The sequence below is a fragment of the Tiliqua scincoides genome, chromosome 1 (assembly GCF_035046505.1).
Source record: "Tiliqua scincoides isolate rTilSci1 chromosome 1, rTilSci1.hap2, whole genome shotgun sequence".
In the NCBI taxonomy this organism is placed as follows: Eukaryota; Metazoa; Chordata; class Lepidosauria; order Squamata; family Scincidae; genus Tiliqua; species Tiliqua scincoides.
The window spans coordinates 298,341,911-298,859,649 of record NC_089821.1 but is presented as its reverse complement, the minus strand read 5'-3'; the positions used below and the strand labels follow the sequence as shown (position 1 = coordinate 298,859,649).

The window sequence follows — 517,739 nt, the reverse complement described above, 5'->3', positions numbered from 1 at the left end:
CAAAGAAAAGCATTAAAGAGAACATGCGGACGGTGCAGTTTACCTACTTTGCAACTATCTCTGGGTGACGACTCAGTTCCATTATGGTGAAAGACAACTGATTGGCAGTGGTTTCGCGACCTGCAGGATACAGAATCCAATTAGGCGGAGGTGGGGGTGGAAAATGATAGAAATATACTGTAATTAGATAATGGATTGAACCAATTTGTAATAGGAAAAAGTCCAGATGAAACTACAGTATTTCCAACATTGTGGCAGAAGCCCTTTGGGGGTAGGGAACCATTTATTTAGCTTACGACCGATGCCTGTTACTGTAATACCTTCAAGAAAACAAATGCTATAATCTAGTGCTAGGTGATACAACTACAATCATTGTAGAAGTGCAGTTCTGATGCCTAGTCTAACCTTAAGACACTGTCTTGTAATTTGAACTCGATATCCCATTTACTTGCTAGTCATTATAGACATTGGGCTCAACCAGTGCCAGGCAATCTGTTACACCAACCAAGGCAGTCATCTCAGGCAGCAGCTTGGCAGTGGGGTGCCCATTTTCATCCATTCATTCACTTTCACTGCTCTTCCTCCCCCTACTCCCTGGACTGGAAAAGGAAGAGGGGAATGGGGTGGAAGAGAAAATGTGGAGGAGATGAGAGTGGTGAGCTAGAGCATCTGTGATCAGGAAGCACAGAGACTGACAGGTCACCAGGTAAGGGACGGTGGGATCTGACACAGTGCCTCAGCTGCTAGGTATTAGGCCATCCCTGGGTTCAGTCCCTGGAGTCAAGGAATAACTTTAGCATTCTTCATACACTACTGCTCTTCATACACTACTGCTAGTAACTGTGGTTGGAGATGGGCATTCTCATCCATGTCAAAATACAAATCTCAACAGTTCAGCTGAATATCTGTATCAGCACTTTTTATTGACTGTGCATACAGAAGCCTGTTTCAGATTTCAGATCTTCCTTAGTGGATCAGAGTGATTATATATGGAAAGGACAACAGATCTACTCACCCGCAACAAAGAAATTGACAAAGTTGTCCAGCATAGTTTCCTGATCAGCATCCCCTTCCTGCCCTGTAAAGAGTGTATTCTCATTAGTACAACTGCTAAAGAGACAAAACCAAGACCTTCAGAAAATAACCAATTTTAATTGCAACCAACTTGTTTCATAGGTTTTGTTCCAACCTACTTTTGGCCCAATCCTAACCCATTTTCCAGTGCTGGTGTAGCCATGCCAATAGGGCGGGAGCTGCATCCTGGGGTGGGAGGCAGTCACAGAGGCCTCCTCAAGGTAGGGGAACATGTGTTCCCTTACCATGGGGCTGTATTGCAGCTGCACCGGTGCTAGAAAGTTAGATAGGGTTGGGGCCTTTGTCCAATTTGTTAAAGCTGGATATAGAGTGATACATACAAACAATCAAATTCCTTCCACAAGGAATCTCCTTACCTGCACTCTGCAATATGTGCGTGAGAATATCCTGTGGGATATCCTCTCCATCCTGGATGGCTTTACGCCTCCGTTCAATGCACTCCTTGCCAATACGACGCACCAACCTCACACTTTCCTGAATTTCTTTCACTACTTTTCTATTCCATGGCAGGTACTAAACAGATAAGAAGAAGGTGGAATAAGACCAAAACACAACAATGGACAGTGTGGCTTAATTACAGCTGTCAAGATGCTCCCTGAGAGTCAGAATCAGAGTCAGAGGTCCATCTGGCTCACTGACTAGCAGTGTGTCTCCAGAGTTCAGCCAGGAGTCCTACTGAGCCTTACCTGGAGATGCTGCCAGAGACTGAACCTGGAATGTTCTCCATGCAGTGGAAAGGCATCACTGAGCCCTATCTCCTAAGAATAACATACTTCTTATCCTAAGAATTTCATGTAGCAGTGGAGGCATCCATGGAAAGGGGCACCTTTCCCAGGGAAGGAATGCAGGCCTCCACCCTCACCTATGTTTAGAAAGTTAGTGGATATTTTTTTGATAAATTCTGTAACGTTATGCAGCTGGGTGGTTATGTGCTTTTGAATCATGACTTACATGTGCTATTTTAATCATAGTGTGAGACGGGGGGAGCAGTGTCATTGCTAATAATAATAATACTGGTATTTATAGACCGACTTTCTGGTCATCCTCTGACTTTATTCAAGGTGGTTCACATAGGCAGTCTATCTCTAAACCTCGAGGGGATTTTTACAGTAAGAGAAAGGTTCTATCTTTCAAAAACTGCACAACATTTCAGATGAATCTTTCACGGTCTGGTATCACTTCTGGCCCCCAGTTGCCTCCCACGCTGGCTGACAAGCAGCTCCATCTCTTACTTGAAGGGCAGCCAAGACGCTTCTTTGCTCACACCAAAGAACAAGTGGAATAACTCAGCTCAACTTGTCAGCTGGTTCAAGGTCTCGCCATTCACAGAGCTGCCAGTGGCCTCCAACTGGTGACCTTCAGGTGTTATCTTTGGGCTAATGGAGGCTATACCAGACCTCCTCCCCCCCCCCATTGCTAGGGGGTGCAGGCTGCACCAAGTGACATGCACAGGAGGGTGACACCTCTTCTGGCCAAAATTTTTAACACCTTGGTATTTTCAAATAATACCATCATGTTATATATTATTCAATGTGTAGTTTTATGCAGAATGCAATGAAACAAACTGTGTTGAAATATCTCTATTCTAGCAAAAGTTATAGTCAAAAAACCAGCAGCAGTGCATCACTGTGCCCACTGCCTGGGGTGATTCCTAATATTCTCAGACAGCTGCATGGGAGATCCACTGCATGGGAGGAGGTCTATCATGAGAATGATGCACTGGCCTACCGCACCAGGTGACGCAATCCCTAGTGATGCCACTGAGGGGGAGGGCTGTTCTTTTTAACTGTACAGGTATAACCTAATTATCCACAGATTTTTCACCTGCAGTTTTATCTCAACTTGATGAGAAGGGCCCTTTCAATTAAAGGAAAAAAGTTGTTTAACAATAGCCTCGTTAATGTGAGAGAGGGCAGCCAGCTGGCAATCAATCATTCTCTCTCCAGGCACTTAGAACAGCTTCACTCCCAGGCAAGTGACCCCTCCCTTCCCCCTGAGCACATGAAAGAATGTAAGTCATTATCACCTCCTCCATTCTTTCCCTGTGCTGGGCTCCTGGGAAAGGGAGGGATCGATACCTCGGAGTGAAGCCTTTCTAAGTGCCTGGAGAGAGACTGATTGCCTCTGTGTGAATTACAAAAGGTCAGCAAGGCTGCCTAGCAAAGGGACATAGATTTTTAAGTGGATTTGCTTTAGTTCGATTTTTGCCATCCACATGAGTTCTGGGAACGAAATTGGAGTTGAGCAATTTAGGTGAAATGTAGACCAGAAATTATTAAATGAACCCAACTGACCTCACACTGGGCTGGGAAATGGCCAGCCTGAGCCTAGAAATTCTTCCTGTAAGGACCATCTCTGTGCACCACAGGACTCTCCAGAGTGACAGTGGGAAAATGGCTGTGCAGAAAGCATGCTGGTGCTGTAATTGTGCCTGTTCGGCCTGGGGACAGACATCTGTTAGTGCAAACCCTCCCCCCAATGAAAACAACAGAGGTAAACCTCTGAAGTTGCTGAAGAAAATATTACAGTCCATTTACAAAAGCACTCTGATTTTCTATTGTTATGACTAACACATTTCAAGTATAACTTGTATGTGCAAGCTCTTGGTTTTAGAGGCAGGCTGCCTCTGATTGCCAGATGCAGGGAAGGGCACCAGGACGAAGGTTGTGTCTGTTGTCTTGTGTGCTCCCTGGGGTATTTGGTGGGCCACTGTGAGATACAGGAAGCTGGACTAGATGGGCCTTTGGCCTGATCCAGTGGGGCTCTTCTTATGTTCTAACTATTCTACACCAGAAGGAAGAGTCTCTTGTCTCATCAATAAGGATTTTCTACATTTTGGGAGAAAATAGTACCTTAATAGACTTGCCTCTTTGGCCTTTTTTTGTTTGTTTTGTCTGGCACTAATATTGCCCTTTGTTTTTCATAGGGACTAACCAATGCAAAACCAAGGCCGGGTCCAAAAATCCATGTCTGCAGCTGGGCTTGCTACTCAAGTAAGAAGAGAAACCTATGCTAACCCTGCTATTGGGCGTACGATATAAAGGCAATTGAGTACATGGGGATGGAAAGTCCATGGCCAGTCCAGTTTGTGCCTTAGCAATGAGCTGTTGAAATGGAGGAGCCCAGCTAGACATAGCAGTTCTATATGACCCTATTGGCCGTTTCTGCCACCTGATCCTTGCTGGGTTGGCAACTGCATTACTGTCCACTGGCAGTCTGCCATGGTGTCTGGGCAGCATAGCAGAAAACAGTTTTGGCAAACAGCCATTGTGCTGCTTTTGCCCAACATGTCTTGGTTCCAATACTAGTCCCTTGTCTGAGACCGTTGTTGCTTACAGTCAGTCCTGCAAGAAAGGCCCATGCCCAAGATTTTACAGATCACTTGAACAAGCTCAACATTCAGATTGGAAAGGAAGGGCATTCACCTGCAAAAAAAATCTCTCACCTCAAAAAAAGGTATGCGCATATTGCTCATTCCTGTCATGATCATGTTCACAGCACGTGGAAAAGGTGTCTGGTCATCCTGTAAGGTCTCCAATTCTAAGCCAAAAGCTGTCTGAGAATATTAGGAAGAAGTGAGAAGATGGGTTAAAGATTTGAGTGTTTAGGGCAAGGACAAACTTTATGGGCCTCTACAGCAATGGTTTCCAACCTTTAGGAGCTTGCGGACCACTGAGGCAAAAATTGGAATTATCGTGGACCACACTACCTCCCTGCACACAAAAAATGCAATTAAATTTGTAATAATTAGAGAATATTTATTAGGGATTTATTAGGTTTATTACCTTTCAGAGCGCGATACCATAGTCTTTCGAGACTGAAGGTTGCCAATACAATATTTATAGAGAAGATTTATGGGTTGCTGCTTTCGTAGCCAGCTGTGGTTGCAGGTGGTTTGTTCTCTGCTCTCTCTGGAGGTCCATGGGGAAGCATCTCCCAAGCAAGTGCCCCCCCCCCCGGACTACCAGAGATAGTGGAGAATGGACTACCCACAGTCGCAGCTGACACCTCACTGACAGGTACAGAAAGTCTGTTCTCCCACCTCTCTGGTAGTCTGTGGGGGAGCGCTCGCTCAGTGAGATGCTTGAAGTGACCAAAGGTGATCTTTTCTTCTGCGATCTCGCGGACCACTTCTCATGATCTCACGGACCACCTGTGGTCCCCACAGGTTGAGAACCAGTCTACAGTCTATTCTACCTGTCTGCAAACTGTTCTGCCAGTGCTAAGTCCAATAGGACTGGGCCATTAGTTATTCATTCATTTGTTCATTCTTTAACCTTATTTTCTTGCCTTATTTACGTTCTTATTCTTGGAATATTCTTTTAAAAAATTATTGTTACTTGTTGATTTGATGTAAGCTGCCTTGAGCTTAAATTGTAATTTAAGAAAAGTGGGACAGAAATTTTGTAAATGACACTTAAAGAGTGGAAGTAAGACATCAATTCAATTAGTACCTTTGCAATGACGTCCAGTGTCAACCGTCCAAACAGGTCCATCAGATCCACTTCAGATTTTCCATTTGCTTTGTCCATTATCATCCTCATAAGCACTTCTGCCTTGTCATTAAAGATTTCCAGCATGCCCATCAAGTAACTGAACAATGAATAGAGGACACTGAGGAAAGGGGCTTTGTGGATGAACAATGAGCTGCCCTTTGTGTGAAGACAGGGCTTTGCTTTATAAATTATGCAGTCATAAGCAGCAAGTGCAATACTACCATCATCTGTGATGGAGCACCTGCACAGTCTCTGTTTCTCACACACAAGTCTGCGCATTCTCTCACAGATACACTAACACACTTCCAACTGAAGTTAACGCTTTGGGTGAGCACAAACAAATTTGCAAGTATGGGATGCCTGACATTTGATGCACATTTTTTAAACTGCTACAACTAAGACATTCTTCACAATAACTTTTTGCAATTTGGTCTGATTACTACAGGCCAACACACATTTTGATACGGCATAGACTTGTTAGTAAATGGTTCCAGCAGCCTACTCCATGGCCTCCTCATGAGGAAGCTGCTCTAATCATTCACTAAAGAGGCTATGCCATATCTCTGAAACTAAGGCCCAAATCCTAACCGACTTTCCCACACTGACACAGCTGTGCCAATGGGGCATGTGCTGTAGCCTGCAGTTGGGTTGCAATCACGGAGGCCTCCTCAAGGTAAGGAAATGTTTGTTCCCTTACTTCAGAACTGCATTGCCCTAACCTCAGTACTGGAAAGTTGGTTAGGATTAAGCCCTAAAAATGGTATGGCAAAACTGATGCCATTTTTTGGCATTGGTGCCCCAAATTCATATAAAACCACCATAAATTTTGAACTAAGTTTTTCATAGCCTAAAATTCTCAGGCCAGCGTTCTAGTCCTCATGATGTAAACTCTCTATACACCATGCAGATGTTATCTAGACATGAAGAGCCTCAACTGATTGACAGCACCTGCAAGTGCGCTGGCCAGCCCCATCTCCACCATAACTCTACCCCCTGCTTTCCCCATAGACAGCATGTATCTGCATAGGCAAACACCATCCCTGGGGAGAGTTTCTCCCCATGACTATAAGCACTGGTGGTTGAGCATGTGCATTCATGGGAGCAGACTCTCTGCGGGAAGGCAGTGGCCGGTGCAGACAAATGCTGCTCATGGGAAGAGTGGGAGGCAGAGAGTGTACTGCAGCAGTGGGTCTTCTTGGCATGCTCACATCTGCTCTCACATGGAAACGTCCCACTGAATGACTTTTCTAAACACTGGAAAGAACAGAGGCTCTACCAGAGCAGGCCCAAGATCTCTCGGCACCTAAGGCAGTAAGCCTTCTCAACGCCTCTGTGTGCACATGCATGTGTTTGCGCACCTCCATGCATGTGGGGGAGAGCATATGCACATGTGCACCCACCCATTCTTTTACATACCAGGAACCTTCTTCAGCCTTCTTGTTCACACTGCTTCTGTTTGAAAGGAGAGTGCTGCAGGCTGGGTTCCCAGCTTGCATCAAACTGCTCACATCAAAAAGAATCTGCATGGACTACGCAGGCTGCAGGCTGCATTTCTGGTAAGTAAATTAAAAGGATGGGGGTGGGTGGCCTCCAAATCACCTGTCCCTGCCTACTTGGTGGGGAGAGGTGATCTGGAGTGCGGCAGTCTTCTCCCCCCTCCACCTTCTTCCAGCAGTGCTGGAAGGAGAATGTAAATAAGACCACCTTCTTCCATATAATTCGGCTTGTCATCTACAGAAATTGGAGAAGGCCCTTTTATGAGTGCCGCTACCTATGGAGCTGGGTAGGGTGACAGCAAGGAGTAGGGTCTTCTCCATAGTGGCACCAGCTCTATGGAATTCCCTCCCTCTTAGTCTATGCACTGCTCCCTCCTTTGAAGCTTTCTGGGGCTTAAACACATTTCTTTTTACTTTTGCCTTCTGAGGTTCTGGCTTTTTAATAGGGATATTTAAAGTTTTAAGCATTTGTTTTATGGTTGGTTGGCAACCTTCAGTCTCGAAAGACTATGGTATAAGCCTACAGCACCCGGTATTCCCAGGCGGTCTCCCATCCAAGTACTAACCAGGCCTGACCGTGCTTAGCTTCTGAGATCAGAGGAGATCAGGCATGTGCAGGTTGTTTTATGGGCTCATGTTCTATTTCGTGCTCGTTGGCTCTGCTGCTCCTTGCTCTTGGCTTTTAATTCTCTTGGCATCCTTCAGTCTCGGAAGACTATGGTGTCACGCTCTGAATGGTGGTTCTGGAACAGAGTGTCCTCTCCAGTGCGCGAAGCCTGGGTAAAGTAGGTACGGAGGATAGGCTGTTACCCATGCAGCAAATCCCCCCTCTCTACGTCGCTGAAATGGTCCAATGGAAAGGCAGAAGCCAATACGGTTGGTTCCAGCGGCGTCGCAGGAGTTGCCAGAACGCGACTGTGTTCAGCCATGAACTGCCTCAGGGACCCCGGCTCCGGATTTTGCCTCGAGGTTGACTCCTGAAGCCTTTTCCATAACTGGATGTAGCCACAAGGCAGTGGAGGTTTGGGATCAGAGTCTTCCTTCTCTCAGATGAGCTGCCTTCCCAGGCTGACGAGTCCCATCTACCCGGTGGCTGTTTAGTCGCCTCTTACGACAAGTACAGCCAAACTGAGGGCCTATTCTTATCCCCAGCCCCCAGGGGAGGCTTTTAATTAGATTTTTGGATTATATACTTTTTAAGAAACTGTTAATATTTATATTTTTATGCTGTATTTTATATTTTTATTGACTTTTTGTAAGCTGCTTTGAATGCCCGCTCGGGAGATAAAGCAAGATATAAATAAATAATATGTACGTGCGTACGTACATGTTCCTTATTTTCTCACTGCACTCTGTCCCTTCCATGGGGTGGCATTCCCTTTAAATTTTCAACCCCCTGTGAGAAGAGAGTGTGGGCAGGGAAGTGGATGATCTGATTCTTGCTCACATTTAATGAGTGGGAAACGCATCAATGTGGCTTGCGTTGGACTGCGGAGTGGAAGGAGGTGGCGGCAGGCATGGGGCGAAGAGCACCCAAATTTGCCACTCCGCCCACGATCCACCCTGATGCAAACCACATCACCTGGCTTCAGGTTTGGGGTAGCCATCCTGGGTTGCATGGGCTGTGTTCTTCAGGTTTCTGGCCTGTTGTCCAGATAGCCTTGTTCTGCTTTGGTGGCACAACAGGAAGCCCTTTGTGCTACAATTACCTGCTGCTATCTTCCAGGGGAAGATTCAAACCTGCACCATAATTGGATCCTGGGCACCAGGGCCTAGGAGAGAGGGGTAAAGGGGGTAATTTGTACCCGGGCCCAGGGTCAGAAAAGAGGGGGCCCAGAAAGCTCCTGGGATCTGACATTTTTCTGTCTCACCTGAACTCACTGCCTGCTCATGATGCTTGGGCATAACCATGTGTATGCAGTGTTAACTGCTGCTGCAAGCCATACACACTGGGCTCAGGAACGCATCCATGGCCCTCCTGAACACAGTGTCAAACCTAGGAGGAAACTGGCTTGCTACAGTAGCTCTGTGGCTTGTGGATCCCATAACCATGAAGGAGTGTATAGAAGCTCAGTGACCAGATGCGGGGCTACTGCTGCTGCAGAAGTTCATTTGGTCCATTCCAGCGTGAGCCTAAACACGATGAGGCTCATTTTCTGCAATCAATTTTCTATATTTCAAAGATTTTAGACAGGAGTTTGTTTGGTTTTTCCATATTACTTTATGTAGCTGCCAATGCCACATGATCAGGTGGACCTGGGCTCTGCATCAGGAAGCCTAGTAGACCTGGGCTCCAAAGACTATTGTGGCTGACAGTACCCTCCCCCTGCCTTAGTTTGCCCCCCCTCCCGTTCTGCCTGCCCCATTGCCCCCTTCCCTCTTTGGGAAGGGACCCAGAAGAAACTTTGTACCACCTGACAAAATTCTTCTCATAGGCCCTGCTGGGCATATATAATTTCAGATGTAATACTGAATGAAGTAAGATTTAATTCAAGTAAACACATTTAGAACATTTACCACTATGGACTGAAACCAACAGAATCACTTAAGCAAAACAGTCTTTTTGAAACATTGTTTTTTGTCTCACGTTCTACTGAAAGCTGGATCCAAAATTCTCCGCTGTTTGTGCCAAGGGTTGTAGTCAAGAGTGGCTGTCAGGCCATTTCCCAAAAATCTGAAAGGCATAGAACAAATTGTTTTATTTTTTGAATGATTCCTCCTTCACCTCAAGCTCCGGTTCTCCATTTCCTTGATTTTTCTAACCAATAGTCCCCCCCCCTATTTTTCCTTATTTGTGGACACTTCTAATTACCCAGAAAATTCAGTTCTGGTTCAGCAGCTGAAACATAGTCGTCTAATCTCCTGCAGTAGCCTATGTTCCTTCTTTCAAAATACCATTCCCAGTCAGCCAATGTGTAATAATAATAATAATACAGGTATTTCTATACCGCCTTTCTTGGTCGTCAGATTTCTCCTCAGACTTTATTCAAGGTGGTTTACAAAGGCAGGCTGTTCTAAATCCCCGTAGGGATTTTTACAATTGAAGAAAGGTTCTATCTTTCAAGAACCACAACATTTCAGATGGATCTTTCTGATCTGGTATCACATTCTGGCCTCCAGTTTTCTCCCACACAAGCTGACAAGCAGCTCCTTCATCTCTCACATGGACGGCAGCCAAGATGCTTCTTCGCTCACACCAAAGAGCAGGTGGAATAACTCGGCTCGGCTTGTCAGCTGCTTCAAGGTCTCACCATTCACGGTGCCGGTGGCCTCGAACTGGCGACCTGCGGATGTTATCTTCAGGCAAATGGAGGCTCTACCCTCTAGACCAGACCTCCTGCCCCTCCTGACCTTCAGTGTATTGAATTCTTTGTCATGCTTCATCATCTCTGGCACAACTAAGCCTCCTACTAAGACTGACATGCATCAATCGATTGGACAGCCAAACCTATCTATCTTCATAAAGGGGGTCGGATGGAGTGTCCAGGTGGGTTCCACTACTCTAGGCAGGTAACTATATCCCCCAGCCCCTGCTGGTGTAACTAGCATTGAGCTGGCAGAGGTTGCTTTCTGTCAGACACACGCTGCCTGCGTCTGTCAGCATTTTGTCAGGCGCATGCTGCAGGCCTGCTGGGCAGAGGCTAGCCTCCTGTACGCTGGTGGATCCACAAAGACCTGCAGGAGCAGGTTAGACCACACAGAGGTTTAGAGGGAGGTGAGGAGTTGAATGGGGCAGGGGGTGGGTAGAATAGGGTGATGATGGGGTAGGAAAGAGGCTGTTATCAGGCCTTGGAGGGGACAGGATTGGCAGTAGCTGAATCCTGATGCCCCCTTCCCAGGCCTGGTGTATCTAAATGGATCGACTCAGACCTGTACCCGCAATTGAGTTGGTGCAGGTCTGAGTTGACCCATAGTGGCTGCCGGGGCATGCCATGAAGAAACTTGTATGCTTACTACACATGACCGCTCTCTCCCAAGACAACTGTCTTCTTGCCCTTGGCCTGCCACAGTTCAAAGGGTATTGCTTGGAAGCTCATGTTCATGTAAGTGGCAAAAAAGGACATGAAGTCTAGAGACTGACAAGCCTAACAGTACTTTGCTGGTGCCTCCCTGCTGGCTGTGCCACAGCAGCTTGTTCAAGGGGCATCCTCATGTTGTGTGTGTGTGTAGTATCATTGGAGCATCTTCTCATGACTGACTGCTTTTGCTCTGTTACTCATTCCTGGGAGCCACTGAGGGAGTGTCATCCCAGTGGTGGCTGCTCATTGGACTGTACCTCCCATGCTCCCTGCTAGGTTCTCCCTGGTGGCACTTCTCTGCCTGCTAGCATTGGGACCGGGTAGTGATTGTCTCCTGGCTCATCAGACCAATGGAAGGGCCGATGTTGAGTTGATATCAAGCTAACGTCATGTTGATAGCAGGTTGCCAACCATGATGTGGGCTGTGTTGGGGTTTTCAAGGGTGCTTGGTAGTGTTGCTGGGAGAGCTGCCCCTGTGTGGAGTTGCCCGGGCTCTTGTTCCTTGTGTTGGATGGGTTTAGGATACAGTGAATGTTGCACCAATGTAGTAGCAATGTTAGCACAACCTTGGCATGAGATTCATTGTTCAGGGTGCAATCCTAACTTGCACTGGAACAGGCAGGCTGTATCCAGCGTGAGGCCGTATCCTGCGCTGTAACCAGCGCAAGGTAGGTTGGGGCTGGGGCGCAGCTTGGAGTAAGGGAATTTTATTCCACTGACCCCGAGAAATGCCCCGGCAGGCCTAGAGGGCTACTCAGACCTGGACCCGCGATTTCACAGCCACGGCCAGTTCCAACTCCTCTCCCGGGCCCTATCTGCTTCTCATGTTGCTCTCTCAACACCTAAAAAAGCTCCCTCCACTCCCGTTCCATCCTCCTGCCACCCTCTCCCACCCCCTGTGACACATACTCACCCTGTCCAGATGCCATTCTGGCTCTGTGGGACCAGCATACGTGGCCCCAGGAGAGTAGCCATAAGCTACTCCTCCTGAGTAGCCACAAACATGTTTTACAGCATGTTTATGACACTTGGGAGCCAGTATAAGGGACTTGTGCTGGCTCAGGGGAAGGGGGGAATAGGACTGTGGTTTTAATCAACTTTAATTGATATTTTTTTTCCCATATGTCATACATAACTTAGGTTTACATTAACCTACCTTTCACCAAATATGTTATAAAGACTGCCATACACAATTGGGTCCTTTGGGTATTCTGGTGACATCAGATATTCCTAAAATGAAATCTTGTGGTCAGCTCATGTTCAAATACAGTAAATGGTATACGAAGAATATGAAGCACGGACAAGCTGCACCTTCTGACATCAGCCAACAAGCTGCACCTGCTGAAATTCCCTTCTCTACACAATTGTTAAAGGTCCAGGAGACCTAAAGTTGAAAGGCTGGCCAGCCAGCCAGATCTAGACTAACATTTTGGAGAGAGTATAGACTCTTAAGGGAAGCAACTCTTCCTGCTGCCTCCCTAGAGCTTGCTGATGCAGGTGTCCTACTATTTTTTGATTGGCTAGCCCTACTGTTTTGTTTTTTTCTTCAAGCTAGCTATGAATATAGATTAGCCTGTTGGAGGCAAGTGTTCCAGCTGCCTCCCCAGATACAGATGACACAAGCGCTGTCTTTTTTATAATTGGGCAGATGGAAGTGGCTCTCCCTGGTTGCACAGGCATCCGTGCCTGTTTTGTTCCTTGCAAGCCACCATAGCAATTGAGCTGATTGGCAGCTCTCCTTGTTCCCAACATGTTTGTGTGCATGCTGCTTTAAAAACAGGCTATGTTCTGCAGCAGAGGGAAGCAACTTGGGAAAGAGAAAGGTACAGTTTGTTTTTTAACTTGTTGGGTCATTTACTTTTTTTCTTGCTGGGTCAGGTGAGGCTCTGCCTACCCAGATTGCACATCACTGCTATGGGTCTACTCAGATCTGCTCCAGCTATTTAGCTGGTGCATGTCTGAGCAGCCCATGTAAGGCTGTTTGGGCCAGGGACAGAATGCAACCTGCACCGCTGCAGCCAATCCTGCTCTCCTCCTGGGCCTGATCTGACTCCCTGCAGCACTTTTAGGATACTCAGGAGTCAGTACAGGGGGCCTGCGCTGGCTCAACTCATCTTCAGGATTCCACCCTAAAAGTAAGGTCACCCTTCGCTTTCTCTCTTCAGTCTCAAAGAGAAGTTTCATAAAATACCTTTACTCCTTCAGGACTCACTACCAATAATGCAATTTTGTGAAAGGCATTTATTCGCACAACTGGCCCATATTCCTCAGCCCTGTGAAGAAAAAAGTGACCATCAGAGAATGAAAACACACACACACACACACACACACACACACACACACACAGAGTAGCATAGCTACAGGAGATAGCATGGTAAGTACTGCAGGCACTGCAATGCACCGTGTAAGTGGTCCCTCTCTCTCACTGTCAGAGCCATTTTGGGCCACAAAATGCAACATGCAGGAGAAGCCATTTGGTTCAGATCAAGGGAGAGTAGAAAGAAACTGTGATGGGGCAAGGGAGGACAGAATAGGGCAGCGACAGGGGGATGGGTGGTTTGAGTCTGGAAAGAAGTCGAGTTCAGCTGCAGCAGGGGTGGCTGAATCCTATCCCTGGACCAAACGTTGTGGCTCAGGTCCGTGAAGACCTGTGCAGGTTACTTAGCTAGTGTCGGTCCAAATAGTGTGTGCCCAAAGGAGACCTCTACAACTCCCCCCCCCCCCAGAAAGATGCAGTTGTAGCCATTATGGCACTGCTGCATTGACAGGGTGGTGGTGGAGAAAAGGGTATTGGCCTCTAAGAATGACTTACCATTGCACAAAGACATCAAAATACAATTCTTTCTTCTTAAGCATTCTCCACATGATTGGCAAGTGACCAAGGAAAAAGCTGCAAAGTTTTAAAAGAAAAACAAACAAACAAGTTACAAAATGCTTTGGATTATGTAATACCCTGTGTAGGGGGTCAAATGACATTGTAGTAGGGAAAAACAGGAATTCATCTCTGATTGTGCACCCAGTTTCACAATAAAATGCGTTACTCATGTCAAGATGCAGAGGACAGGATCAAGTTTCAGGGTACACAGAGAAAGTTCCTCCCTCACAAAGAAAGGCTACAGTGTTTGGGGCTCTTCAGTCTAGAAAAAAGGCGCCTGAGGGGGGACATGATTGAGACATACAAAATGATGTGGGAGATGGACAGAGCAGATAGAGGGATGTTCTTTTTCCTTTCACACAACACCAGAACCAGGGGACAGCCACTCAAATGGAGTGTTGGGAGAGTTAGGACAGATAAAAGAAAATATTTCTTTACCCAGTGTGTAATTAGTCTGTGGAACTCCTTGTCACAGGATGTGGTGATGGCATCTGGCCTAGATCCAAGGACTGGACCAAATTTCTGGAGGAAATGTTTATCACAGGCAATGGGTATGTGATTTTAGAAGTAGGCTATCTCAGAATGCCTGATGCAAGGGAGGGCACCAGGATGCAGGTCTCTTGTTGTCTTGTGTGCTCCCTGAGGCATCTGGTGGGCCACTGTGAGATGCAGAAAGCTGGACTGGATGGTCCTTTGGCCTGATCCAGCAGGGCTCTTCTTGTGTTCTTGTGTTGTATTCATACAGTGCTATCTGGGAGGGAACCTCAGGAAAGAGGATCTTTTCCCAGGAGAAGAAGGCAAATGACAAGATCTAACAAGGATCATGCTCTGGCTGTAGGGCACAAAAACATGGGCCTTCCTTTTATTCATTACCCCACTGGAACTGCATTTGTCATCTCCATTCCAGGCTTTACCCAAGGAGACAGTACCAGCAGGCTGTCAGGATCAGGAGCATCCCACAACCCCTTTCTTTCCGGCCTTCTTATCTCCCTGCTGCTGATGTGTTGATCAGCTCACCTTCTGGTCAGCTCACCTTTATTTAAATGTCCTTTCCTTCCCCTCAAGAAAGGCAGTTTGGCTCCCAGGGCATTAACCCCGTTTTACCTGTAGAATTGGGTACTTGGGAGTTTCTTGAGCCACTAGAATTTTCCCCTCTTGGGAATCAGGTGAACTTTGCAGCCTAATGAGCTCAAAGTCTGGTTGTTTTCTTATTTTCTTATTTGTCCCCTCATTTGGGGACAAAGGAGAAGGGGCAGACAAGAGAACAACCATGAAGCAAAAATGGTTACTGCATGTGGATGACTCAGCATCCCCCATCAGGGTGCTGATTCCATACATGGGAATTCCATAGGAGATGTCCAAAATAGGTGGGAAGTAAGCAGAAAAGGGGGATAAAATCAAGGATTTTCACCACACTTCCCCCAAGATCTATAAATAACCTGTGGGTGCTAGTTCTTTACAACTATATTTCTATACCGCCTTTCTTGGTCCTTAGATTTCTCCTTAGACTTTATTCAAGGCGGTTTACATAGGCAGGCAATTTAAATCCCCGTAGGGATTTTTACAATTTGAAAGAAGGTTTCTATCTTTCAAGAAACCACAACATTCAGATGTTTCTTTCTTGATCTGGTCGCACATTCTGGCCTCCATCCTCCCACGCTCAGAGCAGATGGAATAGCTCGGCTCGCCAGCTGCTTCAGGGTTGCACGGTGCCGGTGGCCTAGAACTGGCGACCTTCGGATGTTATCTTCAGGCAAATGGAGGCTCTACCCTCTAGACCAGACCTCCTGCCATTATGTTACGTAATGGTTGATAAAGCAACAGTGAAAGCACACTGAGAGCAGCATGGAGGTTAAAAGGCAAACGGTGAATAGAACAAACACTAATTTGCACAGAATTATATACTTCTGAAATGATTTGCAGGAGTTCACCCAGATCCCTCTAGTCCAGCATTCTTTGCAAACATTCTAAGAACCACAAGATGATATGAGGTCAATGAAAATTGATCAGTCGATCTTTAGTGGCCAGTGGTGTTGGTCACTACACTCCTTAATTCAGTGATTTTCAACCTTTTTCATCTCATGTCACACTAGCAAGGTACTAAAATTGTCAAGGCACACCATCAGTTCACTTTTGACAATTGACAAGGCACACTGTGCTGGCAATGAGGGCGCACATCCCCAGTAGTTCCTACTAATAAATGACCCTCTCCCAAATTCCTGTGGCACACCTGAGGACCATTCACTGCACACCAATGTGCCATGGCACAGTGGTTGAAAATGGCTGCCTTAGTTTCTGCACATCTCTAGTTTCGATTGTCAGACTGGGCCACTTCAATGTCTTACACCAGTGGTTCCCAAACTTCTCAGTACTGGAACCCACTTTTTAAAATGACACTCTTTTGGAACCCACTTAGCTTTATGAGATTAAAAAAAAAGTTTCACTTTACCAGCCGTTCAAGCCTCTGTTTTTATCATAGTTTTTACTATGGTGGGGAGGGCCATCTTGTGGAGTGTTTGTTGAGTTCCATGTTCATTGGATCATGACCATTCTGCTGGCCTTGCGTTCCCCTTCAATAAGAGCCAAAGGCACAGTCGCCTACTCATGGCGAAACATACATACATGCACTGCTCCGTTTCAGTTTCCATAGAGCTCAGTACATTTTCCTTGCCAGTTTCATGACCCACCCAGAGTTTGGGAACCATTGTCTTATCCAAAGAGTGCATCTTTGCATAAATAATAGCATGTGATAATTGTGCACCAGGGAGCGGTGCCCAATCGCAGCTTCTCAGCATGTGCAATTATGTGCCATATAGATTGCCATGCATGATTATCCTCATGCAGATCTGATCCTATTTCCTGTAAAGAAATAAGTTCAGTATAGGGCATGCGTAACGTGAATTAAATGAGCCTGAATACTAAGGACCCACTGCCATTAGCAGAGAGCCAACATGAGCAGGAAAAAAGATAGAGAAGGTGATACAATGAACTGGTCTTATCTTCCTTAGCCCTTTTAGCCACAGAACAACTTTGCAGTTGTTAAGCAGAGCTGTGTAAGGTGAACACTCTGCTCAAGTCTGCGATCGCCCTCCTACTTGAAACCTATAATTTGAGGCAATATAGATGGAGACTTGAGACTGTTTGGTTGCATGTGCTTTTATCATCAACCTTCAGATCAGCTATTTTCAACCAGTGTACTGTGACATAGAGCTCAATACATTTTTCTTGTCAGTTTCATGACCCACCCATTGGTGTGTCCTAACCCACAGTTTGGGAACCATTGTCTTATCCAAAGAGTGCATCTTTGCATAAATAATAGCATGTGATAATTGCGCACCAGGGAGCGGTGCCCAATTGCAGCTTCTCAGCATGTACAATTATGTGCCCCTATAGATTGCCATGCACGACTATCCTCATGAAGATCTGGTCCGCAGGTGTGGTCTGCAGGAATTAGCAGGTGTGCTGCGCGAGTTTGGGGGTGGGTCATTTGTTAGCAGGGCCTATTGGGGGATGTGAGTCCCCCACCAACTAAGTGGTGTGCCTTGTCAATTGTCAAAAAAAAAAAAACAAAAACTGATGGTGTGCTTTAACAATTTTAGCACCTTGTCAGTGTGCCATGAGATAAAAAAAATTGAAAATCACTGCTCCAGATCCTCCTCCCCATGCTCAGTTAACTTGTTAAATATCTCTTCAATAAGTCCAATCCCTAAAACTCAGCAACTGTTCATTGGCTCCCAAGCAGCAGATCCTGCCCTGCCAGTTCCAAGCATGAAATTCTGCTGTGCCCTCTCCTCCCTTTGACCATCACAGCCCCCTTCTTACCTCGGCCTTGGGGCGCCAGGGATGTGATCGTATTTCAGATGGACACATTTTATGTAGCAGCTGAAAAAGACCACAACGGCGAGGAGTGTAACCAGCAAGAGGCGCAGCAAGACCCAGATCACCCCCAGAACTTCCATTAATGCACAGCCTCACTGCCTCTGAATGCTAGACTGGCCCTGCAGCTTTCCTGGAGAAGGATCCAAACAGTGATGGAGCTGTGGGTACTGTGGCAAGAAAAAGTCCTTTTAGGCTAGGGAGGAGCTAGTCCAGGGTGTGGGAGGGGGCAGGAACCTTTACTCGGAGCCAGTTTATGCAGTCCAAAATAGCACAGAAAATCCAGATTAGGCAGAGGGACAAATTCCTCACCCAGCACCCCCTAGTAGTCCCCACCCAGGGGACTTCACAACTGTTTTCCCTTTCCAAAAAATGGCAATATGGGGTCATCATCTGATGCTCACAACACACTAAAGTGCAACTGATAACTGGGGGGTGGGGTATGAATAAGTGAGGATGCTGCCAGTGGCGTAGCTGGAGGGAGTAGCGCACTAAGTTTTGCAGGGAGCCTTTCCCCATCCTCTGCATCACCTGGCAGGACAAAGTTCCTAACAACACAGTCCTGGAACGAGCTGGAATCCCTAGCATGTATGCACTGCTGAAACAGAGACACCTGCATTGGCTCGGTCATGTCGTGAGAATGGATGATGGCCGGATCCCAAAGGATCTCCTCTATGGAGAACTCGTGCAAGGAAAGCACCCTACAGGTAGACCACAGCTGCGATACAAGGACATCTGCAAGAGGGATCTGAAGGCCTTAGGAGTGGACCTCAACAGGTGGGAAACCCTGGCCTCTGAGCAGCCCGCTTGGAGGCAGGCTGTGCAGCATGGCCTTTCCCAGTTTGAAGAGACACTTGGCCAACAGTCTGAGGCTAAGAGGCAAAGAAGGAAGGCCCATAGCCAGGGAGACAGACCAGGGACAGACTGCACTTGCTCCCGGTGTGGAAGGGATTGTCACTCCCGGATTGGCCTTTTCAGCCACACTAGACGCTGTTCCAGAACCACCTTTCAGAGCGCGGTACCATAGTCTTTCGAGACTGAAGGTTGCCAATACAATATACAATTCCGCAGCGTGTAAGCAGACCCTCCCCTTTGGAGCCATTCCGGAAGCAATGCCTGTTTTGCTCCCCCCCCCAAGATGGCTCTGAATGGGTGGGGAAGGGGCTGCTTACAAGCCATGGGGAGGCTCCCTGCAAAACTTAGTGCTTGGCCCCCCTCTAGCTACACCACCGGCAAGCATCCCCCAATGCATCTGCTGGGTGCGGTTGCCCTGGCTGAGAGAGTGAGGTGAGGCTCCCTGCAAAACTCCGTGCTTGGCCCCCCTCTAGCTACACCACTGGCAGCATCCCCGATGCACCTGCTGGGTGCTGAGCATGGCCTTGATGCCCGGGGGGGGGGGGGAGAGGCTGCGCGCCGCACTGTGCCTTTAAGCGAAGGGTTCTCCACCTCCGCGCCTGCCAGTCAGCCAGGCAGCTTGCTGGCTCCTCCCGGGCTAAAGGGCGCATTGGCCGCCCGAGGGCGGAATCAGGGCTCAGCAGCTCCATCTCTGCCGATCTCCAGCGAGGGCAGGAGTGGGAAGGGTCTTTCTGCAGGAGGGAGGCAGGGGCCGTGCCTGGGCATCACCAGTGCCAGACCGCCCCATCATGGAGGCTCTGGAGGGGGCGATCTGGGGCCCCCTGCCCCTCCTGGCCGCCCTGCCCCTCCTGGCTTTGGGGCTGTACTGCTGCTACATCCAGTACGTGCACACGAAGTACGAGCACATCCCCGGCCCCCCGAGGGACAGGTGAGGTGCTGGCGGGGCTGCAGCAGTGGGGAGGACGGAGGAGAGTGGCCAGGAACTGCCAGGGAGGAGCTGGCGGGTGGCGATCCAGGCACAGCCCAGGGGTGGGCAGGCAGGAGAGTTGGCACCCTGCAGGCGAACTTTGCTCTTGGCAAGTGTAGGGGACAGCCCCGCCCAGGGTTACCATGTAAACCATCCAAGGAAGGAGGCTGAATATGCAGTCCTGTGCCTGAACTCAGTAGGGCTGACTTCTGAGTAGACATGCGTAGGATTGCAGTAGTCCAGTGGTTCCCAAACTTTTTAGCACCGGGACCCACTTTTTCAAGTGACACTCTATCGGGACCCACCTCGGTTTACTAAACTCTTAAAAAAGAGATCTGGAAGTAAATATGTTATTTATTTATAAGTAACAATAACCAGGAAAAAGACCCTCAAACATTGATCTCCCTATATTTACGCATGCCTGTGCAGGAGCTGAGCTCTTTGCAGGGTAATAACAGCGACAGTGTCTGATTTTTGAATAGCCTCAGGGCTTGAGGCAGTCAGTTGTTTGATCTTTCCATCACTCTTTGTGGACTCACCAAGAATCAGGTCACAACCGACCAGTGGGTCCTGACCCACAGTTTGGGAACCGCTGCACTAGTCTGAGATAACTGCTGTGCACCTCCTTTTCTTGCATTTTCTAACCAGATTTTCTGTGTATTCTCTGACTCCCTTCCAATGGCGATTGGGTCCCCGAATGAATCCTCTTTTTGTGTTGCTATTTCATATGTTTCTGTGTAGCAAATCTATTTCATTTTTATGCTGCCCTGACCAGCTGCTCCCCTCCATTTGCCCTCACAACAACCCTGTAAGGTAGGTGAGGCTGAGAGAAATTGACTGGCCCAAGGTCACCCAGGAAGCTTCTTGGTGGGGGGGGAGGGGGTTGAAACTAGATCTTCCAGGTCTAAGTCCACCTCCCAAACCACTACACCACCCTGGTGTCAGATCAGTGTGAGGAGATAATCTCACATGACAATTTGTAACAAATGCACATTCTGGAAGTGTGACTTTTTTGTGCATTCTTGAACACACAGTGAAATGTATGTAAATACAGTGATCCTGTGCTATTATCTACACCAGGACTGTCCAAAGTTTTTGGCAAGAGGGCCACATCATCTCTCCGACATTGTGGGGGGGGGGCGGGGGGAAGAATTAATTTACATTTCAAATTTTAAATAAATTTACATACTTTTACATAAACATATATAATAAAGATGAACTTATATGAATGAATGAAGGTCTTGCAATAGCTCAAGGCCTATAAAAGGCCTTACACAAAGCAAGGTTGGCCTTTGCTGCCGCTACTGCATCACAGATGTGAAATAGCAAGCAGTGGAGGGAGCCCTCATCCCACAGAGGTCAAACAGTCGCCCTCACGCTGAGAGCAGTTGCATCGGGCCAGTGTGGACTCCAGCAAATCTCTGGAGGGCCAGAGGCTCTTTGAAGACTGGGGACTCCCTGAGGGCCGCATTGGGAGTCCTCAGGGGCCGCAAGTGGCCCCAGGGCTGGGGTTTGGGCACCCCTGAGCTACACCAGTGATTTTCAATCTTTTTTTATCTCATGGCACTCTGACAAGGCACTAAAATGGTCAAAGCACACCACTAGGTTTTTGACAATTGACAAGGCATACCATGCTGCCAGTGGGGGCTCACATCTCCCATTGGCGCTATTAATAAATTACCTTCCCCAAATTCCTGTGGCACACCTGTGGACCACTTGCGCCACACCAGTGTGCCACGGCACAGTGGTTGAAAATGGCTGATCTACACACACATATTGCACTGTATTCTGCCATTAGGTGTTTGTTGTGTAGTGAGTACCTAGTGTGAAGGGGCCCCAACTGACCATCAAAATCAGGGGTGGTTACTTGCCAATTTCTGGTGGACCACCAAGCACTAGCTGGTTGCTCCAGTCTTTGCAAGAAATACTGAACTAAGGAGAATCTTCATCTGGAACTGCAAGAGCACTTTATTTGCTGCATTTCTATCCAACCTTTCTCCCCAAAGGGACCCAGAGTGGTTTACAACATGTCTAGAATACATAAACATAAAATCACAATTAAAAACACAATTTAAGGGCCCAATTCTAACCAGTTTTCTAGTGCTGGTGCAGCTGTACCAATGGAGCATGTACTGCATCCTGGTGTAGGTGGCAATCACAGAGGCCTCCTCAAGGGAGGAGGGAACATTTGTTCCTTTACCTTGGGACTGCATTGCGGCTGCACTGATGCTGGAAAGTTGGATAGGATTGGGCTCTTAATCATTAAAACCATCACAATTAAGAGCTTCTTAAAAACAGCAATCAGACATTAGTACAGTAAAAAGAGCATCAGCAGCAATTTTATAAAACCCCAAGCCTGTAAAAAACCCAAAGTTGAAAAGGCCGAGCACTCAGAAGGTTTGTCTAAAAAGAAATAAGTTCATCACTTGGAGGGTATAATGAGGATCATCTAATACCTAAGTTATGCCATGAGTTATGCCTTTTTTCTTAAGAAATGTATCGCAACACATTGGTGGACCACTGGGATTCTAATGGGAAAAAAACAGACCATCCAAGACCAAAGTTATACCATTCCTGGTTTAGCTTGTTGTTGGCTGCCTCCTCCTGGGAAAGCTCTTTCCTGAAGTTCACTGCCAAACAGTTCCACATGCCTACAAGTCAGGTGCCTTTATGTTCTGTTTAGCTAGTTAGACATGTATTAATCACTCTGAAACTCCCCAAGCACCATATGATAAAAACTATATACATGGCATCACCTTTATAAGCCTGGGTTCAAGAACTAAAAATGTGAATGAAGTATAGTGAAATAAATTATACAGTGGAATTTTTCACTTTATAAGAAACAAGGGGTTGTAAATATGGGTTACGAGGGATTAACAGCCAAGAAAGCATCTGTGAAGCAAATCCAAGGAGCTTAAGCTAAAAAGACTGCAAACAGTACATTTTTATCTGGGAGTAAGTTCTTTTGAACTCAGTGGGGAGTACTTCTGAGAAGACTTGCCTACGATTGCACTAAAAGTCACTGTCTCTGTTATTCCAATTAATTGTAGCCCACAATGCCAACAGCAGGCTGGACTAGATGGGCTTTTGGCCTGATCCAGCAGGGCTTTTCTTATGCAGTGGTTCTCACTGCACCAGAACCCACTTTTTAGAATGAGAATCTGTCAGGACCCACCAGAAGTGATGTCATGACCAGAAGTGACATCACCAAGCAGGACAATTCTTAGTAATCCTAGGCTGCAATCCTACCCACACTTACCCAGGAGTAAGTCCCATTTATTATCACTGTTAAAAGAATATACATAGCAGCTTGTTAAAAGTACAGGTCTGTAACATTTCCCCAAATGCAGTCATATACCATGGTAGCCTCAAGTCTAATATATGAAAAATAAAATATTGAAATGAATGGAGAGCCAACTGAAAATGGCTGGCGACCCACCATTTGAGAAACACGGTTCTAATGTAATTGGCAACACTTACTGCAACACAGCAGTAATATTGTAAATAATTATTTAAGCTGAGAAGGTGGGATCAGGTGAAAGAAATGTACCTCTGGCAGAGGAGAGGTGGGGTATAAACCTTTTAAATAAAAATAATAAATAAAATGTAAATATCTAGCACTGTTCCTTTTTAAAAGCTTGGAGGTGAAAACAGCCTGCAGGCACAATATCCAGGGCTGTCCCTTTAAAAGCTAGGAGAAGAAGGAAGAACATGCATGTGGTGAGGAACTTGGCTGTTAATTTCCAAATCCTCAAAAAGTGGAAGACTTAAATGTGGAAAAATGTGTAATGGGAAGCCTTTTAACAGGTCCCCTGTAGTAAAATACATCAAATAGAAAATGCACAGTAGGAAAGTGCATGAAACAAGAGCAAAAAACCAGGTGTAAAAGGCCTGGTTTAGTGAAACCACTTTCCTCAGCTTCAAAAATAATGCAGAGGTGTCATGACGGAAGTCTCTTTAGTGAGGGTGTTCCAAAGTCTGGGTGCCACAATGGAGAATGTGCCATTGATCCTGCTAATTGTAATGCATTTTAGTGTGGAATAGGTATGTGAGATCACTAGAATTTCTATTTTCTTTAGTCTTCCCATTCACTCATACAAGCCTGCCAAGCTCTGAATTAGGTACAGTGGTCCTGGTCTCTGGCTGGTTTTGATTGGCAGATGTTTGATTGGCAGGGAGGGAACACAGCCTTTTGGGTGTTAGCACTAAAATTGTGGGATTTGGTTCAAGAGAGGCCAAACAGGCTTCCTCTCCCTCTGAAGAAATATGCTGGGCGACTTCTTTATAATTATTATTTCTGATGGCATTTAACTACTGGGCTGTACTGTTTTAGATAACTGTGGTTATTTTATGTACAGTATTGAGCTGTGATTTTTTCCCCCACTCTAAGCCACTTTGGGAATGTATATTTATAAACAAGATTACATATATGTACTGTATAAAAATTCATTGTTTAACTCCTGCAGAGTTTAATAAAATCTTTCTTTCGATTGATTTTGCAGCTTTCTCTTAGGTCACCTACCAAGCATTTGGAAAATGCTTATGAAGGACAATTCAATTTTAGATCTTTTTTGGCAGTGGTAAGTAATTTTTAAATCTTCAGACCTTGAAATGAGAGGCTATGAACTGCAGTATCAATGTAGACCTTCAGGGCCCAATCCTATCCAACTCTTCAGCACTGGTGCAGCCGCAGTGCAGCCCTGAGGTAAGGGAACAAGTGTTCCCACACCTTGAGGAGGGTTCTGTGACTGTCTTCCCACCACAGGCTGCAGTGCATGTCCCATTGGCACCACTGCATTGGCACTGGAAAATTGGATAGGATTGGGCTTCTTTTCTCTTGGAATAATAGAACAGCTCTTATAGTTTAGTCTTGCAAAATACTTCATAAGAAGTATATCAGAAATGTCAAATTTCAGCCTTTGCTGACACCTGCATCTCCTGCCCTCCATTGTGAGATTAAACATTCTATTACATACACATTTTTTTTAAAGGAAATTGTCATGTTCACTCTATATAGAAAGGAAAGGAGCCTTGAGCAGTGATTTTTGATACAAGAATGGGACTTATTTTCCTCTCTGAAGTATTAAAGGGCATAATTTTCCTCAAAGCTGGCATGAGACATTTTAGCACCAGAGGCAGAAACTCTAAATGGCACTTTCTCCTTTAAATTTATATGGGTCCAAATCCACTAGCATCCTCTTCTGAGCAAGACTCACTGAAGGAAGGCAGTGAACAAGCCCCACTGAACAAACTTCACTTGCAGGAGAACAGTAAGATCACTTTCCAACCTTTGTACCGCATTTCTGTCTATGATGCCCAAAATTGGCAGCCTGAGACCAGTGGCATCACTAGAATTTGCATCACCCGGTACGGGAGGCCTGCACATCACCCCATGCAGTGGGTGGGGCAACACCCCAGGTGGTGGGCGTGGTGATGTACCATTGCCCTGCCCCCACTGCTTTTTGGCTGTACCTTATGATATAACACAGATATTTCAATGTGGTTTGTTTCATTGCATTCTGCATGAAATTACGCATCGACTGATATATAACATGATGGTATTATTCTTATAAACTGTGATTTTAGTGATTTTGAAAACTTGTAGCGTCTCACACATACAGCGTGTCTCAACTTGCTAACACCTTATTGCAGCAGTTCTCAATCTTTTAGCACCGGGACCGACTTTTTAGAATGACAATCTTGTCCAGGACCCATTTGAAGTGATGTCATGGCCAGAAGTGACATCATCAAGCAAATTAAAATAATTATAAATAATTAAATTAAAACAAAAGAAATAATTAAGGAGGAGCCAGTCCTGTTCCACCAAGTAAATTTTCTCTGTTGTCTGCCTGCAATAACACTCCTCAAAAAGAATCAGTGAGATTTTCAGCCCTCCCTAGTGCCCAGTTTAAAATTCTTCTGTTTCAAGCATATCAAGATAAAGACCACCTGGCTTTACAAGTACAAAATAGAAAACATTCCCCTTACGAGTTCAAGCCACTTTTTTTTGTCCTTTTCAGTAGGGGAGGGGAGGCTGCCTTCTGAAGCATTTGTTGCACTCCAGTTCCTTCAGATCGGGACCATTCTGGTGTCCTCACATTTCCCTTTGCCGGGCCTGATCACAAGCCAAGGCACGTCTGCCTACTCACAAGTAAACGCAACCATGTGGCTGAGTTTGCTTTCCATAGGGCTCAATACACTTGCAGCTGGGAAGGAGGGACCTCCTTCTTTGATGTTTTTTGGGGGCTTTATTCATTGGATAGGGACCATTCTGTGTTGTTGGATTCCTCTCAGCCTGCCCTGATGGACTATGGCAAGTACGCCTACTCGCAAATGAACGCGATATACGGCTCGGTTTCACTTTCCATAGGGCTCCATGCATTTTTTGGTTTCTGGTTTTTTGGCCATAACTTTTGAAGGAAAGGGGCTGTTTCACTCTGGTTTTTTGCATTGCATTCCGCTGGAAATTCTGCATCCAACAGTATATGGCATGATGGAGTTGCGCCTAAAACCATGATTTTAACGCATCACCCCCCTTGCGAGTTCACCCGGTGCGGCCTGCACCCCCCTAGCGACGCCACTCCCTTTTCCTTGCCTTGTGATAGGTTACTTCTGATTTTCCTAGTGTGATGATGCTGTTGGCATATTTTGCCCAGAAGAAGCAGATTGCCTACTTGCTGCTCTTCACAGACATGACCTCTGGTCCACAGCAACAAAACTGTGCTTATTCCAATCTTAGCTATGTGTAGCTGCAGTGTTTCTTTTACTCTATTCCTTCTTGGTCTCTTGTCAGGTATTGTGGTTCATTTACAGCTATTTGTCATTTCACAGGTCTGAGGAATATGGACCCATCATCCGTGTAAATGCCTTTCACAGAGTCTCTGTGCTGATGTTCAGTCCTGAAGGAGTCAAGGTAATGTATGTGACAAAAAGTGATCTCTCTGTGACCAAAGATGGATGTGAAAAGAGAGACTGCAGATGTACACTGCATCCTTTAGCAGCAGAGTGAGTCCTGCTGTGCAACTGAAATTATATATGTGCACAACAGCTTTTTGCAGGCTGACTCAGCCCTCTGGCCTGTCCCTTCGTTGAAGCTTGGAGCATATTATCTGCTTTAAAAAAATTTTTTAGGTGCTACGTGAACATTCACATTTCAATTTGTTTATTTGTTCCTTATTTTTTTCGCAAGAATTTTAAATAAATTAAAACCGCAGTGTGTATAGAAGAATCTTTGGCGATATCTGCTTTAACATTTTTGAGAAAACTCTATCTGTATATTTTAAAAAAGAATTACAGAAATGATAAAAAAGAATGACAGCCCAATCCTGAGTTACCCAGGGTGCACGGCTTCGCGGCACTGAAAACGGCTGCCACCGCATCCTGCATACCTTGGGCTGCCGCAGGTGGCGCCTCGAGAGAAGGGGACTTCCATCCCCTTCTCCCAGGTAAGGGAAGTAGCCCTACAATTGGGCTACTCACTTTACTGTTGACCAAAAGGTTGGCGGTAAGGTGTTCGTGTAGGACTTTGAACCCTACACGAACCGACAGGATCTGGTGGAGTGGAACTCTAACGGACCCGCCTCTCTGCCTCCCCGCTCCCTCCTCCAAGCATGCCTCCCACCCGCCCTCTCCCCCCAGTCATGCCTCATCCTTGCCCTCTCTCCGCCTGCCTCACCCCTGCTTCCCTCCCCGACCCCGCTTACTGTGCCACAACTTGGCAGTCCGTGAGACCGCCAATCAGTGGAGGCCAGGCACCTCCCCAGTGCTAGCCCGACACTAGCCCAATGCTGGCCAGCACTGGGCTACCTTGGTCGGGACAGTGTGCACCAGCGGGAAACTGAATTGGGTTCTGTATCAGCTATGTGCACATATCATTTACAGTTATTTGTGAGCTTACATTTTCTTGAGGCCTATTCCTCTTAGGAACATTAAAACATAATAAGAGCCTTGCTGGATCAGGCCATAGGCCCATCTAGTCCAGCTTCCTGTATTTCACAGTGTCCTACCAGATGCGTCAGGGAGCACACAAGACAACAAGAGACCTGCATCCTGGTACCCTCCCTTGCACATGACATTCTGAGGTAGCCTTCTTCTAAAATCAGAAGGTTGCCCATGTGCAACATGACTTGTAACCTATGATGGACTTTTCCTCCAGAAATTTGTTCAATCCCCTTTTAAAGGCACCCAGGCCAGATGCCCTCACCACATCCTGTGGCAAGGAGTTCCACAGACTAATTACAGGCTGTGTAAAGGACTATTTTCTATTGTTAGTTCTAACTCTCCCAACACTCTTCCAAAATATGATTTTTTTAACATTCATCAAGAAAATAAGGCGTATCTTTGCCATTATCCCTTCATGTTTTTATAATAGCTGTTGATTTGCATGTTATCATAATATTCTATCTTTTCTTGCGTTAATCTTCCACTCTTGGCTTTTTGTCACGGTTCCAGTTGTTTTTGCAGAAAGCATTTTAGCTCCTTCTGATCCATTTCTGACCATTGCTCTTCACATTTTCTTTATACGGTTTCTTAATAAGCAATGCAGCCTGTATGATAAATTCAAAAAGTACATGCGACGACGTGTTACCAGCCATGATATGACTTAATTTCCCTTTGTAATCAGTAGGCACATTGTGGGCCTTCATGAATAGGGGCCACAACTGGACTGCTGTGAGGAGGGCTTTAATCTTATCCCCATTGCAGTTTCAATTTGATTTTCCCATGTGTATTATTTGCCAAGGAAAAAGAAGCTTCCATTACCTCCAATGGGATATTTTTTTTTTATCCTTGACAAATAGTACGTTCAGTTGAAAAGCGGTATATAAATACTGTTAATTAATTAAATTAAATAGTACACACTGGGAGTTGTCATCAGTTTTGGATTGGGTCTATACAAGGAAGTTAAAACCCTTTTACCTCTCTGTTGTGATTCTGATTTATGGTGACTGCAATCCAGCTCTGTTTGCCACAGGAGAGTTAAGGCACACAGGGTTCATGGTGCATTTAACATCATGCATAGAGTAGCCTTAAGATATCTCTGGTAACTTCTTACATAATGTCTAAGTATCAAGCTTGCTTAAAAGTTCATTACGGGTTACAAGTTATAGTAGGTATGTGCAAGCTCTTGGTTTTAGAGGCAGGCTGCCTCTGATTGCCAAATGCATGGGATGCAGGTTGTGTCTGTTGTCTCATGTGCTCCCTGGGGCATTTGGCGGGCCACTGTGAGATACAGGAAGCTGGACTAGATGGGCCTTTGGCCTGCTCCAGTGGGGCTCTTCTTTTGTTCTTATGCTGCCAGCTTGACGTATCTGAGGCTTCCCTGATTCAGGGTTTTGCTGCTCTACCTGTATGGACTTTTAACCCTCTTTCCCAGCATTGAAATGTGATATGCACATGACTTTAAAAAGGGTGGTATCCTGTGTGGATGTACTGCTTGGTGGTAGGGAACTTGAAAGTGCCTGGTATAGCTGTAGTCTTTAGCCTTTAAACTAGTGCTTTCTGTAGGGTTCACTGCTAGGCTCCATGTCTTCACTCCTGGACTTATCCAGTTGTTGTCTTTGAAGGTGGGTCTCATTCTGCAGGCTGAGGTTTGCAATAGATCCTGACTTCTGTGAAATTGAAGACCATGGGTCTCTAGGTGATAGTACTTGATAATCGTTGATGATATTGCCAGTATCTGAACATGGACTGACCAGAAAATTTAATTCTAGGAATATCTGATGTTACCAGAATACCCAAAGGACCCACTGTCATATGGCCGTCTTTTTAATTTGTTTGGTGTACGGTAGGTTGATATAATACTAAGCTATACATGATGTGTGGGATAAAAATATCAATTCATGACTGAATAGGAGCCCAATCCTGAGCTCCACGCTCTGGCTGACTGCCAGCATGCACCCTAACACCGGACAAGCACCAGTGCTGGCCCGGCACTGGCTGGCGCTGGGCAGGCACCCAGCCTCTGCCACTCAATGGTTGCACAGGCCACTGAGCAGTGGAGAGGTAAGCAGGGGGCATGGGGGAAGGAAGCGTTCTGGGGAGGTGTGCAGAGGGCGGGGAGGAGGTGTGGCGGGAGGTGGGGAGATGGTGAGGGCAAGGTGTGCCGGGGGGAAGGGAGTGGGGAGTCAGGACCAGTGTAGCTTCGCTTCATAAGAACATAAGAAGAGCACCACTGGATCAGGCCCTAGGCCCATCTAGTCCAGCTTCCTGTATCTCACAGCGGCCCACCAAATGCCCCAGGGAACACACAAGACAAAAAGAGACCTGCATCCTGGTGCCCTCCCTTGCATGTGACTTAGCCCATTTCTAAAATCAGGAGGTTGCACACACACATCGTGGCTCGTAACCCGCGATGGATTTTTCCTCTATAAATTTGTCCTATCCCCTTTTAAAGGCATCTAAGCCAAATGCCATCACCACATCCTGTGGCAAGGAGTTCCATAGACCAACTACATGCTGAGTAAAGAAATATTCTCTTTTGTCTGTCCTAACTCTCCCAACACTCAATTTTAGTGGATGTCCCCTGGTTCTGGTGTTGTGTGAGAGTGTAAAGAGCATCTCTCTATCCACTTTATCCTTCCCATGCATAATTTTGTCTCAGTCATGTCCTCCCTCAGGCGTCTCTTTTCTAGGCTGAAGAGGCCCAAACGCCGTAGCCTTTCCTCATAAGGAAGGTGCCTCAGCCCAGCAATCATCTTAGTCGCTCTCTTTTGCACCTTTTCCATTTCCACTATGTCTTTTTTGAGATGTGTCGACCAGAACTGGACACAAGCCTCCAGGTGTGGCCTTACCATCAATTTGTACAGCGGCATTATAATATTAGCTGTTTTGTTCTCAATACCTTTTCTAATGATCCCAAGCGTAGAATTGGCCTTCTTCACTGCCGCCGCACATTGGGTCAACACTTTCATCGACCTGTCCACCACCACCCCAAGATCCCTCTCCTGATCTATCACAGGCAGCTCAGAACCCATTAGCCTATACGTGCCTTAGAGCAGCTAGTCATGCAGCACTACTAGACCCCACTATCAGGGTAGCTTGCTGTTCAACCTGCAGAGGTCCTCCTTCCTCCCCTCTCCTGCCAGCAGCTCCTCCCTACAGCAGCACCTTGGTCCTCAGTAGATCTTGGGCATAACAGCCACACACCAGTCTCCAGCAGTCCATTCACCCATCCATCCTTTAGTTTATCAGTATTTCCAGTACTCCATCAGCAATTAATCCATTCTCCTTTCCTCATTCTACTAACCACACCTCTTCCTGCATCATGTGCTCCTTATATCCCTGAGGAACCTATTGCCTTCAAGTGGCTGCAGCTGTGCAGCACATCCTCTGTTGAAATCCCAGGCTTTAATCTTTAAAGGGGCCACTGCTGACACCACATCCTAGCTCCTCGAGGGATCTTGTGCATTACCATTACATGGAACCCACCAGAGGACAAGTAACTCTGGATTTAAGGGCAGGAGGTCTGGTCTAGAGAGTAGAGCCTCCATTTGCCTGAAGAGTAACATCCACAAGGTCGCCAGTTCGAGGCCACCGGCACCGTGCGACCTTGAAGCAGCTGGTAAGCTGCAGCTGAGCTGTTCCATCTGCTCGGAGCGTGGGAGGATGGAGGCCAGAATGTGAAGCCAGATCGGAGTGTAACACCTTGAATGTGGTGGTTCTTGAAAGAGAGAACCTTCTTTCAATTTGTAAAAATCCCTGCGTGGATTTAATAAGCCTGCCTGTGTAAACCGCCTTGAATAAAGTCTTGAATAAAGACCAAGAAAGGCGGTATATAAATACTGTATATTATATATTATTATATTATATTTGATATTATGCAGTACTCAGGACTTGGTCAGATGTAAATGCTGCACTGAATCTAAAGTCTCCAAAAGGTAGGGGGTGAATTGAGTAGCCCCATTGCGGGGCTACTCCCTTTACCAAGGGGAAGGGGACGAAAGTCACTTTCTCCCAAGGTGCTGCCCGTGGCTGCCTTGGGTGCGCAGGATGTGGCCATTTTCAGTGCCACCGCACTGTGTGCCCCGGGCAACTCGGGATTGGGCTCTAAGGCTTTCTGTATTCAGAAAGAGTTTATGTTTCTCAAAGCTCCTACACAGCTGTATGCCAACAGTGTTCTATGAAACAAAGGGTGCAATCCTAACCCCTTATGTCAGTGCTTTCCACCATTGACATCAGGGCAATTCAGCTCTGAGGTAAGGGAACAAACTTTCTCTTACTTTGAGGAGGCTTCCGTGAGTGCCCCCCAACTGCAGGATGCAGCATAAGTCCCATTGGCACCGCTATGCCAGTGCTGGAAAGCACTAACATAAGGGTTTGGGATTGCACCCAAAGCCAGTATGAAAATGCAAACAAAACATAAGAACAAAAAGGTAAAGCATTATTCAATTTATAAGTTAAGAAGAGAAAGAAAGGAAGTGGGAACGGAGAGCAAATATCCCCCCAAGAGACCAAATCATCTATTAAAATCAGGCCGGTTTTCAAATTTGTTTAAGAGTTGAAAGAGCACCGAGGTTGTGCAAGTGGAAGAAAAAGGAACCAGTGACTGCAAGTCAGCCTGGCAGAGAAATGAGCCTTGGCAAACAGATAAACAGAGGATAAATTGTGCAAATGGAATTGAATGACAACCGTGATTGTGCAAGTGGATTGAAAAAGAAATAGGCCAATTGAAAGATATTGAATTTTGTTAGGATTGGGCTGTAAGAAAACCAACCTGATCTGAGTTCAAATTAACCTCTTCATTGAGGAATGTTTGGTTCGAGAGAAGCCTCTTCTGGAAATGTCCTGTACAGGAAGCTTGAGTGATCTCTTATCCCTTTTCAGATGTCCAGCAGAGACTGTTAGCCAGACAACTGCAGACTATCCGTGGCACACCAGTGTGCCACAGCACAGTGGTTGAAAATGGCTGGGTTAGAGGAAATAAGGAATGGAGAAAATAACCAGAGCCTGTTAGTGGAGGAGGCAGAGAGCATACTGTTATGTATGCAAGTTATGCAGGATCAAAATCCTACATATCTGATTGGCCCAGTCTTATGGCTGGCCAATCGGGTGGTGGATTGAAATCCTACCATCCAATTGGCCCTCTAGTTTAGTGTTTCAACAGCACCAATCATGGGCAGAGCTAAGGGGTATAAAGCCAGGGGTGTTTGCCTTGTGTTTTCATTGTCAGGTTCTGTTCTAAAGATGAAATAAATGTGTTGGAATGTCATCTCTATGCCTCTCTTTATTTGCACGGACCCACTATTTAACAATATCCATGGTCTATTTTCCAGTTCACCAAAACTTGATTAGGGGGGTCAAAACATAACATTTGAGTTTTTTTTCTCTGCCTTTTTCAGATTTTTAGGGAATGGCTTGGTTACTGCTCAAAACTATGACCACTGGCACAAGCAACGGAAAATCATGGATCCAGCTTTCAGTCGAACGTGAGACAAAAATGGATATTTGGGAAAGGCTGTTTTTCTTAAGCGTTTATGTGATTTTCAGTGCACATTAGTAAACGTATCACCTAGTTCTAAATGTATCTACTTAGAATTCAGACCCACTCAGCTCATTTGCTTGTTGATATTTTCTGTTCTATTGTTTTTTGCAACTATATTACTAACAGGAACAAATGTCCCTGTGGTACTAAATGTCCCTACTATAGTTCTCTAGTTGAAACAACAAGCTGCAAAAACTTTTGCCAAGCATCATGTTTCATACTTAGGAGTCATTATTTCCTCCCATCATGGGTTGAGATCTGGGGCAGGTCGTGAGTTCGCACATTTCCTCTCTTTTTACATTGTAGACTACAGGAGCACTGAAATGATTGAGGGCCCAATCCTATCCAACTTTCCAGCACCGGTGCAACCACAATGTAGCCTGAGATAACGAAACAAACTTTCCCTTACCTTGAGAAGGCCTCCGTGGCTGCCTCCCCACCACTGGAAGCAGTGCATGCCCCAGTGGTACTACTCTACCAGCACTGGAAAATTGGATAAGATTGGGTCCTGAGTGGCCCCATGCTATTTCATTTCTCTGGAATCATCACCCTTTGATGCAGAACATCTACATGACATCACAGAGCAATGCGGAGCATCTATATGACATTGGGCGCAATCCAGCCCTTGACTTGGGCCAGCGCAAGGGGCTTGCGCCGGCCCAGGAAGGTCACATCAAAATATGAAGGCCTCCTCAGGAGTCAGCTAGGCTGGAGGCTGGAAGAAGCCTCCATGCCGACAGAGGCACCAACGGAGGCAAGCTTGTGATGTAGGCTGGGAGGGGGCGGGGAGGACATGGGAGGGCTGTGTTCCTGGGTGGAGGGGGAGGGCGGACGGGCAGGGAGTCAGAGCGGCTTCAAGTCACTCCGATCTCCTCAGACTTGTGCCAACATAAGTGGTGGCACAAGTCCGAGGAGACCCATGGGGAAAGGGCACCTTTCCCAGAGGTACAGGGAAAAGTTTTCCCTTGTCTCTGGCTGAGCCGCTTTTGGCCCCTATCCTGTGCTGGATACAGCACAAGCCTTTTGGTTTGCCTGTTCCTGTGCAGGGTAGGATTGCACTCATTATTAGTTAACTTCTAGAGTTCTCCGCATTCCTTTCCTGTATTCCTTTGAGCCCTGATTTGCAACAATATTTTAACAGTAAAATACTCAGTGTGGATGAAGCGCGATTTAAAGGCTTTTGATGACTCTTGTGCTCTGAACTGAATGTTTATGTGTAAGTGTTTGCATGTACATAAATGTTTGGAGAGAGAAGGGAAAGGGACCCCTTTTTGCCTTGTCCCCTTCACCAAATGTAGGAGTGCATATAATGTATGAAGTGGGTGCATTCGATTGGTGGCGGATAGTAGTAGTGTTCACTTGTGATTGCATGATTTACACGTAGAGGTGGGAGAAAATGGTTTTATTTTTTCACAGATTTCAAAGTTTTACAAAGTTAGAAGTACAGAAAGTGGTGTTATGTGTTTTTATTCAAAATTTATATTATAAATATAAATTATAATCACTTTAAATGTGTGCTAGGTAGGAGATATAGGTGGTATAGTGTCAGCACATGCAGCCGCAGTTATTACCCATGCACCTCCCATTAAATAATAAATAAAACTTTTAATTTTTTTGCACAGGTGTGTGCCCCTTAGCAATGTTCCGGCCAAGGCCAGATCACGTATGCGACAAGCACTGCTGGTCACATGGTCGTCGCGGGGTGCATGCCCCAAGTCTCTGAAGACAAGGGGAGCTCTGCTCCCCTTACCTCTGGAGGCCCATCTGAGCTTCCCAGAGGCAGTGCACGTCTGCTTGCTGCCTCTGCGAGGCTCTGACTGCCCCAATCACATGAGAGTTGTGATTTCCAGTTTCCTCCGTGAAACCAGAAGTTGTGTTTCTCGCATGATTCTGGCAGTCTGAGCTTTGCAGAGGCAGCAAGCGGGCATGCACTACCTCTGGGAAGCTCAGACGGGCCTCCAGAGGCAAGAACAGTGGAGCTCCCCTTGTCTTCAGAGACTTGGGGAATGCTCCCTGCAATGACCATGTGACCAGCAGTGGTCATTGCATATGCGATCTGGTGTTGGCCGGAATGTCGCTAAGGGGCACACACCTGTAAAAAGACATAACACCGCTTCTTGCATCCCTTTGCCTGTGGAGGCTTCGCATTGCAACAAGCCTCACTTGATGACATGGGAGCTAGTCCCTATCCCTGTCGTTAAACGATGCATGACTATTTTGTTATCACCATTTTCTTCCACCTCCTGTTTATAACCCTGTCTTCTCATGTAAGACAATGTCTTATTAACCACAGTGTTCCATCCTCAGTGACTTTTACTTATTGTTCAGTTTCTTGATTGGCTTGATGGAAAACTTTAATGACAAAGCGGAAGAGCTTATGGAGATCTTGGAGGAAAAAGCAGATGGAGAAACTGAAGTGGACCTGATGGACCTCCTGTATCGAGTGACCCTGGACATCATCTCAAAGGTACTCTTGCTTGTTGCAATAATAATAATACAGGTATTTATATACCGCCTTTCTTGGTTGTCAGATTTCTCCTCAGACGTTATTCAAGGCGGTTTACATAGGCAGGCTATTTAAATCCCTGTAGGGATTTTTACAATTGAAAGAAGGTTCTATCTTCCAAGAACCACAACATTTCAGATGTTTCTTTCTGATCTGGTTTCACATTCTGGCCTCCATCCTCCCACGCTCAGAGCAGATGGAATAACTTGGCTCAGCTTGTCAGCTGCTTCAAGGTCGCATGGTGCCGGTGGCCTCGAACTGGCAACCTGCGGATGTTATCTTCAGGCAAACAGAGGCTCTACCCTCTAGACCAGACCTCCTGCCCTGGTTGCAAGTGGGACTGTCGGTCTATTCTGCATGATCAGAGAACAGCCATCCTAGGTACAATAATAATAATAATAATAATAATAATAATAATAATAATAATAATAATAATAACTTTATTTTTATCCCGCCTTTCTCCCCAAAGGGACTCAAGGCGGCTTACAACATATAAAAACAGAATTTAAAAACAAATAAAAACATATTAACACATCATAAAAAAACAGCAGTCAGAGTAAAAAAATAGGTAAAAAGAGCATAGAGCAGCAGCAAGTCATAAAAGAAACAGGCCTGTAAAAATATTAAAAGATGTTAAAAAGATGTTAAAAGGCCGAGAACTCAGAAGGCCTGTTTAAACAGAAGGGTCTTCAGGCCTCGCCGAAAGGTCTCAAGAGAGGGAGCCATTCTTAAGTCAGGGGGAAGGGAGTTCCATAGCGTTGGTGCCACTACTGAGAAGGCCCTATTTCTTGCAGCCGCCCCACGTACCTCCCTAGGCGGCGGCACTTGTAAAAAGGCCTTCTCTGATGACCTAAGAGGACGAGCCGGATTGTACGGGAGCAGGCGATCTCTAAGATACCCTGGTCCAGAGCAGTATAGGGCTTTAAAGGTCAATACCAGCACCTTGAATTGGGCCCGGAAATGAATGGGCAGCCAATGCAGCTGCTGGAGAAGCGGACTGACAGAGTCGAACCGCCTACCTCCAGTAACCACACGGGCCGCCGCATTCTGCACTAGTTGCAGTTTCCAAACCGTCTTCAAGGGCAGCCCCACATAGAGCGCGTTACAGTAATCTAATCTCGATGTCACAGAGGCATGGATCACCGTGGCTAGGTCTGCACGATCCAAGTACGGCCGCAGCTGGCGCACCAGCCGAAGCTGAGCGAAGGCCCCCCTAGCCACAGCCGCCACCTGGGAATCCAGGAGCAGCTGCGAGTCCAGGTGGACCCCCAAGCTGCGGACCTGCTCCTTCAGAGGGAGTGCAACCCCATTCAGCGCAAGCCGATAGTCCAGCACCTGCATCGAGGATTTCCGAACCAGGAGAGCCTCTGTCTTATCCGGATTTAATTTCAGCTTGTTAGCCCCCATCCAGATCCTCACTGCCTCCAGACAGCGCTCCAGGCCCTCAACCGCCACCCTGGAGTCTGGAGGAAAGGAGAGATAGAGCTAGGTGTCATCGGCATATTGATGGCACCCCACTCCAAACCCCCGGATGACCTCTCCCAGCGGTTTCATGTAGATGTTAAATAGCATGGGGGACAGAATTGAGCCCTGTGGCACCCTGCACCTCAAGGGCCAGGGTGTCAAACAGGCATCCCCCAGCACCACCATCTGGGACCGACCCTCCAAGTAGGAGCGGAATCACCGCAAAACAGTGCCTCCAGCTCCCAACTCGGCCAATCGGCCCAGAAGGATACCATGGTCGATGGTATCGAAAGCCGCTGAGAGGTCCAGCAGGACCAACAGGGACGCACTCCCCCTGTCCAGTCCCCGGCGTAGGTCATCCACCAAGGCGACCAAGGCGGTTTCCGTCCCAAAGCCCAGCCTGAAGCCAGATTGAAAAGGATCCAGATAATCCGCTTCATCCAAGACCCTCTGGAGTTGGGACGCCACCACCCGCTCAACTACCTTGCCCAGAAACGGGATGTTGGAGACTGGCCGGTAGTTATCCAACACAGTGGAATCCAGGGAGGGCTTCTTCAGGAGGGGGCGAACCACTGCCCGTTTCAAAGCAAGTGGTAACGTCCCCTCCATCAAGGAAAAGTTGATCACCCTCCCTGTCCACTCAGCCAGCCCACCCCGGGCAGCTCTTATCAACCAAGCTGGGCAAGGGTCGAGAAGGCAGGCAGATGGCCTCACACTCCAAAGGAGTCTGTCCACATCCTCAGGCTGTACAAGCTGAAAAGAATCCCACAACACAGGACAAGCAGTTGCCAAGGGGACATCGTCAGACACTGTCAATGTGGCATCCAAGTTGTGACGAATACGATCGATTTTATCTGCAAAATGTTGCGCAAACACGTCACAGCGGCTGACCGTGTATTCCTCCTGGTCTACTGGGGGGGCCTGATGGAGGAGGCCCCACACCACACGGAACAGCTCTGCTGGACGGTTGTCAGCAGACGCAATGGTAGCAGAGAAGAACGATCTCTTCGCTGCTACCATCGCCACGGAATAGGCTCTGTAATGGGTTCTACTCCGTGTCCGATCGGATTCATCCCGAGTTTTCTGCCACCGTCGCTCTAGACGCCTGCCCTGCCGCTTCATCATTCGCAGCTCCTCAGTGAACCAAGGAGCCGCTCCGAGTCTGCGACATGGCAGAGGTCGCTCCGGAGCAATCTCATCCACTGCCCTGGTCATTTCCCCATTCCAGAGGTCAACCAGGGCCTCAGATGAGACACCAGTCTTGGCAGTGGGGAAATCCCCCAGAGCCCTCAGGAAACCTTCAGGATCCATTAGTCTCTGGGGGCGGACCATAGAAAACGGTCCCCTGCCTCTGCGGAGGTAGGAGGTCGCAACCAGCCTAAACCTTACCAGGAAGTGATCTGTCCATGACAACGGAGTGATCTTGATCTCCTCTACGTCCAGATCACTGCCCCCGTGCCCAGCTGTAAACACCAGGTCCAGCACGTGTCCTGCAGTATGTGTTGGGGCCAAGATCTTCTGGGACAGGCCCATGGTTGTCATGGCGGCCATGAAATCCTGAGCTGCACCTGACGCAGGGACCTCGGCATGAACATTGAAGTCCCCCAGCACTAATAGGCGGGGGCCCTCCAATGCCATCCCCGAGATCACCCCAGTCAGCTCAGGCAGGGAGACTGTTGGGCAGCAGGGCGGGCGGTACACCAACAGAATCCCAATCCTGTCCGGCCCTCTCAACACAACATGCAGGCATTCGAACCCAGCAGACTGCTGGACAGGGCACCTGGTAAGGGAGATGGACTCACGATAGACCATTGCAACTCCCCCTCCCCGTCCCTGCAATCTTGGCTGCTGCAACACCTGGAAACCTGGAGGACAAAGTTCAGAGAGACTAACTCCTCCTGCCATGTCCAACCAGGTCTCCGTAATACATACCAGGTCGGCTTTCTCATCCAGGATTAAATCCCGGATGATGCAGGTTTTGTTATTCACCGACCTGGCATTCAAAAGCAGCAGCTTCAGATCCAGGGACTCACCGCCAAGACCACCAGGCATCCGAGAATTGGGGGAAGGACCAGAAGGAGAGATGATCTGCCTATGATGAGCAGAGAGAAATCATAGAGAGAAATGCTTAGAGAGAAAGAGACAAGAGAGAAATGCTTGTCATGAATAAGACTAGTTGCCACAGCTCACAGTTTGGGAACCACTGGGCTGTGGAGAGAGTGACTGTGAGGGCCATGAGTGAAAGTATAGAAAGCTGCACTTGGAACATTCAACGTTCATGAGACCAGAAGTTCTTTTGTAAGCCCTCTTCCAGCAAACTTTGTTTGCAAACTTTTCTAGAATAATGATGGCAAGAAACTTCCTGTCTTTCTATGCAATGCCCAGATTGCATTTTAATTACAATGTATTTAGAAAGCCCCCTTTCTCCTAGACACTCAGCTATTTTACCAGTCTTCTTTTTCTCAATATTGTAAGGTGGCTTTTGGCATAGAAACGAACAGTCTGCATGATGACCAAGTACCTTTTCCACATGCAGTGTCCATGATCATGAAAGGACTGTCAAAGACACGCAAACCTTTCTTCAAGGTAAGTGAAGGCTTTTCTAATGCTAACTCTCCCTCTCCAAAGCTGTTTTCCAGGGAATTGAACCTCCAGTAATTGAACCTCTTTTGAGGACCTAATTGTAAGCACCAAGGAGCTTTAACTGGGGACTCTAGAAGTGGGATCTGGGACTGTTGTTCTCTTCAACACCATGGCATCTTCCTAGAGACAGAACTAAAGAGGCAAAAGTACTAAACAATGGTGTCACTTTCTTTAGATCAGGGGTCTCCAAACTTTTTGGCCAAAGGCCCACATCAAATATCTGGTGTGGTGTGGAGGGCAGGAAAAAAATTTAAATATAAAATTTAAATAAATAAACTAAAGATGGAACTTAGATGAGTGAATAAATGAATGAATGGGCTCATTCATTCAACCCCTCTGGCCCTCAGAATACGCTCCAGACACAATCAGATCACAGTTCTGGTCATGTTCAGTTGAGTGGGCCAGAGGCTTTCAGGGGACAAGAGGTTGGCTGCGGGCTGGAAAGAGGCTTGCTGTGGGCCGCTTCTGGCCCCCAGGCCGGGGTTTGGAGACCCCTGCTTTAGATAGAAAAATAGCATAAATAATGCATTAAATGAGAACCATAACAAACACACACCGGGGTAATTTCATATGAAGTGCGTTGCAGAGTGAGACCGATGTCAGCATCGCAGCAGGTACCTTAAGTGGTCTACTTGAAATGAGCGATAGGTCCACAGGTGGACCACAGTTTATCTTTTTACTCTGTCATAGGACGAAGACAATACCTGACAGCCACACTATCCATTGGTGTGTTTTGGTCTTATGCCACCTTCCTCATGATGAACCCTCTTATCTGTTTAGTACCTACCATGGAACAGAAAAGTGGTGAAAGAGGTTCAAGAAAGTCTGAGGATTCTGCGTTGTACTGGCAAGGAGTGCATTGAACGGAGGCGTAAAGCTATCCAGGATGGAGAGGAGATCCCCCAGGATATTCTCACTCAGATACTGAAGAACGCAGGTAGGAGACTCCTTATGGAAGAAGGGTGAAATTGTCTGTCTTCTTTATGTACAACATTAACAGCACAAGGCTTACAGCCCTTATTTGATCCCAAGTAATACTGCTGGAACAAGCTAATCATGATTACGTCTCCTTGCTTTCTATGGGACTTACAACCCAATCTTCAGCAAGTTTACTTGGAAGTAAGTCCCGCAGTGTTCAGTGGAGCTTATTCCCAGGAAAGTGTGTATAGCAGTGGTCCTCACACATTTAGCACCAAGGCTCACTTTTTAGAATGAGAATCTTTCAGGACCCACTGGAAATGATGTCATGACATAATCAAGCAGGAAAATTTTTAACGATTCTAGGCTGCAATCCTAGGAGTAAGTCCCATTTACAATCATTGTTAAAAGAATATAAATAGTAGCTTTTTGAAAGTACAGGTCTGTAACATTTCCCCAAATGTAGTCACATACCATGGGAGCATCAAATCTAATATATTAAAAACAAAATATTGACATGAATGGGGACCCACCTGAAATTGGCTGATGACCCACCTAGTGGGTCCAAACCCACAGTTTGAGAAGCACTGGTGTATAGGGTTGAAGCATTCTTGATGTTAGAAGCTGTGGCTATGAGAATAGGCTCTTATTTGTAATTTCCAAGTGTTCTTGATGATGAATATATTAACAAGAAAAATCTTACTAGTTCAGGCCAGCACATATTACAAATCAGATATAAATAAATTATTTTGAAAGTATTGATGTCTTGTGAATTTCCCTTTACCCTGAGTCTCTTCTCTGTCCTTTTTGTCTCTTTTGTCTCAGGGCATTTGTTTGCTTTTGTTTACTTTTATTCCTGCCCTCTTCCAACCAGGTAATTTCCTGACCACTGCTTTCTGTCCTTTCTTCTTGCCATCTCGGAAGGAGTTACCAGCCCATACGGCAGGGGTGCCAAACTTGCTTAATGTAAGACCCACATGCAATAAACTTCAGGCGTCTGAGAGCTGCAAGAGAGATGTTTGAGAACCGCAGTATTTAAGAAGCTTTTCAGTTCTTAAATATATTTACATGTATTTTGTTGCCTTCATTTTTGTCCTGCCTTTCTTCCTCTGAGGGGACCCACAAACATTACCATGAACATTAAACTTACGGTATGTTTTGATCCAGTGGACTCTTGGGTTATACCCAATAAACAATTATAAAGCTTGATCATTTCTTATTTAGCTTTATATTAGTTGTGATGCAAAAAGGAGCTCAGCCAACCCATTTCCAAGAGCCTCCTGTAGCTCATGAGCTGCAGTTTGGCTACTCTAGCCATATGGCTTGAAAACGAATGTCCTCCAAAGAGCACAAAGAATAGTCTAGTTCAGCAATTCCCTGTATTCTCAGCACTGTGACCCACCTCATCCTCCGTGATAGGTTGCAACACGAGAATTACTCACCAGGACGGTGGGATGGGGGCTCTTCTGGGTCTCACTTGGCTGGCGACCCACTCTACCGGCCTCTGCGGGCCTCAGTGTGGCCTGCAGAAGTTTTGGAAAGCCCGTTTTCGGAAGCAAACCAGAAGTGGCTTTCTGAAAATCAGAAGAGGCTTTCTGAGTCCTCTGTGGGCCATTCTGAGGCCCACAGATGCCTGTAGAGTGGGTCGCTGGCCCAGCACAGCCCAGAAGAGCCCCCACCCTCCTGGTGAGTAATTCGGCCTCCAGAACAACTGCAATTTGGAGTCAAACCGAAGCAAAGGCAAGTGGGAGGTCCCAGGTTGCAACCCACCATATGTTGGCTCACATCCCACCAGTGGTTCACAACCCACAGTTTGAGAAACCTTGGTCTAGTTTTATTAAACCAAGCAATGCATTGGTCCAAGACCAAGACCTTTATCAGGAGCAAACATCTCTGACAGAAAAGAAAATCCTAAAAGAAGATGTACACACTCTCCAAGCTAATAGAGTACAGGCTGTTCTTGATACATGTGGGTTTGGGCCCATCTAGACTCTCTGAACCCAACTGGAACTGCACAGCTCAGGTTGGGTTTGGAGGGCTTGGGGGCCCAAAATCTGCAGATTCAATCATCCACAGATTTCAGAATCTGCGGGGGTTTGGGGAATGGATACCAAGAACTGCCCTGTATAAGGATGTCTGAATCAGTTTCTTTTAGGATTTATATTCTCTCTCTCTCTCTCTCTCTCTCTCTCTCTCTGTGTGTGTGTGTGTGTGTGTGTGTGTGTGTGTGTGTGTGTGTGTTAGCATATAGGAACCTTAATAAATGGGGACTGTTTTTTGTGCACTTCTGGGGTTTCTCTCTTTTGTTTCTCTGGCATTTGCTTGACCAAAAAGGTCCCATGTTTATAATCCTATTGCGTGTTCAGATTGCCTCAGAATTTGTGCTCTTGTCCCTTCTGAGAGGTGTGCCAATCGTGCTGTTTGTTTTCTGTTTCAACAGAAAAGGACCACGATGATGAAAATATGCTAGACAATTTTGTCACATTCTTCTTTGCAGGTTTGTAGATTTGTTACTCTTTAAGTATGCATTGCTCTGATCCACAGGCAAAAACAAGCTTCCAGATTGAACTGGGAGTGGCATTTGCATTCACCCCAAGATGGGTCCAGTTGGCTAGGGTACGATTTTGACATGGTTAAAATTGCCTCTCTATTTGAAGGATCGCAAGCTGCTGCAAATGGCTAGAATTGGATCGAGGCCGATGTCTGAAGTTGGCATTGGCAAGTTTATAAGAAATTAAGTTTAAATTGCAGGAAGGTGAACTGAGACAGTGGCATCACTAGGATTCACGTCACCCAGTGCGGGAGGCCTGCGCGTCACCCCATGCAGTGGGCGGGGCAATGCCCCAGGTGGTGGGCATAGTGATGTACCATTGCCCTGCCCCCACTGGTTTTTTGGCTGTACCTTTTGTTAGAACACAGGTATTTCAATGTGGTTTGTTTCATTGCATTCTGCATGAAATTACGCATTGATTGATATATAACATGATGGCATTATTACTCCAAACTCTGATTTTAGTGATTTTGAAAACTTGTAGAGTCTCACACACACACACACACACACACACACACACACACACACACACAACCCTGTCAACTTACTGACACCTTATTGCAGCAGTTCTCAACTTTTAGCACTGGGACCCACTTTTTAGAATGGCAATCTGTCCAGGACCCATTGGAAGTGATGTCATGGCCAGAAGTGACATCATCAAGCAAATTAAAATAAATAATTATAAATAATGAAATTAGAATAAAAGAAATAATTAAATAAGGGGGAGCCAGTCCTGTTCTACCAAGTGAATCTACTCTGAAGTAAGTCCTAGTGTGGTCAGTGGGCTTACTCTCAGGAAAGTGTGGGTGGAATTGCAGCCTGTGAGCCCAATCCTATGCATGTCTACTTGAAGTAAGTCCCATAATGGTCAATGGGGCTTACTCTCATGAAAGTGCGGGTAGAATTGCTGCCTGTGAGCTCAAGACTATGCATGTCTACTCAGAAGTAAGTCCTATAGTGGTCAATGGGGATTACTCTCAGGAAAGTGTGGGTAGAATTGCTGCCTGTGAGCTCAAGCCTATGCATGTCTACTCAGAAGTAAGTCCTATAGTGGTCAATGGGGCTTACTCTCAGAAAAGTGTGGGTAGAATTGCCGCCTGTGAGCCCAATCCTATACATGTCTACTCTGAAGTAAGTCCCACAGTGGTCAATGGGGCTTACTCTCAAGAAAGTGTGGGTAGGAGTGCAGCCTGTGAGCCCAATCCTATGCATGTCTACTCTGAAGTAAGTTCCATAGTGGTCAATGGAGCTTACTCTGTAGTCTGCCTGCAATAACAACCCCCCAAAAAGAATCAGTAAGCTCTTTAGCCCTCCCAGTGCCCAGTTTAAAGTTCTTCTATTTCAGGCACATCAGAATAAAGACCCACCTGGCTTTGCAAGTGCAAAATAAAAAACTTTCCCCTTACCAGTTCAACCCTCTTTTTTTGTCCCTTTTAGTAGGGGGGGGGGGGGGGGGAGGCTGCCTTCTGGAGCATTTGTTGCACTCCAGCTCCATCGGATCAGGACCATTCTGGTGTTCTCACATTCCCCTTTGCCTGGCCTGACCACCAGCCAAGGCATGCCTGCCTACTCATGAGTAAACACAACCATGAGGTTGCTTAGCTTTCCATAGGGCTCAATAGACTCGCAGCCAGGAGAGAGGGACCTCCTTCTCAGGTGTTTTTGGGGGCTGCATTCATTCGAACAGGACCATTCTGGAGTCGTTGGATTCCTCTCAGTCTGCCCTTTCTGAGGGACTATGGCAAGTATGCCTACTCACGAGTAAATGCGTGATATGGCTCACTTTCACTTTCCATAGGGATCCATTCATTTTTTCTTTCTGGTTTTTTGGCCATAACTTTTGAAGGAAAGGAGCTATTTCAATTCTGTTTTTTGCATTGCATTCCACTGGACTTTCAGCATCCAACAGTGTATGACATGATGGGGTAGCTCCTAAAGCTGCGATTTTAGCGCATCACCCCCAGAGCACATCACCCCCCCCCCGGTGCATCACCCAGTGCGGCCCGCACCCCCCTAGCGACACCACTGAACTGAGGTTAAATTAGGTTTTGGAAAGGGAACTCAGGAATGATTAATTTTATAACCTTGCTCTGGGTTTTGGAATGTTTTTCCTTGAAGCTAATATAATGCTAGCATTTAACACTCACACTTTCAGGAGGAAAGTTCAGAGAGATTGAAAATCAGTTATTGTCCCTTAAGTAATATGTTTGATGCCAGTGTTTTTATGTACCTCATTCAGAACTTATAATAATGTGATCAGCTTCATCCACATAATCCTCAAGAATGCAGAGACAAATCCCTGCTAATTGAGCTAAGAGCACATTTTAAAGTGGGGTCTTCCTGTATTTAGCAGAGGGCATGCAACTGGCTTTCTTCACCCCAGCATGATGTCTTTTCCTTGGGCCCTTTTTTCTGTGAGCCCTTTGGGGATGGGTAGCCATTTATTGATTTATTATTTATTATTATTATTATTATTTTATTAATTTATACCCCGCCTTTTTGCCCAACGGGCACACAAGGCGGCTTACAATTTAAAAGTGCAACATTAAAACAATTAAAAACAATTTACAATAATTAAAAAATCTAAAAACAAACAAACCTCGTGGATTTTCATATAAAAAGCAAGAAGCAAGAACGCCAGCCAGCCTGTCAATAATTAAAAGCTTTTTGAAATAAAAAGGTCTTCAGTCCACGCCGAAACGTTAGCAACGAGGGAGCAGTTCTCAGTTCTAAGGGGAGGGTATTCCACAGTTCGGGGGCCACCACCGAGAAGGCCCTCTTCCTGGCCGCCACCTCCTCACATCACTTAGTGGTGGCACAGTCAAAAGGCCCCCCCCCCAGATGATCTAAGAGCACGGGCAGGATTGTAGGGAAGAAGGCGGTCCGTCAAATACCCCGGACCTGGGTATTTGAATATCAGGAATATTGCGTTTCCTGAATACACTTTCGCCGTCTCCAAAGGGAACTGCAAGTTCTGCAGCAACTCTGAAAGTATTTTAAACTGAACTTTTTACAATATGGCAAGCAGCCCAAAACTGAGCTGCCCGGTCCTAAGGATTCCTATGAATCCCATGGATGCCAAGTGGCTCCTGACGCCTCCTTGGGAGAAGGGAACATTAATCCCCTTCCCCCGGGTAAGGTAAAAAGCCCCACAATGGGGCTACCCCTCTCTACGCTCGCTATTAAACTGGCACGGTAAAGCAGCCCCATGTCAGGCCAGAAGGCTATGGATTTGGTGGAGCTCCCACCCTGCTCCCTGCCCCACCTTCTCCTTGCCCCAGAATGCCTCCCCTCATGCCCCCACTCAGTTCTCCGCTGCCTGGCGCTCTCCTGGAGCTCTGGGCAGTGGCAACCCATCCTCCGTCAGGTCCTGGCTCAGTGCAGGCTCACGCAGAGCCAGCACTTGTGCTGGCCTGGCAGTATTATTATTAACATTATTATTGACAGTATTTATACACCGCTTTTCAACTAGAAGTTCACAAAGCGGTTTACAGAGAAAAATCAAATAACTAAATGGCTCCCTGTCCCAAAAGGGCTCACAATCTAAAAAGATGCCAAGGAATACCAGCAGACAGCCATTAGAACAGACAGTGCTGGGGTGAGGTGGGCCAGTTACTCTCCCCCTGCTAAAAAAAGGAGCACCCACTTGAAAAAGTGCCTCTTACCCAATTAGCAGGGGTTAATATTGCAGGCATGCCTTAAGGCTCAGCAGTAAATATGGCTCAGCAGTAAATATTGCAGGCATGCCTTATGGCACGTTTTGACACTGCATGCCGGTGCTGAGCCAGCATGAACCAGTCTGGATCAGGCCCTCAATCTACCCTCTAGTTTTATTCCTATTTCTTTTCCTCACCTAACTAAACTCTCTCTTGCAGGTCATGAAACCACCGCCAATCAGTTATCATTCACCATCATGGAACTGGGGCGACAACCAGAGGTCCTGATGAGGTAGGGAAACTGTGCCGTTGACCATTTATTCTTTTCTCATGTTATTCATGGTTCCTTCTTTAGGGATTCTTTAGAGAGCCAGGGTGGTGTAGTGGTTTGGGAGGTGGACTTAGACGTGGAAGATCCAGGTTCGAGTCCCCCCCTCAGCCACAAAGCTTCCTGGGTGACCTTGGGCCAGTCACATTCTCTCAGCCTCACCTACCTCACAGGGTTGTTGTGAGGACAAAAGGAGGGGAGCAGCTGTGTGCACCGCCCTGAGCTCTTTGGAGAAAGGGTGGTATAAAAATGTGAAAAATAAATAAATAATTATGGCTTATGACACCAATACACCGAAGCAGTTTTGCCTACCTCTGAGTACTTATTAATGTGGACAAGCATAACACATATCAATTGGGTGATCATGGCTATAGCCAAGTACTATAATCTACTGGTATGTTTTAACTGTTACAATCACAGGAACCAGTACTGATTATCTGGGATTGCTTGGTTCACACGTCCTGCCACCCATGTGAACAAGCACCTCAGGACAGTTAGGACTGTGTGAGCTGGCCCTAATGCCTTGCACGGACTGACCTAAGACAGAGAGGAAACTCTCTAAATTTAGAGCCCAATCCTGAACATGGCCAGTGCTGAGCCCTAACACCAGCGCTGGGTTTTGTAAACGTGCTGTAAACCACATTTATGGCACGTGGCAAGTTAGGTGCACCGGCACTGGTCCCATGCCAGACAAGCACCCGACCCAGTGCTGACAGGAAGAGGATGCGCTGCCGATGGGGGTAAGTTCAACTGCTGAGCGGTGGTGCTGCCTCTGGGGGTCAGGAGGAGGGAGGAAGAAGGGCAGGGGAGGGCAGGGAGGGGGGAGGAACCATGGCAGGTGGGACTGGCGGAGCCCTGTTCCACTGGATCCTGAACTCTGTGTTGGGCCTTCCAGCCCAATTTGGAATCTCTCAAGTCCTTACCAGCAAAATAGCTGGCTCAGACTTGAGAAGCCCCATGGTGGGGCTAGGAGCTTCCCCCAGGGAGACCTCCGACTGCTTCCCCGTGCCTACTGGACACAGTGGTAGCCGCTTTGGTGCCGCTGCTCCAGTGGGTGCTGGGAATCTCAGGATTGGACTGTTACTGGGCTTAAGGGTGACTGCGCGCATAAGAAAGGTATTTGTCCTATGCATATCTCCTTAGCCTCATTGGGCATTTTGCCTGTGTAAGAATTACGGTAAGTTTAGTCCTAGGAAACTTTTCAAGTTCAGATGTTGATCTTTCACCACAAATTGTCAGTGGGCATCAGACTAACAGCTCAGTCCTATGGCCTCTGTTCCACTGGAATGCACATCCAGGCAGTGCAGTGTGCTTTATGGTATTTGATAAGTGCAACCCATCATTACGCCCAGTTGGGCTGCCACTGGAGAAGCCCTTGCACTGGTGCAAGAAGCCAGTGCAGGGATGGGAGTGGGTGAGGCGTTAGCGGAACATGGTGGGAGGCAGGAATGGGAAGGAGACTAGGGTGGGAATGTGTGAAAGTCAGGAAAAGAGTGGTATTGGCGACAGTGATTTCTCCAGTATTCTCTCCCCCTTTCCCAGCCTCAGTCCACCTACCCAGTCACTTAGACTTGCAACAGCAAAGTAGCTGGCATAGCTCTAGTCTGAGTTAACCTATCGAGGCAGAGGAGGCAAGGGCAGTTGTATCTTACCTTGAGGAGGTCTGTGGGACCTGAAACTCCCCAGTGGGGTGATGCAGCGTGTGCCCCATTGGTGCAGTTGCATTAGTGGGGGAAGACTTAGATGGGATCAGGTTGTAAAGCTTCTCCTGACTTTGCTTTGTAGACTGCAGGCTGAACTAGATGAGGTTATCGGTGTGAAGAGAGATATAACTTATGAAGATCTTGGGAAATTCCAGTACTTATCACAGGTATGCTTGAAGAAGGACATCACAGGTAATCCAGAGCTGCTGTGAATCCTCCTTGCTGTGCTGTAGCATGACTTTTAAGAGTAAGAAATTTGGTCTCCAAGTGAAATGTGAAGCTTGGAATAATTTTAAGCCAAGAGTACAGGGGCTCTCTGAGTTGCACACAGGCAACGTATGGACGTTCACATATGAACAAATCTTCAGTAATATCTGGCAAACAAATGCCATCTTGCAGGTGTGTGCAAGGGGGTGCACATGCTCCACTGAGATCCACAGCAACATGTGCTGATGTCATGAGACACTTTCAGCTCTGAGAAAGCTGCAGACCCAGTCTGGCCAGGGAGTGGAGTGAAAGGACAAGGTGGAGAGAGGAGTGCAGGGACAAGGTGCAGTGACAAGGTGGAGGCAAGAGGGGAAGAAAAGAGAGAGGGAGGAGGAGGAGGAGAAAAAACTGAGTTAAATGGGCTTTTGTGAGCTAGCATAGGAACCTAACAACATTTATAATATTGGAAATGCATTCGGACAGCCCAGTCCTATCTAAATCCCCATGTGTTGTTGCAGCAGCTCCAGCATGGGCTACCACTGTATCCCATGGGGGATTTTCAGATGCTGGAGATCTCCTCAGGATAAAGGGACATTTGTTCCCTTGCCCTCAGGTACGTCCCAGCAGCCACTATGGGTCAGCTCAGACCTGCGCCAGCTCAATTGCTGGCATAAGTCTGTGTTGACCTGGGAAGGCAAATCAGGCCCAGGAGCAGAGTCGAGATTTGGTGTGCGCCGCCAATCCCACCTCCACCTGGGCCTGATCTGCCCTCCTCATTGCCCATCACTACCCCATTCAACCCCCTCCGTGCCTTCCTCCAATCCCCTGTGTGGGCTTTCCTGAACCTGTGGGTTTCAGTGGGTCCAGCGGAACACAGGAGACCACTCTGGCTTCCGCCAATGGAACTGCCGTATGTGTTGGCAGAGGCTGCTTTGTGACTCCCATAAAGCAGTCTCCACCAGCGGGGTGCAAGGGGAGATTGGGTCATAAGTTCCAAGCAATTAATTCTTCTCACAGATCATTGCCTTTCCTACACTAGTTTCATTTGGTGGTTGCTGAAGAGAGATAGTTTCGCTGTAAAGAAACCAAGACCGAGGGGAGTCATTTGCTGGAAGCCATCCAGTTAATTCATGTCTGAGCTGACATTTCTAAGATGGTATTACAGATGAATGTCCATCCCTTCTATCTGCCTATGTTGTGTTAAACTCGCCTTCACTCTCTCAGGTGCTCAAAGAAGTCCTGCGATTGTATCCGCCTGCCCCAGGCACAATGCGCTGGACAGGAAAAGAGAAGATCATTGAAGGAGTCAAAATCCCAGCCAGAACCACCCTAATGGTGAGTATTGGACAGGCTACCCTGTATGGGTACCCTGTATCTCAAACATATTTGTCAAGCGAGTAATTCAATTTGTGACCAGCTCATTCTAGGTTTCAGTACCATGAATCCGTACAACCACAGAATCTGGTAATAGTAGCAGAATTCAGCTTTTCACAATACATTCTGGGGTGAGGCTGGGAGGAGCACGGAGCCTCCGTGCAACATGGAAGTGGGTCTTTTAGTCCTAAAAACAGCTCTAGAGACTTGAAAATGGTCTGGTTTGGCCATGAAATGGCAGGAACCTTGATTCTGGCACTTTTTTCTTTTTAAAGGCATTTAAATTTGGACCCCAGTAACAAAAGAACATAAGAAAACCCTGGCTAGATCAGGCCAAAAGCCCATCTAATCCATCCTCCTGTATCTCACTGGCCCACCACATGCCTCAGAGACTGCACAAGACAACAAGAGACCTGCTTCCTGGTGTCCTCCTTCGCATGTGGCATTCTGAAGTATCAATGAATTCTGTATCCATGGGGGGGAGGGGGGTTCCAGAATGGAATTATACTGTATATATAGTATATACAACTATACTGTAAATATAATAGGGCTTGTGTAAATATTCATTAGCCTTTTACTGTGGAATGACCAATGTTTTTCAGCTTAGTTCCCAGTCACAAAATAAGGTATTCTTTTTCCTTGGCAGTTCAGCTCATATGGGGTACAAGCCATGATGTGTATGCGCAACCTCCTGATTTTAGGAATGGGTTAAGTCAGAATGCCAGATGTAGGGGAGAGCACCAGGACGAGGTCTCTTGTTATCTGGTGTGCTCCCTGGGGCATTTGGTGGGCCGCTGTGAGATACAGGAAGCTGGACTAGATGGGCCTATGGCCTGATCCAGTGGGGCTGTTCTTATGTTCTTATGTTCTTATGTTCTTATATATCATGGGACGCACAGAAAAGTATTTCAAGGATGCACTGACCTTTAATCCTGACCGATTTAGCAAAGAGCAACAAAAGTGAGTCTCTCATACTGTGTGTTAAAACAACTGTTATAGAATTTCTTCTGATAAAATGCATCTTTTACATCAAATGTCTGAAAGTTGACCTTTTAGATCAGGGGTGCTCAAACTTTCAACTTTAGGGATGTTGGACCTTTAACAAGTGTATAGAAGAGAGAATTTCAGCAGGTGCAACTTGTCATCCCACAGATGACAAGCTGCACCTGCTGAAATTCCCTCTTCTATACACTTGTTAAAGGTCCAACATCCCTAAAGTTGAAAGTTTGAGCACCCCTGTTTTAGATGGTCCAGTGGAAACGTCAGAAAGGTTTTTGGGTCATAAGCAGACATCCCCAGTTTTTGGTTGTTTTTAGTCAACACATTTTTTGTGGTCCCCACTGGCCAATCCCATGTCCAAGTCGTATGGCATGTGCAGAAACCTGGGAAAGGAAGTGGTGCTTGTTCCATGGAGAACAACGTTGCATAGTATTGGTTATACTCAATTCTTGAAGAAATGGAAAGGTAAATATTATCATTCCCATGTGTAAAGAAAATGAAAGTAAGGCACAACTTTTGGAAAAAGGTGTGTTTTTTATAAAGCAAAACTCCTAGGTTACTGAAGTACATGTCATCGTTGCAATGAAAGAATTGCTTAGGAAGGAATATGTCATATTTGGACAAAGCTATCAAGTGACTGTTGTCTTTTAAAAAATTTTTTAGGCCATACTATTCCTATTTTCCTTTTTCCCTGGGACCTCGTTCCTGTATCGGGCAGATATTTGCACAGGTAAGTTAATTGCCCTTTGGTTACCAGATCTCCCCAGGAGATACTACCTTTAAAAAAAACCAGAAACACCAAGGAAGGATGTAGCCCACAGGTCATCAACCTTCTTCTACAGAGGGGCCAGCCATTCGGTCCATCAATAGTAAGGACATGAACCTCCCAATTAGGCCAAACAAACAAAAAAAAGGATGGAGAGATGTGTGCCCTGGCTCCTGGCAGAGAATGATGCTTAAAGGAAGCTTCTGCCTAGGTCTGCTTACACTGCAAACCTTACAGAAATAGAATTACAAACTTGAATTCTTTTTTAGGATCACCCTTGGCTGGGTAGATATATCTTTTTGGGACTACAGGCTGGGTGATTTCAGGTGGCAAGCAAACCAACAAATGCATCACTACAGCTATTCATAATAGCTTTATAATTTGTTTATAAATGTGTGTCTTTTTCTTGGATTTTGACACTAGATGCCTTTCATTCCTTAATGTTATACCAGAAAATAAAGCAGCTGCCATGTTCATAAACAAGGGTGCAGGGGCAGATCCAGTATTGGGGGGGGGGGGTTGTGAGCACTACCTTAACTCCAGAGCCCAGGTCAACCAGATAGGTAGACTGGGGCTCCGGTTGAACTTAGGCCTCTGTGACTGAGGTTTACTGGACAGGTAGACCTGGGCTCCTGCCTGGACATGGAGCCCAGATTTACCTGCTGGGTAGACCTGGGCTCCCATTCCAACTGCCCTCTGGAGCCACATCTTCTAGGAGGGTAGACCTGGGCTCCCAGCTGTGTGGGATCTCAGCACCAATGCCCCACCTTGTGGGCGATCCCCTGGTGCCCAACTTTGCTTCCCATCCCAGAGGGTGCCCTTCCCTGCTGGCGCAACAGGTTTGGGGGGCCATGTACCCATGCCCCCTGGATCTGCCCCTGCAAGGGTGTGTCTGCTGGCAGGCCCTTTGAGAGCTGTTCTTTATGTTCTGCTAAGTGTTTTGATATCCTCATGCAGCTGTTTTCATATACATGTCTTCTCATCTTCCTGGAGGTCTGCTTCCTGGAGGTCTGCTTAAAGGTCAGTTCAGGTTAAAAAAAAAATTAATACAGAAGGCTGCACAGACCTCTAACTTAGTGGATGTAAGAGGAGAGAGCTTGCTTTCAGGCTTGTCTGTGGGACACTGCAAGAAAAGTAGGGAATGACAATGTGATTTCTATCTGGTTCTGTTGTTGAATAGGTGGACAGTCAGATTAAAAAGCAAATTAAAATTAACAGTTGTGACACTCTGTGCAAGTGCTGGTAACCTGTGCATGCTCTGGGGCTTCCCAAGTCTCTGCGCTTATGCAGTGGCACTCTCCAAGACTCTGTTGAGGAGTGTAAAGGGCTCCAGAGATTGAAATGTTTGAGAACCGCTACTATGAGTCAAGGATTTTTTGTGGTAAACATTTTTCAGAGGGAAGCAAAAGCAAAATTATGTTTTTTCCAGCTCTCATGGTTTCCTATATTAAGCATGTTTCTACAAAGCTGTTTTCTATCAGTTTTATACCATGTTCTATGACACTATGACAAAGAGTATCTGCACTTTACAAAAAGCTGGAGTTCTATGTCCTCCTGCATCCAGCTCACCATTTCATTTTTGTTTTTTATAACAGATGGAAGCGAAAATCGTGATGGCCAAATTTCTGCAGAGGTTTGAGTTTGAGCTGGCTCAACCACAGAGCTTTCAGATCTTGGACACAGGAACGCTGAGGCCATTAGATGGTGTCATCTGCAAACTGAAACTGCGCCACCAGTCTGGTTGTGAAGATTAAATGAAACCTTGACTGCGAATATTATTCATTGCATTTTAGAATTCCTAGTGGAACACCATAAAAGGTCTTTTATAGATCACACAGCACAGAAAAGACTGATTGCAGAGTCTAGACCAGGATAATCTTAGAATATAATTTCATTATAATATAATTAAATATTCTTTTGGTTCCAGCTGCTTGCAAGAGCTTAGAAATTGCAAGGGCCAGCAGCCAAAATGATGACTGCAATATGAAGGGAAGCACCTGGAGAAATGGAGTTTCTAGGAGATTGTCTCATGGAATACTTGTAAACATCTAATTGAAAAATTGATTTATGTTCAGCCTGCCTATCAAAACTTGAGTCAATTGAGAAAGGTGATATAGAGTCATAATAAATAAATACTAGGGCAGGGTAACTGGAAAAACTCAGCAAAGCAGACGTAAATAAATCAGGAATATTGCCTTTTACTGAGTTATTTTTCAGCCATGAAACTTTTCTTTTATGTATGATGGTAAAAACACAAATTCTCCCATTAATCATCAGTTGTGCACACAGCTCTGTATAACATGTTGACAGATTAGAAGAAACAAAATCTGTAGAAGTAGACTGCAAAGAACATCATAAAATGGAACAGATTCATTTGAAAAGGAGATTGTGCAAGTGGAAAAAAAAGGAAATGGAGACTGCAAGTCAGCCAGACAGAGCACTGTGACTTGGCAAACAGAATAAACAGTGAGTAGAAATTGTGCAAATAGATTTGTAAGAGAACCATGATTGTGCAAGTGGATTGGAAAAGAACAGAGACTATGCAAAGCCAACTGAAAGATATAAGAGCAACTGGATCAAGATGTCAGGATGGGATCTTAAAGAACAGCATGAATTTGAAAGGGCAAAGATTCTGAAAAGAGAACTGTTACAGAGTGGGGGTTAACGAAAAGAGCTGACTGTGACATCATGACTAAATAGACTAAAACAATACTAACCTTACTGTTAAATACCTTTGATTTTTCAGGTGCAATTGCTATTTCCAGCTGTTGAGTTAATTAATACAAATGTCATCAAGCGTTCCTTGAATTGATCTTTCTGGCTAAAGTTCTTTTCTGTTGTAAGTTAGACAGCCAGAAAGCAATTGCTCAAATTGCTTGAAGAAAATGGAAATTAGAGGAACAGAAGCATTAAAGTGAATGGAATGAAACCTGGAGTCATTTAATCAGTTCTTAGAGAAGGCTTTGCATTTAAAAAATTAAAGGTCTGAAAACCTTGGGAAAAGGTTGCAAAAAAGTTGCCTTGCTGTTCCTTGTCTCTTGGCTCATGTGTGCCATTATGTTTCTGCCTGTGACCTTTGCTCCCCCAGCTCCACCACCTCTTCTCTTCAAAGATCTCCTGCTCCCTCAAAGGTCTGTGCTCCTGTTCTCCTCTTGCCCCTGATTTTCAGATGTAACTGCCATTCAGAACATCTGCCATTTTTCATTCCCATCAAACCCTTTCTTAAGCCCTCCATTTCCATGGAGCCTTCTGTATAATCCTTCCTCACTGTATCGAAACAAGCGATTTTCAGCCACTGTGCCACACACCTGGTGTGCTGCGAATTGTCCACAGGTGTGTCGTGGAAGTTTCAAGAGGGTCATTTATTATTAGGGCCATTGGGTAACGTGCACCTCCCACTGGCAGTGTGGTGTGTCTTGTCCACTGTCAAAAAACTGATGACGTGGCTTGACAATTTTAGTGCTTGTCAGTGTGCTGTTAGATGAAAAGGGTTGAAATTTGCCAACCTATAGTGTAATAAACGTAACTCAAACGATGACACATTCTTCTCATTTACCCTCCCTTTCCTCCACATGAATGCTGTATCTATACTGTAATCTCCTCAGGGCAGCGACCCATCTCCTTATTCTTTGTGAAGCACAGTGTACATTGTTGACACTTTATAAAGAAGACATGGCCTTTTGACAAAGAGTTAAGAGAACGTTCCCCAGAATTATCTGCAACACAGAGGCATCTGGTGACAAGGGTCCTTGGAAGAAAGGTCAGTTCGAGCATGTTCTCTGATGGTCAAGTGTTTGTAAATCAATGCCCTGGAGTATATCTCAGGCAAAGAAACACTTCAAGAGCACCGAACAATCTGGCTGTCTTACAGCCCAGTCCTGAGCTTCCCGGGGCCTGCTGGAGCACTGGAACAAAACAGCTACTGCTGTATCCAGTAGGCACTAGGAAGCAGCTGGAGGTCTCTTCAGGGGAAGGGGACTTCTATCACCTTCCCTTGGGGAAAGCCCTAAGCCCCACAATGGGGCTTCTCAAGTCTGTGCCGGCTATTTTGCCAGCGCAGATTTGAGAGACTCCATGTTGGGCCTTCTGGTCAACATGGAGTTCAGGATCCAGCAGAGCAAGGCTTCACTGGTCCCACTCCCTTTCTACAGTGGTTCTTTCCCCCACTCTGCCCTCCCTCACGTTTCTTCCGCCCTCCTCCCACCCCCTCAGAGGCCACACTGCCACCTGGAGTTTGCATTTACCCCAGCAGAGGCACATCCTCTTCCTGCTGGCGCAGGGCCTAGCACCTGAATAGCCAGCACTGGGTGCCGTATGCATGCCGTGAAGCATGTTTATAGCACCCAGTGAGTAAGGAGCACTGGCATTGTTCCCGTGCAAATCAGGCACTGGTGCTACTTACACGCTGGGTGCTGTAAACGTGTTTTGTGGCACATTTATAGTATCCACTGACGGCTTTAGGGCTCAGCGCTGGCTTTTAGGGTTTGGCCCTCAGTCCACTCTCTATCTCACTTCCCCAGTGTGAAGTACATGTACATGCTGTAACATCACTTCAGAGTATACAAGGGGATTCTTAGAGCAATTCTGAAGGTGGGCGTGCAGAAAGACCATTGTGGGTTGTCACTTTATATAACAACAACAACAACAACAACAACAACAACAATAATAAATAAATAAATAGGTATTTATATACCGCCTTTCTAGTCATCGGATTACTCCTCTGACTTTATTCAAGGCAGTTTACATAGGCAGACGTTTCGAAATCCCTCAAGGGGATTTTAACAATCATAGAAGGTTCTCTCTTTCAAGAACCACACAACACTTCAGATGGCTCTTCCTGGTCTGATCTCACTTCTGGCCTCCAGTTGCCTCCCATGCAGCTTCATCTCTCACATGGAGGGCAGCCAAGACGCTTCTTCGCTCACACCAATGAGCAGATGAAATAACTCAGCTTGGCTTGTCAGCTGCTTCAGGGTCTCCCCGTTCAGGGAGCTGCTGATGGCCTCAAACTGGCGACCTTCCGATGTTATCTTCAGGCTAAGGGAGGCTCTGCCCTCTTGACCAGACCTCCTGTTGCTACCTGTGATCAATGAAAGAAATAGGCACAAACATTTGATTTATTAAGGGCGCAATCCTAACCCCTTATGTCAGTGCTTTCCAGCACTGACATAAGGGCAATGCAGCTCTGAGATAAGGGAACAAACATTCCCTTACTTTGAGAAGGCCTCGTTGAGTGACACCCAACTGCAGGATGCAGCACACATCCCATTGGCACCGCTATGCCAGTGCTGAAAAGCACTGACATAAGGGGTCAGGATTGCACCCTAAGGAAGTCAGCCCATTTAGAGCTGAAATGAACCTTTTGTTGGGGGCTATTTGGCTCCATTTGGCTATTTGACTGCTGAAACAGAGACGCCTGCGTTGGCTCGGTCATGTCGTGAGAATGGATGATGGCCGGATCCCAAACGATCTCCTCTATGGAGAACTCGTGCAAGGAAAGCGCCCTACAGGTAGACCACAGCTGCGATACAAGGACATCTGCAAGAGGGATCTGAAGGCCTTAGGGATGGACCTCAACAAGTGGGAAACCCTGGCCTCTGAGCGGCCCGCTTGGAGGCAGGCTGTGCAGCATGGCCTTTCCCAGTTTGAAGAGACACTTTGCCAACAGTCTGAGGCAAAGAGGCAAAGAAGGAAGGCCCATAGCCAGGGAGACAGACCAGCGACAGACTGCACTTGCTCCCGGTGTGGAAGGGATTGTCACTCCCGGATTGGCCTTTTCAGCCACACTAGACGCTGTGCCAGAACCACCTTTCAGAGCGCGATACCATAGTCTTTCGAGACTGAAGGTTGCCAATACAATAATTTGGCTCCAGAGAAGCCTCTTCTGTAAAATGTTGCTGCATGGCCTATGCAGGAAGTAAGATGGCAATGACTTTAACTTTAACTTCAGTTTAAAAAGTATTGAATGGTATGAGCAATTCCACTTTTGCTTCGCCTTCCCTGTATTTGCTCCTTACTCTTCTGAGTTCATATGTGCGTGCAGCTAGCCTCTCATAGTAACAGGTGAAGTGTTGGAGCAGCCTGAGTGGTCACATTGCCTGCCTTTCCTCTAGGATGCACACTGCACTCTGTGGAAACTGTGGTGCCCTTTGATACATGGGTTTTGCCTGTAATCCACATAGAGGGGAGCTTTCACTTCCATATCCAGAGAACAAATGCATATGTAATGAATTAATACCCTTGCATGCCTGTGTTTCCATTGTGTGATGCAAGTCCCCTCCTGCCAGAAAAATAGCTTAACCACAATAAACCACAATAAACTACAATAAAGCAACTAATAAAGCAACTAAGAATCTTGCAGCATTTTAAAGATTACCAAGGGTGCAATCCTAATCCCTTATGTCAGTGCTTTCCAGCACTGACATAAGGGCAATGCAGTTAGGGACCAAACATTCCCTTACTTTGAGGAGGCCTCCGTGAGTGACACCCAACTGCAGGATGCAGCACATGTCCTATTGGCACCACTAAGCCAGTGCTGGAAAGCACTGACATAAGGGGTTAGGATTGCACCCCAAGTGTATTGTGGCACAAGGTGCTGCACGATTTCTTGATGGCTTTTTCTGTTGTGGTTCAACTCTGCTACCCCTCTGGAACTAAGCACCATAGTACCAGCTCGCCCTCTAGTGGTTCTTGGGCCAATTTTCTTTAAAGCAAGCATCTCAAAGCAGTGACAAAACATCTCCGATTTGCTGTGAAAAAACACAAGTGAACATAGGGGCAATTATTCAAATCGGTGTGCTTGAAAATAGGAACACCCCTGCTTAAATTAGAGTGGCTCCCAATTTGCAGTTCAAATGCCCCTTTCCCACCTTTAAACTTCTTCAAGATCTTCAAGCAGAGGCCCAATGCTGGAGATGCTCTAGGAGGATTTTTCTGCTATAGGCAGGGAGTTGGACTAGATGACCTATTAGATACCTTCCAACTCTGATTTATTTAGCTTGAATTTGAGCTTTCCTCCTTTCTCTCTGGCACCTACCTCCCCCGTCAATCTTGGACCATCTTGGAAAGCACTGGGGGGGGGGGGGGAAGAGAAACAGGAGTCAGAAGCAGATTTAAGCACTTGAATTATTGCTCATATGGCAACCGTAATCCTTTTAGACACTTCAGAGACAAGAGGGGTGGATTCTGAAGGTCTCTTGAGTTTAAGAAAGCACTTCCAAGAAAAGACAACAGTTTGATCCTCCCATAAAACATTTCTGCTTCACCAAACATTCAATAGAGCAGAAAATGCCACAAGGATCATTAACTGAAATCACGTTACTTCTGGGCCTAACGAGCCAGGAAATGGAAAGCTTTAAGGTTGACATGCCCTTGACTCATGTTTTGATGTCCTTGTTTCCTTCCTCTGTGTGATGTATTAAAAGCATATTGGCCTTGACAGTCCTTATTCTGGATTTCGTCTTTTTCTCAGGCTGAGTCATGGCCTAAACGTTCTTTACATATGTTTCTGCAGTCTCGTGCGTTCACTTTGTGTGATCACTTTCCTTGACCAGTTCATATTCAGCTTTTAATAGTTTTTAGATCAGCATGTCTATTACTTGACCCAACAGATTTCTTTACCCAATGTGTAATTAGTCTGTGGAACTCTTTGCCATAGGAAGTAGCGATGGCATCTTGCCTAGATGCCTTTAACAGGGGATTAGACAAATTTCTGGAGGAAAAGTTCATTACAGGTTACAAATCATAGTAGGTTTGTGCAAGCTCTTGGTTTTAGAGGCAGGCTGCCTCTGATTGCCAGATGCAGGGGAGGGCACCAGGACGCAGGTTGTCTGTTGTCTTGTGTGTTCCCTGGGGCATTTGGTGGGCCACTGTGAGATATAGGAAGCTGGACTAGATGGGCCTTTGGCCTGATCCAGTGGGGCTCTTCTTATGTTCTTACTGATTAGGAGACTAGATGATTTCTATTAGGTTTCACTAGTTCAGCACTTGGCTAGTTAATCGTTAATGCCTTTCACTGTAGACTTTATACCTTTGGGTGTCTTCATGGCAGCACTTATTTCATTCTACTTTTAAAAGTTTTGCTCAAATGGAATCATTATTTCAATTTTTCCCCCAACAATAGCATGTGAGGTGTCTAGCTAAGTGCAAAAGAAAAATCAAAAATTTGCAGATCTCTTAGCTTAGGGGAGATCTGCAGGATATATGTTCAAGATTTAATGGTTCAGGTAAGGGTGGCATCAAAGGTCAGCCAAATTGGGCACTGGCCACACCTATTGGACAGTCGTATACAAAATGCCATCAGGGGGCAGTTGCTATGGGCGACCCAGCGCAGGCCCTTTATCCGAAGGCTTCTGGTACTGACACTATTAAATTTTACAAGGGAAAAAGTCTTACTGTCCCAGTTCTGATTCCCCTAATCAAGAATCCTGTTGCCCTTTGCTACATGGTTGGCAACCTTCAGTCTTGAAAGACTATGCTATAAGCCTACAGCACCTGGTATTCCCAGGCAGTCTCTCATCCAAATAGTAACCAGGCCTGACCCTGCTTAGCTTCCAAAATCAGACAAGGTCAGGCACGTGCAGGGTAATAGTTGCTGCCATTTGCCAGAGGACCTGCTGAATCTCACTGACTGCCCCACTGCACTGCTGCTACCATCTTATGCTGAGTCAGAGTAATAATGTGTATTTTCTAACCCATACACCTTTAAAGTAAGGATTACCACGCAGCTGGAATTTTATTGGATAAACCAGAATTCTGTCATCCTATCTGGTTACAGCGTATTCAACAACAGGGAACAGGGGATGACTAAAACTCTAGCCAAATTCTTCTTACACTAAGTGTTGATGTGTGTGTGCTGTGATGATGAACACTTGTGCACGAAAGTGTCACAGGATAAGTGTGGCTAAGAAATCAGGCATCAGGTCTGAAGGGACTTGAGCCACACACTGGCCAAGCACAAACAGCAGGAACAATTTCTACATTCCCAGAAGATGCAGGCATTTCCTCCTCTGCTACGCAACACAGTTGCATGACATGCCCCACACATATCAAACAGGAATATTGCTCTGTTTCAGTGTGTCCACAAAAGAGAACTGCTGGCATAGTTTAGTACCTCTGTGCCCCAAACAAGGCTGCCATTCTACCTCTCTACAAACAGAAAGTGCTCATGAGCCAGACAATCAACCAGTACTACTATGTACAGAGATATGACTTTTCACTTTACAGATGTCCATGCTAGAGAGTAAACTGCTTGAATTTTCACCTGTCAGCAATGGCACAGAATCTTTGTCAGGGCCAAAAGGTGGCACCATGTCTGAAGACAGAAAAGAAAATTGTGAAAATGACTACAGTTTCCTAAAATACAGTACTTACTGGAACTGTGTGAGCTCAGTAGGTAGCACATTTAAAACAAGCAGAAGGAATTTGTAGAAAGTGATGACAGGAAGGCCATTTTTAGCCTCCCCTTCAACACTTACAACTCCCAGTTTTCATTTATAACATAAGTTTTTTTTCCCCCCCCTCTAAAACAGGGGTGTCCAAACATTTTGGCAGGAGGGCCACATCATCTCTCTGACACTGTGTGGGGGGCTGGGGAAAAAAAAAGAATTAATTTACATTTCAAATTTGAATAAATTTACATAAATGAATTTATTAGAGATGGAACTTTTATGAATGAATGAAGGTTTTGCAGTAGCTCAAGGCCTTTAAAAGTCCTTGCACAAAGCAAGGCCAGCCTTTCCTTTGTTGCCACTGCTGCATCACAGACGTGAAACACCAAGTAGTGGAGGGAGCCCTCGTCCCACAGCTCAGGTGACAGGTTGAACAGTTGTCTTCATGCTGGAAGCAGTTGTGTCGGGCCAGCATGGGCTCCAGCAAGTCTCATTGGATACTGGGGGCTCCTTGCGGGCCTGATTGGGAGCCCCCAAGGGCCGCATGTGGCCTCCGGGCCAGGGTTTGGGCACCCCTGCTCTAAAATGATCTTGAAATCAAGCAGTGACTGAAATAGGGCCGGCCCATTCATGAGACCCACTGAAGTGATTGCCTCAGGCAACAGACTGGTGGAGGCCACCCATTTTTGTCTGCTTCCACTGCTCCTTCTCCTTTCATACCCTGGACTGGAAAAGAAAGAGGGGGACAGGGAGGAAGAGGAAATGTGGAGAAGAGGAGAATGATGAGCTAAAAAACTGGAGAAAGGAACAGAGGCTGGCACAGCATTGGGTAAGTATTTGGCATGCTGCCTCACATCGGGGGTCTTGGGCTGATCCTCGTTTGAAAAGTCAAATAAGAAACAGCAAATCACAAGTTGCTACCATTTTTGCTATTTGTAAATCTCAATTTTTTTTTCCAAAGTTCATCTCATGACTTTATAATTATGAATAATGAGTTTTGAACAAAATCACCACATGCAATATCCAAAGTCTTGCCTATAACAGCTATTGGAAACCACAGCTGGCAAAATGCAAAACGTTCATGACTAAATGCCATAGTTTCTAACACAATAATTCATACAGAACATGCAAATTTGGTGGAACGCTTCTCTTCGTGACATTCCTTCATCACTCTAAGAAAGTTATCCTGAGTTATTGGAGTTCGTGAAAAATAGCTGGACTCAAAGGGGGCCACAAATTAAAGGCCAATACTAGAGTATGTATCTTCCAAGTACTTAGAATCCCTGCTATGTGTAGTGATGGAAAAGAATGACAAGGGTTGCAAGAGTAGGTGTCTGCCTCTTCATAAGTGTTGCTACATTAGTGTAAAATCAACATGACATCTCCACCCAATGTTTTAAGCCATTTTTATTCAACATGATCATTTTCTTATTTACAATGGAAACCAATACAAAAGAGATGCTGGCTAATTACGTGGTCTTCCACTTTGTCAAAGTTGCAAGCAATCCAGTGATCACTGATATGGTTATTTTACATATAGTATATTCCTTCTGTACGATTACGATTCCAAAATCAAGATGAGATCATCTGATAAACCATCCACGTAGCAGAGGCTTTTATTTTTCTCTAATTAAAAGGAGAGGAGGCTGTAGCCCATCTCCCATTTCATCTCCCATTCCTCCTATTGTTCAGTCTCTGTAACATCTCTGTGACTACATATCACTCCTGCATCCTCTTTGTGGGAACAATTGTGCTTTCCAATGTCTGAATGAGAGCATTCCAGAAGAGTTTTCTCCTTGCCTGTGCACTGAACATCATCAAGTAGAATAGGAAGTGACCTTCCCTCCCCAAACTCTGCTCTCTTGGTTGCCCTGATCACAAAAGCGTAGCCCAGCTGGCGGCAAACTACTGTGGCTGCCTTTGAGGTCCACAAGTCATCACAGACTGTACCCCACTCTCCATTGATGAAAATTTCAACCCTTCCCCGGTCTGTCCCTTGTGCACTGCCATTCATGATTCGGACTGCGCCATTCTGGCGCTGGGGGGGAGCACTTGTAGGTCTATTTCTCCTTCTCTGCCCTCTTCTTCCTCCACTCTTCCCTCCTTTCCTGGACTTGGGTGCTTTGGTTTTTGGGGCCGCAGTGGTCATCTGTGCCCTGTTTTGATTTCTTAAAATGATCAAAATTTGTTCCAGCCAGTCTGCAGTGGTGACTTGGGGAGGCTCTGCAGTTGCTCTAGTCCTTGTTGGGGTTCTTGTTGTGGTTTTTAATTCAGAACGACGTGTTGGTGTTTTCACTATAAGTTCTGAGGTGGAAAAAAAGAAAGAAACAGATATAAAATGACCATTAATTCCCTGAAAGTTCCAAGCCTGGAGTGGAAAGGAAAACAGATAGCCCAGAAGAGTTGCTTCAAAGGTCACAGCATGCATTTGCATTTTAATACCCTGTGGTGAATGAGGCCCCTTTTCTCCAGAGTAAAGCCCAGATATATGTATACTAAGGAGCTAGATTGCCTTAGCTAGTACAGCCTACTAGTATGACCTCAGTAACCTGCATATTCACAAGAACAGTTTAACCTGGAACATGGATCGACAATTCCAGTTTGAATGGCATATGGCTTTGTTAGAACAAAGGGGTAGGTGAATGGTTCCCAATCTTTCCAGCACCATGACTCACTGCGTCCTTCAGGGTGAGCTGCAATTCTGCTGGCCAGAATGACTTACTGGGTGCCTACAGAGGCTTCTTCCATGTTGTGCTGGGCTGGTTACCTACTCTAGAATGGCACATAGAAGCATCCATGACAGAGGAAAGGTGCATGCACTAAGAGCCCAATCATATCCATCTTTCCAGCATTGATGCAGCTTCTTCCATGTTGTGCTGGGCTGGTTACCTACTCTAGAATGGCCCATAGAAGCATCCATGGCAGAGGAAAGGTGCATGCACTAAGAGCCCAATCATATCCATCTTTCCAGCATTGATGCAGCTGCGATGCAGCCCCATAGTAAGGGAACAAATGTTCCCTTATCTTAAGGAAGACTCCATGACTGACCCCCCCCCTCACCATAGGATGCCACGCATTCCCATTGGCACAGCTGCATTGGCACTTCAGAGATGAATAGGACTGGGCCCTAAGTTTCCCCCACCTTCGGGGAAGTCAATCAGAACAAAAGAATCTTGACCTCCCAAAACCCTTAAATGGAGCTGGCTAGTCTGCAGCATAATTTTGTTTCAGCATGTAGAGATTTAACCTGTCTCATGGTGACCTGCGCCACGTGGATCAGAGGCTAGGGAATTGCAACTAAGTAAGTGCTTTCTATAGACAGAGCTTATGTCAAATTATAGTAACTGCACAGTAGACAGGATCTATTATTTACAGCTTGCCTGTAATTCTAAGATCTGTTTTTTTTCTAAAGTTTAAGGTCTTGTTTTCATCTATTTTACTTTACCTCATTCCCCTTTTTTGTTTTTGTCTTGCTTAATAAGCTCTTGCTGTTTTTACAAGTCACCTGCCCATTTCTTTCTGACCAGACCTAAGAACTATTCTCCTTTGTTCCCTGACAGATCACTACAGGCTACAAAGGACAAGTATCCGTGCAGAGGAGTGTGGTCAGTCAAGTTATTTGGTTTCCCAGATCTCTCTTCTAACAGCCAGGTTCCATGCTGACGGAACCCTAGTAATTGGGTTATCTTCAGGTGGCAACAAGAGTGAGGATGGGCATACCCTTTCAGAGTCTTTTCCCTTCCAGGGGAAGTATAAGGCAGCTTCATATGGCTTTGGGGTTTGAGGGTCAGGGTGGTGGTGTAGCTGGAGGGGGGGAGCACCCAATCTGGCAGAGAGCCTCAGCGCAGTCTGCAAGCAGCCTCTCCCTTTGGAGCCATTCCCGGCGGGGTGAGCAAAATGCAGCCATATGGGAATGGCTCAGAAAGGAGGGGCCGCTTATACGCTGCGCTGAGGCTCCCTGCCAGACTGGGTGCTCTGCCCCCCTCAAGCTACGCCACCAGGTCAGGGTGAATCACATAAAAACGGTCCAGTTGGGAACAGCCTGGAACAGAGCCAGCACAACCTCATGCCCTTGGTGTTTGAACCCATTTTCTTCCCCAGCTAAAGCAGAACTGCAACAAAACTACTGTTCAGATATGATACTGAAATGTGTCATAATAGCATACCAATAATCAGGCTAGGGGATGCAACCATGCCATGCTACTATGCCAACATCATAAGCAGAAATACTGGTGCCTATTTTTGTGATCTGAGACTCCCAAGATGCATTTGTCAACCAATTTGTTACATTGTTATTTTGCCAGCATCTGGTTCTGAAAAAAGCATATTTAAAGTGTTTTTTGTTTGCTTTGCTTTTTTTGCTGTGGCTTTCACATCTACAGATTAATTTCCTACAGCCTATGAGAGCTCCATTGCACCAGATGCTTGCTCATTCATTGGTAGATGGAAGCATGAGCATTCAGTGTCTGTCCTTTCTCGTAACTGGAATGTGCGTGCAAAGAGGAGAGTTGCTAAGGAAACACACAAAACATTCTGTATGGCTGGGAGAGAACTTTTCCTTTTGGGTGTTTAATGAGATGGGCAACTGGAAAGGGACAGATGTTCCTTTACAGATTCAAAAGCTACCAGACTCCCCCCACCCCCACAAATTTAAAGTGGTGTTCTCATCAGAGCTTGCATTCTTGCGAGGATGGTTAGTCTAACTTGCAAACAGTCTATGGGGCCCTTTCAACCCAAGCAACACATTTTAAATGAATGTCTAAAACTATACAAACTGTGAGTATGCACCAGAGGCACTTAATATTTTTCTATTAAGGACATAGCTACTGCATTTGCTATTATGATTTTGGAAACCCTTTGGGCCCTTGGCCAGATCGAGCAGGGCTCCTCTTTTGTTCTTGAACAATAAATTGAAATTTTATTTCCCCAGCACTCATCCAATACCTAAGATTCCAGAAAATCTTTGATACAGTATTGCTACTTTTTAAATCTCATTTGCTTATTCTGCATTTGTGATACATTCGTACAAACAAGAGCAACAAAACAAAAAATGGGACGAAAATCCAAACAGGTTGCTTGTGTGAAACTGCTTCAACTTGCCACTTGACTAAGTTGCTTGGATGTAGGCATACCTCTTGAAGTCGCAAGCTTGAAGAGAATAAAATTTATTTCAGTCTATGTCCTGACCATTCAATCTATCTCCCTGGCTTGTTGTGCCAATAGCCCTATTACTTGAAACCAGAAACGTATATTAACGGCGCAATCCTAACCTCTTATGTCAGTGCTTTCCAGCACTGACAGAAGGGCAATGCAGCTCTGAGGTAAGGAAACTGTCCCCCCTCAAACATCTCTTTTCTAGGTTGAAGAGGCCCAAACGCTGTAGCCTTTCCTCATAAGGAAGGTGCCCCAGCCCAGTAATCATCTTATGGCACAATCCTTACCCCTGATGTCAGTGCTTTCCAGCACTGACATAAGGGCAATGCAGCTCCAAGGTAAGGGAACAAACATTTCCTTACTTTGAGGAGGCCTCCATGAGTGACACCCAACTGCAGGATGCAGCACATGTCCCATTGGCACCGCTATGCCAGTGCTGGAAAGCACTGATTGTGCCCTAAATCTGTGTTAGGATTGCGCCCTAAAATTTCTGTCTGAACTGCAATGTTAGTCTACAAAAATCATTAGTATTCAGGAATATAACATCTCCAGTACTCACTTTCCTTTGGAGCAAATTTCACAAGACTGCTTTTCACTTTTACTGGCAGTGGCTCAACACGACATTTCTTGGGTGGAGCTCTCCTGATAAAACCAGAAACAAAGCAAGAGAGTATAATAATGAAACACAGCTCCCCTTTTCTCATTAACATGTTAAGAATTGTGACAAAGAAGACCAGAACCCACAGAATAACTACAACCAAAAGGCTGGGTTCCCCCCCCCCAACCCACCAATCAAAGAAACCCAACGTTTACAAGTAAAAGTGTCCCAGGTCTTACCGTGAAGGATCAACCATCTTGTAAACTACTCCATTCGGAGCAGTGGCACTTGGTACTCCAGTTGACATGAAATAGAGTTCCCCTTTAATAAACAAAAAAGCAGGTATGAACAGTTTGCTCTGTGCAGCAGCTGGGAGACATGCGAGGAACTGGCAACCCAAACCTATGTATGTCTACTCAGAAGTAAGTCCCACTGAGTTCAATGGGGCTGACTCCCAGGAAAGCATGCACAGGACTGCAGCCTGACTTAGTGTTACAAAGCAGCATGTAACGACCACCAGTAGCAAACTCCAAAGAGATGTACAAATATTTCTTATACATGAACAACTTGCGTTGGCATCCTTCAGTCTCGCAAGACTATGGTATCGCGCTCTGAATAGTGGTTCTGGAACAGTGTCCTCTCCAGTGCGTGAAGCCTGGGTAAAGTAGATATGGAGGATAGACTGTTAGCCATGCAGCAAATCCCCCCCTCTCCATGTCGCTGAAATGGTCCAATGGAAAGGCAGAAGCCAATACAGTTGGTTCCAGCGGCATCATAGGAGTTGCAAGAACGTGACTGTGTTCACATGAACAACAACATCTGTTTGTACAATCCAGATGTATATCATGATCCCAAACACAGTACCAAATCCTATCTAACTTTTCAGTGCTGATGAAGCTGCAGTGCTGCTCTGAGATCAGGGAACAAATGTTCCCTTACCTTGAGGAGACGTTCCCTTACCTTTGGTGACTGCCCCCACCACTACAGGAAAGTTGTATAGGATTTGACCTGCACTTGGAAGTTCCTGTTGGAGTTGATGCTGTCCAGAAGGGGTCAAGCTATGGCCCAGTGAATCTGACCTTTCTACCTGTTCTCTGTGATCCTTGTGGGGTGTGGCCCTAACCCTTTATCCTTCCCTTCTCCTCTGAGCACTTCCGCTTGTCCTCTGACCACCGACCTGTTAAGATGGTGCACACCAGGGCTCTGATGCCCAGGCCATCTTGAGCACAAGGCATGCAGGGTGAGGCAGCTCCAGGGCCTTGCTATCTCTAAGTGTTAGCTGAACCTCTTATCCTAATCAGATGCTGTAAATATACACTCAATGGAACTGTAAGTAAATAACTTCTTTTTGCAACTTTAACAAGCCATTGCCTCTTTGTCTTTTTTATTGATTAGCAGTCAGCCGGGTGAGGGAGGTTCCCTGGGGTTATACCCAAAGGGGGGGGGGGGTCTGCTGCTTAAGCTACTCTGCTTCCCCCAAAAAAGGAAACTATTTTTTAATTTCCTCCAACTGTTCCACTATAGTATTTATTAGTGGGACATTTCTAACACCTTTAGAATTTTTCTACAGGACTATTTCCACCACCCCAAAGCTTTATATAAATAGGATCATATCAGAACAACAACCTTATTTCTTCATCTTAACAAGATAAAATCATAACATCCACCTCTCTTAGTATTATTCTTAACAGATCTGCTTTTATTTTCTTAGACTTTTATTATGTTGTTGGCAACCTTCAGTCTCGAAAGACTATGGTATCGCGCTCTGAATGGTGGTTCTGGAACAGCATCTAGTGTGGCTGAAAAGGCCGATTCGAGAGTGACAATCCCTTCCACACCGGGAGCAAGTGCAGTCTGTCCCTGGTCTGTCTCCCTGGCTATGGGCCTTCCTTCTTTGCCTCTTTGCCTCAGACTGTTGGCCAAGTGTCTCTTCAAACTGGGAAAGGCCATGCTGCACAGCCTGCCTCCAAGCGGGCTGCTCAGAGGCCAGGGTTTCCCACCTGTTGAGGTCCACTCCTAAGGCCTTCAGATCCCTCTTGCAGATGTCCTTGTATCGCAGCTGTGGTCTACCTGTAGGGCGCTTTCCTTGCATGAGTACTCCATAGAGGAGATCCTTTGGGATCCGGCCATCATCCATTCTCACAACATGACCAAGCCAACGCAGGCATCTCTGTTTCAGCAGTGCATACATGCTAGGGATTCCAGCTCGTTCCAGGACTGTGTTGTTTGGAACTTTGTCCTGCCAGGTGATGCCGAGGATGTGTCGGAGGCAGCACATGTGGAAAGCGTTCAGTTTCCTCTCCTGTTGTGAGTGAAGAGTCCATGACTTGCTGCAGTACAGAAGTGTACTCAGGACGCAAGCTCTGTAGACCTGGGTCTTGGTATGTTCCGTCAGCTTCTTGTTGGACCAGACTCTCTTTGTGAATCTGGAAAACGTGGTAGCTGCTTTACCGATGCATTTGTTTAGCTAGGTATCGAGAGAATGAGTGTAGGAGATCGTTGAGCCAAGGTAAACAAAGTCATGGACAACCTCCAGTTCATGCGCAGAGATTGTAATGCAGGGAGGTGAGTCCACATCCTGAACCATGACCTGTGTTTTCTTCAGGCTGATTGTCAGTCCAAAATCTTGGCAGGCCTTGCTAAAAAGATTCATGAGCTGCTGGAGATCTTTGGCAGAGTGGGTGGTGACAGCTGCATTGTCGGCAAAGAGGAAGTCACGCAGACATTTCAGCTGGACTTTGCTCTCAGTCTTTTATATGTGACTTTTATATAGACTTTTATATGTGGCTGTCATTTCAATAAGGCTTCTGAGCAGATGTTGGTGAAATTAGCAAATGGTGTACAGTTATAACCTTCTCTAAAATATACATAGCCAAACTCCCCTGGGAGCTGGGGATAAGAATAGGCCCTCAGTTTGGCTGTACTTGTCGTAAGAGGCGACTAAACAGCCACCGGGTTGGTGGGACTTGTCAGCCTGGGAAGGCAGCTCATCTGAGAGAAGGAAAACTCTGATCCCAAACCTCCACTGCCTTGTGGCTACATCCAGTTATGGAAAAGGCTTCAGGAGTCAACCTCGAGGCAAAATCCGGAGCCGGAGTCCCTGAGGCAGTTCGTGGCTGAACACAGTCATGTTCTGGCAACTCCTGCGACGCCGCTGGAACCAACCGTATTGGCTTCTGCCTTTCCATTGGACCATTTCGGCGACGTGGAGAGGGGGGATTTGCTGCATGGGTAACAGCCTATCCTCTGTACCTACTTTACCCAGGCTTCGCGCACTGAAGAGGACACTCTGTTCCAGAATCACCATTCAGAGCGTGACACCATAGTCTTCCGAGACTGAAGGATGCCAACAACATAGCCAAAATCATACTTCTGTTATTACAAAGAATTAAACTGAATACAGTAAAACTCCAATTGGCTGGCACTCCTGATAGTCTGGCATCCAAACTGTCTGGGAGTGCCTCTGGTTCAGGAGCAGACTCCCAACCTTGACAGCCATTATCCAGGCACACCTGGCTCAATGTTAGCATTCCTGACACAGACTATGGATGCCAGTGGGGAACAATTTGAATGACTTGGCAGTAAAGGCAAGTAATGATCCCATCACGTGTATATCATGCCCTTTCTTCAGAGAGCTCAGTGCAGCATATATGGGATTATGTCTTTATAGCCTCATAACAACCCTGCAAAGTAGGCTAATCTGAAAATGCACAATTGGCTAAAAGTCTTTCAGAAAGTTCATGGCTCAGAAGGAGTTGGTCTGGTTTTCTTTAGCCTACATCCACTACACCACAAGAGCTTTCAATTATTTCCGTGTAATTCTGAATTAATATACAGTACTTTATACCTGCTCTCTACACTGACACTCTCACCTCAAAAAAGAACAGCTGATCATGTATTTCCTATTCCAAGAATGCTCCCTTTTAAACAAGGTAACTGCCCATCCCATTCTTCTCCAACTATTTGAACTGGGTTCACCATAAACATTGTCTATTTGATCACCCACAAAACTAGGTTTTGTTGGTTTTTTTTAAAACCGTCCCTCAGGGATTTTGGCAGAGTCACTCTTTGGAGGTTGCAAAGAGACTTGGGTTACGATAGCCGGGAGCACAAACTTGTAAACTGCAAAGTTGTGACACTGCTACTTAGCAACAACGTCTAAACATCTGTAGAGTGATGCTTTCCTGCCTGAGGCTACAAACCACAAAATGCATTTGGTCTTGCACGCCCTTCTCGGGCAAGTCACACTGTATTCAACAAAGCTGACAAAGGAGGATTAAAATCCTAAGCATCCTTCCTCTCCTTCTTGAAGGCTCCAAATAACTCCAGTGTAATGGAGTGCCACCAACTGCATTTGGTCATACACATGTTCTGACTATGGTTATTATCATGACTTACCAAGAACAACAACGACAAGCAAGTTTGAAAAAAATTAACTACCCCGCTTGTAGTTAACTATATCACTCTAATCAAGTTTAGAGGCATTAACAACATGACTTGCTGGTGTTTTAAAAGCATAGCTTGATTTTACATGTTATATTTATGATCTGCCTCATGAATTCCTGTAGATAAGAGATTAGATATTTTAATACTTTTCTAGGGATTTATTCAGGACCGTGCCTCTTCATGAAATGCATAAGAACAGCCCTGTTGGATCAGATCAAACCACAATCCATCTGCACCACAATCTTGTGCATGTCTGCTCAGAAGTAAATCTCACTGTATTCATTAGGGCTCACTCCCAGGTAAGTGCATATAGGATTGCAACCCTAGAGCCCAATCCTGGGCTTGGCGCGCTGGCTCACTGCCGGCGCGCACTGTCGCAAACGTGCTGTAAGGCACGTTTGCGAGGCTTACTGCCAGGTGAGCACTGGTGGTAGCCCAGCAGCAGGAGGCACCAGGAGGCGCTAGTGCTGGGTGAGCGCCCGAGCTCCACCGCTCAGGGGTCGCGTGGACTGCCGAGCCGCAGTAAGGTACGTGGAGGCGTGGGGGGAGGCGGGGAGGAGGCATTCCGGGGATGGGGGAGGCAGGTGGAGGGTGGGGAAAGGGCAGGGAGGAGGCGTGATGGGGAGGCGGAGAAAGGGCGGGGGAGGTGTGCCGGGGGAGGGAGTGGGGGAAGGGAGGGAGGCCGGACCGGTGGAGGTCGGCGGTGAACTGAGTAGCCCCATTGTGGGGCTACTTCCATTACCCAGGACAAGGGAACGAAAGTCTCCTTCTCCCAAGGTGCTGCCCGTGGCTGCCCGAGGCATGCAGGATGTGGCGGCAGCCATTTTCAGTGCCGCAGCAGTCAGGTGCCACGGAAGCTCAGGATTGAGCTCCTAGTCCAGTATCTGAATTCCCAAAAGAAGCTGATCACGTACCCCCTGGGAGCCTAGAAAGAGGCCCTAAAGACGATTTTATTTTTATTTTATTTACAGAATTTATACCCCGCCTTTCCACCCAACTTAAGGGCCCTCAAGGCTTACAAAACAAGGCGGCTTACAATACCCCCTCCTTACTGTTATCTCCAGCAACAGAACTCACAGCCCAATCAAAACTCGCGTTTTGACAGTGAGGAGTGCTTTATGGATATTGCAAATAGCCTACTAGAAGTGTTCAGAGAAGTGCACTACTGACATGCCAGTGGTAAGGCTGGAGTAGCCCTGTGTGGACCCAGCCAGAAGGGCCACCAATTCTCGTACTGAACATTTCAGTCAAACATTTCATTAAACCACTCAATGATTACCTGCCTCATCTTCAGCAAAAGAGATGATATATTGATAGTAGTTATTGATGAGCCCAGGAAATACGCATGTTTGTCCGGTTCCCATGCATATTTCATTGTACTGCCATTTCCCAGTCATACGGTTCTCCTTTAAGGACATCAGGCGTCTACAAGATAAAAAGCAAAGGAAACAAAAATGTGTATCAAGTAACTAAAGTGAACAACTGTGAACTTGCCCTATCTGATCAAGACTATTAAACATGTTCTCCTTCCTTCCTGCAGAACACTACATGCTTTCGTGATTCAATGGGAATTGAGGGCGTATATGAGGAACAGCAGCTTATTGGGGGATCTGCTAAAATGCACTCATGAATCAGATCAATATCATTTTGCATACTTGCGATCTCAAGCTACAGTAAGATGCAAGTCCTTGTTCTACGTGGTTAAGAACACATTTACCTTTTAAATGTTCTTCTTAAGCACTATTGCCATCTTATCCATGAGGACTAGAGAATTAATTTTTTTCTTTAAATAAAACTGAGATACCCAGGATACAAATAAGAGTACATAAGCCACACTCCAATGCTTTTGGGAACTTAAAACAAAACCCTTGTTACTCTTGTTGCACACGACTGTTTAAGAAGCTCTTTAAAAATCAAGGCACATGTAAGATGCAGATCAGTGAGGCGAGTTCCTACAGAAAAGATAATTTGTAATTAGAAGCAAAACATTAAAGAAAGGCTGCAAATGTACCAAGGTATAGAATACTCTGCCTACTAAAGATCAGGTCTAGCAATAATTAACGCCAGAACAAACCCACCACGTGCTACCTTCTCTTTGTCATTTCTTCATAGCAAACTATAAATGCAACCACATAGGACCAAATTTTTAGTAACCATGTCTCCTAGGTTACCCTACAGATAGTTAAATATAAATCTAACCATATAGAATCATACATTTACACAGAAGCTTCACCAAGTCACAATACCAAAGAAAATTCACTGAGTGGTGAATTCACCTATGATAAGCTACAGTATTAAACTCTTACTGAGATCAAGGATGGATCCAATGTTTGTGTTGGGGGGGGGGGATCATGAACACTACCAACTCCAGAGCCCAAGTCAACCAGGCAGGTAGATCTGGGCTACAGGTTTAACTTGATGACCTCTGTGGCCAAGGTTTGCTGGGTAGGTAGACCTGGGCTCCCACCTGGCCTTGGAGCCCAAATCTACTGACTGGATAGACCTGGGCTCCTATTCCAGTCAATCTTGCCAGCGCCCACCCAATGGGCATTCCCCTCGTGCCCAATTTTACCCCCCAGCCCAGCAGCTGCCCTTGCCTGCTGGCAGACGGTTTGGAGGAAAGGGCCATGCACCCATGGCCTCTCCTTGGATCCATCCCTGACTAAGGTAAGTAGCCAATTTCAGAGCACAGCCATGTTTATTACAGTAGAAGCATTAACAGCTCATCCTATTGTTACAGCCATGTACATGGACATTCATGTGAAAAAATATAACACGATGGGACTCACGAGTCAGCTGCACTACAGCAGTATCGACTAGTACAAAGCACAGCAACAGATCAGTAGTGGTTAGACTGCCAAAGCACTTCCACCTCAAACTGAGAGCAGACTAAGGATGCCAGATGGAGTTTATTGTTCATTAACGGCCAGTGTGCAGTCACTTACCCACTCATAAAATCACCAAATATGTACAGCCCATTCAAGTTTGGAGACTCACAACCCCGATAGACATAGCCTCCTGTAACTGATTTCCCCATTTTGTGTGGGTAAGCATATATTGGAAGCACATCATCTGTAGAGGGGGGAAAAAATAATATTACACCTGTTTGATGCAAAGTAGCCATTTTTGTCACATATATAGGTTTGTGTTATAAAAGGCTGGCAGGTATACAACGGAATAAGCCTTTCATTCCACTGGCCCACTGTGTTTCAAAGTTATATCTCCCCGGAGAAACAAAAATAGTTACAGAAGAAATGCTTGATAGGACCTGCTTGCAAAGCCAGCAGACTTTACAAGGTTTCATAAGAACATGAGAACAGCCCCACTGGATCAGGCCATAGGCCCATCTAGTCCAGCTTCCTGTATCTCACAGCGGCCCACCAAATGCTCCAGGGAGCACACCAAATAACAAGAGACCTGCATCCTCGTGCCCTCCCTTGCATCTGGCATTCTGACATAGCTGAAGTATTAATTAGTTACCTCTTGAAGGATAGCACTGTTTACCTTATAATCCCAATCCCAGTGCACCCCTCCGCTGGTGCAGCCTTGCCAAAAGGCCCGTGTTGTATCCAACAGGGGGAGTGGATCAGGAGGCTTGTGAGGGGAAAGGGGAATGATTTTCCCTTACCACTCCATAAGCCCCTCAACTGCCAATGGATCTTCTCAGACCTGCACCAGCTCATTAGCTGGTACAAGTTCAAGAAGACAGAGAAAGGCAACCTCAAAAAGGAGGGATTGAAGATCTGGAGTGTGCCACTGCTGCTGGATCCACCTCTTCCATTGCCTCCTGGCCCCTTCCCTTCCCTACCCCCACTGCTTATATACCACGGCCGGCCACTCTGGATCCTGTGGCTGCCCGTGATACCTTTGCAGCCTCTCCAGCAGTGGGACAGAAGCATGCAGCTCTGGGTACTTCTATAAAGCTGTTTACAATGGCCATAAAAAAAATTCTGCTACCAGAACACTAGTTCCAGTGGTGGAGATTGGGCCATCTATTATGTTGCCATATCTTTTTTTTCGGCACTGACTTTGACTGTTAACATAGTATGAGGAGAACAGAAAGCACACACCACCTGCACTTCTCTGCAGTTCTTAGGGGAGAGGTTGTAGCTCAGCGGTAAAGCACCTGCTTTGCATGCAGGGCTCCCAGGTTCAGTCTTTGACATCTCCAGGTAAGACTGAGAAAGTTCTCGTGTCTGAAACCTCGGAAAGCCAATATCAATCGCTAGATAATGCTGAGCTAGATGGACCAATATGCTGAGTCAGTATGAGGCAGCTTCAGCTGTTATTTGCAAAGTACAAGACGGAACCTCTGCTGCAAGACCAGCCTATGAACCGGAGCACTGAAGGCATTATGAAGATAGCATGTGTGCTTCTTGTCCCATCCCGTCCCCATGTTACATAACATCTGAGGTCTTTCTGGGACGACTACTTAAAATAAAATTGTTTATGTGGCATTTTGTAGGATTGTGGATACCATACTAAGGGGAAGTATGGCTAGATCAGTCAAACTGAGGCTATTTAGTAACTTTGAACTTTCTTTGCTGAAAAGTGACACACAGATACCCTTAAAAAGAACAACAATCATTTGCACAAATACATTTTATGAAAGACGTCTAGTTTTGCTAGTCATAAGGGAAGGGGAAGCAAAAGGCCCGAGGCAGGCCACTGAAACCCAAGCACCCCCAAATCTGCCACTGCTATTAATTATTTCATATAACAATTTTAACTTACAAATGGCAGCTTCCTATCTCATCATTGGATCATGCTGGTTTTCAAAAGGTTAGTTTACTTGCCTCCCAGGCATCTTTCAAAACTACATACACAGTTGAAACCACAGCCCTATAGGCTAAGAAAAGTTTGCTTTGCTTTTTCTCCGATGGCTTCTGCTTTTATATGAATATACATACAAGACAGTTTCTTGTGTTTTTATGTGAAATCTGGGATGCTCACCAAATTCCACCAACGGCCTGACTTTTTATCCTAAGCTACTATAACTGTTAATGCCTTCCTACATAAATACCCCCGCTTGCAAAAGAAATATTCCATAAAACACAACGTAGTTCACAAAGTGTTCTACGTAACAAAATAAATAAATATATGGTTTCCTGAACCCAAAGGGCTCACAATCTTTAAAGAAAAAAAAAAGTCACCAAAGAGACAACAGCAATAGACACTGGAGAGGGGTGGAGAGAGACAGTTGCTCACCACTTGCTAAATAAAAGAGGACACCACTTTAAAAGTTGCCTCTTTGCCTAGCTGGCACTATAGAAAACAGTATGAAAAATACATAGCTTAGAGCCTAATCCTATGAAATTCAGTCTGGCAGTATGGTTGGCAACCTTCAGTCTCGAAGACTATGGTATAAGCCTACAGCACCCGGTATTCCCAGGCGGTCTCCCATCCAAGTACTAACCAGGCCTGACCCTGCTTAGCTTCCAAGATCAGACAAGATCGGGCATGTGCAGGGTAACAGTTGCTGCCAGTGTGAGCATACCACCAAAGCACATTTGCAGCACTGGGAGAGGAAAGAGTAGTGGCACTGGACTAGTACCAGTCAGCGCTGAGCCTCCGCATTAGAAGGACACCATGGAGAGCACCAGAGGGCAAGTTACACCACTGGGCAGTGGTGTGGCATTTTGGGGCAGGGGGTTTGCAGGATGGGGGAATGACCAGCCCAGGAGAGGGGTGGACCTGGCAGAGGCCTCCTCTGCTAGATGCTATCCTCTGTGTTGGGCTGCAAAGCCTGACATGGAGCTTCTCAAGTCTGTGCGGCAAAACAGATGGCACAGACTTGAGAAGCCCACTTGTGGGGCCTGGGGCTTTCCCCAAGGAGCCCTCTAGTGGCTTCCCCACATCCACAGAATTGCAGCCATTTTGGCACCACTGTTCCTTTGGGCACTGAGAAACATCAGAGTGGGCTGCCAGATCCTGTGAAATCACAGCACTAAAATGAAAACACTTAAATGTTGCAGGTGATGAGAGAAGGAGGTTTGTCAGAGAGGTCACTCTCATGGGTCAATTATTATTATTATTAATTAGATTTCTATACTGCTTCTCTAAAAACCCAAAGTGGTGTACAAACATAAGGATAAAATGTTAGAATCCAATATTAAGAATGTAAGAATAGCCCCACTGGATCAGGACATGGGCCCATCTAGTCCAGCTTCCTGTATCCCACAGCGGCCCACCAAATGCCCCAGGGAGCACACCAGAGAACAAGAGACCTGCATCCTGGTGCCCTCCCTTGCATTTGGCATTAATATTAAAATAAAAAGCATTACAGTAATTTAAAAATAACAGTAAGAATAGCCCCACTGGATCAGGCTGTAGGCCCATCTAGTCTAGCTTACTGTATCCCACAGCAGCCCACCAAATGCCCCAGGGAGCACATCAGATAACAAGAGACCTGCATCCTAGTGTCCTCCCTTGCATTTGGCATTAATATTAAAATAAAAAGCACTACAGTAATTTAAAAGTAACAGTAGACGAGCAGATTAAAATGTCAAATAGTGTACAGCAGCATAAAAGTTGAGAATTTAAGAAGAGGTCCCTAAGGACTTGATCCAGAGGAAAAACATATCCTTCTGAAAGTCACAGAATACTTTGAGTTTTTGGTGGCATATAAAACTGCCAGCTTTTGCTTGTGGCAAACAAATCAGAGGTCTCAAATTTCCATGAGCAATAAACTGCCACAGTGAAAACACACACACAGAGCTGGCTATTAGCAGCAAGAAAGGGTATGCATCAGCCATTAGTAAGACTTGGACTTCAAAACTTGAGGAATGTAATAACTTCTTTAAGCCTCTAGGCCACAGGTGAAAAAGAACCACATTTCAACATACCTACACAAGCTGTGAACAGTTTTCTTCATTATTTTAGCTTTTAGTCTTGGGGATTACACTGGGGATTTTAATTAAATATATTTATTGCTTTGATTTGATTCCAATTATAAGAAATGAAGCAAATTTCAATTTTGGTTAAGAGTTTTTAGGCAGACATAGGCTGACACACATCCACACTTCTTTGTCAATTTAGGGCCCAATCCAATCCAATTTTCCAGCACTGGTGCAGCTGCAGTGCAGCCCCAAGGCAAGTGAACAAATGTTCCCATACCTTGAGGAGGTCTATGGGACTGCCACCCCCACCACAGGATGCAGTGCACACCCCATTGGCACAGCTGCACCGGCAATGTAAAACTGGATAGGATTGGGCCCTTAGTCGAGAAGGCAACTTCCTGACTTCCATGCTGGCAGACAGATCTGCACATCTGTCTGCACATCCTGCTATACTGATCTGGTCCTAACCGGTTTAACCTAGCAGGATGTGCAGTTTATAGTCTGCACATCCTGCTATACTGATCTGGTCCTAACTTTAACCAACTGGCTTGCATGCTGAGCATAAGCAAATTTTACAGGGAAGAAAAATGAAAACATACAGGACTGTGAGATGTATGCCTCTGTGGATTTTCATTAAATATTAAGTTTGTATAGCAGAGCTGAGTTTGCTCTGTCTGTGTATTTGTCTAAACCATAAAACAAACACTATGAAAATCTGGCAGACTGGGGTGTCATTAGTAACATAGTTGGCTAAATTGTGGAAGAGTAGCAATGCAAGAACTCAGTTTCATTTTCCACTTTTTACTCTCTGTATAATTCAACGAGCAATCACCCTGTTAAAGGGCAAAATTTTTGCAAATCATTCCTGGCCTGAAATTATGCCTAAAAAGACTAAGCCAAATCTGCAACTGGTAACCCTCTAAACTGAATGCAGGTCCCCAGCAATGTATAGTGTTTAATAACACCAGCGGCTTATATACTATTTTCTAAGCAGACAAGAAAAAAAAAAACAGGAAGTGTCTACCACTCGGTGAGCCCTTGGCTGGTGGTAGGACTTCAGCTTGGCAAGTCACTAGTTGAGACGGTTCTAAGCTCAAAATATAAGTTTACAAATAAACAATCAACTGCCAAGAGCACAAGCTAGTAATGGAAGTGATGGCACCAAAACAATCCATTATCCAATCCCATTACTCAGAACACATAATTACCTAATGAGGAATTGGTGCAAAGCTTTTTGTCGTAACAACTGAACCCTTCTCTCGCTCTCCAGCCGTAATTTTTCCCCTTCTCCACAATGTCAATTTCTTCAAATTTATTTTGCCCCACGTCACCACAGAAGAGCCGCCCTTTCCCTTCCTTTGTGTAGGGGTCACCCCTGTCAAAAGAGCAGCGCCACATGTTCCTCGCTCCGTATGCATAGACTTCAGGACGAGCTTCTGGTTCATCAACAAAAGGATTGTCAGGAGGGATTCGATAGAGAGGCCCACGGTCATTGTTATCCACATTGATCCGGAGGACTTTGCCTAGGAGTGTTGATCTACAGAGGTGCAAAACACAAAAAAAAAAGAAAATTCTATTAACATCATTTTGTTCTATTAACATGATCTATTAACATAATATTCAAAGATGAATATTCAAGAACATCACAGAGTTCCTCCTTAAGACTTCTCAAGAAATATATGATAGTGGGAAGAAGAGAAAGCTCTTACTGTAAGAACTACCCAAGGTGTAATCAGTGGGGCTGTTCTATCTCACCTTCATAAAGCATCCATTGGTGTACCCACTGTGGCAAGGTATGGTGTGGTGAAATGACATGTGATACTCCAATGAAAACAGCCTCAGGTACACATTTATTGCCTGCACTCCACCCAACTTTTGAGGGGTTGCATAATCAGACAGGAGCACCTCTCCTCTCTCCTTATATAGTAACAGGCACCACATGCCCGATCTCCTCTGATCTCGGAAGCTAAGCAGGGTCAGGCCTGGTTAGTACTTGGATGGGAGACCGCTTGGGAATACCGGGTGCTGTAGGCTTATACCACAGTCTTTCGAGACTGAAGATTGACAACCATGGAGGAGAGGAGACCAGAGGTGCGGCAGCAACTAGCTCAGTTTCCCCTTTGATTGCAGCCAGGTAGTGGCCCAGAATGCGTTGCGGCTTCTAGGTAGCACGCCAGAATGCCTTGCAGTGCCACAGCAAGTGCCTCCCCAGCCACTGATGTCACTGCATGTCACTGGTGTGGCACGGCCAGGCCAGGCAGTCCAAGATACAAGACCCCTGAAATTCCCAAGGGAACAATTTAATCCAACAGAGACTCAGCTCCAACAGAGCTCTTTTATATCTTCTGGCCAGAACTGCCCCTCCCAGGTTCCACCCTGGCAGCTTCAAAATGAGTGGCTGGTCCCCGGACCAGCTGCCAAGCACTCCACCACCTCTCAATCACCTCTCATTTGACACATTCCTTCCATGGGCAGGCAATGAAGAACAGGTTTCTAGTAAGTACAATGGGCCCTCCCTATCCATGTACATGACATCGGTGGAATGTGGAGGCTGCATCTCAGAGGGACTTCAGCATCTGTGGATTCCGGTATCCACGGGGGTTCATGGAACCAATCTCCCGCAGATACCGAGGGCCCACTGTGGTCTGACCCTATGGGGGATTCTGGTTCAGCCAGGGCCATCTACAGGGAATTAGGTTTTGGGATTGGATCACTGTAAGGGATTGGATGCCACACCTCCCCTTCCTAGTCACTCAGAGTCTTGGACATAACAATGGCAGATTCACATTGCAGGGAGGTAGGGGGAGGGGCAGAATAGAAATGTCAATAACTAACAAAATAAAATATACTTTTCTTTCTCACAGATGAAAATAGATGTAGCCTGAACCTTCTGATTATGTAAAGAACAGGTAGCACAAATAGCTCACAAAAGAGACCCACCAGGTAGAGTTAATGAACAGGATCACATTGGAGAAAAGCGTTATTCATATTTTTTTTTTCCCAGTCTACTGGCTCATGTTGTCACTGGACTTTCTAATGAGACAACCGAGTGGAGGTTTGTTTATTCTGAACATTCATACACTAGAACTTGGAACAAGAACGTCACATTTCAAAGGGACTATTGAGCAGCTTTCCCAAGGATACAGCTTTTCTGTGGTCACTCATTTGACAGATTTAAACTGGTGGCTTAGTGTAAAAAGCTTCATTGGCCATGGACTGAAGTGCATATCAAGCTACCAGCAAAGCAACCTCAGGCCAGGACGTCAGTGGTTCAACCATTGGATCTCGGATGCTTAAACCTTCTAGTACAGTGGTTCTCACACAATTAGCACCGGGACCCACTTTTTAGAATGAAAATCTGTCAGGACCCACCAGAAGTGATGTCATGATCAGAAGTGATATCATCAAGCAGGAAAATTTTTTAACAATCCTAGGCTGCAATCCTACCCACACTTACCCAGGAGCAAGGCCCATTTACTATCATTGTTAAAAGAATATGCATAGTAGCTTGTTAAAAGTACAGGTCTGTAACATTTCCTCAAATGCAGTCACATACCATGGTAGATTAGAGTCTAAGATATTAAAAATAAAATACTGAAATGAATGGGGACCCACTAGACCCACAGTTTGTCCCAACTCACAGCCTGAGAAACACTGTTCTAGTACCATCCATTAGAAACTTCTAGCAAACAACTCTGGGATACTGAGCAGTCCCCATTCATTTCATGCAAAACACATTTCCAGCAGGTGGTGCCAAACAAAATCAAAGCCAAAGACAAATTCTGTCATTTTGGTCTTTACCTACTTTAGGGACAGGCTTGAAATTCGCTGTAGCTTTCATGTGTTGCGTGGTGTGTATCCGTATTGTTCTGTGCTCTCCAATTCCCTGACAGTGAGAAATTCCAGGGGCAGAGACTCAGAGTGTCCCTGTGATATTTGCTTTATTTATAAATATAAAAGTAGAGCAGAAACAGAGGCAAAATGCCCACACCTCTGAAAGGCTTTCTCACATTTAATTTCCAGAGAAAGGCCCTACAAAGTGCTTTCAGCCAGCTCACAGCTCTCCCTTTCTGTCCTCATATCTTCCAAACTGCAAACTTCTATTTCTACACCTACACACATACCTGCTCCCTGCCCTGAGCTGGGATGGCAACAATTACATTCAAGGTCTGATGCAGATATTAATTCAAACATAGAAAGAATCCATAATATCTCTTATGGATATTCTCTTATGGATATTTCTCTTAATAAGAAAATACAAATAATTTTCTTCAGGGACAACATCAACACTCTGGATGGTCTCTCAGCTCCCACCAGTTGTCATTATTTTGTTACCAGGATGCCCCTTGGATGCTGCGTCATGACAAAGAGTTGTTCCAGTGCATTGCAGGGAAACCAAAATGGTGGTTATTAGGCAGGAGACAGCTAGTGAATTTCACACCCAATTCTATACTTGTTGGTGTTGTTGGAAAGGATCATCTGATCGGGACAGGTTTGGTGATATTGGCCAAATCCTAACCCCTTTCCCAGACCCAGTCCCATGGCATGGGTCCTGAGCAGCTGTCTAGCTAGTGCAGACCCAAGTAGATCACCCCACAGAGGCTTACTGCCAAGTAAGGGAACAACTGTTACCCAGAGAAGACGTTCACCACTGCCCATCCACCAAAGGATGCAGCAGTAGTCATTTTGGCTCCTTGTCCTTGCATGCCTGGCTGACATCATATTGCCACTTCTTCACTAATGGGCTCTATCAGATTCTTACTTGTTTTGAGAATTTCCAAATGTCCCAAAGGGATCGCCAGCCATCCCCCCATCTCCAGTGAAGATATACAGGTAACCATCATCTCCAAACAGAAGCTCTCCTCCATTGTGATTAGAAGCTGGTTCATCTATCTCCAGAATTACTCTGGAAAACAAAGAGAAGAAAAAGAATCCTAGTAACAAAGTATTAGCAACACAGGAAAAACAACCATTACAAGAAGTCTTAAATGATTTCCTGCGATGTGAATTAAAGGATGAAGGTCACTGTCATAAGAGTAATTTTTGGGGCTTGGTGCTAAAGAATATTGTACTGTATAACAGATGGCTGACAATGAAAATTTTGATATGAAACTTACAGATTCCAGATAAAATACTGGCCTCCTCCAGGTTTGATGGGAATGACACTGGCTCTCTTGAATCCAGCAGGAGAGCAATCCTGGAGGTTTCCTCTGAGTAAGGGAAAATTTGTTCCCTTACCTGGGGGTAAGCCTCCATGGTGCACCCCTTCCCAAACCCCTTCAGCACTCTTCCCCGCATTGTTCTGCCCCATCCCATTCCACTCTCCCCCAGCCCTGCTCAGCCTACCATGCCACTTTATCCTTTATTCGCAAGCCTTTAGTGGTCTGTCACCATGCATGGAACCGCTCTAGCCTTGCCATAAGCAGGCTGGCAGCACACTGCCCCAGTGGCAGGACGGGGGATTAGGATTGGGCTGTCAATATGATTTTAAAAACCCTATTTTTCTCTCTTCCTCTCACCATTTTTCGGGGGGGTGCTCAAGATCCAGCCTGAAGAACAGTCATGGGGAACTTGAAAGCTTGCTCACTACTTTGTGACATTTCATTTGCTCCTAATAAAGGTATTACCATGCTGTTATGTTTGGAGAAAACATAACAAGTCACTCAATGGGGCTTTTCTCCTCATATTAGAATTGGAAAACCAGATGTTGCTGTCTCAGTTGTAGGAAAGTTTCATTTTGCAATTTTGCTATTTTTACAAGTATGACAAACTGAGACTGTGTGAAAGGGATACTACATAAACTTATCCTACACCCATGCCTCTACACATGCAACTTTCCAAAGCATTTTGCTGGCCGAAGTACGGCCCACTTAAAAATCCATCACTCTTTGTAGGGATAAAAAGTTTATTTATGTTGCTGCTCACTCTTCCTCAATGCTGTGGTCACAATGACCTCCCCAAGTCAAGAGCCAAATGTCTGAAGCCTTCCAAAATTGTATTAAAAAGCCCCCAAAAGACAACTTAATTGGCAGAGCTTCTCTATGTTCCATGCAGGAGGCCAGGCAGAGCATAATGGAAAAGAAAATCAAGGTCACTTTTTACATTTTATTTATTCATTCATTCATATTAAACAGTAGAGCTGCTATTTAGCTGACAAGCAGTGCATAATCACAAATAGCATAACTTTAAAAAAAAAGTAGTGCAAAAACATTATTCGAGTACAATTGAAAAGAAGCTCCAGGGAAGCAGAAAATTAACCCAAACTGAAGCCCCATCAAGCCCCTTATTTCATTTCTGCAAGGCTAGGAAGGAAGAGCCTAGATGAGCCAAGGTGACCCTTGGAAAAGCTTTCCCAGAGTGGGTACCACAGTGCTAGCTTGCATTCTGGCAGCAAGATGGAGTGGAGGAAGTGGATATTAGCTTTTGAGTTCCCCTGTATCACATCATTTCCACTTCTTGAATGACAACTTCACTCCTCACCAATTCAAGGGGAAGCACAGAATGCTTCTGTGTATATGCACAGTGAGGAGGAGAATTAAGGAGCATGGGGTAAGTGTGCCAAAGCTGAGAGGAACATTTTGCAAATAAGGCTGAAACAGAAAGCTTTTTAGCTTATTAACTACCAAATCTAAAGATGTCTTGAATCTCTTGAAAATGTCTGTAGCTATCATGACTTGCACGATCACTTTCTTTTCATACAATTAGGAGGCTGGATGGAAAATGGGGCTCAGCTAGACCAGTGTTTCTTAACCAGTGGTATGGATACCACCAGTGATACTTGGGATGGTGTCTGGTGGAATCCATAGGACCCCTGCCACCCGGAAGCGAGACCCGGAACACAACACAATAAACAATGGTAAGAGAGTCCAAAGCATTCTTTTCCATACATGAAAAAGCCCCCTGTCCACCCTGAGCCTCTTATTGGTGTTTGTCACATCACATCTGGCCTCCAAACCCAGAAGTAACTGGTGATGATGTCATCGCCTGTGGTACTTTGGACCATGTGAAGTGGTACGATGGAGGACAAACATTGAGAAACACTGGTCTAGACCAATGCTCTGGAGACTCCAGATGTTAACGTTTTTAAACATCAGTTTGCATTATCCAAATCATCATGAGTCAAAAGCAGAAAGTGCTGCAGTGAGCAAAAGGCATCATCATGCTAAAAGTGTCTGTAGACAGTGAACAGTCTAGTAAACACACCCATATGTCTGCAGCCCAGCCAGCCAAACCACACAAAAATCATCAGGATTACTAACAAATGTCATCCGGGGGAAACTTATTTGAAATTTCCATTCTGGAAGTCAATCATCTTGGTCCTCAACTCAGATTTGTCCTGTTAAATATCTTGTCTAATGGCAACATCCAACAAAGAGGTCTTTGGCAAGCCACTATTGATTCTTTTCTAATATTATTGAAATGGAAGTTAAAGAAAAATCAAGTGTCTTTCAGCACTTGGATGCGTGCTTTGAAACTGGTAACAGTAGTGGTTTCTGCAACTGTTCTATGTTCTGTTTAGGCATGCATTCTTGAAAGCAAGCCCAACTGCCAAAAGGAACTTACTTCTGGGAAAGCCTTCAGGATTCAGCTAATAGACCAGCTATTTTCAACCACTATGCGGTGGCACACTGGTGTTCTGCAAAAGATCTGCAGGTGTGCTGCTGTGGGAGTTTGTGGGAGGATCATATATTAGTAGGGTCATTGGTTGGTAGGAGCCCCTGGCCGGCAGTGCCTTGTCCATTGTCAAAAACTGATAGTGTGCCTTGACAATTCTAACACCTTCTCAGGGTACTATTCGATGAAAAAGGATGGAAATTGCTTTAGTAGACTATAAAAGAATGTTACATTTGTCATAAGTTTAAAACTTTTTATCATGAATTCTAGGTAAAATTGTTGTATGCACCAGTCAAATTAGTCCTGATGAGAGATGGTCAAAGGTGACCTGCCACCCAACCCCACTACACTGAAGGCAAAAAGTTGGCCTTCTACCTTCTTGTTTCTCTTTGCACAGTCCCTTCAAACAAAACAGGAAGCACTGAAAAGGCTGAGATTCAAAAAGCCAATGGTGTGCAAATAATGCTTCCATACACTCATGAAGGAAGCGGCTGGTTCCATTTCACAGGGTCCCCTGTACAGGGGAGTGAGCTTTTCAGGGTATAAGGAGAGTCTATTAGGGAGGAGAAGATTGAACAGAGTGAGTAGTAGATTGAGTGCAGCCCTTTTAATCACAACCTAAGCCTGCAATCCTCTGCACAAGCTGAATAAGTTCAATGAAAACAGTGGGAATTACATCCAAGTATACAAGGAAACTTCCTTATCCTGAGTCAGACCATTGGTCCCTCTAGCTCAGTACTCTAGTAGTAGAGTAGCTCTAGTAGTAGAGTAACTCAGTAGCTCTAGTACCGTGATTGGCAGAACATTTCCAGTGTTTCAGGTGAAGCATTTCCTATCTCCACCTGGAGATGCCTGAGCCCAGCAGCTTTTAAATGATTTAAAAAGCAGCTTTTTAAATGCCACAGGATGTGTTGACGGCATCTGGCCTAGATGCCTTTAAAAGGGGACTGGACAAGTTTCTGGAGGAAAAATCCATTACTGGTTACAAGCCATGATGTGTATGTGCAACCTCCTGATTTTAGAAATGGGCTATGTCAGAACGCCAGTGCAAGGGAGGGTACCAGGATGTAGGTGTCTTGTTATCTGGTGTGCTCCCTGGGGCATCTGGTAGGCTGCTGTGAGATACAGGAAGCTGGACTAGATGGACCTATGGCCTGATCCAGTGGGACTGTTCTTATGAAAAACACACTCTCCACCATGTCTCTTCTCCAAATGGGTACACACGGATTACATTCCTAATAAACCTCTTCGGTTCCTATTTAAAATCCTTAGAATATGGATTTGCCCTCCAACATCTTAAATAAATGTGACAGATAAATTTGCATACAATACCTTTCAGAACCATGGTCCACAGAATTCATGTCATCAGGAGAAATTCTGAACTCACTGATTCGGATTCTCTCTTCATAATCCTGAACTTCAACTGAATAGTAGACATACACTTTACCATTAAATTTGAATTTAGGATGGAAAACAATACCTAGAAAACCTCTCTCATCTCCTTCCCAGGGTGAGGTAAGTACTGCTTCACTGATGTTCAGAAATGGTTTTTCAAGCCGTGACCGATCTGGGAGGTAGGTCCAGACTAAGCCAACTTGTTCAGCAACGAAGAATCTGTGAGTTCCATCATTTGCATGCACCATAGCTACTGGGTTCCTAAGCCCATTGGCAACCTCCACTAAGCAGAGCTGCAGACATCCCTCTGAATCAGAAGTCACTAACCCAAGATTTTGATTAAGCTGCTGACTGGCTAGAAGGTGAGGGTAACAGTAGTCCACATCATCCAAGGACAAATACCGGCAGAACTTTGCCATGTTGTTTTCCAGAGCCAATAACTCTTCATCAGAAGTGAGGTAATGGAACATGGACCTGCACTTTTGCCACACCTGCGCACAGTAATCTTGGCATAGTCCTGGCAATGTTCTCTCAGGAGTAGAAGGATCTTCAGCATCGTATGAGTGAGCAGCATAGGGAGAGCACTCCTATGAAGAAAAAAGAAGACTGTATCAATGGTTTCTCTTCATGGTGCCATTAGTCAAATTCTGCTTTGGTCCTCTAAAACTTGTTACAAATATTTTAATTCCACTTTTACACAAAATGACACCATGCACCTGCCAAGATGACTACAATTAAATAACAATACATAACAAAATATCATATGGCTAAAATTTAATCAGGATAACAACAAGCACATATAAAGTAGCATATCAAGACAGAAAGAAAGAAAAAAACAGATCACCAGACAGAGAGGAGATAGCTCTCTTAGTTCACGTGCTGAGACACGGTGAAACAAGATGATTTTTATCTACCATCTAAATACCAGTAGAAACAGGGCCCAAATAAGCCTCCTGAGATAGAGAGTGCAACTGTCTGGGCACCACAACAGAGAACGCCCTGCTGCATGTACTCATCAGTACTGTCACAAGAAAGACCAAGAACAGGGCATCCATTGAAGACTACTAAGTAGAGATGAGTTTTTTTCAGTGATAACAAAATAAAGGTACATAACACCATTTTCTGCACTTCTCATTTTTGTAAAAAAAACATAAAACAAAAACCTGAAATCTGCAAAAAAACAACAACCAAAAAACACAAAACTGTTCCCTAATAACTCTACATATTCTCTAACACAGTGATTTTCCACCTTTTTCATCTCACAGCACACTGACAAGGTACTAAAATTGTCAAGGCACACCATCAGAGTTTTGACAATTGACAAGGAACACCTTGCAGTTGGTGGAGAGTTCACATCCCCATTGGCCTGATTAATAAATGTTCCTCCCGAAACTCTCGAAGCACACCTGCAGACCATTCACGGCACACCAGTGTGTCACGGCACAGTGGTTGAAAATGGCTGCTCTAACACATCTACATGCAAGTGGCTGCATCTGCATGGGAAGGATAAAGTGGATAGAGAGATGCTCTTTACACTCTAACACCAGAACCAGGGGACATCCACTAAAATTGAGTGTTGGGAGGGTTAGGACAGACAAAAGAAAATATTTCTTTACTCAGCATGTGGTCGGTCTGTGGAACTCCTTGCCACAGGATGTGGTGACAGCGTCTGGCCTGGACGCCTTTAAAAGGGGATTGGACAAGTTTCTGGAGGAAAAATCCATTATGGGTTACAAGCCATGATGTGTATGTGCAATCTCCTGATTTTAGAAATGGGCTATGTCAGAATGCCAATGCAAGGGAGGGCACCAGGATGTAGGTCTCTTGTTATCTGGTGTGCTCCCTGGGGCATTTGGTGGGCCTGTGAGATACAGGAAGCTTCCTGTGACATACAGGAAGCTGGACTAGATGGGCCTATGGCCTGATCCAGAGGGGCTGTTCTTATGTTCTTACACTTTTAAAGCGATTAAAATTGATAATTATAATTTATAAAACTATGCCCTTGTAATGAAAATGTGTAACACCACTTTCTGCACATCTCATTTTTGCCAAAAAACAAAATCTAGGAAAAAATAAAACTGAAAAAGCACTCCTCTACCAAGAAGGCAGGCAGATTCATGCAGATGAACCAGTCTCTTAAATATTCCAACCTCAAAACATTTACCCCCAAAACCCGACTTTTAAATCAACACATACCATCCCGTCTCCCAGCCCTTTCCATCCTTTACCAGAGTAGACAATGCTGGCTAGATAATCCAATTTGTTGACTTGGTAGTAGGCCATTTCACATGGACAGAGAGTGGGACTACATTTCTAGAATGAAGGTTATGCAGCAGCAGAGCTACATCTCTGTGTTTACCATTAGATCTTTGGAGAGATCGATTTAGTTACGTGATTTTTCACTGTAAACCGCTTTGTGAACTTTTAGTTGAAAAGCGGTATATAAATACTGTTGATTGATTGAGAGCAATTTCTTAACTGTAAACAATGACATGATCTTACTTTTACAAGATTAAAATGTTAAAGATGCTCCAAACATTGTTCTGTACAGCCAACATTTGATTTTATAAAACTTTAATATGTTTTGCAATAAAGAACCAAACAAGGTCTTACAAGGATAGGGAGAGGTGTAGCTCTAAGGTTAAAGAGGGTACAGAATACAAGAAACTAGAAAACATATGCAAACCAGGCTCCTCAGAATCATCTTGGGTGGAAATACCAGGCTCAAATAGTAATTTCATATTGCACACATACTCCAACCTTCCTGATAAAAATACAGAAGGAAATCTTGGCAGGGTCAGAAACTGAGGAGCCATCCAAATAAGAAATTGTTGTGATAATGGATTATAGGTGCCCCCCCCCCATATCCATGTGGGGTTCCATTCCATAACCCACCGTGGTTACCTGAAACCACAGATACAAGCAAACGCCTCCGCCCACTCTCCGGAGCCGAGGGTAGAGCTCCCCTCGCCTCCAGAGAGTCATCTGAGCCACGGACATTCCTCTAGAGGTGAGGGAGTGGAGCAGAGCTCCCCTTGCCTATGGAAAGGTGCGCACAGAAGGCCCTGTGGACCTGATCCACAGATAAATGAATCCACAGATACAGAATCTGTGGATACGGAGGCCCGCCTGTACTTCAGTTGCCCTAACAGACACTGGGAGCCCCAGCTTCACCTCACCAGTTTAGCAATGTTGGTGATGGGATGATGGGGGGGGAAGGGTAAGATTGGGCTCTGAGTAAATTAATGTTCAGGATATGACCAAGAGAGAAAATGTCTAGAGGCACATTAAATGACTGTGCCCTGGAACATTTGTTTTTGGAACTGGCCAGAGAGGGATCAGCCTATATTCCGTGGTGCACATCCTTTGGCTTTGCAAGGTAAGTCCTTCCTCACTAACCTTCTAGAGTTCTTTGAAAGGTCAACATTGATGCTGATAAAAGTGATCCAGCAGACAGCATTTACTTGGACTTGGGACAGACAAAAGGAGGTACTTCACATAATCAGTCTGCAGAATTCATTGCCACAAGATGTAACAATGGCCACTAGCTTGGATGGCTTTAAAAAGGGACTGGACAAATTCATGGAGGGCAGCTCTATCAATGGTTACTACTCAAGGTTAGTACTACTTACTATGGACCACATTCAGGTTCAGCAACAGAATGACAATGGACATCAGCTTTAGGAGAGTAAGGAAGGGGTAGAAGTATGCCTCTCTCACCTGATTGTGAGTTTTCCAGAGGCAGTTGGTGTGCCACTGTAGGAAACAGGATTCTGATCTAGATGGATCTTTGGCTAGCTTCACTAGGGCTTCTCTTATGTTCTTGTTTGCCACACTAGCATGACTCAGCTTCTACTTCTACTATTCTTCTATTACTACTATTCTGAAAAGATTACATTCAGACCAATGTAACCGCATACCCAGAATGGCAGATTCTCATCAAATAATATTTTTGCATGATGCAAAAGCAAAGTAGTATGGAATTGGTTTTAATTACTTTACTTTTCTACTGTACGCTTTTGAAACTACAGCTGAAAGTTGGTGTGAAGTGCGTAGTGGAGTGAGAGAACATTAGCCATCTGTCCTGTCAAAAAGACATAAACAGAAGTGGCAAAAACATATGGTGAGGAATTGACTTAGTAAGTGATTTGCCATGTATGAAACTTTGATAGGATGTTTTCACACAATGTAGTAATCTGGTACTTTGCTAAGATTTGTTTAAGCATAGTACTGATTTGAACTTTAAGACAATAAAATAGAATTTTAAGACAACTCCTCACATCAGAATAGTCTAACAGAGTGTCCTTACTCTATCATAGTCCCTCTGACTACTCCGTCTGCAGTAAATGGTTGGATAATTGCTAATTCCCATAAAGTCTCCTTACAGTTATGGCACAACTCCAATCTCCAACACCGCAACATGTACATAATCTCCCAGAATCAGTTCACAATTCAAAAGACACAAGATCCAATTCATATGGTGAGATTCTCAAACATTTATCTCCCTGTATTTACACATGCTTGCAAACGTCAGGAGCTCAGCTCCTTGCAGGACAATTAGCAGCTATAGCATCTGATTTCTGAACAGCCTCATGGCTTGAGGCAATTAGTTATCCAACCCACCAAAAATCAGGTTGTGACCCACCAGTGGGTCCTGACCCACAGTTTGGGAACCACTATACTGAAGTGTTCTGAACTTCAACTTCAGCAGCATCAACATCAACAACCTTTAAAACTTGATATTTAAAAGCTAATGCTTATTGTGGAACATCTTTGCTTATAATCAACCAATTAAAGAATCACATTTAGCACTGCATATTAAAAATTCTAATGCATAAAATGGAACATCTGGTACAACAGAATATCAGCACTAATGCATACTCTGGAATACCTTTGCTTATAATCAACCAATTATAGAACCACATCTGTTTTACTGACTATAATTTGATGCTCTTTGTTGGTTGAATTTAACACACAGCTGGGCCAGCTGAGGACAAGATGTAAAACTCTTTTCCCAAGAATCCTTTAAAGAAAATCAAAAAGTGCTAGCAGAGATTCGCCTGAATCATTGGAAAGTGTCCTACTGCCTGCATGGGCACTAGTTCAAGACCACACTGTGATTAGAATCAGCAAAAGAAAGAACCTTCTCTGCAATGAAAATGGCTGATGAGATTAGTTACTATACACTAGAAAACAGATGGGATCCTATTCCAGATTTTTCCCCTAAGAAATGAACTGCAACAGCTGGACTCAGGATGAGTTTGCTCTTGTTAAAATGTGACATGTTTATCTATGACATCAGTTTGGCAATCCTGGAAAAACTTCTTAGAAAACTGTTGTAATTTCCCCTTAATTCCACTATTATTGTTGCTATCTCTTCCTATCTTGAAAATGTAGTACTGTAAGCAAACACCCAACAATAATCTCCACCAACTTTGTGAGTATTTTAAACATGTAGTACCTGCACATAGTACATGCAAGGAAAGTGATGTTTAGCTGAGCATACTGGGTGGTTTCCTATATAAACATAAAAACTGCTGCTGCCTCTGAGCTAAGGTCCATCTTCTGCATTCAGAAGGTCCATCTTCTGCATTCTTCTGAGGTCCATCTTCTGCATTCTTCTGAGCTAAGGTCCATCTTCTGCATTTTCAGCAGCAGATAGCCAGATAATGTGGGATATCCAGAGGCAGGGTGTGAAGAGAATGGCCTTTCCCCATTATTTGACTCCAGCATCTGGGTGCTCAGATTGTACCCAGATAATGGCATTCCAATTAATTATTCTGGCTAGTAATAATAGACAGAACCTTCATAAATTGCTCTAATCCCTTTTTGAAACCATCCAATTTAGCAGCCATCATCAACACATTGCATGGGAGTGAACTGCATAATTTGGGAGCACACAGAAGGAACTGACTGAACAGCAGAAGGTTCAGGACTGATAGAGGAAAGCACTTCTTCACACAATTCACAATTAGCTCACAGAATTTTTTTTGCGATGGAATGTGGTGATGACCACAAACTTAAACAACTTTAAAAAGTGACTAGCTAAAAAACCATGGAGGTCAGGTTTAAAAATGGCTATGTACCATGAAGGCTTGGGTGAGTGGGGGGAGAAATGGAGAAACCATGGGAGGGGCTGGATATGAAAGCAATGGTGCATGCTGGATCCTATCCCCCTTTTCTGCTGTATCCCCTCCACCTTTCTCTCCTTGGACTTGTGCTAGCAAATTACCTAGCACAGAGCCAAAGAACCCATTGCAGGTCAGGAGGCTTATACAGGTCCAAGGAGACACATTGTAGAGTGGAAGGGCAGGCAGGTAAGGAGATCTAAATCCCCTTTCCTTGCTGAAGCCTCCCAATCCACCCCTCCCCCCACTGGATACATGACGTTTTCTCATGGTTGTACCAGTGGGGGGAGGGGGGAGAAGGACATGATCGAGCCATTAGATCAGAGGTATTCAAACTGGGGCGTCGCGACGCCCCAGCCTGAGGGTTCTGGTCCCTTTCCCCTTAAGGGGCGGGGGCAGCCAGGAGGCAGCGGCACAATCCCCAGGATTGCGCTGCTCAGGGGGGCTGCAGGGGCTTGGTACACTTGCCAAAGCCCCCTGCAGCCCCCCAGGAGTGCGGGGAGCCCTGCACGACCTTCAACAGGGCTCCCTGGGTCAGGGAAGGTGACAGTGGAGCGATCGCGCCCTACTCTGCTAAACTGGAAGCGGCGCACAGTCGCTCCGTGTTCCCTTTTGACCGGGCTGCAGGGACTGGGGTGCAACCTCCAGTCCCTGCAGCAGCCGTCCCTGGCTGTGGGGAGCTGGGCGCGAGAGCCTGCAGGGCTCCTTGGGTCAGGGAATGTGAAAGTGGGGCAATCGCACTCCGCTTCCCATTTTGTGTCAAACTTTAAAAGGGAACGTGGAGCGATCACACACCGCTTCCGGTTTAGCAGAGTGGGGCACAATCGTTCCGCTGTCACCTTCCCTGACCCAGGGAGCCCTGCCGAAGGCCGCGCAGGGCTCCCCGCACCCCTGGGGGCCTGCAGGGGGCTTGGGCAAGTGCACCAAGCCCCTGCAGCCCCCCTGAGTGGCGCAATCCTGGGGATCACGCCGCTGCCTCCCCCCCCGCCTCTGCAAAGACTTACTGCGGAATTCAAACTCCCTTCGAGTTTGAAAACCACAGCATTAGATGTTAAATGAACACATAGTTCTACACTTAACTATCCCCACATTATCCCAGCTTTGCAGAAGAATGAACCATGCTAGTGCGCTTATTTTAAAAAAGGCAACCCAATCCCACGTTCACTCTTATGTACTGATGAGAACTTACTGCTCAGAATTTAAGTACAAGACAGGCTAAACAGTTGTCATGCCACTTTGACTTGCTAGTTAAATACAGGTAATTATTCTAAGTTATCTGTTTAAATCTTCTCTGAGCCCTTGGGATGCAGTTAGAAAATATTAAGGATGCAATCCTAACCTATTTTCCAGCACCCAGGTAATGCAGCTCTGAGGCAAGGAAACAAATATTCCCTTACCTTGAGGCTGCCTCTGTGACTGCCACTCAACTGCAGGATGCAGCACATGACCCTTTGGCACAGCTGTGTCAGTGCTGGAAAGTTGGTTAGGATTTGGGCCTAAATCAATAAGTAGTAATAACACTTTCCCCGAGAGTTACTAACTTTTATGAAACATGCTTGTTTTCTTCAACAAAGAGCTGGTCTATACATGCGTGTACATTACTTGATTATTCAACACATCAGGACTCATAGCTGAATGGATCAGCTGTCTCACTGAAGAGTATCGTGCTAAATACAAAGTAAAGAAAATTATCTGTAGTAGCATTCGATCTGTAACAGCTCATACACACAAGCAAATCCTTGCTTGACCTGCAGTTGTTTACTACACTTACAGAACAATCCTATGCATCTTTACTCTGAAGTAACTTGCATTAAATCAGTCAATCCTACAGGAAGTCAACCTGACTGTTCATTGGAAGGTGAAGTTAAATCTTTTGGTCATCTCATGAGAAAGGAGGACTGTTTAGAAAAGACCCTGATGCTGAGAAAAACTGAAGGCAAAAGGAGAAGGGGACAGCAGAGGATGAGATGGTTAGATAGTGTCACCGAGGCTATGAACATGAATTTGCACAAACTCCGGAAGTTAGTGGTAGATAGGGGGGCCTGGCATGCTGTGGTCCACGGGGTCATGAAGAGTCAGACACAACTGACTGAACAACAACTTGAAATGTATTCAGTGGGGCTTTTGCCAAGGTCAATGCATAGGACTGAAGTTTAAAGGTCAAACTAGACATGAACCAGAATACATAACATGCCCTTTTGTCATTTGTTCCTGTTGGTAAACAGTACACTGGGGGGTGGTGTTAAAATGGGGCAAATTGTGATTGAGTGAGAGACTTTAGGACAAAATGCTTCTGATCCTGATTGCCTTCCTGCATGATATTATAGTTGGGGGAAAAACCCTTCACTGGGCTTTCAAAGAAAGAAATTTTTCTAATTCAGGTTGCATGGGGGGGAGGGTTAGTGGGAGCAAACACCTAAAGTCCTTCCTACCCCACCCTATTTCACCTCCCAACAGTACTATATACTGTAACCAAAGTGGCACATTGCACATTCCATGTACTGTCTAGTTTGACCCTAAAATGCTCAGAGATGACTTACGGTAAGTTGTTGAAGGTCCCCAGAAAGGTTTGTCTCACCTGCCCCACAGAGGGCACACACATTGACAGTGATCTTTGGTTACTGCCAGCCATGTCGAGGGATACAGATGTATGACTGGTGTTTTTAATCCATTCCAGGAACAGAAAAAAATATCTCATAATAAATCACAACTAAATATAGGAAGAGTTGAAGATTTGGAAAATTCTCAATTGTACAGAGACACTTGTCAAAATAATGTGGCTAATGAATACATTCTGTGAAAAATTACCATCTGCAAGTCTGAGAAGCAGGACTGAAATCAATCTAATGAATTCCTGTAAATTATACATCTGCTGTAACACAAAAGCATAATGAATAAGCTGAAGGATGAGGGCATAGATGTGTTAAATGTGAACCCAGAGCAGAGAGAAACTGTAGCTTTATGAAGGTGAGCCTGGTTTCCTCTCATTGCTATGCTAAAGGTATTGCCATGAGGATGGATTCAATGAAGTGTGAGAAAGCAGAGGTCATACAACACTGCTGCAATGTATTTAATGTGCTATGAGATTCCCAAAGAGGGAAGTGGTATTTAGTAGCTTCTGTGCTACTGCCCATGAGGTAAATGTCCAGGGAGATGGAAGGATGGCAAGGGCGGTTTGGGAGTGGAACAGATTGGTGAAGAAGGTGATGGACTCTCCATCACTAGAGATCTTCAAGCAGAAGCTTGATAGGAACCTGCTGGAGACGTTCTGGATTTCTTGCTACAGACAGGGGGTTGGACTAGATAACCTTGTGGGCAGTACGATTCTGTGAGTCTGCCTGAGATGTTCTTAGGGGAGCCAGAGTCCCTGAGGCAGTTCATGGTTGAACACAGTCACGTTCTGGCAACTCCTGCGACGCCGCTGGAACCAACTGTATTGGCTTCTGCCTTTCCATTGGACCATTTCAGCGACGTGGAGAGAGGGCATTTGCTGCATGGGTAATAGTCTATCCTCCATTATCTACTTTACCCAGACTTCGCGCACTGGAGAGGACACTCTGTTCCAGAACACTATTCAGAGCGCGATACCATAGTCTTCCGAGACTGAAGGATGCCAACAAAAAAAAAGACTAATTTCTACATTTCTTGGCTCTGTTATATTTACATGGACCTCTTGCCAAATCACTTCCCCACTGATGGTGTCAAGCTGTTTTTCCTCAGTAGCTTACTGAAGAGGTCTCCTGCCACACAGACCATTCCATATTATCCTATGACCTAGTCCTCTCCTGAACAGCTATGATGAAATGTAACTGAATGATGCAACTGAAATGTACCTTGGAAGATTCACTGAAGGCCAAACAAGTCACAACATCTAATACTTAAGACAAGGGACGAACACGGCCCTGGAGGAGACCAGATCCTTTTCTCTCAGCCCAATCCTATGCATGTCTATGCAGGAGTAATAGTTAATGGGGCTTACTCTCATTATAGTTAATGGGGCTTACTCTCAGATAAATTTGGATAGGAATGCAGCCCCTGTGGGTACAAGATTTGACCTTCTATTGTTTCCCAGATAATTTCATGGCCAAGTCTTCCCCCACTTTCTTTTACATAGTATTTCTGCCTCTTTTAAACATTTGACAACTTTACTTTTCTCCTTTTCTCTATTAAAATCAGTTAAAGTTTTCCGAAGAGTCACCATTCTGTTCAATTGCATAATACAATTCCTTATCTCGAGATATTGAAAGAATAATGGCCAATCTCCCCAAGTCAAATCTGCAAATGTCAAAATCCACTTCATCCTCTCTATAAATCTTATTATATTTTTTTTCTTTCCCAACAAGCAAAGGATCTTAATCTCACTGCATTCAACTGCAGATGTAGTTGGCAACCTTCAGTCTCGAAAGACTATGGTATCGCACTCTGAAAGGTGGTTCTGGAACAGCGTCTAGTGTGGCTGAAAAGGCCGATTCGGGAGTGACAATCCCTTCCACACTGGGAGCAAGTGCAGTCTGTCCCTGGCCTGTCTCCCTGGCTATGGGCCTTCCTTCTTTGCCTCTTTGCCTCAGACTGTTGGCCAACTGTCTCTTCAAACTGGGAAAGGCCATGCTGCACAGCCTGCCTCCAAGCGGGCCGCTCGGAGGCCAGGGTTTCCCACCTGTTGAGGTCCACTCCTAAGGCCTTCAGATCCCTCTTACAGATGTCCTTGTATCGCAGCTGTGGTCTACCTGTAGGGCGCTTTCCTTGCACGAGTTCTCCATAGAGGAGATCCTTTGGGATCCGGCCATCATCCATTCTCACAACATGACCGAGCCAACGCAGGCGTCTCTGTTTCAGTAGTGCATACATGCTAGGGATTCCAGCACGTTCCAGGACTGTGTTGTTTGGAACTTTGTCCTGCCAGGTGATGCCGAGAATACGTCGGAGGCAGCGCATGTGGAAAGCATTCAGTTTCCTCTCCTGTTGTGAGTGAAGAGTCCATGACTCGCTGCAGTACAGAAGTGTACTCAGGACGCAAGCTCTGTAGACCTGGATCTTGGTATGTTCCGTCAGCTTCTTGTTGGACCAGACTCTCTTTGTGAGTCTGGAAAACGTGGTAGCTGCTTTACCGATGTGTTTGTTTAGCTCGGTATCGAGAGAAAGAGTGTCAGAGATCGTTGAGCCAAGATACACAAAGTCATGGACAACCTCCAGTTCATGTGCAGAGATTGTAATGCAGGGAGGTGAGTCCACATCCTGAACCATGACCTGTGTTTTCTTCAGGCTGATTGTCAGTCCAGAATCTTGGCAGGCCTTGCTAAAACGATCTATGAGCTGCTGGAGATCTTTGGCAGAGTGGGTAGTGATAGCTGCATCGTCGGCAAAGAGGAAGTCACGCAGACATTTCAGCTGGACTTTGGACTTTGCTCTCAGTCTGGAGAGGTTGAAGAGCTTTCCATCTGATCTGGTCCGGAGATAGATGCCTTCTGTCGTAGTTCCAAAGGCCTGCTTCAGCAGGACAGCGAAGAAGATCCCAAACAAGGTTGGTGCAAGAACACAGCCCTGCTTCACGCCACTTCGGATGTCAAAGGGGTCTGATGTGGAGCCATCAAAGACAACAGTGCCCTTCATGTCCTTGTGGAAGGATCTGATGATGCAACTGCAGATATATAAAGCCAAAGGAAATTTTCTGGAGCTACTGGTAATTTGGTTTATTTCCAACCAGGAGTTACAGCTTTACTCATTTTCTTCTTGTATACAAAACTTTGCTGATCTTCCTTTAACCACATCAACACACTTAATGGACTTTGCACAGCCATCAGCTCCATTTCACAAGATGAGATATGCCCAGCACTTGCTGGTATATGAATGCCACGAATGTAGTAGCGCAATAATGTTTAGCTATATTCCTCTAGCCCAGGGGTGTCAAACATAAGGCCCGGGGGCCGGATGCAGCCCGCAGAAACTTTTAATCTGGCCCTCGGGCTCTCAGCTGCTGAGCAATGCTGAGGTGACACTGCTGTAAGGGCGGCCCACATGATAATTGGGCTCTCCCATATCTCGCAATATGATCAAGATTTGTGTAATTTCTCTCTCATCATTAGCAGCTAATGAGTTCCCACGCAAGAACAGAGTGTTTATTTCTGTTTTTGACCTGTTTAATGACATCACTTCCTGTGTAATGACATCACCTCCGGCCCTCAGCAGGCATCATGAATGCTTTTCTGCCCTCTGTAGGCCATGAGTTTGACACCCCTGCTCTAGCCCTTCTTTTTCCTTCACTATTTGCATAAACTTTGCCTTCACCCTTGCCTTTTAAAAGTTCCATTTACATTTCAGAATGTTCTTTGAATTCTGTCCTGTTTTCTGTGATGTATACACAACAATGTTAAAAAGAAAAATGTAGGTAATATTTTCATTGTACCTACTCTTTCCTTCCTGTAGATGTTATTTTACCTGCCCACTTTTTATGCTAAATTTTGTTCTATTAATCAGAGATTCCATGTTATTTTTCATTGCATCCTGAACAGAATAAGAAATTATAATTCCTAGGTATTTTATTCCATAACCCTTCCATTCTGAACCTGTTGCTCCCAACCAGTAATTTTCTGGTTACAAATTGTGTTTATACCCATGATCTCTACTTCTGCCTAGTGATAGCTTACGGAGGGGGTTATGGAGTGATAAGATACATGTTTACACTTCTGGAAAGTCCCATCAGGGTCAGACTGACAATGGAGCCCTGCCAATTCATCTCCACCTGATGTGGTGTGACTACTTGCCACCCTCCCTGCTTGGGTAGGGTTCTTGGTCAAAGACCCCAAACGTATCTTGATGATCTGTTCAAACAATGCTGTTCAAATATTGCTTTTCAGGTCACGTCAGCTATGGTACAAGTTCAGTGCAAATTCTTCTGGAAAACTTTGGTTCCTCTATGATTACCATCTCCCATGTAGCTCTCTTTTCTGCCTTAGCCTACTGAGCTAAATATGATCTTAAGCAAAAAAAAAAAAAATCACTCTTCACTCAGCCACATAGCACAATGACTATAACATGGCACACATAATATAAATGCATTTGATAGGTGAGAATGTTTTTCCAGTCATGACAGCAGCTGCTCCCCAGGGTTCAACACTAGTTTTTCCCAGACCAGGTAACATATAACATATGCTCTGTAACTGAATGATTGCCCGTAACCCTGTTATACTGCCTGTTATACTGCCTTTTCTGTGTGGAATTTCTAACATCTAAGTATGACCCTTTAAGCAGAGTCTTGTTTTGATTTAAAAGTGTTGATACTGTTCGCCTGACTTCATCACAACGTTCACTTAGTATATCTCGCACTGTAACATTTAACAAGAGAAAAAAGAAGCTCAGAGCATTTTTTTAAATAAGTGAACATATTTTTTAGTTGGCAATCTTCAGTCTTGAAAGACTATGATATTGCGCTCTGAATGGTGGTTCTGGAACAGCGTCTAGTGTGGCTGAAAAGGCCGATTCGGGAGTGACAATCCCTTCCACACTGGGAGCAAGTGCAGTCTGTCCCTGGTCTGTCTCCCTGGCTATGGGCCTTGCTTCTTTGCCTCTTTGCATCAGACTGTTGGCCAAGTCTCTCTTCAAACTGGGAAAGGCCATGCTGCACAGCCTGCCTCCAAGCGGGCCGCTCAGAGGCCAGGGTTTCCCACCTGTTGAGGTCCACTCCTAAGGCCTTCAGATCCCTCTTGCAGATGTCCTTGTATCGCAGCTGTGGTCTACCTGTAGGGCACTTTCCTTGCACAAGTTCCCCATAGAGGAGATCCTCTGGGATCCGGCCATTCTCACAACATGACCGAGCCAACACAGGCGTCTCTGTTTCAGCATATAGCGAACATATAGCCTGTTTATTAATTACATTTTCAAATATGATAAGGAATTCCACAATTATGGAATTCCCTACCAGGGGAATTTCAATTTCCCCATCTCTCATAGCCTTTCAGCCAGGGCTCAAAACATCTTTATTCCATCTTGCATTTAGATGATAGATTGATGCCTGCCCCCTGTGCCTCTGTAGCAATGCTTTGGTTATAAATTGTTGTCCTCCTACAGTGTTTTTATTGCTATTATGATTTGATTTATTGTTTTATATATTGCATATTTTAGCCTGGAATTGTTAGCTGCTTTGGTCACTTGCTCCAATATAGGAAAGGTGCAAAATAAATCTTTTAAATAAACAAACAAACAAATCTGCAGGTGTCTGCTTGTAGGGATAGCTCAAGACAGTGGCCTAGATCCAGCAGCTACATGCAGCCCAACATTCATCTGACTCAAAAGGACAATTCAACAGGGTGCAGGTAGTACCTACCTGCCTCTAGTGCAGAGACTTGCAAATTTACTTAATGTAAGAGCCACATATAATAAACTTCAGATATTTGAGAGTCACAATATTTAAGAAGCATTTAAATTCTTAAATATATTTACTCACCGTGAACTTACGTTTTAATGCAGTGCACTCTCAGTTTATAACCAGTAAATAATTATAAAGCTTGAAAATGTTTTGTTTATCTTTTATAGTAATTATGATGCAAAAAGGAGCTCAGCCAACATACTTCTGCCAGCTACACATTTTGTGTCAAAGAGCCACATGTGGTTTGCAAGCTGTTGTTTGGCCACCTCTGCTATAGTGCAATCCAAAACATGTATCTTGGGAAATTCAATTGAGCCAGTGTGTTTGTGATTATAGGTGGACAGCCCAATCCTATCCAGCACTGGCACAGCCAGGCCACATGGCCTGTGCCGTATACAAAGTAGGTTAGGACATGGCTGGAAGTCACCTCAGGGTAAAAGGATTTACTTCCCCTCACCCTGAGTAAAGCCCCAGTCACCCTTATGGAGCTTCTTGGATCTGCGCCATGTAGCTGGCACAAATCCGGGAGGCCTGGTGTAACTCTGGGGTGACAAGGAGGGGAGTTAGGACTCAGTATGCGTTGCTGCCGCTGATCCTACCCCCCTCCCAGGCCTGATCCTCCTCCCATTCCCTCTTCACTAAACCGGCCTCCCGCCAACCTCCCCATGCCTCCACGCCAGCTGGTGCAATCTTACCTCATCCGACCAGCACTGGGCTGGGATGTGGTGCCAGCAGGTTGGTGCACGCCTTTGGGCCAGCACTGCCAGCTCTTGAGTAGCTGCAAATGTGCTTTCTAGCACATTTGCAACACTCAGAGCCGGCACAGGGAGGGTTGCACCTGCTCAAATGTCCTTTAGGATTGCACTGTTAGTCTCAAATCCTGTGAGAAGAATTATGGGTGAGCAAAATGTGTATGCGCAACCTCCTGATTTTAGAAATGGGTTATGTCAGAATGCCAGATGCAAGGGAGGGCACCAGGATGCAGGTCTCTTGTTATCTGGTGTGCTCCTTGGGGCATTTGGTGGGCCGCTGTGAGATACAGGAAGTTGGACTAGATGGGCCTATGGCCTGATCCAGTGGAGCTGTTCTTATGTTCTTAAAATGATGCGAATACTGACATTCTCCTTGGGGATGGAAGCAAGGTACTGGCTCACACCTCACTGGGCACAGTTAAGATGTGGCTGTGTACAAATATATGGACTAAAAGACAATCCAGTGCACTACTTAACCTGGCAGGCTCTTCAAGGAAAAATAGGATTTTAGTTTATTATTTTTTTTAAAGAAAGTTCCAAAGATTAATACATATTACGGAAAGTGTACAGAAAAAGTACAGCAAGAACACAGAGGGCCCAAGCAGGAAGGCCCTGCAAGCCATGCACCCAGCCAAGCAAGTTTGCAAAAAAAAAAGTGCATTGTAAGCAAAGATAATCCCTACTGTTCTATATCAGCAATTTTCAACTTTTTTCATCTCATGACCCACTGAGAAGGCACTAAAATTGTCAAGGTACACCATTAGTTTTTTTTTTTTTAAACTCATCGTACTGCCACCCAAGCCTACCATTCCCAATGGCCCTACTAATTTAGGAACTTCCCCACAAACTCCTGCAACACACCTGAGGAACATTCGTGACACACCAATGTGCCATGGCACAGTGGTTGAAAATTGCTACTCTATATGATGGAGGAGTGCAGAGAATTGGCACATTTTCACTTCACTTATGGGGCAAGGCTATTCACCCCATACCCTGATCTAGTACATTTTGAATTAAGAATTAAAGAACAGGAAGAGTACAATTGGCATTTCCCAAACGAACTCATGGGGCATACGTGCTGCATACTGAGCAAAACGGAGGCACTCGCCCTGAGCTCCATCTTGCATTCACCTCCATTTTGCTCCCACCGCCTGGAACGGCTCCAAGGGCGAGGGAGCGGGATCGCCTGCATGGCGCATTCAGATACCTGCAAAACGTAGTGCTTTGCACTCCCTCTAGCTATGCCACTGGATGTCATACTCACTCCCTTTAGCTCTGACCCCTCATTCCCCTTCTCTGGGTCTTCTCTGCAATTCAGTATTTGAAATGAAGGCCAGTAGCATGACTAGAGGGAAACAAAGCACTAAGTTTTGCAGGCACCTGCAAAGTTTTGCAAGTCCCTCTGCTTGCACCTAACGTTCAGGGACCTGCCAAGCTTAGTGCTTTGCCCCTTCTAGCTACGCCACTGCTGCCATCCCGCTGTGACGCCATGATGCGTGCAGGTGATGCTTGGCTTGAGGAGGGAGGCGCCAGCCAAGCTGAGTGCTTTGCCCCCCTCTAGCTATGGCACTGCATGTCAGGCTCACCCCCTTTAGCTCTGACCCCTCATTCCCCTGCTCTGGGTCTTCTCTGGCATCCAGCATTTGAGTTGAAGGCCAGTGGCATAACTAGAGGGGGCAAAGCACTAAGTCTTGCAGGCACCTGCAAAGTTCTGCCAGTCCCTCCGCTTGCAGGGCGCGTTCAGGCGCCTGCCAAGCAGAGTGCTTCGCCCCCCCTCTCGCTACGCCGCTGCTGCCAGAGAGGCGCGCAGGCGCCGCCCGGCTCGGGGAGGGGCTGCCCGGACGGCTCCCCAGCCCGCCTGCGCTCACCTGGCACAGCAGGTCCTGCAGGTGTCCGGCGCAGGCGGCGTAGGCGGCCTGGTCGAGGTGCCCGCTGACGCGGTAGTAGCGCTGCAGCAGGGCGGAGTCGCGCTCCGCGTCGCAGCAGCCGAAGTCCGAGTACTGGACGCAGAAGACGAGCGGCCGCGGGGGCCTGAAGGGCGGCTTGAAGTCCAGGCACTGCGGGTGACCCGACGCCGGCCCCAGAGGCGGCAGCAGCAGCAGCAGCAGCCAGGCCCAGGAGCCGGGAGGAGCGCGCGCCGCCCTGGCCATGCTCGCCTGTGCCGTGCGCTCAGAGGCGGCGCTCGCGGAGCGCCCTGCCGGGCATGCTGGCCCTCTGCAGCCGGCTGCGCGCGGGCAGCGCTCTCCCTCGGCTGCCTCTTCGCCGCAGGGCAGGGCTGCTCCGCTGGGCGCCTTCCCCTGGAGAGGCTTTGGAGCCCGCACCTCAGGCTCCGACGAGCCCCCCTTTCGCTTCCCTCCCCCCTCCCTCCCAGGAGGAGAGGAGGAAAGCGCAGGCACCGCCTCTGCCTGTGTGGAGGGCCAGCTGGAGCAGCGCCCGCCGGGGAAGGAGGAGGCGCCCCTGGAAGAAGAGGCGCTCTGGCGATGGGCGCCTCTTGACGCACGGGCTGGCCTCCCAGGCGGGAGAGCGCAGAGCCCCAGCCGCTGCAGGTCTACTCGGAAGTAAGTCCCATTACAGTCAAAGGGCTTACTCGCAGGAAAGTCTGGATAGGACTGCAGCCTCAGAGCCCCAGGCTATGCCTGTCTACTCAGAAGTAAGTCCCATTACAGTCAATGGGGCTTACTTCCAGGAAAGTGTGGCTAGGACTGCAGCCTCAGAGCCCCAGCCTATGCCTGTCTACTCAGAAGAATGTCCCATTACAGTCAATGGAGCTTACTCCCAGGAAAGTGTGGCTAGGACTGCAGCCTCAGAGCCCCAGCCTATGCCTGTCTACTCGGAAGTAAGTCCCAATAGAGTCAAAGGGCTTACTCCCAGGAAAGTGTGGATAGGATTGCAGCCTTAATGACAGGGAAACGAGTTGTGCAGAGGAAATGAGGAGGAGAAAATGAAAGTGAAGCCTGTTTTAGTTGGGGATTGTTTGTCCTTCAGTGTTAGTGGGGCCTGGCTAGGGCTACAGTGCTATCCACACTTTCCTGGAAGTAAGCCCCATTGACTATCATGGAACTTCCTTCTGAGTAGACATGCATAGGCTCTCAGGCTGCAATGCTAGAGTCAGCCTAGTGGAAGACTATGGGACTTCTGAATAGACAAGGTGCAGAAGGGAGCCACCAAAATGCTGACTGGGCACCTCCCTTAAAAGAATAGGCTACAGCATTTGGGGCTCTTCAGTCTAGAAAAAAGGCCATGGCACACTGGTGTGCTGCAAATGGTCCCCAAGTGTGCCGTGGGAGTTTGGGGGAGGGTCATTTATTAAAAGGACTATTAAGAGGCACTTTTTCAAGTGGGTGCTCCTTTTTCAGCAGGGGGAGAGTAACTGGCCCACCTCACCCCAGCAGTGTCTGTTCTAGTGGCTGTCTGCTGGTGTTCTTTTGCATCTTTTTATATTGTGAGCCCTTTTGGGACAGGGAGCCATTAGTTATTTGATTTTTCTCTGTAAACTGCTTTGTAAACTTTTAGCTGAAAAATGGCCGCTCTAGAGGGCCAGAGGGTCATTGGGGGCTCCCTGCGGGCCAGATTGGGGGTTCCTGAGAGCAGCAAATGGCCCCTGGGCCACAGTTTGGGCACCCCTGATTTAGACGTACAAAATTATGCAGGGGGTTGATAGGGGAATGTTCTTTTCCATCTCACACAACACCAGAACATCCACTAAGATTGAGTGTCAGGACAGACCAAAGTAAATGTTTCTTTACTCAGCATGTAATTAATCTATGGAACTCCCTGCCACAGGATATGGTCATGGCATCTGGCCTAGATCACTTTGAAAGGGGATTGGACAAATTTCTGGAGGAAAAGTTCATCTCAGGTTACAAGCCATGATGGGTATGTGCAACCTCCTGATTTCAGAAGTAGAACTCAGTTCTAACTCAGAATGCCAGATGCAAGGGAGGGCACCAGAAAGCAGGTCTCTTATGTGCTCCCTGAGGCATCAGGTGGGCTAGTGTAAGATGCAGGAAGCTAGACTAGATGGGTCTTTTTGGCCTGATCCAGCAGGGCTCTTCTTGTGTTCTGATGACAAACGTAAGATAGCAGAGGCATCTCTTCCACTTTGCTCTGGTTGCTAGGAATGGCTGTGACAGCAAGGGGGAGGGGCAGCTTTCAAAGTGTGTCAAGGCACCCTGTAAAACTTAGGGCTGTGCTCCCCCTTGTAGCTACACTACTGCTTCACCAGCTCTGAAAAGGCACAGCAAGTCAGTCCTTATGCTTCTGGAAATGCCAAGCAAGAGCATCCACAAAAGTTCTCTCTCTCTCTCTCTCTCTCTCTCTCCTCTTTTTCCCCATTTAGCTGTTGAAGCTAAGAAAGTTCAAGGGGAAGCCAAGAGTGGCATCTGAGCTGAAGATTGCCCAAAAAATGCTAATCAGGAGCAGTCCTGGTGGAAAATTAGATGAAAGAGTAGAAGACCAAAAAAATGTTATTTTGTTCTGACAGGTAGCCCTATGAACTGAAATTTCTCTCAATCTTTGTAATTCTGCTCTCCCTACCATCATCAAAAACTTCAGGAAGAGATTTGTTTTAGTTAATAATTATAAGATATGTCAACCAGCAAGACAATCATATATGCTTTGAAACACAAGAATCCCACTGAGATTTGGGAAGTCTGCAATACCTGTGAAGACCACCTAGAATAAAGCATGTAGTGCTTCCATTACTGCCCCTCTGTGTATGAACAAAGAGCCTTGGGTAAAGCTTAGATGCCTTTAAGAGGGGATTGGACAAATTTCTGGAGGAAAAGTCCATCACGGGTCACAAGTCACGATAGGTATGTGCAAACTTCTGCTTTTAGAAGTAGGCTATCTCAGAATACCAGATGCAGGAGAGGGCACCAGGACATAGGTTGTGTTTTATTTGGTGGGCCACTGTGAGATACAGGATGGGCCTTTGGCCTGATTCAGCGGGGCTCTTCATATATTCTTATGTGACATTCTTAGCTATTTTTCAATAGCTTACAAATTGAAGACATAGCTAATAAAAGCAAGCCAATCGGGTACAAAACCCTCTTTAAAGTATCTAACAACAGATGGAGAGTTTTGCTGCAATTGTACATGTGGCCCAATTAAAACAAGGAGAGGTCCTTTTCAAAACTTGGATTCCCTGTGCACTGTGCAGCTTGAAAAGGTGCAGTACTCTGTGAAAAGGATAACACTGTCACAAGGAACAAGGACTCCAATCCATAATCCGTATCAGCCAAGTACCTGGAATTCAGTTAACTGATTTTTGCCCTGTTCACAGGTATACACATTTGGTCCCTGTTGAATATAAACAACATTGGGCAGAAATGGTTTAATTTAGTCCTCTTGGAAGAAGGCAAGACACTATTTACTTAAAGCAATTTAACTTGTTTGTGGTTTTAGAACAGTTGTTTAGCATGTGGGAAAACTCAAAAGCATAAGTGGAATGTAAATAACGGGGGGAGGAGGTTCAAAAGGGATGAAACCATGGTGGAGAGTCATGGGACTTTAGCATTTTTCTCCCTGCTGCAGTGGCATAGCTAGAGGGGGTGCAAAGCACTGTTTTGCAGGGAGCATTACTGTGGCATGGAAGTGGCCCCTCCCCATCTGAGCCATTCTGGATGTTGCCTCCATTTTGCTCTCATGGCCTGGAATGGCTCCAAAGGGGAGGGGCTGCTTGCAAGCTGTGGTGAGGCTCCCTGCAAAACTTAGTGCTTTGCACCCCGTCTAGCTACACCATTGTGCTGCTGCTGTTCCAGTTCTTGCATTTCCCCTCACACATGCTATTTTCATTGGGGGAAAATTCCATTGGCTTTCAAAAGGTCCCCCCATTCCCAACCATAGTTTTACCCTGTTTTAAGGGGGGCCCCATGTACTACTACAAAATACAAGCAAAGACAATCAGATCACTTTGTATATTTAATGTAACTTGTAGTTTGGCCTTCACTTTAGACCAGGGGTCTCCAAATTACGGCCCATGGGCTGAATCTGGCATTACAAAAAAGCAGACATGGTGCTTTCCGTTCTGTGCTGAAGCTACCTTTATTTGCACCCAGTTGTCCCACAGCCTCACACTGGACAACTGCTTCCAACACCTATTACCCTAGTTGCCTCTGTGCCCTGATTTCCCAGGGGCAGTGGCTGCCCATTGTGAGTCTGTGGGAGGATCAGGCACAAAGAAAGGCAGTTGCTGTGTGGCATGGAATGCACCATGCACAGACTGCTTTTTTTTTTTTTTTTTATAAAAGTGGGCCATGGTTAGCAAGTCAGGCCAGTACCATGTTTGGACCAAACATGCATCCTAGGACATAACCCAAAATCTTATGCAGCATACTAGGGTTTTATGGTGGATGCTCAGGGTTTTCTCAGCCAACCTCACTGTGGAAAAGGTTCTTTGGAGACAGTATGAGAAAGCTAAGCAAAAAATAAATAAAAAATTTCTCCATTAGTCAATTTGATCTGGTGTAAAACCCTTCCTAGCCCCAATTTTGGCAGTCAAATTGTGAATAAAACTCAGCTGTTGACAGTGCCAGCCTATGCATGCCTTCTCAGAAGTTAGTGACATTGATTTTAGTGGAACTTACTCCCAGGTAAGTGTGTATAGGATTGCAGCCTAGCAGCACAATCCTAACAAACTTTCTAGGGCCAATGCAGCCCCAAGGTAAGGTAACAAACATTCCATTACCTTAAGGAGGCCTCCATGACTGCTCCCCCTGCAGGATGCAGCAGCCACTGCACCAGTGCTGGAAAGTGCTGAGTCTTCCTAGAGGATCTTGAGTGTTACCAGCAATATGGTTTTTCTTCCTCTGCATCCAAACATGGAATAATGCCAATATCTGCAAGAGAAGCACCATAGGAATGAACTGACATTAAACAGATTGCATTTTTGTCACAGTTATCTCTGAGCGCACAGAAGCAGAGCCAAATGGAGCCCTTCACAGTTTTTTGGAATACTTTCTCTCGTAGCTTAGCTGTTCTGAGTAGCTACAAAGAATCTTACTATGAATCATTCATTAGAGTGGATTGAGACTTATTTTTTAAAGCCTTCTTGGGCATCAAGAACTGTTTTTCAAAGTAGTGTGCACACACACTGTGCCAAGAATTTTGCTTTCCTTGAAACTGGCTTAAGCTTTCAGATGCAGGAACTGCTAAACTAAGCATCCAATTGCCGATTTATCCATACGTTTTTGTTATCACAAAGCTGTAAGGCTGAGGTTGTTCAATCTGTGCTGGGGTGTATAAGACTGAGGTGTTCAATCCCTGGGGCTCCCTAGGGAGGCGTGGCTAGCCCCCAGGGGCATGGTCAGGCATCTTAGGGAGAGAGGTGGCTATAGCTGCTCCACTCAGCTGCATGGGCTGCCTTCCTACTTGCTGCTTTTTTTCCTGGCTGTGAACAAGGTGGGTGGGGCAATGTGAGGTGGAGAGGGGTGTGAAACATGGTGGGGGGAGGTGGGAGAGAAGGCTGGCTGGGCAGCTGCATCTCTGCATGAGAGGTGCTGCATCTCATCAGCACAGGGTATGCTCCTGGCAGGCTTCAAACTGGCAGGAAAGCCTGACCTAGAGAGAGCTCCACCAGTCTCCGCTTGGGAAGGAGGGAGTTCAGCCTGCTCTTAGGGGCTGGGTGTCCAAATGCCACAGCCTGCATTCCTCCGTCTTGCCTGGGGGGAATAGGGGTGGCATCTGCATGTTGGGGTGTATGTGCTTAAGCATGACCCCATCTTCTTTGGGGGTGAGTTGTCATCTTGCTAGGTTTGGCTGCAATCCTATCCACACTTTCCTGGGAGTAAGCCCCATTGACTCAAATGGGACTTACTGACTAGACCTACATAGGCTTGGGGTCTGTGTCAGCTTAACCAAGGATCTTCACCTTTCTCTTTTTCCTCCCCCTTCGAAAAAGATTTTAAAAAAAGCCACTCTTGATCAGTCAAGTTTATCTCCAAAAATTGATTAAAAAAATAAAAATACCCATTCTTTTCCAGACACCCCCCCTTTTTCCTCCTGCCTCCTTTTGGGGAGGGAGGGTACTTTCCATGTTGGCTTCTATTATAAGACAAGAGGCACAATCCTAGCTAGGTCTACTCAGAAGTAAGTCCTATTGTGTTCAATGAGACTTACTCCCAGGAAAGTGAGGTTAGGATTGCAGCCAAATAGTCTCTGGGTCTGTTTCACATCAGTTTGCAATTAGCAGATACACACAAAAAAGTCTTCTCCTCCCCCAGCAAATTCATCACTTCTCCCCCCCTTTCCAAAACTCTCCAGGTGTGCTGCTAACAAACTCAGGGCACAATCCTAACCAGGTCTACTCAGAAGTAAGTCCTATTTTGTTCAGTGGGGCTTACTCTCAGGTAAGTGTGGTTAGGAGTGCAGCCTCAGAGTGCTGGCAGCTGTTTTTTTGTTTCTAGTGTATAATTATAACACCTTCACCCCATTTTGGGGGTATCTGAGGTGAAGTGTTGTAATGGGGAGCTGTGGCCAATGGCCACAAGGATCAGGGGAGCCGCAGACTGGAAAAGTTTGAGAGCCACTGCTATAAGGAATTACGGTGTTGGTTTTTGAACGCTGTTCAGGAAGATGTTGGCTAAGCAGCTTGGCTCTGAATTTTCATTAGTACGTTTCTCCTGGCAGCTGAAGAGCACAGAACTATCTAGAAATTTCACTGTTGGTTTTGAATCTACTGTATTTGAAATTTTTCTCCATTATCATTGTTATAAACCAGTTAGACAGCCGTTTGCATTATATGGGAGAAAAATATAGGAATTCTATTATAATAGACAAACTTTTTGATATATGTAGTGGGCGGGACTACCTTCTTCCCAGCATAGCACTGGATCTACTGCTTTCATAAACAGCAAAAGGAAAGTACATCAGTAGAGATTATTGATTCCAGGAAGGTAATACAGCCAGGCAAGCCCAATCCTGAGCTGCCCAGTGTGTGGGACTTCCGTGGCACCAAAAATGGCTGCTGTGGTATCCAGCGCATGCTAGGCAGCCCATAATGGCTCCTTGAGGGAGGGGATTTTCGTCCCTTTTCCCCAGATAAGGGAAGAAGCCCTGCAATGAGGCTACTCAATTCTGCGGCAGCTCTTGAGCCTGACATGGGGCTGTGGATCCGGTGGAGCTGAGGTCCCACCCCCCTCCCTCCCCCAGCTATGCCTCCTCCCTGCCCTCCTCCCACCTCCCCCCACCCCAGACTGCCTCCTCCCTGTCCCCACTCACCTCTCTGCCCCCTGGTGGTCCAGGTGAGCCTCCAGGTGGTGGACCACAGGCCCAGCACCGGAGCTGGCCCAGCACAGGCTCTTCACGCTGGTCTAACTTCGGTGCTGAGCGTGTGGTATGAGTCACAGTCATGCATTACGCATGTTTGTGACACTGTGCCAGCAGTAAGCTGGTGCACCGGGCTCAGGACTGGGCCCTCAGTCTTACTGAATGCAATGGGCTTACTTCTAAATAAAATAAATAACATTTTCAAACCCCTCTAGTCTTCAGAAGTTTCATCAATAGCGTTATATACCCATTTCAAATCAAGTGAGTCTGAAATAGCAGGACCACTTCATGAGCCCAACTGGCAGAAGAAGGAGATAACCAGGGACGTAAACCAGTGTGAAAGTCTCTTCTACAAGCAGCCCCTTTGGGTTCCAGAGCACAGTCACCTGGCTAATGGTGACTTAGTTCTCACGCTTGACATTGTATCGTTGGTAGGATTCTCCAAGAATGTAGTGCTTGGTAATACATACATACATAAGATCTTTATTGGCATGGATAAAGGACATGGATAAAGAACAACAAACAAACATCCAGAACACACACACACACACACACACACGAAACAACAAAAACAATAAAATAAAACCATCATAATCATCCAATACTCCCCCCCATTCACCATAATATAGTAGAAGACCCAGAATTCCGTCCTGCCAGTATCCCAGAAACAAAGTTCGCAACCTTGTCAAGAAAGTCAGTTTCCTCTATAGAAAGAAGGGTTTGTAATTTAAATGAATCCTCCCAACCCTGCAGTTTGTTCAGCAGTGGAGAAGGATAGTTCTTACGAAGGGTGTCATGCAGTGGGCAATAAAAAAATATATGATATAATGTCTCCACGCAGTTCCTGTCACAGGTACATCTTCTTTCTGAGTAGGGAATGCCACTAAACCTGCCCGCTAGCAGAGCTGATGAAAATGCATTGCATCTCGCAAGGGAGAATGCTTTGCAAGCCTGCAGGCACTGCAGATGATGAAAGAAAGAAGCCGGCTTCCCAAAACTGACTGGGATATGCAGATGGAGAGAGGAGCAAATGGTGTTAGCTGCACAGAATAGCTCTTGACACTCAATATCAAGCAATCTTTCCTTGATAGTCCTGTAGGCTTCGCTTAAACCAATCGTACCCAGGCTTGCTGTGTCTAGTCCTATCGATTTAAGCTTGGTGAGTGTATCTGCAACCTCCACAGGCAGTACTGGATCAGCCAGAAGCTGGCACATTAGGCCATACGGGGCAGCACTGAAGAGGATTGCAAGCCAAAATTTTACTGATCTCAAGCTTGGTAATCAAGTTATTCAGTCACTGCCATTATCTTCTGAGAGTGCAAAATGAATGGACAACATGGGGACCTATCTTTCTGGAATATCTGCATCCTGGGAGTCCTTTCTTAGAAAAGTATGGCCCGAAGGTACATGACATATTCATCCTGTTGAAGCTAAGTAGATCAGTCCATGGATGGGAGCCTGCTCAGAAATACCATGTGTGCCACCACACATTCCAACACAGAGCAAAGGCAGGACATAAACATCATCCCTCTCTTCTATCTCATATGAAAAGGCAAGTTATTGTATAATAAATGGGTAATGTTATTGCAATGCATTTCCTCTGGTAAAAAGAGCTTGTGCAGGAGAACTTCCCCTTGGATTGTTCCCAATGTAGGAAGCAGGTTTGTTCCCAGTGTCTTCAGGAACAGCAAGCCTCTACCTCCACCTGACTATTATGTTTGCGATTTAGCCTGGGTCCTCTTTCAGACATTTGGCCTGTATGTCAGCTCCCCTTTTTACCCTTTGGCTAACCTGTTGACTTGATCCCTTCACCCTAGTTTATGGTGAGTTTACATTTCATCCTCCTCTTTGGGGACAAAGATCATAATGTTAGTCACACACCAAAGGGGATGAAAGTGAGGCTCTGAATTAATGGCTAGTGTATCTCCATTGCTCTTTGATCTTTCCATGGAAAGGCCTGGCTGTCTCCCCTTATTTTTTAGCACTGGGTGATTTAAGAGTTGCCTTAGAGCTCTTTGACATTATTCTTGTGACAAACAGGAGATATCCCTTCCACAGCTGTGTGTTTGTGTCTGTGTGAGATCTGATGTCAACCCTTATATCATGAGTTGCTTTCATCCAGCACAGGGCAGCCAGCCCTTAAATATCATCCATCAAGCCTGGTATGCTCCCTCAGAGACATTGTTTTCAGCAATTATTCAGAGGTATGTGGCAGGGGAGGTGGGAGAGGAGAAAACACGGTTATCTACTTGTGAAAAGAAGAAGACAGATTTAAAAGCCAGCTATGTCAATAAATTACCAAACAAGCAGCAGCTAAAGGCTAGGGGAAATTAATATGTTTATTAGCTGTCCAAATATTGTCTGTATAAATTGCTTGGGACATGCTCTGCCCTGAAAAGAATACTCCTGACCTACTTTTCACCACTGCTGTCTGCGCTGGAAAGAAAGAAAGGTGAAGGAAGAAAGGGGGGAAGACTGGGTGGGAGGAGAGAATTTGCTTGGGAGCCACCTAGTGGCTTTTGTTTCAACCATGATTGAGTTTGTCTTTCCAGGTGGGAAGACTGGAAGAGACTCATTTGATATTGGGCACATTTGATAAGGAAAAAAGCTCCCATTGGCGCTGGTGAGATTCTTCTTAGAGCAAAAGCAACCACAAGAGGGGCAATCTGGATTGGGAAAGGAAAACTCCTTCATCCCCAACCCAGTCCAGATCAGCCGTCCAGTTCCATCCCAGTGTATGCTATTTATTTTGGAGAAATCAAATGTGTGCAGTGGGCCTGAAGATCAATGGCCTTTGCCTATCCAGCTATCATACACAGTGTGTTGTCAGCCTCAGAGCTCTCTTTGAGGCACATAAGGGAACATAGATGGGGAACACCAGGCTGTGATATTGACAGGCCATATGAAACACCTGAACTGGCAGGCCGGGTATACATTTGAAGAGTCTGATCTTTTTTTCTTTGCCTAGTAAAGGAAAAAGGCACCTTCTATATCAGTGATTTTCCACCACTGTGCTATGGTGAATGGTCTGTGGGTGTGCTGTGGGAGTTTGGGAGAGGGTCATATATTAGTAGGGCCATTGGGGGATGTGAACTGTCAGCCAGCAGTATGGTGTGCCTTGTCAATTGTCAGAAAACTGATAGTATGCCTTGACAATTTTAGTGCCTTCTCAGTGTGCCCTTAGATGAAAAAGGAAAACGTGTGTACATTTATGAAGAATACATTTGGTTTGCAATGAGCTATTTATTCCCAATGTAATCCACTTTTTGTTACATAAGGCAGTTGTGTTTTCCTATTCTGATTTTTTTTTTTTTTGGCTATAACTTTTTATAGAATAGAGATATTTCAGTGTGGTTTCTTTCATTGCATTATGCATGAAAATACGCATCAAATGATATATAACAATGGTATTATTCGAAAATACCAAGATTTTAAAAATTGGGAGGTGGCCTCTGTCACCCCCCCTGCAGTTTGCCAATAGGGCCCCCCGGCCCCCCATTTGTACACCACTGCTACCACCAGTTGTGTTTGTGGCATATTTTATTACATTTCCAGTGATCTATAATGAAACAGTATAGCAGCTCTCCTTTGATACTTACCTGGGATTGTTCAGTTCCATTGGGTACAACTCTTCTAGTTCTGAACTAGAAGGCAAGAGAACATCAGAAGAGCCCCGCTGGATCACGCCAAAGGCATCCTGTATCTCACATTGGCCCACCAGACCTTCATCCTGGTACCCTTGCATCTGGCATTCTGAGGTAGCCTACTTCTAGAATCAGGAGGTTGCACATACCCATCATAGCTTGTAACCTGTGATAAGCCTTTCCTCCAGAAATCTGTCCAATCCCCTTTTAAGGCATCCAGACCAGATGCTATGACCACATCCTCTGGCAGGGGGCTCCACAGACTGATTACATGCTGAGTAAAGAAATATTGTCTTTTTTCTGTCCTAACTTTCCCAACACTCAATTTTAGTGGATGTCCCCTGGTTGTGGTGTTGTGTGAGAGGGAAAGGAACATCCCTCCCTAACAAGGCATGTTGTCAGTTGATTGTTTTCTTTTAAAAGTTCTCAATAAATAGAAGTTCTTTGCAAGCTTAGTCTCTGCTGAATGATGATCTGAGGGCAAGTCCATTTCATCTTCAATTTATATTACCCAGGTATCTTTAGCAACCGTTGGGAACAAAGTGCCAGAGAAATAGCGTTGCAGCCCTAGAAAGGCTGACCTTGAGCATGACTCAGCCACTGTGATATGAAGTAGGTAGCTGGTTTTAAGGAGCAGGCTTCAGGTAGCAGTGTCAGAATTGGAACCTGCAGAACCTGGAAGAGCTATAAGGGAAGGTCAACATTGGTTCAAAAATGACCTGAGCTTGACTGAGCTCTTTCAAGACAGGCCTGCCAAAGGTCTAGGCTTTTAGCTCTTTGCCGTTGAACAGACAAGAATGTAGAGAACAGAGGCACAACTTGGGTGGAGCCTGAGGGCAGTGGCATATCCAGGGCTTCCAGCACCCAGGTCAACACTTGACGTCATGAGTCCACGCAGAGTCATGACGTCATCAGTGCGCTCCAGCTGCTTCCTGATGGGTGCCGACAGGTGCTTGCACTCCAACTGTTTCCTGGCTGCAGACAGGACGCATGTGCTCCAACAGCTCTTGCTCTGGGTGCACCTTGGACAGGATTGGAGAGGGCAACATCCTGAAGGCAGACTCTGGACTCAAATCAATAGAGGCTGTTTCTGTTTCAGAGCCACAATTTGAAGTGCCTGAGGCTCCATTTAAGTCAGAGCAACACTCTCAATACTAAATTTCTTTAAGACATCATAAATCCAACAAATGTGTATTTAGACATTTGCTCATATCCTTTCTCTACTAACACACCAGACACCTGCTGCCAGGGAGCTTGGGAGGGGGGAACCACACATCTTAAGGGACCCTTGTAATGATGACACATGAGTCTTTCATTATAACGCTCGGCTGGTTCAAATCCAGGCAAACCTGGCAGTGATTGAATGCTGTTGCCATCCAACAGCTGTTAACTAGCCAATATGAAATGAGTTGGTGTTTTCAGTCCATGGGGAACAGATGTCGGCAGAAGAATAACTGCTACCGCCACTGAGAAATTCACTTAGCAAGCTTATCCAGAAAGCTAGAACAGACCTAATGATGGAGGCCTGCCAGGGTCTCCACTAGATCTGCAGGAGGGCTCTTGAGTGGAACTGCACTATTACATGACGTTTATTATTAATTACTCATATTTCAGGAGGTCTGATCCACAACTGCGTGAAGTTGTCTTTTTGGAGTGTGAAGGCAGAACTGTGTCTCTGATCATTACTATCATTATTACCTTATTATCAAGCATCCCCTTTCAGAGTTATGTGCATGTTTGAGAAAAGGGGGCTTTCCCACTATTTACTGGAATCATCATCCGTGGCTATGCTTCAGAAAGAAAATAATGAGGGCTCCCACCCAGTGAAAAATATCTTAGGGCACAATCCTAAGGGGGCATTATGTTGGCTGTGGAGATGGAAAAGCAGAATAAACATCCTCAGATCAATAAAATAAAATAAAAAGTGGGTGTGGAGAAAAACAGATACAGTGCCAATCTTGTAAGGGTAGGCATGTGGGAGATTTAACAAGTTGCCTCACGAGGAGTCAGCCAGAGTTATAGTGGCACCAATCCTATTGGACCTTGAACAAATAATTACTTTATATGATTCTAAGGGCCACTCTGTTGGGTCAAAAAAGAGAGAGGAACTCATCTTACAGTGGTATTCAACTGACATCACATTTTCCAAGTATTGAGTTCCTCAATGCTGTCAATGCATTCCTGAAATTTAACATCTTTTGAGGACAAGAATTGATTGATATGGCTAAGAGTCACATATCTTATATGACTCTTATGCCAACAATACTCTTGTGCCAACAACACTGGTGACAGGCCCCTGTGACAGACCAGCCAGTTTTCCAATGTTGCATCAAACACAGATTGGATGAGCGTGTGCTCCCAAAGACAAGCTACAGCGTCCTCCGCAAATGATGCATTCAGACAAGGCCCAGCCTGTTTGAAAAGTGGACAAGCGTTCATGGTGCAAGGACGGCGCCAGGATGCAAGCAGACATCCGGCAGCGGTACGGCGTTGCTCCAATCGCTGACAAGTTGAGAGAAACCTGGCTTCAATGGTACGGCCACGTTCTGCGCGCCAACAAGGATACGATGGCGCAGAAGGGCCTTCAGTTGGAGGTCAATGGCAAATGACCGAAGGGCTGGCCGAAGCAGCGCTGGTTTGACACACTGCATGGTGACATGAAAATCACCTGCCTACACCCAGACCAAGCCCACAATTGAGAGAAATTGACTCCGATCCAAAATAGCGGACCCCACCACCACACAGGACAAACGCTAAAGGAGAAGAAGAAGAGTCACATATCTGTTTTGGCAGATTTCAGTCAATCACAGCACAATACTAGGCAGATCTACTCAGAAGTAAGTCCCATTGAGCAAAGTAAGTGCATATACTATGATTGCAGCACTTGTGAATAATGAGATTCCACTGTATTCACGTTTGTTTCGGATGATGATGATATACCACTTTTCAATAATTTATTGGACTTTCAGTCATATACTTTTCAATAAAAGTTCACAAAGTGGTTTGCTTAGTAAAATGAAGGAAAAGATGGTTCCTTGTCCCATAAGGGCTCTAAAATAAAAGAGATGACTGCAAAACAGCTGGTGGAGAAGCCACTGTGCTGCAGTGAATCGGGACAGTTGCTCTCCCACTGCTAAATTTAATAGCAACAAAATTTTCTCAACTAGTACGACATTTTGTTATTTTGAAAAAGCAAGTACTTGGTCTTTAAAGCCCATTATTTTCAATGGACAATTGTTTTGGCATTTGTTGTAACACCTACCCAGGGTGGGGGGGAGTTACAGTTTTTAAAATCTTTTGTTTGCCCTCCACAATCCTGGCTGCCACTTGTCAAGTGGAGAGGGCAGTCTGAGTTTAAAATCCTCGGGTTCTAGTAGTTGGCAACTTTCATTCTCGAAAGACTATGGTATCGCGCTCTGAAAGGTGGTTCTGGAACAGCGTCTAGTGTGGCTGAAAAGGCCGATTCGGGAGTGACAATCCCTTCCACACTGGGAGCAAGTGCAGTCTGTCCCTGGTCTGTCTCCCTGGCTATGGGCCTTCCTTCTTTGCCTCTTAGCCTCAGACTGTTGGCCAAGTGTCTCTTCAAACTGCGAAAGGCCATGTTGCACAGCCTGCCTCCAAGCGGGCCGCTCAGAGGCCAGGGTTTCCCACTTGTTGAGGTCCACTCCTAAGGCCTTCAGATCCCTCTTGCAGATGTCCTTGTATCGCAGCTGTGGTCTACCTGTAGGGCACTTTCCTTGCATGAGTTCTCCATAGAGGAGATCCTTTGGGATCCGGCCATCATCCATTCTCACGACATGACCGAGCCAACGCAGGCGTCTCTGTTTCAGTAGAGCATACATGCTAGGGATTCCAGCACATTCCAGGACTGTGTTGTTTGGAACTTTGTCCTGCCAGGTGATGCCGAGAATACGTCGGAGGCAGCGCATGTGGAAAGCATTCAGTTACCTCTCCTGTTGTGAGTGAAGAGTCCATGACTCGCTGCAGTACAGATAAAATCAAGATCATTTGTCATGTCTTCCTGAAATTTGATGGAGATCACAATCCACCATCTTCCCAACCTTGTTCTGTAGATCAAGACACAACTCTTTCAAACCTGACCACACTTTTGTGCACCATAATAGAACAATGTGCAAATCTGTTTCGGAATAAGCAGAGGTCAATTTCCCTACCCTCCTTAAGTTTGATGCAGATCTGTGCTAAAATGACCAAGTCCCATCGCTTTGAATATGTATGTCACACTGAACTCTTTAGAGCCAGAGTCCTCAATTTTGTGGATTCTGCAAGTCTGAGGACCAGAAATGATGGCCCATGGGCTGTATCTAGCCCACCAACACATTTTGACAGATCCATGGGAGTCCAGTGGCATTATATGTGCCCCACTCCTGAAGTAGCAAATGTTCAGTTAGAAAAGAACCACTTTGGCCAGAGCAAATTCTTGACTTTTTGTTTTAGTTACAGCCCAATTCTATCCAAGCCTTATGGTGGCAGATCTGTACCACTGTAAATCCTGGGCTGATGGCCCAAAACCTGCTCCATCTATTCTGCGGACCAGGCATGCCAGCACAAACAGCCTCTGGCTGTTTGCAAGTGGCACTGGTCTACAAAATCTTTGCTGTCCTCCATGGTCACAGATAGTCAGTGGTGGGGCAGGATTCTGGGTGGGTTCGGTTGGGGAGTGGTCTTGCCCAGAAAGGGGTGGGAAGAAAGCAGGAAGGAGGTAGATCTCAGTAGCGCTAGCTGCATTTCCTAGCCGATCTCCATCCCCCCAGGACTCTCCTCGAAATTAAGCCAGCTAAAGAGCTGGTGTAAGCCTGAAAAGACACACTGGGGACCAGGCAACCTATGGAGAGGTAATTAAAAGTTTTTGACTTATCTGCACTGGGCTGTCTGGTCATCCCTCTCAGATCTTAGCATGCAGTGCACTATAATTGACCTACTCTGACCCACCCTATGAGTGAGATTGAATGATGTCCTCCTGTGATTGCTTATTCCAGGGACAATGGATAGAGGTAGGAAAACTTGTCTGCCATTTCTTAAGAACTGTGGGTAAACGTCTAAGGAACCCCAGGGTTCCCTTGAACGCAGTTTGAAAGTCAATGCTTTGCTTAATTAAACTGCTGATAAACGCCGATGTCCTAGTTTTAAATCGGTAACTAATATGTGTGATCTGTTTTTGAGCATGCACCCAACGGTTCACCCTGTTCCAAAGAGTTTTAATTAACAAACACACACAAATAACACATAGGTGGCCAAGCACACTTAACCTAAGAGCCACATTTGATAAACGTCAGATGCTTGAGAGCCACAAGAGAGATGATTGAGAGCCACAATATTTAAGAAGCATTTAAATTCTTAACTATATTTACTCATCATGAACATTAAATTTAAATTCTAAACCAGTGGACTCTCAGTTTGTACCTGGCCATTTTAAGTTCTTATTTAACCTTTTATATTAATTGTGATGCAAAAAGGAGCTCAGCCAACAGCCAATTTTAGCCAATTTCTCAGTGCAATTAGCCAATATAATTAACCAATTATATGTTAAAGAGCCACAGGTGGCTAGAGATCCACAGTTTGGCCACCCCTGTTATAACAGCAGTAGCAGTTGGAAATGGGCTAGGACTCTCTTCCTTGTTTCAGATTAACTCAGAAATTATTCAGATTCCTGCTCCCCAAATTGAGACAAACTCAGATCATTTTCCAAGCCAATCTAAGACTAGGTCTAGGAAAATGACCAAGCCAGCTCCTTGCGACCAAAATGGCTTCCCTATCAGTTCAGCCCACACACACACACACACACACAAACTTTTTCTGTCTAGCAGTGGGAGTCCAGCAGTTATACATGGAAAGCAAGTGGAACTCCCCCCCCCCCCCGCTGTCACTCTGGCACTCTGTTGTAGGCCAGGAGGAAAGATGTGGTGACCCTTGGGACTTGTAGAGAGTGTAGTAATTCTTTGGAAGACTACTGGCTTTGCAGCATAGCAGCTTCCTTCCCAGTGTTCCTCCCTTCTTTTTCTTTAACACCACTAATTAAGAACATAAGAACATAAGAACAGCCCCACTGGATCAGGCCATAGGCCCATCTAGTCCAGCTTCCTGTATCTCACAGCAGCCTACCAAATGCCCCAGGGAGCACACCAGATAACAAGAGACCTCATCCTGGTGCTCTCCCCTACATCTGGCATTCTGACTTAACCCATTCCTAAAATCAGGAGGTTGCGCATACACATCATGGCTTGTACCCCATAATGGATTTTTCCTCCAGAAACTCATCCAATCCCCTTTTAAAGGCGTCTAGGCTAGACGCCAGCACCACATCCTGTGGCAAGGAATTCCACAGACCGACCACGCGCTGAGTAAAGAAATATTTTCTTTTGTCTGTCCTAACCCGCCCAACACTCAATTTTAGTGGATGTCCCCTGGTTCTGGTATTATGTGAGAGTGTAAAGAGCATCTCCCTATCCACTCTGTCCATCCCCTGCATAATTTTGTATGTCTCAATCATGTCCCCCCTCAAGCGTCTCTTTTCTAGGCTGAAGAGGCCCAAACGCCGTAGCCTTTCCTCATAAGGAAGGTGCCCCAGCCCCGTAATCATCTTAGTCGCTCTCTTTTGCACCTTTTCCATTTCCACTATGTCTTTTTTGAGATGCGGCGACCAGAACTGGACCCAATACTCCAGGTGTGGCCTTACCATAGATTTGTACAACGGCATTATAATACTAACCGTTTTGTTCTCAATACCCTTCCTAATGATCCCAAGCATAGAATTGGCCTTCTTCACTGCCGCCGCACATTGGGTCGACACTTTCATCGACCTGTCCACCACCACCCCAAGATCTCTCTCCTGATCTGTCACAGACAGTTCAGAACCCATCAGCCTATATCTAAAGTTTTGATTTTTTGCCCCAATGTGCATGACTTTACACTTACTGACATTGAAGCGCATCTGCCATTTTGCTGCCCATTCTGCCAGTCTGGAGAGATCCTTCTGGAGCTCCTCACAATCACTTCTGGTCTTTACCACTCGGAAAAGTTTGGTGTCGTCTGCAAACTTAGCCACTTCACTGCTCAACCCTGTCTCCAGGTCATTTATGAAGAGGTTGAAAAGCACCGGTCCCAGGACAGATCCTTGGGGCACACCGCTTTTCACCTCTCTCCATTGTGAAAATTGCCCATTGACACCCACTCTCTGCTTCCTGGCCTCCAACCAGTTCTCAATCCACGAGAGGACCTGTCCTCTAATTCCCTGACTGTGGAGTTTTTTCAGTAGCCTTTGGTGAGGGACCGTGTCAAACGCCTTCTGAAAGTCCAGATATATAATGTCCACGGGTTCTCCCAAATCCACATGCCTGTTGACCTTTTCAAAGAATTCTATAAGGTTGGTGAGGCAAGACTTACCATTACAGAAGCCATGCTGACTCTCCCTCAGCAAGGCCTGTTCGTCTATGTGTTTTGAGATCCTATCTTTGATGAGGCATTCCACCATCTTACCCGGTATAGATGTTAGGCTGACCGGCCTATAGTTTCCCGGGTCCCCCCTCTTTCCCTTTTTAAAAATAGGCGTGACATTTGCTATCCTCCAATCTTCTGGCACCGTGGCCGTTTTGAGGGACAAGTTGCATACCTTAGTCAAGAGATCTGCAACTTCATTCTTCAATTCCTTAATAACCCTTGGGTGTATGCCATCAGGGCCCGGTGACTTATTGATCTTTAATTTATCAATGAGGTCTGAAACATCTTCTCTTTTAACCTCTATCTGACTTAACTCCTCGGTCAGGAGGGGCCGTTCGGGCAGCGGTATCTGCCCGAGGTCTTCTGCCGTGAAGACAGATGCAAAGAACTCATTTAATTTCTCTGCCATCTCTAAGTCTCCTTTTATCTCCCCTTTCCCTCCCTCACCATCCAGAGGGCCAACCGCTTCTCTGGCGGGTTTCCTGCTTCTAACATATTTGAAGAAGCTTTTATTATTCCCCTTAATGTTGCTGGCCATGCGTTCCTCATAGTCTCGCTTGGCCTCCCCTATCACCTTCTTACATTTCTTTTGCCACAGTTTATGTTCCTTTTTATTCTCTTCATTAGGGCAAGACTTCCATTTATGGAAGGAAGCTTCCTTGCCCTTCACAGCCTCTCTAACTTGGCTGGTTAGCCATGCGGGCACTCTCCTGGATTTAGTGGAACCCTTCTTTCTTTGCGGTATACACCTCTGCTGGGCCTCTATTACTGTTGTTTTAAGCAGCCTCCATGCACTCTGGAGAGACTGGACTCTTTTTACCCTCCCTTTCAACCTCCTTCTAACCAGCCTCCTCATTTGAGGGAAGTCCGCCCGTCGGAAGTCAAGGGTTTTTGTTAGAGATTTGCCTGGTATTCTTCCCCCAACGTGCACGTCAAAACGGATCGCAGCATGATCACTGTTCCCCAATGGCTCAGTAACGTTTACATCTCTAACCAGGTCCTGCGTACCGCACAAAATTAAATCCAGAGTCACCTGTCCTCTGGTGGGCTCCGTGACTAGCTGATCTAAGCCACAGTCATTTAGCACGTCAAGAAATCCGGTTTCCTTATCGTGACCAGAACACAAATTGACCCAGTCAATATGAGGATAATTGAAGTCCCCCATGATTACAACCCTGTCCTTCCTTGTCACCTCCCTGATCTGTTTCCTCATTTCTCCTATAAGGCCAGCAAAAAAACAGAAGAGTGTATTTTGAGATGGGGGGCTGTCTGGGAGTGTGTTTCTACATGGGGACAGCTGGTGGACACAGAGGAAGGGCAGCCAGGAGTCCTTCAGAGTTTATAAGCCCACCAAGTTTTTCTCCAAGACTGAGCTTGGAGAACCTCTCCAGAATCTCTAGCATTACAAAAAACCCTTCCACCTGCATGAGTTCTGAATTGTCCATTGAATTAGTTTTGCCACACCTGAAGGAAAACTCCCAGTCACACAGGCTACTTTTCTGCACTGCTCACATTCTGCTTGCCCCCTCCCCCCACACACATTTCCCATGCAAGGTCATTCATTACAAAGAAGGACCGCCAACCAAATGCGCTAGCCACCAGAGTTCCTCTCTTGCAGCCGTGAACACGGGTTAATGTTGCAATAGACTGAAACATTGCAGCAAGGAGAGGTAATGGGGTCTGGAAGCACAGTCTTTGTGCACAGCAGGCTTGCCAGTAAATGCAACATGGTTTGGAGAGCTGGATCTGAACCTCAGTGTGGCTGCCTTTTCTGCTCTAAGCTGAAAGAAAAACTGAATGAGAAAATATTTGATAGCACTGACCTGAACTTTGCTTGCTTGCAATACTGTTTTTGCTCTGTAGGGGGAGTATTTTGGTAAGAATTCAGCAATGCTAAGAGCTCAGCTTAGGATTTCAGGTTTTAACTGAGATGAAACCTGATTTAAAAAAAAAAGCATCACAATAACACAGAAATATAAAAACCAATTTTTGATCACAAAACTTATTAAAAATAACTACTCTGAACTCCTCCCTTGCAGAAAGGGAAAGGCCATCACAGAATAGACCTATTTTAAATAAACAATAAACCATGAATAAATAACTACCTGGAGTGATAACTACCGTGTGAAAGTGATGTTCTCACCAAATACACTCCTGCTTGGGACTGCCTTAGAAGGCTGTCTTGAAACTTCACCAGGTGCAAAAAGGTGCTGTAGAAGTTCTGACTCGCACCCCATGTTTGGAGCATGTTACCTTTTTCTACTACTATATTTCAGGTGTGGTGGTTAAAGCTCCATTTGAAGGCACAATCCAACCTAGATTATCACCTGGAATATCGTAAATGGTCACTCAGCAGAAGAGCATAGCCTTTGCATGCAGAAGATTCCAGGTTCAATTTCTCCATTTCCAGTAGAGCATGGTTGGTGGGAATACAATTTTCCCCTTGTGGCTCCAGCATGTAGAGCTCTGGCTAGTTCATTCATCTCCAACACAACCAGTGTTCCTCCTGCTGAACATTATTTCTCAGCAAGCATTTATCTTATCTGCCACATAGGTTCATTTCTTGCCTCTTTTTGATTTTAATTGTTGCTTCTGGTATTTATATAGATTTGTTTGTATTTTTGATGAATGTAGATTTATTATTGTTTTTCTTGGTTCTGTGATGCAATATGCTATTGCAGAATGCAAGTCCTCCAATAAATTAATAGATACATATTTCAAGCCTAGGCATATTTTCTTGGAGTTGTTCCACAGATGACAATGAGGCTTAATTCCAAGTGACTGTTTTTAAGACTGGGTCTTAGCAACGGCATGCAAAATATAATCTGACTTCCGTATCCTATAAGAGAAATAAAGGAGATCCTGTTTAGTGATCCTGTTGGTCAAAAGTATCAGCTGACTGATTCTCTGGCCTTTAAGTAGTTGATCAAAATGTCTGTGACAGTCCTACAAATCCTGAACTATTTGAGGATATTTCACACAATGCTGTGTTTGGGATGATGCTTTAAGACAATGGAGATGATGAACTATTATTTGAAAACAAAACAAAGCACAATGCCTGCATCAAGAGAAACATGCTGATGGTTTGCACACATTGTCTCCCAGAAAATGTACTACAGCAAGAGTAATGCCAGCTTGGGCTCAAATGCTAGTCAGGGAGGGAGCACCTGGAATAAGCCTTTGGTTCCCCTTTGCTGTCAGAAAAATAAACTGTATTCTGTTCTGCTCCTTCTGTCAGTTGCCCAGGAAACAACTTCTGGTTTCTACCATTGCCCAAAGTTGTGCATGTAAGTGTGGACATTTTGGTGTTAAAATTATTGTTGGGCATTGGGCAGCAATCCTATCTGTCTAGGTCAGGGGTCTTCAAACCCTGGCCTGGAGGCCAGATGTGGCCCATCACAAACCTCTATCCACCCTTTGGCCAGCCTCTGGTCCTCTGAGAGCCTCTGGCCCACTTGGCCGAATATGACCAGAGCTGTGCTCTGGTTGCACCTGGAGGGTGTTCTGAGGGCCAGGGAGGCTGTGTGCAGCCGCCCTGATTCTCAGAACACCTTTCAAAGGTCTAAAAACATCACTTCCTGATTGTTATGAAAAACCAGAAGTAACTTTTTGTGCCCTCTAAAGGTCTTAGAAGGCTTTCTGAGAGTCGAGGAGGCATTCCCAGCCCTCAGAACACGCTCCAGGTGTTTCCTATGATGTATTGACTGGTTCTATGATGCTGGTTCTGATGTATTTACTCCTGATCTCATCTGATCTCGGAAGCGAAGCAGAGTCAGGCCTGGTTAGTACTTGGATGGGAGACCACCTGGGAATACTGGGTGCTGTAGACTTATACCATAGTCTTTTGAGACTGAAGGTTGCCAACCAACTCCTGTTTATTTAAGTAAGCAGCTTGGGAGGTAGGGGAATGGGGTCCATTTGAGTGTGAGTTTTATTTCTGTGGTGTGTGGTGGTGCTTTGAGAAATCCTGGAAATTTGAGCCCAATCATTCATTTATTCATTCACCTAAGTTTCATCTCTAATGTATTTATTTAAATTTTATATTAAAAAAAATATTTTCCAGCCCTCAACACCATGCCAGATATCTGATGCAACCCTCTGGCCAAAAGTTTGGAGACCCCTGGTCTTGGTAAAGGGGGAGGGATGGAGAAACTAGGTTCCATTCTTCCAAAACAGGTAACTTAATGACATCATTAAACCAAAGTTATTTAACCCATTTTTGCCCAGCCCACAGCTGTACACATTTGGTCCCTGTTGCACATATGCAACGTTGGGCAGAAATGGCTTAAGCCCAAGTGTGCAGGAAGCTTGGTGTGTTCTTCCAGGTTCTTCCATGGAAATCTAATGCTGGTATATAGAAGTGCATCTACTTACTCTCAGTAAGTGCTGGGGACCAGGATTTCATGAACAAACGAAACACTGTATCTTCTAGGACGGTGTTTCTCAAACTGTGTGTTGGGACCCACTAGGTGGGTCACAAGGCAAATTCAGGTGGGTGCCCATTCATTTCAATCTTTTATTTTTAATATATCATACTTGATGCTACCATGGTATGTGACTGCATGTGGAAAATGTTGCAGATCTGTACTTTTAACAGACTACCATGTATATGCTTTTAATAATGATAGTAAATGGGACTTACTCCTGCATAAGTGTGGGTAGAATTGCAGCCTAGGATTGTCAAAACTTTTCCTGCTTGATGATGTCACTTCTGGTCATGGCATAACTCCCAGTGGGTCCTGACAGATTCTCATTCTAAAAAGTGGGTCTTGGTGCTCAAAGTTTGAGAACCACTGTTCTAGCAGGCTGTATTAAGGGACTTTATTTTGTTTCATCTGCTTGTTACTCCAAACCTGCCAGCCAGCTTTTCTAGAGTTTAGGGTTAAAATAGGTATGTATAAGGCATGGGTTTGCCAGTTGTGTTTTTGAGTAGCATCCCAGCGCCCTCTGCTGGGTGTTAACTGTTACAGCATCTATTTGATCAAACCTTTTTTTTTGTGCTCTTCCAGTCACATTCAGGCATTTTCCATCAACCTGCTTGTACTTTTTCTGCTCACTCTTCCCTCCCCTTTTGCTTAATTCTTGTTCTTCTTGACTTTAATAAACTATTTATATTCTGACCTTTTGTTTGCCTAGTCCGTGTTCATGTGTAACTCAGTGGGTTGTCATGTCTCCTTGTCCCGTAGATGTTACCATGGCTTTGATTTTTAATAAAAATTTATGGAATCCTGGGAGAGTTCTTTTCCTAGATGGCCCCCCTCTGACTGGTCTCTGTAGCCTGGGATGGTGGCAGCAGATAAAAACTACCAAGGTTGTTTTTTTCCCCTTTAAATAAACTTTACTGCTGGTCCAGTAAAGGGAAAGTGGGACGCAGCAAGGGGTGCGTGCTGACCACTAGGTTCAACTCCCCTCAGGCAACTTGCCTTTTCCTGGAAGTGGCTTCCTTGGCAGCCACCTTGAAAGATGGAATCTTCAAGTAAATAATGAATAAGCACCATTCAAATGCAGTTGAAGCCTTATGTACTATTACTTAAACACAGTAGTTAATTGTGGGTCTCATGAAAAATTATTTGATTTTTCTCTGTAAACCGCTTTGTGAACTTTTCGTTGAAAAGCGGTATATAAATACTGTTAATAATAATAATAATAAATAATAATAAATAATAATAAATAATAAATTATGACTACTGCTACTGAGCTGAGCCCCTTGTAAAGGGGGGTTCAATATTTATGGTGTTGCTGTCACAACAGCCCTTCAAGGCAAGTCATAACCATTATGGGCGGGGGAGGCTGAAATTGACAGTGGGAGGCAGGCTTCCCCACACAATGAGTTCATGATAGAAGTGAGATTTTACTCTAAATCTCCATAACCCAAACATGCAAAAGAGAGCTGCAAAAGAGAGCAACTAAGACAATTACAGGGCTGGGGCACTTTCCTTATGAGGAAAGGCTTCGGCGTTTTAGGCCTCTTCAGCCTAAAAAAGAGACACCTGAGGGGGGACATGATTGAGACATACAAAATTATGCAGGGGATGGACAGAGTGGATAGGCAGATGCTCTTTACACTCTCACATAATACCAGAACCAGGGGACATCCACTAAAATTGAGTATTGGGCGGGTTAGGACGGACAAAAGGAAATATTTCTTTACTCAGCGTGTGGTCGGTCTGTGGAACTCCTTGCCACAGGATGTGGTGCTGGCGTCTAGCCTAGACGCCTTTAAAAGGGGATTGGACAAGTTTCTGGAGGAAAAATCCATTACGGGGTACAAGCCATGATGTGTATGCGCAACCTCCTGATTTTAGAAATGGGTTATGTCAGAATGCCAGATGCAAGGGAGGGCACCAGGATGAGGTCCCTTGTTATCTGGTGCGCTCCCTGGGGCATTTGGTGGGCCGCTGTGAGATACAGGAAGCTGGACTAGATGGGCCTATGGCCTGATCCAGTGGGGCTGTTCTTATGTTCTTATGCAGAAACCCATGCATGTCTACTCAGAAATGAGTCCCATTGATGTCAGTGGGGCTTATTCTCTGGCAAGTGCATTTTGAATTGCAGCCTTAGGGCCCAATCCTATTCAGCTTTCCAGCACCGATGCAGCCACAATGCAGCCCCGACATAAGGGAACAAATGTTTCCTTACCTTGAGAAGTCCTCTGTGACTGCCTCTCCACTGCAGGATGCAGCACACGCCTCAATGCTTGAAAGTTGGATAGGATTTGGTCCTTAGCTGCTTATTTCTCAGACTGTACTTGTTATCAAAGCATTAGATTATTCTACTTCCTACTGGCATTAGGCTCAAGGCTTTTGGCATCAGTGCAACAGGATTCCTATTCCCATACTGGGAGCCTGCACCAAAGGAGCAGTAGTCATCTGGTTCTCATGTTACAGTTGCATGACAATGGTGCCTTTATTTCGAAAATGACAAGGCAAACAGAACACCAGCCCATTAATTCTCAAGTCCCCGATTTGTTTTTATAGGGCACTTAAATATTGCTTAAAAAAAATTAGCACTAAGGAATAGAATGTTGAAATATAGAACCTCTAGATACAGCTACTTACAAAACAAAGACGAACCCTGTGGCTGAATTCACTACCCAAAATCAAAGAATCATGTTACAGGGGAAATCTGGCCTGGTGAGCTTTCTAAAACGATTGTCATATTAAGGGTTTGTTGGATAAACCCATCCCAGAGAGAGGGGGGGAGGGGAGAGAGAATGTCTTCTTAAATCCAGTGAATGTGATAGGCTTTGATGATGTATTACATGGGCATAAAAAGCTTAATGTGGCATGCACATTAAAAATCCCTTTCATTCACAGCTTGATAAAGGTTCCCTGGCCAAATGTGAATGTTTGGTCTATTGTTTATTAACAGCCCTTATTTCCCTGCCACAAATTAGCACAGAAAAAAAAAAAGCAATTTCCTTTGAGACAGAGACAGGAACTGGCTTTGTTAGCTTGCTGTCTACAATAGATAAACCCAGATTTAGAAAGGTGGAAACAGGATGTGTGTGTTTCTCATAAGCATGTATCATGCCCATGATGACTCTGTCGGTCTCCAGCATGACATAAATGTCCTGGCTGCTGTTCAGTGATGTGCTGCTCAAATTTACTCTGACATCAAAGATGGAGGCAGAGCCTTTAGAAGCTTGAAGTGGGTATGATGAAGGCACAGCTGTCCACCATTGTCTCTGTTCATATGATTTGCAGATTATTTGTACATACTGCTTCTAAAACAGATTTGATCAGTGGTAGCACCATGACAAATGATGGGTGCTTCCACAGTGCCACTTCTGAAACTATGAAAAAAAAAAAATCTCCAGCCTAACCGTGGTCTTTATATTCTGATCTAGGGTGACTGCATAAGCCTTCAGAGAAGACAGTGGTGAAAGGAGATAAAATATTGGATCAGAAGTTTTCAAGGTTGATTACTGCATGCCTTGGACAGGTATAATGAGTTGGTACCGAGACTTTTTCAGTTCCTGTCCAGTAAACATTTCTCTGTATATCCATGATCAAAGCTGGTGAGGCAGTTACTAGCCAAAATTGCTGGTGACTACTTCCCATCCCTACCTTTAAGCATCAGGGGACAGAGAGCACCTGTGGAAATTCCTGGTTTCTGACCAGTCACCTCCACAAATGGCAACAGCCAGTGAAAGGAGTCAGCAATCATGAGCTTGCTGGAAGGGACCCCATGCCTCTACCATTGCTTAAAAGCACGGGCTGGAATTCCCCACCTTCTTTAATTCTGGCAACCAGCCTTGATGTTAAATTGGTACTTTCCAAGGCACCTTGTCTCCAGCACAAGGAACTGCCAGCACTGAGTCTCCTCTGCAGTAAGGCCTGCTGCCAGTCCGTCTACCAGTCTGTTTTTGTCATTCTGCCCATCTGTCAATGCCTACCTGTCTGTATCTGTTTGTCCGTCTGCCAATCTTGTCTGACAGCATGTCTCTCTCTGTAAACCAATCTCTGCCAGTCTGTCCGTTAGTCAGTCTGTTCTTCTGCTTCTATTGGTCTGTCCTAAGAGCAGCTCAAGGGGCTCTGTCTGAGGAACAAGGTCAAACTCAGCAGTCCTATAAATCTGGATGGGACTCTTTTCAGCCCACTGGGTGAAAAGGGAAACACTGAAGTACAACCCCTGGTCACCTGCTTGGGATCCTGCCAGCAGTTATCTCTGTTTTCTGGGTGGCTGTCCTAGTGGTGTGGAAAGCAGCTTCACAGAAGGCATCACTGCACCTGCCCAGGCTGCTGTTGTTCAGGGACTTCCTTCAACCTCCCCCACCCCTTTTGGGCAGTAGCTCACAGGGTGAATTTTGCCTGATACCTCCAAGGTCAGGAACTGCTATGGGCATGAGACCTGATAAAATTATTCACTGCTTGAGGCTGTTTTTCTACCAAATATTATAAATATTGGCAGATATGATTTTGCCAGGCTGTGAGACCAGGAACATGATCCAACAAACAGCAGTCTTGGCTCAGTGGGCAAAACTCCAAAGCATGCTTTTCCACACTCAAAAAAGCTCTCCTGTCCACCCTGAGTCTCTTACTGGTGTTTGTTGCATTGCATCTCGCCTCCCAACTCAGAATAACTGGTGATGATGTCATTGCCAATTACTTCTGGTGGTACTTTGAATAGGTGGACCATGTGAAGTGATATGGTGGAGGGTAAACTTTGAGGAGCACTACCCTAGACCGGTGATTTTCATCCAGTGCACTACAGAACGCTGGAGTGCTGTGAGAGTTTCACGAGTGTGCCAGGAGAGTTTGGAGTAGAGAGTCTGGACTTTGGAAAAATTATTCCACACTCAAAAAAGCTCTCCCGTCCACCCTGAGTCTCTTACTGGTGTTTGTTGCATTGCATCTCGCCTCCCAACTCAAAATAACTGGTGATGATGTCATTGCCAATTACTTCTGGTGGTACTTTGAATAGGTGGACCATGTGAAGTGATACGGTGGAGGGTAAACTTTGAGGAGCACTACCCTAGACCGGTGATTTTCATCCAGTGCGCTACAGAACGCTGGAGTGCTGTGAGAGTTTCACGAGTGTGCCAGGAGAGTTTGAAGTAGAGAGTCTGGACTTTGGAAAAATTATTCGGGATTCTGCAGCTCTGTTTCCAGGGCAACTGTCTGGAGTAACAAATTATCTGTCCCTCTTTCTCTGCTAGAGGAGGAAGTGTCTCCCAGAAGCCAGAAGTGACATCACAAGAAGCCAAGACCATAGAGATTGGTGTTCCACAAGAAGAAAAACATTGAAAATTACTACCCTAGACCAGTGGTTCCCAACCTAGGGGTCACAATCCCCCAGGGCAACAGAACCACTGCATTCCCCCTTAAGGGAGTGGCCACCGGCTGGAGATGCAGCAAAACCTGGGTTCTCACTGCTGCTGCTGCTGATTAAGTCAGAGCCCCCCCCCCCTTTTAAATGTGAAAGCTGTATGAAACTGGAAGCACCATCGTCACCGAGCCTCCACCCTCCCGGCTTGTCCCTGCACACACTTGGTTCTCTTACCTTCAGAAAAAGGTCTAGATTCTAGAACTACTGCCCTAGGCTACATGAAGTTTGAGAGTGCCCTTGAACAGGTGCAAAATGTATTTCCTTCATCACAGATGAGCAAAGCAAACTTGGAGTCACTTACATACACTTACCTGGGTGCAAGTCCCATTGAATTCAGTGGGGCTTATTTGTGAGTAGAGATGCATAGGATTGTGTTGCAAGACTGAATGGCCATGAGTCATCTTAAGGCTACCAAATAAGTATGTGGTTGAAGTAATATTTGAACCACAGGCAGAAACATCCTGGCTCACAGTTCAACACCCTTAGTCATAAGGCTATTCCAGCTTCAAGAAATCAGAAGTTATGATCTTGGGATCATGCTATGCAAATAGGTGTGACCAAGATCCAGTGATTTAGGGATGGTGCATAGATGGCTATCTTCTTCCTGCCCAAAAGCTTGTGATGATCAAAGCCATACAACTCATAAGAAGTCCCTTTATAGTCCATGGGGCTCACTCCCAGGTAAGTGTGGATAGGATTGCAGCCTTAATGATGTTCTGGCAAAAAATTGAATCGGCGCTTCCCAGTTCTCACACTCTTAGCTGTCACACCACACCAGCTCCCAGCCTGGGGATGCTCAAGATCTTTTACCTAGATGTGCTACAGTCAAGAGCTTGAACTGGAGACCTCCTCCTACAAATGAAATTTGGGTTCTGCCGCTGAGCTATGACCATTTCCTCTTCTGGACTGTACTGGTTGATTTGTGGGGGAGTGTGTGGTTAGCTCTGCATGGCAAACTTCCCACTCCCTGTGTCGTTCCCTTTGCTTCTCTATCCCTGCTGGGTCAAATAATTTTCCTCTTCACTGAGATGGATCCAGGAAAAAAATGTAGGACAGCAGCAGCTTCTAATTAATTCGCTAGCCTCAAAATGGAGCCCCATGCAGCAGGCACAAAAGGAGAAAAGCAAGGGCAAGCTGCAATGGCTCTCTGGCTAGAGATCAGGCAAAAGAGGAGACTCTGATTTCCCTGGTGCTCCCCCAGAAATGTGCTCCTTTCCAGTGGCGTAGCTAGAGGGGGGTCAAAGAACTGAGGCTGCAATCCTATCTACACTTTCCTCTCTGCAGAAGTGTGCATGGCTTCTGGGAACCCAGTGCCTTGTGAACAAAGTGCCAGGTAAGGCACTGCGAGTTTAGCCTTGGTGCGAGTTCAGCAGCAGGGCGAGGAGGCCGGGGCCCCAGACACTGCCCTTCTCTTCCCTTGAGAAGAGGGCAGCAAACCAGTGAAGGGTTTTTAAGTACCCCTAAACAAACAAACAAAAATTATGCAGTCAGACAGCCAGCAGCAGGGTGGGGGCTATCCAGTGTTGAGTGCAACATGTATGACTATATGCCTATGGGGCATGTCATGGGTATGTCCTCGGTGCAAGGAGCTCCAGGGACTCAGGGAATGCGTCCGCTCCTTTGAAGTCTTGGTGGCTGACCTGGAGAAGCAGAGGCAGGCAGAGAAGGACCTTAGGGAGACTTCCGGGGACAATCAGGCTTCGTCCCAACCTCAGGCGTGCAGCTCCTCAGCTGCCCGGGTGGGAAGTCTTGGGGCTGGAGGACATCATCCTGGAGAGGAGAGAAACAATCCCCTAGGCGGGATCCCTTCTCCAGGGGACAGGCCTGTATCCAAATGCACTCAGGATACTCCTAGGCGGGAGGGGGGGTCAGGGGCTTCTTGTAGTGGGGGATTCGATTATTAGAAACATAAGAGATGGGGGTTTGCGACGGATGTGAGGACTGCATGGCGACTTGCCTGCCTGGTGCGAAGGTTGCGGACATCACTTCTCGTCTAGACAGGCTGGTAGATAGTGCTGGGGAGGAGGTAGCGGTTGTGGTGCATGTTGGCACCAACGATGTGGGCAAGTGCAGCCGGGAGGTCCTGCAGGCCAAATTTAGGCTATTAGGTAGGAAGCTGAAAGCCAGAACCTCAAAGGTAGCGTTCTCGGAAGTGCTACCTGTTCCACGCGCAGGGCCAGCTAGGCAGGCAGAGAACAGGAGTCTCAATGCGTGGATGAGACGGTGGTGTAGGGAGGAGGGGTTTAGATTTGTTAGGCACTGGGGAACGTTTTGGGACAAGTGGGGCCTGTGCAAGAGGGATGGGCTTCACTTGAACCAGAATGGAACCAGACTGCAGGTGCCTAACATTAAAAAGGTGGCAGAGCAGCTTTTAAACGGATCCCTGGGGGAAAGCCGACAGGAGCTGAGGGGCATCCGGTTTGGAACTCCTCATCCCTATGGGATGAGGATGGGGAGGTTAGAGAACAACAAGACAAAGGCAGAATAGGAGAAGAAATTGGGAATGGTAGCATGATGGGATGTGATAGAAGGTTTGGCACAGTGAGAGGATGTGGGGACAAAGGAGCTAATAAGCAGCCCATCCTGGGGCATTCCATGTATAAATGCTTTTATGCAAATGTGCAAAGTCTCCGAGCAAAGATGGGAGAACTGGAATGTCTGGTGACTAGGGAAAACATTGACATAGTGGGCATAACGGAAATCTGGTGGAATGCAGAGAATCAGTGGGATACCGCAATCCCGGGCTATAAACCCTACATGAGGGAGGACAGTGATGGAGGTGTGGTGGCCATTTACGTTAAGGAAGGGATAGAATCTAGCAAAGTAGAGATTGAAGGTGGGTCCAACTCCACCACCAAAGCCTCACCAAAGGCTACTGAAAAAACTCCACAGTCAGGGAATTAGAGGACAGGTCCTCTCGTGGATTGAGAACTGGTTGGAGGCCAGGAAGCAGAGAGTGGGTGTCAATGGGCAATTTTCACAATAGAGAGAGGTGAAAAGTGGTGTGCCCCAAGGATCTGTCCTGGGACCGGTGCTTTTCAACCTCTTCATAAATGACCTGGAGACAGGGTTGAGCAGTGAAGTGGCTAAGTTTGCAGATGACACCAAACTTTTCCGAGTGGTGAAGACCAGAAGTGATTGTGAGGAGCTCCAGAAGGATCTCTCCAGACTGGCAGAATGGGCAGCAAAATGGCAGATGCGCTTCAATGTCAGTAAGTGTTAAGTCATGCACATTGGGGCAAAAAATCAAAACTTTAGATATAGGCTGATGGGTTCTGAGCTGTCTGTGACATATCAGGAGAGAGATCTTGGGGTGGTGGTGGACAGGTCGATGAAAGTGTCAACCCAATGTGCGGTGGCAGTGAAGAAGGCCAATTCTATGCTTGGGATCATTAGGAAGGGTATTGAGAACAAAACGGCTAGTATTATAATGCCGTTGTACAAATCTATGGTAAGGCCACACCTGGAGTATTGTGTCCAGTTCTGGTCGCTGCATCTCAAAAAAGACATAGTGGAAATGGAAAAGGTGCAAAAGAGAGCGACTAAGATGATTACGGGGCTGGGGCACCTTCCTTATGAGGAAAGGCTACGGCGTTTGGGCCTCTTCAGCCTAGAAAAGAGATGCTTGAGGGGGGACATGATTGAGACATACAAAATTATGCAGGGAATGGACAGAGTGGATAGGGAGATGCTCTTTACACTCTCACATAATACCAGAACCAGGGGACATCCACTAAAATTGAGTGTTGGGCGGGTTAGGACAGACAAAAGAAAATATTTCTTTACTCAGCGTGTGGTCGGTCTGTGGAACTCCTTGCCACAGGATGTGGTGCTGGCGTCTAGCCTAGACGCCTTTAAAAGGGGATTGGACAAGTTTCTGCAGGAAAAATCCATTATGGGGTACAAGCCATGATGTGTATGCACAACCTCCTGATTTTAGAAATGGGTTATGTCAGAATGCCAGATGCAGGGGAGGGCACCAGGATGAGGTCTCTTGTTATCTGGTGTGCTCCCTGGGGCATTTGGTGGGCCGCTGTGAGATACAGGAAGCTGGACTAGATGGGCCTATGGTCTGATCCAGTGGGGCTGTTCTTATGTTCTTATGCACCATCATTAACATTATTAAAAGTATTTATATACCGCTTTTCAACTAAAGTTCACAAAGCGATTTACAGAGAAAAATCAAATAACCATAGAATCTCTGTGGGTTAAATTACTTTCCTGGAAGTAAGCCCCATTGACTCAAATGGGACTTACTTTTGAGTAGACCTGCATAGGATTGGGTGCTCAGGCTACCCGCTTATCCACACTTTATAGGAACAGCCCCACTGGATCAGGCCATAGGCCCATCTAGTCCAGCTTCCTGTATCTCACAGTGGCCCCACCAAATGCCCAGGGAGCATACCTGATAACAAGAGACCTGCATTCTGACATAGCCCACTTTCCTGGGAGTAAGCCCCATTGACTCAAATGGAACTTACTTCTGAGTAGACCTGCCTAGGATTAGGCTACTCGCCTATCCACACTTTCCTGGGAGTAAGCCCCATTGACTCAAATGGGACTTACATCTGAGTAGACCTGCCTAGGATTGGGCTCTCAGGCTACAAGCCTATCCACACTTTCCTGGGGGTAAGCCCCATTGACTACAATGGGCCTTACTTCTAGGATTGGGCTCTCAGTCTTGCAGGGACTCGCCAGCGTGTATAGGGGGCCCTCCCCGTCCATTCCAGGCGGAGGGGTTACAACGGAGGCGTATACAATGAAGGCTTGGCGCTTTGCCCCCCTCTAGCTACGCCACTGCTCCTTCCAGTCCCCTGCACCCGCATCCAGCGCCTGCTGCCCTCCTCCTCCTACCCGATCTGGCTGCGGAGGAGCGGCGGCTTGCCTTTTCCCAAGGCAGAGCCCGGCTGGGGGGGGGGGGGCGCCCAAGAGCTCGCTTCCCCTTTAAGAGAGGCTCAGCCTTCTACCTTTGCCTTTTGTACCTGTTCGCAGCCGCCTCATTGGCTGATAGAGAGCCAGTAACCGGACCCAGGGAGGAAAGTGGCTGCAACCTGAGCAGGCTGGGGGCTCGGAGAGGGACCCAACCTTGGGTGGTGTGGGGGCCAATCAGGAGGCGCGAGGGCGGGGTCTGACTCCCTAATCTGCCTCCCCCCCTATGCAAAGCTGGGTGGTGGGGGGGCGAAGGGGATCCAGCAGGCTCTCGGTGGAGAGAGGCTCCTGCGCGCTCGCCCTTGCCTGGCGCATTCCAGGTCCTCCCCCCAGCGCCTGCCCTGGTGTAGGCGGCTCCTCTCGCCGGCTCTTCCCCTGGCTCGCTCTCTGCGATCCATTCGAAGGGGCGATCTCCGTGCGCAGGGCTGGCTGACATCCCCCGGAGAGCTGGAAGGGAAGAGAAGGAGGAGGGAGCCAGCCAGCCGGCAGCCTTTGGCAAGGGGCATTTGCTGAACAGGGAGCCCTGATCGCAGCCGCCTTGAGCGGGAGGCTGGACCACAGCGAAGCCACTGGAATCCCTTCGCAGCGTTGGGAACCGATGGGCCATGGATGCTGGAGAGAATGAGATCCAAGCAGGTTGATCGCTGAGCTCACCATTTCCCCCTCTCTGGCTGGGGGTTTGGGCGACCTGGGGGTAAGTCGATCGCTTCCCCGTTGGCTGGGAGACCTCGTTTGAATGAGTATCCAGCTTGGGAACTGGTGATCCCTTTTTCATGCGTTTTTGTCTCTGGCTTTCAGGGCTGAGGTATGGGATGTTGCTGGGAGCAGAAGACTTCCTCCAGGAAAGAGCAGATTTCCTGGCCTCCCTTGTCTGGCCCTTCCTGAAGAAATATAGTGTGTGATTCTATCTTTAAAAATAAATGGAAGCCTCCAGAATGTGGCAATAGATCTTAAAAACATTAAAAAATATATTTTTGAAAGAGCAGATCTACAACACACACATACACACACTGCTCTCTCCCCCCCACACACACACCGCAGTTCATAGTATAGACATGGCCAAAAACCCTGTGGAAGGGTCAAAGGAGGATCTGAGCAAAATGACAGAAGAGGACATGTTGAGGTGGAGCAAGGAGGAGCTGGTGAAAAGGCTGAAGAAAGTAGAGAATGAGAAGATGAACTTGATGGTGGAGCATGGCAACCTGATGAAGGATGTGAACCGGAGGTTGCAGGTCCACCTGCATGAGATCCGGGGCCTGAAGGAGGTGAACCAGAAACTGCAGGACGATAACCATGAACTGAGGGAGCTTTGCTGCTTCTTAGACGACGACAGGCAGAAGGGCAAAAAACTGTCCAGGGAATGGCAGAGGTTCGGAAGGCACACGGCTGGAGTGATGTGGAAGGAGGTGGGGATGTACCAGCAGAAGCTGAAGGAGCTGGAGGCCAAGCAGGAGTCCCTCATGCGGGAGAATGTGGAGCTGAAGGAGATTGTCCTGATGTTGGATGAAGAGAGGAATGGAGCCGGCTCCAGAAGTTCCATAGACAGCCAAGCCAGTCTCACCAACCTCAATGGGGGCTCTGGAACCAGGGATGTCGGAGATGGGAGTAGTACCTCCAGTACTGGTAGTGCAGGAAGTCCAGACCACCACCACCACCACCTTCACCATCAGAAACCTGTTGAGAACAAGGCTGGAGCTATCAGAAGGTCTATGGATGACTTATCTGCCCCTCTTCACCACAGGAGCATCCCCAATGGTCTCAATGGTAAGCCTGATTTTTTTGGGTTTTGTTTTTAATTCTTCTGTCTTTTTGCAAGACTCACTTTGAAACTTCTTGCTAAGGGCTTCTGGGTTGTTGATTCTGTTTTGCAACCTAGAAATCATTTTTCTTAGGTGGCTCAGTCAATATGGATTATAAGTATAATTTCAAATATTTATATACTGCTTTTCAACAAAAAGGCAGTTCACAAAGTGGTTTTCATTGCAAAAATGAAGGGTATCCTGGCCTAACCTGAAACAGCCTGCAATCTAAAAAGCTCCAGAAGAAATGCCAGCAACAGCCGCTGGGAGAGAGATAGTGCTGGGGTGAATAGGGACAGTTATTCTCCTTCCCCCCCCCGCACTAAAAGAGATACACCACTATACAGCAGTGATTCTCAAACTGTGGGTCGGGACTCACCAGGTGGGTCACGAACCAATTTCAGCTGGGTTCTAGTTCGTTCCAAAATTTTATTTTTCATATATTAGTCCCTTGCTAATTGGGTAAGAGGCACTCTTTCAAGTGGGTGCTCCTCTTTTATTTAGCAGGGGGAGAGTAACTGGCCCACCTCACCCCAGCAGTGTCTTTTCGAGTGGCTGTCTGCTGGTGTTCTTTTTGCATCTTTTTAGTTTGTGAGCCCTTTTGGGACAGGGAGCCATTAGTTGTTTGATTTTTCTCTGTAAACCGCTTTGTGAACTTTTAGTTGAAAAGCGGTATATAAATACTGTTAATAATATATTAGACTTTATGGGATTGCATTTGGGGAAATGTGACAGATCTGTTACTTTGAACAGGCTACTATGTGTATGCTTTTAACAATGATAGTAAATGGGGCTTACTCCTGGGTAAGTGTGGGGAAGGATTACAGACTAGGATAGTTAAAAATTTTCCTGCTTGATGATGTCACTTCTGGTCATGACATCACTTCTGGTGGGTCCTGACAGATTCTCATTCTAAAAAGTGGGTCCCCGTGCTAAAAGTGTGAGAACCACTGCTATACAGTATTATGCTTAGTGGCTTTAAGTTAGCCAGTAATATTATTTAGCCAACCTGGGGCCCAATCCTATCCAACTTGCCAGCGCCAGTGCAGTCGCAATGCAGCCCTGAAGTAAGGGAACAAATGTTCCCATATCTTAAGGAGGCCTCTGTGACTGCTGCCCCACCACAGGATGCAGTGCATGCCCCATTGGCACAGTTGCACTGGCACTGCAAAATTGGATAGGATTGGGCCCCTGGTTGCTGGCATGGCAGAATCTTTAAAGAGTTTACTGCATGCAAACGCTCTCCTTCAACGTATGCCGGTGAGGAATCTAACCCAGTATTTGTCAAACTGGGTTGGGACCCACTAGGTGGGTTGCAAGCCAATTTCAGGTGGGTCCCCATTCATTTCAAAATTGTATTTTTAATATATTAGACTTGATGCTCCCATGGTATGTGACTGCATTTGGGGAAACAGACCTGCCCTTTTAACAAGCTTCTATGTGTATTCTTTTAACAATGATAGCAAATGGGACGTACTCCTGGCTAAGTGTGGGTGGGATTGCAGCCTAGAATTGTGAACAGTTTTCCTGCTTTATGATGTCACTTCCTGTAATGACATCACTTCCAGTGGGTCCTGACAGATTCTCATTATAAAAAGTGAGTCCTGATACTAAGTTTGAGAATCCCTGATCTAACTCATACCTACTTTTTGTGAATATGGAACTGGGTCACTGTAACTATTTATTTAAGACAGAATATATGACTTCTGTGTAGTATGTTTGTCTCTTGTGACATATTGCATTTGGTATCAAGTGGTAGCAGCTGCTGGGGTGTCCAGTAAGAATTCCTGCTTTGTAACTACTACAGTAATGGGAGATATGGTGTGATGTGTTCTTATCTCTGCCATAGACCCTTCTATGCAACCTTGGGAAAGTAGCCTTCATTTACATAGGTTTTGCTGACTGCAAAAACCAGTTATTTTGTCTCCAGGGGTCTTGCCAGTCTCAATTCATTAGCATGTGTTAGGGGACAGAAGAAGCCATTGGGATGCATACCTGATCTGGATGAGAGTAGGCTAAGCAATGAGAGCTGACCTGCTGAGGCCCAGAGGGTAACACTGGATTTTGTCAAAATGGTTTCTCTGATAACTGACTGCAGAAGATTATTGGTGCTGATCCTGATTTGCTTTATTTCTGAATTGTTTGTTGGTTATGATATTTATATCCAGCGGTGTGCAGTGGAGGTTGTAGGCCAAACAAATTGATTGTGTGAGGTTTTTCAACTAGATAGCCATTGATTAAAAAAAAAAAAGTTTTCAGTTTTTATTAATGTCTTGTTTTCTCCCTCACCTCCCTACTTGAACTTGATAAAAAACATAGTGGAGACAGCAGTGTGTGGAGTTTTCTCTGGGAAAATAAATATCTAACTAGACAATGCTGGTGTCGAAACATTTTGATCAGGGAGTACTGTCTGTATTTTTGGCTAATAATGGATCTATGCAAGTGTTTTGAGCAGTTACGAAGTGAGTTATTAAACCACAATAAGTGATATCTTGTGTGCTACAGCTTTGATCCCTGGGAAGTACTTACTGTATGTATCTGTTTACATTGTGAGCTCATCCCATCTTGAGGACTTAGTAACAAAATGGGGCTTAGTTAGCAGGCTGACAAATTGAATAAAGTGTGTTTAATAGTATACACATGAAATAACCAACTAAAGCTCTGTGACGCTGACTTTTTACTGCCCCAACTCCCAAATCCCATTCAAATGAAACTTTGTTCTCAGAAGATGATCCAACTACTAGGTATCTACAAAAAGAGAGTCCCATGGAATTGAGGCAGCCGCTGATGATGCCTGTTTAAACATCTTGCTTTCTGAGCTTTGCAGACAGATAGTAAACTCAAATGGGCGATCGCCTTTGATCTTGGATAGCTTAGGATACAAATTGGTCTTTCCTGGCCCTTACCAGTACTTTAAACACTAAACTTTAAACTCTTCAGTATTTATTGTAAGAATTGCAACAAGATCTAGGAGATCAGCATTATTCTTCCCATACCACAGCTGAGGAGAGGGAGTTGAAACAGAAATGGAATCTGTCTTGCCTAAGGCCACTTGGTGAAGTTCATGGCAAAGGTGAGATCTGAGTTGAGGGTTTCCTGATTTTTAGCTCAGTCTTTTATTCACTGTGCTAGTGAATTAGAAGGGATGTTCTTCTACTCTTCATAAGTTCTAGTGGTCTTTGGGAAAGCTTCTAGCACACAGGCTCTCTAAATTTCTGAAGCAGAGGTGGTGAGTGGAGATGCACAGGGTTGCTGTGCATCTCCTGGATTGGAGATGGAAGAGGGGAATGGAGCAAAAGAGAAAGTGTGGAGAAGAAGAGAGTGGTGAGCTAGAGCGTCTGTGTACTAGACCTACTTCTCTCCTTTGTACTCTCCTTTCTGCTCCATTCCCCTCTTTCTTCTACAATTTTGCCCCTTAGTGCTATCTCTAACCAATGATCAACTGTTTTTAAATCATGTTGGTCACTCTAGACTTGTTGGGTGGGACTGGGAGGTGAGGGACTGGGGTGAGGGGAGATGGGAGCAGAGACTTCAATGAGAGAGAGAGTGTATTTTGGGTAGATGCTCTTCTTCAGGGCCACCGGAAGGCAAAGCAACCTTTTGTACCACCTTAGAGCAGAATTAAGAAGCCTGCTTTGCTTTTGACCAGTGCCCTTGAAGAACCGCTTCTACCAGAAACCAGCTGGGATTAATAATGCTAGAAAGCAATAATGCCAAAACCACTTCTAGTGTACCTTTGAAGTTTCTCTCCTTTTTTGCATTGGCACTCTCTCTCTTTTCCTCTTGGTAGGCAGTGGGGTAGTTTGAGGTAATGGGAAGTAAAGATTTTTCTGCCTGAGAACAAGTCTTGGAGAGTCAAGTTCTTGCACTCTGTCCTTCATATGGAGGAGAAGATTTAAGGTTTCAGTTTGACTGAAACCACAGTTCTGTTCAAGTACAACTGTGATAAAACACAGTTAGGTCACTAACCAGGGTCTGAAGCTGCAGACTTGGTTATTGAGAGGGGCTGCTGTTGTGTTGTCTTGTGAACCCAACAAACTACTGGGTGCAAACTGGTTCCAGCCATCGTAAGGGGACTGCAGTAAGTTGCTTTGTACAGTGCTACAAATCCACTCTAATGTGGTTGGTGGAAGTGCTAGCAGTTTCCTGTTAGGTTCCAGGGAAACACTGAAGCATGTGTGGTAACTTGCCTGGGCTTCTCCTCTAGGCTATTGAACCACCCCACCCTATCTTATGTTGGAGGGTTTTGGTGGTTGGGAAATAACTTGGCAATTTAACTCTTCTTGAATTCCTTTCTGTCTTAAGATGTAAAGAGATAGAACAACTGGTGGAGAAAAGGCAAAGGGGCTGCACTGCTGTTGCCATATTCTCAACCGCCACTTCAAGTGTGGCTTTTGGAGAAGTGCAAGATGTGATTCTCTATAGTTTGTCTTAGGGGCTGCCACCAATAACATCTCTGTGCTGAATCATGTCACCATAGAGCCATGTAGCTATCTCTGTACTGAATCATGTAGCAAACATTCTTGCTATTGTAGCTTGAGACCGTTGCCCTGCAAGCTTCTATGTGCCTCTGGAAGGGTTGTGGAGACTCCATGATCCAGGCCTTGATCTGGGTGGTATGCACTACAGCCAGGAGCTGGTGATTCACCATGGGGAAGTTGTTTTGGCAGCGTCCCCAAGGCAGCATGTGCACTAGCTTTTCCATGACCTGTGTGTAACCTGGTGCCTGAAGATTAGAACGACAACAAAAACACAAGGAAACCAGGGATTTGTTAACACAACTGTTCTCAGCTTTAGGGGAGCGGTGGGTTTCATTCACACCTTGTTGTTGTTCAGTCACTTTATTGTATGAGCTGTGAAATTGCAGTTCACCATCCAGCAGGTGAAGGAGCCTGATCCTCCAGGTCAATCTCTGGCATTCCTCAGTAGTCCTCCTGCTGAAATCCTGCTGACCTACTGCCTGTCACTGTAGGCAAGGTGGGCTAGTGATATGGCCCTCATAGAAAGCAGCCTGATATGTATTTCTGTGTTCCCACTGATCTAGTTTAAACAGTTTTACAGTGGGATGCTAGCACATGCACATAGTTCTATGTATTTAATAGATACATGGGTGTCCTGAACTTGGTCACAATACACATGCTTATTACATTACTATGCTTGTCAGGTATGTCCTGTTTTATGTGAGGGCTCAGTCCTGTGGCTGTGTTGCTAGATGCTGACATTCTAGGAAATTTTAAAAAGTATTCATTTTTGGATTGGCGTTCAGCGTGACAAAAACATATGTTTGATACCGAACATAAAAGATGTATTGTTTGACATGCTCTGGCCGACCAATGTTAAGTGGCTTCCTTGCTCATGTGGTTAGTCTCCCCACCTACACACTTGGCATAAGAGCTTTCATGACTTGCTGTGGACTCTAGTCAGGACACCTCCCCACAGAAGTGTGTCATGCATTTTGGCTAATTGCCAGGAACTGGTTGACACGTGGCCATGGAATACAGACAGTGAAATGCAGGAACCACCCTTGGGCTCTTTTTATGAGAACCCACTCCCAGCCTTGCCAAACTAAATCCAAAAATAAATCAATTCTAATTTGTATTACAAGCATACATACTTATGCCCTGCCCAAACAGTCTGCCTGTTCCCAAAACTAGAAGGATGGAGGATTGTAACCTTCTGAACATTAAATGTGCTATGTATTGAGGGAGAATAGGGTGACAAGTAAAAGCTTTTTTCCAGACTTGTTGCATGCAGAATTCTTAAGTACACCTATTTTTGTCTCTCAAGTGTTAGGGTATGTGTAGTGGGGTAGCAGGACAAGGCGGTCTTGCAAACATTCTACTGATTGACTGAAATGCAAATTGGATCAGCCCCCATTTTGCTCTCCTGAAAAAGGGTTTTGTGAATCAGCCCTTGGTCTTCTCTCTCTCTGAGCTTGTCATTAGAATAACTTTCACTGCAAACAATGGATTCTCTTGGCTTTGTTGTAATCTGTTCATGTGTGTGAGCTCAGTTCCTCCCATTTCTTGGTTGTCAGCTCCTTTCCACACAATCTGGGTGCAAGCCAACCCTTTTTTCGGGGGGGGGGGATCACTAGGGGGGCCTTTGCTTTCTGGACATCCACCTTCAGTATCCTAAAGTGGCTGAAATTGGTGTGCAACTTTGTGATAAATCCAGTATGGGTTTTATGCTTGAACAGAATGGAGACAGAGCTCTATATTATCTTCTCACTTGAGTGCTATTCATGGGTTCTTCTGTGTGTGTGTTAAAGACTTCACTGCTGTTCTCAGATAAGCATCCATATTCAGCACAGTCCTTTATAAGCGCCTTTTGAAAAAGCCTTTGAATACATATGCAAACATGGCCTTTTATCTGGACTGTTTTGACTGACATTGTAAAGTTTGGTGTGTCCAGAGCTACATGTTGCAATTCCGTTAGGATTGTCACAGTGGTGGTGAGCGCGTAAACTCTGGGGTTTGGGGCTAAGCAATCTCATTCATTATCCAGCAACTCTTTTCTTTGCTCCAGTATGTGATATGATCCTGTGATTCTTAAGACATCCCTCTCCTTTTCAAATGCCTGGAACACTGATATTCTAATGCTGGGATGTGCCATTTTTCTCTTTCTTCCTAAGGAAGGAAATTAGAGCGCTGAGAAATATTTTGTTTTGGTGACTTGTTTTTTTTTTTGGGGGGGGGGTGCTATTTTTACATCCCCTTCAATGCCAAAGATAGGAAGACGGTAAAGAAAATACAGATGTCCACTGAAAGGAAATGCACAGTGAGACAGGAGAAGGTGGGTTAGTTAAAAAACAAAAATTGGCATGCTGGGATACACTTCATTTACTTCTTGGATCATTTTGTAGCTGGCATCACAAGCTACCTGATGGGGTGAGTGTGTGAGTGTGCTATACTTGGCAAACTAGGAGAGTGCCCAGATTGTGCAAACCACCTACAGATAGCATATGCATTTTGAGAGATGACTTTCTAGCAGAACCCAAGGTCAAGTTCTGTGAGGTGTCTCCCCCAAACAGCCCTTGGGATGAGCAGATATTCCCTTTTATTCTCCTTCCAGTTCCCTAAGAAATTAAGGAATCTTCTATTGTCTGCCACTTGTTATCTGAGGTTTTATTCATTTCTTAACTTAATGGCTAAGAGTTTGAGTCGTGGACCAGGTCACTCCCAGCTTAAACCACCTACTCTCCTACCACCACATCACCGGTGTAGGACCAGCAGCCATGTGTGAGAGGGCTGGGGTGGGGGGGAGGAAGACAGGTGAAGAGCTGATATCATTTAGTTGCAGGGCTGCAATTCAGTATCCACTTTCCTGGGAGTGAGCCTCATTCACAACAATAGAAATTACTTTGTGTGCAGACATGCCTAGGATTGCACTGCAAGAGACCAAGTTGCAAATAAAGCCTGGCCCCTTTTGTTTCTCACCTCTGCCCTGAACGTACTAGGTGGCCGCAGACAGGCCACTCGATTTTGGCCTTGGATCTTTGGCAATATGGAAAAGCTAGTGCTTACCTTATAGCAGTAGTTTCCAAACTTACCACTGCTGCAGTGATCTTGGTCCGATGAGCTGGGAAGAAGGGCCTGTGCAGCTCCCCTGTGAGTGTGCCAAAGTACACAATTTGGGAACCACTGCCTTTCAGGGTTGCGGTAAGGACTGCAGTAAGACGGCACAGTACAGGTTTTAGTATTTTTAAGAGTATGCTCTCTCTTTCATTGTACCAAATTCTGCCTTTTCTCTTGATCCATTTATTTTATGATTCTAATTTTTTTTTAATCTAAGGTTTCATTGTGAGACTTTTTTAAATTAATATACTATTGTGAACTGTTTTGGGCACTGTAGTCAAAAAAACAAGACACACATTTTAAATAAAATTAGGCTGCTCACCTGTGCTCCTGTATGTAGGAATAAGTCTGAATAAAGTAAATGTTTTCTTTTTATCTGGAGATCAGTGACTAATTATCTGCTAACAGGTTGGGTAATTAATATATCTGTGACCCTGAATGTCCTGTGATATAGGAATGCACATTTATCCAGTCTGAGAAAGTTAAGTTAAACATTAACTTGGCCCTTTTTAAAAAGTCCCTCTTTCTCATACTGTTTACTCCTTGGATGTGTTTCCATGACTCCAAGGTATCATGGCTGGAGCTGCTTGTCAGCCTGTGTGGGAGAACTGGAGGCAAGAAGTGAGATCAAACCAGGAAGATCCATTCTGAAATGTTGTTGGTTCTTGAAAGAGAGGACCTCTATGATTGTAAAAATCCTCTTGAGGGGTTTAGAAATGCCTGCCTATGTAAACCGCCTTGAATAAAGTCAGAGGAGTAATCCAATGACCAGAAAGGCGGTATATAAATACCAAATTATTATCATTATTATTGAGATTCCTGGGATCTGGTCAGGAGGTCACCAGTTACCCTTGGTAGGTTCAAGGTCAAACCCTTGTTACTCTTAAAGTCACAGCATAGCAAGACTGTATATGAGCAGCCAAATGCCTTATTATTTCCATTGCACTTCAACTTTATTACTGTAATGTTTGCTCAGAATCTCCCATCCAAGAACTGCTGGAGCTAAAACCTGCTTAGCTTCATAGAATGATGACTTCTGCACTCTTCACAACAGGAACCCCAGCCTGAAACGAAGGGCCCACTTTGCATTTGTCTGTTGGTATTTTTTTTTTAAATCTTTTTTTTTAAAATAAAATAACAGCAGTGCATTTGTGTGATCCACCTTAAGTCAGCTTAAGTCAGAGCCCTTGAGTACAATGTGCACCACTGAGGCAGGATCCCTTAAGAGCAGAATGTTTGTAACATACTCTCCAGTGTAATTACCACCTGGAATTGTCTGATGTGCAACAGTCAGAAAGGAAATGTGAGTATGATGTGTTGCACCAGATGTAGTGTGGAAGATGTTTTGCAATACAAACCAGAATGACTGGGAAAGATAATGTGAAAGGAAGATCAAAATCTCCTTGCTTCTTCCCACTCCCTCCTGGTCAGGAAGGAGGTCAGATGCAAAGGAGGACAGGATTCCTTTACCTTTTTAAGAATACTTAATACTTCAAGAATACTGTTGTCTTGTGGACAGTTGACTTGCACAAATTCAGCTTCACATGGTCAGCAAACTCCCAAATCAGTTTAAGAACATAAGAAGAGCCCTGCTGGATCAGGCCATAGGCCCATCTAGTCCAGCTTCCTGTATCTCACAGTGGCCCACCAAATGCCAGAGGGAGCGCACAAGACAACAAGAGATCTGCATCCTGGTGCCCTCCCTTGCATCTGGCATTCTGACGTAGCCTGTTTCTAAAATCAGGAGGTTGCACATACCCATTATGGCTAGTAACCCATAATGGATTTTTCCTGCAGAAACTTGTCCAATCCCCTTTTAAAGGTGTCTAGGACAGGTGCCATCACCACATGCTGTGGCAAGGAGTTCCACAGACCGACCACACGCTGAGTAAAGAAATATTTTCTTTTGTCTGTTCTAACTCTCCCAATGCTCAATTTTAGTGGATGTCCCCTGGTTCTGTGAGAATCTAAAGAGCATCTCTCTATCCACTCTGTCCATCCCCTGCATAATTTTGTATGACTCATTTAAATACAGGCGTTTAAATACAGTTTAAATAAATACAGTTAAATAAAGTTTAAATGCAGGCATCCCCCAGTATCTGTGGGGGATATGTTCCTGGCTCCCCCTTGGATATTGGAAACCACGAATGGGGGTGGGGTGCTATCTCTGTGGCTGCCCATGCCTCAGTACTTTTGTTATGTGGACTTGCAACGAGATTAGTATCTTGCATGTGTGCTCCATGAGGCATCTGGTGGGTCTTTATGAGATACAGGAAGCTGGACTAGGTGGGTCTTTGGTCTGATCCAGCAGGGCTCCTCTTATGTTCTTACTACATTCCCCTAGAGCAGCGATTTTCAACCTTTTTCATCTCATGGCACACTGACAAGGCACGAAAGTTGTCAAGGCACACTATCAGGTTTTTGGCAACTGACAAGGCACACCATGTTGCCAGTGGGGGGCTCACATCCCCCATTGACCCTACTAATAAATAACCTTCTCCCAAATTCCTGTGGCACACCTGTGAACCACTAGTGTGCCACGGCAGAGTAGTTGAAAATGGTTGCCCTAGAGTGACAAGGTGCCTTGCTTGAACCAAACGCTATAAACAAAAAGGTAATAGCCAAACGAGCAGGCAAGCATCCTAGAAGGGAGACTAAAAGTGAAGCGTTGCTTCCTGTTTGCTTTTTGTCTCCCATCTAGGCTGCAAGCTGCTTGCCTGCTCATCTTGGCTATAAGCTTTTTGCTTATTGTGTTTGTTCAAGCAAGTTACCTTATCACTTTGGGGGAATGTGATCCACTTAAATAAAGTAATGGGCCACAGGGAACCAAGGAACCAAGATCTTCAGATATTGGGGGCCGCCTCCGAGAATGAAGCTGCTGTTTGCTCTGTTGGTTTAGGTTCCTACTTGTCTCTTGTCATTTTTAAACAGACAGTATGTATTTTCCAAATATAAGAGATTTTCAAAGCAATTTTGAGTATGCACAGTTTTAACTTTATGCATTGATTTTGGAACATTACCCTCTTATAGGACAAGAGGCAACTGTACCCCTTATGCATCTCTTTTATGTGCTGATTATGGAACAATACCCCCTCCTAAGACGTGGCCCAACTGTATCCCATCCATTCTCAAACCTGCTAATTTGCTATAGGAAAAAAAATGTTGAAAAATGGGTGCAATTCTAAACTTTAGCAGTTGTCAAGGTGGGGCAGCCTTTGTGCTGTCTCTGTTGGGTCTGAGGTGTATGTCTCCAGTAAAGTCTTAGGGTGGATCCAAAGAATGGCTGCAGCTACATAAGATGATGTTTGGTAATGGTGATCATTCACTTGACTGGCTAGGTGTGACAGGCAATGGGTGAGGCTGCAGCTGGTCATTTCCTGGAATTCCAATTTAAATGTGGCAAGAGGCAGGATGTCCCCAGCTATAATCTGGCTGCTTGCCTGCACCAGATTAGCAGCAGTATGGCCAACTGGCTGCTTGCAGGCCAGATCTAGCTTTCAGAGCATCTTTATCCAGTCTCCAGTGATTACACAGGCCAACAAAAAAACTATGGATACCATGGATATTTTAACAAATTTAGGATATTTCTGGGGTGCTGAATCCAAAAATGGCATTGGCTTTGCCCAGTTGGCTCTAGTTTTGGTGGTACGGCTTAGTCACTCTATATGCCGATTCAAGCAGCTTCCTTGTGGGGAAGCCAACACCATGGCTTCTCACAAGGAATCTGCTTGAATCGGCATATAAGTTGACTATGCCATACACCCCAAGTTAGAGCCAATTGGGCAAAGCCAATGCCATTTTTGGATTCAGCACCCCAAACAAACCAAAGAAAATGTCTAACTTTTAAGGCAGCAAAATGTCTGTAGGCCTGTGTATAATCACAGTTTGCTGTAGCAGTAAACTTGGGAGGAAAAAGAAGCAACATATCACCATGTATATTGCATGCTTTCTCATTGGCATTCTGGAATAGGAAAGGACAGTTACCAGCCTGCCTTTTCAAGGGGATTTTTCAGGAAATACATTCAGGCTTAACCTCTCGAACAATAACCTTGCATCATCAGAATGTCTACACTCCACACCCAGGGCTCCTTATGCCTGAGGAGGCATGCCATACGCTGGGTACCCCTTACCCATTGATATGCCAACCTTTGTTTGTTCCAGTGTCCACTGTCTGGCTCAGCACTCGCCTCCCTTCCATATTTCCTCTTTCTCTCTGTCCCCCTCTTCGTTTTCCGATCCAGGGAGTGGAAGGAGAAGCAGTGGAGGCAAGTAGGTGGACAGAGATGGGGCTTCCCAACAAACTGATGTCTGAGACAGTGCTAAAGTTGACCTCATGGATGAACTGGTCCTGTCCGTAACTGTGAACCGCCCCCCCCAGCACCTTTTAATGTAGAGCCTGGCCATTTACCAAGTGTCAAATTGTTCTAGCTTGGGAGTAGACTGTGGAAAATGTAGTGACTCACAGGTGTACTGAATTTTCCCATTCTCTGTTGGACCAAGCACACAGAAGGTAACAAGTGCCAAGGGAAAAAAGTATCCTATTAGAACTTTGGTTTCTCGGGTTAGTCTGTGGAACTCCTTGCCACAGGATATGATGATGGCATCTGACCTAGATGCCTTTAAAAGGGGACAAGACAGATTTCTAGAAGAAAAGCCCATTATAGATTACAAACAGTGGTGAGTATGCACAACCGCCTGGTTTTAGAAGTAGACTACCTCAGAATGCCAGGTGCAAGGGAGGGCACCAGGATGTGTGCTCCCTGATGCCTCTGGTGGGCCACTGTGAGAAACAGGAAGCTGGGCTGCATAGGCCTTTGACCTGATTCAGCGAGGCTCTTCTTATGTTCTTGTATGTCCCCTTGGCTTTTAGGCCAAATCTTTCTGCTCCGTAGGAAACCTGTTGTGATTTGTATATTTGCCAATTACTCTATTGACTGATGTGTCTGTTGTAATAACCCATCCTGGCAATCCAGTTCAACTGAAGAAAAATTGCTGTCTCGGGGGCTGAGAGGATGGAAAGAATGCCACTAGTAATATTGATCCCCACTTGTAAATTCACTTATATACCTAGAGGGCACAATATATTACTATAAAATAGAAGTAAAGAAATATTATTTAAAAGGAAATAGCTGTTGCCTTATGTTGGTTCTTTGTTTTCATGTGACTAGTACTAAAGTGTACTCTTTTCTCTCTTCCTACTTGCATCCTTCTCCCTTTAGGCCAGTGGTATTCAAACTGGGGTGTCACGACGCTCCAGCCTGTGGGTCCTGGCCTCTGCCCCCTTAAGGGGCGGGGGCAACCAGAAGACGGGGAAGGCAGCGGAGGGGGGCTGCAGGGGCTTGGGAGCACTTGCTCAAGCCTCCTGCAGCCTCCCAGGGCGCGGGGAGCCCTGCCCAACCTTTGGCAGGGCTCCCCAAGTCGGGAAAAGTGAGAGCGGAGCGATCGTGTCCCGCTCCGCAAAACCAGAAGCAGAGCACGATCGTTCCGCTTTCCCTTCTGACGGGGCTGCAGGGACTGGGGTGCACCCTCTAGTCCCTGCAGCAGCCGTCCCTGTGTGCAGGGAGCCCTGCGCAGGTCAGGGAAAGGTCAGGGAAAGGTCAGGGAAAGGAAGAGTGGGGCGATCGCGCTCTGCTTCCGCTTTTGCAGAGGCAGAGCAGATCGCTCCATTCTCCCTTTCCCTGATCTGGGGCACCCTGCAGGTGCTCGCGCAGGGCTCCCTACACACAGGGACGGCTGCTGCAGGGACTGGAGGGTGCACCCCAGTCCCTGCAGCCCCCTGAGCGACGTGATCCTGGGGATCGCGTTGCTGCCTTCAATCTGCCCCTGCCGCCTCCCTCCCACCCCCGCAAAGACTTACTGCGGGTTTCAAACTCCCGGAGAGTTTGAAAACCGCAGCTTTAGGCTAATGATCCTTCTGTCTTCATTAGGGCATTGGCAATCAATGTGTATGCTTGCTGGGATAAATTAATGAGTCCTGAAAGATCATCAGGGCAGGAGATTGGTGTGGCCTGTTGGATTTGTCTAATCCAAATTCTCAAAGACCACTGCAGATGTAGAAATTGTTTTTTCAAAGGTTGCATTGTAAATAAACATGCACATTCTTTCTCTATTTTAATCCACCCATCTTCAGGCAGGTAAAAAGCACACAACTCAAATAGTGAAATGTATAAAATAGTTTACAATCTAGAATTACCCACACAGCCAGTTCAAATGTAAAATATCTTGCAGTAGTTCTTAAAGATGAAGAAGCTTCATCCAGTCTCTGAAGATGGGAGTTCCAGAGTTTTGAGGTCACAGCCAAGAACACCACCCTAAGTCAGTGACTGTCAACCTTTCCCATCTCACGGCACACTGACAAGGCACTAAAATGGTCAAGGCACACCACCAGGTTTTTGACAATTGACAAGGCACACCATGCTGCCAGTGGGGGCTCACATCTCCCATTGGCCCTATTAACAAAAGACTTTCCCCCAAATTCCTGTGGCACACCTGTGGACCACTCACGGCACACCAGTGTGCCACGGCACAGTGGTTGAAAATGGCTGCCCTAAGTGCGTGTGATATTCCATGTAAGAGCTAGAGGCAAGCATCTTACAGGTTTCCTCCCCCCCACCCCCACTGAGGCTTTTCCCTGGCCTGTGCAGCCACATCATCCCACCAAGAAGGGAAAGAAGTGAAACTCCTCAGAGTTTGCTGAACTAGTTGTGATTTGACAAGCTTGACGTAGAGATTGCCTTGACTCCTCTTGTTGATGCTTGCTATAAGTTTGTCCCCTTCCTCAGGTCTCTGCATATGTCTAATCCAGTATTTCTCAAACTGTGGGTCGGGATCCACTAGGTGGGTCGCGAGCTAATTTCAGGTGGGTCCCCATTCATTTCAATATTTTATTTTTATTACGTTAGACTTGATGCTACCATGGTATGTGACTGCATTTGGGGGATGTTACAGACCTATATTTTTAACAGGCTAATATGTTTATTCTTTTAACAATGATAGTAAATGGGACTTACTCCTAGGTAAGTGTGGGCAGGATTGCAGTCTGGAATTGTTAAACATTTTCCTGCTTGATGATGTCATTTCCAACCATGACATCACTTCCAGTGGGTCCTGACAGATTTTCATTCTAAAAAGGGGGTCCTGGTGCTAAAAGTTTGAGAATCACTGGACTCATCCAAATGCAACCAGATTTATATTGTATAGTATTTATTTTATTTTTGTAAAATGTATCTCTCTCTGGTTAACTCTGGAAGTCTTTGCCATTATTCCAGGTACCCAGAATTGATGATAATATTATGAAAGAGGCATAATTTTAGTATTTGTCCTTTTTGTCTTGAATATAATAATAATAACTCTGTATTTATATACCACCTTTTTGGTCATTGGATTACTCCTCTGACTTTATTCAAGGCGGTTTACATAGGCAGTCATTTCTAAATCCCTCAAGGGGATTTTTACAATCATAAAGGTTCTGTCTTTCAAGAACCAACAACATTTCAGAATGGATCTTCCTGGTTTGGTCTCACTTCTTGCCTCCAGTTCTCCCACGCAGGCTGACAAGCAGCTCCATCTCTCACACGGAGGGCAGCCAAGATGCTTCTTGCTCACACCAAGAGCAGGTGGAATCACTCAGCTGGGCTTGTCAGCTGCTTCAAGGTCTCGCCATTCTCAGCCGTTCAGGGAGCTGCTGGTGTCCTCGAACTGGTGACCTTCTGATGTTATCTTCCGGCTAACGGAGGCTCTACCCTCTAGACCAGCCCTCCTGCCCTTGAATGCCTTCTTTTTTATATATTCCCCTACCACCTTTCCCGTTTCCTTGTCTTTTCTAAAAGTATTTTTGCACATCCCAACTTCCCACTCTAAGAAAGAGTGGGACATTCCTTATTAACTGGAAAAAAAAAATCACTCTGGGACCTCTGGGCATTGATACCATTATAGTTTCCTACCTATTTGGAGCAATTTAAAGAATGAAATAGAAACTAAGTAAGGTCAAGATCTTTCTAGAGGTACAAAGGACACAAAACGTTTTGATCAAAGTCGAGGAAGAGAAAGCCCATCCTGCTGCATTCCACTAGGATTGTAGCTCAACCCCCTCCCATCCCATCTTCTACCGCAGAAGATGACAATGTTGCCAAGGGAAGCAGGATAATGTCAGAGTCCCTGCAGGATCCTTCTTAGGACTGACAGTTGTTTTTTTTTCTGGCAGACCATTGATTGCTTGACATGAAAGTGATGAAAACAAGCATTCAGTGGGTGAAGCTTTTATCACTGCCTTGCTGGGAAAAGGTTCAAGTATTAAATTTCATTTGTAGAATTGTTAGTGGTAGAAATGTTTGGTCACAAAGGGATGTGGGTTGGGGAGGGAGATGGACAAGAGAGCCCGTGGTGGTAGAGCACATCCTCTGCCTGCAGAAAGTTCCTGTTCAATATTTGTCATTCCCAGAAGAGATGGGGTGGGGAAAACGGCCTAGTTGGAAACCTTGGAGAGCGGCTGTCAGTCATTGTAAAACAAAAAAACCTAACCTGATCCAATTACCGATTCAGTATATGGTAGCATTATCTGTTCGTAGTAGCTCTAATCTTATACTCTGACTTCTGCTATTTACTCCAAACAGGTAGGTTTTAGCACACACTTGTACCCATTGAAACATCATAAGTAGAAGGCCAAATGGAGCTGTAAAATTTCAGGGAGCCATAAACAGGTTGTTGCTATGAATTATGGGAAACTCTGCAGGATGCTCTGATAACCCGAGCAATGACATTTTTTCCCTATGGCTCTTTATAGAGCTTTCAGAAAGCACTGCCCACACTTCCCAAACACTTTTTTTTTTTTTAACAACCACAGGAACTACCAGTACATTTCAGTAAAATGAAAATTAAAGGCCAAAGTACATGGTATATGGTAGACATTGAAAATGGTCCTGTTTTAATAAAAAGCAGTTCTGGAGGTGGCATGTTTGACTAGAGGAGAGTTGAAGGGGTGTTAACCCTTTGCTCACAGACAGTTTTCTGTTTCAAAATTGTTCTTTCAAGCTGCTTTTCCACCCTGTTGGGGTGGCATCAGGGTGGTGGAGAAATGTCAGTGTTGGAAAAATAGATCAAGGGGAAAAGGTTAAATATCATTTCTTGTTCCTTGGCTGCTTTTCATTAAAGCAGAAAGAAAATGTCAGGAGATAGTTTCATGCTTGTATAGTGCAGTGGGTAAACTGCAAATTGGGAAGCCCTGGGTTAAAATCTCTGCCATGAGTTTACTAGGCGACCTTAGTCAAACTGCTCTCTAAGCCTTGACCATCTTTTGCCCCCCACCCACTACAATATGGGGATGGTGAAACCAACCTAACTTATAGGACTGTGTAAAATGCTTCATGCTCCCAAAAGCACTATATAAAAGCTAAGCATTTTGCATCTGTCTGCATAACCTCTAGTTTGACCGTGAGATGCTTAGGGAGCCAAATTCTGCAAGCAGCCTTATGCCTGCTTTTTTGTGTGTAGCTCATGCATCTCATTCATAAATAAAATTGCTCATTAGGGAAGAAAAAACCAGTCTGAACCGCCGCTGTTCTAAGCCTTCACTTTGACCAAAGAATGGCTTTGCACCAACAGTGATGCTTCTGTTTCTTTGAAGAGAAATGTGTTCACGCTGCTGTTAATTTGGGAGACTGAGCTAACCTTCTCTTTGCTTCACAACTCAGTAAGCAGCGTGAAGACAGATTCTCGGAGACAATGTTACTTTTTCTGCCAGCAGATATCTATTTGTGGAAATGGGTCAGCTTCCTCTTGGTGGACATGTTAGCGCATCAGTGCCTGGGAGCGCTTGCTTTACGATGTTTCTGTCCGTTACACATGCAGCAGAGCTCCTCTGCATTAACTGCTCATGGCAGCCCAGCCTTTCATGAAGGAAGTGAGTTAACCGCAGGGAGAGGTTGACATTTTGAGACAGGGCAGGATGAATTCCCAAGTCCTGGGCGCGAGTCTGATTGTGCCCAAGTCTGATTTGGACACAATAAAAATGTAAGCAAAAGGAAACACAGCGGCCACATAAAAAGGCAATGCTTGAAATGTCTGTTCTAGTGTATTTATGTACATCTGCACACTCACACTCCTATAAAACCATATATGTTTCGGTAGTAATGACATTCCATAAGTGCCCATCCTGGCCTCGTGGTATGGTTGGATGCTTATCTGCCTCTCTCCATCTTATGTTCTGAAACTCAGGCAGAGACAACACAATCAGCTACTGCTTGTGTGTCTATAACCAGCTTTCTCCTAGACTGGTGTTTCTGAACCAGTGGTACTCGTACCATTGGTGGTACTTGGGAGACCCCCAGACCCCTGCCACTTAGCAGCGAGACCAGCAATGCAATGTGACAAGCAGTCACAGGAGGCTCGGCTCTGCAGGCAGAGCTCCAGCCTGCTTGAAAAAGCCCTCCCATCTGCCCTGAGCCTCTTACCAGCATTTGTTGCATTGCATCTGGCCTCCCAGTCTGGAAATAACTGGTAATGACATCATTACCAGATACTTCCAGTGGTACTTCCAATAGGAGGACAACGCGAAGTGGTACAGCAGGGGACAAACACTGAGAAATGCTGTCGTAGACAGCTTTAGATCTCCGAGGCCCTTACGTTTGTGTACTAGCTATTGTCTATAGTGCTTTATTTCACCCATGTTCCCTGTTATACCTGGGGGCAAACAAAGCTCTGAGGCAAGAGAAGGGATCTAGAAGTGTCTATGTTCATTGCCCTAACCATCACCATATAGAGGTCAACCAGGATTTCATCAGGACTGCCAACCATCCGGACTTACCTTAAAAACTAAGAACAGGCCCACTGGATCAGGCTGTAGGCTCACCTAGTCCAGCTTCCTGTATCTCTCAGTGTTCCACCAAATGCACCAGGGAGCACCTAAGACAACAAGAGAGCTGCATCCTGGTGCCTTCCCTTGCATCTGGCATTCTGACATAGCCCATTTCTAAAATCAGGAGCTTGTTGCACACACACACATCATGGTTTGTAACCCATGATGGACTTTTCCTCCAGAAATTTGTCCAATTCCCCAAACCCCTTGGAATTGACTGAAATGGTTGCAGTCTGAGAACCAAGTTTCAGCAGTTGGTTACTGCTGCAGGAAGGTGTTTGCTTCCATTAAGGATACATGAATTGAGCATAAACCAGAGCACAAAGACACCCAAGTCTGTACTCGGATAAGTGAAAAGTATGCACAGACCAAGTCAAAATGGCACTGTGATGGGCATGAACCTTTCAATATGACAATTCTGAGGAGGAATAAGACTGTTAAGCATATCCCATTTGATGAATACTGGAGATTAAGTGTTCAAAATAGTTATTCCAAAGAGCAAAGTCCCAAACTTTCTGAATGCTTTCTTGTGGTATCATAAACCATGGTTAAATTCTTCCATCTGCCGTACCTTGTTTGCATATATCTTTTAAATATTCAATCACTGATTGTTGTTGGCAACCTTCAGTCTCAAAAGACTATGGTATTGCGCACTGAAAGGTGGTTCTGGAACAGCGTCTAGTGTGGCTGAAAAGGCCAATTTGGGAGTGACAATCCCTTCCACACTGGGAGCAAGTGCAGTCTGTCCCTGGTCTGTCTCCCTGGCTATGGGCCTTCCTTCTTTGCCTCTTTGCCTCAGACTGTTGGCCAAGTGTCTCTTCAAACTGGGAAAGGCCATGCTGCACAGCCTGCCTCCAAGCAGGCCGCTCAGAGGCCAGGGTTTCCCACTTGTTGAGGTCCACTTCTAAGGCCTTCAGATCCCTCTTGCAGATGTCCTTGTATTGCAGCTGCGGTCTACCTGTAGGGCGCTTTCCTTGCACGAGTTCTCCATAGAGGAGATCCTTTGGGATCCGGCCATCATCCATTCTCACGACATGACTGGGCCAACGCAGGCGCCTCTGTTTCAGCAGTGCATACATGCTAGGGATTCCAGCACGTTCCAGGACTGTGTTGTTTGGAACTTTGTCCTTCCAGGTGATGCTGAGGATGCATCGGAGGCAGCGCATGTGGAAAGCGTTCAGTTTCCTCTCCTGTTGTGAGCGAAGAGTCCATGACTCGCTGTAGTACAGAAGTGTACTCAGGACACAAGCTCTGTAGACCTGGATCTTGGTATGTTCCGTCAGCTTCTTGTTGGACCAGACTCCCTTTGTGAGTCTGGAAAACGTGGTAGCTGCTTTACCGATGCATTTGTTTAGCTCGGTATCACTGATTACTGAGCCTGAATTAAAGCAAAACACAGGGGCTGGTACGGAATCCAAACCGAAGAATAACCTTTGCAGAATTGTCCAAGTGTCCAGAATGGCCTTAATTCATGTGCAATGGTTGAAGCCTTGTTTGACCATTCATGTCCTTCCTTGTTCAAACCAAAGTTTCAGACATAATGGCAGACTATGATAGGATCAAAGCAGGAAGTGAACCTGAGCCTAAGGCTTGGACACAAATGAACCAGCCATGGTTTCCGTGTTTCCTCTAATCATTGCATGTTGTAACATCCAAAAACCAGTTGGTGTTGACCAGTAATTTCCTCCAAATCATGACTTGAAAGCTTGGGTTGAAGGCAATTCTAGTTAATACTGATTATAGTTTCACAATGGTTTGCTACGACACTCTCATTGGCTTGAAGAAACCAGGAAGGGGAAGAAAGAATCCGTGCCTCAGAAAAGAGGAGACAGCAAGGGAACATATAGGTCCTTCCGGGTCTTCAAACCATGGATTAGAGATTGGAGAAAGAACATGCTGTCTGAATTGAGCATAAGAAGGTACAACTCAGAAATAGTTCACCCCAAGGGAAGGAAAAAAGAACCAGTAGTATGGGGAGGCAGATTGTTAGATGAAGGATGCTAGACAGTGCATCCCTTCCCCCTGCAGCCATTCTGAGTATGCTTGCTTCTTGGTGAATTCTGCCAAGTTCTCAGTTTTATGCTAGCTACTTGCTGGCCTAATTTTGTTGATGGGCTGTTGTGACAGCTCCAAACGACAGAGCAGGCTTTTCCTTTGCCAGGGGCTTCTAATTTTAAGCTGGCAGAAACTGTTGGACACTTTGAAGTTTTTTTTTTTTTGTGGGTGTGTGTGTATCCTCTTGCTTCCAGTTAGGCTCCCAAATGTTTGCTGGCTCAAGAGGATGTTGATCTATTTTATTTCTTGGGACTGACATGGCAACAATGGAGGACAGCTGTGTGCTTTTAGGTACATTGGTGTCAACACATCTTAACTAAAAAGGCATTGTGACCATTGGCTGTTCTGTCTCTGACAGATGGTATGTCATGATTGTCTTTGTTCCTAAGGACCCTTGTATTTTCATTGCAATTAACTAGTGAGACACAGGTCTTTGTATGGTTATCTTGCCTTTGAGGACCATGATTTTGATAAGGGAACCACTTGTAGCGCAGAATGCAACTTTCCACTTCCTCTCCCAAGTCCAGAGTGAATTGTGGAGTTAGACATGGATTCCACAGTCTACTCTGAACATGTTCAAAGAGGCAAAGCGCAGCATCTGGGTGTGCTCATGCCATCCTTAGCCCTACCTTGCATGCTTTTATGGTCCCCGTTATGGTGAGAAGATGGTGTCTGGTTGATGGCTGCTGGAACTATTGCACTAAGACATTTGGTCTGAAGAGTGATGGCGTTGTTCAGTGGCTTTCACTGAATCAATGCAGACTGTCCTCTTGTGAAAATGGTAGCTGCCTGTGTCCTGATACTTGGGTCATTTCCCTCTATAATATTTTCAAACATGTCTGCAGCATTAAGTAAGGGCTGTGTGTTAATCAAAGTTACATCCCAATCTAAACTAGTTTCTGTGTTAGAGGGCCACAACTTGTATTGATAATGCAAATTAAATTGTTTATTTTGTGTATTTTTCCTGCCAATCATGGGGGTTGGGTATAGACACCACGGAAGCCCCAGTCTCCCTGACCTCTCAGAATCCTGCCGGGCTTCAAAGATTGCATTATTCACACGCTTTCAAGCTTCTCTTGGCAACCCTTAGTGCTGGAAATGTAAAGGCTTAAGCACTTCCAGATTCTATTGGCTTTCAGTGGGGAGACTGAAACGTGCTTATTTCTGTCATTGAAATAAAGGGGATGCAAAAATGCACGATCCTCGGAATACTGAATTCAGCACCCAGAACCAAATTCTGTTTGTTCTGTGCCAAAATGTGAGGTGTACACTGCCCTTTTCCAGCTTGGTGTGAGTGAGAGGTGACTAAGGGCACAAGCCTAACCAGGTCTACTCAGAAGTAAGTCCTGTTTTGTTCAATGGGGCTTACTTTCAGGAAAGTGTGGTTAGGATTGCAGCCTTAATCCTTTGCCAAGAAACTCCTAGTTTAAGTCTTAACTTTTTCCGTTAAAACTCTAGTCTAGGTGGTCTCTCAGAAAACCACTGGCCTCCTTGCCCATCTCTTGGAGTATTTGGGGTTGATATTGCTGTTTTATGTTTTTACAGAAATTGTTGGCCACTCCAAGCTGAAGTGCTTCAAATATTCTATAAATGGAGGTGTGATTTTTTTTTTCCAGTGATAACAAAATAAAATTTTTTTAAAGGCTGCTTTCTGCATCATTCTTGTGTATTAAAAAAAAATTTCTAACATCTCTCCATATTAGTTACTGTAGACTGGTTGGGGTAATGACTGTAGCTGCATCTGCTGACAGTATTCCTCCACTTAGTCACCTACCTAGTACACTTTTAAAGTGACTGTGGGCACAGTCCTAACCAGGTCTACTCAGAAGTAAGTGCCATTTTGTTCAATGGGGCTTAAAAGTGTGGTTAGGATTGTAACCTGTAATGTATAAAAATGCACCCTTAGATCAAAAACGCATAACACTGCTTCTTGCACTTTTCCTCCTTGGGGGAGGGGGAGCAAAATCTGCAAAAAAAAAAAATAAAAAAAATAAAAATTAAGAACACCTCTATCAATGCAGCTGCTCTTGTTAACTCTTCCTTGTCCTCCTCCTTTACTCTGCTGTTCCCTGAACATTAATACACAGACCATATGCTCAGTGCTGTAGGGGCACTTCAATTACCTGAACTTTCAGCCCAGGTAGCTGAGGTTTGGCACTTGTGTATTGTTATCTTCGGGTAGCACACGGGTTGAATAATCTCCTGAATCTGTTGGGGGGGGGGAATGATATTCTAGCATACTACTATTTTAAGAAGCATTTTATGCTTGGTTCCTAGAGTTCTTTAGATGCCATGCAGGGGGTCTAGGCTGTGAGTTTCCTACCCCTGCCCTGTATTTTTCAATACAAGAAAGAAAGAAGCAGGATAAAAAAAAGGACAAGTCAGAGGTTGTGAATCACTAAAAATAAACATCTGTGTTTAAAAAAACTAGGTAATTCTTATGGCATTTCAAATCCCTGAAGCACACTATTTCTATGGAAACCACTTGTATGAAAAAAAAATTGCTGTCAGTGTTGTTCTTATCTAATTGAGTCCTAGCTGGGTTTAAAGATGCTTGCACTCATCTACCCCTCACTTATTTGTTGGCATCTCTGTAGAAATCACACATTACAAATGTATAAGGCTTGTCACTGTTGTGAATTTATTATTGATCATTAAACATTCATCAGAAGGGATCCTGCATTTGCATTTCTGGTTCAGTGTGCTTTGATTGCCCGCAGTACTCCTAATAGCCATTCCTGAGAGCCAGTCCCATCCAGTCTGTATGAAAGGCAGTTCTGTTTGGATCTGGCAAAAGCAAACAACCAAAAAAGCAAAATGCATGGAGAGGAAGTAAGCCTTGTATTGCTGGTAGTTTTTAAGGGCACAATCCTAACCCCTTGTCTCAGTGCTCTCCAGCACTGACATAAGGGCAATGCAGCTCCGAGATAAGGGAACAAACATTCCCTTACTTTGAGGAGGCCTCCGTGAGTGACACCCAACTGCAGGATGCAGCACACGTCCCATTGGCACCACTATGCCAGTGCTGAAAAAGCACTGACATAAGGTGTTAGGATTGAGCCCTAACAGTGTTAAGCCATTTCTGCACAATGTTACATATAAGCAACAGGGATCAAATGTGTATACCTGTGGGCTGGGCAGAAATAGGTTAACTGTAAGGGAAGCCTTGATTGAAAGAGAACTGGCGATTAAGTTGTTTCTTAGCACCCATTGGGGACATCACCTTTTCCCTAGTCTTAGATCTGGACAACTGAAATTCAGCTCCTACCTCTGCTGGACATAATGCAGAACTTTGGCATGTCATAATTGCTCGACTTCATCCCTAAAATGAGGCCAATAGTGACCTATCTCTCTCTGGGCCGCTGCAAATGCAAGCACAATAAAGAGTATGCAGCACCCTATACACCGGGGTGCCAAAAGCCCAGTCCAGGGGCCACTTGCGGCCCTCTGGGACTCCTAGTCCAGCCCGCGGGGAGCCCCCAGTCTCCAATGAGCCTCTGGCCCTTCGGAGACTTGCTGGAGCCTGTGCTGGCTTGATGCAGCAGTTCTCAGCATGAGGGTGACTGTTCAACCTCTCGCCTGAGCTGTGGGATGAGGGCTGCTTGCTGTTTGACATCTGTGATGCAGCAGTGGCAGTGAAGGAAAGGCTGGCCTTGCTTTGTGCAAGGCCTTTTATAGCCTTGAGCTATTGCAAGACCTTCATTCATTCATATAAGTTCCATCTCTAATATAGTCATTTATGTAGATTTATTCAAATTTAATTCCCGGCCCCCCGACACAGTGTCAGAGAGATGATGTGGCCCTCCTGCCAAAAAATTTGAGCATCTTTGCTATCAACTAAGGGCCCAATCCTATCCAGCTTTCCAGTGATGATGCAGCTGTACCAGTGTGGCATGCACTACACTCTGTGGTGCGGTTGCAGTCCCTGAGACCTCCGTAAGTTGAGGAAAGGTTTATTCCCTTTTCTTGGGGCTGCATGGTGGCTACATCGGTGATAGAAAGTTGGATAGGATTTTGCTTTTAGAAATCTGTATGAGTAAATGGCAGGGGTATTTGTTGGATGATAAAGAGGTGGTCATGGTTGCATCGGCAGGGTGAAGTGTACCCTGTATCTGCCTCTGATCTACTTGCTTCAACTTGCCCTGTGACTGGACTGGCAGCACCCTGCAGGTAGAATGCTGGCACACCAGGGTCCAGGCTGGTCCAGGGTACATTTTTCCCTGCTGTGCTATGTTTTCTTTTCGTTACTATTTGCATGGCATATTTTTACACAGGAGAATATTTTAAAAAGCAACCCACCCACTGTTCATGTTGTTGCATGTGTAGACTACTGTACTTTGCAGAAAGATATGACAGGTCAGGCTTTAAGGTATGAGATGGAAGTAGAATATGGGGTTCCAACTGTAATGTCCCATAATCTATTCAAGATAGCTAGCAAGGGAGAAGAAATAGTGGGCCCTCCGGTTTAGGACCCCCATGGATCTCAAATTCTGTGGATGATGAAATCTGTGGGAGGGGGGCACCCTAGCAAAGTGGAAGTGCCTTCTATTTGTGTCTAGGAGGTGTGCTGTGGCATGGGGGAGGATATATGCAGCCTTCTCCACACCTTAGAGCAGGGGTCTCCAAACTTTTTGGCCAGAGGGCTGCATCAAATATCTGGCGTGGTGTTGAGGGCCAGGAAAAAATTTAAATATAAAATTTAAATAAATTAATTAAATATGGAACTTAGATGAGTGAATAAATGAATGAATGGGCTCATTTATTCAACCTCTCTGGCCCTCAGAAACCCTCCAGACACAATCAGAGCATAGTACTGGTCATGTTCAGTTGAGTGGGCCAGGGGCTTTCAGGGGACAAGGGGTTGGCCGTGGGCCACATCTGGCCCCCGGGCCTGGGTTTGAAGACCCCGCCTTAGAGAACCTCCTAGTCATGACCAGAAGCCACTTCCATTCAAAACTAGAAGGTCTTCTGAGGCCCTCTGGCCATGGGCTAGGCATCTGTGGATACTCGAATCTGTGGGTGCCAAGCTAGCGCATAAGGAGGGGTCACACTGTACCCACCACAAAACCTCTGGCTCACAATTGACAAGATAACATTGGAATCTGGGCATTATGTGGGCTCTGTTGCATGTGTGTGGAAGCTCAAGCTTTCCATCTGGATTAAAGTAGAGATGCCACATCTCTAGATGTGTTCAAGAGTCTGCCCTGCTTACACATAAAGTGAGAAGTGGGGGGTAGGTCTAATTGTTACCATAAAAGGCGTATACAGGTGAGGAGAGCTGAAGTCTTTCCATCTTCAAACAAACTGGTGAACCTTGGTTTTCACCTAGTGGTGAGCCTGTCTCCATGAACTTGCTGACTGTTTGTGTTCCATGACCCAGATTGTACCAAGTGAAGAGGCAATTCAAAAAGATAGAGTAATACCATATGGTGAAAACCATTGATCTTGAGGATGTCTTGTTCCATAATTAAAGAAGAAAGAAAAGGAAAATATAAGTTATTGAAGCAAACATCAATCAAGTACCATCACATTACTATTAGGTGTTGGCTACTAAAGTGCAAAAGAGAGAGGTTGAAAGAATTACTTTTACATGTACCGTATAGGAGATCAAACATCCATATCTACAAATGTTATAAAATATTTAACATTTCTAACATTCTGCAGAGGATTGCGTCTGTTCTAAAATTCCCCATTCCGTATAATATTTGTTATAGTCTCATCCCCAAATCTTGTAATGAGTGACTTTTGTGCATATTTATTTTATGCTAAATCTCTCTCCTCCGTCCCTGTGCTCTTGGTACAGTCTGTTATTTCCTGATCAGCCTGATTAGAACCCTTGTAGTAATGAGCATGTACTGCGTTCATATTATAATTTGTCCTTGTTAAAAGTCCTTAAGTTCTCCCAGTAACTGAAGCAATGGAACAAATAGCAATTCCGCATTCTTTTTTTTATATAAACCACAATCTGTTTCTAGTACTGTATTTTACTACTTCTCTGCAAAGACTTCCCCCCATTTATCTTTCATTTGTATAGCGCCTCCTTGTTCTGATGTAAGCGCTGTATCTTGTATATTTTTGACAAAAGACACATTTGCAGGTCTGGTTCGGCGAAATTTTTTCAAAGGGCATTCAAGCCTAATAGATATAGATATAGATATAGATATCAATCAAGCTCTTTTTCACCCATGAGTTAAAGTTGCCTTCCAATTTCTTGGTGATCTAACCCCTCGTCCTCTGTCTTTATAAGAACCGTGATTTTACTGCTGTCTTTTACCGACCATTGACTCCTAACCACTAAAATGGAAGCTTAGTGGTAGAAAACATTTGGGATTGCCAATGTTCACTTTCTGTATTACACTGCATGACAGATTAGTGATATCTTGTTCTTCATGCTGTTGTCATTGCTCTTAGAACCAAGCTTTCTAAACTGCTGTTCCGAGCGATCCTATAAATATCCAGTATTGTTTTTCCCCTGTGTTGAATGCTTGTCACTTTCATTGAATATGCAATATCAATGCTATATCATACCAACAGCATATCCAATGACTGTTGTTAAAAGTTCTGTTAAAGTAAAGCTCCCACTCTTAACAAATGCAATAAAAAGAGAAGGGATAGCCTTGTAAACTTCCCTGAAGGAAGGGTGTGATAGAAATATAACCAGTAACCATTTCTTCCTTTTCACATTGACTGTTGCTTTCCAAAGAAAGCTGTGGTACAATGGAAGGTGTTTTCTAAGGAGCACTCCCTGTTGTAGGTCTTGTCAAGCCTAATCTAGCTTTTGTCCCATGTGAACTGAGAGTGTACCTTTTCATGTGCCCCAACACTCTCTTGTCCCTGTCTGTTGCTGGGCAATAGCAAGAATAGTGAACAGGTTGACTCTTGGACAGTTGGTCCATTATGATTTATCTTCTCATGGAGTAACTTCTGAGTAAAACTAGGGTTCCTGCCAACATGTTTTGAAAACTATTGTCTAGAAAATACACAGCAAGACTTTAAATTTATTCTATAATGGGGAGGGGGAGAGATAAGTAACTGGATTTTTCCAAGCAGAATTTCAGGTTTTCCATAATAAGCAATTTTTTCCAGCCTGCATCAGTTGCAACTGTAGTAATGTTGATCGTGTCATATTTTGCCCAGCACTTTTCTAAACTACCTGTTCCACCTCTTTAAAACTTGGGGAAACTCTGAAGCTTTCAGTTCCTCTTTGATGTCTTGAAACATGACAATGCATGCCTTGTTTGTTGGGATGTTCCCTTCTGGAATCCATGGGCATTCCACTGGGAACTGTAATCCTACAGTTTGCAATCCTTCAGGCAATCTTGGTGGGGATGCTTATGAATGGGATCCTGCCTAGTTCAGTGTATTTTCCTTGAAACATTTTTGTATGCGGAGGATCTGCTTTTACAAGAATCTTGCAAATATTGGCTAGCAGCCTGGCTTCTTGAGAACGTGTTTTCCTTTTATACACTGTTGTATCAAAATGTGTGTGTGTGTGTGGGGGGGGGGTTTTCTGTAGCTGGTTGAAAAACAGAAATGTATTATTTTTATTCACTGCATTGCAATTAGTAGTTATAAGTAGGCAGCAGACACAAAACAATTATGGTGCAATTCCAAAGGAAAATTGGTTCATTGTGTTTTATTGGTGCATTATGACTGCTATTTGTTTTGTTAGCGGTTTTAGAATAATGGTGAGTGTGGGATATAAATTCAGTTAATGATACTTCGTCTATCTGCACAGACTCGGAACACAGGATTGTAACAGGTCTTTATGCTTATGCAGGGCTTTCTCTTGTCTTCTCACCCCCTGACTGTGACTTCAATCCTATATATGCTTACCTGAGAGTAAGCCCCATTGAACACAAGTGGAACTTGCTTCTCAGTAAGCACATGCAGGCTTGCTGTACATGTCCCAGCATCCTCATTTAATGTTTTATTTATATCCTACTTTTCTTCTGTGGTGGAACTCAAGGCAGCATATGTGGGATTTCCAAGCAGTCTCCCACCCACCCAGGCACTGACCAGATCGCAACTTGCTTACTTTAAGCAAGAAGGCTACATCGTGTGCCTTTAAACCTGTCACCAGTTGGTGGCAAGCAGTGCACTAGGTGCTGTACAAAACAATACTCCTGTTTGCAGAGTTCAAAATCAGCATTACTTGGACCAGAAATTGTGAAGCAGGTAAAGCAAAACAGGCATTAGCTTGGTGTCTTGAGTGTGCCTTCAGATTGCAGCTGCCTTATGGAAGTTCCCTGGAACGCAACAAATGGTTCGTTCTTACACCAGTCTGAATATGGTGGAGAAATAGTTAGGTGAGATGAAGGTGGTGCCCTAAATGCTTTCATAAAGATGTGGGTCAATGAGATTTCAAGGATGTGAGTGATGCCAGTTAAAGCCTGCCATGAGAGAAAGTTGTTTCAGACAGTAGTTTTTTGTGCCTGGCAGGAGAAGCAGAAGGAGACAAGGGGAACTACTGTTTCTGCAAACAGTCCCATTTTTACCCAGGAGACCAACAATTCCCTGGTTACTCTTGTGGGTAAAAGACAGCCTCCTGAATGTCTCAAGAGTGTTGTCTTCTTGGTAAGAGCTGTAGGAGTTTGCTCCAATTCACCCTACTGCTGCTCAGGATGGGGGTGGGTGAGTGTCACAGTGGTGGTGGCATTTGAAAATCAAAGAGGCTGTGTAGTTATCTGCCTCCCCCAACAGGATCCTTGAAGAGTCAGTCAAGTTGCAATCCTAAACGCACTTACATGGGAGTAAGTCACATTGAGCTCAGTGGGGCTTATGCCTGAGTTAACATCTTGTGCTCAAAGAGAGACACTGCAATCAGCAGCTTCATCTGATTAATACTGTTAATACTGTATTAATACTAACTATTAATAGTATAATAATAGTACTATTAATTAATAGTAACATTAATACTGTTAATAATAATAATTAATAATCTCATCCACTCATGCCCAGGCTAGACCCCTTTGCTAGCTGGACCACAGTCCCAAAGGGTCACCCACTCTAGTTGTGGCACACAGAGCCAGCCATCAGTTAAATACTCTTTTCTCCCTCTCTCTCTTCCCTTTTAATTTTGTGCTGGTTGTTGCTTGCTCATCTTTTTCTTCCTCTGTCCTGTGCCTCCTTCTGCCCTCCTTTCACTTCATTAAAGACTGGCATTCCGATTGCTGTTGCTAACTCAGGATACCATTTCTCTTCTGCAGTGAATAGTTATAGCCAGCCCCCCACCCGCTCCTCCAGTTGTGTTTTTTTTTACCACTGTCCTCTGTACAATTTATTCTTGTAGCAACCTGGGAAAAAGAAACGACAGTATGTTCCTGGCCCTGACCTTCTTCCAAGAGTTGCCTAAAAATGTAATAAATAAACGTCAATACACGAAAACTGTTGCAAAAAGGACACTCTGTACGTTGCTGTCAAATTGCATTCCCCTTAGTTTGCATCATTGCGGATTTGCTACTCAAAAGGAGGGTCAAGGTGCTTGCCAGGCAGTGAAGTTCCATTCCCAGCTTCTGGAAATCTGGGGCTCCAACTAGATGATGCTTCTGTTGTGTGATTGGGGCCTGCCTCCTTGATTTTTGTAATGTAAATGCAACATGCGGAAGGAGCTTCCCATCCCCATCCAGATCAGAACTGCTGTGGGAGAAAAGGGGCAAGACATGGCAGGATCCTAATCAAAAGTTCCCCCTGCACGTGCTTTAGAAATGAAACTTGCAGGTCCTGGACACACAGTAGGTCTGTTGTTTGTGGGCCCTTCTGCAGTTACTCCCCTGGCTTCTGAGATTTCAATAGGCATTGCCCATTCCTTCCAACATATCTTTGCAGCCATAATTACATTACAAAAATGTAATTTAAAAAAAAAATAAAAACTGTAGTTCTCAAGAAGCCGAGTTCTTCTCTGAGTAAAATAGTTTGGTGTGTTATGATTTTTTTGGACACTTGCAGAATAGCACCATACACAACTTTGTAACTAGTATCTAAGTTGGAAACAGATACTGGGAACTTCCTCTTGCAAACTAAACTGCTACCTTTGTAGTTCTGGGTGTCGCCCCCCCTTCCTGATTCTGCAAAGTTGTTAACCTCCTTTGTTAGCAGTAAACTAAGTCAAACCTTTCTCTCTTTGAAAACTCAGCCACCTGAGCCATCACTGCTTTCCAAAGGTGTTTGCAAGCCTTAGGGGGAGGATCGATTTGTCAGGGCTCTGACAAGTTATTAAAAAGGTGATGATGAGACCACAGTCACTCTTCTTAAGCAATTATTGTGAAAGGTTGTCCATGTGAGTAAAGTGAGGTGTTAATAGCATTAATTCTCATTTAGAAGAGAAACAGTAACAACTTTTTCCTGCTCCTAAGTTCCTAAGAAGACTATTACTACTTTTTAAAAAAAAGCTTGATGAACTTTTCTAAGGTGTGTTTTTCATTTTAAAAGTAACTCTAAATAGGTATGCAAATCATTGTTCTTTAGTATAAAATATAATAATTGGTGTATCAACCTCTGAAAAGAGATGGTTGTCTCTGTTTCACCATCCATTCATTGAAAGCATGTGTTGCTATTCCCTTCTTGGCTAGATAAGTTGGAGAACCTATGGATGCATAATTAGCCCTTTCTCTTGTACATTTGACATTTTCTGTATCTAAAACCAAGCACTCTTAAGGCAAAAGAACCTCCCCATCCATGCGTGTAGGTTGTTTGTTTGTTTAACTATACAGACTACCCTTTGATGTAAAGCAGGATTATGCATTCAGTAGCCTTCCTTTTTTAGGGTTCAGCAGTTCAGTCTCAAAGTGCCACCTTTCCAATTAAAAGCTGTGTTGAACTGTGACCATTGTACCTAGAGGACATTTCTAACCAACACCATGGCATGCAAACAGGTTTGAGCCTCTGAACCATTTAAGCAGTAGTTCTCAAATTTTTAGCACCAGGACCCACTTCTTAGAATTAGAATCTGTCAGGACCCACCGGAAGTGATGTCATGACCATAAGTGATGACATCAAGCAGAAAAAAATTTTTCACAATCCCAGGCTGCAATCCTACCCACACTTACCCAGGAGTAAGTTCCATTTACTATGATTGTTCAAAGCATATATAAAGTAGACTGTTAAAAGCTCAGATCTGTATCATTTCCCCAATGCAGTCACATTTGATGGTAGCATCAAAATAAAATATTGAAATGAATGGGCAGGAGGTCTGGTCTAGAGGGTAGAGCCTCCGTCTGCCTGAAGATAACATCCACAAGGTTGCCAGTTCGAGGCCACCGGCACTGTGCGACCTTGAAGCAGCTGACAAGCTGAAGCCAAGCTATTTCCATCTGCTCCGAGCATGGGAGGATGGAGGCCAGAATGTGAAGCCAGATCAGAATGTAACACCTTGAATGTAGTGGTTCTTGAAAGAAAGAACCTTCTTTCAATTGTAAAAATCCCTATTTAATAAGGGATTTAAATAAAAGCCTGCCTATGTAAACCGCCTTGAATAAAGTCTTGAATAAAGACCAAGAAAGGCGGTATATAAATACCTGTTATTATTATGGAGACCCACCTGAAATTGGCTCGTGATCTACCTAGTGGGTCCTGACCTGCAGTTTGAGAAACATTGATTTATAGTATAAATAAAGCATCTTGTGTTCATAGAAGAGCATTGTCCTGGAGGGAGTCCCATCTCAGGAGTTGCAGTCATTTGTAACCCTGAATGAAATCTATCCACAGTGTTTAGATTTCCCCTCCCCCTTTGAGGACTACTGTCAGGAATGTGTGCACAGCCATATTGTAGCACACATGGAAAGGACACATTCACAATCTGCAATCCTCACAATATTGCCAGTTGCAAGAGCATAGCATAGTATACACAATCAGTTACCATGTCCTGTGGTACCAAATGTGTAAGAGGCTAGGCTGCAATCCTAACCACACTTTCCTGAGAGTAAGTTCCAATGAACAAAATAGGACTTATTTCTGAGTAGACCTGGTTAGGATTGTGCCCTATACCCAGAATTGGTTATCTCCAGCTGTCATTCAGTTATGAGACCCACAGAAATCACATGCAGGGCCAGTGAAAGAGAAGTGCAACAGGTTCTGGCACTTGCTGGTGGCCAAAGGTTACTTACACACTGAACTGCATTAATCTGTAGCAATGAAAACAGTAGGCCATACTGACTAACTGTAATTGTTGTATCGTGAATTAATTGCAAATGTCTACCAGGGAGACTTTAACCTTTGTTCCAGTTTTAGAAATAATTGTATCTAATGTTTATTCTATGACAGTGTAGCATGTAGCTATTTGTGAATGTCCATTTTCTCGACCGAGTGTCTGTTGGGGTCTTCATCTCAGTCAGTTGATGGTCTGTTGTGTTAAAATGAGATCTTCATTCTTTACCCTTTAGGGTGGGTAAAGAATACAGTTGGGTAAGGATACAGGATCATCCCAGGGTGGTATTGGAGGAAATCTCTTAAGTTAAAAAGGGACAATGCTTTGAAAAGTACAAATGGGAGAACTCAAATCTGGGAAACATCATGCCCTGTTTGATGTAAATGGGGAAAGCAAAAGCTTCTTACAGCACAATCCTATGCATGTCTACTCTGAAGTAAGTCCCATTATAGTCAGTGGGGCTTACTCCCATGTAAGTGCCAATAAGATTGCAGCCTTCGTTTGTTAGGTTTCGTACTTTGTGTGTGCTTCTGTTAGATCTAACATCTAGATCTAACATGTTAACATCTAACATCTAAGATCTGAGTAAACATGTTTTGTGTCAGGACCATGTTTTGCTCTCAGCCATAGTGTAGTGGGCTCTTATTTGTTCAATCCTTTCTAAAGCATTTCCAAACATATGTTCTCTATTCTTTTTTTTACATTTTGTTTGAAATAAAGAAAACAAAGTGGCATAGAATTCAGTGTCTAGCAGCAGTGCAATATGGTTTCTCATCCCCCCACTGTTTTTGGAACAGCACGTACTGTTCACTTATCAACCTGAAACGTCACTTTTCTGAAACGCTATTGGCTCGTGACTTCAAAGAATACACTTTGCTACAACCGTGGGAGCAGATTTGGCAAGCTAAATGTATTCCACACAGTGACATGGAGTGTTTTTCTGTTTTCCACATTTGTGTCACTTCTTGGTGGATCTAGAATCCAGCCTGCTCTGATCTTGCTGTAGACTACAGAGAGCCTACAATGTGTAATGAAAGACTGAGATAATGCAAGAAAACAGTTATTTATCTGGGATTAACCTACATAAAACAGTTACTTCAAGTAAGAAGTAGGGCAGAATTGCAACTGCTTCAAAATGAAGTTGAACTGTAGTCTGATTTAGAGCAATTTCAAATCAGTGAGGATCATTTAAGTGGGTTAGGGATTAGGTACAAGGCATATTGTCTTTCTGTGTTGAGGTAGATGCTTCTTCTGGATGGGGAATGAACCCTAGTCGTCTGCATATGTTTCTTTATAGACTTTTAAAATTGAGATTCTGTGGCGTTAATGGTTAGATGGCTGGTCTTACAGTCTCTGTTCAGCCACAAAGCCTACTAAGTAACTTGGACAAGTCTTAGCTTTACCTGCTTACAGGGTAAAAAGAGGTAGAAGGAGACATGTATGGCATCCCAGGCTCTTTGAAGGAAGGGCAAGGTAAACATGCAATAGTCTTAGAAGTAATGGTAGGCAGTATTAAAAAGAACACAAAGCCTCCAAAAAGATGCTAGAACAGTGGTTCTCAAATTTTTTGGTACCAGGACCCACTTTATAAAATGGTAACCTGTTGGGATTCACTGGAAGTGATGATATTAACCTGGAAGTGAGATCAGGGCCAGACGTTATATCAAAAAGCAGGAAAATGTTTAACACTCCCTATAAAAAAAAAATCAATTAAATAAACTAAAAGTTTACAATAAACATAGGCTTAAAAATTTATTTAAAATAAAAAGCCTCCTAACCATCCCAAGCAGTTGCTGATATGTTTTTTTTTAAAAATCCTCAAACATCCCAAAGGCTACAATCCTATCGACACTTACCTGGGAGTAGGCCTCACTGACTTTCTTTGTTGAAAGCATATACACAGTAGCCTATTCAAAGTACAGCTCTATAACATTTCCCCAAATGCAGCCACGTACCATAGTTTTATCAAGTATAATAATTTTTTTAAAAAAATACACATTGAAATGAATGGGGACACACCTGAAATTGGCTCGTGACTCACCTAGTGGGTCCTGACCCACAGCCTGAGAAACACTATGCTAAAAGTAAGGAAGTTCATTGCAAAATGAAGCTGCCCAACCCAATCAAGGTCAAAAAATTTTGAAGGTGGAAGGTGTTTTTGCTGAAGCTTTCCCAAACTGCAAAATGTGTGCTCCATTTTTGGTAATCATGTGGGGGGCGGGGGCTCAGAAGGGATGTGTGTAAAAGTCGTTTTTGTGCAGCTCTGCCTCCTTTCAGAGCACGTTCAGACATACGTTGTCGTTTATTTCTCTGGTTCTGCAAAACAGCAATTCCTTGCTTTGCTGAGTGTGAGATCTTCCTCTCTCTCTTGAAATCTCTGCTTGCTGGTGAGACAAAAGCAGTATTTCCAGTGGTTTCTTGCGCTAGCATTACAAAGTAATCCTTGGTAAATAAGATTTGATGCATGTGGCTCTCCAATGAATAGGAAATTTATCCTTGGCCTGCTCCATCACTGCATATATATGATGGTTCATTGAGTGAAATTTTGTGACTGCTGTGACCTAATTTTAAAGACCTAGATAAAAATCCCCATCTTCATCTTCCTTCAGCATCACAGTGAAGCAACTCAGGAACAAGAGGCCTGTGTTTTGGACTCTCTCATCCCCACCTATTCTTAGCCCTCCCCTTCCAGTTGCTGTGCCATCCTACAGCATTTATTTAACCTGTTGCTTAATCAGAATTGTTCATACTTTAGCTGTCCCATTTCTAGACCTCCTGCTTGTGGCCATAATGTAGCTAAATTCCATTTTGCAAACGAGCATGTTTAGTGTGGAGCTTGCAATGAACAATGGATAAAATTAGCTTCCCTTCCACAATTCTCCATCATCTGTTCTCTTCATTCTTTCTCCCTAACCTTTGGCACTATGTAGTATGTGAAAGAGAAAGCAAAAAGGTGGGATGAGACAGTGCTGGCCCACCAGTTGGACCCACCAGGTGGTGTCCAACTTGATGGAAGCAGCCACCACCTCTGTCAGCAGCCCTGCTGAAGCCATCCTCCTCCTTCTCCTGGCTCCCTACCTTTGGAAAATGACAAGTGGGGAAGGGAAAGGGGAATTTTGGAGAGATTGCCTGTTTTAGTCCTGTAGACTTGTCTCTTCACCCCTAATTTTTTTGCCTCCACCTCCCCTTTGCCTTTTTAAATGGCAGAGAGTGGGAAGGGAAAGGAGGAGGATGGTGCTGGATACCTTGGGGGGCGGAAGGTGGGGATAAAAATGTGCATGTTGTGCTGGTACACCACAGGGAGCAGCAGATGGTCTTGGGCCAGGCCTGGGAGGAGAGGAGAGAAAAACTTTATTAGTCTTTTCATGCTCCAGAGTCACTGTGGGCTAATGTTTGGATTTGGATCAGATCGGTCTGGGTTCAAATCCCCACTCAACCAAGGTGCTTGCTCACTTAAAACTGCTCAACTTCCTTCCATGGTTACTTAAGGATAACTCCATATATGCTGCCCATATATGCTGAACTCTTTGGAGAAATCATGATATAAAAATGTGCTAGCTCTTACATGCCCCAACATTTGCAAAGGAAAACAGGTGAATTTTGTTGTGTGAAGTGAAGGAGTTCATTGCGTGGCACTGAGCACCGCACTTTAGCTCGGTCCCTAGGCACAAGTTCTTGAAAGGTGTGCATGTTTCCTTGCTGCCTTCGCTCCAGCTGGTAGACTTTCTTACCATGCAGTATTTCACCAAATGCTAATATGTTTAGGATTGATTTTGTTGGGACTTAAAACAGTCACAAAATTCCCAGTTGGCACAAGTGTAAAAACGTCTTTGTGTCTTCCTGCTATGGAAAGCCAATGATTGCTGACTGCTGATGGGAATTCTTTTGCCGCTATTGCTAATATGATTGTGATTTGAATACAGGGCCCTGGATGTTGGCCAGTGCATGTTAATGTCCAGAAAGTGTTTCTAGCCCCAAGAAGTGTGAGAAGATCTTTATTGTGAGAGTCTGAGGAGCCCTGTGACTACAAGCTTTAAAAAAAGACAGGATAAACGTCAGTGATGGATGATTTGAGTGTAATTGATCCGGCTTAAGGACGGAATATATTTGTGTATTGAATGACTATACAATTCCTTTGCCACAACATCTCAATTTATTTGTGGGTTTTGTGTGCAGCATGTATAAGGCACACACAAGCCAAAATTATTGCGCTTCCAGGTGTCTGTTTTGCCAATTCTGGGTCTAGTACTCGGTGCCTGCAAATGCTATAGGAACAGTGCCACTCCCTATGTTCATTTTCACTAGTCCAAATATTACTGGTAGTGGGTTGAAGATTAGCAAGGTCCATCTGGCAGACTGTGGAGGTACTGTTGCAAACTATTTCACAACCATATACTGCGTCTCTGCCCATTTTAGAAAATGATATCACAAAACACAGTGTGGGAAGCTGCTGTCTGGGTGCAGGTTTCCTGTAGTAATGCAAAATCAGTACGGCTTCCACTGAAGGTTTATGTATGAGAATTTTCCCTACCTACGTTAAATATTTCTATGGGCAAAAAGCTACTCTTTCTTTCTCATGCTAATTGAGTCAGTGTTGTTTAATTGCTGTTATTTCTCTCCCTTGGGAAGGAACTCTTCTTCAAAATGGATCTTCTAATAGCATTAAGGTTTTCCTTGCACACACAAGAAATTGTCTTCAACTTTTTTTTTCTGCGACAAAACGAGTCATTTTTACTCTCTTTTTTTTAATTAGGATATTTGTATTGGCAACCTTCAGTCTCAAAAGACTATGGTATCGCGCTCTGAAAGGTGGTTCTGGCACAGCGTCTAGTGTGGCTGAAAAGGCCAATCCGGGAGTGACAATCCCTTCCACACTGGGAGCAAGTGCAGTCTGTCCCTGGTCTGTCTCCCTGGCTATGGGCCTTCCTTCTTTGCCTCTTAGCCTCAGACTGTTGGCAAAGTGTCTCTTCAAACTGGGAAAGGCCATGCTGCACAGCCTGCCTCCAAGCGGGCCGCTCAGAGGCCAGGGTTTCCCACTTGTTGAGGTCCATCCCTAAGGCCTTCAGATCCCTCTTGCAGATGTCCTTGTATCGCAGCTGTGGTCTACCTGTAGGGCGCTTTCCTTGCACGAGTTCTCCATAGAGGAGATCCTTTGGGATCCGGCCATCATCCATTCTCACGACATGACCAAGCCAACGCAGGCGTCTCTGTTTCAGCAGTGAATACATGCTAGGGATTCCAGCACGTTCCAGGACTGTGTTGTTTGGAACTTTGTCCTGCCAGGTGATGCCAAGGATGCGTCGGAGGCAGTGCATGTGGAAAGCGCTCAGTTTCCTCTCCTGTTGTGAGCGAAGAGTCCATGACTCGCTGCAGTACAGAAGTGTACTCAGGACGCAAGCTCTGTAGACCTGGATCTTGGTATGTTCCGTCAGCTTCTTGTTGGACCAGACTCTCTTTGTGAGTCTGGAAAACGTGGTAGCTGCTTTACCGATGCGCTTGTTTAGCTCGGTATCGAGAGAATGAGTGTCGGAGATCATTGAGCCAAGGTACACAAAGTCATGGACAACCTCCAGTTCATGCTCAGAGATTGTAATGCAGGGAGGTGAGTCCACATCCTGAACCATGACCTGTGTTTTCTTCAGGCTGATTGTCAGTCCAAAATCTTGGCAGGCCTTGCTAAAACGATCCATGAGCTGCTGGAGATCTTTGGCAGAGTGGGTAGTGACAGCTGCATCGTCGGCAAAGAGGAAGTCACGCAGACATTTCAGCTGGACTTTGGATTTTGCTCTCAGTCTGGAGAGGTTGAAGAGCTTTCCGTCTGATCTGGTCCAGAGATAGATGCCTTCTGTTGCAGTTCCAAAGGCCTGCTTCAGCAGGACAGCGAAGAAAATCCCAAACAAGGTTGGTGCAAGAACACAGCCCTGCTTCACTCCGCTTCGGATGTCAAAAGGGTCTGATGTGGAGCCATCAAAGACAACAGTGCCCTTCATGTCCTTGTGGAAAGATCTGATGATGCTGAGGAGCCTGGGTGGACATCCAATCTAATTAGGATAGCTCAGTAGCAAATGCTATGCATGCATATGGTTTCAGACTCAATCCCCACCAGGTAGGGCTGGGGAAGACCCCTAAGAGAGCTGTCACCAAGCAGTGTTGATGATACTAAGTGAACAGCTACACCACACACACACACACACACAGCTTGCAACCAGTGACTTGGTTTGATTACATGAACCATCATAAGTTTTTACTAGGAAACCACGTGTGTACCCTTCTTAATCTATTTTTGCTCATCTCACAGGTGTGCATATATGCAACGTTGGGCAGAAATGGCTTAAATGCCCCAGTGAGCGTGAGATAGTATTACTGTTGATCCTCTGGCCTTTTGTGCTTGTTCTTCCCACAACTTTTGTAGCAAGGTGGATTGTTGATCTTGCCAAAAAAGCAGGGTGAGTGAAGGAATGAATGACAGGAAGAAGTATGGCAGCCTTTCTCATTGTCTTGTAACAACTTGGATGCACACAAACTCCATGGCATTCACCCAAGAGTTATTAAGGAATTAAAGAATGAAGTTGCTGATCTCTTGACTAAAATATGCAACTTGTCCCTCACAACGGCCACAGTGCCAGAGGATTGGAGGAAAGCAAATGTCATACCAATCGTTAAAAAGGGAAAGAGGGGGAACCCGGGAAACTATAGGCTGGTCAGCCTAACATCTATACCGGGTAAGATGGTGGAATGCCTCATCAAAAATAGAATCTCAAAACACATAGACGAACAGGCCTTGCTGAGGGAGAATCAGCATGGCTTCTGTAAGGGTTAGTCTTGCCTCACAAACCTTTCAGAATTCTTTGAAAAGGTCAACAGGCATGTGGATGCGGGAAAACCCGTGGACATTATATATCTGGACTTTCAGAAGGCGTTCGACACGGTCCCTCACCAAAGGCTACTGAAAAAATTCCACAGTCAGGGAATTAGAGGGCAGGTCCTCTCCTGGATTGAGACCTGATTGAAGACCAAGAAACAGAGAGTGGGTATCAGTGGGCAGTTTTCACAATGGAGAGAGGTGAAAAACTGTGTGCCCCAAGGATCTGTCCTAGGACTGGTGCTTTTCAACCTCTTCATAAATGACCTGGAGACAGGGTTGAGCAGTGAGGTGGCAAAGTTTGCAGAGGACACCAAACTTTTCTGAGTGGTGAAGACCAGAAGTGATTGTGAGGAGCTCCAGAAGGATCTCTCCAAACTGGCAGAATGGGCAACAAAATAGCAGATGTGTTTCAATGTAAGTAAGTGTAAAGTCATGCACATTGGGGCAAAAAAATCAAAACTTTAGATATAGGCTGATGGATTCTGAGCTGTCTGTGACAGATCAGGAGAGAGATCTTGGGGTGGTGGTGGACAGGTCAATGAAAGTGTTGTCCCAATGTGCAGCTACTGTAAAGAAGGCCAATTCTGTGCTTGGGATCATTACGAAGGGTATTGAGAACAAAACTGCTAATATTATAATGCTGTTGTGCAAATCTATGGTAAGGCCACACCTGGAGTATTGTGTCCAATTCTGGTTGCCACATCTCAAAAAGGACATAGTGGAAAGGGGAAAGGTGCAAAAGACAGCGACTAAGATGATTACTGGGCTGGGGCACCTTCCTTATGAGGAAAGGCTTCGGCGTTTGGGCCTCTTCAGCCTAGAAAAGAGACGCCTGAGGGGGGACATGATTGAGACATACAAAATTATGCATGGGAAATAAAGTGGATAGAGAGATGCTCTTTACACTCTCACATAACACCAGAACCAGGGGACATCTGCTAAAATTGAGTGTTGGGAGGGTTAGGACAGACAAAAGAAAATATTTCTTTACTCAGCGTGTGGTTGGTCTGTGGAACTCCTTGCCGCAGGATATGGTGATGGCATCTGGCCTAGATGCCTTTAAAAGGGGATTGGACAAGTTTCTGGAGGAAAAATCCATTATGGGCTACAAGCCATGATGTGCATGTGCAACCTCCTGATTTTAGAAATTGGCTAAGTCAGAATGCCAGGTGCAAGGGAGGGCACCAGGATGAGGTCTCTTGTTATCTGGTGTGCTCCCTGGGGCATTTGGTGGGCCGCTGTGAGATACAGGAAGCTGGACTAGATGGGCCTATGCCTGATCCAGTGGGGCTGTTCTTATGTTTCTTACTGTCCAATCCTTTCTGGAGCTGTTGCTTTACTAATGAGTATGACCTGTTGCAGTAGTGGTGTCCTGCTTGTAGCACAATGTGATCTGCATAATTGATTCTCTGGATGGGGGCTTAACAGGTGGCTGTTTTTGCTTTGGGCTTGTGCAGAGGTCCAGCATAGCCTTTTGATCCACTCAGCTCCATGGTTCTGTGCTTTCCTGTGGCTTCCTGGAACAGCCACTGAATCAGTGCTCTGTATAGAAAGGTGTGGGTGATGGGGAGGGCAAGGTGCTTGTTGCTATCCAACACTGTAAAAACAGATTCTTTTAATCTGCCTTTCCTGGGCAGGCTGCATGTTGCATCTCTAATCATTTAATCACTGTGTGGCTTTTGTGAGCAGGCAATCCTTTTGTGCAGGGTCAAGCCCCAGATCCCTGCGGCATGACCGAAGCCCCATTCATCAACAAGTCCCTGAACATCTCCCTTTTATCCTGTGCTCACAGAGGCAAGAGAATTGCAAACAATGGGGAAGCTTGAAACAAAAGTGGCCATTGTTTAGGGACCGACAAGGCTGGAGGTCAGCCAGGCCAGCTTGGCTTGTTGTGGGCTGGGACCCATTGTCTCAATAATTGGATTTGTGCTGATGGTGTCCAGCCAGAGGGGGCTGTGAGTAAGAAAGCTGACCTGGTTTTTGGGGGAAGGGGGGAGAAGGAAGCTTGCCAAGTGTGATAAACAAAGCTGTGTTTGGTCCAGCAAGCTGACTTTGGAGTTGGTGGCATTTGCTGAGGGCAGCACGTTGAATGCTGGGCATGGGGAGGTAAAAGGCTGCAGCTTTATCAATGCTTCAGTCCAAAGCAAAGCAGCAGCAGACGTTTTGCTGTTCTCCAGGGGATCCCAACTGCCCTGGTGGATTTTGGAGCAGCATCTCAGAAGCTGGGGGTGGGAAGAGATGTGGACATATACCTTGGCACCACCGGTTCCCACTGACAACACCCAGTTCTCATAGATGGACTGCAAGTCCTGCAAACCCTGCGTGTGCATGGGTTAGCTAAGTTAATTGATGAAGTTTGTAAAATTTTTGCCTTGTCTCTCAAACAGTTGGCCTGCTATCTGGTTCCGCTGTTCTTCTCCATTGTCCCAGCTTAAAGATTTGAAGACACTCAGGGTGCCTGTCTCTGTACGATCGTGAATCTACACAAGTCATGCCTGCGTCAGTACAGTGCATTTACATGCGGTTACTTGCTCACATTGTGCCGGTGTTGAAAGTATATCTTGCACACCTGTGACCTTGGTTGTGTTGGGGCAATAGTCGTATTGTGTGCCCAGGGATGTGTGAAAGTGATTTTTTGTTTTGTTTCAACTTCTAGGTTCTCCTTGTCACTTTACTCTATGTTATGGCTCCACAATTCTGAAAATAACCCCTTTTAGGCTGAAAAGCAGAAATGGTCTTCCAAGCAGAATCTTATATGCCATTTCATACCTGCAGAAATGGCACCTTCAAAAAAGGACTGCACCAAGAGCTGTTTCAGACCACAAATGGGAGGATTCCGTGTTTGAATGCTTCTTTTTCAATGTCCCTTGCTGCCTGTTGTGCTAACTTTCTAGATACAGGGCAGCTTTCCTGGTGGACGGGAGCATTCAAGTGTTCAGTCTCTCCCTGTTATCTGAAATGGTACAGTCTACAGAGAGCAATGTGTTACTTCTGGATCTGTGAATTATCCCTAAGAAGGGACTAGGGCAGAAGTCTGGCTATCATTGTGCATAAATGTTGGCTGCCACGGGTTGGGTCAGAGTTCAGTTATGCTTTCTTATTGCTGGTATTCTCCTTGATGCTTTGGTGAATTCTGGTTTGTCATGCTCTCTGGAGCCAGTGTTCCTTGTGAGTTCTCACAACTTCAGAATTGGTTCCAGCCAAAATGTGCCATGAACCAAGATATATTACTGCTGCCTTGCCAAACTTGCCATCACCTGGCAGGACAAAGTTCCAAACAACACAGTCCTGGAATGTGCTGGAATCCCTAGCATGTATGCACTGCTGAAACAGAGACGCCTGCGTTGGCTCGGTCATGTCCTGAGAATGGATGATGGCTGGATCCCAAAGGATCTCCTCTATGGAGAACTCGTGCAAGGAAAGCGCCCTACAGGTAGACCACAGCTGCGATACAAGGACATCTGCAAGAGGTCTCTGAAGGCCTTAGGAGTGGACCTCAACAAGTGGGAAACCCTGGCCTCTGAGCAGCCCGCTTGGAGGCAGGCTGTGTAGCATGGCCTCTTCCAGTTTGAAGAGACACTTTGCCAACAGTCTGAGGCTAAGAGGCAAAGAAGGAAGGCCCATAGCCAGGGAGACAGACCAGGGACTGCACTTGCTCCCAGTGTGGAAGGGATTGTCACTCCCAAATCGGCCTTTTCAGCCACACTAGACGCTGTTCCAGAACCACCATTCAGAGCGCGATACCATAGTCTTTCGAGACTGAAGGTTGCCAACATCTCTCTTGCCAAACCCAAGCATATATTACATGATTCTACAAAATGTGTGAGAGAAGTTCTGAAAGGTTTACTGCTTTTGACTGATCAGATCATATTCATGTTTTGCTTTCAGTCTGGGAACTGGGCTTTCCAGGCATAATAGTGAGGGCTTCCTTGACTTGCTGGCCTTGTGTGGACCAGCGGTCTCCAAACTATGGCTCAAGCTGTGCCAGAATAATCATTCTGGGCATTCCATGGTGATGGCAGAACCTCTGTATTCCTCCCCATAGCCACCGGTTTTCATGCCTGAATGCTACCGAACCTTGCTCCAGGAAGCTGTTTCCCTGGGAAATTGCCCTAGAAAGCTCTGCACCCCAGGAAAATGACTCCCCAGTGCAAGGCTCTGCAGTGTTCATACACAAAAACTGGTGGCTGCCATGTGGTGTCCAGAATTATTTTTCTGGCATGCCAGATCCAGCCTGTGGGCCAGAGTTTGGAAACCTATGGTGTAGACCAGGGGTGCTCACACTTTTTTGGCTTGAGAGCTACTTTGAAACCCAGCAAGGCCCGGAGATCTACCAGAGTTTTTTTTACAATGTTCGTGCCATCATAACATATAACATTTATGTGTACAATGTATGTTGGTGTACCTTGAGCCCCACTGAGTATAACAGGACTTACTCCTGAGTAGACATGCCTAGGATTAGGCTGTGAGACTGCAATCCTAGCCACACTTACCTGGGAGTGAGCCCCATTGAGTACAATGGGCCTTACTCCTGGCGTTTCCTCCCAGAGGCACCTGAAGGGGGGGTCGGCACTCCGCGATCTACTCATTTTGCCTCGCGATCTACCGGTAGATCGCGATCCACCTATTGAGCACCCCTGGTGTAGACTGAAGTGGCTAAGAGGATGGGTTTTGCAACTGGACTTCCCCAACTCAAATCATGCCTCTCCCACAAAGGGCACAATCCTAACCCACTTTCCAGCACTGACATAAGGGCAATGCAGCCCCTAGGTAAGGAAACAAGCATGCCCTTACTTTGAGGAGGCCTCTGTTAGTGCCCCCCTCAACTGTAGGACACAGCACATGTCCTATTGGCACAGCTGTGCCAGTGCTGGAAAGTGGGTTAGGATTTGGGCCAAACTCTCTAGCTACTCAAGTAGCTAATGACCTTACTCAAGTCATTCTGTCTCAGCCTCAGCTTCCCGATAGCACTTTGGGGATAATATAAGTATGGTTTATTTACCTAACAGAGCTGTTGTAAGGACATCATCTTCTAGGTCAGGGTTGCCCAAACCCCGGCCCTGGGGCCACTTGCGGCCTTCGAGGCCTCTCAATGCGGCCCTCAGGGAGCTGCCAGTCTCCCCGGTGATTTGTTGGAGCCTGCAGTGGCCTGATGCAACTCCTCTCAGCGTGAGGGCAACTGTTTGATGATGAGGGCTCCCTCCATTGCTTGCTGTTTCACATCTGTGATGCAGTAGCAGCAGAAAAGGAAAGACCAGCCTTGCTTTGTGCAAGACCTTTTATAGGCCTTGAGCTATTGTAAGACCTTCCTTCATTCATATAAGTTCATCTTTAATATATTCATTTATGTAAACGTATGTAAATTTATTCAAATTTGAAATGTAAATGAATTCTTCCCCCCCCCAGCCCCCGACACAGTGTCAAAGAGACGATGTGGCCCTCCTGCCAAAAACTTTGGACACCCCTGCTCTAGATACTACATGTAAAACTGTTCACTTGCTCAGGAAACATTTAACAAATGCAAAGGTCTATTAACTACTGATATAGTACCTTTCTAGACTCTGGGCACCCCCCTGTCCCTGAATCTGCATGATCTTGGGAAAGGCACTTCTGATGGTCACCTAGCCTTTCTTAAGATCCGATGCCCCAGCGTGCCTTCACAGGTACTAAATTGTTTCCTGCCACGTGAATCCACCTTGGTGACAGCTTGACCCGTTTTTGCTTCCTGCAAGAGAACATTGGCAATGCAATTGCATCTTATCCCCTTCGTGCTGTGCCAGCGGTGCCTGCAACAAAAGCCATTTGTGCTTTTTTGAGCACTCTCTTCCATGGCCCAATTAATTCCATCTCTTCCATGGCCCAGCAGCTGCAGATTATATTTACCTGTACAGGGGTAGGCAGATACCCAATTCCTAGCATTTAGGCTTGCTTCCCTCTTTGACCAAGGGATAGACTGATGTTCTGCCCATACCTTCAGCATAATGGTCATCTTTTGAGCTCCCAGTATATCCACCTAAGATCAGCTTTGGGGGTCATCATCAACCCCTAGTGGGGGGTTCCTGCTGCCCCCCCGGTAGGCTCCTCAGCCCCACTTCTGCTCCTCCTCCTTGCGGTTGTCCCCTGTTCATCTTTCAGACTGATTTTAGAAGTGGGCTGTCTCTGAATGCCAGATGCAAGGGAGTGGCACCAGGATGTAAGTGTCTTGTCTTCTGTGCTCCCAGAGGCATTTGGTGGGCCAGTGTGAGATACGGGAAGTTGGACTAGATGGGCCTTTGGCCTGATCCAGCAGGTCTCCTCTTAAGACTGAGCAGCAAGGAGACAGCCACTTTTGCCTTGTGCACTAGATGGGAGTGTGTGGATCAGGCTCACGGGGAATGTGTAGACAAACGGGCAATGGCAATAGCAGCAGTTAGGATGTGGGCACACTCAATTGCTTGAACTTGAGCAAGGTCTGCTTTTGCCGTGGAATCCAGAATGCGGAACTCCTTGCCCTGGTAAATGTGATAGTCTCATGCACTGCCATTGTTCCACCATGTCAGAAAAGAATAGTCTTCAGACAAGCTTTTAATTTATTTGGTGCTTAGCAGTGTGCTGTTTGATCATGTTCTGTTTGATTTGGCTCTTTTTTTGCTTTTAATTTGTTTGCTGCTTTTTGTGTATTTTATGCATTTTTTTGGTGTTGGTCAATTGCTCTTTTCAAATCTCAGTCGTATAAACAGCCTTGAGTTCTTCTATTTGGAAAGCTGAAAGGTGGAATCTATAGATTTTTCTAACAATTTGCACGGAGATGCCTTATATCTTCTAGATTTAGACCCAGACTGGCCTGCCGGTTCATAAAATAAGATGATGGAAGTAATCTGTGCTGCCAGGAAGATGGGATGCCTCTTCTCCCCCCCCCCCAATCTCCTGTTTATCCTTTTGCTTTATCTGAGGCTTAGTCTTTATACCACCAGAGCTGAAATGGTGGCTTTTAATTACTTTTTTCTCTTAGCCGCAGATCTGTTGTTTAACTGTCAATATGCTCCTTTGAAAAGAAACAGCCTGCTGTCAGAAAGCCGTTACATGTTGATCTGTTTGTCTCTGCTGTAGAATCTCTGTTCTTCCATTTGGCTGAATAGGAGCTATCTTAGCCCCCCTGGTGAGAGACTAGTTTTCTTAGGCCGAACAAGGATTGGTGGGTCAGAGCTCAAGCCCTTTCTCCTAAAAAGGGGTCTGCCAGCACATTTGATTGCAACACAGTTTTTCCTTGCCTCTTCTGTCTCTGGTTTTGCCACCAGTGGCTCAAGAGGATCTGCTTTTGGGGCTGATTCAAGAGTCTCCAGTTGCAAACACTTATTGTTGGCTTGTTTCTTGGTGTCTGTTCATTGGCCCCAAGATGGAAGGGTTGTGTGTAAGCCCACATTCACAGACACCATTTAACTGTTTCTTACCATTTCCCATCTCCGAAACCAAAAAGGGAGCATGTGCTTGCGAGCCGGGACTTGAGGTCTTTGAACTGTGTGCCTTTGTTCGGAAAGGTGACTGATTGGATAGCCTATGCATTTTAAAGCAAGCGGGAGGTGTGTGACCAAAGCTGTTGCTAGGCAGACAAAAGGGACAGAACTGTTCAGAGATACTGCCAGCAAGAAAAGCCTGCAGCCTAGAGCATCTCTTGCCTTGTTGATCTAAGCTGGCATCTCTGCAAAGGAAAAGCACTGAAATGAGCCCGCTTTCTTAGTTCAAAGACTGTATGCAACTAACTAACTAACTTTAAGCCGTGGCTTCAGATTGTAGTTAAGTCCTGACTTGTTTGCCCAAAATAAACTAGAGTTAAAGGATCTGGTTCAGACCATCAGACAAAACCAGTTACATAAAATAAAAGCATGACTCTGTGACATTAAAAGAAGGCCATGATGTGGGCACTGTAAACTCCTCTATCTCATCCCTTGGGGGAAGCTATGTCTCTAGGCATTGGAATATCTGTATGACATCTGGATAGATGGAGGAAATGCTGGTATGATCTTAGCAGCTGCTTCAAGGGGTTTTATTGGGGAAGGAATAGAAAAGGGAGCAGAATAACTAGGATAAAATAAGCAAGTTTGCTTCACCAAAGTGTTCTGATGGAGGTTTGTGTAACTTCCAGTTGGACCGTCCAAGGCGGTCCAATTTTGGACAGCCGGGAGGACCACATAACCGTTGCATGATTCCTGGTTGGGCTGATGCAGGCTGACCTGGAAATGCATTCTGAGCCTGCTGAAGTCATTCGGCAGGCTCAGAGTGGATGTGGATGTGGCAGGGCTTTTCGGTCTCCCTGCTGCATTGTTCCAGCTTCTTCTCCAAAGGAGAAGCTGGAAGGCGCAGGGTGTCTTCATACTAGTCAGCTGGAGTGGAGTGGGGCATGTTGAGGAAGGCCAGCTGGTTTCACAAGATCTCCCTTCTCCAGCATGGCCCTGCCTCACTCAACTGATGAGCATGAAGGCACTGTGGAGTGCCTTCCAAGTGGGGCATCCATGCAACATCTGACTGGGTCGGAAGCCACCCAAGGGCTGCCATAAACAGTTGAGGCCTATGTGTTGGATCTCATTGCTCTAGTTCAGGGGTGCCCAAACCCCGGCCCTGGGGCCACTTGCGGCCCTCGAGGACTCCCAATTCGGCCCTCTGAGAGTCCCCAGTCTCCAATGACCTCTGGCCCTCTGGAGACCTGCTGGAGCCCACACCGACCCAATGCAACTGCTCTCAGTGTGACGGCCAACTGTTCAGCCTCTCATGTGAGCTGTGGGATGAGAGCTCCCTCCATTGCTTGCCGTTACAGTCTGTGATGCAGCAGTGGCAGCAAAGGAAAGGCCATTCCTGCTTTGTGCAAGGCATTTTATAGGCCATGAGCTATTGCAAGATCTTCATTCATTCATATAAGTTCCATCCGTAATGTATTCATTTATGTAAATTTATTCAAATTTGAAATGTAAATTAACTTTTTTTTTCCCTGGCCCCCGACACAGTGTCAGATAGATGATGTGGCCCTCCTGCCAAAAAGTTAGGACACCCCTGCTCTAGTTAAATGAAGGGTGCTTGCCCTTAGTAGATACCTGATGTCCTCAGCTTCTCTTCATCAGCTGGGGATGTCTTCAAGCCCAGCTAACTAGCTGAGTTGACCTCAGCCTGGGGTCTGTGTCAGTGGAAGCTCCCCAGCCTTTAGGTGGGTAGTGGAGGAAAGTGTGTCCTTCGCCTCACTCCTGAATTTGCCAGTGTCTTGTCTAGTCCTTAAGGTTGCCACTGTGCCACAACTGGGGTGAGGTATCAAAGACTGACCAAGCACAAAGTGTGGCTGGTAGGCTATTCTTGGCTTGCATGCCTATAAGTTATACACAAGGTCTGACATAGCCTTTCTTTCTTTAATTGTGCCCATGAGAAGCCAGGAGTCTGCCGAGAAGCAAGTGTAATTTTGACCTGTTAAAAGTTTACATTTAGGAAAAGCATTGATCCCCTTCTTAAGCAAAGACAATACAGTGTCTAGAATACCAGGCATTCTTTAGTAGAAAAGATGGACCACCTGCACTATTAAGGTACCTGAGCTCTTTAAGTTGGCAGTACATTTAGGTGAGGTGGATTACTTCAGAGACAGGGCTTTGATTTACATTCCCATGCCAGGTGGACCTGTCAATGCTGTGAACTGGGCTCTTGTATGCACTATAGAACTGCTGTAATTATAGTGGTATCCAAAGTGCTCACAAACTCCTCTCCTCTGAAGCAGAGAAATTGCAATCTTAAACCATGGGAAAGTAATCTTCTCCCCCCTCCTTTTACTGAGACTAGTTCTGTTGGAATTTATTCTTGCTCTTCCTCTCCTTCAAGGACAGCCTATACTCTCTCAAATTGCAGAGCACTGGTGATTTTGGAGGTGCTCTGCGGGAGGCAGGGGATGGGAAAACTTGTTCTCTTTGATGGAAATAGCAGGTGGTATGAGGCTGAATGCTACGGGGTTGAATGTCCACCCACTCTATACACATATATTGTGCTTCATTTGCTTGCATGCTGTCCTGCCCTAAAATTCACTGGTGTTCCATGTGAGATAGGAAGGGGGATTTAGTACTTTTTTTTGGTGTGGGGACCTAGGCGTTGCCATATCAATCCAAGCCTGGTCACAACATCTTAATTTGTGGCAGTGTAAAATAAGAAATTCTATCAGATCCCTAAATTATATTGTACGTCACTTTTCCAACAACCACTTGCTATATTAAAATTGAGAGCTAGATGATATAGGGCCACAGTTCTCAAACTCCTTGTGAGTCTGAGAACCGAGGTAAGTGTGTGCGGGGAGGGGCTAAGGCAGCAATGTGATCCCCAGGACTGTGCTGCTACCAGGGACAAGAGGGCTTCCCCCCCCTTATTGGGAGCCAGTGCCATCATCCTTTGTAGGGCTTCCTAGACCCCCAGATGTTTAAACATTTAAAGAGCACTTCAGGTTTCACAACAAAAACCGGAATTGCCCTTTTTTTTTTCTATTTTGAAACATTTGGAGGTGCGGGGAGCCCTGTAGAGGGCTCCCTGGATCCCCCAGGATGATGGCACTGGCTCCTAGTAAGTAAAATTTAACCCTCCCATCCCCAGCAGCAGTGCGATCCTGGGGATCGCATTGCTGCCTTTCCCTTTCCCTCACCCAAAGGGATGGGGACAGGGCTTCCCTGGCTGGGGCGTCATAATGCCCCAGTTTGGAAAGCCCTTGTGTAGTGGGTTTGGGAGTTCGCCACAGTTCTTCCCCCTTTTTTTAATTAAAGAGTATTGGTCCTTCTTTACAAACAGACTTACAAAGTCTTTTCCTGTTGTGTTTTTGGTAACTGGAAAGACTTGCAGGAATCAGCATTGACATTAAAATGAGTTCTTATCTTGGGAGAAAAGTTACCATGAAGGAACACGTTTCATTCCTATGTATCAAAAAGGTAGCACATTCTTACTGCCCCATACAGACCGCTGCAAGCTAAGCGACTGCATTTGTCTGTTGAAGACAGTATTATGACTTTTTCTTCCTTTGGGGAGAAAAGTCTTTACATACTCCTGTAATCAGTATGAATGAAATTCCATTTATCAAAAAGGATACTTGAGTGCCTTTCTGAATTTAAATGAAACTGTTGTTATGTAAAGGCTTATGAAGGAACTCATGTTCCATGCAGTGGTGATGGGTCGCAGAGTGATGGATGCTCACTATTGGGTCTTTAACCACGCTATTTGCTTAATCGCAAAATGAAAATTATTCTTTTTCTTTTATATTTCTTGAAATATTACGTGACTCCTCTTTGGATTCATTCTTGGATTTGAGTGTCAATGAGTATTTATTTCAGTCCTGGAGTGACTGGGCGGGGAATGAAGACCTTGGTACCGTGAGACCACCGCTTGCTGGAAAATGGATTAATAAATTCTGGCTGTGCATCAAACGGTGCAGACAGCACCAGGCTGTCCTCGAATGTCAGAGTGATGTTTTTGATATGGATGACAAGCGTGGACGGGCAAATTAACAGCATCCGGAGGACCACTATCACAGACCCACAATTTATATGTTCTTATGTGCAACATCATGACTTCTGTATTTGGAGATTTGTGACAACCTCTGCAGGATCTGCCGTTTTTAGAATTCCATATTGAATACAGGCATCTTGTTTCATTTGGCTGTCTTGCCAAGGGATATCATTAGTTTGAAAATGACTCAAAGGCTGGTTCACACACCTTTGTCTACTGCAACATCAAATGACGACTGGCATGTGTGAATGAAGCATTGCAGATCTAACCCCAGAGTCTGAATATAGCACTGTTGGCCCACAGCAGATTGCATGATGCATGAGCACCCCCGTAGCCTCCGCAGATCTGTTTTCCCAACAGAACGGGGAGCTCAATAAAAATAAAAGGAAACCAAGTGTGTGGTAGTAGATTTGCTGCTTACAGCCCTAATTGAAGGACAATTTAAACACAAGCCAGACCTGCTCTGAAGGGTATGCAGAGAATCTGACCTGAAGAGTCAGAAGCCAAAAGGTCATGCATGATGGTGAAGTGTCTTTGTAGTCCTGCTTTGGAGTGGGATTGCAGCCTTGTTTTGTCGCAACTGTTTATACAGTTGTTGCTTAAGTAAAAGGACTTAAAAGTAAAGCCAGTTAGAAAACAGTTGTTTTTATTATTGTTCAGTTGGATGCTTCATTTATGATGAGTGGAGCTCTTTTTGTTTAAAAAAAGGGGGAGTGGTTGTGCAGGAATCTATTAAATTTATAGTTTTGCATTAATAATCCTCGAATCTCAAATGTGTGCTGTAGGCAATGTGCGAAGGGCAGAGAGGTGCTTCTACCACCTGCACATTAGACAGATATCTTTAAAATGTTTGTAGTAGTATTAACTGCACAAATGCTTTAAAACTAATTTGAGCAGTGGTACTTTTTAGAATGCGAATCTGTCGGGACCCTCTGGAAGTGATGTCATGACCGGAAATGACATCAAGCAGGAAAATTTTTAACAATCCTAAGCTGCAATCCTACCCGCACTTACTCAGGACTACGTCCCATTTACCAGGGCCTAGGAGAGGGGGTAAAGGGGGTAATTTGTACCTAGGCCCAAGGTCAAAAGGGGGACCCAGGAGCCAAAGGAGGGGGCCCAGAAATTTCCTGGGATCTGACATTTTCCTGTCTACTCGGTCTTGTTGCCCATACGGGATGCTGGGGACACTACTGATGCCAGATGGGTGGGCAGACCTGGGCTCCAAAGACTTTTGCAGCTGTCTCTACACTCCACTTACCCTGCTTTGCTCCTCCCTACCCCTATTCTGCTAACCCATCACTACCCTCCCCTGCTCTGTTTCACCCCCTCCCCCTTTGCAAAGGGACCCAAAAGAAACTTTGCCATTTACTATCTGTGTGTTGGCATCCTTCAGTCTCGGAAGACTATGGTGTCACGCTCTGAATGGTGGTTCTGGAACAGTGTCCTCTCCAGTGCGCGAAGCCTGGGTAAAGTAGGTATGGAGGATAGGCTGTTACCCATGCAGCAAATCCCCCCTCTCCACGTCGCTGAAATGGTCCAATGGAAGGCAGAGGCCAATACGGTTGGTTCCAGCGGCGTCGCAGGAGTTGCCAGAACGTGACTGTGTTCAGCCATGAACTGCCTCAGGGACTCCGGCTCCGGATTTTGCCTCGAGGTTGACTCCTGAAGCCTTTTCCATAACTGGATGTAGCCACAAGGCAGTGGAGGTTTGGGATCAGAGTTTTCCTTCTCTCAGATGAGCTGCCTTCCCAGGCTGACGAGTCCCATCTACCCGGTGGCTGTTTAGTCGCCTCTTACGACAAGTACAGCCAAACTGAGGGCCTATTCTTATCCCCAGCCCCCAGGGGAACATTTACTATCATTGTTAAAAGAATATACATAGTAGTTTGTTAAAAGTACAGGTCAGTGACATTTGTCCAAATGCAGTCACGTACCATAGTAGCATCAAGTATAATATATTAAAAATAAAAGATTAAAATGAATGGGGACCCACCTGAAATTGGCTTGTGACCCACCTAGTAGGTCCTAGCCCACACTGACTCTGAGGAATCAAGTGCAGGAGTGGATAAATCCTGATGCTGTACTGGCCTTTCTAAGTTATCAGGCAAGTGAAAGTGAATTCTTGGGTCCTAAGCATGGAGATTCACCGTAGATCCGGATAACCAGGATATACAAAGAAAAAAATGAGCAATTTAGAACTCAAATAGAACTCATCTATTTTATGCAAATGCTAGGAGAATTACAGTAAAAATGGGAACGTGACTGTGTTTGTGGTATAAAGAGTATTTGGACAGTCTTTGGTATAAAGAGTCTTTGGAAAGCAACTCATTCAGAGCCAAAGGCTTCATTAGATGAGGGCTGTCAACTGTGGCTAAATTTGCATATCTGTTGGTTAATTTGCATAAATGTGCAAACGTGAACACTGGACCCTGGTTGGCAGGTGGAAATAATATATATAATAATGTTACTTATGCAGTTTCCTTTTACAAGGCTCCAGAAAGTACTGGTCTCCTTTTTGCTTTGCTTTCTGCAGAACTGCTCTATTTCTAGCAGAGGGTATAAAGTATATGAGAAATAAGGAAACCGGGAACTGGTGCTTCTGTACAAAATAGGGCAAACCCCAAAGTGCTGAGTGGATTTTAAAATTATCTCTGTGCGCCAATAAAATTGTATGTCTCAACAATGCCTGCATCTTCCTAATTCAGCAGTGCTGAATAATAATGGCTATTTTGTAATGCATTCTGTGTGCCACAGGTTTTGTGGCCCTCTTGAGAGGGGACACAGCTCAGCAATGTAGCAAAAGCTTTGCATGTATTAAGGCCTTGTTTTTGTCCCTGGCACCTTCAGACAGAGCTGGGAAAGACCCTTGGAAAGCCTCTACCAGCCATTTTCTAGTACTGTGCTAAATGGACTAATAACTTGGTCCAAGGCTGATGTTTAACCTTCCCATGCTACCAGTTTCCATCTTAATACTAAATGCCAAGCGCAAGTAGCAGTCTCTCAAAAGGCAATTGAAGCTCCTGTGTATGCACTTCTCCCCCCCCCCCCAAATGCAGTTGCTGCCTGACTAGCAAGACACTGGATTTGAAGCAACATCCCTGAACCTCAACAAAACCCTGTGCAGAGTAGCTTTTAAAGTGCCATAGTGGATCTGGTGGCAGGAGTAAGCCTTAAATAAGGCTCTCTTTATTGTAGAGTCAATTTATTGATGCAAATGTTACTGAAAGAGTAACACACCTGTAATGTGTACGTGGTGGATTGAGTGTCTGCCTTGCCCAAGATGCTCTGTCAGAAAGCAGGCAGGCATGTTTGTAGAATAGTATGAAATAATCCTTAGGGCACAATCCTAACCCCTTATGTCAGTGCTTTCCAGTACTGGCATAGCGGTGCCAAAGAGACCTGTGCTGCATCCTGCAGTTGGGTGTCACTCACAGAGGCCTCCTCAAAGTAAGGAAATGCTTGTTCCCTTACCTCAGAGCTGGATTGCCCTGAAGTCAGTGCTGGAAAGCACCGACATAAAGGGTTAGGATTGCGCCCTTACAATCTTAATTGAAATGAAATAGCTTTGTTGCTGAAACAATATATTTCAACGTTAGTTTCCGTACCAGAATGTAATTTTAAAATGAGATGACTACAGCGCAATTGAAACTAGTTTCAAGGTGCCACTGGAACCACCAGGACAGCATTGTTGGTCTTAATTTGTATTGTTATATGATCAGAATAGGTGCCAGAGACCCAACTCCATGCATGTGGTTCCTGTTGTTCTTGACTTTTAACTTATTTATCATTGTCAGGTTTCTGAGACTAAGGGCACAATCCTATCCTGCGCTGGAACAGGCAAGCCAAGAGGCTTGCTCTGTATCCAGCGCAGGATTGTGACCATAAGCAGCTCAGCCAGAGGCAAGGGGAAACTTTTCCCCTTACCCCTGGGTAAGGGCCGCTGGCCCCTATGGGTCTCCTTGGACTTGTGCCACCTCTTGAAGTGGCACAAGTCCAAAGAAAGCAGAGCAGCTTGAAGCCACTCCGTTCTTCCTGGGAACAGGGGTTGGGATCCAGCATGACTGCGGGATCCCAACCCTGCCTCCCACTCTCCACCCACCTGCCCCCAGGGCTGCTCACCACCCGCCCACCCTCCCCCAGCCCAGGAACGCCTCCCACACCTGCCAGCTGGGCCAATGCAAGTGTCAAGGAGGAAGCTGGCATGGAGGCTATGTCAGCCTCCGCAGGCCAGTGCTTCTCGGAGCGCTAGCCCAGCTTCCTCTCGAGGAGGGGCACGTTTGTGACCCTCCTGGGCCGGCGCAAGGGGCTTGCATTGGCCCAAGGGCGTGTTTGGATTGCCCCCTAAATTGGCGGTTAGCCTGGACTTTATTCTTTCTTTTCACAAAGGGGGAAAAATGCCTAGCAGGTCGCTTTGAATGCAGTTGGAAGTACACTATGATCACACCCTGATTAAAAGAACAGATGTAGCTGCACCTAGGAAGGTTGGCGCTTGGAATTCAGGGGTGGGATTAGGGTGTTGAGAAGGAAATGCCTGTTAACTCCTTTTGTGTTAAATAGTTTTCACCTGACACTGTTCTGAGATCATTCCTAAGATATGTCCAGAATCATTGTAATTTCAGGGGTTGGGTACATTCTTATCCCGCCTTTCCAAGTCTCTGGAGCTGATGTGGGTAGGGTAATTTGGCCAGCATTGGTGCTGAACACAAAGCTATAAATGCTCTTTTTTTCTAGTCTAAAACAAATTCAAAACCCAGTTCTGCGGTCTTTTTCATCAGTAATTTGTGGTTGAACAAGTACTTCCTGTCAGCCTTTGAGCATGGCCACTGTCCAGTAGTGTATCTAAGGTATGGCAGCTAGGACACATGCCATGAGCATCATTTGAAAGGAGATGCCACTGAGCAACAGTAAGGACATAAGAACATAAGAAAAGCCCTGCTGGATCAGGCCAAAGGCCCATCTCGCCCAGCTTCCTGTATCTCACAGTGGCCCACCAAATGCCCCAGGGAGTACACAAGACAACAGACACAATCTGCGTCCCAGTGCCCTCCCCTGCATCTGGCAATTGGAGGCAGCCTGCCTCTAAAACCAAGAGCTTGCACATACCTACCGTGACTTGTAACCTGTAATGAACTTTTCCTTTTAATATGTAGTGACTGACACGAGCTTGTTAGTGTATCGCGTGGATGTGCTGGGAGAGACAGTTTTGCAAGCTGAGATTGAATTCCAGTCTGTCTTGTCTCCCCAAAATCCTAATTTGTTGTTCCGAAGAGATAAATGATCATTGCATTCCTTCATCAAAACTATGATGCAGTTCTTTGCCTGTGCCATAAATGAGGTGGGGCAATGTGGGATATGATTCCTTCTCCCAGCACAAATAAATGTGCCTGTGCACATGCAGTCATCAACCCAGATGTAGTCCAGTGTGTGATGGAGCAGCTAACACCAGGTGCTTTGTGTGGGGAGGGGAAAGACAGAAGAAAGAGCAGACATAAAACCCTAGTATCTGGAAGCAGTTTTCTCTTTTTGACAAGCCTTTTAACACCCCTTTGTAATTATAATGTTGGTAGCTAAAATATTATCAAACATTAAATGTGACAATATAGTACTTGTTTTATCTGGGGCTGGGAATATTCAGAAAGAGGTGCCTGATCCCTCTTGTATATCATTTCGTTGCAATGAAATAGGCAAAGAATGAGCTAGCTGGCTCTGTCTGCATTTGAGAGAGAGAAAAGGTAGGCTCTCTCTTTTGTTGGTGGGTTTCTTTTTTTAAATTTCTCTATTCCTTTTTTCAGTGTGCCAGCACACATACAACCATCTTAACACTGTCACATATCACCAAACAAACTCAGGGTAACTGTTGTAGCAGAAACAAGCTAGTATGCTCAGTAAAACCCTTTGCAAACCAAACCATGTCCACAGACCAGATGCTGTGCAAAGAGGAGGCAAGTCCTCCTCTCTGAAGAGTGGGCACCCCAACAGAGAGAGTCCTGCTCTGCAACTTTGCATATTAAGCTAAGAATGCCAAGCCAGGCTTCCCCAGGCATGTAGGGGAGAAGTTCTGCAGTCTTGGAAACAATCAGTAATCCCATTTCTTGTGAGGCAGGCAATATTTAAAGAATGAAAAAGTGCTTATATCAGAGAATACAAAATGATTTGTTATTTTGCAATGCCGTTGCTTCTGTGGTATGAGACAGCAGTTTCAACCTCTCTCCTTAGGGATGAAGCATGCTTTAGTTTTATCTTAGGGACTAACATAAAAACCTGCACATGCCTTGAAAAGTTTTATCCCTTTTCAGGTAGGGAATGACTATCTTACACTTCAGTGTAGCAAAGAATTCCATTACAGTTGATAGAAGCTTCAGATTTGTGTATATTTATTTGGGATTACACACCACTGACTGCAGTGGTATTATATCCTCTTTCCAAAATTCTTCTCTTTTAATGAACTCCTAACAGGAAGAAAGAAAAAAAGCATTGCACTCAGTGGGATTTACTTCCAAAAAACATGCATTGATTCACTTGTTGGTTGTAGGGGACAAATTTTAATTGATGGGGCGGAGACTTGTTGATTCTTTGAAGCTGTTTTGGTTCCTGAAAGACTTTTCTTCTAACCCTGGGTAGTAATTGGCAATTTCATAAACAAAAGCTATCTTGCACTTCCTTCAATATTCTCACAAAGGCACCTATAATTAAAGTTTGGGTGTGTGTAAATGTATTTAAATTTAATCACTTAAAAGGCTGGCAATGAATCTGCTAAAAAGCTTTTAATTGGGGCAGTCCTCCTATTTCATGTTATTTTATTACTCTTTTTCCCTTTTTCTCAGACGCCCAGTCTGCTGGTAATTTCTGTGCAACGCCAACACGTAAGCTTAGTTGCGTTTACTTATTTTAATAAATATTGTGTTTGTGTCCTGCCTTTCCCCAAGCCATCAGGAAGTGCCCATGGTGGCTTATAGTAGCAAACTATAACAAATTAAAAAAAAAATTGTAGCTCAGCGAGGTAGAGCCCAATGAAAACGCATTAAGCACCAATAATGATGATGATGATGATGATGATGATGATAGTATTGAATGGAGTAAAACAAACAGCAGAGTTCAAAGAAACAAAAACCCAGAAACGCTCTAACTTCTCTCCCCAAAAGCGAAGGAAAATATGGTATGTTTTTAGCTGTATTTGGAAAGTGGGCAGACACGGAGCCCAGCCTGACTTTCTATGGCAGGGCCTTCCATCTACAGCATTTAAAAAAGCTTGTTGATCCATGTTACAAGTTGTCTCCCTTGCTCTGTGCTTAAATATGGTTTGGCACCAGGAAGGCATGAACCCTTGCTTCCCATGTTCATTCTACCAATAAAATCAGAGTGAAAGTGTTAGTGCAAACACACTAGCAGGGCTCTTCTGACTTGTGCCTGTTGGTACCCCATAGTTCTCCCATGTGGGAACTTTCCTCCTGTGCTCTTGTTGTTTCTGGGGAAATATACAGCCCTTATTTATTCTTAATTAGACCTAATGTATGTGAGAAGTGCTCAGATAAATGGCAGCTTGAGGCTTTCTCTGCATGCATAATGTGGCAGCCAATAAGGCGGGGGAAGCGCCATTGTCTTGGTGAATGCCCCCCTGGTCTCTTTCCTTGTGAACTGCAGAGGGAATATAGGCATCTGCCTTCTCTTCCCATTCATTACTTTCAGCCATCAGTAAAGCCACTTTACACTTCCATGGCAATGTAATTGGGCCTATGTGTGGGTGATAATCTGCCATGGATCTTCTTCTTTGTCTTTCCTGGTCTGCACCCATCTTGCTGACAGCATTTATTAACAGGGAGCAAAAGAGGTGGCAAAAGTTATCTGACTGGAGTGAGAAAAAGTCTTCCTGGAAAGCCAAATGAAATTGGCACATTGCACAGATGTCCATTTCACTTTAAATGAGATAAGGGTGTTGGGAATGGAGCCTCAAACCAGCAGTCAGGCCCTGGTGCCATATTTCCTGCCTTTCCTGCTGCAAGCTGAGCAGGCTAAATCTGTGCTTTCCTAGATTCCCTAGATTTCCACCATTCAGTACTGTCTTCCCTAGATTTCCTAGATTCAGTACTGTCCTAGCCTGCCTGGGCACTCGGTCAGTTGATCCCCCACAACCAATCCCTGTCCCCTCTATTCTGAATCCCTAGCCTCAGTACTTACTGTTCAGAACAAATTCTGTTGTAACTGACTTGTAACCAGAGATTTATGCTATACACGGTTCTGTCTGTGCTTCCTTGAGATGTCCTTCCCAGCACATCGAAAGCTACAGCTTACAGTAGATAATTTGATGTGCAGGCTGGAGTTGCTCCTTCCTACTCCCTGCTCCTGGTGCTGCACTGAAGAAAGTAAATATAACTTCACACAAAGCATAATTCCCATGTGGAACTCACAGCTGTTATCTTCATGTTCTGTTTTTGAAATCACAGAAGCATTGAGCTGTGCACTGCTGGGAACAGAAGGTTAGGCTAACTTGGTCTGATTCAGCAAAGCAATTGTTGTGTTCTTATGATGTCTGGAAGAGTTGGCAACCTTCAGTCTCGAAAGACTGGTATTGCGCTCTGAATGGTGGTTCTGGAACAGCGTCTAGTGTGGCTCAAAAGGCCAATTCAGGAGTGACAATCCCTTCCACACTGGGAGCAAGTACAGTCTGTCCCTGGTCTGTCTCCCTGGCTATGGGCCTTCCTTCTTTGCCTCTTTGCCTCAGCCTGTTGGCCAAGTGTCTCTTCAAACTGGGAAAGGCCATGCTGCACAGCCTGCCTCCAAGCGGGCCGCTCAGAGGCCAGGGTTTCCCACTTGTTGAGGTCCACTCCTAAGGCCCTCAGATCCCTCTTGCAGATGTCCTTGTATCGCAGCTGTGGTCTACCTGTAGGGCGCTTTCCTTGCACGAGTTCTCCATAGAGGAGATACTTTGGGATCCGGCCATCATCCATTCTCACAACATGACCGAGCCAACGCAGGTGTCTCTGTTTCAGCAGTGCATACATGCTAGGGATTGCAGCACGTTCCAGGACTGTGTCCAGAAGAAGATCCCTCATTTTGGAGAGCAGTTTGTTGCATGATGATGGAAACAGCTCTGTGGGGCCCACACCGGTGTGCAGACCCCTTCTTCGTGTGCACAGCATCATGATGCCATCTCTGTACATTGTGCATCCTTGCCCAACTTCTGGGTTGCCGTACTCTGTTCTTCATGGAGCTCAGGTTGGAGGTAACAGGAAGCGCTGCTTGCTTGTCTGGCTGTCTGCAACAGCAGAACCACAAGACAAAAAGGAGCAGTTTTATTCAAGGCGTCACCTGTGTCCTGACAAACTCCTTGTTTGTCAATAAATGGTTGAATGGTTCAATAAAATGGGCTCCTTGAATGGTTCAATAAAAATATATAATGTAACTCTGACATGAACAAAGGCAGGGACTCCTCTGTTAACATTAAGCACCAATTGCTTTTGTTAGTGGCTGTTCATCAGTTTTCAGCTTCTTTTCATTCAACCCCTCTGAGATGAGTGGATAGATGGCTCTGGGCCCTGCAATAAACCAATTGTCTTGGCTTCCAAAGGTTAACATTCAGCTTTTCGCTTATCATTATCCCTGTCTTTTCTTCTGGGTATCACTGGGAGATTCAGGATCACTGACTTGGAAGTCTGTGATGATGCCTTTTTTTTTTCCTTTCTAAACTGTAAAATGCAGGTGCTTAAGCCTGACTGTTTTTGTGCAGGCATTTTATTCATTGCTGACCAGCTTGGGTGGGAATGAAAAGGAGGCCATCTGCTCCTGTTTAGACTTAGAAACTTGTGGCAGGATTGGGAAACATGATTGAAAGGTACCAGGACACTTCTAATCTCTCTCCAGTCTGCAGGAATTTGCATGCATCCAGATGCAAGTATTTACTTCCAAGCCATTCTCTACCAAGCAAACTCTGGTGTTAGATGCAAAAGCCACTGTGAACATAAGACAAGTTCTACTGGATCTGACCAACATTCCATCCTGTTTCCCACAGTGGCCAATCAGTTGCCTTGAAATCAGTGGCTTCTCCCCACTTTTTTGCAACTAGTGTTCAGTGACATCTTGTCTCAAAACATGGGTGTCCTTTTCAGCTATCACAGGCAGTATCATGGCACACACTTTTGGAACCCCTGCCCTAAGCCATAAAGGGGCACAAGCAGACTGTGTGAATGAGGAATCCAGCTGAACCTCTGAAAGAACCCAGGCTTAGCTTTGCTTACCAAACTTAATGGGAGTTCTGTGCAGGGCCGGCCCAATATCCCTTGGCATCTGAGGCAGCATGACAATTGGTGTTGTGCCAGCCTTGGAAGAAGAAAGAAGTGTGAGGAGAGGAGACCTTCATGCTTCCTCTTCCTTTTCCCATCCAGGGAGTGGAAGAGAAGGAGGAGCAGTGGAGGCCACACAGAGGTCTGTGCCCCTTGCTAATCTGCTGCCGAAAGAAAATACCTCAACTGGCCTCATGAATGGGCTGACTCCTGTTCGGTTTTGGGCAGCTGGCAAGTTTAACGTAAGCTGGCACCACTGGCAAAGTGCACATGCTGCACGCACAAACTTCAATTCCTAACCAGTGTTAGCATCGCGCCAGGACTGAGGTTTGGACTATACTTGCAACAGAATGAGGTGGTAAGAAGAAGAGTCCTGAAGGTGAGGGATGATAGACGGGAGGGTTTGGGACAACACATTTCTGAATTTTCCCTTACACAAAATAATCTGCAGGCAGAAATCTAGCACAGCAGAGAGTGAGCTGGGATAGAAACTCTCTCTCTCTCTCTCTCTCTCTCTCTCTCTCTCTCTCTCTCTCTCTCTTGTCTCTCATCAGAGAGACTCTGATTCTGTATGAAATATGGTATTCCCAACAGATGTGCATCATAAAGCCTGCCATAAGGTTCTACCCTCTCCTTCTGCAGTGTATACTGTACAGTATAGACCAGACCTGAGAGACTGAGCTGTAAACCAGGAAAGTCCCTGGTTCAAATCTTGCAGATTCTCAGGTTATCCGTTGGAAACTGCTGAGTCTCCATGCAACACTCTGCTGGCCTTCCATACAGGGTTGTTGTGAAAATTTCTGAGTGAATTCACTGGAGAAGCTTCAAACATTCGACAGTGCTATATAAATGCTGTATTGTTCTTTGCAACACTTGCAAGTTCCTTGTGACCCCCCCACCCCCCCGTCCTTTTTTTGAACCTTGGAGTAGGACTCATTTTGCTATCTTCTTTCTGTAATGAGTTTTCTGTGCCCCATCATGGTTCAGACTCCCTGTGGTCATTCGAAGCTGAACAAACACTTTAGGAAGCTTGTTAGTAAAACTGGTTCATACTTGATGTTGCTAAATTGACTTTTAATCTTCTCCAATCCAACAACTTGCAATTATAATGAGCCTCTGCTAAATGTTGTAGAAAATATTCCTGCATTATAGTCTTGTTTTGTAAGCACCTGATCACATTGCTGAAATTGATTTAATTTAAGTGACACAACTGACCTACTTTGTTCTCTAGCTTGCTTGCTTTCCTTTCTCCCCCATGCATATTTTGTTGTAAATAAGAAGACTAAAAAGAAATATGCTGGATATTACTTCAGAGAACACATGGGGTCCTAAGTACTGTTTGTCTTTTCCCCTTGCACAAGGTTCAAAGTATCAGATCAAAAGAACTAAAATTAAAATAAGGGCCCTACATCATTGTTCTAATGCCTGACATTTGTGGAACTGTGAAGAATGAGAACTAGCTTTGCACACCTGAATAAGGCCTTTGCGCAATTACTTGGGAGAAAATCCTACTGAATTCTGTAGGGCTTACTAGACCAGCCATTTTCAACCTTTTTCAGCTCACAGCACACTGACAAGGCACTAAAATGGTCAAGGCACACTGCCAGTTTTTTACTTACATTACATTACTACATTACAATTCATTTTTAATTAATACAATTAAATCATTACATGACAAAGGGCGCAATCCTAACCAGGTCTACTCAGAAGTAAGTCCTATTATGTTCAGTGGGGCTTACTCTCAGGAATGAGAGGCGACTAAACAGCCACCGGGTAGATGGGACTCGTCAGCCTAGGAAGGCAGCTCATCTAAGAGAAGGAAACTCTGACCTCAAACCTCCACTGCCTTGTGGCTACATCCAGTTCTGGAAAAGGCTTCAGGAGTCAACCTCGAGGCAAAATCAGGAGCCGGAGTCCCTTAGGCAGTTCATGGCTGAACACAGTCACGTTCTGGCAACTCCTGCGACGCCGCTGGAACCAACCGTATTGGCTTCTGCCTTTCCATTGGACCATTCCAGCAACGTGGAGAGGGGGGATTTGCTGCATGGGTAACAGCCTATCCTCCATACCTTCTTTACCCAGGCTTCGCGCACTGGAGAGGACACTCCAACTTCGCCATACGGCGTCGGCACAACACGGGAAGCAGCAGTTTACCGGTTATAAGTCTTTGCTCGATTGGCGTAGAGCATGACGCCAGGGGCTGCTTCCGACGGTGGGAGAGATCATTGCATCTCATTGGGCAGCTACCGCCCGCCTTAAGCTGGGCAGTCCCCAGCCAGTAAGGTGTTGCCTCGCCACGGTCCGTTAACCTCATGGGGTGCGTGGGGTTTAGGGTGAAAACCGACAAGCGGATCGACAACTCTGCACCATGCAACAGAAAACAGAAAACTACTGCCCTAAAGCTGGGCACCTGGAACGTTAGGACAATGACACCTGGCTTCTCTGATGACCTGCAAGAAATAGACGACGCACGCAAAACAGCTGTCATCGACATGGAGCTGAGCAGACTGCAGATGGACATCGTCGCCCTTCAAGAGACGAGGCTGCCAGATTCCGGATCTGTCAAGGAGAGAAATTTCTCATTTTTCTGGCAGGGAAAACCACCAAACGAAACCAGGGAACATGGCGTTGGCTTTGCGGTCAGAAATACCCTGCTGAAATCCATCATCCCACCTACTGTGGGAAGTGAAAGAATTTTGTCCCTGCAGCTCCAGTCATCAGCAGGACCTATCACTCTCATCAGTGCTTATGCACCGACTCTGTCGTCTCCAGCAGAAGCCAAAGACAAATTCTATGATGACCTGGCCACCACTGTCAAGAAAATCCCTGTAAAAGAGCCATTGTTCATCCTCGGCGATTTCAATGCTAGAGTTGGTGCTGATAACAGTTCATGGCCCACTTGCTTAGGTCAGTTTGGCACTGGGAGGATGAATGAAAATGGTCAACGCCTGCTAGAGTTTTGCTGTCATCACGGTCTCTGTGTCAGCAACACGTTCTTCAACACAAAGCCCCAACATAGAGTCTCTTGGAGACATCCAAGATCAAAGCACTGGCACCAGCTCGACCTGATCCTCACCAGACGCTCCAGCCTTCCCAGCATCAAGATCACACGTAGTTATCATGGTGCTGCCTGCGACACTGACCACTCCCTGGTGTGCAGCAGAGTGAAACTGCAAACAAAGCGACTGTATCACACGAAAAAGGAAGGAAGACCTCGCATTGATACCAGCAAGACCCGGGATCAGAGAAAAGTGGAGGAATTTGCACAAGCGCTTGAGGAATCTCTTCCAGGCCCGGCCGACGCAAACGCATCCAACAGATGGGAACATTTCAAGAATACTGTTTACAACACCGCCTTGTCCATATTCGGCAAGAAGACCAACAAGGCGGCAGACTGGTTTGAAGCCCACTCTGAGGAGTTGACACCAGTCATTGAGGAAAAGAGGAGAGCTCAAGCAGCATACAAGGTCTGTCCCAGTGAGCGCAACCTGCAGGTCCTCCGAACTGCTCGCAGCAAAGTCCAACAGACTGCCAGGAGATGTGCTAACGACTACTGGCTCCAGCTCTGTTCCGAGATACAGATAGCAGCTGACACGGGCAACATCAAGGGGATGTATGATGGTATCAAGCAGGCCCTAGGTCCAACACAGAAGAAAATTGCCCCTCTGAAGTCTGCCACAGGCGAGGTCATCCAGGATCGGGCGCAGCAGATGGAACGCTGGGTGCAGCACTACTCTGAGCTATATTCCAGAGAAAATGTAGTCTCCGAAGAAGCACTGAACAACATTGAGTGCCTGCCTGTGCTGGAAGAGCTTGACAGTGAACCAACCCTAGAAGAACTTCACGTGGCCCTGGACTCCCTTGCCTTTGGCAAGGCACCTGGAAAAGACAGCATCCCTGCTGAAGTCCTAAAATGCTGCAAAGAGATCATCGTCACTGAGCTGCATGAAATCCTCTGTCTCTGCTGGAGAGAAGGTGGAGTACCTCAAGACATGAGGGATGCAAACATCATCACGCTGTACAAGAACAAAGGTGACAGGGGTGACTGCAACAACTACCGCGGCATCTCTCTCCTTAGCGTTGTAGGAAAGCTGTTTGCCCGAGTTGTACTAAAGAGGCTCCAGGTACTTGCAGAGAGCGTCTATCCAGAATCGCAGTGTGGATTCCGAGCCAACAGGTCCACCACTGATATGGTATTCTCCCTTAGACAACTGCAGGAGAAATGCAGGGAACAACGACAGCCACTCTTTATAGCCTTCATAGATCTCACAAAGGCTTTCGACCTGGTCAGCAGAGACGGCCTCTTCAAGATTCTCCCCAAGATTGGATGTCCACCCAGGCTCCTCAGCATCATCAGATCCTTCCACAAGGACATGAAGGGCACTGTTGTCTTCGATGGCTCCACATCAGACCCTTTTGACATCCGAAGCGGAGTGAAGCAGGGCTGTGTTCTTGCACCAACCCTGTTTGGGATTTTCTTCGCTGTCCTGCTGAAGCAGGCCTTTGGAACTGCAACAGAAGGCATCTATCTCCGGACCAGATCAGACGGAAAGCTCTTCAACCTCTCCAGACTGAGAGCAAAATCCAAAGTCCAGCTGAAATGTCTGCGTGACTTCCTCTTTGCCGACGATGCAGCTGTCACTACCCACTCTGCCAAAGATCTCCAGCAGCTCATGGATCGTTTTAGCAAGGCCTGCCAAGATTTTGGACTGACAATCAGCCTGAAGAAAACACAGGTCATGGTTCAGGATGTGGACTCACCTCCCTGCATTACAATCTCTGAGCATGAACTGGAGGTTGTCCATGACTTTGTGTACCTTGGCTCAACGATCTCCGACACTCATTCTCTCGATGCCGAGCTAAACAGGCGCATCGGTAAAGCAGCTACCACGTTTTCCAGACTCACAAAGAGAGTCTGGTCCAACAAGAAGCTGACGGAACATACCAAGATCCAGGTCTACAGAGCTTGCGTCCTGAGTACACTTCTGTACTGCAGCGAGTCATGGACTCTTCGCCCACAACAGGAGAGGAAACTGAGCGCTTTCCACATGCGCTGCCTCCGACGCATCCTCGGCATCACCTGGCAGGACAAAGTTCCAAACAACACAGTCCTGGAACGTGCTGGAATCCCTAGCATGTATTCACTGCTGAAACAGAGACGCCTGCGTTGGCTTGGTCATGTCGTGAGAATGGATGATGGCCGGATCCCAAAGGATCTCCTCTATGGAGAACTCGTGCAAGGAAAGCGCCCTACAGGTAGACCACAGCTGCGATACAAGGACATCTGCAAGAGGGATCTGAAGGCCTTAGGGATGGACCTCAACAAGTGGGAAACCCTGGCCTCTGAGCGGCCCGCTTGGAGGCAGGCTGTGCAGCATGGCCTTTCCCAGTTTGAAGAGACACTTTGCCAACAGTCTGAGGCTAAGAGGCAAAGAAGGAAGGCCCATAGCCAGGGAGACAGACCAGGGACAGACTGCACTTGCTCCCGGTGTGGAAGGGATTGTCACTCCCGGATTGGCCTTTTCAGCCACACTAGACGCTGTGCCAGAGCCACCTTTCAGAGCGCGATACCATAGTCTTTCGAGACTGAAGGTTGCCAATACAAAAAAATACAAACTCTCAGGAAAGTGTGGTTAGGATTTCAGCCAAAGACTCACAAGAAGTTTGGAGAGTATGAAGTTTGGAGTATATGTGATTCTGGAAAGGAGGAAAAATGTTATTAAAGTGTAATGCCATAAAGTGCTAGCAAAGAGAGGTCAGACTGAGCACATAGTGGGGTGGGAGGCAGTGAAAACACATGATTGAAAGAAGTGCAGGACTCAGCTGGAGTGGGGGGGGGAAGAATGTGAGGAAAGTGATTGTGGACCTTTGAAAGGTGCAGAGGAGTGAAGGGAGGTGCAGTAAGAGACCTGCTAACTGCAATTTGGGATGTGCCTGTGGGAGGGAGTGGGGTGGGGAGAAGTGCCAATTGCCTGCTCCTATATTTAAGAAAAAAGAGTGGACCAAAAGCCCAATCCTAGGCAATAGGTCTACTTAGAAGTAAGCCCCATTATAGTCAATGGGGCTTACTCCCAGGTAAGTGGATAGGATTGGGACCCAAAGCCCTTCCTCTGAAAGGTGAAAAGCAAGGCAGGGAGGGTTGCTTTGGGCAGTTGCAGGCAAACTGGGGCACCAGGACTATTTTAGCCAGCCAGTTGTTGGACTGGTGGCCTCAGCAGACTCGCTCACTTCCGACCTGCTTGCCTGCTCCTGCCTCCCTCCTTCTCACTCACTCCGCGGGCTTCCCTAGCTGCCCAATCAGCACGCGGGGTGGACTTGATACCCAATCCTAGACGTGTCTACTCAGAAGTAAGCCCCATAATAGTCAATGGGGCTTACTCCCAGGTAAGAACATAAGAACAGCTCCACTGGATCAGGCCATAGGCCCATCTAGTCCAGCTTCCTGTATCTCACAGTGGCCCACCAAACGCCCCAGGGAGCACACCAGATAACAAGAGACCTCTTCCTGGTGCCCTCCCTTGCACCTGGCATTCTGACATAACCCTTTTCAAAAATCAGGAGGTTGCGCATACACATCATGGCTTGTACCCCGTAATGGATTTTTCCTCCAGAAACTTGTCCAATCCCCTTTTAAAGGCGTCCAGGCCCGACGCCATCACCACATCCTGTGGCAAGGAGTTCCACAGACCAACCACACTCTGAGTAAAGAAATATTTAAATGAGGATCCTCTCATTTGCAGCCTTCCTCTCAATCAGCAGCAGGAGATGCAAAGCAGCCGTGGCTGCTCCTTTTTCATCGGCTGCAGCGTGAGGGTCAAAGCAGCCGCTTCTCCCCCCTGCGCGTGTGCGGCTGCTGCCTGCCTCCTCTGGCCCCGCAGCACACTTGAGGCTGCCTCGGGGCACACCAGTGTGCCGCGGCACAGCGCTTGAAAACCGCTGTACTAGACTAATAGAAAGGATTAATAAATAATAGGCTGGTTGGCAACCTTCAGTCTCGAAAGACTATGGTATAAGCCTACAGCACATGGTATTCCCAGGTGGTCTCCCATCCAAGTGCTAACCAGGCCTGACCCTGCTTAGCTTCCAAGATCAGATGAGATCGGGCATGTGCAGGGTAGCAGTTGCTGCCACAGGCCGATCTGGGACTAATAAACCTAGGAGTGGACAGCATAGGAGAGACTTTATAAATATAAAACAGGGGTGCCACACTCATTTCATACAGAGGGCCATATAGCATTCATGATGCCTGCTGAGGGCTGGAAGTGATGTCATTAAGCAGGTCATGACTCAAAAAAGCACTTTTTTCCTCACCTAGAAACTCATTAGCTGCATATAGAAGAGGCAATATGCAAATCTTGATCATACTTTCAAGATATGAGTGAGCCCAATTATCATGTTCGCTGCATGTTTCAGCAGTGACACCTCAGCACAGCTTAGCAGTTGGGAGCTTCTGATGGTATTGCTGGGAGAGTCTGAGGGCCAGTTAAACATAAGAACATAAGAGCAGCCCCCCTGGATCAGGCCATAGGCCCATCTAGTCCAGCTTCCTGTATCTCACAGCAGCCCACCAAGTGCCCCAGGGAGCACACCAGATAACAAGAGACCTGCATCCTGGTGCCCTCCCTTGTACCTGACATAGCCCATTTCTAAAAGTGTTTCCATGGCCCCCCAGATCTTATGTTTGACACCCCTGTCATAAAAAAGAGATGTTTGGCAGCCCTCTTTTTAATAAAGTTGCAAATTATGAATCAATGGTGTCAGAAAGTTGAAATAGAAGGGATGTGAGGAGGTACTGCAACTTTCTTCTGTTTTTGAGTGATTTTTACTTTTGAGTATTTAAAGTGAGAGGATTCTAAATCTGTCCCCAGCTTTCGGTACCTGTGTCAGCTGAGATTGGTGGCAGAATTTGGGACATCAGAACTGAGTTGCACTGTCAGCAGGAGGAGAATGATCATCATTTGTATTGTGGCTTCTGAGTCTGCGAAGTGCTTTATATGTGCTATCTTGATGTAATCCTACATCGACCCTGTAAGATCAGTAGTATTATCCCTAAATTGCAGGGGATGAGCTGAGGCTGAGAGGGAATCCTGTGCCTAAGGCCACTTAGTTAAATTCATGGCAAATGTGAGATTTGAATCAGGGGCGTTCCACAGCTCACACCCCAATCCAAACCGGACATTAAGCTACCTCAGCCGTTTCTGTGCTTTCCAAGGGTGTCACAAACGTGTGCTATAAAGCATGTTTGCTGCACCCAGAGAGCAAGCAGTGCTGGTGGGGAGGTCTTTGCTGCCTTGCCAACACTACATCCAGTTGATCAGCCAGTGGCAGAGGTGAGTGAAGCGCTGGGCAGCAAAGGACAGCAATGCTGCAAAGGATGTGGGGAAGGGGTATTTCTGGGCAGGGGAGGGTGGAACGGGGAGTTCAGGCTTGGGAGAGTGCAGGATTGGTGGAGCAGGCCTACAAGTAGTCCCATTGGGCAGACTGGGGGTTACTCAGGGTAAGGGGACAAATTGAAACCTCCAGCCTGCTCCCAATGGATATTGGATCCAGTGGAGGCCATGCAGCCCTGCTGCACCAGTACTAGTTAGGACTGGGCTATTAGTCTCTAACACATTTTGTGGTGTGCACAGGACTTTGGTAAACTATATCACTTCTGACTGCATACGGGGGATCATATGTTTGAATGCTTTACCATGTTGTTTCCTGCATATAGAAAATAAGCATGCTGAGGTGAAGACAGGTCTAGAATTCTGTTCTGCAATGTGCCAGTTCACCCACATGTACTCTGGACAAAACTGTTGACCACATAAGGCTACTGCAGCTTCCTAGGGGCAGGGGGACATAAGTTGGAGAGCTGATACAGGTGGCTGGGGGCATAGTGAGTGCCCGGGGGCATAGTGAAGGGCACATGATGCCTCTATCTTATTGAAGCTAAGTGGATCTGAGTCTAGTCAGTGCCTGAATCAGAGACCCTTGGGAATCCCATGTACAGTGCCTTAAAACCGAACTGTGGAAGAAAGCCAGAATATAAATGTGATGCATCAATAAACTCCCAGGTAATGTCTGGTTTTGTTCATTGCTACTACTTTTCACTAGCTGCCAAGCCTCTGAGTAAGTCATTCCAGTTCCACCTTCTCTCCTCATGGGCTGTTTGAACACCTTGTTAATGATTCCATGCTGCTAAATTCTCTTGTCAGGCAATAACCATTAAAATGAGGTGCTCCTCTATTGGGCCAATTCTGAGTCATTTAGTGGTCCTTGTTCAAATGTCTATGGAGCTGAAAAGATGGGGAATAAGACCAAGATTTTGTGTGACAGGTGTCCCTTGAAAATGCAAAACACCTGACTACCCTAAGAGAGGCTGTATAGATGGTCAATGATCAACTGGCAAGGAAGGGGGTCTATTTTATGTTGCTGCAGAGGTCTGCAATGCAAGCCCCCTCAGCCTGGATCTCTACACTACATCTTTTCCACACTAAAGAAGCTGTAATTATAGCAGTATTCCTGGCAAGGTTGTGCATTTGTCGTTTTTATAAAGCAATTTTGTCTCTAGCAATTAGAGGCAAAGATTTTCATCTCCATTGTATGTCAGTGTGATCGTTTAAGCTGTGTAATTGCCTGTGTATCCTCTTTACCCACACAGCTTCTTTATCTTTGGCATGTTTAATGACACTTGTGGGTGTAGAATAAATATGATACCTTTTCTGCTCTTGCAATGTGCTTTGCACCTTCATTGTATTGAGGTTGCCGCAGGAATGAAGGGTTCATAACGCTGCACAGGGCTCAGCTTCTCTCCCCCCCCCTCCGAAGCAGCACTTTTAGATGATGCTTTTAAAAAAAAAAATGAAACCCTTGTTTAAAGCAAGTGGTTCTCAAGGGTATGGGGTGGAACAAGAAGTTATCAGAGGAAACAAGAAGAAGGTAGGATCATGTCACAAATTAGAGGCAAAAATACTCCCTGTCTTGTGACTGAGTTTATAGAACCTCTGCGTTGGCCAGAAATTATAGGTGCTTTTGAGGGAGTGGGAAATTAGATACTGTGTCCAGCAATGGGGCAAATTGCCTAGCAGGGCTGTGGCACTTCCATTCTTGAACTTTCTGGAGAGAAATGGAGCAACTGTATGAATGAATGAATGAAACTGCCTTAAGCCATTTCTGCCCAACGTTGCATATACGCAACAGGGAACAGGGATGTGTGCACCTGTGGGCGTCTCTGTTTCAGCAGTGCATACATGCTAGGGATTCTACCTCGTTCCAGGACTGTGTTGTTTGGAACTTTGTCCTGCCAGGTGATGCCGAGGATGCGTTGGAGGCAGCGCATGTGGTATGCATTCAGTTTCCTCTCCTGTTGTGAGCGAAGAGTCCATGACTCGCTGCAGTACAGAAGTGTACTCAGGACTCAAGCTCTGTAGACCTGGATCTTGGTATGTTCTGTCAGCTTCTTGTTGGACCAGACTCTCTTTGTGAGTCTGGAAAACGTGGTAGCTGCTTTACCGATGCGCTTGTTTAGCTCGGTATCGAGAGAAAGAGTGTTGGAGATCGTTGAGCCAAGGTACACAAAGTCATGGACAACCTCCAGCATGTATGCACTGCTGAAACAGAGACGCCTGCGTTGGCTCGGTCATGTCGTGAAAATGCATGATGGCCGGATCCCAAAGGATCTCTTCTATGGAGAACTCGTGCAAGGAAAGCGCCCTACAGGTAGACCACAGCTGTGATACAAGGACATCTGCAAGAGGGATCTGAAGGCCTTAGGAGTGGACCTCAACAGGTGGGAAACCTTGGCCTCTGAGCGGCCCGCTTGGAGGCAGGCTGTGCAGCATGGCCTTTCCCAGTTTGAAGAGACACTTGGCCAACAGGCTGAGACAAAGAGGCAAAGAAGGAAGGCCCACAGCCAGGGAGACAGACCAGGGACAGACTGCACTTGCTCCCGGTGTGGAAGGGATTGTCACTCCCGAATCAGCCTTTTCAGCCACACTAGACGCTGTGCCAGAACCACCATCCAGAGCGCGATACCATAGTCTACCGAGACTGAAGGTTGCCAACAACACCTGTGGGCTAGGTAGAAATGGGTCAATACTGGGCTAGGTGGTCCAATCCTATGGGCTTCAGTGCTGGTGGTACGAGTGTACAAGTTAAGACGGTACAAGTTAATTACTTTCTGTCTCACCCTTTCTAAGGAATTAAGACGTGCATGGCTCTTTTTTCACCTGTTTTATACTTACACTAAATATGTGAGGGGGGGGAGAGAGAGAGAGAGAGAGCCAACTTCACCCAATGAGTATCATGGCTGAGTGGGTATTGGATCTGGGGTCTTTGCACTTCTAGTCTGGTCCTACCAATCCTAACAACCACACCATTCTGGCTATCTTTCAACTCACTGCAGCCTCTGGCTTCCTCCTTTAATGGGAAACTGATTAAATATTGAAAGGTATTGCAAAATTATTACTCTAATCCTGTAAGTCCTGCCCTTGGTTCACTCCCCATTTTTCTGCTTGTGGAAAGCTGTAGTTTGGGAAATGATATCATTTCAGCTAGGTAAGAGGTGGACTCAGTGGCTTCCAAGTGTTTTCCAGCCACATGATTCATTCTGTTTGAGCCATTTAAATCAATGAGCACAGGATGCTGGCATCGATTGGGAGACTTCCACTTGGATTCAGAAGGAGTTGAGTTAAGCCCAGTGGGATTTCTGGGAACAATTACATGCCCAAGTTTTAAAAGGCTCAGCAACATTTAGAAATTGTTCTGGGAAAGCCATGTTGACCTTCTTGCTCTAATTCACTAATGAAGGTTCTTTTGTTTCTCTTTTGAAGGAGAAATGAGCACAAGTGTGTGGTGCTATCTTAAATATAGATCATAGAAAGCTTGGAGTAGTTGATTCAGGTAGATGTGCAAAAGGGTGGCATCTTTTAGTCCAGCATCTTATACTCTGATCCTGTGATTTGCTGAAAAATTAAATTGGTGCATAGGAACAGGTGCAAGAACTGCTGAACCTGGGCTGTTCTGGATTATTTTATTGATTGCAATTATGTCCCACATTTCTTCCAAAGATCTCGGGATTGTATGCATTTTAGCAAACTGGAGCTCATTCAGTTGGCATGTACAGGAAGCAATTGCCAAATTTTGTGGAAGAATCAGTCCTAGATTGCACCACAGAAACACTAGCACCCAGGAACTGGGGTATTTTTCAATTGAATTTGTTTGGTTTTATCTGTCTGCAATCAAATTTGGAGGAATCAAAAATCCCAAGGACCTGGGGAAGACCAGAAGTTGCTGCAGCTCAGCCGGAGCCCCTCAGAGTCCTAAGTTACTGCAGTGTCTCTTGATGCCAGCTTTGGTCCCATCCACCTTATGCAGTCTGTTGAACATGGACTTTTATTCAATTCGTTCAGTTTTTCCAGAAGCAAGAGTACAGCTGAAGAGGAAATGTATAATTAAACAAATGTCATTTTTCTATGTTTAGAGGTACAACAATTAATGACTGCACATTTGTATCTAGGAGGTGCACACTTGCTTGTGGGGCATAAGCTCTTAAATATATAACATATGAAAAACAGATTGGCAACATCTTTTCCTTTAGGTGCCTCATTAATTTATCTAACACATCAGCATTGCTGACACTCATCATTGTGTGTAATCAAGTAGATATAAGCCTTAGAGATTTGGAGTAAATCTCTTGCATCAAAGGATTTGATATTGAAGTTGTAGCTAAGGTTTAAAAGTCCTAGAAGAGCCCTGTGTTTCAGAGCAACCCATTGTATATATTCGCTCACTATAGGTGTTGCAGCTATTGCTTGATGGGCAGTAATTACTGACAGCAGTGAATGAGTGTACATCTGCAGTTTTGATCCCTGCACACTCTTTGCATGTGCTGATATACAGATATCCCCCCCCCCTTTTACTAAACAGGTGTAGGAAAAGCATCATGTGTGCTGCAATCTGAAGCTCATTTATCAGGGTTTTCAGAGAAGCAGTTCTTTTCTCTATGTAGATGATCATTACATGTTTAGGAACACAACTTAAAAAAAAATGCCACAAATAAACAGAGGAAAACAGCTATTAATTATGAACTCTGCATATGCAACAAATGCCCTGAACTCCAGAAAGTGTTTTTCACTGCTCCTCTGAATATTCAAGGGTTGCCAAAACAGCTTTGCTCATTCCTATTTCTCTTCTCCACTCCCTCTCCTTCTAGTTTTACTGTGGACATTGTAATTTTATGTGTAAAAAAGAAGGGAGTAAAGCTTTTGCGAGGGCTGCAGAAATCATTTGCATTGCTGAATCACTTGTAAAACCTTTGTCAGTAACTGTTTCATTTACAACAGCTACACAGCTACAAAGGTAATTCCTTAGAAAGATGGGAAATTCTTTGGAAATGTGGTATTATTAGTTCTGTTCTATAGTAATTTGGGTCTGCTTCTCACAAATGATAGATGTGATAGTCAGTTGCAGACCTGACCCCTGTACCGTCCTGGACATAGGACCACAACAGGCCTCACCCCCCCCCCCCGCAACACACTGCCCCTCCCCAGAAGATACTTACCCAGCCTATGGAGCCTCGCATGACGTTTCTGGGCGTCCCAAAAGTCTTCTGTGCCCTCCAGAGCGGTGTTAAGCAGTACTTTAAAAAAACAAAAACTGGAAGCACTGTTTGAAGGTCTCAAAAGGCTTTCAGAGCACCCAGGGATACAGCGCAGGGCTTCACTGGCCCAAGGAACAACTCTGGAGGGCAGGCTGAAGTGGCAGTGGCAGTACAGGGCCCAAAGGTGTGGCACCTCAGGTTTTTGCCCCTCCAACCACCCCAGACCGCCGCTGGTAGTAAATCTGTGACTGGACTGTACCACTTTAGTTTACAGATTGGAATTTACATGACTTTTTTTCCTTTGTGCACATAGAAAGCTAGATGTTATACAGAAGTGTACTGGCCTAGCTTTCTCCCTGACATGCTAGTCTTCTACGTATATGCAAGAATCTCTTCTTGTGGGGAGAACATTCCATGATGCAAGCCCTTACCTGTAGTCTGAAGTGATGCTGTCCAGACCCAGGAATATCGCCTTTCTTGCTGTTTACAAGAATTAGGTCTCAGTAGTGTAATATTATGGATTCCAGAGATGTAGGCATGTTGTTTTGTGACTGGAGCTTTGCAAAACAATTCTATGGCCCCTGAAAGACAGACAAGTTAATTCAATCACAAAATTTTATGAAGGCTTGTAATAGATTTGTTAGTCTTTAAAGGTGCTGCGGGACATCAGTTTTTACTGTTAAGTGTGTTTGACAGGTTTTATCATTGTATCAAAACATTATCAAACAACCCCATGATATGGTACACTATAGCTTAAGGTCAATTTGACATCCCTGCTGAACAGGGATCTAGGACATCCAACAACTTCCCTCAAGTCCGTTCGGGGAGAAAGGTGGGATATAAATACTGTAAATAAACTTCCACTGGTCTGCACCCCTGAAATGTGTTGTTTTTAGCTCCTTACCTATTATGATTTTATTAGATTTTATTTTTATTTTTAAATTTTATTATTTTTATTTTTTATTTTATGCCCATTGCACTTCATTATAGGATGTTTAAAATTGTTTTTAATATATTATGTTACTTGTTGGCATCCTTCAGTCTCGGAAGACTATGGTATTGTGCTCTGAATAGTGTTCTGGAACAGAGTGTCCTCTCCAGAGTGCAAAGCCTGGGTAAAGTAGATATGGAGGATAGACTGTTAGCCATGCAGCAAATCCCCCCTCTCCACGTCGCTGAAATGGTCCAATAGAAAGGCAGAAGCCAATACGGTTGGTTCCAGCGGCATCGCTGGAGTTGCCTGAACGTGACTGTGTTCAGCCATGAACTGCCTCAGGGACTCCGGCTCCGGATTTTGCCTCGAGGTTGTCTCCTGAAGCCTTTTCCATAACTGGATGTAGCCACAAGGCAGTGGAGGTTTGGGATCAGATGAGCTGCCTTCCCAGGCTGACGAGTCCCATCTACCCGGTGGCTGTTTAGTCGCCTCTTACGACAAGTACAGCCAAACCGAGGGCCTATTCTTATCCCCAGCCCCCAGGGGAATATATTATGGGGATGATAAATTATATATTTCTTGATAGTCACCTTGGGCACTCCTCTGGGGTAAGGTCAGAATATAAATTTATTAAATAAATACTTGTAATGACTGTATGCCATGGCACCTAAGAGTGCCATGGCAAACTTGCAGAGGCGTGATGGGATGTCCCTAGCGGCCTCTTCTTCTGGTTCTTCTGGGCACTACTATCTTGGGTTGCGAGATCCAGGCAGTTCAAGATGGTGGTTCCTGGGAGAGCCAGGAAGTTGTGCCCCACTATCTTCGATCGCGCGAAATCTTGCACGATGCTCAGGTGATTTTGCAAAAAATTGTGCAAGACCTCATGAGATGAAAGATGGCTGTGCCTGGGAGAACTGGGAAGAAGAGGTCACCACAAACAAGGGCACTGTGGCTCTGGTAAGTTTGGGAACTGCTGGAGTATAGATATGTATCTACCATACACATAGTTCAAAGATTACACTGCAGTCATACTGTTGTACCCCTGCCCTGAAGGGCAGAGTCAGTTGGTAGACAGGTGTAGATTCTGTCCAGTGCCGCTGAGACCGAATGAGCAAGACACTGAAAGGTGGAAGGCTATGAAGGTTTTTTTTTTATTGTTCAACAAGACATGTCCATGACCTCTGGGAGATATTCTCAAATCCAGAAGCATTTCCTTGGACTTTTGAGGCCCTTTTATACATTTCAGTTGTCATTCAAAACATAGTCTTTCAAAAGGGGAAGTTCCCCGTTAACCTTCCCTGGTAACTTTCCACTGACCTCTTCATGCACTTGCCTCCTGCCCTTCTCCGTTGCCCTCCTCATGCACTTGCCCCCACTTTCTTAAAGAGAAGTAGTCCGGTTTCGGGTTAACTGTTTGAACATGTTTTGCTATTTCTATTTCTAGCTATGATGATGCATATTGTCTGGCTTGCGGTTTTGTTAGCTTGTCAGCAAAGGGTCTTTAGTGACATTAGACACTTTTGTTAACTTGTCAGCAAAAGGGGTCTATTAATTATAAGGTTTGCAAGGCAGCAAGTCTGGAGCAAAACTAGCAAGGCAGTAAGTCTGGAGCTTTTCCCCCTAAGTTCATGCTTTGCCTGTCTCATTCTGCACCCCCTCCCTCTGTCCTGTATTGATGGTTGTTACAGGTTACCTTGGGAGGAAAGAAGGGGGCCAAGACAGGTAAGTAAGTAACAGTACTATCTGTGAAAATCGAATGCACTCATTTCCCCTGTCCCCAGGGAATATAAAATCAGAATATAGTAATGCCTCTTGTAGTATTGTGGATATATTATTGGAAAACAGTGCTGGGTGAAACAGCACAATAAGATGTAATTATGACACTGTTCTGATGTTGATATGTTCACAATACTGTGCTCACAGTGCTGTACTAGCATTGTGTCAGAGCTTGCTACTTAACTGACCATCACTGCTGTCACTTCTCCTGTGTCCCAGTGGTGGAAGAGGGTGGGACGAGTTACTTCCAGGAGGATAAGCCAGATTATGACTCATCTTTGGGAACTGCAGGCTTCTGGTGAATTACTCTGGTGAATTACAATGTGAATTACTCCTGTTTAAGTGTATATATGATTACAGCCTAGACTGCCTTTCCTGCCATTTCCTTCCTGAAGCATTTCATGGCTTTGGGCCCTGTGCTAGTTGGAATATGGTGCCCTCATTGACCCAGCTGTATCCAATACACAGATTCTGTTGGTTGAAAGCACAGTGCAAAAAGCTGGGACATTTTCTGCACTGAACTTCTGACATCATCATCCCTATCCTATCCATGTTTACTCAGGAGTAAGTCCCATTGTGTTGAATGAGGCCTACTTCCAGGAAAGTATGTATAGGATGCAGCCTGAATCTTGTAATAAATTTTTCTTTTTTTTCTTTTTAAAAAAATAATACTATAAAAGTTACACCCAGGACAAAGAGTGCTATAGCAAAATGGTGTTACAGGACACCACGTTTCAGGAGGTGTTATTGTATTGTGTTTAGATATGTGAACACATACATTGTATATGTACTCTGTGTGTGTGTGTGTGTGTGTGTGTGTGTGTGTGTGTGTGTGTGTGTGAATTTTGTGTTTGAAATGTAATTAAAACAGTGTGAAAAAATGTTAAAAGGAGGATGAAGGCCTATGAGGTTAAGCAGGATTTCTGAACAAAAGATGTCAATGTTCAGACGACTACCAGTATCACATACAGTGTTGCCATGCGTGAAGAAACTGAATGACTCCAGGTTCTTTGATGGGGAAATCTTGTAGTCCATAATTCACAGCATTCCTCTTCTTTAACATCCTGCAAGAGAGGCAGTTGTCTTCTCAATTTCCACAGGTGATTGCAGAATCTGAACTTCTCTGAGCAGCACCTGCAAAGACCTTCCCTGGTTGTGGGCCAAGGTTGAAATTGCTCAAGGAAGTGTTGTTTAAGAAAACACTAGATGATGAGCCTGTGTCATTGTTTAAGGGAATGCATTCCGCCTCTTTAGACTGGTTCAGAGGAATTGCGTGTGTTCAGTTATATGTGTTTGGAACTAAAATTATACCTTAAAATTACACCCTTAATTACAGTGAAATGGAGAACGATTGCAGGCTGCTAAGTGTATTTGGCCATTCCTGCCTGAGTCCCAAGCATGAAGAAGATGGTTGCTGCTGATTACACAGGCCAACACACATTTTGCTTCCTTAAACGTTACACCAATTCCTGGGCATATTTGGAGTGCCGATTCCAAAATGGGCATCCGTTTTGCCCTATCACATCTAGTTTTGGAGACACGGCATAGCCTCTTTAGTGAATGGTTCAAGCTGCTTCCTCATGAGGAAGCCTACACCATGGCTTCCTCATGAGGCAGCTGCTTGAACCATTCACTAATGAGGCTATACTATATCTCCAAAAACTAGATGTGATAGGGCAAAACGGATGCCATTTTTGGAATCGGCACCCCAAATTCATATCAAACCACCATAAAGTTTGGGATAATCTTTTCTGACCCTCAATTTTGTAGGCCTGTGTTATTATTTAGCATATATAGAGTGCTTTGGAATGTTCCAAGAACCTCTTCTACATTAACTCCGTCATCCTTACAACAGCCCTGAAGGCCAGTATTATTATCCTCATTTTGCACAAGGGTGGGGGGGTGGGCTGGGAGTTGCTTGAAGTACCTGGTTATGTTCACGGATTAGGTCTAGTTTCCAAGCAGGGGTTTCTTAGCTGATGTTTGTAACTATTATTATTCCACTTATTGCAGTTTATGGCTGAACTGGGATTCAAACCCTGCATCTTCCTACTCTGAGTCCAGCACTCCTAACTTACAATACACTATATCGGACTGTATGTTCAATATAACACATCAGTAGATCAGGCCTCATTTGCTGCTTCACACCAGCACTGAGTCCAGCACTCCTAACTTACAATACACTATATCGGACTGTATGTTCAATATAACACATCAGTAGATCAGGCCTCATTTGCTGCTTCACACCAGCACTCTACCAGTTGGGACGCTAACTGCTGTTTTGAGTTCCTGCCTGTCTGTAGGAATTGATTTCCTTTAATTGAATTTTCGTAGTGCTGTCTGTGGATTTAGAACTGCCTTAGGGTTAGGGCTGAATGGCCAAAAGATGGCACCCATCTGAAATAAATTAAAATAAAATGTAGTGATTCATTTGAAATGATGGTGTTGCCGCTCTTGGAGCAGAATTCAGGCTCTGTGACACAAAACTAACTTTAAAATCGAGCACTGAGGATCTTTTACAAGTCAAACAATTCTACCTGCAGAAACTTTCAGGAATGGTACCTGAACTATGACACAGCCCAATCCTGAGCTGCCCGGAACTGCGGGATCTGGTGGCTCCACGGAGGGCTCCCGCCAGATCCAGCGCCTCCAGCACTACCGTGGGAGGCTCCTCAGGAGAATTGTCCCCTTTCCCTGAGTAAGGGAAGCAGTCCCACAATGGGACTACTCACTTTAGCGGCGACTGGTCGCCGCTAAAGTGAAGGCACTCATGCAGGGCGAGCAGCCGTTCCCGAGTGCCCTGGATGCTGCGGAGCTCTGCGGACCCGCCTCTCCCCCGCCCCAACACACCTCCCCCACGCCCCTGGCCATGCCTCCCCCCTCCCCGGAACACCTCCCCTACACCCCCAACCACGCCGTCATCTCCGGTTCCGCAGCCCGGCAGTCACAGAGACCGCCAGGCTGCGGAACCCGGGTGCTTAGCGCCGGCCGGAGCTGAGCCAGCGGTAAGCCCCGCAAAAGTGCCTTATGGCACGTTTGCGACTGTGGTCTGCACCGCGGAGGTGCGGCACAGACCACAGGATCAGGCTCACAGGCTCTTTCAAAAAAGAGCCCTTACCCCATGACAGCCCTTTCTTACCTTTAGTGGTATTTAATCATGCATATAGGCCCTTAGAAAAGTTTGTAGCTCATTGACCAAATAGTTTGCCTAGCATAGTTGACTTGCCAGAACACTGGCAAGAGTGTGTATCTGTTTGTATAACCTTGCCAATAAATTATATAGATATCATAAAATTACAGTATCCTGATTCTCACCTGAAAGTTTGCAGGAGACAAGTGTTGGATATATTTGGAGGAAGTTGGCCTTTAATTTTGTATTGTCTCTACGCTTCCCTCTCCCCCAAACTACTGTGGCTTGATTGGACCAATTTCTGGAGGAAAAATCCATTATGAGTTGCAAGCCATAATGTGTATGTGCAACCTCCTGATTTTAGAAGTGGGCTATGTTAGAAATGCCAGGTGCAGGGAAGGACACCAGGATGCAGGTCTCTTGTTATCTGGTGTGCTCCTTGGGACATTTGGTGGGCCGCTGTGAGATACAGGAAGCTGAACTAGATGGGCCTATGTCCTGATCCAGCGGGGCTCTTCTTATGTTCTTATGCCTACCTTCAGGTAAGAGCAGTGAAAGTAAACACTGCAAAGCAGTTTTGTAAAGAATCTGTTCCAACAGACTGGTTTTAGAAGGACAAACCATTATAAAAGATTTGTTTCAATGAAACTTCTCAGGGCATTGTTTTCTTTAAAGGAAATAGACTGATTTGAACAAGTTGTACCAAAGCCAATCAGGGCAGCAAACAGCAGCTAAATGGTGCCAAAATGATGAGCATTTGGGGGGACTTGGGGAAGGGCAAAGCTTCTGGCCTCAAAAGTCCTTCAAATGTAGAAAAGTGCATCATTTTTTCATATGGTTGTTTGTCCTTGTCAACCAAGAATATGGGATGGTTTTATTTTTATTTTATTTTATTGGTTGGACTGCAACCTGAAGATTGCACCTTAACCTGTTGATTGCATATGCATTGTTAGAAATAATTGCTGGTGCAGCTCTGCCTCATTCATTATAGATTGCTATCTTTCATCCCCTTCTCCCATCAGCTGAAGCAGACAGGGCTGCACTTTTGCCTTGCAGCGGATGGAGGGGGAGTGGCAGGATATAGGAAGAATGGGATGAGTACTGAAGATGGAACTTGCTACTCGCTGAGCCTGGTTGAAATCCAGAGAACACAATTCCACTTTAAACAACAGGAAGGGTTACAGCTCATCCTGTTTATGTAACCCTTCCTGTTGTTTAAAGTGGAATTGTGTTCTCTGGACTTCATACTGGCTCAGTGAGTAGCAAGTTCCATCTTCAGTGCTGTCTAAGGGCCCAATCCTATCCAATTTTCCAGTGCTGGTGCAGCCATGCCAGTGGGGCATGCATGGCATCCTGTGGTGGGCAGGCATTCACAGACGCCTCTTCAAGGTAGGGGAACATTTGTTCCCCTACCTTTGGGTTGGGTTGCATTGCAGTTGCACCTGCGTTGAAAAGTGGCATAGGACTGGGCCCTAAATTGGGCCCGCCTTGAAGATTTGCAGGCTAGAAGTCATGCTTTCGGGCAAAGTAATCTGTAGAAATAGTCTGGCCCTTGACAACTCTGAATGGGTAGCTATCTCTTCCTGTCCTATATTTGCACGCTCATTCTTATACAAGGTTGTTTTTTCTTGACGTAGAAGATTGGGTGGTAACTTGGCTGCTAGGAAGCCGTAAGTGATGGCCTTGACATAGAAGTGGCTGGTGCTATAAATTGTGATTACTCAGCAACTATGCCATTGCTTTAGTCCTACCATAGAAATAAGGCCCTGCAGGCTGCCAGAGGCATCAGGAAATAGTGGCGTGAGCTGGACATAGAGTTGCAACCAAACAAGTATATTTTCCTGGCCAAACAAGTAAAGCCATAGTCTCTCAAGTATCCATTGTTGGATATTATGAAAAGTCATTAAACTTTGGATTCTGCCAAGCTTCATCCTTGTTCTGCCAGGCTACTTCCTAGCTGTCCAGGAAGCCCATGGAATGCAGAGAAGGAACACACCGGAACAGGTCCAGTTACCCATTTTCATTAATTAGACCAAGCCCAGGAATTACCCTGCATGTACTTGTCTTCTATCACTATCTCATGAATCAATCAGTTACGTACACGAAGATGAAACCAGTACAATTCTCTGTGGTTTGCCTGATGTTTTATGTGACTTGTTTGTTCTTTATCCTATTATCTTAAATTGTGTCTATATTAAATAGTTGGCAGATCTGCCCATCTCTTCTTTACTCCTTACCCTGTGATTGTCTCTGTACTCTTGCAAGAGTACTCTGTACTCTTGAGAACTGACCTGGTTCTCAAGAGCTGTAAATCAAATTCCACATGATGTGGGGTTCTTTTGTACATATTTTCATTGGCGGGACCTTGAAATAACTCAGAAATACCCATGCCATTGACTGAGCATATCACTGTTATCATTGGTCAGGTAAAATAATCCACAGTCATGATCAGAATCTGGATTATAAAGCATGAAGGCTCTGAATTGGTTCAGACGCTTGTAGATCTGGGCCTCTGCACCTTAGAAAATGTTTCCTTCTTCCAGGTTTCTGGTTTCCTTTGAATTTCCACCCTCCGTGACTCAAGCTACTGGGATATTGTTGGTCATTTTAAAAGGTGCTGTTGCTACACCAGTCTTGTGCAGAACTTAAGTGGCGAAGGCCAATATACTAACTCACGTGGGAAAAAATGCAGTTTTACTACTGCTAGCACTTCACAAACAGGGTGTGGTTTCTTTTAAGTACACATGTCATCAGCACTTCAGCCATAAATGGTTCTAGAGAAGTAGGTTTGTTAGTTGGTTGCAGCAAAAACAGAAAAGCATATTATGGCATCCTAAAAGCTAACAATGTACTTTCTTGGGCATTAGTTTGATTTCAAATCAATGGTCTATTTGTTTTGATTTTAATGTGCCAAAATTTATGTGTACAATTAAAATATTCCAGGCTTAGATGTCTCATAAAAGCATCTTACGATGTGTTTGAGAGATTGGCTAGCTCCTAGGCTTCTAAGACAAACTTTACCATCTTTACAAGCGTAGTTCCATGAGCGAGACTTGTGGAACCCTCAGTTTCTCCAGATGTTTCTCTTCATAGTACACCTAGCTTGCCCTTGCACCTCCCAGCTTTTGCAGGAAATAAGCAATTATAAGCAGTTACTGTGTTCACCACAGACATTTTTGTAGTTGCATCTGGGTGAGGTGCTTGTCTGATGACAGAAGGGAGTGGAGAAAATTCCTGGAAGAACCTGGGGTGTGCACACTCCGTGCTTATAAAAAACTTTGCTTATTCTGCAGAGGTCAAGGTAAGTTTGGTCCTCAGAAGCAGATGCAAATTGTTGCCTTGTTACCTGCTGTAATGTCAGTCACATCAACCCATGACTTCACATTTCTCTCAGGTAGCTCTCAGGAGCCTGAGGCTATGAAGCAACTTTATAGTTTTTGCACGGTTTTTGGAAGCACAGCTCCTTGTTGTGTATTCACTGAGCTGTATCACTTCGGCAGCATTTCCATGGAAGTTTCTATGGGCAACAGGTAAAGTGGCTCACTTCTTACAGAGTAATTCTCATTCACAGAGTAAGGCTTGCACAACCAATGAGGCAAACTACTATAGGTTATTTGAGTGGGCATCCTAGACTTCTGTACTTTTCATGTGCTCCCTATTTCTAGTCTTCAGATGGTTTTAATTTTTCAAACATTTTTGGATATTAGAAAAATTACGTTGGAGATGTGCAGTTTTGGTGGGCACATTAGTTAGTGAATGGGCAAATATCAAACACAATTGACAATTAATAGTATACATGTAGTATTCTAATTAAGTTAATAAAGTGCTTCACTAGCATTATATTACTTTACAATCCTGTAAAGCAGTGATTCTCAAACTTTTAGCACCGGGACCCACTTTTTAGAATGTGAATCTGTCAGGACCCACTGCAAGTTATATCATGGCCAGAAGTGACATCATCAAGCAGGAAATTTTTTAGAAATCCTAGGCTACAATCCTACCGACACTTACCCAGGAGCAAATCCCATTTACTATCATTGTTAAAAGCATATATATAGCAGTCTGTTAAAAGTACAGATCTGAAACATTTCCCCAAAGGCAGTCACATACCATGTTAGCATCAAGTCTAACATATTAAAAATAAAATATTGAAATGAATGGGGACCAACCTGAAATTGGCTTGTGACCCACCTAGTGGGTCCTGACCCACAGTTTGAGAAACACTGCTGTAAAGTACAACAATCCTTTAAAGTAAGCCTGTTTTATTCTGACAAATGATAGGGTAGAGAAAGGGTAACAATACTTAGCACAACTATTGCACTTTATTATTATTATTATTATTATTATTATTATTATTATTATTATTAACAGTATTTATATACCGCTTTTCAACAGAAAGTTCACAATGGACAGTGGCATACCAAGGGCTCCCTTAAACTTTGAGCTGGCCCTCCTGCACAGAATTAACCCAAATAATTAATATAGAAGTATTCCTCAGGCAGGGGCTAGGAAAGAATTCAGTACTTCAGTATATCAAAGCAAAGTTTCCATTGTTATGCATTTGTCGACCTTTAAATTTCAATAAATCACTATGTGAAGAAAGAGTACCTGGTGATTTTGAGCACTCTGTGCTCACCACAGCACCTCATAATTGAAAAGTTACAATGACAGCACATAGAGTGAGGCATTTATGGTGTTCTCATTTTTATGGAAGGGAAGCATGATAAAATGTGCAATGTTTTTAGCAGAGTTATAATTAACCCCACTGAGACGGTAAATTTCTTACCTTACAGTGTAAGTCACTCGTTTCTTTGAGATGGACAATAACAGTGGGCTGAATGATGGTTACTCACCTGTACAAAGGTGTTTTGTTTTTGTTTTTTAAAAATTCAACCACTTTGTAGACTGGGAATTGGTCATGGTAGACTCCAGGCCAGATTCTATCCCCTGAGTATGCTACCTGCCCCCTCAGCTCCTTCTTCCAGACACTTGAGAAGAAGATGGTGACAGGCACGCCTTGTAGGTATGAGGGGCCAAGGAAGCAAATCTCTTGTTCTGTCACCTGGGGGTGCTCCCTGTTTCAGGTAGCCAGGAAAATAATGGCTATCTCTCTTCCCCATTAAATTTCCTAAGGGAAGGAGGCTGGCTTCTGAGGTGTTCAAGTGAATGATAGGTTTTGTTGTTGTTGGCAACCTTCAGTCTCGAAAGACTATGGTATCGCGCTCTGAGTGGTGGTTCTGGAACAGCGTCTAGTGTGGCTGAAAAGGCCGATTCGGGAGTGACAATCCCTTCCACACCGGGAGCAAGTGCAGTCTGTCCCTGGTCTGTCTCCCTGGCTATGGGCCTTCCTTCTTTGCCTCTTAGCCTCAGACTGTTGGCCAAGTGCCTCTTCAAACTGGGAGAGGCCATGCTGCACAGCCTGCCTCCAAGCGGGCCACTCAGAGGCCAGGGTCCTAATGATAGGACTTGTAAACTAAACACGCATGTTTGGATTGATTAGCTGCATCATTGCATGAACTATATGGATGGTTTCTAGCAAAGAGTGCAGGCTGGACTGCATTAAGAAGCACCTGGATCAGAGGTATATGTTTGGTAAGAAGGATTTGCTGATTTTCAAGTAACAAGAATGGTGAAGTGACCCAAGCTTCTTGTAACTGAGCAAATTGTCCAGTGTACTGGAATGTCAGCAGTGTCAACAGACTGTATGTTTACTGTCATCTGTTGCATATGCATCACTTGATGACTGCAAGATGACTATATAATGATTTGCTTATGTGAAGAGAATACCATGGGGGGGATTTGCTCATCAAATCTGTAATACTCTTCCATGGAATCAGTTCACCTGACACTCGTCAAAAGCTCACGCTTTCATTTTAATCACTTGATGACATAGGCAAGCTGTCAGAGATCAAATTTCACTGAGGTGGAATGTTCAATGCTTTTTTAAATGTGCAACTTTAGATTGATTAACATTTACAGGCTACTTCCACTCCCCTCTGCCCAAAAGTGGCAATCTTAGTTGACAGTCAAATAGCTCCTGCTATGTTTTGATATGTAGGCTGAGTTATAAGTGTATTAGGGAGATATTAACTTCTTTGACAGATCTTTTATGTCTTCCACAACTCCCTGAAGCAGAAGTATTCACCATCTCTGTGACTCTGTGTTGGAAAAGGCTTTACCTCTTGTGTTTCTGCATGACGCACTTGAAGCTTCTGCTAGAAGCATAGAAGCCTTAATAGAAAAAAAAATGGCAGTCATAGTTTTTACATTTCAAAGTTAAAATATACAAAAGAACTTTTTATTCTTTTTGTCCAAGTACTTTTCCCCATAGGACAGTGGTTCTCGCACATTTAGCACCAGGACCCACTTTTTAGAATGAGAATCTGTCAGTACCCACCGGAAGTGATGTCATGACCAGAAGTGACATCATCAGGCAGGAAATTGGCTCATGACCCACCTAGTGGGTCCTGACCCACAGTTTGAGAAACACTGCCATAGGATATAAAGCAATGGAATCAGAAAAGGTGGATTTTGCCACTTTTATTTCTAGGTATAGGTTAGTTATATCATCAGGACACAGAATTATCTTGTTTTTTCTTGTCAGAATATCTGTGCTAACATTTACACATCTTGTAGAAAGTCAATTGGTTCAGCCTTTTCCAACATAACAAAGCGGAGATTGGGAGGGAGTGTTATATCTAGGGAACTTTTGACTTTCCCTATATCTAGGGAACATTTAAATTACGCCAGTATTTGTCAAGGGAAAAAAAAGTGGCAATTCTAGTCAGGGGTTAATTATTCAGGAAGACTCGCCATTTTCCGTTCCCCAATCATGGGGATTATCATGGGGATTATCATTTCCCACCTTATGACGCTAACAGTGACCTTCCAAAATAAACATAAAATCCACGTGAAGGATTAATAAATTCTGTCACAATTTGCAGCTATTCATGTTAAACCCCCAAGGAAAGAAAACACATTTCTAGAACACATGAACCATCCGGGTTTAGACATATCAGTTTTGTATTCCTCTTTTGGGGTTTGGGACTAAAGTCATCAACTTGACATTCTGGTTCAAATGGTTGTTCGGTTGTAACAGAAAAATGAATGTGAGCAAGTTAATATGTAATATTTATCACCCAATTTTAAGAAGATTAGCATGTAATGAGACCAGCATGGTGATTATTACCTCTGTAAATCATTATGTTTAGCTTGTGAGGATGCCTCAGGAGTACAGAACAGCCCAAGAAAAGAATGAGTGCTTAATTGCTATGTGTGAAGGGAAGAATCCCAGGGTGTGTGCCTCCCCATGACCCTCTAGAATGAGGGTGTTGAAGAAATTAGTGAAGAGAAGAAAAGACCTTCTAGAACTATCTAGGCCTTTTCCCCCTGCCCTGTGCGGTGCACAAGTGTGAAGTATTCATGTGGCAGAAAGGTTTTGAAGTTGTAATGATGTTCTTTTATCACTTTTATAGCACTTTTCAGTTTGTGTCTTTTGATTATGGTACTTCTTTGTTTACCCTGTCACAGACTTTGTGAGGCAGTTGTCTGGGTGAATGAGCTTTATGGCCACACAGGGGTTTGAGGCCTGTGTCCCTTGCAACCAAGCAGAAATGCAACCCCGCTTTTCATGACACCACAGTCATTCTTATTTTTCTTCTTCCTTTTAACGCCAGGATTTTATGTTTTGTTTATTTAAAATATTTACGACCTCAATTTGTATTTTTGGGATTGCTTGAACCTTAATGATGATTCTGACAAAAAATGTTAACATAAGAACATAAGAAGAACCCTACTGGATCAGGCCATAGAGCTATCTAGTCCAGCTTCTTGTATCTCACAGTGGCCCACCAAATGCTTCAGGGGGCACGCAAGGCAACAGACACTGGTGTCCTCCCCTGCATCTGGCAATCAGAGGCAGCCTGCCTTTAAAACCAAGAGCTTACACATACATACTATGACTTGTAACCCAGAATGACATTTTCCTCCAGAAATTTGGCCAATCCCCTCTTAAAGGCATCTAGGCAAGATGCCATCATTACCCCCTGTGGCGAAGAGTTCCACAGACTAATTACACGCTGGGTAAAGAAATATTTTCTTCTGTCTGTCCTAACTCTCCCAACACTCAACTTTTGTAGATGTCCCCTGGTTCTGGTGTTATGTGAGAATGTAAAGAGCATCTCTCTATCCACTCTATCCTTCCCATGCATTAAAAAGATTAAAAAGGCACAAAGACAGCAAAAGCAAAATAAATAAATAAATAAATAAATAAATAAATAAATAATCAGTAATTTGCATTACTTGCAGTAAACTTGCAGTAAATGCATTAAGGAGGGCCCTGAGTGGATGGACAAGAGGGAATTCTATAATAAAGGCATCACAACTGAAAAGTCCCTATCACTGTACTCATGTTATTTATGTTGCAACTGGTACCATTTCAGAAGAGGCATCTGCTCTTGTGTGAGAGTGATGAGGGAATTCCACTTCAAAGATGGTGCCTGCATGTTTCACTTTAAACAATTACCAATTATAAAATGTGCCGGCTGATTTGAATTGATTTAAAAGGCGTATAACCTATTAATTCAGTGGATTAATTGGTTTAAAGATTGCAGCCCTAATTGTAATTAACAAGTGTGGGAGCTATGTGTGAATGCAATTGGGCTGCCTTATTGCCTCCCGGGGCCCACCCCTCTTTGCAGTTGTCTCTTTTATCTGCTTCTGCTATTCAGGTGAGGATGGACTCTGCTTTCTTTGCTTCCTTAGTTTTGTGAATACTGTTCTGTGTATTCTGAATGGGAACTACTTTTGTTTGTAGAGGAAAGTGGGGGAGGGAAAGGGAAGAGTATGGAGTTTGGAGCCTTTGAATCAAAGTGGCACCATTGAAAGCTCTGCATGATAGCATGACTGGCCAGTTTTTTTTTTTTTTCCAGGCAGACATATCAAAGACTTCTGAAGGAAAAAAAAAGTAGTTCCGTTCTCAATGTCTTCTTTCAGGTTAGTTGAACGATAATTAGGCCACTCTCGTCCTTCTACAAGTCTGTTTGCAAATGGAAATTCAGCACATTTCAGCGTTTAGTTCTTTGCTGCAAGGCTTCATCTTTCTGCTCAAGTGAGCAAACGCCATCCTTCCTCCTCGTTCTTGTAATGTCGTGAGAGATTTTTTTCCCCCTCCTAAACTTCTGGAAAGACCACATCAGTGAGACAAGCACATGGTCTTTCCATAGACTTTTGGAAGTGTTCTGCTACTATCCTCAGCTCTAATAGCGTGTTGTTGTTGGCAACCTTCAGTCTCGAAAGACTATGGTATCGCGCTCTGAATGGTGGTTCTGGAACAGCGTCTAGTGTGGCTGAAAAGGCCAATTCGGGAGTGACAATCCCTTCCGCACCGAGAGCAAGTGCAGTTTGTCTTCCTGGCTATGGGCCTTCCTTCTTTGCCTCTTAGCTTCAGACTGTTGGCCAAGTGTCTCTTCAAACTGGGAAAGGCCATGCTGCACAACCTGCCTCCAAGCGGGCCGCTCAGAGGCCAGGGTTTCCCACCTGTTGAGGTCCACTCCTAAGGCCTTCAGATCCCTCTTGCAGATGTCCTTGTATCGCAGCTGTGGTCTACCTGTAGGGCACTTTCCTTGCACGAGTTCTCCATAGAGGAGATCCTTTGGGATCCGGTCATCATTCATTCTCACGACATGACCGAGCCAACGCAGGCGTTTCTGTTTCAGCAGTGCATACATGCTAGGGATTCCAGCTCGTTCCAGGACTGTGTTGTTTGGAACTTTGTCCTGCCAGGTGAGGCCGAGGAGGCATCGGAGGCAGCGCATGTGGAAAGCGTTCAGTTTCCTCTCCTGAGCGTGTATGAAGATATTTAGATACAGTAGACCTCTGATAATCCAACCAATTGTTTGGCACACCATTTATTCCAGTATCAAAATGGCTCCTGGCCACCTTAAGACTGCAGAGAACATAAGAACATAAGAAGAGCCCCGCTGGATCAGGCCAAAGGCCCAGCTTCCTGTATCTCACAGTGGCCCACCAAACGCCCCAGGGAGCACACAAGACAACAAGATACAACTTGCATCCTGGTGCCCTTTCATGCATCTGGCATCCTGAGGTAGCCCACTTCAGAAATCAGAAGCTTGCACTGACTTGTAATGGACCGTGATGGACTTTCCCTCTAGAAATTTGTCCAGTTCCCTCTTAAAGGCATTTAGGTGAGATGCCATCACTACTTCCTGTGGCAAGGAGTTCCACAGACTAATTACATGCTGGATAAAGAAATATTTTCTTTTCTCTTTCCTAACTCTCCCAGCACTCAGATTTAGTGGATGTCTCCTGGTTCTGGTGTTATGTGAGAGGGAAAAGAGCATCTCGCCATCCACTATCTATCCCCTGCATAAGTCCCTCTTAACCATTCCCTGCAGTGGCCCTCTGGGTCAGTGATAGCTCAGCTGGTTTTGCTCTGGGTTTACATCCTGGAGGGGGAGCTGCTGCAAGCAGTGAATACTCATGATCATACTGGACTGCAGCAAGCTATACTCATATAGCACTAGATGTAGGTCAAAGTATGGCAAGCTCGCAGCCAGGGCTTGGTGATTGCTCCAAAGCGCTGTGGCCTGATGTGCTGTTGGTAATGCCTCATTCCCTCACATGCCTTCTGAGAGTCCGTTTATATCTGATAATCTTGGATCACCTGCTAGACTGTAGAGGTGCCAAATTACACAGGCCTACAAAATTGAGTGTCAGAAAATTTTTTCCCAAACTTTATGGTGGTTTGATATGAATTTGGGCTGCCGATTCCAAAAATGGCATCCCGTTTTGCCCAATCATATCTAGTTTTGGAGATGTAGTATAGCCTCATTAGTGAATGGTTCAAGCAGCTTCCTCATGAGGAAGCCATGGTGTAGTCTTCCTCATGAGGAAGCTGCTTGAACTATTCACTAAAGAGGCTATGCTGTGTCTCCAAAACTAGACATGATAGGGCAAAACGGATGCCATTTTTGGAATCTGCACCCCAAATATACCCAGGAATTGGTGTAACATTTAAGGAAGCAAAATGTGTGTTGGCCTGTGTTATCAGAAGTCTATTTTATTTATTTAAAACATATCCCCTGCCTTTTAGCCATGGGTTCCCTAGGCAATTCATAGATAGCACATGAGCAAAAAGAAAACCAATTCTATTAAAAAGAACAAAGGCTGAATAAGAGAGCAACATGAATGACAAACGTCTCAGCGGCAGCACCAATTAATCCAATTAGGGGAGCAATACTTTTTCCTTAGAAATTAATTAGATTCATCAGTACATTCATTGCAAGCTTTTAAAAAAACTGGTAGGAAAGGGGCTAATTGGGAATAAAGCTGTCATTCTGATTTTTCAGAGGGAATTCACCTTTTCTTCTTCTTCTGTCCTTAGCTGGTGCTAAGAGCAGGTTGTCCACTCAGCCAATATGCTGCTGTAGATGCTGCTGGGATCCATCAGTCATTCATGACACGCTTCCACTCTTTGCAATTGTTGGTGCTATTTCTTGCCTTGTGGATGGTCAATTGATGGTTCCTTAGGTCTTCCTTAGTGTGTTTGAGCCATGCTTTCTTAGGTGCTGTTGAATCCTCCAGTAGGGAGGTCACTCTCACCAAAGCAGCTTGTGTGGCAGCTGATTAGTTTTCATTCTGTAGATGTGGCCAAACCAGTGCAGTCTGTGTATTTGAATTTGTTCTTCAACTGATGGTTGATGATCATACCTCATCCGAATTGTCTCATTACAATGGTGATCAGAGAGAGAGAGAGAGAGAGAGAGAGAGAGAGAGACTTGGGATCTGTCTCATGCATCACATTTGGAAGACCTTGAGCTTGTTCATGTCTGATTTGAGCAGAGTCCATGTTTCCGATCTATACAGGAGAATATATAGGGTCCATATAGGAGATCCATATACCGCAATAGGCTGAATGCCCGCTTCTGGATCAGCTTTCCTGCTGACCAAAAGTACCACTATCTTCTTTGAATTAACTCTCAGTTTGATTAAGTTTCAGTGACGTAGCAAATGGTTATCTTGGGAATTGCAGCAGCCCAGATCTACCTTCCGTTGAAACAAAATAGGCAGAGGAAGCACAGTGGGGGAAGCGAACAAGTGAAGCATATCCTCCAGTGATCAAGCCACTGCGTGAAGGATTGTTCCCTTTGTGTGCCAGCCTTGCTCCTGCCTAGACTGATACTGTGCAGAGGTATTGGGCAGGTGAAACGTTTTCTGAAAAAAGTGAACATAAGAAGAGCCCTGCCAGATCAGGCCAAGGGCCCGTCTAGTCCAGTTTCTGTATCTCACAGTGGCCCACCAGATGCCTCAGGTTGCACACAAGGCATCAAGAGATCTGCTTCCTGGTGCCCTCCCTTGCATCTGGCAAGATATGGTTGAGGGGCTGTCGAGGAGGTTCCTTGCTGTGTGTTGTGGCTCCACTCTCCTCCCAGATTGGCATGAGAGCTTCTAGTTCAATCTGTTCAGATGCCCTTTTAAAGGCATATCACCACATCCTGTGGCAAGGAGTTCCACAGACTAAAGACTGGGTAAAGAAATATTTTCTTTATTTTCTTTAAGTTGATAGCAAAAGTTTCACCTTCTACCATTTTTGTTTGTCAGACATTATAAGGGTGTGTATGTGTGTGAGTGAGTGAGAGAGAGAGAGAAATTAATTAATTTATTTACACAGCACCATCTATTTGTGGTGTGCATAGTAACAACAAGAGAACACGTTCCTGCCTTCAGCGGCTTACGGTAGAAAAATTGACACAGGGAGACTATAGAGAGAAAGGAGGCAGATGGAAAGGTTTGTAAATGATGAAAAAGCTTGCAGTGTGTGTGTGTAAATGGTGGACAAGTTCAACTACATGAACTTGGACTTAGTTTCAGGGGAGGATGAAAAGCACTAAAGGGTTGTGCCTGTTTTGGGAGGCACTTCCAAGCATGGGAGGGGGTCAGCCATCAGAGAATTGGAGGGTGTCAGGAGGCTGTCTGACTGCAGAGAGTTGTAGAGCTGGAAGTGTAAAGGTTAATGTTAACAGCAGAGAAGCAGGGCCAATTGTGTAGCAGAGAAGCAGTGAGATTGAGCTATTTTCATGTCATCTCTTGTTCCACAGTTTAGTCTGTCACTGTGGGAAAGCTGCCAGGGCTTTAAAATTTAAATCCCTGTGTTGGAAATCCCTTCATCCGACTGATGGGAGCTGCAATGGAATATTACCCAGTTTATTATTGTTGGTTGATTAGATTTCTGTTGGTCAACACAAATGGCATTGTTTTCAGCTTCACTATTGACTGGTTGGAAAAGGCAGGGCGAGGCCTTCCGCAGAGAAAGGGAAGGAAAAGCTGTCATTTAAAATTCTTTGCAGAATGGGGCTGTAAATCCCTCTGATAGTGCTTTAGATCCCTTTTCACTTGTCTGAGCCTTTTGCAGTGCCTACTGCAGAATGCAAGTCTGCAAAGGGACCAGCCTTTTGTTCTTCAGACAAATGCCTGCATACAGGGCTCTGAGGACAATGATTGGGTGTTAGAGGGGGTAAGGAGTGGGGAATTTTTTTTTTTTTACTTTTTTGGAAATCGGAATCAAAGTATTACTACTAAAATAAAATTGGGAAAGGACATACGGATACAAACATATATGGATTTTTGCATACTGTAAATAATGTATTTTTGTTAGCTCTGATCATGGGCATCTGGACATATGAAGCTGCCTTATATAGGGTCAGACCACTGGCCAACGCTGTTGTATTTTGTACTATGCCTCTGTTTGGCAACGGTGTCTGCAACCGGAGATTCTTTATTATTATTTTTCATTTTTTTTATGCCACCCTTCCTTCAATGAGCTCAGGGTGGTGTACATGGTTCCTTCCCTCCTCACAGCAACCCTGTGAGATAGATGAGGCTGTGAGATAGATAGTGACTGGCCCAGGGTCATCCAGGAAGCTTTGTGGCTAAGTGGGGATTTGAACCTGGATCTTCCAAAGCTAAATCCAACTCCCAAACCACTATACCATCCTGGCTGTTTTTACCTGGGACCTTCTGCATGGAAAGATTGTGCTCTTCCATTAAGCCATGGCCCACCCTCTTCGTTTAGCCAATCCAGCTTTGCCCACCAAACATCTATGCCAAGAAGTTTCGCTTTCTCATTTTTTTGTATTGGCCCTCCGTTTGAAGGCACTGAACAGGACAATTAAAGCAGTGGCACACTTAATGCATTCTCTAGCAATCAACCTTGTAAGGTATCTGGTGTGCTCCCTGGGGCATTTGGTGGGCCGCTGTGAGATACAGGAAGCTGGACTAGATGGGCCTATGGCCTGATCCAGTGGGGCTGTTCTTATGTTCTTATGTTGGTACTTAAATTTTGTGACTCTCTACTCTGTAGGCAGGGAACAGAAGCTGATAGTGTCTTAGCCAGAGGCTATCTAGTGAACTACCGGTAGTCATGCAGCAGGGATAATTTTGGCCTGCCCTATAATTCCTTTGTGAGGATAACTTATTGAAGAGTTTTGAATACATGGAACACAGCATTCAAATACAGAGTATTTTTTGGATGATTTGAACCTGGCTGTCTTAGTTCCCACCCTACTTATGCTCTTGGCTCTCTCTCCACTGACTCTTAGTTCTCAACCCCACCTTGCACACTCCAAGGACTGAAATGCTACTCATGGATGTCATGCAGATGTTCAAGATAAACAGTAACTGTACATCTGGATGTGGGCAGCAGCAGAAGTTTTTTTTCCAGTCACAGGCATGTGAATGAAGCCCTACCCCCCCACCCCCCCCCCCCAATTCAGAATTGGGCATTTTACAAACATCTTTTTCAGCTTGTGGGATTTATAGATGATCTCTTCAACCCCTTAGCCCCAGTATATATTTTTCTGCACCTAACTGGATTTATCTGGACTTGAGGGATTTTCATGTAAATTTGCTCAAGATCACAGCCTTGCAGTCCAATCTTTCATGTGTTTACTTGGAAGTAATAGCCAATCTACAGACTTACACTCTTCCATTTCAGAATGTAGGTGAGGTGGGGGGATCATTTTCTTGAATGTTCCCATATGTAAAAAAGCGCCCCCATTCCACATGTAGCAAACTAACAATCAGAGAGAGAGAGAGAGAGAGAGAGAGAGAGAGAGAGAGAGAGAGAGGTTTAGCACAGTCTTCTTGCTGATGTGCTGGTTTACTACATGGAAGAAAGACTTTAAAAAATGTAAATATTTTAATTAAATTTTTAAGGTTTAATTCACTACTTAATGTGTTGGTTAAGGCTAAGCAACTTCACTGCAAATCAGGACTTCTGCAGTTCAGAGATTGCCTCTGACATCTCTCAAGTTGGCCTTAGGGAAGCCACTCACTCTCAGTTTCTGCTCCCATTTGCAATATGGGGATAATATACTACTTAATTTGCTGGCTGTTGTAAGTTCAGCAACAAGATAACACATGTGAAGCAATTTGCACATGCAGTGCTATATACATTTTTTAAAAAATTATTATTATTCTATGCTGTCAGAGTTGTCTGATGAAGTAGATTTTACCCCATGAAGCTTCTGCTGAAATAAATGTGTTGGTCTTTAAGATATTGCAGGATTCTTTGTTTTACAGCTCTATGCCCACTAAGGGCCCAATCCTATCCAATTTTCCAGCACCAGTGCAGCTTTGCCAATGGGACCATACACTGCATCTTATGGTGGGGCAGCAGTCACAGAGTCCCCCTTAAGGTATGGGAACATTTGTTTCCTTACCTTGAGACTGCACTGCGGCTGCACCAGAGCTGGAAAATTGGATAGGATTGGGTCCTTATATGGGAGTAGGCCCCATTGAACTTAGAGGGATTTACTGGGTAACAAACTCTTGGTACAAATTAAATGTCAAATTGCAGCAGTAGTAATGATTTATTTTGTCTCTCATTTTCCGCATAATTTGCTGTCATGTTTCTTTTTAAATGCTAAGTTCTTGGAAGAGTATTTTCCTTTAAAAAACAAACCTCTAAATAGGAAATTCCCATCAGTCCAAAGAACTTGGGTAACAACGCTGTTAATAAATAACTTGAGTGGTTTGGCTACATTATCGGGTTTTGCTATGATTGTGATACAGTGTTCTGCTTTCATTACCTTCCTTCAGGGACATACAGTAAGCTTTTTACAACATGAAACATGGTCTATTACAGAGCTTGGCTGAGGGCGAATTCAGGCTGCTTCCAAATTTTCTGTTTGTTAAATGATTCCGGACGGTGATTGGGATCTTCCAAATTCTTACTGTGGGGTGGCAGATTGAAAACTTCCCATGCAGTGGGAAGATTCTAATCCTAAAATGCCAACCAGCCGGAAAATAACAGTCTGGTCTGCTCCTGTGCATTTCACAAGACTGGATATTCAGAAATCATTGCATGGAATGATGCATCACTGGCCAGTAGCATGGCAAGTGGGAGGCAGGGGGCAGTCAGCCTGGGGTGACGTGCCCGGGGGGGGGTGACCGGCTTGCCACCTGAGCCCCTGCCAAGTGGAGATCCAAGCTGTGTTTGGCAGTAGATGAACCCTCCTGCCCTCAGGCTCCAAACAGCCAGAAACTGCTACCTTGGAAGCAATTTGGTGGTGCACATGATTGTGTCATTGCATCACTGCCAAACCACTTTCAGGGGTTGCATGTTGCTCTAGGTGAGTATGGAGGTGTTGTGTACCATGGAGGGTGACACCTGCCCCAGGCAGCACCCATGCTAGTGATGCCACCGTCCCTGGCATTGGTTGATTGTTAAAAGGACAGGTTACAAGAGCCAGTCTTAAAGTTTGCATTGCTTGTAGAGTTCATTGGATGCACCTTCTGGCTGTGTGCAAAGTTACAGCAGTCTATTAAGTACATGAAAATCCCAGGAAGAGGGAATTGCACAAAAACTTTATTTGTTGGCATCTTATTTTACCGGCCCTCCTGTTGCTCTGGCTTTCAGCAGTAGGCTGATAGCAGGTGAAGCTTTTTCTGGCGTGAAGGTTAAGGTCCAGTTAAAGTGTTTATGGAACCTCTTGCAGTCACCGATAGGATCATGCAGGCTGTTGGCAGACGTGCACCCTGTTCAGGCTTGGATGGTGGTGCCAGTTGTATGAACTGGTACTCCCTGAAGGTGCTGGTGGGGGGAGACCATTGGTGGACTGCTGCATGTTCATGCATTGCAGCAGCTGTGTGTACACTCACACCACATGGTAGCTGTTGTTGGCAACCTTCAGTCTCGAAAGACTATGGTATCGTGCTCTGAAAGGTGGTTCTGGAACAGCGTCTAGTGTGGCTGAAAAGGCCAATTCGGGAGTGACAATCCCTTCCACACTGGGAGCAAGTGCAGTCTGTCCCTGGTCTGTCTCCCTGGCTTCTTTGCCTTTTTGCCTCAGTCTGTTGGCCAAGTGTCTCTTCAAACTGGGAAAGACCATGCTGCGCAGCCTGCCTCCAAGTGGGCCGCTCAGAGGCCAGGGTTTCCTACTTGTTGAGGTCCACTCCTAAGGCCTTCAGATCCCTCTTGCAGATGTCCTTGTATCGCAGCTGTGGTCTACCTGTAGGGCACTTTCCTTGCACGAGTTCTCCATAGAGGAGATCCTTTGGGATCCGGCCATCATCCATTCTCAGGACATGACCGAGCCAACGCAGGCGTCTCTGTTTCAGCAGTGCATACATGCTAGGGATTCCAGCACGTTCCAGGACTGTGTTGTTTGGAACTTTGTCCTGCCAGGCGATGCCGAGAATGCGCCGGAGGCAGCGCATGTGGAAAGCGTTCAGTTTCCTCTCCTGTTGTGAAGTACTGGTAAGGTATTGTATCTCTGTGCTGCTAAATCCTTAACCTATTGGATTACTTTTTCTGGTATTAAAATTATGAGGGGAGGTGAGAGTCTGTACCACCCTATTTGCATCTATTTTCACATCTGTGTTTGCCTTCATCCAAGACAAGAAGGTGTAAGTTAAGAACATAAGAAGAGCCCCGCTGGATCAGGCCAAGGCCCATCTAGTTCAGCTTCCTATATCTCACAGTGGCCCTCCAAATGCTTCAGGGAGCTCACAAGACAACAGAAGCAACCTGCATCCTGGTGCCCTCCCCTGCATCTGGTAATCAGAGGCAGCCTGCTTCTAAAACCAAGAGCTTGCACATATCCACTATGACTTGTAACCCGTAATGAACTTTTCCTCCAAAAATTTGTCCAATCCCCTCTTAAAGGTATCTAGGCAATATACCATCACTACTTCCTGTGGCAAAGAGTTCCACAGACTAATTACACGCTGGGTAAAGAAATATTTTCTTTCTGCCTGTCCTAACTCTCCCAACACTCAACATCTGTGGATGTCCCCTGGTTCTGGTGTTATGTCAGGGGGAAAAGAGCGTCTCCCTATCCACTCTGTCCATCCCCTGCATGAAGTTATCCTACAGAAATGGTATCAGAACAGAAATGATGTTCTGAGTGGAATGTGCTTGGAAGAGGATGGGCTGTGCGAAACTGTATCATCTTTAGCATTTATGCTAGCAAGCTGCAGGCTCAGCCTTTTTGGGAGGGGAAGGACAGGAGGGAGTTGAAATATTTGTGCTCTTGCACCTTCAGCCCAGGATTGGCAGCCCAGCCTCTCCCTTACTCTACATTCCGCTGGTCTCTCCCCAGCCCTGTATGTAATGAACTTGGGCTAGCAGCCAAATCAAATGTGCAGGTTTTTTTTCCAGTTCAGTTACCTGCCATACAGTATGTTCTCCCTTGAAGTTAATGCTCCATTACCATAGCAGTAAGATCATGAGGAAAAGTTGATCAAAAACAATGTTTTTCCTTCAAATATTGAAGTAAAACCAGGGGTGACTTTTATTTAGGATCAAAGTATCTCTCTTTCCAACCCTCGCCTGCTTTTGGACCATGTGTGGTCAAGCTTGACCACACATTTATATAGGGTTGCCTATAACCGATGGACCACATACAGGCTTTCCACAGCAAGTACTTGAATGTATCCTTTCCTCCTGAAAGGATGGTGGAGGGCATTCCAGGGGGCGGGCAGGCGGGGAGCTGGAGGTGGGGCTGGGACCCGGCAGTTATGCTGGATCCCAACCCCGTTCTCTGAGCGGCACGCAGTGGCTCCAAGCTGCTCCATTCTCCTCAGATTTGTGTCACCTCCTGAGGTGGCGCAAGTCCAAGGAGATCCATTGGGGCTGTGGTGGCTTACTTGGGGGTAAGGGGAAGAGTTTCCCCTTGCTTTTGGTGGAGCCGATTCTAGCCCCAAGCTCGCGCTAGATACAGTGCAGGCCTCCTGGCCTGTCTGTTCCAGCGCAAGGTAGGATTGTGTTGAAATAGTACTAATAATAATAGTTCAGAGATACCAATATAATGGTATGTGTGTGGGCAGGAAAAGACAATTGCTATATTCTGAGTGTCTGGAAAAGAGCTGTCCGACCCTCGTGGGCAACATCCTGACCCTTTCTGAATTCGCTTCATTTGACTGCCAGTTCCTTCCGAACCAATCAAATGAACAGGAAGTCCTTTGCACAGATGTATTTGGTAGGTCTGTGCGATACAGAATCCAGTAAATAATGGATATTGGAGCAGGTTGCCTCACTCATTGAGAAGGACGCGGACTCTCCTAACAGAGGGTCACCGATGTCACTCTAGCCTTTTTCAACTGAGGCGCCTGAAACAAATGAAAATGAGGACAAGTGAATGAAAAGCAGGGAGATTGTTTTCTCTAATCTGGAATGGTTGAGTAGCCTGAATCAATATAGACTTTCCATAACCCAGTAATTAGTTTTGCTTGCTACCATTACCTTCTTCCTGCTTCTTGTGAAAAGCACATCATTTGCATGTTTCTCTCTCTCTCTCTCTCTCTCTCTCTCTCTCTCTCTCTCTCTGTTAAATAGAGAGCTCAGTGGGAATCAAGGGGTGGTTTACATAATGCATGCTTTCCAAAAATTCCTTCTATTGAGTCGTTGGTGGAAGGGTTTGGTGTACTAATTATGAATCAACTCAGATTTGTGATGACTGAAGAACCCGTAAAGTAAAATGAGTTTCCATTGTGATCCCGTATTATTTATGCAGCCTCCATCCAGACCTGTGGATGGTATTGTCTGGAAAGAATCTCCTTGAACAAAAGGGCAAAAGGGCTGCTCTCATGAATAAATTGGTGTTGCCCGGCAAAGTATTAAGTTAGGCGGCAATCTTGCACCTCGTCAGTTCAGTTCAGTAGACCTTTATTGGCATAAACTTGCACCTCGTCGTTCATGCCTGGATTCTTTTGAGGTCACTGGAAAGAATCTGAGGACTGGATTGAGCCCTTGCATTTCTAAAGTAAGTAAAGTAAAGAAAGCCAAACAGCAGGTTTTCACCAGGAACACTTTAAAAAAAGAAATGATATATTTGTGTAGTGATATCATATCGGCCTGTATGATAACTCCATGGGGGGGGGGAAATGTCCTTTTCGTAGGGGATGTATCTCTGATTACCAGATGCTGCATATGAACAACAGGGCCCAGCTACTTTTGTCATGCCTTTGAGAAGCATCTGGTTAGCCACCTTTGAAGACAGAATTATAGGTTGAACTTTGATCTTCTCTAGCAAGTCAACAGTTGTAACACTTTTTTTTGCATGTCCAATATTAACATTCTCACACTCTTAGAGTGCCATATCCATCTATTTGCCAGAACAGACTGTTTTATCTGTTTTTCAGCTTTCTGAAGAGAGAGGCTGCTGAGATACTTAACAGAGGAGATCCAGGGCATTTGGGAATCTGTTAGATACCAGAAAATAAGCTTCTAGAGGCTTCTAGAGGCTGATTGAACTTCGAGAGCACCAGTTAGCCAGTCTTTTATAATAAAAATAGGTTAGGGTTTACTCTGGGTGAAAATGAAAGCGAGCTATGTTTTTGTTTTTGTTTTTATTTTTATTTTCCAAAATAAAAACAAACAAATATAAACAAACACATAACAAACACAAACTCAACACACACACACACCGTTGGAGGGTGCAGGCAATCATATATCAATATATCTAATCCATCAATACATATTTTCTAATCTTGTTCTTCTACATAGCTTAGCCTCTTAATATCATTTATCTATCATATCATATCTTGTATAATATATCATGTATACAATATATTCATCTGAATGCCCTATCTTATACATCTACAACTTCATTTTCAACCAAGCATAAAATTATCTCCATTGCTCTCTCTGTGTTGGTTTACGCTGTTGATCCAAAGTCTCTAAGCCTATCCATTTCCACCACATTCATTTTCTCTATTAATTCATCTTTCGTTGGAATTTTAATATCTTTCCAGTATCTAGCATATAAAATCCTTACAGCAGTTAATATCATAATAACTAAATACACTTCATTTTCTTTATCTATAATATCTAAAATAATATTAAGCAAATAACTTTTGCAATTGAAGGAAGACTTTCGTTTCTGAGGTGAATTTAAGCCATTTATGTTGACAGAGTAAATACTCCATCCTTAACCATCATGTTTCTTTTTACTATTCACCTTCTCTTTTTATCTTCTTCTTGTTGCTTTCGGTGAGTACCTCCTTGCCCCTCTAGTTTCTTCTTTCTCTGGTTCTTCAATTTTCTCTGAATCATCTGATTTCTTTTCTTCCAGCTCCATTTCTATACTTTCTAGTTCTTTTCTTCTCAGTTCCTCTTCCTCATTTTCTTCATTTCTCGTCTCACCTTTCATCACTGTACTCAAAAAATTTTCTGCTTTCATTGTTGAATTTATATTATATGTCTGTAACTGGAATTGAAAAAACATACCTTCCGGGAGAAGCCATCTATATGGTATTTGCTTTCCTTTTAAAAATTTTACTAGCTCTTCATATTCTTTTCTCTTCTTTCTCACTCTCCATAGGACATGTCTCAGAATTTTCACTTTGCTACCCTCCACCATCCATTCCTTTTCCTGTGAGACCTTCAATATTTTATCTCTGTAAAAAGTTCTGATGAATTTCACATGGATTTCTCTTGGTAGTTCATGTTTTCTTAGATAGAAAGTGCTCACTCTTCTCGCTGAATCCAGATTCATGAGTATCTCCTCTATTGGCATGTTGGTCCACTCTGATATTAAATCACCAATCAGACGTTGTGTATCTTCCCCTTTCTGTTCTGGTACATTTTGTATTCTCACCACTTGAGCTGCACTCTGCATCTGAATTTCCATTAAAGTTGCCTCTCCATCTTATAGGTTTTGTTCTATCTCCAGTCTTCTAGATTGATCTTTTGTTGTCTTTTTTCCCCCCTAATTTTCTAATCTTTTGTGTATTCTCATCTGCTTTATCTTTAACGGCTTTCAGTTGCACACTAAGATCATTTAGTTGTGTAGTTAAAACATCCAGACTAGCTTGAACCTGCAGAAATTGATTTGTGTGCTGCTGTCCCATCATCACTAGTTTTTCTATATTGTCTTATAATGTCTGCTTCCAGTCTTTCCTTTTCAGTTCCTCTTGTGTTAGTTTTCCCGAGCTTGACTCCAGGGTGGGAGAGCCCCTAACTTTCACTCCTTTTCCTGTCATCCTTTTTCTTCCTTCTTATATCTTCTTTCCTGTAAAACTCAAGTATCACATATATCACTACCTATACATCACATCACATCGTCATCAAAAATCAACTGTTCACCGATAAAAACCAACACAGGGAAATTTTAAGTCAAATAAACCTTTGCCTTGCAATGTTTTTTAACGCCGCTAGATGTTCTCAGCATATCGTCGTCTTTCACTTGTCAAGTCCTGTTCTTATCCTTGCAATGTCTTTTTAAGTCCACTAGATGTCCCCGATGTTCTATTCTTCTTATTCTGTTATCTTGGTTTTATTGCTTACATTTGTTGCTGTATCAACCACATTCTGTTCCAAGAGATAGTCTGAGGAATTCAAAACAATGAAACCACCTTTGCAAAACAAAGAAATGCAGTTCTCCATCCCTCTCCACAGGCACTCCAAGATCTCCACAGGAAAATGAAACTGAACATTTCAAAGCAACGTTTGTATTCCAAAACTATTAATTTGTAATCCAACGAGTTTTAGATTTGTAAAGTTAGAGTTATGCTCTCATATTTCCATAACAAGCTCAGCAGGTCTCCTCCAAAGCTTCTTCTCACAAAAGCCAACAAATGAGCTGAGAAAGCCTCCCCCCTCTTCCTCTTCCTAGAGGGCAAAAACCTGCCCCTCCTTCTTCCTTCCAGGCAAAAGCTTAATCAGGCAGTCAATTAATCAATCAGTGCCAGACACACACAACAAAACAACACTCACTTAGTTCTTCCAACGTCCTTCCCTGCTTGGGGCCTTCCTTCCCTGCTTGGGGCCTTCGGCTTAGTTTCAACATGAATCGTCACCAACACTGACATTGATGGCTGGGTTCGCTTGGAGATAAAACAGTCCCTGGCTGGACCCTTCCTCTCCGTACACCATCTGTAGGATCGAATCTCTCCTGATCACAGATCCTCGGATCTCATCAGACCCAGGGTTTTTTTGGCAGGAAATAGCATGCTTTCCTCAAGAGCTTTCAAGAGCTCAGAAAAGCACGGCCATTCAGTTGCCTCTGGCCCTGCCTGCTGCCAAGAGCCTTGTGTGACTCTAAGGCTGCAGTCTTATAAGTCAGTTCTCTTTATATGTGAATTCGCTATCTGTGAAATTTGTTTATCTGCGAGGGACAGAATTGTTACCTTCTCTCATTATCTGCTATGCAGAGACCTTCCAGATACTGCAGGAACCTTCAGAATGGTGCCTGTAACCAGTGCAGACCCCTTTAAAATGGCCCACGGAAGCTTCTACCAGTAATTTTAAAGGGGTCTGCGCTGCTTGTGGGTGCCATTCTGAAGATCCCTGCAGCCTCTGGAAGGTATCCGCAGCATTCAGATATATTTTAGCACTTCCTGCTGCACTCTGCTGGCTTCCTGAGGGTCTCTGCTGGATTCTTCTGATGGAGGGAGGGTATCCCTTCCCCCCCATGGTACCCCTTGTACCTAACCCCATTGATCCTTTAGGATCAATGGTTTGTTATCGGCAAATCTGCTGTTAGCCAGGGTTTCTAGGAACCTAACCCCAGCAGATGAGAACTGACTGCATATACTTACTTGGGAATAATTCCCATTGAATTAAATAAGACTCACTTTTGAGTCGTTATGCATAGGATTGTGTTGTAAGAGTTTCTCTTTTGAATTATTTGTGCCGGATTACAAATATTGAGCTCAACAAGTATTGTTGTCAATACTTGTACCCAGACCCTTTTTATTCGGCAAGCGAGTATGAAGCAAGCAGTATTGCCATCTTTCGTGCAAAACACTGGTATGATAGCAAATGCTTCGACATCTTTGTAACTCATGGAAAAGCCACTAATCGGCTTCATTATTTTTTTTCTCTACTGGGTCATGTGACCAGTGTTACCAAGATTAACGCTGCACGAGGAAAGAAAAGAAGCTTAAACGACTTGAGGGTGCCTGGCAGGTCATTTTAACCTTTTCCTAATCATTAAAGCTGTGGAATCTCATTAGTCTGTAAGTGACTTGCAGTTCTGCCTCCTGAAAGGAAACTGCAGGTAAAACTTTCTGTTCATTTGCCTCTATCATAATGGTACAAAATTATGGAGAGCAAAAGTCTGGGAACACCTGGAATGTTGGCTTAGATTAGAATGGTGACCTATAGAATTAGAGCAGAATAAGAAGAAGGGGATCTTCTTGGCTCTGTTTCACATCCTAGTCATGTCAGCCACGCTGAGGACAAATTGTGCAACAGATGGAGTTATGGACAGCAAAGATTTTAGTATCATGCACCTAAAATTAGACATCTGAGGATGGTATCTCTGAGGCCGTACTACAGAAGATCAGTGGTTTTCCATCTGTACTGGAATCAAGGAGATATCACAAGGATAGTTCCGCGTGGCCTTTTAAATTCCTACTTCTACGTTGGTCTGTGAACCAGTGAAATAGGAATATGAATATAGAAAATTGATAGCGCAGTTTGAGGGCACGTGCTGGCCCAGTGATGGCATTAGTCCTGGGCAAATAGATAAATTTTAGACCAGACCTGGACATTTAGAATGAACATGCTAAAACTGCAGAGTGTGCTCATTTGTTAGCTGTGTTAAACATCTCAGAAACAAACATCCCCCCCCCCCCAAATCCACCTAAGGGTAAGCTACCATTTTGTAAAATGGCAGATCCTCTCTGTTTAGTTTATAATTCCTCTGTATCTGAAACCAATCAACTAAATTGCATGTAGTTGCACTCATAATGATCCGAAGCTCTTAGAGAACAGTTATGGGTGGAATTTTATACTCTAGAATTTTTTGTTTGTACTTTTTGTATCTTGGCTATCAGGTGCCTATACCCTGAAATGTCCAACTAACTTCTAGATGTCCAGGTCATGTGTTTTTTTTCCCTGGATTGTATAGCTGCCTTTATTTTGAGAAAAAAAGGTCATTAACGTATTGTGTTTTTTGCTTCAAGTATCTACAACCGTGGTTCCCAAACTGTGTTCCCAAACAGTAATAATAATGATGATGATAAATTCTCAGTCTGCATTTGCATGGAAGTCTGCTGTGAGTGTATTGTCTATTGTGAGTCTATTGTGAGAATGTATTATAATAATAAATCTCACATATCATTTGGCACTTGTTTGAGGTTGCCTCCTCTTTTATTTTTGCAGCTGTTTGGGTGCTGACCACTTTCCTCTTCCAGAATGTATTGTACTCTAGCTTGCAAATTCCAAAAACTCCAGAAATGTCTTTCCAGATTTGCAAGTATGTAGATCAGCCAGATGTATGTTAAGGCAATAACAGTATATTTTCTGCAGAGCTTCATTTTGTTTTGGGGGCCCTCTCTTCAGAGTGAGGTTGCAGCTATGAAGCAGATGATGCAACAATACAGACAGATCTTCTCCTCTAAGCATATACAGCATGTCGTTAGTTTTCCAGAGCCAAATTCTTGCAACTTCAGTGCATAGTTTGTGAACAAAAATGTCCAGTCACTGTTCCCACCATGGATAAAAGAAGCATTAGGTTTATGGAAGTGATGAACAAGTATACTGGCATGAGAGCCAAAGGTAAACTAGAGAGAAATTTGTTATAAGTCAGCCATCTGGGGCATTGGCCAAGGGTCTACTCCCAGAGGGCCCACCTGCCCAGGGCTAACCTCTGAACCATTATTAATACTAATGGCAGGTGTAGTGCTTATTCCACTACCAGAGTATGGACAGGTGCCTACTGGAGAGCTTTTTTCCATTTATTCATCACCCTGCTGTTTGAACTGACTATAGCCAATCGTGATCGCGAGATGGAGCAACAGGCTTCAAGTAAAGTGTCAAGTCAACTCAACATGGCTAATTGCCAAATTCTTTATATATAATTTTCCCTTCCCCTGGGCTAATAGAAACATTAGGTAGGTATGAGGTGTCACAACTGATTTGTGTTTTCCTTTGTGCTTGTGCTCCTAAGCAAGAAATATGCATAGTGTTGATCAAACAATTCAATTAAATTGTAGTGCTGAAGGACTGATTAATCTTATCAATAGCAACTTAGAATGTCTAGAACAGTCTTTGTTCAGCAGGAAGTAAAATGTTGTCTGTAGAATGCAGCATTCAGTTTTGATTAATACAATAGACTGTGTGTTTTTGCCAGAAAATTTTAGCAGCCTATAAGCTGTCCAGCAAGCTAGAAACTTCTGGCTTGGTGCAGTCATGTCACAGGACTTTGTATCAAATAGAATAAATAGCAAAAGTCATGGCCCGTACTTCTGGGTTTTTCCTTTTTGTTCTCTCCCCCAATGCAGCTCTTAACAGCAAGACATCCACAGATAGGTTAGGCATATCCTTGACTCTTACTACGGTGATCATACATGTTAAGGTGATACCATAGCAACTCCCATATATGTCGTTCATGCCAAGTATAAAGAGGACTTGTACAGGTTGGTTGATGGTATAGTCTTTTTTTTTACATACCATATTTTAGATCGCAGTTTCCTATATACGTTACTCTGTTACATTTCCCAGCAAGGTCTAACACAGTGATTTTCAGCCTTTTTCATTTCACGGCATACTGATAAGGCACACCATTGGTTTCTTTTTTTACATCCCCCCCAATGGCCCTACTAATAAATGACCCTGTCCTAAATTCCCACGGCACACTTAGGAACCATTTGTGGCACACCAGTATGCCACAGCACAGTGGTAGAAAATGGCTGGTCTAACAAGATGCACCTTCTCCTTGGCACTGAGTAAGGAGTCTCTTTACCCAGACCAACCTCCTAGACCAGCCATTTTCAACCACTGTGCCGTGGCACACTAGTGTGCCGCGAGTGGTCCACAGATGTGCCACAGGAATTTGGGGGAAGGTCATTTATTAATTGGGCCAAATGGGAGACGTGAGCCCCCACTGGCAGCATGGTGTGCCTTGTCAGTTGTCAAAAACCCGGTGGTGTGCCTTGACAATTTTAGTGCCTTGTCAGTGTGCCGTGAGATGAAAAAGGTTGAAAATCACTGTCCTAGACAGTGTCTGGTTCATTTTATTTTCCAAAAATAGAACATGCATGGGAGCCCAGTATGGATCAACCTCACAGAGGTGGGGAGTGTTTAAACATTTACCTTCATGTGTGGGGAGTGCTCTCTGAAAAAATTGCTCTATGACACCTTGGAGGTATCATGGTAGCTTCAGTGGGTAGTAGGAAAATGGTGCAGCGCAAAAGGGCTAAACACCTCTAGTTCCTTCAGTGTAGACCCAAACTCTATCCACATTATGTACTTAAAGTTGTATCTAGTTTAACACTCAGGCAGTCTTATCTGGATTTGGGATAAAGGCTTCCATGAGAGGGGCATGTCTTACTGCAAGACATGTTGTCTCAGAAATGGACACCTAATTCTGGTGTACACTTGGAGTAACTATTTCCATATCTCTGAAACTTAAGAAAATATGGTGAGAGGTTGCAAAGAAATCTTTGGACTATGTAGGAAGTTTGCTGCTATCCTTTTAAACCCCTGAGAACAGCTTTGGATATAACAATGTCTTGAGCAGAGCAGGAAGCAGAATTGTCTTGTGCTTCCAATATCTGGGCTTTTTCTACCTTGCCAGAAATAAAACTTTTCTCTGGGGATAAGATGAAATGGAGACTTACAGAGGCAGAAAATAAAAGACTTTGGGGGCTTCCTGATTCCCTTGCATCTATCATATTATTTGAAACCTTTCTTGCATAGAATCCAAGACTGTCTCTTCTTTCCTCCCCTTTATTAACTCAGAATCCTTACTGCGGCATAAACGTATTTTACTTCTACCAGTTGTGACCTCTTTTTTTTCTTTTTTTAAAAACCTGATTTGTTTTAAAACAGTGAGCAAGAGTTGATGGCGCAGGGAAAATGTTAGCAACACTTTGGAGAGAGAGGTCTGTGCTCTACATCTTTTTGCCTTATTGGATCATCGTGCTATTACTGATGAGGATAATCATCTCTCTCCCCATAAATCTGGGTAATGTGGCAATAAAGCAATCCCGAAATGGCTTCAGAGGCCTGTGTAACAGTGGATTTGAAAGAACAGAAGAAAAGACTGGAATAGGTCTCACTTTCTCTAGTCCCCTTAGAAAAGGTTTCATTCAGCCTCAAGAAAGTTATTGTAGCTGCTACAAGCATTAAGGCATCATCATCATCATCATCACTGTACACATATGCATTTATTTTGCCAAATGGAATACTCCACACCAGGGGTGCTCAATAGGTGGATCGCGATCTACTGGTAGATCGCGAGGCAAAATGAGTAGATCGCGGAGCCCTGCATCTCCAAACTGTTAATATGTCAGTTTCGTCTAGTGACTAGACGAAACTGACATATTTAGCTGACACTAAACTGACACTGAAACTGACACTTTAGCTGCTCTTCAGGCATGCAGCAACAAAACTGACGAAACTGACTAGACTCCAGCAGGGGCTCCATACATTAAAGGGGGTGTCTGTCAGACGCTTCCTTCCCCCCTGGTAGATCTCCGGGCCTTGCTAGGTTTCAAAGTAGCTCTCGAGCCAAAAAAGTGTGAGCACCCCTGTTCCACACTTTCATAAGCACTGTGGGCTTGCCTGACTATAGAACAGATAGTACAGTCATTCAGCTTCACCACCTGTCCCATGATTCCTACATCAAAGCTTCATGGTTGCAGTCCAAGTTCAACAGAAAGCTGGCTTCTGCTTCTGTTCCTCTTCACCCTGGATGACTCTTCTTTTGCAATTACCAGCCCTTTCCACTGCCAGCACCTCCCTGAACACCTGCCAAAGGACCTGTTTATGAAAATGGTGAGAACTGCTGAGAGCTCTTCCTTGTTTTCGTATTTTCCCCCCTCTTATCTGCAGACTACCAGCTTAGGAGAAAAATATACATGGAATTCGAAATGCGTCATCTTGCCACATCTCAGGATTACTGAGACAATCTTGAGATTTCTGCAAGAGGTAGAGCTGAAAATTCACATGGAAAAGTTCAGTTTCTGAATCTAATTCCTGAAATAAAATGTAAGCTCTGCAGAAACATAATGGGTGGTTTGCATTACTGCAAATATGGCTGATCCATAGATGTGTGAATCTGGACATCCAGGCCCAATTTCTTTATAGTGCAGTGAGTCAAGTCTGTTCCCCGCAGAGTTCCGGCACAATATTCATTAATACTGAATATTGTGGAGCCATGGCTGGTGAACGTATAGCAAAGGGCTGAGGATACAGTCCTGTGCATGCAGGGATCAAGGCTATCTTGCGCTCAAATGACCCCTCAGCCATGGAGGTTGATGAGGGATCTTGGGCTAGTCACCAGCCTTCCTTGTAAACTGGGTTGCAGGCTGTTGGTAAAAGGGAGATTTGCCAAAGGCAGAGGAGTGAACATGTTTTGATCTTGTTCCTTGCATGCTGGTTTGGGTATAAAAAGAAATAGAGTCCTTCCCACCTTCACTTCATATGGGAATGGGACTGTGGTATGTTTAACAAACTCACATTTTCCCTTAATGTTTGGGTCTTAATTTGTGCTCAGTCCAACTCTCAGTCCAACTGTTCAGCTGCTACTAAATTGTATAGGATTTCGTTGCTGCAGCCAGCAGCACTGCTTTCCAGTATTATTATTATTATTATTATTATTATTATTATTATTATTATTATTATTATTAACAACAGTATTTATATACCGCTTTTCAATGGAAAGTTCACAAAGCGGTTTACAGAGAAAATCAAATGAACAACTAATGGCTCCCTGTCCCAAAAGGGCTCACAATCTAAAAGGATGCAAAAGAGCGCCAGCAGACAGTCACTAGAAAAGACAGTGCTGGTGTGAGGAGGGCCAGTTACTCTCCCCCTGCTAAATAAAAGAAGAGCACCCACTTAAAAAGTGCCTCTTATCCAGTTAGCAGGGGTTCTTACCCAGTACTATGGGATCTTTCCAACCTTTTTAGTCCTCTTTTTCTTCAACTGTCCCTTCATTTTCCTTGCTTTACCTTTATCCACTGAGTAGGTTCCATGGCGAGACTCACTTATTGCCCCTTTAAGCACAGGCTCTTTGACTTCACGTGTTTGATCTTTCTGCCTGCTGTGCCCGATTCTGGCAAAGAGGGCACCCCTTGAAGAGGAAGGGAACGTAAGAGATTTTTCTGGAAGACAGCACATGAGGAATTTGCTTTACTTGAAGGCATGGTAGTGGTATGAACTGTATGTCATGAGGATATATTTTTACCCTGTCAGCGTCTGCCTAAATTGAATCTTGATAGTACTGTATATCAGCAGCTCTTGAATTCCTGGTGATAGTCACAGTGAGGAGATAAGTCTTGCCGTGCTTATGAAGATTTCAGTGCCAGAAGCTTTGAGGAACGGAAGGTAGACAAGAGAGGCCTTATCGTATTCTTACAGATTGACTGGAGGCTGTGAAGCTTTCAAATTGGTCTAATGAACTGACTTATGAGTGTGTGCCGTCTTGTTGTCCAACTTCAGAAGCCGCTATTGAGAGCCGCAGTTAATTAAGCACCTTGGGCAGAACACAACTCCCATTTAGCGCAGGCAACACATTACACAGCTCTGGAAACAAAACTCTGCTGCTTCCAAATCATGTGGCAGGACATTACAGGGTGCATTCAAAGCCTATGTGCATGAGATTGTGTGGATTTTGAATTAAAGCCATATAAGCCTGCATGGGCATGTGTAGGTGCCTGGAAGATATGTGTGCATGAAAGTGGGTCTTGAAAAATTAAAGGTTCAGCCACAGCACTATTAATTATTAATTATTATTAACAGTATTTATATACCGCTTTTCAACTAAAAGTTCACAAAGCGGTTTACAGAGAAAAATCAAATAACTAAATGGCTCCCTGTCCCAAAAGGGCTCACAATCTAAAAAGATGCAAATGAATACCAGCAGACAGCCACTAGAACAGACAGTGCTGGGGTGAGGTGGGCCAGTTACTCTCCCCCTGCTAAAAAAAGGAGCACCCACTTGAAAAAGTGTCTCTTACCGAATTAGCAGGGGTAATTGGTAACTAGATGCCCATCAGAGGATGGAGGCCACAATCAGCATTTATTCCATCCCCCCTATCTAGTCTCTAACATCATTCTGAAAAAGAAAGGTGAGAATGCACCATAATTTGCAGATTCTCATGCCACTTTACTCTTGAGAGGCATTGAAGAAACTCAGAAACATTGTCATGGCCCCCAAAGTGCAATCCTGAGCCCTGACAGATGGGGCAAATGAGAAGACATAATGCCAGAGGCGATGTTAATTGGATTTACCCATTGTTCTTAACGCAGATCAAGAACATAAACAGTATCTTTTAGAATGTAAGAGGAAAGTGTGCTTCTATAAGGGAGAAAAAAACTGTACTCAAACTCGTCTGAACTTGGAAGCTAAGCAGGGTCAGGCCTGGTTAGTACTTGGATGGGAAACCGCCTGGGAATACCAGGTGCTGTAGGCTTATATCATAGTCTTTCGAGACTGAAGGTTATCAACCAGCAAACGTGAAGTAATTTGAGTGTACCTTGGAGGTTTCTTGTTTCTCCTAGGCTGTGGGATATATGATTTTGAGGCACCCTGACAAACACCTTTCCCACCTGAAATCTGATCCATTGAACTCGCCTTTGTTTGCACAGATAACACAGGCCAACACACATTTTGCATCCTTAAACGTTACACCAATTCCTGTGTATATTTGGGGTGCCGATTCAAAAAATGGGATCCATTTATTTTGCCCTATCACTCTAGTTTTGGAGACACAGCATAGCCACTTTAGTGAATGGTTCAAGCAGCTTCCTCATGAGGACGCCTACACCATGGCTTCCTCATGAGGAAGCTGCTTGAACAATTCACTAATGAGGCTATACTAGATCTCCAAAACCAGACATGATAGGGCAAAACGGATGCCATTTTTGGAACCGGCACGCCAAATTCATATCAAACCACCATAAAGTTTGGGAAAAACTTTTCTGACCCTCAGTTTTGTAGGCCTGTGCAATTATGGCTAAACTCCCAGATCCAAGATTGTAAAATGCTTTGCATGAGAATGAAGTGACAAATCAGGAGGAGAATGGAATTTTGCAGTTTTTGTTTTCGTGGCTGCTGTAGTATTCTGGTTCCCTGTTTTTATTGTTTTAGACAGCACTTCTATGCACACTTATCTGGAAGTAAATCCAGTTAAGCACAATGGGCTTGCTTCTGAGTAGATGTGCAAAACATTGTGCTGTTAGTGTACTTGTGTTTTAATTAATTGTTCTAAGCCACTTTGAGGGAAAAGCGGGATATAACTTTTGAAAGTAATTCTGGCCGACCAATTTGAAACTGAAGCTTAGCTGAGGCAGATTTGTGTAGTTTGTTCATCCGCTATTGTTTGTTGCTAGATTTCTGTGATAACTGTCTTTCCTTCAAGTGCCTTTCCTTCAAGCTGCGGTGTACCTGGGAGGGCAAAGGGGACAAATGCCCTGGGCACCAGGCATGGGGAGGTGGCATTGCACCACCATCCACCCCTGTGGCATCCCCCGGAGTACTCAGTTGGACGGCATGCTGATCTGAGAGCCGCCGCTTGAAGGTCTTTCCCCCCAGAGGTGTTCTGAGGGCTGGGGAAGCATTGTACTGCCTCCCCAACCCTCTGAAGGTCTTGCAAAGCCCTTGCAAGGCCAAAAAACATCACTTCTGGTTTCATGGAGGAAACCAGATGTGATGTTTTAAAGCCCTTAAAAGGCCTTCTGAAGGTTGGAGATGCTTCCCTGGTTCTCAGAATGTCTTCTAAGAGCCTTAAAAGTCTGTAAAATCTGTCTGTAAAGCAGCAGTTCCTCATAGGCTCCCTTTTTTAATTTATGCTTAGGGTGGGAAATGCATATGAAAGACATTGTTAGATACCCTCTCTCTCACCTTTTGAGAAATGCATTTTGCTCCTTCTTTCTTCTCCAATGCTGAAATTCTGTATAGCATGGGCCTCCAAACTTTTCAGTAAATGGGCCACATCGTATATTTTACACATTTTCATGGGCCAAAAAAAATCATTTTATGAATGAATGAATGAATGAAATTTAAATGAATGAAGAAGTTTTACTTGGATCTTTTTTTTGTAATCAGCATGATACAATTCAGAACAAAAGAGACATGTGACAATTACAAAGAAACAATGCTGTGCTTAAACTGAGAAATGTTATACAATGAGTAGAAATGCCAAACATTGGCAAATTGATGCAGGCCAGATAAAATCTTTTGGCGGGCCGGATGTGGCCCCTGGGCCGAAGTTTGGAGACCTCTGCTAAGTAGACTTTCCTGGGAGTAAGTGGTATTGAATATAGTAGGACTTATTTATGACTAGACATGCCTTGAATTGCACTGCAAACATATATTTAATAATAATGATCACTTACTTTGGGCAAAGTATCAAGATTTTTTTGGGAGGGATACATTGTGACATGATTATAATTTTTCACTGATGTATTAAATCAAGAAAACAATAAGAGAAACTGTCAAAACTTGCGAGGAATACTTCTGATATCTTTAAATGTCAAAAACTATTCAAAGTGTAACAATTTGATCTAAAATGTTCATTTTATTTTTGACCACCCTCGCTGCATTGTGACCTAAAAAACCAAGAGAAAACATTTGAATAAGAGACATTTTTAATTTTTTTATTTTAAAGTGTAGTGTTGATGGTTATTTTTAACACTGCAGGCTGACATTCGTAGATAAAATGCTTTGCAAAATGAAAGAAAAGACGTTACGCCCATTCTTTGGTCTTGGTGTGAAAGAGCCGACCTTGCTAATAAATCAACATATTTTACGAGACAACACAAGGCCTGTATTTCAACCTAAGTGGTGTTCTCAGGAGGGCTGTCAAGAAACAAACCCAGCGAATCTGAAATATTGTGCTGAGGAGCAGAGGTAAGATAACAAACCCACTGACAGCCACTGGGAGCATAACAGTATACTTAGTTGTGTGTCGAGGTCCTCACATGACACAAAGTTTGATGGAAAGGTCATTGCACAGTGCAGTGGAAATAAAAAGCGTCAGCATCATTCACAGTGGGGGAAAAAATTAGGGCAGCAGACGGCGATATGAAGGAGAAATAGGCCAATCGACTTCAGCCTGCATCTGTATGATAGCAGAGTTTATTTGTGCTCTTGGTAGCAAGCAGCTCCCACATTCACCATACCTGGTGTAGCAGTATTATGAGAAGAAACCATATTGCAGTAACATGACATATATGCAGTGCAGTGGCATTGTTAAGGGGGGCAGGGAGCAGTTCCTCTCGGCTCCACGCTGCCAGGGGGAGAATCACTGACTCATAATGCCCCCCCCTGAGCCTTCAAATGCAATTCGAGTTTGTGCAAATCTGAAAGTCCCTGTTTAAAGGTTCGGGGGGGGAATTCTGAGTTATGGGGTGTGACAGCACACCTGGAACTGACGTTGCTTATGGTGTGACATGGGGGCATAATTTTGTTTGCCCCTCAGTGCCACAGTGGCTGGCTACACCACTGGTGCAGTGCAATATACAAAGGACCGGGGCTGGAGCCTACTTCTCTGTGTGCCCTGAGTTCCCTTCCAAGCTTTGGAAAGGTGCTTAGGAACCCACATGATGATAAAAATCATGTTTCTTAGCAGAAGTTGGCTCCTCTGCCAAACTCGTTAAAACCAAATGCCAAATGCACAAGCCAAATGCACAAAATTGTTATGATTATAGGGAGGAAGAATAAGGGGTGAAATAAGGGGAAAGGAAAGTAAAGGTGGCTGGGATTGAACTAGTGAGGAGTGTTCATGTATCGCAGATCCTGTTTGGATGTTTGAACAAAACCTTTTAAGCTATGCAAATATGCCCAACCTGTAGAATAAGTCATCTGATTGCAGAAACATGCTCCACGGTCTCTTTTTTGCAGCAACTGTTACTCTGCAGATGCCTGATCTTGTCTGATCTCAGAAGCTAAGCAGGATCAGGCCTGGTTAGTACTTGGATGGGAGACCGCATGGGAATGCCGGGTGCTGTAGGCTTGTACCATAGTCTTTCGAGACTGAAGGTTGCCAACCACTTTTCTTATTTTAGAGTTTTTGAAGGGGAGAGAGTTGTATGTATCCTACCCTTGGATTTTAAAGTTGAAAGCACAGTGTTACCTGAATTGAAATCAAGGCTCTGACTGCTATAAGCCTACTCACAGTACTTTATTAAGGTGTTGAAGATTAATCTTGCAGAGAGCAGTGGAGGGGGCAACAGGTCTAATTCCTTCTCAGGCTGAACATGTAGTGTGGGTGGCAATATAGTTCATCCATTTTTGTTCTCCTACATGGAGACACACACACACATATACACACACACAAAGAGAGAGAGAGAGAGAGTCTACATTAAATTGAATTGTATGGTGATTGCTTAGTGTTGCTTTATAGAGGCCAGACTGTAAAGACCCAAATGGTTGTTTCATTAAACAGAACATAAGAACAGCCCCACTGGATCAGGCCATAGGCCCATCTAGTCCAGCTTCCTGTATCTCACAGCGGCCCACCAAATGCCCCAGGAAGCACACCTGATAACTAGAGACCTGCATCCTGGTGCCCTCCCTTGCATCTGGCACTCTGACATAGCCCATTTCTAAAATCAGGAGGTTGCACATACACATCATGGCTTGTAACCCATAATGGATTTTTCCTCCAGAAACTTGTCCAATCCCCTTTTAAAGGCATCCAGGCCAGATGCCGTCGCCACATCCTACGGCAAGGATTAAGAGATTAAGAGTCGCAGGGCAATGGCTTGACAAAGCACAACTTTAATATTTTTCATTACTGGGACAATTGGAGAAGATAAGCTGCTGCAGTTCACTTCTTTTTGAAACCAGGAATGTTTTGCCATGTCTGAAAATACTATTACCTGTACTGCATTAACGCAGAATCCTCAAACTTTCATCTGCCACATCCACATCACTCAGTCTTGCTGTTTATAGTGGGCTGGAGCGCGTCAATGTATAATATGTATTTGGAAAATAATCCAGTGGGCCCTTGGTGTCTGTGGTAGATCCATTCCAGGACCCCTTGTTGATATGGAATGCTGATAATGAAATCTTTGGGGTGGGGGACTTTGCAGCATCACAATAACTTACCTGGAGTGCGTAGCCTCCTGGCTTCCTCAGAAGCTTCCAGGATGTGACTGGAAGTGACTTCCAATTGCATCAAGGAGGTCCTCTGAGGCCCTCCAGTCACAGGCTCGACATCCACAGATACTCAAATCGACCAATGTTGAGCCTGCAGGTAAGGAAGGTCTACTGTACATATATTTTGTATGCAGCTCTAAGAATGTCGACAATAGGAGAGAAATGTTTGAAGCGTTGAGACTGCTTGCTCTTTCTCTGTTTCTGCTTGCGTGCACCTCTCGCTCAGTTGGGCCAAAATGGGAAACTAGAGCTCTTTCCAAAAATTTAGCATCACAGTGACAAATTCCGGTACACGTCGTGTCTCGTTACCCGTTGGGGTTCCGTTCCAGAATCTCTAGTGGATAAAAAAAATCCATGAACTAAATAACAGTGGAAAAATAGATTTAAAGACACACTTCCAGGTTTCTTGCCCCTCCATTGCTCCTAATAAGGTCGACATTTGCAGGGGTTTGATTCTGGGACTCCCTGCTGATACCATATAATGTGTTAAATAAAAGCAATTTTTAAAAAATTAAAAAAGTGCATCCCTTTACAATTGTGGTTTAAAAAAACTTTTCTTACTGTTGTAGAGAGGCAGTCAGCAATCAGATAATGCAAAGGACCCTCTGCCTTTGCCTGGCTCAGCGGACCAATGGAGTGATCACTTGTATGACTGTCTCTCTACACCAGTAAGCAAACCGGTTTTTTAAACTGTGATTTTAAAGGGATGCATTTTTCCCCTTTTCCAGGGATCAGCACTTTCCTTCTCATTTGCAGGGGCCATTCGTGTTGAGTCAAATCTGTGTATAAAAATCTGTGTATAACAAGGTTGGTCCTGTATTCATTTTTTCCCCGCGTGTGAAATTTAAACTTCTTCAAACTCCTGAGCAGGTGCATTTGGATAGCAATGGCCTGTCTTACCAACACAGCTCTCCAGAAAGAGGTGGCCTACACAAGGTCATTCCCAGCCTCCTCTTGTTCTTCATTTTTGCTGAAATGGCTTCACAGCTGCTATTTTCAACAGAGACTGAACTGAACTTCTTTATTTCTACCCAGTTTCTTGCAATGCTGCTATCGCTAGCAGGTGCCTGAGGGGCTGTGAAAATCCTTTTCAGGTTGTGGAGTTTCTTGTGTTGTTCTTTTTGGTCTTTTTTGTGTTTAATGGATTCAGACTGTGAAATGCCCTCTCTGCTCCCCAAGGCATTGTTCTGGAGGTCTTCTCTTGACCTTTTTGCTTCTGCTGAGAGGAAACATTAGTCTTAATTGTGAAGCTCTCTGGCTTGACTTTAAAGCACCATCTCTTGGGAAGATTAATCTTTTTCCTTTTTTTTCTTTAAAGATTCATCTTCCAACTACATCAGACAACTTGAAACAAAAGTCAAACTGCTAGAGGACGATAATAAACTTCTTTCTCAGGTAGGTGGCTTGTCGGCATGTCGTATCATATCCTTCGACTGTATGTAACAGTATCTTTGTCCTCACAGTGGTGGGCTTCCTGCTGGTATGGATCAAATTGGTATTTAAGAGTAAGTGGAACATTCCTTCATCTAAAATAAACTGGTGGGTAGAAGCCCAGCTTTTTAGCTTTGCTAAGCATCAATGGCGATTTGACCAGGGCAAGACCATCCATGTGGCTGACTGAGGCAATCACCGCAGGGAGCAGAGAGCACCCACTTCCATTCGTCCATGTTGCTGCTGTTGCTGGTCCTCCTCCCATACCTTGAATTGAAAAAGGGGTCAGAAAAGAAAAGGAAGGGTGCTGGAGAGGAGACGAGTGGGTTAGAGTGTCTGTCACACCCTGGCCTGCCACTTTCCTCCTCCCCACCTCTGCTCCGTCTCCTCTTCTTCCAATCCAGGGAACAAGAGGAGTAGAAGTTGGCACGCTGTCAGGTACAGGGACAGGTACAGAGGGGCATTATTTGGCAGGCCAGCCCTGGATTCACCAAATATATAGAGACCAAGGGTGCAATCCTAACCCCTTATATGTCAGTGCTTTCCAGCACTGACATAAGGGCAATGCAGCTCTGAGGTAAGGGAACAAACATTCCCTTACTTTGAGGAGGTCTCCGTGAGTGACACCCAACTGCAGGATGCAGCACACGTCCCATTGGCACTGCTGTGTCAGTGCTGGAAAGCACTGACATGAGGGGTTAGGATTGTGTCCCAAGTGTATCAATGGCTTCTAGTCATAATAGCTATGCATTGAATGCCTCCAGGTTCAGCAACAATATGCCTCTGACTGCCAATTGCAAAAGAGCAGTGGAAGGAGAGAAGAATACGTTTCTCTCCTGCTCATGGACTTCCCAGAGGCATTGCTATAAAATGCATTTTTGAAATTATGAAAATTAATAGTATTTGGAATCTTATCTGTCTGACTGTACATCTGTTTCCCAGTACTATTCCCCATCACTACTTTATGGACACAATGAGATGGTTCAGACATCACCCAAACAATGGTTTGCAAAACAGACACTGTCTAACAAACTACGATTTGTTAATGTTTACTATTCAGTATCTGAAACTATGATTGGAAGCTAAGCGAACCATTGTAAATGTATGAGACCTATTTTGAAACAAGTTATTTGATTGCATGTTAGCTTCTGGGCTTTTTTCAAGATACTGACTGTGACCTTTAAAGCCTTAAACAGTCTGGGATCTGCATATCTCAGGAGCACCTTTTGTAAAATTCTTCTTATCTTTTAAGGTTCTCCAGGTAGGCCCAGCTTTGCATAATATTAGAGCTGATGTTACCAAACTGAGTTATCTGCTGAGAAATTCTTATTTGTTTGTTATGATGTCCTTGCCTTTAAAATTAGTTTTAATGTTTCGTTGTTGTTAATTCTCTGCTATAATTGTGTAATTATGCTGGATTTAATGTAGATTTATTTTATATTAAGCTGCTTTTTTCATAATTTCATCTAAATGGAAGATATAAATGTTTTGAATAAGTACACTAGCTCCAGGAGTTATGGACATCTGTGTTACAGACATATGAATTATGGATGGCTGTGGCAACATTTTTGTGCAGATGCAGTATGTCCTTTGGTGGTGCTTTTGTGTAGGCACAGTAGCAGTGGGTCAAACAGAACCAGCTGTTTCAGCCTACAGATACCTCAGTATATGTGCAGACCTCCAGAACCTAGCCTGTACATATGTATGGGACTAACAGCCCAATCCTATAGACTTGTAGCACTAGTGGAACTACTGTTCCAACAGTGCTACATCCTTTACGGTTACTGCAAAAGGCACTCTAGTAGCACACAAAGTAGCATGTTGCTAGAGCACCAGCAGGAAGGATAGAGCCTTCCCACACATGCCAGATGAGTGCGCAGGACCCTCTGAGGCAGACAGTACATCGGGGCAGGTGGCAGGGAGGGTGGGGACAAAACTAGGTAGGGAGGGGGAAGAATAGGGTCAGGGAGGCTGTGGAAGGGGTGGATTTGGTGGCAATGTTACAAGCTGGATCCTATCCCCTTGTGGACAATCCTTCTGCCCCAGACAATCTTTCTGCCCCAGATACAGAGCTGGTGCAGATCCAAGGATCGCCATTGTGAAGTGGAAGGCTTATGGAGGACTAAGGGGATACACTCCATTTTGAAGCCTTCCAATCAGGGCCTATGAGAGGAATTTTAGCAGGGGGTACAAAGTTTCTTCTGGGCCCCTTCCCAAAGGGGGGAAGGGGAGCAATGGGGAGAGGCAGAATGGGGGGCAAAATAGGGCGGGGGAGGGTGCTGACAGCCACAATACTCTTTGGAGCTCAAGTCTTCTAGCCCAGGTCTACCCATCCAGGTGTCATTGGCAGCTAGATAAAGTATTATGGAAAACCAAACACACTCCCGAGTCTCTCTAAATTTTTTGAAATATAGAAAATGGATTGCTAAAAATTAGCATCATCGAATTTAGGCTCACACTGGAATGGATCAAAATGAACTTCTGCAGCAGACGTAGCCCTACAGCTGGGTCCCTTAGCTTCTATACACTCCTTCATGGTAATGGGATCCACAAGCCAAAGAGCTACTGTAGCAGGCCAGGTTCCTCCCAGATTTGACACTGTGTTAAAGAGGGTTATGGATGCTTTCCTGGGTCTGGTGTGTATGGCTTGCAGCAGCGAACACTGCATGTACGTGATTCTCCCCCAACATTATGGACTGGTAGCGAGTTCATCTAAGATAGAAAAATGTCAAGTCCCAGGAACTTTCTGGGCCCCCTGCTTTGGATCCTGGGCCCCCTTTCTGACCCTGGGCCAGGGTACAAATCACCCCCTTTACCCCCCTCTCCTAGACCCTGCTCCCAGTCGTCCGTCCCCCCGCTAGATACACTGTGTGCCTCTTTGGTGTGGCTATACCAGTGGAGGGGGGAGGATAGGTTGAACTGTGAGCGTAAATTCAAATTCCTGGCATGTTTCTGGGGCATGTTTTTCCAGGATGCTGGAGCATGCTCCAGAGTAATGGATTGTTTTCCTAGTATATCTACTAACCTGAGGAGTTCACAAATATCTGGAGCTGCCTTCCACCGACTATTGGATCATCTTGACCAGTACTGTCTTTTTTGACAGCGTCTCGCCAAGGTCAAAGGCAGGTGTCCCATTTCCCAGCCCTGCTATCTTTCAAGAGGAGATCAGGGCTCAGTTTATTGACAGGCGAGCCCAGCAGCTGTCTAGTACACTGAGCCCACATGATACTGAGCACTTCAGTTATTGTTTAATATTATAGAAGGATTTTAAATTTAAAGGAAATTTGTTTTTATTTGCTTATATATGGCATGAGTAAGTACATATTTACAGATTCATTTGTGCAAATTTATCACCATATGTCAGATCATCAAAATTGTGACAGAGACTGCAGAGGCAGCAGAAAATGGAAGTATTCAAAATTGAACAAATGAAGGAGCACCAAAGATACTCTTGCCTGAGTGCAGCGTTGCCCGAGGCAACATCTGGCCCAGAGCCAACCCTGGTGGAAATACTCCGGGGTTAAACCTGGGGCGTCTTGCATACAGTGGATGTGTGCAACCCCTGAGCAAACAAATATACACCATTTGCTTTTAAATTAGCGCAGGACAGGCTGTTGTAGACTAAATGAATACAGCAGGTGGGAAGAGCCTTCAATAATATGTAATGAACCCCCAGGCCATAGTAAGGGTGGGAACTGGGGTGTAAAAGGGCGTTCACATTTTGTGAAACATTGACAGGAGTGTAAGCTTTCCGCTATTTTTGTTGAAATTGATAGTGTAGTTCCAGACAGCAATTTAAATTCTCTCTCTCTCTCTTGTGTTATAATAGTAATTACTGGAGGACAGTCTGATTTTATTCAAGACTGGCACCAGTAGTAGCTAATTTTAAAAAATAAATAACGTAGATGGGGTTAGTTGAACAATATGGCTTGTTGCTAGGCGACAAGCCATGGGTTGGATTTTGGTAACTGGCTCCTTGTTCAATACACCCTTGACTTGGCTTCTTCCTGCCTTGTGTGAGTCACAAGACACAGAGTACTTTATCTGTTTACCCCTTTTATACGAGGTCAGCAGCAGGATCAGTAATTAATAGGTGAAAAGTACATAGGCAATCAAAAAAAAGGAGCAGCCCTCTTATTAGCACATAATGTTCCTGCCAAAGCCTTATTGTTTTGCCGTTGGATCTCACAATAGGCAACAGCCGAAGAAATGTTCCAGTTGAAACTTCACAGATTTCTTATATAGAATCTGGTCTTTCTTGGTAAAACTCCCATTTTTTAACAGAAAGAATCTAGACTTAAAAAAAATAATGCCAATTAACAAAACAATCCCAGACCCAAGGCAAAGCCAGACAGAGTGGATTGGTTGTTTCAGCCAATGAAGAGGTAACGGATAATAAGGCAAGCTCAGCCCTAATAGTGAAAGGCTGGAGAATGGTCTGAAAGTTCCTGCTGTAGTATATCTGGAAAGCAATATCATGTGAAGTGGTTTGGCCCCTCTTTCCCACCTGCTGAGAAGACAGGGGAGGAGTGCCAACTCTCCTTCCAACTGGGTCCTTGGCCATATCCTAGCACCGGCAGTCATTGCGGCACACGTCTCTGCACATCTGTGAAGCTGCTTTATTGGACTATTGGTCCCTTTAACCCAATATTGTCTTCTGTGGCAGCCACTGGCTCTCCAAGCTCATTAGCAGAGGTTCTTCCCAGTCCCGTTACCAAGTTCCTCCGATTGAAGACGCTGGCCATTGAACTTGCAGCTTCTGCATGAAAAGCATGTGCTCTGCCATTGAGCTCTAATGCCAAATACGCAGGCAATTCCTGGAATGTAATTGTCTAATTAGATTTCCAAAGAGTATTTTAATAGCATTGTAGAGGTCATTGCTGCACAACAGGCATCATGTTTAAAACTGTCATGACCTACATTTAGACAAATAAAAAACATGTACAACAACAGAGAATCGCATGAAACTACCTTTTATTAAATCAGACCAGTTTCGTATTATCTATAGTGACTGGAAGTTGTTCTCCAGGATTTCAAGCTGGCATCTTTCCTAACCCTACCTGGGGTTGGCAGGGACTGAACTTGGGACCTTCTGTATGAAAAGCAGATGTTCTATTAGTATGCTATGGTCTCTCCCTAGCAAGAAGTTACTGTTGAGTTGCTGAGACCCAGGATGCTGTAGTGGTTTGGGAGTTGGGCTTAGACCTAGAAGATCCAGGTTCAAATCCCTGCTTTATCCATGAAGCTTACTCGGTGACCTGAACCAGTCACTATCTCTTAGCCTCCACTACATCACAGGGTTGTCGTGAGAACAAAAGGAGGGGGGAGAACAAAAGAAGGGAGGAACGATGTACAGCACCCTGAGCTCGCTGGAGGAAGGGTGGTACAAAAATGGGAAAAATAGAGTAGGCTCATTCTCTCAGATTAACTAGAAGCCTGTTCGTTTATGTATTATTAACAAATACTGTATTGAACAGCATCCAGATATAAAATGCATAGCTTCACAAAGTTACATCAGCAGTATCACTACCAACCAGAATGGCAGGTTCGAAGGGGGCTCTGAAATGTATCCTTTCTTTGTTCACAGTAGACCAATGTTCTGTCTTCTCATGCGTTGAAAGATTGCAGGAATGTCAGAAAGTGTGGAATGATGTGGGCATTTAGAAGTCTTCTGATAACTTCATTTTTTTTAAGAGACATAAAGAGGAATGTTGACATTGCACAAAAGCGTTCCTGAGCAGGTAAAATAGCTTGTTTCCTGGGAGGGGCACCCCCTAGCAAAGGGTCTCTCAGTGTCTCGGTCTCTTTTGTAACAGGAATGATTTGTACAAAGCTTGCAGTGCAGTTTGCAGCCGGAGGATCAAATTACCTTAGATGAAGCAGTATTTTGCATTTCCGTTTAGCTCTTGGAAAGATGCCAGGTAGACTTCCATAATCACTAGTGAGTTGCTAATCTCTTAATGCATGGGCATTGTTGGATACTTAGGACCTCAGATTTCATCACTCCAGGGTCTTGTCGACACAACTTCCTACCAGTGTGCAAGCAGCTTTCCAAGAACCATTGAATATCAACACACAAGAAAGATAAAAGCACACTGGGATCAGACTCTTGTTCAGCTGGTTTCTCTCGGTTAGTATCCCAGCTACTCCAGGGAACATTTGACAGTCACAGAAGGAAAACTAACAGAGGTCAGTGCTCTCCTTTCTAATAGGTTCCTACCTAGCTGGAGCCAAAACCAAACACAAACCCTGGAGGTGGTTTGAATGAAAAGACTGGGAGTAGGATTAGCTGCCATTTGAAAAACAAGTTTGCTCACAATATACATTACAGGGACCTTCAGAGTCAAAGCTTTTACAAGAAAAACTGCCTTTACTATGTATTGGAAAGGAAAACAAATTCTAGCCTAAATTCTGTGAACCCGAATTCTGCTTCTGAAACCAAAGATGCAAATCCTGACAAAGGTGCTGCTTTTTCACAAACATGCCTGGCTGCTGCAAACCCTCCATTTACCCCCATCAAAGACTGCAGGAAGCTCTTCAGATTAGGCAGCATCACAGCAGCAGAGCAAGGTGGATTGTGCCCTTTTATCTGTGCATTTCAGTCCTGCGCAGGACTCTAAAAATAGGCTTGTGCTAATGTGTTTACCTCAGTGGTTTGTCATGTTCAATTCTCGGAGAAAGCACAGATGAGTCAGAGCAAATTTCAGCCTTTTGCCCTATAAAACATGTGTTGTCGTATGTGATTCCTTCCCTCCCTGCAGCCTCTCACCTTTCACTCTGACAAGCAGGTCTGGACTTATCAAGTGGTGCTCTGTGGCATCAACATGAAACACATTGCTGTGTGGCAAACAACAGATTTGGGGTGTCAGTAACGGCCAGTTTTTTGTTATACTGAGGGTGGAGAGATTTTTACTATCTGGATTTTCTGTGCTAGAAAATCCAACTCTTTCTCACTCTAGTAACCCGCAATGAATGCTGAGATGATTGAAAATTAATAGCAGAGGAATGAACCTTCACTGAATTAAACATGCAGTGCTTTTGGCCAGCCTTGCTGACAGGCCATCTTCTTTTCCAGTCTTGGTTTGTTGTTCAGGATCAATGACCTGTCCATGGTACTTACATTATAAATCCTTCGGAAATATCAGTCTGTGTTCTGTGGTGCACCTAATCCATTTGTGTTGGCAACCTTCAGTCTCGAAAGACTATGGTATCGTGCTCTGAATGGTGGTTCTGGAACAGCGTCTAGTGTGGCTGAAAAGGCCAATTCGGGAGTGACAATCCCTTCCACACTGGGAGCAAGTGCAGTCTGTCCCTGGTCTGTCTCCCTGGCTATGGGCCTTCCTTCTTTGCCTCTTTTCCTCAGTCTGTTGGCCAAGTGTCTCTTCAAACTGGGAAAGGCCATGCTGCACAGCCTGCCTCCAAGCGGGCCGCTCAGAGGCCAGGGTTTCCCACTTGTTGAGGTCCACTCCTAAGGCCTTCAGATCCCTCTTGCAGATGTCCTTGTATCGCAGCTGTGGTCTACCTGTAGGGCACTTTCCTTGCACAAGTTCTCCACAGAGAAGATCCTTTGGGATCCGGCCATCATCCATTCTCACGACATGACCGAGCCAACGCAGGCGTCTCAGTTTCAGACCTAATCCAATACTGGCACTAAAGAAATATTAGATAATACTACAGATAATTTAGCTTATTCAGGAGTTGTAGCAGGCTTGAGCAATGTAATCTGAAAAGGGGGGTATGTTTAATCTTTTTGTTACCTTTTCACTTGATAATTTCAGGAGGGCAGTTAACCATATGGGCTTAACTGGAATGTTAAGCAAAAACAAAAAACAAACAAACAAACGACATAAATGCTAAAACTTTTGAAAGTATTTCTTCACTGTAAGATAGCGATATGTTATATCTCAGTCTTTAAAATGGATTAAAGACTTCCTTGTCACTTTAACAAACATCAGGCTTGTGTATAGCTTGTTGTCTAATGCTAAAGTTGCAGTGACTTCATAACAACCTAGATAGCAGAGTGGGGAAAACTACTTAGCAAAATAAAATAGGATATGTACTGCTCTCGAGAAGAGCTTGGAGTAATTGCACCATTGGAAAAGCACTCAAAAACCTGTGTATGATGACCTGTGAGGTCTCTCTGCCAACACATGCAAAGTGTCCTTGTATGTTGGAAAGTGCTTGCAATACAGTGCTTTCCTTGGCATGCTGAAAGCCAACTCCTGATCACGGCAGTGGATGCATATGACTGATTTGCAATGGTTTGGGAGTCACATGATCACCATGTTCTTGTGAAAATTTATTAGAAGTGTTTTTCAGCCGAGGGCCCTGAAATTGGTATACAAATTAAAACACAATTGTAAAACAACAACCTAATAACAAAGAAAGAAGCCAAGAGAGAACATAAAATACCACTAGAATAAAATCCAAAACAGTTAGAACATATTTTACCAGTCTCTAGAATGCCTTGAAAGGCTAGATGGGCCTTTCAGGAGAGGGATTCCAGAATTTGAGCACCACAGACAAGAAGGTCCTGTCCTATGTGTCCACTTATCCTCCTTCAGTCATGGAGCTGATCCTTTCCAGCTGTTCTTAAAGGGTGAACTGGAGCATGTGGCAAGAGGCCACTAATCAAATACCCAAGACCCAAACTGTCAGCCCAGTCCAATCTCAATTCCCCCACACCATTGCAGTGGTGTCAGCGTGGGCTACCCTGTATCCAACAGGGAATTTTGGCTGCTTCAGACACTCCTTGAGGTTAAAGGGGCTTTTGTCACCTTTCCCCAGGGTATGCCCCAGCACCACAAATGGGACAACTCAGACCCACACCAGTGATATTATTGGCACAAGTCTCACTTGATCCATGTCAGAAGATCAGGCCTGGGAGGGGGAATAAGGTATAGCGTGCACTGGCACTGCCACTCTTTATAGCCACTCTTTATAGCCTTCATAGATCTCACGAAGGCCTTCGACCTGGTCAGCAGGGATGGCCTCTTCAAGATTCTCCCCAAGATTGGATGTCCACCCAGGCTCCTCAGCATCATCAGATCCTTCCACAAGGACATGAAGGGCACTGTTGTCTTCGATGGCTCCACATCAGACCCCTTTGACATCCGAAGCGGCATGAAGCAGGGCTGTGTTCTTGCACCAACCTTGTTTGGGATTTTCTTCACTGTCCTGCTGAAGCATGCCTTTGGAACCACAACAGAAGGCATCTATCTCCGGACCAGATCAGACGGAATGCTCTTCAACCTCTCCAGACTGAGAGCAAAGTCCAAAGTCCAGCTGAAATGTCTGCGTGACTTCCTCTTTGCCGACGATGCAGCTGTCACTACCCACTCTGCCAAAGATCTCCAGCAGCTCATGGATCATTTTAGCAAGGCCTGCCAAGATTTTGGACTGACGATCAGCCTGAAGAAAACACAGGTCATGGTTCAGGATGTGGACTCACCTCCATAAGAACATAAGAACAGCCCCACTGGATCAGGCCATAGGTCCATCTAGTCCAGCTTCCTGTATCTCACAGCGGCCCACCAAATGCCCCAGGAAGCACACCAGATAACAAGAGACCTCATCCTGGTGCCCTCCCTCGCATCTGGCATTCTGACATAACCCATTTCTAAAATCAGGAGGTTGCGCATACAAATCATGGCTTGTACCCCGTAATGGATTTTTCCTCCAGAAACTTGTCCAATCCCCTTTTAAAGGCATTTAGGGTAGACGCCAGCACCACATCCTGTGGCAAGGAGTTCCACAGACCGACCACACGCTGAGTAAAGAAATATTTTCTTTTGTCTGTCCTAACCCGCCCAACACTCAATTTTAGTGGATGTCCCCTGGTTCTGGTATTATGTGAGAGTGTAAAGAGCATCTCCCTATCCACTCTGTCCATCCCCTGCATGATTTTTTATGTCTCAATCATGTCCCCCCTCAGGCGTCTCTTTTCTAGGCTGAAGAGGCCCAAACGCCGTAGCCTTTCCTCATAAGGAAGGTGCCCCAGCCCCGTAATCATCTTAGTTGCTCTCTTTTGCACCTTTTCCATTTTCACTATGTCTTTTTTGAGATGCGGCGACCAGAACTGGACACAATACTCCAGGTGTGGCCTTACCATAGATTTGTACAACGGCATTATAATACTAGCCGTTTTGTTCTCAATACCCTTCCTAATGATCCCAAGCATAGAATTGGCCTTCTTCACTGCCGCCGCACATTGGGTCAACACTTTCATCGACCTGTCCACCACCCCCCCAAGATCTCTCTCCTGATCTGTCACGGACAGCTCAGAACCCATCAGCCTATATCTAAAGTTTTGATTTTTTGCCCCAATGTGCATGACTTTACACTTACTGACATTGAAGCGCATCTGCCATTTTGCTGCCCATTCTGCCAGTCTGGAGAGATCCTTCTGGAGCTCCTCACAATCACTTCTGGTCTTCACCACTCGGAAAAGTTTGGTGTCGTCTGCAAACTTAGCCACTTCACTGCTCAACCCTGTCTCTAGGTCATTTATGAAGAGGTTGAAAAGCACCGGTCCCAGGACAGATCCTTGGGGCACACCACTTTTCACCTCTCTCCATTGTGAAAATTGCCCATTGACACCCACTCTCTGCTTCCTGGCCTCCAACCAGTTTTCAATCCATGAGAGGACCTGTCCTCTAATTCCCTGACTGTGGAGTTTTTTCAGTAGCCTTTGGTGAGGGACCGTGTCAAACGCCTTCTGAAAGTCCAGATAGATAATGTCCACGGGTTCTCCCAAATCCACATGCCTGTTGACCTTTTCAAAGAATTCTATAAGGTTCGTGAGGCAAGGCTTACCCTTACAGAAGCCATGCTGACTCTCCCTCAGCAAGGCCTGTTCGTCTATGTGTTTTGAGATCCTATCTTTGATGAGGCATTCCACCATCTTACCCGGTATGGATGTTAGGCTGACCGACCTATAGTTTCCCGGGTCCCCCCTCTTTCCCTTTTTAAAAATAGGCGTGACATTTGCTATCCTCCAATCTTCTGGCACCGTGGCCGTTTTGAGGGACAAGTTGCATACCTTAGTCAAGAGATCTGCAACTTCATTCTTCAATTCCTTAATAACTCTTGGGTGGATGCCATCAGGGCCCGGTGACTTATTGATCTTTAATTTATCAATGAGGTCTGAAACATCTTCTCTTTTAACCTCTATCTGACTTAACTTCTCGGTCAGGAGGGGCCGTTTGGGCAGCGGTATCTGCCCGAGGTCTTCTGCCATGAAGACAGATGCAAAGAACTCATTTAATTTCTCTGCCATCTCTAAGTCTCCTTTTATCTCCCCTTTCTCTCCCCCACCATCCAGAGGGCCAACCGCTTCTCTGGCGGGTTTCCTGCTTCTAACATATTTGAAGAAGCTTTTATTATTCCCCTTAATGTTGCTGGCCATGCGTTCCTCATAGTCTCGCTTGGCCTCCCGTATCACCTTCTTACATTTCTTTTGCCACAGTTTATGTTCCTTTTTATTCTCTTCATTAGGGCAAGACTTCCATTTACGGAAGGAAGCTTCCTTGCCCTTCACAGCCTCTCTAACTTGGCTGGTTAGCCATGCGGGCACTCTCCTGGATTTAGTGGAACCCTTCTTTCTTTGCAGTATACACCTCTGCTGGGCCTCTATTACTGTTGTTTTAAGCAGCCTCCATGCACTCTGGAGAGATTGGACTCTTTTTACCCTCCCTTTCAACCTCCTTCTAACCAGCCTCCTCATTTGGGGGAAGTCTGCTCGTCGGAAGTCAAGGGTTTTTGTTAGAGATTTGCCTGTTATTCTTCCCCCAACGTGCACGTCAAAACGGATCGCAGCATGATCACTGTTCCCCAATGGCTCAGTAACGTTTACATCTCTAACCAGATCCTGCATACCGCACAATATTAAATCCCTGCATTACAATCTCTGCGCATGAACTGGAGGTTGTCCATGACTTTGTGTACCTTGGCTCAACGATCTCTGACACTCTTTCTCTCGATACCAAACTAAACAAACGCATCGGTAAAGCAGCTACCATGTTTTCCAGACTCACAAAGAGAGTCTGGTCCAACAAGAAGCTGACGGAACATACCAAGATCCAGGTCTACAGAGCTTGCGTCCTGAGTACACTTCTGTACTGCAGCGAGTCATGGACTCTTCGCTCACAACAGGAGAGGAAACTGAACGCTTTCCACATGCGCTGCCTCCGACGCATCCTCGGCATCACCTGGCAGGACAAAGTTCCAAACAACACAGTCCTGGAACGTGCTGGAATCCCTAGCATGTATTCACTGCTGAAACAGAGACGCCTGCGTTGGCTTGGTCATGTCGTGAGAATGGATGATGGCCGGATCCCAAAGGATCTCCTCTATGGAGAACTTGTGCAAGGAAAGCGCCCTACAGGTAGACCACAGCTGCGATACAAGGACATCTGCAAGAGGGATCTGAAGGCCTTAGGAGTGGACCTCAACAAGTGGGAAACCCTGGCCTCTGAGCGGCCCACTTGGAGGCAGGCTGTGCAGCATGGCCTTTCCCAGTTTGAAGAGACACTTGGCCAACAGTCTGAGGCTAAGAGGCAAAGAAGGAAGGCCCATAGCCAGGGAGACAGACCAGGGACAGACTGCACTTGCTCCCGTTGTGGAAGGGATTGTCACTCCCGAATTGGCCTTTTCAGCCACACTAGACGATGTTCCAAAACCACCTTTCAGAGCGCGATACCATAGTCTTTCGAGACTGAAGGTTGCCAACAACAACAACAAGCACTGGCACTGCCAATTCTGCCCATTTCCAAGCCTGATCCACCCATCTCCAGTCCTCACTGCTGCCCTCTCCCACCTTGTTCTATCCCTCCCTACATTCCCCCTACATTCTGTGCCCTGAAGTACCTCTTCTGGTGGGCATCTGGTGGGAAGGAAGACTGGCCTTCCCGCTGGCTTGCCTATCCTACCCTTTTGCAACTGTGTGCAGGCCTGATGTGCCAACAGTGTGTGCACTCCACTGACATGCCACTTGGATATGATTGGGGCCTGTGTCAGACTATAAAGAGAATAACCAGAGAATAACCTTCAATTGAGCTCATAAACACACGAAGAGCCAGTGGACATCTAAGAACAGGGGGAGTCATTTGCTTCAAATAATATGCCCCTTTTGGAAACCTGATAGTAGCATTTTGTACTAGCTGTAGTTTCTGAACTAAACTATTCAAAAGCTGTAGACTGAGGATGTTGCAGTCATCCAATCAGGGTGTGACCAAGTCATATGTGACTTTGGACAGATATGCCTTCTTCAGAAAGAGGCTGCAACTAAGTAGTCCAAAGGTTCATTTGCCATAGTCATCACATGCCATCCAGGAACAAGGCCAAAACTAGACACATTCCTAAGATACAAAGCTAATTTTTCAGAGGGAGTGTTGCCGTATCCAGAATAGACTACCGCCAATCTTGGATCAGTTTCCATACTAATCAGAAGCACTTTGGTTTTGCCTGGTTTGGGTCTGAGTTTATTTGTCTGCATCCAGCTCATACAGTCCCAACATCAGTTCAGGATGGGCTCATATGATAGATTATTATATGAATTGGTTCCCAGTCCATTTGCAGAGGATAACAGCAGTATTTGTTTACTCTGTTAAAACTGCATAGTTGTACTGGATATATTGTACGCTGAAATCTGTCTTAAAGTTTCAAACTTTAGAACTTTGAGGGAGCAGTATAATTTTTGTCTGCCTTTTTAATGTATATTTGCAAGTCCCTTTGTTCAGATTTCATGGCTTGACTTTGCTCTCATTCTCGCCTGGGATCAGCTGTCAAAATATCAGCAGGTTTGTAGCCTCTATTCACAACCAGCATGCCCAGAGGATTTTCCAGGTCAGAGAGTGCCTCCAAATTGCTTGGTAGCTTCTGACCCGGAAAATAGCACAGATTTCAGTTGGGCACACATTTCAATTGTGAGGCAGCAAGATGGAAAACTGGAAGGAAGTTTGTCACTGAGATCATGGCATGGTCTCCATCAAAACTTCAGGCTACTTGGTCCCATATTCCACAATGCTTTTAACACATATATGCACTAGAATTAGGATTCAAGTTTGTGTTTAGTGAAATTGGGTTGTATGCTCTTTGCTTCTGGTTAAATAGCACTTGTCTAGCTAGGGCTTTGGAGTGCTTTATGTGCATTATTTATTGTAATCCTTAAAAACAATCCTGTAAAGTGAATATTTTTACCCCATAATGCAGAGGAGAGGGTTAATGCTGAGAGGGAATGGCTTGGCTAAGGCCACGTAGTGAGCTCATTGCAAAGGTGAGATTTGAACTCAGAAAGTTGAGATCTGCAGCTCAAGCTTTTAACCGCGATGTCAGTGGTCTTCATCCTTTTTCATGCTACAACCCCAAGTAAATAAAGTATGAGACTGGGGACCCACTGTCAATCTCGCCCTCCCTTCCGGGACTTTATATACCGCCTTTCTTGGTTGTCAGATTTCTCCTCAGACTTTAATTCAAGGCGGTTTACATAGGCAGGCTGTTCTAAATCCCCGTAGGGATTTTTACAATTGAAGAAAGGTTCTATCTTTCAAGAACTGCACAGCATTTCAGATGGACCTTTTATGGTCTGTTATCACTTTCTGGCCTCCAGATTCCTCCAAGGCAGGCTGACAAGCAGCTCCTTCATCTCTCCAAGAGCAAGTGGAAGAGCAGCCATTTCTCAGCTGGGCTTGTCAGCTGCTTCAAGGTCTCGCCATTCACAGTGCCGGTGGCCTCGAACTGACGACCTTCGGATGTTATCTTCAGGCAAAGGGAGGCTCAACCCTCTAGACCAGACCTCCTGCTCTTCCTCCTGTATTAGAAGAGGAAATTTCAGCAGCTGCAGCTTGTCATCTCATAGATGACAAGCTGCACCTGCTGAAATTCTGTCTCCTACACAACTGTCAAACGTCCAGGATCCCTAAAGTTGAAAGTTTGCCCACCCCTGCTCTAGTCCAGTGGTTGTCAACCTTTTCATTCCTGTAAGTTGCCGCAACCCCACAACTGAGGCTCTGCCCACTGGGGCCTTTACCCTAGGGTTGAAGATCACTGCACTATGCTACACTAGCTTGCAATAGTGCAGGGCCCTCTAGTGTATTTACGGGGCCTGAGGCAGGTACAGGGCCTGTGCACCCCCTACAAGGACCCTGCTTTTGTGTACAAAGTTGGGGAATCACATGCAAGAATGTAAAAACATAAGAAGAGCCCTGCTTGATCAGGTCAAAGGTCCATCTAGTCCAGCTTCCTGTTGCTCACAGCGACCCACCAGATGCCTCAGGGAGCATAGAAAGACGACAAGAGACCTGCATCCTGGTGCCCTCCCTTGCACTTGGCATTCTATTTACCCTCACACTCCCCAGTAAAGACGAGTGCACTTGGGTTTAACTTGGATCACTTTATTAAAGTGGCCAGTTCTTAAAACAGGAAACCTACTGACCACACCGTCCCTCCCTTGCCAGTCTGGGATCATGGCATGGCAATAATTCTTGCTCACATACAGCACCACATGTGAGAATTTCCACATACAGTTCCTACATGCCTTGAGAACTAATCATCTCCACTGCTCGCTCTGGAAGGGTCCCTCCCTTGAGCCCTGGCTCCACATCACTCCTATCTACATGGTATTGACCATATAAAATTGTTCTACTACGGTGTCATTTTGCCTGGAAACCTTAGTTGGTGCTTGCAGCATGTCAGATGGCAGGAGCACCCGGAGCAGGGCCCTCAGTGATGACCTGAGCAAGTGGGTGGTTTCACGTGAGAGAAGAAGGCATCAGCAAAAGGCAAGGTGACTGCAATCAGTAGCTGGTAAGGATTTGCATGTGAAAATCTGCTCTTTCAGGCAGAAGTAGCTGTGGTAGTGTCCCCCCCGCAATGACTACATTATTTCTTCTGCTACTGCACTGTTAGCCATGAGTGGTTCCCACTCGTATATTTGTGTCGTTAGCACGGAGCTCTCATTAAAGATTAGCACCGTTCCTCCTCAAAGGACCCCTTTCCAGTCTCTGCTTGTTAGCTTTGTAATGTGGCAATTATTTCCTTAAGGAGTGGTGCACGTATCACCCCCCCAAGTAACATAAAATTGCAAATCTCCTTTTATTTCCCCTATGTCCCCTCCTGTTTGTGGGGGTGGAAATTGTTATTATTTTAATGCATGCCATCACAAGGCCAATTTAGCTGGAGAGTGACTCATAACATGAAAAACATATCCTACACTCAGCCTTTACTTAGAATCCGCTTCGGTAAAACCGTAGCTAGGCTGCAGCTTGAACTTCAGAGCAGTGCTTACTCCATATTAGAAAAGAAAAGAAAATTTAAATTAAATTAAAACTCTATGCCCAGTCAGTCTAAATTCTGAGAAGAAATTTGCATAATTTATCTTATTTTTCCATGTTTTTCCTGAAGGGGTTTTCACTATTTTGTCTTCACACATATCTTGATTCACGTGAATTATTGTAAGGTTAAAAAGTATTATTAATCCCATATTGCACTGGGGAGCTGAACTTGAGGCAAGCCTAGGGGCAACTAAGGAGTTTGTGGCAGAGGCAAGATTTGAGCCAGAGAAGCCCTGATTCATAGCTCACAGTGCAATCCTAACCTGCTCTGGAACAGGCAGGCCATAGTGGCCTGTGCTGTATCCAGTCCAGGTTAGGTGCAGGCCGGAGATCACCTTGGGTAAGGGGATATATTTTCCCCCTACCCTGTGTCAAGTCTCATCTTACCCTATGGGGCTACTTGGATCTGCGTTCAGCTATTTAGCTGGCGCAGATCTGAGCAGCCTCTGTAAGGCGTCGAGAGTGGGATTTAGGATCTGGCTTGTCACATAAGACCATAAGAACAGCCGCATTGGATCAGGCCATAGGCGCATCAAGTACAGCTTCCTGTATCTCACAGCGGCCCACCAAATGCCCCAGGGAGCACACCAGATAACAAGAGACCTGCAAGGCATTCTGGGAATTGTAGTTAAGGTTTTTTTGCTTATTTGCAAACCTGCTTAGGACCTTTCTCTTTACCTCAAAGGTTTTATAAAACCTCAGCATTAAAACATAAGAACATAAGAACAGCCCCACTGGATCAGGCCATAGGCCCATCTAGTCCAGCTTCCTGTATCTCACAGCGGCCCACCAAATGCCTCAGGGAGCACACCTGATAACAAGAGACCTCATCCTGGTGCCCTCCCTTGCATCTGGCATTCACCCCCCTCCTGGGACCATTCTGCTTCTCATCCCCACCCTTTTGCCTTTGCTGAGGAAAGAGGTGGTGGCAAGTGGCCATTTTGGAAGTGGTGTAGCTTATTTCTTAGCATCTGCAGAGCACAAAGGGCAGGATGCCATGCTTAGCTTTTGCTGCTTGTGCCCCACAGAGATGCTAGTGATAAATATTTTTACAATTGCTAATTTTACATGCTGAAGTCGTCAAGCAGAAACCCTTATTAACAGTCCCCTGCTATTCATCAGACGTCCCCCTCAGCACTATCTCTCCGCTGTCAATTATGAATTCCAATTTGCACCACTTCCTCCAAGCAGCATCTGTTGTGGCACCTCTTCCGATCTAACTCATAAACTCTTTTCTCTTCACAGAGTTAAAAGCTGCATTGCTGAACACTGATATACGTGGGCTATGATTTATTTTCTCTGCCGGTTTTATGCAAATTGGTGTCTGGGTCTCTCCTATTCTACTCCTCTGCAAAAAGCGATGCCAGCCTGCCATTTGTCCCATTTTTTTTAAACGAGTCCTGTGAGAAATGTTGAGCTCTTTTATTTCTGCTCTCACATGTCATCTTGAGGTGTTTGTTCTCTTGCTGCATCTCCACCCACAGTCAGAAATTATTTTGATACAGAAAAGATGAACACAAGTATGTGAGGGGGAGGGGGAGTTTTTTGTAAAGTTGGTGTCTGGTGTCTGTATTTTTTTTTTTTTTTATGTTGTGCCTTTTAATTAAAATGTGAGATGTATAATATTCTCCTGTTTCCTCCTAGCTGGCTGGTCACAAAAGCTCGCCAAGAAATTTCCTTAAGGTAGAGATATATCTAAGACATTTAAGCTTCTAGCATTGTGGCTGTGGGGAAGCTTTGGCTTCATATACTGGTGATGGGTATTTGCTGCTCTTATGGGTCCAGCTTGCATATGCAAAATTGCATATGCAATTTCCATTTTTTTTAAACCCAAAGTCTTTAAAGCCCATGCCCCAAGTATTTGACTGTGGATCAGTATGCCAAGTCTGAGACCATACTATCAAAATCTCAGTTTCAAATCCAGTCCAATTCAAATGCGTTTGCATGGAATTCAAATGCAGACCAATCTGTGCATCTTCAGCAGAGTGAATCTTCCATTTAATTAACCCTGATGCAAATAACTGGTTGAGTTTCAAAAACTGAAGCCATTTCAGCAAGGAGCAGAACACTTTATGGGATGGTTGCCATCAAGTAGGGAATTTATTATACCAGTGACAGGCTTGTGGCCTCCTCTTCATAATTGGATCTTAGACATTACAATTGGCATTGATATTTAATTGTTCAAAGAAAATGGAGCTTCTGGTGCATGTCCTCTTAGATGTGATTCCCTTGCTCATCTGAGCTTCATACCTAAATTACAAGGATATTTTAATGGCATATTTTATCTCTTCTGTGCTGAATGTGAATAGACCTTTGGAGAATACTGTTGACTATATTTCTTTAGAATTTGTACATGCCTTGGTTTTACATGATGTTTCCTTGCATATTTTCAACTCACTGTTTTCCTTTCCAAAGTCATTCTTTCCAAAACCTTCCATTGTTTTGTTTTTTTTTAAAAAAATATTGTTTCTCTAACTCATTTTCTTTTCGGTCATCCTCCCCCATCCTGTGACTTCCCAGGTGTGTGTTCCACATTCTTGGCTGGTGTGAATTATGCTTCTTGGTCCAAACTGGCATTTTCTTTGAACAATTAAATATTAGTATACAGGCATGCCCCCATATCCACAGGAGTTCTGTTCCAGAATGAATGAATGGTTAAATGAAACCATGGATATGGGTGAAGATCTCCCCCTACCCTCCGGAGCCAAGGTGAGCTCCACTCTACTCGTCTCCAGAGAATCCTGAGCCCAGCAGAGACCATGGACGCCTGTCTATGACCTCTGCCGGGCTCAGTCTGAGACTTTCAGTTAAAAAAGCATGACTTCTGGTTTCTTTGTGGAACCGGAAGTGATGTTTTTAATGCCTTATAAGGCATTAGGAAACCTGGAGGGCTATCACTTTCAGTTTCACTGAGAAACCAGAAGCCACTTTTTTTTTTTTTTAAACAGAAAGGCTCAATCTGAACCCGGCAGAGACCACTGATGGATGTCTGCGGCTTCTGTTGGACTCAGAGGACCCCCCGGAGGTGAGGGGAGTGGAGCTCCCCTCGTCTCCAGAGGGGCTGTGCACGGGGGGCATGTGCTGGGGCCCCCGCGGATCCAATCTGCGGTAAGAGAATCCATAGATATGGGATTCATGGATACAGGGGCCCTCCTGTACAATGCCATTAAGAATGCCTCAACACGCGCTTGCCTTGGCCCCTCTCTTTCATGCTGAATCAGTACCATGCTATTAACTAAGGGTCTCTTGTATTCATGGTATACAAATGTCCTGGTCCCTTCCCTTATACAGGTGAGATTGGGTAATCACATGATGATTTGTCTAAATCGCTCCTTACTCCATGCGTTGTAAAAGTAGTATTCCCAGCACCTAAAGAGAGTGGTTCAATTATCCTCACCCCTCATCATGATTAAGCAAACACAGCTGGAGATAGGGGAATGGGCCAGAATGTTTGAGCTCTAAGAGACGATATGGTGTCGAATCAGAATGAAAGTATTGTCTGAATTGGCCCCAAGTTCATTGCTTAACATGTTCCTACTTTAGACTTTGTGGCCAATTTGCAGTGACATTTGAATTGGAAAAGCTAGGGTTAGCGCAAACCACCACCCAAATAATAACTGGAACCACATTTCAAGTCATGTTTTCATGTTGCAACTTGGATGAAAACTGTTAACTATGGCCTTGTCTAATTCAGACATCATGGCACAAAGCACAACCCTGAAAACTAAACCATAATTTGGCCACGATTTCTGAACCAAAACAGTCACTCCTGCTTCTGGAAGTATATCCTACATTTATTTTTCTTTTCTCTAGGCTTGTAACTCCTCTTTTTCCCACATGCCTTGTCTGTGACACCTTCTTTATCCTAACTCAGAGTTTCTCAATCTGAGCGTTCCATGACGCTGCTGTGTGCTGCAAATGTGTGTCTTGGACATGATTGGTGATGACATCATCGCTAGTCACTTCTGGGTCCATCATCAGTCACTTCTGGGTTCAGAGACTGCATGGGATGCTGTAAAGGATGGTAAGAGGCTCAGGGCATGCAGGAGGGCCTTTTACAGTGCATGAAAATTGTGCTCAGGAGCGTGGCCAGCCAAGCAGCACCTCTTACCAGTCTTTGCGGCATCCTGTACAGACTTGCTGCTGGCTGGTGACCGGCAGCTCCCATGAAGTGCCTTGTGATGCTCCAGGGCATTGTGGTACAGAGTTTGGGAACCACAGTTGTATCTTAATATCTTTTCAGTTGTTATGATTATTTACAATGTTATATTCCCTTATCTCACATTGTAATTAACTTGTATGCATAAAGTTGCAAGACAGAAATGCACAGCATAAAAATTCACAGGATAAAACTTTGCATATCCTTGAGCTGTGGTGCCAAAAACTGACCACAGTACCCAGTTATGCAGTGGTTTGCAGCAGGAACATTGTTTCCTGCAGTGAACTAATGAAATGGAAAAAAACCAGATGCACATCCCTAAACATGTGTGCCTATTAGCCCTGGTTCAAGGGCTTTAGACATGACTAGGGCACATAAACGAATCAACAAAGGAAGCTGCTCCTTTTTTGGCCCTAAGATACCATAATCTAGATACAGTTTTCCATGTTCTGCTGTGTTAGAACTAAGCTAGAATCTTATTTATTTCAATAGGGCTTGCAGCTGTGACTGTAGCAACTGTGACTATGCTAGTTGTGACATAGCATAGTCAGGACTTTGCCCTATCAGACCCAACACTGGCTACTCTGCAGATGTGGCACTGACTTTCTGTAGCACAGAATCACACTGTGAAACTGACTTGTATCTTCAGTTTCTCTTTCATGAACCAAAGGTACTTCTGGTTACCTGGTAAGACAGGGCTGTGTGAACCCAGACCCCGGGGCTGGATCAGTCGTTTGTGTGGATCCATCCGCCCGCTGAGTGGACCTTTTGGTCCCGCTCAGGCGCTGTGTGACGTCCTCCTCTTTCGAAGGACAGGGATACTCTGGACAGTTGTGTCTGCCCAGGCGTCCTGTCACATGGCCTTCTGGGATGCCAGGCAGATGGCAAGACTGCCCAGAGCATCCTTGTCCTCCAAAAGAGGAGGACATCGTGCGGCACCTGAACGGAACACTAGGATGCAGTCCAAACGGGAACTGCATTTCGAGCACACAACAGGCGCAAGTTTGAGCGCCACTAATGTAAGAGGTGGTGACGTTTTGTCAATCACTCCTTAATTCTGCAGCCCCCCTGTATTCTATGCACTCCTGATACCCCTGGTGCTTCTTTCCATGCATGCCCCTTAGGATACAAATCAGGATACTTATTTGTCATATACCTCCAGATCCTTCTCAGAAGTGCTGCTGTCTAGAGGGGCATATCTATGAAAGAATATGTCCTTATGTTTTGTTGAATAAATTTGTTTGGGTGGCTTTTGGGGAGAAAGATGGAATACCTGTATTAAAATACCTGTATTTTTATTAAAATACAAATCGAATTGATGATGATGATGGATGATGATGATGATAATAATACAATACAATACAATACAATACAATACAATACAATACAATACAAGTCAGTCCTTGTATACAAACCGGCAAAGTATGATTTGCACCTATCCCAAAAATCAGGTTTAGAGTGGTTTGGAGGCAGATGCAAACCATGATTTGATAGTTCAGCTGCAGTGAGGAGTCTGCAAACCTGGAAATAATTAAGTGAGGTGCATGAGGGAGAAGGGAGTGCACAGCACAAGACTGAGGGCACAATCCTAACCAGGTCTACTCAGAAGTAAGTCCTATTTTGTTCAATGGGGCTTACTCTCAGGAAAGTGTGATTAGGATTGCAGCCTTATTCTTATAGCGATAAACCATCCTGAGCTCTTTAGAGGAAGGGTGGTATAAAAATATGATAAATAAATAAACAAACAAATAAATAAATAAATAGTTGAAGGAATACATAACTGACCTGAAGGAATACATAAGTGTTCTGCTACTCTGGTCTAACCTGTTCCTGGGTTTCATTCCATTTAGTTTTATGGTGTACTAAGAATTTTGCTGTTCTGTTCAAGACTTATTAAGAACAGATAGAATTAAATTGTATTTGTTGGTAATGGAAAATAAAAATCCAGTTTTAGAGATCTTAAAATTCCTTTGGGGATGTGAAAGTTGGGAATGAAAAAAGCAAACGGTTTGCAGAAGTTGATTTTGACAGTGTTTCATTTTGCATCTTCTGTGCTAGCTTTTAAATGATAAAACTTTGGTAACCTTTAAAAAAAAATAGTGATGCCCTCTGCTTGTGCATTTCACTTTTCCAGGTAATTATGCTTACCAGGTTCTTATTGTACCTTTTCATTGTTCTAAATTGCACAGGCCTAACTTTTACTATTGTCAGCCCCTTTGGCTTAATGGCATTATTTATGATGAAGTAAAAGAACATTCATTACTTGTCGCATTGCCATGGAAACTATTATCACAAAAAGAGTGGAAAGCATGTGAATGTATGAAATAGGCTTTATACCGAGCCAGACCCACAATTGCCTACTCCAGGGGTGTCCAAAGTTTTTGGCAGGAGGGCCACATCGTCTCTCTGACACTGTGTCAGGGGCTAGGGGAAAAAAAGAATTAATTTACATTTAAAATTTGAATAAATTTACATAAGTTTACATAAATCAATATATTAAAGATGAACTTATATGAATGAATGAAGGTCTAGCAATAGCTCAAGGTCTATAAAAGGCCTTGTACAAAGCAAGGCTGGCCTTTCCTTTGCTGCCGCTACTGCATCACAGATGTGAAACAACAAGCAGTGGAGGGAGCCCTCATCCCACAGCTCATGCGAGAGGTCAAACAGTTGCCCTGACGTAGAGAGCAGCTGCGTTGGGCCAGTGCGGGCTCCAACAAATGTCTGGAGGGCCAGAGGCTCACTGGAGACTGGGGGTTCCCTGAGGGCCACATTGAGAGGCCTCAAGGGCCACAAGTGGCCCCAGGGCCGAGGTTTGGGCACCCCTGGCCTACGCCAACTGCAATGAGTCTTTGCAGTCTCAAGGAGATGTTTTCTGTTTGTTATCCTTTAACTACACTTGCTGGATGTTGAACCTGGGACATGCGCTTGACCGTTGAGCTCTGATGCGTCAGCAGAATCTACTTCTGCTGCAGTGGTTGTGATGCTCCCTCACACTGAAAATAAATAGATGGTAAAATACAATCTGCTGCCTCTTTCAGTCAGCCCGAGGAAGGTGAAACCAGACAAAACAACGAGGCGTTCACTTTGGTGCCTGGAAATTATGACCCACTGGGAAGTCCACAATCTGTGATCTTGTGTGTAACGGCCCATTCTTTTATTGTATACTTCCCGCTATCTCTGCCTGAACAACAGATTTGACTGACAATAGCTAAAAACTCCAGATTGTCAGTCAGTAACGAAAGACTCCAGACGTACCTTGTTATCACAAAGAGGAAGCTTTCTAACCGCATGGAGCCTGACAAGATTGATGCTCATTCTGTTTTCTTTGCAAGTCAAGACCAGCAAATGGCAGCTTTGCAGACCAAAGTGGAGTGGGGAGATTAAAAAAAAATTACCCAGGAAGAAAAAAATAACCAGTATCAAAGAGAGAAAGCAATCTTGTTCAGAACTGTTGGTCACTGAATTTTGCTCTGCTCCTTCTCCACCCTGAGCCAAGGTCTTGGGCTTTGTTATGTGGATCTCTAAGACAAAATGATGATGCATAGACAGGTATTTATATACCACCTTTCTCTGTGTTTTAACCTCATTCAAGGTCGTTTACATAGGTAGACTAATCCAAACCATCATTTGTCATCAGGTTTTTACAGTATGTTCTGTGAAAAAGACTCCCAGAACCCTCCATTCGCCAGATGCCCTTCCCAGTGTGGTTATCTCTTCTGGCTGTATGCCATCAAGCTTCTGTAGGCAACTGTATATCAAGACCAGGCGGGTCCTCAAGTCTTTCTCCATTCTTTGCTGGCTGAACTTCTCACACATTCGCCTGCTATGGTGGCTCATCAACACAGCAGCAACTCCAATGTGCCACAATGGGTGAAAGCAACTTATCAGCCTGGCATTCTGTCTCCCATTCAGAGCAAGACCACAGCTGTTCCTCCTTAGCATTTCAGGCAGTACGGCAGCTCAACCATCAGACCCTGCCCCTGATAACATGTTTTGATCTGGCAGCCCTGGCCATATGGGTTCCTGGCCTTCTACACCTCTAACTTAGAAAGAGTTGTTTGAAAATGTATAAACGGCACCAGAGCCTGCTGCTCAGCAAGTTCCCAGTGTCATCTGTTAGCAAATGTTAGATTTAGGCTAAAGACAGCTGTGAAAGAAAAATCCAGTTGCTGCAAGTTTCAGGCTTGCATGCTTCTCCCTCCCTGCTCTCTTCCATCACTTCAAGGGAGGAGGTACAAAGCTTCCACTTCTGATTATGAGTAAGCTGCAGTTTCCCATTACATCAGAACTCAGATTAGTCATAATGTAAGTGCCATTAATTTTAACAGAATATAAGCATTACTAAGGCTACAACCCTATACACCAGTGGTTCTCAAACTCTCTGGGAGAGTTTGAGAGCCACCAAGTTCTTGCGTGGGGGGGGGGGGAGGCAGCAGGGGTGGGGGCCTTAAGGGGGCAGGGGCTAGGGCCCGCAGGCAGGGGTGTCGCGACGCCCCAGTTTGAAAAGCCCTGCTATGCACACTTACAAGGGCATAAATCCCACTGAATTGCATAGGTCTTACTTCCAAGAAAACATTTATAGGATTGTTCTGTATGCAACTCATGATCATGTTGGACTGGTTCCCAAATCACAGTTCTAGCTGACTCCAACTAACCCTGCTTTTTAAATGAACTAACCACAGTTTGAACAAACTACTGTTTCCCAAGTTGAGATAGGGTTTATTCAAAATCAAAAGTAGATACTTCCCATCTCTTCTTCTCATGCACCAAGCATAAGGATTCAAAGCTTGCCATGACTAGCTTATGATAAGCTAGACCAGGGGTGTCAAACATAAGGTCCATGGGTCAGGGACAGCACTCAAAAGCTTTTTATCTGGTGATAATTGGGCTCTCCCAGCACCACCATCAGCTCCTCTCAGCTGCACGAGCTGCAAAGTCACACCTTGGCAGGAGCGGCACTTATGAATGTGTGGCTTGTCTGGGAATTGGGCATTCCCATACCTTGAAAATATGATCAAGGTTTGCATTTTTCTCTTTTGTCCTTTGTAGCTAATGAGTTCCTAACTATCTGCTTCATGGTGTTACTTCCTGCTTAATGACATCACTTCCAGCCCTCAGCAGGTACCATAGATGCTATTTGACCCAGTGAATGAAACAACATAAGAAAGGCTCCACTAGATCAGGCCATAGGCCCATCTACTCCTGTATCCTGTATCTCACAGCAGCCCACCAAATGCCCCAGGGAGCATAGCAGATAAGATCCTAGTGCCCTGCCTTGCATCTGACGTAGCCCATTTCTAAAATCAGCAGGCTGCACATACACACCATGGCTTGTAACTCATAATGGATCTTTCCTCCAGAAACTTGTCCAATCCCCTTTTAAAGGCATCTAGGCCAGATGCCATCACCACATCCTGTGGCAAGGTGTTCCACAGACAAATCACATGCTGAGTAAAGAAATAGTTTCTTTTGTCTGTCCTAACTCTCCCAACACTCAATTTTAGTGGACGTCCCCTGGTTCTGGTGTTATGTGAGAGTGTAAAGAGCATCTCCCTATCCACTTTATCCTTCCCATGCATAATTTTGTATGTCTCAATCATGTCCCCCCTCAGGCGTCTCTTTTCTAGACTGAAGAGGCCCAAACGCCGTAGCCTTTCCTCATAAGGAAGGTGCCCCAGCCCAGTAATCATCCTAGTTGCTCTCTTTTGCACCTTTTCCATTTCCACCATGTCCTTTTTGAGATGTGGCAACCAGAACTGGATGCAATATTCCAGGTGTGGCCGTACCATCAATTTGTACAACGGCATTATAATATTAGCTGTTTTGTTCTCAATACCTTTTCTAATGATCCCAAACATAGAATTGGCCTTCTTCACTGCCACTGCACATTAGGTCAACACTTTCATTGACTTGTCCACCACCACCCCAAGATCTCTCTCCTGATCTGTCACAGATAGCTCAAAACCCATTAGCCTATATGTGAAGTTCTGATTTTTTGCCCCAATGTGCATGACTTTACACTTACTTACACTGAAATGCATCTGCCATTTTGCTGCCCATTCTGCCAGTTTGGAGAGATCCTTCTGGAGCTCCTCACAATCGCTTCTGGTCTTCACCATTCGATAGTTTGGTGTTGTCTGCAAACTTGGCCACCTCGCTGCTCAATTCTTTCTCTAGGTCATTTATGAAGAGGTTGAAAAGCACCAGTCCTAGGACAGATCCTTGAGGCACACCACTTATCACCTCTCTCCATTGTGAAAATTGTCCACTGACACCCACTCTCTGTCTCCTGGTCTTCAACCAATTCCCAATCCAGGAGAGGACCTGCCCTCTAATTCCCTGACTGTGGAGTTTTTTCAGTAGCCTTTGGTGAGGGACCATGTCGAACGCCTTCTGAAAGTCCAGATATATAATGTCCATGGGTTCTCCCCCATCCACATGCCTGTTGACCTTTTCAAAGAATGTTCTGTTGACCTTTTCAAAGAATTCTAAAAGGTTTGTGAGGCAAGACTTAACCCTTACAGAAGCCATGTTGATTCTCCCTCAGCAAGGCTTGTTCATCTATTTGTTTTGAGATTCTTTGTGTTTGAGATTGAGAACAAGTTTGAAACCCCTAAGCTTGACCATGGTTTAGCCTTGAAGAGAACTTTGGAGTGTGTTCTTCTGTTGTGATTGGAGAGCTCCTTCAAACCTGAAAGAGGAGACATACCAGTGACTTGAGCAATGTCTGATATGCCTTAGATTTACCAGCTTCTCTTGACATCTTCATTTTATAGCCAAGTACCTGAGCTCCCCAGTTTGGAGGTGTACAAGAAGGCAGCAACAGTAGTTAATGACGGAGGCCACTGGTTGAGCCTTGACTGAAGGGCTTAGATTTGCTGATAACTCTGTTAGTTTAACGTTTGTGGGTGAACTTAGAGTGCTGTGAACGTGCTAGGAATTCTTTTCTTTAAAAAATGGTGTCAGTCTTAAATCCTGTTAAAAGGGAATGCATTACTGTGAAATGCTAAGTGGTGATGAGTATTCCACCAAGAGTTGACAGCTTGGCTAAAAATGGAGTGGAACAGGGTCCCCATTAATAAAAGCAGCTATAAGGATTTGTACTCCTTCACAGGCTTTTACTACCCTACAGCATGGACCTAATCATCCATTTGTTTTATGTTTAGTGTGGTACACTTGTGGAAATGGCAGCTGCCTGCTGTGAGCTGAAGCTGTGTATAATCTGGTTTACACAGGCATTTCTCCACATGATTCAGTAGTATGTATGTCCCTGGCCTCCGCTCAGCTCAGACTGAGCTGTATAGCTCAAAACACATCTCTGTGAAACCGGAAGTCACGTGTTTTGAGCTATACAGCTCAGTCTGAGCTGGGCAGAGGCCAAGGAAAGACATCCTTGGCCTCTACTGAGCTCAACTCCCCTCCGGTGGTGAGCACAGCCCCTGGACCATGGGAACGGGCGTTTGCCTGTATCCATAGTTTCGGGTACCCGTGGGGGGGGGTTTGGATCAGAACCGGGGGGTAAGGGGGCATGCCTGTACTAACCAGGCATCAGGGCTTAACTTTATTTATTTATTACAGTATTAATCTATTGGCTTTCTTGTAGATTTGTAGACTTGAGTCTTGCAGACTCAAGATGGGTTAAATAGGCAGGCTGCCCATAAACTCCATTTCTTACAAATTGGGTTTTTACCACTAATACTCTATGAGAGAAATTCATAGAAGCCTCCATTTCATAAGAGCATAACAGTAGCCCTGTTGGATCAGGCCAAAGGCCCAAATAGTCCAGCCTCCTGTATCTCACAGTGGCCCACCAGATGACTCGGGCACCACACAAGTCAACAAGATATCTGCATCCTGTTTCCACTCCCTTGCATCTGGCAATCAGAGAGTGCCTATATCTAGAACAAGGAAGTTGCATATACACATCATGGCTTGTAGCCTGTGATGGATTTTTCCTCCAGAAATCTGTCCAGCCCTCCTTTAAAATCTTCTAAGCCAGACAACATCACCCACATCCTGTGGCAAGGAGTTCCACAGATTAACTACATGCTCTTGATATTTCCCTTCATGGCGCAGTTGTCACCTTGTCTGCATAGCCCTTGCGCTTTCCAAGCTTCCACAGGCAGCTGTAAAACATGCCTCAAGCTGGTTGTTCTTCATTTCTTGGCAGTTGACAACCACACTCCACACTCCTCTATCTCTAGCCAGTGGCTTTTGGTCACCCACCCAAGGCAAGAACCAAGCTGATCCTGCTTAGCTTTTTTTCAGGAAAGTCAGCCCTCTCATTTATTTTCAGCCCTAGGACTCAGCTTAGCACATATGAAGTAAAAATAGTTCTAAGTTACACTGAGTTGGAGCAGAGTACCTTTCTGTCACCATTGATAGCTTCAGAAGGCTTTCTGAGATCAGAAGTGGCTCTCCCAGAGGAATTTGAGATCTTGCATGTTTTTTTTCCTCCTGGAAATTTAGTTCCAAGGAACAAAAGAAGAGCTCTGCTGGATCAGGCCAAAGGCCCATCTAGTCTAGCTTCCTGTATCTCACAGTGGTCCACCAAATGCCCCAGGGAGCACACAACAGACACAATCTGACTGACACAATTTCTAGACTGAAGAGGCCCAAACACTGTAGCCTTTCCTCATAAGAGAGGTGCCCCAGCCCAGTAATCATTTTGGTTGCTCTCTTCTGTACCTTTTCCATCTCCACTATATCCTTTTTGAGATGTGGCAACCAGAACTGGATGCAATACTCTAGGTATGGCCTTACCATCGATTTGTACAGTGGCATTACAATATTAGCTGTCTTATTCTCAATGCCTTTCCTAATGATCCCAAGCATGGAAAAATTAGCTATTTGAGTAGCTGAGTGTAATGTTATGGTTGGGGATGGAAACATAGCACCCTACTGGATTGGGTTCATCAAGCATAACACCCTGTGTCTCATGGTGACCAACCTGATGCCTCTGGGAAGCCCAAAAGCAGGAAGTGAAAGCATACCTTCTCCCACCATTGCTTCCCAGTATGTGGTATTCAGAGACACACTGCCTAACTTGGAGATAGCATATAGACATCACTGGTACACCTGTCCTCCATGAAACTTTTTGCAAGAGATTGATTTTATAGGAACTGGTTCAGAAGCAGGGAAAAGCAAACACATTTCACACCATTTACAAATCCCAATTCTGCATGCAAGTAGCACACAGTAACTCAAGATAATTTTAAAAAATTAATTAAATCATGAAGTATACCCATCAATAAATTCAACAGTGGAATTGTTGTGACACAATAGCTTAACAATAGAAGTTAACCACCAAAAGCCTGTCTAAATAAAAACTATCTTAACAAGCTTCTTAAAGACAGGCAGAGCCTGATCTCACCACCAGGGGAAAAGAATTCCATAGTTTTGGAGCCAACACTGAAAAGGCCCTGCCCTGGTTGCTCACCTAGTCGTACAACTACGTAATGGTAGCAGGCCAGATAGCAGGGTCTCCAAAGCTGATGGTTGTGCTTCAGCAATGAAGGCAGTTCTTCATGCCACCTTCTCCCAGACCTTTAAGGGTCTGTGGTCAGAACCAATTGTTTAAAGTCAGCTCAGGCATGATATGGCTGCCACTGCAATTGATATAGAATTGCCTAAAGTGCTTTGCTTGTTCTGCCAGAGAGAGATCCTGTTCTTTCAGGTATGTTCTGGTCTCATCCCTTCTTACCTCCTTCTTACAGGCAGGGAGATAGCCAGGGAGACAGACCAGGGACACACTACACTTGCTCCCAGTGTGGAAAGTATTGTCACTCCCGAATTGGCCTTTTCAGCCACACTAGACACTGTGCCAGAACCACCATCCAGAGCGCAATACCATAGTCTTCCGAGACTGAAGGTTGCCAACAATCTTGCAGGCAATGCTTAATTGAGAGACATCCAAGATCAAACCTACTTGGAACTCATAGCTTCTGATTTGGGAAGTCTCTGTCTCCAAGTGTGACTACTATGTAGAAATGAAGAGGGTGAAGGCATGTAGGTCCTACATACAGCAGAAAAGATAGGAGTTGAAACCTGCTTCCAACCTACCTAAGCAAGTCCAGATTTTTAGGCCCCAGTAAGGCCTGTGTGCCTGAACTTTTACATCTGTACCAGGAGATGGTACTAACATTGGCAAGGACTGGCAGCAGCAGAAAATAACATCCCCCATCAATAATTACTTGCAAGACTAGATTTAGAAGTAATCTCCACTAATGAAAAGTAAGAAAGATAACAACATCCTTTTATTTTTTTTGGTGGGCAAACTGACAAAGCAGAGAGGAGGATTTTTTTTTTTTTAATCTAGGTTTAAGAGAAATTACAACATCTCATTGATGCATTATTAGTCCTAGTCTCTTAATGAGCAATTTGAGTTTTCTCTTCCTTAATACTCTTTTAAAACTTGGTCACGAAGCCTGCCTTAATGTGTAAAGTGTTTATAAGCATCTGAGGAGCACACAAGGAGGATTTTACAGGGGTAATTAAAGCACTTTGTTTTATGCTTTTATGGCTGTTGTAGTCTTGGAAATGGCTGAAAGCTGGAACATGTTGTTCATGAAAATGTGCACAGTGGTGGGATTAACAACATGACCCATGAGCTGCAAAGGCCTGAGTTTGCAGGTCTCCAAAATTGCAGTTGCAGCTTCTGAAATTAACCAAACCGGCTGAGCTGTTTTATAATGATAGTTAATGGGACTCTGTTGCAGTGCAGAAAGAAAATTTGCTTGGAGCACATTTGCAAAATGTTTTATTGCCGGTGCATGGGGAAAATCTGCCCCCTTGGCACTCCTGTACTAGTGACACTTCCCCCCCCTTCTGCTTGCCTTTGACACAGCTGTGTCTGTCCTGGACAGTTGTTTTGCTCTAGTGCTATTCTCCTTGCATGGTATCCACTGAGCCATTTTAGCCCCTGGGTGTTATACTGGCCATAACTTGGAAGGGAGTCCTGGTTTCCTGGCAAGCAAAGCTGAGCTCAGCTGACCAGCTGTGCCCCGCTTGGCAGTCACAGGAGCACTCAACCTGTTAATGGTTTAATCAGCCATGGTACTTTGAATTAAAAAAAGAAAAGAAAACAACAGAACCCTCTCTGCTTTTGTCAATCCATATGGTGCGCTTCAGGTTTAACTACTTTTCTGCAGGGAAAAATAGGAAATCCCTTTTGACTGCATTCCTTTATTGTAACATGTTGCCGAGATGAATGTGTCACTATTAAAAATGGCTGTTGGCTGTATGCTGACAGTTGACAAATATATTCCTGCTAAAGATTAACAGCCAGAATATATTTTAAACATTGTGGGTGCAGATGGCCACTTTGCGGCATGTTCTACCTCACATCTGCACTGAATGTATGGTAAAATGCTCTTTAACACTAGGCAAGATGTACAATGAAACCTCTCTAGGTGAGAAAGCTCAACCTGGGGTCCTTCAGGTATCCATATGGAGTCTTTGATATTTATTGACTAATATTTGTATCCTCTTCCAAGAAGCTCAGGCAGTGTAAATGGTGGTATTCCATTTTTATCCTTACAACACCCCTGCAAGGTGGGCTTGGATGAAAGATAGTTACAGGTGCATCCTATTTATCCATGGATTTTTTATCTGCTGATATGTCTCAAGGTGAATGGGGTGGGGGTACTGAAAGTCACACACAACTTTGCCTCCTTTGCCCTGCGCTGACCCCTCGCTTCCAGGCACCCAAAACACTGCAAAGAGGCTCTGCCTCTCCCAGGCAGGGAATAGCCCCGGAGCCATGGAAGAGGTTTCCCTTGTGAAGGAACAGTAACATTCCAGGAGTTACCCTGTGTAGCTCGCGTGTTCTCTCTCTCTCTCTCTCTCTCTCTCACACACACACACACACTCTCTCTCTCTCACACACACACACAGGGGCAGGTGTGGTAGCAACAGAGGGGATTGCTTTAAAAAAAAACCAGGGAGTGTTTGCCAAATTCCCTCCCCCATGGTGCAGGCAATCACGACACAAGCAACCCCCCCCAATGGTGCAAGCAATCACGACACAAGCAAGTCTTCCATCGAGCAAAGCATGAGATTTATCCTACAGTCCTCTCCACACTTTCCTGGGCGTAACCCCCATTGACTGGAATGGGGCTTGTTTCTTGAGTAGAAATACATAGGGCTGGACTCTTAAAAGCTCAGCATTCCAACTGTGAAAGAAGCTGGGCAGCTGGCAATGGGGAGGGCTCAGAAGGGGGAGGAGAGGGAATTGCTTTAAAAAACCCAGGGAGTGTTTGCCAAATTCCCCCCTCCCCCAGAGGATGCAAGCTTTCCTGCTCCAGCAAGCCTTCCCAAGCAAGCCTTGGGAAGCCTTGGAGAGACAGGTGAGGGTGAGCTGAGAGCCGGACTACAAGTCCCAGAATGCTCCGGAGCAGAGGAGCTTCCATGATGGTGGCCAGGGAGGGCTGCAGGAGCAGCAGCAGCAGCGAAGAGAAGGAGAACCTGCAGCGCTGTTGGGAGGCTGCCTGGAACATAGAGGACAAGGCTTCCCAAGCTGTGAAAGAAGCCTGGCAGCTGGCAACGGGGAGGGCTGAGGGGAGGGGAGGGGATTGAGAACAGCTGCTTTAGTTTCCTTCCATCCAGAAGTGTCAGGCTGCAGTGTCACGGAACTAACGCGGATAAATAGGCTCCACCTGTATTTGGTCATTAAGTATCAGGGCTAAGTAGAGCTTTGAACCCACCTTAGTTCTACACTTGATCTTACTTTATGCTACGCTGACTCTCAAACACTCTCTCAAGCTAGTGATGTTTTAACTCATAAGAATTCTCTTGAGAAAAGCCTGTGTGCTTGAAGGCACCAGCTGAAATGATTTGGGTTGATCAGAATGTCTTTTTAGTCTTTTCTTACTGCAACTTTCCAAGTTGAAGGTGCCCTTTTTTCTTTTTTTCTTCCTTTGCCTGATGGGTGCTTCCCCCTCCTTTTTTCTCTTGCTGGACAGCAAAACCAGCCACCGCTGTAATAAAAAACATCTAAAAGAGATTTTATTTTGAAGATAGGTTCTGGTCTGATAAACCTACCTGGTTTTATAACTGAGCGAAGAAAATTATCTCTAGTTCACAAACCATGGCCAGAGAACAGAACTCTGGTGAACGTAACTTACTTTTTAAAACTTTTTTTTATTTTAAAGTACACAAATACAGAAAAGTGAAATAAAAAAAAAACAACCAAAACAAAAAAATTAATAAATGTAAGTACATCACATGGCACTGTACATCACCAAAAAGGAGCTGAAGATAATTTGGGAAGAAACAGAAGAAATCAACAATAATAATACCAATTAATTAAGTCTCCTAATAAAAATGATGCAAATGTGAAAAGAAACATCAAATCTTGGTTTAGCATTAACAGCAGGTATTCTAATCTTCTCGTATTTGAGGTAAGAGCCCAGTGTTGAAAGGAAACATCCAAAGATTGCATCTTTTACCAGAGTTGCTTATATACTGTAATAGTGAATCCAAAGCTGGCTTTTCTTCCTGAATCACCAGCACATGTGTGCGAATGGGTGTGCAGTCTGAATCAGGACCACACACACCGCTCTGTTTGCCAGAGTAAGCAAGTGTGCTAGAGCTAATGGCATGATTAACGCTGCATTGTAGTTTGACTCCACCATTAAAAAGAACGGTCTGTGGATGCAAAGGGATGGTGCATCCAATCATAAGAGTTGGGGTGTGATATGACATTGATCATTTGTGATCACTCCAGAAAATAGGAAACAATTTTAAACCACCTGCTGCTCTGTTTAGCTTTGTTATCCCTGTGTCTGACATCTCATAAGAAACTGCTTATGTCGTCTCTTTCACACACACAGTTCAAATATAGCTCAAATGATTATGTACCATTTTCTTGACACTTCAAAATTATTTAGGGTCTGCTGCCTTGATGGCTGGCCTCTTAAGTGCATGCATGGCAGGAAGAAGGCTGGTAGGAGTTGGAGCGGAAAAAGAGCAGCCTGCCAGTCTCTCGTGGTCTTGTAACATGGTGGATTTGTGCAGCCAGTTCATGAGGGGTGGTCCTTGCATGAAAAGGTTGACACATGTGATTTTCCCCATCACATGTAGTGCACCCTCATGTATCAGTGAAAATGCAGCCACCCCAGAACTCAGCACCAAAGATCTGGGTTGCGGTCAAACCCTTCAGGCTTCTGGACTTCTATTTAAACACAGCTGAGCTGATTTCTGTGGCATTCCATCAGATTTGATTGCACCAATGGGTATTTTCCCTCCTCCAGTTCTTTTGAAGTGGAAAATATCATGGCAGCAGCAGATGCAACTCAAAAGTCTTAATAGAGCATAAAAAGCTGAAAGGTCATGTTTGTGTGGCTTCAGTCAAAAGGATGGCACACAGTTTGATAGTCTTCACAAACAGTAAAGTTAATGAGCTCGTTTATTGCTAATAAAATGGTATCGTTTTTCATCCTGGGTTCTGCATTTCTAGTATACAAAATGTTTATAAATGTTCTTGCAAAATACACTTCTGACTCGTTACATTTTTGATTCCAAGAGTTGTGGGCGAAGGTGGCTTATAACCTTAGACATAAGCTTCATTTAGGAGAAGAAAGGCTATAGAATGCATTGATTAATATGATTGTTATTACAATATTCCACACTCCAACACTTCACAGGTGAAAGTAGGGACACTGCTGGGGGCTTGAACCTCCCCATTCATGCACTAAGGAAGATGGCCCAAGCCACTGTAAACTGCCACATTTCTAAATGTGGAACGGGGAGGTCCGGGTTTGAGGTGGCCCTTGGCAAACCATTTTCCATAGGCCCCTTCAAACCTGAGTGCCTGCTCAGATTCATGGTAGGATTGACCTTCCTTGGTGGTGGTGAATATATGCGTGGGCTTGTGGCTTCTGTGGGGTGGAATGGAGCAGGAAGAAGTCACATTGTGTTGCCATGGCATCTGTTCCCTACAGCCCCCATCCACAAATGGGAGCCTTTCCAAGAAACCTTCTGCGTCATTGTAGTGATCATTGGGTAAAAGTTCCAGTTTGCTGGCAGGGTGGAGAGGGCAGGGACTCTGAGATAAATTTTTATCAGGGGTACAGTTTCTTTTGGGGTCCTTCACAAAGGGGGAGGGAAGAGTGAAACAGATCAGGGGGAGGGTGGTGATAAGGTGAGCTGAATGGGGTGAGGAGGGGCAAAATATCATGGGGGGAGGGTGGAGATAGCTGGAAAAATCTTTGGAGCCCAGGTCTACCCTCCCACATGGCATTGGGAGCTAGATACAGTAGTGGAAAACCAAACTCATTTCTAAATCTCTCTAAAATCTTTTGCATATTGAAAACCATGCAGAAAATTAGCATCATTATATTTAGGCTCACACTAGAATGGAAAGTGTCCTGTGTGTATCAAGACTTACTTCTGCAGCAGCTGTAGCCCTACAGCTTTGTCCCTGAGCTCCTGTACACCCCCTCATGGTAAGTGAATCCACAAGCCAAAGAGCTACTGTAGCAGGCCAGTTTCTTCCCAGGTTTGATTTGACACTGTGTTAAGCAGTGTCATGTATGCATTCCTTGGCCCTGTGCATATAACTTGGGGCAGTAGCTACAGCCGCATACCCGGGGGGGGGGTAGTGCCCCCACCATCCTGTGTGGGGAAACAAATCTGAATGAGATAGGAAAATATAAGATCCCAGGAAATTTCTGGGCCCCTTCTTTGGCTTCTGGGTCCCCTTTTTGACCCTGAACCCGGATACAAATTACCTCCTTTACCCCTGTCTTATGGTCTCTGGAACAAGGGGATGGGGGCAGAGTGACCGTCTTGGCTGGGAGAGTTGCCCTGTCACTGCTGTGTGAAGGGCACCGACGTAGTTGCAGTGATAAGCACAGGGCATTTGACCACTGCACCAGTAATGCTGACCCCAGCACAGTTCCTGCATCTTGTCTACCTGCTGTGGCAAGGAGAATCTCTGTTGAAGGTGGAAGATGGGGAAGAGGGCACATTTCAGAGACTGGCTCCTGATTTGTAAAGCACAGCTTGAGGGAGCCAGTATACGTAGAATATGTAGAATGTTTGTTTAAAGAGAGAGAGAGAGAGCAAAATGCCCTTTTGCAAACAAGAATCCCTGTTGCCAGTGAAATTGCATGAGATTCAGTCAGTAAGTCAATATTTAAAAAGCACTTACTGCTGCTCACTGAGTGATTGTAAGAGGAACAGGAAAGGCCAGTTCAAGTTCTCAGGAACAGAGTCCTTGCGACTGAATCCCTCAACTGTTTTTAATTTTGATTTACTAAATGAAGAAGATATGAGCATTATTTTATCTTTTTAATAGCATCTTGGTCTTTGTCAAGCACTATATCCAAGCATGTCTAGTCTATTTATCTTTAATTGTCTTGTAACAGCTATCTAAACTTTTGGACGACTTTAAATAAGAATGTGTCTTCCTAATAAAAAAGAATCTTTTAGCGTGAACAAGGTGAAGTATTTAATTACATAAACATCTCTCCCTATATGTGAAGGGAAAAGCAAATACTGTAGTTTAATTATGGTTGGGATTTTTAAAATATAAGACTATATTAAAAAGACTATGGATATAAACTAGAGCAGTGGTTCCCAAACTGTGAGTCGTTACCTACTGGTAGGTCAAGACCTGAATTTTGGTGATGGAAGGATCAGATGATGATCTGAAAGGATGATGGAAAGATCAGATAGCTAATTGCCTCAAGCCTTGGAACTGTTCAAAAATCAGATACTGTAGCTGCTAATTTGCAAAGAGCTCAGCTCCTGTAGTTTCCAAGCACGTGTACATATAGGGAGAGAAATGTTTGAGGGTCTTTTTCTGGTTATTATTACTTACAAATAAATAAAACATTATTTCTTTCTAGATCTCCTTTTTCAAAAGTGTGGGTGACCCTAGGTGGGTCCTGATAGAATGTCATTAATAAAAGTGGGCCCCAGCACTAAAAAGTTTGGGAACCCCTGAATTGGAATTTTCAGAATGCTATTCTGTGTTACAGTCTGTTGAACCAGATGAATTGGAGGGGGGGAATCAATATGAATTAAAAGTCAAAGACGCATAATTTTCCTTCTTTGCCTAAACAGGTCCTCTTTTTCTCCTTTGCAGCAATCAAGCTCTGGGGATCTGAGGACTCTCAGGAAAGGGTTGTCCCCATACCGCTCTGAGTCACAGCTGTCGTCTCTGCCGCTGTATCAGGATGCCATGCAAAATGTAAGATGCTTGTAAAACTGTTTGCATTGGCTTGGGTGTGTGGAGAGAGGGAGCCAGAGCTCACCCCAGAATGTAAATATCTGGCAGACTGACTGACAGACGACTTGCTCCAGTTCCGTGTTCAAACCAACTGTTCCTTTTCTAGTTTCCACAGGCAACTTCGGTCCTTGTATTCAGGCTGCAATCCTAACCACACTTTCCTGAGAGTACGTCCCATTGAACAAAAGAGGACTTACTCCTGAGTAGACCTGGTTAGGATTGTGCCTTCAGTTCACTTTCCAGTGTCGAAGTGCTGAAATTCACCTTTGTTAGGGCATTAAGGGCGCAATCCTAACTCCTTATGTCAGTGCTTTCCAGCACTGCCATAGCGGTGCCAATGGGACATGTGCAGCTTCCTGCACTTGGGTGTTACTCACAGAGGCCTCTTCAAAATAAAGGAATGTTTGTTCCCTTACCTCGGAGCTGCATTGCCCTTATGTCAGTACTGGAAAGCACTGACATAAGGGGTTAGGATTGCACCCTTAGATGGTGTAATTGTAATTTATTCCTTGAACCAAATTAGTAATGCCACGGTAGTTTGCATTGGTATCAAAGATTTCGGTTAAAAAAAACAAACAGAAATGGGAAGCATAGTAGTAATTGCAACCTCCGTGCATGAGAAAAGCTAGATCTGCTAAATGTCTGTCTTTCCTACTGCTGCTCAGGAGTGTTCCCAGAAGCACTGAAAAAATAAAAGTGGCAATCTTAACCTCTATTGCTTTGCAGGCTTCATCTGATGAAGCTTTTGTTGTTGTTGTTGGGACATGATAGTGCTAGGGCTCATGGAAGACAGTTATCTAAACCAGCTGTTCTCAAAATTGGTCGCGAGCCAATTTTTGGTGGGTCACAAACAGGACCATTGAGCAAGAAGAAGGCTGCAGCAGCTGGCCTTTGGTGGACCTTCCGTGCAAGGCCTGCTGGGGTGCTACCCAGAAACTGTGGCCAATGAAGTGCTAGAATATAGTTTTATTGGTCCAGCTGTGGACCAAATCCTATCCAACTTTCCAGTCCTGGTGTAGCCGTGCCAATGGGGCGTGCACTGCATCCTGTGGTGGGAGGGTAGTTCTAGAGGCCTCCACAAGGTCAGGGAACTTTTGTTCCCTCACCAAGGGGCTGCATTGCAGCTGCAATGGGGCTGGAAAGATGGATAGGATTGCGTCCTGTGTTAAAAAAAAAAATTGCAGTCTGGCACTGGCTGTGGCACTGCAAGGCATTCTGGGGCACTAACCAGTTGCTGCCATCAATGAAGTGGGCTGCAGTGCTAAAAGGATTGGGAACCACTGATCTAAACAATGGTGTGCTCCACCTCCTCTGTGCACTTGTTATCCTGATTTATTAAATAACTTCCATTTGAACAGACCACATTTCCCCCCAATTTGGACTTGATAATTTATGTAAAAGCAAAAATGGAAGCTTTCAATCTCCTTCCCTTGCACGCAATGAGGAGGAGACAGGAGAAGAAGCTCACGACAGCTTGTTCACAATCTAAGCCATCGTTTAGATTATCATCTGAGCCAGGCATTTATAGGAAACCAGATGGGCTCTTGGTAATTCATAGGATATGTGGACATCACTATGGAAAGCACATTCATGCATGGTTCCACTCTGATATTCCAGATGAGAGTAATTTATTTAGATTTTCATCCATCCTGTCCCCGAATGATGGGCAGGTAACAATACACTGAAACATGCATGAAACAGATAAGAAGCAGAACATGCCAACCCTGTTTGATCAACTTAAACTTGCTCCCAAGTAAGACTATCTTGTAATGCAGTGTTTCTCAAACTGTGGGTCTCACTAGGTGGGTTGCGAACCAATTTCAGGTGGGTCCCCATTCATTTCAATATTTTATTTTTAATATATTACACTTGATGCTACCATGGTATATGACTGCATTTGGGGAAGTGTTACAGATCTTCTAACAGGCTATTGGGGAAGCTTCTAACAGGCTATTTGGGGAAGTGTTACAGATCTTCTAACAGGCTATTGTGTATAGTAAATGGGACTTACTCCTGGGTAGGATTGCAGCCTAGGATTGTTAAAACTCTTCTTTCTTAATGATGTCACTTCCAGTATGACATCCCTTCTGGTGGGTCCTGACAGATTCTCATTCTAAAAAGTGGGTCCTGGTGCTAAAAGTATGAGTACCACTGTTGTAATGCATCTGATATATACTGAGCTTTGGATGCAGTAAATCTCTAACAGAAACTGCTTCAAGCCAGACATAATATGTCTAACAGAAACTGCTTCAAGCCAGACATAATATGAAATGGTGCACACAGATAACTTGCTGTGCAATAATATCTTCTGTGTCCTGCAATTCTTGCAGACTGTTGAGAAATCAGTGCTGGCTATGAGCTGATGCTATGCACTGTACCTAGTAAAGATAAGTTGAGCTCGAGTAGAGACTTCCCAAAAAGGGTCATGAGGATGTTCTTAAATTAAAACTTAGCCACAAATTGCCTACAGGAGAACAAGGTGGCGGAATGGACTGCATAAATTTGGGTTGCAGGTAATGGGCTATGAAATGGGCTATGACAGATGCAAGGGAGGGCACCAGGATGCAGGTCTCTTGTTATCTGATGTGCTCCCTGGGGCATTTGGTGGGCCACTGTGAGATACAGGAAGCTGGACTAGATGGGCCTATGGCCTGATCCAGTGGGGTTGTTCTTATGTAATGGATTCCAGTTTTGAAAGCTCCTCTAGGACAAAACATAACAAAACATCTCCCTGCAAGTGGAAAACTAGTGCCACAGAGAGAAAGGTTCAACACTTGTTCTTGGTCTGCTGTGCTAGTTTTCTATTGGTAGAGTTTTTTCATGTTTAAATATGGGATTACCCATCTGCAGTTAGAAGTGGTACAGAGCACATTTTAAAATATAGAGATATTTTAAAATGTGAGATATATAAAATTATACATAGGATTGATAGAGTGGATAGAAGGATGTTCTTTTCTCTCTCACCCAACACCAGAGTGAGGGGACATCCACTGAAATTGAGTGTTGGAAGAATAACATTGTATTGGCGACCTTCAGTCTCAAAAGACTATGGTATCGCGCTCTGGAAGAATAACAACAGACAATATATTTACCCAATGTGTAATTAATCTGGGCTGCTGTGAGATACAGGAAGCTGGACTATATGGGCCCTGGCTGATCCAGCAGGGCTTTTTTTGTATTCTTAGAGCACTCGATCACCATATTCTACTTCATTTGTAAGCTCAGGGCTTATGTGACAACCAGTGATGTCTATTGCTGCTTATCTTCTCTAAAACTCTCATGCCTAACTTGAAAAGGTTGACAATGTATATGCAAAGAATCCTTTTCCATAGTTGACATAACTAGTGCGTATAGCCTTGACATTCTCTTATGTAAGTCAAGATTTGTTTAATACCTTCTAGAAAATCTTTGTTGAAGTAAAATGTTTTTTTTTTAGATTCCAGACACATCCTTTTTGTTTCAATGTCCTCCAATAAATACTGTGCACTCTGTTACTGAGGACACTCTAAAAACTCTTCTGATGTTCCTTTCCCCAAATATGTATTTAGGACTTTGGGATGTTCTACTGTGGGAACAGAGTTGCTGGCAACTGTATATGTGTCCAACACTAACTGTAACTCTTCCCAAGGCCATACTATCATAGTGTGGATTTGTATGGATTAGAAATGATGAAAAGCATGCGTGGTGTGCCCATGCTTTATCTACCACCACTAGAACATTGTGAAACAGAACTGAAAAATAATTGTTTTCAATAGGGAAACAATGGCTATGATCAGATAGCCAAGCTGGGGGTTAGTAGTTAGTACAAAGAACACAAACCCAGGTCACGTGCACAAGATCAAGGTAAGGAGAATTGTTTTGCTCTGGATCTTGAAACCTAAATTTGCAGAGTGCCCTGATCCAGGAACTGTCAAGCCAATCAGAAAACTAGGCTGAAGGAGATACGTGGAGATGTTCATGGCAGACCTGAATCCAGGCAGTTAATAATGGACTCCAGGTTCCAATCTTTTCCCTCTTTAACATCTGAGGATGCTTTGATAGGGAGGAATGTTTGCATATTTCATCCTTTGGATTTTTCATATGGGTTTCAAGTGAGCGCTCTTATCTGTAAGTCCAAAGGACCCCAGTCTCTAGCCCCCTGATTTCTAATACCTGACATTGTGTAGGTTTGTTGCTCAGGGTGAATGAAATCCTGTTGCTTGTTCATTTGAGTCAGCAAGCTTGTTCACTTGCTCCGAAACCAAAGATAAGTGCTGTAAAGATTTTGAAAAATGCCAGCTGATTTCTTGTAAAGGTTCAAGTCATGCACGCAAAGAAATCTTGGGTCCTGGTAGGAGTCTATGGAATGCAAGAAGTGTGTGGAATGCTAGGCTGGAGTGGAAAAAAAAATAGCCCGAAATACATCTGTCAAGAATTCTAGTATTCTTAGGGTTCCTATTTATGGTACTTAACGGTACTTTAGGAATAGAGGAGTGGAAGCTTTTTTTTTTTTTTTTAAACAAGTGCATCCAATTTGCATACCATAATAAATGATATGTTCCTGGCTTCTGCAGCAAATACCCCTTCCTCCAATCCAAAGAATTCTCTACATATAGAAATCTAGCATGTCAGGCAGAAGACTAGACTGAACTCTTCTGCCTTATATGCTAGTTCTCTTTATGCAGGGATGTTTATGGTTTCAGTGTATGTGTATGATGTAGAACAGTGTATGATCTTTCAGCTAGCCCCATCGCCTTCTACAGCCTGAGGTGCTACATTGATAGACTCCAGGAAAAACTTCATCATGTGATCTTGGTGATTAGCCACTACTAACTGGACAGAGGCATCTTCTACTCTTAAGTGATGGTTTTCTTATATTTAGTGAGGGGAGAACATCTGTCACAGTCCATCCCAGCATAGCATATTTTCTGTGGCTGTTTCATAGTGTCTCCTTTATGTTGCTTTTTAGATTGTGAGCCCCTTTGGAACCATTTCATTAGGTGTGTAAACTGCTTTAGAGTGAAAAGTGATATACAGGTCCAGACTATTTATACACGGATTTGACTCAACACGAATGGCCCCTTGCAAATGAGAAAAAATGTGCTGATCCCTGGAGAAGGGGAAAATGCACCCCTTTAAAATCAGTTTAAAAAACTGAATAGTCCTTTAACAATAGCCTCCTTAATGAGAGAGAGAGAGAGAGAGAGAGGGCAGCTGGCTGATAATTAATCCTTCTCTCCCCAGTGGACTCCTCCCTTCCCCCTGAAAGAAAGGTGATCCCTTTGCATTGGTGAAGGGAGGGGCTGAGTGTAAGCTCTCAGCTCTTTGTAAGCTTGCAGGAGGACTGATTGATGGATTGTCTTGTTAATGACTCGTATCTTACATAGCAAAGGAGCAAGGCTGTTTTTAAATCAACAGAGCAAAGAAACTTTGTTTTTTAAATTGATTTGCTATAGTGCTATAGTTTTTTTGCCATCCAGGTGAGTGCTTGGAATGGAACCCAGGAGAATAATTAGTCTCAACCTGTATAATATCTTAAAATTAAAAATAATGATTGTAAATTGGCCTTCAGTGTGGTCAAAGTATCTGTATGTATATGGTGGCCTGGCAGAATTCTGTACCTGTTTTTGTACTTCATTGAAAATTCTAAGCTAGCAGCCAATGGACTGCTGTTTCTTTAGTCTACCTAGGAAAATAATCTATCTTCTTTTGAAGTGCTTTGCTTGGTATCTGCCTATAGATCCTGCCTTGTCCTTTGGCAAGGAAACAAAAAACTCTAACTGTAATTCTAACTGTACATCACTCATCACTCAAGTCTCTTTCAGATTGCCTTTCAGTGACTGGTTGGACACATAAGATCAAGTAATGTAATAAAATAATTGCAGTGAGGCTGGGTTCACAGTCATACAAAAGCTCATCTTGATGATTTCAAGGAAACCATTCTAACTATTGTAATAAACATCTGAGGACTGGAAAGAGGTTTAAAAATATCATTGCCCCCTGCCCCCCATCTGTACTTTTGCATCTGCCATCAGGAGCCATAAGATGTAAGAGACAGCAGCTACAGCAGTCCAAGTGAGGAAGTCCTAGTCTGTGAAGGGATGCTAACATCTGTCTGCTTCAGCAATCCTGTGTAACATGGGTTTATTTCCTAAGACTTCTGTTGTGAGCCAGAGATACAGGAACAGAGTGGCGGTTGGATGTCTGAGGGCTGGAGGAAGGCTTGTAAAAGGTCTACCTTGCATCTGCCACACTCACAAAGCATCATTGGCAACCTGGGAAAGAAGTTCCACCCTCCACCCAATGAGGGACTCTTTAAGATCCAGATTGATTTTTTTAATGTAAGATTTTTAGACTGGTTTTCCTCTATTGTATGTTGCTTCAAGAACTTCAGTTAGTAGGTATATGCTTAAAAGTCTTTCTATATTGTTTGTCAACAACAAGTCTATCATCATTTATGAAGCTAAAGAAATGATTCCCTGCTCCCAAAAGGCTCACAATCTTCTTTTTTTTTTTTAAAGACTTCAGAGAGACTTTGATACAAAACTCTGCTCAGTCATGCAGTTCACTGGGTAGTCTCAGGCCTGTCAGCGTCTAAGCCTAACCCGCCTCACAGGGTTGTTGTAAAGTAGAGAGTTGGGTGGAAGAAGCTCATATGTTTCCCCTGACCTTATTGACAAACATGTGAGATTAAAATGCAACAAATATTTAAAACTAACATAAATTAGAGTAGGCTTGGCTGAGGAGGAGCTGCTGCTCGGTGCCTACAGGAAGTCTCAGCTTCAACTCCCGTCATCTCTTCAGTAGGACTAAAACCTTTCTCTGAAACCCTGGCGAACTGTTGCCAGTCAGTACTTAGCTGGATAGACAAATATTCTGACTTTATGTAAAGTGGCTTTATGCACTGGTGTACCTGGAGGGGTCAGCAAGGGCAAATGCCCCAGGGTGCCACTCAGCTAGCAAATGCTGCTGCGACCCCCTCCCCTGCCTCCCCCCTTTTTTTTTGCTTTAAGGCCCCCTTACAGGTCCTTGGAAAGCCTTCTGAGTGCCACAGGAAGCCTCTGGAACGCCTAAAAAGATTATTTCTGGTTTTCTCTGAAAACCTGGGTGGCACAGGGACCAGGATCGTAATTGCCTTTATGTGTTCAAAAGAGTGCACCTGACTTTGTGCACTCACAGTTTGGAAGCCACTGCCTTTGGGAATCCCATTCGGAAAGCAATGAAAAGATCTGTCTGTGCATGTGTGTTCTTTTCTTAAAGGAGGGTTTTGCCATTATTAAACTGGAGAAGCCCTTTTGTAGCTTAAGTAGGTTTCACTGAACTTGGTCAAGGTCCTGAAGATACGTTGTGGGAGCAATCCTAACTCCTTATGTCAGTACTTTCCAGCACTGACAGAAGGGCAATGCAGCTCTGAGGTAAGGGAACAAACATTCCCTTACTTTGAGGAGGCCTCCATGAGTGACATCCAACTGCAGGATACAGCACACATCCCATTGACTGGAAAGCACTGACATATAAGGGGTTAGGATTGTGCCCTAAATCTGACAAGTTGGTGTCTGAGGTTCACAGGCAAGGCTTGGTTTCTGGACAAGGCCAGTGGTTAATTCATGGATTTGAATGTTCACATGGCCAGCCGCTCAATACAAGAAGCAAATTAAATAGCCGATCGAAGAGATTAGCATCTAGAATAAAGTCCTCCTCAAATTGGAGGAGGAATTGAGTTTCTTTTTCTTTTTTTTTTAATTTTCTTTGCTAATACCAAGAATTGAAAGCCTCAATATAAGGACTGTGCGGTTTGGAAAAAAAATCCATAAGACTCCTGCTCTGACCGTCGCTCTTGTCGTGGCGAGAATTTGTGTTCCCCAGCCTGTGCCCTGTGGCAGGGCATTTTGCTTTTTCACAGTTGTAAATTCATCCCAGCATGATCTAGGGCAGCACAGCTATTTAACGGAGAGAAAACGAGGGGCTGGGATAGGGTTATTTGTTTGTTTTAAATTGGGTGCCGGCAGTCTGTCTGAATAGTGGGTGCCCACTAATGAAATGTCACAGTCACTTTGGATCAACTGCTCTGCCGGTAAATGCCGTGCCTGAGCAGAAAGCTGACTAATAATTTGGCTTGTTCTTGGGTACATTTTCTTTTTTCTTGTTGTTGGCATCCTTCAGTCTCGGAAGACTATGGTGTCACGCTCTGAATGGTGGTTCTGGAACAGAGTGTCCTCTCCAGTGCGCGAAGCCTGGGTAAAGTAAGTATGGAGGATAGGCTGTTACCCATGCAGCAAATCCCCCCTCTCCACGTCACTGAAATGGTCCAATGGAAAGGCAGAGGCCAATACGGTTGGTTCCAGCGGCGTCGCAGGAGTTGCCAGAACGTGATTGTGTTCAGTCACGAACTGCCTCAGGGACTCCTGCTCCAGATTTTGCCTCGAGGTTGACTCCTGAAGCCTTTTCCATAACTGGATGTAGCCACAAGGCAGTGGAGGTTTGGGATCAGAGTTTTCCTTCTCTCAGATGAGCTGCCTTCCCAGGCTGACGAGTCCCATCTACCCGGTGGCTGTTTAGTCGCCTCTTACGACAAGCACAGCCAAACTGAGGGCCTATTCTAATCCCCAGCCCCCAGGGGATATACATTTTATAGGATTATAAAACTGGGTCTGGCTAAAAAATTCGCAAAGGATGGCATTTGTTATCATTATGGTGCTCTCAGTTTAGAGCAGGGGTGTCCAAAGTGTTTGGCAGGAGGGCCACATCCTCTCTGACACTGTGTCAGGCGCCAGGGGGGAAAAAAATTAATTTACATTTAAAATTTGAATAAATTTACATAAGTTTACATAAATCAGTATATTAAAGATGAACTTATATGAATGAATTAAGGTCTAGCAATAGCTCAAGGTCTATAAAAGGCCTTGTACAAAGCAAGGCTGGCCTTTCCTTTGCTGCCGCTACTGCATCACAGATGTGAAACAACAAGCAGTGGAGGGAGCCCTCATCCCACAGCTCATGCGAGAGGTCAAACAGTTGCCCTCACGCTGAGAGCAGCTGTGTTGGGCCAGTGCAGGCTCCAACAAATCTCTGGAGGGCCAGAGGCTCATTGGAGACTGGGGGTTCCCTGAGGGCCACATTGAGAGGCCTCAAGGGCCACAAGTGGCCCCAGGGCTGGGGTTTGGGCACCCCTGGTTTAGAAGAAAATACCATTGTATGAAGAGTGTCTCATTCAGGGCCAGCTCAAGATTTCCTGGTGTCAGAAGCTGTGGTCCAAATGCTGCCCCTCCTTACCTCTCAATATGCCAGCTCTGCTCCCCTGAACTGGAAATGGAAGAGGGGGAGGAAGTGAAAGAGGAAGCATGAAGGAGAGGAGAGTGGGGAACTAGAATGTCAGAGGTCATCTCTAGCCCACCACTCTCATCTCCTCCCCACTGTCTCTTCCACTCTGTCCCTCCTTCCTTTTTCACTCCAGATAGTGGAAGCAAGAGCAGTGAGCAACCCCCAACAATTTGCTGGTAGAGATAGCCACCGCATTAATGGATAGGCTGGCCTCCTATCATCAGAAGTGAAAGATATACATGCTATCCCCATGGAAATCCATGGCTGTCTTAAGTACAGCAATCAGTCCTCGATAAGTTCTTGGAAATGGCAACATTAAGCAAAACAGCTTATAAAGAAACCAATTTTACCATAGGCTAATTGATATCTATAAACAAAAGTTGACATTCCTACAGTATATTTCTGGTCACAAAAAACATCACCCCCAACTTCTAAATAAATACCAAAAGCACTTCTAATATTAAACACTCAAGTCCACGTGAGCTTTCGGGGTTAGAAAAAACTCATATGGTCGTGGAGAGAATGTACAAACTCCACACAGATGCAGGAATCTATTCTCCCCCCCCCCCCCGTCAACAACTTTATAACAAAATGACCTTAAATGAAATGACTTTAAGTCAGGACTTGCTGTTATGTATATGAATGTTGTATACCCATTGCACAGGATGGTGTCTGTGGGCTTGGGTCAAAAAATAATGGTGTCGTCTTGAGAATTGTATTTTGATTCCCAAAATATAACAAGTTTCTGGACCTTATGACTACACAGGAAAACATGGTATCACTCTGCCCAGATGGAACCTTTTCAGGACTCGGAAATGGGCCTGAATAACTCAAAGCACAGTACATCAGGCTTTGTACTAAGTGGCTTCTATTTTTCTTGCTGTATATGGGCTCCTAAGTTCCTCAATTAAATTCATTGTGGTGTATTCCTTTTTCATCACTCCCCGGGGGCATAGCAAGCAGGGGGCGGGATTGGCCCCCCCAGTTCCACCCCAGAGCGTCATGTAAGGGTGGTTCCGAGGAGTACAGCCAAGATGGTGGCCTCTTTCTTCAAACTCTTATAGGTGGCAGGTGTGACTTTGCGAAGTTACTGCTGTCCCCCCATTCTTTCTCCTTTGTAGGCTCAAGCAAATTAAATAACTGGTCAAACAGATTCACATCTGCAATAAAGTCCCTTTCAATTGGAGGAGAAAAGGTTGTATTGGATCATAAGACTAAGAGGTGTGACTTAACCATCCAGTGAACTTCATAGTTGAGCAAGGACTTGAGCCCAGATTTCTCACATCCGGAGCCAACAATATACTTCATCTAAACTCTCTCTCTCTCTCTCTCTCTCTCTCTCTCTCTCTCTCTCTCTCTCTCTCTCTCTCTCTCTCTCATACACACACCCTGCCCTTATGCACCCTTGGGCATAGAGGCAATGCAAGGCATTTTGGTGCCTGAGGCAGAGAATCTAAATAGAACTAAATTAATTCAACTAAGTAATTGACAATATACTGCCCTTTAATGTACTCCCAAATCATCTTGTCTGATAGAAGAGTCAGAAATGTTTGAGGAAGATTAAGTTTATTGTCTTGAGCTTTGTCTTGAACATGCATGCCTCTCCCTTTCCTTCCCCCCCCCCGCCTTTCTCGGCAGGAAACAGAACTTTGGACTTGTTTCCATGCAGAAGCTTTACAACCTCAGCATTTCTCGCCTTACCTCACGCATACATCTCTGAGTGTCTTCCTCTGCTTTCCTTAGAGGAAGGAAGACAGCTGGACTGGGAGGAAGGGCTCCATTTTGCCCCCCCCCCCCAGGAATGGCTCCGAAGGGAGGGGCCGCTCGCCCACCTCCCTGCCAGGCTGAGTGCGACGCTCCCCCTCCAGCTACGCCACCACCACTGCCTGCTGGGACAATGGAGCACCAACCATATGAGCCACTACATTAATCTTCCCCTGCCCCAGCCACCCGAGTAAAGATGGCCAGTGAAGATGGTGTGCCCTAATCTTGCCAGAGAGATGGTTTTTTATTATAGGCACACTGGTTTTCACGCAATTATTTGGGCAGCCTTGCCATAAGTCCCGTTTCCGCCACTAGTCCATCCTTCGTATTTCCAAATCTTGAGAAATAGCTGGAGTGCAAATAGCTAAGGTAGCCCAGGAAGGAAGTGAAGTCGACACAGCAAACTTTTTTCACCTTCCCTCTTTTTCATGGCTTACGTGCTGGTGGAGAATTTCTGAGGCGAAAGGGTTGCTCACTTCTTGTTGTGGCTTTTGTGCATCTGCTGTCATTCACAGTTCAGTACCTTCCCCAGATGGGCAATATTTTCTTCCCAAAAGACAGTGAGTCCCCAGCTCATCCTAAACAGGGAGGGAAAATGTATTTTTTAGCATGTTCTCACAGAAATGCTTCTCACCAAGTGGTGATGACAGTGTGTTAAAACTGAATGGTGTGATTTCCCCCCCCCCCTCACGTTTCTGAATGAATCATGCTGCAATTTCAGCTAAAGAGATGCTTGTGTTCTTCCCGTCCTCCTCTACCGATGTGATGTATGAGTCAGACATTAATGTGAAAAGTTAGCATTATCACTATACATTTTTTTTCTTGGCCTAATCTAGTTTCTGACATTTTTTTTTTTTTGAGGTGAATTCATTTTTGTGGAGCAAGAACATTTTATTTATTAATTTTACATTTTTATCAGCTCTCAAAGGGCCCTCTAAACAGCTTGAAATTTATTTTAATTGTAAATTACATTAATTTAAGCACAACATCGAAACAATATAACAGCATAAAATCTGAATTAAAAGCTCCACATAGACACAGCAGAAACAAAACAGTTGTTGCTTGGCCAGCTTAGCTCAAAGGTCCTGTTCTTAATTTGACAAGGAGAAAGCTCCATTTATGTACCGCCTTTCTCATAGACTCAAGGCGGTTTACATAGGCAAACCATTTTTTTTTCAAATGGAGTTTTTACAAGTATTAGGGCACAATTGTAACCAAGTCTGTTCAATGGGACTTGCTCTCAGGAAAGTGTGGTTAGGATTGCAGCATTATTCTATGCGAGAACTCATAGAACCCTCCAGTGGCATCACTAGGGTTTTCATCATCCAGTGCAGGAGGCCAGCATGTCACCCCCATGATGGACCTCTTCCCATGCAGTGAGTGTGGCAATGACCCGGGTGGTGGGCATGGTGATGTACCGTAGTCCAACCCCGCTGGTGTTTTAGCTATACCTTTTGATAGAATACAGATATTTCAATGGTCTTTTCCACTGCATTCCTCTGTAAATTATGCATCAAATGATATGTAACATGATGGTTTTATTCCTACAAACCACAATTTTGGTCATTAGTAGTGTCACACACACACATACACACACACACACACCCACCCCGAGGGTCACCTTACTAACGCTTTATTGGTTCCATGCTGTGTCCTAATAACATCTCATTGGCTCTTCAAACACTCAGTCTCATTGATCCGTTTTGGATTAAGGAAATGTACTTTTTTGTTACATAAGACAGTCACATTTTTGTTTTTTTTGTTTTTTGACCATAACTTTTGACAGAATGGAGATATTTCACTCCAGTTTTTTTTTATTGCATTCTGCTGCAAATTACACATTGAATGACATATTACATGATGGTATTACTCCTACAAACTGCAGTTTTAGCAAATTTGGTCACCCCTTCCTGTGTGCATCACCCAGTGCAACCTGAAACCCCTGCAGCCCCCTTAGTGATGTCACTGGAACCCTCAGTTTATCCAAGTGTTTCTCCTTCATAGTGTAGTTGTCATTCTGGCTGCACAGCACTTGCACTGTTCAAGCTTCCACAGATAGTTGCAAATCTCTCCTCGGGCCTGGTTCTCATGATGTTATCTATTTCTTGCTAGCTGACTACTCCACACTCCTCCACGAAGATCTGTCAGTGGCTTCCTGTCGCCCATCCAAGGCAAGACCAGCTGATCCTGCTTAGCTTTTACAGGCAGGGTGGCTGCTCAGCCCCCAGACCACATTTCCTGTCCCTTAAGTCATGCTCTCTTAAGCCATGAAGGGCTTTAAATCGTTCCCAGAAACAAATTGGCAGCCAGCGCAGTCAAAAGAGCGGTGGCTATCTACACTGTGCAGGTGCTTATTGTAGAGTAACAGGTGAATGAACCATTGTCCTTTTTATACAATATTCCTGTGACACACAGCTGGTCAGATTGCCATCACGCTCATCGACATTGCCCATGCCATTATTTAAACTGACTTGTTTTATGGCACCAGGGGATGCAGCTGAGCACTGCTTACACAAATGTTTCTTTCCATAGTAACTATTGCACTTCAGAGAAGGAGAGAGAGGGTAGTGAGGAAGGGCAAGGGGGAAAGATCAAAATGCAGAGGCACAGTGAGAATGCTTAGGTTCTTTCAGAAGATTTTGTTTCACATTGCTTCCTAAACTTCAACACTTTTCCTGTTTTTACTTGGGCAAAAAAAAAAAAAAAAAGGGAGAGAGAATTCCTTATTAACAATTTCCTCCCCAGATAGGTTGTCCAGAGGGCAGAATTTTGAATGGTTCAGCTCTGCAAATATCTAAATCAAATCAATGCCTTAAACTTATGCCTTTTCAGGACAGAAAGGATCATGCAAAATTTTCCCTTGGCACATGAAGGATGAAAAGTGGGGAGGCAGAGCAAAAGATGTTGCAACTTTCCAGAGCTCATTCAGTTTTAATCAGCTGTAGTTCTTTTAATTTACTTTGCTGCTGCAAGGCCACCGCTGTCAGTATTTTTCGTATGCAGAATTATTTAAAATATTTGCAAGATCAGTAAAGGTACAATAGGATAGAAACTGGGTCTCTCTTTCACACTTTGGGCTACTTAAAGAATAAGAAAACTCTGAATGATATTTCCCTAATTTCTCATGGGATTTGAAGCAGCTCTTCATCCTGAATATTATTTTAAATACACTTTTTCCCCTCAGTTCCTTACTCCAAAATATCTACTTCCTTTCCTGCTTCATACTCACTATCTGTAAAACCACCATCCATCGTGTTAATAGTACTCAAAGTATATTAATTAGTTTCAAAACAAGAACAAAAGAGTTCCTAATGGTTTTGCTTAAGATGTAATTGCTGTCTCAGGAGAGTTCAGGATTCAACAGGCATAGCCCACTAAGTGCTGCAATACAACATCTGATCATTTGATAGGAGCTCTCACAGAGTATGAATATTGTTTACATGCAGTATATTGTTTACATGTGTTTTTTAATGCATGCAAAAAGCAAGCACAGTTGCAGGGGTGATGCTGATTTGGTGAAAGCCATAATGCTGAAATAATTCCGGCACATAAAAGAAGGCACGACTATATTTATACTGGACTTGAGAAGAAACAAGTATTACTATGAAGACTCTTGCATTTCGATAAGATTATTTTTTGTTTTTGATTTTGCAGATGTTGATCTTACAACTTTGAGGTTAAATTTCTGTAACATTTCTTATTTTAGGGGTGGAATGGTAAAAATATTTCTCTCCTGGGAACATGCGTGAAACTGTCAGGCTGAGATCAGAAAATGTGAGGAACAGTAGTTAATGTAAGCTATGACGTTCTCACAAACCAGCATCTATAACCACAGTCTGATGGTTTGTTTGAATTATTATTATTATTTATTATTATTAACAGTATTTATATACCGCTTTTCAACAAAAGTTAACAAAGCGGTTTACAGAGAAAAATCAAATAAGTAATGGCTCCCTATCCCAAAAGGGCTCACAATCTAAAAGATGCAAAACACCAGCAGACAGCCACTAGAAAAGACATTGCTGGGGTGAGGAAGGCCAGTTACTCTCCCCCTGCTAAAAAAAAAGAAGAGCACCCACTTGAAAAATTGCCTGTTACCCAATTAGCAAGGGTGAATGAATCACTGTTAATACTACCCACAATTCTCCAAATTCAAACAATACACAGAGTTGTTCAAAGTTGAAAGTGAAAACTTTCAATCTCCTTTGACATGCAAAGGGATGGGGATGAGTATGCAAGTTTACGTTCTCCAGTGTTTATTCAAGTAGCAGGTAGTGTACCCCTGGGCACTAAAACTCCTTGTATGTTGAGGAAGGCACTGCGAAGTGTAGGACAGTGATCCTTAATTTTCCTCTTACTTACTGTTGCAGTTACATCACATGTGAATGAATGTTGAAAAACATGTGCTGGAAAACTGGGAAAGTTGAAAAGCAGTAGGGATAAATCAGGACAAATGTTTCAGAATTACTTGTCCCATCTGTAGCTCTGAAATCCTAAGCCAAGGGATATTTTTTTTCAATATTAGAAAATGAACACTATGAGCGCTCCTGAGTATTGCATGATTGTAACAATCCATTCTGTCATCCCAGTTTATCCCAACAAAACAGTTCTCCTTGGTTTTGTCCAAAGAATGTGAAAGAAATCCTTAGCCGTCCTCTTGTATATCTGCTTTGTTTCTGGGTTGCCTTCAAAATCTTAATTGAAGGGTTCTTGGTGTCCTTTGAAAAATGTTGCCATGCAGCTAATAAAATGGGTGCCAACTATTTTTCCTTCTCCCCCATCTCAAAGAGTATATAGTTTCCTAATAAAGTTACAGTGCCATAAATCATTTCAAAGGTTAAATTGGTTTCCAGGGTTGAAAACTCTTTGGGTATGTCTAAACAAATGTTTCACCACATCCAGGGCCAAGTTACATAAATACCCATACTAATAATCCAACATATTCTAAACTAGGATGACTATTTCAGGAGACAGTTGTTAACAGAGGAGCGGCAGCGAATCCTTTCGAGGGGAAAAACCACTTGGTGGAGTATTTGGTGTTTATTTATTTATTTATTTATTTACAAATTTATACTCTGCTTTATCTCCCTGACAGGCATTCAAAGTGGCTTACAAGTATCATAAAAATATAAACATCAAAATCTCCTAAAAACAATAAAACCACCTTAAAAATATCCCATTAAAAGTCAAGGGGGGGAAAAACCCAAAAAGAAGCAACAATAAAAAATGCAGGCCCATAGAACTAATCAGCACGAAACCCCCAATATCCATTTTAAGCCATTTCTGCCCAATATGTTTATACGCAACAGGGTCCCAGTGCTAAAATCACTTAAATCATAATTTACCCCTGCTAATTGGGTAAGAGGCACTTTTTCAAGTGGGTGCTCCTTTTTTAGCAGGGGGAGAGTAACTGGCCTATCTCATCCCAGCACTGTCTGTTCTAGTGACTGTTTGCTGGTATTCATTTGCATTTTTTTTAGATTGTGAGCCCTTTTGGGACAGGGAGCCATTTAGTTTTTGATTTTTCTCTGTAAACTGCTTTGTGAACTTTTAGTTGAAAAGCGGTATATAAATACTGTTAATAATAATAATAATAATAATAATAATAATAATAATAATACACCTACGGGCCAGGCAAAAATGGGTTAAAAAGTCCTAGATTAGGTGGGCTAATCTAAAAAGAAATGTCTTTAGCTTAAGAAGCAACAAGCAGGGAAAGGGTTAAGCAGTTTGTCTCCCCAGTCCCAGCTTCTGCCTTCCTTTCCAAGTGAATTTTCCCATTTTAAAGGGGCTGCTGGTCTCCCACATTTGAACATTTGCATACAAGTGTAATTATGCCCTTAACACAGTGGTTCCATAACCAGTATCAGAGCTGGGAAATGAATGTGCGAAAATCTGACATTTCTGTATGTCTTCTGGCTGGGGAGGTCCGTAAATAGGTTTGCCAACTTGACCAAAATTTTATTAGTCGAAAGAAAATGTCATCCTCTTGGTCAGTTATGAATGGAAAAAAAGAACGTAAAGGTCAATACAAGTTGCGTGTTCCAGGTGTATGTTGTTATTTCCTTGATTTTTTTATTAAGATGGATTTTTGAAAATAGGGCTGACTCTACTAACTAGAAATCAATGAAATATTATGTATATGTATCCTTATGAGTGTTTGCTTTCTCTGTTGTTGCTTTTTTTTACAGGGCCCAGCCCGCATGGCTCCTGATCTTGCTTCCTCTCCTGGAGTAGGATATGTTCCCATAAGTCAGAAACCGGAAGCAGTGGTGCATGCTATGAAGGTAGGACGGGGGTGTATACTTGGGTGCACTCTACCATGTGACAAACCACAGACCTAAATGCAAGTTATGAAGTGGCAGAAGAGTGATAGTAACACTGGAAAGAGCCAGGGTTCCCAGGTGTGATTGACTTCCACATATCTGAACATATAAAAATGTGCAAGCACTATATATAGTAATCAAGTGAAGTTGAAAATTCACTCTGCATGACCTTAGATGCACTCTCTTGAACATACAGTGGCCTTCTACTGAGTCAGATCTGAGTCAGATCAGACCGAGGTCTCTCAGAGCCTTAAGCAAATGCAAAAAAAAACTTCTAGTCAGATTGGACAGGAAGTGGCTTCATTATCAATGCATTTCTACTGAAGCCAGTCTCAAGAGAATTAATTCACTTCAGTGTGAACTTGATAAAAAGAGTTCAAAAGAATTTCACCAGGCAAAACCTAAAGCAACTTTTTTTTTAAAAGTTTGGTGTGGTTCTTTTGAACTCTCTTTATGAAGTTCATATTAAAATGTATAAAGTTTCTTGAGAAAAACTGGTTTCAGCCAAAATGCATCCTGAATAATATTCTTCCTAATTCTGCCAGCTGCATTTTTCACCCCTATTTGTTTTGGCAGTATAGTAAGTTGAACTTCAATATCATTCCCAGATCCCCCTGCAGATACAGGATCTGCAGATACTGAGATCCATGGAAGGGCCCACAGAGGACTTCCAGTCACGTCCGTAGGTGTTCTGAGGTACAGGGAGGCTACACGCAGCTTCCCGGCACCTCAGAAGGCCTCTGAGAGGCACTTCCAGATTGCCAAGAAACCTTATCCAGAGATCTTCTGTGGGCCCTCCAGCCACAGGTTCAGAACCTGCAGTGGGTTAAATCCATGGATGAGGAGGAACCACTGTACAACTGTTATCTCTCCTATCTCAGCCTTTCCTAGCTCTACCTGGCAGATACTCTGTCCTTGAGTTGTGGCCCATCCCTTCACCTGAAGCATTTTCTATGGGAAACAAGGGCATTATCCCATATTGGTCAAGGATTCTTAATTAACACTGGTGTTCCCTGCAGCAATTGAAATGTCTTTGCTGTCCTAAGAAATTCTAGATAATCAAATGTATCTTTATTGTAGAGCAAAAATACTGCATTGCCATATATTGTAGTAGACAACTAAACAAGTCCACAAGGACAAAATACAATGCATCAGTATTGCACATAAAACTCATGTCCATAATATTCACCCCCTCACCAATTCATTTTCAGACAAGTAATTCTGGATAAGAGGAGAGACAAAAATCTCTTCCCTACCACCTTTATTGAGAAGGAAATAAAAATGATACTGAAACAAATCCTCCACATTGTCATCTCCATGTATACAGAGCCTAAATGTATCTCAACATATCTGTACCAGTCCTCTGGGGCCATCGTTTTCATTATCTGCAATCTCAGAGCTGTGAAAACCCTTCTTAATGCATCAGACCCGAGGGCACTGAGCTAATCTTCTAAGTTATGTTTGTGTGCATAGATATCCAGAAAGGGAGAAAGCTTACTCAGCTGCCAGATCAACTTGTATTTCTAAGCCCAGAATTCTGTTTTCAAGGGGAAGGCTGCTAACACTGCACCCCATCAAAATGCATGGATAGCTGCACCATAGAACATCTTCCTGTAAAAGGAATAGGAATTGGGAATAACAAAGCTATCATAGATGGGCATTTCTCTTCTAGGGTTGCCATACTCCTGGCCGTCCTCTTACACTTTTAACAGGATTTAGCAAACAAAGGGTTCTCCACCACTTTATTTATATGCCAGGAAAAGCTTTGTCTCCTCAAATGTCTTAATTTCTACATTAAGTCAGGCTGCTGTTAAAAACACAAGAGTAGAGCCAGAAAAAAGAAGACAATACTAGGGGAAGAATGTACAACCATGGTTGCCACCTTTATCTTTCTCAGCTATGAGATAGGCCGGATCCCAAAGGATCTCCTCTATGGAGAACTCGTGCAAGGAAAGCGCCCTACAGGTAGACCACAGCTGCGATACAAGGACATCTGCAAGAGGGATCTGAAGGCCTTAGGAGTGGACCTCAACAAGTGGGAAACCCTGGCCTCTGAGCGGCCCGCTTGGAGGCAGGCTGTGCAACATGGCCTTTCCCAGTTTTAAGAGACACTTTGCCAACAGTCTGAGGCTAAGAGGCAAAGAAGGAAGGCCCATAGCCAGGGAGACAGGCCAGGGACAGACTGCACTTGCTCCCAGTGTGGAAGGGATTGTCACTCCCGAATCAGCCTTTTCAGCCACACTAGACGCTGTTCCAGAACCACCTTTCAGAGCGCGATACCATAGTCTTTCGAGACTGAAGGTTGCCAACTATGAGATAGGCAGATGTTCAACTGGTATAGTTTGCACCATTAGTGCCTCTTGATGTGGTGAAACGACTGTAGTTTTCGTGTTAGAAACAGCATTCTCTTCCACACCCCACTCTGCTAAAACATATTGCTTGAATTGCACTTATGTTCTGCATGGGAGGGAGAGAGATTGATGAGGATAATGTGATTAGCTAATTTGCTGGAGAATTTTATGCTGCCATTAAGGAATGATGAAGAGTCTCAGCCTGGTTTAGAGGCAACCATTAATTAAGCCATTTCAACAACTTGTCTTGTGCAGTTTACCCTATAAGGGTAGCCAGTATTTGGCTCCCAGTGTGACATTTCTGGGGCTGTGCACTGGGATTTGATTGCTCTGGATGGGCAGTGAGTATTACAGACATATGAAGGCCAAAAGAGTTAGTTCCACAGCCTGAGCCCAGCTGGATCAATAATTAATTCTAGCCTTATCATCAGGGATCTAGTTTTATTTGTCAGCTTGTAAAGGTTTTTAAAAACAGAAGCAATGGACTGAGTTATTTAAACAATGCTATATGATCATGCAAACTTGCTGTTAGTTTGAAATGTGTTTGTTGAGTCAGTGGGTAATGCAGATTTCAAAGTAGGTTAAGGGCCCTAAGCAAATGACCTATTTTAAAACTGAGATGTTCAACACACGGCGGGAAGCAGATACTTCAGACCACTTTTGTGTCCTGTTTCTAATTGGTCAATCTGCAGCTCGGTGAAAAAAATGAAATGTAACCCTGTGAAGCTTCTGGTCCAAATTAGGCCTGTGTATGAATTCTCACAGATTAGTTTGTGTCTGCCTCAAAAGAATAAAAGTGCAGTACAGAATAAACCCATGTGTGGCATGAACAAAAAATCTTATACATTATAACTTTTGGGCCAAGGAGTTGTGCAGGATATGGAAAACTCACCTGCTTGCCACTGAACTTACTGCTTTCTGCCCCATGTAGCTTCTGAGCTTTTGGTCGTCATTGCCTCCACTCCCCTCCCGCCCATCCACCCTATTTTCAAGCTTATAGCCGTAGATTTAAGGGCTATATACTTCTTCAGAAATGAAATCTCAGATCTGATGGACATGTATTTTCTGATTCTGTGCAAGGTCACAGATGACCATGCATTATCAAATGCTGATGTTCATATTTGTCATAAAGAAAAATGGCATCTAGGCGCTTTCCCTGAGACTGCGCCCTTTCGTTTAGCAGAAAATAATCTTGCTGGCTTGGACCCAGTACAGCTCCCCCCCCCCATATCAGTGGATCCAGAATCCATAAAATCAGTTATCCATGGATGAGGGGCTCTCCACACCCATTACAGTATCTTTGTTTTTCTTGAAGCCTGGGTGTTTCTTGCTTAACAAAAGAACATTCTAGTTTAACTGAAGAACGTGACATGCGGGCACCCAGCCTGCACACTAAGCAGTGGTTTCCAGACTTTTTAGCACCAGGACCCACTTTTTAAAACAACACTATCAGAACCCACCTAGGCTTATGAGACTTTAAAAAAGATCTAGAAAGAAGTACTGTCTTTATTTATTTATAAATAATATTTTTATTTATGTATTTGCAAAAAAAACCTTGATCCATTTCTTGTAATTAGACACATAATGAACTTTAATGAATACAATTTGATCACAACCCACTAGTGGGTCCCGACTCACAGTTTGGGAACCACTATGGTAGAGGGAGACTAACCGAACGTTAACAAGAAGCAGGAACTGTCCTGCTTCTTGTTAAGGTTTGGTTAGTCTCCTCCCTCCCTACAGAGTGTAGTTCTTCCGTTAAGCAAGAATGTTCCTTTGTTAAGCAAGAAACACCATGCTTCAAGCACTACTAAAGGAAAAAGAAGTAATGGGTGCAGGGGCTACTATTTAAATAGGGTTCCCCTTTAACAGCAGTTTCTGTATCTGAATGCAACCCCTGCGGATGTGGAAGGGGAGATGTCTGTACATCTAGTTTAGCATTTGGTTTCTAATTAACAGTTGCTAATCAGATGTCAAGGGGAGTGGACCAACAGAGGTCTCATTGGATGCATGTTGTGTTAGGAGCACTACAACTTTATGGCTACTTTCAGGATCTAAAGAAGATGTGCCTGGCACTTGTATGTATGTGCAGTGTTGAAAGTAGATGACAGTGTTGTTAATAATGCTAGCTTCTAGTTTCAACGCTCAGCTTGTGTTAATGAAATGTTTACTTGGAACGCCATAATCTTTTAGCGGTACATTGTACCTTTCCATTCTTGCTCACCTTTTCCCTCTTTGTGTGTATGTGTTGAGATTTTGCTCTCTTTGCCCACTCAGTGTGCTGGACAGGCCTTAGTGATATCACTCACTGTGTGACATCATTTTATAATTTCATGTCCATTGTGTTTGTCTGTAGGTCCTTGAAGTCCATGAGAATTTGGACAGGCAAATACAAGAAAACTATGAAGAAGACCTGAGTGAAAAGGAGAAAGCAATTGTTCGTGAAATGTGCAATGTAATGGTCCCATTTTCACAGTCTTTCACATGGTTCACTTTCCAAGTGTGGCATTAATGCTGTCCAATATCTTGTAGGGTCTGGTCTGTACATGTGTGAGCTTATTTGCTTGTTCTTTTGCCACCTGCCAAGAAATTGGTTCACTGCAGCTAAATTGCTGTCGGTAGTTCAAAGCAGCCATGTTACCATCAAGTAGAAATAACTATTGGATCTCTCGTTACATACATAGATATTGCATTGATATACACAGAATGCTTGTCCATTGGAAACTTTAGAGACTTTAGAGCTGTATATGCCTCTTCACACCCTCTTCATTTTCTGCACTAATACTGGCACTAATAATATTGCATAGAATTATTGTGTTGGAGGGGAACTACAAGATCATCAAATCCAACCCCCTGCAAATGACAGCTGTCTACAACTACAACATTCCCACTAGTCAGCTATCCAGCCTCTGCTTAAAGACCCTAAACAATGGAAAATCTACCACCTTCCAAGACACAGCAGAACCATTATTGTTGTCAGGAAGTTCTTCCTAATGCTTAATCAAAAACGTCCTTGAATTTTAAACTCATTTTCCTTAGTCCTGCCCTCCATAGTAATTGAGAACAAATTTGCTTTGTCTTGCATGTTTAAATCCTATATAGAGGGATGGTTCAGATACCACTACCCTATGCACTTAGGTGGTAGCAGGACAACACACCTGAGGTCTGAATCAGCACTGTGTTATAAATGTTTAACTGTCCCCAGAGACTCCTGACATTTTTCTTTTGGTGAGTCCCTGTTAGAAATCCTTACCCAACAGAACTACAGTTCTCAGAATTTCCTGGCAAGAGGGAATTATTGTAAAACCATAAAAACATACAAAAAGCCATGCTGGATCACACCAAATAATCCAGCATCCTGTTTCCCCACAGTGGCCAACCAGATTTCTTGTGGGGAAGCCCACAAGCAGGGCTCCAGGGCAATAGCCTACTTCCATTGTTGCTCTCTAGTGACTGATTTTCAGTGGCAAAATTTCACAGAGCCATCATGACTAAGAGCCATTAGTAGATCTGTCATCTGTCAATGTATCAAATTGATACATTGCCCTTTTTAAATTAAGGAATCTAAGGGCCCAGTTTTATCCAACTTTCCAGCACTGATGCAGCTGTGACAATGGGGCATATGCTGATCCTATGGTGGGGGAGCAGTCGTGGAGACCTCATCAAGGTAAAACAATGTTTGTACCCATACTTTGCGGCTGACGTGCAGCTGCATCGCTGCTGGAAAGTTGGATAGGATTGGGGCCTAAGAGCCCAATCCTATGCATTAGAGTCAATGGGGCTTACTCTCAGGAAGGTGTGGATAGGATTGGGCTGTAAGTCTGTGATGGAGAATCTGCTTAAGTATAATGAGGTATCTGCCTTAAATTCCACCTCCTGGAAAGGAAATTGCTAAAACTAGGATTTAGCCCTTCTTAGTGGCTTGCAAAACCTCTGCCCCTACTTTGTTTCTTTGCCATTATCCCCCTACCTCTCCCTCCATGCCTGCTTACCAGCCATCACTTTGTGTTTCCCCTTAGACCAGGAGTCTCCAAACCTTTTGGCCAGAGGGCCGCATCAAATATTTGGCACAGTGTTGAGGGCCAGAAAAAAAAAAATTCAAATATAAAATTTAAATAATTTAGAGATGGAACTTAGATGAGTGAATAATTGAATGAATGGGCTCATTCATTCAACCTCTCTGGCCCTCAGAATGCCCTTCAGACACAACCGAAGCGCAGTTCCGATCATGTTTGGTCGAGTGGGCCAGTGGCTTTCAGGGGACAAGAGGTTGGCCACGGGCAGGACAGAGGCTGGCCAACGGGTCACATCTGGCCCCCAGGCAGGGGTTTGGAAACCCCTGCCTTAGATCACTGGCTGGCTTCCTTCAGGGTGAAAGGAAGCTCTATTTGTAAAACCTACTAGAAAGAAAGAAAAGGAGACACAGAACAGCAGCTCTAGATTTCTGTCTCTTGGACCATCTAGCTAGAGAAAGGAGTGCATGTGAGGAGCCAGGATTTGTCCCCTTTTCAGTTCAGTGGAGGGAACAAATTCTGTTATGAAAAGAAATGCGCACATGGATTGACTCCCTTCAACCAAAAATAAATTGGTGGGTAAAACTTCCTGCCTGCATCAGAGTTTTCCTGCCAGAATAAACTGGAGCAAGCAGGCTTTATGCTTATTAAATCCAGAGAGATCCTTGGTGCTCCAGAGCCTTGAAATTCAAGAATACTATAGGAGTCTGTTTTTTAGAAAGTCAGAAACCTGATGGGCAAAGTTGCAGGCCGCTCCTCTTTATCCATGATTACTTGGAAGTCTGACCATGTTCAATGGGGCTTCCCCTTGGATAAATGTGCATAGAACTGCAGTTATTCAGCCCAATCTTATGCATGCTTATTTGGAAGTAAGTACCCCAATGTCCAATCTACATGTCTAAGTTTAGATGAAATTTAGCAGTAGCCCTGCAGTTTTCTGGTTTGTGCCCAGAAAACTGCAATACTTATATTTAAGTATTGTGGTCATGTTCCCATGAAAGATGGTCCTTATAATGGTCTTCAGAGAATTCCTGTAGCATAATCACATGACATCTTGGTTGGTCATAAAAACACTTATGCCCCAATCCAAACAGCCCATGCGATGCAGCTTCTCCAGCAGAGGGCATGTTGCATCCTATGGTGGGGGGGGTACCACACAACCTGGGAAAGGTCGGCCACTGTGGAGTCTCCTCAGACCTACACCAGCTATTAAGCTGTCATAAATCCGAGGAGCTTCAGGGGATGTGTTGGACTAGCAGTATGCAACTGCTGATGAGATCAACCTCGCCTTGCCCACCCTGATCCTCCCCTGAAACGCTCATGAACCACTCCTGCCACCACCTTTCCTTTCCTGCTCCAGTGTGGCCTGGGTGTGCTGCTGGCATGGATGTGGGGCTTCCAAATGTTTGCAGCGGCAATCCCACAGCACATGGCATCAGTGCGCCCTTTGCATTGACCCCAGTTCAGGACTTACAGCTATGGATAGTGAGGTCCACCCCCGTAAGCCCCAGATTGGATTGGGCTGCCCATAATACAAAGTCCTGTGGCAGTTACTCAAGTATAAAAGCATGTGGTTGATGGAAACAAACCACTAATCCTGGTCACATGTGAACGCTGTGGGTTTGCGGGATGCCACATGGCATCTAGCCAGAAACGAAAGCTCAGCTTGCAAAGCAGCCTATTTCTTCAAGCACACTCTCTGTTGAGTGGGGAAGGTATCATGTTTTTCTTCTCACAAAGAATGAAAAATGTTTTAAAGGCATGAACTTGAAAACCACTGTGAAATGCTTCCCCTTCAACCTAGGTGGTTTTCATAAGCCTGCGGTATGTCTTTGTGTCACAAGTGCTATATTTAATCCCCTTCAGGATGAAAGGCATCACAGAATGCTCTCAGCTGTGCAACAGGGACATCTTGCTCTCTTTTGAAATGGGTAGCTCTCAGGTGGAATGCAAAGACCACATCTCAAGTGCCCCCTTTTGCCCAGCTGCGTTAAAATTTAAAAAGCTGTTTGCGCAACCTGGAAGGAGCTGAGATTTTTTCCAGAAGACTTTTTCAGGAGTTCTGCTGACACACTTATCTTTGAAACAGACCCATGGAACAGACCATTCCACAGCTGGTGCACACACCTGGCATGGCAGAGCAGGTTCCTGGAGCCCAAGGATGTTTGTTTATTACTTACTTGTTTAAGGCTGCAATCCTAACTATACTTTCCTGAGAATAAGCCCCATTAAACAAAATAGGACTTCCTTCTGAGTAGACCTGGTTGGGATTGTGCCCTAAAAGATTTATAACCCACCTTTCCTGTGCCAGAGTAAGTGCTCAGGGTGGCTTACAATTCAAGAACTAAAAATATACAATATATAGAATAATAAGGGCAACAACAAATTGGAGGGGGGCAACGATTTGTAATCAAGGCACTGCTATAGAGACACAGATAATGACACATCACCCAAATGCAAGATAGGACAAAAAGGTTTTGAGCCCTTGCCAAAAGGGTATGAGGGAGGAGGTTGTTCTTAGGTTCCCCAGTAGGGAATTCCATAGAGAATTCCCTACAAAGAAGGATCGTTCCCATGCCACCTTCTAACTTGATAAGGCAGTGGTTCTCACATATTTAGCACTGCGACCCACTTCTTAGAATGCGAATTTGTCAGGACCCACCGGAAGTGATGTCATGACCAGAAGTGACATGATCAAGCAGGAAAATTTTTAACAATCCTAGGCTGCAATCCTACTCACACTGTTGTTAAAAGAATATACCTAGTAGCTTGTTAAAAGTACAGGTCTGTAACGTTTCTCCAAATGCATCCACATACCATGATAGCATCAAGTCTTAATATCTTAAAAATAAAATATTGAAATGAATGGGGACCCACCTGAAATTGGCTAACGACCGACTTAGTGGGTCCCAACCCACAGTTTGAGAAACACTGTGATAAGGGATCACCCTGGCCTGGCACCGTCCCTAAACAACTTTCCTAGTTCCCAGTACTTGGGAGACTAGCTACGAGAGAGAAAGGAAGTCCTTTAGAAAGCTACCTTGTACTGAGTCCAACTACTTAGTCCAACTAAGTCCAACCAGCCCAGTATTTTATATTCTTTACTGGCAGTGGCTCTCCAGGATCTCAGGCAGAGGTCCTTTTCCGCACATCCTACCTGAGATCATTTAACTGGCATTGCCCCGGACCTTTTTTATGCTCTTCTGTATGCAAAGTATTTGCAGCAAATGAGCCTATAGTCTTATGTCTCTTGCCTGGAGGTGGCAACTGCCATCTTCTGGCCCACAAAATCTGAACATAGAAAGCTGCCTTCTCCAAAATCAGACCACGTCCATCTTCATCAGTATCTCTGGCAAAGATTGAACTTGGGACCTTCTGCATGCAAAACATGTGCTCCATGACTGAGCAACAGTATCTATACCCCATGCAGAGGCAGCCCTAGACCTTGCTTCTGTCCTATATCTGTCCTTGTGGTTTTAAATACTCTCTGTGCCCTCGAGTTGTTTGTCCCTCTGGACTTTCCTTTCAGTTTCTTTTTTACAGTCCTCCTCACTTTGGAGATGCCTCTCCCCTTTGACGTCAAATATATCTGTATTGGACTTCCCTGGAAACTTTCCAATGTGTATGTGTTGAATTGGGTAGTGCAAGGGTCACAATTCCCTATCGGTTCCTACAAAATTTACACCTTACACCAAGCCCTGGGCTCGTCGGATTGCCTTCCCTCTGATTGGCTTCAAGACCAACTGTTCTAGAGCACGGGCATTTTGCGCAGCCTTTATCATGGCCTGAACACAAATTCATCCATTCCTGCATTTCCTCTGTACTATTTCCTCTTTGACACACATAGCAACATCTCCACCAAGAGACTCCTCTCTGTCCTTTCTATAGAGTTTGTATCCTGGACTAACCATATCCTGTTGGTTCCTTCCATTCCACCAGGTTTCCATTATGTCTATTATATCTATGTTCTGCTTTTGTAACCAAGTATTCCAGCTTCCCCATCTTGGCTTGGAGGTTTCTGGCATTTGTATTTACGTTGTGTCCTCTTCCAAAGGTTGTTGGTGTGTCCCTTTTCTCTATGACCTTTTGCTCTTTTTGACCAGCATCCGTGTCCTACTGTTTTCCCATTACCAAACTGTACCTTTTCTCTTTCTGAGTGATCTAGAACATTTACAGCCTTGTCCTATAGCAGGGGAGCCCAAACCTTGGCCCAGGGGCCACTTGCAGCCCTTGTAGACTCCCAATCCGGCCTGCGGGGGGCTCCCAGTATCAAATAAGACTTTGGCTCTCCGGAGACTTGCTGGAGCCTGTGCTGGCCCGACACAACTGCTCTCAGCATGAGGATAGCTGTTTGACCTCTTGCATGAGCTGTGGGACGAGGGCTCCCTCCACTGCTTGCTGTGTCACATCTGTGATGCAGCAGTGGCAGCAAAGGAAAGGCTGGCCTTGCTTTGTGCAAGGCCTTTTATAGCCCTTGTGCTATTGCAAGACCTTCTTTCATTTGTATAAGCTCCATGTCTAATATATTCATTTATGTAAATGTATTCAAATTTAAAATGTAAATTAATTCTTTTTTTCCCCAGCCCCCAAAACATCATCAGAGAGATGATGTGGCCCTCCTGCCAAAAAGTTTGGACACCCCTGTCCTATAGGGTTGTTTTGACTTCAACCAAATGCTGCCCAGTTCCCATTGCCTTTCCCCCAGGGATTGGTTTAACAGCTGCTTTAAGCACCAGCAGTCTGATTCCATTTTGGTTCAAGTGAAGTTATGTCCCTTTTGGGGTTCAGCTTGCTCCAAAACATTCTGTAGTGCCCCACAAATTCCAACCCAGACTCTTGCAGGCCTGCCAGCAGATGAACGAGCATTGAACCCGACTTCTGAGCCCAATTTACTGGTTTGATACCATTACCTAAGGCATGTCTGCAGTTCTAATTTCAGCAGACCTTAATAAGATCAGTGTTTTAAATCCGTAGATGAAGTTATCTTGGGCCTTGGGTGCCACCTAGTGCAAGAAAGAGGAATTTAAATTCAACTGCTTTGGGCTTTCCTAGAAACAGTATGTGAAAAGTGCTTGCAGGACTGATTCCACCTTACCTTTCTCTTTTGGTCTTAGGTTGTCTGGCGAAAACTAGGTGACGCAGCAAGCACCAAACCATCTATCAGGCAACATCTTTCAGGAAACCAGTTCAAGGCTCCTTTGTAAGAACCTTATGCTGCAGTACTGGAAGTGAAAAGGACAAGAAAAACAGAGACTTCTCTACTTCTACCTGCCTGGGTTTATTTTATTATTAATTTTTTTCCCCCTGTAATTGTTTATAGTGTAAATAAGGCAGCTGAAGGCCTAGCCTGTAGGCTGTGCTGATCCAGAACAATGTTAAATGAGTTAATAACTACCCGCTAATGGCCAATTTGTGTCATTTGTATTGTAGTGAAAAAACCTGCTTTGTTGAATGGTCATATGTAGAAATACTAGAACCCAAGTGAATCTCAAGGAGGAGGAGGAGGAAGGAACAAAGAACCCTGACCTGTGGAGCTGCTTTTTTCACTCTGGCCACTTAATGCAATTGCAGTCTTCGGCCCCACAGCTCTAACAAAACAACGTACTACCTAAACATATTGATTTTAGTGCTGTTTCTCTACTGAGCTGCTAAAAATCCTCAAATTATTTGGCTGGTTGTAAAAGTACATCCTGCAGACCAAAGCTAAGCCTGTGTGGTTTGTGACCCACCAAGCCGAGAGCCACCCTCCAGCCTTGTTTTTTGGCCTGCCAAGGGGCTCAGTAAACCTTCTGATTTGCTTCCTTCCTGAAGCTGCAGAAACAGGGAGGCCACAACCTGCAGTAAAGACTAGTGGGCTGCCCTTTGGCTCGGTGGGTCACAGGTTACGCAGATCTGGTTGATGCCTGTGAATTTGAGGTATAAGTGGCTGTATATTGTGGCGAGCTGCTTGTGTGAAGAACGCCACATGCATGATCAGACTGTTTTCATGCTGCCATTTCCAGGTGTGTGCAACTGCGGGAAGTGTAGACGTACACAACTTCCACATGTGATGGATGGTGGACTATGGTGAATAGGGGCAAAGGAGGATTTGTCCTTTGTGTCCAGCCTTTGTGTAGAAGACAGTATTTCTGCAGTGGCAGCTTTTCTGATGCCTTCCATGACAAGCCGCCCATGCCTGCATTCCCTCTTCTATACCACTTTTAAAGGTCCAGGCCTTTGTATTTCCCTCCACTGTAAATACAGGAGTGTACTTGCTTGTTTTCTCCTTTATTCAGAGGTTAGCTTCATGTTAGAAAAATACTGTGTGTGAAGTGGCACCTCCCTGATATTACCTTTATAATATTAAAAAAAAACCATCCTTTCAGTCTTTTATATTTCAGCCATGACATGACTTTTAAAGAGCCTGCTTTTTAATATTCTCATTGAAATCATGCTCAAAATGAGTTCATTGAAAGTGTGAGCAGAGAATCAGCATTTCAAGCTGCACAATGAAAAGGCCGTCTGCATAAACGCTGCTGCCATTCAACCACTTGACCAAACCAAGTGTTTCTCCTGTGAATTGCTGTACTGTATATACTACGAATGGGCTCATCTTTTGTTACCGTGTTAGTATGAGACAGCTTTTTCTGTAACCTGCCTCGCTCGAAAAAGACTTTGATCCACTTTTCCAGTCTCCTGTCATCACTGGGTATTTGTAAGATTTCCTTAAACTTGTCTAGAGAGAGAGACACACACACAGAACTGGCCGTCAGATCCCACTTGTGGAGAATTTGTTTTACATGGGGACCCTATAAACTTAATGCTTCCTTTTCCAGAAATTTTCATTAGTTGATGAAACTTATTGGAAGGTGTCACAACTTCAGCTGCTGTTGCCTGCTCTTTGTAGAACTTTGACCAGGGCTGCTTCTAGGTGATGCAATTACTTGGATGTTTCTACTGGACACCCTTGTTTTGATGTTTGTTCATATTAAGTACCTACACGTAGCTCTTCACCCAATAGATAACTAGAGAAGTCCAATCAAAAGCTCTTCAACAGAAGCCTCAAGTGATCCTCCTTGGTAAAGGTCACCCTTCATTTACCTTTCCTTCTTAATGTGATTCTGCCTGACATTTCAGGTTTAACTCCTGTTCAAATATGAAGCCCTTTTTGATGTTATTATTACTGAAATTCAATTGGGTGTGATTCCTCTGGCATGTTCCAACTAGATGTTTATAGACATGTCTTCCTTGCATGTTTTATGCTGATCATTGCAGCAGCCACCAGTAAAGAGACAGCAAACAAGACTACTATGTAAAATGTGGACGAACCTGAAATCTCTTCTGCCCCAGTATCAGCCTCTGTCTTGCAAATAAAGCAACAGATACAAGATTCTCAGCCCTTAATGTATTAGAGAGTGATGGGCATGCATAAATGTCCTTTTTAGTTGTCCTACATTAGGGGACTCGTCAATACCCACTGTGACCTAGTTTGAGACTTTATCTTTAAACCTAATCTTGTAACACAGCCTATGCTGTGGTTCACTTGGATTGGAGAGAGATATTAGTAAAAGAAACACTGCTTCTTGTGGTGTATGCACTCTCCCTTTTTAAACATTTTCTAAACAATAATGCTATTTTAATTCCAAAACTGAGAAAATACAAAATAAAAAATTACATTGCATTCATATACAAATGCAATACAAAACCATTGCTGAAAGAAGCAATGCAGACGCATTGGGCTGACTCTTGAATTGTGTTACTAATTCACATTATTGACAGAATTTCTGAGTTTACATATTCATTGTGTTATCCATTGAGATGTCTAATATCTAACACCTTTTCCATTGTCCCACTTTCAGTGCTGGTCAAATAAGGATGTGGATTTTCTGAAGCACTAAAAAAAGTGAAAGGCCCATTTGATAGAGGAGATGGTGATTAAGGGGTGATGGACAATGATCTAGTCACTTTCTACTCTGAAACTGCTCATCTCCAATCTCGGTTACTTTTCATACTATTCTAGTTTACATCTTCATACAGTACTGGGTTCTCAGATTGCCCTGTCTTTATTCAGTGTGCATTCTTTCCCACCAGTTTGTCTCTCTTCTTCAGCCCCTTTCACTCTTCTGTTTTCTAAGCAAGAGATAAAGGTTGTTATGTGCTCTGCAAGGCAGAAGGAAAGCTCAACTTTCCTTCTGATTTTTAAGGTTCACACACCCCTGTTTTGATCCACCTATTTGTCATGAAGGCTATAAGCAGCCTCTGGCAAGAGATGAAGCATTTCTAAGAAACATTTATAGACTGTAATATTTATTCTACTACAGTACCATTTTGTACTGCGGAACCAAAATGGGACAGTATCTGTATTCAGAAGTGTGTGGTACTAACCAGCAAACGTTTAATGATCACTCACAGTAGAGGGATTAAGTCATCACTTCAAGCAGGCTTAAAAGAGATAAAGTGGGAATGGGGATGATGTGGGGCCCAAAAAGCCTAGGTAACAAGATGCAATAATAGTAGCAGACTTGCTAATGCTAATCAGGTCTGGGTCTGGTCAGTGCCTGGATGGGAGACCACCTGGGAACCTCATGCTTGGTGCCTTGAGCTCCATGGAGAAAAAGGCAGGCAATAAATAAGCTACAGTAGAATTTCCTCCCTTGAAAGCTACCCTGGTCATCAGAATCTCCAGTGCAACACAGGACTAGTAACAGCTGATCTGGAGAGCATTGAAGCATGTTTAGAAGTGCTTGAACATGTGCATAGGTCTCTTTGGATTTCACCCCAGATATTTTAGCGCACTAGATTTTTTTGTCTTAGTCTGTTGTTCAGTTGGGGAACCAATAGCTCAAAGGAAAATATTCATCTGCATGTTGATTTTGTGTAGAGCAGTGATGCTTTAAACACAAGGGGAACCAAACACTATACACAAAACCAATTTGTGGAATGGAAATGTGTTGAGAGGAGACAGAGAGCGTGAACTACGTAAAAAAATAAAAAACCTGAGAGATTGAAGACAGGCGGGCAGAGGTTTAGTGAAACCCACTAAAGTAGAAATGCATAGACTATGTTCATGGAAGTAGCCCTATCCAAATATATGGCAAAAGACTCCTAAACAAATGGTTTGATGTGACGTCATGGTCACCACTGGAATTAAGAATTAGTTTGTGTTTTCATATATGAAAACATAAGGTACACCCAAATACAAGACACACACTGCAGAGTTTACAAGTGCAGTGGTATCTATAAGGGTTTTTGTTTGTTTTTAAATGCTACTGTATATTAAGCTCAATCGGGGCTGAAACCAGTATCTTCCTTGGAAAAATGATGACACTCAATGACTTTACAGTATGACTTGGGTGCTAAAGTTTCAGTTGTCTCAAAAATATTTAGGGTAGCCTCCAGGGTAATGATTCCATGAAAGAAAGCACACTCTTTGAACACAAACTCCTCTACAAATGGACCATTCCAAGTGTGTGCTACTTCTCAGAGGGAGCTTGTGTTTACGAGGCACCTTTCCATTCATGAAAACATGACTCTGGGTTCCACCCTAAATGTTTTATGTACATTGAAAGCCACGCTTAACCGTGCTCTAAAGTGGGGGGGGGGCACATCTGAAAGCCTGCATGTTAGTCTGGAGGAAACCCCCTTCCTAAACATTGGTCATTAAAAAAAAACCCAATCTGCTTCTAATATTAAGACTAAATTTTTACATCTCTAAAATACACAGACATTCCATCTGAACTGAACTCATTCTAAAATTTCAAAATGAGATTCTTGGTATTTTTATTTTTCATTTGTAATACTTTCCCCCTTTATTTTTCACACATTGGATATTTCCATTTTTTTTTTCCTTTCTTCCAAAACCAAACTGTGGTGTAAGAAACCTCAGGTGGGTTCCTGGCATATTTGTAAGAAAGAGCACAAGCCTGTTTTAGAGTGGCACATTTTTAGCCAAATGATAGCTATAAGAATCAGTATTTTAAAGTGACCTTTTATCTTTATAGAAATGGGGGAAAGTACTACTGATCTTTTTCAAACAAAGTGCATGACTGTAAAGTGATAAAATTGTATATTTTTCATACCGTGGGGGGAAGAGTCTATTTGTGCTGCTTTCGGAAATCAGTATGAAATTATGATTTCTGTTGAACCTGTGATCTTACAACCCCGCTATATTTTCTGTATATGACTGATGACTAGAACTGGAATAAATTAGCACCTGTGCTGATGTATATAAGCAATGTCTTTAGATCTTACCACACATTTATACCTTTTATTGAATCACTTTGCTGGGGGGGGGGGGTTGTTGGAAAAAAATGTCAGCAGATTTTTGATAAGTGTGTAAACCTTCATTTGAAATATTTTAGTAAAGATTCAGTAAGAGATTGTGATAGTGTATACATTCGGTTGAAGAAAATAAACTACATTCTTTGTAAGTGAGCTGTGACATTTCTGAATTTTTGATAACCGAAGAATATTCAAATGCTTGAAATTACAAAAACATCTGAGGAAGAAAGATGACCACCACCTTAAGTTTACCTGTCACTCTCTTGCAGAGAATCTTTCATCTGAATGTCTCTTCCAGTCCAATATTATACTTACCAGTCTTTGCCGGCTCCTCCTTTGCAATGGCGCTGACTGCCATAAAGCAAAACGCATTCTGACAGCACACGACTGCACTGCTGGGAATACCATTGGGAAGGCCTGCATCATCATTTCACCTGCCAATCGCTGATGGTGGCAAGTCAGCAGGAGATGCCAGGGTGGTGGGAGGATGGAAAAGGGTGGGGAGACAGTGAAATAGGACTGGGAAGGTGGGGGTGCCAGGGGATGGGCGAGGCAGGATCTGTGGTGCCAGTGCAGCTGATATCCTAATCTTCCCAGGTCTGATCCTGCAGCACAAGTCAACATGGACTTGAGACAGCAAAATAGCTGTCACAGGTCTGAGTAGACCCATCCATTCTGTGGAGTCTGATCTCTAAACAGGGGAGCACTTGGTACCTAGAGGTGATCTCTGCTACTGCTTCCTCCCCCAATTTTGGAGCTGCTGTATCAACAGTGGGTGGAACACATAAGATTGAGCTTTTTGTTTGTCAAATCACTATACCCACAGTTAGTTATTCCTACCAGCTCTTCGCTCTGTCTTATTAAACAGTTTTAAACTATATGAGAACTTGTCTCCTCTCATTGCTACATTTCCCAGGTGTCTTTTGTGGCAGTATGGCAATGGTTTTATGAAAACCCAAGTATAAAATATTGTATGCTAAAGTTTTATTCCTCCAGAGAAAGAAAATCTTATGATATAATACACAGATTCTATTAGATTATTGCTCTCTACCTGCTTTTTCACCTCTTCATAGAACTCAGGCAGCCCAATTGTATGCTCCAGTGTAACTGTGAGGGTACAGCAGTGCCAAAATGGCCACTACTGTGTTCTTCAGGGCTGGGGCAGCTGCTGGAATATCCTCAGGGCAAGGGAACAAATGCTGAGCCCTGGCAGCCCCAATGGGTCTCCCACCAAGTTGGTATTTCCTTATAGAGATTCATACAGCCATGATTTTTAAAACACCTTAATGGAAATATATACACATTTGCTCCCCACCTATTATGTGTGGAGTTAAAACATGGCACACACATCTATAATGTACTATAGCCAACAAGTGGGCAGGAATGTATTTTTCCTTCTAGAATGGCAGTTGCCAAACTCAACCGCTCTACATGGAAAAAGCTATCTGTTTTGACCAGAGCTTACTGTTCTTGGAACAACACAAAAAGCTCACACGATTGCAAAACAAGGTCTAGGCAGCCATGTCTGTAGCCCACTTTGCACCCACACTTCTGGACAGACACGACTGCCTAGAGTATTGCACTGTAGCAATAAGGTGGGCTTCTTGTGACTGTTTTGCTGGAATGGTAAGTGCTGCTCAGAGTGGGTGTGCTTCAGCATTACCCTGGATGTGACCCATGGGCCATAGCTTGAATGCTATTCTGGAAGCATTAATTCATTAGAACTATGTATCATCCAGCATCCTCCCTATAGCATTAATGCTTTCCACCTACTTAACTGAGATAGGATTTATGCTGATGGTGTTGTCATTTTCTGGGACATTCACAGTATTAAAAAAATTACACTGGATACCTTTCAAGAGCCCTTGCATTCCGACCACTGTCATGGAAGGTATGCCATGGCTGCCTGAGAGATGATCAAGTTCTAGTTCAGCCTCATCCAGGGATTTTATGGTAGGGGGCTGAGTCACTGCTTGAGAATGAGTCTTGAGGCACAAATGCTGAGCTTAACCAAGCTTTATTTCTCACTTCAAAAGTATGAGATATACACTCATTTGCTAATTTGCCCCTATGTTAGTGGTTTTCAAACTGGGGCATTGCAATGCCCCAGCCTGAGAGCCCTGGGCAATTCTCCCTTAAGGGGCAGGGAGGAGGGGAAGGTGGAGATGCGATGCCTAGCATCACATCTCTGATCTGGGCAGTGGGGCGCTCTGCCACTCACTGCTGCCTGCAGGAGCCTGCTGGGGGTTGGGGGAGCCCAGAGCCAGCCTCAGCAGAGCTCCCCACGCAGTGCAGACCCTCCAGAAGGCAATTGCAACCACTTCCAGTTTTGCGATCGAGGAAGGAAGTGTTCGCGGTGGCCTTCTGGAAGGCTCTGCCTAATTTGCCAACTTAACAATTCTACTGCCGGTTTTGTTCCTTATGTATTTGAGCTTTTGCTTTTTGTAATGTGCTCTCCAGACTCTTGTGAGTTGCCTTGTTCTCAATTTGGTCTCATGGTCATTTTTTCATCTGGCCAAGACTTCTACCTTTTTTTTTTTTTTTTTTAAAAGGAAAACTCTTATGTCCCCTTATGTTCAGTGGAGCTTACTCCAAACAAAGTGTGTATAGGGATTGCATCAAGATAATACATGTCAGTTAAGTCATATTATCAGTTAAAATTTTAAAAATTAAAAAAAATTACAGGTGACTGAAAGGTAAATTGGATATATGAAAGATTGTTACAAAGTCTCCGCAAGATGACTGCCAATCTAGAAAAATTAAGTAGCTGCTTTCCCACTCTAAGGATTTCAGAACCAGCTTTATTTGGGTCAACATATCAACAACGTCAACTTTTTTTTTTAAACCAAGATGTAAATGACAGTATGCTGTTACATTCAGACTTTCACACTTAGAAAATAGATATTTATGTACAGAAATTTGCACATAGGTTTAAACATACACTATAGCTCAAGTTCCCAGGACATTCCAACACAAAAATGGCAGAAAAGCAAACATCACTGGATGCTTGTCAGCTACTGGCTGTAAATGTGATATATTTTAAATAAAATTGGCTCTGATACTTAGGAACTAATTGTTGCTGCAACATTACAGAATGAAAACCAGAAAGATTTCTCCCCCCTCTCCCGCTTGGATGGAATGATAATCTTAATCTTGATACTCAAAAAGTAGGCACTGATTTCTAGAAGGAAATTTTCTTCTTATCAATGTAACTGAGCCAATATGGCTTTAAAACTTTTACTAGTGCAAAGTAATCCAGTGCTAGAATTAACTTGGAACTTGGATTTTAATTAGTTTTGCAATATTGAAACAAAAGCCTGTATTGCTCTCTACTGACTAAATTGTAAGCAGACCAGAAAAGGACAGTGTCACTGCCTTCTAGATGTTCATAGCATATCCATCTCTACATTATACAATCTATTCCCACATTCAGCTTTAAAACCTCCCTGCTGCTCAGCCATCTGCTGTTAAACCCAACCCACAAAGTTAGAGAATTTCCTATGTACAATTGCTATCTCATCCAAGTAGCACGTCCAAGTCCTGCAACAGGAGGCATGCCGGGTGGAGGTATAGGAGGGGGGACTGGTGGCTGTCCGCCAGGGGGCACTGTGGGAGGGGGATAGCTTGCTGGTGGCATTCCCAGTCCTGGAGGTGGATGCGGTGGAACAGCATGGGTAGGGGGCAACCGAGGAGGTGGAAAATTAGGATTGTACGTAGGTGGTGGAGGGTAACCTGGGGTAGGAGGAGGAATAGTGGGGGGAGGGAATGATGTAGGTGGTGGAGGAGGAACAGGTGGAGGAGGATTGGGAGGATACACATGAGGGTGATATGGGAGATGAGTTGGAGGTCCATAGTTTGGTGGTAGAGCTCCATAGGTCGGTGCTTCTGTTTTCATCATTGATTGAAGACTCTGATATCCCTCCCCTGACATGTAAGAATTAGTAGTAGACATGCCAGTTATGTAACTAGATGGTGGGGGTGGAGGTGGCGGACGGTGAGGCAGAGGTGGTGGCTGATGGACAGGAGCTGGATGAGATGGAGGCGCAATCTGGACTTTTCCCATGTCTACAGAATCTACTGTAGTAGTCTGATCACCTCCCATGGAAACCGCAGTTGTCAGAGGTGGCTTATGCTCTGAAAGAGGGGGAAAAAACCACAAATAAACTCTTTACTCAACTGCACATGCTAATGAGAGTGTATGACAAACTGTACTTTCTCCATCTGTTTCCCCACAAAACATTTGCAAACACACCCACCTTTTTAACTACCAAAGAATAAACTACATAAACTGCTGAGAAATGTCAACATACATAAAAGAAGCTTCCAACGTGAAGGGATTCAAAAGCACAAACTAACTCTGAATCCATTTTTAGTCTCCACTGAGGACACAAAAGACTAACGAGATTAAGGGGAAAACCGAAGCACCAAAACAAGATAGGGATCATTTAAGAAGTCCCCTGAAATCCAACTCTCTTTAGAAAAGGAGATAACAAGTTGCCTTCTGCATAGGGAGCAGTATTGTGCCAAAGAAAATGCTACTGCAATGGATTTTTTAGGCTAATTAAAGGACACAGAGCTCTGCCCAAGTCACCTGACAAAGGATACTGGTGTAAGATAACAGGAACAAATCTATTTGGGCTGAACAAGCCGACACAAAATATAAGACCACGATTTTTCTGCACCAGATGAACACAATGCCTGAATGTCAGGGGAAGCATTCCTCAAGAGTATGAATAAGGAGTTTGGCTGAAGAAGAGTGCAAACATAAGACTATGCATTTCTACAATCACATTATTGGCATAAAATGGCTCAAGAATGATTCTTTGGAAAACTTGGTAGAAAACAGGAAAAACCTCCCTGTTGCAATAGTGCAGCAATGGATGCCCATGTCAAGGTCATAGCGGACATAGCTGGAAAGATACTAGTGTCTCAGTCTGATGCCAGTGCCTAAGAATGGCACATTGTTCTAGCGCCCATTTATAGTTCAAATGCAGGACAAAGAATTGGGAGAATGCTCACAGAACAGGAACTGTGTGGCTCATTGTAAACACACACAAGTGACCCATGCCTTTGCAGTCCCTACTATTTATTTCAAGAGACATCAACAAATGTATTTGGAGGGAGTAACTGTGGAGGTAGGTATTCTCAACAAACTGTATTTTATCTACTTGGCAGAGTCCTTTCACACTGAGACGGCAGGATGGGCAGAGATTATGCTTATAAACACCATTCTAAAGTAGCAATGTCTACTATGCTTTCCCTTATGTTTTTGCACCTAAACAGGAAATGTATTGAAAACACAGAACTTTCCATTAAACTCTTGCAGCTGCAGTTCAGATTCATTCATATTATACAGCCATACTATACATTTAAAGTTCTCTCCCTGGGTCAGGTAAAGGATGTGTCTCAAAGGAACTGAAGCATATTTTATGCAATACTACAGGTTGAGTCTCATTATTCCCGAGGGTTCCATTCCAAGAACTCACATGGATGGCAAAAAAATACACTACAGCAAATCAATTTAATAAACAAAGTCCCTTTCCTGCAGTGATTTAAAAACAGCCTTGTTGACCTTTGTAATGCACACAGAGACAGTCAGTCTCTCTCCAGGAGCTTAGGCTTCACTAGGAGGCAGCAAACCCTCCCTTCACCAGGAGCCCCAGCAAGGGGGAAAGAATGCTCTCTCTGGCATTATTAAATGACTGTTTTCCTTTAATTTAAAGGGCTCTTCTCATCAGCTTTGAGATGGAAAAATCTGTGGATACTTAGGTTATACCTGTAATCACTTGTATGACTGTCTCTCTGCAACAGTAAAAGTAGTTTTTAAAACTGTGATTTTAAAGGGGTGCATTTTTCCCCTTCTCCAGGGAGCAGCACATTCCTTCTCATTTGCAGTGGTCATTCGTGTTGAGTCAAATCCATGCAGAAAAAATCCATGTATAACAAGGCTGGACCTAAATATACGATCAGGAGCTCTTATGCTGTCTTCAGAACAGTTCAAGGGAAATATACCTTCTACTGTTGCCACTGCACAGGAGCCCTGAACTAATGATAAGACACAGCTACTGCACAAATTTTCACTTAGTCTTTAAAACCCCATTCATCCTCAACTGTCCAGACTGCAGAAGAAAGCATATTGGTACACAAGATCTAACGCTGATACTTTTTAAGGCCAGTTCCCTCTTAAGCTACCATGCTAAACCAAAGTTGGGGATTATAAAACAGATTTGCAGTACAATCCTATGCATGTCTACTCAGAAGTAAGTCCCACTGTGGGACAGTGGGGCTTACTTTCAGGAACATGTGTTTAGGATTGCAGCTTTAATTAAAAGTTTTTTTTAAAAAAACTACATTAATGTATATTTTTGAACATTATACGTAAGTATTATAAAACCTACCAGGTGGTGGATGTGCAGGGGGTACTGGTGGATGAGATGGCTCAATCTTAGCAATCTTAGATGGAGGTGCTTCTGAAACAAAGCAAAATTTAGAAGCTATACTGCAGTTAACACACAAATGAAAGCAACAAGCAAATACGGTTACTGCAAACTAAAGAGACTAACAAAGCAAGAACTGTAGAATTTGGAACAACTTTAATTATTATTTAGTTTACAAAACAAATTATTTATAAAAAATTAAAAGTATTTACCAGCACTTTTGGTTTCCTCCTTTGGAGATACAGCCTGTTATTGAGAAAACAATGTGCAAATCAAGAACTCAAATTATACACCAGTATTAATTTAAAAAAGAAGTAGCCATAAAGTCTAAACCAGGCTTTGATTCCAATGTTGGAAGCCGCGTTATCATGCTTTGTTTCACCTGAAAACTGCATGAATGAAAACGCTATCAGCAGCACCACACTGTTCAATTCATGAATGTTATTAGCAAAACAGTTTTAGCCCTTCAGCTTCTGCTGGCGCCAGCTTCGTGCTGCACAAACTACCCTCCTCTTTCCCAACCGCCAGATGGATTTCTTGAATGGCTTGATGGTGCGGTTGCTTTAAATACTTTAGGTGTCAGCTTGGGAACAGAAATGCTGTAGCACCACAAGTCCCATAACAATATCTTTAAAAAAAAGAAAAGGACCAGAACCACAAAGACAGAGACCTGTTTACTTTCATCAGAATGCAGCACTTAGTACAGTAAGAACTTTGACGACAATGCTCCCATCAAACCTGCCATACTTCAAGGAATGGAGGAAACCTCCCCCCCCTGCTTTGCAATCTAAGATGTTAATTCTGTTCATCTTACAGCTGGTCTTTTGGGCTGCCTGGGAGGACTCGACTGGGGAGACGGCTTTTTGGGTTGTTGAGTCTGTGGTGGGGGCGGCTGCTGCTGCTGTGGTGGCTGCTGCGGTGGCTGCTGCTGCTGCCCGGCTTGCTGAGATTCTTTTTGCTGCTGTGGTTGGGACTGCTCTGAACTCTGGGACTGCTGAGGCGGTAGCACTGGAGGTGTTGACTGAAGGGAAGGAGGCTGCTGTAGTTGATGAGGAGAGGGATGAGGCATTTGCTGCTTCCCCTGTGAGTACAGATCCAGGATCTGATGACAGATGTCTTAATAGAAACAAAAAGCAGGAGTCAAGCATTCTAGTAAACCAACGAAGACAGCAAATGACATTTGAAAGTTGAGGCCAAAAATATATACCAGATGAATTTGATCTCAGTCATCCACAGAAATCTATTTGCCAGCTCATCTGGGCAAAGCACATATTTCTCCCTGACAAGCGAGCCTCCCCCTTGCAGACACAGGGAAGAATCTACCTCTCTTCGGCTCTCAGTGCTTACTACAGGGCTACACGGTGAGATAGGGTCTTCTCTCAGTTGCAGGAAATGGTGGAGACATCACAGCAAATGCCTTACCTCCTTTCTGCAGCAATTTGCAGACTAGAAAAGATATTTGCCTCTTCTTCCAATTCTGAAGTTTGATATACTGCTGAAGGAGAAGCAAATACCTTCTCTCCAACTCCCTGCAAGCAGAAGAAGACACAAGCAGGTATTCCTCCCATTTTTGCTGCTTGCTGCAAATGAGGAAAGAGTCTACCTCTGATTCTAATCATCTGCACTTGCTAGAGCTGAAAGGGAAGTAAAGTCACGGAAAGAGCTGCCAATGCAGCAAGAGAAGTGGCCACTTTTTCAATGCTTTGAAAAAAAACTTCTCTAAACCTTCTTGTAAATGGTTGCCTCTTTTGCCAGTTCTCCATACGTGCTGCTCATATAGGAAAAGAAACAGTATCTTCTTTCACTTGCATGCAGTTTTGGACTCCACAAAAACATGGTCTAGGATGGGTGGGGTGGGAGTCTCTTTATTTCTTATCTTCTCTAGCCCTGTAGTGAGCACAAAGAATGGAGGACAGGGTAAAGTCTTCTCTTTACTTCTCATGGAGATGCATAGAAGGCAAAAAATTAGAGTCTCTTCCCTCAGTGTTTCTGTCATTCTTCAAGGTTGCTTGAGAGCAAGAGAAGATCCTGTCCCTCCCTTCAGCCCTGTAACAAGGATGGAGGACTTGCAAGGCAAAGAGATGGGACTTCTCACATGAGCTGAGCTTTTGTCAGAAAAAAAAAATGACACAGCATTTATCCTACTATTCCCTTTGCACTTGCTGGAGGGATTGGAAGAAGGGAGTCATCTTGTGACTTACACAGCAGTTCAGGGAAGATTAAGAAAGCAGACAAAATTTCTATTTTTGCTGCTCCATACTGCAGCACCAATTGGATAAATGCTTTTCTCTTATGTCATAGGAGTGGAGATGGAATAGGAGGTGAGGGCAGAGAGATAAGTAAGCCAAGTTTCTGTATCCTCATTTGATCTAATGCTTTTACAAGAAGCTGAGAATATTGATACCACTGCATTAATGTCTCAGTTTCACTTCAATTTTCTGTGAGCAGCCAAGTTCACAATTTGTCCTTTGACAGTTTCTCTTACATATAGATCTCTGCTACCAAGGAGCTCTTAACAATTACTCTGCTCCACTTTATTGCAATCAGAACTCCTAAGGACACTAATTACAACTATTACGCCAGAAGGCAGATTGCATATGTAAAATGATTGCCAAGAAATGTTACAGTTTAGGACAAACAGCAGAGCACATAGTTAGGATGCCTATAAAGCATGTTGTAAAGAGAACAATCCAAATAAAAGGGGCTCAGGCAGTAAATGTTTCTGGTACCTTCCAGGACATCAACAGGTACATCTTGTACAAACTGCTCCCACCACCTTCTGTACATTGGCTTTGACGTCCATTCTTGAATCTCAAACTTGCACAAGCGGCCAGCCAGGTACATAACCGCAACTGCTATAATCTCGGGTTCCCATTGCAGTGATAAAGTAGTGCAAAGACTAGAAAAACAAACGAGAATTCCATTATCAAATGATAATTCCATTATCAATAGGAGCAATATTTGTCTTTGTTTTTACCATGTAAAAGATGTACAGATTTTAATAATCTGTTTCCAGAAGTTTACTACCCAACCAGAAGTGACATTCATTACATTTTTTTTCTGGAGCATTAAAAAAATCAAAACAGCAAACAATCAAGATTGTGACATAGGGGCTTTCTTTCCCTTGCTGTAGCCCACATCTGAATCTCCCTTCCTCTGTAGTTGCTGGTTATTTAAAAACAAACAAAGAAGCATGAGAGCACAGACACATAGCCAAAAAATGTGATAAACAACATCCTTTTGACACTACAATTGGTTCAGAACACCAATTTAAGGGGTGCCCAAGCACTGGGTGCAAGACCCAAGATGTTTCTTAACACTGCCCTGAAATGCAGTTCAGCTGCAGCTATACAAAACAGTTACCAATTTAAGTATCTCTTCAGGCACACTAAAGTCACAAAACTGACTCAAATTTAGTAAACACCAGATCTATAGGATTCTATAACAGTGGTTATCAAACTTCCAGGGAGCTTCAGAACCGCTGTAAGTCCTTATGGGAGAGTGGAGAAGGCAGCAACACGATCCCCAGGATCACATTGTTTAGGGGGGCGCAGGGATTGACAATGCACTTACCAGTCCCTGCAGCAGCCTCCTGGGCGTGCGGAGAGCCCTGTGTGACCCTCCGCAGGGCTCCCTGAGCTTTAGAAAACGAAAGTGAAGCGATTGCACCCCACCTCCAGTTTGCGATTGCAAACCAGAAGTGGGGCATGATCACTCCACTTTCAATTTTTGATGCTTGGGGAACCCTGTGGAGGGTCGCGTAGGGCTTCCCGCACCCCTGGGAGGCTGCTGCAGGGACTGGTAAGTACATGCCAGTCCCTGTGCCCCCCTTAGTGACGTGATCTTGGGGACCAGTCACTGCCTTCCTCCCACTCCCACCCCTTAAGGGGGCAGAGTCCAAGGCCCTCAGGCTGGGGCGCTGCGATGCTCCCGTCTGAGAACCACTAGTTATACAAGATTGAATGACAGAACAATAAGTTATCCAAGCAGGTTTTAAGAAAAAACCTGATGGGTATCAGCATAGAAAATTTTAAGTATAAGATGTTTTGCTGCCAATCAGGAGGCTTAAAAAAACCACATCTCAGCACATGCTTACTATTTGCAATGTACAGGTGCAACCTATTTATCCACGGATTTTTTATCTGTGGATTTGTCTCAATGCGGATGGGGTGGGGGAACTGAAAGTCACACATACCTTTGCCTCCTTTGCCCTGTGCTAGCCTCTGCTCCATTTCCAGGCAGCCCAAAAGACTGCAAAAAGGCTCCGCCTGGCACAGGCAGGGAAATAGCCTGGTGCCCTGGAAGAGGTTCCTCTTTCGAAGGAACAGTAACACTCTTGGAGCCCCTAAGCCAGCAAAGAGGCTGAAGAGGGGAGGGGGGTGGAAAACCTCTGTAACCAGAGCACGTGCAGCAAGGTGGAGCGTGTGCACTCTCTCTCTCACACTCACACAGGGCCACACAACCAGGGGCAGGTGCGGTAGCAACAGAGGGGATTGCTTTAAAAAACCCAGGGAGTGTTTGCCAAATTCCCCCCCCCCCAAGATGGTGCAGGCTCTCAGTGCTCCAGCCTATGGAAACAAAACAGCCCAACAAGCAAGTCTTCCCAGCAAGCAAAGCATGAGATTTAGGCTACAATCCTCTCCACACTTTCCTGGGAGTAAGCCCCATTGACTAGAATGGGATTTACTTCTGAGTAGAAATGCACGGGACTGGACTCTTAAAAGCTCAGCATCCCACCTGTGAAAGAATCTGGCAACGGGGAGGGCTGAATAGGCGGAGGGGAGGGGATTGATAACAGCTGCCTTAGTTTCCTTCCATCCCCAAGTGTCAGGCTGCAGCGTATTTGCTTAACTCTATGGAATTTAGCACAACGCATTTTTTCGTAATCTCAACAGGTCATGGAACGGAACTAACACAGATAAATAGGCTCCACCTGTACTACTAAAGCTCATAACAATAACTAAGATTCAGTTTGATAATTTTCAATTGTTACAATAGTCAGAAAGGTTCATGCTTCACGTTCCTTCTCTACCCACCGCATACTTTGCTACATACTGCAATCACATTCCAGAGAACTGAAATAGTTTGTGGCTAAGTAGGAGAATGCTGTACACTACGAAACTGAATAATTAAATTTTAAGAAATACTTTTGAAACCATCCAGTCAGAAAAGCAAATAAATGATTATTGAAATTTTAGGGAAAATTAGCACACAATTCTAAAGTTTTCTTTTACCTATCGTTTACAAAGGTCCATGCCATTTGCACAAGTTTTTGAATTTTGTTTTTATCACCTATGGAGGAAAGAGAAAAAAGAATTGCTGGACAATGAACAGCATTATGAAAAACAAATGAGCAAGATAATCTCATGTATATTTATTCACAAGCCTCAACAGGACTTACACAGAACTCAGCACTATGCACAGTTCAAACATACATACTTTTAGGCTACATATATGGTAGGTTTCTAAATAGTGGGAGAACAGCAGCTTTAAATATGGACCCTAACCAAAGCAAGGGTGCCACGTGTACTCTGTGCATAAAGAAGACACTGAATATAAGTTTAGCTCTTACATTATTGGGGGGGGGGCATACCCAAAGTTGCTAAAGAAAGCAACACAATTCACATTTCTACATTCACATCATATTAGCTATATGTTAGCAAATGTCTATAAAACTTTTCCATTTATAAAAGTGGAAACTAATTGACCTTGGTAAATTCCAGACAGCTGGGAAAATTCAGTAGAATGTTACCTATACAATGACAACTCCAGCAGCATGAAGGATACATTTCCCCAAAAGTCAAAATTCATTAAAGGCAACAAGCTTTAATAAGTAGGAATTTAATTGGCAGGAAATGGGCACTGATTGGCCCAAAGTGCACTGCTCTCATTGGGTACTGTAACCAATCAGCACTAAAGGAAGTTGCAAGATGCGAGGTATGCCTGCAAGTTAACATTCAGCAATACGAAGTTATTTCCATACCTTTGAGCTGCTTGGCATATTTAAGCAGAAATTGGTAAGGGTGCTCCACTTGCAAGTCAAATTTTATAGTCTGTAGTAAGATCCTCTCCAAAACCATAACTTCTTCCTACACATCATAAAGGAGCAAAGACCATATTACTCCAAATCTGCCAACTTGTTATTTTTACATTTTACAAGAAGGCTTCAGAAGGCATTACACTATAATGCCAAAGGAAGTCATATCTAGAGTTGTCTACTTTTACGCTACTGGGTTACCTAATAAGTTGATCTATTTTTTAAAGACAGAAAGTTCGTTCTTTAACTGCACACAAGCAGTTTTGTTCCTGTGGCTGTGCAACAGTGCCCAGCAACAGGCAACACTCTTGCAGTACACCACCCCTTCAATTTTTGCTCCATATCCTATGCCTGGTATCGCTGTGGCAAAAAAACTTATAGAATTGAAGTAGGACAGAGAACAAGGAACTATCTGTTTCTGTTACAGTCAGAAAGAAAAGGTTTTCAATTACTCCTTCAGGGGAGAAAAATGTTTCTTAGCCAGATGAAGAAGTGTCAGCAACGGCAAAATAGGGGGAGAACAAGAGCTGGATGAGATGCAAGTCCCAAATTCTGGTGGCAGTGAGGAAACAGTTTTTGGCACCCTAACTCATTGTCCCACACCACCTGCACCATAAGATCCAAGGACACATCTAACTGATGATCCACATTTTGGGGGAAAATGTATAATATTGCTGCACAGATCTGGGGAAAGAGTGAAACCACACACATGTGCAGTCAAATGCTAACAACTAGGAAAAGTTCTTGTTTTCAGTTTTAATTGTTGAAACCAATTTCAACAGCTGAAGAAAAGCCTCAAGCACGGAAGCATACTTGGAATATTAAGTAGACCTAATTAAGGCTATCTTAATTTTCTGCAAACTTATAGAAAATACTTCTTTTATTTTTCCATTTTTTAGTGGCACCAGTTTCCAAAGCACAAGATTAAGCCGATATGTGTGACTATGACAGGTTAGAAGGGGTACGGCTGCACACTTGTCCCTTGAATAGCCCTTGTTCTTTCAACAGTCCAGCCAACAAATAATAGCAGAACCATCTTAGCTTAAAAGAGATTCTGGATAACCTGGCACACCATCAGAGTCACTGTTTCAGTACCACAAAGTGAATCATGGCAATATCCAACACTTCTCATGCTGGTTGCTAAAGCACGTTGAGCTAGCAGAAGCCTGGGGTCCGCAGCACTTTACACAAGGAAAGCCATAACATACTCTAGGCAAGGCTGCTAGCAAAAAGTGTTTGGATGCTTCCAAACATCCAAAACTGCTCACAAACAATGTGGCAACACAGTGGACAATCCAGTCACACACATACCTTGTTCAACAAAAATATTATGTTCAAGGTTAACTTGCAAGACTTTCTAATATATGTTAATTTTGTAAAAAATTACCTTTGAGACTCAGTTGCCTGAAGATTCTGTGGCTAACAAAATGCCTATAATTACTATAACAAAGAAATAAGTGACAAAAGTTTATTTTTTCTAGTTTGCTTACTGTATGCATATGGCTGCACTCTGTGTGGCCAGTTTCACTGCTTCCCCTGTGCAGTGGGTTATTTCTTTGCTGAAAAGACAGGCAAATGCAACAGGAAAACAACACACAAGTACTGCAATACACATTGCCTTTGAAAAATATAACATGTGCTGATCACTCTATCTAAATGAACCCAACCACTATAACTTTTCAGTTGCAAAATATTGAATAATGAGTTGTGAATAACCCATACAAAAGAATTTAATTTTCCTCTAGCTTGGGCTTTACACTACTTCAATCTATTTAACTCAAGTACCACTATTTGGTTAAAAAAAATAAAACCATGTCTAAACATGCACAGAAATTAGTGTTATGATTAAACCACTACAATTTATGCAAAAATCTTTAGCACATGTTAGTTTACCTTTGGATCATCTCCAAATTGTCCAAATTGCACATCATTTAATAAACTACGAGCTGTTTTGATGATATCTTTACATTTTTTGGGCGTTTCTTCAACTTTGCCTGCTAGGAAAAGACAGCAAGCTCCAGTCACCTATTGAAAAAAAGTTCTTCATAAGTTGTCTATGAATATAATTTCAAGACATTGTACTTATGCTGTAAAGAGAAAAACAAAACATTCAGCCTAAGCAAATGGAAATTTACACATTTCACTTCCATACGTACACACATGCATGCCCCCACCTAAGCATACTAGCTTAAATTGTTGATTATTACTTGTCAAGTTTTATTGCCAAACTTCAGTTAGGTCAATACAGATCTGTAGGAAGAAAAAATTTGACTCCAAAGCTTAAACCCTGCTAACTTAACCAAGAACATCTTTTAAAGGCAGGAGGTCTGGTCTAGAGGGCAGGAGGTCTGGTCTAGAGGGTAGAGCCTCCGTCTGCCTGAAGATAACATCCACAAGGTCGCCAGTTCAAGGCCACCGGCACCCTGCGACCTTGGAGCAGCTGACAAGCTGAAGCCGAGCAATTCCATCTGCTTTGAGCGGGGGAGGATGGAGGCCAGAATGTGAAGCCAGATCGGAATGAAACACCTTGATTGTAGTAGTTCTTGAAAGAAAGAACCTTCTTTGAAATTGTAAAAATCCCTATTTAAATAGGGATTTAGATAAAAGCCTGCCTATGTAAACCGCCTTGAATAAAGTCTTGAATAAAGACCAAGAAAGGCGGTATATAAATACCTGTTATTATTATTATTATTATTATTATTATTAAAGAGGTGTCCTCTTATATTTAGCTAGAGGAGAACAACTGTCCCTCTTCTCCCCAGTATGGCATCTTTTTTAGTGGCTGTAGCTGGTGCCTCTTCTGCACCTTTTAGATTGCGAGTCTGTTATGTACATAAGAGTAATACACATCTTTCTTTGATCTCCATCATGGAGCAATTTAATTGATGCTACGACTAACATGCAGTAAAAATTCATAATTGTTAACACCATAACAAAAGCTGTGCTGTTTTAGAAAACATTATGAATGTTTTATGAACATTATTTATTTATGAACATTATTTATGAACATTATTATGAACATTATTTTAGAAAAAATTACAAATTTTGTGTACTTATGTATACTACCATGGAAGCTGCTGATATAGTACCACAAAGGACTCCCTATATCATTTGACAGTTCAGTCTTAGCAAAGCACAATAGGAGTCTTTAAGCATGTTATAAGCACACATCTTGTTGGATCAGACCAAGTTCATTTAGTGCAACTCTGTCTTCAAGATGAATATCTTGCTGAGAATCTTCCCCCTCACGCTCCGTAAAAACTTTGTCCTATCTACCTGACATGCCATCCAAGTGCAAGGACTGTATTTGCATGCAATCAGTGGCTTATCACATCAAGCTTTCCCCAGGGGCAGATATTAATCTGCAAAATAAGGTGACCTCAAGGCACGTTATGTTCTAGTGATTGCAGCAGTAATACATTATCTAAACCTGCCCTACAAAAAAAAACTTTAGATAGCAATCTTAAATACTTTTATTATTATTATTATTATTATTATTATTATTAACAGTATTTATATAACGCTTTTCAACTAAAAGTTCACAAAGCGGTTTACAGAGAAAAATCAAATAACTAAATGGCTCCCTGTCCCAAAAGGGCTCCCAATCTAAAAAGATGCAAATGAATACCAGCAGACAGCCACTAGAACAGACAGTGCTGGGGTGAGGTGGGCCAGTTACTCTCCCCCTGCTCAAAAAAGGAGCACCCACTTGAAAAAGTGCCTCTTACCCAGTTAGCAGGGGTTAAATACTTTTCACACAAAAACCAACAGCTTTATACTTACATATCGTGGAAACTGTTTGAAAGAATGGAACATATAAAATCGATGAAAATATATTATTCCAGTTGCCAGAGTATCATAATGTCTGGATTTTACAATAAGGATTTCAACAGAAAACAACTCAAACTATTTTAAAAATCGCATGAGGCTGAATGATACATCAAAAAGTCTATAGTGCCACATTAATTTCTAAAACAAGGTACTTGTGCAGACAGTTATGCACCAAGGATAAAATTCGATGCACACTGGATGAGAAGTGGCTTTCAGTATACTACAGAGTTCACTTTTACACATATAAGGCTGGTACTAGATTAATGAATTTTCAAGACCAGCAAATCCAGGCTTGTCACTCAACATGCTATTCTACAACAATGCAAGGTAAGTTTCTGATTTGATTTAAACACTGCGTTCACATAAATGCAAGGCCAGCTCCAATTCAAAGCACACATTCTGGCTCTGTGTAAAATTGAGTGTTGCACACTGACTGCACTTTTAATGAGACTTTACACAACTTATCATGGTTATTTCTTCAATGATGCCAATGAGACAAGGCAGGTACTGACAAGCCTCTCTTCAGTTCTGATGTGCCATCCCTGAAAGTCAACTATATCATCTCTGATCACTGTACCAGAATTATGTGGAAGGAGAGAGAAGTCACTAAATGATAGATATAGACATACATTCAATAAGAAAGTCTGTGAAATAAAAGATGCCATGATTACTATCACAGCCAATTTTTAGGGATGTTAATGTGAATGCATTTTGAAGGTTCTCTTTTGGGGGGGGTCAGAAAGGTGTACCTAAGTATTGAAATGAAATGAATGTAAAGACTAGTAATGAGGAACATAGAACCTCGGGGGGGGGGGAATAGAAACAGGCTGAAATCAGTTCTGATAGCTCCAAAGTGAACGATGATTTATTTAACTAATATCTAGCATATCTAACATATCTATTTTGATTCATAGTGCAAAAACATACTGTTACCAGTAAGAAGCATACCTGAAGTATGCTTCCAACTGGTCAAAAAGAGCGGAATATTCTATAATAGCAGCCGAAAGCAAGCCAGAAAATTGGGACCATCAGTAAAACCAAAGTGAAAACAAAAAATTATATGGAAACACTGCAACCATTTGGGTGCTAAGAAGGAACAATGTTAATTTTTCAGTGCAAGAACAGAAGCTGCATATCACAGACCAGTCATTTTCAACCACTGTGCCATGGCACACTGGTGTGCCGTGACTGGTCCCCAGGTTTGCTGTGGGAATTATTATTATTATTATTATTATTAACTTTATTTTTACCCCGCCTTTCTCCCCAGAGGGACTGAAGGCGGAATTTGGGAGAGGATCATTTATTAGTAGGGTCATAGGGCGATGCGCACCCTCCATTGATAGCACAGTGTGCCTTGTCAATTGTCAAAAAACTGATGCTGTGCCTTGATCATTTTAGTGCCTTGCCAGTGTGCCATGAAATGAAAAAGGTTGAAAATCACTGTCATAGACACTTAGAAGGATACAGTCCTAAGCGGGTCCCCACATCAAATATGAACCTGGCACCTTCTCTGCGATATCTTGCCTCAGTAGCTGGATCAAGTCCCTCTAACTGTGACGGTGTATGAGCCAAGTCTTTCTTATCCCAGTACCAGCATGGTTTTGTGTGGTCCAGGTTTGACAAAGCTACAGAAGGGCTGGAGTTTTCTTTATTCTCCTTCATTTATTGATGTAGAATGGTTCTCGCCTGACAGGTTTGCAAGGAGTTGGTTTTCATACAGTGACTTCAGTCCTTTCAAGAAGACAACATCATAAAGGATAACATCAACAATGAGGCAACAGAAGTTTTCCACCAAACATACAATGCAATGCAATACAATAAGAAAAAAATATTGAAAAATAAAGCATGCTGTCAGTTATTTCCTCAATTCTAACTTGTCACAAGCAAAATGAGAGAGAAGAGAAGCTGTATAAATACATAAAATGAATTTGCACTCAGCATGGCAGCCTATTTTCATTGCCATGCACCAGCATCTCACTGATAATTGAAGTACTTGCAATTTTCCAGCCCTTGTTCTATCCCATTTGTATTACCTCTTAGGAAATCTGCTTGAAAACAAACATTCAAATAAATGACTCCTCCTAGAGTAGTGAAAACTGTGAGGGTATAGACAGTGAGCCATGATTACCCAGGGGCATTTACTGATCACTGCTTGAGTTACCAACTGGCAAGAAGAAAAGAGCTTGGCCTGCTTTCCTGCCTTTAACAAAAAGTATGATATGCAGAAACCAGCAGAAGTTATCAGCATAACATAGTATCAGCAGAAAGCTAAGTAAGATTGCTGCATCAAGCCACAGTTAAAAGGCAGGCTTTCAAAGGGCAATCTGAACCAACATCAGAGCTGATGTAAAGCCAACACTGAACCTGTTAAATGTTATTTGCACAACCACTTCAAGCACTGTATTTCTGTTTTCACGTAACTAAATTCTCTCTATTCAATCAAAAAGAACACCTTTCCCCATGCTGCTATCATTTACAATCATATTTACAATTTTTTAAAAAGGGAAAGAGGGGGGACCCGGGAAACTATAGGCCGGTCAGCCTAACATCCATACCGGGTAAGATGGTGGAATGCCTCATCAAAGATAGGATCTCAAAACACATAGACGAACAGGCCTTGCTGAGGGAGAGTCAGCATGGCTTCTGTAAGGGTAAGTCTTGCCTCACGAACCTTATAGAATTCTTTGAAAAGGTCAACAGGCATGTGGATGCGGGAGAACCCGTGGACATTATATATCTGGACTTTCAGAAGGCGTTTGACACGGTCCCTCACCAAAGGCTACTGAAAAAACTCCACAATCAGGGAATTAGAGGACAGGTCCTCTCGTGGATTGAGAACTGGTTGGAGGCCAGGAAGCAGAGAGTGGGTGTCAATGGGCAATTTTCACAATGGAGAGAGGTGAAAAGCGGTGTGCCCCAAGGATCTGTCCTGGGACCGGTGCTTTTCAACCTCTTCATAAATGACCTGGAGACAGGGTTGAGCAGTGAAGTGGCTAAGTTTGCAGACGACACCAAACTTTTCCGAGTGGTGAAGACCAGAAGTGATTGTGAGGAGCTCCAGAAGGATCTCTCCAGACTGGCAGAATGGGCAGCAAAACGGCAGATGCGCTTCAATGTCAGTAAGTGTAAAGTCATGCACATTGGGGCAAAAAATCAAAACTTTAGATATAGGCTGATGGGTTCTGAGCTGTCCGTGACAGATCAGGAGAGAGATCTTGGGGTGGTGGTGGACAGGTCGATGAAAGTGTCGACCCAATGTGCGGCGGCAGTGAAGAAGGCCAATTCTATGCTTGGGATCATTAGAAAAGATATTGAGAACAAAACAGCTAATATTATAATGCCGTTGTACAAATCTATGGTAAGGCCACACCTGGAGTATTGTGTCCAGTTCTGGTCGCCGCATCTCAAAAAGGACATAGTGGAAATGGAAAAGGTGCAAAAGAGAGCGACTAAGATGATTACGGGGCTGGGGCACCTTCCTTATGAGGAAAGGCTACGGCGTTTGGGCCTCTTCAGCCTAGAAAAGAGACGCTTGAGGGGGGACATGATTGAGACATACAAAATTATGCAGGGAATGGACAGAGTGGATAGGGAGATGCTCTTTACACTCTCACATAATACCAGAACCAGGGGACATCCACTAAAATTGAGTGTTGGGCGGGTTAGGACAGACAAAAGAAAATATTTCTTTACTCAGCGTGTGGTCGGTCTGTGGAACTCCTTGCCACAGGATGTGGTGCTGGCGTCTAGCCTAGACGCCTTTAAAAGGGGATTGGACGAGTTTCTGGAGGAAAAATCCATTATGGGGTACAAGCCATGATGTGTATGCGCAACCTCCTGATTTTAGAAATGGGTTAAGTCAGAATGCCAGATGTAGGGGAGGGCACCAGGATGAGGTCTCTTGTTATCTGGTGTGCTCCCTGGGGCATTTGGTGGGCCGCTGTGAGATACAGGAAGCTGGACTAGATGGGCCTATGGCCTGATCCAGTGGGGCTGTTCTTATGTTCTTATGTAATCAACTTTTTTCACAAACTAAAACCTTTCAAATTTAAGATAGCCAAATTTACAAATTTAGGGCTCCCAGACCTTTAACAATTGTGCAGAGGGAGGAGTTTCAGGATGTGCAGCTTGTTATCTCACATAATTTGACATCTACATATCCACACAATTTGTGAATTTTTTATCTGTAGCTTGTCATCTATACTCACAGGAAAGGAACAGAGATACAGAAATGCTTCAACAAAATAAACAAGAAAGAAGAGACTTTGAAAATCAGCAATGCTTGGCAAGCAGCCCTTAGAAATGCTAGGATCCAGGAATCTGGAACAGGAAAAGAACTGAGCAGGGAAAAGAAAGCATATAGACCTTTAAGGAAAACACAGTGAACAAGATCAGTGGACAGTTAATATGAGTAGATCTGGGGTGAGAAGAGCACCCTGTGGTTCTCACCTCTAATTCTTTGAAAATGCCCACCATACTCATGGGCAAAACTCAAGACAATAAAAATCTTCATAGACCATAGTTAATAAGCCTGAACAGTTCTTACTGCAACCGGCCCATAAACGCCTTACAATATGAGTCACAATAGTGTTCATTCTCGGGGGGACTCAGGGACTATTTTGAGAAATTGGCCCCTCATCTTGGTTTTTGGAAGTGCACTGCAAAAGGTGGTCAAGTAGGATTGCTTCAGTTTTGGAACTGCTATCATGTTTAAAATAGAAATAATATGCGGTGAAATGTCTGATTTACAGATGGAAGGGGGACCATTTACGTTCAGTGTTCTCTTGAAGGAGAACCCAGACTTTCTTGAATAGCTTTCCTTTGATCAGAGGGCTGGAGAACAAGTCTTACAAGGAAAGGCTGAGGGAACTTTAGCCTGGAGAAGGCTGAAAGGGGCAATGATTGGCCTCAGAATGTCAAATGTGGGGAAAGGTACAAGGGTCTAGGTTGTGTCTTGCTGTCTTGTATGCTCCCTGAAGCATTTGGTGGGCCACTGGAGATACAGGAAGCTGGACTAGATGGGCCTTTGGCCTGATCCAGCAAGGCTCTTCTTATGATAATAGAGCTCTTCAAATACCTAAAGCATAATCATATGGAATCTTAAACAAGTGTTTCCTTAAAATAATGAGTGATTTTGTATAAGTTTTTCTTCAAGAAGTGACTCGAGACATATTTTTTTACTACAAGACCTTTGCTAACCTGAAATAATATTAGTTTAACACTATGTTCCTGTGTGTGGTCCTAGCAGCCTTGGGACTCCCTGAGACCCCTTCAGGGGCTCCACAAGCACACCAGAAGTGGCCACCATCTACCTGGCATTACACCACACTGTGCATGTGCTGGAGCTCTGGGGTTCCCTTTGACTCTGTGCACATGGCAGTGTGGGATCCCTGATATTCCACACACACCCATGCCCTTCTGTCTGTTTAGATTGTAGGTCTATGATCAGAGCAACAAGGACGATCACAGTTCTGAAGAACAACCCCTACAAGGAGAGACTGAGGGAACTTTGACCTGGAGAAAAGAAGACTACCTCAGAGTGCCAGATGCAGGGGAGGGCACCAGAATGCAGGTTGTGTCTGTTGCCTTGTATGACATTTGGTGGGCCACTGTGAGATACAGGAAGATGGACTAGGTGGGCCTTTGGACTGATCCAGCAGGGCTACCTCAGAATGTCAGATGCAAGGACATAAGGATGCAGGTCTCTTGTTGTCTTGTGTTGACCCTGACACATCTGGGGCGCCACTGTGAGATACAGAAAGCTGGACTAGAAGGGATTAAGGCCTGATCCAGCAAGGCTCTTATGTTCTTATGACATGCCAGGTACCAGTGGCGAAAGTGAAAACAGAAAAAAGAAAATATTTATTTACTCAGCATGTGATTGGTCTGTGGAACTCCTTGCCACAGGAAGCAGTGATGGCATCTTGCCCGCATGCCTTTAAAAGAGGATTGGACAAATTTGTGGAGGAAAAGTCCATAACGTTACAGACCATGACAGGTATGTGAAAGCGCCTGACTTTAAAAGTAGGCAGCCTCAGAATGCCAAATGTGAGAGAAGGCACCAGGATGCAGGCCTCTTGTGTGCTCCCTGAAACATCTGGTGGACTACTACGACATATGGGGAAACTGGACTGGATGGCAATCCAGCCGGGCTCTTCCTATGGAAGTACGCGGAACTCCTTGCTACAGGGCGAGCCACAGTGAGATGCAGGACGCGCCTTTGACCCAATCCAGCCTCTCTCTTCCTATGGAATTAGTCTGTGGAACTCCTTGCAACAGCACGGGCCGCTGTGAGATGCAGGATGGGCCTTTGGCCTGATCAAGCCGGGCTCTTCCTATGGAATATGGTGGGCCAGTTACTCTCCCCCTGCTAATTGGTTATAAGGCACTTTTTCAAGTGGTTGCTCCTTTTTTTTAGCAGGGGGAGAGTAACTGGCCCACCTCATCCCAGCACTGTCTGTTCTAGTGGCTGTCTGCTGGTATTCATTTGCATCTTTTTAGATTGTGAGCCCTTTTGGGACAGGGAGCCATTTAGTTATTTGATTTTTCTCTGTAAACCGCTTTGTGAACTTTTAGTTGAAAAGCGGTATATAAATACTGTTAATAATAATTAATAATTAGTCTGTGGAACTCCTTGCCACAGGGCGAGCTGCAGTGAGATGCACGACGGGCCTTTGGCCTGATCCAGCCGGGCTCTTGCTATTTAAATCAGTCTGTGCAACTCCTTGCCACAAGGCAGGCCGCTGTGAGACGCAGGACGGGCCTTTGGCCAGATCCAGCCAGGCTCTTCCATGGAATTAGTCCGTGGAACTCCTTGCCACAGGGCAGGAGAGGGGAGAAAAGAGGAGACTCCAGTTGGACCTCAGCAAGTCCTGGAGGGTCAGGGCGGCCTGGCAGAGGAGCGGATTGCGGAGGAAGGAGGCGAGTCTTCCTCAGTGGAGACCTCCAAACAGAGGCTCCACAGGCACCTGCAGGAGCTGCTCTGGGAGAACTTCCTGCTCCAGGCAGGGGATCGGACTAGATGACCTTGTAGGACCCCTCCTATGAGGACCTGTCACCTTCGTCCATCAAGGGTTTCCATAGCAACCAGACTAAGGGTGCTGGTAAGGCTCAAAACAAGCCATGACAAAAAACGACTTCCCATCTCCTGCCGCCGCCCCCTCCACCCCCCTCCATCTTCCCTGCCGCAAGGGCCCGGCTTCCCCCGCCCACCCCTGGAGAGAGCCTTCCCGGCCGCAGCGACCGAGCCCAGCCTGAGGTACTTACCCTCAGCACGCCCGACCGTTAACAGCTCCCCCTGCGCGCCGCCATCTTGGAGGAGCCTCCACAGAGCCGTTGACGACGTCGTCGAAGTGGTGGGACGGGCGGGAGCGCGCACGCAGCGGCATGGGTGACGTCTCCGCGAATCGCTGGCCTCGCCTCTGGCTCCTCCTCCCCCCTGCGCCAATCACAAGCCCCGACCTCGCCTTCGGCCCCTCTCCCTTCACGCGCCCGCGCGAGGCGAAAGCCGGACACCTCGTACGCACTTCGCCTGCTAACGTCACCGCCGGCAGCCAATGGGAGGAGCGGAACGACCCCCGCCTCCTCCCTCTCGCACAATCTCGCGCTCACGCCGTGCCCTGCCATAGGTGAGGGAGACGGTGGCGGGTGGACGCAAGGGGTTGGCTGTTCGCTTCGACGGAGTGCGGCGGGGACCAATGGCGAGTGGGGGAGGGCGGGGCTTCGCCCAAAGGGGGCGCGGCGACGGGCCAGCACTTGTGTGCGTGTGGCTCGGCTGTGAGGGGTGCGTGCAGCGCGCGACGGGGGCCGTGCTTGGCACCGCCGCCTCTCCCGCCCCTCCCCCCCAGCGCCGGCCCTGACAGGACTGGAGGGTCTGGTCGTCGTCGCTCTCAGGTAACGGCCAGGCCTGCCCGGCCCCCACTCGCCTCAGGGACCGGCCTGTCCCGGCCCCCCGACTCTCGTGCCTCCGCCGCCAAGCAGCGAGAGGGGGGTCGAAGCCGCGCGCGCCTTGACCGGCCGCCGCCCCTCCCCGTCCTCGTGGCCAGCGGTACTCCCTCCCCCTTCCTCCACACGGCCCCCTTCGCTCGACCTGCCCCAGGTAGCCCGCGCAGCCCCGCCCCTTCACACCACTGAGACTCCAGAACGACCCCCCCTTCACACCGCCCCGCCCCTCGCGAATCGGGACTGACAGTTGCCCCTTCACACGTGCTCCTGCAAACCCTGTTGCAGGCGGACTCACAGGCGTCCCTTCACACAGCCCTGCCTCTGGTAACCTTGTGTATCTGGAGCGACAACTGGCCCTTCACACAACCAAGCCCTGTGTGCATCTGGAGCAACAACTGCCCTCCGTACAAGCCTGCCTGCAGCGACAACCACACCCCAGGTAACCTGTGTGTATCTGGAGTGACAACTGCCCTCGACACAAGCCTGCCTGGAGCAACAACCAAGCCCCAGGTAACCTGTGTGTATCCTGCACTCCACACAAGCTTGCCTGGAGCAACAATGATGCCCCAGGTAACCTGTGTGTATCTGAAACAGCAACTGCCTCTTCACACAACCAGGCCCCAGGTAACCTTGTGAATCTGGAGCAACAGCTGCCCTCCACACAAGCCTGGCTGGAGTGACAACAATGCCCCAGGTAACCTGTGTGTATCTGGAGCAACAACTGCCCTCCACATAAGCTTGCCTGGAGCGACAACGATGCCCCAGGTAACCTGTGTGTATCTGGAGCGACAACCGGCCCTTCGCACAAGCGTGCCTAGAGCGACAACCGCCCTTTCACACAACCAAGCCCCAGGTAACCTGTGTGTATCTGGAGTAACAACCGGCCCTTCGCACAACCGTACCCCATGTAATTTGTGTGTTTCTGGACAACAACTGCCTCTTCACACAACCACACCCAGGTAACCTGTGTGAATCCAGATTGGCAACCATCCCCTTCACACAGCTATGCCCTGTGTTAATCCAGAATGAGAACTCAACTGCCCCTTTCACATAACCCTGTCCCATGTAATCTGTGGTAATCTGGATTGACAGTTGCTTGTTCACATACCCGGGCCCCATGTAACTCATGTTAATCCGCCCCCTTCATACAACCCTTGTCCATGTAACCTTTGTTAATCCAGATTGACAGTTGCCTCTTCACACAACCGGCCTGTGTAACCTATGTTAATCTTCCCCTTCACATGTCCGTGCCCCATGTTAATTCAGAATGACAGCTGCCTCCTGCACATGACCCTGCCCCATGTAATCCATATGAATCTGGAATGATAACTGTTCCTTCACACGATTGTGCCCCTTGTAACTTGTGTGGATCCGGAATGACAACCATCCCCTTCACATGACCGTATTAATCCGGATTGACAATCATCCCTTTGCACAACTGTGCTGTGTGTGATCCATATTAATCAGGATTGACAATTGGTTCCTTCACACATTTGTACTCCAGGTAACCCATGTTAATTTTCCTCCCTGCCAATTGCTTCTTTCACACAACCATACCCCATATAACCAATGTTTACATGAATGTTTACTGCCCCTTCACCATGCCCTGTGTTAATCAGATTGACAACGCCCCGTCGCACAAATGAACCGCATGTAATTTATATCAATCCAGATTGATAATCACCTCCTTCATGCAACTATGCCCCACATAACCCATGTTTATCTGGATTGACAACCACCCCTTCACGTGACTGTGCCTTGTGTAACCCGTATTAATCCGGTTTGACAACTGTCCTTTCACATGACCATATCCCCTGTTAATCCAGAATGGCAACCACTCCCTTCACACAACCCTGTTGTGTGTAACCTGCGTTAATCCAGATTGACAGCTGACTGCTTCACACGACCATTCCGCATGTAACCCGTGTCAGTCCGAGTGACAATCCGTCTCCTTCAATGGCTGTTGCTCGTGATTGCCAATGGCGCTTTATGAAACTTTTGAAAGAATGGGGAGGATGAAAGGAAAGAGTAGGGATCCTGCCTTCTTTCCACACCTGCAGTTCCATTCTAAATATTGTTTTTGCTGCTCAGAAGCAAGCCCTATGGGCGGCCTATGGCAATGGGGATTTAATTCCAGTGCAAGTGTGTGTAGGATGCCTTAAAGGTAGGTGAGATGATCGGCTTCAGTTGGTGTCAAGTGTGTGTCTTGTAGTTTTCTGCATCCTGTCAACCCTTTATTTCTAGGTTAGTCCAGTTCAGTAAGACTTCCCTGTGCAGCCTCAAGTGCCTTATCCTTTGGGCATTCATTTCTAGCAGCTTGTCTCTTCACACATTCCTCATCTTCTGTGCCCGTCTTTCATCTTTGGTGGCCGTTTTCATCTTCGGTGGACCTTTCTCCTGTAATAAGCTGGAGTTTTTGCTTCTTTGTTTTGCTGGCTATCACATCTATTTCACATTTTCATGTTACTGTTGCCATTATCAAAGAGTTTCAAATCACATGCCACCCACGTTTTCTGGCTCTCTTTATTTCTGTTCATGATTTCATTGCTCATCATTTCCCTGGTTTTTTCTCTAATTGGGTCCAGATGCTTAGCACAACACGGTCTACATGACAGCACATCACTGTGCTGTAAAACATCCCGTCTACCTACCCTGACTTGAAAATCATACTATCTTTGTTCCAGCAGTGATCCTGACCTCTTACCATACAGTTCCCTGATTCCCATTGCTCTTTATGGTCTCAGTCTTTTTGGTTCAGTCCTATATCCTCTAAATGACTCTTTTGATTGCACTCCAGTATTTTCTATCCCTGTCTTAAACTTATGTATTTACCAACTAAATTCACTTAATTCAGTTTTGCTTATAATCAACGTTTTTACTAAATTCAGTTTTCTGTACTTGCTGTGGTTTGGTGCTTACTTTGAATCACATGGGTACATTTGTTATTTGTAAAGTGCTTGTTGCCAATTGCATTATCTCCCAAATATATTGATAGTTTCTTGATTTTTTTATAGTGCTATATTAACTTCATCTCAATTCATTCAGTTTCTGCCCCTGCCCTATCCATCTACCTTGTTTGTGCCAGTGGTTCTTCCATTTTTCCCCAATTCTTATAGTAGGAATACAGCGACACTAAAGGCCCAGTCCTATCCAACTTTCCAGTGCCATTGCAGCCACAATGCAGCCCTGAGGTAAGGGAATATGTTCTCTTATCCTGAAGAGGCCTCCGTGACTGCTCGCCGCCTACTGCAGGATACAGCACATGGCCATCTGGCTCAACTGCATCAGCACTGGAAAGTTGGGTAGGATTGGGACCTAAATCCTCTATGTATGGAGAAGTTAGGTTTTGGAGGTCCGTACATGAAACCTATGTAGGCTGGAACAGCTAGTTCTTGCTTTCCCAGTTCTATTGCACCTGTGCAGAAGAACCAGCAAAGGACATACTTCACCTGCATGAAAGCACCAATGCAGCTGTCTGTGACTTGGATGTCTTCAACTCAGAGAGCATGTGTATAACTTCCTAACTTTTTTCTTCTCTTCCTTAATTCTGGTTTCTGCTTCATCTTTTTCTGTACTGGACTTCCGCTTGCCATAGAGCTATTTTTTTACATTGTCTGTTAGACTAACTCATGGTTCCCTTTTTCAGCTTCAATTTGCTCTCAACTGTATGTTTCTTATGCAGTTGCACCTGCTTCCCTTCTTGGATCCCTGCATTCTCGTTTATCACTTTATCACCTTTGGAGTAGTTCCTCACATTCCCCTTTTGTAGTAGGTTCTTTAACTTGCTACATTTTTCTCCCCATCAGTTTTTTATAAAGGCATAGAAAGTTGCCTTTTACTGAGTCAGACCATTAGTTTAGCTAACTCAGGGTTGTTGACATGGATAGGCATAAACTGTCCAAGGTTTCAGAGAAGCATGATCCTTTGCCCTACTTGGAGATGTTGAGGATTGAAGCAAAAACTTTTTGTATGCAAAACATGAGTAGCATTACTGAGCAACCACCCCTTTCTAAATATTGTACATAGTAATTGTGTGGTCTAGTTGCTTATCAGGGCACTTTGTCTATCTGTGTTTTTGTGTTCCGGCCTTCCTGTGAAGAAGGAAGATCAATGCATATATATTTTGCTCAGATAACACAGGCCAACACACATTTTGCCTCCTTAAACATTACACCAATTCCTGGGTATATTTGGGGTGCCGATTCCAAAAATGGCATCCGTTTTGCCCTATCATGTCTAGTTTTGGAGATATAGTATAGCGAATGGTTCAAGCAGCTTTCTCATGAGGAAGCCTACACCATGGCTTCCTCATGAGGAAGCTGCTTGAACCATTCAATAAGAGGCTATACTATATTTCCAAAACTAGAAGGGGCAAAATGGATGCCATTTTTGGAATTGGCACCCCAAATTCATATCAAACCACCATAAAGTTTGGGAAAAACTTTTCTGACCTTCAATTTTGTAGGTCTGTGTAATGGTTTAGCATCTTAACTCTTTGATTGTCAGTTTTAGTCCGTGAAATTTCAGTTCCTGGTTTGATGATCCCATCACTGTCTAAGAAGTATATTGAGAACGGGAGAAAACTAGGAGGAGCTTCTTATGCTTTACTGCTTCTTTTGAGAGGTTTTTTTCTCCTTTAATAGCTTTTGTAAGCTTTCCGTTCTTGATTTTCTAAACTTATTCCTTGTTCTGCAGGTATCCATGGTATGATATATCCTGCCACTACTTTATGGCACTCCACTATGTTAGGGATCTGATTTTGCTGAAGGCTTTTGGATTAGATTACTGCTAGAGATTCTTCAAATAAGTAAGGTTTCAACTTTTGAAAACTTATCACTGCATTTTATTCCATGTTCTGGTGTGTAGGGACCTTTTGTTTGACAGGGGAGGAGAAGTCTTGTATCTGTTGAGCATGCTAATATTGATAGATATTAGCATGCTATTCTATTCTATTCAGCTATTCTAAAGCGCTTTAAGAAATCTTTGTGGATTGCATACTATTTTTCTTAACAATGATAAAGCAGAAATCAGGTTTATCCTGTAGTTAACAAAGTATACTATTCCAGTAAATTTACCCTTGCTACCTGGCAAAGAGGTCCTTTTTCAAGTGGTGTTCATCTAATATTCAGAGTGTAACTGTCTCTCTTTATCCTCACACAGTGTCTTTTCTTGTGGATGTTTGCTGGTGTTTCTTTTGAATCTTTTTAGGTTGTGAGTCCTTCTGAGATGGAACCATTTAGTTCCTGTAAACCACTGGGCAGGGGAAGGGCAGAATGAGGGGCAGATCAGGCCTGGGAGCTGGTGGGATCGGTGGAGGCCTCCTCTGCTGTATCCTAACCCTTCCCAGGCCAGGCAGATATTTGCAGGGCTTCCTGGATTTGTGTCGGCTAAATAGGGGTGCTACTCAGGGTAAGGAAAGATATAGGAGGAGAGGATCTCCAGCTGCCTCCTAACCTGTGCTGGATACAGCTCAGGGCATGCAGCCTGGCTGTGTCAGCACAGGTTAGGATTGGGCTTCCTGTTATTCGGACTAACTACTAGTTTAGGGGCATCACAAATCATGCAGACTGGTGGTGATGGCCTGCTTTCTTTGCTGTAGAAGCACCCAAAGCAGCATCCAAAATTTACAAATGATACAAGACAACTAAATACAGTGGACCCTTGGTATCTTCAGGAGATCTGTTCCTGGTCCTCCTGCAGATACCAGTTTCTGCAGATAAATGAATCTGCAAGGCCAGAAAAACCAAAGTTCTTCATAGGAGACTCCAGCAGGTATTCTGAGGCACAGGGAGGCTGTATGTAACCTCCCCACACCTCAAAAAATCTGCTGGAGCCTTTTAAAAGGCACTTTCGGTTTGGTGAAAAACTGGAAACCTGAGGAGGCCGCGTTCCTCACAACACCTCCTGGAAGCAACTGGAAGGGACTTCCAGTCGCATCCAGAAGGTCATGTTAGTCCCTCCATCGTGGGTCAGCACCTGCTTTGGGTCAAATCCACAGTTCCGAATCCACAGTTAAGGAAGACCCACTATATATATGGAGACTTACGGGCTTTTAGCCACAAGAAGTAAAAATGAAATTTTACTGGTCCAGGGAAGGACATGTCTGATGATCAGATGTTAGGAGTAAACGGGGGATGGCTTTCTTCATCATGCCCTGCCTCTTGTCACGAGCATGTAACTGGCTTCTTTTGGGATAGTGCTGAACTAGATGGGCTTCTGGTCCACTGAAATATGATTGTTCTGTTTCCAGAAGATGAAGGATGTTGGATGCTAGATTTTCTGGTAGAAGGGACCCTTGGTTGCTCAGCTTCCTTAGTGTTTGAAAGTTTGTAAGATTCTTCTGCGTGCTTCCAAACTCTGCTTCATAAACACAAAATAATTAGAATTCCAAACAAAGCTTATTTTAGATATTGTTTTCTTTTCTCACCACTCAAAGCAAACTTTACAATACACATCCTTTCTGCAGATGAACGTCAGTGCCATTGTGAGTTTTTAAAGATTGTTTGTAAGTTTGTATGTAGCAACCTTACGTAATTCCTACAAATGATCTCAGGATGTTAAAAGCCATTGGGTTTTTATTTATTTCTTTTTTTTCCTCTAAAATCATAATCTTGTTTGGATCTTGCACTAAATAAATAATTAACTTTTTATTAGTTTGAACTTTGAATGAAATTAGTTGGAAAACGTTAGGGGTTTAGTTGGTTATACCTCAAGGACTTAGAACAGTTGCAAATATTTGTTCTTAGGTGTCTGTTCAGAAAGATTTCATCTAGCTTCTCCTTTTCTAGTGGTAGAATTTGACCTTCTAAATAAATTTTTAAAGATAATCTGTCTATGGGTTGTTATCCCAACTAGCAGGTGTGCGTGTTGTGTATGTATATGTTTGTAAAAAATAAAGTGCTTAGGGGAAACTTAGCAAAAAGAGAATACACAAACAAGTACCACCAATGTTCCACTCTTGAATGGTTGGTTTTTTTACTTTATTTAGGGCTGTATTGGCTTAAAAAGAAGAAATTCTGCTATATTTAATTTCTTTGCTGGGACCTGATAATTAATAGTTGCCGAGGCATAGGCAATTCCATTTATGCCTTCATAACTGTGGCACATGGTTTCCTAAGTTTGATGTTGGAGAACTTTGTGTCCTTTGATTTGCTTCCTCAACAAGTTACTAGTATTAATAACCTTCCAAATAATAATATGCTCGCTGTTCAACTAAGAAATCAAGTCTTGTTTTGTTTTCCTGTTGGTATATTTCTCTTGTTGATGTGGGAAAATTGTGTGTTTTTTTTTTCTAACACGCTCTTTGATGCTCTAAAGCAGGGGTGTTGAACAGAAGGCCTTTGGGCCAAATGTGGCCCCTGGAAGCAATTTGTAATAATTGGGCTCTCTCAGCTTGATGATTTGCTCCCTCACATCTTGAAAATATTATTCTGGGCTGGTCTGTGGCTGAAATAAAGTTTCTACCTACCTACTTACCTACCTACAAGATTTGACATTTTTATCTTCTGTCATTTGCAGCTAATGAATTTCAATATGAGAACAAAGTGTTCACGTCTCGCCATAGTCTGCTTTATGATGTCATTTTGTGCTTAATTATGTCATTTTAGCCATCACCATGAATGCTAATTTCAGCCCTCTGTATGAAACAAGTTTGACATCCCTGTTATAATCTGAGGAGTTTGGTGTCACCAGATAAATTTCAAGTGGTATTGTACTGTATACTTAGTGCTGATTTGTTTTTTCCACACCTCCTATTTGGAAATAGTCTAATTAGTTACTCTAGCATAGTGATTTAAAGAGCACATCGTTAATTATACTGAAGTCAAATCACAGGTTCACAGGTTCTGTTGGTAGAGATTATAACTGTAGCACGGTCAACCAACCTGTCACGAGATTCAGATTAAATGATTATTTCTGCGTGCAGTAACAGTTTTGGGAATACAAATTTTGTATTTGGGAGTAAATTTTAGATGCCTGAAGCTACACTCACAAAAGTCACCTCCGCTAGCTCCTCCTCTCTCTTGAAGACTCCAAGTCCCCTTAAAAACCAGGGGTTAAAAACCAGGGGTTTTTAAGGGCCTGATGGTCATGAGGAAATGCAAGCAGAGAGTGCCTTCTCTCACAATTCCCTTCTGGATACCCTCAGCAGTGGCTTTTTTTGGACAGCTTGTTGTTTCATTAGAGAGAAGGGGGTAGAGAAGGTGTCTTCAGTGGCGTCGCTAGGGGATGCAGGGGTGTGGGCCACACCGGGTGACACGCACTGGTGGGCTGGCGCACACTGGGGGGTGACGTGCACTGGGGGGTGACATGCTAAAATCACGGTGGTTAGGAGTAACCCCATCATATTATATACTGTTGGATGTGGAATTTCGAGCGGAATGCAATGCAAAAAGCCAGAGTGAAATCTTTCCTTTCTGTCAAAAGTTATGGCCAAAAAACTGGAGAACAAAAAATGCATGGATCCCAATGGAAAGTGAAAGTAAGCTGTATTGAGTGTTTACTCGTGAGTAGGCAAACGTGTCTTATTCTATCGGAAAGGGCAGGCTGAGAGGAATCCAACGCACCTAAATGGTCCTGATCCAATGAATGCAGCCCCCAAAAACACCTGAGAAGGAAGTCCCTCCCTCCAAGCAGATGAATGTATTGAGCCCTATGGAAAGCAAAACTAAGCCTCACAGTCCTGTTTACTCGTGAGTAAGCAAAAGTGCCTTGGCTGGTGTGGAAGATCAGGTGAAGGAGAGTGCAAGGCTACCAGAATGGTCCTGATCCTATGCACCTGCAGCTAAACAAGTACTCCAGAAGGCAGCACCCCCCCCCCCAAAGGATCTGAACAGAGGCTTCAGCTGATAAGGTGAACTTTTTTGAGACTTGCGAAGCCAGGTGGATCCTGACAGTGATCTGGTTTAAACAGAAGTTCTTAAATTGAACTGGTCACTGGGTAGGGCTGAATCTTACTGGTTTTGGAGGGGGGTGTTATTGCAGGCAGGCTGCAGAGGAAATTCACTTGTTGGAACAGGACTGGCTTCTGCTAGTTGAATTATTTGTTTTACTTTAATTATTTATACTTATTTATTTTAATTTGCCTAATGATGTCACTTCTACCATGACATCACTTCTGGTGGGTCTTGGACAGATTATCATTCTAAAAAGTGGGTCCCAGTGCTAAAATCACTTAAATCATAATTTACCCCTGCTAATTGGGTAAGAGGCACTTTTTCAAGTGGGTGCTCCTTTTTTTAGCAGGGGGAGAGTAACTGGCCCATCTCATCCCAGCACTGTTTGTTCTAGTGACTGTTTGCTGGTATTCATTTGCATTTTTTTTAGATTGTGAGCCCTTTTGGGACAGGGAGCCATTTAGTTATTTGATTTTTCTCTGTAAACCGCTTTGTGAACTTTTAGTTGAAAAGCGGTATATAAATACTGTTAATAATAATAATAATTTGGAAGACTAATATCATCATGTTATATATCAATCAATGCGTAATTTCATCCAGAGTGTGTTCTATCTTTGTTCTATCAAAAGGTACAGCCAAAAAACCAGTGGGGGTGGAGTGATGGTTCATCACCACGCCCACCACCTGGGGTATTGCCCCGCCCGCTGTATGGGGGGGTGATGAGCTGGCATCCTGCACCGGGTGACGCGAACCCTGAGTGTGGTATGCATGGGCGCTATGAACTGGATGGTATACTGCATGGCTAGTGTTATAAAGTTTATGGGTATGTCTCAAAGTAAGAAATATGATAAAAGTAGTTTGTGAATTCTTCTCAGGTTTGGCAATGTTATGATCAGCCTTTCCTTGGCCTTTCTGATAAGGTTTTTGGAATATTTACCTTTTCTTTTGCAATTGGTTTTCAGAAGCACTTTATGGAAGGCATATGGTTTTAGAGTTTGCCTCATCCTACCATCTTATTGTAAGGATCACATGGTAATAAATAAGGTTGCAAAACCATATAATAATGAATTTGTAGATGTGTATCTGTCTTTGGGGGAAAGTATTCCTCTAAATGACTTTATGACAGGGTGAGAGATAATACTGAGTGCTATTTTTTCTCTGCTTCCTAAAATTGGTGTATGGGAAGGAAGAGAATGTATCTGATCAAAGCGTGAGGTGATCTTTCTTTCTTTCTTTCTTTCTTTCTTTCTTTCTTTCTTTCTTTCTTTCTTTCTTTCTTTCTTTCTTTCAGGGGTAAACAAAGGTTCAAAGCTGAACACAAAATAAGATCTTTGCTAGCAAGAGTTTGAGTGGGAGACTGATTCAGTTCTTGCTGTCAATGATTATACATGTTGCATCACCACACTAAATTTGTTGAATCTTCTTTTTGATTACACAACTTGGTTGCATGTAGCCAAGCATATTCATCACCATTGACAGTTCTCTGCCCATCCTTTGGAGAAGATCTTTGTTGTTTTCCAGAGGTATATGGTTTGGATACATTACACTAACAAGTAGAATAAAATGCATTAAGTGCTGTTAAATCCTAGTTCATCATCCCAGTTCTAAACACATTAAGGCAAGTCCTATTGAAATTTGTATAAGTCTGCCACTTTTTGCTGACATGTTAGAAGTCAAACATTTTATTGCTGTTTCTTATTCTTATGCTGCTCATTCCTATGCTGCTAATGAGTATCTGCCTTAGTAAGAATCATACCCAATTAATTCAGTATATGTGTGTGTGCTTATCTCTTTTCTCTCTTGTTTAATAAACTTATAGAAGTAGAATTTGTATGGTAGACTAACGTGTTAAGCTACCAAAACCTTTTCTTTACCACAATAATATATATTATTTCTATATTATATCACTGTTTCTCAAACTGGGTCGCGACCCACCAAGTGATAGGCTGGCTGCCGCCATCTTAGAAGCTGGTAAACCTGGGTGCTGCCGTTTTGAAAGTTTCCTGTCAAGCCCTAAGCTTTGGGACTGAAGAGTTGTTGGGGTGAGTGAGTGTGGGAGTATGTGAAATGGGGTGGGGGAAGTGGGGGAGTGAATTAAACAAGTTGGTGATCTTCAGGAGTGTGTGAAATGGGGTGAGAGAATTGAGGTGAGTGAATTAAGCATTCTGGAGTTCTGCAAGGGTATGTGAAATGACCTGAAAAAATTGCAGTGATAGCAGTGGTGGTGGTTGTCCTGGCAGCTGCCCTTTTTTAAAAAAAAAACAACAACCAGATTGTTTATTGGGACAGTAAGGATGTTACACTATTATCAGATAGCATTTTGAGGAAAACTTCTTTGCCTTCTTTCGCCAGTTCTTCTCCTCTAACTCTCCCTTTCTGCTATTGCCAGATCTCCAGTTTTCCAATCTCAAATTCTCCTGGATATCCTTATGATTTCCTAGCCTGCTCCTCTCCTTGCTTACACCATTACACCCCTCCTTTCCCTTGAAAAGTCGAGGAGGAAAGCCTTACTTCTAGAAACCACTTGCAATTCTTTAGAGCTGGAGATGGGAAGGTGCATTTGGAAGGTCTTGTTTAAGGAATAGTCACTGAAATGCAAGGCAGAAATCTGTCCTTGGGTTCTCTTTTACAACCTTGCTGGTGTGTGCGCAAGTTTTGTAAGCCTGATTTGGGATTGGTCCAGTAAGTAGTCCTTCCTTGCTAGCATGGCTCTGATAAGCTAGTTGCAATTACTTTCATTTTTTTGAGTTTCTATCTCATGAAATTGACACCACAGGGTTGCTCTGGCACCCTTTTAGTCCAGGATATTATTTGTGTCAAGGTTGTAAATAGTCTTGTTTTCCTTACACTTTGCTGTTGGAAAAAGGCAGAGAAATAACCCTAAAATCTAATTTAAAAAACCATGAGATACCCTCCCTTTAATACAGTTTAATACACATGGTGTTGACTGTAATAAAGGGAGAAGTTACTTCCTGCTGTGGCATCACAATGAGGGTACTTCCTGTTTGATGTCACTTCTGGCCATGACTTCTAGGTTGATGACATCACTTCTGGTGGGTTCTGGACAGATTGTCATTCTCAAAAGTGACAACAAGTTTGTGCTAACAAGTTTGAGAATCATTTTATAATAATTATAAAATATATAAATATTACTAGTGAGATCTTTTGTACCTTACAGATTCAGTTTGTTTCTTTGATGCATTCAGAATATTTGCTTATTTCCACCTTCCTTCTCCTTCCCTTGAGATATTCAGTATGTTGACATCTATGGTAAGAAATAACTTGATATGCAGTGCTCTAAAAAGAAAGCATGTGTAGTAACAGAAAACGTTTGCTTATTTATTTACTGTTCTTTTAAAGTTTGAAGATGGGGAAGAAAAGCAGAGTGAAAACTCAGAAGTCAGGTACTGGAGCTACAGCAGCAGTCTCTCCGAAAGAAATGTTGAATCTAATTAGTGAATTATTACAGAGTAAGTTTGATATCCTTAACTTCTGGGGGGAGGAGATTAGAATGTGAATTAAGTTCATATGAGAAGAAAACGTTGAATTGGTTTCTGTCTTAAACTTGAAAATGAAAATTCCATCCGACCATAGTCTGTCAGTCTGCATCCTGAAATAGGTTCAGGTTTTTTGCAAATTCACGTTTTGTATTGGGCCCAACTAAAAGTTCTGATATTAAAGCTGCAGAGCCATACATGACACACCTTTGATGCTGAAAAGAGCAAAACATTTGACCTATATTTGTCAAAATAATATTTTTGTTTTTATGCCTTCAGAGTGCAGCAGTCCAACTCCGAGCCCTGGAAAGGAGTGGGAAGAATATCAGCAAATTCGAGCTCTTGTTGAGAGAATCCGTAAAAAACAGAAAGGTATAAGAGAAAAGGGGGCTTTCAATTTGCTTGCAATTGGAAGCAATTTTTAACTGTGTTCAGCTGCCTCCTGTTGCTTAAAAAAAAGAAATTCAAATGTAGACACTCAGATTTTATGATTGTACAAAAGTGTTTAAAAAGACCAGTCTGTATTGTAGAATGGATTAGAATAGTTCAGTGTTGAACTTTGGAAGCATGTGCCTTTAGTTTGTATGGTAACAAAACCATCTTATATTAAAATGGTCACAGAAGAACACATATTCACTTTTGAAATATCAAAAAAGATATTTTCAAAAAAGACATAGTGGAAATAGCATCTCAAAAAAGACATAGTGGAAATGGAAAAGGTGCAAAAGAGAACGACTAAGATGATTACGGGGCTGGGGCACCTTCCTTATGAGGAAAGGCTACGGCGTTTGGGCCTCTTCAGCCTAGAAAAGAGATGCTTGAGGGGGGACATGATTGAGACATACAAAATTATGCAGGGGATGGACAGAGTGGATAGGGAGATGCTCTTTACACTCTCACATAATACCAGAACCAGGGGACATCCACTAAAATTGAGTGTTGGGCGGGTTAGGACAGACAAAAGAAAATATTTCTTTACTCAGCGTGTGGTCGGTCTGTGGAACTCCTTGCCACAGGATGTGGTGCTGGCGTCTAGCCTAGACACCTTTAAAAGGGGATTGGACAAGTTTCTGGAGGAAAAATCCATTATGGGGTACAAGCCATGATGTGTATGCGCAACCTCCTGATTTTAGAAATGGGTTATGTCAGAATGCCAGATGCAGGGGAGGGCACCAGGATGAGGTCTCTTGTTATCTGGTGTGCTCCCTGGGGCATTTGGTGGGCCGCTGTGAGATACAGGAAGCTGGACTAGATGGGCCTATGGCCTGATCCAGTGGGGCTGTTCTTATGTTCTTATGAAAAGCAGTGAGTGAACAGCCTAGAAGTAGAACTGTGGAGACTTCATTTCTGTTACCTGTGCATTCCTTACCAGCAGTTAACATAGATTTTTTTTTTAAAAGTAATGTAAGATAAGTACACAAATGTACAGTAAAAGTGTTTCTCAGTAAAAAGGTAAATTGCAAATTAAAACAAAGAAAGTAAAGTAAAGGGATTAATGTTGTTGTGTTCCAATAACAGCTAAGTTGCAAACTTGTCTGTCAGCGGACAGCATTCTTTTATTTTTATGTTATTGTTATTTCTAGTGTTTTCACTCTTTGCCATAGTTTTATAATACAGTCCTATATAGACTTAGGGTAGTAGATTTATAATGGTGTCAATGAAACAGTCATTAAGGTGAAACCTTATTGACCCTCTGAAGTCTAAGGCAAAATGAGTTCATATTATCTCTTATGTGGGACAGCATGGGCTTGGGCCAAGTAGCAGTTCAAGTTGCTAGTGACCATCTTATCTTGATTGGCAGAGGATAGTTGGTATTTAACCTTCTGACCTACTCAACCTGTGAACTATTAGAGGGACTGACCCCTTTAGTTTTTCTTGGCAAAGCTGTCTTGTACTCTAAGAACTGTCTGTCCTGATTAAAATTGAGTATAATTGTACTGTACTATAAATCTGCTGCATGCTGGCAAATTCTAAACAAACTTTCTGAAGAGAACAGCAGGAACAGAAAGTGATAAACACTGTCTCTGAGTTAACTGATGGTGTTGTCTCACCATGTGTTTCTCTCTACTATTAATTGCGGTCTTAGGTTTATCAGTTATATTTGATGGGAAAAGAGAAGATTATTTCAATGAACTAATTAAGTGGGCCAGAGAGAATGGTGCATCCACAGAAGGATTTGAAGTGGCTAATTTTGAAGAAGAGGGTTATGGTCTGAAAGCTACAAGAGAGATAAAAGTGAGTACAAGGTAATTTTGGTAAAATGCATTAAGAGTGTAAAAAGATCCCTTGATCAACATTTAACCTGCTTTGTGCATGGTTAAAATGGCAGCATCCTGGGTTTGAAAGCATATTTTTCTTTTTATGCATTTTTAATTGCTGGTTTTGTCTGACCGATAACCTAGGTCCAGAGAACTTCTTATGCTCTATCAAGATCCTCCCTTCTCCAGAAGATACAGGTGGTGCCTCAGTATCTGTGAGGGATCTATTCTTGGTTCCCTCGTGGATACTAAAAACTGCAGATAATGAAATCTCTGGTTTCTGCACCTTTAAACCGTCCAAAGGGCTTCCCCAGGCCTCAGAATGCCTTATAAGGGCAAAAAAGGGTTTCCCAAGGGAAACTAGAAGTTGCAATTTTTTTGCACTCCAGGCCATTCTGAAACCCACAGAGGCTTCTGTGGGCTTCAGAAAACCCTCCAGAAGTGACCAGAGCACAGTCTTCAGAGGGTTCAGTTGTCTTCCAGTGCAGAGAAATCATCTGCACTTGATATACTAAATTCAATGAACTATGCAAGCCAATCAAGTGCCTTACAGTTGAATCCTATGCTTGTCTACTCAGAAGTAAACCCTAGTGAGTTTAATTGGACTTAGAGTCAAATCCTGTCCAACTTCCCAGTGCCAATGCAGCTTCAGTACTGCCCCCAGATAAGGGTACACTTGACTGCTCCCTCACTGCAGGATGCAGCACATGCTCCATTAGCATAGCTGCATCAGTACTGAAAAGTTGGATAGGATTGGGCTCTTACTGTAGTTGAGCGAATGCGACTGCAATCTCAGAGCAGAGTTATTTAAGATAATTCTGCTCCAGTGATCTGACCCCATAGAGGGCTGCTAGGGTAGCTTATAGCAGGTATAAAAATAGTACAAGCAAACATGCTGAAGTAATAAAATTCAATAATGGGTATTTCTGTGGTCATTGTGAGGAGGGGGCAGGCATAGTGTACGCTTTAGGAGGCAACAGCAGCTGAAGGTGGCAGCGATGGTTCTTTATCCTGCTGTCTTCTCTTTCTCTTCACCCTCACACTGTTGGTGGTGGTGTGTTTGAGTGACAGCTTTAGTAAAACATGGCACAGCTTCAAATGGCCACACAAAAAGGAGTTTCAGTCCAAAAAAACCCCCATGTGCTCAGACTTATCATTCATCAAAGATTGCATTTGCCTGCCCTAGCTCTTACCTGTTATCTCCCTCCCAGTGTCTTTGCCTCTGCTTACGTATGCCTCCTCATATGACGGATCAAGTAAGGTGACTCCCTTGTCACGGCCCAAAAGAATGACTCTCTGCCAGCCACTTTTCATGGTGACTCAGGATAAATATCCCACCACGTTGCTTTTTCTAGTGTCTGTCTAGGACAGGCATTTGTTAAGGGCCAGATTGAATATAGTTGATCTGTTTTTTGTTCCCTTTTGCAAGCAAAAGACAGCATTGGGTTGCAATGTTAAGTTCCTCCCAAAGGCGAGGCACAAATCACCCTTGTTAAATTGCGATATGCTTATCTAATAGTTTATCTATCATAGTCTTTCCTTACATCTTGCTTATTTCTAACCATGGGTGAAACTTGATATTGTTTTAACAAATGCATCTTGCTAGGCCCTCATTTGCCAAGGTAATACAGTAGTGCAGTGGTTCTCACATTTAGCACCAGGACCCACTTTTTAGAATGAGAAGCTGTCGAGAACCAGATGTCGAGAAGTGATGTCATGACCAGAAGTGACATCATCAAGCAGGAAAATTGTTAACAATCCTAGGCTGCAATCCGACCTACACTTACCCAGGAGTAAGTCCCATTTACTATCATTGTTAAAAGAATGTACATGGTAACTTGCAAAAAGTAACATTTCCCCAAATGTCATACACCATGGTAGCATCAAGTCTAATATATTAAAAATAAAATATTGAAATGAATGGGGACCCACCTGAAATGGGCTCATGACTCACCTAGTGGGTCCGAACCCACAGTTTGAGAAACACTGCAGTAGTGCATAGAGCATTTGTGGAGGGCAGTAGATGAGCAGGAGGGAAGTGTACTTGCTGTCTTCTGTGCTCACTGATTCTTCCTTGTGAATGTTCCCTGATGTAATTACTATCTAGTTATCTGCTAGTTCTCATGTACAGTTTTCTACTTTTATCTCTGCATTTGCGATACAAGGAAAATTTAGGATTGGGAGCACTGTTTGCTATATTTCTTTCTTATGTTGGGAATCCTCAGCTTATTGTCCTCAGAAACTTTCCTGAAGTCTCTTGCTACTTATTTAACCTAAGCAAGTGGCACATGGCATGCATGGGAAGGAAGTCTAATAAAATGCTGTATATTTACATATACTGGATATATATCATTGTGAACATCTCTGTTACTTTTCTAGGCAGAAGAGCTTTTTCTTTGGGTTCCCAGAAAATTGCTGATGACTGTTGAGTCAGCTAAAAATTCCATCTTGGGTAAGAAGATATATATATTTATATATTTCTTTTTTTTCTTTTTTTTTTACGAATATGCCCAGGACATTTTGGTGGACAGCTTTTTGCTTTCACAATGGTGTAAATTGGCATGCAGTTGGGTAGTGGGCTTATAGCTATGCTGGAAATTTCTCATGGTTTGGGAAAAGTGACTGCTTAAAATGCACCTAATTTTTTTTAATTTCAGAGGGAGTAAGTTTTCCTTATGAGTTCCTTTTTTTTTAGGGTCCTTGTATTCTCAAGACCGAATTCTGCAAGCCATGGGGAACATCACATTAGCATTCCATCTTCTTTGTGAACGATGCAACCCTAATTCTTTCTGGCTGCCTTACATCCAAACTCTCCCAAATGAATACAATACCCCTCTTTATTTTGAAGAAGATGAAGTTCAATATCTTCAGTCAACTCAGGCCATACATGATGTTTTCAGCCAATATAAAAATACTGCTCGACAGTATGCCTATTTCTACAAAGTTATACAGGTAAGAGCTTGAAACAGAAGTAGCATGTGTGGTTTACAGAAAAGTAAAACTGTAGCATAAAAAGGTGTATTATTATTATTATTATTATTTTAGCAGTCTAAAATTCTCAGTAGTTTAGAAAGGTTTTTACTATCTTGCTTCGGCAGTGCAGAATACAGTTATTTTCTTATAGTTAATCTGTATTACTTATATTAGAAAATCCTTGTCATTATCAAGCACTGGTACTTGCATGGAGGAAGAGGGCTTAGACATAAAGTGGTAGTGCTCTGTGCCTGTGCCACAATGCTCCCCACACAGATTCTTATTGCACCCCTTTTGTGATCTCTGTTAGTGAGGCTTAGATCCTTTCAGTGTCAACAGTAAAGGGCAGATTTGCCCTCATCAAAACAGTGCCCAAGTGTAGTGCTTTACTTTTTTGCCTAGGATAGTTGACTTTTACCCTAATGGGGAAAACTACAGTTGTACTGTGGAACACTACTGGCCTGCCCCTTCAGACCTCAGTCACTGAGAATCTACATGACTCCATTCTGCTTTTGTTTTTTGTGCTAGGGTGTGATAGAATGATGAACTGCCTGGAGAGTATAACAGTAGTATAGCTATCTGTGCTACAGAAGATCTAATAGAATGAATGGAAATTACCCTGTGTTAGTTTCATTTTGTTTATTTTTACAAAAATGATTATATGTAGTTTCTGGCATATATTTACCACTGGGACGCACTTGTTTAAATGACACTGTATCTGAACCCACCTAGGTTTACCAGAGTTTTTAAAAAGGAGATATAGAAAGAAATAATATTTATTTATAAGTAGTAATAACTGGAAAAAAAATATCCATTTATCTCCGTCTGTTTACTTGTGCTTGCAAACTGCAGGATATAAGTTTTTTGTAAGGTAATTGTCAGCTACAGTATCTGATTTTTGAATACCCTCAGGGCTTGAGGCAATTAGTTACCTGATCTTTCCATCACCCTTTGTCGATCCACCAAAAATTGGGTTGAAACCCCCAGTTTGGGAACCACTGTTAACTAGTCATTATGATCATTGTAATATTTGAAATGGTGCCAAGTGTATCAGCAGAAGCCATCCTGCATGACTACTTTCTTCTCATTTGTAGTTTCCATCCTGTTCCATTTCCTCTCAAAATATATGTAATGCATTTCTCTAACATATATCTTCTTTTAACTATACTATTCTTTAAGAGTGTATTATATGGTCAATGTGTTTGCACAGAAATGAACTACTTTACTGCTGGATTAAATTATTGCTGTTTGAGACCATGGATGTGAATGCATTTAAAATTTACAAGATGTAACAGATCTCAAATACCATACAGTGTTCACATTCTATAAACTAAACATACTCAGTTTAAACATAATTCATAAGCAAAGTATAAGCTAAATATACTTTGCTGTCAAGACTTTGAGCTCACTCTCTTTCCCTCTCTCCCCCCCACCCCAGTTGTGCGTTCTTCATGAGTCATTACTCAGTGACCTAGATACCGGGTGGTGTTGTTACTTCCTCATTCTCAGATGCAGTGGCTAGGATTTAAAAGGGACAAAAATGTGCAAGAAAGAACTACAGGCTCATTTTTGAAACTTTTCTGCTGTAATGGATCTCCTTGTAGAAGAGACAAACAGTTCAGTTTCAAAGGCTGCCTGTCCCTTCCGCTGTGGGAACTGTTACAACAAAGAGCAAGCAAATCTGTGTCTAAGGGTGTAGTTCTCTTCTATACATGCACATCTCTTCTGTGGTTCCTGTCTTCGATATTCTATTTCAGAACAAACTCATTAGCCTACAGTTAATCCTAAGCACTGAGGTCTGTCTAGAAAATCTATTCTGTATCTCTGTAAGGGCATTCTGCCATAGGAATTTCTAAAGAAAGCAGACTTATAGCAGTGTCTTGCACAGTAACAGCCCAATCCTATGCATGTCTACTCAGAAGTAAGCCCCATTGGAGTAAGTGGGGTTTACTCCCAGGAAAGTTTGGATAGGATTGGGCTGTAACTCTGTACAGTTGATTCTGTTGTGAAGTCATTGTATCTGGGGATGATTTTGAACTGAGTACCTTTAAGCGGTTATGTTGACCTCTGTGCTCTTCTGCCTTCAGCCCCGTGAAGCTAACTGGCACTTGGACTGTTTGTGGGCAGGACAAAGCAATGGAAGGAGAGTCCATTTTCACAACCAAAACTGGAATTAGCTTCTTGTTGCCATAGTATCATGTACTGTTAATTGCTGTTCAATCTTCTCAAAGTGCTCCTGTCTTCTAGTCATCCCTTCCGCATGTACTATTTAGCATTTTAAAGCTTTTCAGAATAACTATTGTAAAGTAGCTGCCTATGAGTAATCAAAGCTTTATGTTGCTAACACAAGAAAGCGAATGGTATTCAAGTAAAGTGCACTCCAGAATGTCCTATCAGACATCATTTTGTGACTCCTAAGAAATGAAGCAAAGACGCATTCCTAGGTAGTTACTTACTCACCATCAATTCTGTATTGCAAAGAATATCTCCACTGTGAAGATGGGTGGCACCCTGCAACATGTTTCAACCATCTCTGTTTAATGGGGCAAAATCTCTGTTGAAACATAATCTACTTCCTGCCTGTCTTTATTGAACTGTAAAGCCTATTTACAATTATTTAGAACATTTTTTAATATTTTAAAATGAAAGTTTTGTACCTAATGTTGTCATAAAAACATTGTGAAATGTAGGCTAGATGAAATAGTCCCAGTTTGCCTTTAAAGCTACATGAGATTATGTTTTTACAGAGGATATGAAAAATATCAGTACATTACTAGGTTTCCATAGTATTAATGGATATCTCCTGAGTACACAGTAGTCTTTTTCATTTCAAGCATTGTGTTTATACAGAGACTATCTTGTTCCTCTGTTTCAGGAGTCTAGGTTACTTCAATGTTCAATAGTACCACTAGATGGTATTTATTAGTTGGACATTTTAAATTTGCTATGTCTTGGCAAATCTAGGATATTGTAATAGAATGATGGCTTGGAAGATTCATATTTCCTTTGAAACAGAAGGTGCTACATTAATGAGTTGCCAATGTCACAGATAAGCTCCAGCATTTAAAAAAGTGGCAGTGCTCAGAATCTAATGTTGTTTTAACTGATGAGTTAACCAATTTTCATGGCTGCCATATGTTATTCTAGTGGAAAACTACTAAAACATACCACCGAATGGTATGTCTAGATTATAACATACAGTATGTGTATTACTGACATTTGAAAGTAGAAAAGTGTGATCATGAGCTTGCCAGTATTCCCAAGTGAGTGATGTACTTTGGAGGAATAGTGGGGTGTGGGTGATGTCTGTACAAGAGGGACTTTTAAAAATGCATATTGTATCAAAATTATGATGTATGCAATTATAGGCTATGCCTTGTTTGAACTGGAGCAACTTAATTTACTGCATACTGTGAGTTTCAGCTCACATGCAGCAGCTCCTGTGCTCATGCAGTCTGGTCTAGCTGCTGCACCATAAACCACCCTTCCCATCTACTTAGTACACTCAGATTTGCAGCCTGACTCCTTTCTTGGCAATTCAGTGGCACCAACACAGCTATTGCTCTATCCCACAAGGGAGTTATGGCCTCTGGAGGCCTCCTTGGGCATGGGAACGTTTGTTCCCTTGCCCCAAGGTAAGCCCCAGCAGCCACTATGTGTCAACTCAGACACGTGCCAGCTATAGAGGATTCGGCAGGTGCCACTGCCACCAAACCTGCCCTCCTCCTCGCCCCATCTCCTTCCCGTTCTGCCCCCCTCCACACTATTCCATGCCCCACGTGGCCTTACCTGTTCCTGTGGATTTTTGTGACTGCTGGAAGGCACATTATGCCAGCAGATTTGCATTCTGCCAGCATAACAGCTTGATAGGATTGGGTTGTTAGTTACATATGTTGCCTCATGAATGAGTTAGGAACTGAAATGTCTAAAAGAGAAGTAGCTAGACTTTTTTGGCCTATGTATTAAATTTGTATTAGTGTTTATCTAAAGAGTTGTTGATGGTGTACATCCATTTTCCACATTGAATTGTTCAGTAATCTGTGTGATTGGTTAGGTGATAGGCAGTGACAGGCCCAAAGGTTGCCTATGACTGGAAATTTGAACTGAGTGTTCTTGGGCCAAGTTTGTCAGTCATGTTTTGTGCATCACACTAGCTTTCTGGTTTTTCTTAATAGGTAACTTGGTTTTCAGAGGCATTGACTAGTAGTATTTGAATTGTTTTATGCTTTAATGGTGATTTTAAAAAACCGTGCAATCCTATGCATGTCTACTCAGAAATAAGACCCATTAAATTCAATGGGCTCATGCTAGTTCAGTTCTTTGATTGCTGGTTTAATTTGCTTCTTCATAAATGCAGTGAGGAAAGGGAGGAAATTTGCAGGAGGGCAGTTCTGAGCTTATCTTGCTGTAACTAGTCTGGATGCACATGAACACCAAGGAGACTTCTAATTTTCACACCTGTTGCCAGCTGAATATTAGTCTGACTTGACAGCTAAAAGCAGGTGGAAGGTTCAGTTGACAAAAACAATCCCTTCAGCAGGCAAAGACCCACACTGATACCCTTTAAATGTGACATTTGATACCTAACATGTAAATAAGGAAGGATGACTTCAGGAAAGGCAGAAAATAGTGTAATACTTAGAAGGATGTTGTGTAATACTCAGGATGTTTTTCTGTTTGCTGCAGTACAAACCTTTGTGCTCCCTTTGGATATGCAAAATATAATTAGCATTAGCATATACGGGTAATGAATGTACACTGCAGGGGGAATAGAACCCAAATATTTGTTGCATAATTCTGGTTTCTTTGCACTGAAATGTGGTATAATAAGCACAAGAGGGAGCTATATAGCGTAGAGAGAGATTCCTTGCTCTTTGAAAAAATATACTTTAGGTACCTTTTGTATAGAAATATGCTGTGATTTTGTGTTCTTTCTCCCTGCTGCACCTGGGTGTGTATGTAGTCTTTTCCAAAGAAGAATTACTACATAGATCACACAGAGTGATGCTCTTAGCACAGCGCTTCCCAAACTTAACTGCTTCATGACATCCCACTCCCATCAGCACCAGCAGTGCGTGGCTCCTGGAAGTAACTAGCAATGATATCATCGCCAGTTCTGGGATTGGAGACATTGTGCTTCACCTCAAACAGTGGTAAGGAGGTCAGGGTAGGCAGGGGAGCTTTTCCCTGCATGCTGTTTTAGCACAGTAGTGCTCTGCCTGGTGCACCAAACCTCTTGCCGCTGTTCGTCGTTTCGTGGTCTCCCTGCCAGGCGGCAGTGTTGGGCACTGCCCCGTGTGTTCATCATGCCACCCCAGGAGCCAAACCTCAGAGATTGGGGATTACTCTCTTAGCCCATAAAATGCATAGCAGTGCTATCACAATCATGCCTCTGCCCTTCCAGATTGAGGCGTGAGAAAGGAAAAGATGAATGTTGGAGATTTTTCATTTATTTTTCTAGAAACATTTCAACATAAGTCTTTTTGAAGTTGTATTATTGCCGGCAACTAATATTCCATAGTAAATTCAGATAGCTTGTGGAATTTGAGCTGAATCCTGGAAACAATGGTCAGCTCAATTGTTAGGGAATTTATTGTAGGCATGAATTATTTCACAATGGGATTTTTGTGTTTCAAAAAAACTAAGGAATGCTTCATTGGTCTGGAGCAGGGGTGTCCAAACATTTTGACAGGAGGGCCACATAATCTCTCTGACACTGTGTCAGGGGCTGTGGGGAAAAAAGAATTAATTTACATTTAGAATTTGAATAAATTTGCTTAAATGAATTTACCTGATCTTGTCTGATCTTGGAAGCTAAGCAGCATCAGGCCTGGTTAATACTTGGATGGGAGACTGCCTGGGAATACCAGTTGCTGTAGGCTTATACCATAGTCTTTCGAGACTGAAGGTTGCCAACCAACCAAATGAATTTATTAGAGATGGAACTTATATGATTAAATGAAGGTCTTACAGTAGCTCAAGGCCTATAAAAGGCCTTGCACAATGCAAGGCCATCCTTTCCTTCGCTGTGACTGCTGCATCAGAACATGAAACAGCAAGTAGCGGAGGGAGCCCTCGTCCCACAGCTCAGGTGACAGGTCGAACAGTCATCCTCATGCTGAGAGTAGTTGCGTTGGGCCAGTACAGACTGCAGCAAGTCTCCAGAGGGCCAGAGGCTCATTGGAGACTGAGGGCTTCCCATGGGCTGGATTGGGAGCCCCCGAGGGCCGCAAGTGGCCCCCGGGCCGGGGTTTGGGCACCCCTGGTCTGGAGCAAGGGATCACCATCCTGTGCGTTCACACCCATCTGAGGCTAGGTGTTTTCATATAGTCACAGGTCAAAGTATCTTCCCTTTTGTGTGTTCTTACAAGGAGAGTATTGCAGTGGCCACTTGCAATTGAGGTAACTGCTTCTTCTCCTCTGCTTGCCAAAGAAAGATACTCAATTCCGTTCTTAAGTCAGTCAGAAAAATGCTCAATTTTCAAAAGCCTTTTCTCATGTTGTAGTGGGCATGTGAAGTAAGGTGTATTGGCTAAGAATATTCTGTATGAACTTCTGGTAATGGCCTGTTTGTCAGCCATGCTGATTAGACTGTCAGACCGGGATTGTGAGTACCTAGGCCTTCTTAATACCCACCAAAGGACTTTTAGCCAAGATCCCATTCATGTCCATCAGGCACATTGTCTTTATTTAAGGTTTCAGTAGTAGTGGATAAACTAGTCTTTTTCCCATAGATCTTTGAAGAGAAGGATTCTTACTGCCAACCAAATTAGTGGAGTGGCATAAGACACCTTAAATAGCCTAGATGAGATCTCATAAAGATCCTAGAAAGACAAGGCAGCTAAAGAGAAGGAACTGCCTTCACCTGAGAAAGAGCTTCAAGTGACTACCTGTGGCTGTTCAGAACCCATGAGGGGGGAAAATCATCAGACATGCATATGGCTTATGTTTTCTGAAATTGAAGTTCTATTAAAAAAAATTGATGCAGTTCTGGTTGCTCTACCAATCAGATTTCCTATTTCCCTTGATTTGGGTCTTATAATGGCTTCACTCCAAGGCAAGCGACCCCTCCCTACCCCCTGAGCACTGTGAAAGAAAGACAATCACTTTGCTTTGGGTGAAGGGAGGGGTTGCTGGCTCAGAGTGAAGCCATTCTAAGTGCCTGGAGAGAGACTGATTGATGGATTGTCTGCCTAATGACTGTCTTACATCACAAAGGTCAGCAAGGCTGTTTTTAAATCATCAAGGAAAGGGACATTGTTTTTTAAGTGGATTTGCTTTAATGCAATTATTGCCATCCACTTGAGTTCTGTAAGGAAATCCTCTCAAATAATGAGGCTCAACCTGTAATTTCATCCTATTACATTCCATTATTCAACCCATCTAGTGCCTGACTGAAGTGTACTGTCTATACCAATGCATTCTGTGGCAACAATAGAGGAGCAAGAAACCTGGAAGAGGGATCTTTAGAGCTATTTTTCCACTAATTTGGTATCCACTGATTTTTTTAATCCACTGGGGGTTCTGGAACTGAACCCCTGTGAATAAGGCGGCATGATCTGTACCAAATAAATCTGTTTTCAATTGTATATTCACATGTATGCACACTTCAAAAGCTGAATTTTTCTCCTTGACAAGAAGTAGCCACATGTGGAACATCAAACATGGCCTTTTTCAAACTATTCTTTCTACTCCACCCACCCATCCCTGCGCAGTGAGATAGGGAGTAGGTCATAGGCTTCCACATTTCCTTTTCAGTCCCATTACCAAGCAGAAACGAATGCCAAAACTGGGAGATTTGATTTTTTTTTTTTACATAATGTGCATTTCTCTGCAAAATGCACATACGTCTGCCTTGCCAAAAACCACTCTGCAAGCTTTTCTGATGGGTTATGTATTCAGGATGAGGATTCCTACTAGTCAGCCAGAAGATGGTACTTCTGCTTCACGTGTAGTTCAGGATTTGGATATTAATCTGGAACGGTGAATCTTTCTATTTCTTTTTCTGTAACAGTAGGAAAATTAGGAAACTGAGAACTTTCCATTTTGAAAAACATAAAATATCTCATTTGGGAAACAGTTATCTTCTGTATTTTGGACCTTGCTTGCCAGCATAACTACTTTTAATTTATTTCTGCTCTTCTGAATGGCTTATGATCCCATTAAAATAGTCTCCCCAAACACTCTGTCTGAAAACACTGTGCTTCAAAACCATATATGCCAATATTAGATGAAATTGTTTCTGCACATTTTTAAGCCACCCTTGGGAGAAATATTGTGTTGGCTAGAAAATACAAAGGTCTGTGGAGACTTTTCTTTTAAAAGATGAGGTTTCTAACCCCTCTCCTGGCCACGAATTCAGATGAGCAGCAGCAGCTATAACAGTGCTACCACTTATTTTCCTCAGATCAAGTTCTGCTGTCTCCATCTCCAGGGATGTTATCTGTGTTCTGGGACTCCAGGCCTCAGTGGTTAATCATACTTTTTCACAGATACATACGCCTTATTGTTAGGATTTAATACTTTTTTTTTTCCTTGATGTAACTGCAGTTATGAGTGTTCAATAAAATCAAAGCACAGCCGAAAGCTTATGTATCTGGAGTGAAATACTCAAAGGAGATATATATTCTAAGCACTGTTAAACTATTTGAGGGACTTATCTTTGTGGAAATTAGTAATTTAACTAAATTAGAAAATGGATTATCTCCTACACTTTTAGTGTGCGTGTGATGCATCTTGGTTATAGGAGGCTAGAATGTTACTAAGCAATTGGAACTTAAAATGCCTATTTCTGTGTTCACTACAGTAACACTCAAATATACGTTTTGCCTCACTCCATTTCACATATATGTGTTGGAGGGCTGCCCAATACTATTGTATTAGTCAAAGCAATGTCATTTCAGAGATCTAACCTATTACTCGCTTAAATGCACTGTTGTTGCCAAGTGAAGAGGCATCTGAAGTTGATTTGCTATCATGTCAACCATTTTAGGAAATTTTTAAAAAGTACTCCACTAGGAACAACTTTTATTTTCACTAAAATCTACGAAGTGTGACCGATTATTGGCAACCTTCAGTCTCGAAAGACTATGGTATCGCACTCTGAAAGGTGGTTCTGGCACAGCGTCTAGTGTGGCTGAAAAGGCCAATCCAGGAGTGACAATCCCTTCCACACCGGGAGCAAGTGCAGTCTGTCCCTGGTCTGTCTCCCTGGCTATGGGCCTTCCTTCTTTGCCTCTTAGCCTCAGACTGTTGGCCAAGTGTCTCTTCAAACTGGGAAAGGCCATGCTGCACAGCCTGCCTCCAAGCGGGCTGCTCAGAGGCCAGGGTTTCCCACTTGTTGAGGTCCATCCCTAAGGCCTTCAGATCCCTCTTGCAGATGTCCTTGTATCGCAGCTGTGGTCTACCTGCAGGGCGCTTTCCTTGCACGAGTTCTCCATAGAGGAGATCCTTTGGGATCCGGCCATCTTATGGCATATCAACTAGTGCCTAAAAATCACTGAAAAATCCAGTTGTTAAAATAAAACGTATGTTTTAAGCTTGTAGTAGCAATTGTATTATGGAGTATATTGAAAACTATATTTAATATTAAATTTATTCCCCTTCAAAAAATTCTCTTTATGTGTAGCGTGATTGATCTCTAATGTTTGGTAGAACCCAGAGCATTGTGCAAACCACACCCTCTTCCCTTCCAAAGTCCCCAGGCTTCCAGAAAAGTCAGTGTTGAGGGGCAGTGGCATGGGATATAACATAGGCAGCCAGAGAGGAAGGGTGGATCAAGCAGAAGCCACAAGTCACTCATTCTTCCCCCCTTTTCTGCAGCCTTTCCCTGTGCTGCATCCCATGGTGTTGCCAAGAGACCCCTGATGTTCTGCAGTGACTTCTCAGAGGCTTCAGTAGGGAAGGTAGCTTGCAGGAACTCTCTAAATGTTACCCCTTTATCTTTTTACTTATTGTGATCATCTCACCTTTTTAAAAAAACTTGGTTGCGAATATATTTGTCCAATATTCAGTTCACTCCCCCCAAATTCCCATGCCTCTTCAAAGCTTCAAAGCACTTCATAGTCATGCCCACTTGTGTCTTCCTATGTTTTTGTGACCCTTTCAGAATACTTTCATTGTTGGGAAGAATAGTGGTTGGCTGATGATGAGATTATAAACTCTACATAGATAAGCCTGGGCTTGTGGATCTCACCAAGTCCATTTTCTGCTTGGACCAGTTCACCCTTAGTGAGAATTTGCTGTGCTTATGTAGAGGCTTGGTTGTCAATATAGATACAACCATTCACACTGTCATGGCAGTTCTGTACCACATGTTAGGATCGAAATGATTGCTGTAGGCTAGAAAAGCAAGAACCACGGGTACAACTCTAAAGGCCAAAAGGTTGTGGGCAGCCCTCATATGAGCAATATTTTTGCCTTGTCATTGGTCAGGACTAAGCCCTGTTTTTCTCTTTTGCAACCACCCACCAGATAAGGAGGTACAACAGCAGGTGGTGATGATTATATGATTGAACAGTCCTCATATCTATTTAAAAAGAAAAGTAGAAACTGAAGAGTCCTAGCTTAGGTTTCTAAATGAACCCCCCCCCCCAGTGTATCATCAAGACCTCCAATAACATATGTTTGTCTCTGGGGATATTCACTATAGTTTTTTTCTTCTCCCCCCATCCCTTTAATTAACTTTGTTTCTTTGGGTACATCTTGTACACACTTACTTGAGTCAACACTATTGAATTTGCTGAGATTTACTTCTCCGTAAATATGCATAGAATCAGGCTGTTAGTATCTTTGCTAAAGTGTGTGTGTGTGTGTGAGGAAAATTCCTCTGGCGATTCAAAACACAGTGAGACACACAAATTGTTCTACTAGAATTGAGTGTTGGGAGAGTTAGGACAGACAAAATAAAATATTTCTTCTATCAGCATGTGGTTGGTCTGTGAAACTCCTTGCCACAGGATGTGGTGACGGCATCTGGCCTAGATACCTTTAAAAGGGGATTGGACAAGTTTCTGGAGGAAAAATCCATTACGGGTTACAAGCCATGATGTGCATGTGCAACCTCCTGATTTTAGAAATGGGCTATATCAGATGCAAGGGAGTGCACCAGGATGCAGGTCTCTTGTTATCAGGTGTGCTCCCTGGGGCATTTGGTGGGGCCACTGTGAGATACAGGAAGCTGGACTAGATGGGCCTAGGGCCTGATCCAGTGGGGCTGTTCTAATGTTCTTACACAGTGAAACTTTGCAATGGAAAAGTATACTGTGGGGATCTTTCCGTGTTAAAACAACTGGGTATCCCTAGGAAGAGTTTACAAGGAAAAATGAGAACACACCAATCTCTGTAGCTTCTCTTCCTCTATATATTAACATTTGTTATTTTAGTTTTCCATCTAGTTTGCACAATCCAGCTAAAGCACCTTCAAATGTGATTAATTTAAGCAGAAGATATTTAAAACCATGCTTAGTTTATCTGTTAAAATTAGTGCCTCTCTTAAGTGCTTGACTTTGGCCAGATGATTCCTTTTGTTTAAGGCAAGCTAGAAAATTGATATGGATGTAGTAAATACTGTTGAGATATTACAATGTGTATCCAATTATTTTTTCCCTACAGTTGGCCTAATGGATATTGGTCCTTCCATGTGATTAATCTTGCTTGCCCCAGAAAGCTATGTTTGTTACCTAAGGGTACATCTTTTAAGTGTACTTTGCTACATAATTCAAGTTGACAGGAATTGCAGTTGGAAGAGAAGAACTATGATGAAATCTACTTGAAAGGCTTTGAGTTGCTGGCAAGCAGTGAATGTTCTGGTGGTACAGTGGAAAGTTGGCTGGTGCAAGTTTGACACTAGGTTGCTTTGGATAAATTCCATTTTTGAGCTAGATTGTTTAGTCATTCTTGGGTAATTTATTTTATTAAGTGATTTTAATAATATTTTAAAATAAGTAATGGGTTCTTGTTACTCAGCCTGTGGCCTTTGCACTCAGGTCAGAGCTCTCAGGCAGCTGAAAATGTCAAGGAACAGCAGTGGTGTTGCTAGGGGTACGGGTGGTGCGGGATGCAATGGGTGACGCAGAAAGGGGGGGTGACGCACTAAAAGCGTTGTGGTTAGGAATAACCCATCATGTTATATACCGTTGGATGTGGAATTTACAGCAGAATGCAGTGACGAAACCAGAGTGAAATATCTCAGTTCAGTCAAAAGTTATTGCCAAAAAACCAGAAAACAAAAATTGCATGGAGTCCTATGGAAAGTGAAATTGAGCCATACTGTCATCTTTATTCTATCAAAAGGTACAGCCCAAAAACCAGTGGGGGCTGGGGCAATGGTACATTACCACGCCCACCACCTGGGATATTGTCCTGCCCACTGCATGGGATGACATGCTGGCCTCCCACACTGGGTGATGCGAACCGCAGTGACCCCACTGAGGAAGAGACCTTTGTTCAGTATTCTGTGACACAATCTCTTCTGCTGTTTAGAGGTAATGCCAAGTATGTGTGTATCGTGACATACACAGCAGCATCTTCAAAGAAGCATTCCCTTTTGTGTGGGAGGTTAGGGGGGAAGAGATGGTGCTTGTCATCTAACAGTTTTTATAGGTACTCATATTTGAAAAATGTTATAAAAAATTAAATTTCCTATCAATTGGTCCTTTTAAAGTCAAAATTCTGAAGTTGATCAATCAACTAACTGGTGGCCCTAATGTTTGATTTATTCTTATTTTACTTAGTTTTAGAGGCAGTGGCAGTTACTTTTCTGCAGCACAGATGAGAGGTTCTCTTGAAGCTGTCTGTTTCACAGTTGGAAAAAGTGGATAAAAACCAAAATGTGATGACAGATCTTCCTGCAACAGACCTTGGCCTGTTGTGTACTTCCTTTTTGTACTCCTATACCTTGATCTGAAACCACATATCAATCAGTTTGATTGACAATGAGATATCTTCTTTATTCCCCACCCTACTACCCAGTTATCTTCTATGGGACTGGGAAAAAACATGTTGGGATACAGGGAATACTGCACTGAGAATGAGGCAGCAAACCATTGCACTTCGTCAAAGGAAAAGAAAGCCTTGAGCTCTGTGTTCTAATGTGTGCAACAAGGCCGTAGCCTAAACCTCTACCTCATAGTCCTCTTTTTTGGTCTCAGAGGTCTTAACTATAATCCATATTGACCTGATATGAAGAAAAGGTTCTTAGTGTGATTCCAGGATTCCAAATGGCTGTTGAAAAGAAGGCAAAGTTAACTTTTGAACTTCTTTCACAGTGCTAGGCAGTTCATAGCTCCCCAGAAGATGTAGCCTTTGGATAGCATCTACCTGGTAGCAAGCAAGTAGGTTGACAATTCTGTAGCATGCAGTTCAGCAGTTAACAGTAACCAGACAAATATAGCCACATGTACAAACTAGTAATGCAGAAATGTACTCAATCCCAGTTCTGCAATGTCACCAGCCAGGTGGAAGGAATGTTGTGATTGCTTTATGCCTTCCATGGAGTAAGGGCAGCCTTGCTCTTGAATGTAGGAGTTTCTCTTTAATATTACACATGCTGCAGTTTTTAATAAAAATCAAAATAATTAATATTGGGAAACTAATGGGGCCAGTTCAGACAGTCCAGCAAACCATGACATGAGGCAAGAATGAATTCTAATCCTGTGCTCTTCCCCCTTCCTCACAGAAATCTTGGTTAGTTAAAGTTAGTTAAGTTAGTAACTTAATCCTTGAGTTATTGGAATCTGAGAGTTATAGTTTCATTCTGATTTACAAACCAGGATATGAAACCGGGATTTCTTTGCTTTCCAGATTTGGATGACATTTGAATTTATGGTTTAACTAATGTTTCGTTGTTTCACCAGAGGGGAGGAGGAAAGGGGAGGGTAGAAAAGAGGAAGAAATGTGCAGGCTTGGAGCTTATTCCTGCTATGTTTGCATTCTACTAACCATGGTTTGTTGGTGCTTCTGAGTCAACCTGTTGTCAGAAGAATAGTTGATAATGGCATTTCCAAGGTTGCTTAAGAACTTGTCAGGATGCCAGTTGTGGAATTATCCAGCAGTATGTTACATTGTTTTGTTTTAATCTGGATAAATTATTACATTCCCATGTTTCAGGTAAATTTGACAAAGCAGAAGTTTCTGTCCTGAAGATGTTTTAGTTCTCAAATGATGTTTTGTTCCACAATCTTCACTATCCTGTCTGTTTTCTTTCCCTTCCATCCTCAAGGCTGTGTTTGTGTGTGTTCCAAACATTTCAGTAGTCATCACTAGTTCATTAAAGTGGCAGTGCCTTTTTAATTAAATACAGGTCCAACCTTGTTATACACGGATTTTTTATACACAGATTTGACTCAACATGAATGGCCCCTGCAAATGAGAAGGAATGTGCTGATCCCTGGAGAAAGGGGAAAAATGCAGCCCTTTAAAATCACAGTTTAAAAAACTGCTTTTTACTGTTGCAGAGACAGTCATGCAAGTTATTACAGGTATAACCTAAGTATCCACAGATTCTTCTATCTCAGAGCTGATCAGAAGGGCCCCTTAAATTAAAGGAAAACAGTCATTTAATAATGCCAGAGAGGGCAGCCAGCTGACAGTCCATCAATCATTCCCCCTGCAGGCTTCACTCCTCCCTTGCCCCTGAGCAAGAAGGCTAAATGACAGCTATTATCACCTTCTCCATTCTTTCCTCTCACTGCAGCTGCTGGTGAGGGGAGGGATTGCTGCCTCCTAGTGAAGCCTAAGCACCTGGAGAGAGACTGATTGACTCTGTGTGCATTACAAAGGTCATCAAGGCTGTTTTTAAATCACCAGAGCAAAGAAACTTTGTTTTTAAAATTGATTTGCTATAATGCATTTTTTGCCATCCATGTGAGTTCTTGGAAGGGAACCCTCGCAAATAATGAGGCTCAACCTTTATTTGTTTTTAATAATCCCTTTTCCCATTTTTTTTTTAGAAAGTTAACTCTAAATATACAATAGAATTACCTGAAATAAAGGAGACTGTAAATACTGTTTCTTATGCCAAGGGTGCATGAACTTAAGAATCTCATTTTTGCCATTTATCAACGGGTTGCTTCGTTTGAATAAGTGTCTATCTTTTTTTGATCAACCTGAAAAATTTGCATGCTATGCAGCAGCTATATTCTATACTTTATTAAATATCTGTCAATTATAAATATCAAGGTTTTACATTAATGTCAAGATAGTGCATCAAAAATTCATGGAATATGTGACTTTTTCCAAGGGTATTTAATACTTAATGCATTTGTGTCATTTTTCTTTCTAGATATATTGACAGGTTTTATTAAGTGTTTGTTAGGGAGATTTCATTTTTACTGAGGGACTGTAAAGAGAAGCTACATACTAAATCAATTTTTTAATCAGAATATTCTTCTCATGGTCACTTCAGCTGAAATATGCTAACATAAGTTAAAACACTGGAAAGTGTTCTCAGAAATACTTTAATTAGCTCTTTTTAACTCAGTTCTGTAATGTGTGTCCTCTGCTGTGAGGTTGCATCGTTTGGTAGTATAATTCCATGGTACTTCCTAGGTTCTTATTATGGGAGAATGCTTAATTTCTGAAAATGTACAAACATGAGTGTTGCAAATGTATTTATTTTGCAAACATGTGAGGAAAGATGCAGGTGGCTTTCAAAAATATTATATAAAGCTGTGAAATCTTCACTGACCATCTTTAATGTATGCTATTTAGCACTTTATTAGCCAATGGTTTTAGACTCCAAGTGTATACATAATTATCTTTTTCATACTGTTTTTGGAATCAGCACCAAAGCTGATCAAAACTGAATCTATGAAGCAGTAGATTCCCATGTCTTCTGTCATGGAAGAATGCTGCAATATCTTTGGCAGAATGTTTCATCAGGATAGAAAATCAAATTGGATTTTGCTTCTGATCTCACCTTTTTTCCACAAGTATTTCAGCGTTAAAAGTGAGAATCTGCATCCTTTTTTTTATACCACATACTTCAGTAGTTTGAGCATTGTCAAGGCATAAGAAAAAAGAAAATGAAGGAATAAAAGACTGAGGATAACCAGAGAGCAGTGGAGCAAGTTCATTATGCAGCTTGGTCTGTAGAAAAAGCCTAGATAAAAACCTGGAAAGCATGAATTTTGATTGATCCAGAAGGTTGGACTAGAGCCATGTAAGCTTTCCTAAGGTACAATCCATGTTTCAATTCTTCATCAGTAAGATTTATTATTTTGTCATTTAGCCAGTGATCCATTTCAAGACATTCACATGAGCTGGCAATATGAATGAGGCAGTGATATGAATATTTTAAATTTTTCATTAATGCATATTTTCTTTATTAAAACTGTTGGCTTTGGGAAATTGATGGAAGTGCAACCTTCACACATGGATTGTTCACACTGGGGTTGAGAATGTACATGTGTATATTTGTAATGAGTCAGCAGATTATGGATTGGGTCCAGATTGCCTGAAGAAGTTCTACTCCTTTAGAATTCCTGTCGTCTCAGGCTATTTTATGTCTCCTTCATTTATGAAGTAATGGACTTCTGAGGTGTATAGCAGTCTTTTTCAGTGGTGGTGAATATTCTGTGGAATGATTTTCTCAAGGAAGTTGTTTGCTTCTTTCCATCATCAGGTTAAAATTTATGTACTCATACCAAGGATTTTGTCTGATCTTTTTTTTCTTGGCTATATTTGTCTAGTTAAAAGGTTTCTGCTGCTTCTTGTTCTGTTATAGTTTTATAAATGATTTAACTTTCTGTAACCCATCTTGGCCAACTTTTTATGGGGAAGGTGACTCATAAATTCACTGTTAATAACAGTGTTGTGTACCGTCATACATTAAAAGGAAATACCCAAGTTATTCTCTTAACTAACATCAGGAAAACTGTACTTGTGAATATTTTTAAATACAAGGCTGCCTTGTGGGCTGTATGTATTCTTTTCTATCACCAGTAGGTGGAGACAGAGCCATACTAGCCATTTTTGCTCCAGAGAGATCTTAACTTCCTATATGACTGGGAAGAGTCCTTTCTTAAATTGTTACAAAAATTAAATACAGAAACAGTTTACAATTGTGTAAGCTTGTTTTATGATGTGTCTAGGTCCTTTTTTCTAAAAGAGCTTGTCTGTAAGAATGTCTAAGAATTTTTTTTCATAATTTAAATGCAAATATCTAAGCATTGACAATAAGTAATTAAACATGAAAAGGAAGTTGTTCACACAAAAGTGAACTTTTAGCAGAAACAGACCATATGCATTGTTTACTTGTTCCAAAGGTTAGTCTAAATTTATATGGTAATTTTGTCCTACAACAGAAATCAAATTCTTCATGTATTCTGTCCAAATCCTATTCTGGATTTGATTTTTTAAAATATTTTCTCATTTACAGTGCAGCTAGTGATAACATCTCTCTTCAAATGCCACTTCTGTGGCACTATATTGTGAGACAGTGTGTCTGTACAATAGCACTGAGCTTTAACACAAATTGTTTTAAAAATGCCTAACCAGAATAAAGAAATCTGAAATGAAATTTTTGCATAGAAACCAAATTGTTGTTTATTCATCTAATAAACCATGGTTTTCAAAGCTAGTCCTTCCACAAGGCTAATTTAAGGGGTTGGAGAGAGCAGACACCTGGGACATAACACCCAATTGGCAGCCTTTTGTAATATATAATTTGCCTAAAATTGTGCACTGAGCACAAGCTTTTGTTTTCTAATTGATTTACGGTTTGAGCCACTTTTACCTCATCTCCTACTGTCCTGCACACAGTGCCAGCAAGTACATTACTGTGAGAGATGATAAATTACCATGCACTTGTGATGCTAATGCATCAAGAGTAAAAACAAAAAAAAAGAAAAAAAACAAGCCACACAGGACACAGAGCTCCTTGCATTAACAATGTGGCAAAGATACATTCAAGCAAAACTCATTTGTATCATTAGAAATAACCATTCATTTGATCACTTACTGAAACCTGTCCATTCAACTGTAATTGAAATGGAATATTAAAATGATACTGTTAATGGCTCTCAATCCCATAAGAGGGTTAAAGTTTTTTCAAAGAATAAAAAAAAAAATCTATGGCTTTTTTAGCCCTTGTGTTTAAAAGTGCATGAGACAAATGGCCCTGAAGTGGACGAAGAAGTCAGGTGGTCAGAACTAAGAAGCAAGTCCTATGTAATTAAACCTTCTTTTAAATCATTCCTATTTCCTTCTAATAATAAAGGTCATTTGCCTTGCTCTGTCTTCATACTTGTAATCTGACCAACATGTTAAAGAAAGAAATAAAACTGCCTCATTAGTTTTGTTCAATAGCAGCCCTGGCACAGTCCGTGTAACTTCTGCATGTCACTGTAACTGCTTCAACGTTTTAATCTATCGTGGTTCCTGAAATATGTGTTACCTCGGGGGGGGGGGGCGGAGGATCACATCTTTTTGGGTGCATGCACATAAAGGGAAAAAGTTTAGGACATATCTGTCTAGAAATTGTAAACTACATAAGGAATAAACATACCAGGATAGGAAAAGGGAGGGGGGAAACTGGGGCAACCGGTTTTTCAGTCAAGTTTTCATGTGTTGCATGGAGATGGAATTCTACCTTAAATTCATTTTGTGTATGTGTGTGTTGTCTGTGGGTTCCAGTCTTTGAAATATGAAGAAACAGATTTATGGCGGCTGCTGGGCACAACAAATTAAGTTGACAGTGATGTATGAGAGCATAATAGCATGATGATCCCTCTGTAGCGCGGCTGGACGCCTCCTGCTTCATTTGGCTCTTGTTAGGATCTGTTAGGCAGCTAAATAATGAAATTCTGCTGACTGATTTCTGTTTGTTTTTTTTTCCCTTTTCACCTCTCCTCTGAATCTTCTATTTCTCAGACCCATCCTAATGCCAGCAAACTGCCATTAAAGGATTCATTCACTTATGATGATTACAGGTTGGTTTCCCTTTTTATGTAAATAGTAGGTTATTAAAGATTTCAAGTGTTTCCCAAGAAAATAATCAAGTCATTAATCATTAGTCCCTGATCCAAATATAGTACTTATATTAAAAATAAGGAAATATAATTATACAAAGCATCTACATTTTTAACTTCAAAGTTTTTTAGCTAGCCAATTAGCATTAGTTTATGGTTGCTTCTAAATTGTATTGTGTTAAAATGCATTCCTCTGTCTCCTTTTTAAATGGTATCTGCATCTATATGTCCAGCTGTTGCTATGTGATATTCCTGAAAATGTTGTAATAAATAGTTCTTCCTACAGTATGCCAGGGCATGAATTGCAAAAATAAATTTACTATATAGAAGTCTTCTTACATCCAAATTGGCTTCCTATGTCTTTATTTTCATTTTCCATTTTTTAACTCTAGTTGTGCTATACAGTTGTCATGTTGAATCTGCGCATTGACTAAAATGGGGCACTATTTGATTTTGCTGGTTAAAAAATAAAATGTTGCCTCATTGCCTTTAGGTTATCAAAGTAACTTAAAAAAATTAAGATTCTGCTAATGGTTGACATTAATAATTTATAAAATTCTGGTAAAATGGGTGCACAATGAGAGCTGAATATTGTCTGCTGTTAGTGAAAATCATTGTAAATGCTGCAGTCTGAATTAAGGCTCGGTAAACTGATTTTTTGTTTTGTTTTTGTTGTTTATTAGATGGGCAGTTTCCTCTGTTATGACACGACAAAACCAGATTCCTGCTGAAGATGGTTCTCGGGTTACCTTAGCTCTGATACCTTTATGGGACATGTGTAATCATACAAATGGCCTGGTAAGGCACTTAAAAAATGTTTTTATTTAGGAGCTTCCTGTGCAGACAGAAGTGCTTTTATATTCTACAAAAGCTCTCGCATTTCAGTGCCAAACTTGCATCATAGCTCTTTGAAACTTGAATGTCATGTCAGGTGTTGGCTCATGCAGTCTGATATCTTAACTGCAACCAGTATTTTTGAGAGAATCTTTTTACTGAAATGTATCTCCTGTATTGCCTTTGTGTGTTTGCATAGGAAAGGGTCTTGTATTAATGACCAGGAATGGAGAGCCTTCTGAAATAAAGGCTAAAGTTGGAAAATACTGAAAATGTTTCACTATTGCATACTTAAGCAAACACCTGCTGCTTGGCTGTGCTTGTATGGTTATGGACTGAGGTGTAGACAAGACAGGTGAAGCTGTTGCTTCATTGGCACATAGGGTGGTAGGTAATTCAGGGCCCAATCCTATCCAATTTTCCAGCGCCAGTGCAACCTTGCCAATGAGGCATGTGCAGCATCCTGTGGTGGGGAAGCAATCACAGAGGCCTCCTCAGGGTAAGGAAACATTTGTCCCCTCACCTCAGGGCTGCACTGTGGCTGCACCAGTGTTGGATTGGGCCCTCAAATCTGAAACCAATTTTAGACAAATTGACATATGCAAGTAAACTCTTTCTGGTCCCTGCTATTGGAATTCTTTACCTTCTGGCATTTACCCAGCTTCTTTCCTTGATGTGTGTTAAACTCTTCTTGGACTCTCCTTTTCACCTTGGCACCCTCAAACTGGCCAGTATGCTTTTTCTTCCACGCCTTCCCTTATGTTCCTAGTCATTTAAGGCCAAGTTAGAAGGGCAGAAGATCAGACTTCCTAATGTTTCTTTTCTTTCTCCAAAGCAGCTTTGGAGGCCCTTAGTTGGATCAAAACTATGCCACAGAGGGATGAGGAACTAAACCTTTCCTTCTTCACTTCTTACTCAAGTCTAAATGGCCTCCTCAAAGCTGCTGTTTGTTCATTTATGGGAAATGTATGTGTTCCTCAGTGGGAAAATATCAGCTCTAGGGGGTGGAGTGATTTTGATCAAGAAAACATCACTAGGGGAAATGGATTAATACCCTCCCCCCCCCAAAAAAAGACCCCCGCAGTCTTAATGCGATTCAAGACTCTCCCAGGTACTTTTGAAGGAAAAAAAAGAAAGGAAGCATTGAGAGTGATCAGAGATCTTCTAACTTATTTCATTTTGATTCTTATAAGACCTAGAGATAAAGTCTGTGTATTTTCTCTTGTTCTCTCTCTCTCTCTCTCTCTCTCTCTGAGTAAACAACACGGCATACCCTAAATGCCAACAATTGGCCATTTACAAACTCCTCTAATGTACAAGAGTGGATTTCTGTTTGAGAACTGAAATCTCCATCATGTTCAGAACTTGTAATAAGAATCAGAACTGTCAGCTGATTGTTAGTGGTTTAGATCGCTGCAGCTTAGAGCTATATCTGATTCCTAGCAAATAGTGTAGACTAGTCAGTTGTGTGTGTTACAGGTCTTCCTGCCTATAACACCAGTGACAATACTGGGCTGGGGACCATGAGCAGCCCTGTATCTTGAGGAGATCTTTTTTCATTTCTGGTACCAATTGATTATCTTGTATTGCCCAAGTGTGTGCAATCCCTAGCTACGAAGCCTTCAGGTGCAGATTTTTTTTCTTGATCTCTGGAGGGGTATTGATTGTGTCTCCAGACCACTATCTGAATGCTTACAGCTCTTGAACCATTGTTATGGTACAGGATGCTTAATGAATGGCTATTAGGAATGGAGTGCTTGATCATCTCTGATATAAACAATCAGGTGACCAGAATGTACATAGTGTAACTTTATCTTTTCAATTACATTGTACTAAAAAGCCCCTCCTGTCACCAGCAGTACTTTTTAAAAACATGCATAATATGCTCACAAGAGAGGGGAAACAATTTTGTGCAGGGATCCTATATGAAAGCTAAAGGCACATCTGTGTAGTTTGGCAGTGAAAGGATGACTAACAGCCCAATCCTATCCACACTTTCCAGGGAGCAAGACCCATTAACTCTAATGGGACTTACTTCTGAGTAGACATGCATAGGATTGGGCACTAAGGCAAGAGTGAAGGTGCATGACAATTTACTGAAAAGCACTCAATCAAAACAGGGTTTGAACTGGAACTCTCTATACTAAACCCACTCACTCTTATATAGTACTGGTGTGGGGCAGGGGTTCTATCACTAGTACTCCACTGTACAGTGGAGCCCTATGGAAAGCAGATAGAAAGAAGAGGGGGAGAATGGAATTGCTTAGAAGGAGAAAAGTAATGAGGGGAAGAGAGGACATAGGCAGATTAGTTTGGCTTCTCTGAGGAACCCATGAGAAAAAGAGAAAACGTTTTAGGCTCCAGGGTAGGAAGTGAAAGAGACATTAGTAGGTGGTAAAGGAGTGGGATATAGATGGTTCAGATCGCAGCAAAAAGGCTGTGGCTGGGTCTCTGTGGTCTGAATCAAGGGCTATAGGCAAGGTGAGCCTAAGAACAGGCCATGCAATCACTTAACTCACTTCCACTGGAGAAGCTAGCCTCTCCCACCAAACTCTCTTTGGCCGAGACTCCAAGCCTCAGTTCACTATGGGAAGGGAGATTTCTCCGTGTTCTGAGAATTTGCTGAATTGGTCAAGGAAGTTTGTTGGTAGAGGAGACTTGGGCCTCCCACAAACAGGTAAATGCAGAAAAAACTCTTCTATGCTCTACTCACAACACTCACAAACAGAGAAGAGAGATAAAAACAATCTATAAGCATGCAGTCAATTTGACTGCATGAGACAAAGACAAGGATACATAATGGAATTTGATGGGTTCTTTATAAGGCAGTCAAGGTTCCTGTTCCTTCTAAGCTGTGCTTGTGAGCTTTGCATTACAGCGGTTGCAGCAGCAAGGGGCCGCCCACATGAATCTCCCCGGACAAACAGGGGTCTCAGACAGGAAGAGGGTTTTGAAGCAAGCCTTGACCATGCAAAGGATTCAGTAGCCCTGGTGGGAACTGGGCAAAGTTGCTGAGCTGCCTTTCTTCCCAGGAATGAGGGAGGAGGAAAGGGCCCTTAGAAAAAAAAAAAAAAGTGGCCTGCCAGGGGTGGCCTACCAGCCCGCACTGGCTTTAGCAGTTTGGTAGCACTTGGGGAGAAAGTGAGGGAGAATCCTGAAAGGAAAGGACATTGTGGGGTGTTAGCGGCCTGCATGCTTACTGGCATGGTGGTTCTTGAAGGAAGGTTGGGATTGGGGTGACTTGTCACAGCACCAGTGGGCTAACAATCCAAACTCAGCAGGGTGCATAACTACACATTTTTTGATATAAAACTGCATTTGCCATTAAGTTGCCTATTCACCCAGTTTGGAGAGGTCCTTTTGGCTTTGGTTTTCACCACCCTGAGTAGTTTGGTATCATCTGTAGACTTGACCATCTCACTGTTTACCCGCAGCCTCTGTCCTTTTACAGACAGATTTAATAGCACTGGTTCCAAGACAGATCCTTGGGGGAACCCACTTCCTGCTTCCTTCCATTGTGAAAATTGTCCTGTTCTTTGCCTCCTGTTGTTTAACCAGTTATCAGTCCATGAAAGGAGTTGAACTCTTACTATATCACAACTGCTAAATTTACCTGAGAGCCTTGGATGAGAGACTTTGTCAAATGTTTTTTGAAACAAGTGTACAGTGTCAACTGGATTGCCTTTGTCTGTGTGCATGCAGGTCCAACTTACCTTGCAGAAGCAATGCGGGTTCTCTTTAGGCAAGGCTCATTCGTCTATAGGGGTCAGCAACCTGCGGCTCTTTCAGCTGTCTGCTTCGGCTCCTCCCGGTGAAAGTGGCAAAGGGGTTAACAGGAGGCACCTGTGTTGGGAGGGCAGGCTGCTTCCCTCCGCCCCCTGAGCTCACTGCCCTCCTCTCCCTTCACCCCCACCTGCCCCGCATTGGTTCAATTTTGCCTGCTCTGCAGGCTTAAGCTCCCTGTTTTTCCCTTCCCCAACTCTCCAGCAGGCTCAGCCAATCAGCATCCAGCAGGCTCCTGGCTTTTTCTGTTGGAATGGCTCAGGGCCCTTCACTGGCTGACCACCAGCCAATCCTGAGCTGCCCTCCTCCTCAGCCATTGCAAGCCCTTGCAGCCCGCCTTTCCTTGAGCAGGTCCCTACTCAGTGCAAGGAGAGGCTTTTCCTCCACAGCAGAGGAGACATCCTGTGTGTCTACTCAGTAGTAAGCCCCATTACAGCAGATGAAGCTTACTCCCAGGAAAGGGTGCCTGGGATGGCAGCCTTGGAGCCTGCTCAAGGCCAAGTGCAAGGACGGGTGAGTGGGAGCCCGTGCAGGTCTGTTCAAGAGTAAGCCCCGATGTAGTCCCTGGGCTACTCCCAGGAAGGTGTGGAGGGCTGTAGCCTCAGCCTCCTCCTGTGCAGGTCTACTCACAAGTAAGCCCCGCTGTAGTCAGTGAGGCTACGTCCCAGGAAGGTGCGGAGGGCTGCAGCCTCAGCCCCCTCCTATGCAGGTCTACTCACAAGTAGTCAGTGAGGCTTCCTCCCAGGAAAGTGTGGAGAGGACTGCAACCTGAGAGCTCCAATCAACGTGTCTGCTCAGAAGTCCCATTGTAGCCAATGGGGCTTTCTCCCAGGATAGTGTGGAGAGGGTTGCAACCTGAGTGAGGGAGGGCAAGTAGGCAGGGCAGAAGCTGGCCTGTGGCTGCCCCCCTTCTTCTCTTCCCCACCTCTGGAGTCTGTGTCCTTTTTTCCTTCCAGCAAGGTGCCTCTGGAAGGTGGGGGGGAGTTCTTTAGTATCCATGTAAGATAAGCAGATGTCATAACCGCCATACGTATTGGAATCCTGGAAGATCTAGTGAGGAGGTAGCATGTGGTGTCAGCAGTGGCCCCTTTAAGGGTAAGGCCTGGGCATCCAGCAGAGTGTGCTGCACAGCTGCAGCCACTTGAAGGCAGTAGGGCCCTCAGGGATATAACAGGCACCTGAGGAAGGGAGTGTGGGTTGTAGAAGGAGTGCAGGTTGGAGATAGGAGACTGACTGGGCTTATTGACTTTGACTTGGATACTCTGACTGATTTACTTTGGAATCTGATCTTGGACTGTGACTTGGCTTATTGACTTTGGACTCTGCCCTGGATACTCTGACTGACTTTGTGACTAACTGCTGGAGACACTGGAGTTTGAAGTGTGGCTGCTGTGCCTAAGGCCTGCTGAGGACCAAGGGGCTGCTGTAGTGGTGGGAGGCTGCTGGCAGGAGAGAGGACCTCTGCAGGTTGAACAGGCGAGCTACCCTGGAGGTGGGGTCCAGCAGGACTACAGGGCAGAACCAGGGTCATTTGTTGGGGGAAAGAAGGGGAGCTAATTTGCTTAAAGTGGGCATAATCTCCAGGCAGAGAATGGCCTTAGAATCAGGCAAAACACCATAGAGGACCAAGCGTCTGAAAACACAGGACAAGAATGTATGACAAAACTAACTAAAAGCTACAAGAGGGGGCTACATTATAAAAATGGGACCTATAAGAGCATAAAGGTAAAAAAACACCTATATATGCAGTGTTATCTTCATTTTAGATGTCAAAAGGGTTTTGTGGCTCCTGAGGTTTTTTTTCCCTCCAGAAAATGGGTCCAAATGGCTCTTTGAGTGTTTAAGGTTGCCGACCCTGGTCTATATGCTTAATCATTTTATCTTTAATTATGTTTTCCACCAGTTTACCTGGAACAGCTGTTAAGGTGATTAGTGTTAAGGATTGGTCTGTTATTTCCTAGATCCTTTTTTTGTTAGTAATGTTGCATTGACTGCCTTACAGTCTCTGGCATGGAGGCTGTAGGACAAATTACATCTTTTTGTTAGAAGACCAGTAATTTCACATTTTTGTACCTTAAGATAGGTAGCACTGCCTCCTCTGAAGTCTGTTGCAAACTAGATGTTGAGATGTTTCTCCAGTCACTCAGCTATAATGCATCTCTATTCTTGCTGTACCCCACGGGCCTTTTTTTCTTCCACCAGCTAAATAATAGAAGGCTTTTCTGGTTTTAGTTGGAGCTGTGTCCATCCTACTTTTTCTTGCTTCTGACACTACTAATTAGATCATCCTGCTCTAAGAACTCTGTCAAGAATACTGTCTTCATGCATTTCTTGTTGTTCTCCTTTAGCAGCATTGTGACTTGACTGTCAAATTGGTTTCTGGAGCTGCTTACTGGTCTTGGAGAATTATCAAATATGGACAAACAAATGAGCCCAATAAAATTAGTATTAAAATCATAGAATGCAAGGAACCTCATGGGTGTGTACATGTGCTGTGTTCATCAGTTAGTATATTTAAGCAGCATAATTAGAGAAAAGGGCAGTAAGTTATCTTTTTACTTAAAAAGTGGACAACTTCTGTACAAAACTGCTTTTTCTCCTACTTGCCCTGCCAAACCTGTATTGATGCCATTTGATGAGTTTCTCGTTTAGCTGTTAGATGTAAAGTGGCAAGATCCCTAATATTTTTCAGTGCCACTGGGTTCTATGAAACAGACTTATAAAATGGTGTTGAGGATTAAGCTGGTATACTATATTATGTAGGTTGTGGGGTTATTGGTGCGTTATAAATTATGAGATATTTATCCCAAATTAAACACTGTAATCCTTTTTTTTATTTTCCAAGAACAATTATACACAAACACACATCACAAAAAACATAACACCACTACACACACAAAAAAGGGGGGTGCAGGAAATCATATATCATTATCATATATCACTACAACTAATAAATCATTAAATATCTTAATCAATTTCCTCTTCTAAATTTACCTCTTAATATCATTTTTCATTCATCCTTCGTCTATTATATCATATCAAATATAATATATATGTAATACAACCATCTAAATGCCCTATCGTATATTTCTAAAACTTCATTTTCAACCAAGCATAAAAAGATTTCTATTTACACTGTAATCCTTACAGCCCATGCCAAACCCACCCCCCTCCTGGGCCTAAACTACTCTCTTCCCAGCCCTGTTCCACCCACTGATCTGATCAGCCTACCTCTCACCTCATTCCACCCCATGTGTGAGTGTACTTCTCAGTGGGTCTGTGCAAATCCACTAGCGCAAGCAGGAAACCTAGCGTTGCCAGAGCACACTTTATTGTTTTGCAGCAGACATTGTCAGCAGAACATGCATTCCACTGGTGGGGCAACTCAATAGGATTGGGTTGCACATCAGGCATTTTTTTTTCCACTTACTGTTCAATAAAATCCCAGAGCTTTCTCCCCTGCCCAAATAATTGTCAAATGTTGAAATTTCTTCTTTTAGGAGATTTAGTGATAATGAACATGTTCTCAAATATGTTTATTTACTGTCTTGGTAATTTTGAATGGCATCCAGAGTAACACTTCTGTTCACGAGAATGCAAGGAACACTTCATGTGCGCAAAGTCCTTTGCACAAGTGGTATATTCTTTCCATTTTCAGAGAGAACTAGTATTCATGGGGTGTGCTGCCACAGTCAGAAGTGTTACTCTGGATGCCACCCTTTGAGACTGACTATAGCAAGAACTTTGCAAACCCACTTCCCCCAACAAGGATGCTATGTACCCTTGCTGGGTTCTCTACCTTACAGTCCATACTTTCCAAAGACAGTGTAAGGAGCAACACAAATATACAATTTTCAGTTACATCTTAGCTCTCTGTAAGATGCTGCGTAGTGCATAAAATGTAAATCTTAATAATGTGTGTTTCTCATGAGTCCTTTTTTGCCACATTTTTTTCCCAGTTCTTTCCACTAGTTTCAGTATTAATTTTCATATTATGCTCATGTGTTCATGTGCACCAGGACTGGGGGATGGTAGTGGTGGTGTTTAAATAAATATATAGTTGCTTTTCTGCTAGACTTTCATTCAGACGATATACAATCTGTAAAATACAATCAATTTATGGAATTTTAAAATGAAAAATTTTAAAGACTAAAAGTGCAGAGTACTTATTTGCTTATGAGAAAATCTCCAAACTGGGTAGTAACAAAATAGATTTATTAGGACCAATTAAAAATTGCAAAACAATGAACTAGTTTTCATGTTTCAGGACTGTTCCTCATACTGATCTTAAACACAAGAGTGGGGAGAGAAACTGTTGCTTGGCAGAGGGTGTGGTATTAGCCAAGTCTGCAATATGTTACTGGTTTACAATGGATTGAGGAGCTTCCCAAATCCCTGTCTTAACTGTGAGATAGACCCTAAACGTGGTGTGACATGCAGCTCATATTTAGTATGACACTGTTCGTGAAGAAACTGTATGGAGGGAACCAAAATTTTCATTTTAATAAACTGTTTCTTATGCAACTATTGAATCTTTAGAAAAGTGAGGGATACAATTTCTCTATGTTTGCCATGAGGTGGGGGGAGATTGTCTCCTGTTTATTTCAAATGACTGTGAGCCACCTTGCGCATCTCCTGATTAGAGGGGAAAGGTGGTATAGAAATACTGTAAACAAAGAAATGATTTCTTTTTGATCTCATCCTAGCACATTGAAACTTGACTATAAGTTATTTATAGTTTCACCACAATATCAAAGGGGATGTTGAATGTTGAATTTAGTAGGAAATGTGTATATGTCTTTGAGAAAATGAAGATTCATACAGTTGGGTTAATCAAGTCTTTAGATTTTCTCATGGGTCAGAGCCCTTGTCTGTGCGGTTTGTTTACTCCCTACCCCTTCCCTCTTGGTAGGTCTGGTATTTTACATGAGTGTCAGTGCTGGAGATATACAGGGTCTGCTGTGCCTGGAGATATACAGGGTCTGTTGTGCCTTGTCCCTGTAGTCTTTCTCTCTCAAGTGCTCCAAAATGGGAGGAAACAGTTGGTATGAGTACAGGAAAAACAGGATTATGGAACTTTAGAAATAGAGCATTCCCACATTTTGAGCCTCGCTCTTGTTCAGAAATACTGTTAGCAGAACAAAATAGCCACATCTCACCAAGAAGCACACAAAAAGTGGAAAACCGATCCATGGTGCAGAAGGGGAAAAGCAGGTTTATTGAACTTTTAAAAAATCCAGTGTGGTCTCTCAGGCAACAGCAGTGAGATATTAGCATCACAGGGCACCATGGAATACTCGTCCCTGGAGCTGGCAAAGACGACAATCCAGCAACCGCATATTTGCAAAGATCCTACAGAACATGTAAATGTGGAACATGGCACTTGGCCATAAAATCTAAAATGACTTTGAAACTCCCTTCAGAAACATGTTGAAACATGTCTGTGGGGAATAAAATGAGAAAATGAAAAGCACGGACTCCTCCCAGCGGAGGCACATTAGAATCAATCACTAATTTTCTATACATCCATTTAAAACTCACCCAATGTAAAACATCTTCATATTAATTTGAGTTTTAGTTAATAGACGGAAAGTCCAATTCTAACCTGCGTTGGCACAGCAGATCTGGAGGGCCTCCACCCTATCCAGTGCAGTTAAGAAAGTAGATGGAGGATATTTTTCCTCTTACTCCAAATAATGCTCAAGTATCACCTGCCCAATGGGGCTGCTCAGATTTGCCAATGGGGCTGCTAGGATCTCTGCTGATCCTGCCCCCTCTTGAGCCTATCCCACCACACTTCACCATTACGCCCCCTCCCACTACTCCACCCTCCCCTGCTCTGTTACACCCCCTCCTGCCACCCTCTCCCATCCCCTGTGCTGCAGCAGCTGGAGACTTGGATACAGCACCAGTGAGATGGCTCAGGCCTTCCCACCTCTAGAGTTGTTGCAAATGTGCTTTATGGCACATTTGCTACACTGTAGGCTGGCGCAGTGGCTGCTGTGGCAGAGGAAGACTGAGGATTGCACTGTGAATTGTTTAAATATGCATATGAAAATAATATTTTAAAGGAGAAAATATACTTTAAGATGTTATATGTACCATGGCATCTTAAATGAGCAATTATGTCTTGTGCAATTTGGGAAGGGTGCCTTTTCCTGATATCCACACTTTTTGTAAGGACTTGTACAAAAAAATCACAATTCTAAAAAATATGTTGACTGATTAACTGGGGGTCTTTTTTAAAATTGGTTAATCATCTCAACCTTGAAACCTTCTTAAAATCCCTTATATTATGCTCAGGCCACTCCTTTCCCTGTTCTTAGAATATTTTCCATGTACATGATTGATCAAGAACATTCCAGCCTTATGAAACTGTTTGTAGGATTGTTTCCATGTTAATATGAGCTTCTTTAGTCCTCATGATTTTTAAAAGACATGATTAAGGAGCAAGTCTTTCCTCTGTGACTGTTCCCACAGTAAAATCCCTTCAGCAGCTAAGAATAATTACCTACGTTTCAGATAAAGGGATTATTTGCAAGTAAATTGGAGTCCCCTGAAGAGAGTATCCCCCAAAGATCCACAGTTATCCACTCCTCCTTTTGATTTAGAGAGATGAAAAATGTGCTGAGAGTTGAAGTGTATGACACAGAATCTAGTTCTCTTAGAGCAGTACTACAGAGTGCCTCATGGGAGTGACTTGAAACTCAGCAACACTGTTATATGCCAGTAGGGTTAACTCAGTACCAGGAAGAAGTGGTCTGAAAGGGTAGCTTTCTGAACTGTCCCCTTTTTTCCAAGTAAGTAGAGATTCTTCCTCCATCTGTAACACAGAGGCTTTGTGTCATAAATTAGGACTGATTCCCACATTCCATTTTACTGAGGGAGTACATGTAATGACATTTTCATCTACCTGTATGAAAAATAGATGGCAGCAGTTGGAGAGTGCTTACCAATATACTAGTTTTTGCTTGCCTTAGATAGTACTTGGGTATAGAGAGCAAAAGGATGGCCTTTCCTCCTTGTCCCCCTCTCCAGCATTTCACATGTTGGGGGAGTAGAAGTGTCAATCCATCTTTCTCAGTATAAAGCAGCCATTGGGGTTGAGGTCTCCAGCGAGGGAGCTGTTCTTAATTCCAAGGGAAGGGAATTCCATAAATGGAATCACCGAGAATGCCCTATTCCTAGCCGCCACTCCTCTTACTTCTACAAGTGGTGGCATAGTCAGAAGAACCCCGTCAGATGACCTGAGAGGACGGGTAGGATTATATGGATGAAGGCAGTCCCTCAAATACCCTGGTTCCAATCCTTATAGGGCTTTAAAAGTCAAAACTAGCACTTTGAATTGAGCCCAGAAACAAGCCAGCAGCCAGTGTGGCCACTAAAGCAGTGGCTTGACTGAGTTGGACCAGCGAGCCGCAGCTTATCACTGTTTCTTCGTGAACATTATTAAATACATTTTCCTTTTTTCAAAAACAAGATAAAAGATTATAGTTAAAGAGGAAACACAATTAAAGAAGAGGATAATATTATGTGTTGGGCTATAAGCAATGTCAAAGGTGTTTTAGGTATTCCTCATTTTTCATCCTTGAAAGGAAAAGCCAATATAGTTGGTTCCAGTTTAAGCTCAGCAGTTAAAAAGCAGGTGTGTGAACATAAAATAAGTTGAACCATAATGTACTGAGATCTTTATCACTTTTTCTGTCTCTTGGCTAGATTACTACGGGGTATAACTTAGAAGATGACCGTTGTGAGTGTGTAGCACTTCAAGATTTTAAGCCTGGTGAACAGGTAATTTTGAAATTTTTCTGATTCAAGTTTAAAATTTTATATGTAGAAGTACTGAAGAAAAGAACTGATTGGCTACATGGTTAATGCAAACTATTTTACTATAGCTTTATTTTTCCTGATTACTTAGCACTAGAAATGTTCATATAAGATGGTCCATACAAAGATGTTTTTTGAAAACCCGTTGATCACAGCTGTGAAGGTGGGGGCATAGCACTTTTGAAGTGCTAATATAAACTGCATTTGTCAGTGCAATGGAAGGAGAATGGTCTGTCTCCATACTTTTGCTGTGAGTAATTCAGCCATTTTGTGCTGTGAATGATACTGGGGAATTGGTAGAAAGGTACATGTATCTTAGGTGAGACTGCTTAAAAGACCTGACCTGAATGTCATCAGTTGGACAACCATTAATTGTTCAGCATCTTGCAGTTTGACATGACTTAGTCGTCATTCTGCTCGTTCTTGATTTCTTGCCCCTTACTTGTCCAGAAAATAAAAGATGGTGTCACTAACCAGTTCATCTGTCAGGACCCATTTTCTAAGGGATGTATAGGGTGTGTTTTTTTTTTACAGGCATCAATATCTGCCTCCACTATTCAGTTCTAATATCTCTTACACTCATGTTGTCCAGCACTACATTTTGACCATTAATTTTTGGACTTCCCAGAAGTGTGGAGTAGAGCAGTTTATTATACTGTTTATGCACCAACCTGCATACGATCTTGGGTGGTTCACGTATATTTTACACTTTCTTGTTAAAAGAAAAATGGATCTCGGTCCCAGAAGCATTCACAAAATTAAATTTTATTTTTTTAAATTATGCTGTTGATTTTTAGTTGCATGCATGAGGTCAAGACATCTACAGATCTCTATTAGTTGTTTCTCTTCAGTGACTTTTGGAGAAGAGGACAAATGAGGGTGAGAGGGAAATGTAAAATGCTCCCTGAGGGAACTTGTGTTGAACTAACATAGTGAACTGCTACTGCAGTTTCTGTTGAGTTAGTGATAGCATAAAACTAGTAAATGTTTTTTGGTCATCTTACAACATATATGCCAATTTTTCAGATAAGTCCACAACATTCTTTTGTTTGTTCAGAACAGATCTCAAACCTTTCTTGATCAGAGTCATTATGCAATTTCAAATGTCAAGAACTACTTTTGTGGACTGGCTTCTATTTTTATGTTGAGTTGGTGTTAATGTGCCATCATGTGACTTCTCTGCCCCCTTCTTGACCTCCGTAGAACAATCTTAAAACTTATCTTGTAGCTGGAAACACAGGCTATGATCTTTCAAACTGTCACAGTTGAATCCTATTTTCTGCTGAAATTAGAAGTCCTCAAGGGCAAGTCACTCCATAGTCAACTGTAGTAAAACTACTGCTCAGCTCAGGTGTTGGAAAAAGGCTGCAACTCATTGTTACTCTGGCCTCATGCAGTCTCATGCTGCATACAGTTCTGAAGGTCTCTGTGCAAAAATGTATAATTGGATAGTGAGACTTTGACCAGTGTAAAATGTTTAAGTAAAAGCAATTTCCTGAGGTTAAAGTTTGCATCATTTAAATATAGTGCTCTCACAAACATTGTGTTCTGCAGTACTATAGTGTTGACCTTTTTTTTTTAATGTAACATGCAATTTATGTCATTCTTAGAGTTGATCTTAAGCTATTTTTCTGTCCCTTCACTTCTCTTTTCATCCTCCTAGATTTACATTTTTTATGGCACTCGGTCAAATGCCGAATTTGTGATCCACAGTGGGTTTTTCTTTGATAATAATTCACATGACAGAGTGAAAATAAAGCTTGGAGTGAGTAAAAGTGACAGGCTGTATGCTATGAAGGCAGAGGTCTTAGCTCGCGCCGGCATCCCAACGTAAGTCAAACTGAAAGAGATGGCTTTTATCTTAAAATACTTCAAGCTCTAGGGTCCCGTAGAGCATTATACTTGTTCAGATTAGTCAGTAGACTGATATCTCTCCACCCTACATTTATTTTAAATAATTTTTATAAAGCATGTTTACCAACATCCTTAGAACCACTTAATTATCATTTGGGGTGGGGGTATACGCTAGTTGACTATTTTTACTCTTTACTGCCCCTCATTATGAAAGTACCTATTTGTGACCTGTAATGGCATCCAGCAACCTTAATCTCTGAACCATACATTCAAATATATTGTGTTTGTAGTTTTGAACCATAATCCTTTTAATTTAGGCTATGCTACAATATGTCATTGCTATTATTTGGTTGAATTGCCAGCCATCTTACTAGGGTAATCTCTTCCAATGACATTTTCAATAATGGTCAGTATGTCATAGGAGCATCATTTTACAATTTGAAGCCTGAAAATGAAATATGTCTAGGTCCTACATAATGGCAACTGAAGCCATGGACAGATTTTATTACATAGTTATATAAAGTAGTAGCAGAATTTAAACAGCCTCTTACAGAGAGGACAAAGGTATGAGAAGATTGTGTCAAAGGATTAAAATCCTTGTTGTTAAAAAAGGTCCAACGTTTTATTCTGAAACTTTTTCAGAATTTTGTCAGGGAAACAAGCCTAGATAAGACTTGCTGAGAGAGGACAAATGTTCAACTTTTCATCTAGGGAGGTTAGAGCAGCTTCATTTTAATATTCAGGAATTGGGTTGACTCCTGTAAATATTCTCTTTGTGCAAGAACTACAGAAAGTATTATAAATTTAAGGAATTTCATGTTGGAATAGTTTTCAAGATACCATAGGCCGACTCACTTTTTTTTGTTAGTTCCAGTGTTTTTGCCTTGCACTCAACGGAACCTCCGATTTCTGCCCAGCTTCTGGCTTTCCTTAGAGTGTTTTGTATGACTGAAGGTAAACATAAAGTACAAAGGATCATATTTAATTTTTTTTTTTGTGGGTAAAGAAATATACAGTTCAGACTTGTAACCAATTCCAAAAATGTTACCAGTGCACAAAAAATATTTCAGCCCTCTAAACCACACACAGCTGTAGTAGAAGGAAAAAAAACAACTTCCTTGCCTAGTTTTCTGAATTTTTACTCATGAGGCAATTTTTACTCACTTTTTATATACAAGTCAGAATCCAAAATTTATTCTGCATGGGTTTTTTCTTCTTCTTTTCCACTTCTAGTGAGTGATGTAATACTGAGGATGCTGGTACGTTTTAAAGAAAAGTGAATGAATATGCAATATCTTTCTGCCAGTGGTGAAATCTTGCTAGTCTTCAGTCTAAGATTGGGAATGTCAGATTGAGCTTGTAGCGATTTACTTCCAACTAAACAGAAATAGGACTATATTGTCGACCTCTTGGTGAACAGAATAAAGGGAGCAATTATTGGTTGTGCTTGGTGCCATTTGGAGTTTCAGCTCTGAAAAGGAAGCTTGGAAAGAAACAGACTATGCAAGATCCTCCTGTTAATGGGCCAAGTTTGGGCTACACTAGACATAACTGATCATGTAATTGGCCTGGTCTGCTTGCTTTTTTCTTCTTGTAAGAAAATGGCATACCAGGGTGTGGGAGCTGATCTGGATTCTCCACGTGCTTATTTGTAGGGAAGAAAAACAAGCCCACTAAAGCTGTTTGTGGTATTAAAGTCACATTAGTGTGGCCTGCCCTTAGCCCTGTTCTTGGCCAGAATACATGGCACAATTACTGATTCTATTTTCTCCTGTTGCAGATGAGCTGAAGGAACATTTGATAGGAGAGCATGCAATTGACAGGATCTTCACGCTTGGCAATTCTGAATTTCCAGTGAGCTGGGACAATGAGGTGAAACTTTGGACATTTCTTGAAGCCAGGGCATCCCTTCTGTTGAAAACCTACAAGACCACTATTGTGGTAAGAAGAACATGCAAGTTCATATTTTTTTCAAGTTTCATTTGCCTGGTTCAGTCTTCCAGGTACTAGTAATGAGGGTTCACCTTTCAAAAGCATCCTCTTTCTATTATACTTTATTCTCCCGAAGAGACCGTCGCCTTTCTTCCCTGTCTGAGCGATGTTTAATAAAGTTACTTCTCTACTTGGCTGCTACGCTGTTAGCTTTCTTAAGCCTTTGATCTGGAAAGTGGATTGATGTTGGTCTTGGGCCATGATCCACAGTACACACTGTGTTTTTCTCCTCCTGGTAGCAGTTCTGAACTGTTTTATAAGCTGCTTGTGAAATTTGGCAGTTTCAAAAGCAATCTCATACCTAATGAAACTATGAAAAAGGTTTTGGAGCAGAGCGTGACTTTTTAAAACTTTCAGTGTCCATTTTTCAGACTTGTGCTCAGAATAGCTACTCTGAAGCATCTTTGTGAACATGGAAATACTCCCATGTTCTTAAAGAGGATTTTGAATGGCTAACATCTTATTTGGTAAGACAGCAGCCCCCCGCTCACACAATGTCCCAGCAATCTGAGCGAATCTCCTATAGAATATCACCTAAACAACTCTGCCCGTTCTCCCTTACATCTGCGACTTTTTATCAGAACACTTACATGATGCCTTCTTTCTTCAAAATTTTGCTTGGTTGTTAAACAAACCTTTAACTCAATCTCTCCCACCCCCATTTCGTTCCCAACAGCAGTAAAATCTAAGCATATGTTAACTACATATGCTCAGATTCCCCCCCCCCCCCGTTACCTCTCCCCCACCCATTATCACATTCCTCCCCTGTATCTCCCTTGGAAGATTTCAAGCTTTAACTTTCCTGGCAGTAGAGGTCATTTTACCAAAGTGCAGCTTTGTGGGTAAAAGCCAAAGTTAAGTGCAGATTTTGGTAAAGATCTTCATTTTTCCCTTGCCCTTTTAGGAGGATAAATCCTTCTTGGAAACACATGACCTTACCTGTCATGCTACAATGGCTATTAAATTGCGTTTGGGTGAGAAAGAAATTTTGGAGAAAGCTGTGAAGAGTGCAGCTGTCAACAGAGACTACTACAGCAAACAAATGGCAGAAGGAGCGCTTCTCCCCAAGTATGAAGAGAGTAATATTGCCTTGCTAGAGAACACTGTGGCAGATTCGAGACTCCCCATTGTCTTGAGAAACTTGGAGGATGAGACAGAGGAGCCGGAGGACTTAAAGATTGAGGAAACCATTGGTGTAGAAGTTGCAGAGAATGGATTTGTGAATGGTGACAATTCTTTGCTTAATGGGACCAAATTGGAAAATGACAACCTAAATCAAGAAGAAAACAGAGAGACTGAAGATGCCAAAGAATCTTCTTCAGACAGTACTGATGAGGTTAAAGAATAACTCTAAAATAGTTTTGACTTCATTGTGAAATTGAAAACTAGCAGGTGTTCTGTTTTTTTCTTCTTTTTCTTCAAACAGTGATTTACATTGGTGTTTCCTAACATTTCTTTCTGCAGAGAAAAATGTTTTTTGCTGCTTTATAATAAAAAAATTTTTTAAGTTATTTAAAAGATTTAGCATCCCTTTTCTATTAAGATTGCCATCTTGCTTTTGGAGGACAGGGGTTGGGGCAAAAAAACAAAATGGAGAAAAAGTTATCTTTGAGGATTGTGCAACCCTTGATTAGGAAAAAGTGTTCCCTTTCTTGGGTTCAGGTTTACTATCTGCTGTCTTTCTGAGTTCTGTGTACTCTGACTTCTTAAATTTAAAGTTTGTTTTCTGCATCTTGCCCCAGGAGGTGGCAAGGCTGATGTTTTGGTATAATGGAGAACTGGGAAACTCTAAGCCTGAGTAGAGTTAGGTATGTACTTCCTTAAAAAGGGAAGGTGGCAACCTTATTTTTATTAGACTTCAAATGTTAAGGAGAATACAGATTATATTCTAATTACAATGGTTTCTAAGAATTTTGGCTTATTTTGTGGTTTGGTTTATTGTATAAGGAACTTCTTTTCTTCCTTCTCATCAAAATCGAAGTGTGCAACTATGGTACATCCTCCGTTTAATTTTGTTTTGAGGCTTGACGTTTTTTAAAATGGCACCACTTTATTTCCAGATTTGGAAATGGGACTGAAGAGGTTGGAAGAACATCAGTCAGCCTAGAGCTTTAAACCATTCGAAGTGAGGCTGATTCCCAGCTCTTTCAGATTTTCACAAATAGCTAGAGATTTTCAAAGCCACACTTTTGACTTAAAAAACAAACTATTAAAAGTAAAACTTGATTAATCTGTGTCTGCTACTTTTCATTAATCTTGCATGGCTGTAAACATTGAACATTATGCCCTGTAAATTAATTTTAAATTTCAAGTGGACACATGATGCTAGGGACTGGGGTGGTGGTGAATAGCAGTATTTTTACATTCATGAAGTCTTAGAATATTCATTTGGGCCAGAATCCAGAGGACATGAGTCATATCCAAATCGCACTGACATCTACACCACCACCCTTTTTTTTGTATGCTTCCAATTGCACCCATGAAATTTGGTTTTCATTCAGTTCCAGTGCACTAGAAGGAAGTGTTCAAGAATCCTTAAGGCTAGTTAAGTCTACAAGAAATTCTGCAGTTCCTGGGTTGTCCGCATGGCACAATATAGGGAAGCTTCAAAGCCTTGAGAGCTGTGTAGTGTCTGGGCTATCTGACCAAGCTCAGGGAAGTTCCCCCAACTAATTGAACTTAAAACTTAGACAAAGCACCTTTTTTTATATACTCTGTATGCGCTGACTCTCCAGTCTATGACAGTAGGTGTGGCTCTTACCAGTCACATGGGCTGAGTTTATTATATAAAGGTATCTAGTCTTGAAGGTCTGTTTGCAGTTTGTTGTGAAGTCTCTTAAATCAGAGAAGGATCAGCAGCATTTTTGTTTTGTAATTGAGACTTCAGTATTCTACCTAGTTCTGTGCTGTCCCTAGAAATGGCAGAAGTAGAATACATTATACAAATTAGTTTAATTTGCATGATTATCTTGCATAATTTTGTTTCTCTGGATTTTAAACTATTATTGCAGGCTAATAACCCATAGCTTCTGGTTTATTTTATTTTCAGAGTACCTTGACTGCTTTTCAGGTTTGCTACTCATTGGAGTATTATTATTATTAACAGTATTTATATACTGCTTTTCAACAGAAAGTTCACAAAGCAGTTCACAGAGAAAATCAAACAAACAACTAATGGCTTCCTGCCCCAAAGGGCTCACAATCTAAAAGGATGCAAAAGAACAGCAGCAGGCAGCCACTAGAGAAGACACTGCTGGGGCGAGGAGGGCCAGTTATCTCCCCCTGCTAAATAAAAGAAAAGCACCCACTTAAAAAGTGAGTACAGATTGAACACTGAAAATCTCAAATATAAAAACAGCAAATGGAAAAACAAACTACAGTATCACTAAAAGCAACAGAGATGGGGTGGGAGATAGTCACTTAGGGTAGCTACACATAAAAAGTTTAAAAGCACAGTCTGTCCATCCCCAGCCCCTTCTTACCAGGGTGTAGGGAAGTTGTTGCCATCTGGATTTATTATTATTATTAACAGTATTTATTTACCGCTTTTCAACAGAAAGTTCACAAAGCAGTTTACAGAGAAAATCAAACAAACTAATGGCCCCCTGTCCCAAAAGGGCTCACAATTTAAAAGGATGCAAAAGAACACCAGCAGACAGCCATTAGAAAAGATGGTGCTGGGTGTGGAGGGCCAGTTACTCTCCCCCTGCTAAATAAAAGAGCACCCACTTAAAGAGCCTTTTACCCTGTTAGCAGGGGTAGTTAAGTATGTTAGGTACCATACAATGAACACAAAGTCTGGGCTTGCATTTGTAAGAATATAAACATTGTATAGAAGTGTCTGTTTTTCTGATGGTCAAGAAGAGCATCTATGAAGAGATCTAGAAGAATCAACAAGGTCACATTTCTCTGTCTACCTTCAGGAGATCCATTCTTAAAGTTGTTGCTGACAGACTCCGTGGCTTGTTAGTCAGGTGCCTGTGTCACTAGGGTGTGAGAAGAACTCAGGGAAGGGGTAACCATGCCCATGTCTCAAAGTGGGGGGGGGGGAAGCTGAAGGCACCAGAAACAGCCTACAAAAATATAGGGGAGAATAAAATAGAACAAACCAAAAGAAGTTGTTTCAGGCTTCCTCATTGCTGGGTCAATAGGGATATTCCCATTTAAACTCTTTCACAATAGGCCATCTCCCATTGTAACTTCTGCTGGTGGAAGCTTCTAGCATAGCATCCTTTGTCCTGCTGTCCCCCAGATATGGCACTCTTCTGCCAGGTTGCCCTAGCTCTGAGAAAATCCTGAAGTCTGGGTCCTAGTGGACGAAGTACCAGACCAGCAAAAAGGAATACACACTCAAATGAACAGACACACCATTATTTTAGAAAAGTGAAAATATAGTTTATTACAGCACAATCTCCAAGTCACTGAATTAAAATATCAGAATATGATTTAAGCCATTTCTGCCGAATGTTGCATATATGCAACAGCTACCAAATGTGTACACCTATGGGCCAGGAAAAATGGATTCAAGGGGCCTCCTGCAAATAAACAGACCATGACAAAACATGCATAGACCCCATGAACAGTGAAGGGATAAACTTATAACAAGCTCATATACATTGAAATATAAAGCAAACAATCCTTAACAGCATTAAATGAAATCCAAAAGAGCCAGTACGTTCCCTTCAGCACTGTTGACTTAGAAAGTTCTTTGGTTTCCAGCAGTTCAGTTTCAGTTTCAGTACCTTTATTGGCATACAGTTAAAAGATCATTAAACACTTTCATACAGCTAATAAAAAAAAATGTTTGCTTATAACATAACACACCAACTTGCAATTAACTCCCGAAATTCAGAGACTTCAAAGAAATGGGGACACACTTCAGATTAGATGCCACAATTTGCGAGATAAATGTGGCTATCTGGGAAATGGTGTTAGGGTCAGTGGAAGCTAATAAGGCTTGCAATATAGCAGAATCCTCCAAGAATAGCTACCTGATAATCAAGGGGAAGAGTCCTGTGAATTCTCTTATCCTGTGAAGTTGTGGTTGCCTCCTACCTGGAGAGAAATCCACAGACCACAATAAATAAAAATTAAGAAATAAACAATCCTAGGTGGGAGAGAATCTCTCCCAGGAAACTCCTTCAGAGGGACTTTCTAAAAGAACCCTTTTATACAATTTTTCTTGGTCACAGGAACGGATATGTTTGTGGAGAAGACCCAACATTTTGTGTTAACATTGTCCTTGGGGATTAATTATTTCACATGATCCCTTTGGCCAGTTGAACATTCTGGCATTGTGCAAACACAGTTGAGCGTACTAGGTTAATCTTCTGATAAGATTAGTTCTTCAAATGTTCTTTGAAGCAAATGTTCTTCAAATCTTGGGCTGCTCAGCATCTCTAGCTGAAGTTACCCCATAACAGAGAGGGCCTTGTTCAGTAGTCCACAGAATCCAGCATCTCTGGATGAACTTTTGTTCCTAGAATTTCATCTTTGGCATTCCATACCTAAATTAACTTAGGTCTCCTCAAGGTCCACAAAGCCAACAGTGGATTACTTGAACAGGATTAACTCCTCTAACCCCAAAATATTGTTCCAGAAAAATTGGTTTCTTCTGAAGAATTCTTAGAACTGATTCAGAACTATATACACAACTTCTTTCACCAAAATGTATAAAGTCGGTTATTCATATAGTGCCATCACCATGCATCATGTGTTACAAAGAAAGAAAAGATGGTTCGCTATACCAAAAGGTGTCACTCAGGAAAGATTAAGCAGAGGAAAGAAGAGAAGATCCAGGAACAATATGTGATTTCATGATTCCACAAACAGCTTTATGGTCCAGTCCTATTCAGACAACATGCTGATGGTGCACAGATGCTAACATGACATAGCCTAAGCCTTTTCTTGTAAACACCATGTAAATGGCACACCAACATCAGTTGCATGCCATTAGCACTTCATCTCAGCGCATCATTGCTGTGACATCAGTGCTTCATCATCATGATGTCCAAGAAGCCAATTACCACATTAAATCAGCTTCAATGAGTGCTGGGGAAACACCTCCCTGGTTGCCTCTAGAAATAGCAGCATGCACCACCCCCAGCAGTGGGGAAATACCCTAGGGACATTATACACACACCATAGCATAAAAATGCCATAGAACCCCCAATTCTATAGGAGTTACAGTAGCATCAGCAGCAAAGGGGCAAAAGTAGAGAACTAGGAGCCCCATGCATCCAAGGTTCATATTCCCTCATCCCATTCATATAAATACACATTCAAGAAATACTTTTTTGAGCAGGTATAGAAAGATCGCTCTTAAAGAGGGCACCCATGTGAAACAAACACACAAGCCTCTCTATGGCAAGGAGTTTGAGGTTTGAGTCTACGTGGTGACGTACACCAACTGGAAGGAGCCCTTATAACATGTTCCAGTTCTTCTCCTGGCATAAGGGAAGCCACATCAGCACTCTGGAAAAGGGTGCTGGTGGCTCATTGCACAGGGTGGGAGCCAGATGTGTTTGAGCCCAGCCTAGGGAATTGGCCTCATTAGCAAGGCACTCACCTTTTGCATAACCAGCCAGAAACACCCATGGCAGGGACAAAAGAAGGGGGGAAGGTCTAGAACCCACACCAGCTACGCCACAAAGCTGTTTCCTAACCACCAAACCACAGCAAGAGACAGATGAAGAGCACCTAATCTGGCATTTAACAACTTTTCTTCACTTCGAACAGGCACATCTGCCTGGGGGTCTGTAGTACACCTATCAGAGGGAGCACTGCATGAACCAATCACTGGGCTGGCACATGACAGAGGGTCTAGTGTCAGTTAGCCACTTACCTCTTGCTCCAGTGTGCCAGTGTGGCTTCCTTTTGATACTGGATTGATGTGTCCCTTTCTTTAGGAGGCACTAATCACAGCTACTTCAGATGCCATGGAATGGAGCAGAAGATTCAGGTTCAACTCTTGGCCAAATCAAATGAAGCATTTCGCCCCAACACTGACCAGCTCAGCTGAAATTGACTAAAGTGTTGGCAAGTCTGCCATCCTGACCAACTCTTGACCCAGGCCAGAGTGAGACAGTGCAGGATTCATATTGCAACTGCTGAAAAAAGGAGCTTTGTGTCATCTTTTTCTCCTTGTAAAGTCTAGCAATATCAACTGCAGCATAATGTGACCACACTGAGCTTCCTCACCCCTTACAAATCTGCATGGAAAAGACAGAGCAAGGATGAGGAAGGACAAAGCAAGGTCAGATTGTGTCACTTGTAGTGTAGTAGGGCACAGGGTAGGAGGAGAGGCAAGCCACTGACCTTGTAACAGATGAGGGCAAAAATTGCCTGCCCTTCCATCTGCACTCTAACATTCTCAGCCATGTGTTGGCTTGAAACCAACCATATCAGCAAGCTAAAACCATTCCTGTATGGTAGAACGGCCACCACCCCTTTCTGCCCGTTCCTCAGCCAGGAGAAGATGAGGCCCTATGAAACCAGCTACTTAGTAGGCCAGCTACTAAGAGTCTAGGGACTTATAAGCATCAAGTCTCCTCATTCCCAACATGACTTCTGTGGTCAAGACCAGATCCAGACTGGACCAAGATTTCCTCAAACAGTAAGCACACTGCAATGAAGTAGGTTACATACGTTGGTGAAAGAAAGTTTCGGAATATACTAGGCAGAAAGAAAATAAGAAAGCTAATTGTAGCAAAAATTAGCTAACCGCACCTCCAGGAATATAGCTTATAGAGAATGTACTAGCACTGTCATGCTAAGTCCAGCAAATGGGAGACAACTAACATCCTCCCCTCCCCAGTGACTTTTTTTTATGCCTTTAGCTCACCTTCTCAAAGGTTCCTACCAGTCAGGCCTAACACCATGGAAGGCTCTCAAAGGTGGGGTGTAACATGTAACCCAGCCCAATGAGTACCACTGAAACAAATTCTTAATAGTCCCAGCCTTTTGACCTTGCAGAAATCCCAACAATCCAATAACAAGTGCTTCTCATGACACAGTCCCAACAGCCAGTTTACTCCCTGGCAACTGAGCCTAGCATTACAAAGTCACGGGACTTTGACAACCCCAAGGGTTGTTCTGTTCTTATGGATTTTACTGCCTTTTCTCCCAGCAAGGCTTTTTCTTACAAGATGGGTTCCAAAGCACCTTAACACATATCTGGCCACACGTCATACAGGCAGCACCTATGTTGCATGTGTACACCCACAGACACATGGGATTTATAATGGGATGGGATTTCTAATGAAAACCCAAATTCTTTACAGCCCTCACTGAGGGTTCTGCGTAAGAATGGGTGTGAGTGAAAGAATTTGTAAGTGGCATAGCTAGAGGGGGTGCAAAGCACTAAGTTTTGCAGGCAGCAGTGTGCAAAGGGGCCACCTCCCTTCCCTTCAGAACCACTCCAGGCATTTGCCTACGTTTTGCTCCCTCCACCTGGAATGGCTCCGAAGAGGAGGGGATCACTTGCACACCAGGGTGAGGCTCTGTGCAAAACTTAGTGCTTTGCACCCCCTTTATCTCCTCCACTGTTTGTAAGCAGTGTCTTGCAAATATTCTGCAGGGATTAAACATGGCAGTCACCCCTACTCCATGGCACTTGCACTTGAGCATAAGCCTAGGCTAGTACCTCTCAGCTTTTACAGAGTGTCTTTTCCTCACCAATGAGTAATCTGTTACTTTATATTTTGCTTATGTTATTAGTAGCATGCATGTGACAATTACTGATATTCCTCTTCCCATCTTGACATTTAACAAGCCTTATGCAAATGTTAAAATACGTCCTCTGAAATATGTTTCATCCACTAAGGACTACTCCAAACACAAGGCATTTCCTCCATGGAAACCAATACCACGTGTTGAAAAGAGAGCCTTTTTCAGGTATTCTGTGCACAAGAAATGCATGGGGAGATCATGGGGGCAGTAGGCTGCATCATCCCACCCTACATTAACTTCTTAGAATACTGGTTCTCAAACTTTTTTGAGGCCCTAAAGCAGTGGTTCCCAAACTACAGTTGGGAACCACACAAATCGTTCCAGGGAGGGGCTAAGGCAGTGAGGAGATCCCCAGGATCAATCTGCTGTAAGAGATGGAAGGGGGTATTTGTTGCTTACCTCTGGCCTCTGACGAATGCATGGAGCCCCACAGATGCCTCCGCAGGGCTCTCCACAGCTCCAGAAAGGTAAAAATAATTATTTAAAACCACTTCCTGCTTTCAATCATGAAACCAGAAGTGGTTTCCAACATTTATTTTTACCTTTTTTTAAGCCTCGGGGAGCCCTGTGGAGGCATCCATGGGACTCCCAACACCCTCCCCAGAGGCTAGTGCTGGCAGAGAAGGTGTCACACACCCCCTTCCATACCTGGCAGTGATGCAGTCTTGGGGATCATGTTGCTGCCCTCCCTGCCCCTTAAAGAACCAGACACAGCTGCTTCCCAGGCTGGTGGGTCACAACCCACCAGTTTGAGAATCACTGCTCTAGAGACTGCTGCCTGATTTATAAGTGCCAAGAGGTGTGACTAAAATGGTGATTGGGCAGCAGTGCTCCCCCCTAAGTAACAGCTTGTTTAACCCTTGTTGTACATAGCCTACCTGCCTTGTAAGTTTTGCAAACCACCAAAAAGTGAGTCACGATCCACTGGTGTGTCACTAGACCCACCTTTTGAGAACCGCTGCTTTGTACTTCTGCAAAAGCTTTCCACATGTGGCATGGGTGTTTCTGACAGATGTGCCAACGGATGTGTGTTAATTGGGGTGGGGTCTGGCGCTCCTTCTCTCTGCCCCCTTAATTCTACGCCGAACAAATGCATGAAAGAGATGAGTGTACAGTGTACCCACAGTATTCTTCCTGTGTGATGAATTATGCTATTTTCATGGTTTTTCTTACATGAAAACTCTTGAAGCAGCCTTAAATTTAAGTAGAACCAGTGTTAAACTTTCTTATTTATAGATGAATTGCTTCTTTGCACTTAGTAGCATATAAAAAGAAATTGGGATCCCTTGTTACCTTGACGAACATAAATCCAGGCACACTGTTATGCACTAGGTTTTATTTAAAATGGCATGTGCTCTTTATCCTCAAAGTTACCTGCTTCCCCCACCAACAACTTTTTCATTTCCTTATTTGGACATTCTTGATCTCATCCTTAATAAATGTTAAATACATTTTGTACTTGAAAAATGAATCTGCCTTCCAAAACCCACAGCAGCTTGTAGACTTATGAGGAGTCTTGAGAATGACTCTGATATCTAAAAGGAGAGCCTGGGTGTCTTACAGCAATTACTTTAAGTGATTGGATTCTGGAGATGGTTTAGTATAATTGCACACAGGTAGTAATTTATTAAGGTGGCTGTTTCTTTTGGCATATGTCAAAAAGGTCAGAGTTTATACTTTTTGGGAGGACGTTAACCTAGTCTTCTGAAACTCAGAAATTCTACTTTTTGGTCATTAATTTTGTACATGCTGTGATGGTGACAATTAACCCACTTAATAAAGGTCAAGTTTCAATTTTTTCCAATTTCTGGAACACTTAACTTTATTCCTTCTTGAAAATGGGCAGATTACTGAATGATAAATAGCTATTAAATGAGTGCAGCTCTGCTGTCAGGACGGCTGCCGAACATTTGGCAACGAATAGAATTGGAGTATTTTGTATATAAGGGAAAGACTAAGGAAGGGAGGGAACTGGCTGCCTTTTAGTTCTGCTATCCAAAGGCATAAAAATAAATGCAAAATAAACAGCCCCTATTTCAGACAAGAACACATGTAATTACGCTGCAGCAGAAGTTCACAAACTTCTTGGGAGTAAATCTCTCAGGGCAAGTCTTGGCAGGGGAGGGGCAAAGGCAGTGACACAATCCCCAAGATCATGCTGCTTCTGGGGGTGGTGCAGGGAGCCCCAAAGAGCCTTCCATAGGGCTCCCCAAGTGTTTTGCCAAATTCCCATTCCAAACTTTACCTAGAGAACTTATGGCTACTTCAAGCTAATTAATTCCCCTGGCTCAAACCCAGTAAGTTTGCTCTAGCAGCTTACAAAACTACTATTGACCCATTGCACAAACAGGAAGTTAACCAGTAGGTAGCTTGCCTGTGGGGCTGCAAGCAACAGCTCTTCTGGGTACCACAGTGCCCCCTCAGCTCTCCACCACTAGCAGTCTCCAGCCATCCCTATTCCAGTAATACTCAGTAGTCAATTCACCAATCCATCAGTCCATTAATTAGTTTGTCCATTGGTCAGACAGCAGGTCCAGTAATCAGTCAGCTAGTCCATCCTCTCTTTCCTTCCTCCAACCTTTCCTCCTCCTGCTATCCACAAACTCCCTCCTCCAGGTGCTGCTTTTATCCCTAAAGGACTTGTGGCCTCTAAGTGGCTGTGCAGCACATGCGCTGCAGTCTAAGCGCTAACCCCATGTTTCCCAGACCTGTCAGAGCAAGGGGGACACTGTTGACACCACACCGTCTCTCTACACCAAGTCTTAGAATAGTAAAAATAAGCTCTTGGAAACCACTTCTGGTTTCGCAATTTCAAACTGGAAGTGGTTTCTGATAGCTTATTTTTACTATTCTAAGACTTGGGGATCCCTGCACCTCCAGGAGGCTGCTGCATCACCCTGAAAGTAAAAAATCCCCCCTTGGCCCCCCCAGTAGTGGCATGATCCTTGGGATCGCGTTGCTCCCTTCCCCAGTCCTTTAAGGGTACAGAGGCCAAGGCTCTCAGGCTGGGGCATCGCGAAGCCCCAGTTTGAGAACCTCAGCACTGCAGGAAAACATTTTGCCACAAGTTTGTATCTATGTGGGCACAATCCTAAACTGCCAGGGATATTTCAGGCAGCTGAATGGAAAATGTAAAACTTGTGTTCCATTCAGCCCGTCTTTTCTTCTCTTGGGCTGCACTCCTCTACACCTTTACCCTTTGAACTCAGTGGGGTTTACTTCTGAGTAGATATGCACAGGATTGCTCTGTTAGTCTTAGAGTTAGAGCATGTTACAGGCATTAACAACCCAATCCTATCCAATTTTCCAGTGCCGGTGCTGCTGCACCTTTGGGGGAAGCACTGCTTCCTGTGTTGGGGGTGCAGTCAGAGGCCTCCTTAAGGTTTAGGAACATTTGTTCCCTTACCCCAGGGCTGCATTGCGGTTGCACTGATGCTGGAAAGTTGAATAGGATTGGGCTGCCAGAGCCCAATCCTGTGCTTGGCGGCACAGCTCCATGCCGCCAAGCACTGTCACAAACAAGCCGTAAGGCACTTTTGTGAGCCTCACCTCCGGGCTCCCACCCATGCTAGCTCAGCCCCAGCCAGTGTTAGGCTAGCGCTGGGCAGTCGCCCAGCTTCCGCGGCTCAGCAGTCTCCCGACCACCGAGCTGTAGCACGGTAGGCGGGAGCAGGGATGGTGGCGGGGAGGAGGCATTCCTCGGATGAGCCAAAGCAAGGACGAAAGGTAGGTGTGGGGGGCGGGGAGGAGGAGGAGGAGGAGGGAGGGAGGTGTTCCTGGGCTGGGGGAGGGAGGGTGATGGGCGGTCCCAGGGGTGGGCGGGCGGGGAGTGGTAGGGGAGCCTTGCCGACCTTTGTGATGTAAGATGGAGTCATTAAGCAAACCATCCATCCATCAGTCTCCCTCCAGGTGCTTAGAAAGACTTCACTCCGAGGCTGCAATCCCTCCCTTCACCAGGAGCTGCAGTGGGGGGGGGGGGTGTAGAGGAGGTGATAATCACTGCCATTAGCATTCTTTCATGTGCTCAGGGGGATGGGAGGAGGGGTCGCTTGCCTTGGAGTGAAGCTGTTCTAAGTGCCTGGAAAGAGAATGATTGATGGATTGTCAGCTGGCTGCCCTCTCTCCCATTAACAAGGCTATTGTTAAAGGACTTTTTCCTTTTAATTTAAAGGGTGTTGAGATAAAACCACAGGTAAAAAAATCTGTGGATAATTAGGTTATACCTGTATAGCCTCTCTGCGAAACTCTCCTAGCATCTTTTGCTTTATTTTCTCAGCCTTCTCAACATGTGCTTGTTTGGCCTTCTCGCTTTTGTTCACAGATTGTGCTTGTTTTAAATCCATAGCGTGTTGTTTCATTTTTATTTAAGCATTCATGATCTTGGCTTGAGCCTCTGCTATGAAGGGATTTTAATTGCCTCTACACTTTAACTAATTTGTCTTGCTGCTTTTAATTAATATTATATAGCAGTGCTCTTCAACCTTTTTTGTGCCTGACTCCTATATATAAATAAATAAATGAAGTATGAGACTGGGGACCCCACAGTTGATCCTGTCCTCCTCCCAGGAACCTATCCTCCTACCCCTATTCCCATTGCTGCCCACTCCTCACTCCTGTAATGCCCTCCCAGCACTGTTCACTGTATCCAAATATTCTTATGAGAACAGAAAAAATTACCATTACGCCCAGCACAACTAAAAGCTATTTCAGCACAATTGCTAAGGACCTGAGCAGGACTGGGACACCATTTCCTGCAATCTGAACACCAGATGCCTCCCGCTTTACCTGGTGGTGCTCTAGTCTAGGGGCCTTTAACCTTTCTCATTCCCATAAGTTGTTGTGGTGCCACAACTGAGGCTTTGCAACCCCAATTGGATTCTGACCCCATGGTCAAAGGGCACTGTTATATAGGTATTTACAGGTGTATGTTGTGTTTTTCATTGATAACTTCCCTCAAGAAGGCAGTATTTAAATCTTAATAATTAAAAGGTATGGAGGCATGAAAAGTGTAGACCTCAGGATGAGGAAAGGAGTGAAGTATCAAGCAATTGCGTACCTCCCATAGACTACCCAGGGGCAGATGCCCCAGGCACCGGCTGCTAGGACCCCACGGAAGCCTCTCTGAGGCTCCAGACAGGGGCAGAAACTGTGCTTCTGGTTTTATAGCATTGGGGAATCTCATAGAGATTTTCCTGACACAGGAGAAGGTCATGCAAGGCTCCGTGAGCCTCTGGTGAATGGGGGGGTGGGGGTGGATTACTGCGCGGGGGGTGGCGATAGCCTGTGGGGGGTGCCATCATGGAGCTTTGCCCTGGGCATGGAGCTGTGGAGGTCCACGGCTGGTATCAAGAGTGAATTGATTAAAAGTAGACCCTTCTTTTTCATCCAAAACTCTTATAACCCTGTGTAATAATATTGCCCAATATTATATTTAGATAATCAGGAGCATGCCCCATTTCTTTATTTTTTATTTCTTATTTTTCTTTTGCCTGTCTCCCTCCTCTCATTGGAGAATTTCTCCTTACCTTCATTTTTGGAGCTGACCACAGTGTCTGCACTGTCGTTTTCACTAATATCTAACAATTGTTTGCAAATTCACTTTCAACCATGTTTGCAAAGAGTGGTTTGGAGCTGTGGCTAGCAAACATGGCGCCACATGAAAATGAAAGGGAGGGGAAAATTTGTTCGTAAGAGAGGGGGCACAAAAGATGAGCGCATTCCTGCATGATGGATCAGCCCAGTGCTGATGGACCCAGAAATAATTGGCAGTGACGTGATCCAGGAGGCCCTTCTGCCTGAGTTTGAACCAACCTGGTTAGTCTTGTTTGCCTGAGTGTAGTTGGTGCCCCTTCTGCCTTGTCCCAGTTCTTCCCCTGGCCAAAAGGTTCTTTTCAGCAGATGGATTCACCCACAGGGAACTGGCCACTTGGGAGGCTTGTCTGGCTATTCCGGATACTTGCCCGCTCCCGAAGAAGCTTCCTTTGGTCTGCTGCAATCTCAAAAGCTATTCCTCAGCTCTGTGTGTGTGTCATGAAGAGCTTTGAACTCTGAGTACTGAGATTTCCCAGCTACACACTACTTTTGCCTCTTTGTTGCCTGTTCCACTGCAGTGCCCACAGTAGGAGATGTTGGGACATTTTTGTTCCGAGTGGTGTGCTGATGTCATGGGAGTGTATCCCCATGACCATGCTTTGATTGGCTCTTGCCATGCCCCACCCATATGGGTATACTATCCACATGCTACCCCATGTCTGATACAAACTGGAGGTGTTGCCATTGGGACTGAGGATGATTGACAAGGATGTACCTCTCTGGGATTTTTAAAGCTCCTCTTTGCTCCCCCTCTCTGACAGGACTACTATAGGGTAGAGACTAGAGATAAACCAGCATAACTAGGCTGGTGAATTAATTTGGAAATAGGGCAGCTGCCTTGCCCATCTTTTTGAAAAAACCTTAAGTCTTTTAAGGCTGCAATCCTATATACAGTTTCCTGGGAGTGGTTGGTTGGCAACCTTCAGTCTCAAAAGACTATTCCCAGGCAGTCTCCCATCAAAGTACTAACCAGGACTGACCCTGCTTAGCTTCCACGATCAGGCATGTGCAGGGTAACAGTTACTGCACTATACCAGTTCTTGGGAGTAAGAATACAATGGGTCTTCTGAGTAGATTTGCACTGTAAAGTGCCCCAAAACTCTCACAAGATAAAGATCATGTTCCTTTCCATAGGCTCCCACCCTATATTTCCTTCTTAACAAAAGCTGGTCCTGTTTCTTAAATGTACCACCTCTGTCCTTGTTTTAAGCTTATCTCACTTCTGCGTGTGAAATTTTTCAGTTCATTATGTTCTGAACAGTTATTTAGCTGAAGTTTTGGATGGGAAGTCAGTAGGTAGTGCATGAGAAAGAGCCATTTAAAATACCCCAGAAGTGTGCACTTAAAAAAAAAAAAAAGTGATTCAGTTGAAAATTATGTAAAGGCTCTTTTGCCTATGGCAACTTGCTCTCAGTTTCAAATTGTCTTGCAAGTAAGCCGAGTTTCTCAGAAAGTGTCTAAAAACTGTTGAGCACACACATAATTTCCTTGGGGTCATGCAAAGCCTTGGCTGCCTTCACTGAGGGGGAAAAAAGGTTGGGACTACTGTACTTATTTAATGTAAATTTCTTTTCCAATTTTATATCTTGCCCAGTTTTGCTGCAGCAAGACTCAAGGCAGTTTACAATAAAATCTGAATGAACAAAACACATTTTAAAACTAGCCTGTCAGATAATAAAAAACAAGAGCAGAGAGCTTTTCAGAATAAAACAGCAAAGAGGTGAGGGAGTAAACGGGCTGATCGCACACAAAGTCCTTTAAAAATGAAACTGCTTTTGCCACTTTCAGAAAAATCATGAGAGAATAAGCCCAATAATTTCTATTATAAAGTCAATTCAAGAGTAAGTGCCACAAATAAAAAGGCCCTGCCTCGTGTCCTCACTGACCACGCTAGGGCACCATTAACTACCAAACCGTGCAAGGGATGCATATGAAAGACAGAAACTTTCTGGGATCCTGGACCAAGGGATCCTGGCTAAAACTGACCAGAAGCTAGGTGAACTCTTTCAAAAATCTATGTTATGTCTTCTTTATTGCCAGCACTATTTAACTAATTAACTATTTGAGGCCCATAATAGACAGAGGAGAGTAATGGAATATCAAGAGTTGTATGTGCCTACACTTATTATATATCTCTTCTGCTTTTTTATTCTATGGTTGAAATAAAGGTTGCATATGCAGGGTTTCCAGGTGGTTTCCTGTCAATAACTGTACAATGCTGCCTTCTATTGAGTTGGACAATTAAGAACATAAATATAAGAACATAAGAAAAGCCCCGCTGGATCAGGCCAAAGGCCCACCTAGTCCAGCTTCCTGCATCTCACAATGGCCCAGATGCCTCGGAGTACTCAAGACAACAAGATACCTGCATCTTGGTGTCACTCCCTTGTGTCTGGCAGTCTGAGGTAGCCTACTTCTAAAACCAGGAGGTTGCACTTGCCCTTCTAGAAATCCATTCAACCCTCTTTTAAAGGCATCTAGGCCAGGTGCCATCATCACATCCTATGGCAAGGATGTGGTGATTAATATAATTAGTCTGTGGGACTAATTACACACTGGATAAGCAATTGGAACATATAGTTTAGTATTGTCTAATTGACAGCTGCTCTCTAGGGTCCCAGTTGGGGTTTTTCCCTGCCTTATCTGAAAATAGTAATGGCTGAACCTGGGACCTTCTGCAGGCAAAGCAGGTGCTCTACAACTGAGCTAAGGTCTTTCCCACTCAGGCACTTCGTTAAAGCAAAGTTGGGGCATCATGTTCCTTCAGTTCTGTGCCCTGGGAGCATGTGTTAACTAGTCACCGGTTCCACTAAAAGGTGCAAACAAGGGACAGCAATATGGGAACCAGCCCTAAGAAGACATCAGGTTCCCCCCCCCCCAGTGAAAGTTCAGCTTTCTTAAATATGCTTTTGTAAAGTAAGATCTCCACTTTCCCTTCCCATCTATCCCCCACCCCCATCTGAAATGCTGGTGTTTGAAGGCGAGAAGGTGCCTCTGAAAAATTATTAACCCTGAAAATGTAGCTTATTCGGTCTCGGATTAAGTCTACAAACTGCTCCGATCCTTTCAGCTTCAGTGGAAAAAAAATGCTTCGTAATCTCTAGTAATGACCCACTCTAACGAAAGAACAAGCGCTTGTTAAAGGTCATTTTAGCTGAGCGGAGAAAACTGTTTCCTTTCCCAAGCGCTGTCATCTTTCACTTTAATTAATCTCCAAAGTGTAGGCTGATGGCAGTGGCTTCAGATACGGTAGCACTGGGAGACTGGACTTCCAGTGACATTTTTATTGAAAAAATGTAAATCGTATTTTGCCTGCACTGTAATGTAGGTGTTCATTAGCGAGAGCTAAATTGCCACGGCGTACCTGTGGAAGTGCGGATGGTGCTTCCTGAATCTCAAATGAGGTTGTGATAATAATCAGCAGTTTTAGAGCAAGCCTCCCAGCCCAGGTGGGATCCTGTCAGAATGGGATGGGGTGAGCTTGCATATTGAGTCAGGTGCTTGGGCCTGCTACCCCAGGATTTCTGACTGGCAGCAGCTCTCCAAGGTGCTAGAACATAAGAACACAAGAAGAGCCCTGCTGGATCAGGACAAGGAACCAGCTTCCTGTATCTCACAGTGGTCCATCAGATGCCTCCACAAGGCAATACCTGCACCTTGTTCCCACTCCCTTGCACCTGGCATTCAGAGATAGGCAACCTCTAAAACTCAGAGGTTGCATATTGTCATCATGGCTTGTAACCTATGATGGCTTTTTCCTCCAGAAATCTGTCCAATCCCCTTTTAAAGGCATCTAGGCCAGGTGCAATCACCACATCCTGTGGCAAGGAGTTCCGCAGAATAATTACATGCTGGGTAAAGCACAGGAAGGAGTCTGCCTCCGTACTGTTATCTGGAAGCCTTGAATATGGGATGCCAAGCCCTGAGCCTTACTTTATGCATGACAAGTGGGGGAGAGTCACTTGAGAAGACCCCCTGTCGAATCCCCCAACAGCAACACCAGGTACAGCTGGGAGAGACCCCATTTTGAAACACTAGAGAGATGCTCAATGTTTGACAGTTCTGTATGAAACTGTGACTAAGAAACTAGGCTGTCACAAGTTTTGTGCAAGGTGTTTTCCCAAAAACCTCACAGGCACTCACGAAAAGCAGTGAATGGGGTCCACGTTAATGTTCTTCGACAAGGGCATACAAAAGCTTGTGCCTTGCTATGACAAGTGCCTCAATTCAGGTTGTGATTATGTCAAGAAGTAGTGTTGTATAGTAAGTTTTATGCATAATACATTTTCCTTCATTGATTTTTTTTTTTTAAACAGCCTACTGGAGTTTACTTTCCAAATAGCCCACACAGTATGAAAATCTCTCTTGCTGGATGGAGGCAAATATATTTTAAATATTAGCCTTTGCATATTATTCATCATTGCCTACCTTGGGCTACTGAGGACAGGTCAGGTTAAACATCTAATTAATTGGAATATTGGCTTGCTTCGTTATGTCAATTTTTTTTTTTTGAAAGAAACATTGTGATTAATTGCAAAAATTTAAGTTCAGAGCTATATTTTGTCTTTTCTTTTGGCAAGCCGATGGAAATGTTCATCTGCAAAAAGGAAAAAAAAATCTGTTCTCTCTCTTCCAGGGGCTGCTTGATATCTGGCCCAAATGCCATGAATGAAAGCAGGTTTCCGTGTATTGTGGCTAAAGGTGCAATTAAAGAAGAAATACTGGCAAGCTCTTTGAACTGTGACATATCTGCAGAGCCTTCAATTAGAGCCACTGTTAGTTCTGCTTTCACGCAGCTTAAATCATCAGCCTTTGAACTGATTTATGCAGAGAAAAGTTGCACTAAAATAATCATTTTTTCTGCAGAGAGTGATGAGCCTTCCTGGCTGGAGAAGTGTAAAATTCATTTGAAAGATATATTGTCTGGACATTCTCAGGTTTCTAAAATATGCAGCGTCAATAAACCTGTGTGGTCACAGGGCATTTAGAAAGGGTTTAAGTACCATCTGTGAAGGTTTGAGCTCTTTGGCAAATATTTTAGGCTATTCAAAACCACTTCAATTGCAAGAGGAGGAGGGAAACTGTGGTCACAGTGCCACAATTGGGAACTTTTTTCATGAGTCCCCAAAGACAGGGAAGATTATCTCAGAATCTTGGGATCTGGTTAATTGAATAAGCCTCCATCTCAATGGGCAGACATCTTTGGGCAGTGCATCTTTGGAAACTGTTAAGGGAAGTTGTGTTAACCCAGAGGTGGTTGCACAAAACAATTGCATGCACTCCGTAGACATTAGGTGAAGATGTACAACTGCAAGATGGACACAAAAATGCAACCATGCATGAACGAAATCCAGATGCTGCATCCTATGATGGGGGTTTTAAATTGTCAATCTACTTTTTGGTACCCCCAGATCCACACACAGCACTGCATGTGGTAACTGTACTGAACTGCATCCAAATATATGTCACAGTATTCAGGCCTTGACTATCTGGGTTCAATTTCTCTGCAGGGAATCTTTCTGACAAGGGAATCCATGCAAGCACACACAGATCTCACTGGCAGACTATGTATAGCTGGAGGTAAGCGGAAGTGGAAGAGTACATAAACTTACAGAACAATTCTATGCATGTCTACTCAGAAATAGGTTGAGTTCCATGGAACTTGCTCCCAAGGAAATAGATGGCAGTTCTAGCAACTTATTATTGTTCCATGTTAAAAAGTCCTTGACTGTTATGGATAAGTGCCATTTGAACTTTTTGTAGCCAGCCTGATTCTCATGGATGATCTTGTATTATCTGGGTTTTCTCTGTTCTGATTCACACATGCAGCCCTGTACCTGGTGGTGACCACCTCTAACACTAATTGCACGGGTACAACACCATGTTCAATGCTTGTATGAAGGAGCACCCCACTTTCACCAGCAACCACAAAGAGCAGTGGTTCTCAAACTGTTTTGCACTGGGATCCACTTTTTAGAATGACAATCTGTTGGGAACCACCGGAAGTGATGTCATTAACCTGGAAGTGATGTCAAGGCCAGAAGCGACATAATCAATTTAGGTTTCAAACCTAAGCCACACTCTATGCTGACTTGTGCCGCCATCATCTGATTGGCTCAGGACCCGGCGCTTCCGGCTCCTTGGCGGTTCCAGGTCAAGCTGCCTGACCAGGGTCTCTTGGCCCAGAGCTCGGGTTCTGGAGGGCCACAACCCTGCTGGCTGGGGTCAGGCTGGCTGGCCTTGGAAGGGCCCACGGTCCCTCTGTACTGGATCTCCAGTCAGTTAGCCACCATGGGGTATAGTTGGCGGCAAGTGCCCAGCTCAAAAACTCAGTCTCTGCAGGGTATGCCCTCTGGGTCCGGGCAGGTCCTGGGTCCGGGCAGGTCCCTGCCCCAACCTCCCCTCTCTAGGGTGGACCACAGCCCCTTCCCTCTGGAGGCCTCTCCCCTCAAGCAGAGAAGATTTTTTCACTCTGGCCTTCCACCCCTCTGAAGAGGAGCAACCTCCCTCTTCCCCCTCCAGGCTCCTTATGAGGCCAACCTCAGGTCGTCTAGCCCCACCCCTCCTGACCACATCTCTGCCTGTTCCCAGCTGTTCCTTGTCTGTACTCCCCGGTAGGTGTTCTGCAAGGGCCCCCAGTCCTGATGACACTTGGGGCTTACTCCCGAGTAGGCCTCGCCTCTAGAGGAGATCCCTGCTCCCAGGGAACTCCTGGCCACCTGGGCTGGGCCCAGGTGACACTCTCCCACAGGGACTCTCCCAGCAGCTTTGTACCCTGTATTTTCAATGGTGGTTGAGCTAGGTGCTACGTGACCCACCTGAAATAGGCTCAAAACTCACCTAGTGGGTCCAACAGTTTGAGCAGGGAGTGATAGAAAAGGCATCCAAGAAGGAGAATGCTAGAGGAAGGAAACTAAGAGATTGCTAGCAGAAATCTTCCTGCTTCCTGTTAGCATTCTAGCTGTCTCCCTGCTCTAGCATTCTGGCCGACAGTTTCTTGCATTCCTCTTCTAGAGTTCTACACAAGCTGCAAAGGAAGAGACAGCAGTGTTTGCTGCTGCAGAAAAGGAAAACAGATAAGTAATGTGTGTGCAGGGGGTGGGCAGAGAACCGTGGATAAGTGAATCTCTGGCTATGGAAATTGCAAATACCTGGGGGGGGGCCCTGTATAATAATTGCTTTATTTTTAACCTGTGAAGTATAAACACCATAAAATGCACAGAAAAGCAACACATTATAAGGCATGCGTCACTTAACAACTGTTCACTTAACGACCTATCACAAATATGACTGTGGTCAAAGCACAATAAAGATGCTCTTAATGAGGCAATTGTGTCTCCCACAGCCTGCAGCAGAGTGTCTGTTTACACAACAGAAAGGCTCTTAATGCAAAGAAGAGGCAATCTATCTACAGTAGCCAGCTAGTGTTTGGCAGGGAGTGTCTGTTTACACAATAAAGGCAACAGCTTGGACTGGATGTTCACTTAATGACCTAATCACATAACAACAGGATAGGAGAACTTATCTCTGTCGTTAAGTGGCACACACCTGTACTAGTATTAGTACTGACACCCAAACTACACTCGCTTCAAACGGCACAAGGTGGCTTAGAAGACTTCTGGCTTTCTGCTCTGTGGTCTCCATTACGGAGACACATTTTGTGTAGGAATGGTGTGTCTTTAATCATTTAATTCAGTTAATTTAAAATAGTGTATACATAATTTATTTACAGAGAAGTAAACCCTTCTAATTCCTGCATTTATTATTTTAATGCAGAATATTCGTGTATTTTTGTCACTGCTCTCTGAGCACTGTCTGAGCATGTTAGCATTGCACACATCATGCAGAAGCAGCTGAGTTGAGGACGGCTTGAGATTCCCATTCACATGAAATTCTCCATAAATTATGTACATCTCTTCCATTTTAAGCTTCAAAGAATTACAGGACAAATTAATTTACATTCACAAGCACTGGTCTGTATTCCTTCTTTTAAATATCTGTATCCCTTGTGCCTCACAGGATTTCTTTGAAAAATGCTAAAATAGTTCCTTAAACTTGTAATTTTCAACCTTTTTCATTTCACGGCCCAGCACTGGTGCGGAGTGCTGCAAATGTGCCACAAGGCATACTTACCTGTGCCTGTCATATTTACTGCTGGGCTAGTGTGGGTGCACCTCCCAGCCTGAAATGGGGATGCTTTGCACTGGATAAATAGCCAACACAGAGTTGAATAGACCCATTGCAGGGCCTCCTCCCTTACCCGAAGGAAGGGGATGTACGCCGGCGGCTGCCTGTAGCCATAGGATACTGCGGCAGCCGTTTTGGTACCACTGCAACCCTGGCCTCCAGGCAGCTCAGGATTGGACTGTAAAGGTGCTAAAAATGTCAAGGCGCACTACACTGCTGATGGGAGGCTCACATCCCAGAATGGCCCTATTAATAAATGACACTCCCCCAAACTCCTGCAGTACACCTGCAGTTCATTTGCAGCACATTAATATGCTGTGGCACACTGGTTGAAAACTGCTGCTTTAGACCTTTTGAGATTGCCAGTTAAAGACTGGAGACAGGCAAAATACTCCTTTTTAAAAATGAAGATGCTTTGGAAGAAGGATTTCTGCTTGTGGTATGGATACTTATCCCCCTTTTCTGTCTGGTCAAACAGGACTTGCAGGTTTTGTAGCAGTTCAATAACTTGTAAGACCTGTTTGACTATGGTACAAAATAAATGTGTGTGTATCCTGAGAATCTATTTTATTTAAAGCTTGCTTTTCCATGCACAGTTTGGTTCCCAAATTGATTTACAATTAAAATTCATGCACGGATACACTATAATTAATGGTAAGGTGTAAGTGCTTGTTTCTTTTGGTCTCCGGCACTTAGTAATACGGTCCAGGCTTTTCTCTCCAAAGGGAGTAGGGTAGAACCTTCCAGGTTGGCTTGTGTGCCACCTTAGGCATTTGGTGGGCCACTGTGAGATACAGGAGGCTGAGCTAGATGGGCTTTTGGCCTGATCCAGTGGGGCTCTTTTTATGTTCTTAAAGAACTGCAGACGGATTCAGATGCTGGTTGATTGTAAAGATTCCACCTCAAAGGGACAGTCAGTCCTTCAATTGAACTATAGAGTATTCTGGAAGTTGGTATACAAAATTATGCATACAAAATTATGCAGGGGATGGACAGAGTGGATAGAGAGACGCTCTTTTCACTCTCACATAACACCAGAACCAGGGGACATCCACTAAAGTTGAGTGCTGGGAGAGTTAGGAGAGACAGAAAAAAAATATTTCTTTACCCAGCATGTAATTAGTCCGTGGAACTCTTTGCCACAGGAAGTAGTGATGGCATCTTGCCTGGATGCCTTTAAGAGGGGATTGGACAAATTTCTGGAGGAAAAGTTCATTAAGGGTTACAAGTCACGGTAGGTATGTGCAAGCTCTTGGTTTTAGATGCAGGCTGCCTCCGATTGCCAGATGCAGGGGAGGGCACTGGGACACAGGTTGTGTCTGTTATCATGTGTGCTCCTGGGACATTTGGTGGGCCACTGTGAGATACAGGAAGCTGGACTAGATGGGCCTTTGGCCTGATCCAACAGGGCCCTTATGTTCTTATGGTATTGTGGACCAAGACTCCACCCACAATTCTCCTTGTTCTCTGCCCACAAACCCCCAAATTCTGCCCTGGCTCATCAAAGTTTTGCCCCGGTTCTCTCTCTGACCTGCCAGTTTGCCCTGAATCTCTGTTCTAGTTCAGCCTCCTTGGATTCACGCATGGCCCCACATGAAGTCCAAAGTTGGCAGCCTTCTGTCAAAAGTAGCCCCTGGAACTTCTGACTGTGTCAGGGAAGTGTGGTTTGCAAAACGAGATGCCAATTTGCTTGGTTTGCGTCATTTTATACAGGCTGCAAAGTTCAGCATTTCTCGACACAGAATGTAGGTTAGCTTGGCACAGATACTTTGATCCCCCCCCACACACCTTAGCAGAAAATATACCGTGGCTCTAGTTTTCGGGCAGTAAAAGTTTTAACTACGGATTTTAGTAGCATTTCAGTTTCTGAGTTGAGCATTTCACTCCAATCCGAAATCGACCTGATTTTGTCTCTTGCCGCATTGGATCTCTGCCTGTTCTTCCCTTCTGTGACCTGTGCTGCACATTGAAGAGACATCTTCATCAAGCTGTCCATGGTGATGCCTTGCACCGCTAATACCCAGCCCCTTGGTGTGTAGGAAGAGTTTAAATTATTCCTTGTAACATGCATTAACTGGCACTTATCTATGCTGGATTTCATCTGCTGTCCTGTCGTCTGGCTACAGTTGGGTCAGATCTTTCAGAAGTGCTTTACCAGTCCCTATAGCCTTGAATAGCCTACATAATTGTGTCATCAGGACATTTTTACATCCCTTGCTCCCAGGTCACCAAGAAACTTCACTTAATGAGAATACGTTCTCATTGTCAGGAGGTCTGGTCTAGAGGGTAGAGCCTCTGTCTGCCTGAAGATAACATCCACAAGGTCGCCAGTTCAAGGCCACCGGCACCGTGCGACCTTGAATGTAGTAGTTCTTGAAAAAAAGAACCTTCTTTAAATAGGGATTTAGATAAAGCCTGCCTATGTAAACCGCCTTGAATAAAGTCTTGAATAAAGACCAAGAAAGGCGGTATATAAATACCTGTTGTTGTTGTTGTTATTATTGTTATTGTTGTTGTTGTTATTATTATTATTCAGGGAGGGGGGAATAGATTCTTCTGCAGTGAAGTTGTGAAGAACTGAGTTTAGTTTGCAATTTACAGTATTTGCAATCTGATTTAGTTAAAGGGCACTCTGGAGGGTTACAATTCTTTTGGGGAACACATGTAACATTTGTGGTGAAACGCAGTCCCTGTTCAGAGAGAACCTTCTTTTGTGCAAGCCTTATGCAAAAGCAGAGGGGTTTTGCAGACCCTTTGCATGTAAATGCCCCATGTTCTATTTTAGTTTTCTCCTAAGAAAAAAGCTCACTCTCTCTCTCTCAGTGTATGTGTGTGTGTATAAGGGATATACTGGTTAGAGTGCAGGACTAGACCTGGGGAGACTAATTACTGTACCAGCTGAGTTGGGAATCTCAGTGGGCGACCTTATGCTGAGTGATGGTAACTGGCCAATCTGACCATATGGGCTTGTTGAAAGATTAAATGAGATGAGAACCATGTAACGCAGTGTTTCTCAACCAGTGGTACAGGTACCATCAGTGGTACTTGAGGTGGTGTCTGGTGGTACTTGCAGAACCCCTGGACCCCTGCCACCCAGTAGCGAGACCAGGAACATGATGCAACAAGCAGCAGTAGGAGACTCAGCTCAGTGGGCAGAGCTTCAAAGCATGCTTTTCCACACTCAAAAAAGCCCTCCCATCCACCCTGAAACTTCTAGTAGTATTTGTCGTAGCATCTGGCCTCCCAACCCAGAAGTAACTGGTGACGATATCATTGCCAGTTACTTCCGGTGGTACTTTGAATTGGTGGACCATGTGAAGTGGTATGACTGAAGAGAAACACAGATGTAACCACCCTGAGGTCTTGGAGAAAGGGTGGAATAGAAATGTAGTAAGTGGGGGTGCATGATTGCCCCCAGGCTCCTTCCTAGTTATGGAGGATGCTCTGGTGGTTTCATCACCCTGTTCCTTCTTCTGTGGAGGCTGGGAGCCACTATAGGTGAAGGACACACAAAGCCACAGCAGCAAGCACCTTCTCTTCCAGGAAGGGACATCACAATATCATACAATGCGTAACGTCATGTGACATTGTGATGTCACTACTCCAGGCACCAGGGCAGTTGTTACGGCGCTGTATGATAATACACCTGAAGTGCTTGGAACACTTCAAAGCACTATAAGATGCCAAGTCCTCCTGGCCAACTTCCTCTAGCCTCATACCACGTGGCGGAGGAATTTGGTGTCCTGCACTGAATTGGTGTTGTGAAACAAGGGTGGAGCAAAGCTGGCTGGGAAGGAGTATCACTTCAGACTGGGCACTGCCCAAAGTACCTGCTGTTTGTTTCTCTTCTACATTTATTTCCTCCCCTTCCTTAGTTTGCTCAGGGGCAACATACATAGTTCTCTTGTCAAAACCCTGTGCGGTAGGGTAGGCAAAGTGGGGTTGGCCCGGAATGATCCAAGCGTGTTTCACAGCTGGGTACAGGTTTGAATGCACATCTTTCTAGCTGTGGTCCGTCACTCTAAGCGCTACACCCCACTGGCTCCCTCTTCCTGTTATTTTGAATGGCCTGCAAAGGAGCCTTGCTGCAATAGCTCCCATGTTGTCAGCATAACATAAGAAGGGGCTTGAGTGGGCTCAGGACATGGAGGGGTGGCCGTTTGAGGCTTAGAGAGCAGCAAGTGAAAAACAACCACCGAGTTGCCCCTACAATGGCCTAGCTGTCTCCTACCAAGTTAAAAATCATCCCTCTGCATAGACAAGCCATTAGTTACATGGACACATGGAACCCTGCAAGAATGCAAGAAAGACAAACAGTGGTATTTTGCTTGGATCGTGAGCCCTAATGTCTGTTTTAGGAGGGGACATTTCTCCCTTGACATTTTCACAGCTCTGAAAGGAACAGGAGGGATTGATGACTCCGATCTCAGCAAAGACAAAGAGGTGATTCTGCCCCAGTGGGCTTTGATAAACCTTGGCATTGAGCCACTGCTTGTACTTACAATCCTCTCCACTCCCACATAGCCACGAGAAAGCACTAGAATGTTTTATGCCTCAAACCCATCTTTCACGCTTGCATACTAAAAAGTGTCATTTTGCCCCCAAACTCTTTGTGGAAATTAGAACAATTACCCACCGCTCTAAGTTTTGTTGCTCTCTCCATGTACATCTGCTGAAGGGGGAACATACACACATTTAAAATTTTATTATTTCTCTTTGGATTTTTTCCCCCCATCTATTTTGTTTTTGAAAGCATGTGGTAGTAAAGGCTAGTTCCTTCATATCTTAACTTGGCAAAGCGCGTGAGACATTATGTCGACATAAAAAGATCAATCAATAAAATACAATTATAATTTCTGTTCATATTGTTTGTCACATTCTGTTTTGATTGTCCTGAAACGCAGACAATTAGCTTCAAGGAAGCTGGCACCACAGCCTAAAGTGTAGCAGCGCTTTTGTATTGAGTAGAGGGAGTGATGAAAGTGTGCAAAATTTAAAATCTGAGAGCAGGAAATGATCTGAAGGTCGTATGTGACAGTTTTCAACTGGCAGCCATGGGAGAACAGTGGTTTATATCCACGGAGAATAAGACTTAGAGGGGAATAAAGGAAATAAAAGCAATTTGGTGCCAGTTAAAAGTCCTGCTGGATCAGGGCAAAGATCTATATGGCCCAGCATCCTGGTTCCCACAGTGGCCTGCCAATTGTTTCTGAAAAACTCAAAAGCAGGACATGAGCATACTGCTCTTTCCGCTCTATGCCCCTGCAAATCGTATCCAGAGGCATAGTGACCGAATATGGACCTAGCATGTAGCCTTTGTGGCAAGTAGCCAAAGATAGATTTGCCCTCCATAATCCAGAATATCACTTGGAAAGTCTATTGATGCAGATATTGCTCTCCTTTGCAAGGTGTGACATATGTAAACAAGAGTATGTGAAACTTCAACCTCCCAAAACAACATTTGCATTTTTTCCCTCTGAGATCACTATATACTCTGTATGAATCCACTTGCTTTTAAGCCATGCTCAATATCGAGTACAAAGACTCCCGCAGGTGGAACTTGACTTGTAATTCTAATTTTCTGGTCCTAAAACAGGTGATTTCCATGCAAAATCCATCTCCCTGCCTGAATTCCCGCAGGTTCTGTTTGAACTTCCATTCCTTCAATTATCAATGGCTTATTTCCTGTAAATGCCGGGATGAGTGTTTCACTCGCTGACAGGCTGCATCATGGTTTTCATAGTCTTAAAACGGCATAAATGTTCTGATGCATGTGAACCAAGAAGATCTGGCAAGGAGTCTGGCAAGGAGTCTATAGAACTCCTTGCCACAGGAAGTAGTGATGGAATCTTGCCTAGATGCCTTTAAGAGGGGATTGGACAAATTTCTGGAGGAAAAGTTCATTATGGGTTTACAAGTCATGGTAGGTATGTGCAAGGTAGAGGTAGGCTGCCTCTGATTACCAGATGCAGGGGAGGGCACCAGGATGCAGGTTGTGTCTGTTGTCTAGTGTGTTCCCTGAGGCATCTGGTGGGCCACTGTGAGATACAGGAAGCTGGACTAGATGGGCCTTTGGCCTGATCCAGTGGGGCTCTTCTTATGTTCTTAAGATGACCTTCTCTCTGTGTATCACTTTACATGTTTTAATCAACATCTGAGGCTTTAAGTTTCCCTGCTGAGTGAGGTCTGACAGCTGTTTACTAAGAGCAGAGACTTTTCTGCAGTGGCACCAGTTTTGTAAAATGTCCTTTTGGGGAGGCCTATCAGACTCTTGCGCTGTATGCCTTTTGGTGTGCAGCCAAAACCCTGCCCTTTCAAAGAGACGTCAGTTTGCAATAAGGCTTCTTAACTCTGTGGCTGTATTTGAACGTAAGAAGAGCCCTGCTGGATCAAGCCAAAGACCTGTTTAGTTTAGCTTCCTGCATCTCACAGTGGCCCATCAGATGTCTTTGGTAGCACACAGACGACAAGATACCTGTATCCTGTTGCCACTTCCTTGCATCTGGTATTCAGAGATAGGCTACCTCTAACTCCCGGAGAATGCATACATTTGGATTTTATTGTCTTTGGTGCAACTTGGTTTATATTTCTGTTTTTGATGCACTGCCCTGTATTGTTAATCTGCTTGTAGTGAGTTGGGGTGTTTTTTGGTTTTTTTTTTGAGATGTTTTAATAATTTTATTACTTTGTTGGTTGTAATTTAATTTTGTTTTTTAGCTGCCCTGAGTGTGTTTTCAACAAAGAAAAGTAGGGCATGTAAATACTTGGGTGTTTTCATGGGATTCTGAAGAGATTAATAGAAGAGGTTGTGTGGGAAAGGGTTAAAACATTGCAAGCCTAACAGTGTAAGAATACAAGCCGTCCTGAAAATAAGGCTCTTAAAAGATGCTAGAATATGTCTTGAAGGAATGTAAGTTCTGCAGATTCAACCAATAATTGTGGCTTGCTTGTAAGTCTTCCAGCTATTTCAGAGCATGGTTCTGTTTTATTGGAGCTGCATAGTCAATGGCAGCCCCACTCACAGTGCACCTATGATTGTTTCCATAGGACACCCAAACTCTTCTTCAAGTCTCTTGCATAGTGTCCTACAAAATGAGTCCGTGATCATGGTACAATTTGCCCAAGCCCTTTGCGCTCTGGTTCATTCCAAGTGCATTAAGAACTGAGACTGAATACAATTCATAACCCAATCCTGTTGAAACCGACCACCATCCTGGCAATGCAGCCATGCTAACCAAGTGCATGCTGCATCTTAAGATGGGGGGGGGCAGTCACGAAGGTTTCCCCGTGATAAGGGAACATTCATTCCCTTATCGTGGGGAAAGCCTCCACTTTCCTAGTGGGTCTCTTCAGTTCCAACTTCTGCCCTCCCCCTTCCTGGCCCTGACACTCTCTTGTTCCTCCCCTTCGCTGCCTGCCCCCACCTCCAACTCACCAGCACTGGTGGCCTCCTCCACTATTAGCTCAACAGTGGAACATCAGTTCTGCTTAGTATCCTTTCACTTCTACAGACATTCCACCAGCAGAACAAAAACAAGAGGATAGAATTGGGGCATCAGTTTCCTTGTAGGCTCATCATATCCACAACCACAGAGTGAATTGGCCCAGCAAGAAAGTTAAAAAAAACAAAAGAGCAGTAGCAAATGTGTCGGGTGTGGCTATAGCTGGGAAAGAAGCCAGTGCTGTGGCCATCTTTACATATAGTGTAATTTGCCATGAATTATTGAGTGTGTTCTGTGATCAGAGGTAGGGTTAGCCTCTTCTCTGCTGGAGGTCATCAGAAGTCTAGCCTGCCCGCTCCATCCCCAGAAGCATTAGCCAGCTATCCCAAAGCCCCTATCTTTGCATGACTGCTTCCTCGTCCCAACACATAGCCATGTAGCCCCTATAATGGACAAGTTCATGTATTATTAAGCAGCTGAAAGCACTTGTACAAGGCTGACGGCACACATGACTTATTTACGCTGACCTAAAATAGCTGCACTTTAAGTGATACAAACACAGAAGACTTTAAAGTGCTCCGCCGAGAATTGAAAAATAAAAAGAGAAGCCGCTGGCTAATTCTTAAAAAAAACAAAGCACACAAAAAACCCCAAACATTGTTTTCTTATAAAAATGAACGTGATATCTTTTTTCAGCACACATGCACACGCAATCTGGTATTTTATTCTTACCTGCAGTTATGTTAATTCATTTGCTGCATGCCATCTTGAATATTAGCATCTGTTTAGAAACATTATAACGCTCCCTTTTAGTTTTGATAGCAGGTTGTTCCACTAGTCTCACTTTCCCCATAATGTTTACTGGGTTAGAAAAACACTGATTTCCCCCCCCCCTTCTTTTAATGTCATGAGCCAGCCCCAATGATCTTTGGGGAAATGGGTTTGATGGCCCAGTTTTAGCCCATCCCATAGATCACAGTTGCGCAAGCAGGAATGGTTTGGTTCCATTATCACTCACTTGGCAATGAGGACACAGCGACCACGGAACCCACATCTCCCCTTAAGTCTCAAGAGGGGCTATGCCTCTGAATCAGGAAGGAGGTCATTGGCAGGGCAGCTTGGGAAAAAATTTCATTATCTGTGGTTTGTGTTCCATGGATATACAAAATTCTGGGAAACACACACACACACACTCCTGATTCCTGGGTGGTGGTTTTTTAAATATTTTTTTAAGATTACTTAACAATTTTAATATAAAAGTCTAACTTACATGAAATTGAATTTAATTTATTTTTACACCAGCAGCTGTCAGTTCAAAGAACAACAACACAGTAGCCATCTGTCCTTAATTTCATCAATCTACTGTAGGCTGTCACATGATAGCGCAACTTGGACAAAAACATGTCATGTGATTGGCTCCAGCCACTTTTAAGCCTTACTGTCATATGCAGTCAGAAATTAACAGCAACGTGTAGGCAGGGAGCCCGTTGGAACAAGTGGCAACATGAACTGAAGCTTGGGTCAACGTCACTGGAATCTGAACTGTTGTTTGTTCCCATCTCCCTTGCATTTCTTTTTAATCTGGAGGAAATGTTTTCAATATTTAATTTCGACCTATAAACCAATCCAAAAATCTAAGTGCACAAGAGGCAAAATCTCCTTTTCTCCCTGATTTTATGTTGTCAAGGGAAATGCATCGTGCGACAGTAATATGGGACTTGGGATTTTAAAAAATAGATAAGTGTGATGTCTCCCAGATGTTCGCTGGCCCTCTTTTAAAACGTCTGTCCTTTGTTCCAAAATATTTAGTTCTGCAAAATATAATTCAGAATTCTTTTTTTTTTAAAGTGAATGAAGCCTAGGTATGCAATCCTATCCACACTTTCCTGGGAGTAAGCCCCACTGTTTTATTATTATTATTATTATTATTATTATTATTATTATTATTATTATTATTAACAGTATTTATATACCGCTTTTCAACTAAAAGTTCACAAAGCGGTTTACAGAGAAAAATCAAATAACTAAATGGCTCCCTGTCCCAAATGGGCTCACAATCTAAAAAAATGCAAATGAATACCAGCAGACAGCCACTAGAACCGACAGTGCTGGGGTGAGGTGGGCCAGTTACTCTCCCCCTGCTAAAAAAAGGAGCACCCACTTGAAAAAGTGCCTCTTACCCAATTAGCAGGGGTAATTATAATGGGACTTACTTCTGAGTAGACAGGCATAGGATTGGGCTCACAGGTCTATTATCCGATTTGTATCCCCCCAGTTCTCCAAAAGGAGCTTGAGGGGGGTACATGGTCCCTCCCCTCTAGTCTCACAACAACTCTATCAAGCAAATGAGGCAGGCAGACAGCGAGTGCTTCCAGAACACCTTCCGTAGCTTCATGGCCAAGTTAGGATTCAAATTCACATGTCCCCAAAGTCCAGCTTGCTGATGTTGTGCCTGACCTAAAGTCCCTCTCATCACCATCATTTTCCTTTTGTTCAAATTAAGAGATGAAAGGGGAGGAAAAGGAGAAAGCAGAAGGAAGACATGTAGAGAGAAAAGCAGACACAGGATGGGAGAGGATGCAATGATTTGTTGTATGACATAGGGATACTGCCAAAAATGATATCTTGGTGTTGGATGCCTCCTGTACTTGTAACCTACAGTATTGTTCTCCATATCCACCTGCTGCAGCTACTAGGAAGGAAATGGGAAAGGCACAACATAGTGATGTCACAGTATACGTAAGACAGGATTTGAAACAAGCTGTCCCTACTCAAAAGTCCAACTCTCTTTTCACTACACTACTGGACTTTGAATAGCTTCATCAACCAGGCCAAGCGGAAGTCATGGATGAAGCTTTCCTAAAACGGGTAACCAAAGTTTCTTTTGGATGGACTGTAGGGATAATGGGGTGATTTCCACTAACCTGACATCTGCTGGAAGCTAAGAGTAGAAGGTTCAATGAATTCTTGACCTGCCTTGCAGACAACTTCATCATTCAGGAGGAGAATGAAGGAACAAGGCAGTCCGCTATCCTGGACTTAATCCTTACCAACAGGAAGCCAGGAAGAAATTGCTCATGGGAAGGGCGGTTCGGCAGTGGAAAAATTGCCAAGAGAGTTGGTGGATTCTCCCTTATTGGAGATCTTCAAGTAGAGGCTTGAAAGGCACCTGCTGGAGATGCTCTAGAAGGATTTCCTGCTACTGGCAGGATGTGGGACTAAGGCTGCAATCCTAACCTCACTTTCCTGGGAGTAAGTCCCATTGAACACAATAGGACTTACTTCTGAGTAGACCTGGTTAGGCTTGTGCCCTAAATGACCTTGTACGTCCCTTCCAACTCTATGTTTCTATGTTTCTATAAGCAAAAGTGGCAGGGTCTTTGGGCAAAACCAACCACATCACCTTGGAATTCTTGATATTGAGAGAAGAGAAAGCTAAGCATAGTCAGATATGTAGTCTGGATTTCAGGAAGGCTGGTTTTGATGGGCTCAGAGAACAAATAAGTCATATTCCATTGGTAGAACTGCTGAAGGAGAAAAGCATCCAAGAGGGATGGGTTTTTCATAAAAATGAGATGCTGAAGGCACAACTGCAACATTTCCCGTAAGAAGTTGAGAGGTGTCTAAGGAATAGATATGGCTGCACAAATGGCTTTGGGAAAAACTGAGAAGCAAGAGGAGCATGCACAAGAAGTGGAGGAAGGGTCCCTAACAGTGCACATGTATAGCCTGCACATGAATGTGCAGAATGTCAGTGCAATTCTACGCTGCAGTGTCTGAGCAGAATGAGTTGAGGCGGGCAAGGAATGCCAAAGATAACAAAGAGGGGTGTTTTTGTTATGACTAAAAGAAGAGGAAGGGCAAGGAAGTAGCAGCCTGGTGCATGGAGAAGATGGGAAAATGGCAGCAGATGAACAAGAGAAGACAGAACTAGTGGTGTAACTAGAGGGGGTGCAAAAGCACTAAGTTTTGCAGGGAACCTCACTGCAGTGTGCAAGCAGCCCCTCCCCTCCCCTTCAGAGCCATTCACCTCTATTTTGCTCCCCTTGCCCAGAATGGCCCCAAAGGGGAGGGGGAGGGGCTGCTTGCATGCTGCAGAAAAACTCCCTTCCAAACTCAGTGCTTTGCACACCCTCTAGCTACACCACTGGGCAGAGCTGCTCAGTTCTTATTTTGCTTCTGTCTTCTCTCACAAGGGGAAGAGACAAAGTGGGAGCCCAACCCAAAAGTTGCACTTATGAAGAATTGGGGCCCTTGTGGCTCAATCCTATCCAACATGCCAGCACTGATGCAGCCGTGCCAATGGGGTGTATGCTGCATCCTGCAGAGGGAAGGCAGTCACAGAGGCCTCCTCGAGGTAAGGGAACATTTATTCCCTTACCTTGGAGCTGCACTGCAGCTACTTTGGCCCTAGAAAGTTGGATAGGATTGAGTCCTGAAACTCAGGATAGAGATAGAGGTGGTAAGGGAACACCTAGTTACTTTGAGTAAATTTAAGTTATCAGAACCAGATGAATAACGCCCCAGGGTACTGAAGTCATATGATGAATGGTTTTAGGAGCTAGGTATGTTTAGCCTGGAGAAGAAAAGACTAAGAAGATGTCCGCAATGACGACATTCGGCAGTGGTACGGCGTTGCTCCAATGGCCAACAAGTTGACAGAAGCCCGGCTTCAATGGTACGGCCACGTTCTGTGCGCCAACAGCGATATGCTGGAGCAGAAGGGCCTTCAGTTGGAGGTCAATGACAAATGACTAAAGGGCCGGCCAAAGCAGCGCTGGCTTGACACGCTACACAGCAACATGAAAATTACCCGCCCACATCCAGACCAAGCCTACAATTGAGAAAAATGGTAACTCCAATCCAAAATAGTGGACCCTGTCACCACATGGGACGAACGCTAAAGAAGGAGAAGGAGAAGCAGCAGCAGCAGCAGCAGCAGCAGCAGCAGCAGCAGCCTAACCCACTTTCCAGCACTGGCATAGCTAGAAGAAGAAGAAGAGCTATGAAAGCCATCTTCAAGTATCTGAAGGGCTGTCACACAGGAAAGAGGAGGACTTGTCCTCTGAGACTCGTGAGGGCAGAACTAGAACAATGAGTTGAAGTGACAGGGAGGTAGATCTAGGCTAGACATAAGGCAGCAGAAATGCCTAATTGGAGGAGCTGTCTGGTCCCGGAACAACCTGCCTCATGTAGTTGTGGGTTCTCCCTCATTGGATGTTTTCAAACAGAAGCTGGATGGCCATCTGTCAGGGGTGCTGTAGTCGCCTGCACTGAGGAGGAGGTCAGACTAGATGAGCGCCATTGTACTTTTTAGTTCTAGTATTATGTGATTCTAAGTATTCCTGCACATGACATCAGTTGTAACATAAGGTTGTACTGAAAGGTGATGTATATGGCGAAAATAGAAAAAAAAATTTAAAAGTATTTCTGTCATGGAGGTTTGGAGTAAAGTTGGTTCCTGGTCTGAAAAGGTTGAAGATTACTACACTATGTCACACTGGCTCAGGGTGCAATCCTAACCCAGTTTCCAGCACTGACATAAGGGCAATGCAGCTCCTAGGTAAGGAAACAAACATTCCCTTACTTTGAGAAGGCCTCTGTGAGTGACACCCAACTGCAGGATGCAGCACACATCCTATTGGCACTGATATGCCAGTGCTGGAAAATGGGTTAGGATTTGGTCCTCAGTTCCACACCAATTCTATTAACAGATATTAGCTAAATGGAACTCCAGGCTGGGACCCCAGAAAAGAACTGTTGCTTTTGAATCGTGCTTGTGAATTTCAGATGCATTTGGTTGGCTGCCATTGGAAACATGTTACTAGATTAGATATACTCTTCATCTGAGCTGTCAGGACTCTTCTTACATTCTTGAAGTCATGGCACTCTTTAATTCCACAAACTTTGATCTGATGCTTTCAAGTTGTGGCATAACCATGGAAAAGCCACGTTGGTGAAGAACATGTCCTCCCATCGCTCTAAAGAATGGAGTCAGAGTTGAATCGAAACCTTCGCTGCAGGGTGGGGAGATGGAATGGGGAAAGAAGTTCAACGAATCCCCAAAGTATTCTTCAGGGGTAATAGAGAAAGTCACAGCTTTATTTGTGTAGCCCAATCCTCGCACCAAAGAAAGTGCAAGAGAGATTCAGGCGGAAGGGGGTTGTAATTAAAATACAGATCAAAAAGTCACATTTTTCAATTTGCCATGTTAAAAAAATAACAATCATCTTGTCATATTCTCTTTAAATAACAGATGGTCAAGCATGACTAATAGATCGCTGACTGATGGAAATATGCAAAGTCTTTTCATTTAGAGAGGGTTTTTTTTTTAATTAGCTTAAGCAACATGGCAGTGCCAAGTATTCAGCAGGAATTTCAAGGCAAATGTCTTTGTTTAAGACTATAAAAGTGCTGCAAATTGCCCACATCTGGTCAAGAAAGGGTGTGTATGTTTTGCATACAGGTGGGTCAAAATGTGCAGTGGAACAAAGTCTATCTCTCAGAATGTTTCATTGGACCTGTACAATATTTTAAAATCAGATCCTTATATCTTCAGCCTTCCCTAATGTAATTAGACTAAGACCATACCTGTTTAAAAAGGTTACTGATTTATATTTGCATCGCACAATCATAAATTAAGATCTCTGTGCTTTCCCCATTCTACTAAATCACAGAGAATAATGCCTCTGAGGGTGGATAACTTCCATCCTCTTTCCAGCTATGGAAACACCCACGGCAGAGGAAGCGCATTCTGACTCAAATGAGGAATTTTGCTGCTCAGGATGGATATGTTTCATAGCATGAAACTTTGGGTCATGGAATGAAATCAAGGGCCCATGGAATGAGGGTGACAGGCCCACTCCTGCTTTGGGACAGGCACAAAGGCTAACTCATCCATAGGCTGCTTTGCAAATGCTTATCACATGGAGAGAATATGGTGCAGAGTCCTTCTGTAGCCTCTGAACAGCTGCATCAAAATTTCCTTTAAAGTAAACATCAGCATTCAATTACTCCTGAAATCTCAGGTTCAGAATTCAAATCTGATGATTATTCTCCTGTCCTCAGGAAAAGGACCACTTGTGATTGGCAAGCACATACCTAAACTGATGCATAGAGCTGCCTTATACCAAAGTCAGACCATACGTCCAACCAGCTCAGCAATGGCTTGCAGCTGCTCACTAGGGTTGCAGAGAAGAATCTTTCCCCAGTCTTACCTGGAGATGCAAGGGATTGAACCTGGCACCATCTTTATAAAAAGCAAGTCCTCTGCCCCAAAGATTCAGCACTGCTTGTCCTGCTCTTCCCAGTGCCACTTGGGATGTCTTCAGACTACAGTTTCAGCAACTCCCTGCCATTATAGCAGCTCCCCCCCCCCATATTCAAAATGTCTCTCTGCTCCTGGATTCAGCTCAAAGTGGACTTGAATGCTCATCTAGTATTGGATTTTGAGTAAATATCCCAATATCTGGGATATTTGGAATATTCCAGTGGTGTAGCTAGCGTAGTGCCTTTGGAACTGCAACAGAAGGCATCTATCTCCGGACCAGATCAGACGGAAAGCTCTTCAACCTCTCCAGACTGAGAGCAAAGTCCACCTGAAATATCTGCGCAACTTCCTCTTTGCCGACAATGCAGCTGTCACTACCCACTCTGCCAAAGATCTCCAGCAGCTTATGGATCGTTTTAGCAAGGCCTGCCAAGATTTTGGACTGACAATCAGCCTGAAGAAAACACAGGTCATGGTTCAGGATGTGGACTCACCTCCCTGCATTACAATCTCTGCGCATGAACTGGAGGTTGTCCATGACTTTGTGTACCTTGGCTCAACAATCTCCGACACTTTCTCTCTCTCGATACCGAGCTAAACAAGCGCATCGGTAAAGCCACTACCATGTTTTCCAGACTCACAAAGAGAGTCTGATCCAACAAGAAGCTGATGGAACATACCAAGATCCAGGTCTACAGAGCTTGCGTCCTGAGTACACTTCTGTACTGCAGCGAGTCATGGACTCTTCGCTCACAACAAGAGAGGAAACTGAACGCTTTCCGCATGCGCTGCCTCCGACGCATCCTTGGCATCACCTGGCAGGACAAAGTTCCTAACAACACAGTCCTGGAATGTGCTGGCATCCCTAGCATGTATGCACTGCTGAAACAGAGACGCCTGCGTTGGCTCGGTCATGTTGTGAGAATGGATGATGGCCGGATTCCATAGGATCTCCTCTATGGAGAACTCGTGCAAGGAAATGCCCTACAGGTAGACCACAGCTGCGATACAAGGACATCTGCAAGAGGGATCTGAAGGCCTTAGGAGTGGACCTCAACATGTGGGAAACCCTGGCCTCTGAGCGGCCCGCTTGGAGGCAGGCTGTGCAGCATGGCCTCTTCCAGTTTGAAGAGACACTTGGCCAACAGACTGAGGCAAAGACAGAAGGCCCATAGCCAGGGAGACAGGCCAGGGACAGACTGCACTTGCTCCCAGCATGGAAAGAATTGTCACTCCCGAGTCGGCCACACTAGACGCTGTTCCAGAACCACCATTCAGCACGTGATACCATAGTCTTTCGAGACTGAAGGTTACCAACTCCTCCTTAGCTAGCATATGTCCTATCCTAATTTTCGAATCCTGCCGACTACGCCAATTTGTCCCATCCAAATATCTTAACTCCCTTCTAATGCCCGCTTTTTGGCTAATTAACACCCTCTTTATCTCTAGAATAACCGCTGTGGTGTGCAAAGGAATGAACACTGAACTCCTTACCTATAGCAACTACCCAAATTTATTGCTATGAACACAGACACTCCCTGCAAGTCCTCTTGTCCAGAGGCTTTCCCTCCCCAAAACTCCACTTAACTCAGTGGGTAAAGGTCTGAAGCCTCCAATTCAAGTCCAATCCGGTCTCCAAAGCACAGTCCAGTCTTCCCAGTCTTCTGTGTCCTCCAGCAGACTCCCCTTCTCCTGTAGGTCTGGGTCAGATAGCCCTCTTGGTCTGGTTCCCTCTGGGTCAGGTAGCGTTTCCCTCTGGGTCAGCGTCCGGCTTCCGGCTGGGTCAGCGTCCTGCTTCTTTGGTCCTTCTGAAGCTGCCTTTTATCCTTTGTGTCCCATTACGTGCAAATGCAGCTCAGCTGTGAGCTACCTCCTTAGCTCATTCAAAGCCCCATCAAGGTCAAATGAAGCTCCTGTGTCCAACCAGGCCTCCATTGGCCTTGATTGATTACAGCTGTGGAGCCAGCCTTGCCCTTCCCAGAGCTGTCAATCAGCTGTCAAAACATGGAATCGCTGTCAACACCACATCATCCACCTGATGATCTTCTGATCTTCCATTACAGCGTACCTGGCACCTGGAGCTGTGACGTCAGACATCATCCCCCAGAAGTGCCTAACCCGAAAGTAATTGCAGTGACCTGATGACATCACTGCCAGTTACTTCTGGGTTTATGGAGTGCTTGGAGCAGCTGCAAGTCCCCCTGAGTGGCTGACAGCCTTTTTGTTCTTTTTCTGACAGAGAAAAAAAGGTTGGCTGCTCAGAGCAGCTTACAACCACTCTTGAGTGCCAGCAAGGGGTGGGCAGGAAAAGATACAGTACCTTCTCCTGCACCCCCCTGCACCTTGGGATCCACTGTCAGGGACGTGAATTGGCACCCCTTGAAGGCATGACACCTGGAGCAATGTACCCCCTCCCTCCCTTAGCTGTGCCACTGGAATATCCCTCTCTGATTCGCTGCTGAACCTTGTTATGTTCCACTGCTTGGTGGTCTTCAGGACCACCCATCTTGGTGAGATATTATTTATAACTGAACAGTGGCAGACCTCCTCAGCCCCACACCCCAGGGAAAAGGTCTGTGATGGTGCTGCCCACAGAATGTCACCGCTCCCCACATGCAAATCCACACACACCCCCACTTACCTGGAGCTCACGGTGCCTTGCATGACTCCAGTATGTACCAGGGAAACCTGAAGTTCCCCGATGCTTTAAACTGTGCTTCTGGAAAACCGGGAGCACAGTTTCCGACCCCATCAGGAGCCTCAGAGAAGCTTCTGTGGGGTCCTAAAGGCCTGCAAGGTTCTGCGCCCATAACATTTGCTCCACAGAGTTAATGGAAGGTCTGCCAATGTAACTGGACCTAATCCTCTAAGCAAGGACCACCTCTGGCTTGGTGTGTCACATCTGCTGTCTCCACTCATTACCCAGTCTTTTCAGTCCTGTAGACCTAAGAGAAATTAGACTACTTATTTAATGTTTCCATCATATTTTTTTTTTTTGGGTGGGGGGAACAAATCTAAAATATTTTAAAGACAAAAACATTAGAATCTGAGGCACACTGGTTTGGAAATAAATCCAAATTGATCCAGTGTGACTTGATTCTGAGTAAACATGCCTGGCATAGGGTTGCATGATTCCAAATTTAAAAAAAAATAAATTCTCAGCTGAGCTGAGGGAAACCTATATATGCAAAACTAAGCACATTTATTACACACACACACAATTTTTTATTTATTTTTAAAGATTTACGACCCCTTCTCATTCCCAGAGGGACTCTAGGTGGCTCACAACACAATTTAAATTACAATGAACAATAAAACTCAACTCAATAAAACTCAACTCAGAAAAACGACATAATAAAAACAGCCCTGAGAGAGAGACTAGCAGCTCAAGCCTATGCATGATTACTCAGAAGGAAGCCCTTTTGAGTTCAATGGGACTTACTCCCAGGTAACTGTGGACAGAATTGTGGCTGGGCAACCCAATCTTAATTAAATCCCTGCGTGGCGATGCAGCGGTGCTGGTGTGGCTACGACTGGGGATTTTCGACTGCTTGAGGTCTCCTCAGAGTAAGGGGACATTTGTCCCCTTGTCCCAGGGGAAGCCCCAGCAGCTGCAATGGGGCAACTCAGACCTGCGCCAGCAGTATTGCTGGTGCAAAGCCATGTTGCTTCACAAAGGCAGATGAGCCCAGGAAAGGGGTTAGAATTTGGCATCTGCTGCCACCAAAGCACACCCTCTCCCAGCCCCATCGCCACCCCATTCCATCTACCCCCGCTCTGTTCAACCTCCTCCCTACCTTCTTCCAACCCCCTGCAAGGGCTTACCTGCTACGTCTTTGTGGATCTACCAGCACACAGGAGGCTGCTATGGCCTTCCTGTCAGCAGGCCTGCAATGTGCATGGCAGAAGCTGCTTTGTGACCGCATTAAAGTAGGAGGGGAATGTGCAGGGGGACTGCTAGTGGGGGAGGGGGATAGAATTAGGCCATTAGCCCCAGAAAAGTTGCAGTGTTTATGTAGAGGCGCTAGCCTTAGCCTTAGTATGTTGGCAATAAAGCAAAGCACATTTTGCACTTGCACAGAGCAAACTTGCACAGTCTTGGTGACATGCTGAGTCTAAAGCTCTGTAGCCTGTCAACAAGAAGATGTTATAGAGAATCATATCTAGGAATGTGGATTGTGGTTAAGCTAGAGAGCCGGCTAGTTATAGCCAGTGTGAATCTCAGCATCCTTTTGTAATTTCTCTATTACGCAGACTTCTGATTCATAGCTTAGTATTGCAAACAAGATCAGAGAATGGAAAACCCCAGCCTGTTGTGTATTGTTTGAGAGGGAATAAAAGTCAGAGAAGGCTGAATCCCAGAAGCTTTTCCTTCTGCATCAGGCCTTCCTTCTGCATCTCGCTTCTATACATGTCTGTTGTTTTATTCATTGCTATAACTCTTTGCTGCCTCAAGTTCTAACTTTCAAACCCTCAGAGTGCTTCTGCTTTAACACTCTCCTTCAGGCAACAAGATACAGTCTTGTGTGTCTCTCACCAAGCACCAAGGCCCCCAAAAGCCTTGGGTGCTCCCCAAAGCAGCATCTTGCGCTGCTACAAAAGTGAATATAGAATTTCAGCCTAAACCTGCAGTTCTAAACACCTTTACTAGAACATAAGAACATAAGAAAGTACAGCTGCAATCCTATTTGCACTTTCCTGGGAGTAAGCCAGTAATCCTATTGGACTTTAGCACCTGCAGAACAAGTCTTCTGCCAGCATTAACTGCCTTATGACAATTGCAAAGAACACTCCAGCAGTGCGCAAAGGCATGTGCTGTTGGAATGCTAGCGGGAAGGCTGGAGCAATCTCCTGCTCTCCCAGAGGATCACTGCTGCCCCAGTGATGCAGGTAAGGCAGCAGGGGAGGTGGGGCTGAATGGGGGACAGAATGGGAGTGGGGGAGGGCAGAACAAGGTTGTGATTTTGCGACCAACCAAGTGCAACCAATGTCCGGTCTGCCTGAGTCAGGAACAGCACAACTGGTGCACCAGCTAAAGCTGGGCAAAGGCCTTCCGGGCCACACCTGACAAAAAGTTTCACTTTTAACAGTTACTCAAGCTTCTGATTTTATCCTTTTTACTACTTGCCACAGGATGTGGTGATGGCATCTAGCCTAGACGCCTTTAAAAGGGGATTGGACAAGTTTCTGGAGGAAAAATCCATTATGGGGTACAAGCTATGATGTGTATGCGCAACCTCCTGATTTTAGAAATGGGTTATGCCAGATGCAAGGGAGGGCACCAGGATGAGGTCTCTTGTTATCTGGTGTGCTCCCTGGGGCATTTGGTGGGCCGCTGTGAGATACAGGAAGCTGGACTAGATGGGCCTATGGCCTGATCCAGTGGGGCTGTTCTTATGTTCTTATGTTCTTATTATGGTGGAGAGGGAACTACCTTCTGGAGTGTTTGCTGAGCTCCACATTCATCAGATCAGATTCGGGACCATTCTGGTGGCCTTGCATTCCCATTCAGCTGAACTTCAATAGACACAGAGGCACATTTGCCTACTCATGAGTAAAGGCACACAAGTGGCTGAGTTTCACTTTCGATAGGACTCAATAAATTTTCCTTGTCAGCTTGGAGAAGGGGACTTTCTTCCTGAGTGTTTTTCTGGGATTTGTGTTCATCAGATTGGGACCAATTCTGGTGGCATTGCATTCCTCTCGACCTGCCCTTCCAAGTGGGCTGAAGTATGATCTCCTACTAATGAGTAAACACACACCCTTGGCTCAGTTTCATTTTTGATAGGGCTTGATATATTTTCCTTGTTGGTTATTGGCTTGTCAGTTTCAGTTTCACTGCCCACCAGTAATCTGGTCATGACCCACTGGTGGTTCCCAACCCACAGTTTGGGAAACATTGTTTTAAACCATTTCTGCCCAATGTTGCATATATGCAAAAGGGACCAAATGCGTACACCTGTGGGCCAGGCAAAACTAGGTTAAATGCATGTTAACATGCTCACAGAGGGAAAACTATCTCATGTGCTTAGATTCTGGTTTGTGGCCAGTGGCACAACTCAGTGGTCTGGTGAGGAACAAAGAGGTTGAAAGGAGCCACAAACTGTTATTGGGATAATTAAACAATAATTAGAAGGAAGCATGAAATGTAAGCAATTCCAAACATTCCCTAACCACAACACATTCACACAAAGAAAGAAAATGATAGGAACACCAAGCATGTTGTCAGTTTGACAGCATGTGAGTGACATGGAAAGATAGAGGGGAACTTGTGGGTCGATGGCCTGCATGGGCTGAGGACCAAGGCTACCAGTCTGTCTCTGCTGAACGGGGTGCAAAGCATTGCAGGAGTTGTGGGTTGAGAGTGCCAAGACCAGATGGTTCTCCTGTTTCCAAGCAAGGCTTAAAAGGCAGAAGGAGGGTTCTGAAGCAAGTACAGGAGCTAGGCAGTAGCCTAACTGGTCAAGGAAAGGAAGCCGGGCAAGAGAACCAGGGCTACTTTCCCAAAGGAAAGAGATGCTTCCCGCAACAGGGCACAAGGATGGCTCTCCATCCCACACTGGCACAGCAGCTTTGATTGCAATCAGGGAGAGATATGGGGGAAAGGTTGGAAGGAAGAAGGGATTGGCATTGTTCTCTCATAGGTTTCTATGGGATCTTTTGCATAGTAAACTCAGCAAGGAACCCTCTTTTGTGACTCAAAGGATTGTCCTTGGTCCTAAACGGGTGCACTTATTGTTCTTGCGCCTCACTGAGGGTGTAGCAGCTAGCTCAGGAAGCCAGTTGCTCCACTAGCGTGGGGTGATTTCAAAATGTTCAGAGACTTGAATACAATGATCTGTTCCAGGGATTTTCAACCACTGTGCCACAGCACATTGGTGTGCTGTGGATGGTTCTCAGGTGTGCCGCAGGAGCTTGGGGGGGGGGGGCCATTTGGTTGGCAACCTTCAGTCTCGAAAGACTATGGTATAAGCCTACAGCACCTGGTATTCCCAGGCGGTCTCCCATCCAAGTACTAACCAGGCCTGACCCTGCTTAGCTTCTGAGATCAGACGAGATCGAGCATCTACAGGGCATTATTGGGGGATGTAAGCCCCCTGTCCTCACCAAGGTACAGCATGGTGTACCTTGTCAATTGTCCCAAAAATTGATGGTATGCCTTGACAGTGTAAGTGCTTTCTCAGTGGGCCTTGAGGTGGAAAAGTTTGAAAGTTGCTGATCCTTTCTATGTGGTTCAAGTCCCAGTTGTAATTAGAAACAAAACAATGAGGATGGTTGAGTGCAACAGAAATAAAATACTCTCATGTTGCAGAGCCAAGAACTTTATAATGAGTTTAAAATGTAAAATTAGTTTTTGTCTAATGTAAGTGAGAACTCGTGCAAGGAAAGCGCCCTACAGGTAGACCACAGCTGCGATACAAGGACATCTGCAAGAGGGATCTGAAGGCCTTAGGAGTGGACCTCAACAAGTGGGAAACCCTGGCCTCTGAGCGGCCCGCTTGGAGGCAGGCTGTGCAACATGGCCTTTCCCAGTTTGAAGAGACACTTGGCCAACAGTCTGAGGCTAAGAGGCAAAGAAGAAAGGCCCATAGCCAGGGAGACAGACCAGGGACAGACTGCACTTGCTCCCAGTGTGGAAGGGATTGTCACTCCTGAATCGGCCTTTTCAGCCACACTAGACGCTGTTCCAGAACCACCTTTCAGAGTGTGATACCACAGTCTTTTGAGACTGAAGGTTGCCAACTACTAATGTAAGTCAAAGCATGCACTGAGCCATTGTATAATGCCTTTAAAGCACACATGCAGGGAGTTTGTATAAAGAAAGACTTGGAACAGGAAAAAAAGGATGAGAGATGAGAAATTGTTGATTATACAGACTGAAATGCTTAAAAGTAGAAAATAAGTCATTCTAATAGATTGGCAGCACTAAATCACAACCAAAATTTAAAAGGGCAGACTGGGTCTGGGAGGGGGGGCTAGCCTGTGGCACTGCAGGCCAAATCCTAACACCCATCCAGGCCAGCCCGGCATTACACCAGGCTGCTTGGATCTGCATCAGTAAAGTAGTCCCACAGGGTGGCTGGGACTCGACATGGGGTAAGGGGAAAAATATCCCCTTATTCCAAGTTGCGCTCCAGCCAGCACCTACCTTTCACTGGATATAGTGCAAGCCACTCGGCTCTCCTGTTCCAGCACAAGTTAGAATTGGGCTACCCATCAGTTTAGTCTGATCTCCAGTTATACAATCATTTATAACAAATTGGAACAGTTAAGTGTTAGTATCTTGTGGAGGATTGTGAGTGAAATAATACAAAGATATCAAATGCCAAGAAAAACAAACCAGTACGATATTTAGGAATCTGGATACAGACTAGTTTAGAAACTATGAACTCAGCTAATCATCAAAAATTGGATCAGGAAATTAGCAAAAATCTAAATAGATGGCAAAGCTTAAAGCTTTCGTGAGTAGGAAAGATTGTTTTAATCAAAATGAATGTGCTGCCAAGAATTTTATTTCTGTTCATGACCATCTCTGCATTATGTAAGGAGGAAATCTTAAATAGATGGAGACAAAGAATAAAGGAATGTATCTGGGATGAGAAACCACCCAGGGTGAGCAAGGATGTGCTGTGTAAAAATATGGCAAAGGGGGGAATTCAGTTGCCGAATGCAATATATAATTGTCAAGCATGTAAGTAGGCCGCTATCTCTGACGGGAAGTACAGACAACATGAACGTAGCAAGAAGCAATGAAGGAATAACAGTAAGCAAACTAGGAGAATAAAAACATTCAGTCTTGGCAATGCCTGTTTTCTGAAAGTATAGTGTCAGCGGAGAAAGGCTAGTTCCGATATTTTTCCACTAATGCCAGTCTTTTACAGTGTGCAAGTCATTGCATTAGATCAGATAGGAGATATATCCTACTGGGTTCAATATGACTTATGTAAAGTACTATGTGACACAAGGGTATATGATTGGACAATTTGGTCTTGTGAGCAAGTGGTAGGAAAGTTGGATTGGAAACAATGTCAGATATTGCAGTATTGTCAGATAGGGCTCTTTACACAGGCCAACACACATTTTGCTTCCTTAAACATTACACCAATTCCTGGATATATTTGGGGTGCCAAATATATCTAGTTTTGGAGACACGGCATAGCCTCTTTAGTGAATGGTTCAAGCAGCCACCTCATGAGGAAGCCTACATCATGGCTTCCTCATAAGGCAGCTGCTTGAACCATTCACTAATGAGGCTATACTATATCTCCAAAACTAGACGTGATAGGGCAAAACGGATGCAATTTTTTGGAATTGGCACCCCAAATTCATATCAAACCACCATAATGTTTGGGAAAAACTTTTCTGACCCTCAGTTTTGTAGGCTTGTGTTATTAGAACTTTTATGTGAAAATCTGAAGACATGCTATATTGGAATTGCAGAAGATATGGGAGGAGATAGGATGTGGTGTCAGCAGTGGCCCTTTATCTGGTGAACCTGGGGAACACAGGGTTAAGGCCTGGGCTTTTAGTAGAGGGTGTGCTGCACAGCTGCAGCCACTAGAGGCAATGAGGTTTTCAGGGATATAAGGAGACCTGATGCAGGGAGAATGGGTTGGGTAGCAGAAGGAAGGAGGCTAGATTAATGGAGTGAGGAATTAATGCCTGATGGACTACTGAAACTACTGATGGGTGAATGGACTTCTGACGATTACCAGAGACACTGAGATTTGGTGTGTGGCTGCCACACCCAAGATCTGCTGAGGACCAAGGTGCTGCTGTAGTGGCGGGAGGAGCTGCTGGCAGGAGAGGGGGGAAGGAAGACCTCTGCAGGTTGAAAAGGTGAGCTACCCTGGTGGTGGGGTCCAGCAGCGCTGCAGGGCAGAACTATGGCCATTGTGGGGGAACACAGGGGAGCTAATTAGCTTAAAGTGGGCATAATTCTCTAAGTGAAGCTTGGACCGGGAATCTGGCAAAACACATGCATGGTTTAACTACAGGTGAACATTTAAAGCAAACCCCAGGTGGGAGAGGTATCCTTAGCAAGTTTGGCATTTACTTTTACAAAGTCTGGTTCCAAAGAAGGAGGTTGTATCAAGAAATGAGAGAGAATGAAATAATGTTCACCAGTGACATCACTAGGGTTTATGGCACCTGGTGTAGGAGGCCAGCACGTCACCCCTGTGATGGACCTCCTCCCAAGCAGTGGGCGGGGCAACACCAAAGGTGGTGGGCATGATGAGGAACCATCGCACCACCCCTGCTAATTTTTTGGCTATAATTTTTATTAGAATAGGGATATTTCGTAGTGGTTTGTTTCACTGCATTCTGCATGAAGTTACGCATCGATTGATGTATAACATGACGCTATTACTCAAAAATGCCAAGATTTTAAAAATTTTGGCAAGTAGTGGTGTCGCCCCCCCATTCATGTCACCCGATGTGACCCCGCACCCCACTGCACCACCCTCAGAACACCACTGAAGTTCACATCTGAAAAGTGGGAATGGCTGTGAAGAAATACTGTTATATGTTTGCCAAATGTACCATTGCATGAAATTTTTTATGCACTTCAATGTTGTTGGTATTTTGCAACCATGCAACTAGAACAGATCTGTACTGTCTTCAGACACATGTGTTAGAGATGTCAAATGACCATAGTAGGCATTTTACATGTTTTCTGAGAATACCTGGTAATAAGAGTTCTGGTTCCCTGATTAAAAGCAAACATTGCTAGGTTGTCCACAAGCGTGTTTGCATCTTGGAATATATATGCTGACACTTACCTGTGGCTCTCTTCAAATGAGGGTGTTAAATAATCCACACCTCTAAGGAACATCTTGACATCAGCTGGCCACAGAGACAGTACACTTTGTATAATAATGTCCCCCATCGCAGTGAGTGGGAGGTTTGGAGGGGAAAGGGGATTTAAATCCATTTTAGTTTTCGCTGGTGCAAGTCCAAGGAGAGAAAGAGGGCAGGGAGACTGCTTCTGGAGGGGATAAGATTCGGTGTGTGGCATCACCACCCGATCCACCCTCTCCCACAGCCTCCCCACCCCCATTTCTCCCCCTCCTTGTCCAGTTTTTTGCCCTATCCACCCCGTTCCACTCTCCCCCCACCCCTCCCTGCCTTTCCCACCATCTTACTTACTTTGGTAGTTCCTTCTAGGTCCACTGACTCAGACAGGAAGGCTTCAGCCTTCCCACTAGTGCTCAGACAGCACACATAAAGTGCTGGAATGCACTTTATGACTGCTCTGCTGCTGTCAGTGGAACCTGCATCCCGCTGGCAGCTTAGCCCACTAAGATTGGGCTGACCGCCCGTGTTTACAGCCACCAAGGTGTAATTGGCAGTGTTCCTTGGTGTGTGTGAGTGTGTCTGCAGTGGCATAGCTAGAGGGGGTGCAAAGCACTAAGTCTTGCAGGGAGCCTCACTGCAGCATGCAGGGGGCCCTTCACTTCCCCTTCGGAGCATAAGCCTCTGTTTTGCTCCCACCTCCTAGAATGGCTATGAAGGGGAGGAGGGGGGGCCCCTCGCATGCTTCAGTGAGGCTCCCTGCAAAGTGCTTTGCACCCCCTCTAGCTATGCCACTGTGTGTCTGGATAGTGACAAAATATGTATCTCTTTTTGGTCATTTGTGAAATTAATCCAGGATGTTCTGTGTGCAAACATGAACATCAACATTCACCAAATTTTTGGCCTTCACATGTATGTATGTACAGTCAGTTCTCTTTATATGCAAATTCATTATCCATGAATCTCACTTATCTGGAGGGACAGAACTGCCACCTACCTCTCCTTATCCATGACTCCGCTCTCATTATTTGGTAATACTATTGGGTTGAGGCAAGCCCAGGGAAGGAGCCAAGAGACAGGTGGAAGAAGGGTGAAGCAACCCCCTCCCATTGCTGAACTCATTGCTGAGTTGAATTGCTGAGTTCCCATTGCTGAACTCATTGTTGAGGCCTCATTGTTGGGCCAGCAACCTTCAGCAAGTTGAGAGATAGCCAGCACGAAGGAGGAAGCATCAGATGCTGGAGATGTTGGTTGACCATCACTGTCACCCAGTCTCATAGACTTCAAAGTATGATTCAGGTCAATAAGGTTTATAGAGCAGTGGTTCCCAAACTTTTTAGCACTGGGACCCACTTTTTTAAGCGACACTCTGTCAGGACCCACCTAGGCTTACAAGACTTTTTAAAAAGGAGATCTAGAAAGAATAATATTGTATTTGATTTATTTATAAGTAATAATAACCAGAAAAAAGACCCTCAAACATTTATCTCCCTAAATTTACCCCTGCTAATTGGGTAAGAGGTTGAGGTTTTGAAGAGACTCTTCAGGTTTTGAAGAGACACTTGGCCAACAGTCTGAGGCAAAGAGGCAAAGAAGGAAGGCCCATAGCCAGGGAGACAGACCAGGGACAGACTGCACTTGCTCCTGGTGTGGAAGGGATTGTCACTCCCGGATTGGCCTTTTCAGCCACACTAGACGCTGTGCCAGAACCACCTTTCAGAGCGCGATACCATAGTCTTTCGAGACTGAAGCTTGCCAACATTGCAATTGGGTAAGAGGCACTTTTTCAAGTGGGTGCTCCTTTTTTGAGCAGGGAGAGAGTAACTGGCCCACCTCACCCCAGCACTGTCTGTTCTAGTGGCTGTCTGCTGGTATTCATTTGCATCTTTTAGATTGTGAGCCCTTTTGGGACAGGGAGCCATTTAGTTATTTGATTCTTCTCTGTAAACTGCTTTGTGAACTTTTAGTTGAAAAGCGGTATATAAATACTGTTAATAATAATAATAATAATAATAAATTTACATGTGCTTGCAAACTGCAAGAGCTGAACACTTTGCAGGGTAATTAGCATCTACAGTATCTGATTTTTCAATAGCCTCAGGGCTTGAGGCAATTCGTTATTTGATCTTTCCATCACCCTTTGGCAACCCACCAGTGGTTCCTGATTCACAGTTTGGGAACCACTGTTAGACTATATGGCGAAGAGGGTCCCCTGGAACCTAACCCCACTTTCCGCATAGGCTCAATGTTTCTGTATCTACTAGTTCGGTATCCATTAAGTTTTCCAGGAACCTAACCCTAGCTGATAACGAGAACTGACTAAATGTATTCTGTGTGTGTGTAAACAAAAATCAATATAAAGATTTCCTGCTTGAGCAAGGCTAAGGTGTGTTTGAGGTGAACTTCCTTTGCTTTTCTTATCTGGAGAGTAAATTGTGAAACTTCTAATACTGCTGCAATGGTTTCTGGGCTTCATTTTTTCCAAAATGCTTGAAAAAGGGATGTCAAGGGAAAGCATGCCTTTTGTTTGCTAAGCTCACTTGCTATATTTGCTACACGTGTTTTTGAATCAAAGCAACTCATGCATGCATTTTAGTTTGTCATCATCTTCCTTACTTCACCTGTGGTCCAGAGTTACCCAAGCCTAGACAGGAAGGTAGACTTGACAAGGCAAGTTTGCACAAAAATACACACATCATTCTGTACAGGTGGCAGAATAGCAATAGTTACCCTTTCCAAATATATTTGCCTTTTGTGTTAAGAAGTAGTGCTGGCATTCCGCTTCTGCTTTCTGGAGTTTCTTTCATAGGTAATCTAGATGGATTCTTTTCTTCGACACTGTTGATCTGAAGGGATGGCTGCTTAAATGAGAGCTGTGTGTACGCAGCCAGGCTTTGATTTGAGATAAATCACATCAATCTTGCTTGATGTAAAGCCAAATTCTAAAACAAGAAGTGGGTTATCTGTGAAATTCTGCCAACCCCCTTTTACCTGGAGATCTCAAGGGTACAATTTGGGATTTTCTGCTTGCAAATCATGTGTTCTACCTCTGATCTGTGGCCCTTCTCTAAAGGAACTTTCTGTGCAACAGTGGGATGGATAAGTATTGGGTTTGTTGGCCACAAAAGACCCACCTCCAAATTCCCTGGGAATTGTGAATCCTTGGACAAGTGTCTGTCTCTCTGCATAAAGCCATATCTTTGTACCACATTTGCTTTGTACGTTCATAACTCCCATAAAATCAAAAAGTTCTATACTGGGACAGTGGATGGAATGCTGGGGTTGGAGCTGGGCAGTGCATATGGGCCAGTAAGGTATAGTGGTTAGAATAGTGGCATATGCCAGGGAGATCTGGGTACAAGGCCCCACTTTGTCATGAACCTCTCTAGGTGACCTTGGAACAATCTCCATTTTACAGGACTGGTGTGGGGATGCAGTGTTTTTGTGTGTGCAACTTTGCACATTGCCTCAAACCTCTAGAACAGGGGTGTCCAAACTTTTTGGCAGGAGGGCCACATCATCTCTCTGACACTGTGTCAGGGGCTGGAAAAAAAGAATTAATTTACATTTCAAATTTAAATAAATTTACATAAATGAATATATTAGAAATGGAACTTATATGAATGAATGAAGGTCTTGCAATAGCTCAAGGCCTATAAAAGGCCTTGCACAAAGCAAGGCTGACCTTTCCTGTGCTGCCACTGCTGCATCACAGACGTGAAATAAAGAAGCAGTGGATGGAGCCCTTGTTCCCCAGCTCATGTGAGAGGTACAACAGTTGGCCATCACACTGAGAGCAATTGTGCTGGGCCAGTGCGGGCTCTAGCAAGTCTCTGGAGGGCCAGAGGCTCATTGGAGACTGGACGCTCTCCATGGGCTGGATTGGGAGTCCTCGAGGGCTGCAAGTGGCCCCAGGGGCGGGGTTTGGGCACCCCTGCTCTAGAAGGAAGGGGTGTATAAACAAAGAAGGAATTACTACTAATTAGTGACATTCATTGGGAAGTTTAGGCAAGGTTTTAGCTCTGTCAAACCTACCTCACAAGGACATGTGACAAAATTCTAAAACTTTTTGTCTGTCTTCCTGTGTTATATCACTTGGTGTGTGTGTTGGAAATGGAACCATACCATGGTTGCTGGTAACATACTATGAGCTGATTTCTATAAGCTGACTTACAAAAGACTAGGAGTGATGAATGCTCCTGTGCTTGGGGAAGTGGGTTTGGCTAGGTGGCCCTTCACCCCCTTATGGCTTCCTGACAATGGTCCTCAACTTTGTATTAAGAGCTATTTGTCGTCATGGCTGTTGCTAGGGGGAACTGTTACATGTTGAAGGGGAGGGCAGAGTTCCATTTAAAAGTTATACATGTTCCAAACTCTATTTACTTTCTGTCCCTCTCAACTTTCTTCCGGTCCTCTCCTGTTCACACTGGTTAAGCGGTTCAGGAGGAGTTGGTGACAGACCAGTGCACTTGTTCAATGCAAGACATCATTACAGACGATTTCAGTTATAGAACACGAGTTCAAACTGAGAAAAGTGGTGCGTGTCTTTGTGTGTATGAGCAGGCTGCCGGAAGTATGGAAAGGAACAAAAAAGCTCTGATCTCCAAAAAGCTGTTGATCTCTGGGCTGGTTCATACATGCATGTTCATTACTTGATGATAGGCGCATTTCAGGTGGTGACTTGCATGTGTGAATGGGCTATCACAGCTCTAACACCTCAGACAGAACTTTTATATAACTTCGTTCAAGAAATGACAGGCCCAAGAATTCTGCCTGAGCTGGAGAAGGGTGGGAAGACATTTTGTTGAGAGTCTCTCTTAGGTGTTGTCCCTTTTGGGCTTGTGTGCCAGTGAGAGGACTGGTGACGACAGCTAAGAGTTTTATCTGACAGCGCTGCAGCGGTTTCTGTGTTGCATGCAGGCTTAGTGAATTAATTGCACTATCTCCTTAAGATAGGCCCAAAATCCAGGTTTTTCCCCTTGATTTCTTCTCTTGGACTAGAAAAGACTCTGCTGCAGGCCAGCATGAAGAAATCTGAAAAAGAGTTGTCTATAACCCCATTAAAACAACCTGTTAGCTACAAGCATGTCTCAACAGACAACATATATCATGAGAGGAGTCCGAGGCTGATTTGGTCCAGCAATTTGTTTCCTCAGTGGTCCACCAGATTGCCCCTAGGAGGAGGAGATGATAGCCTATCCCTCTTCCTGCCTCTGAACCTGGAGAGAGCACAGAATCATCATGACTAACTCCCCAAACTTTAGTGCATGGTAACTTTAGTGAACGTTCAGGTAAATGCTTGCACATGGGTACAGCATGTCAGTTTTATCTCCCTCATAACCACCTGTTCAGGTTGTGAATATAGCTGAGGGCCCAATCCTATCCAAATTTCAAGTGCCAATGCAGCAGCAATGCAGCCCTGAGGTAAGGGAACAAACATTTCCTTACCTTGAGAAGGCCTCCGTGGCTCCCCCTACCACCATCACTGCAGGTTGCAGAGCACATCCCACAGGCATGGCTGGAAAGTGGGTTAGGATTTGGGCCAAAAAGACTCGTGATTCGAGTCTTTTTGAGTTGTGAAAACAACTCTGGGTGACTCAGAAACTCTTCCCGTTAGGACTTGTTTTTGAGTCAAGTCACAGGGGGTAGACTCATGACTCTACTTGAGTCAAGCGGTGCTGGACTCGCCCATCCCTAGCCTCTGCTGAAAATCATGACCACAGAGCTGGAGGCTGCCACCACTGTGATCCTGTATCTGAGGGTCCTTCCTGATCCTCGGAGAGTGATCAGGAAGAGCCCATCCCTTGCCATCAGCACTTCCTCTCTTTGCCTCTTCTCTTCCATCTGCCACTGTCGCTGAATGGAAGAGGTTCTGCTCCCTGGATTTCCCCAGTCTCACTAGTTTTGAAGAACAACTGGGCAGCAGAGGAAGTGGAGGACACTGCAGGGAGAAGTGTGGGTCATGCAGGGAATCTGGGCACCAGTTTGCTTGGACTTGCATTAAACATTCTAGAAAACGGGGGGGGGGGAGAGACAGACAGAAGGGGAGCCCAATCCTGAGCTACCCAGAGCTCCCAGGCTTGGTGGCTCCATGGAGGGCTCCAGCCAGATCCTGCGCCTCCCGCGCTACCGCAGGAAGCTGCTAGGGAGAAGGGGACTTCGTCCCATTCCCCCGAGTAAGGGAAGCAGCCCCGCAATGGGGCTACTCACTTTAGCGGCGACCAAAAAGTCAGCGCTAAAGTAAAGGCACTCTTGTAGCAGCCCTCCACGAGTGCAGCCCTCCACGAGTGCCTCAGATCCTGCGGAGCTCGGCTCCGTGCATCCACCTCTCCCCCTCCCCAAGACACGCCTCCCCCACGCCCCTGGCCACTCCTCCCCTGAACGCCTCCCCCATGCCCCAGCCACGCCCACACCCCCTGTTCCATGGCCTGGCGGTCCAGGAGACCTCCGAGCTGCAGAACCTGGGCTACCGCTGCGCGCTAGCTCAGCACCGGTTTGTGCTGGACTAGCTCCGGCAGGAGCCCGGCGGTGGGCCCTGCAAACGTGCCACAGTTTACAACTGTGGTCCATGGCGCGGAGCCGTGCCGCAGACCTCAGGATTGGGCTCAGAGTCTCCTTCAGTTGGTGTACTAAGATACCCTGCTTCAGACAAGCTACTGCTTGTACCCCAAGCTACCAAAATGAACACAACAATTTGCTGGTGGAAAACAACCTCCGGCACTTTGTAACATAGTTGAAGAATAAGCCCATAATCTTATGCACGCTGGCTTACGAGAAGGCCCCATTGAACTCAGTGGGTTTTATTTCTCACAAAAGAGACATAGGATTATGCCGCACATGTTTACAAATACACAGGCACCTATTTTTATTGGTGAACTGTTGGAAGGTAGGCAGTATAAGCAGCGAGATCCAGCCTTCCTTCTGCCAGAGGTCAGGAAAAGGGTGATGTTCACATCCCCTCCAATGCCGTATTTTTAATGAAGTCTGTTCACACCGTCCTCGGTGAGTCATTAAGTGTTTAGTAATCAAGTGATGAGATAAGTGATGAACATGCAGGTGAATCAGCCTTCACCAAAATGCCTCTTCTGAAAGTGATGAAAGACTTTATTATCCAGGCTGCCTTTCAATTGCTGGAGCTAAATGGGAAGGCAGGTTCTTTCTTTTTCTTGCAAGAAAACGTTTATATTCATTGCGCTTGTAATTATTGTTTATGTGTTTGGGGCTGATGCTTTTTCCCAAGCCTACGCTTTTCCTGTTTCAACATATCACATGAATCTGCTTGATACGGAGTCAGAACCTTGGTCAATGGAGTTTATATTGTCATCACTGGCTGGCGGTGGCGTAGCTAGCCATCCTGGAGCTCAAGGCATAGTTAAAATGATGCCCTCCCATGTCACACTAGGAAGTGACATCACCTCCAGCTCGCCTTCTGCTCACCCCTGAAGACGCATGAGAGGTGATCGGAGTCTCTGGCCGCTTGCTCTGCTTGCTCCCCCATCCCCAGCCCACTCCTGCTTGTCCCCCAAACCTCCTAGTTGCCCCCCAGTCACCCCCAAACCCCCAGAGCAATTAGCCAAAGACTGTGATCACAGCTGCTCCTCTAGCAAGGAGTGTTGTTTTTTTCCAGCACTTTTTGCAAGAGATGCAAGTGGTGATTGGAGTCTCTGGCCCTTGCTCCACTGCTTGCCCCCCCAGTCCACTTCTGCTTGACACCCAAACCCCCTGATCACCCCCCAACCCCCTGGAGCAAGGGGAGCAAGTGGCCAGAGACCATGATCCCTGTTGCCCCTCTTGAAGAATGCTTTTTTCAGCACTTTTTGCAAGAGTCATGAGTGGTGATCGCACAGAGGTGCAATTGCATGGGCAGGTGGCCAGACTGTTGCCGTTACTCAGCCTACAGTCACTACCTCTGCACTCCCTCTAGCTGCACCACTGCTGGCATATTTTGTCCAGAATTTCAGACAAAATGGACAACATAGTTTTTCTCAGCCATACTTAGGAGTTGCCAGGGATAGAATCTGGCCCCGTCCACATGCAAAGTAGGTGCCCCACCACTGGGCGTCAACCCCTCCTTTTCTTTCTGTTTTGCATTAATTTAAATACTTTTGTTCCAATTCTCCATTCATTTGAAGTGACTCATAAAACCGACCACATCACTGAATCAAAACTCAATTTAATATGTAAAAAAACACAGCACATCCCAATGCAGAGTCACTCATGGGCTTGAAAGACAGAAAAGGGAGAACTTGCAAAAGGGTCAGAGATTTATTCCTTTATTTCAAAATTAATTTACAAGGCATCTGCCTCTCGGCAATATCTGGGACACTGTGTATAAAAATACAACATTTTGCCAAGCTGGGCATTACACCCGGAGGACACGACTGCAACAACTATGGGGGGGAAAAAACAAGCAAAAGGGGAAAAAATGTAAGTCAAAATAAAAGACAGCCTCCCATGATCAAAGATGGAGTGACCTGAATACAACGACCCTTACAAGCCAACAGCCAGTAAAAGATCCCAATGAACATCCTCAGGGAAGCGGTTCTGTAGATGGAGTCCCCACCAAGGAAGTTTAAACATCAAACCCAAGTGTAATGGAACTTTAAGGTAAAAGCGAGGGGGGAAAAATTATAGATTTCATGTTCCATAAGGCTATGATTATGTGATATACATATTTTTCTTCCAAGATCAAAGTCCTGTTGTTAATAGTTAAATATTCACAGATGCAAATGAGCTTTCATTTGCATAAAGCGATAATTATTTTATTCATTAGGACTTGGTAAATGTTGTCCTCAAATTTCATGTTAATTTTTGCTTTAGGGCTTCCGAACAGCGAGTTTATGAGTTGGACTGGAAAATGCTACAGAGCGAGGGGCTTATTTTCATGGAGCGGCTGCTCAGTCTCCGTTTTACCTAAACGGTTCCGGTGTTATGGCTTGTCCAGTCTTGCCTATTATATTAGCAAAATGTCTGTAGGGAGATCCGGGGATTGTGTGTCCCTACAAGGTCATCTGTCAATGTCAGAGGAGGAGGGACAGACCTGTCAATCTCCTGCTATCATCCCATCTTCCAGATTCAGTCTCCATCTGCCCCACCCTGTCTCTCTGCCCATGGACAGGGTACATGTTGCTGTAAAGAAGGCCTGTCCTTCCCTCCCTGCCTTCCCTCCCAACACCCCCTTCCCACACAGACACACAACTTCTCCTGGGGTCAAAAGAAACAATGGAGTAGGGAGGACAGGGCAAGCTCTCACTGAGCTGCAGACACTTGATAAATGGGTGGGCAGGCAGTAAGTGACAATATGCAGACAAGTGATATCATTTGCAAATGGATTCAGCAAAGGAAAAGAGGAAATGTGTGTGGTGGGGGGGGCAAGACAAAGTCATGGGCATGGGGGGAAAAAAGGCATCTCATTAACCCTTCCAGGGATGTGCCAAGTATGAGATTCCAAAATGGAAATGCCTTAGCAACATGGTTAACTGGAAATTATAAGGAAATAGCCTTCCTATCTGAAACTACAAGGTGGAAGGAAACCATATGAAAAAAATCTCTCTGTTCTACTCAGTTCTTTGACATGAGGAAAGGAAAAATGGAAAAGGACATGAGATTCATCAGTGGTGGACCTTCCATTATAGACGATGGGGCAAATGCCCCAGGCGCGGAGCTTCGTGCATTTTTAGGACCCTGCGGGAGCCTCCCGTCAGAGTCAGAAACTGTGCTTCCATTTTTCCAGAAGCACAATTTAAAGCCTCAGGGAAGTCTACAGTCGCATGAGACCCCATAAGCCTCAGGTAAGTGGCAGGGAGAGCCAGGGTGGTGTAGTGATTTGGGAGGTGAACTTAGACTTGGAAGATTCAGGTTTGAATCCCCCCGAAGCCACGGAGCTTCCTGGGTGCCCTTCCTGGGTGCCCAGTCACTTTCTCTCAGCCTCACCTACCTCACAGGGTTGTTGTGAGGACACAAGGAGGGGAGCAGGTGTGTACGCCACCCTGAGATCTTTGGAGGAAGGGGTGGTATAAAAATGTGAAAAATAAATAATAAATTTGTGTGGGGGTGGTGCCATCCCGCGGGGAAGGTGCCATCGCAGACATTTGCCCTGGGACACGGGGCTGGCGAGGTCCGCCACTGGGCTTCAAGCTGCAAACCAAATGCGTGGAACTCCATAAACTTGTCCTGCATCTATGTTGTTGTTAACAGTATTTATATACCACTTTTCAATGAAAAGTTCACAAAGTGGTTTACAGAGAAAATCAACTATCAAATGGCTCCCTGTCCCCAAAAGGCTCACGATGTAAGAAGATGTAAAGAACACCAGCAGACAGCCATTAGTAAAGACATATGGCTTTCTGTGGAGCATGGATCTATACTGCATTACCATAATTTATATTAAATGTGATGTGAAATGCCCGGTCTTTGGTCAGATTCCAGAGTGACAGTCCTTCAACAGAAACAACTTAAAGGGAGAGTGGGCAGTGAAAAAGCCGAATTAAAATTTATATGAAACTTCACACCTTCACAGGAAATGGTCTGAATCCTGACTCAGGCTTCTTATTGCAGTACAGTGTTCATTGATTTAGCACTGCTATGAGGTCCTTATCGCTAATTGTGAATTGTTCCTGTGCTTATTCTACAGAATTTTGAAATTTGTACAGATCAGCTTTGTTTCATCTCCCCTTGCTAATTCCCAGTGGACGGGTCGGAATGATACTTAGAAATTCACACTTGTACCATGCATGAAATGACAGGTGCGCACATATCCTGCCACTCCCTCCCAACTTTCCCCATTGTCCTAGTCACATGGAAGGCAGTTTGCATCACACCCAGTGCAACACTTACCTTGTGGAGCTCAGCATTCCGGAAGTTCGGGGGTGACATAATAACATAATCATGTTGCCCCCTGACCTTTTGCCCTATTGCAGTGCTTTTAATTTATTAGGCCCACCTCTGAACTATCACCATGTGGCAATCTTTGGCCCTCTCTGGCACACATGCTTCATGTTCATGCCAGTAAGCAGCAAAAACATGATTGTCAGCAAGAATGCAAGGTGGCTGGGCCCAGAGAAGGCAGAGGATTGCCAAGCAGAGGCTTGGGTGGTGTGCTGTCACCCCCCACTGAAGCTCACACCTGGTGCGGCCTACAGCGGCTGCACCTCCATAGTGACGCTATTGCTAAGCCTACTTAGATTAGTAGCATATTTTCCGAACCGCCTCTCCATGTGATTAGGGAACATAACAGGGGAAATAAGGAGAAGTGCTAGGATGTGCATGCACCGGAGTACACATCACTTCATGCATGCATGCATCACTTCATGCATGCATGCATCATTTCATGCATGCATGCGTTACAGGTCTGTAAAGTTTCCCCAAATGTAGTCACATACTATGGGAGCATCAAGTCTAATATATAAAAAAATATAATATTGAAATGAATTGGGACCCACCTGAAATTGGCTCGCGACCCACCTAGACCCACAGTTTGAGAATCACTATACTAAGGGCATCACTTAATACATTTGATGAAGAGAACTAATGTCCACAAAAGCTTCTGCTACCAGAAATGTACTTGTCTTTAAAGTGCCCCGGGATTCTTTGTTTTTTCCAACATAAGCCCGTTCCTATATGAAGAAGTATTCACATTCAAACAGAAGGCATAATTTTTAAACTCTTGAACATGGACCTGTAAACACTTCCTTTTGGCTTTATCTTTGGTCTACATAGGCAGCAGAATGAGGTGCAAAGCTCCTGAGATCATAGAATGGTTTCGGTACTTGTATTGTGAGGGGAGAGATAAGGGGAGCCTTAATGCAATCCACAAACTCCATCCAGATTCCTCCCAACATCCATCTAATCATCCCCCCCCCCCACAGCCTTCTAGCAAAGGTAGCTAAGGTACTGCTGCAAAGGTAAGGGTTATTATTACCCTTAAACGATTAGCCCCTTGAAATGAACCATACCTCTTCAGAGTACAGGTGGGGAATACAGTGGGTTCTCGATATCCACAGGGGATCCATTTCAGGACCGCTGGGGATACCGAAATCTGTGGTGGGGAGGCATCCTGGGAAACCAGACATGCCTTTCAAAAGCCTCTAGGAGGCTTTCTGAGGTGCACGGAGGCCAAGCGCAACTTCCCTGCACCTCAGAAGACCTCCCTGATTAAAAGGCATTTCTAGTCATGTCTGAGAGGTCTCCAGCCATGGGCTCGGCGTCTATGGATATTCAAATCCATAGATGCTTAGCCTCTGAATAAGGAGGGCTCATATATTATTTTTATAATTTCAGTGCTGCCACACACACAAAAACTCCTTTGAAGAAAATAAGCATAACAGGAAGAAAGAATCTAACCTATGTTCTCCCTGCCGTGCTGGCTTTCTACTTGCAAGGATAATTTTTTAACATGGGGAAAGTTCTAAAAAATATTATCCTTTATCCACAAACTGCAGGACAGTCAATTGCCCTTCGTCAGGATTCCACGACTTCATTCCACTGTTTTCTGTGGCATGTGGAGATCCAGTTTTATTCTTTCCATTCAAGTCTTTAAAAAAAAAAAGATCACGAATGAGGTGAGCAGGTATGGTGTGTGAATGAAAAGAAACAGCTGTGTCACTGTTCCAGACTGACAGCCAGACCATAAGTGTCGGTTGAATGATGATCTGGGACAAAAGAGTGCTTGTTCCCACCCTACTCCAGTTCTCCCTGGGTGGCCTTGAACCGGGCATCTCCACCAGTTCCCCAACTGAAAATAGAGAATAATAATGATTTTCCTAATTCAAGCTCTTCACAAATAGGAACAAGCAAATCCTCATCCTTGTCTTTCGACTTTGGTATGTATAAGTTAAAAATCTAAAACAGAAAATAACACTCTCTCTCTCTCTCTCTCTCTCTCTCTCTCTGTGTGTGTGTGTGTGTGTGTGTGTGTGTGTGTGTGTTTCCTTTCAATAGCATCTTTAACAGACTCATTTTCCCCACTGGAACTTCAGCAGCTGAGTTGGAGGGAAATCTGAATCCAAACTGTAGCAGGACCAAAGCATTAAAACCTCTCCTTCCACACTGCAGGTTCACTCTGGATTGTCCTTTCTGTGTGGCCTCTGTAAGGTCAAACAATGTGTGTAATGTAACAGGTAGTTTGGTGATTCACTCTCCCTTGTCCCCACATTTCATTAACTCTGCTCAGTCTTGTCTCATTGATAGATCTTGTTTGTTTTCCTTCCATACATCATTCCATCACCACCTGCACATCTCTCATTCTCACTGTTTGTACATGCACACATACTCATTCTCCCTACCACTCCATTCAACCCTACTACACAGTAGGAGAAAGTGAACCTGACTACAGTACTGATCATGGGAAATGTACACAGGGTGACCAGATGTCCTCTTTTTCCAGGATAGGTCCTTTTTTTTAGCCTTGTGCCTGGAAAAGAACTCAAATGTCCTCCTTTTCCCTGTGAGTGGGCCTCTGCAGGCAATGCATAGCCATCTTGTAATGATAAATTATATGTAATATAGTTAAAATTTAATAATAATATTGTGTTAATGTGTTTAACAACATGAAATCAGTATACAAGTGTTTTTGGCTTTTATTTCTACATTTTTTTTGGATGCCCTACATTTTGGGTTGCCTTGCCCTCTTTTGCACTTATGACATCTGGTCACCTTGAATGTACAGAACTAGTGGTCAAAATTCTGTTAACCTTTTGCCATCTCCCATGGTAATGGACCTGTGATCTTATCCACTGTCAAATAATTCCTAACACTGAGGCTACATTTTTCACTGCTACTACAAGTTGATGTTTTCAGTAAACTGGACACTACAGCTCTAAAATCTCTTTCCTGGGTAGTCAAAGCCAGTTCAGACCCCATCAATGTATAGTAGAAATTATGAATTTTTTTTTCTGGTCAGAATGTATAATGTACATATATTGAATTGTATTGGCCATTGTGCTGCCCACAGAGCAGTGCTCGCTAGACCATGGCCCAGATCCAGCACAACGCTGCACCCCTACCCACTGTGAGCAGCACTTACCATTCTGGTGTCCTGCTCACAAGAAGCAATATTGCGTGACTATCTGGTCAGTCATGTCTGTTCAGAAATGCAGGTGCGATGCCTTCTGGGATAGTGGGCTACAGATGCGACTGCCCAGAGCATCGTGTAAGAAAGCTGGAGGGGCTTCTTCTGAGTTGTGCAATGGAACAGTAAGCGCTGGTCCAAACGGGGACTGAGTTTGGTGACTGCTGGTTTAGAGAGACCCTTTTGCGGTTATTTTTGGTCCTCTTGAATGTCTACCATCCCGAATATTCTAATATCGCCTATAAACTACTTGACCACTTCACTGCACACTCCTAGGTCCAGATCACTTATAAATAAGTTAAATAGCACAAGTCCTAAGATAGATCCTTAGGAGAACACAGTTCTGTTCATTGTGTAAACTGTCTATTTTACATTCTCCTTCCTATATTTCAACCAGTCAATCCATAAGAGGATCCATCCTATTATCCCATGATGACTGCTAAATTTACTCAGGAGCTCTGGGTGAAGGACTTTGCCCAAAGTTTTTGGAAGTCCAAGAATGTGGGGTCTACCAGTTCACCCCTATTGTCATGCTTGTTAACACTCTAACAGCAATTTTCAACCTTTTTCACCTCATGGCACATTGAAAAGGAGCTAAAATTGTCAAGGTGCACCATCAATATTTTTGGCAATCAAAAAGGCACGCTAGGGGGTGGGGTACAGGTGGGGGGCTCACAACCCCCAGTGACCGTACTAATAAATGACCCCCAAACTTGCACAGCACACCAATGTGCTGTGCCACATGGGTTGAAAATAATTGCTGTAGAAGAATTCCAAAGAGTTAAGTGCTTTTCAGTCTTTATTAAGCTTGTCTTTCCGATGCCCTTCTTGCTGTGATGTGTGATTCCTATTATATGGGTGGGCTGCTGAGACCGAAGTTATGCAAAGGGTCTACATGTGGCACAGTCCTTGTGCCAATAAATCTCACATCCTGATTCTGTTTTTTGTCTTATAAATTATGCTAGTTCAATATCTTCTCAAGCATGTACTCCATCCTAAATTAGCTCAATTCCATTCTTCTATTTTCATTCATCCCCATTCAAAAAAATTTGGACCAAATGGCTTCCAACTTTCTTTAAAAAAAAAAAAGACAAAAAAAAAGACATCAGTTGTAGCTGCCATTTTATAACCCTGCTCATGAAATACACTAAAAATACAGCTCAAGTTGACTGGCCTTCCATTAACTCTCTGAGTATCCTGCTGAATGAAGCTTCTTTTCTGACTTTTATTGTGGTCATGGACAGGAAGCATTTAAAACCTGACTGGCATTAATAATTTGACACCGTCCCTTCCTCTCCCCCCACGCCTCTGCCTCCAAATGGCCAGTTAATGACAGCATTTACTTTAATGTCACTTATTAAATTGTATCACCTTTTGTGCATTTGGAACTTATTTCACTTAATTCCAGACTCTCTCTCTGTCCTGAGCCTTGCTTTCAGACCCTACTTCTCTGATGGCCTCTCCCAGTTGAGGGGGGGGTGGACAGAGGGGGGGAACAGGCATAATAGTCTTTCCTGTCTCTAATTTCTGTACATGCTTTTTATCACGATGACACTCCTGTACAATAAAACATAGATGAAGAATCATGGCATCTCAAATGGTCTCTTCTCCTTAGCCCTCTTGCTTCTGGTGTTAGGTCTGATTTATTAAAGCCATTCTCCTGCCCCTGCACTCCTCCAAGTCTTGAGGTTACTTACAGCTGCACAAGAGGAGAGCTAAGCTGGATAGAACACCTCAAAATGACTTTGGATAGGACAGGAATGACTTTGTGCAGCACCTTATTTGGTCTGAATGGTGTGGTGGATATCCACATAAACAAACCCTTACCTTTGCAGCAGTACCTTAGCTACCTTTGCTAGAAGGCTGTGGGGGGGGGAATATTATTAAAAATTTTTGATGTCAACAAATGCTTTTAACATGGTTTAGCCTACCTGTGCAACCTCAAATTCTGATCATTGACTGGGGATCTGTAGGTACTTCTCCAGTTCACATGTCTAAGAGCCCAGTCCTATCGGGCACCACGCCAGTGCTGCAGCCCCAGAGCTGCCTCTAGGTATCGCAAAAGTGCATAGGGAACTTTCCCACCAGCAGGAGACACCTAGCACCTGCGGAGAGGTCAGTGCCAGTTGGCACTGGAACTCAGCTCTGTAAGGTTGCCAGTAAAGAGCTGCCAGTGGTAAATATCCCCGCCAAGCAGCAGGGAGGCTTTTTGGGGTGGCAGGAGGGAAGGTGGGAAGGGGTGGAAACCAGGTAGGGGGAGGGAGGGATGGTGGGCAGGCAGTTTGCTCTGGCCCATGGGATACAGTGGTGGCCCTTTCGGTGCTGCTGTACTGCTCAGTGACAGCAGCCCACGGGATTGGGCTATAAGTGATTGTGCTTCTTTATGTGGAATCATTCCATCCTAGCTGTGATATATTTCTCCAAAACAAGCTTTTTTTATAATTGACATTTGCTCAACAAACCCCTTATGATTTTAAAGAACTGCAGAATACAAATTCTCCAGGAAATGCATGTTTTCTAAAATGCCGAAAGTAGACGAGACTTCAGGAATTCATCTGTTCCGTCGTCTGGAGTTAGAAGAGCTAACAACATGCTAGTACTAGATTGGGGGCATTATCTGAGTTCCATGTATAGCCTGAATTCCAGACGAGATTGAAGTCAATTTTTATTTCTGTTGGGCCTTGGTATAATATCTTTCTGTCACTCAGTTGTCTCACTCTTTCACGTTGCAGAAACCATTTGGAAACGATATGTCTAGTTACCAGGGTCCACAGAGCTAATAGCACAATTACCTTCCCAGTGTCTATTAGCTGAAATTTCTTAAAGAAAGGTTATATTTTGCCAAATGAGTGATGACAAGCTGCGTTTGACGGGCCGCCACTTTATTGTTTTGATAACTGTTGGCTGTATGAATGGGCTAACACACTTCTCATTTTCCAGAAGCTGAAGGCGATGAAATATCCCATGGGTGGCCTTTTGTCCTCCCACAATTGTTGCTATTGCAAAGAAGATTCCCTTTAAAAAAAAAAAAAAAAAAAGTTCCCCTCCACCACTTAAGGGCTATGATTATTTTTAATGTTGCCTGGATGGCCTGAAGATTTTATCTATTGCTCTTACAGGTCACCTTAATATCATTGCACTGAGAAGAGGAACATTTTTTTTTCTGGTGGGCTAATATTAAGTTATACGGCACAAGGTCAGACCATGGGAAATGATAATATATGAATAAAGCCACTGGCCATGAGAGTAACCAGTGAAAAGAGAAAGAGAAGCAAAGTAAAAAGAAAAGGCTGGAGGACAAGACGGGGTGGGGGGAAGCAAACAGGAGAAAGAAAAAAGAAAAAGATTGGGGGATATAAATTTAGCATTCTTATCCAGAGGAGAGAGCTTCACCTATTTGGCTTGGGAGCTGATCTTCTTTCATCTCCATGTTGGCCCCCAACTCTTCCTTGTCTCTGGGAATCCTTTTTTTTAAAAAAAACAAAACATTATCACTCCATTTCCATCCTGAAGGTATATTACTCCAATGCATCATTATTGTGATGGCTGATGGATGGCATGAGGGTGCCATACATCACCACCAGAAGCATTGTCTTACTTTGATGAAATGTTGGGGCAATACATAATCCAAGAGAAGCACACAAAGGCCCTGGTCTTAATGAACCAAGGGGTGCCAACTCCTCAGAATTAAAAAAGCATTTGTAGGGATCAAGTATGCTATGAGGAAAGACGGCAGTTCCCATTAGATACTTTTATTCTTTATCCTAGGAATGAAACACTTCCACTTCAGAATACCTGGGATTACTATTCTATATTCACAAGAGAGTTGATCTAGAAAGGCGGGGGGGGGGAACAAGGTATGATTTTAAGTTGCAAGTGAGGACACCAGATTTGCTCTCCTACATTAAAAAAGCTCACTTCCAGAGTGAAAGAGCAAAATGGAGGCGTCTCCTCCACATTGCTCTTGCCACCTGGAATGACTCCAGTGGTGGTGGTGGGGCAACTTACAAGGTGCATTAAGGCAGCCTGCAAAACTTAGCGCTGTGCCCCCCTGGAATGCCACTGCCCATGGCTCCCCTGTCTTTTCCCTAATGGTGCACTGAGTAGTACCATTACCAACAGTAATGATGGCCAGGTGGACCCTCTGATGGGTGTAGACCCTTGGCTGACCATCCCCTGATGTTACTCCTGATCAAAAGCCATCAATGCTCATTTAAGAAAGCATCTTGTAGCCATCAGTAGTAACCAAGGAAGACCCTTTAGCCACTGACTTCACAAAAGCATTGAGAAAAGGCTATCTTGTTACTCATGTTCTCTGTAAGGGGTCCACACCACTGCACAGACCCCTTCAATTACTGCATGGAGTTGCAGTATTGTGTATTGTGATGCTGTCTCCAGATTCTCAGTGATGATATCTCGCGTCATCCCTGAACTTCCAGATTGCCAAAGTCCAAGCTGCATGGAGACATGGCTCCACAGCTTAGTGGAAAAAGGGCACATCACACAATTCAAAAGTATCTTGTGGGCCTGATGCCCCCTTGGCATCAGTTCTGTCAAGGACAACACAGTCTGACCTAGGTCACATAATCACTTTTTGAGACATCCAGAACCACACTCAGATGCCTGAGTGTGTTGGGCAATGTAAGAGTTCCATTTTGTTAGAATTGGATCTGCAGGACAGGCATTTGTAATGCGACTGAAGACAATACAGAGCGTAATCCAGTTTACAGTATCTTCTGTTATGGTCATTTCTGTGTTATAAATGAAAGTCACAATGTGTTATTTTTGCTGATGTTTCATTTTTAACATTCCTACATGTAGGCGTTAACTAGGCAGGGTGACCAGATGTCACTACTGCAAAAGAGGACAAGGCACCCCAAAATGCCAGACATCCAAGAAAAATGTAGGACACGGCAAAATAAAACACACGTATATTGATTTCATGTGATTAATTTAAGTACTATACTACTTATTACACAGGCCTACAAAATTGAAGGTTAGAAAAGTTTTTCCCAAACTTTAGGGTGGTTTGATATTGTCAGGCCTTTGGCATCCCAGGCCCTGAATTGTTGTAAGCCAGGATGTGGCAGGAGGGGCCTTGATGTCCAGGCCTGGTAGGAAATGCAAGCACTGTCTATGTGTGTAATAAGCAATCAACTGCACCTGTGTTAGGTGGGAGCCATGTGACCTGGGAAGATGTGTGCAGAGTCACATAGACTATGGTGGAGTGGTGCAATGCACCACTGGACAGCCAATCAGAAAGGGTCACAAGACAGTCTTGTGACAATGAGGTCGCCCTATTCTGATTGGCTGGCCCTGGTATATATGGGGGCAAGAACAGACACCAAATGTGGGTTGCTGTGGTGGAGTTTCTGTGTGTCGTGCTGCTGGTTTGTTCTGTGACTTGGACTGTTTATTGTGACTGTACTTCTCTGTGTCCCTGACTTCTGGACCATTTGACTTACTCTTCTGCCTGCTCCTTTACCAATACATGCTTCTGCAACAAGCAAGCCTGCTCCTTTGACTCTATTTGGGATTGCCTGCTTCTTGTGCTGTCTCCGTACTCTCCCCTGCCACTCTACTATCAGGAAAGCAAGGGCTATCCTCCCCTGCTGCCGTGACAGATATGAATTTGGGGTGCCGATTCCAAAAATGGCATCCGTTTTGCCCTATCACATCTAGTTTTGGAGATATAGTATAGCCTCATTAGTGAATGGTTCAAGCAGCTTCCTTATGCTTGAACCATTCACTAAAGAGGCTATGCCGTGTCTCCAAAACTAGACGTGATAGGGCAAAACGGATGCCATTTTTGGAATCGGCACCCCAAATATACCCAGGAATTGGGGTAACGTTTAAGGAAGCAAAATGTGTGTTAGCCTGTGTTATTAAAACTATATTACATATAATTTATTAATTACAAGAAGGCTATGCACTGCCTGCTAACAGGGAAAAGGAGCAGCAGTGGATCTCCCCAGCCCCGTGCCCGGGGCAAAGGTCCATGATGGCGCCCCCCGCCCCGCCCCCACCTGAGGCTCACGGAGCCTTGAGTGACCCAGGAATGTGTTGGGGAAACCTCTGTGAGGAAAACTAGAAGCACATTTTCTGCCCCTGTTGGGAGCCTCAGAGAGGCTTCTGCAGGGTCCTGGTGCCTTGTGCTTGGGGCTTTTGCCCCATCAGACCTTATGGTAGATCCACAAGTGAAAAGGAGAACATCTGGCCTAGATGCCTTTAAAAGGGAATTGGACATTTGTTCAAAAAGTATACTTTTAAGATGTGAGTGCGACCGCTAGGTATGAATCTGCTGTAGCATCATGAAGACATGGACTACAGATTGTCTCCAATGATATGAAGTGCTCACCATGCACAATGTTTTCTGCCTCCCATTTTATGCTGATTTAATTTTTCTACTGCTTGGTTAAGAAAGACAGAAGTTATGCAGGAGATGCATTTTTCTCTCAGAGATGATTAGTATTGGGGCTGTCTTTGCATTGCATATTAGATGTGCTCCCACTTCAGCTGAAGTGGAGATATGGAACTAGGACAATTGTATCCTGTTTAAACAAGAACAATAAGAAATGGAACAAGGCTATCAGTGCCATTGTGAGAGTGAGTTCTGAATTAACTTGTTTTCAAGGAAACTGCCACAATCAGTCTACGACAGATCAACCACAATCAATCTTCTAATACATGCTACTTCAGAAACTTGCCCAGGAATGGCCAAGGAACAGTAAATGAATACAGCACACAGCGATGTGTAAGAATGCATGGGAAAGAGCATAAGAGATACACGCACTTGAAACGCGATTCTTGATGTGCGAAATTAGTGTTAGAAGCTCACAAGACAGTCTCGTTTTTATCTGTGCAATAACTGAGTGGAACTGTTCCAAAACAATTCATGCTACTCAACTTTGTTAGCATTGCCACCTGACCAGGAAAAATGTTCTTGTGCCCTAGCGAACAACCTGAGATATACAGAAATCAAGAAGTGGCGCTTCAGGACAGGGAGACAGCTGCTGGCTGGCTGTCCAAAATATTGGTTAATCTTTTGTTGAAATAATCAGCCCTTTAAACAAAAAAATGCTTAATGGATACTGATTTCCTTGCTAAATAAAGGAAGGTGATATCTCAGCAGAGGGCAAACTGCTTGGGCAGGTGGAAATCAAATTCCCCAGGGTAGCTAAACTTTCCACAACAAGCAAGAAGCTGGCTTGCCAAAGTCCTGGTGGCCAGCACAGCAAGATCCTTTGCTGGGAAGATGCCAAGGCAAGAGTTAGCTCTTCAGGCTAATAGCACAAGAGAGGCAAATAAATAAGTGGGAAGTTATCATTTTTATGTTTCAGCAGCATATTCTTCGTATTTACAATGTCTCCTGAGAACCAGAGGCTCAAGGAGGCAAAGCTTACAACTTGGCAGCACAACACTGCAGGTCTCTTAGAAAACTGCCAAACAGCAATAGCATAATGCCTTCTTTCAGACTCAATAAAAGTCACAAAGAAGCAGGCTGGCTTTCACATTGCACAGAACACTTTCTCAGGCTAGATGTTAAAGAAAAAGTGGGGTAGGTGGAGAAGAGAATGTGATTTTGTTGGGGGGAGGAAAAGGGTATGGAGGAAGTCTAGACGGCAAAGGGTGGCAGTCTTGAGTAGTATAAAGAGCAGGTACACTGGTACAGAACTATACTTCAGCCTCTTCTAACAGCTGTGGTGACTGAACATGTGTTCCACCAGTGCACCAGGCCTTCACGTTGTTGCAAAAGCACTGTAGAGCACTTTGTGATGGTGCAAAGGCTGTGAGTGCTGTTGCAAAAGCCAGAGAGTTTCCTGCCTGAGCAATACCTGCTGGAAGAGGTAAGATCAACACAGGGGCAGGGGAGGGCGCCAATGAGGGTGGATGGATTGGGCTTGGGAAGGGGGCAGGATCAGTGGTGCCAGCACACACCGTATCCTATCTGGGGCCCGATCCAACAACACAAATCAATGCAAACTTATCACTGGTCCCAGCTCACTGGTTGCAGCTTCTGGGGCTTTGTATTGGAATCCTGGAAGATCTGGTGAGGAGGCAGATGTGGTGTCAGCAGTGGCCCCTTTAAGGGTAAGGCCTGGGCATCCAGCAGAGTGTGCTGCACAGCTGCAGCCACTTGAAGGCAATAGGGCCCTCAGGGATATAAGGAGCACCTGAGGCAGGAAGGGGGTTTGGGTTGTAGGAGGAGTAAATGTTTGAAGGAGAGGAACTGACTGAATTGGACTGTGACCTGGCATTCTGGACTCTGATTTGGCACCTTGCATTGACTAACTGGCTTACCTGGACTTTAACCTTGGACTGTGACCTGGCCTATTGACTTTGGACTGTGATTTGGCAACTCTCATTGATTGGACTGGTTTACTTGGAATCTGTGGATTGGAACTGGACTCTGACTTTTGCTTGCTGCACTGGTGAGTTCCATAAGGGAAACTAATCAGCCTTAAGTGGGCTTGATGCCCAGGGGGGAGGAGCTGTGGCAAGACAGGCTTACCTTGGGCAAGTGGTCAAATGTCCCTTACCTCAAGGGAAACCTCCAGCAGCCAAACTTCCCTTTTGGGATGCAGCGGTTCTGGTGCTGGTCCTGCTGCATTGGCACAAGGGAATTTTGGTAGGATTGGGCTGCCTCTCTCCTATCTATCTAGTTAAGTGAAGGGCAAACGTGCTGCAGTTCTGTGACTGGAACTCCCAATGTGTTGTCTTTTTTTAAAGAGCATGTTCTGGGGTGGCAATTGTTGGAGTTGGTGCAACTATATTTGCTGTCCAGAGGGGGCAGGGGACATCCACTAAAATTGAGTGTTGGGACAGACAAAAGAAAATATTTCTTTACTCAGCGTGTGGTTGGTCTGTGGAACTCCTTGCCACAGGATGTGGTGATGGCATCTGGCCTGGATGCCTTTAAAAGGGGAGTACACAAGTTTCGGGAGGAAAAATCCATTATGGGTTACAAGCCATGATGTGTATGTGCAACCTCCTGATTTTAGAAATGTCAGAATGCCAGATGCAAGGGAGGGCACCAGGATGCAGGTCTCTTGTTATCTGGTGTGCTCCCTGGGGCATTTGGTGGGCTGCTGTGAGATACAGGAAGCTGGACTAGATGGGCCTCTGGCCTGATCCAGTGGGGCTGTTCTTATGTTCATATGATGCTGTCCAGAAGGGGCCAAGCTATGGCCCAGTGACTCTGACCTTTCTACCTGATCTCTCTGTGATCCTTGTGGGGTGTGGCCCTAACCCTTTATCCTTCCCTTCTCCTCTGAGCACTTCCTCTTGTCCTCTGACCACCGACCTGTTAAGATGGCGCACACCAGGGCTCTGATGCCCAGGCCATCTTGAGCAAAAGACATGCAGGGCGAGGCAGCTCCAGGGCCTTGCTATCTCTAAGTGTTAGTTGAACCTCTGATCCTAATCAGATGCTGTAAATATATACTCAATGGAACTGTAAGTAAATAACTTCTTTTTTGCAACTTTAACAAGCCATTGCCTCTTTGTCTTTTTATTGATTAGCAGTCAGCTGGGTGAGGGAGGTTCCCTGGGGTGATACCCAAGAAGGGGTCCACAGCTTAAGCTATGCTGCTTCCCCCCCAAAGAGGAAACTATTTTTTAATTTCCTCCAACAGCAATTTGGATTTGGGCCATTCTGTAGGGTCAGAGAAGTCTAAGACTTTCCCTCTGTACCATGGCTCTGATTCATAGTACCCCCTGGAGCTGCCATTAGCAACAAAAGGGAAGATTTTGGACTGTGTTCCTTAATTTTTTCACCTCAGTGGCTACTTAGCTGTTTCAAGAGCTAAGTAGGAAGAACCGACCCAGGGATAGAGGTTTAAACCCCTCTGCCCCTGTACTGTGCTCCCAGTCCCAATCACCTCCCAGTGGCTGCTCTTTGAAAAAGAAAATAATGTCAAAAATTCTGAATTACGGAATTCCTGCATCACATTCCCATGTCTAGTTTCCCTCTTTCATTGTGCCCCTTACAAAGCAGCTTTGGAATCGCAAAGGCATACGGACACAGAGAAGTAATGTACTGGCTCCCTCTCTTTGGGAAAATAGAAGCTAGTCTGTATTTCAAGCTGCCTTCTTACCTTTCCTTGTTTCAGTGCAGCCCTTCTGGAATTTCGGGAATGGAACCATGGTTTGAGAACCCCCTCTGAAGAGCTCCTCAGCAACTCCCAGATGACACCAGCCTTATGTTTCCATTTTCACAGCAATTTCAAATTCTTCTACTAAGAAAAAGACTCCAGTGAAAGTGCATAGTTGATGGGAAAGTCACCAATGTGTCTCAGGCTGCAATCCTAACCACACTTTCCTGAGAGTAAGCCCCATTGAACAAAATAGGACTTACTACTGAGTAGATCTGGTTAGGATTGTGCCCTCCAACAGCCAGGTTTTCTTTGGAGCCTGGATGTTCCATAGCTCAGACCAGGAGTTGTTTTTTTTGGTGTCATGGCATAGCAGGGTACCCAGATTCAAGCAAGGACAAGACTTATGCACTTCTCTAATAATGCACAGAAGAGGGGAGTTTGGCAGCCCTTCCTGGATTACTTCCTGGAGTTCAAAAAGCTGCACCTGCTGAAATGCCTTTTTTACACAGATATGGAAGGCACAGGATTCCTGCCCTCTAGTGCTGAGCCTTGGCATCAAACATGGGCTTTCTGCCAGAGCTTTGGAGTGCCTGGGCTCAGACTGAAACCCTGAGGTTTGGAACAGACAGAAGGGTGGAAGTCAAAGATGACACTGTGTTGATCTTGTTTTAATAAGAGTTATGGGAACTACCTAACCATTTGGAAGCAATCTAAAGTTGACTAATGAGATGTGGAAATGGAGAAGAAATCAGAACATTTGAGCCAAGGAGCCATTACTCAGTGGAAGAGCCCATAATAATAATAACTAGGTATTTATATACCACCTTTCTGGTCATCAGATTACTCCTCTGACTTTATTCAAGGCGGTTTACATAGGCAGGCGTTTCTAAATCCCTCAAGGGGATTTTTACAATCATAGAGGTTCTCTTTCCAAGAACCAAGAACATTTCAGAATGGATCTTCCTGGTTTGGTCTCGCTTCTAGCCTCCAGTTCTCCCATGCAGGCTGACAAGCAGCTCCATCTCTCACATGAAGGGCAGCCAAGACGCTTCTTGCTCACACCAAGAGCAGGTGAAGTCACTCGGCTGGGCTTGTCAGCTGCTTCAAGTTCTCGCCATTCTCAGCCTTTCAGGGAGCTGCTGGTGTCCTCAAACTGGCGACCTTCTGATGCTATCTTTGGGCTAACAGAGGCTCTACCCTCTAGACCAGAGCTTTGCACATAGGAAGTTCTATGTTCAATTCCTGGCATTGCCAGTTACAAACAATTTTAATTATTAGATCGTGAGCCCTTTTGGGACAGGGAGCCATTTGTTGTTTGATTTTTCTCTGTAAACCGCTTTGTGAACTTCTTTGTTGAAAGGCAGTATATAAATACAGTTAATAATTATAATAATAAGTTGCAGTGCAGGTAACTGCTAGCCAGAGTAGACACAGCTGGGCTACCCGTGCAACTCAGTATGAGGTGTTACATTTTTAGCCTGCTAAAGAGTTCAGGAGGATACCATATGAATCATAATGTGTAGAGGTGTTTGCTTTTGTTAAAAACACAAAACATTGCATTTTGGTGTTTGAAGATATTTTCCAGAAATTAAAACAGATAACTTTTCTAGTTAGAAATAATACTATGTGGCTGTATCTGCTGACACTATATCATCTATCAAGTATGCTTTTAATGTGATTAAAATTAATAAAAATAAGAACTTGGAATAAGAACACATAACATCGCTTTCTGCCTTTTTTATTTTTTAAGTCACGAAATCTGCAACAAAATAAAACCATTTTCAAACACCCTTTTTATGGGATTACTTGTTTTTATTGCAATGCGTATTAACATTGTTTTATCTGTTTTACAGCTCAAGCCTTTCAACTTGCGGGGGGGGGGGCAGTCCAAGAGGTATTCTCTGGGTAAGGAAAAAGTTGTTCCTTTGCCCTGATGTAAGCCTTTGCTGCTCCAATGTGTCTAATCGGATGTGTACCAGCGGTTTTGCTGACACAAGACTGAGTGGACCTGGGTAGGTGGATATTCGGCTAAATTCCCATTCCAAGCTTCACCTAAAAAACGTCTGCCCACTATCATCTAATTAGTTCCCCTGGCTCACACCCCAGCCCACACTAGTGGCATACAAAATTACTATTCACTCCCAGTGCTCACAGGAAGGTAGCCAGTAGGTAGTTTGCCTGTGGGGCTGCTCCTCCCAGTTCTAATGCAGCAACTGGGTAAAGCAGTACCCCCTCAGCATTCCATCACCCAGCAGTCTCCAGCCATCCCTGTGCCAACAATCCTCAGTAGTCCGTTTGCCCATTCGTCCTTCAGTCAGTCAAACAATAGTCAGTCCGTCCATTGGTCAGTCAGCAGGTCCAGTAGCCCATCAGCCAGTTTGATAGCCCTCAGTCTGTTAATCAGCCCACCAGTCCACAAGTCCATCCATCAGTCCTCTATCCTTCCTCCAACATTTCCTCCTTCTGCAACCCATACCCTGTCCTTCTTCCAGGTGCTGCTTTTATCCCTGAGGGCATTGCTATCTTCAAGTGGCTGCAGTTGTTCAGCACACTCACTGCAATATAAGGCCCTGGTGTTATCCCCATTCTTCCCAGACCTGTCAGAGCAAGGGGCCACTGTTGACCCCACACCCTATCTCCTTGAAGGATCTTGCACATTTGTCATCTGTCAATTTTACACATGGAGTCCAGCCTGGCTTATGAGTCCTTCATAAAAAGCCTTCAGTTCATTTTGCGACTTTGGTGGGAAAAGGGGCTCAACTTGACATTTCCTTGCTTGTTGCCATTTAAAGTGTTCTTACCATTTGTATGTTCTTATTTGCCTTAAGTTCTATACCTTAGGCTAGAGCAGTGGTTCCTAAACTTTTTCATCTGGCAGCTCCCCATTAGGGCTACAATCCTATACTGTACATTGTATCGGGTAGCTGATTTCTCACTAGGATTCCACGGCTCTCCTGGCTGGTTACTACAGCTTCCCGGGTAGCCAAGGCTCACAGCTTGAGAATCGCTGCTTTAAGAGTGAAATGTTCAAAACTTGGTGAATATTGACAATCCCAGATAAATCTTGTGAATATCCAAAAACTCAGATATTATTTATAGACTGCCATCACTGTACATGGAGTAAAAAGATAAGTCCCTGCCTCGAGGGGCTTATAATCAAGAGATGTTGACACTAGGGAAACAAAGGTGGAACAGAGGGAGGGAAAGGCAAGGGTAAAGAGCAGAAGAATATACAATTCTTTCAGGTTTGTGCACATAAATGGCTACTAAGATGTGCCATCAAAGAATTCTTGGAAAAGGTGCATTTTAAGGAATTGTCCTGCAGATATTCTAGGAGGTAGTTCCACACATAAGGGCAAGGAAGAAAGGACAGGGTTGTTGTAAATATACTGGTGACTTGTGACAGCCATTTAAAACATGTTTGTCAATAAGATCCAGGGCTGCAAGCTTTTCAGCTGATGACTATAGTTGTGCCTTAACACCAGCCTGAGGAATAGACATTAGCGAGTAATAAAGTTTTCAGGCTGTGAAAAGCTTCATCTGCTGGTTTCTGCAGATCCAGCTGATACTAAAGGACAGAAGGGAAGGCAAAGTCCCTTTGTTTACTAGTCACTTGGCCATCTCACCAGCCATTTAGCCTCAAACAACGTTAATAAACCAGAGCATATTTATTTCATCAGGCTGCAGCAATGTATATCTATTTTTCAGTCATTCATTGAATTCATTTTAGATTCTCAGCATTTCTCCAAATATTAGGCAATCACTATAATTATATGGGCAACTGATTTTTAAAAAAAACTATTTAATGATAATACTTATAAAAACAAGTACCACTTTAGATGAGATATTCCAGTTTATGAGCGAGAGAAGGGTGAATGCCTCATCTAAGCGCTGCTGTGATTCACATGTACATCATCTAAAACACAAGTAAATGGTGCTTTTTTCCCTTTAGAACTGTTTTTATCTTATGCATATTGAATTGATTAACAAATTAATTGACTAACAGGGCAAGTCTGTGCATGTCTACTCAGCAGTAAATCCAGCAATTTTAATGGGACTTACTCCCAGGTATGAGTGTATAGGATTGCAGACTAAAACTCATATGATTTTTTTAAAAAAAGAAGTATATCTGTATTCTCTGAAACTTTAGGCAACACCATTGCAAGATCTTTCCCCAGGGTACTTATGACAGAACTTTGTCTAATTTGCAGATCTCACCAAGAAACAGAAGATGGCAGCAGTTCATTCATGCATGAGGCCATTAAGGTAAAGCTATTCTTCCTTCCAGGTGCCCTCACTCTGCCTGCCTCTGCACTAGTGCAAAGCCGTCACCTCAAGACGGGCAGTCTGGTTTATGACTCTGACCTATGAACATTGGTGTGACAGAGCCTAATTGACTTTTATAGATGGGGCCATCAAGGATGTAATTATCATTGAGTAAATGCTTGCATTTGTCCAGGTGCCAGGACAGGAAATGTAGACGATGCACCTTTTCTGTCCAAGGGGCCATTAAAAGCAAAAAAAAGACTGAGACTGCAATCTTGGAGACACTTACTACAAAGTCCCATTGAACTCATTGGGCTTACTCTTAAGTAAACATGCTTCGGACTGTGTTGTTAGAAAGTCCAGGGCTGAACCCAGCTCTGATTCAGCTGAGTCATCCATGGCACTTCAATGCCCAGCCTTTATTTGTTTTTTTTTTTTATTTTTCACTGAAGATCCTTTGTCATGAGAGGTTAAAGAATACTGAGATAACAGTCAATAAATGTGGCTGGCCGTTGTGACTTTTGACCTATAATTACAACTTAAGCTGATTGGTGGAGAGCAATCTATTCGCTGTTGTGTAGTCAGAACAGTGAGCAAGACCAAGGTATGAATTAAAACCTTAACCCTTTTTATTAACATCTAAGTAGAGAGCACAGATATTTCCGCCTTTTCCATTGCCCAGCCTTGACCCTTTGTCTCAAGGATCAGTGCTCCAGCATTTGACTTTGGGGCCAAATGAGATGTGACTTGAAATGCGTCATTTTCCCTGGGCATCCTTGGGCAGTTGCTGAAGACCCAGCATGCAGAGGGCACCCACTTCCAACCATGTCCAACCCCCCCCAACTATGTCCCATGTAATGCCCTGGCACTGTCTGGTATGTTGTGCATGTGTGAAACATGGCAGGTGGCAGCTTCCAGCAGTCATTGCCACTACCACATTGCAAGGGGAGCCCACCAGAGGTCACATTGCGCAGTGCCCCTTCAGACCTGGAGCAGCTCATCTTTGCTAAGTGAGCTCATGAGTATTTTCAGTAAACTTGTTTCAAGACTGCCAATCAGCCATCAAGAAGTGAGTTTGTAACAATTTGGTGTACCTGGAGGGTGGGGAGCTAATGCCCTGGGGCATCCCCCGGGGAGGGGGGGTGCCACAACGTCCCCTTCCCCCTGCCACCAATTTTTTTGTTTTTCTTCACGTCAGTTTACAGGGTCTTAGAAGAAGGCCTTCTAAAGGCTTCAGAAGACCTACTGGAAGCCAGGGAGGCAGCACATGGCCTCTCTGGCCTTCAGAACACAAGAGCATAAAACACACCTAAAACACACCTAAAACATAAGAGCATAAGAACATAAGAACAGCCCCACTGGATCAGGCCATAGGCCCATCTAGTCCAGCTTCCTGTATCTCACAGTGACCCCACCAAATGCCCCAGGGAGCACACCAGATAACACCATCACTACTCCAAAAACTGGGACTCTTTAGACCCTCGGGCTACATGGGGAGGGTGGCATTTTGCAGTCCTGCCCAGGTGGCACAGGGGCCAGGATCGCCATAAGAGCTGGAAAATATTGAGCTGGAAGATATTATCTAAACATTAGATAGTCTGGTGATATCCTGTTTCATGGACAGTTGCCAACTTTTTTCCTTGCAAAGCTCCTGCACCAGCAACTGCATAACAAGCAAAAGTGAAGCAGGTAAAGTGTTTTTTTTTTTTTTTTTCCCAGCATGCAAATACAAGGATAGCAAATGCTTTGCTTGCTGAAACTCTCACACAGCTTTTTTAAGGTGAAGGAGTCTGCGAGGGGAGGGGGAGTAGGCGATTCTAATTTTGTGTTGCTGAAACCCAAGGGACTTGGGCTGAAACAAATTGTTTTGATAGGTACTACAAGGCTCATTGTTTCAAATTCTTGTGGCATTTTGCAGTTCCTGAGGGCGGGATGACAGCTCTTTAAGAAATGAGAGAACAACTCCACTCAGTGTTGTAGAGAGGTGGCATTTGCCTCCCAGGCCAGGGTAATGATCCAGGCACAGAACAAAACCCTCAGGTGAAGCATGGTGTTGGTAGCAGTCTGTGTACTTACCTGATTGTCTGAACAGCATAGATCACACGGGGCAGTCCAGTGAAACAAATAGCAGTGCTTAAAATAAACCTGGTTATGTAAATCCAGAAAAGTGAGGCAAACGTATCAGTCGTGTAGCTGACCGGTGTACTGCCTCAAAGCACACTGCTCCGCTGCCCCCTCTGACCCAAAAGTAATTGCGGTGTCATGATGACATCACCACAATTACTTCGGGAAAAGTTGGAGCAAAGCTGGGTGCTTCTTTGAAAGTGCCTGGCTTCACTCTGGCCACACTGAGAGAGGCTGTGGGGGCTGTGAGGAGAACCTGGCCTGTTACCATTCATTCATGTGCTGCTTGGCGCAAGGCTGGCTAGTTGTGTGTGTGGCTGAGTGGCTCAGCTATGAGTGGGGGGGGGCAGGACCATGGCTTTTGAATCACCTTGGCGGTGGTGGAATTGCCACCCCTGAAAGAGTGCCGCCTGGGGTCCTGTGACCCCCCCCCCAACTACACAACTGAAGCCTATTTCTCAGAAGTAAGGAGAAGACCATTGTCCTGGGTCCCTGATAAAATAACTCTTCTGTGGCTACCCTCTGGCTATAAACTAGATCAGTGATTTTCAACCTTTTCCATCTCATGTTGTCAGGGCACGCCATCAGCTTTTTGACAATTGACAAGGCACACCATGCTGTTGGAGAGGGGGCTTGCATCCCCATTGGCCCTGTTAACAAATGACCGTCCCCCAAACTCTCACGGCACACCTGCAAACCATTCACGGCACACCAGTGTGCCATGGCACAGTGGTTGAAAAAGGGTGAACTAAAGACCTTGATTTCTGATGACATTTAAAGAACTTCTTAGGAAGGCATTTGTAGCCATTTCCAAGGGTGTTGGGGTTTACCTGTGATCATTATGCTAAACTTGCAGTGGTTCGTGGCAAAGACTGGCACTTCCATCCAAGACAGTTGCTGCCTCCTTAGCACCTGGAGAGACATGGCTCATTCTACATCAGTGGTTCCCAACCTGGGTTATGTGTACCCCCAGCAGTATTTGCCAGGACTTTTAGGGGTACTCGAAAAAGTAAGAGGCACTCTTTCAAGTGGGTGCTCCTCTTTTTAGCAGGGGGAGAGTAACTAGCCCACCTCACCCCAGCAGTGCCTTTTCTAGTGGCTGTCTGCTGGTGTTTTTTTTTTTTGCATCTTTTTAGATTGTGAGCCCTTTTGGGACAGGGAGCCATTAGTTATTTGATTTTTTTTCTCTGTAAACCGCTTTGTGAACTTTTAGTTGAAAAGCGGTATATAAATATTGTTAATAATAATAATAATAATGCTGGGAAAAGGCAGGTCTGTATTAGAATGCCTTGTGGGGCTGGCAAGGCAGGAAGGAAGGCAGCTAGCTGGCTGTGAAAGCCCCATCAACTGCTAGTTTTTAATCATCAAATGGTGTATTATCAGATATGGATCAGTAGCTGAAAATATATAAATTTGAAATAACAGCAACTCTGGGTGCAATCCTAACCCACTTTCTAGCACTGACATAAGGGCAATGCAGCTCTGAGGTAAGGGAACAAACATTCCCTTACTTTGAGGAGGCCTCAAACCAATGTGACACCCAACTGCAGGATGCAGCACATGACCCATTGGTACTGCTATGCCAGTGCTGGAAAGTTGGTTAAGATTTGGACCTATATTAATTACAAACATTTTGCTAATATGAAGGGTACAATTTATGGAAATAGGCTGCCAAGGGGTGAGCAAGTGTAAAAACATTACATCACAGGCAACACTCCCCAGTTTGTACATCAAACAGAAATGAAGGTGTAACCTAACATGCATCACCAAGCCCAGCCATTTTCAACGTTTTTTCAGCTCATAGCACACTGTCAAGGCACTAAAATTGTCAAGGTGCACTCCCAGTTTTTTACTTACATTAAATGACTACATTACAATTAATTTTTAATTAATACAATTAAATCATTACATGACAAAGGGCACAAGCCTAACCAGGTCTACTCAGAAGTAAGTCCTATTTTGTTCAGTGGGGCTTACTCTCAGGACAGTGTGGTTAGGATTGCAGGCAAAGACTAGGGGGGATATGGGGGGAATGTGCCTGTGGAACTTACTTCTGAGTAGACATGCCTAGGACTGGGCTTTTGGTTGCACTCTTTTTTCTCAAATACAGGAGCAGGCAATTGGCTCTTCTCTCTCCTCCCCTCCCCCACCCCACCCCACCCCACTCCCTCCCACAGGCACATTCCCCCATCTCATAATTGCAGTTAGCACCTCTCCTACTGTCCTTCCTTTCACTTCTTCTGCACCTTCCAAAGGTCCAGAATCACTTGCCTCACATTCTCCCCCCCCCATTGCCTGCTCCTGTATTTCAGAAAAAAGTGTGCTCGAAAACCCAATCCTAGGCATGTCTACTCAGAAGTAAGTACCATTATAGTCAATGGGGCTACTCCTAGGAAAGTGGGGCTAGGAGAGAAACCTGAGAGCCCAGCCCAGGCATGTCTGCTCAGAAGTTCCATTATAGTCAATGGGGTTTACTCCCAGGAAAGTGTGGATAGGATTGTGGCCCAACATCCCTCCTCTGAAAGGCAAAGGCAAAGGCAAGGCAGGGACGGTCGCTTTGGGGAGCTTCAGGCAACTGTGGCAAGGGAAAGGGACTTAGAAAGACCCTCAGCCAGCCCATTCTTAGGCTGGTGGCCTCAGCAGACTTACTGGCTTCCTGCCTGCTCCTGGCTCCCTTGTTCTCACTTGGCCCAGACCTCCTCCAGGCTTCTCTCACTGCCCAATCAGCACACAGGGCAGACAAGGGACTTGATACTCAATCCTATGCGTGTCTACTCAGAATTAAACCCCATAATAGTCAATGGGGCTGCTGCCCTGAGGGTCAAAGCAGCTGCTTCTCCAGCCCGCAGCTGTTGCCTGCTGTCTAAGTCCTCTGGCCCAAGTCCTCTGGCCCCTCGGCACACCTGAGGCTAGTGTGCCTCTACACAGCGGTTGAAAACTGATGAGCAAGCCAATGAGAGTTGCCAACTGTTTTAGGAAGCTCTGCTCCTGTGCATCAAACAGTGACCCATGGACACTAAGAAGATTAAGCCTTCCCTGGCAAGCATAAAAGTGAAAAAGCTTTGTCTGATTAATTTTCATGGGTCAGGCTGTTAGGAGAAGGACCTTTTTAAAAACAAAAAAAAAGGTATCAGTTATTTTCAAAGGTTCCAATTTCACGAGTTACACCCTATGGCTTTAATGGAGGTTGCAGGGCAGAGAGGATAGTTCAGTTGGGTGATGAGATGTAAAATATTTTTAATACCTGTTTGAAATAAGTGGGAAACCAGATGCAGTTTTTCTTACGCATGTGATAAGCGGCACCCCCTTTTCTACATCCTTTGGGCTTGGTCACCTCTACAGGGCAACAGTTTCACACAGAATTTGAGAGTTCTCCAGGCCATCAAATGATGTAGACTTTCATGATCGGAAGCCCACAAACCAAAGAGGAGGAAAGAACTAGGAAAGATGCAGCAACATCATAGGCCAACACTTCCCAATTCAGCTTGTGTAACCGACCAGAATCCAGATCCTAGTACTTCCCAGTGAACTACCACCTTATTCCACTGGCCCTGCTCCTGGGACTTTAACAGAAGACTCTCATACACATAACATTTGAGCTGGCACAGTTTTCCTGGAAAGGAGATTAAAAAGTGATAGGAAAAGCATTGCCAGCTTTGTTTGTCTGCGACAGTCTGCTATTAATGGCACAAGAGCAGGACCAGTGCAAAGATGTGAATCCTAATTAATTATTCCTTCCCAAACGAGGTGTGATAGCAGTAGTCTGATGTGTTTCAACATGGAACTCATGCAGAAAGAAGGGTCAATGTAAAGTAACTGTATCTTAACTTCATTGCACATAACTGGAAGTTCAGCTTATGTAACTGACCAGAATCCAGATCCTAGTACTTCCCAGTGAACTGCCACTTTATTCCCCTGGCCCTGTTCCTGGGTCTTTAATAGAAGGCTCACACACACACAACATTTGAGCTGGCACAGTTTTCCAGGACTTGCATAGTCTCTTCTGGTGAACTGCAACCTACTTCCTAGAGGACTCTGGTGGGCCACTGTTGGAAATTAGATGGGCCTTGGGCCTTTTATGCTAGCTTGGCTAACCACACATTCTTCCTCTGCTTCACCCTGCCTCCACTTCCCTCTTCTGCTGAAGTCCAGACTGTAAGGGATGGGGGCAGAGATATGCCCTCTTAAAGCACCCTGCAGATTGATGGTCCTTTTAATAACAATCTTTTCAATGAATAAGATTGCTCTTTTTCTCTCCTTGTGGTTACATGATTAAAAGAATATATTTCTGCTTATATATTCCAAAACATGATTTGAAAACCAATAACATTTCATGTTTAGGGGAAAACACACACATCAAAAGAGAGGGCAAGGGGTCAGGTTTTGAAAGCCTCTGGTGCCTCTGGGTAAGAGCAGCAGAACACTCCCCCTTTCTGCAGCCCATCTCCCCAAGTGTTTTTCTCTCAGCCAGTTCACTTGGCTAGAGAAAAAATTGTGATGAGCTTCCTTCACCTGCACATTTCTGCTCTAAGGACCATATCCCCACCTCCTTTTCTTTGCACAGCTGGGGAAGTTCAGGGTTTGGATACACAGAACTGCTGCCATTGTGTCCAGCTGAGCTCTGATTCTCTGTTCGGACTTTCATCTGTTTGCATTTGGGGTGTGCCCCTTTCAAGAGTCTCCCCTGCGTCCAGCGCCCTGCTTTCCATCTGCCAGACACAGTTCAGTCCTCTTATCAGCAACTTGGCCATGTGATCCTGGCATCAGGTGTGGCCCATGGTCACCTTTTGAAATTATCCCTCTAGTACCTGTCCAGATCCTGAGTCTGATTTCACAATCACCCTTGGCTGCTGCCTGCCCTTTTCAGATGGAATCTTAACCCTTTCTGCACTAGATGTGAGGGATCTTCTACAGTGAGGCATGCCAGAGTTTTGTTTTACTTGAGTTTTCACTGATTTTATTTTGTTCCTGATCTAGATTTACAAAGACTATTCAGTTGTGTTTTTATTTATTAGATTTATATTTTGCCTTTCTCCCCAAAGGGCACCCAAGGCGGATTTTAAAAGTATAAAAAAGTATAACTTCTTTGGGACAGGAATCAGGTGGCTAGCTTTTCAACCAGCCTTGGTGGCAGTGCCTTGGAAAGTGCCTTGCTCTGAAGCAATTCACAAGTAAGGCTTTGCATGGTATGGTGTAGACAATCAACATGAATTGCGCCAAGCTACTTTTAAAGGCATAGCTACAGAGACCATTTGAGAAGTTGGCAACCCAAGCAGAAAGTAAGAGGCACAATGCATGTTGTTGAAAAGAACATTATCCCTCCAAGCAGTAGTTTTGGCAGGAATCAAAGCACAGTCCACAAGCCACCAAGGATCAAGTATGGAGAGGGGTTCCAATCTTTGAAAGAAAAAAAAAGTCTTTTTCTCCAGACCAGTGGTATCACCAGAGTTTGTGTCACCAGACGCGGGAGGCCAGTGTATCAGTGTGATTGACCTCTTCCTATGCAGTGGAGGTCCATCCCATTGCCCCGCCCTTACTGGTTTTTTGCTATAACTTTTGATAGAATAGAAATATTTCAGTGCTGTTTGTTTCATTGCACTCCTCATGAAATTTCACACCGATTTATATATAACATGATGGTATTATTTGAAAACACCAAGATTAAAAAATTTTTGGTTAGTGTTCTGCCTGATTCCCACTCCACTGGGCCTTGTGCCTGCTTAAGCCTGATTAGTTTCCCTTGTGAAACTCACCAGTGCAGCAAGCAAAAGTCAGAGTCCAGTTCCAGTCCACAGATTCCAAGTAAACCAGTCTAATCAATGAGAGTTGCCAAATCAGAGTCCAGAGCCAATAAGCGAAGTTACAGTCTGAGGTCAGGTTCCAGGTAAGACAGTCAAATCAGTCAGGGTGTCAAAGTCCAAAGTCAATATGCCAAGTCCCAGTTAAGGTCAAATTCCAAAGTCCATAAGCCAAGCCAAGTCAGTCTCCTCTCCTACCTCCAACCTGCACTCCTCCTACAACCCACCCCCACTAGTTCCTCCAGGTGCTGTTTATATGCTCCCAGGTTCACTTTAGCCTCTAGTGGCTGCAGCTGTGCAGCACACCTCCAGCTACCACCTGGGCTTTGAGCTTGCGTCCTGAGTACACCTCTGTACTGCAGCAAGTCATGGACTTTTCGCTCATAACAGGAGAGGAAACTGAACGCTTTCCACATGCGCTGCCTCTGACGCATTCTCAGCGTCACCTGGCAGGACAAAGTTCCTAACAACACAGTCCTGGAACGTGCTGGAATCCCTAGCATGTATGCACTGCTGAAACAGAGACACCTATGTTGGCTCATGTTGTGAAAATGGATGATGGCCGGATCCCAAAGGATCTCCTCTATGGAGAGCTCGTGCAAGGAAAGCGCCCTACAGGTAGACCACAGCTGCGATACAAGGACATCTGCAAGAGGGATCTGAAGGCCTTAGGAGTGGACCTCAACAGCTGGGAAACCCTGGCCTCTGAGCGGCCCGCTTGGAGGCAGGCTGTACAGCATGGCCTTTCCCAGTTTCAAGAGACACTTGGCCAACAGTCTGAGGCAAAGAGGCAAAGAAGGAAGGCCCATAGCCAGGGAGACAGACCAGGGACAGACTGTACTTGCTCCCGGTGTGGAAGGGATTGTCACTCCCGAATTGGCCTTTTCAGCCACACTAGACGCTGTTCCAGAATGACCATTCAGAGTGCGATACCATAGTCTTTCGAGACTGAAGGTTGCCTACAGATACTTAGAGCAAGGGGCACTGTGGACACCACACTCTACCTCCTCACCAGATCTTCCGCTATTCCACTACAGCTAGTAGTGGTGTCACCCCCCCCATGCATGTCACGAGGTGTGTCCTGCACACCCTGCACCCCTCTAGCATTGCCACTGCTCCAGACCTACTACGGTGTAGAGCAGGGGTGCTCACACTTTTTTGGCTTGAGAGCTACTTTGAAACCCAGCAAGGCCCAGAGATCTACCAGAGTTTTTTTACAATGTTCATGCCATCATAACATATAACATTTATGTATACAATGTATGTTGGTGTATCTTGCATAACCGCATGAGCCAATATTGCACAACACAACATAATTAACTATAAACATTTTTTGTAATTACTTGAGTTTACTTTGATGACTTACACTGAAGTGAATCAGCCAAGGATGCATAGTCTGGACAGTAGCTGCTGACAGCCAGCCTCAAGCACACTTCCAAATGTTCATCAGTCATGGTGGAAAGGTACTTGGACTTAATGATCTTCATGTAGGAAAAGGCTGACTCACATAAATAAGTGGAGCCCTTCCTGCCTCAGGTGCTCTTATATCCCTGAGGGCCCTATTGCCTTCAAGTGGCTGCAGCTGTGCAGCACACTCTGCTGGATGCCCAGGCCTTACCCTTAAAGGGGCCACTGCTGACACCACATCTACCTCCTCACCAGATCTTCCTCGATTCCAATACAAGTGGGGGGGGGGAGCAGATCTCTATACAGACCAGTGCAAAAACAGGGGAAAGGTGTGGGGGAGGGAAGATCTCTATATAGACATCACAGCAAGACCAGTGCAAAACCCCTTGCACACAGAACCAAGGGATGGAAGTTGGGGGGGGGGGCAGATCTCCATACATACCAGTGCAAAAACAGGGGAAAGGTAAGCCAGCCCCAGTAGAGTCAACTGGGCTCACTCCCAGGGATGCGTGGTCGGGAGAGAAGCCTGCCAGCGGCTCCTCTCCAGGTCTACTCACAAGTCAGCCCCAGTAGAGTCAACGGGGCTCACTCCCAGGGATGCGTGGACAGGAGCTCACTCCCAGGGATGCATCACTCCCAGGGAGCGTCACTCCCAGGACAGGGCTCACTCCCAGGGATGCGTGGATGGGAGAGAAGCCTGCGATCGACTAATTTTGCCTCACGAACAACTGGTGGATCACGATCGACGTATTGAGCACCCCTGAGCATAACTGTAGAGCATAACTGTAGAGCATAACTGCATGTTTTCATCCCAGTCTATACTGATTTGGGGAGGTGAGGGGTATTTACTGCCTTTCTGCCTGTTGCTCTGACACTTTTCAACATGCACTAGTTTCAGCAGCCAAAGCAAAGCAAAGCGGAAAAAAAGGATGAAAGAAGCGATGGAAGAGTCAAGAGCATACTTCAAATCAGCCCTTGGCTCTGATCAAATGGCTAGCATTTATGAGGGAGATAATCCAGTTCCTCATTGATCTTGGCGGTGCTGGCAGGGTGCAGTATTTACATTTGGATGGATTGCCCCTGGACATATTTTTCTTCACAGTATTAAGCACAAAGGGGCTTGCTATTAGCACCAGGGAAGCTGGGCTTTTAAATTCATGTCTCCATTTCGCATGCATTTCTTTGCAATCCTAACCTCATTTGCTCTTATGGCACACTATTTTTTCCCTCGAAAAAGTTGAGCTGAAGTTGCTAGAATTGCACTGAGTGGTTGTTTTCAAAGCAGCACAAACTTTCCACATATGCAGGATGCAGCGCACCCCCCCCCCCAGCTGGGATGGCTGTATCAGCACTAGCAAGTTGGATAGGATTGGGCCCTGAGACATTAAAAAAGAAAAGTAATAATAAGAGGTATCTGTTATTTCATCCCATCTTCTGCACTTCTGGTAAGCAGGATCAGAAAATAACCAATCTGTGTCCTGTTGTGGTGAAATCTGAGAATGAATCTTTAACCAGATGAAATTATCCTTCTGAATGGCTTTACCCCCAAGCCACCCTGGAAAATCAGGTGATCTGTCTGAAAGCTACAAGTAGCAAAATAGCAAAAGGAGGAGAAAAATGGTTTTTTAATAGTGGAAATCCAAACCTATGTTGGCTGCTACACAAGGCATTCTGTGCTGTTGCTTTTGTCATTGGGTCTATTGATATGGCTAGGACTGTGATTGTTAGTGTTTCTATTTATTTATTTACATTTTTATACTGCCCTTCTAAGGAGCTCAGGGTGGTATATATAGATTCTCCCCTCCTTTTGTTCTTGCAACAACTATGTGAAGTAGTTGAAGCTGACTGACCAAGGGGTCACCCAGGAAGCTGAGCAGGGATTTGAACCTGGATATAAGAGCCCTGCTGGATCAGGCCAAAGGCCCATCTAGTCCAGCTTCCTGTATCTCACAGTGACCCACCAGGTGCCTTGGGGAGCACACAAGACAACAAGAAACAACCTGTACCCTGGTACTCTTTCCTGTATCTGTCATTCTGAGGTAACCTACTTCTAAAATCAGGAGCTTGCATATACCCATCATAGCCTGTAACCTGTGATGGACCTTTCCTATAAGACCATAAGAAGATCTTCCAGGTCTAAGCCCAACTTCTGAACCACTACCTCAGAGTTCTCAAACATCAGGTCTATGAGCCGCATGCAGCCCCCAGAAGTAGTTTATCTGCCCCCCATTATAACTGGGGTCTCCCAATTTGATAATTGGGCTCTCTCATATTCTGAAATTATGAACAAGATTTGCTTGCAGCTAATGAGTTTCTATATGGCAGCAACTGTTACCCTGCACATGCCCGATCTCGTCTGATCTCAGAAGCTAAGCAGGGTCAGCCCTGGTTAGTACTTGGATGGGAGACTGCCTGGGAATACCGGGTGCTGTAGGCTTATACCATAGTGTTTCGAGACTGAAGGCTGCCAACCACCAACCAATGAGTTTCTATGTGGAAACAAAGGGCTTATTTCTGGCCATCATCTGCTTAATGATGTCACTCTGTTTTATGATGTCACTTCCGGCCCTCACGTCGACCCTCTGTATGAAACAGGTTTGACATCCCTGCGAAGCACCATCCTGGCACTACTCTGTTCTATTGCTACTGACTTCTACTCCCCAAGTCTGCTCCTGATGTGCCTTCTGACATCTAACTCAAATCCTAGCATGTTTTCACTTACAACACCAATATTGCAAGCCAGACAAAGTTGCTGAAAATGAAGAGGTTAAAATACTGTGGGATTTCCACAAATAAATATCTGCCACATAATTCACCAGACTTAACAGTAGTGGGAAAGAAAATGGCCCGTATTATAGATGTAGAAACACCTGGGCAAATTGAAGACAAAGAGCATGAAAACATAGCCCAAGTACAAAGATCTTCAGATTGAGATATAGCAACCCTGGCAAAAAAAAAAAGGCAAAGATTTTGCCAATAGTAATGGCTTTGAGGATGATTGTGGTTCAGAAGAGGCATACCAACACTGTAAATAAATAAAAATTATGCTCAACTTTAGAATGTTGTGGGTATTTTCTGCACTAAAAAAAGCAAAAAACAAACCAGAACGCTGTGCCAAGCAAAGTTCTATGACCTAAGCAACTTATGATACATGATACATATTTTCTGATGTGGTCTCTGCGTACATCGTCATTTGTGATCATCATCACCCATACATGTATTTTACAACATGTGTATATCATGGGAAACAACAATTGGCTTCTAGCAAATGGATCCAGAGGCATGCATGTGTTATCCAAGATCGCACAGATAAAGATATGGACATGGTGGTAGAACATCCCATGCCAAAGATCATTGCTGTCCCAGCAATGTGAAAGGTGGAAGACTCTGCTGTGCCTGCTGTGTTCTCTTTTCTACTCTGAACTAGTCTGTCTAACACTGATTTAAAAGCCAAGGGGCTGTTTGTTCTTTTGGTTAAAATTAAGTTAGAAGAACACAGCTGCCTGATAATATGCCATCACCATTCAGAATGTACCCTGGTATCTGCAGTGTGCCAAGTTGCAGGCTGTGTACTTCGTGGTGACTTTGGGACAAACTACATTCTATGTTAAATGTGAATGTGCATTTTTTAAAAAGTGAAAATAGGAGTCACTTGTGTGTGTGCATGTGTGGGTGGATGTGGATGTGTGTGAGACAAAGAGAGATCAGGACCAAGGCATGCAGGGAGGGGATACTTAACCCTTTCTCACTGTGCTGTGATCCTGAATGTAATCAGCCTGAAGAAAACACAGGTCATGGTTCAGGATGTGGACTCACCTCCCTGCATTACAATCTCTTCACATGAACTGGAGGTTGTCCATGACTTTGTGTACCTTGGCTCAACGATCTCCGACACTCTCTCGATACCGAGCTAAACAAGCGCATCGGTAAAGCAGCTACCACGTTTTCCAGACTCACAAAGAGAGTCTGGTCCAACAAGAAGCTGACAGAAAATACCAAGATCCAGGTCTACAGAGCTTTCGTCCTGAATACACTTCTGTACTGCAGCGAGTCATGGACTCTTCGCTCACAACAAGAGAGGAAACTGAACGCTTTCCACATGCGCTGCCTCCGACGCATCCTCGGCATCACCTGGCAGGACAAAGTTCCTAACAACACAGTCCTGGAACATGCTGGAATCCCTAGTACGTATGCACTGCTGAAACAGAGACGCCTGCGTTGGCTTGGTCATGTCATGAGAATGGATGATGGGTGGATCCCAAAGGATCTCCTCTATGGTGAACTCGTGCAAGGAAAGTGCCCTACAGGTAGACCACAGCTGCGATACAAGGACATCTGCAAGAGGGATGTGAAGGCCTTAGGAGTGGACCTCAACAAGTGGGAAACCCTGGCCTCTGAGCGGCCCGCTTGGAGGCAGGCTGTGCAGCATGGCCTTTCCCAGTTTCAAGAGACACTTTGCCAACAGTCTGAGGCTAAGAGGCAAAGAAGGAAGGCCCATAGCCAGGGAGACAGACCAGGGACAGACTGCACTTGCTCCCAGTGTGGAAGGGATTGTCACTCCTGGATTGGCCTTCTCAGCCACACTAGACGCTGTCCCAGAACCACCTTTCAGAGTGCGATACCATAGTCTTTTGAGACTGAAGGTTGCCAATACATGTGATCCTGATGAAAACTCTATTCCTGAAGCTGCTGTTAGCCCCAGAAAGAAGGGCTTCCTTTGGTCACCCTAGATCAGGGGTCTCAAACATTTTGGCCAGAGGGTCGCATCAAATATCTGGCATGGTGTTGAGGGCCGGAAAAAAATTTCAATATTAAATTTCAATAAATAAATTACAGCTGGAACTTAGATGAGTGAATAAATGAATGAACGGGCTCATTCATTCAACCTCTCTGGCGCTCAGAACACCCTCCAGACACAACCAGAACACAGCTCTGGTCATGTACAGTTGAATGGGCCAGAGGCTTTCAGGGGACAAGAGGCTGGCTGCAGGCTGCAGAGAAGCTTGTCATGGGCCGCATCTGCCCCCTGGGCCAGGGTTTGGAGATTCCTGCCCTAGATGAAAAATTTTCACTGAATGACAGTGTGCTGGGAAAGGGTTAAATACCCCCTTCCTTGCATGCTACTGGCCTGTACCTTCTTACTCTCCAGGACTCTCCTTAGGAGCTGCAGGGCCCAGTGCAAAACATTTTTGTGAGGCACTCATCCCCGCAGAGTCCCCCCTACTCACCAGGACAAGCGACAGCACCGAGGCACCTGGCAGTGATTTCAAGCCTATCAGACCCAGGGGTGGGCACCATGCTCTCCTCCTGATGCCTTGGCATGGAAAATTCCATGCTGGAGCATCAGCTACAGAGAGAGGCCCAGGGTCAAATTGATCAGATTGCCCTAAGGCTGGCCCTGTTGCTGTCCCCACCTAGTCCCCATTTATACTTTTTAAAAAATGCTTAAAACAGTGCCAAAAGAATATGTAACGTTTGGTCCCAACATTCATGCACATGCCTTTATCAACATGTACACTAGATGCAAGATTCTTCCAGACCTCACTTCCTAAACATGTCTACTCAGAAGTAAGTTCTGTTGAAGTCAGTGGTACTTACTCCCATGTAAGTGTGCATAGGATGCAGCTCCAGAGATATAACTTTTAGAGAACCTGTAGAAGGAGCTGAACTTGAAAGCATCAGAACTCTGGCTATTAACACTGATAAAATTTCACCAAGGCCTCCCCAATAGGCTGAAATAGGGACAAAATGACATTAATTTACCACGGGTGGACTGGGGGAGGAAGGGGGGCTGTGTAAAAATACTTCTTGCATGCAGAGGGTCCCAGGTCCAATCCTGACATTTCCAGGCATTTGGAACCCTGGAGAGATGCTGCCAATCTTGGAAAACAATAATAGGTTTGGTGGACCTATGGTCTGGCTAAGCATGGCAGCTTCCTATGGTTGTCCCTGCTCAACAGGAACAGCCAGAACATATATTAATGTCATATATGACCAACTACACATTGGGTCCCTGTTATTTCCTACTCAAGCACTTTTCCACATAGAAATGCATACTGTTGGCAACCTTCAGTCTCGAAAGACTATGGTATCGCGCTCTGAAAGGTGGTTCTGGCACAGCGTCTAGTGGGGCTGAAAAGGCCGATTCGGGAGTGACCATCCCTTCCACACTGGGAGCAAGTGTAGACTGTCCCTGGTCTGTCTCCCTGGCTATGGGCCTTCCTTCTTTGCCTCTTTGTCTCAGACTGTCGGCCAAGTGTCTCTTCAAACTGGGAAAGGCCATGCTGCACAGCCTGCCTCCAAGCGGGCCGCTCAGAGGCCAGGGTTTCCCACTTGCCACTCCTAAGGCCTTCAGATCCTTCTTGCAGATGTCCTTGTATCGCAGCTGTGGTCTACCCGTAGGGCGCTTTCCTTGCACGAGTTCTCCATAGAGGAGATCCTTTGGGATCCGGCCATCATCCATTCTCACATGACCAAGCCAACGCAGGCGTCTGTTTCAGCAGTGCATACATGCTAGGGATTCCAGCACGTTCCAGGACTGTGTTGTTAGGAACTTTGTCCTGCCAGGTGATGCCGAGAATGCATTGGAGGCAGCGCATGTGGAAAGCGTTCAGTTTCCTCTCCTGTTGTGAGTGGAGAGTCCATGACTCGCTGCAGTACAGAAGTGTATTCAGGACTCAAGCTCTGTAGACCTGGATCTTGGTATGTTCTGTCAGCTTCTTGTTGGACCAGACTCTCTTTGTGAGTCTGGAAAACATGGTTGCTGCTTTACCGATGTGTTTGTTTAGCTCGGTATCGGGAGAAATGCATAAGAGCCAATTTTTCATTTCATGCAAAATAATGCATTCGAACAACTAGATCTTTTTCTTTTTTTCCCCCTGATTGCCAGATGCAGGGGAGGGCACTGGGACACAGGTTGTGTCTCTTGTCTTGTGTGCTCCCTGGGGCATTTGGTGGGCCACTGCGAGATACAGGAAGCTGAACTAGATGGGCCTTTGGCCTGATCCAGCAGGGCTCTTCTTATGTTCTTAACTTCAGGAACTCCTCCCACCCTGCAACACTGTGCATTTATTTCCATTTAAAAATTAGTATGAAACAGAATTTTCCAGGGAGATTTACTCCAGCCATCTGTGGTTTTGATCTAGGGACCCGTGCGGCTGTGTCTGTGTGCCCTTCCGTGGAACGCTAACCCCTCGGGACATGCGATAGAACATAGAGATGGCTACAATTCAATAAAGTCGCAATAAAACATCCAAGGCCTTTGATACTCTTTCACTTTCTTTAACTCAATTTATTTTTCATTTCATGGACAGAGATTTAGTCTTGGTATTAGTTTGTGATTTTGCTGAAAGAATTACTCAACCCATACGAAAGGGAAATATAGTTGTGTGCATGGTTTTTTTTTGTTTTGCGTACCACATTATGCCATCAGAGCCTCAACCAACCGGTGGAAACAAAAGGGCAGAGCCGAAATCACTTCAGTACTGCTGCGTTTTTCATTACAGAAGTTATTACATATAGAAATTACTCCAAATTATCCGAAATGAAGGGAAATTATGAGGTTTAAATTCCCCAAGTTGTTGCAAGCACAGCACTGGAAATTTATTTTGTCATCTTGCCGAACGTAATTGCTACAACAAAATTTGCTTCCATTTTACCACCGCGGCATAACTTATTTATACCGGTGTTGTTGTAATTCAACATCAATAAGTTGCATGGGAAGGAGTACACAGGTGGTAATTGAAAACAATAATTTGTAGTGGGGTCCAGGTGGAATGGTTGGCTGACTTAGAAAAGGCTTTTGCATCCATGTGACCTTTTTTTTTTTTTAACCACAGCATAAGCGGGCCCCCTGGTCCAGGAGGCTCTGAGGTTGCCTAATCATCCTAAATTACATTTCAAAGTGTCAGCTGAGGTGAGCCAAACAGCTGATCTATAATTATGGCCTTGACCCAAAGATCACAAGCAGGAAGCAAAAGCAAGGTATCTGGGGAATCTCTCTCTCTCTTTCTCTGTTTTAAGGCCAAGCCAGAAAGCAGTGATTAACATGGCTGTCTAATGGTGTACGTTTGCTGTGGAACTGTGAACAGAACTGTGGAACAGAAAGTGGTGGATATGTTGTTCCCAAAGAATGACAGGTGGACCCACATCTACACGACAGAAGTAAACCAAGTTTCGAAACCTTGTCGACTGCCATGGGTCTCAGCTAGATAAACGTGTAAAAAAAGAGTGGTTTTTTTGTTTATTTTTCGGTAACTACTTGTGTCTGGACCAGTGGTTCTCACTCATTTAGCATTGGGACCCACTTTTTAGCATCTGTCAGGACCCACCTGAAGTAATGTCATGACCAGAAGTGACATCATCAAGCAGGGAAATTTTGAACAATCCTAGGCTGCAATCCGACCCACACTTACCCAGGAGTAAGTTCCATTGACTATCATTGTTAAAAGAATATACGAGGGTCGCCCAGAAAATAATGCACCACATTTTTTTTCTTCAACAATTATTTATTGAACACAATGAAACTTACAAGAAAGAATGATGTTTCTTCTACACTCCCTATTTTTCCACGTAATCTCCGTCCAGTTCTATGGCCTTCCTCCAGCGAGACACAAGGGCATGTATGCCCTGTCGGTACCACTCCTTGTTCTGGTCACGAAGCCACTTCTGCACTGTGCGAATCACCTCTTCGTCATCCTCAAAATGTCTTCAGCGAATGGCATCCTTTAATGGCCCAAACAAGTGGAAGTCTGAGGGAGCTAGGTCAGGGCTGTAGGGTGGATGGGGCAACACAGTCCAACCCTGTTTAGTGATGTGTTCCAAATGTGTGATGTGTTCTGGGACCTAGTGGGTCCCCACCCACAATTTGAGAAATACTGGTCTGGACCATACACTGTTAAAATCTCAAGCATTGAGTTCAATTGAATATGTTTGCAGTTATGTTATTCCTGGGGAAATCACAAGTTTAAAATAAAACCTCTCCTGAAAGCTGCATGTCAAGGAAAATGGGTCTAGCTGAGGGGTGTCATACATAAGGCCGTGGGCTAAATGAGGCTCCTGGAAGTAATTTATCCAGCCCTCATTATAATTGGGTTCTCCCAGCATAATTGGGCTCTCACATTATCTTGAAATTATGAACAAGATTTGCACATTTTCTCTTCTGTCATTTGTAGACAAATTTCTCTGTGAGAACAAAGTACCTATACCTCACCATCATCTACTTAATGATGTCACTTCCGGCCCTCAGCAAGCACCGTGAGTGCTAACTTTGGCCCTCTGTATGAAACTGGTTCGACACCCCTGGTCAAGCCAATCATTCTCCCTGATAAGCTAGTTTTCTTAATGCAGGGATTTGTCTGTTTAGTATAGAGGAAGATTCTGTCATGTGAGTCTGCATCTGTAGTCTGAAGGGATATACTGCCACAGGTTTACCATCTCACTTAGAAACAAGAATAGGCTTCAACACAGAATATTGAAATAGCCTCTCAAAACAACAGTGTCCAGGGTTCTGTAGGGAAGACTTGACTGTCCAGCCACCTGTAAGTTCCTCATTACTATGCTTCAGTTGCAGGAGAAGCTTCTACTACCTCGTATACAGTTGTTCAAAGCACAGGAGTATTGCCAGGAAAATAGCTGTAACTCTGCCTTGAAACCAGACCATCAGAACATATCGCTTTTTATTCCACTTCACATTACAGAAAATCAAAAGTACATTTTTTCATGGGTTTTCTTCAGCAAAAGGGTTTTGCTTACCAATAAAGACATCTCTTGACCAGTCAGCATAATGAGAATAAATACGTCTGTGGGCTTCTGCAAAATGGAAGCCTCGAACTTCAGCCCTGATCTTGAGGACTTTCAAATCCCAATCCCAGCTCAGACGTGGATTGTGAGCCACCTTGCCCTCTCTATCTCAGTTCCTAATCTGTAAAATGGAAATAATAGGTCTTTGCCTGTCTCACAGAACTGACAAGAGAAAGAATGAGAGAAATAAGTTTCATGAAATCATTTTGCTCAATTAAAGTGCTATATAACAGATTAATAATTATCGGTTTCCCAAAAGACACAAATAATGATATTCCTCTAGATAAACTCACTCAAGCAGCAACCCCAGCAAAATCCATTACCAATTCCTTGCAAACAATAATTTGCATTTAATGTTCAATCCACAATAATCGCTCCCAGGTTAGGTGTCCTCAGTAGGTTCAATGTTTCATCTTGGTTGGCAGGAATAATGCCACCGCAAGTGTTTTCTGTGAATCTAAATGTTTGGGATTTTAACACTTTGCTTCGAAGGCTGTTTATTTCTTTGAAGTTTTAGCCATCTGTCTTATTTAAAGATTGTTTTTTTTTAAATCAGGAGCAAGACCTGTTGAAACATTTTATTTTTTTTAAATGAAGGTCAAGGCTCAGTTTGCACTAGGATGTTGCCTGATAAGCTTTTATTGTATTTTTATTTTGCACTGACACATTTGCTTACACATGTACCTGGTGCTGGGTGCATGCCAGGACAGTGTGACCCAGGTCAGTTGTGTAGCTCTAGACACAGAGGTGACCTCAGGAATGGGCCTTTCAGTGGGCCCTGGGCAGCTATCCAGTGATGCCTACGGGTGTGACTGGGTGCACCCTTCTCTGGACCTTGGCAGTTGTGATAAACATGGTGGGGGGAGAGAAATAAAAACCAGCGTGTGATTTGGGAGGAGTACCAAGAGTCCCCCTCAATCTGGAACCTGAACATAAGGCAGCTTCATGTCTTTGTTAGCAGCAGTGCCCACTAACTTATCTGCCTGGGTTTCATCCACCAATAAATGCATTTTTCTGGAAATTGTTGCCAGGTTGCATTATAACCCTGCTTTAAAGTTATGTTTTGTGGCTCTTGTTTTTAATTATGACTGTTGGCCTCTTTCAAATATTGTACTTTCAAGATTTTCATTTAAGTGTTGACTTCTGTTTGGAAAATACTAGAACTTAATTGCTAAAAAGAAAATGGGAAGGCAAGGCCAATTCCTAGTTTCCAAAAGGGAAAAAGAGAACAGGGAGGAGTCAGCTCATCAGAAAGGCCAAAGTCTCTGCTTTTGGAGAAGCAAGAACACTACACATAACTTGCCCACAATTCTTAGGCAGAGCTAGGCTAGGCTCCCTCACCTACTTTCCCTCTTGACAGGGAACCCCGAGAACTGTAGTTGTACCAGGGGAGCCAGGAGAAAAGGCTCTCCAGTGGAGAAGTCATGAACTTCTTTACCACTTTCTCAAGATGCAGGGAGAGCATTGCACATTACTCGTCTAGCATGCTATACTGCAGTGTTCTTCAACCTTGGAGTTGTGACCCCAATGGGGTCACAAAGCCTCGGTTTTGGAGCTTGCTGCAACTTACAGAAATGAAAAAGGTTGAAGACCACTTAACTAGAGCACCACCAGGTGAAGGGGGAGATATCTGGTATATACTCCTTCAGGTACCAGGAGATGGTGTCACTGTCCTGCTCAGGTTATTAGCAATTGTGCTGAAATAACTTTAAGTGTGGACAATGGAAGTGTGGACCAGGACTGCAGCCTTGAAACAGCTTGGCTTTGCTGGCCACCTCGCCTTCTGAGAAGTCAATGGATCTGTTCTATCTTCTGAAAACCCATTTCTGCCCAGCCCACAGGGGTACACATTTGATCCCTGTTGCATATATGCAACATTGGGCAGGAATGGCTTTTAAGTTCCTGTCAGTTTAGTTGGAGAATGTTCTATGCTGCGCTTCCACCCAAAAGGCAACCATAATCAGAGAGGCAACCAATAATCAAGGCAAAAAACAACAATGCCAGTCAGTAGCATGGCTAGAGGGGGTGCAAAGCACTAAGTTTTGCAGGGAGCCTCACCACAGGTGCAAGGGGAGAGGCCACTTGCACTCTATGGTGAGGCTCCCTGCAAAACTTAGTGCTTTGCACCCCCCTCTGGCTATGCCACTGATGGCAATCATAATAGAGGTGCTAACACACACACACACACAAAGCAGGAAAACTACAATCAACCCATGTCTGGTGGCCAATGGAGATCAAAACAGGGAAAGACACTTAAAGTGAAACAGCTTTCCCTGAAACAGTGGAGTAAGTGAGATTCCTCCCCAAATAAGCAGCCATGCAGATATCAATGGGGTTTCTTCAACAGCAACATACCTACACCAGTGGAGGGGGGCAAAAGCACCCCTCCCACAGGTAGTATAAGAACATAAGAACAGCCCCACTGGATCAGGCCATAGGCCCATCTAGTCCAGCTTCCTGTATCTCACAGCGGCCCACCAAATGCCCCAGGGAGCACACCAGATAACAAGAGACCTCGTCCTGGTGCCCTCCCTTGCATCTGGCATTCTGACATGGCCCATTTCTAAAATCAGGAGGTTGCACATACAAATCATGGCTTGTAACCCATAATGCATTTTTCCTCCAGAAACTTGTCCAATCCTTTTAAAGGCATCCAGGCCAGATGCCATCACCACATCCTGTGGCAAGGAGTTCCACAGACCAACCACACACTGAGTAAAGAAATATTCTCTTTTGTCCTAACTTTCCCAACACAATTTTAGTGGATGTCCCCTGGTGTCTTGCCACAGCTTCTCCCCACTGGGCCTCGTGCCCACTTAAGACTGATTAGTTTCCCTTGTGAAACTCACCAGTGCAGCAAGTAAAAGTCAGAGTCCAGTTCCAGTCCACAGGTTCCAAGTAAACCAGTCCAATCAATGAGAGTTGCCAAATCAGAGTCCAGAGCCAATAAGCCAAGTTGCAGTCTGAGGTTGGGTTCCAGGTAAGTCAGTCAAATCAGTCAGGGTATCCAAGTCAAAGTCTAAAGTCAATACACCAAGTCACAGTCAAATTCCAAAGTCAATAAGCCCAGTCAGTCTCCCCTCCAACCTGCACTCCTTCTACAATAATATAATAATAATATACAGTATTTATATACCGCCTTTCTTGGTCTTTATTCAAGACTTTATTCAAGGCGGTTTACACAGGCAGGCTTATTAAATCCACGGAGGGATTTTTACAAATTGAAAGAAGGTTCTCTCTTTCAAGAACCACCACATTCAAGATGTTACACTCTGATCTGGTTTAACATTCTGGCCTCCATCCTCCCACACTCAGAGCAGATGGAACAGCTCAGCTGCAGCTTGCCAGCTGCTTCAAGGTCGCACGGTGCCGGTGGCCTCGAACTGGCGACCTTGTGGATGTTAATCTTCAGGCAATGGAGGCTCTACCCTCTAGACCAGACCTCCTGCCCACACCACTAGATCCCTCTACCTCTGGTCTAGAGGCTCTACCCTCTAGACCAGACCTACAACCCACACCACTAGTTCCTCCAGGTGTTGTTTATATGCTCCCAGGTTCACTTTAGCCTATAGTGGCTGCAGCTGTGCAGCACCCCTCCAGCTACCATCTGGGCTTTAACCCTGCATTTACTTAGAGCAAGGGGCACTGTGGACACCACACCCTATCTCCTCAATAATATCTTCCTCGATGTCACTACACCTGGTTCTGGTGTTGTGTGAGAGGGTAAAGAGCATGTCTCTATTCACCCTGTCCATCCCCTGCATAATTTTGTATGTCTCAATCATGTCCCCCCTCAGGCGCCTCTTTTCTAGGCTGAAGAGGCCCAAACGCCATAGCCTTTCCTCATAAGGAAGGTGCCCCAGCCCAGTAATCATCTTAGTTGCTCTCTTTTGCACCTTTTCCATTTCCACTATTGCCCCCCCCCTTCTTGGACTCCTGGGGCCACTTGAAAGGAAGGAAGGCAAGCTCACAGCCCAAGCCTTTGCATGTCTTTGCATTCAGAAGTAAGTCCCATTGATTTCAGTGGGGCTTACTCCCAGGAAAGTGTGCATAGGATTGCAACCTCAGCCTGCTACAGGGAGAACCAGTTCTCTTGGACTGGCTTTCATCATGATAAACATTATTGTCTGGGATGTATGTGAGCATCAGAAATGTACCTAATGTGGGACTAAGTTAGCCCTTCCAGAAATGTACTCTGCCCCTTTCCTTACTTGCTTCCAACCCCCCCACCCGCGCACTCACACACACATATATTCCCCTGAATTCACTCTTCAATGAGCCAAAATCTAGGAGGGGCAGTACAGAATAGTGGCTAGAATGCTGGACTGAGACGGCTTCCAACCTGATCTCCTCCCTGAGATCAGTCACGCACTCTCAGCCTCAGTTCCCCCACCTGTGAAATGGAAAGATCCTGTGGTAGCGTCATCGTGGCTAAGAGGCTAACTGGTAAAAGCAGGACTTGTGATCGGTTTGGAGCTCATCTCCCAGCTCTCTCAGGCCCAAAGGTTGCTGCAAGGATGGTTCAGCTAATGGGTCATGGTTATTATTAATATTAATTAAGGAAAGCGCCTTACAGGTAGACCACAGCTGCGATACAAGGACATCTGCAAGAGGGATCTGAAGGCCTTAGGAGTGGACCTCAACAAGTGGGAAACCCTGGCCTCTGAGCGGCCCGCTTGGAGGCAGGCTGTGCAGCATGGCCTTTCCCAGTTTGAAGAGACACTTGGCCAACAGACTGAGGCAAAGAGGCAAAGAAGGAAGGCCCGTAGCCAGGGAGACAGACCAGGGACAGACTGCACTTGCTCCCAGTGTGGAAGCGATTGTCACTCCCGAACTGGCCTTTTCAGCCACACTAGACGCTGTTCCAGAACCACCATTCAGAACGCGATACCATAGTCTTTCAAGACTGAAGGTTGCCAACAGAACTATTAATATTATTATCAATAGTTTCATTAATATTAATATCACCTATATTATAAATATTAATATTAATAGCATTAATAATTTGTTTTTTATTCATTTAATGAATTGTATTAATAAATGCCATAAATAATAATAAATAATTTAAAAATAAATAATAAATGGCATTTAATTTAATCCTGGGTAAAACAAATCAAGACTGCATCTGATTTGCTCTCTGGTACCCTGCAACGTGGAAAAGGAACTGGTAATGATTAGGGCTGCAATCCTTTCCTCACTTTCCTGGGAGGAAGCCCCATTGACTATCATGGGGCTGACCTTTGAGTAGACATGCGTAGGAATTGTCTCCCTATAACTGACCTGATCCTCATGAAAGATGGGAAGCTACGTATTTTTTTTTAGAGCAGGCTTTTTTGTTACTAGGCGAAAGCAGTGGCAGCTTGAGGGGAGTGCAAAGGAATAAGTTTTGCACGGAGCCTCACCAGGGAGGCTCCCTGCCAAACTTAGTGCTTTGCACTCCTCTAGCTACTCCACGGAGGGGGGGGGGGTCCAGGGCCACGCAAGTGATCGACTCCCTGCAAGAAAAAAAAATCTAAGCAATGGACGGGACGGTCCACCAAACAGAGAGGCTTCTGCAATGTAACGGAGGCGGAGGCAGCCCTGCCCTGCTGATCAATGCAGCCTGATGCACGACGTCCTCTCCGCCCTGCGCTTCCCCCATCTCCTCGCAAGGTGGAGCGAGTCCCATCAGCTTCGGGCTCAGCCTTTATCCTGTCTTTCCAGCCTAGTCTCTTTCCCGCCCCCTCCCAACAACCCACGCCTAAAAGAGGCAATTCCACTGAGTAACAAGTATCAGGCAGCGTAGAGCCAGGAGGGCAGCTGTGGTGGGTTTTGTAAAGATACCCAAGCGTGCCCCCCTCTCCAAGAAACATGCAGCCTGATCCTCCCAGTGGCGTAGCTGGAGGGGGGAGCAAAGAACTAAGTGTTACAGGGAGCCTCACTTTTTCTCCCCCCATATGCAATGGCTCCGAAACGGAGGGGCCGCTTGCACGCTGTAGTGAGGCTCCCTGCAAAACGTAGTGCTTTGCCCCCCTCCAGCTACGCCACTGGTCTCCCCCCCCCCCTCACATTTGAGTCTCACTAAGGGAGAACTCGAAAGTCTCTTGCAAAAGGAATGGACTTCTTTTCTTAAATAGTTTTTCTACCTCCCAATCCCTTTTGGGAGGGTGGTGGTGGTGGTGGAGAATGTCTGCTGACACAGTTTTATCTCAGTAAGGGAAAGGGGGGGGGGGAAGAAGAGTGTCTTTTTATTTTCAATCCACGCTAAATCAAGATGCCACAAACTTTTTTTAAAAGCCGTTTCTGTCCAACGTTGCATTTACGCAACAGGGATCAAATGTGTACACCTGCGGTTTGGGCAGCAATGGGTTTTAACCCCACCAGTTAAAACTGAATCATGCTTGGGGAGAACTCCAAAAACGGTGCAGTTGTGACCGATCTGGGTTCCTCGGCAAACATTTCCCCCAAATGCAGCGTGCGAGTCAGAATCGTGCCCACCCGTGGGATCATTCTCTCCACGACCTTTTCTATACCAAAGGATCCACCTAAGGCTGCAATATCACCCACACTTGCTCTAGAGCAAGTCCCTTTAGACACAATGGGATCTTCTCTTCCAAGTGAGACATGCACAGGCTGGAGCAGCATAATTTTGATGTGTGAATCTCTTTGCAAGGACTAGGTGGAAAATTCCCACGTTTGTATATTGAACAGCTGATCAGATGGATCCCGTTGGACTTTGTGCCCCCTTTTTGATCGCACTGATCACTGAAGAGACATTTTATTTCACCTGACTTTGATCTGTTAAGAGTCATGATATAAAATAATTATATATCATTGATTATCTAAAATAACTTTTTAAAAAATTGAATGATTGGCCCCTCTTTCTCCCTATTCTTGCCTCTAAATGCCATTGTGGATGACACAATTTCCCCCATCTGTGTGGACTTGAAGCTCAGTCCTATGCGTATTTACACAGAAGTAAATGAGCAGAGATACAGCCCCGCGTGTCTACTCAAAAGAAGTAAATCCCACCGAGTTCAGCATGCAAAAGATTGCTCCCTTAGAGTCCAATCTATGCACGTCTACTCAGAAGTAAGTCCCAAGAAGTAAGTCAATGGGGCTTACACCCAGGAAAGCGTGCATAGGATTGCAGCCTTAGACATTTCCATAGGGCACACAATCTAGCAACGAAATCAGGACTTGCCCCTGCTTTCAGTGAGTTCGACTGCCCAAAACTGAGCATTTACTCCATGGAAAATAAAGAGACTTACTTTGGAGTAAATAAAAAAAATGCAGACTCCACTTGCAAGGCTTAATGGATCGTGCCCCGCCCCCCAGCACTGAATTGCTTGATGGGGAAAAGTGCTAATTTTTTTTGTAACTCCCCCTTGCAAGTCGCTGGTCCACCAAGTCCACGAAAGGTTTCTTTCAGTGTAGAGCCCAATCCTATGCCTGTCAGGAGTAAGCCCCATTATAGTCAATGGAGCTTACTCCCAAGAAGATGCGTAGAGGATTGCAGCCTCAGAACCCGCTCCTATGCCTGTCTACTTAGAAGTAAGTCCCATTATAGTCAATGGAGCTTACTCCCAGGAAAGTGTGGTTAGGATTGCAGCCTTACAGCCCAATCCTACACCTGTCTACTCCCAGGAAAGCATGGATTGGATTGCAGCCTTACAGCCCAATTCTATGCCTGTCTACTCAGAAGTCCCATTATAGTCAATGGAGCTTACTCCCAGGAAAGTGTGGCTAGGATTGCAGCCTCACAGCCCAATCCTATGCCTGTCTACTCAGAAATAAATCCCATTACAGTCAATGGAGCTTACTTCCAGGAAAGTGCGGCTAGGATTGCAGCCTTATAGCCCAATCCTATGCCAGCCTACTCAGAAGTATGTCCCATTACAGTGAATGGAGCTTACTCCCAGGAAAGTGTGACTAGGGTTGCAGCAGGAGGCAGGTGAGGGGGACGCCTGCCCAGCCTCGCATGCAAGTACCTGGGACATCAGTACAGCAGCCCAATTGGAGAGGGAGGGGATGGGGACAAAATAATAATTAATAAAGAATAATGGCGTGATGATCAGGGAGGGAGACAAAACCAGCCTGCCGGCCGGGGCGCTTCTGTTGTGGCTGGAGGCCTGGTGCTTTGTTGGGGGAGAGGTGGGGGGGGGGTCCTCTGGCTGCCCTCCTGGCGCAGCCAGTCCCTCTTGTTTGTCTGCTGTCTCCGATCGCGGCGGCGCTATCGACGGAGTGGGAAAACAAAACCGCGGGGCCAGCTGCAGATGGAAGCGGGTCGAGGGAGAGGTCAAGGTTGGCGAGAGACGGCTATTGATCCGGCTTTGAACGCGAGACGAGGAGCGCGAGGAGACTAAAGGGGGAGCTGTGAGACAAGACATTAGCAGCTTGCGCGGTGCTAATGATCACAAGTGCCAGACGGGGAGAGGGCGGGGGAGGGAGGAAGAGGAGGAGAAATCACTTTGGAATTTTTCTCCCCCCCTCCCCTCCCCTCCCCTCCCCTTTTGGAGGAGTCCATTGGTGGAGGAGGAGGGAAGCCCTAAAAAAAATCAAGCCTCTCTGATCCAGCCTCTCCTTTATCTCCCACTCAGGAGGCAGAACCCAGCCCAAGGGGGAGGCAGTAAAGGGATCTAGTGTGGCCACTCACTGATGAGTCCTTATCTCGAATCTGAATGCCCTCTGCAGGACTGGGATGAGTGACAGCCCAGTCCTATGCCTGTCTACTCAGAAGTAAGCCCCATTAGAGTCAATGGGGCTTACTCCCAGGAAAGTGTGGCTAGGATTGGGCTGTTAGCAGGGGATGGCCAGGTACTCCCCTGATAATGTGTGTGTAGGCAATCTGTGGCGTAGCTAGAGAAGGCTGCGAAGCACTACGGCCACGATCCCATCCACACTTTCCTGGGAGTAAGCTCTATTGACTATAATGGAACTTACTTCTTAGTAGGCATGCTTAGGACTGCATAAATCGTGCAAGGGGCCCCTCCCCTCGGAACCATTGCGGGGCGAGCAAAACGGAGGCACACACCTCTTGCACGGCGGTGAGGCTCCCTGCAAAACCCGGTGCTTTGCACCCCCCTCACGCTATGCTACTGTATGCAATATATGCGCTTCTCCCCCCCTCTTGTACTTTCCTGCGAGGTTTCACAAAGTCATTCAAGGTGGACTTTGTGGCCCTCTCAGCCCTGCCGTCGGGGTACAAGTCACACCGATTGGGGGGGAAGGTCGCTGAAGGGGCTTTCCCAAAGACATCTCAAAAGACTCCGGCTCAGCAGCGTCTTGGGAGCATTCACACGAGTCCACACCCCTGTTACTCCGCCGAAACACGAGTCAGCGCTGGTTTCTTTCTCTGCGGTGTTCAGAATTCCCAACCTCCCGCAAAACAGCTCTCCATAAGTGAATGACCTCACTGCCCCCCCAACTCCTGTTCGTACCCACAGTCCTAAACACGATCCTAAACACGCTTACGCCGATCTCCCACTAATTTCGAGGGTGGGGGGGGTCTTCAGTAGTTGTACAGGATTTCAGATTTAGACGGACTAGAACCCATATTTGACCCATAAGTATGTCCTGAAAAGATTCTGGGGGGGGGATTTAACTTTCGACTGTACCGATTGTTAACTACACCGGTGGTTCTTAGCTAATTGGTTTGAAGTGAGGCTAGAGAGGAATGCTGACAGCCCAATTCCTCGCGTATTACTCGAAAGTAAATTCCACTTACAAGGGGACTTACAAGGATAAGTGTGCAAAGCATCGCAGTCTGAAAAGACGCGTGGCGATGTCACGACTCAACAGCCCAATCCTATGCACGTCTACTCAGAAGTAAGTCTCATTAGTGTCAATGGGGCTTACTCCCAGGAAAGTGTGGATAGGATTGGGCTGTTAGAAAGGCAGAAAAGGAAGCCAGGACCTTCTCCGAAAGGAGGAAAGAAAACATCTGAGCGTGTTTCTGGGCAAATTCTTCCCAAGAACGGTTCACACGTGACATTCGACACCAAAGGTACGAGCTGTAGGTTCTGTGCCTTACAACTGCTTCTGGTAGCCTTGGATTTCTGTGACACGTCGAGGCGACATTCCTGCCAGGACAGGATACATTGACCGCCCCCCCCCCACCCATCGTACTGACACCAGGTGGGGCTGGCGCATTTCAAGAAAAGGCGAAAATGGGAGACAGGATATGGAAGAACGAGGGACCCATGGGGGGGAACTCCAAAAGAAACACCGCGGCTTGACCGGGCGCGGGGGTTCTCACTGCGTTTTCATCAAGTGGACGGAAGTTCCACAGTCCCCATCCCAAGCAGAGACGGATCGGATTTTTTTAACACCCTTCTCTCTTTGGCTTTTTAAAAAGGCTGTTGTGACAACACCTGAGTGTCTCCTAGAAAGGAAGTGCCCTGTCTCTTTCGGGGTGGGGGGCTTCCCATGTGCAAAAAGGTGATCGCTTGGAAAGGCGAATTGCAGAAGTGCAAAGAAGCCTGGGCATGGGTCTCGGGAAAGAAGGGGTTAAGAGACATTAAAAATGATTCCCTACAGCTGTAACCGAGGGTGGGCTCTGGCTTGATAAAACCCTCACGCTCTCTCCGGGCAGGGTCTCCTCTGCCCAGAAAGGGTCCAACACAAGTGTGGACAGAGCAGTAGATGTGGAATCAAACTATAATAATATATCAGACTGAAGGTGTGGATGGAGAGTGAAGGTTGAAATAGGTTCTGGAAGAGGAAGGAGAAAGCCAATCTCCTTTTGAAAAAAAAATCTGATCAGAGATTAGAGATCACAAAGGAGATCATGTTCTTGATCATGTTGAAAGTGGATCCTGTTCTTCGGGTCACTCTTTCTGCCCACAGAAGGCTCGGGGGCTCGATCCATTCAATCCCTGTTAACATTCCACTGATTGCAAGTGGAGCGATTCAAGCGTCTCTTGAAACCTCCCATTGAATTTCAAGGGACTTAATTCAGATAGAGTTGTGCCCCCTTTCTTTTGCTTTTAACTGGGGTGTGAATGCAGATGTGGGCACAAGCCTATGCACGTCTACGCAGAAGTAGGATAGGATTGTAGGCTGTATCCTCCCCCAGATGTCATGGATTCTATAAGGAGGAATCAAGCTTGATTTTGTTGGTTTGCGTGGGGGGTGCGGGTGTGAAGGGGTTAATCACCCTCCCCAAAGAGGTTTCCATGTCCCCTCTCCCTGTTCCAGGGTGGCAAACTGAAGAGTGGGATCTGTGTAGGTGGGAGACATAAATGGGAAGCGCAGAATCCTAAAACTGGAAGGGATCCAGGCTGCAATCCTATTCACACTTACCTGGGACTAAGCCCCATTGACTATAATGGGACTTACTTCTGAGAAGACATGCATAGGATTGCGCTCCCAGTGATTCCCCTCGTGCAATCACACAAGTAGGTGTTGCAAGGCGTGGACCATCCACACGTGCCGCCCTCCCTGGACCAGAGCCTACACTCAAACAAGGCCACAAGTAGGGCGCAGGCACACTGCTGAAAGTTGCGCAAGGAGTAACTCCCAAGTGAGGTGCAAGGTCGAGCCACTGTTTGGTAAGGGTGGTGATGGGATGAGAGGAGCGGGGAGGAGGTTTGAGCGCGCTCTGGGAAGCCAGAGCGCTTCTTTTGGGCACGCTTCTTAGGCAGCGCTAGAAGGGGAGATTTTCCAACTAGCACAGCCTTTCAGATCATAGGTCCAGCAGTGAGACACCGAAGAGTGGGTGGTGGGGAGTCTAGGTTCGTTCGTCAGAACAGCACAGTGTGGTGCTCCAAGGGGTTTGGCCCCCTGGGACTACCGCAGTGAAAGGCCCGCGGCCAAGGGCACCACTCCTCTGATGGTGCGCCCTGTCCGACCTGGGGCCCTCCACAAGCCACGCGGATGCATCTCCAACTCATGTCGCAGGGAGTTCCGTATGCATGATCTGGTCCTAGCCACCCGGGGAGTCGTGGAGGTCCCTGCTACGTCTAGTCCATTTGAAGTTAGTTGGACGTCTCCGGCTGACACACACTCAGGTGCTGCCTTTAGGATGTCAAGTACTTAAAAGAAGCCACCTGATGCAGGTGAATGAGGCTGCCATTCTGTCCACCCTTTCCTGGGAGTAAGCCCCATTGAACACAGTGGGACGTACTTCTGAGTAGACACGCGTAGGATTGCACTCTGAGCCTCTGCACGTGTTGCAACCCTTCTTGAAGTTGAGCAGGGAGGGTAAAGAGGAGTAAAAGAATGGACCCCCCCCCCATAAATCACTTATTCATGCTCAACCTTATAGCATTCGAGGCGCCAGTGTACACTGTGTTCAGCGCCCGAAGTGAAACCGAAGTAAAAGGGTTTAATCCGGGCACGGATGTGTTTCTCTAGGATTCACCCCCCAGAAGAAGATCACTCAAGTGGCAACGCATGTCTTCGTCCGATGTGCTCGAGCTTCACAACGGTGCGAAGCAGAGCTGTACGCCAAAGGTGACCAGAACCAGTGGCGTAGCTAGAGGGGGGTAAGCCACTAAATTTTAAGAGCTGTACTCCAAATGTGGCCAGGACAGTGGCGTAGCTAGGAGGGGTGCAAAGCAAAGCACTAAGTTTTAAGATCTGTACCCCAGAGGTGGCCAGGACAGTGGCGTAGCTGGAGGGGGTGCAAAGCACTAAGTTTTGCAGGGAGCCTCACGCCGGTGTGGAAGCGACCCCCTCCCCTTCGCCCCCTCCCTGCTCGGAATGGCTCCGAAAGGGAGGGGGTCGTTTGCACGCCGGGGTGCGGCTCCCTGCAAAACTTAGTGCTTTGCCCCCCTGTAGCTATGCCGCTGGCCAGGTCACTCCATGTTTCCAAAGAAACTTTTGTATTACATAAGCCCGCCCCCCCCCCCAAGTCAGTGGCAGTTTTATTCTCAAACACTTGGTGGGATTGTATAAAAGGCGGGGGAAGAGAAGCATTTAATATAAGAGTGCCTTCTTTGGGTCATGGGTGGGTCCGTGGGGTCAAGGCGAGGTTGCAGTCCTCTCCAAAGAGTGCCAGGGTCTGATCCACACAACCAGGTGTCTGGGCTGCTGGGAGGCAGAGAGAGAGAGAGAGAGAGAGAGAGAGAGAGAGAGTGTGTCTTTGTGGCTCCCTCTGCAATCGCAATTCAGTCAGAGAGCGAGTGAAGGGGGGGGGAGAAGAGATCTCTCTCTCTCTCTCTTCCCCCACGCAGATATATTTGTGTTATTGTAAAAACGTTTGGAAATGCGCGGAGAAGGTGTGCTTGCTGCCTGCCTGAGACGGGAGAGAGCGCCTGCTGTTGCAAGGGGGGACGCGATCTCGGAGGAGAGCCCGGATCCAGGCGGGCCGGGGACATCATCCTCCTCCTCATCCTCTTCCTCCTCCTCCCGCAGCAGGTGGAGCGAGCGGGCGAGCGCAGGATGGACGCCGCGTCCCCGGGGCGCGCACCTTGGGCGAGCTGAGCACTCCCACCTCCGACTCGTCTCTCTCTCTCTTTTTTTTTTTTCCCGGGGCCTTTCCGGCGCCAGCCTGCTTGGCTGAACCCACCCCCCCTTACCTGCTCCCCCGGGGGAGATGTCCGTCCCATTTGGGCCTCTTGCCAGCGGGTGGAGGAAGAAGAGGAGGAGGAGGAGCGGGCGGAGGGGAGGGGTGCGCCCCGTCCCCATCGCCCTCCCCCGGCTCCTCCTTCACCTAAGACCCCCCGGGACCTTCCTTTCTTCTCCCCCGGAGCCTGATCCGGGGTGACTTAGGCAGGAGAGACTTTGCCCCCCCCCCGATCCCGGTGCTTCCCCCCCACCCTGGATTGCATGTTGGCTGGCACTCAGCAGAAGGCAGCAAACGGAGAGGCGCGTGTGCTGGGAGTGTGTTGGAGGGTGGTGTGCCTGTGTGTGCCTCCCTCCCCCCCCTTCTCCTTCTTGTTCTCTTGCAGGGTACAATGTTAAAAAGCCACCGCTAGTCGCCCCCAGTGCTCCTACTCTCGAGGTCTTTTTTGTCTCTAGTGTAGATTAAACGTCACGTCCGCACTTGAACTTGAATTTTATCCCATTGTACGGAGGCAGCCCCAGCCATAGAGAGACCGAGCGCTCCCAGGGAACCAGGACTCCGCCATCTTCACATTGCAATAGATCTCTCTCTCTCTCTCCTAGTCATATAGAGCCAGCACTCACCCAGAAGCACTGGGGGGCTTCCTTCCTTGCAAAGACCCTGTGCCAAGCGGAGAAAGGGAGGGGGGGGGGGCTTGAAAGCCAGTGGCAAAGTGGTGCGAGCAAAGCCAAGCAAAAAAAAACCAAAACCAACCAACAACAACAAACAAACAACAACAAAAAACCCACCCCAGTGGCACTTGAACTGGCAAAAGAGGAGGCACAGTTTGGGCTACCCCTAAAAAGAGAGAGAGAAAGAATTCTAATTCACCCAGCATCTTTTTTCCTGCATTTTTCCTCTGCGAGTGGGCAAATCCCAGTTTTTTTTGCTCCTACTTTTTTGTGCAAGCCTGTGTGTTACAATCCTATTTTTATTTCCTTTTTTTTTCTTCTCGGTGGAAAAACTGCACTTTGCTTTTTTATTTTTATTTTTCCTCCTTCCCTTATTTTTTTTTTTCTTTTTCTTCTCCGTTCTTCAGTTTCATTTTTCTTCCCTAAGCACTCTGGAAAAATAAGTGTCCGTGCTCTGTGCGTGTGGAGGGGGGGAATCCATCCTCCTTTCCTGAACTTCGAGAAGAGATCTGGAAGCTGTGGAAAGCCAGGAGAGAGAGAAAGAGAAA

At 44.5% G+C, this 517,739-nt stretch overlaps 6 protein-coding genes and 3 pseudogenes across 20 annotated transcripts in view; 3 read left to right on the top strand and 6 right to left on the bottom strand.

Annotated features, from left to right (window-relative positions):
- The window catches only part of LOC136648095 (cholesterol 24-hydroxylase-like), a 29,356-nt gene extending 11,416 nt beyond the window's left edge, over nucleotides 1-17,940 (bottom strand). Inside the window, exons 1-10 of the mRNA XM_066624094.1 lie at nucleotides 17,804-17,940; nucleotides 13,919-13,996; nucleotides 13,298-13,379; nucleotides 12,263-12,336; nucleotides 9,675-9,761; nucleotides 5,550-5,688; nucleotides 4,541-4,651; nucleotides 1,452-1,608; nucleotides 1,016-1,078; nucleotides 48-120 (exon numbers count right to left, since the gene is read on the bottom strand). Of these exons, the coding sequence (XP_066480191.1) occupies nucleotides 48-120; nucleotides 1,016-1,078; nucleotides 1,452-1,608; nucleotides 4,541-4,651; nucleotides 5,550-5,688; nucleotides 9,675-9,761; nucleotides 12,263-12,336; nucleotides 13,298-13,379; nucleotides 13,919-13,996; nucleotides 17,804-17,940 (1,001 nt within the window). The remainder of the gene's footprint in view (nucleotides 1-47; nucleotides 121-1,015; nucleotides 1,079-1,451; nucleotides 1,609-4,540; nucleotides 4,652-5,549; nucleotides 5,689-9,674; nucleotides 9,762-12,262; nucleotides 12,337-13,297; nucleotides 13,380-13,918; nucleotides 13,997-17,803) is intronic.
- Nucleotides 17,941-19,376: 1,436 nt separating this feature from the next.
- On the top strand, nucleotides 19,377-55,228 carry LOC136636900 (cholesterol 24-hydroxylase-like). The gene is made up of 15 exons (XM_066612240.1): nucleotides 19,377-19,640; nucleotides 24,182-24,259; nucleotides 26,511-26,592; nucleotides 29,390-29,463; nucleotides 33,017-33,103; nucleotides 35,488-35,626; nucleotides 39,605-39,715; nucleotides 40,553-40,709; nucleotides 43,131-43,187; nucleotides 47,117-47,189; nucleotides 49,011-49,095; nucleotides 50,360-50,475; nucleotides 51,386-51,469; nucleotides 52,172-52,238; nucleotides 53,870-55,228. Exons 1-15 carry the CDS (start codon nucleotides 19,501-19,503, stop codon nucleotides 54,026-54,028), a joined length of 1,509 nt encoding a protein of 502 aa, XP_066468337.1. The 5' UTR covers nucleotides 19,377-19,500; the 3' UTR covers nucleotides 54,029-55,228.
- Nucleotides 55,229-63,068: 7,840 nt separating this feature from the next.
- On the bottom strand, nucleotides 63,069-105,303 carry HHIPL1 (HHIP like 1). Its single transcript, XM_066628858.1, has 9 exons — nucleotides 104,820-105,303; nucleotides 87,647-88,296; nucleotides 83,463-83,606; nucleotides 79,909-80,237; nucleotides 74,807-74,933; nucleotides 73,141-73,286; nucleotides 67,655-67,736; nucleotides 67,377-67,459; nucleotides 63,069-63,967 (listed from the first exon to the last, which is right to left on the bottom strand). Exons 1-9 carry the CDS (start codon nucleotides 105,099-105,101, stop codon nucleotides 63,345-63,347), a joined length of 2,466 nt encoding a protein of 821 aa, XP_066484955.1. The 5' UTR covers nucleotides 105,102-105,303; the 3' UTR covers nucleotides 63,069-63,344.
- On the bottom strand, nucleotides 77,229-77,348 carry LOC136637167 (5S ribosomal RNA; annotated as a pseudogene).
- On the top strand, nucleotides 105,298-330,473 carry CCDC85C (coiled-coil domain containing 85C). Of its 3 annotated transcripts, none has more exons than XM_066628917.1 (7): nucleotides 105,298-105,509; nucleotides 138,876-139,841; nucleotides 258,465-258,541; nucleotides 296,163-296,267; nucleotides 313,562-313,657; nucleotides 318,404-318,502; nucleotides 325,175-330,473. In XM_066628917.1, the coding sequence occupies exons 2-7, from the start codon at nucleotides 139,133-139,135 to the stop codon at nucleotides 325,262-325,264; spliced, it is 1,176 nt and encodes a 391-aa protein (XP_066485014.1). In that variant the 5' UTR covers nucleotides 105,298-105,509; nucleotides 138,876-139,132; the 3' UTR covers nucleotides 325,265-330,473. The 3 variants fall into 3 exon arrangements, with proteins under 3 accessions (XP_066485014.1, XP_066485005.1, XP_066485022.1); XM_066628908.1 differs by lacking the exon at nucleotides 105,298-105,509 and adding an exon at nucleotides 138,334-138,771; XM_066628925.1 differs by lacking the exons at nucleotides 105,298-105,509; nucleotides 296,163-296,267 and adding an exon at nucleotides 138,334-138,771.
- LOC136637251 (5S ribosomal RNA) lies at nucleotides 208,153-208,275 on the bottom strand (annotated as a pseudogene).
- Nucleotides 330,474-333,101: 2,628 nt separating the features above from the next.
- On the bottom strand, nucleotides 333,102-354,013 carry CCNK (cyclin K). Of its 4 annotated transcripts, none has more exons than XM_066628870.1 (12): nucleotides 353,892-354,013; nucleotides 348,091-348,356; nucleotides 346,578-346,659; nucleotides 344,688-344,819; nucleotides 344,285-344,353; nucleotides 342,741-342,846; nucleotides 341,992-342,049; nucleotides 339,487-339,656; nucleotides 337,572-337,873; nucleotides 336,970-337,003; nucleotides 336,719-336,790; nucleotides 333,102-334,454 (listed from the first exon to the last, which is right to left on the bottom strand). In XM_066628870.1, exons 2-12 carry the CDS (start codon nucleotides 348,285-348,287, stop codon nucleotides 333,832-333,834), a joined length of 1,845 nt encoding a protein of 614 aa, XP_066484967.1. In that variant the 5' UTR covers nucleotides 348,288-348,356; nucleotides 353,892-354,013; the 3' UTR covers nucleotides 333,102-333,831. The 4 variants fall into 4 exon arrangements, with proteins under 4 accessions (XP_066484967.1, XP_066484976.1, XP_066484984.1 ...); XM_066628879.1 differs by having other exon boundaries at nucleotides 336,719-336,787; XM_066628887.1 differs by lacking the exon at nucleotides 344,285-344,353.
- Nucleotides 354,014-354,346: 333 nt separating this feature from the next.
- On the top strand, nucleotides 354,347-409,682 carry SETD3 (SET domain containing 3, actin N3(tau)-histidine methyltransferase). 10 transcript variants are annotated; one of them, XM_066628779.1, is made up of 16 exons: nucleotides 354,347-354,518; nucleotides 354,855-355,079; nucleotides 359,265-359,376; nucleotides 365,403-365,505; nucleotides 366,824-366,933; nucleotides 367,240-367,332; nucleotides 369,047-369,195; nucleotides 371,598-371,670; nucleotides 371,914-372,170; nucleotides 391,065-391,123; nucleotides 391,846-391,960; nucleotides 403,496-403,570; nucleotides 405,270-405,436; nucleotides 406,329-406,414; nucleotides 407,241-407,401; nucleotides 408,357-409,682. In XM_066628779.1, the coding sequence occupies exons 5-16, from the start codon at nucleotides 366,831-366,833 to the stop codon at nucleotides 408,798-408,800; spliced, it is 1,782 nt and encodes a 593-aa protein (XP_066484876.1). In that variant the 5' UTR covers nucleotides 354,347-354,518; nucleotides 354,855-355,079; nucleotides 359,265-359,376; nucleotides 365,403-365,505; nucleotides 366,824-366,830; the 3' UTR covers nucleotides 408,801-409,682. The 10 variants fall into 10 exon arrangements, with proteins under 10 accessions (XP_066484876.1, XP_066484885.1, XP_066484900.1 ...); XM_066628788.1 differs by lacking the exon at nucleotides 359,265-359,376 and having other exon boundaries at nucleotides 354,883-355,079; XM_066628803.1 differs by lacking the exon at nucleotides 359,265-359,376 and having other exon boundaries at nucleotides 354,855-355,008.
- Nucleotides 409,683-451,644: 41,962 nt separating this feature from the next.
- LOC136638190 (5S ribosomal RNA) lies at nucleotides 451,645-451,767 on the bottom strand (annotated as a pseudogene).
- Between the last annotated feature and the right edge of the window lie 65,972 nt (nucleotides 451,768-517,739).

Excerpts from the sequence above, each read along its gene's own strand:
- LOC136636900 (XM_066612240.1), top strand. The coding sequence starts at position 19,501 with ATGGAGGCTCTGGAGGGGGCGATCTGGGGCCCCCTGCCCCTCCTGGCC. Across the intron at positions 19,641-24,181 it reads CCCGGCCCCCCGAGGGACAG|CTTTCTCTTAGGTCACCTAC; the intron begins GTGAGGTGCTGG and ends TTGATTTTGCAG. Across the intron at positions 52,239-53,869 it reads TCGGGCAGATATTTGCACAG|ATGGAAGCGAAAATCGTGAT; the intron begins GTAAGTTAATTG and ends TTTTTATAACAG.
- HHIPL1 (XM_066628858.1), bottom strand. The coding sequence starts at position 105,101 with ATGGCCAGGGCGGCGCGCGCTCCTCCCGGCTCCTGGGCCTGGCTGCTG. Across the intron at positions 88,297-104,819 it reads TGCAGGACCTGCTGTGCCAG|GAGTGCTCTCCCTATGCTGC; the intron begins GTGAGCGCAGGC and ends TTTTCTTCATAG. Across the intron at positions 63,968-67,376 it reads GAAATTTGCTCCAAAGGAAA|AACTTATAGTGAAAACACCA; the intron begins GTGAGTACTGGA and ends TTTCCACCTCAG.
- CCDC85C (XM_066628917.1), top strand. The coding sequence starts at position 139,133 with ATGGCCAAAAACCCTGTGGAAGGGTCAAAGGAGGATCTGAGCAAAATG. Across the intron at positions 139,842-258,464 it reads CATCCCCAATGGTCTCAATG|ATTCATCTTCCAACTACATC; the intron begins GTAAGCCTGATT and ends TTTTCTTTAAAG. Across the intron at positions 258,542-296,162 it reads ATAATAAACTTCTTTCTCAG|CAATCAAGCTCTGGGGATCT; the intron begins GTAGGTGGCTTG and ends TCTCCTTTGCAG.
- CCNK (XM_066628870.1), bottom strand. The coding sequence starts at position 348,287 with ATGAAGGAGAATAAAGAAAACTCCAGCCCTTCTGTAGCTTTGTCAAAC. Across the intron at positions 337,874-339,486 it reads ACCTGTTGATGTCCTGGAAG|ACATCTGTCATCAGATCCTG; the intron begins GTACCAGAAACA and ends GTTTCTATTAAG. Across the intron at positions 336,791-336,969 it reads GGAGGAAACCAAAAGTGCTG|AAGCACCTCCATCTAAGATT; the intron begins GTAAATACTTTT and ends GCTTTGTTTCAG.
- SETD3 (XM_066628829.1), top strand. The coding sequence starts at position 366,831 with ATGGGGAAGAAAAGCAGAGTGAAAACTCAGAAGTCAGGTACTGGAGCT. Across the intron at positions 406,415-407,240 it reads AGTGTTTTGTATGACTGAAG|ATGAGCTGAAGGAACATTTG; the intron begins GTAAACATAAAG and ends CTCCTGTTGCAG. Across the intron at positions 407,402-408,356 it reads CCTACAAGACCACTATTGTG|GAGGATAAATCCTTCTTGGA; the intron begins GTAAGAAGAACA and ends TTGCCCTTTTAG.